The sequence below is a fragment of the Rhinopithecus roxellana genome, chromosome 15 (genome assembly GCF_007565055.1).
Source record: "Rhinopithecus roxellana isolate Shanxi Qingling chromosome 15, ASM756505v1, whole genome shotgun sequence".
Taxonomy (NCBI): Eukaryota; Metazoa; Chordata; class Mammalia; order Primates; family Cercopithecidae; genus Rhinopithecus; species Rhinopithecus roxellana.
The window spans coordinates 115,873,060-116,449,775 of NC_044563.1; the positions used below are offsets into that span (position 1 = coordinate 115,873,060).

At 44.4% G+C, this 576,716-nt stretch overlaps 3 protein-coding genes and 1 long non-coding RNA gene across 5 annotated transcripts; 3 read left to right on the top strand and 1 right to left on the bottom strand.

The window, feature by feature from the left end:
- Nucleotides 1-20,399: 20,399 nt before the first annotated feature.
- Nucleotides 20,400-24,722, top strand: DBX1 (developing brain homeobox 1). Its single transcript, XM_010388207.2, has 4 exons — nt 20,400-20,919; nt 21,597-21,698; nt 23,637-23,839; nt 24,301-24,722. Exons 1-4 carry the CDS (start codon nt 20,553-20,555, stop codon nt 24,661-24,663), a joined length of 1,035 nt encoding a protein of 344 aa, XP_010386509.1. The 5' UTR covers nt 20,400-20,552; the 3' UTR covers nt 24,664-24,722.
- A 34,664-nt stretch (nt 24,723-59,386) lies between these two features.
- On the bottom strand, nt 59,387-470,990 carry NAV2 (neuron navigator 2). 2 transcript variants are annotated; one of them, XM_030918125.1, is made up of 38 exons: nt 469,873-470,990; nt 349,827-349,944; nt 338,433-338,485; nt 314,575-314,647; nt 303,801-304,059; nt 291,016-291,176; nt 249,895-250,996; nt 244,477-244,589; nt 238,419-238,527; nt 235,867-236,256; nt 199,067-199,189; nt 146,493-146,631; nt 138,309-138,600; nt 136,915-137,617; nt 133,396-133,863; nt 132,692-132,757; nt 131,252-131,296; nt 128,121-128,281; nt 126,100-126,288; nt 119,719-119,771; nt 113,382-113,405; nt 113,193-113,267; nt 103,427-103,510; nt 102,954-103,065; nt 100,843-100,988; nt 97,896-98,068; nt 90,102-90,255; nt 88,773-88,935; nt 87,942-88,042; nt 85,387-85,482; nt 83,394-83,562; nt 79,301-79,536; nt 77,030-77,184; nt 76,716-76,787; nt 74,724-74,920; nt 73,075-73,193; nt 66,212-66,415; nt 59,387-62,842 (listed from the first exon to the last, which is right to left on the bottom strand). In XM_030918125.1, the coding sequence occupies exons 1-38, from the start codon at nt 470,137-470,139 to the stop codon at nt 62,717-62,719; spliced, it is 7,290 nt and encodes a 2,429-aa protein (XP_030773985.1). In that variant the 5' UTR covers nt 470,140-470,990; the 3' UTR covers nt 59,387-62,716. The 2 variants fall into 2 exon arrangements, with proteins under 2 accessions (XP_030773985.1, XP_010386481.1); XM_010388179.2 differs by lacking the exons at nt 132,692-132,757; nt 199,067-199,189; nt 235,867-236,256; ... (7 more) ...; nt 349,827-349,944; nt 469,873-470,990 and adding an exon at nt 159,433-159,681 and having other exon boundaries at nt 59,391-62,842.
- LOC115893583 lies at nt 165,193-215,469 on the top strand. Its single transcript, XR_004053640.1, has 3 exons — nt 165,193-165,293; nt 211,260-211,310; nt 215,321-215,469. It is a non-coding gene; the product is annotated as an uncharacterized LOC115893583 (long non-coding RNA).
- Nucleotides 469,183-472,897, top strand: LOC104681779. The gene has a single exon (XM_010388195.1). The coding sequence runs from the start codon at nt 470,380-470,382 to the stop codon at nt 470,818-470,820; it is 441 nt and encodes a 146-aa protein (XP_010386497.1). The 5' UTR covers nt 469,183-470,379; the 3' UTR covers nt 470,821-472,897.
- Nucleotides 472,898-576,716: the final 103,819 nt, after the last annotated feature.

The window sequence follows — 576,716 nt, forward strand, 5'->3', positions numbered from 1 at the left end:
TTCACCTTGGCCTAGTGATTTTTAATCCATCAATTTCTTCCCACTGCAAACCCTATTTCTAAGCATCAGCATCACCTGCAGGCTAGACACAAATCAGAGAAAATTATGTGCCTGGGAGGAAATAATCAATCAGTCCATGAAGGGCATGCCCTACAGACCCAAGTTCACCTATGTGAATAATAAATAGTGAAAAAAATTACTTAGAAGCAATAGTCATTGAAGGTTTTCTTCATCAGTAAGATGTCTGAGGAGCACACTTTGCGGGGATGTATATGCAGGTAAGGAGACCATGTGACGGTGGTGCCCAGCAAAAAGGAAAGCTCAGAGAATCCCAGACACTGTGTTCCTGAGATAATAAACTCAGTCATCAAGCGAGGACTCCTCATTTCTCAGTATCTCAGTACTGTAATCTCTGGAAAGGCAGAGGTCTTGTTGTCTTGTTTTTTACATGCCTCTGAGTATCTTTTAGGTAACAGATCCATGCACAACTGGCATGTAGTGAATTATATAAATTTCAGTGGTGTGGAAATCTCTGAATATGCTTTTGCAAGGACCCTGGACTTAGCTCTGGTCTTTATCAGGAGACATCCTGTTTGCCTGGTTTATTCCCCACCAGCTGATTAACTTGCCGAAACAATTGCTTCATCAGGACTCTCCCGTTTGACAGTTTCCAGTGGTTCTTTGTTTCTGTAGGCTAATGTCCAAAGGATTTGATTTAACTTTGAACATGTCCAACAATTTGATAGTAGCCAATTTATCCAAAACGACCATCTACTTCCCACACTCTTAGCACAGTGTTGCAGCCATACCAGAACCATCACAAGCCCCTGAATGGGTCGAGCTTTTTCCAAGCCTCTACCTTGAGGATTATTGGAGTTGGGAGGATTCTATTTTAAATAGGATGTTCAGAGAGGGCTTCATTAATATGGTAAGATTGGAGCATAGACTCAAGGAATGTGAGGGGTGAACCATGTGAATATCTGGAAAATGAGCATTCCAGAGAGAAGGAACAGCCAGGTAAAGGCCCTAAGATGAGAGTACACCTGCCAAGCTAAAGAGTCACAAGGAGATCAGTGTGTCTGGAGCAGAGAGAGAGAGGGAGAAGACCAATAGGAGATGAAGTCTGAAATATAATAGGGTGGTGAGGGAGGCAGGGCAAGGTCATGGAGTACCTATGGGCTTTTGGGAGGACTTTGGCTTTTATTCTGAAATGGGATGCACTGGAGGGTTTTGAGCAGAGATATGACAAGATCTGACTTGCATTGTCAATGGGTCCCTCTGGCTTCTGTGTTGAGCACAAGGTTAGAAGCAGAGAGACCATTGCATTAATGGGGGCAAGGACCAGCAGACAGCAGTGAAGCTGGTGAATAGTGATCAGATTTGCAGATGTATTTGGAGAGGAAAGCCTGCAAAAATCTGTATCTTAAAGCTGTATCTTAAAGTGTCAGGGATGGGTAGGAACGAGCCAGGACTGAGAAAAACCTTCGCATGAACTCTGAAGCACAAAATTGCTCTGCTGGTTCAAGGATCCAAAGGCCAAGGCAGTTTGAGCTTGGTGAACGGGGAGGGGATGGGGTAAGAAGCTGACCAGGTAGGAAGGGGACAGATGAGGCTGGGCACTGCAGGTCACAGGGAGGAAGTCTCTGATGGGTTTCAAGCAGGGCCATGTTTTGATGTAACTTATGTTTTCAAAGGTCACTCTTCTATATGGAGACTAAATAAACTGGCAAATGAACCATTAAAATAGTCATATTTGTATTCAGCCAAATCAGTGTTCCTCTAGCAGTCTCAGTTCTACTTGCTTAGGGTCATGTGAAATGAGTCGCATTTCCTTCCCTGAGACTCCTTGCTGTCATGAAGAACTCATCCACTTCATTCAGCATCTCTCACAGTTACCCAGGACTGAGTGCAGCATCACAGCTGCCCTGAGGCCCACACACAGCCAAACCAAACAGGGTGCTCCAGCTTTCATGCTTTCAGCTTGAGCAGCAGCAAGGATGGGCCACTCGCCATTCTTTGCATTCTGGTGCTTGCTAGGTGATGCACTCATTTGGCCCCCAATGACTTCTCCTTCTCTGATCTATTTCACAATCTGATTACCACAATCATTTTGGCCCCCAGGCATAATGGCTTCCCACTAATGCTCAGGTGTTGGGAATATATGGGTATGAGTGTGGGAAAGTATTTGTCGTGTTTCTCTGATAGGTAATAAGATGTTGGAGGGAATGAGAGTGAATTAGCTTCTCTCTCTCAGTAGGTAGTATAATCTTTTGCATGAAAGTTGGTGACTCTCTTTCAGAGTAAATATAAAAGAAGTATTGAGTATACCATGACCAACTAATTAGAGAACAGGACTTGCATTAAATGAGGGCTAATTTCAACACAAAATTAGCATTACTGCTGAAAGGGTTAAAAAAAGAAGCTATTGGAGGTTCACCCTTATTTAATAGGGGATGAGGAAACGCAGAGCTCAAAGAAAGGGGGTCCTCAGCTAGGTGGGTACTCCTAAAGCAGTGGAAGTGCATGAAATAGATCTTTTCTTCTCTGCTGGTATTAGGCTCTTATTCTTTGATTTTCCTAAGCAACAAGGACATCTCATTGTCATTCTGGGTGTAGTCAATAAAAGAAAATGAAATGAACATTTGTGAAGCACCTACCATTGGCATTTCTACTACAGCAGGAAGTTTTCAAAATAAAATTTGGAATTAACCATGTGATCAGTTAGAAAATAGGATTTGCCTTGCTGTTGTTTGTAATGTTTCTCCATCTGGAACTGGTGAAAATAGAAGCATTTTGAGCCAACATGGCAGTTGCATCTAAATGGCTTTGGTGCTTTCTTTATCAAAACAGTGATAAAGAAATGATAAGGGAATGAAAGTCATAAGAATGTGTAAGAAATACTGAAGACAGTGCCTATAGTACTATGAAAAGAAAGGTCTTTCTTCTTGAGCAAAGACTGGAAGTAATCAAGGCTGGATTTGCTAAGTAATGTTTATAGCTATATTTTAAAATTCTGTTATTAAAATTTTTACAGAAAAAATAACTTTGGTATAAAAAATCTGAAACTCAGGAACTCTTAGTCCTCTTCCATCCATCCTGTTTTTATAACATGGTTTTTAAAAATAAGACACAGATTTCATTGTCATACTCACCACACACACCAGCAGCACCAGGATGTGCTCAGCCGGTTCTCATTGATTGAACACACTGAGTCAAAATAGGTCATGAATGTCCTGAGTTTTATAAGCCCAATTACTTATTTCTCAATGAAATAGCAAATAGACTTGAAACTCTTTTCAGAAACACCCAGAGAACCTGAGTACATCACAACTGAACCTCTGTATTTTTGAAACTATGATGTCCTTTGACCGGAACCTAAATCTAGGGGAATATTTCACTCTGGGCCGATGTCCTGAGCCTCTGCTGAACCAGACCCCACCATCTGAGCCAAGACCTAAGACTCCTAATGCTTCAGAAAAAGGTGATTTTTCCCAGGAAGAGTTAAACTTCTTGAGCCAACGGGGCTTCCCTCAACTCCAACTCTTCTTGGTCCAGAAAACAGCTCTGGGAGCCCCAGAGGGGGCTTTTGCTTCTCTGACTTCTCACACCCTCTTCTTTCAAATGAATTTAAACCTTTTTTTGTCCAAATCCCTGCAGAAGAAAAAAAAAAAAGTAACCACTCTGCAGTTTTTCTACTATTATGCAAATAGATTAATCAGGCAATGCTCCTGTGAGAATTAATTTATATTTGAATCCAATGAGGCCTGGATGCTTGCTAACTGAACCCCCAGGCCAATGCCTCAGCTAGGTAGCACCTCATATTATTCCTTTGACGAAATGTGAACTGACATAAATACTATGGCTCCCTTTCAATCCGATTACCCCGTTACCTCACATCAATGCTACCCCAGCCATCAGATTCTGGCGTCTTTCCTTTCACCGGCTCCAGGAACAACGGACAACTCCTCCTCGATAAACAAGCATCCACGCTGCCATCTCATACCCCCACTCCTAACCCATCATCCGCACTCAATGGGCTCTATTCGACAAGGTATTTTATTTTGTTTGTAGGAATCAAGGATTAAAACCAGTTCAAAATCAAGCCAGGCTGGAGCTGCTCATTCAGAGCTACCCTTTCACACAATCAGTCACTAAGAGCCTCTGGAAATAACACCCCTGAAGTATCCACCCTTTAATAGACGTCATCCCCCTGGGACGCCCCCTCTGCTTCATCTCCCTCCCTTAACGTCTTATGAACTCTTTTTAAAACACACAAAAAACAAATAGCAGCACAGGTTTCCCTGGACTTGCGTGACCTGAAGCTCAGACAAAATGAACCTACGTTTGAAACCATACCTTCGTACTAAACTCATGTTGACAACCACTAAATTCTTTCCGTTGCTCTGCATAGAAACTTAAAAAAAAAAAAAAAAGATTTATTTCTTTACCCGTGCCTCCTCCTGTCCCCCCCTTTTTTTTAAACTCTGCACATTTAAAAAGCTTGGCTAAACAATCCACCAGGTGGGGGGAAAGCTTTTTTATGTGGGCGGCTGTATTTCTGGAGCCCCCACCTCAGTAATTAGATTAACTGGCAACATATGAACAGCAGCCCCGCTCTCTTCATGCTTTATGCGATTGATTGCACATAACTGATAGCAAAATATCTTGAATGGTGGCAGAAAAAAAAACATGGATTTGTGAACTGTTCTATGATGAAAATGCAAATGAGAGGAAGAAAACAATGCAAGCTTTATTTTTAAAAAGCAATGCCTAGTAATCATAGCACTTGCTTTTTTGAGAAAGGGTCAGAAGTTATACATGAGTAGCAACTGGGGCCGTCGGTATGTTTGTTAACTTTGTAGTAAAATAGTTTGAATATTTCGGTGCCCCCTTTTAACACAACCTAAAATAGAGGGGCATGACCCCGCAGGCAAAGCTTCATCAATCTGAATTGATGAAGGCAGAAATATCTTTTCTAACCACAATCCCTCTAGAGGCTCTGAATTTGAGAAAGCCTTTGAAACATGTTTTAACTACATATGCATATTAGGAAACTATTCACTTTTTAAAAATAAGATAAAGCAAAATAAGTATTAAGAATTAAAATTCGTAAACACTCATTCAGCTAACTGTAAGAAAAATTGTTTTTTTGCCAAATACCATTTGGTATTTTTTTGCAGTTTGCTGTTGCTTTCTGTTATTCCAGAGGATATCTCTATTTTCACAAAAAGTAGACTTCCATTTAAAAGTAAAAGAGGCATTGAGCAAACACATTAAATTGTAGCAATTAATTTTTACTAAAAGGGCCACACTCCCTTTCCTCTCACTAACCCTGATACTTTTCGGCAAATGTCTAAAATTTGTTGCTTGATATCCAGCAATTACAGGTTTAGTGGCTATTCAGGAATGTTGTTTGATACCACATTTTTACTCAAAAATAAATGCAACTCAGGTTGGGTGTGGTGGCTCACACCTGTAATCCCAGCACTTTGGGAGGTTGAGGCAGGCGGATCGCTTGAACTCAGCAGTTTGACACCAGCCTGGGCAACATGGCAAAACCCCATCTCTACAAAAAATACAAGAATAATTAGCTGGGCATGGTGACACGCACCTGTATTTCCAGCTACTCAGGAGGCTGACATCAGAGATTGCTCGAGCCTGGGAAGTCAAGGCTGCATTGCGTCAAGATTGCACTACTGCACTCCAGCCTGGGCAACAGAGCAAAACTGTCTCAGGAAAAAAATAAATAAATAGATAAATAAGTGCATCTCTGTTTTTCTCTTCCTTTGTTCTGTGTTTTCATCATTTATTTAACAAACTCTCATTCAGTATCTACTGATGGCTTAATGTATGTGCAATGACATATGCTCAGGAGTGTTCAGGATGACCATTCTGGTTAAAATCCCTCTCCCGTCATATCCCTCTTTTACCTACAATTGAGGGCCATGGGAATCTTCTCCAGCAAGCTCAGCCCTATTCAGTCCTGACTCTCAACAGGAAACATCTAGGAGACTTAGCGCATCATGCCTAGAGGACTCAGCCTCCAGTTGCCTTCTTCTGGTGACAAACACTCCCAAGCTGCCCCGACTGGCCCTTGTTTTCTGGGTTTCCATAACTGATCCTTTGTGGTCACCTTCCCATTCTTCAGTCCCTTCCCAGCTCACGGCCTGCCTGGAGCCAGATTTGCTCCAAGTGCAGGACCTGCTATCCTTTAACCAAGTTGTCCTCAAATGGGTTAAATAACGCCCCCCTCCAACCTCGCGCCCCAGGGAACATTTGGCAGTTTCTGGATGTATTAATCCATTCTCATGCTCCTAATAAAGATATACCCGAGAGTGGGTAACTAATAAAGGAAAGAGGTTTAATTGACTTTCAGTTCAGCATGGCTGGGGAGGCCTCGGGTAACTTACAATCATGGTGGAAGGGAAAGCAAACATGTCCTTCTTCACGTGATGACAGGAGAGAGAAGAATGACAGTAAGCGGGGTGGGGCAGCACCTTATAAAACCACCAAACCTCATGAGAACTCACTATCATGAGAACAGCATGAGGGTAACCACCCCCAGGATTAAATTACCTCTCACCAGGTCCTTCCCACAACAGGTGGGAACTACACCTGGGAACTACAATGAAGACAAGATTTGGGTGGGGACACAGCCAAACCATATCACTGGAGACATTTCTGACCGTCGTGATGAGGTGTTTGAGAGATGTGCTACTGGCATCTAGTGGGTAGAAGCCAGTGATGCCACTATACATCCTACAATATACCACATGGTTCCACATGATGTTAAAAAAAACCTTGCCATAACCAGTCCTTTCCCCAATCCCATAGGCAGTTTAGGCTGCTGGGTAGGAACATGGACTTTGGGTTAGATCATTCCAGGTCCAAATCCCACTTCTGCCACTAAATTAGCTACATGACCCCCTGCAAGCTACTTTATACTTTTTGAGCCTCAATTTCTTTGTCTATAAAATGGATTTATGAGGAGACAAGGAAATAAAATACATAAAGCACTAGCACAGTACTCACTAAAATAGAGGTCGTCATTATTGCTACAACTGTTCTTATTATAATCATCAAATCCAGTTCCCTGCGTCCTGCTATTTAATGGCAGACTTCCTTCCTATGAACTTTCTCCCCACTGCTCAGACCAGAGGTGTCATATGGGGGCATGAGTCCACCACTTCTGCTTTCAGAGCCTTGGAAGGCATTATTAATTAATAGCAGAAGTTTTTTCCATACCACTCAGAGTTGGCCTCAGAATCCTTCTCTGCATAGTGTGCTGAATCTATTTCAGTTCATGTGCTGACTCTCTACCAATTAGTGAGATTCAGCACATGAGTTGAAATCTAGTTGCCATCCTTAGTCCATATGCTATCTCTTACTAGAGGTATATCTTGCTGGAAATAATGAGTTCCCAGTCACTAGAAGTGCTTAAGTAAGGCTGACGTGAAAGGGATTTCACAGAGAGGATCCAAAAATTGGATGCATGTCTGGATAACCACCTTGGTAGCATGAGACCTGCACTCCACGTTGGCAACCCCTGTGCTCAAAACACAAGTCACAAGGAATATGATTTTGGTGAGTACGTAAGTCAATGTAGGATATTCATCTCTGATAACTCCAAAATCTTATAATAAAAGCTTGTTTCTCGCCCATGCCACAATCTGATGCAAAGTGCGTGGCTCTCCTAAGTAACTCAGAGATCCAGGTTCATTCCGTCTTGCACCACTGCCACCCAAACATGTAGTATCCCACTGGAAGGAGAAAAAAGACAGAGGTATATATTCGGAATTTTATATGTCAGGCCTGAAAGTGGTGCACATCACTTCTGTCTACATTCTATTAGCCAGAACATAGTCACATGGCTTTATCTAACTGCAAGAGAAGCCAGGAAATGTCTAACTGTGTGCCTGTAAAGAGGAAAAGAATGGGTATTGGTGAGCATAAGCAGTACCTGCGGTAGAGTAATTAACTAACAAAAACCAGGAGTGAGACACAGTGATAAAGGGCAGCTACTAAGACTCAGCCCTGGTTCTAGCTTTGGGTAGGGCATATTTCACAAATCATGCTTTAACACGCAGTAACAGGCACGGTCTGTTGCCTACCCAAAGCTACACCCCCCTTTTCCTTAATAACATGCACAGTGTTTACAGGACGTTGAGCCCTTCACTAGCCTCAGGGAGGTGAACCTTGATCTGTTTAATCCAATAATGGTGATTCCATTTTCCTTGCCAGTGACTGGTCAATTGGCACTAAAAGCAATCCTTAGGTTGGGCTTCTGGAAAAGATTTTCCCTGCTGATAAAAGGAAGGAGAATATAATAAATTGGCTCATTCCTCTTCTGCTGAACATTGTCACTGGCTTGTGATGCCTGGAGGTAAGGTAGCCATCAGGGACCAGTCAGGAACCAGCCAAAGAGGACAATTCAAACCCTAAAGATGGCTGAGCAGAGAAGGGAAGAACCTGAGTCTTTAGTGTTATCAATAAGCTGATGAATTAATGAACTCTGATCTGCCATCCCTTCTCTGTCTGTCTGGGATTCTTCCTTCTGGGATTACCTTCCTGTTGGCTTTCTTGTTTTGTGAAATAATAATTTTCCTTTAGAGTTTATTCTATTTTTGGATAGGTCTTTTGCCACTTGCAGTCAAAAGCATCCTGACTGATAGATATGTCCTAGACACTTGAGATATATGTACTTCAAACTAGAGCCAAGGTAGAACTGGAATTCATATTTAATTTCCCTTCATCAGAGCAGGAATCCGAGCTCTCCCCCACATGCTTGGTCCCCTGCCCTCACAAAGTTCACTTTTTAAAAATCTAGTAACTACTTCTGTGAGTAAGTAGGTGCTAGAAATCCTGCATCCACTTATTGAGACTGCTGTAAAGATTAAATAAGTTGATATCCAAGCACTTAGAACAGTACCTGGAATTCCGTAAGTGCTAAATATGTGGTCACATCCTTGGTAGTAGTAGTCCTGATAGTAGTAGTGGTACTAGTAGTGGAACTCCTGATTTTTATAAGCCAGTGAAACTTTGTTGCTGAATGCCTTCTGGGTGTCAGTTTGGCTAGGCTTATGAGTATAATGACATTTTAATACCTGTTAGTACTTCAAGGCAGAAGAAGAGGGCCCCAGATTAGAATTGAAACCACAGACAACTCTCATCAACCTCCAAAATCCAAAGACTTTCTTAGAGAGTGGTTCCGGGTTGGTATAGAATAATGGTTATGAACATTGGTTCTGGGGCAGAGTACTGAGTTCCAAGCCTCAGCTCTGGCTTTTACTCTCTGTGTGTCCTTGGGCACTGCATGAGTCCGGATTCAATTAGAGGTTCAGAACCAATAAAATATATGCATACATATATATCTTATATAATACTACATCAGATATACCTCATATATATCATACATATGTAGCCTATATATAATCTATGTATTATAGTGTACATATGTAGCATATATATTATACATCCATATCCATATATATGTATATAGATGTGTTACAGGAGTTTAACCTGATACAACTGTGAGAGCCAACTAAACATCCTCCATAAGGCTGTCACCTTCACGTCTAATGCTGGAGCACAAGGTCCACGGGGCAGGCAGTCGAGAAGGTGTTGGACAAAAAGTAAGGGGATATCAAGAGCAGGATAGAACCACCAGCATGAGCTGGAAGCCCATGAGAACAGACTAAAACCCACGCTGATCAGTCCCTGCTGCCTCTGTTCTTGTGAGTGTGAAAGTCCTACCAAAGCGCAAGCCCTTCTTCATACAGCTAAACATGCACAACTGGCCCTGGAGTCAAGGAAGCTGGGGAGCACAGAGCACTCGCAGGGCCAGCTGCTGCCTCATGCCAGTGAGGTGGCTACAACAGGGCTATCGCTTTTCCTTCACTCTCCAAATTTCTCAGGTTTTCTTTTGTGGCCTACCCTAACTGGAATCACATAGGGAGGGAATTCTGAAAAGTGTAGTTCAACCTAGTCAAGTTAACATGATATAAAGCTACCACAGTTAATATTATTAACTTTCCCTCAGTTTCTGTGTCCTCTCCTTTAAATAAGTAGGAATAATAATAGTATCTACCTCATAAGATTCTTTTGAGGATTATTTTAAATAATGCACGGAAAATATTTAACAAAGTACCAGACACATAGTAAGTACTCGATAAAGGCATATATCACTATATCACTATAATTGTTCCTGTTATTATTATTGGTTTAAGTATTCTTCACCAGGCCGAATGTGGTGGCTCGTGGCTATAATCCTAGCACTTTGGGAGGCCAAGGCAGGTGGATCACCACTTGAGGTCAGCAGTTCCAGACCAGCTAGGCCAACATAGTGAAACCGCGTCTCTAATAAAAATACAAAAACTTAGCTGGGTATGGTGTCACGCAACTGTAGTCCCAGTTACTTGGTAACTGAGGCAGGAGAATTGCTTGAACCCAGGAGGCAGAGGTTGCATTGAGCCGAGATTGCACCACGGTACTCCAGCCTGGGCAACAGAGTGAGACTCTGTCTCAAAAAACAAACAAAACAAAACAAAAATCTTCACCAATATCTAAAAGGAAATCTGGTATAGAATTAGGAGTTAGAATATTTTGTTTCTTGAGGGGTAAAGGCATTAAACTTCTCATGTATCTAAATATAGGCTGGTCACTGTTATAGGGAATGTGTATTTTTTACAATCTTTTATGATAGGTATTATTATACCTATTTTAGATAAAGCAGTTGAAGAAACTAAGGAACAGGAAGGCTGAGTAACCAGACCCAAGGTCACACAGTTAGTAAGTGGCAATGCTTTATATATATATATAATATATATATATATATATAATACATATATATATCATCCCAAGAAGAAAAAATATAAGGTGATTAAAACTGAATGATGAGAAAGTAGTATTTAAGTTGTAATTTGAAGGATGAACAAGAGTCAAACAAATTAAGAAGGCAGAAGAAAAAGCACATGCAAAACTAGAGTAGTAAGAAGAAACCTGGCACCTTAGAGGAGAGAGGAGATGGGGATGGCAGGAGTATGGGTAAGGAGGGGAGGATGAAGGGGCCAGCAGGACCTGCTTCTACTTTATTCTCCGTGGAATAGGAAGGCCCAGGATGGCAGGAACTGTGTATGTCTTATTACTCCAGCATTCCCAGCACTTCGAATAGCACATGCTGGCATATGCTAGGGTGTCACTAAATATTTGTTGACTGAAAGAAAGGGTGGAGTGATAAGATCTAATGTATGTTTTAAAATCTCCCTACTTGCTGTAAAGTATGCTATTTCTTGGCTCCTTCTAGTAACAGGGAACTCATTACTTACTTTCTCTTGGCAGCCTTTTAGTATCTGAATACAGCAGTCATATCTTTCTAGGTTTCCATTTCTGCAGGCCAGCAGCCTCAGGTTTTTGGCTTCAGTTTCCCTTATTCAGGAACCCTAGTCAATGCTATCCAAAAGAACTTCTGCAAGCATCATATGACCTGATTTCAAAACATACTACAAAGCTATAGTAACCAAAACAGCATGGTACTGGCATAAACACAGACACACAGACCAATGGAACAGAACTGAGAGCCCAGAAACAAACCCACATGTTTAGCACCAACTGATTTTTTGGAAAAGATGCCAAGAACATGTAATGGGGAAATAATAATCTCTTCAATAAAGAGTTCTGGGAAAACTGAATATCCACATGCAGAAGAATAAAATTAGACTGTTATCTCACACCATATACAAAAATCTACTCAAAACAGATTGAAGATTTAAATGTAAGACCTGAAACTATGAAACTACTCGAAGAAAACATAGGAGAAAAGCTTTATGACATTGGTCTGAGCAATAGTTATTTTGAATATGACCAAAAAGCACAGGCAACAAAAGTAAAATTAGACACATGGGGCTGCATCAAACTAAAAAAGTTTCTGCATTGCAAAGGAAAGGACCAACAGAGTGAAGACAAAACCTACAGAATAAGAGAAAATATTTGTAAACTACACATCTGCTAAGAAGTTAATATCCAAAATACATAAAGAATGCAAATAATTCTATAGCAAGAAAACAGCTCAAGTTTTTACATGGGCAAAGGATCTGAATAGACATTTCTCAAAAGAAGACATACAAATGACCAACAGGAATATAAAAAAACTGTTCAACATCACTAATCATCAGGGAAATGCAAATTAAAGCCCCAATGAGATACCATCTCACATCTGTTAGAATGGCTACTATCAAAAAGATAAAAGATGCCACATGTTGGTGAGAATGTGCAGAAAATGAATGTCTCGCACACTTTTGGTGGGAATGTAAATTAGTATAGACATTATGAAAAACAGTATATAGATTCTTCAAAAAATTAAAAATAGAACTACCATATGATCCAGCACTCCCACTACTGGGTATACATCCAAAGGAAATCAGATCAGTTTGTTGAAGAGACATCTGCATTGTCATGTTTATTGCAGCATTATTCCTAATAGCCTAGAAATGGAATCAACCTGAGTGTCCTAAGCATATGGATGGATAAAACGTGGTACATATACACAGTGGAATACTATTCAACCACAGAAAGGAATTAAATTTAATATTTGTGACAACATGAATGAACTGGGAGGACATTATGTTAAATGAAATAAGCCAAGGCGGACATCACTTTCAAAAACTTTGGTTATGAAAGAAGTACCATGCTTAGACCAAACAGGGACCTTGCTTGGGGGATGTACTTAAGATAGGTCCCCAGTCTGGGTTCTCTACAGCCCTATGCATCTCCATGGGGCAGGAATCCATGGGGCCACAGAGACACATGTTCACCTAGAGGCTATATATTCCCTTTTAGGCCCAGGAATTCTTTGCCCAAATAGAACCAAGCTCATTTTCAAAGACTGCACAAGCCCCTCCCAGGTCTCTCTGCCCAAGGGTGGATCATATCACTGGTATGCCTATCACCAAATCTAAGGCATAGCCCAGGGATGGCTGTTTGTGGAGCTTGGGGATGGATTTCAGATATTCAGACCAGGTGTCAACACTTTGGGGTATGTGGCCCTTCATAATGTAGGGTGAGTAGTAAAGTAGGGTGAGATTCCACGTGTAGTCCTCACAGAAGGTAAGCCTCCATCTGTAGGCCTCACAGGAGTTAGAGGACATTTCTAAGAAGAGGTAGTTACAGACAGACATAAGGTCAATGGAGGGTCCTTTTGATAATGAACACAATTTGAAAGAACCAGTGGTGAAGGGAATATTGAAGCTAATATAGAGAAAATATGAAGCTATATATAGAAAGAATAATGGAGAACAAGATCCTTGTATCAGTCAGGATTCCAGCAGCAGATTTTCTAGTGCATATGCAAGAGACTGTTTGTAGAGGTGTGAGTGGGTAAAGGAAATAAACAAAGGATATTAATGTGCTTAAAGACCAGCAACAGTGGGAAGCCATTATATCCCATTATGTCCATAGGTGTGAAAGGGCAGAAGGTTCAAAGGACAATGTTGCCAGAGTCCAGTGATCTTGGAAGCTGTAGCTACAGTCCCTCCCAGAAATGCAACTAGGCAAGAAGGGAGTGGGAGGAATAAACACCTCTTCTGCCCTTGAGTTGGTGCTAGTGCTTTCCATTGATAGAAATCAGCTAGAAGAATCTAGCCAGCAAGGTATCCTGTGTCAATGCATGGCCTAGAGGCCAGCCTCTCAGGGCAAAGCAGGAGGGAGAAAGAGTAGACAGTGGGGTTTAGAAGGGTAAACAGAAAATAACCAACCAGCACAGTCACCAAGGAGGCAGGAGGGGGCTTCTCTGCAGGGATGTGAATAGAATGGAGAGTAAGCTGGCAGAAACGAACCTCTCTGTCTGATGACCATCTCTTTTCTCTCTGCAGTGGGAGGGGAGGTTGATGGTAGATAAAGGTAAGAAGGCAGGGGATTGTCTTATTCTTTCTGAAGATGGAAGCTGGCATTTGGTCTTGAGGCCTTTGTGCAGTATAGTAATACCATAAATAAAGCTATTTTCCTCATTTCTTACCAATGTAAGAGAATGTCACATTCTCTTATGCCTCCCTCTTCCTTCCCTACACTGACTAAGTGGAACTGTAGAGCAGGCAAAAGTCCCTGGAGATTTCTCCTTCTCTCTTTACTGCATTAAAATCTAAGCCTACCTCAGCCCTAGACAAACAACTCTCCAGCAATTTAGAGGCTCACACAATTCAGAATATTTCTCTCTCAAGCACTGGCTTATGGTTCAAAACAGCCCCTCTGATAAGTCCCTCCTTTGGCCAAATCAAGACTCTGTACCTGTTAGAAGAAAAAATAATTTTTAAAACTAACTTTCACTACATTATGAAGAACTAGTAGCTTTGCCTCCAATCCTCCCATGGGTGTCTACCTCTTTGTCCCAACAGGGCAAATCTCTAAATCTCAGAGACAAAATGAGCTTTGATGTTTAGAGGCAAGGATGTTTCTCCCGCACTCCTCCAGTTTACGGGTTCTGATTCTAAAAATAATTTCTTTTCCTTCTGTTGGTACTCAATAGCCCAAAATATGGCGCTTTGGCATGCTGAGTGCTTGAACAAAGGAGACTGAAAGTCCTCAGAAATAAGCCTTAGACACAAAGTCTCTCACTGACCTTCTTCTGCCTCTCTCACTTCTCCTTCTGAAGTACAGGGAGTGAGAGGCTTGCTCTGAAATTCCCTTATCTGACTGAAGGAAGTTCTTCCAAAAGAAACACAACTATCTTCAGCCCCCTCCCTAAGAATCTCATCAAACCATCAGGGAAGATTAATCACTTGGGAAAGGATTGCAAGTCATCACCACACCCAACAAGCTCTTCTTATTCTGGAGGCTGCTCCAAAACAGCTTTTAAAAAGAAATTTTTAAAAAGTTTGTTTTTTAGAGACAGAGTCTCAATATGTTGCCCAGGCTGGTCTCAAACTCCTGGACTCAAGTGATCTGTCCATCTCAGCCCCCCAGAATGCTGGGATTACAGGTGTGTGCCACTGCAACAGGCTAACTTTTTTTTTTTTTAAGCAGAGATACTTACCTACATCATAAGACGACCTTCATTCACAGCACAGTTCTGCTCCTCTTGCCTTGGACAAAAGCAGCCCTTTCAGAGAAAGATTCTATACTGTTTCCCACCCAGCACCAATTTCACCTTCATCCAAGCCTCTTTAACCAGAAAAATTCCAGGACAGAACATCAATAGTTCTAGCTTGGGGTTGGGGGAAGGCAGAAAAGGCAAGAGAGGGAAAAGATGATGGAGCATGGCGTGGAAGGGGCTCATTGTGGCACTCCACCAGTAACTAAAGCAGCTGAAAAGCGAGGCCCAGGACAAGGTGAGTGGGCCAGGGAGGATCCCCTCCCACTTCTCACCTGGTGTCGCCATGCCTCGTGGTGGGACAAGAACTGGAGAGGAGCAGTAGGCAGGGCAGCCTGTTTGAAGGGAGGGATGTGGACCAGAATGTGAGGGTGGTGTGACCTCCAGGCTTTTGCTCTTGGTACCCAGTGTATCCTGAGACCCCAGGAATGACAGCCCAGTGTGGGCAGTCCTCCCCAGCTGGCAGATTTGCCTTAGGCCTCTACAGTACTCCACTTTCCTCCCCTCCACCAAGGCAGCACCCTAGAACCTGGAGGCGCTATCCTTCCTGTCATCACACTGGGCTCAGAGGCTGGGAGTTGCTGGGCCCCTTCACAAGGCAACAAAGAGTTGAGGGTTTTTAAACCTCAGGAAATCAGATCTGAAAGGGCCCTTAGGGAGCTTTCTAGGGCAACCCCTTGTTTTAGCCATAGGGACACTGAGGCCCAGGAGACAAGAACTTTCCTAAAGACATACAGTAAAGTGAAATGGATTCAAATGTGAGTTAAAAGAATATTTAGATGCTGGAGGATCACTTGAGGCCAGGAGTTGGAGACCAGCCTGGACAACAAAATGAGACTCTGTCTTTATTATTATTTTCTTTTTTAAAAAAAGAAGAATATTTAATCCTGTAGTCTGTGAAAAGCTCGTTAAACAAGGAGAAACAATGGCTATATTTAAAAAGCTTTAAAAAGGAGCAGTATGAAATTAATTTCCTGGACAAGGGGGCAGAGATAATGATGGAGAGAGAATGCACTCAAGGCTGGGCTTACCAAAATTTAATTTTGATTATTTTGAACGGTCTCATATCTCCTTGGCCCAACATGGTTTTAATATTGCTAGGACAGAGGGTTGTCCAAGAAGGTAGTTAAAGTAAACTTTCTCCAAGTCCGCACTGCAAGCCCTGTGCTGCTCTACAGAGATCCCCTTTCTTCGGGTTAAAAAAATATAATAATAAAAAAAAAGTAAAAGAAAACACCCAAAAAACCCACACACACACACACAAACAACACACAGTTAACCACCTGTCAGGGCTGAGGATACAATGAGGCTCCTTGAAAAAGAGCTTTTCATGCATGCGTAATATATTTGTTCAGCTATTCACTTAATGAAGCTGATAAATGTGATGCAAGACAATAGTCAAGTTAATCTATTTAGTAAAATGTTTTGAGACTTTCAGGCTATGTTAAGGAGGGGAGCGTCCGGCGACATTTTCATTTAAATGCGCTCATCTCCTCTCTTAGACAGCACAAGCGGGTTCAGGCAATCTATGTGAATATAATTTCTTATAAATGTGTCTTTAATGGGTTTAATTCACCCTTGCCAGCTGTTTTGGGGGCTATTTTGTAAGAGCAAAACAAACGTTTCGGGCTTGGAAAGCTAGTTAAAATTAGTTTCGGTCAGCGAGGCCAAGCTATATTTCCTGCAAACCATCTGCTTGATTGGCACAATAGAAGGATTTTCAAGGAAAAAGAGGGGAGTGCGTGTGAAAGGGATGGGGGGTGAGGGGGGAGACACTAGAAAGAGCTGGGGCAGCAGTAGCTCCTAGTGGCCTATTCTGAAGGTGAACCCCTTAGAGCTGTCTTAATAGAGAGGCTTGCAAAGAGGGGCTGGGGCGGTAGGAAAGCTCTTTCAGTCCCAGCCTCGCAGCCCTCCTCCTTCGCCTGGCCCGTTAGCTCCCTGCCCCCACCCCCTCACCCCCCACCCCAAAGCCAGGCGTCGGGCTCTTTTCCCTGTCACCTCCCGGCATCCGGCCAATCTTCCAAAATGTGCTCTCACTCTGTTGGCTGCTACGGCAGGGAGCGTGAAGGCCTAGGGGTCCCAAGCCTGCGAAGGGGTGACCTTAGCATTGCAGCCTTCCCGAAACAGACACTTGCCATCTTTTCAGAGGGCGGGGAAGCTCACTCCACTCTCTACTTTGTAGTGTCCGTTTCGCCTCGCTTGCTGACCTTCGCTTATCCAAGAATTTCAGGCACGGCCAGAACTGGAGAGGGCCGCGCTGCTGCTAGTACTGCACTGCGCCCGGGGCAGCAACATGCTCGCTCTCCCCTGCGATGGGGGAAAGGAACCCCCAGAGTGCGTTCCGACACGATCTTTCTACTATCCAAGGGAGGTTTCGGCAGCTTTGGCCACCTAGGCCCGGGGAACCCCAGCCGGATCTGCTGCGGCCTCCCCCGCAGCGTAGGCAAGGACCTTAAACCCCAAACCAGGGCCTCCGATTTTCTCTTTTCTCCTCCCGTCTTCTTTTCTCTTGAAAGAGAAATAGACAGAAAGATCAGCCTTGAGACAAACACCGCGAGTGATTTCTCCGAAATAAACTTGAAGATAACGACATAACAATGAATGGCAGGAAGAACGAAACCCCATGGGCTCAGGTCAAATGGCATTAGTCACAGGTCTTAGCAGCAGCCGCAGCGCCGCGCCGCGCAGCCCCTTAGGCTATCGCGGAGTTTGAAAAGACGCGTTCAAGGAGATCACTTAAAGTAAGATTCTTTCGTCCAATTTCTTGCTTCCCTAGGATTTATTTTGCCTTTTCACGGGCGGCCAGCCCTCGCCCCCTCGCCCCCGCCCTCACTTTTCCTCTTTGGCGCTTTAGGAATTCTTTAGGAGGCTGTGGAGACCGACCCCAGGAAACAGGGTCCACGTGGATCGCAGCAAGGGGTTGATCCACCCTCCAAAAAATGGCAGGGTAGATTTTTAAAACCCAAGAAGTTAGTAGCAGTTAGTCTATAGTGAGGCAGAATGGCGGGGGCTTGGGGCGGGGGTTAGGGGGTGGTATGAAGCCTGTCAACGGGCAGGAAACTACACCCCGGCAAATGCCCCAACAGGGAAGGAGGAGGTGGGAAGGGCTCACGCTGACTTCAAGTTCTTACCGTTCCCCCCCTCCAAAAAACAAAATCCAAGCTGATTTTGGCAAATATAGACTATTCTGATCATCCGGAAGACTTGGACAAGCGCTTCACCGGTAGGGAATCAAACGTCCTGAAGCCCCCAGAGCGTTCTTCTGGGAACTGGCAATTGCCCAAGTCCTTAAGACTCGGAGAGAAAAAGAGGTGGGGGGCAGAGGGAAAGGGAGTGGGAGAAGGAGGGAGGCGGGCCTGAGGAAAAAAGGAAGGGAGAGGAAGGCAGAGAGCCAGTCTTATTGCAGTGGGAAATTTCTCCTGGCAAGGTTAAAGTGCAGGAGTTCAGATAGCTTATACTTTTCTCACATATGTTATTGCAAACTTCAAAAAGAGGAACTTTTGACGTTCTTCGACAGATCTCCCTTTTCCGTTTCCAGGGAGGCGCTTCCCATATTTAAATAGCCCCTTATTTAAAAGTTGTTTCTTTCCTGATTGGTTTTCTCCCGCTGCCCATGAGCGTGAGCAGTCTTGGGCTCAGAAAATCCGTACTTACGTCATCTTCTAGCATTAATTCGCCTCTGGAGCCGGGCCCTAAATAACTTTTTAATTTGAATCAAGGGAGAGTTTTAGCGGGCTCCGTTTCTGGTTTAATGTGATATAAATCGCAGATGCACTTTTATTGAATGGTTAAAGCAGCGACATGGAGATCATCAACACAAAACACCCCGAACAAAACCATCGAGAGAAATAAAGCTGGTTAATAAGATTTTTGAGAAAGCTTTGTGTTAAAAAGCAAAAAGGAAAACCAGCTGAAGGTGACAGTTAGTTCATGGTTAATAGGATCAGGGCGGCCTGGCGGGGCTGCACACTTCTCTTTGGGGAGGTTCAGCCACACTAAAGAGATGAATGGGACATTTAACACATCTGTTATCTCGCCGAACAGAGAAATGGGGGGAATCGAGTCTTAGTGCCACCTCAGCCCCAACCAGAGGAAAGCGAAGGGACTGTCTCCAGGAAGCCTCTCCTTTGAAGCCCCACGTTCAGAGGAGGCTTTCCTGGGGTGGACCAACATTCTTGGGAACCGCATCCCTTCCCTCTGGTTTTCACGTGTTTGTGCGTTGTAGTTAATTAAGAAGCTGCCAAATCTTGGGCCAAGTTAAGCGCCCCGCAAGTAGGAGGGTTAGCTGCTGTGACTTAAAATGTCAGGGCTGTGAGTTTCAACTTAAACTGCCGAGAGCTCCCTGTGGTTGGAGAACGGCCAGCATAGCACTCACAGCCATTGGATACTCTTGCCGGAGGCAGTTTCCGGTCAGCCTAAGCCGTTTGCAAGCGGAATCCTGCCGCTCCGCAGCCCAGCGCAGCTCTCCTCCGCTCCTCCCGCAAGGTGAGGTGCGGAGAGCCCCTTGCAGAAACTCCTAGAGAAAATCGTTTTCCAAGTTGCCGGGAATTTGAAGGAGACTCGTTTTACTGTTCAGGTATCCACCAACGCTCAAACTCAACCCGTCTCCCGAGATGAAATAACTCCAGACCTCTCCCCCACTCTTACGGACACACATCCAGTGGCCCCAAAGCATCCACTTCCAAGTCTCCCTGAGTCGTCAGAATGGGACTTCTAACACTGATTTCACTCACCCCTACATCTGCGTTACGCTTCAGCTGGATTAACGGATAGGGTTAGAGACCGGAAAGGGAGTATATTTTTATGTCCACTGACTTGAAACTTTTCATTGCCCTACCCCCATAAGAGGGAGGGTAACTTTCCTGATAGCCTGAAGATGTATATCTATGAATATTTATTGATTTATTTTCCAGGCTTAGCAGGGGAGCTGCAAATAAATTTAGTGCGTTCTTTAAATAATTCCTTTTCTGTGAGGCAAGATGTCATCTGAAACTTCTAAATAGGCATTTAATTAGTCCGGGTGTTGCTTCGGAACAAAAACCTTCCGCGAGAGCTTTGGTGCGCACTGTATTGCAAAGAGGCGGTCGATATGCAGAATTGATGCGCGCGGGCCTTTGTTGCCGGCCCATTGTGCGGGCCATGCTTATGAAGACTAATCCAATCATAAATTGCACCCCTGCGCCAATCAGAGCGTCCAGAGCCTCCAGCGAATGAAGCTCGAGTGGAGAACTTTGTTGAACTTCATTGTCAGAGCTGTCACTTTTCAAAGTGTTTTAGCGGGCGGGCCACTATAAAACCATCACCTCGACGGGAGGACCACGGAGGACTCGCAGACGCCCAAGTGGGATTGTTACTTGGAGACGTTTGCTAAGCCCAAGAGAGAGGACACTGCGGGGGTGGGAGGGGCGGGAAGCGAGGTGTTTACCCTCCGGCCACTGAAAGAAGGGGTTATTTCGCCCGCCCCGCGCCTACCATGATGTTCCCCGGCCTCCTCGCGCCCCCCGCCGGGTACCCTAGCCTCCTGCGGCCCACGCCCACCTTGACGCTGCCCCAGTCCTTGCAGTCGGCATTTTCCGGCCACTCCAGCTTCCTGGTGGAGGATCTGATCCGCATCAGCCGACCCCCCGCCTACCTGCCCCGCAGCGTGCCCACCTCCAGCATGTCGCCGCCCAGGCAGGGGGCCCCCACGGCCCTCACCGACACGGGGGCCTCGGACCTGGGCTCCCCGGGTCCCGGGAGCCGGCGGGGCGGCTCTTCGCCGACTGCCGTCTCCCCCGCCAGCGAGACCACGTTTCTGAAGTTTGGAGTGAACACCATCCTCTCCTCGGGGCCCAGAACAGGTAAGCGAGGGCAGAACCCTGAGGGCCCGTTCAGGTACCAGGCATGCACGGAGGCCTCCTGGCCTCAGTTTCCTCTAGCGAGCGGGCCCCCACACACACATCGGTGCACACACATACGCACGAACTCTGAGACCCTACGTCAGGCAATATGAGAATAGTCCAGTCAATTCCGGGGAAGAAAAGCCTCCAGGCTCGCCCCATCCTCGGAATGAACTTGAGCACACGCAGTCGGAGACAGTGGGCAGTCATCTGGTGCAGTAATGCTGAGCGCACGCCCCTGGACGTCTGCGTTTCTGCCTTTGAGCTTCTAGGAGACAGTTTTTTTTTTTTTTTTTTTTAACTCAATATGATATATTTATTGGATTAGCTAATATTATAAATCTGCAATTTCTTTCATCCCCACTCAGTCCTACCTATCTCGTTAGTGCCCAGGATGGAGATTGGGGTAGAGTGGGACGGCGCAGAGAATTATGTTGGGGGCAAAGAAAAGAGTTTCACAGATAAGACAATGTTGGGAAGATTTATTTTACCCTGTCAACATATAAGAAAGATGTCTTTGAAACCAGATGAAGGGCTAATTATATCGTGCGTTCAGTGTGCTATACAATAGGCAAGTACGTAATCAGATTCTTTCTGTCTCCCTCTCTCCTTTCTGCCCCCCCTCCACTGCCCGCCAGAAACATCCCCAGCCTTGCTCCAGAGCGTCCCTCCCAAGACCTTCGCGTTTCCCTACTTCGAAGGGTCCTTTCAGCCTTTCATCAGATCTTCTTATTTCCCAGGTAGGTCTTGTCTCCCTTCTTTGCGCGAGGCAGGGCGGCGCCCCAGCCCCGGCCCATTGCTCCCTGCTCCGAAGCCATATTTCTCCGTCCACCCCTCGGGGTTATGCTCTGGTTCAGAGGTTGCGAGGCGTACAACATTCATGAATCCGTCGCGCCAATTTGATGCCCTATTTAGCACAAGCAGTGACTGCTTGACACTTTGCACCAATTCCCTGCTCTACAAATTAGCAGGAATTGTCATGGTCCCAATTTGAGGCGGTTCCCTTCCCGGCGAGGAGCTGTTGGCATCCCTTCACGCCTCCGTTTTCCCACAGAGTCAGTGCACTTGGCCACGATTCCCCACAAAGGTTTCAGCACCATGACCAATTGGTCAGCTCCTCCGGGCAGCCACACACAGACCAGCCCTAGTCCCTCCACGCCGCCGAGAGACATCTACCAGCCGGGGCTAATTTCTCTTTAAGACTCATTCAGGGCTTCGGGCTTTTCACAAGACCACATGGGGTGCCCTCTTGTGTGGGATGCCTAGGGTTGCCCAGGGGGAGGAGGACTAGATCCTCCCCCAATCCCAACTTTCTATGTCCAGCCTGATTTCCAAATCCCTTCTCATACTCCTTTCTCCCTCTGTCTTATAAAACAACGTTGATCTTGAAAAATAAGAAGCAGTTGGAAGAAAGCCCATAATTGTGTCCCAGCCTAAAGGAGCAATACCTTAAACAGCTTCCACCAGGTTTTCTTCCTGTAACCTCACTGATGATTCAAACTATGGCTCAAAAACTCTGCCACTGATCAAAACTAAAAGGGAGGCAGAAGAGTCCCTCTAAAGAGAAGAAAAACTGGGTATGGCCTGCGGGGGATGGGTAAAATCACGACAGCACTCCCAAATATCAGCAAAAAAAAAACAAGCAATTGATTTTTTAAAGGGGGAGAGATAATTCGCCACCCCCCTCCCCCTCCCCAGCACCACCACCACCATTCACACTGCTGCTAATAATGGAATTTGCTCCCTTTCTCCCTCATCTCAATGCTCTAACAAAAACAACCCGAGCTTTATAAATAGCTTTTCATGTCCATTTAATGAAAACGATTCGGGGAAGAGAAGCCTCTGCCATCAGTATTCTCCCAATGGTCTTGGCCTGCAGTTGTGTTTAGTTTGAAAGTGTAAATCTCTTTTGTCCCAGTAATATATGGCTTTCGCTGCTTGTCCTCAGTCTTTTTCTGTTAGTTCATTACTACACAATTACCATTCACGCTTCATTTGAGTCTCTGTTTCTTTTTGTTTTGTTTTTTTCTTTCGCTTAAAGCGAAACTCTCCCCCCTTTTATCATACCAATACCCATTGGGAAGCAGTCAATGTGCTAATTAGCTGCCACTTTTCATGTATTCGGGCCGAATTCTTTACGTTTGGTGGGGGAGGGGAGGAAGGATTAATATTAAAAAGATGAATACTTATTGGATTTTTCAAAAAAAATCTAAATCGGATTTTTCCCTCTTTATCAAAATAGTAAAGCACCTCATTTTCATCTAAAGAATGCAAAAGCCACTGAAATGATAAAAGCTTAGGGGAGAAACCCAGTGGCCTCGGTTGGATATTTTATTTTTATTTTTGTAATTTATTTTTTCTATTGCTGTTTTAGCTGATGTACGCAGGTTTGTTTCCCTGAGTCCACTGAATGGAAAAATGAAACAGGCTATTGTGGGGGCTATTTTCTGTGTTTCCGTGGTTTTACCTAATCCGGGTTTGCACGGTTGAAAGGGAAAGTTATTTGGGCGGAAAGCGCTTTTCACTCTCGCAGGTTTGTAGGTTCGTGGCCTATTCTCCAGGGGGAGAAAAAGGAGCGCTTTAAAGAGATGAAGGGATCAGAGCGAAAAGCCAGGGAGAGCCGTGTTGGGGATGGGGGGCGTATGCCCACTCACTCGCCACCTCCCCCCACCCTGCAGCGTCCTCCAGCGTCGTGCCCATCCCCGGGACCTTCTCCTGGCCGCTGGCGGCGCGCGGGAAGCCTCGGCGGGGCATGCTGCGTCGAGCAGTCTTTTCCGACGTGCAGCGCAAGGCGTTAGAGAAGATGTTCCAGAAGCAGAAGTACATCAGCAAGCCCGACCGCAAGAAGCTGGCGGCCAAGCTGGGCCTGAAAGACTCGCAGGTGAGCGCAGTTCCTCCACAGCACCCTCCGCCCCGCCCTCCACCCCTCCCAGGCGCACCCGTCAACTGCAAGGGTTCGGAAACCGCTTAGGTCCCACTGTACAGATGGGAAAACCGAGGCCTAGAGAGGGAGTGAGTACACGGGCCACTACCCTCGAAGCTCCGCAGGATAGCCCTCTTCTCTCCCCACCCCCACTTCCCGCCTTCTCTCCCGTGCTCAGCTGTTCCCTAACTCCGCCCTTCCGGGCAGGATGGCAGCAGGTGGGGCAAAGGGAACCGCGAGCTGATGCGGGGGCGGAGTCAATGCGGGGATCCACCTGGACTCATTTCTGGGGGTGGGGAGCGGACACAGCCCGAAGGACAGAGCCTGCTCCCCACTCCACTCCCCGCCCCCATGCGTCCCCCGGGACCCCTGATCTGACCGCTGCTTCTCCCTTCCTCTTGCCCGCCGGGACATCCCAGGTGAAAATCTGGTTCCAGAACCGACGCATGAAATGGCGGAACTCCAAAGAGCGCGAACTCTTGTCTAGCGGGGGCTGCCGCGAGCAGACCCTGCCCACCAAGCTCAATCCGCACCCAGACCTCAGCGACGTGGGCCAGAAGGGTCCTGGGGACGAAGATGAGGAGGAGGAGGGTCCGGGCAGCCCCCGCCACCGCCTGGCGTACCTCGCGTCCCCCGACCCCCCGCACCTGCGGGACCCACCGCTGCCAGGGCCGCTGCCCACCTCGCCCGCGCACTCGGGCAGTCCCGGGAAACCTTCGGACTTCTCCGACTCCGAGGAGGAAGAGGAGGGAGAGGAAGAGGAGGAAATCACAGTGTCCTAGAAGCCGCTCTCACTCCAGAGTACTGTTTTTAAGTGCTTTGAAATTGAAGAGGTGGGGTCCAGTCTGCGCGTTCACTTTTCCCCGTGCCCAGATGCTGCCTCTCTCGACTGTAGAACCATGACCTCGTTGAAGGCGCCACCGGCCCTGCGGTAGCCCCAAAGAGACATTTCCTTCCCCCAAAAGTAAAACTCCAAATAGTCCTCCCCACGTAAATTAACTTTAAGTCTTGGTCCCAGCCTTAACTTTTCAGCAAGGGCTCCATTCTATTTTGTTTATTGCAAACTATTTTAATTTTTTTTTTTTTTTTTTTTTTTTTGAGATGGAGTCTCGCTATGTCGCCCAGGCTGGAGTGCAGTGGCGCCATCTCGGCTCACTACAAGCTCCGCCTCCCGGGTTCACGCCATTCTCCTGCCTCAGCCTTCTGAGTAGCTGGGACTACAGGCGCCCGCCACCACGCCCGGCTAATTTTTTGTATTTTTTTTTCAGTAGAGACGGGGGTTTCACTGTGTTAGCCAGGATGGTCTCGATCTCCTGACCTCCTGATCCGCCCGCCTCGGCCTCCCAAAGTGCTGGGATTACAGGCGTGAGCCACCCCGCCCGGCCAGCAAACTATTTTAAACAGTGGAGTGTGCTACGGTCCCATGGCCTAGACCTTACTGTGAGACAGGCCCTGCTGGTCGTCAGCAGCAACCACCCTATATGGTAGGAAACTTGTTTATGGAGGAGGAAACCGAGTTAGGAGTGAAAACACCAAATCATATAACTAACTCCAACAACCTTGACTGTCTAGATCCCTCCGCCTCCCCTAATAGGTAGCAAAGGGCTCCTATTCCAGTCCAGTCTCTCATCTCCACCCCCCACCCCACTCCTGTCTCCCCATAGATGTTCTCTTAGAAAGCTCAAGATTTTCAAAAAGGAAAAAATAAAAACAGTATATATATATTAGTGCCTTCTGGTCCAAGGCACAACATACATATTGAGTCTTCTCTGTCACCTTCCAAAAACTCTCTGGGGAAAGAAGTGAGTTCTCTAAAGGGGGAGAAGGAGCAGTCTCTATTCTTGTATGTGTGTTTTAAAGCTTTTTCTTTTTAATTTCTGTATCCACGGTATACACACCACACACTCTACCTTGTGCCCTTTTGTTATTCCTAGGGAGGTGTTGCTGAGCTGCAGACCTCCTGGGAAATGGGCATGGTGTGGACAGAGAGACCTACACAGCCTCTTTGATTTTTTTTTAACCGAACTTTGCTGTCTTTGCACAGCTCTTATGAACTGTACACTATTTTGTACACATGTGTTGTATGGATATTTTATACCAAGGTTATTGTGAATGACTTTAAAGGACGGACTAGATTTCTTTCTCACTCTTTTTTTTTGCAATGGCTTTTATACTTTAAAAAGGTAGCTGTTTAATTGTATAACTTATAAAGAAATACTTATTTTGTATTTTTACCATGTACAGATTTTTATATATGTATATATGTATCAAATGAACAAATGCCAAATAAAAAGTAGAATGGATGAAATCAATGGTGAACTGATGTCATTAATTCACAGAATGGTAGAGCTGAAAGGAATGGAGCTGTTCTAGCCCCAGGGCTGGGTTTCACAAGAGGTAAGCTGAGGTTCAAGAGGTGCAGCCACTTGTCCAAAGCCACCCAGCTAGTAAGTAGCCATGCTGGAACTAGAAACCATCTGACTCTCAGGCCAGTGCCTTTTCTGCTTTCCTGTATCTTAAAGTAACCATATTTGCTATGTTACAATTAAAGGAGCTCCAGAGTGATACCAAAAGTTGAATTTGCAATAAGTGACCTCCTCTCCTCTAAGGACTGAAATGATGGGCTAAGAGAAATCCATGCAAGTCAGTCTACGTGGCTCAAATTTGTAATGGTTTTTCTTTTCCTCCTTGAAGGCATTTTTCCTGGTCCTCAGGGAAGCTTCAGAACTGGTCGTGACTCATTCCTTCTGTGTATGACCTGATTTTATCAGGAATGTCATCTACAGGCCTGACATGGGAGCCCAGATATTGACTCTGGGGTCTGCATATGAAACAAAAGTTCTTTAAAGACTAGTTTTCAGCAGGAATTATTTCTTTAACCAGCAAGCTAGGGAGTAAAGAACATCAGGTTAGATCCTGGCAGGGACTTTTGCGCCCTTAAGAGTTTGGTCTCTGCCGCATCAGCCACACACACCCATGTTTCTTTGCAATCCTAATCCAAACTCATGGTAGTTTGTATTATATTTGAAATTTGGATATGTTCTATTTTATATTAACCCTATTTTCAAATAACTCAAACCACCTCCATGCTAAGATGCCCTGCTGGGCTTGTTCCTGATGTTGGTGATCACTTTTCATTACATTTCCCTATCAACAGACACAAAAGTGTTCAGCATGGTCAGCATTCAACCCAAGTTAGTACTTTCCTTTCAGACAGGACTCTGAAGGATTCAGGCTGTTTTCTATCTCTCTGCTGTTGCACCAGCATGAGATGTTGGATGTCCAACATGAGAGCCTGACCGTAAGCCTGACCTGGCCTACCTTTCCCTTTCTGCCAGCTCAAAAATTCTTTCTTATAGTCAAGAATCACATTCAGGCACAGGTGCACATTAGTGTCTACATCTGGAGTCAAAGCACTCTGAAGGCATAACCACGTTCATTGCAGTATTATTCACAATAGCCAGGAGGTGGAAAAAATCCAAATGTCCAGGAGTGGGTGGATGAATGGATACATACAATGTGATATATACATACAATGGAATATTATTCGGCCTTAAAAAAGAAAGACATCCTGTCACATGCTACAACGTGGATGAACCTTGAAGACATTACATGAAGTGAAATAAACCAGTTACAAAAAGACAAATTGTGCATGATTCCACTCATATGAAGTATCTAAAGTAGTCAAACTCAGAGAAACAGTAGAATTGTGGTTCCAGGGGCTGGAGGAGGGGGAAATAGAAAGTTGTTTGTTGTTCAGTGAATATAGAGTTTCACTCTTACAAGATGAAAAAGTTCTAGAGATTTGTTGCACAGCAATGTGAATATAGTTAGCACTACTCAACTGCACACTAAAAAATGATTAAGGTAGTACATTTTACGTTATGTGCATTTTTTTTACCACAATGCTAAATTAAAAATTTGTTTTATTGGAAAAATAACTCACATGCTAGAAGAATTAATCTAGCAACCATCAATGTTATGGCAGGCAAGTGAAAAATGTGAGATAAGCAATATTATAAGACAATGTAGAAGTCAAAGCACTAAAGATATACATAAAGTGCTTTTTAAAATCAATAAAATGTAGAAAAGGAAAAAATACTTGAGTTTTTTTGTTTGTTTGCTTTTCGGTTTTGTTTTTTGTTTTTGAGATGGAGTCTCACTCTGTTGCCCAGGCTGGAATGTAGTGGCATGATCTCGGCTCACTGCAACTTCTGCCTCCCAGGTTCAAGTGATTCTCCTGCCTTGAGTAGCTACGACTACAGGCCTGTGCCACCATGCCCGGCTTATTTTTGTATTTTTAGTAGAGACGGGATTTCACCATATTGGCCAGGTTGGTCTTGAACTGCTGACCTCAGGTGATCTGCCTGCCTTGGCCTCCCAAAGTGCTGGGATTATAGGCATGAGCCGCCGTGCCCAGCCAATACTCGAAATTTTTTTAAAAAAGCATATATTACTTATATATTCACAAAGTGTTCTTGAGAACTATAAATGCTGTGTTTTGGTTCATTCCTTTAGTGTTTCTTCCATCACAAGGGTGAGGAGCATGTTCATTTCACACTGTTCCCCTAATGTCATTCACAGTCCCATACACATATTGGTTATTTGATATGTGTTGAGTGAATAAATGAATTATTATAAAAGGAGGAACAGATCTTCTAGTTATACAGGCAGTGGGTCTCCACACACACCAATCAGATGGGGCTCATTGTCAGAGTAGCTGGCTTGAAAACTTTTTTTAAAATAAAAAAGGAGAAAAGAGACACTCTAGAATCTAGACTGCAGGTCTGGAATTTTTAAACTTTTCAAATGAATGTAAGGATTACTTTGGCTGATAAGAAAAAGGGATTAAATTAACAGGTCAGATGTATTTTAAAAAATCAAACCGGCCGGGCACGGTGGCTCAAGCCTGTAATCCCAGCACTTTGGGAGGCCGAGACGGGCGGATCACGAGGTCAGGAGATCGAGATCATCCTGGCTAACACGGTGAAACCCCGTCTCTACTAAAAAATACAAAAAAACTAGCCGGGCGAGGTGGCGGGCGCCTGTAGTCCCAGCTATTAGGGAGGCTGAGGCAGGAGAATGGTGTAAACCCGGGAGGCGGAGCTTGCAGTGAGCTGAGATCCAGCCACTGCACTCCAGCCTGGGCCACAGAGCGAGACTGCGTCTCAAAAAAAAAAAAAAAAAAATCAAACCAATAACTTTGGTCCAAAAAGACGGAAATAGTTACATGTATAAGCTAAAGAATAAGAAATAAATGGTAAAAGAAAAAAAAAAAAAAAGGAGTTTTTTATTGAGTACCTACAATGTAACAGGCAGGCAGTCTCCTGAGTGTCTTACACCAGCACTACTCTATGCATAAGGACCACTTGAGGGTCTCATTGAAACGCAGATCATGATTCAGAGCTCTGGGTACCTGCATTGCTAATGTGGTTGATCCACAAAACACACTGTAGCAAAATTTACATGAGTTTTAACCTCACAGTGACCCTTCTAAGGTAGAGGCATGTTACAGATGCAAAAATTGAGGCTAGGAGTTTTGGTAATATTCCTGTGGTCACCCAGTCAGAATTCAAGTTCAGATAATAACAATCCTACTCCCGTGACTAAACTGATTAAAAACACATTTAACTGAAACCCAACCAGTGGGAACTCTCTAATAGAGCTTTATGTATTTTAATGTTGTGCAGTTATGTGAAAAAAATAAATCATCAATGGTTATTAAAACCTTTCTCATGCTTCTAAATGCCCTATCCCACCACCAGATCTCCTTCCTATGGTCCAAACCTGTGATTCTCAAACTTTAGTGTTACAACTCCTTTATATTCTTAAAAATTACTGAAGTCTTAAAGTTTTTTCTGTTTTTATAGGTTTTATCTATTGATATTTATTATACAATAAATTAAGATCGAGATAAATTTTAAACATTTTACTAATTAAAACAAATCCACTAAATATCAATAAAATATTACATTTTATGACACATATATTATAAAACAAAAAAAGTTAGAAGAGTAGGGCTGGGTGTGGTGACTCACGCCTGTAATCCCAGCACTTTGGGAGGCCAAGGTGGGTGGATCACAAGGTCAGGGGTTTGAGAGTAGCCTGGCCAACGTGGTGAAACCCCATCTCTACTAAAAAATACAAAAATTAGCCGGGTGTGGTGGCACACACCTGTAGTCCCAGCTACTCAGGAGGCTGAGGCAGGAGAAATGCTTGAACCCGAGAGGCAGATGTTGCAGTGAGCCTAGACTGTGCCACTGAACTCCAGTCTGGGCAGCACAGCAAGACTCCGTCTCAAAAAAAAAAAAGAAGAGTGGCACTGTCATACATTTTTGCAAATCTTTGTGTTTTGTTTTTGTTTTTGTTTTTTTGAGACAGTGTCACACTCTGTTTCCCAGGCTGGAGTGCAGTGGCACGATTTCGGCTCACTGTAGCCTCAACATTCCCAGACTCAGGCAATCCTCCCACCTCACCCTCCTGAGTAGCTGGGTCCATAGGCACACACCACTATGCTGGGCTAATTTTTGTATTTTTTTTTAGAAACAGGGTTTTGACATGTTGCCCAGGCTGGTCTGGAGCTCCTGGACTCAAGTAATCCACTTGCCTCAGCCTCCCAAAGTGCTGGGAGTATAGGTATGTGCCACAGCGTCTGGCCACAAATCTCCTTAATGATTGACTTTATAGGAAACAGCTGGATTCTCTTATATGTCTCTGTCATTTGTTGCGATATGAAGAAAATTCAGCTTTATACAGATACGCAGTTGAAAAAGGAGGAGTATTTGTATAGTCTTTTTAGATAATTGTGGTTGTTCTTAGAATAACAAGACTTGACAAGTGGTAGTTATTGAATGGTTAGCTGCAATATGTAATCTAAAATCATATTAATGAACTTTTCAACTCCATTACATTAAGATCCATTGGTCTGTCTTCCACTTAGAATGGGTATTTTACCCATGTATGATTTTGTAACATGATGCATTGGTCATATGGAAAATATTGGTTCATTAACTCATGCAGATATTCTAAATATTAACCCTCTTCATACATCATCAAACATCACATTTGTTAATATCACCACCCATCTCATCATCAAAATAAGTATTGAGAAGCTGTCAAGCTTATGGTAGCAGATACAAGCTTCCAAGACTCAAATTTTTATCTAAAAGCTCTAATTTTATTATTGAGAAAAATGCTATCAGTTGTTTTTTCGATGGACAGGCTTACTTTATTTATTTTTGAGAAAATATCGTTGAGATACCCAACCCTGAGCATGGTTTGTCTGTCAGTCATATTTTCAAGTAAAAATGGAGTTCCATGAGAAACATGGCTGGTTCTAACAATTGTATGAGTGCTTTTCTTTGAAACAACCATCACACTTCAGTATGCAGCAGAAATATTTATTTGTTTATTCATTTATTTATTGAGATGGAGTCTCGCTCTCTCACCCAGGCTGGAGTGCAGTGGCACAATCTTGGCTCATTGCAACCTCTGCCTCCCAGGTTCAAGCGATTCTCCTCCCTCAGCATTCTGAGTAGCTGGGATCACAGGCACATGCCACCACGCCCAGCTAATTTTTTGTATTTTTAGTAGAGATGGGGTTTCACCATGTTGGCCAGCCTAGTCTCGAACTCCTGACCTCAGGTTATCCACTCACCTCGGTCTCCCAAAGTGCTGAGATTACAGGTATGAGCCATGGCACCCAGCCTAGCAGAAATATTTCATGCATACTTTTCATTTCATTTTATAGAATATTGAAAGGGTTGCATATTATATACTCTAGGGTTGAGATTTAATAACACTAGTAAAGTTTCCTGCTTTATCGAGCACATTCTTAAGTGAAATTGGCTGGGTGTTGGGATGAGTAGGGGATCATAGAGAATGTAATGACCACTAGTGTGGGTTGGTGCTACTCCTTTTATTTCTTTTAAGGTAGGCTAGCAGTTTTATTGACCATTGGTTTTACACTATCCACAAAAATCTCAACACAGTTGTTCCACAAAAAGCCATGAGATTTAAAAAGGCATTCAACACTTTAAATATTTCAGCAACACTTGTACTTGTTAGGCATTCATACAAAAGAAGCTGTTTGTTAATTAGTTGGTGCAAGTACTAAATGAATACAAGCAGAATAAATGTCCAGGTACTTCTGTATATTTGGCCATTTTCAAAGCAAAAGTATAATTTTTCAGGTGATTTATTAACTCAGTCTTTTCCGAGCTGTCATACCACTAGAAAATGGCATTGTTGTGATTCCTTTAGCTGACTATCCAGTAGGTGTTAATTAATGTAACTGTACAGGGCTTTATTAGTCTTTTACCTATTGAGTGCACTTTCCTAGCCAATGTAAATAATAACTTATTTTGTAAGATGCTTTAGTGACCTTTTCGTTTCTAGTCAGAAAAGGTGTAACAAACAGGTTTCATTTATTTATTTATTTTTGAGACAGAGTTGTACTCTTGTGGCCCAGGCTGGAGTGCAATGGCAGATCTTGGCTCACTGCAATCTCCGCCTCCTGAGTTCAAGCAATTCTCCTGCCTCAGCCTCCCAGGTAGTGGAAATTACAGGCATGCACCACCACTTCTGGCTAATTTTGTATTTTTAGTAGAGACGGGGTTTCACCATGTGAATCAGGCTGGTCTCAAACTCCTGACCTCAGGTAATCCTCTCATCTTGGCCTCCCAAAGTGCTGGAATTACAGGCATGAGCCACTGCGCCCGGGTGAGAAGAGGTGTAACAAACAGTTTTCTAGTTTTTAAAGAGTGCGTCATGTCTATGTTCTAAAGGTTCACTTCAATTCCTTTATTCAAATTCCAAATGACTGCCCTCAAAATGATAGTAAAACTTAATTGGAAGAATAACAATTTCTAAGAATGGTCTCTTGTGTAAAACAATAAAGATAAATTATTAGCATCAATAAAGCTGAGGGAAAAGGTAACTTTTGACATAATTTCTTTCTTAATTAGTTACATTCAATTTTTTTTGTATATTTCTCTGTTCCATGGCTCAGAAAACCTCTGATATGTCGTTTTCAATTTTTCTTAGCATTTTTAGAAGTATATAGTACAGCTGTGGATTGAGAAAATGAGTCTAATTTCCTTTTTTTTTTTTTTTAGATGGAGTCTTGCTTTGGCATCAAGCTGGAGTGCAGTGGTGCAATCTTGGCTCACTGCAACCTCCACCTCCCGGGTTCAAGTGATTCTTCTGTGTCAGCCTCCCTAGTAGCTGGGACCACAGGTTCATGCCACCATGCCCGGCTAATTTTTGTATTTTTAGTAGAGACAGGTTTCACCATGTTGGCCAGGATGGTCTGTATTTCTTGACCTCTTGATCCACCCACCTCGACCTCCCAAAGTGCTGGGGTTACAGGTGTGAGACACCGCGCCCGCACTGCTAATCTCCCCTTTAAAAGCCAACAATTCATCCTTAAATATGAGAAAGATACAGTCATCCCTTGGTATCCATGAGGAATTGGGCCTGGTACCTCCTTCAGATACCAAAATCCACAGACGCTCAAGTCCATGGTATAAAATGGTGTAGTATTTGCATATAAGCTCTGCACATCCTCCTGTATATTTTATATCATCTCTGGATTACTTATAATACCCAAAACAATGTAAATGCTATGCAAATAGTTGTTATGCTTTTTTTTTTGTTTTTTGAGATAGAGTCTTGCTCTGTTTCGCAGGCTGGAGTGCAGTGGCGTGATCTCACATCAGTGCAGCCTCCACATCCCAGTCTTAAGTGATCCTCCCACATTAGCCTCCCTAGTAGCTGGGATTACAGGCACATGCCACCATGACAGGCTAATTTTTTTGTTTATTTTTTTGTAGAGATGGGGTCTCACCAGCCCAGGCTGGTCTCAAACTCCTGGGCTCAAGAAACCCTCCCACCTTAGCCTCCCAAAGTGCTGGGATTACAGGTGTGAGCCACTGTGCCCAGCCTTGTCATCCTGTATTGTTTAGGGAATAATGATAAGAGAAAAATTCTGTATGTGTTGAGTATAAACCATTTCTTTTCAAGTATTTTTGATCCACAGTTAGTTGAATTCATGGATGCAAAACCCATGGATATGGAGGGCCAACTGTATATGACAAATGAATTTTCTTTCACTTTGAAATAAAACATAAAATTCTAAAATTATAGCAGTGTTTGGTAAAATCTTGAAGTGTAGAACTTTTTCAAAGAATTTTTAAAATACTGTATTATTGCTAAACAAGACAACAAAGTGCACTTCTTGTGTTTCTGCATAGACTCAAAGGAAACTTGGGAATTTCAAACTAACAATTGGTTGAATAACAGGGTTATAGGTGTTGTAGCAGGTATAACAAGAAGGAAGATAAGAGCACAGTAGAAGTGCTGAGGGAAACAATGGAGTTAATTCCTAGAAATGCACACAAATCTACATCTACTTCCTTAGAAAATTCTAGGAAACTCAAGAAAATACAAGCAAACATTCCATTTGCAGCCATCAGAGGGGGAGAGCGGGATATCATCACACATGTAGCCTCTGGAAAACTCTACCATACAATTGCAGAAGGGTCTTAGGGACTTACAGGGATCCTCACATCCCACTATGAGAACCACTTCTCTACACATATAAACCACTTTATTGTAGTGAGAGATGGGAGAAATCTATTAGGCCAAGTACCTACCACTCCACCTAAAACCTCAACTGCAACCACACCTGTGCCTTTTACAGGTTTTCAAGCCACTCTCCCTTCTCGCAAGTCTTCCTTTCTATAACCCCTTCTCTACCCATGTTCAGCCTGTCTTTCTCACTGGCAACTTCTCCCCAGCATTAAACATCCCTTACCTGAAATATACCTCAAGGTGTCTAAGCCTCCTCCTTGGACTCCTCAATCTCTGTCTTTTTCTTAAATGTTAATGTACCTCAATGTTCTATCCTTAGTCCTTGCTCCTTCTTTCTCTACAAGCTACCTGGGTGATCTGCTCCTCTCTTCTTCAGTTTCAATTAGCACCTGTATGATGCAGAACCCCAATCTGCCACTCAAAATTCTCTCTTCTTGTTACGGTAGGTAGCTAGTCAGACATGAGCAGGACAGAAGAGGGGCTCCCCACACCCCACCAGGAATGTGAAGTGACCATCAGGTGATGGTCAGGTGGTGTTAAACTCTCTGAAATAATTGATGATAGCCAGCACCAGGGAAAGGAGACTTCCCAAGAGACAGAAAAAACCCAAAACTGGTCATCTGCAGCTTTCTGATAAGATCCCAGGATTTGGGTGAGTGGGCTCAAGCATATGCATTAAGAGGCAAAATGGCGGAGTTTAACTGGTGTATGGCCTTCCTCTAGGAATGCTAGACTGGCAAGGGAAGAATGCCTCAAGTGAGCATGTGTACAACTCCAACAAACACACTGTGCATGTGGCCCCTGCCAAGTGCTGGTGGGCTACTGCACATGGGGATAGCCCACCCCAAGGGAAGAACCAGGGGAGAAGGGATGCAAGACATCGGAATTATGCCAACATATAAAACCCCAAGCCAAAGGTCAAACAGTGCACTTGACCTTTGAAGTCCGCCTGCTTGGCCTTCTCGCAAGTGTACTTTCCTGCCCTTCATTCCTGCTCCTAAGTTTCCTAATAAACTTTCACTTCTCCTCTAAAAGTTGCCTCAGTCTCTCACACTGCCTTATGCTCTCAGTCGAATTCCTTTTTCTGAGGAGGCAAGAATTGAGGTTGTTGCAGTCCCTTACAAATTCATCACCACTAACATACTTTGGTGCCTGGTGACTCAAATACATTCTGCTGCTGACATTCCCAGCTCCAGATCCAGATGGTCAATAGTCTCTGGACATCAGCCCTTGAGTGTCCCCAAAACTTGTTAAATTCCATACGATCAATACCAAGTGGCATGTCCTCTAGTTGCAACAACACATTCACACAAATCAAAAATGACTCTTGCCCCTAACTATGAATGCCTTTATTTCTGTTGCTCAAAAATTTAGAGACCCAGTGCCATTCCTGATCCCTTCCTTTCTCCTCCACACAATACAATGAATCAGCTGCTAAGACCTGCCTCTGCATGCATGCCCTGAACAGATTTTCTGCTTCTTTCCATTTCTCATTCTGCTATCTAAAACATTAGCTATTATTATTATTGGAGGAACATACTATATGCTACATGCAGTAATTTGCATTTTACATACATTATTTTTTTCATTCCACATGATGACTATTTTAAATTCCATTTACAGATGAGAAAACAGATTCAGAGATCTTTTTGGTTATCCCTGACTCCAAAACCCTTCCCCTCTCACCAACACTGAAGGCATCAAGGAAGGCTTTGTGGTGAAATTTGCCTATCGCCCTGAAGGATGATATAATTTTTATAGGGTAGGATGGTGAAACCATAAACCATATTGTTTCAAGAAAGACATAAGAAAGAGCAGACAGAAGGATATTGTTCACATGTGTTTTGTGGACAGTGATGTTGTAGGACAGGGGTCCCTAACCCCAGGGCCACGAACTGGTACTGGTCTGTGGCCTATTAGTAACCAGGCTGCACAGCAGGAGGTGAACGTGGGCAAATGAGTGAAATTTCATCTGTATTTACTTCCACTCCCCATTGTTTGTATTACCTCCTGAGTTCCACCTCCTGCAAGATCAGTGTCGACATTAGATTTTCATAGAAGCACAAACCCTATTGTGAACTGTACATGCAAGGGACCTAAGTTGCGTGCTCCTTATGAGAATCTAATGCCTGATGGTCTGTCACTGCCTCCCATTACCTCCAGATGGGACCATCTAGCTGCCAGAAAATAAGCTCAGGCTCCCACTGCTTCTACATTATGGTGAGTTGTATAATTATTTTATTATATATTACAATATAAGAATAATAGAAATAAAATGCACAATAAATATAATGTACTTGAATCATCCTGAAACCATCCCTCACTCCCCGTCCATGGAAAAATTGTCTTCCACAAAACCAGTCCCTGGTGCCAAAAAGGTTGGGGACTGCTGTTGTAGGAGATGTTTTCACTCAAAGGCAATAAACTGAAACAAGTAAAACATTTCTAAAATGCCTCTTTCCCTTACTTAAGTATAAATGAATAACAGTAATGGCTACCTAACGCACCATAGTGTGCTGGGTAAAATGCTAGTGCTTTTATTTCCTTTGCATCTAACCTTTACCTCAGCCCTGCGTGAAAGGATCAATATCTGCATGTGACAGAATGGGAAACTGAGGCTAAGTAACTTTCCCTCAATTAACCAGACAGCAGAGGTGAGATTCGAGTACAGTCTTTCCACTAAGGGCAGATACACTGCAGAATTCAAATCTCTACCACTTCTCCCCACCAACTTCAGCCTCTACAAGGGGTCCTTTTGGTAGATATTCACTCTCTTTCCTTTAAGAAGTGTCTTTAGCTAGAGTTGCACAATCCAAGTTTGAAAACACCATATTAATTGACTATATACCTGGCAGAAATGTAAATAAGTCTGTAACTTTACACCCTCCAAAAAGAAAAACATTTCCTTAATTTTAACATGATGGTTTTACTTTAAAAGAAAAAAAATATGACTTTTTGATGCCACTGCAAAAACAAGCCCAATCTAATGCAAAGTAGTAGCCTATCCAGATCCTAGAGCAGAAAGAAGGACATTAGGGCATTAGGCAAAAACTAGGACAATCTCAATAAAGAAATGCCTTTTGTGAATAATGATGCATCAATATTGGTTCATCAATGATGACAGATGTACCATACTAACATAAGATGTTAATATTAGAGAAGTTGGGTGATGGGGATACAGGAACACTCGGAACCGTCTTTGCAGCTTTTATGTAAATCTACAATTATCCCCATATAAAAAGTTTACGTAAAAAGAGTCCAAATGTGTTTGCATAGAGGTTGCTAAGAACAAAATGAGACCACATTCTTTATAGTGTAAATGACAAAAATACTATTAGCATAAGGTGTTTAATAAAAGAAAAAGTGAAGTTTCAATTCATTCTTTGGTAATCCAAAGCAACAAAAGTGTACCCCACCTCCAAATGGCCCAAGCTCAGTGGGGCTGATGATTCTATTATGTAACTCACTCACCCCCCACACCCCTCAACCATCAGGGTAATGCCTCTTGGAATTCCTTTTGGTACCAACATCTTGTTTTAGAACCATGTTTAGACTGTGATTAAAAGAGGATTATTTACACCACATAGGCATCCCAATGTGAAAGGACAGGCCACCCCCTACATTTTACTAAACTTTTCTGTAAATATAACATCCCAGCAATCACTAACAAACTAAGCAAAGCAGATCAAGGGGCAAAAGAGCTGAACTGGATTGTTCTGAGCAAAAAGTTTCATTTCAACTAGGAACTGCCACTAAACTCTTCATTCTTAAGTCAAAAGGACCCATTTCCTGGGTTTGATGACATAAGTAGTGCCAAGGTTTATAGTCCAAGAAAATGCTTCCTTTAAAGCTATGGCTACAGGGAATATGACCAGGGATAAATGGTTATGATTGATAAGGCTTTGGACAGACTATTTTATAGAAGCCCATTCCACTTACACATATTTAAGGAAGCAGGTTCCTCTAAAACTGGGTAAGCTAAATTCTCATATAAGTTTCCCTTGCTTCAGTAGTAAATTTCCCTGCTTCACATTTGTTCAGAGTTTTAAAATTTTACCTGGCAACATCACACTTGATTTTCATAACCTCATGAGGATAATCAGAGTAGGTCTTATTATCTGCATGTTCCACATAGGTTCCGATAGGTTGACTGATTTTCCTAACACAGCATGGCCTGTTAGTGGTGAAGATGGTACTTTTTTTTTTTTTTTGAGACAGAGTCTCACTCTGTTGTCCAGGCTGGAGTGCAGTGGTGCGATCTCGGCCCACTGCACACTCTGCCTCCCAGGTTCAAGCGATTCTCCTGCCTCAGCCTCCCAAATAGCTGGGATTACAGGTGCCTGCCACCATGCCCAGCTAATTTTTTTGTACTTTTGGTAGAGACAGGGTTTTACCATGTTGACCGGGCTGGCCTTGAACTCCTGACACTGGGCGATCCACCCACCTTGGCCTTCCAAAGTGTTGGGATTACAGGCGTCAACCACTGCATCTGGCAGTGAAGATGGTACTTGAATCAAGGTTTCTTAACTCTAGGTCAGGGCAATTTCCTTTAGCAAGTATTTATCGCATGCTTTCTCTGTGTCTAGATATATTATTGTTCCTGAGGATAGAGTGATCCCTGAAATAAACAGACACCTTTCTCTCGGGGAGCTTACAGCCCAGTGGGAGAATAAAATAATCAAGTAAATTAACAGGGGCATACATAATTATAAATTGTGAGAAGGGGTATGAGGGAAATAAGTAGGATGCAAAGCTGGCCAGAGGAACCTCTTTAAGAAGGTGACATTTTAGCAGATATCTGAAGGAGCCAGTGGGGCACATATTGTAGAAAGCGTGTTTGTATTAGTCTGTTCTTACACTGCTAATAAAGACATACCCAAGACTGGGTAATTTATAAAGGAAAGAGGTTTAATTGACTCACAGTTCCACATGGCTGGGGAGGCCTCACAATCATGGCAGAAGGCAAAGGAGGAACAAAGTCACGTCTTACATGGCAGTAAGAGAGCTTCTGCAGGGGAATTCCCATTTATAAAACCATCAGTTCTTGTGAGATTTATTCACTACCAAACTGCCCCCATGATTCAATTATCTCCACCTGGCCCCACCCTTGACATGTGGGGATTATTGCAATTCAAGGTGAGATTTGGGTAAGGACACAGCCAAACCATATTGGTGTTCCAGGCTGCTTATCACCGAGTCTGTGAAAGGCAGGAAGAGGTGGAAAAGGCTTGAAAGGAAATAGATGTAATGTGGTGAAAGAGAGAGATAGCCTGGACCAAAATGGATCCAACGAGATGAACACAGAGTAAATCCTGTGGACCTTTGTGGGCCCATAAAAGACTTACATTTCATTCTATATGGGACGGGAAAGTACAGAAGGGTTTTAAGCATGGATTGATATAAATTGATTTGTGTTTTTAAAAAATCATCCTGAACACTATGTAGAGAATGAATTGAAGAATAAGCTAGTTCTATCTATGGGCAAAAGTTGAAGTGGAATGACCAGTTGGCATCAGTTATAAATTATGGTAGCTTGGATGGGGGGAGTGGCAATGAGGGTGCAGAGAGGCTGAGAAGTTAAAGGTAAAATCAACAGATTGTAGGAATGAGAAGTGAGGGAAATGGAGGAATATGCTGTTGGTAATAAAATAAAAAATAAAAAGTCAGCCATGAAATCACATATGGACTTTTTATGAAAAATAAAATATATATTAGCATTTAGTTAGATACATTTTGGGTGTGAGAGAAAATCTCAAATGATAATAGTTTGCAAAAGCTGCACATTTATCACCTGTGTACAAGTATGGACTGGAATGGTGGCTCCAAGATCATCAGTGTCTATGCCTTTCTCAATCTTCCCCTCTCTCCCTCAACACACAGCTCCTACTTTATGGTTCCAGGTGGTTGCTCTGGCTCTGGGAATCCAACAATAGAAAGGAGAAACAAGAGGGAGAAGAGCATGTCCTTTCCTTTGAGGGAATGTCCTTGAAGTTACACATACCAATTTCCCTTCTCAACCCTGAGCCAGAACTCAGTCACAGGACTACACAGAGCTGCAAGGGAGGGAAATGTCAGCTCCCTTTTGGGCAGTTTGATTACAGAAGATGAAGGGGAGAATGGATACTGGGGGAAGCTCCCATTCTGTGCCCCATGTCTCCAGCTGTCTACAGTACCTCTGTGGGGAAATGGGGGAGGCAGAGATGAAAAGATGCTTCAGGTTTCCTCTTATAGCTGTGCCCTCCTTCATTTATCCACTTTAGGAATGTGTTCATGCATTATTTACTTACTTTTTTGAAGATAAAGAAGGGTGGAAGAAGCGGGAGGAGGCGGACGGGGAACTGGTGCCAGGACTGGATACAGTAGAAGGCACTAGTGAAGGTGATGGAAAGGATGCTGCCCTAAAGGTGGGCAGAAGAACAGGAGAGTAAGTCCTCATAGAAGCAAAGAGGAGAGAACATTTCAAAAAGCAGGATGCCAACTCCCCTGAAATTTCTAAAATGGCAATGAAGATGAATAGAAACTACTTAACTAGGTAGAAGTCACTAGAGACCCTGACAAGACAAGTTTTCCTTGTGAGATGGAGGTATAAGCCAAATGGAAGTGAATTGAGCAATAAAATACACCAGAAACAGAACTAAATATATATGAAAGCTTGCTGTTGATAGAGAAGCCATTTCTGATCAATGGAGAGAAAACACACACTTCAGTCAAGGATGCTGAGACAATTGGCTCTTCAAAATCATGTGTACTTCTGATCCTGAGATCATATCATATGCAAACATTTACTCGAAATAAACTAAAAACCAAAATGTAAAATATAAAATTTTCAAATTGGAAAAATATATCTAGTAGATATACAAAGATTTAGTAAAAGTGAAGAATGCACACAGGATACACATCCAATTCTTGCCTGGAAAGAGGGAGAAAGGGAAATAGAGTGAGGTGGAGGTCATACAGGGGACTTGAATTTTGCCAGGTTTTCACCTGAAGGAAATATGGCAGTTAACATTTGTAAATTGTAAGTAGTAAGAACAAAGTTGATTATACTACCCTTTGACCTTTAACATATTTAAACATTTCTTAATGCCAAAAAATTTAATAGGAGAAAAAGAGGTGGACAAAATGTAGGTTAGTTTTTTAAAAAAAATTAAATAGTATAACATGGTATAGAATTGAATAGAAAAGTCTTAGCATGCTTTCCATGAGTAATGTTTTATAAAATATTTGTTTCCATTTTATATATATGTTTGTGTGACTATGTGTGTGCAGGTGCATGTGTTGGGGGGTGTGTGCTTGTATGATAGCATATGTGTGCGTTGGGTTGCTTTATAAAAATGTATTTCCTACTGTGGGTTATAGTCAAAAAAATCTGAAAGCCAAATATAGACAAGTTTTTCAAGCAGGTTAGCTATAAAAGGAAGTAGAGCAATGAAACAGTAGCTGAGAAGGTACGTGTTGTTAAGGGAAGTTCTTGATTTGTTTTTGCCTTTGTCTTATTTTAAGTCTACAGATACTGGGCTGATGCAAGATAAATCAGTAGGGAAGCAGAGTTTGGTGATTCAGACTGGGTGGGGGCATGAAAATGAGAAGAGAAGTGAGTGAGTGAATGGTGTAGTCAGACATCCAGTAGGCTCTGCGGAGCACTGATTACATACACAGGAATGATAGTGTGTGTGTGCATGCATATAGGAGGGGGTGCAGGAAAATGCATCAGATATACTCCTATCCCTTGCGCTCCATGCCATGGCTGAAAGTCTGTGTGATGTGATGCACGGTCTTTGACACAAAGTCTGTGTGATGGCAGCCACACAGAACAGGACAGCCAACAGGCAAGCAGGACCGGGCAGTAACAGTGTGCAATTTGGAGCTTAGGCAAAAGACAAGGGGTAGAAGTGACCTAGGGGGAGAAGCCTTCTCAGGGGACATGAACCTTGGGGTGGACTTGGGGATAGGCACTGAATGGGGGCAAAAAGCAAGAGGGCATTTGGGAAAAATGATATTTCCTTGCAGAGGGGATGTGGGAGGAAGAAGAAGTGGGTTTTGGTAAAGGAGAGCAGAGGGGAGATAGACCCTGGGCTTTGGATTCCAGTTTGGAGAAGGGGACTAGGATGCGAAGATGGGACTCTCTTACTCAAGGCCAAGTCACAAGTAGACAGAATAATAACATTTACATAATATTTACTGCATACTATGTACTAGTCTACACAAACTACATGTATTTACTTTCCACGTTATTCCTCATAACAATCCTACAGGGTAGGTTCTATTTAATATATTTATTTATACTGACTGTAAAACAGAGGCACAAAGTGTTGAGGCGTTTGCTTGCAGGAGGTCACACAACTGGCAACTGGCAAGGAGAGCTTCAGACCTAAGCAGTCTTGCTCCAGAGGCTCTGCACTTTCTAGTCTGTGCCACCTCTAACAGTGAGCTGCTTTATGGTAGATGGCACTTAGTAGGTATTCAGGAAATGATTGAAGTACAAAAGGAAGGGCATGATTTGGAAAAAAAAAAAAAAACCATCCCTATTCTGTCCTTCTATTGTGCCTCAATTTTTGGCAATTTAGTCTGAGTTACACCCATAAGTCATTCATTAAGAATCCACTATGTTCAAGTCATGTTACTGAAGTCAGTTAAAGCACTGCCTATTAATACTTCCATGACAAAGATTCATGTGACCTGACTGAGAAGAGCAGCAGGAGGCAGTTGGATCCAAACTTCTTTGATTTTGGACTAACTTGTAAGTTGAAAGGTATTGTCAAAGAGGCAGTTGTTATATGAGAAAAGAAGACAGAAATGTCTTAGTTCATATCTTAGGTCTGTCATTCACTGCTGTGTATGCCTTGTCTGAGTTACGTAACTTTTTAGACCTCAGTGTCTCCATAAATAAAATAGCAGCATATTGGTAGTGGTCCAAGACAGGGAGAAAAATAGATCAGACTGTTTAATTGGCACTCCATGAGCATATTTTGATCCATCAATTAGCATTGAAGAAGCGCCCACATTTATTTATTTATTTATTTATTTATTTATTTATTTATTTTTGAGATGGAGTCTTGCTCTGTCACCCAGGCTGGAGGGCAGTGGCGCAATCTCAGCTCACTGCCACCTCTGCCTCCCTGGTTCAAGTGATTCTCCTGCCTCAGCCTCCTGAGTAGCTAGAATTACAGGCGTCTGCCACCATGCCCAGCTAATTTTTGTATTTCTGGTAAAGACAGGGTTTTACCATGTTGGCCAGACTGGTCTTGAACACCTGACCTCAGGTGATCTATCTGCCTCGGCCTCCCAAAGTGCTGGGATTACAGGCACGAGCCACCGCACCCAACCTTATCTTGAAATAGGAGGAGAAACGAACATAGACCCACCTGTCACCAAGTAGCTCACATAGGATGCGAAGGCCTATAGTTGGTGGCATTGTGTCTTCATCAGGGGATCATGACTGCAACTCAGGTTCTGTGACATAGCTTATCATATTCTGCAGGTAGACCATTCCATGCTCATTACTGTAGAGATTTATTTTGTGCTTTCTTACAACCTCTCATAATCAGCCCCTACCACCTTTCAAGGTCAGTTCACACTGGGAAAAGAAAGGTTTTCTTTTTACATTCTTTCCAAGTTTTCTGCTTGCCAATATTCCTTGGAGCCATAATAGTTCTCCTACCACTACCAGCCGCCCTGAGAGCCACCACTAACTTCTTCACTCATGACCACTCTGGAATCTAGGACCCCATTTCTTAATAGGATACTGCGACCTCTCTATAGGCATCAATGGAGGAGTGAAAATGGACCAGGTCATGTTTCCCACACTGCCTTGTTCCTATATTCTCCTACTCAACCTTCCTCAGCATTTTGGCTTTGGAGCTGGTTGCTTTGTGGTGGCAAGGTGGCTGCTGCAGCTCCAACCATCACTTCTTCATATGACAGCATCCAAAATGGGAAGCAAAGGGGACAATGACAAAGGGAACTTCTTGCATGAATCTCTTTTATTTTGGAGGAAAGTCCTTCCCAGAATCCTCCTTATGTCTCTCATTGGACGCAACTGGATTCTTGCCATGTATAGACTAATCACAAACTATAGAGCTACCATAATCAGACCAATCACGGATTCTTTGTCGCTGGGCACACTGATGTTTGAACAAACCTGGGGTACTATTAGTCAAAAGGGTAGGGTGGCTGTTGCATAAACAACCACCAGATGCCTCTTCTGAGACATCTAAGACAAATTCTTCACACAATTAGCCAATTTTGCTCCTCAAACCCATCCCATCATTATATTTGGCCCCCTTTCAAAAGAGCCTTCTTAAGGCATTAACCAGCTTGAAGCCTTCCATCAACTTTTTGGAAAACTTGACTCCTTTCCCATAGGGAACATTCTAATTCCAGTTGTATCTCCTTCCCCTCCTGTTTCAATTATTACTGCCCCGCCCAAGTTCACATGGAATGGAAGGTAAAGAAGAGGTGTCCACATGACAAGAGGGGTGGTTGGGTGCTCCAAGTCCAGGGAGACTTTTGATGTCCCAAATTCTTTGGTTTTTTTTTTTTTTTTTTTTTTTTGAGATAGTCTCGTTCTGTCACCCAGGCTGGAGTCCAGTGGCGCAATCTTGGCTCACTGCAACTTCTGCCTCCTGGGTTCAAGCTATTCTCCTGCCTCAGCCTCCTGTGTAGCTGGGATTACAGGCATGTGCCACCACACTTGGCTAATTTTTGTATTTTTAGTAGAGATGGGTTTTCACCATGTTGGCCAGGCTGGTCTTAAACTCCTGATTTCAAGTGTTCCACCTGCCTTGGCCTCTCAAAGTGCTGGGATTATAGGCGCGAGCCACCGCACCTGGCCTCATGTCCTAAATTCTTTAGTGAAGTCCAGGAACAGTGCTTCCAAATCTAGTTTTCACAAGTGGGAGTTCATCTCGTCATTCTCCCAACTGTCTTGTTAGTAGATGTTGAATCAAATTTCATCAAGCTCACACACACACACACACACCCCTCTATCCTAATGACAGACACTAATTCTCAGAAGCAGTGAAGTTTAAACTAGTGGTCATTTCAGTTTTATAGCTCGTAAGTCAGAAACATAAACAAACTAGTGGTCATAAAGGATAATGTCTCCAGGGGCCTGGCAGGTGACAACAATTAGTGAAGGGAGCCTGGACTACTGGGAGCTCTGGTGAGCCCAAGGATGCAGGCCCCAGTGAACAGGACAATTTCTGCTCATGTTAGCTGATTGTTTTCAGGTTGGAATGAAGACCAGATTGCCTGGTTTTTAAGAGAATCCAGAAATCTGGAATTTAAGTGTAATTTCCCAATTAAATTTGTGAGTAAAAGTATCTGAGTCATAGCAGGACATTAAGCCACCAGTTTTTAAGCCCTTGTCTAACCCATAATAAGGAAGATAAATATGATCTCATTTGGCAACACCTCCTCTCTCATAATGAAATCTCTGTAATATTATGCAGGCCTGTACCTTGCCTTTCCTTCATCTCGCCAACTCTTTTCAAATGGTCCTCTGTATGCCTGCCTGGCAAAAGAAAGTGGCCTATAGCTAAGCAGTATGGTTTGGCAAGGAAGCACCTTTAGCCTTTACTTGTCACAATGACTCATGGGTTTTTGTTTTATTCAATTACCTTATGATACATAGCCACCATTGTTCTCCTTGGTGCTCAGGTCTCTCGGATCTGGCCAGGGAAGCCCCTTTAAGCTGGATCCCGTGTTCTCCACTGTTTTTGTTTGTTTGTCTGTTTTCAGCACCTCCATGTTTTGTGATACAAGATGTTCAGGCTTGCCTTGTAATTTTTCTGTCAAATACCTGGAATCAGTCACTTCTCCAAGAAGTTCAGGTTTTTAAAATTAGAGAATGACATTTAGAAATCATGGTGTGGTGGCTGCGATCATTTGTACTATAATATCGTTGCTTCTATGCTCTTTTAGGGAACAGATTTATAGCTATCATCTCTCTACCTATCTATGTGGAGCAAGAGGGAAGGCCTTACTGGTAATCTTTAATTGAATATAGCAGTGTGGTGTTCTTCGTTTGTTCCCATTCCATATATTTCCTCCCTTCTCTCTTAGTGAATGATAATTATTATTCCCCCAAACAATACATTTGCTGTAACCTTCCTTAGTCACAAAATAGTGCTGGAATTACTACATCAATACGACGACCATCGACACATTTACAAAGCAAAGAACAAGATTGTATTCCATTAAAATTATATTCCACTAAATTATTTAAAGTTCAATATGATATACAGTTAGGTCTTTTTCCTGTTGGTGTTGACGTTTAAGATATCTTTTCATCCCTGCTGAATAACTTTATTTTCCATTTACATTCTGTAGAGTTTCCCCTCTGAACTTGTTGCATTCAGCTTCCCTTTATTTCACGCCCTCCTCATCTCCTCTTTCTTTTTCTGCCAAACTGAGTCCTTTAAACTTCTGAGCTTCCTTCTACCTCTCTCTTTCTTTGTTTGCTGTCCTTATTGCATTTCCTCATAGGAGCCTAGTTCTGTTCTAGGGACTAGAACTGTATCATGGAGTGAGCCATGCCTCCAGCTCTCATTTCACATAGAAGAGACGCAGGGTCACGGCCATCACAGCAGAGTGGTGGGTACTCTGTAACAGGGAAGCACAGGACTGCTGGGAGAACAGAGAGGACACTTCTCACCCCATGGTTGTGGGGTGGCTTGCACTCCTTAGCTGGCTCTCACGCTATAGGAAGAAGAGATATTTCCTTGAGTTTTTCCTTTCATGAAGCACCATTAATAATACTCTGCCATAGAGTCGCTGAGAGAATTAAATGAGATAGTACATATTAATTGCTTAGCACAGTGCCTCGCACAGAAAGGAGTGCCACGACAGGTTGGGTATTACTATATTATTAGTTCTTTGAATAAGCTTTCTGCCCCTTGCTCTTGCTCAGTTCCCACTGTTTTGGTTTTGTTTTTTTGAGACAGGGTCTCACTCTGTCATGCATGCTGGAATACAGTGGCACAATCACGGCTCACTGCAGTCTTCATCTCTCAGGCTCAAGCGGTCTTCCAGTCTCAGCCTCCCGAGTAGCTGGGACTACAGGTGCACATCAGCGTGCCCAGCTAATATTTTTTTAATTTTTAGTAGAGATGAGGTCTCGCTCTGTTGTCCAGGCTGGTCTTGAACTCCTGGCCACAAGCAATCCTCCCATCTATGCCTCCCAAAGTGCTGGGATTACAGGAATGAACCAAAAGCTCGGCCTCAGCTCCCTTTTGAACACCAACAATTCTTAGATTTGGTCTTTTGAGTTACTTTTGTAGATCTTAGATTTGGTCTTTTGAGTTACTTTTGTAGATCTTAGATTTGGTCTTTTGAGTTACTTTTGTAGATCTTGTTGGTGGTCTTTATTCCTTTTAGTTATTTTCTTCCTTTTTCCCCTCTGGCTGTATTTTCTAATAGCCAGTCTTCAAGCTCACTGATTCTTTCCTCTGTTTGGTTGCCTCTGCTGTTAAGCGTCTGTAGAGTTCTTCAGCAAATGAATTTCAGCGATTCAGTAAATGAACGTCTCAGTTTCAAGATGTGTTTGGTTTTTTAAATTACGTGAATATTTTGTTAACTTTGATAAGTTTCTGAATTGCTTTTGTGTGCTATCTCGGAGATCAATGAGTTTCCTTAAAACCGCTATTTTGAATTCTTGGTCAGGGAGTTCACCAATCGCCATGTCGTTAGGGCCAGTCACTGGATTTTTGCTTTCTCCTTTTGCGTAGGTCATAGTCTCCTGCTTGCTGGTGTTTTCTGTGGGTGTACGTCTGTGTTTTTACAATGAAGGATTAGTTATTTACTCCAGTTTTCTCGGTCTGGCTTGTTCGGGTTTCTACCGGACATCCTTGCCTAGAGAAGCTTCGCGGCCAGGTCGCTTCCTTTTTTCGGCTCTAGGTGGCGCCCTAAACCCAGGTTCGCTTCGTCTCCAGAAAAAGGTGGGAGTGCGGCCTGTCCCAAAGAGGGGAAGTCTCAAAAGGGTTATCCTGGCAGTGTGGGAGGCTGGCTAGGGGTTTGCGCCCAGGGCATCAGAGGAATGTACCTCCTACAGCATGGTGCTGCGTAACAGTCGCTCCTATGCGGCGTCTCCTTTGGCCCAGTTACAGGGCAGAGTTTCCGGGATGGGAGTGCCCTCGCCTCTCTCCGTCTCCGAGTCTGCTCAGGGATGCCGCTTCCTTCAGTCACAGCCACACACCGGCGGAGAGGCAAGGACAGGTCTCCTGCCAGGGGACCCGCGAAGGTGGGGGAGTTGGCGCACCCCCTCAGCTTCAGTCGTTCCAGTGTAGAAACCGTGCGCTGGGGAGAGATTCCGCAGGATTGGTGCCAGGCCGAATGTGGGTGGGCGGAGGTGTCCTGACCTGGAGGTCTCCTTCCCCCTCATCTGCCCGGAGGTTTTCCTCTTTTCTGTGGCCCTGGAACCGTCTCATCCTCAGACTCGAGCTCTGGGTTGCTGCTGGTGTGGATCTGGGCGCTGGATGTTTCTTTCTGGTTGTCCCAGGGAGGGGGATTGGAGGCAGCTTGCCTGACGCTGCCATTTGGGAACTGGAACTCTCCACGCTGCGAGTAATGCTGCACGGTGCGCCACGCCCTCCACGGAGCCACTCATGCCGCGGTGCTGTTCCAGGCCAGGAAGAGCTCCGACGGCATGATTTTGGGTTTTCCCTCAAATACTCAGAACTTTCCCACATCGGTGTCGGTACGCACATGTGTTCAATTTTGCCGACGCCACAACCATTCCTGCTTCTGGTAACGCGCTTCAGTTTTTCTCTAGCATCCCTGTTCCCCGCTTCTGGGTCTGTGTGGTCTGGGTGTAGCTGATGATCCCCGTACCCTAGCTCAACGAATGGGCACACAACCCAGGCACACGAATCCACACCAGGACCCACTGTGTAATAATCTGCAGGGCCCGGTGCAGATGAAAATGCAGGTCTCCTTGTTCCAAAAGTATTAAGAATCACAAAGCTTTGCCCAGAGGTTCATGCCTGTAATCCCAGCACCTTGGGAGGCTGAGGTGGGAGGATGGCTTGAGCCTAGGATTTTGAGGCTGCAGTGAGCCAAGATTGGGCCATTGCACTGAAGCCTGGGTGACAGAGAGTGAGACCCTTTCCCTTTTTATTTTCTTTCTGAGACGGAGTCTCACTTTGTCACCCAGGCTGGAGGAGTCTCACTTTGTCACCCAGGCTGGAGTGCAGTGGCACGATCTCAGCTCACTGCACCCTCCACCTCCCAGGTTCAAATGATTCTCCTGCCTCAGCCTCCCAAGTAGCTGGGATTACAGGTAGCTGCCAATATGTCTGGCTAATTTTTGTTTTGTATTTTTAGTAGAGACAGGGTTTCATTGTGTTGGCCAGGCTGGTCTGGAACTCCTGACCTCAGGTGATCCACCCGCTTTGGCCTCCCCAAGTGCTGGGATTACAGGTGTCAGCCACCATGCCTAGCCCCTTTCTCTTAAAAAAATAAAAGGAAGAAGAAGTGTTCCACTGAAAAAGTGACCAGAGCCAAGAGGCTCAGAAGTTGTAACTGAACCCAAAGTTGCTCCATCGCAGTGGTGCCTGAGGCAGGTCCAGTGCTCACTTGGGAAACAGAGCAAAGAAAAGCCAAGGAAGCGAGGGGACGGGTCAGCAATGAGGGAGGGCTCACTGACACGTTGCCTTTGCTTCACACCTGACTGTCCTGAGCCCACAGATGGGGAGTGAGTCCCCACAGCTAATGCAGCAAGTTCATGGAAATGTCTAAACGGAAACCCAGGTCCCCTAGCAGCAATCCCATCACAGGTAACTACCTTGGTCCTTACTAGACAGGAGACCAGAAATAAATTCCAGCCCGGCAAGATCTGGACAACAGCTGTGGCTTGACTATGTCCCTCAAAGTCTGTGTGTTGGAAATGGAATCCCCAAGGCAACAGCGTTGGGAGGTGGGACCTTGGAGAGGTGATTAGGTCATGGTGGCTCTGCCCTCACAGGTGGCTTAATGCTGTTATTGAAGGGGTGGGTTGTGGGTTAGTTTTTGCAAAAGTGGGTCCCTTGTAAAAGGATGAGTTGAGTCGCCTCACCCCCTTTCTCTCTTTCTTACCTTTCTGCCTTCTGCCATGGGAAGAAGGTCCTTGCCCAGAATTCAGGCGCCTTGACCATAGACTCCTCATCCTCCACAAGAAATAAATATCTGTTTATTATAAATTACCCAGTGTCAGGTATTCTGTTATTGCAGCATAAAACAAAGACAGTGACCTTTTAAAAACAGCTGTGAAAACTATTGCAGTTCACTTAGGAAGAGTGGACGGCTAATGTCAGGGTTCAGAAAACGATATCCCGAAGTATGGTGTCTTGACATACTGAGTGCTTTGAACTGAATGACACTCAAAGGGTTTCATAAACAAAGTCTCTCTCTGTCCTTTTTCCTTTTTCCTTTTTCTTCTGCTAACCTTTCTCCTCCAGGAGAAAAAAACCTCTCCTCAGGCCATAAAAACTAGAATTCCTTTTCCCCAAAGCCAGCCGTAAAACCTAGAAGTATGACTTTAACTTTCCCCTGCCTTTCTGTGTAAGAGCTGGCCATAAAGAAATTCTCTGACCTACCTTGTCTGATAGCAGATAATAAGACTCTTATTCCACAAGGGACCTTGCCCCAAACCAGGGAGGAAGGAACGCCACACAGAGAGGCCAAGAAGAATCTGAACAGCCAGGCCTTGCTGGGTTTCCCCACTCAGCCTATTAGCATTAGATCATACCCTCTCTGTCCAATCGTCCAATCACATTTCTACATGGCTGTGCATTCTTCATGGGATCTAAGGCTAAAAATAGACAGTTTTCTCTTGAGTTTTTAGGTCTTTATTCTGAAAGCTCCTGTGTCACATAACACTTTAAGTAAATTTGTTATGCTTTTATCTTGTTAATTTGTCTTTTGTTGTACGAGTGTCATTCATCAGTCTTATGGTGGGTGAAGAAAGGTATCATACCATTCCACCCCTACGCTGAGAAGAACACTTATAGCGTCAACTGCAGGTCAGTATTGTCATTTCTCTTTTACAGATGAGCAAGCTGAGCTCAGAGAGAGCTGCACGATTTGCCAAGGGTCACAGCTTGCAAACAGTGGAGCCTTGATTTGACTCCAGAGCCTGTGGGCCTAACTGCTCCCCTAGTTGCCTGGGAAGGGAAGTTAGAGCTGGATTCTTATTCTGGCAGCATCATTAGCTTAAGGTTCATTCTGAGACAGTTTCCCTTCCTAAGTGTCATAATACCTTCCGGGCCTCACCTGCAGGGCCAAGGCGGAATGCCAGTGAGGTCATGGATGTGAATGCATAGTCAGCAGTGGCTGGTAGGGGTGCAGGCTGGTGTAGGAGCAAGACTCCATGCTTTCTAGCAGGGCCTAGGTTCAAGTCCTTACTCTGTCTCTGATTAGCAAGACCTTGCCGAAGTCCCTTGACCAATCAGGAGAGAAAGGATATTGATACCAACCTCACGCGATAGTTATGCAGATCACATGGTCCATGAAGGCAGGCTGCTTGGCTTAAGAAGATGCCTGACACACATCAATTCCTTTTCCTATCCCCTTTATAGAGAATGTAGCTTCATTCTCCAAGCACGAGGTAGAGGGAAAAACAGTACGCTCAACCTTCTGAGGGTCCTTTTGATTTCATTTTGAGATAGAGTCTCGCTCTGTCGCCTAGGCTGGAGTGGAGTGGCTCAATCTTGGCTCACTGCAACTTCTGCCTCCTGGGTTCAAGCGATTCTCCTGCCTCAGCCTCCCCAGTAGCTGGGATTATAGGCACACACCACCATACCTGGCTAATTTTTGTATTTTTAGTAGAGATGGGGTTTTGCCGTGATGGCCAGGCCAGTCTCAAACTCCTGACCTCAGGTGATCCACTGGCCTCGGCCTCCTAAAGTGCTGGGATTATAGGTGTGAGCTACCAACCACACCGGGGTCCAATCCTTTTAAAAACACTCTACCTAACTGAGAGAGAGATGAATTTACTGCTTTGCAGGTCCACCAAGAAAGGCAGAGCCTGCCTGAGGATGGCATTGCTTGGGCTTTGCTGCCCTCTTGTGGCCACTGTGAGGTGGAAAGCGCTGCCCCTAATTGCGGCCCTGGAATATAAGTTGGCGGAGGACCGTATTCCTGATTCCCCACCCCAGGACATTCTGATCCAGCAGCAATAGGGGAGGTTCTGTGTCACTGGTGATGAGCCACATTAAGGAACCATTGAACTAGTCCAAGCCCTCATTAGAGAGGAAGACTATGTCCCTGAGAGTGGATAGGACTTCTCTGAGAGTAGCAGCTAGGGTAGGCTAAGTAACTCAGGTCTCCATACCTCAACACCCTTTCCACGATCTCCCCTGCCCAAGGCAATCCTTCCAGGTGAACAAAGCTCCCAAGACACCTGGACTCACCTGTCACCCAGGGCGAGGATTCGTCCGCTGCTTCGGTCAGGTCGTTCTCCAGCCTTTGTGTGTACTCCAGTGGTGACGGGGCGCTCAGTAACCCATTAAAGCAGCCTATTCCTGTGGCCCTTAGGACGTTTTCCTTTGTATGGGGTCCTGATGTGCCTCTCTGCATCCTCCCCTATTGGGCCTAATTCTGCCCTCAGAGGCTCTGCAGCTCCATCCTCTGACTCCTGCAGAGACTGCGCCGGCAAGCAGTCAGAGCTGGGAGGATGAAGAAGATGGAGTCAGTGTTTCATGGAGTCTGGCACACGTGATGCATCACCTTCCTCAATCCTGCATGACAGAGTGGGTACTTAAGAGGAAACTCAGGCATGGGGGTGGCATTAACTTGTCCAAGCTCACACATCGGTTAGTGTCAAGGTGGACACAGACAGCGTCCTCGATTTATGGATTCAGAAACGGACCTACTGCTGAGAATTCAAGCAGTGAGTTAGTGATGGGGCGGAGGCCACAGCCAGGGCTCAGGGGCAGCTTTCTCAGCTGCACTGCAGCTTTCACTGGGTTCGGTGGCCAGGTGGGCAGCCTGGGGTCGTGTTTACTTTCTAAAAACCTTCTGGTGCACAAAACACATATAGCTCAAAGGTCTACAACAAAGCAACCACTTGCATCACCACCGCCTGTCTTGGTCTGTTAAGGATGCCATAACAGAACTACCATAAACTGGGTGGTTTTTAAACAACAGAAAATTTTTTCTTCCAGATCGGGAGGCCGGGAAGCCCATAATCAAGGCACCAGCAGACCTGGTGTCTGGTGAGGGATTGCTGTCTGGTTCATAGATGGCTTCTGTGCTCTGTGTCCTCACACGGTGGAAGGGACTAGCTAGCTCTGTGGCTTCTTTTTTAAGGGCACTAATCTCATTCATGACAGCGGATTCCTCATGACCCCATCACCCCGTTAGGGCCCATTTCCTTATATTAACACATTGGGATTTAGGGTTCACTGTATGAATTTTGGAGGGATACAAACACTCATACCATAGCACCACCCAAGTCAAGAAGGAGGACACGTGCCAGCACCCCAAAGCACCTTTCCACCCCTCCCAACTGCTGCCCCTCCCTTCTGGCTTTCCTTTGTATTTCTATGACCTAAGCCTGCACTCACTCCTGAAGGCTATTGTGAACTTCATAGGCGTGGAATCATACATTTGGCATCAGTTTGTGTCCGGCGGTTTTCACTCAACATTTACTGAACATTCATCCACACACATTTTCACTGTGGGGTGATAGTGACGGATCATAATTTCATTTGTCCGTCTACGGTCAGCGGACATGTGGGTTCTTTCCAGTTTTTGTAATTATGAATAGTGCTGCTATGAACATTTGTGTCTATGTTTCTTGGCCCATATATGTCTGCTTTTCTGTTGGATAAATGATTGTGCTAGTTTCCTAGGGCTACCATAACTAAGTACCACCCCCAAGGTGACTTCAAACAATGGAAGCTTGTTCTCTCGAGGTTTTGGATGACGGAGGTCTGAAGTCAGGGTGTCAGCAGGGATAGGTTCCCTCTGAGACTCGGGTAGAATCCTTGCTTCTACCTGACTCCTTTCTGTGCCTCCATTTTCCCATGGCATTTGTCTCTTGGATCTTCACATTGTCTTCTTATGAGGAAACTAGTCAGATTAGATGAAAGGCCTACCCTACTCTAGTGAGACCCCATCTTAATTAATTACACCTGCAACCACTCTGGCCCTAAATAAGGCCACATTCTGTGCTGGGGTTTAGGACTTCAACCTGTCTTTTTGGGGGACACAGCTTAACCCATAACAATAACTAAGAGGAATTGCCAAGTTGTCTTAGCAGATCCTGAGAAAGGAGTTGAGTGCAGATCATTTGTGCTGTGGTGCCAGGAAGCATGGCTGAGGGTAGGACCCAGGACTAGGCTCTCCTGAGGCAAGTGAGGCCAGTGGGTGCAAAATTTAAAGAGGACTCCCAGGGCTGTGTCCTTGGTGCCTGACTCAACTCATCATCATTCCAGCTCTGAGGGAGGGAGTAGGCAAAATGTGAGAAGGAAGGGAGAAATTCCCATTGAGTTTCCTTCATTACGACTGTGGGCAATGTGGGGTTCAGTCCCACTGGAGATCCTCTAATGCACCTGGTGGAAGGTGCCTCCCATGCCTCCCACTTGTCCCATAGAAGGGTGAGAAAGCTGGGCATAGGCTGCCCCTGGGCCACTAAGTCCCTAGTTCTTGTGGGCTGCTCTGGCCCGGGGCTGGACAAGATTCTGTGGCACTGGAGAAAGGTCCCAGGTAGAGAAGCTGAGACACAGGTGCTTGAGATAGGCCACTGTGAGCGTGTCAGGAGTTGTCCACTGGAAATTCAGGTGAAGTCAGGCTGAAGGGGTACAAATTAAGAGTTTTTTTTTTTTTTTTGGAGATAGAGTCTCACTCTGTCACCCAGGCTGGAGTACAATGGTGCGGTCTCGGCTCACTGCAACCTCCACCTCCCGGGTTCAAGCGATTCTCCTGCCTCAGCCTCCTGAGTAGCTGGGATTACAGAAGACTGCCACCATGCCTGGCTAATTTTTGTATTTTTAGTAGAGACAGGGTTTCATCATGTTGGCCAGGCTCGTCTTGAACTGCTGACCTCGTGATCTGCCCACCTCGGCCTCCCAAAGTGCTGGGATTATAGGCGTAAGCCACTGGGTCCAGCCCAAATTAAGGAGTTATTGATGTCTGCTACAACCCATCTGTTATACGCCAAACACATGTCTTCCAGCTATTGGGCATTCAACAATAAATTACGACAGGCACAGTGGCTCACACCTGTAACCTCAGCACTTTGGGAGGCTGAGGCTGGAGGATCACTTGAGGCCAGGAGTTTGACACCAGCCAGGGCAACATAGTGAGACCCCATCTCTACACAAATATTTTTAAAAAATTAGCTGGGGCCAGTCATGGTGGCTCACACCTGTCATCCCAGCAATTTGGGAGGCCGAGGCGGGTGGATCACTTGAGGACAGTAGTTCCAGACCAACCTGGCCAACATAGCAAAACCCCATCTCTACTAAAAATGCAAAAAATTAGCTGGGTGTGGTGGCATGCACCTGTAATCCCAGTTACTTGGGAGGTTGAGCCAAAAGAATCACTTGAACCTGGGAGGTAGAGGTTGCAGTGAGCCAAGACTGCATCACTGCACTCCAGCCTGGGTGACAGAGTGAGACTCCATCTCCAAAAAAAAAAAAAAAAAAAGCTGGGTTTAGTGGTGTCTGTCTGTGGTCCCAGCTACTCAGGAGGCTGGGGCAGGAGGATTGATTGAGCCCAGGAGGTGGAGGCTGCAGTGAGCTATAATCACGCTGCTGCACTCAAGCCCGGGTGACAGAGTAAGACCCAGTCTCAAAAACAAAAACCAACAAACAACAAATAATGGCTGACAGTTGAAAATTTATACTGTTTCCTAGATGACAGTGCTCTAACACAAAATGTCTTTCCTGAGCTGGTGCCTTAGTTACACTAACCTTTAAGAGGTCAGTCCAACTTTCAGCTTTGGAGTAAAAACTGGTGGATCCCATTGTCATGTGTTCTTTGTCACATTTTCTTTGCTTCTGAGACATTATTCATGATTCCATATAGCAAAGCAAGTGTGTGTTGGGTTTACTTCAGGGATGTCTATCCTGTTCTTTTTAACTATTTGTCAATTCTTATACCAATACCATAAGGTCTTAATGACCTTTATAATAAGTCTTGACTTTTGGTAGAAAAATTTCTCTCTTCTTGTTCTTCTTCATTGGCTGTGCTTCACCTGTTGCATTTCCATGTAAGTTTTAGAATCATTTTGTCAATTCCATAAAAACCCTGTTGAGCTTTTAAATGAGATTGCACCAAATCTATAGTCCATCTTGCAGGGATTGATGTGTTCACAACATGTATTCTAACGCATAAGCATAATATTTTCCTACTTTTATTTGGGGTTTAATTTCTCTCAACAATGGTTAATGGATTTCTTTATAGAAGTCTTGCACACTTTATATTGCATTTATTCTGAGGTATTTGATATTTTCACTCTTAAATTGGTGTTTTTTTTTTTTTTTTTTTTTTTTTTTTTTTTTTTTTTTGAGACGGAGTCTCGCTCTGTCGCCCAGGCTGGAGTGCAGTGGTGAGATCTCAGCTCACTGCAAGCTCTGCTTCCCAGGTTCATGCCATTCTCCGGCCTCAGCCTCCCAAGTAGCTGGGACTACAGGTGGCCACCACCACACCTGGATATTTTTTTCTATTTTTTAGTAGAGACGGGGTTTCACCGTGTTAGCCAGGATGGTCTCGATCTCCTGACCTCGTGATCCACCCACCTTGGCCTCCCAAAGTGCTGGGATTACAGGCCTGAGCCACCGCGCCCAGCCTAAATTGGCATTCTTAAAAATTTAAAACTTCTGGCTGCATATAGATGTTCAACTGATTTTTGTGTACTGACTTTGAAAACGTAGTTACCTTATTATTTCTAATAACTTACCAGTGAATTCTGTTGCATAATCTAAGTACAAAGTGTTACCTGTGAATAAAGACTGTTGAATTTCTTCCTTTTCCAATCCTCATAACTTATTTTTCTTGTTTCTCTGTATTGACTAGGATCTCTACCACAATATTCAGTGGTGGTAAGAGACATCTTTATCTGTTTCTTAATCTGCAAGGAAAAACATTTAACATCTTACCATTAAATATGATGTTTTATGTAGTTCTTGCTTTTAAATATTTTTTTTTCCTTGCAAATTTTATTTCAGACACGTTGACTACAGCTCTGTGGGAAACCCTGAAGCACAGTACTCAACAAGACATACCTGAACCCCTGATCCACAGAAACTGTTAGAAAATGTTCTGCTGTAAGCTGCCAAATTTGGGGTTAATTTGTTACACAAGCAATAAAGAGCTAATGCAGAAGGGATGTGTAATCCTCCATCAAAGCCCAACCTAAGCTGAGTGTAGCTTAGCGTAGCAGAAAAGGCATGGGTTTTGAATCAGATATACCAAGAATTCCATTTCTACTATGTATTAATTTAACATTACTCAGCCTCAGTTTTCTTACCTGTAAAATAGAGATAATTACACCTACCTCTTAGAGGTGCTGTAATTATATGTGATAGAGTGAAATTTTCTGTATATCTGGTACCCAGTGAGTACGTGAATGCAGTTCCTGTCCTCCCCTCCCCCACCTTTTTATTGACAGAGTCTCGCTCTGTTGCCCAGGCTGGAGTACAGTGACACGATTCTTGGCTCACTGCAACCTCCGCCTCCTTGGTTCAAGCAATTCTCGTGCCTCGGCCTCCTGAGTAGCTGGGACTACAGGTACGTGCCACCATGCCTGGCTAATTTTTGGTATCTTTTGTAGAGACGGGGTTTCGCCATGTTGCCCAGGCTGGTCTCAAACTCCTGGGCTCAGGTAATCCACCTGCCTTGGCCTCCCAAAGTGTTGGGAATACAGGTGTGCGCCACCACACCTGGCCCTTCCCTTCTCTTTAAAAAGCCATCTGTCCACCATGCCTTTTATGTATGCTGGTCATACTTCCTAGGTAACCTCAGAATATATCAGGGAGCAATGGGATAGAATGTTTGACGTGGAATTTTGGAATTCAGGACATCTAGTTGTCAAACCATTGTACTACCCCTCCTGTATTTTTTTTTTTTTTGACAGGGATTAAAACTGCCTATGCTAAATATCTGGATTCTTTACCTCCTCCCTGGTTGGGCCACTGTTGTATGTTAAGAGTTAGACACTTTATGTCGTGAGCAGTTGAGCCAACCATGTGGGATCAATTTCACTGTGAACCCACAGGACTCCAAACCGCGCCTTTTTTGTTGTTGCTATTTAAAGTGAATGCTGAGATGTAAGGTCATCTCCCACTGCCTATGTCTGTCATAGATGTGAACTGCGATGTGGCAGGAGGCCCCCAAGATTAGAAGGCAGCCTGGCAAGGCAGGACTGCCAGAAGATGGGGCTGAAACTCCAACTCACTTCCTGGCTATAGGTTCCTTGGCACATCATTTTCTGTTTTTTTCACTTGTAAAATGGGAGTAAGAATACCTCTCTGGCATCATTTTGCATTATAGTGAGTATTTGGGAAAGCGTTTGGAAATTAGTAGGCACTCAATACATTAACAGAAATCCTTTTCATGCCAAGGGGTCGACTTAGGGGGCTGGCTGGACACTGATGTTGCTTGCCACTCAATGTGTGGTCCAGGCACTAGAGCACTGGTATTGTCTAGGAGTTTGTTAGAAATTGAGGATCCACCAGATCCCTGGTGATTCATAAAGTCTGTGAGGATCTGAAATTCTATAGTTCTAACAAGTTCCACAGGAGTGGCAAAAAGACCTGAGAAACTGAGAAGAGTCGGGATATGGATGGCATGTTAGCCAAGATGGGTTTGCAAAGGTTTGGGGTTTTCCCTGCATTTGCTGCATCCAGATAAGACTGACTTGCTCTTAGCATAAAATTAAACTCTTATGAGGACGTGCTCTAGCACAGACAAGCCAAACCACTAATCTGAATAAATAAGCATCAATTTTATTGAATCATGAATAATTTAAGACTGGTACAATCATCAGCTTTCTTCTCTATGACATGGGGCATGATGTCCAGCAGATCATTGGCAAATCCAAAAACCTCATGACAAATGAAAATTAAATAGGTAAGGAGAGAGAGAGGAGAGGAAGGGGAGGGAGGATGGAGACATACCGTACACAAAATACTCAATTCCTAGTTTTCTCTTTAAAAATGGCTAGAAAAAATTCATCAAAATGCAGCACTTTAATCAATTATTTACAATTTCTATGTTACAATGAAAAAATGTACATCTTATAGAACATATTTCATAAACTGCTCCACGGGGAACAACTAGCTCAAGACAGCAAACCTTCCATTTAATATCCACAAAGTTGGATTATTTTTCCTTTTTGAAGTAGATTCGCCACAATCAAATTTGAATACAGAGAATTTTGAAGTTTAAGCATCAAACAACAAAGTAAAAGTCCCCAAGATACAACAAAGATCTAGGCAAGTCTTGTTCCTGTCCCACTCCCACCCCACCCCTAATGAAACTTAAAAGGTATTCCCATTTCACTTATGGCCTGTATCATTCTTGGCAGTTTGGGAAGAGAACTTTTGGCTTCCATTGGTAACTCAACATAAATGTTGCATAGAATTTATACATTTCAAAATTGCCCTAACTGTAGACAAGGCAAAATGGAAGCATTTCCAATAGAGCCCTAAATGAGTACAAAGTCACTTTGTCAAAGGTGAGTGGCACTAAAGTAAAAATATGACCAAAGTAAGCAATGTGCATACTAGACAACCCTGCTTCCCGAAACTTTAGGAAGGACACTGAGTTGTGAGTCACACAAGGGCTACGTTACTTGAAGTCAATGTTCACCAATCAGGCAGCACCAGGTACAGAAGTCTTGGTTCTGAACCTGGACCCAGTGGGAGGGAAGTCTGTGGGAGAGGGGAGAAGAGAATGACAAGAGAGGATGTCATATTAAAAAAAGGTTTCAAACAATATTGGCAGATGTCTACTCACAAGGTGATTGGAAAACTGCCCACGAGGAGAAGTCAACTTTACCTCCTCCCAAATTCACAGTACGCGAGTGTAGGGTCATTGCTGGGAGATAAATTGTCTAAGGAGGGCCACCCTTCAGGTTTACCAGAAATCTTAAGGTTTGGCCCCCCTGGTCACAGGCTAAATATATGGTTTGAAAGTTTTATTAAAAACAAAAACAGAACAAGACACACTCACTCCCAGATGACTAATGAAGGCTAAGCAGAATAGTCTGAGTTTGCTGAGATTAAAGCAGGGACAGTGTTGAAAAGTTTTCCTTTCACTAGTGGGACACATTCCCCTTTTCTTTTCAAAGAGGAAGAACATGGTGTCATCCAATACGAAGTGAGCAGTTTCGGGTCAAACTCCTACGGTAAGAAACTAAAAAAAGATGCTAAGAGACAAATCTTCAGAACTAGAAATGCAAAAGATGGAATAAAAACCCTGATCATTAAAACAGAGACATCTTCACTGGTGTCCAATAAAGATTCTCTTTATAAAACAGAAACAAACAACTCAAAAATTTATCATACTTTGTAACGAAAATACCAGTATGTTGAAGACACAGCAGACTGGGTTTCTATTAGAGCAAGTATCAGCAAGGTCATGTAGACTAGAAACTTTTGCCTTCTCCTGTACCAGACAGATCCCTGTCCAGTTGGGTTGTCAGCTGGAGACTGATAAGAACCTAAAAAATGGATCTTTTTTTTTTCTTTTTCCCATGGTCACGCATCCACATGAATGAGTCTTTTGGATGAGAAAAGTCACAGCAACTTGAGTTCTCCTAATGAACAGATGACTTTTTAGCCCTGTTTGTTTCAATGGGGAAAACAATGACAAAAAAGCAAACCCCAGGCAGGCACAACACTTATGTAAAATGAACACAGTTAGTACAAAACCAGTAAGGCATCACTTTGGGAAGGTCAGCACCGAAGAGGTCAGGCAAGGCTCGTCCAGACGGGGCTTCTGGGAGGGGGTGACCCTCACCCTTGTTGAGCTGCGTCATGTTGGTTCTGAGGAAAGTGCAAGTCTTTTGCGGGGTGACCTCATCACTCCACTGGAAGCTGGGGCGGGGGGCGCTGGAGGTGTTGGTGTGTGTTCTAAACCCTCAAGGATGAGAAGGGAAGGCAAGGTCCATGGCTCACCCACATGTCGAGGACTGGGTCCTCATCCATTTTAAAGGACACAGATACCCCCAGCCCTAGCAGGAGGCGGCAAGTGTGTAGGACTGTGAGGATGGACAACTAAAAACCAAAACTGAGCAGGACCAAACCGAAACTCAACTCCTGCGGTTCTTACTTTCACCAAAGGATTGATTCTGACCAAGAGGGGAAGGGGGAAAAAAATCTTCAAAAATCAATGCATCAGAAAGGAAGAAACTCAACCTCATTTTCAAAAGGTAATCTGTTCTCCAAAGTAGAACAAGTCTCACTATACACAGTGTTTGCAGGAAAAAACAAAAAAACAAAAAAAAACACCACCTGATTCATTCATATATCAGAAGGAAACAGACGCATGCCGTTCTGCCCTGACAGCCACATCCACTCGCTCACACTCACTCCTTCACTCTCTCACGGATTAATCGGAGAATGATGGACCTGAATGGCGTGGTTGGATTGGAACAGGCAAAATACCTCTCGAGTAAGGAAAGCACCATTTAAAAAACATGAAAGCATGGTTTATTTTCTCCTAAGGTTTCCCTGTGTCGTAGCTCTGTAGTGCGTTGAACGTGACCAAAGCAAGCACCCTGGTTAGCACCAGTTCTCCCTGTGGCCGGCTGTGCGGGAGGGTGGGTGGTGTGGCTCTGAAACCCAGTCTGGAGGGTCTGTGCTGAGGGGAAGCCGTGCTTCTCTATGTTTCCAACTTTGCTCCAGTCTCTTCTGTCTCTGGGAAGCTCATGTCAGGATGCTGTTTGGTTTCAGAGCTTCATGTGGGTTCTATTTTTTTTTTTTTTTTTGTCTCTCTTTTCATTTCAACGGCGATGATCCTTTCCCGAGAAGTATCTTCAGTGTCTTAGGGAGGTCACAGCAACAAGGCAAAACAATAATTAAAGTACAACCGAAGGTAGTGCAGTTCTCGCTGTGGAAGGAAGCGGTCCGCAGGCAGCTGGCCCAGGATGCCTGCACCCAGGTCGAGGCTGAAGGATGAGGGGTCTCGGTGCTCCCGCAGCTTTAGGGCTGCGGCTGGGGGCTGGCTCAGGAAGTCAACTTCAGGATGATGTTGGGGATGCAGGTGGAACGGGGCGAGGAGAAGAGGAGGGCGCTGGGCTCCGGGCCCCTGTCACAGAGTGGACTCCAAAGAGGAGTCCAAGATGTCATCGTGATGGCTGTTACTGTTGGAGTCGCTGTCATAGCTCTGGGGGCTGGAGTAGTTGGCTGCCTCCTGCAGCCTCATCAGCATGTTCATCTAGGGGAAGAGTGGGGAAGCATGAGCTGCTTTCTGTCTAGTTGGCTGCCCACCCTGGACTCCTAGAAGGTCATGCCACCTCCTCCAGACTCACCTGGGATAACAGCCCACAGTGGAGGCGGTGGACAAGAACATGGACTTTGGGCCAGGCTTCCAGGGTTCAAATCCCAACTTCACCAATTACTAGCTGCATGACTTTGAACACGTTACTTAACCTCTTCATACTTGTTTCTTTACTGGTCAAATGTGAATAATAATAGTACCTGCCCTATAATGTTATGGAGTGGATTGAGTTAATATATGTAGAGCACTGAAAACAAAATGATGCTCTCTGTACATATTATATTTATTTTTTATTTAGGAGGAGCACACCTTTCAGGCATAGCCCTCGGCCTGGAAGAAGGTGTGGCTGAGTGTTCCAGCTCCTGGAACTTGGCATCAGTGTCACCAACATCTGAAGCACACGGACCCCCTCCCACTTCGACAGGCATCAAACCCGTCTCTTTTCCTTGCTCTGGCCAGGTCAGACTGGAGCCAACTGTGCTCCAGCTCCTGTGGAAGCCTTGGCAGGGAGGTGAGGGGAAAGGCCAGTTACAAGCAAAGCGTCCGAGTGCAAAGAGCCTTCGCCTGTGGTTCAGGAATCTCTGGGCAAGTTACCTAAGGTATCTGAGCCACCAGTTTGTCATCTATGGAATGGGGAGAATGGCAACACTTCTCATAGGGTTGAAGTAGGCAACAAAATGATATAATGTGTATTAAACCCTTAGAAGAGGGGATGGCCTGGCATATAGTAAGTGCTTAATAAATGTCATCTGTTGTCATCACCATGTAACTTAAAGAAAAGAGTTGAGCGACAGTGTTCTTGAATCTGCCCTTGTTTACATTCTACGGGTCACTTGTTTGGGAGTGGGGAGAGGGAATAAAAGCTACTTTTATTTATAACTGTAAATTGTGTGTATGTATTGTATATTTTATATAGCAAGTAAGTCAGGAATATGGGGCCTGAGCTAACGCCAAGATGTGGTGCAGCTGGGCGTACAATCCAGCTGCCCCTCAGGATGCTTTGCAGAGTCTACCCAGATGTGCCAGGCTGCAGAAGCACCACCATCTGGTGTCCATCTGCACAGCCATAACCAGGGAAGAGGCAGAGCTGAAGTATAATGGACAATCCTTGGCAACTGGGATTACTTATTCACTCATTAAACACTCCCAATATGTCCACAGTATATGTTCTGGAACAAAAACAAATAAGTCCTGTTCTCATGAAGGTCTCAGTCTCGTGAGTGAGAAGGATTAACATATAAGAGAGCTATGATAATAGAGACACATGGCCCTGGGCAGAAAGAGCAGAACTGGGAGAAATATCAAACATCTAACTTGATAATAGAAGTGACTGGACTGGTACAGCTCACTTCTGGGGGCCTGGGGTTGGAAGGAGAATTCTGTTTCTCGATTTCCAAGAATCCTGAGTCTTTCCTACACACCTTCTGTGTCCAACCAGTGATACAAATGTTACTGGCTCAGAAAAGATTGTTTAGGGATGGGCTGGCCATTCTTTCCTCTAGATACACTAAATTCTATTTTCTATGTAAGTTAAGACCTCATGAGTTTGCTTCCGCAAAAATACCTCCGTGCCCTTGGCTTTCGGCAATGGTTAACATTGCAAATGGCTGTTTAAAGTATGCCTCTTTCCTTCGTAAGACTACTGTTATAAATATTGCAATCTAGGTTGTACATGGCAATACAAATAATAAATCCTTAAAAAATACAGTTCCCACTAAAATCTTCAACAGAACCACAGCTACATCCCACCAAACAGCAGGATGGCAGACAATCTGAATTGCCTATTATTATTATTATTATTATTATTATCATCATCATCATCATCATCATCATCATCTAGGGACTTAATTAGCTGCTAGGAATAGAATAGTAAATCAGTTGTCTTTTAATCCTGCTATATCTCTTATATTTTCTTTTAGGTAACACAAATAATATTCTCTATTATGTTTTCTTTTAGCTATGCCTGCCAAGAAAGCTTGGGCCTAAATTTAAGGCATGATAATAGTCCTTTAACCATAGGAGGTTTTGGTATATTTGCTTCCTCTGTATTTTATTGGGCTTTTGACTTGTTAGGTCAAATTTAGCAGTATGACTTTGCATGGGTCTTATATTGGTAGAGTACTACAATGAATTAGAAATGCTACTGTGATTGGTCCAGGTGTTTCTTTTGTTTGTTTGTCTGAGACAAGGTCTGGTTCTATCAACCAGGTTGGAGTGCAGTGGCACAATCTTGGCTCACTGCAAACCCTGCCTCCTGGTCTCAAGCCCTCCTCCCACCTCAGTCTCCTGAGTAGCTGGGACTATAGGCGTGTGCTGTTTTCGAGCTCATGAGCTCAAGCAATCCACCCAACTCAGCCACCAAAAGCACTGGGACTACAGGCATGAGCCACTGCACCCAGCCCGGTGCTTTGTTGTTGTTGTTGTTGCTGTTGTTGAGACAGTGTCTCGCTCTGTCGCCCAGGCTGGAGTACAGTGGCACAATCTCGGCTCACTGCAAGCTCACCTCCCAGATTCACGCCATTCTCCTGCCTCAGCCTCCCAAGTAGCTGGGACTACAGGTTCACGCCACCATGCCTGGCTAATTTTTTTTAATTTTTAGCAGAGACAGGGTTTCACTGTGTTAGCCAGGATGGTCTTGATCTCCCGACCTCGTGATCTGCCTGCCTCGGCCTCCCAAAGTGCTCGGACTACAGGCGTGAGCCACCCCAGCCCGGGTGCTTCCTAAAGGGCCTTTATATTGTTTTAGCAACAGCCAAATAAACAAGAAGCTTAAACAGTGTTAAAGACTGAGGTCATCTCAATGACCATGGGACTCATAGTCAGGCCCCCGCCCCTCTGTAAGTCCCTTCTGCCTCAAACCTCTCCCTGTCTACTCTCCTGATCATTTGCCTTGGGCTTCTGGTCCTTAGCAATCTCTTCCTCTGCTCTGTTATTGGTAGGAGAGATCAAAGTAATAGGATAGTAGGTAATAGAGGTGGCATCCCAAATCAGAGGGCAAAGAGTTGTATAGAGACAGTAGGTATGAGAACATTTAAGGGGAAAAATCAATTCTTAACCTTTTATCTAGAACCAGAAAACAATTTTAGAGGAAAAGTCTTTAGGGAAAAACAAAAACCATGGAAGAAAATATTGGCAAAAATGGCCCTAGTCTTGGGGTCATTTTCCAAATGGCCCAGTCATTTGAGCCCAGCCTTCCAAAGCAAGGCTGGGTTTAGTCACCTTTGTATTTCCAGAGGCCTTGCATCATACCCAACACACATTAAGTGCTCAATGAATGCTGAACTGTTCTGGTAGCTGAGAACTCACCAGCGGATCACCTTCAGCATCACTGGAGGGCACCTGCTTGCTTGTCGATCCCTCCCGAGGCATGGAGTAGCCGTCGAAGCCGACATCCTCAGGCCGTAACTGCAGCAGGGGAGGCCACTCATGTTGTTGTGGGCTTGCTGCCCATGGATATGTGTCCATCACCCACTTGGCAGGATCCTCCCAGGGGGCACGCCTTCCATAGAGCTGAAAACAGGCAAAGAAGGAACAATCTGGAAGTGGCCGAGATCTCTCTTGGAGTCTTCTGAAAAACTCCCCAAACCCAGCATCATGCCTTCCCTGATGGAGTAATTCCACTTCTAGAATTCCATCCTCAGAAAGTCATCCAAGACGCAGATGGCTCGAGGTGCTAAGGCTGAAGGCAGCATGACCCAGTGGTCTAGAGCACAGGCTTTGAGTCAGAGCGATCTGGGTTCATGTTTTAGCTCTGCCACTGACTCACCGTGTGACCCTAAACTCTGAGCCTTGGTAATCCAATTTGGAAAACTGGCTCTGGGGGAAAAACAATGACCTGATTTGAAGCATTTGCTGACTTCCATGGTACAATCCCACCATGACTGATTTCAAACCACTGACATGATGTCACTGGATGTGGAGTTGGAAAGAGGTGCTACCAGCTTTTAAGAGCCAGCTCTAGTACTCCACTGGATGCATCTACCCAAAGAATACCGCCTACATACCTTGGGTGCTGGGCATCAACACTGCAGGCAGAGGTCACAATGACCCTGGCTCAATATTTATTTTTATTTTGTATTGAGACAAGGTTGTGCAATGTTGCTCAGGCTGGAGTACAGTGGCATGATCACTCTCCCTGTGGCCTCAATCTCCCAGGCTCAAGTGATCCTCCTGCCTCAGCCTCCCAAGTAGCTGAGACTGCTTGCGTGCCACCATGTCTGGCTAATTTTTAAAACAATATTTTTTTTTCAAGAGATGGGATCTCTATCTGTTGCCCAGACTGGTCTCAAACTTCTGGGCTCAAGCAATCCTCGTGCCTTGGTCTTCCAAAGGTCTGGGATTATAGGTGTGAGGCACTGTGCTGGGCTGGTCCTGGCTCAATAAAACCCCATTTCTTGAAATGGGTCTGACTCTCACAGCCCCTATATAGAAGCACTGCTCCTTTTCAAAGCAGCAAATTGCTAAAAGAGGCTGCACATAGGCAGTGAAATTATGAGGACTTCTCCCTTGTCATGTGTGTCTCAAAATTCCATTATAGCTAATTGGCTCTTAAAACAGTAAACTATATTATCACTTAATTTTATAGTAAGATCAACACCATGCCTCCAAGCTCCTTTTGTTAAGCCTCAATTATCTAATGGTAAAATGATTTTAGTGACCATTACTAGCAATTTCAAGAAATACATTCCTTAAAGAACAGAAACCTAGACTGGACCCTTCCCGGTGTGAGGCTCTGCATATTACACAGCTAGGTGTAGGCTTTATATCTTTCTCCTTTAATACCACCACATCTTGCAGCTGACTGTGCGCCAGGCACTGTGAGAAATGCTTTACAAATACCTTGCTTAACCACCGGGTAACTCCAAGAGGAAGTACTACTGCCCGTGATTTACAGACGAGGAAACAGGCCCAAGGAGGAGAGACGCCAGAATTGGAAATTAAGTGTGTTCAATTCCATGGCCCACTAGTTTGGCCCACTTGGTCCATGTGGCAGGACATGCTCACAGCCAGGGCAGCGTCGCCTGTAGTTCTGCAAAGAGGACTCTGCAGGGGGCCTTGAGGCACAGAGACTAAAGAGTCCTGTGGGCCACCACGGCTGCAGTGTGTCTCTAGGGTGGCCATGGCTGGCTGTCTGCCTGCTCCCCCTGCCCTCCCGGGAATCCTGCAGTGGAGAGGGTACAGAGAGCAAGGTGCTGACAACAGTGCAAAGCTGGGCTCTGAACCAACAAAACCACTTCTTTCCAAGGGGAAGGAGCTGGGGCCACCTAGCCCCACCCCCTCATTTACCAGATGGGCCAATCAAGGCCCAAAGAGCAGAGCCTGCTGAGAAAGGTTGTCGGGCAGGGCCCGATTTGAACCTAGAACTTCAACTTCCTTTGCCAGGCCTTTATCCTCCCCACCCCTCCTGACTGACACCACCTGGAACAACTCTATCAGTTAGAGCCACGTGACTCAGCCAGACCCAGAGCAGGGAGACGCAGAGCAGGCTGTTGGCCAGATATCAGTGTGTCAGCCTGCTGGGCTCATTGTCCCCGCCAGCGGTGCCCATGCTCCCTTGACCGTCTGTGCCAACTGGGACCTCTAAGTATGATTTCTGTCAGGGAAGCTGCCCACCCTGCCCCTTCTCAGACGGGCCAATCTCTCTGTGTTTGTGGATATCACCCCCTCTGCTTAAGTCACGCAGCCTCCTATGACTCATTGCCTTCCCAGACACCAGCACTCCTCCCGTCCCATGTTCTGGCCCAGTCTGTTGCTAAGTCTTCCTTAACCTGGGGCAGGAGTGAGTCTCAGGCCTAGGAACTCACTCTGGCATTTGAAAGGCAATTATTGCGTGAGCAGGAAGGAATCGTGTGAGGGGCATGCATTTGTGTGTACATGGGCATGTGTCTCAGGGCAGAAGAGAACACAAAAGTGGGATATTTGGAGCAGAAGAAGGCTGCTCCAGACTAGAACCATTTGTGCAGTTTTGAGAAGTTTCTCCCTCTGAGGTCTTTCCCTGTGGAAACTGGGCTGCATTTCTCAAGCCAGACCTCACATGAGGCTGAACCAAACCCTCACAGCTACTGCTTCTATGACGGCTACTGCTTCTGTCTCCACCCTACAGCCTGGATGAGGACATGCTCAGGGCTGCAGAATCACAGAGGCTAGAACTCCTGGAGCCGAACCTGTCCTCAGAGATTACCTGGCACCGTGGTTTTCAAACATTTGCTCTTCATCTCTGGTCCTCAACTGAGTATATTGGGGGCTTCATAGAAACCAGCCTAAAAAAACACTCTTCTAGTCCAAACTTGTCAATTTATAGATGGATAACCCAAGGCCAAGAGACAGGAGACCTGTCTGGGGTTTCAGAGCAGGCTGGATAATCTGATAAATGCCCCCGCACTCACCCTGCACTGTTCCTGTTCCCTGCAGGAACCAGGCCTGCCCTAGGCACAGAGAGGTCTTTTGAGTTACCCTGTAGACTTTAGACACTTTGGCAAGTGTTTCCAATGACAGCTCCAAAGGGAAGCAGGGCTGAGGACTGAGTCATAAGACAAATGCACATTAGGTATACGCTAACATCATCTGCAAGAACAGAAAATATTTTTACAAGCCTCCTCACTTGTCACTGGACATGTTCAAGTCTGGGTGATGAATGGCTGGGTAAGAACCACGGCAAGCAATGGAAACATCATACAGTGCCTCAGCTCCACTGCAGGCCCTGAGGGTAGCAGCAGAGACAGTTGGACAGACAGACACAGAGGCGAGGACATTCACTTTCCCTAAGGCAGGGGAAGAAACCTGGCATCCCTACTGGGTCAGGAAAAACGGGAGCAGGACAACAGGGAGCTGAGACACTGAAAACTAAAACCTGGGCCACTGTGAGCCTTCTGACTGAGGGATGCAGGGGGCTCCTGGTAGCGTGTGTACATCACAGAAGAATGCATCAGCTGCACATTCAGGAAGCTCCTCCAAGGAGTTCCACAAGTGTATCCGCACATACACACCCTTGCAGTGCTACCTTATGCTCACTAGAGGGCGATATCATGTATCCTCCTGGCATGGGTGTACCTGTAGGAGGGGCTGCCTGGAAGCCATCCTCATCCCCTGAAGAGAGCAGGTCTCCTTATGTTCCCACCAAATCCATACTACCATGGGCAGCCCTGCATCCCAGCTCCTGGTGCATGGCAGCCCTGTCAGAACCCATTCGAGGGACTCCACCTCTTCTCAGACTAGAACCTGGGCCAAGGGATGACTCACTTTGAACTGCAACATGCTCACTTCATGGCCACTTACCCGGGTTAGGTGAGGGGCAGGTGACCCTAGAGTAGGCGTGTACTCAAAGTAACACAAAGGAGAGTACGGAATTTTAATTCTTTTAAAAATAAAAGAATCCTTTTGTCAAATGAAATAATAAGGGGAACTCCACTCTATAAAATTCAGTATTTGGTTTCCCAAGCCACCTGAGGCTTTTCAGTGGAGTGATGGGGGTCCTCAGGATAGCTGAAAATAACAGAAGTAGCCAGGAGCCAACTAGTCCTGGGCACCAACGCTCACTCCATCTTACCCTGTTGAGGGGACTTGGTAAGGGGCAAGAACGTCCGTGAGCCTCAGTTTCCTCATCTGTAAGAGACTCACCGGGCTGTCAGAACTAAATGAGATCATGCACGTCAGGCCCCTAATAGTGCCTGGCAAGTAGCAGGCCCTCAAAAAACATCACCAAATGTTCCTTCAAAACCAGAGGCATGAAGAACACAGCAAGCTTCCCCAGGAATCCGCAGAGTCTATACGGTCTCCTGGGTTCATCAGGATGGCGAGGTCACAGGTTTGGGGCATAGTGACTCACTTTTGAGCCACTTAGTGGGATGCAAACTCTGGCCGCCTCCCTTTGCAGCTCTGTACTCTTGAAAGGCTAACCTTCAAATGACCTCAAAGCACAAAGCAGTGATGACTTTTCCTGCCTCACACTGAACTGGTGAGTCTTGAGATTGGAGCATGTCTCTGCTTCCTGCCCCAGATTGCTGGGGCCTCACTTTCTCATGCTGGGAAGGACACCTAATGCTCCTCTATGATCAGCTAAATCAGCAACCTCTCCTAGGTGGGAAGGGGAGTTCCTTTCCAGCCATGCCCCGAAAGCCTTCTTTTAGGTTCCGGTCCAAAGGAGCAGGGCCTTGGCACCGCCATCCACTGGTAACCAGTGAGGGGCTTGCTCAAGTGCAGCTCACGGCTGGAGCACAGAAAGCCTCCCTACTTCCGGGTTAATGCCTCCCAGGGCAGAGGAGGCCTTTATTCAGCAGAGCCCATGAGTTCCTCCCAGTGACTCTGAGGTTCACTCCCCTTCCTATACCAGAAGACAATATTGAGAGCAAAGATGAAGCAAATGGGAGAAGGTGAGGTGGAATCAGGGGCAAACAGTCCACCTCATCCGCCTGCAATTCTCTTTGCTTTTCTTAAGCAGCTTGGGTTTCCCAGAGGTGCTGGGCATATCACACTCCCTGGAAACCGCCAATGAGAACAGAGGAGAGAGGCTTCTGAAATGAGACAGACTGCAAGAATCCAGCAGGTAGGAGATGCTTCTACTGGCCCCAAAATAGGAATGACTGGGTGGTTGTTTGGGTCTGTGGTACTAACAAAACCATTTGATTAAGGACTAAATTGTGGTCAATTTAATCCAGGCCAGTGACTACCTACCTAGGGAGATTCCACTGCAAAGATCTAAAGTCATTCATACCTTCTTGTATGAAAGAAACAGTTGACAGAGCACTGTTAACTAATGATTTGGGGCTGGCTAAAGGTTGCCTAATTTCTTGCTTTTTTCCTGCTTTCACAATACACTTGCATTAAATATGCTGACTTGAATTTGTAACGCGTATGCTCCAGTTTAATGAAATGCATCACAAGAGGCAAAATATTTTCCTTTTCAAGCTCCCTTTGTCCTGAAGGCCTCTGAAGACCATCATTGCTGCTATTAATCATAGACAGAAAATAGTTGAATATTTCTCAGTTTAGCCCAATATAGAGAAATGACAAACACTGACTGCAGCCATTAAATTGCATTTGTCACACGTGCCTGTGGGTGCACACCGGTCCCTGAGCCCTCCACAGGCCTACGATAGCATCTTGTGTCTCCCATTGTCCAGTACCAAGGAAACAAAGAAGCTCTTGGAAACTTGGCTACCAAACTGGTTTCTGGATTATTCAGCCACACGTGATGTCTGCTAATTATGCACTGTGAGTGTTAAAAGCCTACAAAACTTCTTAGGCAGCCTTGTTGAGCTGCCTCCAGGCTCAACAATAAAACTATCCCGAGTTCCAAATTAATGGTAAGCTTCCATTTAAACCCTGGGTTAAGTGAGAAGTAAGAATTTGTGCTTTCCGGGCTGGTAGCACATGCCTATAATCCCAGCTACTTGGGAGGCTGAGGTATGAGAACTGCTTGAACCCAGGAGGTGGAGGTTGCAGTGAGCTGAGATTGTGCCACTGTACTCCAGTCTGAGTGACAGAACAAGACTGTCTAAAAAAAAAAAAAAAAAAAAGAATTTATGCTTTCCAACTGCTGCCAGGCAGGAGGAACTGGCAGCCTTATGGGCCCCTAAGAGGGTAGGGGTGCTGATGTCAGGGAAAGAGTGCCACCAGCCTCAGGGCTAAGAACCTGGAATTTGACCCAGAAGGCATGGATTCAAATCACAGACCTTTCAAGTTTCCCTTTTGTAACCTTAAGCACATCATTTATTCTCTTTGAGCCTCATTTTTTTCTCTTAAAAATGGAGTAAAAAACCAAATTTCTGTCCAAGTTCCACGACTAATCCAAGGCTTAACCCAAAAGGCAGATAGGAGAATATTTCGCAAACTGTGAAGTACTACACATGTATATGGTTCTACTTCTCACGCACTCACGATGCTGAGCACTTTTGTTTCATCCTTGCAACAAACTCTTGGTGGCAGAATATCAATGAGGGCTCTGAGGACAGACAGGCTAACCAGCTGGCCTGGGGTCACAGCGCTAATGGGTGGCAGAGCCAGGACTTGCAGCCAGGTGTCCTTACACTGTGCTAGACTGATGACTTCCCAGGCGAGGGGTTGTCACCCCATGTCAGTCAGATTCCTGGAGGAGGAGATAAAGACAACTCATCTGGTCACCAGTACAGTCCCCCTCAGCTTCGAGGAAGCCAGCAGGGGTGTCTTCTCACCTGGAGTCCTTCTCTGACGGCTTCCAGGAGATAGGGGATAATGGAGTAGTTCCACAAGTCGGTGAACCACACTCTCGAGCCGTCCACATCGATGGGGCATGACAGGAAGAGCCGGGGGCCTGGAGACCACAGTGAAAATACATTAGCACTCAAATGGGCATGGGTGATGGGGCATCCAGGTGAAGCCATGGTCCGAGCACCCTTCACAGGAGGGACCCTGGACGTTCTGATGGCAGGGCTGAGGCCTGGACACAGATATACTAGCCCTGGATGGTGGGCACACAGAAGGACACTCTGATCCCTGATTCCACCTGGGGGTCTCCCTCCTCCAGGAAAGGCTTGATGGGGAAGATGCTCACCGTGGCATTACTAATCTTGATTTTTAAAAATGGAAGCCCATGACTACAAGTCTAAAAGAACATAAACAGTTAAGCAAATGAGGGTACATCTGCATTTAATCATTTTGTAGCCTTTAAAAATAATTTTTAAAACTGAGTAATTGGCTGGGTGTGGTGGCTCATGCCTGTAATCCCAGCACTTTGGGAGGCCGAGGCTGGTGGATTACCTGAGGTCAGAAGTTCGAGATCAGCCTAGCCAACATGAAGAAACCCCTTCTCTACTAAAAAATACAAAAAAATTAGCTGGGTGTGGTGGCGGGCACCTGTAATCCCAGCTACTCAGGAGGCTGAGGCAGGTGAATCGCTTGAACCTGGGAGGCGGAGGTTGCTGTGAGCCGAGATCACGCCATTGCACTCCAGCCTGAGCAACAAGAGTGAAACTCTGTCTCAAAAAACAAAAACAAAAACAAAACAACAACTGAGTAGCAACAGAGAATGCTCATGAGATAGTGCTAAATGAAAAAGGATTTTTTTTTTGGAGTCTAGCTCTGTTCCCCAGGCTGGAATGCAACGGCGCGATCTCAGCTCACTGCAGCTTCCGCCTCCTGGGTTCACGCGATTCTCCTGTCTCAGCCTCTTGAGTAGCTGGGATTACAGGTGCATGCCACCACACCCAGCTAATTTTTTTGTATTTTTAGAGTAGAGACGCGGTTTCACCATGTTGGTCAGGCTGGTCTCGAACTCTTAACCTGAGATGATCCATCTGCCTTGGCCTCACAAAGTACTGAGATTACAGGCAGGAGCCACCATGCCCGGCCAAAAGGAACATGTTATATGTATGCTATGATTGCCACTACATAAAGCGTAAATATATATATATATATATATATATATATAAGAACAAGGACAGAAATATTAGCTCAAATAATGAAAATTATGTCAAGATGGTGGGATGGTTAGTGATCTTTTTTTCTCTGTTCTAAATGTCCAGCTTTCAGAAATGCTGGTAAAACTTCATTTTTCAAGCAAAGCCAAACCTGAGGGTAGCTTCAGCTTGGGGGAACCTTGAGGTGGGAGCTCTTTAGTGAGCTAGCAGTTTCTACATCGGGCCAGGATGGGCACATCTCTCTTCTGCAGACCACTAGCAATCTGGGGTCTGCCTGGTCTGTGACTGTCCCTCTGCCCCCTTTCTATCTTTATGGACAGTCCAGCTTCTGCTGACTGTGCCTGCAAAGTGCTGTCCTGGCCAGGGCCCAGAGGATGGGCACCTGAGGATGCCAGCCCGCCCCCTCAACCCAGTCTCCCACCCACCGATGGTGACGTCCGAGGAACTGTGAGCCTCCAGGAAGCGGTTGAGGTGATGCCAGACCTTGGGAATCCAGTCGATGATTTTTACCAGCTCCATATTGCGCACCCGCCCGCTGATCTCTGTTTCCATGAGCTTCCTCCTCAGGAACCGGCCAAGGAAACCCTTCACAGGCTCCGTGTGGTTGGCACAAAGCACCCATCTGGAGGAAGTCAGAAACATTTTTCAAGATGATAGTGATCCAAATGATGGCTGACCTCAGGAACCAAAGCATGTTAGAAACAGAAGGTATATATGCTAATGCAACAAATTGGATTAGCCATGCAATGAACAGTTCTAAACATTGTAACTATGTATTAACTCACAGTTCCTCATAGCAACCCTCTAACATAGATATTATCACCACCTCCATTTTACAGACAGAAATGCTAAGGATCAGACAGGTCATGTAACCTCCGGGACCAAACAGCTAGTTAACTGAAGAGCTAAGATGGCAACCAGGAAGCCTGGCTCCAGCAGCTAGGCTGTAACCTCTGAGATAAACTGCCTCTTGTGCTTGGTGTCAAGCCCTGTGCTACGCTATGGAACTATCACTATGACTAAGACACAGTCCTGGTCCCCAGGAGCTCACAGTTTGGTGGAGGAGGCAGACAGGCAAAGAGAGAAATGAAATATCATGAAGCCTAAGGGAATCAGGGAAGGCTCCTGAGAGGAGGGGATGTCTGGGCTGAGACTGGACAGTTAATGGGCAGCAACATAAGGAAAGGCAGGAGCAGGTGTTAGGGTCAGGAGTGGGGTGATGCTGCAGCCTTCGCAAAGGCATGGGTGTTTGGAGAAACTACCAGAAGTTTAGTGTGACTGAAGTTCAGACTTGACCTGCCAACCCACGGAGTCTGGATTTCATTCTGCAGGCCATAGGGAGCTGGAGCTACTAAAGGACTTTAAGCATGAGAGTTCTATGGTCAGATGTGCACTCTAGAATGTTCACGCTGGTCTGGCTGCCACAGTGCAGAGGATTGGCTACAGGGTGCAGAGGGGAGGCTGCAAGCAGACGTACTGACTAGGTGATGGCAATGGTGTGCTGGGTGATGATGGGGCAGTGATGGGGGGAAGAGGAGGATGATGGACTTGAGGGATAGTTAGGAGAAAGCATGAACAAGACCAGGACAGCCTAAATGCAGGGTGAGCCATGCTCTCAGTGTGCTGGAGGAGTCAACATTTCTCTGGTAATTACATTCAGACCCACTTTCAATAGATCTCCCTCAGAGATGCCCGCAGAATGGCCAGTGAAAATGAGCCGGGGTTCCCAGCCCAGGAGACAGCTTCACATCCACCTCTAAGGACCCAGGCAGGAGAGGTGAAGTCAACTGAGATTCATTATATGGGGCAAGTGGTGTTTGGCGATGTCAATCAGGCAGCAGTGCAACCTAGCACAACCAAGGAGAACAGTCCTTCCCACACCCTGGCCGTGAGAGAGCACCAGCATGGTGCTATGGCAGCGGGGCAGGGACGACAAGCTGGCAGGGAGTCACAGCAGCTGGGACTCGAGGGCCCACAGGCCCAGTTAGGTGGAGACATTTTAGGTAAAAGCTGCCATTGCTCATGTTCACTTGGGACAGAGAGACGTCACTGGTAACAAGAGGGCAGCAGGGTCACCTGCAGTCCCTTCCAGAGCTGCCCCTTTGACCCTGTGACAGCAGGACTCAGAGGCAGAGACTTGAGTGCAAGTTCCACTCTGCCACTGACCAGTGTGTGACCTCACCCAAGTCACTTAAGTCTCTGGGCCTCAGTTTCCCATTTGTAAACGGAGAGTGGTAAATGTAATTACTTGAGGCTGAAGTATTAATTAAATTAAATGGATTAAGCTGAGAAAAATGCTTAACAATACCTAGTGTACAATGCATACTCAACGCAGGCGTCTCTACTCGCCCCTTCTTGCCTTCCCTCTTTGTGATTTCATAGGGTAACTGGACAAGGGAAAGGAAGGGAAAACTGACCTGAAGTTATGGTGAAGCTGCAGGTTGGGAGTCGAAGAGGTAGCCTGGTTCATTGTGCCAATTATGTAAGGGCTGTGGGTAAAATAAAGGAAAAGACAGCTGTGAGTTCAAGTCACACTAGAGAACAAGGTGGTCACAGAGGCCCGTGGCCCTGTGCTTCCAGGCCGGTGGACAGCTAGCCGCCTCCCCCTCCCAACCCTATGTGTGTGCACAGCTTCACTCCCACACTGGCCCTGGGCCGCCTGTGTGCACAGTGCCCCATAAGGTGGCAGCACTCTCTCCTGGGGGCTATGAGGTCCAGAACCAGCCTTTACCATTTGTGGTACTTGCAGTTGAGCAGCCCGTTGAAGATCTCGCCCAGAGAGCTCACGTGGTGTAGGTTGTCCAGGATGATGACGAGGGGCATGTCCACAGCATTGTTCTCACTGTTGCACTGGTCAGCAAGGTTGGACAGGTACTGGCGCAATTCCTATGGTGGCCAGGAAGGCCGAAGGAGAACAAGTTGGTGAATGTACTCAGTGAAGACACACTGCTCAGGGTCTTTGCCTCACCCAGGCCAGTGGAGGTGGAAAAGCCCTTCATGATGCTGCGCTGTGAACACATTCCGGGTGCCTGCCTATTACAGGGCATTGGCTTGGTGCTCAGGGGATGCAGAATGGGCATGGGATGAGTTAGGACTGGGTCCTGCCTTCCAGTCAGTATTCACCTGGTGACTGAAAACCTTAAGCCTGGGGTAAAAGCACAGCACTGTACTCTGTATGTACGTGGCCTGAGAGCTACATACACAGAAGCCCTCTACACATTAGAGCAGCAGAGGAGCCAGATACACACTTAAGTCATGCTGAGTAGTGCTGTGGCAGACACAACACACAGCACAGGGGAGACGAGTCTACATGCACCGGGCTTGGGGAAATCCTGCTGAAAGGGCAGGCTTTGGATTTAACCTTGGAGAATGGGTGGGGCATTGGCTCAGCAGGGACTAGAACACAGCCCTGCATGCCTGGGGTAAGGGATGCATGTCAAAAATGGAAGAGGAAGAATAATGGTGCATCTGTGGAAAAGGCTGAAATGGCAAGGTAAGGAGCTGGCAGAGAACCTAGCATGGCTGCCTGCCATTACTGTCATCATAATGATAGCTGGCATCACTTAGAGCCAGGCAGGGCTTTAAGAGCCTTACACACAGGAACTTCTGTAGTCCCACAGTAACTTAGAAGGTGAGTAGTATGATTACCTCCATTTTACAGATGGAGAAGCTGAGGCATGGTACGATCAGGTGCCTGGCCTGAGAGTGCACAGTGGGTAAGCAGTGGCCATGGGTCAGACCTGGGTTCCTGCTCCAGTCAGTATCTTCACCACACTGGCCTGTCTTAGATGCGAGCCTGCTTGCTCAGGGGCTAACATCTTCTCCCTCTTCTACCAGCACCCGCCCACCCTGGGCCTCCATTTTAAGTCAAAATATGACTTGTTAGCAGTAGAAAAAGCCCACCTTTTAAAGTGACTAGTTCTTTTAGTCCCTCTTCACCGTGATCTCTGGGCCCCAGGCACATGGCTCCTCATGCCTGCAGAGCCTTCACTTACTGGTCCCAGGAGAAGTTCCCTAACTCACACAAAGGCTCTCAACAGAAGGGCTCTGGGCACGTCTCTCTTGTCCTGCACCTACATCAAGTTACTTGGGGAGCTTGTAGATGGTGCAGATGCCCAGCCTCAAACAACCTAGTGAAACAGATCATCAAGCGAGGTCTGGGAACCTGTGTCTTCAAGCACACCAGGTGATCCTTAAGGCCAAGGAGTCATTTCCAATCACCTTTGATCCTCAGGCCCCTCTGCACAGGGCCAGCTAGAGTCAATTATCCATCAGCGCTCACTAATGCATGAATGAACAGGTCTGAGAAAGCACTTTCCAACTCTCAGCTGGGACCAGGTCGGGCTCCATTCAAACTGGTTTCCATTGCTCACTGTGAAGCAGGATCTAACCTATTTGCTGGCCACAGGGCTCTAGAGTCCAAGACTTTGACTCGAGCTTCAGTTCTACCACTTAGTACCATCTGAGTGGTCTTAGGCACAGGACCAATCTACTTTAAACCTCTGCTTCCTTCTCTGCAAAATGGGGATGGCGACAACTACTCCCTTGAAGGTATTGCCGTGAGAAGGTGTTTGCTGGCGATGGGACAAGCAGTCCATAAATGTGGGTTTCTATCGTTTTTATTATTGTTATTTTTGTTAATGGTGTTGTCATTATTGTTCCAAAAATATTTTATTTTGGAAAATCAGTAACACCCAGTACACACATGATAACTTCTTGGTAAACTGCAACAGATGTATCTTGCATAACATTAAAGAACTACCAGGACTGAGCATCATAAATGAGCTCGATCGGCTTAACCACAGATGGAATTTCCTACTGGGATGATCGGAGTGGAGCCTTCCTTTCCGCTAGCGCCCTCTGGATCTCCTTCACTGGGCTTTCTAAAACCACCCAAGGAGAGCTGATAGGAAAAGCTGTTTTCCCATCAGGCACTAGCCTGATGATATCATCAGTTTCGAAAGGGTCAAAAAATACAGCAGACTCAGAATGACCTCCTCACCTTGCTGGACTTATGGTCCACGTTAAAAGTGGCGATAACCCCGTCTGTCAACTCCCGTCCCTCTCGAAGCACCACATACTCAGACAGCCGATTGGCCAGGTAGGTTTTCCCAGTGCCGCTGGGGCCAGAGAGAATGATCCGACGGTGCTCTATCAGGAGGGAGACGTAGCGCTGCAGGATGGGCTTGGGAATCAAGGACTCAAACACCAGTGAGTCCAGGCTGTTTTCTGCGAGCCCTGCATTTGGGAGAGACAGGAAGCATCTGAAGTCCTGTAGAAAAGGTGGCTCTCTGTGCTTGCCTAACTGGGACTGCCAAGACCTGAGGTTATTCCTTTCCTCGCAGTCTACTCATCTGAGATTCCTGCACACCCAGGGACACTGGAAGCTGACAGCAAAGTGCTGCTGCTCTAGGAAGTCACCTCCCTGTTCATCAAAGCCACGTGCTTCTGTCTCCTGTCTTGGCTAACTTCTCAGACTCAAACTCACCTTGAACATTTGGGCTCTCAGTCCCCATCTGTCCTCTGCAGAATTCATAATGCTCTGGGCTCTATTTGCCTGTCTGGATTTACTATACTTACTACACACACACACACACACACACACACACATATATACACACACATATATATATATTTACTATACATATGCTATGTATACTATACCTATGGCATCTGCCCAAACCAAACCTGAGTCCTGTCTATCACAACCCTGAGGTTGCCTCTTCACCCTGCTCCCTCCCACATGCCAGGTACCACTGCTATCCACACTAAGACGTGCCATGAAGGCAACAGTACTTTTATCTTTAAAAGGAAGAAGAATGCAAGGCGGGATCATTTGATTCTGGAATGTGAATACTGGCAGACCTAGCCCGAAAGCCTGAAATGTTGTTAGCTGGGACTCTTGGTCCTCAACAACATCAAGTGGAAACTTATCCTTTCCCTTTCCTATTTTGGACAAGGTCATCAATCAAGGTGGTTGGCTTCACAAGAGGTATCTTTTGGATACTGTCTCTAAGAGAAGATCCATCCAAGGTTGGCTGTCCAGAACCTCAGGTCATTGTTTAAAAGTTACTCTCGGCCGGGCGCAGTGGCTCAAGCCTGTAATCCCAGCACTTTGGGAGGCCGAGACGGGCGGATCACAAGGTCAGGAGATCAAGACCATCCTGGCTAACATGGTGAAACCCCGTCTCTACTAAAAATACAAAAAACTAGCCAGGCGACCTGGCGGGCGCCTGTAGTCCCAGCTACTCGGGAGGCTGAGGCAGGAGAATGGTGTGAACCCGCGAGGCAGAGCTTGCAGTGAGCTGAGATCCGGCCACTGCACTCCAGCCTGGGTGACAGAGCGAGACTCCGTCTCAAAAAAAATAAAATAAAATAAAATAAAATAAAAGTTACTCTCAAGAAAACAGCAGAATTAATGAAAAGTAAACGGAAGAGTATTTACTATTTTGTAATAGCAAATTCCTTCTACATACTCAGTCACTGCTAGCAGATACTCCCAAAGCATCTATATGTTTGTTTCCAGTCTTCCCCCAATCACGTAACCCCTAAATGCAGTGACTCTTCCAGAATGAACATGACAAAGGCCCCCAGATACCTTATCTGCTAGGGACAAGCCTAACATTTTCCTGCTACTGAGCTTGATGTAGCGTACACTTGCTCAAACCTCAATGCAAAGTATGGGGTGTAGGGTCTCTAAATTTAATATTAATAAACACAGGAAAAAAACCACTGGAACACCCTCTCTGTATATATATATATATATACTGTTCTAGTTCAGTCTTCTGCCATAAACCCCACAGGGAGTGATTATTTTGCCGATGAGCTCACTTCAGGAAATGCAAAGTCGAACCCCCTTCCCCTGGTACCACTGAAGTGAATCACTGCAGCTCAGACAACTCTTTCAGCTCAAATCTTTGAGTGGTTTTTAGTGCCTTGAAGTCATAAGTTTTAAGTACTCTAGGAAAGAGAAGAGTCAGGTATCACTGAAAAATAAACCGAGCTGATCCCTTGAGGTGCTGAAACTTGATGTGTTGACTGCAGCGACGGATCAGGGTCTGCAGAGGGGTGGCATGCTCCACTAGAGGCAGGTAGTCTTGTTACTTTCTAGAGAGGCTTGGCCTGGTCTCAGCAATAGGCCATTCCTTTTACCCCTCAGTCCTTTGTAATGCTCACCTGTAAAACCAGCAAGTGAACAAGGCACGCTTGACAGGAGGGATGAAATGCAATTTGAACCCAGGACATAAAAGGCTCTCCTGAAAGGGTTCTTGTTGAGGACGATCATTCCAGTGTGTCTGGTACTCCTTCCTGCTTCCCCTCATGGTAGAACTCTTCTTTCCCATGGGGAGCTCATTCCTGGTGGTTCAAGTGGAACCAATCCAGCTCCTCCATCCACCCAAAGGGATAGGCTTGTGAGCAGGCTCGGACAAATCCTCTCCCTAGTCACAATGACCAACTCAGTGACAGGCATTTGACTTATAGTGGGCCAGAGTCATCCCTAGGAATTATCTGTTACATTTTCCGCAAAATCCCTCTTTCCTTCAGGTTCCTAAGCTAGAAGAAGGAATTGGGCTACCAGGGGCCCTTTCATCAACCACGTGCAAAGAATTCAATAAATAAGCACAGCCGTGACCGGCAACACTGAGGCAGGCCTTGTCCTGATTCACTGTCTGAGCACCTGGATCCAGCTGTGCTTGAGGTATGCTCCTGGATTGCCCAGGGCCATGAGCCCATACATTTCCTTTTTACTCTTAGCTACTTTTGAGTCTGTTTCTGTCACTTATAGCCCAAGGGCGCTATTGTGGCATTTCACTTGCCAGCAGAAGGCTGTGTGAGGCTCAAGCAGTATGTACCACTTGTCACCTGCAGAGCAAGATCTTAATTCCTGCTGATGGAAAATGGTGGGGTGCTTCTGGAAACTCTACCAACCAAGAAATACATCTTGCGTCAAACAACTGCAAAACTGCTGTCAAGAGGAGGGCCTTTCAGGGAAGAAAGAAATGGGACAACACAAAGAATGAGCCTAGTAGAGTATTTATGAAAGTCTATATTCAGGTGATCTATAACATATAGGAAATGATGCGGTTTTACAATCAAATAAATTTGGGACAGATTGGACTAAAGTCTTTTTTTTTTTTTTTTTTTTTTTTGAGATGGAGTTTCACTCCTGTTGCCCAGGCTGGAGTGCAATGGCATGATCTCGGCTCACCGCAACCTCTGCCTCCCAGGTTCAAAGGATTCTCCTGCCTCGGCCTCTCTAGTAGCTGGGATTATAGATGTGTGCCACCATGCCCAGGCAATTTTTTGTATGTTTAGTAGAGACAGGGTTTCTTCATGTTGGTCAGGCTGGTCTCGAACTCCCAACCTCAGGTGATCCACCCACCTCGGCCTCCCAAAGTGCTGGGATTACAGGCGTGAGCCACCGCGCCCAGCCTAAACAGCCTTTTTAACAGCAGGAGTTAGGACACTGAATGACAGAGCCTTTGATGTACCAGTGCACTTCTGTCCCCCAAACACAAATGGGGATAACGATGTAGTTTCCCAGAATTGCTTGGCAGTGAAGCTTTTTTTTTTCCTGAGTGAACTTTGTGGGCCTAGAGTTCTAAGGAATGCACTGGCCTGGGGCTTAATATCACTAGGTAATGAGAAACCGGAAGCTCTAGCAGCACCATGCGTGGGCACAAGCTTTAGCAGTTTCATCAGGATGCTCAGAGTGACTTCTGCAGCCTATAGCAAGTCGTGGTTTTCCCATCTGTAGAATGGGATTGCATCCAAAGCTTGCTGGCAAGAGTAATTCATCAGTATTGGTAAAGCCCTGTTGCAACAGGGTTATTAGGATTCCATCATCTCACAGTCATAAGGCTAATGGGATCTTTTGTTAGATAATTGCAGCAATAAACTAAAATGATTTTGTTTCCTAAGGTGATTGAAAAAGCAAAAGACGGTTCAACTTGCGTAGAGTAACTGTTGGAAGGGAGAAAAGCAGCCCACAAACATATGCACAAAGAAAACTGTGGCCACAAGTGCCTCTGCCAAGTCACAAAATGAAAACTGTAATTCCTGAAAGCTCCGACCTCTGCAACCAGCTCAATTACCTTTCACAGTCACTGAGATGGTTGTGTTCTCTCCAACCAGATAGCCACAAGGAAGCAGCTCTGGTGTTTCGGAAGTGTTGCTGCGCTTGATTTCTCCAATGCTGTAGCCAAGAACACTGTCTGAATTCAGCCCTAGCTGACTCACTGGGTCGACATGAATGATGTATTCCTGGAAAAAATAAAAAATAAAGACTCTATCAAAGATGTGGCTAAAATCTGCCCATGACTCATGTTTTCATTGGGTGATTTATGATCATCTTCTCTTCTTTCTCAGATGTCTGAGTTGAAATTGAGCTGTGGGATGAGGGGGAGAAGAACTGACTTTCTAAGGGGATAATGCCCAAGTACCACAGGCCTCTTAAAATACAGATTTATTTGGTTAGGAGTGGGAAAACAAAACAAAACAAAAAAAAAAAAAAAACCCCTAACAAGGTTGTGAACGTTTAGTCTGGATGAACCAAGCACGGAAAAGCCAGGCTGCTTTTCCTAAGTTCAACTGAAATCTTGAAGACATCAGGGCCTATGAATGGTGCTGGAAAATTCACGAAAAAGTAATTTTGACAGGAAATCTCTCTTCCATTCCCTTCTTTTGGCTCAAAGATCATACAAAGAGATTAAAATGCAGGCTGCTCGCAAAAATCAGCTCTAGATCTTTGAGAAGGAAAATGTGTGTTTAATTTGGAAAGTATTCCCTCTTAGTTGAGTGAACAAAAGGTTTTAGGTTAGTAAATGTAGAACTAAGGTCCATGTACTAGGAGGTGACTGCACGACGACTTCGGTGGAATCCCAGTAATAGGCCTTACATGGTCTCATTTCCTCACTTACTATGATGCCAATGTGCCTCTTTTCAGCCCAGACTGGTATTCTAATTCAAGGATGTCCCAACTGCCCATCACCAGAGATATGTTTTTGGCCTAGGTAGGAGAATCGGTCCATCCTAAGCCATTCATACATCTTCTCTGGTCTCATTTCTACAGGCTGGCTTACCAGGATGGGGAACAATCTCCAGTCAAAAACCAGAATTTTCTCTGTATGAGGCTACTTGGATCTAGCTATTAGAAAGAAACTACAGTGTACTGTTAGGCTGTTGCAAAAGTAACTATGTTGGTGCAATCACTTTTGCACCAACGTAATAGTTAAGTTAGGAGTTGACGTCAGACCAACTAAACTAGATCAACGTGGTCTAATTCTAGATCCATGACCTTGAACAGCCCAATCTGACCTTCACTTTCTTCACCTTTAAATGGGGTAATATAAGGGGCTTGGCATAGTCTCTGGCACAAAAAACGTGGGCTATTATAACTACTCAGGGAATATGATTAATGAGCACTTATAATTGTTGACTTACTTCAGGACAATAGAAAAAATGTACCAAAAGCTTCCTTCAAATCACCATGTGTTGCAAGGTTCACCTTGGTACTCATTAGTTATTTATCCTGTGGCAAACACCCAATCTAATGATGTGATTAAAAAGAATAGAGAAATAAGTATGGCAACATCCTTGAGCCTGGCCATCGATCAGACATTAATGTCACTCGTAAAACAAATCAAAGACTCTGAAGTGGTGGCACAGCATACCAGGCAAATCAGATCAAATCCCCCAAAATGAAGGCTAGAAATCTGATGTCCAAGCCCTGGCCACAGATTACATACTCCAAAACATATGTCCTAAGACACAATTCTAAGGTGAAAAGAGAGTTGAACATTAGCAATTCACTGTGAGAGGATCAAAGAGTTGCTTAAGTCACACTCACTAGCTGGCCCACCACTGTAAAGGGCAGATGGAAAGAATTTGGCCCATCACCAGTCTGTACTTACCATCATCCTTCCATTCCCTTGAGGGCCAGGGAACAAGTTCCAGCAACATAAAGATGTAGGGAAGGGCACAGGTCTGAGAAATGGCCAAGCTCAAGACATCAACCTCTCTTTGCCTCCCCAGGCCCGGATGCCCGTGTTAGGTATTTTGCTGTAGCCGCCATCTTGAAACACTTACTTTGAACAGCCGTCTAACCACCCCATCGAGCACATCCCACTTCGTCTTGCCACTAACTCCAATGCAGCCAATAAGAAAGAGGTGTGGTCTGGAATCCTAAGGGTAAGGAAATGTACACAGGTGAAAACCAGGTGGATCTTTTCTGACTCAGTTCAGCAGAGGACTCAGGTTGCCTTAGAACTCCGCCAATGGTTTGAGAGGGGAATAAAAGTCCTATTTGTATTAATACCAGGTATAACTTAGGTGGAAGTAATAGTCTTAATACCTTTCCCTGCTTTACTGCTAAAACAGCAGACCAAGAGTCAGGAAGAGAGGATTTCCTCTCTGGAATATGGAACCTTCTGCTAAGTAAATGTGTCAGACAGGGCATAAATCACGTATTCCTCTTCCGGAACTCTCCATACCTGTCTAACATCTCTGTCTTTTCAAACCTTGCTTACAAACTCACCTCTTCCAGGAAGACTTCATTGATTAACTCCATCAGGCTCAGAGCTTAAACTGCTTCGGCAATTCTGTACATAACTTATATAATGATATATCTGGTACTAATTTATATTTAGTTTTAGGTATTTCTGTCTTATTTTTGCATATCAAGTTTATCTCCTTACTAGATCTTAAACATTGTCAGGACAAAATGTGTTTCTATTTTTTCTTCTTTCTTGTTTTTAAATAACATTTACTGTTTTTCTTCTTGTTAAAACTCAAAACGTGCAACTCAGAAAACTAATCAAACTCCGGGAAGAATACTCTCAAAACAATCTTTTTCTAACTCTTTTGCACCTCTGTTCACAGGGCTTTGCATAGTGGCAGCTAATCAGACCACACTGATAAAAGAAAAGCTGATAGAACATGCCATATCTATTGGGTTTTAAATACCTTACATGCTCATAAGGACGTAGAGTCAGGAGTGTGGTTGGGCAGGGGTGGGGGAGGTGACATATGGCAGCTAAGCAAAATCAGCAGAGAAAAGAGCACCAGTCTTGCAGTGAGATGATCTGACCCAACCACTTGTCCCTGGCCTCAAATAAGTAACCCTTGGGGTCTTGGGTTTCTTAATTATATCATGAGGATAATAATCCCTGGTCAACCAACCTCACCTGGATGCTGTAGTGATGCAGAATAATATAACTTTTGAAGGTGATTTGTAAACTTTTGTAAAATGTATGCTCTATCTGTTCATATTGACAATCACTAGAATAAACAGTCCACAAGGTATACCTGCATTTACTGTAAGAATGAGTGTCTCAGCAGGGCACGGCGGTTCACGCCTGTAATCCCAGCACTTTGGGAGGCTGAGGCGGGTGGATCACAAGGTCAGGAGTTGGAGACCAGCCTGGCCAATATGGTGAAACCCCGTCTCTACTAAAAATACAAAAAGAACTAGCCGGGTGTGGTGGTGGGCACCTGTAGTCCCAGCTACTCGAGAGGCTGAGGCAGAAGAAGAATCACTTGAACCCAGGAGGCGGAGGCTGCAGTGAGCCAAGATAACACCACTGCATTCTAGGTGACAGAGCAAGACTCTGTCTCCAAAAAAAAAAAAAAAAAAAGAATGAGTTTCTCCTGATAGTCCATCACTCCACTAGCTACGTTTTGAAAATGGAACTATCTATTGTATCTTTCAAGGCTAGATGATGCTAATGGAAGTGCCAAAATCCTGAGCTTACCCCCTATCGTGAGGCTAGCAAGCCAGCCACAAAGTGGAATCCCCTAAGAAAGGTTTGGCTGTACCTGCTTTGTTCTGCGGGTTCGCTAGCTGTCTGAAACTACAATAGCACGTTGGCTAGAAATACTAAGAAATAACAAACAAAAAACTCAAGGGAACTCAATGGTGACTCATGAGGCCTTTCCACATTTATTCGAGAGATAGTCATTCAAAGCATCACTGGGTTTTAATCACTGGCTAAAATTCAACTTTCAATGTCAACTCTAGCCTCCATCCCAAAATAGTCTCTGGCAGTGGTATAGACTCTGGAAGTTCCTAGACTTTGGAAGTGAACAGAAACCATACTAGGAAAATTCAGATTCTCCAGCCTTGGTGAGTCAGGATGCCCCACCAGCTCTGTCTTCGGTCACCTGCAAGCTCCCAGGGCTTGGCATCTCCATCTCTTGATGTCTACCAAGATGTCTACTCTTGATGACTGATGACCGATAAAACTGGTGCTCTTGGTCTGCTGCATGTGGTCAGCTTATTTCTGTACCTTACATGCTATATGTGCGTAGCTGCCTCTGCAGTGCTTTGGGAATATATTACATTCAGAAAGGCCTTTTCCAATGGATGTTAGCGCTTAGTTAATTACATGAAAGTGAAACGTGGGACCATTTTTAGTATTCTTTATTAGACTTTCAAGCATACGAGAAAGGGAAATGCCATTCGCACACTTTACTTGTGTCAAAATGCTGCAAGGGATTAATTATGGTTAGTTAAGAGAAGCGTTAGTAGTATTTCCAAATCACCTTAGGCTCTGAGGTGATACAGGTTTTACAATTAGATCACTAAGCTAGGTAGTTCTACCTGGGGGAGGGACAGGCAGAGCAGGGAAAGGGATCCAACTAACCTCCTTCCACTTCATTTCCTCCTGAAAGCTGACAACTATCTTAACATGCCTGCCTCCTTCCTTCCGAGCCGAGCATTCACCAGTGTCATCCAGCAACATGTCTGCGAATGGAAAACATCAACAGCCTTAGGCACATGGGGACAGCAAAGCTTCCTGACACCCCCGCTGCTGGTTGGCACAGCAGTGGGACAAACAGGTGTCAGGGTGCAGGGGGTGGGTGGGGGGTAGGGGAAGAGGAGAGGGCAAAATGGAGAATGCAGTCACAGAAACCAATGGTGGACCAACCAAGGAACCAGCAGGCTGACAATGCACCTTGCCGGATGGAAGTGCGAGGGAGAGACTCAACCAAAACAACAGCAACAGCAGCATCATGGATACAAAATAAAAGCATCAGCCTTAATATGCTTACAAAGAAAACCTAGATTGTGTTCACTGATGGTTGCGCCAGCCTGGAATCCATCCTGAAGACAGGAAGATCATAGACCAAGCCACTGCCCCGACTGGGACCTGCTACTATGGGGTTTGTGTACAACATTCAGCTTGCAGGTCAGCCTCTTAAAATGGATCAAACAGAACTCAGCATGGTGGGCGAGGGTATCCAAGCTCAGGGCTTGGAGAATTTGGGGTGCTGGAGCAAAGCATGAGAGCAGTCTAACGGCTGGGCTCATGTTGGTAGCAGACTCACACCCAGACACATACACAGCCCAAGTGCACACACGCCTGTTGCCTCTCCGTTTGATCTGTTGGTCTGCTTATTTTGGGGCTCTCACTTAGAGATCAGGGTGCCAGCTCTAGGTCCAGTCCTGCCCCCAAACCCTGTAGGCCACTCACCCAGGCTGGTTGACTCAGTGAGGTTCAAGCTGTGCTGGGAGAGGCCCATGGACTGCCTTGGGGAGGCAGAGATGGACACTTGGGAAGGAGCCCGGCTGCAGCCACTGCCTTGAGACTCTGACTTCAGCCGATCATTCTCAGCTTTCAGCTTCTCTATTTCACTCTGCAAAGAGTAATGGAGAAGCTCACTTAGTAGGCGGAAGTAATGTGAACAAGATTTTTCTGAAGGAAGGATCTGAAAGTTCCCTGCAGAAACCAGGCTGGTCTCCCACCCAAGGCGAACAACACCCTCAGAGAGATTCAGCAGTGTTTGCTGCCCCTGCTGTAGACACAAGACATGCTGGCAGGGGAGGTCCATCCACTCAGAGAACAGGCCTTTGAAAAGACCTCTGAAATGCTTCCCAGAGTCTGCTGCTTGAGGGTTAAGTGAAAAAGAGTCTTATGATCTAAGAGGTTTGTGCAACTCTGGCTTTTACAGGCTTCTTTCCTGCAGGACTTCTCAGAACGTTTAATGAGTTCCTCTACGCCATGAATGGAACAGAGGCACATGGTATGCAGAATTTTCCAAACGTATTTGATTAAGGAGTTCTCCTTTCATAGAGCTTCTCACAGAATGAGTGTTTCAGGGAACCTCCTTTGGGAAAACTGACTCCATTAAGGTCCTGGCAGACTCCAGAGGTATCTTTCATTCTATGAATATTCATGAAGAACCTACAATGTGCAAGGTATTGGTGCTATGTCCAGAGAAAGGTATGCAAAAAGCCCAGAAGACCCAAATGTCTTCACTCCATGGCAGAAGGTGGGAGGGACTGTAAGAACGAATCTACAAGAAGATTCAGATGAGGGCACTAACTCTCCGGCTGCAAGACTTGGACAGGCATCAGGCCGAGCATTAAGGGAAGGGTCTAATTTGGACGTGCAGAGGAATATTCCCAGTGGAGAGAACGATATGAAAGAGAGATGCAAAGATGGCAGTCAGCAACTCCATCTGGTTGGTGAGTAGATTCTGGGAAGAGGAGCTGGTGTGGATTAACAGTGGAAAGGACCCTGTAGAAGGCCTTGAAGGCCAGGTGAAGAAAACTGCACCACATGCCATAGGCACCAGAGGAGTCACTAAAAGTATTATGTAAAGGAAGGGCACGGGTACTCTTATTCTTCCAAAAGATTGGTCTTTGAGCAATGTGTGGGAGGGACTGAAAAGAGATAGAGGCTGGGAAAGCGAGGGCTGCCACCAGATTCTGATGTAGCCCTTAGGGCTTAGTGGAGAGCAGCCTCTGGGAGCTCCTTCATAGACAGCCTTGAGCTCAGCCCATGCTCCTGAGCTCTCACCTGCATCCTGTTCATGGCCTCCCGGAGCTGGTCCAGCTGGTGGGCAGAACTGAGAGCTTCTAAGCGGATGTCCGTCAGCTTCATCTCCTTGTCTCTCAACTCATTTCGGAGCTGCATGACGGTCTCAGCTTCACTATCCATGCATTCAGAAATCCTAGGGAAAGAGGAATGTTACTGATGAAAGCAGCTCCTTTTAGTCCCCTACTGACCACTGGTCCACGTCAATCATCAGGTTTGTTTAGCGCTAACTATGAATAACCAGCTGCCTGGTGCTTCCTGGAGGTGATAATACCAAAAACACCTGAAAACAGATTTTATTCCTTCTCTACATTCTTTTTTTTTTCTTCTTTAAATTGGTTTATTTAGACCACTGATGTTTAAAATCATTGTTAATATAGTTGGATTAACATTTACCGTATTGTTTTGAATTTGTTGTCCTTTTTCTTTGTTCCTATTTTTTTCTTTCACTCTTTTCCTGCCTCTTGCGGTTTCACTTTTTAAATTTTATTTTCATTTTTTTTAGAGACAAGATTTCATTCTCTACATTCTTTCTTTGCCGAGCTCGGACAATCAGAATGGCTTTGGTGTGCCTTTCAGCAAAATTCCAGTAATACAGGGAGAAGCAGGAGCTGGCGAAAGGGAGTAGTAACCTTCCAGTTTGATAACCCCTCCCTCACCATGTGTACACAGCTGAGCTTCCATGACACCACGTCCCTTAAGTTCCAAACTGACTCAGAGAAGCAGGGTCAGCTATCTGTTTTAAAGATTAGAAATTCCTTTGTTAAACAACTGAGGGGTGATTTTTATTTGCCAAAATGGGGATGAAACCTAAAGATATGCATGGAAGGTGTTAATCTGTTCCTGATCACATTCTGAAAACTCACTCCCCTAAAAATATCTAGACAGATCAACCTTTTTTAGTTCCCTCAGCCCCCACACTGCTTAACACACTCAGGGCAAGAAGGGAAACCTCTTCAGGGAGTTAGAGAACAGACGGGATGGTGTGATATGCAAGCCAAAGTTGTATCTGAAAACTCTGCAACAGCCTGGCTAATTGTCTTCTTTGCTGCACACCAGGTCAAGGTCACCATGGGACCCTGTTGAGTTCCTCTTTCTGAAGAGGTGGTTCTTCTAGGCTAGGCTCTTTAATTACTTAGGTTTGCTCTCCAAACACCTGGCAAATCAGCACAAAGTAGAAGATCATAAAAGTCATGATGAATTGCAATGTTAAGAAAGATAGTTCTCTTAAAAAAATAGTTCTGTGAGTTTCATAGATCTTAGCATCTGGGTTACTGGGTGATCCAGAATAGAAAGCTTTGACATTTCTTGGACTGAAGACAGAAAAACAACCCCAAACACCCGCATTCTCAAGTTCATAAAGTTACAAAGCTGAAGCCGATTATGTCTAAAGGAGATGATGAGCATGTGGTCTCTGCAGAAATAAATGATCACACGAGTCTGCTCTCCAAGACCCAAGCGATGGGTTTGGGGCCAAACAAAACCTGACCTGTAAAACTGGGTGAGGGTGTGGAACTTTTATTTCCCAAAGGAAAATGATTTATAAAATTGTTAAAAGAGATGAAATTATATTTCAGGGGCAGAAAGAACTGGAAGAAAAATTTAACACTTGAATAGTCAAATGTTTTTGCTGCTCTTTTCTTGACCTAAACCTGAACTCTTTGGATTTGAGAGACACAGTAAAACCACCTTACGTTTTTAAAAGTTACCAGTCACCAAGGAAGATTCTTAGCTTCAAAATCTAATCCGAAAGAACTCCTGAAAATGATCTAATTATTTCCATCTCACACTTTTGAGAGACTGAAGCCAATAGATTTAGGACTAAAAGGGTGAGAGAGAAATGTCTTTAGAATTTGCAACATCCTTTCTTTCTCAGCTCTCTGTACTTTGAATAGACTGTGGTTTGTGAGGTTTACTGATCGAACCATGGTTTTTTCCTTTCTTTTTTTTTTCTTTGGTTTGGGAGGTTTGCAGGAGGAGCTTGCAAAAACTGGTTCTATCTTGAGAAGACTATGTTTCTTGGTTTAAATGGAGTGTAAAGTCTGAACAAAATTCCACTGCTATCTCCTGTCTTAGCCAAATCATGTCCTACACAGATCTTGAAGGCTCAGATTCACTGCAGAGAACAGTCTGTTCTGGCTGACACCATGTGAGGCTGGTCTGTCCAGCAGTACATGACAAGGCACCTTGCTCAAGTCATCTTCACCTGATCTGCACCCTTTTCCTAGAAAGCGCTCAGCAGGAGAGAAAATACCTTCGTGGCACTCACTTTGTGGAACATATCACATGGGTTACTTTGCAGAGCTTGGCTCAAACCCTTGACTATACAAAGGGTAGCAAACTGAAATGAAGAAAGTCTGTGTTGGGAGGACTTTGTCCCCCTATGCTCCTCCAGAATCAACCAGCTCTCAGAAACACACAATGATGAGGCCTCATGAGATGTCCTATAATGTAGACATGATGTTGAAAACACATTCTTGGCCGGGCGTGGTGACTCATGCCTATAATCCTAGCACTTTGGGAGGCTGAGGCAGGTGGATCACCTGAGGTCAGGAGTTCAAGACAAGCCTGGCCAACATGGTGAAACCCTGTCTCTACTAAAAATACACAAATTAGCTGGGTGGTGTAGCTGTGATGGCGTGGATTTGTAATCCCAGCTACTTGGAAGGCTGAGGCAGGAGGATTGCTTGAACTTGAGAGGTGGAGGTTGCAGTGAGCCAAGATTGCACCACTGCACTCCAGCCTGGGAGGCAAGAGCGAAACTCTGTCTCAAAAAAAAAAAAAAAAAAGAAAAGAAAACACATTCTTTTGCAGCAGCCTTAACTAAGCTTTAGTCCCTAATCCTAATGCCCAAGACAGAGCCTTTTCCCCTAGTTCCTTCCCTTACTAGACTTAGGCTATATCACTGATAATTTCATTTCACTTAACATGTTACCTCTGCTTGGCTGCCGGCTCCTCGGGGACCAGAGTTATTCTCTGCATCATTTCTGGCATCTGATCACATTGACATAATGGGTACCTAACAAATGCTTATGGAATACCTAAACAAATGGGCTAGGCATTTGAAGTATATTATTCCATTTCCTTTGTACATTACTCACTCCATGAAGAGGTACTGTAATTATCTCCAGTTTTAAAATGGGGAGGCAGAGAGACGGAGACAAACAGGTCCAAGACTGCACTATTTAAAAATGATAGAGGCAGGTTCAAACCTGGCAGGCCTGCTTAGCTCTAGAGCCTGTGCTCCTGAACTATACCCACTAGGCACTCAATACATGCTTGTCCACTTCATAAACTGCTTACTGAAGCAATCTCATGTGTGTTTTTTCCTACTCAGTCCCTTAACTGTGATTCAAGCCTTTTTCCACTGTCTTGTCCACAGTCAGGGCTGGTGGCATACCTAATTTTAAAATGCCTCGAGTGTGGGAAAACGTTGCCTTACCACAACTACCATTCCTTTCGCCCACAGATTGGGGAATTTCCTAAGCCCAACTCCTCTGCCTTTGGTTTTGTCTTTGAACTCCCTCTCACATCTAGATTTGCACATTCTTACAAACCCTTCAAGGTTGGAAATAAGCATTTGCTCTCAGCCTACCCTTTGGAAAACGAGACCAAAAACAAACATCTCCAGTGTGCATGGATGCTGTGGAATGTAAGAAAAGGGCTGGGGAGCCAGGAGTCAACCCCGCCCGATTCCTCTGGGGAAAATGGCTTGGAGGATAGTTCTGTCACGGTCCTGCACAGCTGAGTGCATCCCTGCCTCTCTCTGCTCATCTTACTTGGCCGCCCAGCAGCATCTGGCCCTGTTCCTACTCCCTCCAGCAACAATTTCTCCTCTCTGCTCCTGGGTTTCCTCCCACCTTGCTGGCCTCCCTCTTTCTGAACTTAAAATATCAGAGTGCACTAGAGCTCAGTCCTCTTGACCTCTTGTCCTCATGCCCTCTGATCATCTTTGTCTTCATTCAACCCCTTGGAGAACTCTTCCAGTTATCCAGCTTTCAACACCACCAACGAGTCTGTGTCACTCAAATCTATACCTCTAGGAAGTCCAGGCTGGTTGACCTGGATATGGATGTCTGCTGGGCATCTCAAATTTAATGTAACCAAAGTAGTGCTCCGACTCCTCACTCTGCCCTCATCTGTGTCTCCCACTCACCCCAGGTACTCAAGCTGTAAATCTAGGAATATCCCAGGATGGCTCTCCTCTTTCCCTTGCACTCACATCTGATCCATCACCATACACTGTTAACTTCTTCAAGAATATATCCTAAGTCCATCCAGGACTCACCACTGTCATCAGTCGCTCCTTCATTCCACCAAATATTTGAGTGTCTGCAAAATCAACAGAGTACCTACCTCCACGGAGCTTCTACTGTAGATCTGGGGTTGGGGTGGGAGACAGAGAACAAATAATCAAGGAAAACCTCTAAGTCAGGTGTCGGGGGCAACATGTGCAATGGGGAAAAATGAAGCAAGGGCAAAGGGACCATGGGGAGCACTGGGTCGTGGCGGAATGTTGGTTTATGCAAGTGAATGGGCAAGGCCTTATTCATTAAGTCACATTGAGCAGAGACCTAAGGAAATAAATATCTGAGGGAAGAGCGTACCAGGCAGAGGACACAGGAAGGGCACAGGACTTGAGGTGGAGAGTGTGATTGGAATGTTCAAAGAACAAGTGGGTCAGAGTGGCTAGGAGCCCCTAGTGATCTCCCTTCCCCGTATTCCTCACACACGGAACAGAGACTGATCTTTGTAAATTCAGATTATCTCATATTACTGTTTCAAACTCCACCACACTCACCCATTATACATGAAATCGGATGCGAATTCACTTCAAAGCCTTGCATGTTCTAGGCCCTCACTATGTCTGTGGCTTCTTTGCATATGTGGGAAGTCACGCTGTCCATCCCCCTCTCTCTCTCAGACACATCAAACCTGTTTCTACATTAGGCTCCTTGTGTTATTTATTTCCTGGGTCAGGAAGACTGTCCTGCTCACTGGGAGGCTGCAGGGGCAGAGGCTGCTGTGTGTTCACCAAAGCCCATTTCCTCCTTCACTTCCTCCCCTGCAGGTGGCACGGCTTTGAGTCCTGGTCAGTGGACTGTGGGAAGAGGTGACGTAAGCCTCTTCCAGGCCTGGTCCTTAAAAACCCTCCTGCAGGCTCCTCTGCACTCCCCACACGCCCACGCCCACTGGCTGGACACAGAACATTGAGCAGAGGACTGGGCCCTGTGGATGGCGGGGGCCTTATTGTCTACATCACTAGAGGACAGGCCACCTGCCGACTAGGACTATCTGCATTGGGTTTAGAGTGAGCAAGAAATACACAGTCATATATAAAGCTGCTGAGCGTCGGGCTGAGTTTGTTACAGCAGCTAATGTTACTCGCTGAAACTAACCCAGTGGCTCCCCCGGCATGCAGATTCAGCTGAAATGTCACCTACTCAGAGGGCTCTTTCCTGACCACCCCATCTAAAGCTGCTGCCAAGGCACTCTGTATCTCAGCACTGTTTTAATTCACAGCATTAGCCCTTAGAACTCTCTAATTTTCCTAGTTTATTCAGGATTTATTTGTTTAACATTCATCTCCTCTCTTGGTATACAGGGTCCATGAGTAGGAACTTTGTCTTGTACTCTATCGTAACCACAACTGAGAATGGGGCCTTCAGAGTGAAAGTTCAGGAGTGGAATGAACTGTACAATGTCATGTCTCCACTAGTATTTACTCTTCTCAGGGGTGGAGAATCTGTTCAACTTTTTTTTTTTCTTTTAAATAGAGACATGGTCTCACTCTGTCACCCAGGCTGGAGTACAGGGTGATCACAGGTCACTGCAGCCTCAAATTCCTGGGCTCAAGTGACCCTCCTACCTCAGCCTCCCAAGTAGCTGGGACTACAAGCGTGCAACACCATGCCTGACTGATTAAAAAAAACTTTTTTTGTAGAGACAGAGTCTCACTATGTTGACCAGGCTGGTTGCCAACTCTTGGCCTCAAGCAATCCTCCCTTCTTGGCCTCCCAAAGTGCTGGGATTACAGGTGAGAGTAACTGCACCTGGCTTGGTTAACATCTTTTTGATCTCTTCAGAACATTGGGAATAGTGCTCTGCTCAGGTTGCTATATAAAAAGTTTAAATCAATAAATAAAGAAGACATGATGAGTTCCTTTTTCTCCTGGTCAAGAGACAACTGAGTTGGGATGCTTTGGGATGATGGCATGTGTGAGAGTCACAGGCAACTTGTTCTTTACTCCTTCCTTAGGCACTCTGCAGATGGAGGAGGACACACCCTCTCAGTCATTTGTCTAATTCTTCACTCAAAATAACACAGAGCACTGGGCTGGGCACTACAGGACAAATCGAAGTCCAGTCCCTCAGTGTCCTTTTTCCTTCTTCCATTCAGTTTAACCCTCACCCATAACAGTAGGAAGTATACATCCCTGTAGCTACCTCTTACTAGGGTGCTCCCCAAAAAAAACAGGAATTGATCATCTAACTCAGTAAAGTGGAGACCCTGACAGGGCCATGTTTCAATAATGGGTCAAGTTGCTTAAAAGTCATAACCCTGGTTGGGTGTAGTGGCTCATGCCTGTAATCCCAGCACTTTGGGAGGCCGAGGCAGGTGGATCACCTGAGGTCAGGAGTTTGAGACCAGATTGACCAATATGGTGAAATCTCATCTCCACTAAAACTACAAAAATTAGCCAGGCGTGGTGGCATGCGCCTGTAGTCCCAGCTACTCGGGAGGCTGAGACAGGAGAATTGCTTGAACCCAGACAGCAGAAGTTGCAGTCAGCCGAGATCATGCCACTGCACTCCAGCCTGGGTAACAGAGTAAGACTCCGTCTCAAAAACAAAAACAAAACAAAAAAAATGTCATAACCCTACTATCCTCTGTTTTCTCTCTTCCACTTCCATGCAGTTGGTGTGCTACAAAGACCTGGCCTCTGAACAGGCTGATTTTGCCTGTATTCCCTCTACCTTTCTGGTAAGCCACTAAGGCAGGGCCTTAGGACACTTATGCTATCTTCAGTGGGCTGGCTGGTTAAGTGGACTTAGGGTCAGCCCCACAGACCTGGCCACCTGAGAATGAAGAAAGAAGGAACAGGATGGAAAAGGCCCTTCATGCATAGTATTTAACTTGGCCCTCCCAAGAATCCAGTGAAGTAGATACAATGAACCCTATTTTTACTAGTGAGGAAACTGAAATTTATACATCCAAACTTCTTTCTCTAACCCTATCTCAGTGGCTGTCCTGACCCTGGCCATGACTTCCCTCTTCTCCCAGGCACTGTCTCATCTCGCTGATAACTTTCCTTGCAGACTACCTGTGCTCCAGTTCTTTAATTCTATACCTGGTATACCATGGTCTCAAAAGAAATTCAGCCCTATTGGGCAGGGCCAGCCTTTCTTACTGCCGCAGGAAGCAAGCTCCTTTATATCAATTTATCTTGTTCAATTCTTAGGGCTAGGATACAAACACAGAAACCAGTAACCCAAATTGACATATAAAAGTATGGAAACAAAGAGAACTTAAGTAATTTGCTTAAGGCCAACCAGCTAGTTATAGACATTGACATCACCAGAACGAAAACCTAAGTTTCCTTTCTCTTTCAACTTTCCCAGTCCTAAAGCATTGAAAGAACATGTACAGTCCTATTAAAGCAAAGCATAAAGGATCCCAAGGAGCAGATGTGTCATAACAGGACTCCTAGCCATTCCTATTGGAGAGGGTTCTCAGGAGCCAAAGATGTTATCTGACTAGACAGACAGACTTACAGAGAGTTGGAGTGAGAATTCCTCAGCAGTGGGGTGGAACCTGTGGACCCGTTGTGTGGTAACTTTGGTGAGGAAGGCAAAGAAGAATCCGTCATCTCCTCAATGTCTGAATGAGAGGATGCAGATTTGGGGGACTTCTTCTTCCCGAAAGCTTGCTTGAAGGAGCTGCGTAACTGAATATACAAGACTGTCAGTCTCGCAACGGGGGCAACCAATGCTTAGGCCTTGGCAAAACAGAGACATGCACACAAAAAAGCGATTAATTCTCCCATGTTTTTCCCCCACCAAGGGAAGAGGTTCCCAAGAGCTCTTTTGAATCAGTGCATTAAGGGAAGAAGAGTTATCTGGTGTTGCCAGCTTGAGGGACTGCACCTGTGGGTAACATTCCATGCCTACTCTTGGTTCAAGACTAGATGCCAACAGCAAGACAGAGCCTGGCTCAGCAGATGGATGTTGGGAAGATGAGGTTACACAGCAACAAAGCAGGATGCTCAGACACGGTGAGGGATGCGGATGAGGTTAGTCATATCAATGGATGGGTTAGCTTGGTATCTGATATTAAAGTCGGTCTTGCTTACCTCATTGACCTGCCAGAGAAAACGCAAGCAAAAATGGGGAAGGGGGAGGAAAAAAGACAATTTTTTAACAGAGAAAGCCAGTGACAGGGAAAGCTTCGGACTTTCAGACACAACAAGGCTAATAATAAACACCACACACGGGGAGGTTTCCAGTAGGAGCACAAATCTTTAAAAGCATTGGGGTCATGTTCCTTCCTTCTGAAAGGGAATAGCAGGTTGGGGAGTCCTCTAAAATTCCAGTTCTTCCAGCTTTTCCCTGTCTGGCTGAAATGGCTGCCTCCCACCTTCCTGTGCTTCTCATTCTCTTCTTTTCTCTTGTCAGTCACCTCTCAGACATCTGAGAGGATGTCTTCTTTTTTGAGCAATTCTAGCTTCACTGTTATACTGGCCCTGGATGGCTGCACAGCTCCTTAACCTATCCACTTAGGAGTTTCTGCTATTTGTGTATAAAGGAAGATAATCTAATAGGCAGCAAATTAGCCATCTCACTTGTTACTCAGAAAATGGTTATTTTAAAGAAATATATTAACCATATGGGGGGAAAAGGAACTAGTAGATTACAGTTTCCCCAAATCATGAGATGGATCTGAAAATTCTTTTCCCCCTCCTCTGTTGCAGGAAGTGGAGACCTAAACATTTTAATGAGAACATAAAGAATTAAAATGCAATGTCCTTTCTGAACGCCATAATCAGATTTTTCTAGGCCAAAAACTAATGTTTCATCTTGAAAAAAGCCCTTTTAAAAGTAATTTCCTTTTTCTAAAGTCTTTTTTCTTTGTGAAAATATATTCCAGGGGTTTTCCTGGCCATTGAAAAATTCAGAAAACAGGCCATTCTAAAAATTGATGAGATTTTTCTCCCATCAACAGGTTTCACCTATAATAAACCGCATGTCCAGCTTGTAGGCAAATCTAGATCCATTTCTCTCCCATTTCCTACTTCTGATCATATTTCCAGAGAGTAGTCACAGAAACAGAAGGATTAGGGACACAAGCCATCAACTGAAATCCTTGCCTCTACCTCTGGTGAAAAGCCAGGTGGAAGAGGAGATTACGAAGATCAGACAGAGTTAAGCTTTGGGATTAGCTGAGGATGCCAATTATCCATCTTCCCTGATTTGACTGATAACCAGGAGTTGTCTTAAAGCAACATAAGCAAGCTTTATTTCTTGAAGAAAATGGAATAACCACTATTTTTCACAGAAAATATCTCTCTTGTCACTTTGAAAATCAAAGCAGACCATGTTTATCAATTGCATATTAGAGACAGCAATATGAATAAATCCTATGTGTTTAGTCATAACAAATAAGTTGACTAAGAGCCATTAGTAACTTAAACAAGAAAATTTAATCAGAATAATGAGAGGGTCACCCTAAACTGGCTTTTTAGCTTGCTTCCAATGCAAGTCATTGACAACCAAAATTACTAAATCCCTGACATCTGTATCACTAGACCTCGCCACCCATCCAAGATAACACAAAATGAGTGAGAAGTGTACGGAATGAATGAGGACACTGAAGCTACTAGTGAAACAGGATGCTGTCGGCACAAATGGGGACCAGGGGCCATTGGTCAACTCCAGATCAAGTTGGGATATTCTTGCACTGAAGACAAAGGATAGCAAATCTCAGTCAGAGTTCTGTAGCCTTAAAAGAAGAACTAAAAAACTGGATGGAGAGTGGGGGGTGTAATTTTTCCAGGAGAGTGGAAAAATCCACTTAAGGCACCACTGTACAGAAATTCAAATAACTCATTGGGATTATGAATACATGGAGAAACACTATAATAGAGACTGGTTCTATAACTTGCTATTTGAGGTACAACCTCTGATTTAGAACTACTTGCTAACTTCTAACACTGACATTAGTCAACTTTTATTTATAGGACATGGTCAAAAAGCTTTCAAAGAGAGGGTTGGTTTGATACTATCCCTTGGCATTTTTGTAAATAAATAGATAAAGACTTATGGCTACAGATGGGATAACTAGCAATATACTCAAAAAAATATTTTGGACCTATGAAGAAACCATTTAAGAATAACTTTGCTGTAGTACCTGAAACTTTGTGGCCAACATAAAATGAGGAAGAAATGACACATACATGAAATGAAAGATGAGTACTTTATGGAAAGTCTTATGAAAGAGAAAAAAAAAATACAAGGTGGGAGGGATGTAATAGATGCTAGTGTTTTGCTCAGTACAATACTGATTTTAGTAAAAACCCATCCACAAAGCATTTCCTGGGATCTACTCCCAAAGGGCTATGCTCCACAGATAGTAGCTGGGCTGGATTTTATCTGGGGGGATGCAGCAGCCAGTTCTGCAACCGACTCTGTCCGTCAGTCCCCAGGAGAGTGGGTGTGCACTCACCCAGTTCTTCCTCTTCTTCTTCTTTGAGTCACTCTCTATGTTGCTGCCCACGCTGGAGTGGCTGGTGGCGCTGTTGATGCTGGAGACGCTGTCTGAGGAGTGCTGCCTGCGGATGCGGAGGTCTGCAGACTGGGCAGTGCCATTTCCTGGAGACCAAGGCAGGGTGTATCAGCAGCTGCCAATCTGAGCCCTATTCTTTATCTCAGGATTTTGCCCTTTAAGCAAAACCCACCCACCTGAGGACTACTAGGTGTTTTCCACACAGACATCAACTCTGTTCCCTACAGTTGTTTCTAAGATCCTTGAATAGGTGAGTGCATTGCCCTCTTTGGTCAGTTAAATGAGGTCTATCTCTCCCCACTTTACAAAACAGAAGTCAAGGGAGGTGTAGGGAGAATTTCCCCAACACCAGCTCTTAAGCTTTAGATAGGTGTGGAAATGTGCTTGTGAATTGAGCAGTCGGCACCTTCATTGCTAGTCCCCTCCCTCTCCTGCTCCCTGGGATCCTGTCACAGCGGCCTTCTTGCAGCCCTTTGGAAGTGCTATGCCTGCCTCATCTCGGGCCCTTCCGTGTGCTATCCCTCCATCTGGATATTCTTTTTCCTTGACTCTGTCCAGCCAACTGATTTGTAAATCCTTCCCATTTCAAAGCTATTATCACTTTTTCAGGAGGCCCAATACACGAAACAACACAGACACTGAAAATGTGTGATATCTGACATAAAGTCTGCAGATAGTTTTTCTCATGAGGACAGAATTACACCTAAAGGCTGGTCTTTGAGAACACTGGTTGTAGGGGCAAACCGACTCATCAGGTTCTAGCTCCATTTCAGTTTCTCCCTAATCCCTGACCTCCAAAAATGACTCTAGGCCAGGTATAGTGGCTCATGCCTGTAATCCCAGCACTTTAGGAAGCCAAGGCAGGCAGATCACTTGACGTCAGAAGTTCGAGACCAGCCTGGCCAACATGGTGAAACCCTGTCTCTACTAAAAATACAAAAACCAGCCAGGCGTGGTGGCGCATGCCTGTAGTCCCAGCTACTCAGGAGGCTGAGGCAGGAGAATCACTTGAACATGGGAAGCAGAGGTTACAGTGAGTGGAGATCACGCCACTGCACTCCAGCCTGGGCAACAGAGTGAGACTCCGTTTCAAGAAAAGAAAAAGAAAGTGACTCTTATCTATGAACACTAGTGTCTTCATCAGAACAATGAGGGAAGAACAGAATCATACTCACAAGATTGTTGTAGAAAGAAAACCAGATAATGAAATCACTGAAACCCTTAGCACTGCACTTAGAACATAGTAAGTGTTCCATAAATCCTAGTTCTCCGTATTACTTCTATGATTACTATTACTGTTAACATTATTATTATGAGAGCTAACTCACCTGCACTTCTACATTACTCCAAGATACACAAGGACAAAATAATTCACTTAGAAACGTTTTCCTGGGCTGGGCATGGTGGCTCATGCTTGTAATCCCAGCACTTTGGGAGGCCAAGGTGGGTTGATCCCTTGAGGCCAAGAGTTCAAGAGCAGCCCAGCCAACATAGCAAGACCTGTCTCTACTAAGAATACATAAATTAGCCAGACATAGTGGCACATGTCTGTAATCCCAGTAACTTGGGAGGCTGAGGCAGGAGAATTGCTTGAACCTGGGAAGCAGAGGTTGCAGTGAGCCAAGATTGTACCACTGCACTTCAGCCTGGGTGACAGAGCAAGACTCTGTCACAGAAAAAAAAAAGAAATCTTTTCTTGGGCAAATAAGGTAGGAACTCAGTTCAGCTTACCCCATATATCAGCATGTAAATATTAAAGTGCTAGTGAAATTAAGGGTTGTAAAACACTTTAACGCTCTGCCAACAGAAACATGTTTTCTTCCATTTTTCAGCTATATCAGAGAAGAGGATGAACTACCATAGCCATTTTCATAAAGGCCAGAAGTGACTTGATTAAAGGTGTTTGCCTTCCAGGTCCTGCCCGCCGCCTGACATGGAGCTAAATTACGCAGACACTGTCTTCTAGCAAGGAGGTTGCATCATAAGATGTCAGGGGAGGGCGCCTAAGGGCAGGCAGGTCTTCTGGCCAAAGGCTGTTTCCCTTATTTTACCTTTGCAGTTGAGCTCAGGTGTGTTAATTACTCCATTAATGGCAGCCTGGGCAGCTGCGTTCTGTTTCTTTAGCAGCTCAATGGTTTTTCTTAACTCATTCAGTTCTGAATCCTAGGGAACAGAAAGAATTATCGGTCAGCCTAAAATAATTCTGTACAGAGTTCAACTGAAGTACAACTTAGCTTCAACACAGGAGGGGAGGGAATGGAGTAGCTCAACAAAACCTTTCAGATGGATCAACACGCATGAACAAACACATAAGAAGAGGATTATAACTACAAGATCTATCACTGATGCCATTATCACTCAATCTGTCATATTTTCACTCAACAGCTTGGACTCCTTACAATTAAACTTCAACAGTTCAAGAAGTACATTAACATCCATACAATGATCTGAAATGAAAGAACAGTATTTTCAAGTATGTTGTTAACTCCAAGTAGGGAAGGTAAAAGTATCCTTTCTGCCTTACCTTCTGCTCGGCTGTCATGGTCAGACTCTGGAGCCTGATTGTCATGTTACCAAGACTCTGTTCAAAGGCTGCCACAAGGTGAGCCTGGAAGGGAAGACACAGTCTCAGTTATATTACCTTGCAAGGCAAGAGTGCTTAGAAGGTGCCTGGCTCTTAAAGATGAAAATCCTGTGGGTCCACTTGATCTAGGCTACTTCTTCAGCCTCCTCTTGAATCCCACTCCTCACCACTCTTTGGGATCCAGTCACTCCAGTCTTCTACTTGCTCAAACACCCCATGCTCCTTCCCACCTTAGGGCCCTTGTACATCTTTTCTCCTCTACCTGAAATGCTCTTCCTCTCAATCCTTTCTCCCATTCCTTGCCTAATAATTTTTACCTGTCTGTCTAAAAAGTTCTCGGCTTGTACCTTCAAGACACCCTCATATGCACTCTCACAAGCAAATTGTACTTCTGATATATACTTTGAGATATCACAGTTAAAAATACATGCAGTCTTGTAATTGGTAATGTATGTCTGCCTTCTGTACTACAATGGAGGATGATCTTCTGTTCACCAAGTGCTAAGCTCACAGTAGAGGCTCATATTAAGCATGTTAGTAGAATGAACAAACAAAATGGTTGGCATAGTTTGCTTGTTATAATCCTGGTTAATAAAAAGCCACTGAAAGGCCCATCTGCTACCTCCTCGCAGAAATGTTTCCCAGTTCCTCCAGGGGGTTACCACTTTCCCACAGGCTTTCATGTAGTTTTATACACTTCTGTTAGAATATGACATAAGATGTACCATTACATCTTAGAAATAATTTCTAAGAATTTAAAAAAATGCTTCCAGTTATAAGTAAAATAGCATCTAATTTTCAGAGATGTTAAAACACAAAAAAAGAGTAAGTTTATGAATTGGGAAATGTGGCATTTTCCTGACTGCCACTTCCTCTGCAACTCTCTTCAAGGGTAAGAGGTAACTTTGTGCCCCAACACTAAGCTTTTGCCTGTGACACAGAGTAGTAGGTGATATATTAGTTGATTGAATGAGAATCCTGGTAATGTTATTAAAACCAAAAATACAGAATGGAGCTTTTTCAAACAGTCATGCTAAGGAATTTACAGCAATAGACTGAAGAATCCATTAGGCAGCTAGGATCTTCTAATCTCCAGTCTCTACTTGTATAATGGAATAGTGGCATGTCCAAGAGTGACAGCCATTTCGGCAGCAGATGAGAAGGATCACCAGATAGTGCACTTGCTGAGGGCTGATACCATGTCTATCTTGCTCCTTACTGTATCCACACTGCTGGTACAAAAACAGCCACTCAATCATGTATGTTGGATGAGTGATTAAAGGACTAAAAAGAAAAGCACTTAGATGAAGGAGGAAGTGTATAGTACAGGGGAAGGGAACAGGATTTAGAGTTAGAGGTCTTCAGCTCTCCCTGTAGTTCCTTCTGAATACCCATAACACTGAGCAAATCACCTAATCCTACCAGCCTCAGCTTCATCTATGAAATGGTACCAATATCTATTTTCCCCCCAGGGTTATTTTCAGCTAAATGAAACAAGACCGGTGAAAATGGTCTATAAACTGTTCAGGTAGTGCAAAACACAGGAATGCATGGACACTTGTGGGGAAAGAAGGAGGTTTGGGAAGGAGGTTTGGGAATGAGAAAGTGACAAACTATGAGAGGAGTGAGAGTACCTGAGAACACAGGGGTAGAGAGGGGGAGTACAAACACAGTGGGCTACAAGAGGGATGAGAAGGGCAGAGGATGCATGGCAGAGGTGAAACTTGATCATGCTGTGAAATTTGAGAGGAGGAGATGACTGACGCACAGAGTGAGGTATCAACCCCGGACAAGCATCAGGGGTGGGTGGGAAGAAGCTATTGCTGTGCACTGTGAGGAGGCACAGTGACATTTCAGTCTAAGGAAAGATGTGTCGGGTAAAGAGAGGCCTGTTATTAGACTTCATCAAAGAGGGATGGCGGAGGCTAAGACATCTCTAGAATCAACCGCTGGCAGGGAGCATTTCTATTTGTACCAGAAATGTTAAGTGGAATAGTTAGCTTCTCTCTGATTGCACTTCCTCTCTCTATTAAAAATGGAGACAGGCCAGGCATGGTGGCTCACGCCTGTAATCCCAGCACTTTGTGAGGCCAAGGCAGGCGGATCTTGAGGTCAGGAAATTGAGACTATCCTGGCTAACATGGTGAAACCCCGTCTCTACTAAAAATACAAAAAAAAAAAAAAAAAAGAAAAGAAAAGAAAAGAAACTAGCTGGGCATGGTGGTGGGCGCCTGTAGTCCCAGCTACTCGGGAGGCTGAGACAGGAAAATGGCGTGAACCCCAGAGGCAGAGCTTGCAGTGAACTGAGATCGCACCACTGCACTCCAGCCTGGGCGACAGAGCGAGACGAGACTCTGTCGCAAAAAACAAAACAAAACAAAACAAAACAAAACAAAACAAAAAACAAAAACATGGAGACAGTGCCTCTCTGCATTTTAGAATAAAGAGATACGGTTTACTTTGCCCTGGAAAGTGTGGCAAAACCAAAGCCAATCAATTTAAGACAGTCACGTAGTTGACAAAGGAAACAGGCCAGGGCCTGGATGTCTAAAAGAACATTTGCTAACCTCATATTGCAAATGAATGACAAAGTGAAACGTAAATGACTGGATTTCCATTGATTTCAGTTCTGCATCTGATTGTCATCCATGACTCCAGTTATGGGCATTCCTATTGTAAACAGGCTAAATGCCCCAATTAAAAAAAAAAAAAAAAAAAAAAAAGCAGAGTTGCAATCCTAGTCTCTGATAAAACAGACTTTAAACCAACAAAGATCAAAAGATACAAAGAAGGCCATTACATAATGGTAAAGAGATCAATGCAACAAGAAGAGCTCACTATCCTAAATATATATGCACCCAATACAGGAGCACCAGATTCATAAAGCAAGTCTGTAGAGACCTAAAAAGAGACTTAGACTCCTACACAATAATAGTGGGAGACTTTAATACCCCACTGTCAATATAAGACAGATCAACAAAACAGAAAATTAACAAGGATATCCAGGACTTGAGCTCAATTCTGGACCAAGCAGACCTAATAGACATCTACAGAATTCTCCACCCTACATCAACAGAAAATACATTCTTCTCAGCACCACATCGCACTTATTCTAAAATTGACCACATAATTGGAAGTAAAATACTCCTCAGCAAATGCAAAAGAACAGAAATCATAACAAACAGTCTCTCAGACCACAGTGCAATCAAATTAGAACTCAGGAATAAGAAACTCACTCAAAACCACACAACTACATGGAAACTGAACAACCTGCTCCTGAATGACTACTGGGTACATAAAGAAATTAAGGCAGAAATAAAGATGTTCTTTGAAACCAATGAGAACAAAGACACAACATACTAGAATATCTGGGACACATTTAAAGCAGTATGTAGAGGGAAATTTATAGCACTAAATGCCCACAAGAGAAAGCAGGAAAGATCTAAAATTGACACCCTAACATCACAATTGAAAGAACTAGAGAAGCAAGGGCAAACAAATTCAAAAGCTAGCAGAAGACAAGAAATAACTAAGATCAGAGCAGAGCTGAAGGAGATAGAGACACAAAAAACCCTTCAAAAAATCAATGAATCCAGGAGCTGGTTTTTTGAAAAGATCAACAAAATAGATAGATCACTAGCCAGACTAATAAAGAAGAAAAGAGAGAAGAATCAAATAAGATGCAATAAGAAATGATAAGGGGATATCACCACCGAACCCACAGAAATACAAACTATCATCAGAGAATACTATAAACACCTCTACATAAATAAACTAGAAAATCTAGAAGAAATGGATAAATTCCTGGACACATACCCCCTCCCAAGACTAAACCAGGAAGAAGTTGAATCCCTGAATAGACCAATAAGAAGTTCTGACATTGAGGCAGCAATTAATAGCCTACCAACTAAAAAAAAAAGTCCAGAACTAGACTGCTTCACAGTCAAATTTTACCAGAGGTACAAAGAGGATCTGGTACCATTCCTTCCAAAACTATTCCAAATAATAGAAAAAGAGGGAATCCTCCCTAACTCATTTTATGAGGCCAGCATCATCCTGATACCAAAATCTGGCAGAGACAAAACAAAAAAAGAAAATTTCAGGCCAGTATCCTTGATGAACATCAATGTGAAAATCCTCAGTAACATACTGGCAAACCGAATCCAGCAGCACATCAAAAAGCTTATCCAGGCCGGGCGCGGTGGCTCAAGCCTGTAATCCCAGCACTTTGGGAGGCCGAGACAGGAAGATCACGAGGTCAGGAGATCGAGACCATTCTGGCTAACATGGTGAAACCCCGTCTCTACCAAAAAATACAAAAAACTAGCCGGGCAAGGTGGCAGGCACCTGTAGTCCCAGCTTACTTGGGAGGCTGAGGCAGGAGAATGGCGTAAACCCGGGAGGCGGAGCTTGCAGTGAGCTGAGATCCAGCCACTGCACTCCAGCCTGGGCGACAGAGCGAGACTCCGTCTCAAAAAAAAAAAAAAAAGCTTATCCACCACGATCAAGTTGGCTTCATCCCTAGGACGCAAGGCTGGTTCAACATACGCAAATCAATAAATGTAATCCATCACATAAACAGAACCAATGACAAAAACCACACGATTATCTCAATAGATGCAGAACAAACCCTTGACAAAATTCAACAGCCCTTCATGCTAAAAACTCTTAATAAACAAGGTATTGATGGAATTTATCTGAAAATAATAAGAGCTATTTATGACAAACCCACAGCCAATATCATACTGAATGGGCAAAAACTGGAAGCACTCCCTTTGAAAACTGGCACAAGACAAGGATGTCCTCTCTCACCGCTCCTATTCAACACAGTACTGGAAGTTCTGGCCAAGGCAATCAGGCAAGAGAAGGAAATAAAGGGTATTCAATTGGGAAAACAGGAAGTCAAATTGTCTCTGTTTGCAGATGACATGATTGTATATTTAGAAAACCAGATCATCTCAGCCCAAAATCTCCTTAACCTGATAAGCAACTTCAGCAAAGTCTCAGGATACAAAATCAATGTGCAAAAATCACAAGTATTCCTATACACAGACAAACAGAGAGCCAAATCATGAGTGAATTCCCATTCACAATTGCTACAAAGAGAATAAAATACTTAGGAATACAACTTACAAGGGATGAGAAGGATCTCTTCAAGGAGAACTACAAATCACTGCTCAAGGAAATAAAAGAGGACACAAACAAATGGAAAAACGTTCCATGCTCATGGATAGGAAGAATCACTATCATGAAAATGGCCATACTGCCCAAAGTAATTTATAGATTCAATGTTATCCCCATCAAGCTACCAACAACTTTCTTCACAGAATTGTAAAAAAACTACTTTAAATTTCATATGGAACCAAAAAAGAGCCTGCATAGCCAAGACAATCTTAAGCAAAAAGAACAAAGCTGGAGGCATTACACTGACTTCAAACTATACTACAAGGTTACAGCAACAAAAACAGCATGCTACTGGTACCAAAACAGATATATAGACCAATGGGACAGAACAGAGGCCTCAGAAATAATGCACACATCTACAACCATCTGATCTTTGACAAAACCTGACAGAAAGAAGCAAATGGGAAAGGATTCCCTATTTAACAAATAGTGTTGGGAAAACTGGCTAGCCATATGCAGAAAGCTGAAACTGGATCCCTTCCTTACACCTCATACAAAAATTAACTCAAGACAGATTCAAGAATTAAACCTAAAATCTAAAACCATAAAAACCTTAGAAGAAAACCTACCCAATATCATTCAGGACATAGGCATGGGCAAAGACTTCATGACTAAAACATCAAAAGCAATGGCAACGAAAGCCAAAACAGACAAAAGGGATCTAATTAAAGAGCTTCTGCACAGCAAAAGAAACTATAATCAGAGTGAACAGGCAACCTACAGAATGGAAGAAAATTTTTTGCAATCTATCCATCTGACAAAGGGCTAATATCTAGAACTTAAACAATTTACAAAGAACTTAAACAAATTTACAGGAAAAAACAAACAACCCCATCAAAAAGTGGGCGAAGGATATGAACAGACACTTCTCAAAAGAAGACACGCAGCCAACAAACATATGGAGAAATGCAAATGAAAACCACATGAGATACCATCTCATGTCAGTTAGAATGGCAGTCATCAAAAAGTCAGGAAACAACAGATGCTGGAGAGGATGTGGAGAAATAGGAACACTTTTATACTGTTGGTGAGAGTGTAAATTAGTTCAACCATTATGTAAGACAGTGTGGCAATTCCTCAAGTATCTAGAACTAGAAATACCATTTGACCCAGTGATCCCATTACTGGGTATATACCCAAAGGATTTTAAATCATTTTACTAAAGACACATGCACATGTATGTTTACTGTGGCACTGTTCACAATAGTAAAAACTTGGAACCAACCCAAATGTCCATTAATGATAAAGTGGATAAAGAAATGTGGCACATATACACCATGGAATACTATGCAGTCATAAAAAAGGATGAGTTCATGTCCTTTTCAGGGACATGGATGAAGCTGGAAACCATCATTCTCAGCAAACTAACACAAGAACAGAAAACCAAACACTGGATGTTCTCACTCATAAGTGGGAGTTGAACAATGAGAACACATGGATACATGGAGGGGAACATCACACACCAGGGCCTGTCAGGGGGTTGGGGTGGTGACCTAGGGGAGGGATAGTATTAGGAGAAATACCTAATATAGATGACGGGTTGATGGGTGCAGCAAACCATCATGGCACGTGTATATCTATGTAACAAGCCTGCACATTCTGCACATGTATCCCAGAACTTAAAGTATAATAAAAAAAAATTTTTTAAAAACCTGACTCCATGAAGACTGCTATTGAGAAGGTGTTTTTGCAAGCTTAAAAAGAAAACACATTTGCTCTGGAGATCCAGAGGATCCCATTTTTCTGCTAAGCAAAAGGGTTGCCTTTGTGTCATTAGCACAACTATGAAAATACAAGCTGTGGAGGCAGTTCCAAGCCTGGTTCAGAGCCACACACAACAGCCTACTCATCAAGTGCCATGCTCACATTCCCAGGGAAAACAAACACAAGTGGTATAAAAACACTCAGAGAAGGTGGCTTTGAGTAGTTTGTCCTAGAAAAACAAACACAGCTTGGTTTGCGAGAAAGATGGGAGACAATAAAACATGTTCACCCTTCCAGCAGTGTGCGGTAAGACTAAATATTTACTTTAAAACAATACTGGATTCAGTGCCTTTTATGAGGAACAAAACACTCTTCTGGAGTAATATAAGGGATCTCACTCTGACTCTTCTAGAACAAAAAGCAGAGTTCTAAACGGCCCAAGGTGAGGCTCCTGTGGCAGCATGAGGTCACTGGAGCGATTAACTCAAGTTCACTGGAAAGTAAGTTAACTACTATTTGTTGACTAGTAAAGGCAACAATTGGCATCTGTAACTCTTAAACTAGGAGAGTAGCTCAGAATCACTGTGGATTGACAGGGTTTGCTGTCAGACCACACATTTGGATCACACCCAGAAGACCCTGACTTGCTGGGTCTAGAGTTTGTTCTGGATCCAAATCTACATATCTGCTTATCCAGATGAAGAATCTGTCCGTGGAATAGAACCTACCTATAGAATACTGTTTTTCTGAATAGGACCTACGCCTCAGAATTAAGTTCTCACGTCAGTTTTTAAAGTTCTTTGGATAGCATTACTGGTGGTAGAAGAGGTAAAGAAAATAAAAGGTTACGAAACACATTGCGGTCTCGCATGTTAGGGTTTTTTCTTTTTCTTTTTTTTTTTTTTTTTGAGACGGAGTCTTGCTCTGTCACCCAGGCTGGAGTGCAGTGGCCGGATCTCAGCTCACTGCAAGCTCCGCCTCCCGGGTTCACGCCATTCTCCTGCCTCAGCCTCCTGAGTAGCTGGGACTACAGGCGCCTGCCACCACGCCCGGCTAGTTTTTTGTATTTTTTAGTAGAGACGGGGTTTCACCGTATTAGCCAGAGATGGTCTCGATCTCCTGACCTCATGATCCGCCTGTCTTGGCCTCCCAAAGTGCTGGGATTACAGGCTTGAGCCACCACGCCCGGTCAGGGTTTTTTCTTTAAAAAATCAAAGATTTCTAGAAAAGAAAGAGAGCTTGGGAGACTCCATATTAATGGGGGCAGCTACCAGTTACTGAGCTGATAACTAAGGTCAAGCACTGTACTAGGTATGCCACATGCTGCCCTTAAAGAGAAATGGTTCCCCTGAGTAAACTAAGGCTCAAGCTGGGAATACCATAGCAAAAACTCCAGGCGAATGACTAACGTGGGAGACTGACTCAGTTTTCTAGTTGAAGGAAGACAGCCTTTTGAAGTTGGTTTCCATTTTAACGGCATGCTGTGGCCAGGCAGGTTGCTTTCTGTCTGGCTTGAACACATTTATCAATGGGCTCAGACTGGGTGGTGAACTCCTGGGCAGCAAGCCTTGCCTCAGAAGCATCTTAGTACCTTTTGATACCTCAGGCTCTGCCTTTTGAGCTTCAGCCTTCACCTGATCACAGCTGTGCATCAGAGCTCCTATACAGACAGGGCTGATGGGGATGGCAGATGGAGCACCTCTGCCTCTACTCTGATCCTCTGTCTAAAGTGCAAACCAGCCCACCCACTGCTTACTTAAAACTCACTGAGAGGTCTCTACTAACTTCAGGAGGAAGCCCGGATGCTCACCCCAACAGCTCAGACACTGTGATCTGACCCTTGGCTTTCTTCGATGCCTTCTTCCTCCCTACTTGTGTCCCCTCTCCACCCTTACCTCTCCTCCACATCCAAGCTATAAACACTAATTACACCAACCTACTGAGAGTTTGAAATACACCAAGATCTTTCTCCTCAACCTTTGTGCAAATTATTCTCTTTGGTTAGAATGCTGTCATCCCTATGCATTCTCCCCTACATAGCATCCATTAGATGTCACGTCCTCCAGGAAGTCCTTCCTGTCCCCCTTAAAAAAATTTTTTTTTCTTATTTTCAATATCTGATGAGCTGTCCCCTTTTTCATCCCTCACCAAGAGTGAGCTAGGTGCTCCCCCTAGATATTCCCACTACCACCTCCTCCCTTTATCTTAACAGTTATCATGTTATAGCAAAATTGTTTGTTTTGTTTCTCTGCTGTCCCAGAGACTGAATGTTAAGATGTCAGTCACTGTGCTTGCTCTGCTATTGAACCTATGGTGCCTGGGGCATAGCTGGCACTCAAACAGTTGTTGAGTTGAATGCTGGTTGGCAGCATCTCCTAAACACATAATTGTGTGTATTACAATGACAGAGCAGCTACCTACATATTGGGAAGCCCTACATTTCTTTCCTTCCCGCTTCTTTCCTTTTTGCTTTTTTTCCCACCCTCAAAATCAAAATTTTCAGAAAGAGGAAGAGAAATTAACATTTTAATAAGCACTTCGTATATTGCAAGCATTGACCATGGGCCAATACTGAGAGGTAAATACTATCAACCTCATTACACAGATGAGGACATGCAGGCTGAGATTCAAGAACTTACCCAAAGTCACAGAGCCAGTAAGTGTCCAAACTGACATTCACACCCATGATGCTAAAGCCTGTGTCTTTTTCTTTATAATGTGCTACTTCTATTTGTTCAGCACAGGAGGACTTGAGGCTGTTCAGAAGGCAAGGATGGTGCTTCCTGTCCCGATGCTACTGCCCTATGTCTGTACTTACATTTGCTGTCAGCTGGGTAGTCAAAGCTGAAACTTTCTCCTGGGAGGCATCCAGTTCCCGCCGCAGTTTGCGAATCTGAAGATGGCAAGGGAGAGGATTACATGCTTTAGGAGTCCATTTCCAAGGTGAGCAGGGTCAAATGATTGACAATAGTTAAAGAGGAAGTCCAACCAGAAAGCCGTTCCTTACCTCTGACTGGCATTTTTCTTCTGGCTGTGAAGAAAACATAAAGGAAATTAGACCAGTTAAGGAACAAAGAATAGTGATGTCCAGCCTATCGGGAACACCATATTCAGATAGTTGCAGCCATCTGGAAGATTTATTCGTCGCTTTTCTGGTGTATTTCTCTGGAAAAACTGGTTCAATTAAATGGACCCATCAGAAAGGCCAAATACAAATAGCTTATGATTTTTAAAAATTAGGAAGAATGAGGACACCACTCCACATTTTGGTTGTGAGGAGCCACCCGGCTCCCCAGGGGATGGTGATAGGTAAGGTGCTCAGGAGAAGATATGTGAGGAGAAGGCCATGAGTCAGATTTAGTAAATAAAAATACAGGAGGCCTAGTTAAATTTGAATAGCTTAAAAAAAAAAAAAAAAAGTCTACTGTGCTGGGCACAGTAGCTCATACCTGACATCCCAGTACTTTGGGAGGCTGAGATTGGTGGATCACTTGAGGTCAGGAGTTGAAGACCAGCCTGGCCAACATGGTGAAACCCATCTCTACTAAAAACACACACAAAAAATTAGCCGGGTGTGATGGGATGCACCCGTAATCCCAGCTACTCGGGAGGCTGAGGCAAGAGAATGGCTTGAACCCAGGAGGTGGAGATTGCAGTGAGCTGAGATCTCACTGCTGCACTCTGGCCTGGGCAATAGAGGCTCCCATCTCAAAAAATAAAATAAAATAAAATGTAAAATAAAATAAAGGGTCTAATATGTCCCATGCAATATTAGGGACATAATATTACTAAAAAAATTTAGTTGTTAATCTAAATTTCATATTGAGTGCTTTGTATTTTCTCTGGCAACTCTGGCAACTTTAGATAGAGGATCAGAGTAAAGGCAGAGGTGCTCCATCTGCCATCCCCATCAGCCCTGTCTGTATAGGAGCTCTGATGCACAGCTGTGATCAGGTGAAGGCTGAAGCTCAAAAGGCAGAGCCTGAGGTATCAAAAGGTACTAAGATGCTTCTGAGGCAAGGCTTGCTGCCCAGGAGTTCACCACCCAGTCTGAGCCCATTGATAAATGTGTTCAAGCCAGACAGAAAGCAACCTGCCTGACCACGGCATGCCGTTAAAATGGAAACCAACTTCAAAAGGCTGTCTTCCTTCAACTAGAAAACTGAGTCAGTCTCCCACATTAGTCATTCGCCTGGAGTTTTTGCTATGGTATTTCCAGCTTGAGCCTTAGTTTACTCTAGGGAGCAAGGAAGACTGCTCCTGGGTTAATTCTGCCCCATTTTCTGCCCTCCTCTCACTTCCCTAGGACACTGCAGTGGGAGCACCAGGGTAGAAAGACCTCAAAGTGAGGGGGGTTTGGGAGCCCCTATTAGCCAGCCCAGTAACTTCACAGGTTGTGAGGATAAATGTGGCCTTCATCTTCATGCTGTCCCATTTCAAGGACCCCAATTACCTGTGACCCCTGTGGAGTAAGGGTGAACTCTGTTGCCCCTCTTACTGGCTTCCCTCTTTGTCCCTTCTATGCTGGCTCTGTGTCTGTGGTGACACAGGTACCTGCTAGCTAGAAACTATAAGACCCTCTCTCCTCCCATAGGGGGAGCCCACATGAATTGGGGAACCCACTGCAGGAGGAACCTTTCTTTCCCTCTCCTCTAGTTCCCACAGGGGCTCATAAAGAGGATCCCACCTCCTTCCTGGAAATGTTGAGTGTTCGACCTTCTCTCTACCCATTGCTCTAATTTCCCCAGGGAGGGAAGAGTGACTTGGGAACCAGGTAGGTGAGTGAACATCAGTAAGAACTCTATTTTGTCCTTGGGTCCTCCCTAAGTGTCCTAATCCAATTTTACTAGGGATAAGCCCATTATTTTTTTAAAATCAGCATCTGACCCTAATGTCAACGTCTCCATTAGTTCACAATACAATGTGGGTATGATTCATTAGAACTCGCAGAGCACATCCATCAGCTGGAATAGGTGGGCAGCTGCTTCCTGTCTGATCTGCCTTCACCCTGTGTTCCCCATTGTCCTCCCTCCTTATCCTGCCCACAAGCTCCCTCCTCTAGGTTGGCTCCTAATAGCAGTAACCAATTTTTAAATACATGGAGCCAAGTCATTTAATCCTTGCAGAAACTCCATTAGGTAGGTTTGTTTGTATTCCTTCTGAGGTTCAGAGAGGTTAAGTGTCTTGTATAAAGTCACACTGAACAACCTCCTTATCTAAGAAATGCTTTCAGGAGAAGGTTGGAAGATGTCCTCAGAGCTCACTCTTCCCTCCCAGATAATATTCATTCATCTTTGTCTGTCTGTCCATCCATCCTCACTACCACCACCTATCAAATATTTACTGATTTCCTACTGTGTGCCAGGCACTGTTTTTAAGAACCTAAGATAAAGCTGTGAACATGACCAAGTCCCTGACCTTGTGTTGCCTGCATTCTGGTAATAACAGCTAGCATTTATTGAATGCTTATCATGTGCCAGAGACTGTTCCAAGCACTTTACATTCATTATTCATCTAATTCTTATAACAACTCTTTGAGGAGGTACTAATACTATTGCTTTCTGTTTTGTGTATGAGGAAACTGAGGCACAGGAAGGTTCAGTAATTTGCCCAGGGTCACAGCTGGTAAGTGGCAGAATTGAGACTGGATCTAAAGTAGTCTGGCTCCAGAGCCTAGGCATATTCTCCTGTACTTTTACTATAGCTACATTCTCATGGGGACTTTCCAGAAAGAAGCCCCAAGTTCAATCCAAAGGGTACAAGTTAATGGTGAGAATGTCACCACTATCTAACATCTGGAAGGCCGGTGGAGGCCTGTTAGCAGGCTTAACCATCCACATAGGAGCAGTCCTACTTTGAAACACTTCCATCGACAGGCCCTAATAGCCCTTCCCCATGCCTCTGCCACTGTCTGTCACTGTGCCCACCTGTCTCTGGGGATGGGCCCCCATTATCAACAGCAGCCTAGAGAAAGCATGTGCTTTGTATCTTGCCGCTGTTGCTGCAGTTCTGCATATCTGGTAACACTATGTGAAGCTGCTAGCCTCCATCCATCCAGCAGCTCTCCTGGGAACTCAAGTGTTCCCTACCAAACAAGAAAGCAAGTCTAAGGCCAGAGGTGGCCTTTGAGATTTTCTCTACTCTAAGAGCTAGCCATAACTTTTCCAAGGCAATCATTTAGCACTCTGTAATCTTTTCTTTCACTGATAATTAAAATTGCAGACAAATTTCATGCAGAATGAGCATTCTTGAATATTCATTATAGAGATTTCAAGGAAAGAACCTACTGTCATCCAGTAAGAGCCTTTAAAACTCTCAGCTATTAAGCAGGTTCCTTGGTCTGGGTCTGTGGCAACTTAACATTTCAAAGATCTCTTTTCAGACAACAAACAAGAATTTTATATATCACCTTAACATTTACAAAGGTGCCTGGAGCATGTATTTCAGAATTTCATTATCACCAAGAAGGTAATAATAGATAAGGGACCACACCTCAGTGCTGGGTGGTAGAGTAGCAGTCTCGCCAGACTTGCAGTTTTTCTTGAAATTAGTAGACTGCACCAGCATAAAAACATTCAACTGATAGGCTATTTTTTTTTTTAAGTCCGCAAAAGTAACCTATATTCTCAGAGAAGGCATATGTGAGGACAGTAAATGGAAGCCTTTGATTCCATGACTCATGGAATGTCAGAGATTGTAGGGGCCTCAGAAGATCACCTTGCTCAGTTTCCTGATGCCAAGGGCAAAACCGGGGAGACACTCTGAATAACTAGGTGATTTGCCCAAAGTCACATGGTGAGACGAACTCTGTGATTACACCTTGGGGCTCTTGTTATCCAGACAAAAAATGGAATTAAAAAGTATTATTATTAGGTCTTTGCTAATTTGTTGAATTTATATCAGCTCAGAAAAGACAATTTCAAATTTCATGAAAACACTATCTTCATGTCCCCATACCCAGAACAACACCTACTGAAAGAGAGTCTTTTACTGTAAGGACTTCTAGTGGTTGGCATGAAGGGGCTGCCCCCAGGAACTGCATGTGACAGTTTCCTAGATCTGAAGACACACAGGTTGAGAAGCTTATGCTCTTTCCCTCCAAGGCTGGTTAATGCTGGCCAGTCTCCCATGTTTTACTTTTCTGAAAGGCCCACTCCCCTCGGTGTTGGCAAGAACCCCTGGGAATGCCACAGGGGAAACACGGGGCTGGGCACTGAACCATCCACTACAGCTTCTCTGCACCAGTCCTGTGAAGCTAGAGTCCCATGTCCCTCTGGTGCCTACGGCCTCCTCCTTCAGTAGCAGGCTCCTTTCTCTCCTAAATTATATCTCTCCTAACTTATAGGTGTTAGTCTAGAGCCAGGCATATCTATGGTGCCAGAAAATACTGTTGAAGAAGTGAATTTAGGTTTAAAAGCACCAACCTTGGTACCCATATCCCACAGTTTCATTCTAGAAGAAAGGACATAGTTTATCTACTGGCTGACAGCTGAAAGACGATCTCTATGCTTTCTTAGTAGATCATGGCTTAAAAAACCTCTCTCCAAGGTTTTTCTGTATAAAGCCTTTAAAAGGAAAGCTAGGACTTGGTGATGAAATTTCAAACAAGATGACTAGCTGAGGAAAGAGGAATTTTAGAGTTGGAGGGGTGAGGTGGTTAGGAAGAGTAGAAGCAAGAGTTTCTAGGTCCTTCAAAACAGACCATATCAGCAATCATTGAAGTTTATTTGCTCACTACAAGCCTAAGAAAGAACAGTTAGGCCCTGGTATCTTTAACTTGATTCTGGGGTGGCCTCTTATTTTCCAGGAGCTATACACAGTGTATCCTGCCATATAGACCAGAAACCAGGCATTATCAAAACCTAAATTATTAAAACATTTGTTTCCATGGGATTAAAGGCTAAAGAATTTCCAATTCACAACTAACAAAGAGATTTTTTTTTTTTTTCCTGTAGACATTCCCAAATTACTATTTTTAAAGTAAATAGCATACAGCTATGGCCATGTGCGGTGGCTCACATCTGTAATCCTAACACTCTGGGAGGCTGGGATGGGTGGATCACTTGAGGTCAGAAGTTCGAGACCAGCCTGGCCGACATAGGGAAATCCTGTCTCTACTAAAAATTAAAAAAAAATTAGCCAGGTGTGGTAGTGCATGCCTGTAATTCCAGCTACTCAGGAGGCTGAGGCAGGAGAATTGTTTGAACCCAGGAGGCAGAGGTTGCAGTGAGCCAAGATTGTGCCACTGTACTCCAGCCTGGGTGACAGAGCGAGAGTCTGTCTAAAATAAAATAAAATAAATAGCATACAGCTATAAAAAGTAAGTACTACTGAACAAATCCAGTAGTACTGAAGATCCAAATGTATTTGATTACATTTGGCTTTCATTCAGTAAACCTCTTTCATGGATGACATCTAGCATTTAGGAGTGCTTGCTCTGAGCTGTGTGTACAATATTCATTGTTTTAGATTTATTTTCCCATTTCTTTCAAACTTTTTAAAATACCTACTATGTGCTAGGTACTATTCTAGGCACTAGGAATAAAAACAAAAATGTCCTTGTCTAGAAAGAGTTTATATTGTAGTGAAATATAATCTTCATAACATTTAATCCTCATTACACCTCTATAAGGTAGGGACTGCTATTATTTCTACTTTATAGATAAAGAAACTGAGGCTGGTCAGGCACCGTGGTTCACTCCTATAATCCCCACACTTTGGGAGGCTAGGGTGGGTAGATCACAAGGTAAGGAGGTTGAGACCAGCCTGGCCAATACGGTGAAACTCTGTCTCTACTAAAAATACAAAAATTAGCTGGGCATAGTGGCACGTGCCTGTAGTCCCAGCTACTCAGGAAGCTGAGGCAGGAGAATCACTTGAACCCAGGAGGTGGAGGTTGCTGTGAGCTGAGATCACACCACTGCACTCCAGCCTGGGCAAAGACTCTGTCTCAAAAAAAAAAAAAAAAAAAAAAAAAAAAAAAAAAAAAAAAAAACAAAGAAAGAAAGAAACTGAGGCAGACAAACGGTTAATAAATTGCTCAAGGCCTTTCTTTTCCAAGTCCCTCAGCAGGTGGCCAAGGCTTCTCACACATTCTAAATAGTTATAACCTAAAGCACAATGCCACTTTAACAGGGCAGCCAGTTCTGGATTTTGGGGTTGGTATAATATAATTAATAGCTGTCTGTGAATTTTAAATCTTGTTCCCTAATTAATTGATCCCCTTATAATGGAAATGCTTTCTGTAGGATAAATGCATATATTTTATTCTTGACACATTTGATAAAGGAACCCCAGCCTCATGATCTCATGATCACAGCCACACAGCATTGATTTATACTCACTGTAGAATAAATTGACGATGTGCTGGAAACCAAGGAGAGTGAGGATCCATGAACTATTAAAAGAAAAAAAAAAAGGGTGAATTGATAGATGGCTGTTATGGTACCAAAAAGGGGACAGAGGAGGAAAAAATCAGTAATACAGGACACTCCAGGCTTGGAATGACTTAATCTCATCTTGACCCAACCTTTCCTGGTTTGGTGAAAAGTCAGTGACAAATAAGTAAGATTTTGCTAAGGATGTCACTCTTCTATTACTGCATTTTTTCCTTCAACCTTCTGAATACTTTTTCTCTTGACTGTCAAAATAATATATGATTACTGAACAAAAATTTTCAAGTACAGAGAAGTGTTAAGAAGCATATTCACTGTCACAACCTGCAGTGACTCACAAATGCATTGCCCGGAGGCAACCTGCTACCATTCCAGCATATTTTGCTTCACTCTTTTTTCTAATGTATTCCTTTAGGGTTAAGACTGTGTTCCGTATACTTTTTTTTACCTTGTTGGCATCTGTCAGTTGTATATGCAAAAAAATGAGCTGATTATTTTGAACCTAAGAGGCTGTTGGCCACAGTGAGTTCATTCTAGATGACCATACAGCAGAATATTTGTTTAGAAAACATATTCATCGAAATATAGATTCTTTATTTGATTTCTACCATGTCTACAAAGTGACAAGCAAGTGGTGTCTTCTTTTCTGTTTCAAACTGGTACTTTTGACTAGAACCAACTTGTATGTCCTTAGCACCCTTCCTGCCCCCAGCCAGTGGAGGCATCTTATTATCTGTTCTAATTTTACAGCATAGTCTTTTCTAGGACTTGGGTATTCTAATTGCCTTCTTTTGTGAGAAGCAGGTTCTTTATTTTCTTGGTAACTTCTGAACAACTTGTTTGAAAAAAAGAAATATTCCCATGTTAAGGCATCATAGGACTTTTAACTGGGCACAGCTTTCCTGGCCATGGGTGGAATGGCTCTACTCCCACACCCAGTTATGACCTGTAGTCTAAAGTGGGAGGCACGGGGGTAACTTCCACGTCTACTAAATGGCATTCATCTACCACCCACGAAGTGAACTCACCTTGGATTAGCAGTCAGCAGAAGCTACATGCCAACAAGATAGCTGATAAGTAGCTCAGCCTAACACTCAGGCTCCTCTCCGTCATCTTTCCAGTAAATCTTCCCTGACATCTCCTTCTTCCCTTACATGTTCTTGTCACACTATGAATCCTACACTGCTCTCCCAAGCTTGCCCTAGACAGTACTTTCCTGCCTCAGAGTCTCTGCCCGTGCAGTTCTCTTCATTTAGGCTGCATCTAAATACTGTCTATCCCAAACAGATCTGCTCAAATGACATCTTCTCTATAGGACCTTTCCTCATTCCCCTAACTGCCATCTGGGTGGGCTTCCTCCTCCCTCTGAGCCCACGTAACTCTTGGCTTGCTATTCCAGCTCTCTTCTCTCTTAGCAGCTCCCTAATGCTCTAAGCTGTCCCTCTATCATCACATACATCCACCCTCCTTAGCAATGCCCTGCATTCTAGATCTTTTCCTCCATGTTTTCTTCATCCCTGACTAACCTGACTCATGCCCATAAAAAATCAGGTTAAGCTGTTAATGGCCAATAATGGCTTTCAGTGTTAATATGTCCACACATTAACACAGGCCTTTAATGTCCCAATTTAGTGGCCTAATATTCCACTGAGGTAAGTTAATTCAGCTTATGACACAGACAGTAGTGGAGGAATTATGTTGGAGGTCAAGCTGGGTGAAGAGATGTGGGTAACACACAGCTATGCACACTTGCATGACTGGCGTGCCAGAGACCAGCACAGGGCTGCTATATGGCCTCTGGCTGCTGGAAAATGGAAGTTTTTTCGTTTCTATTTCTACATCTCACACATATAAACTTACTGACACAGTTTTAGCAACAACTCAGTGCAAGCATGGGGCCACAGGCAGAGAAGATCACATCTGGCAGGCTTAAGGTAGAGGTAATTATTTTTCTCAATAATTAACTCCTCTCACTTTGTAATTAGCAACAGCAAGGCTGCATTCCAAAGAGACAGATTCCTTGATTTTCAGAGTCAACCCAAAACTGAATGTGGCTTACCTGTACCACTGCAGTTGGGCCTCCCTCAAGGGACTTGAGCCAAGTCAGAGCCTGGGTTATGTAATGTGGTTATTTTTGGACAACAAAATGTCTATGGGAGTTACAGAGGCTAAACAGCTAAAGCGGCCTATGTAGTTTTCCTCCCTATAGCTACACCTCCACATTTTTTCAGCTACAAGGAACCACAGAGAATATCTAGGCCATTTCTGCCATTGAGAAATCTGAAACTCGGAGAGGTTAAATAACTTGCTTAAGGTCACACAGCAATTCAAGAACAGGATCTGCTGATAGAATTCAGGAGATCGCTCTGCCTTCGAGTGATCTGTTGTGCTGGTTTCTGATTTTCTTTTCCGTTCATTTGTTTTTCTCAAAAGAGCCTTTTGGTGTCTTTTAGAACGGTGTCCTAGTCCCTTCATGCAATCTACACATGGGCACAAGCTAGGAATGTTTGAGAAGAAAGATGCTTTAGTAGGAGTGAAAACACTAGATAGAATGAAACAACTAGGCATTATTTCAGCCAATAAAGCAATCAAGTGCCTCTGACTCTCACAGAGAATCTGCAGGTAGCAATCCCAGACTAGGCAGGACTTTTCCACCTTTAATCAACAACAGAGTACATTAAATCTCAGAATGGTTAAGTGACGTGGCCAGACACACAGCTAGTCAGGAGCAGAAAGAGAATGTGGATCTAGGCATCATGATCAATTTCTCATTCCACAATTGGGTACTGTGGAAAGAGTCAGAAGAATGAAATGCAGTTCTGATGGCCAATGGACTGCCCTGAAAGATCAGAGCTCGCCTCGCACAGGTTTTTAAAAAATAAATAAATAAATAAATAAATAAACCAGCTGAGTCAAATATCAAGGTAGGATTGAGTGGAAAGAAATAGGGACTGGAATCAAGAGGCTTAAGACATCATTGTGGCTGCATAAAGTCTTCAAGTCACTTTTGCCTCAATTTGGCCATTAAAAAAAATGAGGATGATAATGGCCGTTGGAGAGAAGGCTATAATGTGACAATTATAACAATAGCTACCATTGAGTAAGCACTTACAATACTCCCCTTTCAAAGTTATTTGTTAAATGCTTTCCAAGATTTATCTCACTTAATCTTCACTTCAATTTTCCAAAGCATGTACAATTATTTTTCACATTTCAATGAATAGGAAACAGGCTGAGCAGGTCAAGTCCTTTCTCAGAGTCATATTGCTAACAGTAGAGGTGCCAGGATTTGAACCACTTCTGCAATTCAGGGGCTAGAAACACAAGTAAGCTGCAAGACAAGCTTTCTTGGTTAATAAGCTTCTCTGCTCCTGCGGATTCCATATAGACTGAGAGAGGAGGGTTTCTCTGTTTTTCATTGCATTAGCTCTTAGTGATGACTGGTGAAGTCATGGGATTTTTTTTTCTCTAGAATCCATTTTAAAAATGCCTCAAGCATCCCCTTAAATGTATGCTATTAAAGTTGACTTTAAGATCGCATAATGCATCTGATAGAAAGCAATTTACCTGAAACACCTTTGAAAGGCTGCATCTGGGCCATGTCTGTACCTAATCTACATATTTATAATTCCTAAAACTCCTTCAAAGTGGAAAGTGCTAATTAAATTGCACAAAAACCTCACATAAATACTTGTGCTACTTCTTCCTAAATTTCTGTTCTGCTTTATGGCGTATAATACACCTAACTGATTATTACAAGAAGTTCTGTTTGGTCCAAACATGAAATGTCAATTTTCTTCCACCTGCTCCTGCAATACTGGGAGTTAATAAATTCAAAAGAAAAAGGAATTTCATCGAAAGGAATTAAAAACCTAATTACACAAGCCCCATTTTGTTTTTGAATATAATATCCTTAGAAGAAATAAAATCAATCTGATGCCCTATCTTCCAAAAGATGATGTTACATATTCACAGTGTATTGACAGCAGACTCTATCCATTCCCCTAAAATTTGACTTTTACCTCTGTGCTTCAGTTCCATGTCACCATGAATTATTAGGTTTACAAAAGTCTAGACACTGCTTGTGGGCAAGCACTTTTTATCAATGTCATTTTGACATTCCAGATATTCCACAGTTTTGCTGTCCACCAGCTTGATTCCAGATGGAATAAATAAAAGCTATCCGATGATGATACTGCAATGGTCCTGGACCTTTATGAGGCGAAGTGTGCTTGTCTGGACAAGTTTCAGTACCGGACGTGGTTCACTCAGGAACACACATGGTAGAGAAGAGAAATACAGTGCGGGACAAACTCCATATGCAAATCCTTCCCGGGGAGGTCGGGGAATGCTCCATGGTGATGCTTGGCCGGTACACTGACTAGAAGGAAGTTCAAGACAAACTGTCTCTTCCTTCACCTTAGGATCACAATATATTCTCTACTATCACTGTTCTGAACAGTTATAGCATTAATTTGTAGCACTTAAATCTCACAAATGCCCCTTAGTGACTCAGGCTTCTCCCCTCCTTAATCCTTCGTCCCAGCAGCTTCCCATATATGGATTTACAGACTTGCGCCTGTTCACCGAATGTCATGGTATACAAATGATACATAAATCAGAGTGGAAAGTATTAAGTTACCAAGAAAATAAACCAGGGGGCAATTGATCTGTAAATTACATTCTTTAAAACTTCTGTTAAAAAGAACATAAGGCGCCGGGCGCGGTGGCTCAAGCCTGTAATCCCAGCACTTTGGGAGGCCGAGGCGGGCGGATCACAAGGTCAGGAGATCGAGACCATCCTGGCTAACACGGTGAAACCCCGTCTCTACTAAAAAGTACAAAAAACTAGCCGGGCGAGGTGGCGGGCGCCTGTAGTCCCAGCTACTCAGGAGGCTGAGGCAGGAGAATGGCGTGAACCTGGGAGGCGGAGCTTGCAGTGAGCTGAGATCTGGCCACTGCACTCCAGCTTGGGCGACAGAGCGAGACTCCGTCTCAAAAAAAAAAAAAAAAAAAAAAAAAAAAAAAAAAAAGAACATAAGGCAAAAACAGAATCCTGTGCCTTGTGTTTCTCTCCCTTTTGACTTGAAACTTCCTAAACAATTACAGGTTTGTTTGTTCTTTCATGCTGGGAGGATGCTGGCCCTTTTTCCCTGCTCATACGGGGACTGGGAAGCACCTATAACTTACTCTCTGCATTCTGTTTTGTCAATGGCAACAAAGGGACAACTAGATGTATAGTCCTCAGACTAGGCTCTGTTTGCTCCAAGATTCCCCATTCTCTGGCTGGGGACTTTGAGCTGCCAGGAAGTCAATGCTGAAGCTGTGTTTTTACAGCTATGTTATTATAGCTTTATGGCTGTGTTATTACAGGCCATGACACGTAATAACATTATTGTGTTAACATTTATATGTATTATCTCATTTAATTCTCATAATTCCATGAGCTGAATACTATTATTACTCACCCCTATTTTATCCGTGAAAAAACAGAGGCATAGAGAGGTGAAGCAACTTGCTCAAAATCGTATCCCTAAAAAGCAGTGGAGCTGGAATTTAAACTCTGCTAGTCTGACTCCTATTCTTAATCCTTGGTTGATGAGCATTGCTGCCAATGTCCTATCAGCCCCATCTTCATGGGGTGGGGGTGATATCCTCTATAGAATTTTGACTGCTTACTCCCCTAGCTCATACCTTGGGTGACAGAATAAAGAGAGAAATGAAGTGAGCTGTGAAGACGGCTGACAAAGTTGTCCACAGAACTTTTCTCCCATGATTCTGATGCAAATGAACCAAACATAAAAATCCAACCCCAAATATTCACAGTTAGCAACCAAAGAAAGAAAAGGGCATAACTGAAAACAATACACGTAAAAATCCAGTGCTTGAGAAAAGGGATGAAAAATTCTGCAGCAGAGCAGAGAGGCATGGCTGCCCCGCCCCCAGAACTACATGGGTGTGTCAACACAGGGAAATGAACTCTTCAGTAGTTCTCTCTGCCAAGATGGTGAGCTGGTGGCTGAGCCTCAAGGTGGAGGCGCATGCCAAGAAGCTGTGGCCCAAGTCCAGGAGGGAGAAGCCTAAAGTGGAACTCAGTCAGCTCTATGGTTCACCAGTGATTTTTAAGCAGCCTCTTCCTTAAAGGCCTGGAAGGTTAATTAAGGGTCAGGCCAGACCTTACTCTTCAGAGATCCCCATCCCTGACCGCCAGAGTAGGTGGGAGAGGTGGGAGCACTTATAGGTGGGAGCTCAGGTTAATGAAGTGAACTTAGCACAGAGGACCCTTAACTACAGTGAGTAACCTGGGAGATGGTAAGTTTCCTTCCTTACCTTCTTCAAACCCATCCCGGAATGAGCCTGAACGGCTCATGGTTCTGCTCTTCTCATCCAGGGACATGGAGCTATTCCGGAAGCGGCTGTCAGTGTATGGATCATACTGCCCATCAGCATTGGAGAGGCTGTGGGTCCTCAGCATGGTCGGGTTGGACAAGCTCATCTGGGTGACAGTGGTGGGACTCGCTGGAATAAAAGGAATAGACTGAAAAGGTTAGACATTCATATCTCTGTTAAAATCCTGGTTGGGGACAAAGAGAAGACTGCTTATTGTTAGCCATATGTGTTCCTGCCAACTCTTCTTCCATCTGTTTTCTAAAAGGTAGTCCCATCAGCATTTGAGTTACACACTGGGAGCTAAAAATAAGAGTGGAAAGGCAGGTCAGCTCCAAAGCAAGGCTCTGGGCCTCAGCTTTTCAACTTGGCACGTTCAGACAGGCCAGTGTCACCTTCCAGGCATGAGCTAATTACTCCTCAGGCTCATCTGGAATGATTTTCTCTAAAGCCAAAAGCCCAAAATAGTCTAACCAGGCTTTTGATCAGATGGGAAGCATTTGTGCATGACAAGAATCTCCTGCCTCAAAGAGTTATGGCTGGGAAAGAACAGTATGAACACAGGTCCCATTGCCTCAGATGGTGGACATTTAATAATGGTGTATAAAGAGTTTTAATGCAAGGAAGGCACATTTGTCTCAGCTAAAACTAGCTTTCTTATGAAAATCCTGTCCATTTGAGTCATGTGCAATATTTTCAGAGGTACTCATTTAGTCAATCAGAAATGAAGAGTTAAACCTCACTTGACTATAAGCCATCTCTATCCTTAAAGACTCTGAATTTGTTATTCACTATATTCAGAAAAGGCTGCCTCTCTAAAGAGTGGGAAGAGATTAGAAAAGATTTCTCACCCGCTATCAGTCCTTCAAGGCTCAGCTCCTACCCTGCCACCTTCACATAACCTCTGCCTGTAACTCCAGCCAGCACTAATCTTTCCTTTTTCTAAATGTGTCTAATACTTGCTATCTAATTATATTCAGCTTTTACACAGTTTCATGTAAAGCTTTGGATTGTTCTCTTTTACCCTGTTATACAGGTGTGCACTGATGTGTTTGTCTTCCTGAAAAAGAATTCCATTGACATGTCAGCAGGGACTGTGACATAAATTCTTTTTCTTTCCCCACTGTGCCAGTCAAAGCATTATGTCAGAAGTAGGCATTGTTAAGAATACCTATTCAATCAAAACTTAACTTTTATTTCCAACTTAATAAAGTAATGAGGATGACCTAACATGGGATATGCGATAAAATCTATTTCTTCAGAGGTCTTAGAAAGAGAATGCATTCTTTTTAAGAATGTGATAATTGGCCGGGCGTGGTGGCTCACGCGTGTAATCCCAGCACTTTGGGAGGCCGAGGTGGGCGGATCACAAGGTCAGGAGATCGAGACCACGGTGAAACCCCGTCTCTACTAAAAATACAAAAAATTAGCCAGGTGTGGTGGCGGGCGCCTGTAGTCCCAGCTACTCAGGAGGCTGAGGCAGGAGAATGGCGTGAACCCGGGAGGCGGAGCTTGCAGTGAGCCAAGATCGCGCCACTGCACTCCAGCCTGGGGGACAGAGCGAGACTCCGTCTCAAAAAAAAAAAAAAAAGAAAAGAATGTGATAACATGTTCTTTGCCATAGCCTACCTATATCAACCAAATAAAGAAAATTATTGATTAGAGTATCAAAAACTTTACTATTTTCTCTATTTGTTTTGCTATCAATCTCCTGTAATCAAACTATATTGCCGAGAGCTAATCAGACACTGAGCAGTATGTGACTATATGGCTGTTTCACAATATAAGATAACTCAAGTGATGGGTGCACCAAAATCTCAGAAATCACCACTAAAGAACTTATCCATGTAACCAAAAACCACGTGTTCCCCAAAAAACTATTGAAATAAAAATATATTATATATATAAGATAAACACTGTCCTAGGGAGCTGATCAATATAGCTAATGACAAGTGGCTACTCACCAAGCTGGGAAAAGTTGAATCTTGTTCCAGAGGGAGAAGTCACGCTGGAGCCAGAGGAAAAGGGGGAATTGGAAGCGGTGTCCTGCAGGCCTCCTGCAGAGTGGGACCGTAACCATTCTTTTGCATCTTCTTGTGTGCGAAGCTGGGAGGTGGGAGTATACCTGAACAGACAGAAATCAAGCCAGAATTAACTATGAACAACGCTTATTAAAATGAACTCTGTGGAGTTGATGGTAAATATATAAAAAGAAAACATATATTCAAAGATGATTTTTTAAAAATCAGATCACTACACACCCGGAAACTTACAAAGTTTCTCAAAACCTTTTTTCTATTTGCCTGTGTTTGGGGAAAATGACTATTCCTTTCAGTTTGGAGGGAACACACAAGGGAAGAAGATTGGTAAATGCTCAGAAGAGCCGTCACTGGGCGTATCTGTAACATGTTGCTTCATGACAGTGTCATGTCAAAGCCCCCACCTTGACAGGACTGAAGCAACAAAATGAGTTGCTGTTAGAGCTTTGAGGGAGTTTTAATTAGACAACTCATGGCATCTGCCATTCTACAGCACAAATAAACGACCATGAATCACAGCATATGAAAAAGCAGACATACAAAGCAAGGTTTGAAGACACTGATGTTTATAGTAGTTATTGTAATAGAGCATGAACAAATCTTCATAAAAGCAACCCCAAATCATTGGGTTTTATAGGAGAGGGTCTTCAGAAGTTATGTGGTCCACCTCATTTATTCTGAAATGTATATGGCGATGATTTATTGAACACCTACAACGTGTTAGGTGTCTTCATGCACATTATCGTTACCAAAGCCTCAGATCTACTCAGCAACATAGATGCCATCATTCCCATTTTACATTCAGGGAAGGTAAGGACCCTGCTGGTAGTCACAGAGTTGAGATTTCAATCCATGTTTGATTTTTAAAATGCTTGCTGTTTTCATTATGCTCATAAGTAGCATCTGAAACTTCTTTCTTTTCTTTCTTTCTTTTCTTTCTTTCTTTTCTTTCTTTCTCCTTCCTTCCTTCCTTCCTTCCTTCCTTCCTTCCTTCCTTCCTTCCTTTTCTTTCTTTCTTTCTTTCTTTCTTTCTTTCTTTCTTTCTTTCTTTCTTTCTTTCTTTCTTTCTTTCTTTCTTTCTTTCTTTCTTTCTCTTTCTCTCTTTCTCTCTTTCTCTCTTTCTCTCTTTCTCTCTTTCTCTCTTTCTTTCTTTCTTTCTTTCTCGAGATATAGTCTTGCTCTATTGCCCAGGCTGGAATGAGGTGGCACGATCCTGGCTCACCGCAACCACTGCCTCTTGGGTTCAAGTGATTCTCCCACCTCAGCTTCCCGAGCAGCTGGGACTATAGGCATGTGCCACCATGCCCAGCTAATTTTTTGTATTTTTAGTAGAGACAGGGTTTTGTCATGTTGGCCAGGCTGGTCTCGAACTGCTGACCTCAAGTGATCCACCTACCTCGGCCTCCCAAAGTGCTGGGATTACAGGCATTAGCCACTGCATCTGGCCTGCATCTGAAATTTCTGAGTGCCAAGTGGCCAGGGTACCCTCGGACTTATGTATTATGGAGTGACTACTAATTATGTCAATAGAGGGATTCTTTGGGCTTAAGGAAAGATGTTCTCAGTGTGTTCGTACTGGATGTTCATGTGTATGGAGTGGGTGAGCTAGACAAGGAAGAGTCAGAGTGAGAGGGACCACAGAAATGTTTCTTCCTTAATGTTTTTACTATATCTGACAGACATGCAACTTTCCAGGTCACATCAATTGCCTGAAAATAGCCTGTCTTGTATCTCTATTCTGAATTTTTAAAAAACCAGACCTACATAATTTTGATAGGCTAGACCTGCTACAGAAGTATACCCACCATTTCAAAATGTTAACATTTAGAAGTTAGCTTCCTCTCAGGGCACCAGTGGGGCATCAAAGTCCAACTCACAGTGAGAGTGGCCGTGAGTTTAGCATCTTGCACTGGCATGGTTGCTGACAAGCAGCTCATAGGCACGACTGAAACTGGTAAGTACAAAAAGGCCTTGCCAAGGCCCCCACTAAGGCCACACTGCTCAACTCCCTCCTGCAGGACGACTGTTGGGAGATTGTAATACTTTCCCTCTTAGATTCTCAGCATTGGCTTTACTCAGAGGCTCCCACTGAAAGGAAGCATTGATACCTACCTCACATTACTGTACAGAATGCTCTCAGTCTTAAGAGCTGCAGGTTATTAACTACAGACATACATGACAGCAATGAAACATTTCATTCCAAGTTCCATTTTATGCGAAAGCACTTACTGCTTAGTGCAGGGTGAAGCTGATGCTACAAGGCACGTGGTGTTTAGAAAGCAGGAGAAATGACGGCTGCAACCATCAGACAGCAAGATCACGGGGGAGGCATTAGCAAACTGAAGTTTCTCTGATTGGCAAAGTGATATAGATGGTGTGAGCAAAGGTGACTTATAGCATCTTGTTTTGCCAGGACTAGCATCAAAAATGAACCTGAGCCACCACTTACCAGGAATGGAAAGACAGTCCTTCCTGGGAGTCTTTTCTTTATTATCCACCAAAAAATGATCACACCCAGGTCTTGTTGGGCATTGAAAGTGGACCAATTTTCCATTAGAATATTTAGACAAGTGCAAACTATCTGTCTAGCAATTTTGTATGGGCAGAAAAGTTAAATATTTTCAAATTTGGGGAAAATACTCCTTTCCTCTTGTGCTTTTGTCCCAGCTTACCAATCAGTATGCTATAAGTCATGTCCTTTCTCTTGGAAGACAGCCATATGAACAGAATGGTCATGGTGAAGTGCTCAGAAATTAAACCCATTGGCCCCAGAAGTAGCAATGACTGCTCCCTGGGCTTGCCCAGGGATGTTTTTCATGAGATGGTTTTACCACAGTAAGCCTGAAAAAGCACAGCCCCTGTTCAAGCAAGTAAGCTGACAAATGGAGAGTGAGAACAAGAGGGTGCAAGGGAAGCCGTCATCCAAAAGGTCCTGCTGTGGTGGTCAAAGCGGGGACCCCGGCCCAGTCCAAACCCCCACCAGCCATGAAGGAGTCACACAGCCAAGCTCCAAAGCCACAACAGATGGCACAGATGCAAGGGGGAAACACAGATACCTGAGTCCTTTCTTAGGCAAAGTGTTCCTATCAAGGTGCGGGTCACTGTAGGAAAGTTAAAACAAAAATAAGAACTTCAGAGCAGCACACAGAAGGCAGGAAGAGGGAAAGCTAGGGAGGAGGCTTAAGGGCCCTGGAGAGAGAGGCGCACATCACCAGGAAGTGCCTTATCCAGCTAGGCATGCAATGCAACACATCCGCATCCGTGGAAAACAAAAGAAACCCAGTCCTCAGCCTGAGCTGACACCAGCGCGTACTTTACCCCGGGTTACCAGGAAGCCTGAGTCCCTTAACCCCAATTGTTCCTCCTTTTCCACAGATTCAAAGCAAAACTCAGGGGTTGCCCCACCTCAAAGCAGAGGTCCTGTGCCTTCTGCTGCCCAGGGGCACTCTGCACCAACACGGCTTCTCAGAGAGAGGGATGCCCACTTCCCCGCACCCCTAACTCTGGCCCACCCCCTAAATGCCACTGGCAATGACTTCAAGTGGGAGAAGGGACTTGCTGGAGGTTTCAAGAGGCCAGCAGTCTGCATATTTGGAATTCATCTGTAACGAAGTGAATTCCAGGTCCCTCTCCATTTCTGCGGCCCAGGCGTAGCTAGGAGCTGAGTCCTGGGTGGGGCATGTTACAACTTGCTGGCTGATAAAGTCAAAGCATTTGGATCTCTAAAGACCAACGGTTTAAAGGCTTGGTTTGTGAGCTGACAAAAACAAAGTTTTCACTGGTGATGGGGTGAAGGTTTTTTTTTTTTGTTTTTTGTTTTTTTTACTGGCAGGAGACAACATCTGCTTGTTTTGTTTGGCCAAGCCATCACTCCCCCACAACATTAAGGTCAGTATCCATCTCTGAGGCCCACCCACAGCTGGGGGCAAACGCAAGCGTGTACATTCGTAAAGTCTTAACACTCTACACATTCTTTTTCATTATCATCGCAGGAAATGGGCACACAGAACACAACAGTCTGTAAGACATAATGAGCCAAACTTCAGCAAAGGATTCTGAAAGGGAAAAGAGGCAGCTACATGGGGAGGGGTAGACAAAGGTGAGGGCCAAGCTACACAGTGGGTGGTAGGTCAATTCTGGGCTTGGGGGTGGGGGTGGCAAAAGGAATGGGAAGGAAGCTGAAAAGCAGGAACATGCCACAGGAGGCCACAAGAGATGCAAGCGAGAGCTTCTGCTGCCCCAGATCAAGTGGCAGGGTTTGAGGTTGCCTTCCCAAAACGGGAATGAAGGGGCCAGCCCAACTCCACCTCTCCCTGGGCTTTAGCAGACAGAGGAATAGACTCTCACTGGCATGTCCATGTGTCACAAAGTACACTAGAACCACAAACACAAGCAGGAGCCTTAGGCCAACAGCCTCGCACAAGACATCTGGCTTGACAACGAATGGGCAGAAGAACCTAGAGGCTCGGTGGGTCCCCGGCCTGCAATGTCATTACCTGTCCTGTTTCCTGGGCAGAGTACTTCTGCAGAACTTAGGGCTAGCAGCAGGGGAAGAGAGAGGGCTAGAAGTCCAGGCAGGTAGAAAACAAGAGAAGGAACATTAGCTTGGAAGAAAGGAGATGTGTTGTTATATACATTTTTCTCATTCCCCATGCTGATCCTCGCTTTCTTCCCTATATGCAGAAACTGGACACCTTTATCGCTGCTGCAGTGAAATCCAGGGCTCTGAGAACACTTTTAATTTCCTGATTTCCTATCAGTCCAGGAGGAGGGTGTTTGCCACGATGACAACAAATCTACCCAGCTGTCTAAAGAGCGTCCTACTCCACGCTCCATGGCTGCACCCAGTCACCCGCTCTGCTTGCACAATTACAAGGGGAGGGAAAAGAAGCTGTTGATGCACAAACAGGATAAAACTGAAGGATTTCAAAAGCTGAATGCCACTTCAAATGGTAGCATACATCTGCCCCCGAGAGACTGAGCAGCTCCAAGCACCAAGAATAACCACAGAGGAAAAGATAACAGGGAGCAGAGCCAAGCTTGATTCCATCCCAAACTGGCTTCCCCATGAAACACAGCAGAAATTAGAAAGAGAAATCTCACAGGCAAAGGCTATTCGACATTTGGGATTCCTAAGCTAATCTTTTTACTTTTGGAAGGGTGTCTTTCTGAGAAAGTCAGCCAGAGGCACAGCACCAACCTTTCTGACAGTGTGGTCTTCACACTGTTGGTTCTGACAAAGGGAGTCAAGGAGTCATCCTTGGAGGAGGTGATGAGGCCAGTGGAAGAATTGTGGCTGGGGCCCCCTCCACTGCTGAGGGAGATGTCGATGGACTCACAGCTGGTGTGGAGGCTGCTGACAGACTGAAAGCCCAGGCCATCCTTGCTAACTGCGGAGGAGCTGCTGGCGTTGGTGCCCCAGGTGAGGCTGTTGGAAGGGGCCGAGTGGGCTGAGCTGGGGCTGGAGGCTAGCGGAGACTGGTTGAGGTCCACATTCTTGCTGTAGAGAGGACTGCTGCTCCCGCTGCTCAGGACACCACTGCCTGACGGGGAGTCTAGGTTACCTTGCTGAGTCATGGTGGCATGAGGATTGGAGATGACCACCGAATTTTTCATGTTTTCAGCTGTGGCGATGGGCACTTGCTTGGTAGCCTTCCCACCAAAGAGTCTGTGAAGAGACAAAGGGTTGTGTAAGTTGAACACGCTGTGCCAAGGGGCACCGGACTATTAAAGAAGGGTAGGGCAGAGGAGTTGGTGAGAATTCCTGGGGAAGGAAGCACAGCCATCCCTACTGAAATGGCTAAAGGTACTTCAGGGAAAGGTCGGCCATAAAGCGGGCCTAGATACTAGTTTATCACAGGCTGCCGTCTTCAAGTTCTAAGCTGCAGTGGAGACTCTGACTCCATCTGAGCCAAAGAGCCATGGGTAAGAATTTTCTACAGGCCTATTCACATTACACTGGGCCAAGATCTTGCTTCTCTTTCTTTCAATAAATAGACTAACTAGAAAATTGCCCTGGCCCAGGAAGATGGTTGTCTTCAACATGTCTGTCTCCACGGCCCCAGGCATAAAGCAGGCACACAGTTTATGACAGCTGAACTCTAAGGGATTTGGTTTCTTGACCTCTGAGCACAATACATAGAATCAAGAGCATGAATCTAGATCTGGAGGGGCCTGGGAAAAGTATCTTCAGAGATTTATCCACAATAGAAAGTGCAACTGGAAAGATGTATATTTTGAAGCCAGAGAGCTTACTTATCTAGTGACATACATGGAAATCTTGTTGGGTTCACAAGACATCAGACCAGACACACTGGGTGTGAACTGTGTCTCTGTGACAGACACATAGAAATGTCATTCTACATCACCTCCCCTGCTCATGGCCAAAAACATGCCATCAGACTATAAGGAATGACATAAATGCCCCCTCTTCCACTGGCAGAGAGCTCTCTGGTAGAGTGTTGAAATTATCTTAAAGTCAGAGAATTGTCCACATTCTAGTAATGCAAAGGCTCTATTACACTCACTAAAACCTGTGTGGAGTGAGTATCTCACAAGTGACAAAACTACTACATATTTCTGATACGCAGGTTGCCTTGGGTGCTCAAAGTGGTGACAGTTTGATCTCTGTCCTCTCCAAACAGTCCTATAAATCTCAAGTATTGTAAAGACAATCAATCAATCCTTACTACAGTGTGTGGCGGTGGCAGAAGGGAAACACTTTGTGTCTGGTGACAATCAGGGAATGAAATATCCTAATGTAGAATCTTGGCTTTAGAATGCTTACATACTTCCAGTGATGACAGGGATCTCGTTACTTCAAAGGGTAACTTGCGCCATTGCCAAGCACTTCCAATTATTGGAAAACCCTAATCTCATCCACTTTTTTTTTCTGACTTTTGCATATTGCTCCTCATCCTACTATGCATGACTATATACAAAAGTCTAATCTTCGGTCTGTTAGTCCTTCAAATCATTTGAAGAGAATTATCTATCACATTTCACCAAAGATTTTTCTTCTCCATACTAATACACATCAAGAAAACTGTGAATACCTCAACGATTTAGGAATAAATGTAATTTACCAGGAATTGGCCGAAAGGTGTTCAATGTAGAGCCCTAGAAGCTGCATGCATTTTCAAGCCTTCTATTATACTAGCCTAAGGGTCTAGTAAAATGCCTTTGTAGTTAGTAAAGGAAATCTATAATACCAACGAGTGAATATTACATATAATACTTGAGGCAAGAAACAGAGAAAATTTTCATTTACAAGGCAATCTGTTAAAACAACAAAGAACAGCCCAACAGACTTACCCCTGGAAAAAAAATCATTACTGAAATTCTAATAATCAAGTCTGGACAAAGAACAGTGAATTGCTTCATTACACCTTTCATGTAGAATGCTTCTTCTGAAGTCTTTTCAAACATTCCTGTTCATCCCCAAAATATTATACGTGTGCCTATAATTTTTATTTTCTCACTGCTTGATTTTCTTTCCTTGGGACTTATTCTTTCTTATAAGAAATTTCCTGGGAAAGTAGGATGAACTGTAACCTAGCAGTTGTAGTTTGAGAAGGGTCCAATGGATATTATAATAAGATAATACAAACAGGCAAAAGTTGAATAAATTTAAAAGAAACTTAAAACGAGTGAATAATTTTTTTATGTCTAGAGCTTCCACCCGGTGTGAAAATGTGGGGAAATGATGTCTATTTAAGGTAATAGGAAATCAATTTCTCTTTTTCAGAAACATTTCTTCTTTAAGAGCGGTGTGTGTGTGTGTGTATGTGGTGGGGAGGGAGAAGTTAAAATTTCAGACTGACTTGGAATTCTGGAGTAGTGTAAAAGTGTATGTGGGGACACTGGGGTTTGTGAGTAAAGGAAGGAGCTGGTCAGGATCACTGCTTGCCATAACGAGGAAGCTCAGTTGCAGAATTATTAACACAAGAAAAAAAAGTATGTGCTCCCCTGAGCTACCCACCCAGGTCCAAGGGTGTATCAAGACCTCATTCTGGGTTGGATGGTAGCTAACTTTTTTTCTTTTTCTGTTTTTTTTGAGATGAAGTCTCGCTCGTCACCAGGCTGGAGTGCAGTGGTATGACCTTGGCTCACTGCAACCTCCGCCTCCCAGGTTCAAGTGATTCTTCTGCCTCAGCTTCCTGAGTAGCTGGGACTACAGGTGCACACCACCACGCCCGGCTAATTTTTTTGTATTTTTAGGAGAGAAGGGGTTTCACCATCTTGGCCAGGCTGGTCTCGAACTCCTGACCTCGTGAACCACCTGCCTCAGCCTCCCAAAGTGCTGGGATTACAGACATGAGCCACTGTGCCCAGCGGTAACTATCTTCTATTGAGTGCATACTACAACCAGATATGGCTACAAAGATGCATCTTTACAAAAACCCTGACAAAAAGGTATCATCATCCCCATTTTACAGGTGAGGAAACTAAGGCAGAATTGTTAAGAAAGGTTATATGGCAGCTAATTAAAATGGAACTAAGATTTGATTCCAAGATGATTGATTCCAGAGGCCTAACTTTTTCATCCCAACATGGGAAAATAGTCAACTGCAAAACTGTCAGCAGGATCTGCCCAAACAGCTTTACCGGACGACTAAAGTGGAGAAAAACAGAGGGTGCTTCAACTAAGAAACAGGAAATTACTAAATCCATTCTCTGTATTCTGGTTCTGCTCAGCACCATTAATGTACTCACTTACCTGCGGAGTGTGGGAGAGGCCACATCTGGGTACTTGGCTCCAGGCTGGAGACCAGCCTGAGCCGGGCTGGACACAGGCTGGGCTGCCGGGTTCACTTTCACCGAGTTACAGGAAGCCACACTCTCGTTGTCTGATGAGATGCCTTTCTCCTTATCTGTTTGGTTGACCAGACCTGGTAGAGAGCTGCCTAGGGCTGTTTTGGAAGGCTCCCTCAGTTTGGGCACTGGCAGGCCTGCGGACTTGCTGCTGATGTTGGAATCTATGCTGCTGGTGCTAGACCTGTTCCCAGCCCCATTCCGGCTGGTGGACTTACTGGGCCTTGGCAAACTCCGGTACTGAAGGTTTGTCCGGGAGCTGAGGGCCAGATACCCGTCATCCTGATTCTGAGCCCCGTCCATGCTTGACTTCCGACCAGCAGACCGACTGATGAGTGCAGATGACTTCGGTATTTTGCCCAGTGTGGCTGACCTGCTGGTGACAGTGGCCCCACTGGCTGTGATCATGGCCAGACCAGCGGCAGAACCACTCTGCTTCTTGAACCCAAAGCTGTTGGCATTGGCAGTGGGTGTCCTAGAGCTGTTGGGGAGGGGCTTTTTGGATTCGTCACCACTGCTCCGGCCTGCATCTGATGGGGAGCGCTTCACCTGGGAGGCTTTAGGAGAAAGCCTTCCTTTCTCAGACACCTTTGCATCGTCTGTTTTTCCTAAGAGAGAGATCAGCAAGATTAGCCTGCAAGCCAAGAGCCCAGCTCATCCATCTCGTCTGTTTAAGATGCTCCCCTCCTCTGAAGAGCTGGTTCACTTTTCCCTTGGGGAGGCAGAGGAAAGAGCTTTTTATAAAAATAATATAGTCTCCTAATGTACTGTGAGCCTTTTAAGAAATGTCAATAATTTTACTCATTTGCAAAGCAGTCTAAATTTACCCAGGATAAAGCAAAGCCAGCCAATCACTGATGTGTCTGGGGGGAAATAACCCCCTGCCTTTTCTGACCTTTCACCCTCTGTCCATTAAAGGGCTGTCCCTAACATGTCCAGGGGGATACCCCTGCCCTTGTTTATAAATATCCCCTAAGTCAGGAACAACATCAACTCACCATACCCACAGCTCATAAATCCATGCTGTTTAGTAGCCTGAACTGGCTGCATTAACTCACCCAGTGTCTAGTTAAACCAATTCAATATGTCTCAGCAGCCGAACCGTCTTCAGAGCTTAAGAGGCTCCCATACTTACTTCCACTTAGAAAAAGGTAGGGATGTGAAAGTGTATGGAAGCTTGTTGTTAGCAGAGTATAAATCCTGAGACAAAATATATAATGTCAAGTCCTTGCTAGAGTTAACTATGGCTTTGGTTTTCAAAATGACAACTGTAGGGCCAAGACAGGTCCGGCCTCTTACCAGTTCCTGGGGTCTTCAGTGCGCCTGCTGGGGCTGACGGCTTCGTCCTTGGCATGGTGATGCCCACCTGAGCTGTCATGCCTCGCCGCCATGAGCCTGTCTGGGAGATGACAGGATTCTTCTTGCCTGACGTGCTTTTGTCGGACTCGTCAGACACGTCAGAAGGATTCCGCCTCCACTTGGAACCTGGCTCCATTTTTATGCCGCTGTCTGAGCCTCCATCTGATTTCTTGACATCATCACCAGACCACAGTGAATTCCTCTCCACCTGTGAGTGCTTCTCAGCATCAGTCTGTGGACAGAGACTCTCTGAATTAGTCCTTCCCAAATCCCAGGCTGGGGAGCCCCTCACTCCAAGGGCAAAAATGCCAAAACACTGGAGTAGTTAAGGGAAAAATAATCATTACTTTAAAGATGTTTGGACTTTTGTACTCTGGTTATCTTGTCAGAAAGCCTGATTTTTTTTTTTTTTTTTTGGTCCAAGGAAAGTAAATAATATCAATGTATCCTTAGAATGGAATGAGGTGGCCGGGCACAGTGGCTCATGCCTATAATCCCAACATTTTGGCAGGCTGAGGTGGGAGGATCGCTTGATCCCACGAGTTTAAGACCAGCCTGGGCAACATGCAAAACCCTGTCTCTACAAAAAATAGAAAAATTAGCTGAGTGTGGTGGCACACACCTATAGTTCTAGCTACTCGGGTGGCTGAGGTGGGAGGATCACCCCGGGGAGGTGGAGGCTGCAGTGAGCCATGATCGCACTACTATACTCCAGCCTGGGTGACAGAACTAGACTCTGTCTCAAAAAAGAAGAAAAGAAAAGCAGAAGAAAGGAGTGAGGGAAGAGAGGAAAAGGGGCCCAGGAAAAAAGAAGGAAAGCGCCCTGGCAAGGGGAAGGGGCAGAGCAGATGGAGATGCAGTGGGAATTCAGCCACCACCTATTTTCTGCCACTTGAACAAGCCTCTCCAACTCTGGTGGCTGATCTCTAACCAGCATCCAGTCTCCTGGCCCGTTTCCCTTTGTTCTGCCTTCTTCCCATCACTCCACCGCAGTGAGATCTTTGGATCTAACACACCAAGCAAGGGAGTAAGTGAGCAAGGGTGGCTGCTGGTTCTACTCAAATCAGGGAGAGCCAGGAGCTGAGGGGAAGCACATCCTCAAATGGTTACTTCCCCCAAACGTGGAGAGCCAATGGTGCCTGCTCCGACCCCAGCATTATTTATACGCCACTGCTTTGCTCCCCTTGTGGGATTTTGTTCTGACAAGGGATATAATTAGCCAGCTTTCTTTGGAAGAGCCCTGACCTGCTGGCCATGAAACCCAGAAGGGGACAGAAGTGTGACGTTAATGATCTCCTGCAGCTAAAAGGCATAAAGCTGACCAGAATGCTTTGGAGGCCTCCTGGGGTTTGAGGCCAGTTGGAGAATGTCAGTAGTGAGAAGCAGCACAGTAAATGGGGAAGGGAGGTCAGAAGCGCTTTCAGGGTGGGTATACTAAGATACCAGTCCCATATTTGCAATGCTTAACTACCGAGAGTAGGCAAGATAGGAAATTAAAATGAACACCTGGCAAGAATCTGCCTAACGCCTGTCATCCAAGAATGGAACAAATGCCTTCCTCCATGGAATACAATGGCTGAATGGGATAAAAGCTAAAAACAGATAGGCAGCCCAAGTTCAACTGCCTCCCCCACACCACCCCAACGCCTTTTCCCCTTATGAATTCCACTCGTCCATTACAGACACCTTGTGAGTTCTTTCATTTGTTTTTTTCCAGCTAAGTATTAGTCCTCAGAGATATGAGGACAAGCACACACTTCCTGGCTATGAGAAGCTCATCATTCGGCTGTGGCAAGGGACAGAGAGAGGGGAGTTCCTACATGTGGGCCCAGGGCAGGAGCTCACTCAAAGCTTGAAGAGCGAATGAGTGAGCCAAGGAACCAGCCAAGGAACACAGGCTTTTCAGGCCACAACAGACATTAACAAAATTATCTTATCCGATCTCAGCTTCTATTTAATCAGAAAGGGTTAAGTACCAAGTACTCTTATATCTTTATCTCAATCTTACAGAAACTAAAGTTGCCCATTCTTTGTCCCAGCTACCTCAGGTCAGTTTCCTTCCTCTAAACACTTTCAGTACATTAATCCAACCAGAATTTACTCCATGCTTGCTGTCTGCCAGGCACCACGGAGGGTCAGAGAATCTGGGGATAAGACTGATTTCCCACCCATGGTGGAGCTTACAATTCAGTTAAATGCAGCAGAGATTGAATAAATAAATACAAACAAGGGTGTAATTGTAGATTACGAAGACTATCATAAGGAAAAGGACAAAGAGTCTGAGAAAGACATATAGACATTGACCTAATTTAGATGACAATGAGGTGGGTAGGCGACAGTGATCAGCTCAAAAAGAAGTACCCTAAAGAAAGAGAAGAAACTTACTTAGTAAAAGAAGGGTTTGAGGCCGAGCATACCAGGGAGAGGGAACCACAAGTGTAAAGGCCCTGAGGCAGAAAATAACTTGGCTTTGGAACATTCACTTCACAAATATTTATTGGGTGCCACTACATGCCAGGAAAGCTTATTCGCACTAGGACTACTGCAATGAGTAAGTATAAATCATTAACCTCATGGAGCTTACATTCAAGTACATTTTAACATATTCTAATATGCTCTAAGAGGTACTGAAAATTTAGCACATGCCACATCCTGGGTTACTGCATTATTTATTCTTTTAATGTTCCTATACTTACATCTCCCCAATCAAATTGTAATGGTGCTAATACTAGTAGCATTAACAACTACAATTTATTAAGTACTTACTATGTCCCAGGCACTAAGCTAAAGTGCTTGATATGTATCATTAAATTTAATCCTTATCAAAAACCTATGGAGGAAATTACAGTTAATAGTCTCAATTTCACATGACAAAACTGAGGCACAGAGTGAAAAGAAAATTTCCCAAGATCACACAGTGAGGAAGTAGAGATGCAGGAATTTCAGGAAGTCTAACTGCAGAGCCCACATCTTAACCACCATGCCACACTGCCCTCCCTGAGGATAAGTCCAGGTATATGATACATTTGTGCATACTCAGTAGCACCTAATATCTATACCCAGCAGATTCTCCTTGCATACGGGCAGGCTCCCCAACCCCAGTTCTAGAATAGCTCTAGCCTAGTCTCTGGGTGGGACCCATACAACTCCAATTCCATCAGTGGCAGAGAAAGCGCACACGCCCCTGGCCTGGGAATGTGGCTTGACTTTCTCTCTCTGGAAAGAACAATCATCCAGCCATCACATCTCCCTAGCTAGGTCCAGGGTGGTCACCTTCCCAGCTCTACTCTGAATCCTTCATGAGCTACGTGCCAGACTATAAGGTGGCATCCCTTAGGATTAAAAATGAGAAAGTCGCAGCCTCTCTGTTCCCAGAGCTCACACCAGCGGGGCCAGCCAGCAGGACATCCACATGGGGATGTACGAAGAGTTCTATCCTGCCTTCTCCTCCGTGCCTCTGCCAGTTGTTCCCATCTCAATGGTACCTCCTTTCTGAAGGGTTTTCTTCTGCCTGTTCTTGGAAGTCTATATAGTCATTTGATATCCATGCGGGAAGGTGAGGAAAGAAGCCACGCACAAGGGACTTCAGAAGGGAGGCCGATCTTCTGAGAGCAAGAGGTGAGGCCTGAGGAGCATGATGTGGGGGAAGAGTGTGGGCTTTGGGTCTGACAGATCTGGGTTCAAGTTCTGGGTGCTGCCACTCATTTGCTGTGCATGACCTTGGAGGACATTGCCTCACTTATCTGAACTTATTACCTCATGTATAAAACACGGATGATAATAAATAGGTCTCTTACAGCATTGATGGTGGACTCAATGAACTCAGTGTGGGAGGACTCAATAAACAGTGGTCCTTCTCATTACCAACTTTCCTGCCTCTGAAAATCCCCAGCACTCTGTTGTCTATCTTTATCATTTATCCCGCTTTTGTCTAGAATTAGGGAGAACAGGTACTTATCTCTTCTGCTACTGGGCCACAGGCCTTTGGAAGGCAGGGATATTCCCTCCCTGTGCCATATCCCCTGCAGATCTAGATGCTGAGCTGGCTCAAGTTTGAGCCTCAGTGACCACAGAGATAATTATCAGCATCAACATCATCACCTGCCAGTCATCCTGCCAGGCACTGTGTCCCTCCACATACATCCTGAACTCATCTTATCCCCTCAGGCTCTGTTATTATCCACATTTTACACATCAGGAAAATACAGGGCTGAAGAGGAAAAGTAACTTACCCAGCAGGTGAGCAGACGGGGGCACCCCTCCTCACCCCCAGCCAAACCCCATCCCTACATCCATGCCAACATCTAGAGAGCTCTAGGGTCATTCAAGGCCACACAAGACAGGAATCTTTGCCACATAATTCAGAATGTTATTTCCCTGAGTAGCAAAAAATAAGGTGACATGGAATTATCTTTTTCCTCCCCATATGTTATTAAAGATTTCACAGGCATTGAAAATGAGAGAAAATCTTGATGTGTGCATCTTTGCTCCTCAGCACCTGGGATGGTGCCTTCCACAGAACTGAGAGAAAATACTGAATGTACAGATGAATATGTGAGGGAGTCGCCTGTGTTTGTTAAAACCCATTGCCACCAACATCTGTCCTCAAAATAAAATACTGCAAAATAAGATGAGTTGCTTTGAGACTACAAACAAAATATATTAAGAATGTAGTCAACCTTTAGTTACTGACATGAATGGAGTCTGGAGGCAGAGGAACAGCTACCCAGGTGGCAGGGGCTGCGAAGGGAGGAAGGGAAGGAGAGGAAGGAGGAAGGGAGGGAGAGATAAGAGAAATGGAGGGAAGGAGGAAGGAAAGAAAGTAACTTCTGAGCATCCAGTCTCAGGAACCTAGAGAAGCATGTGCTGATAAAGCATTTCCCTGTTATTTTCACACGCACCCGTGGAGATGCATCTAATTAGTGTCATGTTATGGATGAGGAGGCAGAGGCTTGGAGAGAGTGATTAGTTCATCCAAGGATGTCAACGAGTGAGGAGAGCAACTCAAGATCATCTGGCTTCCAAGTCCGCATCTACTCCCTGACACTGCAATCGGCTTGGCCAACCGAACTCACCAGCTCTCCTGGAGGAGTTGCTCAAGAGGCTCTTGGGCCTGAAGCAGGGGATTCTCTGCCTGGCCCCGAGGAAACAGTGGGCACAGGAGCTGATGCTGGACAGCTGGGCACCTGGGCACCTGTGCTCTGTGGGGGGCATTCTCCATTGCTCCTCAATGTCCCCAGTGATAGCGAAGTCCCTCACAGACAAAGGGAATCTCCATTCCCAATGATCCGTCTCCTCTTCTTTCAATCAGCTACATGAGGCTGTTTCTTAGGTTTTCCAGACAATAACTTCCCTGTTCCTGGGATGCTTTAGTTATTTCTCAGAGGCTTTTCAAACAGCAAAAACCTAGGCAGGCAACCTGTCCTCAATTTGCTTTCCTGACGGACACACTGAGCCACTTCTCCCTGCCTCCCCATGTCTTGCCTGGCAGACTGTGTGCTGCTCCCCTGTTCCAGGGTAAACCAATATGTGACAGGAACCCAAATGAGGCAGAGCACAGAAGGCGCAGCTCTTGGGAAGGGTGCAACACACATCTTCCCATTGCCTGATGCTGCTCAGACAGGAGTAATGTCCCTTAGCATTCCTCAGTGTGATATGAGGGAGGAGGGTGGGAGCCTGTGAATTATGCTGATTCAAATATTTTGAGATGCTCCCTGGACAGGAACAAAGGGATTGTCACTAAAAATCCATTTAAAGAAACCGTTGCATTAGAAATCTTAGTAACTATTGGTGTAATCTGCATTTAGTTTACTCTAAGACCTACTTTTTTAAGTTTTCATTTCAATATTTTAAACTCAGGTAGTTTTATAGGAAAAACAAACCTACCCAATGAATAGTAAACTATTTACATCCCTTAAAATAACTTCTGATCTTGATCAAAAGGCATGTTTGTGCAGAATCCTGCAACCTTTTCTGATGTGACATTTATAAGATGAAAGCAAAGAGCTGGTCTAAAGAGCTGAGGCCTTGGCATTAGGCAAATTCAACTATATCAGCTAGGAAATCATGTACAAATCTGAGGTGTTTATCAATGTGGAACCAGAGATTTCAACTCCAGCTTTGCAGGAAGGGAACAAAGACAAGGACATTCTTCCAATACAGTGTTTTACTAGCTCCACCTGCATCTCAGGAGCAAGCCTCTCCTACCTTGTAAGTCAAAAAGGGAACCTCACAGATCTCTCTTTCTCTAATAAATAGCCTGCCTCCTGAATACACAGACGCAGGTGAGCAATTCCTTGGTTCCCTCCTTAGTATCTAAGGACAGTCTGGTTGTTCTTATCTTGAATATACAATAAGCCTCAGGAAAAAAAAAATTAGTGTTCACAAGAAAAGGAAAACTGGTGTCTATTGTAAACAATTGGCGTATTGTAGGTGGCAGGAACATAGCCTGGCTGGGCACTTCTGACTTGCGTCTAATCACTGATCAAACAGCGATCGGTTTGGGAAGTGTGGCCTAGGTTTTGTTTGTTTACTTTTTGTACAGTAAAGTACACAGATCTTAAATACATAGCTTGAATACATTTTAGAAAATTAACATACTTACATAACCACTGCCCAGATTAAGATACAGAGCGTTACTCATGACCCCCTTTCTAGTCATATGGGGAGTTATGATTTCTTAAAACAACTACCATGACCCACCATCACTAGGTTGGATTTCTGAACAATAATCAGAAAGTCTGGCTCAAAAGAAGAATGCAAGAAGTAACTGGGAATCCCAGGGGCAACACCTACTGTATTTCATCAGGCAGTAAACGTTTCCATTTCTGTGGGACAGAATTACTCCCACACTCTGATACATCCCTTTTTTTAGCCCTATTGTCAAAGAGACACCTTAAAAAGAAAATTGATTTCCAAATCAGCTCCTATCTGTACAAAGTAAAGCACAGTTGAGAAAGGAAGAGGCTATGAAAGGGAGTGAAAGACGGGGCAGTGCTAGTTTTGCCCCCTGCAAGGTTGCTCTGAGACTTTGTCCCAAACAGATTTTCCCAAGGGTTCGGCAAAGAGGGGGGAGGGGTACCTACAAGTGGGAAGGATCAATCATGAAAAAAATTCCAGCCTACTACGCCACTGCCACCACAGATGGCCAGTTCTCTTGCTGGTCAGTCCCAAACTGGGGACAAGCTGGGAGGATGGCACTTTAGTTTTCCACTAGTGAAATGGGCCTTTCAGAACCATCCCTTGCCAATCATGAAGGAATGGTCTGAGGGTCAGTGAACACGTCCACATGAAACTATACCACATTTGAAATGTGAAATCTGAAGGCTTAAAGTAGGAATGGAAAACTCCAGTGCCTTGGGGTCAGGCAGGTAATTTAAGGATTACAGCTGGCGAGCAGGTAGCAGCTGTGCACACTGGAGCAGGAGTGGCAGGTCTAAGGGGGTTGGATACTGGGACATCCGTTGATTGCCACCACATGGAGAATGTAGGCTCAAGGAAGCAATATCGCTGTTTTTCTCAAGAGCAACCAGAAAGACATTTTCATGTGAAATCATGTAATTCTAAAAATTTGACAGGGAATCTAGTTTAAAAGAAGGGTAATACTGTGGGCCAAATAAAACACGTCAGCAGGGGAATGTAACCCAGAGACTGAGAGTTCTCAACCACAGGTCAGGATATCCTGGCCTTCCGGTCCGGGGTTCTCAATCTTTATTTCCACCCCATCCTCCTAGAGGGATGAGACATGTGCCTGATAGCAGTGGCTCGCTGCGGCAAATAAGAGACACACACTCCGGGCCGAAAACTGCTGAAGTCCAACATCCTTTTCTGTTGTTTTTAAACAAATTATGAGACCAAGGTCCAGGGAGGAAGAGTGATTTCACAAGCCCACACAGTGAGGGTGGTGAAGCCTCCCTGCTCCCGTGTCCACCAACCCCTGCCTGACCCCTCCCTTGTGGACAGAGGTCAGGGTCAGGAGGTGAGAGCAGAGGCAGCAGGAGGCTGGGCCTCATCTCATCAGCTTGGAGATTCTGCTTGCCCCAAATGGCCCTCTTATCCCACAAGCCCAAGGTTCCCTGCTCCCAGGGGCTGCTGGAGGAGCCTGGGAGGGCCTGTGTTCCTCACCTGCACATCCAGGTTTTTTCGAGAGGAGGCAGGTGTGTTGGCATAAGAGCTGATGGAGGAGCTGGTGTTGATGTCATCAGTGCTGAGGTTGTCTATGGTGTCGCTGATGCCACTGCTGACGGAGCTGCTGTCGTCCCAGCTGCCAAGACAAACACACATCCTGAGCACCAAAACCTCAGGCTGTTCCAGTTCAGGCTGATGACAGACAAACACACACTATCCCCGAAAAGATCCAATCTTTGCCACGAAGCCCCGGACAAAGCTCTTTTGCCTCAGATGTGACTCCTCTCCATGTCAATTGTTGCTGTCTGGGATTGGAAGCTGGGTGAAGAGGCTGACAGGTACCTTCCACAAACTAAGTGCTTCCATAGCAGGGGTGGCTACAGACACTACCCATGTCCTACCCCATCCTCAACTTCATCCTGGGAACTTTATGGAAACCAATTTGTTCCTTCCCAGGCCTAGTGGCAGAGTAGGGGGAGTGAGTCTGGAGACTAGAGCTAAAAGCATGCAGGGAAGAACTCCGGAGCAAGCACCTGTCGGGGTCAGAGGGCAGAGCTGCTGTATGACTTCTGCAGACTTCACTCCCGGAATGAAACGCCGAGGGAGGGAGAGCAGCAACAGTCAGGAGAAACCTGTCAACTTGGTTAGCAGCTCTAACTCTAATAATATCCCCAAATACATCTAAAATAGATGTTCTTCATTTCCCAACCCTCCAACCAAATGAGGTCAGTCCCAAGCTGCCTAAGTCCAATCTCCTAGCAATGGTTCTTTCTTTCTTTCTTCTTCTTTTCCATCTTCCCACCTGCCAATACCACCACCACGTTTAATCTAGCACCAGGTCCTATCACCTTGCTTCCAAAACGTATCCAAACGTGCAGTTCTCTGCCCCCACTGCCACCCTGTAGTTCATGGTGCTGTTGACGGTGCCTGGGTTACTGCTAAAAGGCCAGGTGGTCTCTATGATCTGCTTCTGCTCCCTAATTGTCCATCCCCCCCGCCCCCGCAGCAGTCAGAATATCCTGTCACTCTACTGCTTAATACCCTTGAGTTGATTCTCAGAAAATTAAGAGTCCAAACTCTCCATATGGCCCCTCAAGACCCTCTAAGCTTGCCTCCTACCCTAGTCCTGTTTCGTACCCCTCTCCACTGCGACTGGCTCTGATCACATGCACTTCTGTTCCTTTCAAGCCAAGGCTGCTCTCTTCGAGGCTTTGTGCTGCTTGTCCCTCTTTCTGAACGCTTGTCCCTGCCTCCTCTCATCTTTCAGATCTCAGCTGAAGTATTACCTTCTCAGAAAAACAACCTCACTACCCATCAAGACTGTCACACTCTGTCACGTCACCCTGTGGCATTTACTCATTTGTTTGCTATGGGGTAGCAGATATGTAGCAAGCGGTCAATAAATACTTGCTAATCGAGGGCTGGGCATGGTGGCTCACACCTGTAATCCCAGCATTTGGGAAGCCAAGGCGGGTGGATCACCTGAGGTCAGGAGTTCAAGACCAGCCTGGCCAACATGGGGAAACTGCGTCTCTACTAAAAGTACAACAAAATTAGCCAGACATGGTGGCATATGCCTATAATCCCAGCTACTTGGGAAGCTGAGGCAGGATGATTGCTTGAACCTGGAGGGCAGAGATTACAGTGAGCTGAGATTGCACGACTGCACTCCAGCCTGGGCAACAGAGTAAGACTCTGTCTCAAAACAACAACAACAACAACAACAACAACAACAACAATAACAAAACTTGCTGATCGAAACTCATAGAAGTGAGAAGTCGAGTAGACAATAAAGCAAGGTTCCAAGATCAGTGTGACACTACTCTAATTGACCTATAGGGAGAAAGCGTAACTATTATTGTTTTTCTATTGCACAGGTAGAGAAAGTGAGGCTAAGAAGAAAATAGATACCCTGTACAAGGTCAGAGGGCTAGGAAGAGGCAGAGTGGATCCTGATCCAGCCATTCTGATTCCAGAACCAACTACCCTCTTTACTGTGACTGCAGACGGTTTTGTATTATGTCAATTCTCAGCACACACCAGATGTGACACAGCCCACTTTCTCAGGAGGAAGCCAGGCTTGGGAGGCCAGGCAGCCTGGTTCAAGGCCACTCAGCAGGAGTGGTAGGTCTGATACCAAACTATTGACTTAACCTCATTATTCTAGCACTCAGTCTTCCACTGTCTTGCTGAAAGCCCTACAAAGTGGCAGCGTGGAACCTGGGAAATGCTGAGTGGCTGAGATTTGAAAGCCAAGAGCACATGTGCCACACACACACATAACCCCAAAGTTCTAATTCATTCCAGCAGCTTGGAAGATACCTGCCCGTACATCCTGAGCTCTGCTGATCAGGCAGGAAGACAAAGGCTTATTAAAAACCTGTTTTCATCACCTTCTCCTTCAACACTATTTGGCTTCCAAAACCCAATCTGGAACATCGCATAGAAATGCAGGGGAATGTGAGGGTGGTCCCAAGGAGGGAGGATGAGGCAGGGAGAATGAGGGCTCAAAAGGGGCTTATTGTGGATGAATCTACAAGGGTCCAGCAGCTCTGGAACTCTGCACACTTCACTCCTGTAATTCTACTTCTTGTGCCCAGCCCTCCATCCTGTTCCAAGTTCTTCCTTTAAGGCTTTCTCCAAATACTCCAGCCCACCCACATCATCTCCTACTTTGAATTCCTACATAGTGTCATTTGTATTTGCTTCTATACACTCTTAGGCAGTTTTCTAGCTATTCTCTATACAAAGGGTTGTCCTATCTTCCAAATATATGCAGGGGCCTGCTTAGCGATAACAACTAAGTGCTTATCATGGATCAGGCATTGTGCTGGGTACTTTAAATCTATTGTTATAGATTTCTCCAGTCCTCTTATCATACCTGCAAGGTAGGTATCATCCTGTCCATTTTATAAATGAAGGAATAGAGGCAGAAAGAGTAAGTACACTGACTGATGCCATTACATGTTGGAACTGGGTTTAAAAAGCAAAATGTCTAATTGCAGAATATGCGCTCCTTCTAGTCTTGTCATGCTGCCTTCTGAAGCAACAATGGCTGTTCACTGAGCCTGTGCCACATGCCAAACTATTCAACATTTGCGCATACTCTCATAGTCACTCTTAGGGTGTTTCACAATGAAGAAACTGAGGCCATGAGGACTGATGGGCAATGCGGCAGCAATGTCAAGTTCATTCGGTGGGCCACGTCCCTTCCATCTCCAGAGACACAGTCCATGCTCCTTAAATACCTCCTGATGAACTCAACGTGCAGAGGCGAGACAGAGCAAGTTTCTGGTGCAAACTTGCCACCAGTAGAGGATTCTAAGCCCAGCTCCCTGCCCACTGATTCTTTGCAGGGTCACAGCTTCTGTGCCTGCTTCGCCTAGGCTAGTAACCACAGGAGGATCCGATGGGGAAAGCGTGGCATCACAGATGGAAAAGGACTCAAATTTGTTCTAGTGATTAAATGGGTCTTTTCTTGCACCTGCTCTTTGGGGTTAGGAATTTAATGTATCTAAAATTTCTCATAATTTGATGAAGAAGAAAGGGGAATGGTGGGAGAGGACCGCGGCTGGCAGGGAGGAAGGAGAGCAGTTGTAACAGATGCTCATGAATCCAAGTCCCAGATTCTGTGCTTTGAAATTGTAACCATTCTTCCCCTGTGTCCTTTCAACACCAAGATAATATTCCAGAGGGGCATGTGGCCCTTGATACACAGGATTCTTCCCATGTCAGTGCCTGGAGTACTGGGGGGCTTACCCTGAGTTCACAGGAAGCCTTTGTAACTGAGCCACCCAGAAGAGGGGAAGCCAGGGATCTAATCCATGGGTGGGAGTGGGGGTCACTTATGATGCGGATGAAGGGAGTGACGCAAGGGAAGGCCACGATGAGCAAGGGCAGCTTCGATATTTGCCAGAGCTGTCTGTGGCCAGAAACCGAAGCTGCCCCTGCAGCTGGAAAACCAGCCATGTCTCCTTTGCTTTCGGATCTCTGGGATACTAGCAAGTTCATCTTGACATAAAGTCACTGAGTTCTAACTTGTCCTTTTCCCATTCAGGGTACAAACGATCATGAGCCACCAAGATTAGACCAGTGGGTTTGCAGATGTATTCTGAGGGAAACCAGTTCCACCAGATGCTCTGTGATAAGAATGTTGTCCTAACAAGGGAATGTGGAATCTCCTGCCTTCTTGGAGATTCACACTGTAAACAGTACCTCAGCATTTTAACAGCTGTGAAGTCCAGTAAAGATCACTATAACTTTGCCTAAAGGAGCATTCCCCAAACTTATGTGACTACACAGGAAACGCTGAGAAGGATGAAGCACACACACAAAAAAAGCAAAAATGAAGAAAAATGCAATACAACCTAGAGCTGCCAGTGGCTACTTGATTCTCACTTGCCTGAGAAGGAAGCTGGCACAGAGGGAAGCAGAGCTGAGAGGGATGGAAGTGTGCCTTTGACATTGCTTGAGCGCCCTTATCCAGCCATACTGAAAGCCAGAAGCATCCCTGGGAGAGCCAGCCATGAGAAATAGTAAATTCCTTTCTTTTGCTTTTTGTCACTTGGCATACTCATGCTAACTAATGGGGAAGCGTAATTTGTTTGTAAAATAACTTCAGACATGTGGCTGAGAGTCAGACGGGAAAAATGCGGAAAGCATGCAGAATTCACTCAGGCAGTAAGGACACTGGTTGAATCTAATCAAGTGGCAAAGGAAATTAGGTACAACCTGGGATGAGGCACAAAAGTCCACTGACCCAAATTGGGCAATAAATGTTGAAAGCAGTTACAAAAACTGATTAAGATAGCAACTTGAAAGGAACCTAGAGAATTCATGTTTACTATGTGGTGAAATGAAATTCCAGAGAGGTGGCTTGGGAATCCCGATCACACAGCAGAAAGAACTACAGTGTACTCAGCTATGATTCTGGAACCATCATTCCTGGAGGAGGATTTGACCATTCCTGTGTCCTGGTCCTGAAGCTGATGGAGAAAAACCATATGATGGCGCTGAGCCCACCTGAGATGATAAATCGACTACCCTCATTTCATATTGTGTGATTTTAAATCTGGGAAACATTTAAAAAGATGAACAAGAATGATGAAGTGAATCATAATATTAAGGCTTTGTGATAATTGGGTTAATCTGTATGTATTTTTAACATGTAAAAGAATACACAGCATATAACAGGATCTGACAAAACAGTCTTGTGATTTCAATTTTAAATGACTATTGATTTTTTACTTGAGACTTTTAAGCTGAAATGTTTAAGAATTGGATTAAGGTTGTAAAAAGAATCGAAATGTTTATGATAATAATTTATGACATTTGTAACTTTAATTTATTTGATTTGCAAGAGTTGCTTAAGTGCTTAGAAAGATTTTGCTTGTTTGGTTGGTAAATCTACCCTGTCAGACATCTGAAGAGCTTAAGGAAACCATGTATGTTAACTTTACAAATGCAGTCTAAAATATTTAATAAAATTTAATTATCCAAGCTTTCAAACAGTACTAATTTTGCAGGTAAGTGTAATCTGTTGCCTGAATTAATAAAGTACTAACTGATAACAAGTGAAAATGATCTTAATTTGTGAAAAAAATACTTGTTTTACAGATGAAATTTGTAAGAAAATCTAGATAAAAAACCTAAAACTTCAATTAAATATTAAATCCTAGTTAACTCTCTAAGAAGTTATTTTTTGGGCACAAAAGCACTCTTAAAAATAAGGTATTTTAAAAAGTATTAAAGCAGATTTCATTTTTTGAATGAATCAATGATTTTTATATGAATGACTAGAAGAATAAATGAACCCAAGGTGGCATCTTCTCTCATCAGTTTTTGCCACTCCAGTTCACCTTCACTCTACACCATAAAACTTTCAAAGCAGTTCCAAAATTGCTCTGAAAATGTTGGTGGAGATAGCATTGTGTTTGACAACCTTGAGAAATAAGCAAAACAACCCCAGGGCCTCCTCCTGGAAACTAACAGGAATATGGGAAACAGAGCTTGGCTGGTTTCCCTATCTTTTTGGTTTTTTAATAATTTTAAGACAACCTATCACAGATATGCCTAACTTCTTTGGCTGAAACAGCAGGAGAAATGGCTAGAAGATACTTCCACTGATTCATCAGAACAATCAACACAAAAGCATTATTTCCTAGCCGGATCACAGCCATGTACCTTTTTCTCTACTAATGAAATGTCCTACATTGATCAAGTCAGAGATAAGAACGTAACTGGAATTATAAGTGATCAGATTTTAAAAGAACCTTCACCTATTTTTAGCCAATGTGTAGGTGGAAGGAATTTCATGGAACATTTTCTGTTTCTTCTCATAAACTCAACATTTTTAGACTCTTAGCCAGGGGCTTTGAATTCACTTGTTCATCTCATTCATTGAGCCACTGCCCCTGTGTGCCAGGCACTGTGTGAAGCGGTGGGGATAAAGTGATAACTCAGAGTTTTCCCTGCCTTGACCATAAACCCAGTAGACATAATAGACAACATAGCTTAGACATAAATGAAAACATAAAACAGGGAGATGAGCAAAGGGCACCAAGTGGAAACAACACTGGTTCTAAACATCATTTCTATAGCCTCCCAAATCTCCTAAAGCCACCAGCCAAGTTGGAGCACAAGGAGCTCTTCTGGCAGCATTCTAAAGCCCAGGCCCACCAACGCTTTTAGCAATGCTGCTTTCTTCTTCAAGGCATGGACATGGCAAGGGCCAGGAGCATGGAGAGCCAGGCCTTTGCTCCAGGGTTCCACAGAACTATCACCCATGAGGGTTCAGACAAGACACATCCTCTCCAGGCCCCAGGCTTCTCTTCTTTATAATGGAGTAGCTGGACTAAGCCATCCCAAAAGTTCCTTTCCAATGGATATCCTTTACATTTATGCTCAGAGAAAAGTTGGTACAAAGGCAAGTGGGCATACTGCAGGTCTCCACACTGAATGGTCTCCCCTCGTTCAGTAAAAGCTGCCAAACAGGTAACTCCACTTTCTAATGTCTGGGCTTTTTCATTGCTGATTTCACCTCTCAGATTATTATTTTTAGCTAGCGCTGAGTAGTTAGCAGCCCTTTTTAGACAGAAGTATGTTCTCTCATTTGATACGATCCCCATGGGAGCCTTTCAGTTCACATGTGCTACCTGCTTGGTCCTGCAATTTGTGTTTGCAAACTCTGGTATAGAGGTGTTACAACTCAACTCACAATAGAGTGTCTGCACCAGACCATGCTATTTATCCAAAGAAAAAGGACACAATCTTGCCTAATATGTAAAGCCACCATTGACAGCGTTACCAAATATGCCAGGCACTGTAGTAGGCACATTATGTATATTATTCCACTCCCATTTTCCCCTGGATGGAAAGGAGGCTTAGGATGCAGAGTTCATCAGAAGGATGAGACTCAAACCATGGTAGAATGACTGCAAGCAGAAGCAGCCTTCCAGCCCATCGGAAAGATGGCACGGTTAGTGAGTGTCTTATAGATTGCAGCACATAGCGACAGTACATACAGATCAGCTTTGAAATCTGTTAACTAGCTTAATTAAAAAGAACCTCCATCTGCCCGCAGCCACCAAGTGTATCAAGAACAGACCCCATTTTGGCCAACATGCAGCATTTTAACCAGAATCAAGTCTCTCACTGCTTCAGCTGTTTCTCTACTACCTCTTGGAGATGTGAAGGGAAAAGCCTCTACAAAAGTGACCAGAAAATCCATTCAGACATGGAAGGGCCCATTAAACCAGGAGATTCAGTTTCAGTCTTAGAAGGGATGCTGACATCACTGTGTCAGGAATCCAAATGCCACTCAGAGGGCTTAAAGCACAATTTTAACAACCCCAACACAAGCGATTTGCTATGAAAAATGCAGGTGAAAGAAGCACAAATTATTTCAGCTTCACACATCTATTTTGCTCCACTGTTATGAGGAGTGAGAATTCCACAGAACTGAGAAAGTAAACCAGACTTCACTGGGACCCCTGAGAAACCACATTTAATATAGATACATTTTTAATATCAAGCTCTTCCAGAGAGGTATCTAAAAGGAGCAAGAATCTGTAATGGTCCTGAATTAATGTGATATTATGTTTACAATTTCATCTCTCATGAAGCAAAAAAGCAAAATAGAATCCCAAGGTTCCAGGGATGATTAAACAGATTTTTCCACTAGGATATACACACCCTTGCTTTCAGCAAAAGACTCTGAGAGGAGGAGTTACTGAAGGATCTGGAGGGAGGATCATTACACCTTTCAAATGAACTCCCTGTGAGATAATGTTTATTCAAGGGAAAGACATGCTAAATGATGCTGTAAAAAAATCAGATTGTAGATATATTTTAGTTCCTCTCTACTCACTAACAAAACCACAGCCGGTTAGCAGAGATGAGGTTCTCTAACTATGGTTCTGAAAAGCAGTCTTCACAAAGCAAGGATCCTAATCCTCCCCAAACTCCAAAGGCTGGGTCGCTTCCAGGAGGCCCTTACAGTCCTTGGAAACAGTCTGGGCCAGCCCCCGCCCCTCTGTGTGCCTCTTTCCAGGTGACTAAGCTCACACTGTGGAGCTGTGACCAGCTGCATCCAGGCCTTACCTGCTCAATTTTCCAGTTCTGCTCCAGAATCAAGGCAGAGCCCATTTACAGGGCTGGCCCATGCCCCCTGCCAGACAGCTGCATTCAGTTGCAAAAAAGTCCAGACTGGTGGAACTTGTTTTCTGGCTATTGTTCAAGGCAATTGTTCCCGTGAAACCCCAGGGCCCGAGCAGAATGAGATCCTTTGGTGTGGATGAGTGAGCAAGCCTAACTGTAGGCTTAGTAGTAACCCCTGGGGAAGAGGAAGGGTTTGGCTACCTACATTTCCCACCAAACAGGTATGTTAACTATTTCCTCCCCAGGAGGTTTGCTCAGGAGCATCACCTCCTCTAACTACTGCTGGGGCCTATTAAGAAAATCCACCTTCAAAGAATGAAGCAGGGCTCCTGCAGAGTCCTACCTTTTGTAGTCTATGTGGAAATGATAATAATAGCCAACCTTAATGACATTTATAGTTGTGAGCCCCTGTGCTAACTGTACTACATACTTTATTTCAGTTAATCCTCCAAACTCTGATAAAAATAATCACCAACACTTATTAACGGCTTGCTATGTGTGAGGCTCTGTTGTTATGTAACATGTTTCCTGCCAGGTACCATTAGATAAATACTATCACTATACCCATTTTACAGATGAGGCAATTGAGGATTGGAGAAAATAGTCCCAAGGGTCATACAACTAAGAAATGTTGAGGCTGGGATTTAAATACAGATACATGAGTGTTCAATCATCCCATTTATTTATTCATTTGACACATTTTAATGAACACTCATCATGTGTTCATTAGACTGAGGGACTTCAAAGTTTCCCACACCAAAGAAGATACAGTTACTTGAGTTAAAACTATAAGCAAGCCAGCCAGGCACGGTGGTTCATGCCTGTAATCCCAGCACTGTGGGAGGCCAAGGCGGGAGGATCACGAGGTCAGGAGATCGAGACGATCCTGGCTAACACAGTAAAACCCTGTCTCTACTAAGAATACAAAAAATTAGCCGGGCATGGTGGTGGGCGCCTGTAGTCCCAGCTACTCAGGAGGCTGAGGCAGGAGAATGGTGTGAACCGGGGAGGTGGAGCTTGCAGTGAGCCAAGATCGCGCCACTGCACTCCAGCCTCGGTGACTGAGGGAGACTCTGTCTCAAAAAAAAAAAAAAAAAAAAAAAAAACCCACCACTATAAGCAAGCCACCTCTCTCTGGATTCCAGCTCTGGGACCAGCCTACATAGTTTGTAGTTTTGGTGCAAAATGATCAGAGCCTAAGCCTGAATTAATGCAAGGACAGAGTGTAGCCACTAACCCTAGTAAATTCAGTCTCATCTAGTACCACTAATCCCAGGAGGCTCCAAACGGAGGGACCACAGCTCTGCAGAAAAAAGTAAAATAGGTCTGTGTTTGAATTCTGGCTCTGCCATCTCCTTATCAGGGCACCTTTACCTCCTGGGTGGCACATTGCTAATAACATCCAGTTATCATAATCATTTTGTTGGGACCATATCAGGTAGCCTGTGTACAGCTCTCCCTGCATGTCAGTTGCAGTACAGGATCCAGGGAAGCTGCAAGGACTGCAGGAAGGAGATGCAGGCCTACATCCTGAAATTCATGATAAAGTTCTAGTGTAAGAACTTGCTTCTTACTGCCATAAATGGATAGTGTCCTAGGGGAGAAGCAGCTTCTACAGACGGTGCCAGGTGCAAGGCCAGTGATTTGAGGTGGAGGGAGGAAAACACAAACCCCATAAAAAGGGCTCCAAGGGGATTTAGCAGCCATCAGGCTTGAGTTTCAGCGCACAGCACCTTTGTCCCATTTTGGTAACTCATTCCTTGACAAGTAGGTGGTCCCCTGAGTAAGCATGAAATTTTTCCCTTTGGCTTCAGGAGCTTGGTCGGGTTAGAAAGCCCGGAGCTTTGGTCCGGATGCCTTAGACCCTCATTGTTACACTAGGCACCAGTGTGTCTGCTGACCTCAGCTACACAAAGCCCTCTCTCCTTCAAGGCTCCTCCGGAGAGGGCTGCTTACCCTTGGGCCACTGCCGGCTGGCTTTTGCCAAGAATATCAACAAACTCATTCTAGTTTTCTATTTACCAGAAGATATATTTCCCCTAAACATCAACAGAATTCAGCATATTATAGCAAACGAAAATAACAGTAAACATTTATACAAGGTGAAAAATTTTAATAATAGGTTCCAGGCACCATGCTAAGCACCATCCCACAAACACCTCTCCACTTTCTTATCAGGCACAAACTACTAATGCCCCCTTTTCATAGATGTGGAAGCTAAAGCTTAGAGAGGCTATGTGACCTGCCCAAGGTGCCAGGGTTAACAAACAGAGCTGGATTCAAACCCAGATCTGCCTGATTCTGAAACCCAAGCTTTTAAAAATCATATTGACTGAATGTTAAGAACAGAGGTAAAGATACTTTTAAATAGCTCATGGTCATAAAAGAACTCAGAACTTCCAACTGTTATTCAAAATATGCAGGACACGTTAATGCAATCAAGCTACTTTTAAAACATCTCGAAGAAATTAAAGGAAAGGGGATGGGGGACAAATCCCAGACAGGGCATTGGCCAGCTGTCTTTAAGTAGAATGGGATGGGAGTTTAATACCTCCATAGTCTGCCTCCCTCCAACCCTCCACTAACCTCCCAATATATCTTAGGGATGTGGGAAAACCTGAATGCACAAAACAGAACCACAGTTGCCCCAGGGCAGCCAAGAGAGGCGGTTATCTCCCAAAAACAGGCTGGCCTCATTTTGCAGTTTGTCAAGGGCCTGCCCTTAAGCTTTTTCTTTCTTGGGGGAAGTAGAAAGGGAAGGGACCTCAGGTCAAGACTTCTACAGACCAAGAGAAGCTCAGCTTTAGCTAATTAGGCACCTCCAGCACACATGTGAACAGCCAGTGCCAATGGCTTCGGTCAGTATTAATATGCTGGGTGTAGATCTTCTCCCTTCAAGACTCCATAAATTCAGCGTCTTAAGAAGTAGACCCAGAGTTCCAGGGCACAGCCTCAGCAGCCCAAGGCCAGCTCCAAGGTCACTGGCCTTTCCTGATTTGACCTTCACTTGGGATCAAGTCCTCCTGAACCAGGTACAAACTAAAGCTCCAGCCTGATCCATCCAGCAGCCCAGGAGCCTCAAGATCACAGAACTCCCAGCTAGGTCCTACTGCCAAAGCAGGGCTGCTTCTTAATACACAGCCCTCTTCTTTCCAGAAACAAGCTGCATCTGAGAAGCCCAGGCAGGCTGTGCTGCTAGCATCCTGTGTATTTGGGTGAGTCCTCCACAACAAAGTGCGCCCTTCATCCAGCTGAAGTCACATTTAAAATTACAGGTAAAACCATTCCAAGCTCAGATGCCAAGCCCACCCAGGAAGGCATGATGGTAGAGTGAACTTGGGTTCCAGTCCCAGCTTTTCCTCTTATCAGCTGTGTAACCTTCATCAAGTTACTTAACCTCTCTTAGTTCCCACTGCTGATTTTCAAAATTGAATGTAATCTTCCTGGCTTTGCAATGAAATTGAATGACACAATGTCTGCTAGATGCTTGGCATGTGGTAGATGGTCATGAACATTGTTTTCTTCTCCCCTTGTCTGGCTTAAAAAACAGAAATGTGCTTCCCTGGGCAGCTCTATAGGTCATAAGGTAGCAAGAAAAGTCCTTATGCTTAAATCTGCCATGCCATCTCTTCTGGAGCCTAGTTTACACACACACACACACACACACACACACACACACACACACACACACACACACACACAGAGTAATCTGCTATATCAGTAAACACAACCACAAGTTCACGAGGCTCCTTAAATTCCAAACAAAACCTCCAACTGCAAGTCTTTTTAATCAGGGCCCTCTGAACCACAAGCAGCCCTTGCCTGGGGCCACACTGCCTTTCCCCAGCTCACCCCTCCATACTGCCCCCATCAGCTGAAAAGTCTGGAATAACGACTCAAGACAGCTGGGTGATCAACACCCAGATTTTCAGGCTCAGCAGCCTAATTCGGTAAGACGGTTTGGAAAATACTGACATTACCCAAATGTCTAGGTGGATCCAGGACATTTGGGTAATGCCCCAGTTTCCTCTGAAACCATCAAGGTTAGAATGAATGGCGGTGGAAGAGGAGAGAAGGTGAATTTCCTGACCAGTAACCTTGCCCCCCGCCCCCCTCCCCGCAACACACACACCACCACACCACCACAGAGCTCACGGTGATTTAGGCAGCTACACCACTGGCTGCTCCACCAGGCTTTTCAATACCGGCCAAGGAAGACAAGGCAGTACATGCACCACACCCGCCTCCTGGCCCCAGAAATTTTAGAAAATCGTCCTACCTTGTAAGGTTCCTAGGCCAGAGCATTTCACTACATTGTGGCCCTTGGAGAACAGCGGACAAAGAAGCTGAATAAATCTCACGGGATGGCAAGTCCTTTAGCCAGCTGAGCCAGCCCACACTGGGCCAGGGAATCCCAGGCACCCAGCAACTCCGTAACTAAAGGACTAGCTAGCAGGGATCACCATTCCCCAGGCCAGGAAAGAAATCTGATCCCCCAACAAAATTAACCTCTGAAGTGCTGAAGGATCCAGAGGTCAGGCCTGAGTGCTGGTATCAAGTCAGCTGTGAAAAGTTTCAGCAAAGCAAAAGCTAACACCAAACTCTGAAACCATTACCGTAAAGCACTGAATGGAAGGGCCCTCCCTGTGGTCCCAGGGGAGTTTGCAACAGCAGGTCAAATTGAAGAAAATCTAAGAGTGAAAAACTACTTTAAATCCTCACAGACTGCACAAAAACATTGTAGGAAGTCTTTCCAGCCCTAAGTGCTACTTTTAATGATGCAAAAATCATTGACTATAACATTTCTTAGCTCATTCCATTGACGTCTGAAGGGAAAGCATTTGATTGAAATGATTAGCCTACAGAGAGAATTTCTGAACCTAAAAAGGAAATGATACCTGTTTGTACAGTTAACAACGACGCACATACATTATTTCCGGTGATGTCAATTTTGATGCAGTGCCAACAAAAATATGCATTAATTCCTCAGGCTACTTATTTCAAAAGAACAAGAATCTCAGTCTAGGCATGGCTATATTAAACATTATGGTACAGAGGCTGGAAGGGGAGGTGGGTGGGAGAGAGTCCCAGCTCTGGGATGGGAAGGGGTTGCACCGACTAATCCCTATTAAAACCTGTAATCAAGGCACTCAGAAAGAACTATGTAAACAGATGCTATGAACAATGAACAACTGTATTACTACTGAGAACTCAAAAGCAAACTTATGTTATAGCCACAAGCTTTATTTGAAAACGAAGGATTAAGATGTTCTCCAAAACCCTGACTCCCTCTCCAAAAATCCTACCAGTTGGTTCCTGGCAACTTTAAAAGACTTTCCCCAAGAAAGGCTCTCCCTCTGGCCAGGGTGGCCTCTCCAGTGGAAGTGGGGAGTGGGGGTTGTGGACCTGGGGGATGGTTAGGGAAGGAAGCAGTAACTGGCTCCAAGTGAGGTCTCTGTGTGGTCAGCGTTTGCTCAGCAAACAGAAGCTTTCAAAATGGAATGAAGAGCCATTCCTCCCCCCACTGAAAAGGGAGGGAATAAAAGATCTGCTCAAAGAGTAGAGGAGGGTCTGGTGGTGATTCCCAGGTGAATGAAAAAAAGATTGTAATCTCGAAGTCCCAACCAAAGTTAATCATTCACATCTGATCCTTCAGGGCCCTCCTCCACTTGAAATACTGCTGAGGCATCTGCCGTGGGGAGTGGGAAGCAGAGGTGGGGGTGGGCAGTGGGTGAGTTTGAGGGAAGGGGTAGTGTCCAGACTTATTAAGACAAAAAAGTTGGGATAGACCCAAGCTCTGGCTGACAAGGATGCTTCAAACCACCCCTTACCTTCTACGCTGTCCCTGGAACTGACTATCTTTACGATATTACTTCTTTGAGAATCTGTCCAATATCTGAGTTAACTTGGGAATGGGATGGTGATTGTGTGGTTTGGAGACACATAGGCACATGGGCACAGATGCATACACACACACACTCTAAAAAGTTTCCACTGCTTCCTTCTAGGCAAATATAATAGGTAAACATTCTGATTTGTCATCAAGGTAAGCTAGGAAATGTTGATCTATTCATTTATTCATTCATCAACTAACATATTTATAGAGCATCTGCAATGTGGCAAGTGCTGTTCTAAGTGCTGACGATACAAGTAGTCAATAAAATAGACCAAAAATTCTCGACTGTAACGGAACTTAGCTTCAATGGTAGAACTATAAAGTGAGACAAAATGTAAATTTTACAGTACATTAGCAAAAGTGATCAAGAGAACAGCGTATTGTAAAGAAGAAGATGTGATTTGTGAAGGGGGGGGGTGTTGGAAATTTTACATGGGGTGGCTATGGCAGGTCTGCTGAGGGTATGGTTTTTATTACAAATCTAAAAGAAGTATGGGAGCTGGGTATCTGAATACATTTTGGTTTTATATCTGGGGATAAGGGACTTCCAAGAGAAAATGGTCAGTGCAAAGGCCCTGAGATAGTATATGCAATGCATTCCAAGAATGAGTGGCTGGAGCAGTGAGTGGTGAACCAAAGTGGGGTGAAGAGGGGGTTAGGCCAAAGAGTCCAAGGGTACAGGGAGAGAGAAGAGTGCCTGAGTGGGGCCCTGAAAGTCAGCATAAGCAGCTTGTCTTTTACTCTGAGGGAGAGAGGATACACTGGAGGGTTAACAGATGGAGTTTCTCCTTTTTATAAAAGTTCATGTAAATGTACAACACTAAACATATCATTTTGATTATACATGATTTTTACAGGGGCGAGTTTATTGCAGGAGACATAGTGCTTTAAGGAGGTCTTAGTTTTCTTTCTGTGGTTAAAAGAATCACACCTTTCATGTGAAAGGCTCTGAATTATTTGCAGCTACAGGTTCTAATTGAGTCAGGGTTTTCTCATGGTTTGAAAGACAATAATTAGCAGGGATAAGGGAGACCCAGGCAACGGGAGAGGAAAAGGGAAAGTAAACCAACTCCATGAGGGTAGATGCTCTTTGGCACTTTTCAAAGAGTCAGGCTTGCTCTGTCATTTTTGACCCTTGCTTCTAAACAGGCCAAATTCCAAAGGGCTTCCAGAACTCCTAACACTTTTCTCCCTAGAAACAATGTTATCAGTGATGTTAAGGTTTCCAGGTTACTCACAGAGCCATTTATAAAACCAAAATGTAGCTGATGAACTCGACTCAGGTATCAAAAAGTAGAAGAAAACTTTATTCTTGGAATACAGTACATAATTAGACAAAACAGAAAACCACAAAGATGAATCTAAAAAGATGTTCACTTATTTCTAATGAGTATTTTATGAAACCAGTGCTAGTGAAGACACTTTGCTCCTTTTCCTCCAGCATATTCAACCCTCTTTTCTGGCTCTTCCCTGCAGGCTGAAAAATGTATTACTAATCTCATCAAATAAAACAAAACCCAAAACCTTTTTTTTTTTTTTTTAACCTCATGCCCCTATTATCCTCCACAATCATGCCGGTCTCTGCTCCATATTACAGGAAAACACCTCAAAGGAGTACTTTGAGTTGTTCCATGTACTTCTCATGCTCCATGATCCTTCAACCCACCAGGCAAGACGTTTGTTCCCACTACTCCACTGAGACCACTTTCTGTTTTCCCTGAGAACATCAATGGCTTCGTCCTTGCCAAAGCCAATGGACAACTCTCTATCCTTACCCGACTTGAGTTTTCAGCAGCAGGTAGCATCAACAGATTCTCGCTTCTTGAGTGGACCTCATCCTGGGTTTCCATACTGTCATCTGCACCTGGTTCCTACCTTCCTAACTGTGCTCTCGGTCTCCTAAGCTCACCTTCCTCTTCACCTCTCCAGAACTCAAGGGCCTCCATCCCTGGACCCCTCCTCTTCTCTAACTATAACTTCTCACTAACTTCTAAATAAGTTATAACTACCACTTCTAACTAACGTATTTTCCTGGGTGATCTCATCCATGGTTTCAAATACTAGGTACAGGCAGACAACTCTAAAGTCTGTAATCTGTAGTCTGGCCTCTTTGTGTACCCAACACATCTGAAATCAAATTTACCTTACTCAAAACTACTGCTCCCAACTTCCAATGTGTCTGCACCCCTACTCCCAAAGTTTTCCGTATCTCAAAGTATGACTCTACATTAACCGTCCTAATTTCCTCCTTCCTTCTTGCCTCCGATGTAATCCATTAAGAAGTCCTTTTGCCTAAAGCCCCCAAATATACCTTGAACCCAATCACTACTGAGCATCTGCAGGAAGATAACCTTGGACCAAGCTGCCATCATCTCTTTCCTGCAACAGTCACCTCCCGGGTTGCTCCGCCTTCCCTCATGCCCTGCTAGGCTCCATCCTGCACACCCCAGCAACAGCAATCTTTCTCCAGTGTACAGCAGATTCTGTCACATTCCTGCTTAAAGCCCACTGATAGCTTCCCAGGGAACTTAGAATAAAATTCAAATTTGTTCCCTCGGCCTAGAAGCCTTCATGTGATCTGGCTCCTCCTCTTCATTACATCCAAAGACAGGACTCACAAATGCACCAAGCTTCTTCCCACTTCCTAGGTCCTCACACTGTGCCTCCTTTCTGGAATGCTTCTGCCCATGTCTCCCCCTCGGCTGCCCGTTTCTCATGAGTCAGATGTTCGTTGGAATGGCACCTCCTCAGGGATTTCCTCTTAGACCCTGGCCCAATTACATTCCACTATATGATTTTCCTCATGGCGTCGATCAGTCAACACATTGTCTTTCAACAGTCTGTCTTTCCCTCAACACAATCAGCTCCTTGAGCACAGGTGTGCTGTTTGCTTTTGTTCTGAGCCATATCCTCCCAGTGCCTAGATCACTGCTGATGTGGTCCTGGATCAACCAAGCATAGGAGGACAAAATGGAACTGATTATTCTATGCTGTCTCCTGGGGACTGTGTAGTACTTCCAAGGACTTTAGTTCAATGGTTTTATTTGGTCACAGACCCACTTGAGAACCTGACAGAAACTTAAGTCTATCTCTCCATCAGAAAAAAGATATACAAACAATATTTTACACAATATTTCCAGGGACTCACTGATCCCCTGAATCCTGTCCATAAGGCACAGGTTAAGGGCAGCTGCTTCTGAGTTTTATAACACCACTTTAGTTTCACTTTGTGTGTGTGTGTGTGTGTGTGTGTGTGTGTGTGTGTGAGATGGAGTCTTGCTCTGTTGCCCAGGCTGGAGTGCAGTGGGCTGATCTCAGCTCACTGCAACCTTCGCCTCCTGGGTTCAAGCAATTCTCATGCCTCAGCCTCCTGAACAGCTGGGACTACAGGTATGCACCACCATTCCTGGCTAATTTTTGTATTTTTAGTAGAGACTGAGTTTCATCATGTTGGCCAGGCTGGTCTCGAATTCCTGATCTCAAGTGATCTGCCTGCCTTGGTCTCCCAAAGTGCTGGGATTACAGGTGAGCCACCACACCTGGTAGTTTCACTTTTATACTGACTTTGTTTCCTAATTTGGGAATCAGTATTATACTCAATTCAGTTGCTTTCTTCTTGCTTGCTAGTAACAGAACAAAGAGAAAGGGGAAGGAGGGAGGGAGGGAGGGAGGAAAGCTCTCCTGGATGAATGAACAAGAAGGAAAACATAAAGGTTTAAAAGAGGATCGGTGTGTATGGGACACATTAAAAGATGTGACACACATCTCATTGCCTGATGTGGAATTTTACTGGGTGTGATCTGCAACAGGCAGTGGGAAGGGGAGTCTTTAGCAAAGATTTTGGAGTATAGCAGTTAATACCAGGGAGTTTATGATTTTCAACAAGAATTATACGAAACTAGGCAGCTTTGGGGTAGAAAATGAACAGCATTTAAAACCTTTGCCGGATACCAGACTGGACACTGGGAATATAAGGCAGAGGAAAAGGAAACGCCCCAGTCCTGAGAGAGCTCTTTACATGGAAGAGACAAACAAGCAAAATCATTATGGATGTTACGGGGAAAGTGATGACAGAAATAAACAGGGTGCTGCGAAAGGGAGTCACACAGGAAGCACTTACTTTAAATAGCATGGTCAGGAAAGGCCATTCTCAGGAAGTGGCATTTAAAGGAAGACATGAAAGATGAGAGGGCACCAACCAGCCAGCAGAAGGAGAAAGCCAGGTGTTCCAGATGAAGGGGTTGGTGAGTGGATGGGGGACACATCAAGTGCAAAGACCAGAGGGAGAGGCTGGGTGTGCTGGAGGAGCTGAAAGGTGGCAACCATGTTTGAAGCTTAGTAAGTGGGTGTGGGGACATCAGTGGAAAAGAAAGTCTATCCTCTGGAGAACTCTCAAACCCATTAATAACAACTGATCCTAGAAAAGTGTCAATAAAGAGCTTTGAGAGGTAGTCAGTGTGCGTCTGCATCTCCCCCTTTCCTTTTCCACTTTCTCTATGCTTTTCTGGGAATTAGGACCTAAAGGATAAGCAGAGGGCCTCCCTTCCTGTTAATGTTCTTTTTCTTTTCTTTTCTTTTCTAATTTTTATTTTATTTGTTTTTTTGGTTTGTTTTGTTTTGTTTTGTTTTTGTTTTTGTTTTTTTGAGATGGAGTTTCACTCTTGTTGCCCAGGCTGGAGTACAATGACAGGATCTCGGCTCACTGCAACCTCCGCCTCCCAGGTTCAAGGAATTCTCCTGCCTTAGCCTCCTTAGCAGCTGGGATTACAGGCATGTGCCACCACACCCAGCTAATTTTGTATTTTCAGTAGAGACGGGGTTTCTCCATGTTGGTCAGGCTGGTTTGAACTCCCAACCTCAGGTAATCCACCCGCCTCAGCCTCCCAAAGTGCTGGGATTACAGGCGCGAGCCACCACACCCGGCCTATTTTTATTTTTTGGAGACAGAGTCTTGCTCTGTCATTTAGGCTGAAGTGCAGTGGCGCAATCTCAGTTCACTGCAACCTCCACCTCCCAGGTTCATGCAATTCTCATGCCTCAGCCTCCAGAGTAGCTAGCACTACAGGTGTGCGTCACTGCACCTGGCATTTTTTTTTTTTTTTTTTTTTTGTATTTTAGTAGAGACAGGGTTTCGCCACATGGGCCAGGCTGGTCAAACTCCTGACGTCAGGCAATCTGCCTGCCTTGGCCTCCCAAAGTGCTGGGATTATAGGTGTGGGTCACTGCACCTGGCCCTGTTCATGTTCTTATGCAGAATCTCTGCTTCCACTGGATCTGGGGAAGCAGGACCTCACTCCATTCACCCAGATTGTGGATCCCTTCCTCCCTACTGTTTCCAGTGAAGTGGTGATACTGTGCTCCAATTATATCACAAAAACAGAATGAGCTGACTTTCAGTTTCAAATGTTTTATCTTACGGAGTTGTAGTTTCTGTTACCTTTTGTTGGTTAATTGTTGAGATTGTCTGGAGTCCACATTTGTGAGTACTCACATGTAAATGCACACATATTCCTTAATCTCTAAACAAAAGGTTTCATTCAGCAGGAAGAGTATCCAATCTATTATCCATGCTTATGCCCTTCCCATTCTTAATCCGAAACCAGTGGCTTGTTAACAAAACCTTAAACACAGCTAAGGAACAGGACCATGCGGGTGCCAGCATCTTCAGCCTCAACTCACAAATCCAGACTTTCCACCCTCAGTCCAACATCAGGGATGTCTTTTCTGGAAGGGTGCCAATCGGCTACATCAACTGCAAAATGGCAGCATTTCCAGTAAAGGACATAAGAGGTCAAAGTTACTCTCAACAATAACGATAATTAAACTTTATAAGCTTTACTGCCTACACATCTCATCTCATTTAATTCTAAGAACTGTTCTAACATGCGTTATTATCCCTATGTTATGAAAAAGAAACCGAGGCTCAGAGAATTTGGATGATTTGCTTGTAGTCATACAACTGCCAAGCGACAGACTGGAGCCAAATCCTGTTTGATTTCCATGACACGGCATTAGAGAAGTGAACACCTCCAGGTCACTATGCCAACAGATGACACTAAGACACGTAGTGGGCCAGGGCCATTCACAGGTTATCCCACAGTCCTTTAGCTCCTTCTAATACTTTTGGGTTTGGTCCAATTGAGATAGTCATTTACCAAATTCCACACTATAGATGCTCCTCCTATATTTGCAGTGACTGTTCTCTTTAAAATATCAGCTGGATATTGACTTGTGTGTGCCAGGCATTGTGCTGGGGAAACAGTGGTATGTCAAAGAGAAGATGTCTCTCTCTACCCCCTCATGGAGCTTATAATTGGGTATATGTGGGGGTATCAAGCAGTCAAATAAAAAACAAATACATTTAACCGCAATCCATGATACACGCCATGAAAGAAAAAAAATAGTAAACCGTGAGGACATATTATAGGGAAGAAGAGAAGGAAATTGTTGTCCACAAAGTCAGAAAAGTCTGTATTGGGGCTGCCTGTATAGGAATGCTGTGCATTGCTGAAAGCTGACAATTTTGGTGAAAATTTTGAAACTTGTCCCTAGATGTAGCTTTCTAAATAGCAAAACCTAGATTACCCCATAAAACCCCATCCCACACACCCCTGGCTAAGAACAACAGCCACGGCCGGGTGCGGTGGCTCACGCCTGTAATACCAGCACTTTGGGAGGCCGAGGTGGGCAGATCATGAGGTCAGGATATCGAGACCATCCTGGTTAACACGGTGAAACCCCGTCTCTACTAAAAATACACACAAAAAAACTAGCCTGGCGAGGTGGCGGGCGTCTGTAGTCCCAGCTACTCGGGAGGCTGAGGCAGGAGAATGGCGTGAACCCAGGAGGCGGAGCTTGCAGTGAGCTGAGATCGCGCCACTGCACTCCAGCCTAGGAGACAGAGCGAGACTCCGTCTCAAAAGAAAAAAAAAAGAACAACAGACACGAAAATTTCTGTTTCATCGTCTCCAAGGCCATAAGGAGTAGCAGCAGATGGCAAGGCTCGACATGTATTTCAGGGAACAGTCTGAAGTGAGGCTATCCTGCCTCTTTGGTCATGACCATAAATCTAGTTATTTAGAGGAAAACAGGAAAAAACCCAAAGAAGCAAATCCATGCAATTGGGTCTTTATTTATTTATTAATTAACTACTTTTTTTTGGAGACAGCGTCTCACTGTCGCCCAGCAGGAGTGCAGTGACACAATCACTTTAAACAGTTAAAGCTAGTTGAAACTTTAAACTCCTGGGCTCAAGCAATCCTCCCGCTCCAGCCTCCCCAGTAGCTGGGACTACAGGCGTGTGCCATCATGCCTCTAATTTTTATTTTTATTTTTATTTATTTATTTTTGAGATGAAGTCTCGCTGTGTCACCCAGGCTGGAGTACAGTGGCGTGATCTCGGCAAACTGTAACCTCTGCCTCCCGGGTTCAAGTGAGTCTCCTGTCTCAGCCTCCCAAGTAGCTGGGACTACAGGTGTGTACCACCACACCCAGCTAATTTTTGTATTTTTAGTAGAGATGGGGTTTTGCCATGTTGGCCAGGCTGGTCTTGAACTCCTCACCTCAGATGATCCACCTGCCTTGGCCTCCCAAAGGGCTGGGAATATAGGCATGAGCCACCACCCCTGGCCTATGCTTGACTAATTTTTAAATTTTTTTGAAGAGACAGGGTCTTGCTTTGCTGCCCAGTTGGGTTTTGAACTCCTGGCCTCAAGCAATCCTCTCGCCTCGGCCTCCAAAAGTGCTGGAATATTACAGATGTGAGCAAGTACACCTGGCCTTGGTCTTTTGAAAAACAGAAAATTAAAGGAGATTTAAAATAACATGACTGGCTTTGAGGATCTATATTTTATTAAGGGTGCTGTAGAGGCACAGAGAGAATTCAAATGTTTATTTTTGCAGCTGCACTATTATCTCTATTAAGATGAATGGGGAATGAAAAAAATGTTTCAATGCTACTCTTTGACTTTTTCCAATGGGAGTCCAGCTCCAAGGACATCCTTGAGTGTGTCTACCACAGGGTGAGATAATGAGGGAGAGGGACAGGTGGCTGGGGTGAGGAGAGGGAAGTGTAATTGGGGAGAAGGAAGGGATTGGAGAGGAAACTTATAGGTGCCCATCACCAGCAGCCCCTAGGCAGACTGTGACTTAAGCCAACAGTTGGGGACTCTGATCTCACTCCACTTCCTGCACCCAGTTTTCCCACTGGCCTCGGTCATGCAGCACTCATGTTGTAGGGCACACTGCAGGGCAGAGGAGAGAACACTGGAACAGAACAGAAGCTTGGGGCTGAGCCCCCGCATCTGTCACCACATTGACTTTGGCCAAATCACTTCCTGATTGTGGCTCTCAGATTACTCTCCTGCTCACTGAGCAGGCTGCCACCCCAGCGGTCCTCTAAGAAACTTCCAAGTATGAATGTTTTGTAAAACTATATCCCTAGATCTCCCACTGAATTCCTTCTCAAAAGAAAATTCATTTGCCTTGTGAATTTGACTCTTGATCCATCTGTCCCCTACTGGGGACAGACCTTGAATTTACTGCAGACTTTCTAAGGGCCGGGCATTGTATGAAATGCTGTAAATACCTTTTCCCACAGGACCCTTCCTACAGCCCCATGAGGTCGTAGTTTCTCTTGTAAGACAACCTGTTCTATACCTTAGCTTTGGTATTTCATTGTTTCCCTTCTGAGTTTATAGGGACTATAAAATAGGTTCACAAAACCTTTCCCAACCTCTGAACCACAATCTTGTCTACAATGAAAGGAAAAAAAAAAAAAAGTTTGGCAAAGAGCCCAACTCATTCTAGGTATTTGCCTAGCGGGAAGGCTAGCTGAAAAAGTTATAGACTGGTTAAGAATTAAACTCCTTCCATTTGATCATTAGTCTCTAAGAGAAAAACTGTTTTGAATGGAAGAAGAGAAGTTAAATCGAGTGACTGGCACACAGAAAGTGCTTACAAATTTTGCTATTGGTTCTGAAAACCAACAGCACGCCAGAGACTCTACTAACTTTGTATACAACATTGGTATCAAAACTCACAATATCCCAGTATGATAGATTTTATTATCTCTCATGTACAGATGATCTACAGCTCAGAGAGGTTAAGTAACTTGCTCAAGGTCACATAGCTAAAAAATGCTAAAGCCAAAATCTGGACCTAGGTCCACGTTATTCATAAATCGGTGTCCTTCTAGGGCTTTCTTAAGTTCCCATTTATCGAGTTTTTATCATGATGGTTACTGTGCTGAATTTTCTGGTCTTATTTCATCCTTCTGACATTCCCTATGCAGTAGGTATAATCATCCCAAGTTTATATGAAGAAATTGGGGAGCAGTGGGTTAAGTAAGATGCCCAAGGCCACACTGCTGGTAAGCCCTTAGGCTTCTGATTTCAAAGCCCATGCTTAAAACTACTCTTTATCACCTCTGGATTTTTGCCTTGAGACTGGTAATTGGCATATTGGGGATGATTTTCTTGACTTTACAGCCAGCCACTTCACTGGTTTGAGTATTAAGAGTGTATTGACAACAACCCTATCCCCGGTCACCCTTTTTCCCCCTTTCTTTTTGTTTTGTTTTGTTTTGTTTTTGAGATGGAGTCTTACTTTGTTGCCCAGGCTGGAGTGCAGTGGCGTAATATCGGCTCACTGCAACCTCTGCCTCCCGGGTTCAAGTGATTCTTCTGCCTCAGCCTCCCGAGTAGCTGGGATTACAGGCATGTGCCACTGTGCCCGGCTAATTTTTGTATTTTTAGTAAAGATTGGTTTTCGCCACGTTGGCCAGGCTAGTCTTGAACTCCTGACTCAGGTGATCCACCTGCCTTGGCCTCCCAAAGTTCTGGGATTACAGGTTTGAGCCACTGTGCCCAGCCATGAGTGGATGATTCTATCAGTAGGCACCATCATGGTATTAGGTTGGTGCAAAAGTAATTGCAGTTTTCACAATTAAGAGTAATGGCAAAAACCACAATTACTTTTGCACCAATCTAATGGTTTCAAGTTCTATATTTTTGCTATCAAGTTTGCTATATTTTTGCTTATCAAGTTCTATATTTTAGAGAGAAAGATAAATGCTCTCATTCAATTCAGAGCACAATGCAAACTGATGCTACATTTGTAGGTTCAGCTGCAGGGAGCTAGCTGGACCTAGACAGAAACTCCATTCTTCAGCCAACTTTCTTCCAAACACCGTACCAGGAACAATGGAGTATGGAGAGAAAAAGTATGTGAATGGTTCAGGGTAGCCCCATCACCAGTGCCAGAAGATACTCGAGACTGTGCTCCTCTGTAGTGCATCAAGGGTATCATCTGCACACACAAATGTCAGAATTATAAGGAAAATATAGAATACGAGTTTTATTGGCAGCCCACACTAGTGTGCATACATTAGGTCTAAGAATGGTCTTTGCATTTTTGTTTATAAGAACAAAAGAAGTGAAACACCCTATATATCCACCAGTAGGAAGAGAGTTAATCAAATTATGGCTCCTCCATAGAATGGAATATTGTGTGTGACCATTAAGAACGATGTTAATGAATCCTGATAAAGAAAGATGCTCATGCTGTACTATAAAGTTACAAAATTAGATTACAAAACATCTCTCATTTTTTAGAGGCTGTATAATGTAATTAAAATCAAAGACTATAGAGTCACACTGTCTAGCTACAAATCCTGGCTCTGTCACTTTTAGCTGTGTGACTTTGGACACGTTGCTTAAGCGATGTGTGTCTGTTTCATCACCTGTACAATGAGTTCTTACTCCCAGAGGTGCTGTAAACACCAAATGAATCAATACATGTAAAGAATTTAGACTAGTGTGTGACTCATAGCAAGCAAGTATTCAAGACATGTTTGGTCTTTCAAAAAACAAAATGTCTAAGTGCTTACATGATTAAAACACACCTGGAAAGCACCACAGTGTTAATGATAGATTTCTCTGTGTCATACAACATTACAACCTTTTTCTTTTATCCCTATTGTTTGCTTATCTGCATTTTCAATATTTTTTCCAAAATTAAACATGGGCTAAAAAAAAAAAAAAAAACAAAGAAAATCACATTTAATATTTTTAAATCCCAATCTTTTATCAGAAACAGAAACCTCACCAAAACTCATTTTTTAAAAAAGCTGTGGGTCAGGCCAGGTAATTACAAAACCTGGAGTCTGGAGAAAGCGCGTTGTGTTTCCTGGTCGTTTCTAGTTTGATGGCCTAACAGCAAGAAATAATTTGCACCCCAGCACCTTGATCCTGAAGATGCACACATAGGCAGGGCTGGGGAGAGGAAGAGACTAGAGAGATGGGAAAGCCTGATTTCATTCCTAGCTATCCACTTAGTTTAAAATGTCAGGAAGTTTAGCGGATTAAGGGTATTACAGTCACTATTCATAAAGGTGTTTTGTTAGAACTTCTAAATAGCAATCTGGTGAAATAAGCCTTGCACAGGCTTAAATGAAAGCCTGTTACAGTACTTAAAGTTTCCTAGAGAAGGAAAAAGACCCCCAGGTATTAGTTTACCTAAAGAGCAGCTGCCTGGAAGACACTGTAATGTATCCTAAGTAGCCAATGCTATAAAATAGATAACCAGTCACAGAACTAGGAGGTTTGAGCCCAGATCACCCGGTGGTAGAATTGCAATTAGCAGTAATGAGAGGCATGTCTACATTTTGATAAGAGCCACAGCTGTACATATATTATAGACTTGGGTCCTTTCTAAAAAATTCAAGGACATTTAAAGCTGTTGGAATCCAAGAGGCAGAGAGGCGTGTTTGAATTTCAAAATTCACAAATTAAAAAAAAAGTAGTGGGGGGCTGTTACGCTTATCTCACAAATGCATCTGGATGGGACAGTATGTCAAACTCCAGGGAGAAAAGGAGACTTACAATTATTAAGCCCCTATTTGCACAGCAGACACAGTGCTATTTAAGCCAATCAACCTAAGTGTTCTCGTTTGCAGTCTTGATCCACAGGGGCAGACAATCTTATAAATGAGTCTCTAAATCAAAGGTCGGCAAAACAAATTCCATTTTCCCCCAGTCCTTCTTATGAGATCATAGAAGGATCTCAAGAAAAAAGACATCTTCACAATTAGGGGGAAGATGGGTCAGGATGAGAAGTCTTACAGAATGGAAGGGGGTGGGGTTTGAGAGAAGTGGGCTTGGGAGTGAATTCTGGCTTCACTAATAAGCTGAGCTATACAGACTGGAGCTAGTCTACCTGTCTGAGCAGTTTCCTCATTTGGCTTGGGTAATGAGGAAACACTGGTGAACAAGATAGGTTCTTGCCCTCAAGATGCTTAGAGTATAGATGAGATGACAGACTAGTAGTGGACATTTATAATATGATGTATTTGGTGCTATGATAAGGAAAAATTCAGGCTATCATGGGAGCAAATAGGAGGGACACCCAATCTGGTCTTCGGCGTGGGGTAGAGAAGGCTTCCTAGAGGAGGTGACATTTAAAACGTGAGCCCTGAAGGGATGGGGTAAGGGTGAAGACAATGTCTCTGCAAAGGTTGAAAGGCAAGAAAAAGGATGGTTTGGGGCCTGGGGGAAGCAAGTAATTCAGTGTGGTTGAAGAGAAGGAGGGGAAGAATAGCAGGAGCCAGATCTCATAGTAAGCCCAGTAACATTTGAACTTTATCCAAGGGGGATGGGAAGCTCATAGACAGGCATTTACTGCTTTTGGAAAAGCCACGGGTAGCAGAGATGCAGACATACCAAAGGAAAATTACTCCAGCTCTGCTTCCTAACTCAGAAATCTCATGACGTTGTTTGTATTTTATCTAATTTCTCTGACAAAGTCAACGTTTTAAAAATTATGATGTCCACCCCATGGAAAGCTGTAAATCACAACACTATGTCACAGCTCATTTGTCACAGGTTCTAGAGCCTCGTTCAGACACCATTGAGTTCAACGAGCACCCGCCTCCGTGCATTTCATTTTGGATAGTCAAATCTCATATTTCATACAGGGTTGGTTATCTAGTAAACTGGAGTCACTCTAGACACTCAGAGCTGAAAAGAAAATTAGGGGCCATTTGGCTCAAATCCAAATTTGAGTAAGTAAGCTCAGGGGGAAAGTACCTTGCTTGAGGTCACAGAGTTTAGGGGTAGACCCAAGGTTAAACCTCAGACCTCCAACATCCAACCTACGCTTTTTTGTTTTGTACCTTCCTCTCTCCCCGTTACAGACTAGGAATTCCAAATTCCTATCCCAAGGTCAGGGAGGTCTCACTGACGCCTGTGTAGCCATGTGGGGAGGGGAAGTCTCATTTGCCGGTAAGCACTACAGGAAGTGATGGTTGAACAGGATGGGACTGATAAGAAGGAAAAGTAGTTACAGTGATCTTATTCATTAAAAAAAAAAAAAAAAAAAAAAAAAAGCAGCAACAATACAGCAGTCGAGGAAAATAATCAATTCTATTTAAGCAAAGCACTTTAAAGTAATGTTTCCAGCATTATCCTATTTCAAAACATTTATCAGATGCCAGGGAAATTAAGCATGTGCAAGTACCCACACCACTCTGTGCAAACGGTTTATCTAGCAAAACAAGCAGGCGGGGAAAAAAAAAAAGGTCTGAAGAACTTCTATTTTCAACTGCCAAGTGGATCAAAGACACAAGCAACAGAAAAAGAAATACACAAGTCTAAATTTAGTCATCTCTCATACTGGTTAAGTCCTTTTCCAAAGTCTGTTGGCTGTTGCCTGGACACAGCTTTGGTGTGAATGACTTTCATCTGAGCCTCTATCCTAAGGGTCAAGCTTAAGATGCTGATGGCAAGCATGCTTGTTTGCGTCCCTGAAGTCTCTGGCTGTTAGCGGGCAGGAAAAGCTCTCTGGAAGGTTTTGGACCTCAAGAAGTAGCTGAAAAGAGTCAAAGTGATAGAGAAAAGACAGAGAAGACAACAGGCATTCATACACATACACTGATTTAAACTTTTTCTTTTTGAGACAGTCTCACTTTTTCACCTAGGCTGGAGTGCAATGGTGCAATCTTGGCTCACTGCACCCTCCGCCTCCCGGATTCTCCTGCCTCAACCTCTTGAGTAGCTGGGATTACAGGCACACGCCACCACACTTGGCTAATTTTTGTGTTTTTGGTAGAGATGGGGGTTTCACCATGTTGGCCAGGCTGGTCTTGAACTCCTGACCTCAGGTGATCTGCCCGCCTTGGCCTCCCAAAGTGCTGGGATTACAGGCACGAGCCACCGCGCCCGGCCTTATTTAAACTTAAAATACACAGGCTGAGAGTTCTGAAATATTTGGTTTCTGCAACTTTGCTCGACAAAACAAGGCTCTCTCAATGACCAATCTCACAAGATTTCTGCAAGGGGTAAAGTATGATAATGTTCTCTTCTATAAAAACATTTTTTGTTTTTGTGAATATAAAATATTTTTACAAATCCAAAACAGCACCACAAAGCAAAGGATCTAAAGTATGTGGCTGGGGATAGCAGGCAGTTACTGTGCCGCGGGCTGGTCTTGGAAGATGATTATAGCTGAAGCCCCATAGCCTGGCAGTTGTGCCTCCTGGTATCACCACTCCATTCTCCCACTGCAGCTGCTGATCAATGGGCTCACACACCAGGCTCAATGGAGACAAATAATTAGTCTGACTTACCTTTCAAAGGAGAACTAATTTCTTCAAGGGCTGGCTTTTGTCCCCCAGCCAACCTGTCAAATCTATCTTCTCCTGGTGACCCGGGTACACAGCACATGAATACACTGTGCTGGCTAAATTTAGACTTTGAGAGCCTTTCTAACCTGTCATTTCACTCCACAGAAAAGCAGATCAGTTTCTTCAGTGAAAATAATACTGCCAACCCAATCAATGTGGAGAGATGAGGCAAAGCCCCAAGGCCACTCAAGGGTCCTCTCAGAATTGCCCTGCAGCTCCAGGAAAAATTCTGTTCACACATCCTGGGCATATGAACAGGGAGTCTCCTTTTCAAAACTTTTAGGGAAAGCAGTGTACCATTTCACTTAATCACCTAATTCTTCTGTTTCAGAAAATCCTATGGAGTCCTTACTATACCTATAAAACCCTTACCAAAAATGGGCCAGCACGGTGGCTCAAGCCTGTAATCCTAACACTTTTGAGAGGCCAAGGCTGTGGAGTCCAGAAGTTCAAGACCAGACTGGATGACATGGTGAAACCCTGTCTCTACAAAAAAATACAAAAATTAGCCGGGCATGGTGGTGCACACCTGTAGTCCCAACTACTCTGGAGGCTGAGGTGGGAGGATTGCTTGAGTCTGGGAGGCGGAGGTTGCAGTGAGCTGAGATTGTGCCACTGTACTCCAGCCTGGTTGACAGAGTGAGACACTGTCTCCAAAGGGGGAAAAAAAAGAAGAAGAAGAAAATGATCTTTGGAAACCAGGATCTGGTCTCAGCTCTACCTCTAACTATGTGCAAATTATTTTGCATTTTTGTACCTTGGTCCTCTTTTTTCTTTTTGAGATAGGGTCTTGCTCTGTTGCCCAGGCCGGAATGCAGTGGTATGATTACAACTGACTGCAGCCTCAACCTCCCAGGCTCAAGTGATCCTCTCATCTCAGCCACCTGACTAGCTAGGACTGCAGGCATGTGCCACTATTCCTGGCTAATTTATTTATTTATTTATTTGAAATGGAATTTTGCTCTTGTTGCCCAGGCTGGAGTGCAATGGCACGATCTTGGCTCACTGCAACCTCTGCCTCCCGGGTTCCAGCGATTCTCCTGCCTCAGCCTCCCAAGTAGCTGGGATTATAGGCACCTGCCACCACGCCTGGTTAATTTTTGTATTTTTTGTAGAGAGAGGGTTTCACCATGTTGGTCAGGATGGTCTTGATCTCTTGGCCTCTGATCCACCCGCCTCGGCCTCCCAAAGTGCTGGGATTATAGGCGTGAGCCACCATGCCTGGCCACAATTTTTACATTTATTAGGAGGAGGCATGGGTTAAACATTTTTCAGAAGAAACATCTTTGGTGCCTCTGCTATCACCCCCAGGCTGGCATGAACTGTGGAAACCTGGCATTCCAAGGAGACCTTTATCTCCAGAATATAATACTCAGTCTGCTCTGTCTATAATCAAGCCCTAATGATCCCTATGGGAATCTGGACACCCTGAATCACACAACTGAAAGACCTTTGAAAGATCACCTCTGTCTCCTTCTCACCTCACACAGGAATCCCTTCTGTATTATCTGAGATACATAGTTTTCCAGATTCTGAGTGAATATTCCCAGGAACAGGGAGTAACAGGGTCTCGAACTCCTGACCTCAGGTGATCCACCTGCCTCGGCCTCTCAAATGCTGGGATTACAGGCATGAGCCATTGCAGTCAGCTGGTTCCCTCATCTTTAAAATGATGAAATCTCATTGAGTTATCATGAGGATTAAATGAGTCAATTTAGGTAAAGTGGCTCACAGTACATGCTACATACATGTTAGCTGCTGCTGCTGCTATTACTACTACTACTATTATTCTAGCTTACCCAGCTATCCGACCTCAGGCAAGTTCACTTCTCTGAGCCTCATTTCAGTTTTCTGGCATGAAAAGTGAAGGACACAGCAGCCTTGCAGGAGTTCTGCAGGAGGAAGTGAGGTGAAATACTTTGAGCATTCAGCTCACTGCCTGGCACAATGAGGTACGCAGAAATGTTGATTCCCTGTCTCTGTATTCCTCTCCTTATTGAAAATCTCTCTTATTATAGATAGGACTCATTTCTCTCTCTCTCTCTTTTTTTTTTTGTTTTTTTAAAGAATGATTAGGCCGGGCGCAGTGGCTCACGCCTGTAATCCCAGCACTTTGGGAGGCTGAGGCAGATGGATCGCCTGAGGTCAGGAGTTCAAGCTCAGCCTGGCCAACATGGTGAAACCCCATCTCTACTAAAAATACAAAAATTAGGCGGGTGTGATGGCAGACACCTGTAGTCCCAGCTACTCGGAAGGTTGAGAGAGGAGAATTGCTTGAACCCAGGAGGCAGAGGCTGCAGTGAGCTGAGATCATGCCACTACACTCCAGTCTGGGTGACAGAGCAAGACTGCACCTCAATACCACCACCACCACCACCACCACCACCACCACCACCACCAACAACAACAACAACAAAATATATATATATATATATTTACACATATATGATTAAAACTCAGCAGAATCACTTGGGATTGAAATTGTTCTCATTTATTGAACTTTCATCATGTGGCAATTTCTTCTCAGGCCTTGGCTTTAAAGTGTTAAGACAGACAGACAGGGTCTTTATTGTCAGAGAGCTTGTGGGTTAGTGAGAAGGAAGCAGAAGACACTTCCGTTCCTGCTCTGCCTTGGAGCTGAAACGTCATTCCAAATCAAAGCTCTCATTTATTGGGATTATCACAAGTAAGCCTCACAACTCCACCAAGAAGCACTTCTTACTATCTGCATTAATCTACTCTAAGTCATTTACTGGTTAGCAAGTGGCTGAGCTGGGATTTGAGTTGAACCCTATTCTGGAGTTTTTGCTCTTAACCACTGTGCTATACTGCCTTGGGTTCAAAGTCTTGCAGCAAAAGCAGCACTGGAAAAAAGGAATGGCAGACGAGAAACCCTGACTCCCTAAAGCACATCTGGTGGTGTCTGGAACAACAGCCATGGCCAGTGCAGTCCATGATGAGGGCTTAATGCTTGTAATGTGAAAAGCAACCCAGTGGATTTAGATGCTATCTTCTTTCAGCACCCCCTCAAGTTACACTAAGGCACTGGGAGGGAGAGGGAATTTATGAGAATGGCAGGACTGAGGCCCTCTTGGAAGGAGGTTCTGAAAAAAGTCACTGTAACCTGATCAGAATACCAAAACCACCCAGCATCAGAGCCCACTGCTTTATGTTCCGTTAGCACCAGGTGGTCACTTCTTCAGTGGCAGCAGAGAGAAGCCAGGCTTCTCTGGCCAGAGCCTTGCATTTGCAATGCCCCTTGGTTCCTAGGGGTGCTGTAAGTTCCTTGCCAGTATTGACTGATGGCAGTGGGGAGAGGACAGATCAGGACTTTACATGCCCACTTGACAGAAAGGGAAAATGAAGCACAAAAAAAGGTGTGGATTACACAAGAAACATGGGTTCTGAAATTAAAGGTTCCTCCTGAGGATACTTTAGCCTGGCAAGCTTACCACCTTTTGGCATCACAATTCTAACTGTTCTGGTGAACGTACAAAAGAAGCAAATTAAACCTTTTAAGGTGATACGGGCCGGGTGCGGTGGCTCAAGCCTGTAATCCCAGCACTTTGGGAGGCTGAGACGGGCGGATCACAAGGTCAGGAGATCGAGACCATCGTGGCTAACCTGGTGAAACCCCGTCTCTACTAAAATATACAAAAAGCTAGCCGGGCGAGGTGGCGGGCGCCTGTAGTCCCAGCTACTTGGGAGGCTGAGGCAGGAGAATGGCGTAAACCCGGGAGGCAGAGCTTGCAGTGAGCTGAGATCCGGCCACTGCACTCCAGGCTGGGCGACAGAGCGAGACTCCGTCCCAAAAAAAAAAAAAAAAAAGGTGATACGGAGGGGAATGTAGGACCAGTGTAATAACATCTGCTGCTAGGAATTCCAGGTGAGCTTCTGGATGGTCTGGAGGTGTCTCCATCTCTGGAGTTTAAAGACCCCTGGTGTTTGGGAACCAATTTTCAGGAGTTCACCAGCAAGTGAAGTGAACAGGCTTACTCAGACTGGACACAATTTTCCTAAGATGTTTTCTTCTCAAATATTCCTGAACTCACAAGAGCCTTCCATACTGTCTAGTAGCAACTAGAAATAGATAGTGTTATTAGCAATTTGACAAAACCAGAAGCTAGAAAATCTAAATCCAATGAACAGAATGGCTGTTTTTCTTCCTGAAGAATAAGAGCAGCAGATCCTAATAATCCAGGCTAGCAACAAGGAATGGCTTTGTTCTCATCCCCAGCTCTTAGAGGCTGGTGAGGGTCTGCTCCATGCCCACAGCCCTGGTCTGGCCTGTCCAGAACAGTGGGAAGTACACAGGTAGGTGGGTGTGAATCTCACCTTTTCCACCAATAGGGTCCAGTTGCCTCCTTCCTGGAGAGGCAACAGACCAGAGCAGGGGTGATTCTTTTACCTGCTGAACTCAAGTAGAACTAACTTAGAGATGGAGGGAAGAGGGTGTGGGTAGAACAAGAGAGGCAGTGTTCCACACTTGGCAGACTGAGTTGTTTACCCCTGGGAGTCGCTCAGTATAATCATTTCAGATAATGAAGAGGGCTTGTATTGCAGGGTCAGAGGACATGGATTCTGGTTCTGTTTCTAGTCACTTGCTTGCTGTGTGATTTCAGACAAAAGACCTGGTCTCTCTGAATCAGCTGTATCAACTAACTTAAGGGTAGTGGCAATAGTTTTCCCTCATAAATAGATATGCAGATAAAATAGACCCTCAATACAGATGTCATCTGAATCCATCCTGATCAATTGCCAGCTCTCACCAGGTTGTGATGTAAGTTAATGTCCAGCACGTTTAGAGCACCTAGCACAGGGGAGGGGAGGTGCTTGTTATTTTCCACTCTCAGTGACCTCAGAATCCCACCTTTCCCCTCTCTGACTTCCCTCCCAGGGTGCAGGAAAGGTCTGGGTTTGTTTTCTGGGCTCTGCCTGGAGGGCTAGTTGCTTAGGACAGAAAGCATTTCTGTAGCCTCGCTTCCTCTCAGTTGGTGGAACAGCCACTGTCCACTCTGGTTTACAGCCCATTTATGGTAGGGTACCCTGGTCACTTGGTGTTTGTGTAGTGTTTAATCATTAGGAGGCAGCCAGTTCTAATACTGTGAGCCACAGGGCATCTATGAATAAGTCAGCTATTTGCCTCAGCCTATCAGAGTCTGCTTTTGGAAGGCTTCCCTCCAAGAATACAAGGCTGACCCCTGACACAGAAGCTTCCAGGGGCGCTGGGGTAGGTACTTCTGAAGGGCACAGTGAGACACAGCTACCAGAGGCGGCTATTACAGTGGCTTTGAGTATCAGAGTGGAGCACCTACTGGCCTAGAAAAAAAGTGGTTGGCCTTCAAAGATAGGATTTCCCAGAGAACAAAACTTCCCAGGCTCAGTCTCTTTTCTCCATCCCTCCCGCACATTCTATCTTCCTTTCCACCAAACCTGGACTGCTATTTCCCTTCCTCACCACCTGTAACTCCCACCTGTTTCCCAAGGTCCAGCCTATCACCTCCAGGAAGCCTTCCATCTGACCCATGCTACAGTGCTCTCGTTCTGCCCTCTTGAATCTGAACGCACTGACATCTCCTTGACTGCACTGTCCCTTCCTTTAGTTGCTCATGACCTGATCTTTGAGATATAGAGAGGGCTTTGGGATCTTTGAAAAAGGCTCTACTCCAGGCCCCTGTGTCCCCAAAGCACCTCTTATACAAGGAGTCCCCAGCAAGTATCATGCCTGATGAAAGGTGGTAGGGACTGAATTCCCCTTCCCACGCCCCAAATTCACGTTGAAATCTAGCCCCCAATACGGTAGTGTTTACAGGTGGAGTCTTTGGGAGGTGATTAGCCATGAAGACAGAGCCCTTGTGAGTGAGGTGAGTGCCTAATAAAAAGGATCCCAGAGACCTAGCTTGCCCTCTTTCTGTCACGTGAACGTACAAGCAGAAGTCAGAATTTCTGCAACCCAGAAGAGGGCCTTCATCAGAACTTGACCATGCAGGCATCCTGACCTCGGACTTCCAGCTTCCAGAACTGTGAGAAAGAAGTGCCTGTTGCTTACTGCCACAATGTTTGCTACTTTGTTACAGCAGCCTGAATGGATTAAAACAGGTGGGACAGCCACACCCCCACATCATCTCAGGGAGGCTTGCCCTGATGTTTATTGAAGACCTGCTCTGTGTCACCCACTGTGCTGAGGGCTGAGATAGTCCTGAGAGTGAGAAAAACAACAGCGTGCATAGTGAAAAAACCAAGGCCTCTGGATGGAGAGAGATAATTCATCCATCTAAAACTGGAGTTCATTTCAATAAGTGCTGAATGAGTGCCTACTATGTAGCAGACACCATATTTTTGGGTCCTGGAAACCCAGTGATAGATAAGATAATCCCTGTCTTAAGGCCAAGCAACAGGGAAAATAGGACAAAAAAGGTCAAGATTGGTTAGACTTAAAATAAAGGATTGCACGGGTTCCTTTGGGAGCCCTGAGGAAGGGACTTAACTAAGCCTGAGATGCCTAGGAGTGGGCACTGGAGCTGAATGCAGAAAGAGGATGTGTTAGCCTGGCAAAGAAGGGTCGGGAGAGGGCATTCCAGGGGGCAAAGGCACAGAGGTTTACAACACCCCGGAGCATGCTAGAGACTGCCAAGTGTTTGGTGCAGCTGGCTTAGACGTTGGGGATGAGGCGGGTGTGATAGCAGGGGCCAAGGCTGGAGGGTCATCTCTGAGGTTTGTGCTTTATCCTGTATGTGACACGGAGCCACAAAGGTTTTTCAGCAGGCAGGTGGGACACAGGGTCAGATCTGTATTTCAGGAGGATCACCGTGGCTGTGCTGGGGATGACGTGCTGGGTAACAGGACGGGCACAGCAGGACAGTGGCAGTGAGAGCAGAGAGACAGTGCCAGGAACCGCAGCACACGAGGACGTGCTACACAGCAGTGGATGAGGGAGGGAGAGGAAGCATTCGTCCCAGCTCTCCAGTGGAGCTCAAACCTGAAGTCTCTGAGCTGACCTCTGTGGCACCAGAGAGGCTGGGTCATTAGCATGACAAGTGCTGCTTGTGTACAGAGGCCTCCCTAGCTGACTTCCTGCAGGGACATTCAAGGCCAGGGCTCCCATTAGCTACCCCAGCTTGCTGGCTTTGCTCACTACCCCTTTATTCCAGATCATTAAGAACGCAGGCCTCTGGGAGGTTTCCTTGGGCTCTTTGTTTAAACTGAGAAGCAAGTACATTTAATTGCCTCAGCTAGACACCCTGCTTTACTCTCCCCACACCACCCTCCACACCCCTTCCTGGTCAGTACCCCAGGCCCTCCCCCAGGCAGCTTCATCCCACAGCTTGTGGCCTGAAACATAATAGGTGCATGCTCTGAGGCCCTCCTCAAATTATGGTTCTGATCTTTACTTCCAAAAGCAGAGCTGGAATTATAGCTTGGCTCTATGAGAAGTTCAAATCCACAGGGTCATAAACCCTTTCATGTTCTGTTTCAAGATCTTTGCTGGGGATTTTAACAGGTTTGCACCTCTGATGTTGTTACACAGTGGTTAGTCTGCCAGTTCCAAAGATTAAGACCTCCTGCCAGGATGTGGAGCGTGTTAACTACTTCAGGTTTTGCCAGTTATCCATCAGGGTCTCAGGTCTTAAATATCTTCTGCCTTTTATTCATTGCCAGAGTTCCCAAAGGACAGAAGAAGCCAGGGAATAAGAACTGAGTGAGACCTCCCAAAGCAGATCACAAAAAGAAGGGGACATTGCACCAAGGAGGTGACACAGGCCAGTGGCCACAGTGCTGGACCTGGGACTGAGAGAATCCACATGTATATCCTGGCAGATTTATGCATTTTGGCCTTTCTGTGCCTCGCTTTCCTCATCTGTGAAATCAGCATTCTGATCATGACTAAATAAAAATTGCTGCCATTGATCAATGGCACTGACTGGGCCAGGCACTGTGCTAACCTCATGCATGGCACTGTCTCATTTAATCTTAACAGCAGCCCAATGAAGACATGGGGGCTCAGGATGGTTAACTGACCTCTATGTAGCAGCAAAGCCAGCGTCTGAACTTGTAAGAGCATCACATAGGTTAAAATAATTTTTCCTGGCCTGGCGTGGTGGCTCACGCCTGTAATCCCAGCACTTTGGGAGGCTGAGGTGGGCTGATCACCTGAGGTCAGGAGTTTGAGACCAGCCCAGTCAACATGGTGAAACCCCATCTCTACTAAAAATACAAAAAGTAGCCCGGCATGGTGGCGGGTGCCTGTAATCCCAGCTACTGGGGAGGCTGAGGCAGGAGAATCGCTTGAATCCAGGAGGCTGAGGTTGCAGTGAGTGTACTTGTGCAAAGCTTCTGATGAAAAAGAAGACCTGGCATGTCCAGGGGACTGGATGAAGGCAGGAGTTGGGGAGGGAAAGTGTGATGAAGTGAGGCTGGAGAGGCGTGCAGGGACCGAGATTGTGCCATAGCACTCCAGCCTGGGTGACAAGAGTGAAACTCCATCCAAAAAACCCCCACATTTTTCCAAAGCAACAGTAGACTGGGTTAAACCATTCAGTCTCCCACAAGAAAAGTTCCTGAACATCAATAACCTCATTTTATTGAAGGCAAGTTGGGCCATGGTTATCTCTCTCTGAGGACTGGCTGAGGACTGAGTGGGAGGGTTCACCACGTGCCACAACAGCAGGATTGATTTTTGCCAGCCATGAGTGGCTTACAGCCGACTGATGCCCCTTTCTAACGGGTCACAGCTCTGTTCTGATTATTGGCTAGTGCCCTATTCTGGTTGGTTGGCACCAGAAGCACACTGGTTTTAAACATTTTGCACATCAGCCCTGCATCACAGTGCCCGGCAGTCATTTATTCCTTCATGGTATATGTAATAAGCACCCTCTCTGGACAGGCACTGTGCTGGGAGAGGGGATTCACCTGCAAACAGAGCTGACCTAGTTTCTCACTTATTGATACTTACAGTCTAGCAGGAAAGACATAACAGGCAAATAAACAAAAATGAACACAAATGAAAGTAAGAGATGTCAAATAAACAGTTTCCAAAAAAGAAACTAACAGGTGAAACTTTCTTTAGATCGAATGGTCGGTAGCAGCCTAAGTGGTGAAGTTTGAGTTGAGACCTGAAGGAAGAGAATGAGCCAGGCTTATAAGGAGAAAAGGAGAGGGGTGGGAAGCATCGTCTAGACAGAGGGGACAGTATGTGCAAAGCTTCTGACAAAAGAGAAGATCTGGCACGTCCAGGGGACTGGATGAAGGCAGGAGTTGGGAAGGCAAAGCGTGATGAGGTGAGGCTGGAGAGGCGCACAGGGGCCAGAACACACACCACCTCGGAGGCCATGGCAAGGAGTCTGGCATCTATTCTAGGTGCAATGGAAAGGCACTAAGGGAGTGTTTCAGGCAGGGGCAGAGGGGATCTGATGTATATGTTAAGATTACAATAGCTACCGGGGCAGCCTGGTGTCTCTGATACAACACTGGCTTTAGAGCCAGACAGTCCTGGGTTAGAATTCAAGCTCTGCCACTCTCTGCCTATGTAACACTGAGCAAGTCATATAACACTGAGCCAGGATTCCTTATTTGTGAAATGTGGTTAATTCCTGTTGTGGTGAGTCCTCTGGGAGGTTAAAGCTAATATGTAGAGTACCTGGGAGCCTAGAAGAATACCTAGAACATACCCAGTGCTCAGTGAATGAAAGTTGTTGTTTTTGATAATGAAACTCAGACTAGAACCACAGATCCCAAACTGTCGAGAGTCCTATGGTGGAGTTTAAGCAGCCTCCCAAGGAACCTCTGTTTCTGGTGTACCCAGAGCTCTCATGAGTTGCTACCACATTGACAATGGAAAAATGAGCCTATTCTCTCCACAGAACTCTTCCACAAGTTGGAGGGGCCCTGGAGGTCCACCATCATTTCCCCACATAGTGCTCCACTAGGTTCTGGTTAGTTGTAGGGCACCCAAAGTTGTTCCTGCACTTACCTTCTAGTGTCCACCTTTGAACCCTATAGGAGGTGACATGACAGACTCCCACCCAGACTACAATGGCCTGTGGTTCTGTTCACATCTTCTCTAGGGCTTCAAATACTGCATACTCATAGGTTGCCCACAAGCAATGTCCAGGCAACTCAAATAAGCGGCCAGGGAGAATTTTTTTCATGAAACCGTAGGCTTCTGAGTCTCTCTCTCCAAACCTCAGGGTCAGCTAAAGGAAGAGGTACCAATAGAAATCCTCAAGTTGGAGGTTTGAGCCCACTGAGCCATGCAGCCACCTCATTTCCCTCTGACCCCATATAATCTCCACACAATCCTGCAACATCCCTCAAAATGTCAGGGTCTCTCTTCAGATCTCGTTTCAGGCAATTTTACAGTACTGAGCACCACAGATTAATGAGGGAGATAAATCAAAGAGCACAGCGGATGAGGGAAAATAACAGGACTGCAGCTGAAACACATAAGGCCAGCCACTTCTTCCTGCATTACTGAGACGCAAGACAGCCACAGGGGTCTACAGCAGAGGTTGCTCCTAGAGGAGGCAATGGAAGATAGACTCTGAAGGTCAACTGGTGTGATCAACAAGACAATGGCAACTCTGAAGCCTCTGCTGGGGGTTCTGGCAATAAAACAATTAAATGTCCTTAAGAGAAAAATATTATACTCGTAGCTTCAAGCATCCCTAAGATCTTCTTCAGTAAAGGATAGAATTCCCTCAGCAATAGCAGAGCTTGGCCTGAGCCTGAGCCACACTCTTGGGCTTTCTTTTTGCTGAGCATCCCAGATGGGGAAAATGATACATGGAAGGGGGACTGTCTTAAAGGTCAGAAATCCAGATGCAGTGGCCTTTGCAAGCACCTCAGTTAGTGCCAGGACCTAGGGGATGCTCACCTATTACTCACATAGGTCTAAACAAGGTTCGCTTTTTGAAAGGATAACAACTGACTCTTTAAACAAAGAGGGAGGCAACCACCATGATAAAAAGCAAAAGTTTTGTGGCCAGAGAGACTTTAATTCAAATTCTAACTTTGCCCCTTATAGCACTGTGGCTTTGGGGAAGAAATGTCACCTTTCTGAGCCTCATTTTCCTTATTTGTAAACCTATCCTTTCCTTGTGTAACTTATTCCAAGTGCTTATTCATTCCAAGTGCTGTTTTGTCCTTTGGCATGCTGGAGTACCATGCAAAGCCTGTCAACTGCATGAAAAATCACTGCATAGGCGAGTCCCTCCAAATGACCCGACATTGCCCATTCTCCAGGCTGACCACTGCCCTGCTCAGGACAGGCAGCACCCCTCCGTTAGTGCTGATTTAGGGACCAAAGTACATCCAAGTCTGATTAAATCCTGAGTCAAAGCACCCAGCAAAATAAATACAATTCAGCTACTTGGAATTTTGTTATCTCAAGGAAAATAAGACTACAATTTCATGAGTGTCATCTCTGAATATAATTTTGGTGAAGCTCCAATTAGAACAAAATCCATTGCAATGTATAATAGCAGATTTGCTCCACAGCATCAGAAAAGTCCACTCTCCACTGCAGCTGTCCTCTTTGTACTTCTCCTTGGGAAGATTTCATTCTGGCTCTGCAGGCCCAGACATTCTTCTGTACCTACCATCAGCAACAACAGCTATCCACTTCTCTCAAATACTTCGAAGTGCATCACAGCTTAGCCTAGGCTTAGCTTTGAAGTACAGTGAGGATGGACACCTTAAGGCCTTCTCCTCTCTGGAAGAGGTCTGCTGCCTGCAGAAGAGGGGGCCCCTCAGCATGCCAGCTACAAGAAGCCACTCAGCCTGCTGGAGTTGTACACATAAGAGGCCTTGGGCAAGAACCTCACTCCTAACTGAAATACCATCAAATGAGACACATGTCCTCATTACCATCACAGACAAACAGTTCACAGAGTCCCTGCCCTGCATGGATGAGCTATACCCATGAGTCATTCTGTTAACTCTGCCCTTCAAGTAATAAACAAGAACACTGACTTACAGGAGCTTGAGGACCTTAAAGCTCAGCCGGGCTGACCACACAAATGAACAAATGGAGGTGCAGAGAGGGGAAGCACCTTGCCCAAGGTAATTCACTGGTGGCAGAGCCAGGTATAGGACAAGGTCTTTCGGTTCCTACTGCACTCCTTCCCTTATTGCCTGGATTGCATTCATAATCATCACCAAATAAATAATGTGTGCTTTCATCAGAGTTACTTAGAGTTCCCTTTCCAAACCCACAGAGATGACCTTACTCCTGAAGGCTAGAGGACAGAGAGTAGTCACTGGGCTACTAACAATCTCAATTTCCTCATTGGCAAAGTGACAGGGCTACAATTGATGATTCTGAACAAACCCAACCTTGACATTGAAAGCTTCTATTTGGTGTGAACTGGCTAAGGAGAGGCAACCTTGGGAAAACACATTTATATACAAAGTAACCTTGGATAGAAACACTGGTTCACTACAACTCTGGGTGTCACAGCTGTCCAGCATGACAAATGCAAAGGTTATAGTGAAACCAGGGACCCTTTTCCATAGGCCACTGTAAGTGCATTATATTCTGGGCTTATTTCAATCAGAGCTTACATTTCAATAACAGAAATCATTGCTAGGCTGATCTTTCTTTCTTTTTTTTTTTTTGACAGAGGTTTTTTGCTCTTGCCGCCCAGGCTGGAGTGCAATAGTGCGATCTTGGCTCACTGCAACCTCCACCTCCTGGTTCAAGTGATTCTCCTGTCTCAGCCTGCTGCGAAGCTGGGATTACAGATGCCCGCCACCAAGCCTGGCTAATTTTTGTATTTTTAGCAGAGACGGGGTTTTGCCATGTTGGCCAGGCTATCCTCGAACTCCTGACCTCAGGTGATCTGCCCACCTCAGTCTCCCAAAGTGCTGGGATTACAGGCATGAGCCACCACGCCTGGCCCTAGGCTGACCTTTCAACATGACAAAAGATACTTAGGGAAACAAAGTGAAAATCCCAAATGGATGATGAGATAAGCAGGACTACTGGACACTTGGGTAATGTTTCTAAAGGATCTTTCACATCATCACTGGCAGGAAAAGGAAATTGCCTGCATTTTATTAGGATAACAGCAAATTCCCAGTATAGGACCATATGTAGTCCCCAGAGATGCTTCTGGTCTTCTCTACCCACAAGGCACATAGTCAAAATCTCTATAGCACTTGGCACATCACGTTACAATGGCTTGTTTAGGTCTTTCTCTCTCTACTTGATTGTAAGCTTCTTGAGTACAGGGACTACATCCCACTCATCTTTGGATCCCAAGAGTCTGGTGCATAGTAGGTGCTCAGTAAATTCTAAACAATCACCAGCATTTTCTATGACCATTACATATTAAAACATGGTCCAAATACTTTGTTGAAATACAACTGTCTCATAGCATTGAATAAAATTCCTTAACCAACTCAACTATTATGTTCCTTCATCTACCAAGAACACAATTACACCTGCTCACTCTTCCCCACCCAGAGGAGCTACCAGAAGCCATGTGATCAGACTGGGTGGCATAATGCCTGGCATCTGATAGGCATGCAGTAAATACGTGATGAACTGCATGATACGGCATTGGTTAAATAACAGGGGGAGGGGGAAACATCAAGCACAGGCACTCACTTGCACGTGATAAAAGCATGACAGTCATTAGTGCAGTGCACTACATCTTTTCTGTTCTCCTTGCAGGCACATGGCATAACTGTACTTCCCTTCACCTTTGAATTATGTGTAGCCATGTGACTTCCTTTGGCCAAAAATGAGGAAAAGTTATGTGGGTCATTTCCAGACAGAAGCTTTAAGAAACTGCGTGTGGTTCACCATGTTTTCTCCTTGCAATGAAGACTGTCAGTGCTCTAAATGGTAGTTCCTCTGACACTCTGGATCCCAGCGTGAGAATGATGTACAACATAGCCTTCCACTGACCTGTTAGGGCCAAATAGGGTTTTTTGAGAATTGTTTGTTATGCAGTATAACCTATGCTATCCTGACTCATACAAAAACGTTCACAGGTACCTAGATTAAAACACATGAAGTTATTTTCTGTTGCAGGGCACAGATATAGTCAGATTCTGATTCGGGGTTGGGGCCTATGCTTTGGGTTACCAGGGGAGTTGGCATAGAGAAAGGTGACCCATCTTGACCTTTCTCTTTGGCCTCTCATTCTTGCTTTCATATTGCTAGACATCTTTTCCTCCATACTTCGAACAATGATTAAGTTTAAAAAATCATCTTTAAACAACTGTTGAACAGTTACCATTTATAGAAAATGTACTTTAGGCTGGGTGCGATGGCTCATGTCTGTAATCTCAGCACTTTGGGAGGCCAAGTAGGTGGATCACCTGAGAGTTCAAGACCAGCCTGGCCAACATGGCGAAACCCCGTCTTTACTGAAAAAACAAAAAAACAAAAATTAGCTGGGCATGGTGATGTGCACCTGTAATTCTAGCTACTCAGGAGGCTGAGGCAGGAGAATCGCTTGAACCCGGGAGGCAGAGGTTACAGTGAGCCGAGATCGTGCCACTGCACTCCAGCCTGGGCAACAGAGCGAGACTCCATCTCAAAAAAAAAAAAAAAATGTACTTCAGGGGCATGACTATACTCTCTCTGACCCTCAGGTGTGCTTTTACATAGTGTAAAAAAGTTATGGAACAAAGTTATGAAGTTGGGCAACACTAGGGAATGGGAGAGTCTCATGAGGCCACCATATGGCTCTTTCCTTTTTGAAGTGAAAACACTGCATGCACAAGAATGGTACTCTGCAGACTACTCCTCCTCTCTTTACAGTCCCCTGGTAGAATTCCTCTGTGGTTTAAGGTACAGATGGTTTACTTCCCATCAGCACCATCCCTTGTTCAGCACTTGGGGCTCCAGTCACTGATCCCGCAGGCAGTGGCACTAGCATAAAAGAGCCTCTTGGGCAAGACCAATGTAGTTATTATTACCCTGCTATTGAGGAAATAGGCCTTTGCCTCTAAGGCTCCTTTTATGAGCTTTAAAATGAAAATGACTTTCACTCTCTCTTACTTTGTTTCTAGTTGTTATACACAACTAGGAGAAGAGGAAAGAGGATGGAAAGAAACCAGTGAAGATCATTAATGCTGGCCACTGTGCTAGAAGCATCTTCTTGTTCCAAGACAACGGGTATAACTCTTGAATGCAGGAATGAAAAATGCTCAGGGGCACTAATGGTATAACAGAAAGTTATAAGGCAGACAAAAGGAGAAGGCAAGGAAAATGAAAGAGGAAGAGAGGGGGAAGGGCTGGGAGTGAGAGGTAAAGAACAAGAGAGAGAGAGTCAGAGAGAGGGTCAACTGATTGACCCTAGCAAGAAAAGGTGAAGACACAATAATATGAGAGAAGCCATGAAGGAAGGAGGGCGAAGCAAAGACAAGTTCATCCTCACTTGGCCCAGTAGGAAGCTCAATGCTGAACTACTGAAAAATGCAACCATGTGAGACCTTATGTTTCATCAATCCGTGTTCTCTATTTTTCCTTTTTGTTGCACATCATATTCAAACTTACATTTCCCCACGGTCCTAATGCTATACTCATTTATTTTATAATTGTTCTCTTATTATATGCAGTTATTATAAGCTGTTATAGAAATAAGAGGGGTTAATTATGAGCTAATTAATTAAATATAAAGAAAAGTGAGTTGCAAAGAGGTAGAGCCTAGATTGTCCTAAGTAGCTTGCAGGACCTAAGAATTAGAGTATTTATCTGGGAGGCCGGGCACAGTGGCTCACACCTGTAATCCCAGCAGTCTGGGAGGCCGAGGCAGGCAGATTACTTGAGCTCAGGAGTTTGAGACCAGCGTGGGCAACATGGTGAAACCCTGTCTCTACAAAAATGCAAAAATTAGCCGGGTGCAGTGGCATGCACCTGTAATCCCAGCTACTTGGGAGGCTGAGACAGGAAAATCACTTGAGCTGGGGCAGAGGTTGCAGTCAGTCAAGATCATGCCATTGCACTCCAGCCTGGGTGATGGGAGTGAAACACTGTACCAAGAAATAAAATAAAAATAGTTATTTTAGGTGCTTCGCAAAAGCACTTTCACCACCCTCATTCACCTCATTTGATCCTCACAACAGTCCCGTGAGACAGTATGAATACTGCCCTCATTTCAGAGACAAAAACCGAAAGTCAGGGGAGTTAAGTGACATGGAGAGTGGGGACTGGAATTGGGGCACGTTTACAACAAAACTCACATCTTTTCTTCATAGCTGCCTTGGCAATATAACTGCGATGGTTTGTATTAGTGCTGTCCAAAAGAGTTTCCTTTTTTTTTTTTGTTTTGTTTTGAGACGGAGTCTCGCTCTATCGCCCGGGCTGGAGTGCAGTGGCCAGATCTCAGCTCACTGCAAGCTCCGCCTCCCGGGTTTACACCATTCTCCTGCCTCAGCCTCCCGAGTAGCTGGGACTACAGGCGCCCACCACCTCGCCCGGCTAGATTTTTGTATTTTTTAGTAGAGACGGGGTTTCACTGTGGTTGCCAGGATGGTCTCGATCTCCTGACCTCGTGATCCGCCCATCTCGGCCTCCTAAAGTGCTGGGATTACAGGCTTGAGCCACCGTGCCTGGCTGCCAAAAGAGTTTTCTACAGTGTGGGAAATGTTCTGTGTCTAGGAGAGCACTGGCCACATGGGACTTTTCAGTACTGGAGATGAGGCTAGTGTGATTAAGAAACCAAAATTTTAGTTAATTTTCATTAATTTTAAACAGTGGTGGCCATTATAGTAGGCAGCAGAGATCTACATTCTCTCACCTCTACTACATGTACGTAGGGGAGATAAGGTTCACATACTGGCAGCTAGAGATTGTATGAAGTGAGATTAGTGGTCAAAGAGGAGAGATCACCTTTGCTTTACTTGATGATGGTGGGAAGATTAGGAACTGACCGTACATAACAAGTAGAGAGGGGAGGTAGTGGGCGGAGGGGGAAGGTATTTTAGGGTGCCCTTCTTAAACCATGGTCCCAGCTTCTGGAGGCCCTACAGATCCCCAAGCTCTGGGTAGAGAACCTCCAGCAATTGCTTAAGGGGCCATATAGTGGTTAGCCAAGACCAGGAGAGAAAAGTTTTTGAATGACTGCAGAATCTCTGCAGATCTGGTGGCCTTGGAATTCCTAGCTCACTAAAGGGAAGCATCAACCCTACCCTGTGATCTTGACATTGTAGACTCCTCCCTCAACTAACACCACAAAAATTGCAATAAGTCAGAATTCACAAATAGGCATCCCTCTTCTAAACTTGCAAGAAGACCAAGGAGGCAACTGGCCCAGCTTTGCATAAGAAGCGACTTTTTCCTTGAAGTCTGAGAACAGTGATGAGAAAAGGGGTGAGGGCAAACCCACTCGCACGGTCCGTGTGTAACAGGTCTGGGAGGGAGACAAGTCAAGAAATATTCCCTTTTTCCTCCTAATGCAAATCATTTTGCATTGTCTCTGAAGGATAGAGTTCACCTTTCCAGCCGTTTGGGCATTGCTTGTATTTTCAGTGGCTAAGGGCTCATTTAAAGAGATAATACCATGGTAAGGACTCAAAATTAGGGAAAATCTACAAGGAGAGCTCCCTAAAAGAACCAGTATGTTAGGTGATTGGAGGATTTGGGGGTTGTCAGACAGGCCTGGGTTTGAATCCCAGCTTGGACACTCATTAGGTGTGTAACCCTGGGCAAGTTTACTGACCCTCTCTGAGCACCACTGCTTCAAATCTATGAAGCCAGGATCATCTCTCCTCTTAAAGGGTCAGGTGTAAATGACATAGTATTTGTAAGGTGCTTGACACAGTTCCTGGCATAGAGCAACCCATCAGGAAATGGCAACTATTACTGGTTTTATTACCTTCTGATATAAGTTTATATTAGTTTTCTATTGCTGACATAACTTTACGTCAGTTTTCTATTGCCATAACAAGTTAATATAAACTTAGTAGCTAAAAACAACAAAAACTGATTAGCTCACAGTTCTGTGAGTCAGAAGCTGACATGGGTCTGGCAGGCTAAAATCATGGGTATGTGCAGGGCTACATTCATTTTTGGAGACTCTAGGAGCATCTGTTCCTATGGCTTTTCCCCTACATAGAGGCCGCCTGCATTCTTGGGCTGTAGCCTTCTTCCTCCATCTTCAAAGCTGGCAATGGCAGGATGAGTCCTTCTCACATCACATCACTCTGACCTCCTCCTCTTGGCCTCCCTCTTTCACTTTTGAGGACCTTGTGATTATGTTGGACCCATCTGAATAAGCCAGAGTAATCTCCCTAACTGCCAGCTGATTGGCAGTCTTGATTCCCCTCAGCATGAAACTTAACATATCCACGGATTCTGGAAGTTAGAATGTGGCCATCTTTGGGGATGATTATTACACCTACCATAGGCTTAGAACGAAGCGTGAGGGGAGCAGTCTCTTCCCGTTTTTGCTGCTTCTCTTCTGTGGCTCTCAGTAGGGACTATGTCTCAGAAATAACTGGCTTGTTGGGGTCCTACCACCTGGTAAGGGCGCCAATTGCATCTGCCAGCTGGGGATCTCTGGCCTGGATTAAACTCTTTCCTCCAGATCAGACCTGAACCCATGAATGCACTGCTTGGTGCCAGAAGGCCTGCTTTGTTCCATATGAATCACAAAGCCAAGCAGTGTCCTGGGCTCTTGGAGTTCTTGTGACACTCCCAGCAAGGAAGGAGGGCTCAACTTGGCAGGCTGCTCAAATACCAGGTTGCATAGTTACATTCTCACACCATGAGACTCTCCTTGAGAGAGGCCTTGCAATTCAAGCTGAAACAGACGTCTCTGAGTGCCAAGGCCCTGGATGCAGCCTGAAAAGTCTGTACAGTGACTCTGAATCTTCCACTGAAACAGCAATCTCAATACTTAAAACATTCATAATTTGAAGGGTAATGAAAAACTTATAAGAAGAAGGGGGAAAAAAAGTCTCTCTTTTCTGCTTGGTTTCCTGGCACAAAGGTGGAGGGCGATTTTCATTTTGTTCGAGTCTCAGGCTGACTCTTTACAACACAGCATTTGGTTTTTTTGTCTTTAGAAGGTTTGAAGTAATGTAGCCTTATTGCCTAAATTAATAAAAAGCACTGAAGTTCAGTAAGTGTTCTAATGGCTTAGAAGAAAGTTACCAAGTAGTTCCAAAGTTCTCCTCCTGATCTAATGTCACACCAAGCCTGATTTCTGTCCTCCTTGTGCTGTCAATGGCATTTATGTGATCTTGGGATGACATTCAAGAGAAGCGTCTAAATAACTGACCTGAATTATGTGCTCAGCCCGTTGTGTGCTAAAACACAGGTGGGTAAAGAAAAGGATGAGGAGGACGGTGTGGCTTTGCAGTCACCAAGAAAGGAAGTTAGAAGTGGAAACTTTCCCAGAGCTGATCTTTATGCTTTCAAAGCTCTCAACTTGCTGAAGTTTGGGAATTTTTGATGGGTTCTGAAAGGACAGCAGTGTATGTAGGAACTGGCAGGAGTTCAATGAGCCATTTGACTGTCTGTTAGCCTAGTCTCTTGGCCCTCCTTCCCATATTTCTTCTTCCCAGTCTGCCAGTTTGGAGACCTCCATGCCAAAGCTCCTTTTATCTGTCTGTTATCTGGAGCCTATGATGTGTAATAAGCCACTCCATTTGTCCCTTTTGATCCTCTCTTCTCAGCCACCTGGCTCTAGTCTGCTGGAAGTAGACACTGATCACTATCAGGAAAAACCTGGAGCCCAGGGGTGGCAGCCCTAAAGAGTGACAAAAGATCAAGGGTACACTTTACTATCTTCTTTTCTTAGAAGCTGGCTGGTAACATACCAGACTCACCAACTGACACGGTCTCTATCTCCCAGACTCTGAAGGCATCCATTCCTATCAGTTACTTTTAATAACCCTGAAGCTACCCCAGTCACATTCTGCTGCAAACAGGCAAAGTCTGCCTGGTAGGCCAGCATCCCTCAAGGTCTTTCTCTGGAAGAGCTGTTCCCCTCAGCTGCTTGGCTGTGGTTACTAACAGTGGTCTGCCTTTCTTTCGTTTGCTGAGGTCTAATCAGGTTTAACCGCTCAGTACTTTTCCTCTTTCCCTTGTAGAACTCATGTGGTCTATTGCTTCTGTGTGAATCGAAAAAGGACTGGGCTATCTTTTTATACAGAACTTCCTGTAAAAACATTAGCTCTAGGGCCTTCGATTTTCAGGTTTAAAAGAAAGAATTCGGGTCAGTTATATAATTTAAGTTGTTTAAAGAACATATTTCCAATTACAGGGACAAGAACAGTATTATCCAAATTGCAGCCACTTGCATACTACCTTTGTTTTCTGATGTAACTACATACCTTTGTTTTCTGATGTAACTACATACCTTTGTTTTCTGATGTAACTACATACCTTTGTTTTCTGATGTAACTACACACCTTTGTTTTCTGATGTAACTACACACCTTTGTTTTCTGATGTAACTACACACCGTCTGTGTAATATTCTTCCTTGATATTTCACATTAAATTGTCTCAAGTCTACACTATCCTTACCTTAAGCAGCATTTGTAAAATCACAGGTTTGATGTGCTAGTTGTAAGTTTTTTAAAAATATTAAAATTAAACTGTAATTGTTAAAAAGGAGCATTTTCCTATCTGCCATCTAAAATTATCTCCTATACCACCATGATAGCCTCCCACTTTGGGAAATACTCATTTAGAATATAGATGTTGTAACTACATAAAACTAAATTTGCAATTTACATGAAGAATTTTATAGAAACAAATGTACTGTTTCAACTTAGCCAAAGATGAAATATTACTATGGTCAGCTCACAATTAACTTTGGAAATTATAAAAACTTAGCATATTCTAGAATAATGGAAAATATCTCTTTGCCTATAGGCCAGAACTTATGTAAAACAAGGATAAATTTGTAGTCATTTACAAATACTATGTCTTTAAAAAGCCATCTGAGTTCTTTCTTTAAAACTTTGTCATTTTTCATTCAGTTTGTTTTTTGTTTTGAGACAGTCTCACTCTGTTGCCCAGGTTGGAATGCAGTGGCTGCAATGGCACAGTCTTGGCTCATTGCAACCTCCGCCTCTGGGTTCAAGCAATTCTCATGCCTCCACCTCCCGAGTAGCTGGGATTACACGTACGCATCACCACAACCGGCTAATTTTTGTATTTTTAGTAGAGACAGGGTTTCACCACGTGGGCCAGACTAGTCTCAAACTCCTGACCTCAGGTGATCTGCCCGCCTCGGCCTCTCAAAGTGCTGAGATTACAGGCATGAGACACCATGCCCGGCCTCATTTAGTTTTAAATAAATGATCATATTGGAGCATTCCATTCTGGAGAGAACCAAAGGACATTGTTGCCCATCTGGTTTAACTATACAGGCTGAACTAAAACAACCTAACAAGTGCTACCTATTTTTCAACCCCACCCCTCAGATCCTCCATCTCCAGAAACAGAAACAAGCTCAGCTGTGATCTATCATAATTCCATTAATCCTACAATGAAGCATTAAATTAAACTTTCTAGTGGAGATTCTTCTGCTACAAGGAAAACTGTATCTTGTGAGTCCTGTATTTTATGCAGATAGATTTACTAAACAACGGATAGAAGAATACAAATAAGCAAAATAATTTGGCAATTGTGAAATCTCCAGTGGGGGTGTTGTAGTAACTGATTATTCCTGTTATTATTTACTATAAAGATTTTAGTTACAGAGAGTTTAGTTTCACCTTAGAAACAGCAGTTCTCAGGCTGGGTGCAGTGGCTCACGCCTGTAATCCCAGCACTTTGGGATGCCGAGGCAGGTGGATCACCTGAATTTGAGAGCTCGAGACCAGCCTGGACAACATGGTGAAACCCCATCTCTACTAAAAATTCAAAATTAGCTGGGCATGGTGGTGCACACCTGTAATCCCACCTACTTGGGAGGCTGAGGGAGGTGAATTGCTTGAACCTGGGAGATGGAGGTTGCAGTAAGCCAGGATCATGCCACTGCACTCCAGCCTGGGTGACAGAGTGAGACTGTCTCAAAAAAAAAAAAAAAAAAAGTAGAAGAAGAAAAAAAGAAAAAAGAAAGAGCAGTTTCAAATGGTTCATGTTTCTATGGAATTCTCAAACCCATTCCTTTCTTTGTTAATTACAGGAAAAAACCTGACTTTAGCTAAAACCCTAGTGGAAGGCCTTTTGACATCCCTGATATAAATCACAAGCCTGGGTACTGGGGGGACTCTAAGGAGGACATATTCAAGTTAGTGGTAGAGACTGGGCCAGATCCCAAGTTCCTAACAACTCATTCAGTGTTTCCCAGCCTTCTCTGAGAGAACATGAAGATTCTTCTTCGGCAAATTCCATCTCTGGGTGTGATTTTAGTATTTGTCTCTTTGGTGTGCTGCCCTATTTCTCTAAAGCCAGACAATTACAGAATTCACTTAGCTCTTTGTAAAAAGCATGCCCTGGGAACAGCAGGAAGCTGTGTTTGTGCTACTATTCGGCTTTCTGACATAAAAGGGTTAGTACCCAAAAAGTCTATGGTCATTTTAAACCACTTGCATCTAAATTCCATGTTACGTCTCATCAACCCAGACGTGGAAAGAGGTCAAGTGTTCCAGTAAATCCTTAAACAGCCAGATCATTAAGGGCATTTGAAATCTGCACTGAAATCCAGAATCATAGCACATTAGAACTGGAAGGGATAATAGAAATCATATAGTTCAAACTCCTCACCTTCATAGGTTGCTCTGGGTCATAGAATCAGTTTGTCAGAGTAAGGACCAGAACTTGGAGGCCGAATAGTCCTCTTTTATTATCATAGTATTTTCTGAAACTCTTTTCTTCTCTGAAAGCAGTGGCAGTGACGCCTGACCAACCTCTATGATGTTAACTACTTAGCATGTGGTATATAAACCCATGTCCTTAAGCGTTGCCTCCTATTACCTTGCAACAGGAGGCTTTTTGGTGAAGGCTGCTCAGCCAAGGCTAGGAGAGATCCTTTCTGCACACAGACCTTCTGTGCCACAAGGTGCAATACCTAGAAAGCTGGCTAATGAGAGAGGAAGTAAAACACATCCCTAGAGCCTGCTGAATTGACAAAGACACAGTAGCAACAACCAAAACAATAACAAAAACCACCCAAGCCTGAACTCCCTATGTCATTGCTGTCAGAAGCACCACCCTACACAGAAGCAGGACTCAAGAATCCTCGGCAGCGCTTTCCTACCTACTGTGCCTGTTTCTAACCCCAGGTATAGATTCCAGGCCTCCCCTCCTCTCTGTGGGTTAAAGAAGTCTCCAATCACTCTCCCAATATCATAACCCTCATTTCTCAGGCCACCCTGGGATCACCTCTGTATCTGACTAGCCTCACGTGGAGGAAGCTTACCTGTCAGCATCTCCGAGGCCCAGTGAGGTATTTCGTTGCAGGGTCTCCCGTACCACAGCCATCCCATCAGGCAGCCGGTTCAGGCGACGGGTGTAGAGGCCAAGTCCACCATCAGTCATGTATCTTTAAAAGAAGAAAAGGATGATGCACATGAATGTCAAAAGCAAGTGGCTTCCAGGCCTGCATTCATATCCAGAAGCCCTGCACAGCCACCAAGTCCTCTAAGGGGGAAGAAACTGAGGATTCCCTGAGGTTCTGGCACTGATCGCAGCCCATGGATAACTCAGCTGCTGATCCAACCTATAGGATCACCAGCTTGCTAACAAAAACGTAAAAAAAGAGAACAAACTCAGCTTAATTAACCCAAACTCACAGGCACCTACGAAGCAGAAGGGAACTAGTGAATAAAATTAACTGTCAGATGGATTCATGACATTCTTTTTAATGTCAGCAATTATACAAGCAGGTGTTTTACCTGAGTAATGGAAATGGAACTGACAAATCATTAGCAAATCATAGGCAATAATATTACAGAACAGTGCAGTGGAAAAAACAGGCAAGGCTTTGAGAGGGTGGAAAGAAAGGATAGAGGATAGATGAGTGACCTTTGCCATCACAGGCAAGTCACTTCCCTGGAGGGTGAGTTTTTCACCCAAACTATAGGACTATCACAGCCTGTGATATGTGGGAATATCACAACATGGGCATGAGAATTAGTGAGATAAGGAACAAGAAAGTACACTGCAATTTGTGTAAGACTATATAAGTGGAAGACATTATGGTTGTCATGATCATGGAGTGAATTTCACCCTTGATACTGATGTTTTAAGGGGGTTGTCACAAAACTCTGTGAAGAACACTAATGCTAATTTATTCTTTTTTTGGTAATGCTACAAAGCTGTCTTCTGATGAAATCAGTGCTGTTCTTGGGAGGGAGGATGTCTGGAACTTTCTGTACAGATGGCTGATTGTCTACCAACCAGACAAGTTCCTGAAAGCCTAGCCACTAGTAGGAGGTAGCTCAGTCCAAGGCAGCTGTACCTTATATCTACCTTGGCTTCCTCACAGCCCCATAAAGGAGACTGGCTGTGTCATTTCCCTCATCTTCAGAGGAGAACAGGAAGGCAAAGCAAAACTTGGGCAGAGCCAGAAACCAAACTTGGATTCCTTCAATCCCTTATGGGCCCCATCAGATTGCCCTGCAAGCTATCTGAAAATGCAAGCATTTTACATTTCAAATCAAGTAATACATAGTAAGAGGACTAATGAGTCATTATTTTTCTGAAACAGGGTCAGCTGAGCATGGAAAGTTTTATTGCACTTGATATTTTAACTTTTGCATATATGGAGTCAACCCCAAGGGTTCCCAATCCTTGAATTTCTTCTACCTGTAGCTGGGGATCTTTTGGGGATATATTTTTCAAGAACAGAATTATGAGATGCAGATAAGATTGCCCAGACCAGGAAGTTCAAGTAAGGGGCAGAGAAGAAAATTCTCACTGGAGTTATCTCATGAGAAAAGCATCTTCCAGAATGGGTAAGAGGAACCCAGGAAGCTTCTAAGCTATTGTGTCTAAATTCAACACCTCCAATGTTCCCTCCTCCTCCCTTTATGACACTGATGATCACTGATGTCACAATGTCAACATAATGAAAAATCTGTTCGAGTGAATCAGACCAAGTATTTGTGCTTGTACTGAAAATGCAACAGAAGAGACTGAAGTTTTCACTCAACTTTATCATTTTAAAAACCACTCTGTGAATATACTAAAAACCATCAAATTGTATGCTTTAAAATGGTGAATTTTTAGCTGGGCATGGTGGCATGCACCTGTAGTCCCAGCTACTTAGGAGGCTGAGGCAGAAGAATCGCTTGAACCCGGGAGGTGGAGGCTGCAGTGAGCCGAGATGGTGCCACTGCACTCGACCCTGGGTGACAGAGTGAGAGTCCATCTCAAAACAAAACAAAACAAAACAAAACAAAACAAAAACAAAACAAAACAAAAAAAAACCCCAAAAATAAATAAAATGGTGAATTTTATGATATATGAATTAAATCTCAATAAAAATATAAAAAATGATTGCAGCTATAGTTAAATAATTATTTGTCTAATTACCCTTCAATGCATGTCTTTCACACTAATTAGTAAGTTCTTTGCCAGCAGAGATTCTTATTTTGTTCAATTCTATATCCCATGAGCTTAGTACATACTACATGCTTATTAAATACTGTTTTTGTTGAATAAATGAACACATGAATGAATGAAGCCCAAAGACACAGCCATAGGGCTGTGCAAATTTTTTTTTTGCAAGAACACTGATTACAGGTTTTCTTTCCTCTTAAGCATTAACAAACTTACATGTAAGACATATGGCAAGCAAATTAAAACTGTCGATCTGCCAATCTACCCATCATCCATCTATCCATCCATCCAGCCAGTCAGCCAGCCACCCTCCAACAGATAGAGCGACTCAAGGTAGAGTAATGGGTAATGGGCATCCATCCTACAACTAGCACAAGGAGGAAAAAACACCTACACCAAAATGTCATAACTTTGCCAGAGGCTGGACTTTCCAGATCACATGTCCTTTCAAGGAGAACTCAGTGGAAGCTCTTCACAATACAATCTATTGCACCATTAAGCAAGGCAGTTAATTTTGATTTTAGCAAAGTCTGCCCAGCCAGTTAGATAAACAAAATTCTTTCAACTGGGGAGATCTTGTCAAAGGACAAACAAACTAATTTTAGCATTCATTTCCCTGCTGGATTTTTATTGCTGGTGAAACAACACACAGGGTTGGGTAATTACACACACACAGGCATGTAGACAAGGCCCACACATACAGAACCCTGGCTTCCTGCTAAGGCCAGACTATGGGGCCTGGTAAGCATTCCAGACACAGAATGCTGAGACATATTGCAGCCCCAGCCCAGCTACACCCGGGTGCAATGTGGATGTGTCAGAAAATGACAACCCCAAAAAGCGGGAAAGCCTCTGAGAAATGGGACTGAAATGGAACTGAACGTGTGAACTGGGCTTGTTGCTGGGAATTCTGACTTTGTTTCGGCAGTCAAAGTTGAAACAGAGGGGAGGGGAAAGGCAAAGCTAAATCAGGATCTTCTGCCCTCTCAAACTGCAGGAAGAACTGAAAGTCAGGGAGCTGAATGCAACTAGTCTGACAATGATCTAGTTTCAAGACTGCAAGTCTATTTCACTTACTGTGCGCATGTAGAGGGAGGGCAGGCAGGGTGATAAGGAAAATGGGGAACTTACTACCTCTTCTTCTAGAGATATGTAAACATGTTCAATTGATTTTTAAACAATAATATTCTTTAAAATAAATTATGTTGCATGTGTCTCCCTGGGAGACGGCACAGCACCAGAGACAGAGCTGTGGTTAGAGCCAGCCTCACACTCAAGAAACTAATTTAAAATATTTCTAAATTATTGTCCTCCAATTACGATGATTTACAAACAGCTCTGTATATATTTTAAAATAACTCCTGTATTATACAGTCAATGAAAAATATACAAATTTGGGTTTGCTGGACCAAAATTTGTATAGGAATTGGCTATTGTATACATTAATATAGACTGCCTTAACAAAGTGAAGCTCTTAAGAAAGCATAATTCACAGATGAAGCAGCCATGGGTGTGCTTATCTGAAACACTGGCTTTTGCCCAGGGGTGTTAAAAAAGCTTGTGTTTCTGAAGGTTCAGGAAGCCAGGGGACTGATGGCCTCACCTGCCTCTTTAGGAGCTTTTACAAGAGGCTCATACTGGGTGAAGAAATGACTTGCCTGAGGTCACAAGCCAAGGAACCAGCTGATCCAACAACTGAATCTCAGAACAACCATGCCACACTTTCCTTCTCCTTAGAGAGATAAACAATTAGTGCTAGAGCCTAATGAGGTGCTGGTAACATCCTAATGTCTTCTGAGTGGGCTCCTGACTGAGTTGCCAAGCTACTGAACCATCCCTCCCGTTACCCTTCCGAGTTCTGCAGCGGTAGGTGGATGGAGGCAGCTCTCCACATCCACCTTCTAAAGCTTCTCCAGAGACCCCTGGGTGGAAAGAGTAAGAGCCTTTGCTAAAGGGACAAGGTGTCCGTGGGGTGTTTTTCTTGCTTCCTTAGGGTGGCCCATGAGCATCAGGGTTAAGGAACATGACTCTGTTGTTAGACCCAAGTTGTTCAAATGCCTTCTCTGCCCCTTGCTGGCTGAAGGACCTAGTATACATCATCGTTAGTAAGTACTAATGGTACTAAATGCTCACTGGGTACTGTGTTAAGCGCTTCACATAAATCACGGCGTTCAACCTTCAAAATCATCTTATCAAGTATATTATCATCTCTATTGTTCAGATGAGGAAAACAGAACTGTGGTTAAGATCCCAGTGCAGGCAGGTGAATTTAAATCCCAACTTTGTCACATTTCAGTGCAATTTCTTCTAGCTTAAGTTCCCTCATAGGATTGCGGCAGGTTAAATGAGACAGTACATATGTTTAGAAAGCCCAATGCCTGGCATGTGGGGAGCACTTCCTAATTATTAGACGCTTACAGGAATGGCAAAACCTAGTTCCTGCTCTGGTGAAGCTCAAAACCTACTGGGGACTAAGACATGCAAATAGCTCTACTGCTACATAAAAGTGGTATAACAGAAGAGTGCATGACTCGCTTTGGGAACACACGGGAGAAAGCATCACAGAGGAGTGCTGTTTAAGTTGGCCCTAAAGGGTGCAGAGGAGTTTGCCAGCCAAAAGAGGATCCACCGAGACACATGGATAACATATGCAAAAGCAGAGAGAAATGGAAGAGGGGAAGGTATGTGCAGAGAAGGGTAAGTAGTTCATTGCTGCTGGAACACAGGGATCACAGCCAGGAACTGGGCTGCATGGGACCTGGGGGATGGTTTTGAACACCTTGGATGCCAGACCTTTGCCTGTAAGATGGGGGATACATGAAGGTACTAATGAGTAACAGGCTCTGGCTTCTGTTTCAAAGAGAACGTTGACTTTTCGATTCTTCCATCATTTTGTATTCAATTTTTGGTGGGCATTTTCTCATACTTTCTTCCACAGATTTTTCAGAACACACCATTTCCTAGTCCTGTCTGAGTCATCCCAGACCTCTGGGAGCTGGCCAGACTTGAAGGGTAGACCTTACCATCCCTCCAATCAAGACAGACCTGTGAAGCCAACATGCCTTTTACAAAAGGAACTTTCTCTACAGAATAGGTTGGTAACTGACACTAGCTACGAAAAAGCTGTGGAATCTAATAGGACCTGTTAGAACAAATACTCTACACTTCAAGTCCAACATTTAGTAAATAGATTTCTTCCCTTTCTTTGAATGTAATGATGCAACAATGTGGAACCAAGTGAAACTGGCTTTGTGAGTCACCTTCAGAAGTGGCGAAAGGTGGCTTTTCATTTCCAAAGTTCACAGTTCAACATGGCCTGCATAAGTAATACAAACTGACTGTCACTAATCTCACCAGAAATCACCTCTGTCAAGAACTGTGCGAGGAGAGAGGGGACAGAGAAGGAAAGAAACATGTACCAACTTGCTTTAGTCGAGTGCATTTCTAATAGAGCATGACATAAAAAAAAAAACACACCTCTCAGATGCAAGAAATGAAAGAACAAACAGAAAACTAATCAATCCTATGTAATTACTTTTCTTCAAAGACATGTCAGCCTGTCTCTATTTTTTGGACACACTTTTGGTTGAAACGTGGAAAACGTGGACATAGAAACATGGAATAATTACAAATGTGTGTGTAATATTCCTTGCCAATAACAATATAAATATCCAGACATATATATCAACACATACTTTGTTGCACAAGGTTGAAGAAAATGATGGGGGCTGATGAAAAGCCCTTGTTGTTGAGCATGTCACCAACATCCAAATCCCCAAACATCATACGCTTTCACAGGCCCCTCTACTCAGTTATAATACGGTGTGACATTCATTCTCTGAGTTTATTAGGATGTAAAACGAGTTTCTGGACAGACCTGGAAAAGAATCCCTTTAGTTTAGGGCCTCTGAGAAGTCAGATGAATCAACTTCACTACAGGTCATAGGAGGACGCACCAGCCAACGAGACTAACAAAGCTGCCTGCATCCTTTTGAAAAAAGCTGACAGGCTGGGCACGGTGGCTCATGCCTGTAATCCCAGCATTTGGGAGGCTGAGGTGGGTGGATCATGAGGTCAGGAGTTCAAGACCAGCCTGACCAATATGGTGAAACCCCGTCTCTACTAAAAACAAAAATAAAAAAATTAGCCGAGTACGGTGGCAGGTGCCTGTAATCTCAGCTACTCGGGAGGCTGAGGCAGGAGAATCACTTGAAGCTGGTTAACAGAGGTTGCAGAACAAGACTCTGTCTCCAAAAAAAAAAAGAAAGAAAGAAAGAAAGAAAAAAGCTGATCTTTATGAAAAGAAAAGCAGTGGCCACATTGGCTTAAGGAAGAAGAGAATGCATCTGAAATGCAAAAATATGACTGGAAAAAAATGGGCTCATTTCTCAGTGAGAATTATAAAACTGCAGCACTAAAATTTAGTGAACTTGGCTTAAAATTTTGCTAAGGAAACACATGGAAACCACTTTGTCCTCAGTGAGTTTTTAGGCATAAATGTTGAGGCAGGTGTAGCATATTTCATTTATCAAAAACCCTTTGTCCCCCATGACAAGTTCAGAGACATGTTGCATGACTCTAATATCCTACTCACAGCATATTCTTACATATTTTAAAATCAAATAAAGGTGAAATTCAAGTGAAGAACACAGTGTCGCCTTTTCCTGATTATGGGTCACTCGAAACTGACACAAGGTGAAACAAAACCAACAGCAACCTTTGGAGAGAAAGCCCAAGGTGAGAATGCCTTTACTCGGTTGGGGTTCCCTGTGGCAGCAGGACTTTAACTATAAATAAGACAGACTGCATAATCCACACAATTAAGAAACAAGGGGGGCCGGGCGCGGTGGCTCAAGCCTGTAATCCCAGCACTTTGGGAGGCCGAGACGGGCGGATCACAAGGTCAGGAGATCAAGACCATCCTGGCTAACACGGTGAAACCCCGTCTCTACTAAAAAATACAAAAAACTAGCCGGGCGAGGTGGCGGGTGCCTGTAGTCCCAGCTACTCGGGAGGCTGAGGCAGGAGAATGGCATAAACCCAGGAGGCAGAGCTTGCAGTGAGCTGAGATCCGGCCACTGCACTCCAGCCTGGGCGACAGAGCGAGACTCCGTCTCAAAAAAAAAAAAAAAAAAAAAAGAAAAGAAAAGAAAAAAAACAAGGGGATGTGAAGCGGAAGAGGGGTAAGAAATGACTCTTTCATTTTTATGACTTAGTGGGCAATTCTTCTAACATAGACCCACACATCTTTGTCCTTCATGCCTTTGGGAGAATGCTTCCAACAACCGCTGGCAGAGGCCAATGGGAGATGTGACTTAGAGAATCCAACCAGTTTCCTACCTTTCTGTTTGATGCAAAATTGGGGCACCCTTTACCTGATTTCCTACTGTCCTCCAGGACTATCAGCTCTTCAGGATGTCACCAAGTTGATAACAACTTGTTCTTTTTAGGAGGATTTGGGAGTTCAACATAGTGAGTAATATCTTCCCTTAGCTCATTCAAGCCTGGAGCAGTCTCCTGTGGCCACAACACACACGACCTCGGTTCCGAGCATAGAATGACGTGACCATGGCAAATAGACGGCACTGCTGCGAAGTTTCTTCAATGGCCACAAGCCATCCCCCAGGAGAACGCACAGTTGAAGGGGCACTAACTAGCCCCTGCTTCTCTGCTGCAAAGTGAGCCAGATAACTGGGAAAACCCAGATCAATCCTCTGGTCACGGTAGAGCAGGAAGTCAAGGCTGCTGCAGAAGTGAACTCACTCAGGAGGTCTGGAGCTGACTCTGGCTAGCCCCAGTCAACAGAGCACACCTCACTGGGGAGTACTGCAAAGATGTTGCTAAGCTAATCAAACAAGGGCTCAGATCTAGCAGGCCACTGGGACTAGCGGCAGCAGTGGGAAAAGGCAGGCCTGAGTTAAAGAGGAGTCAAAAGGTCCCAGGGGCCCCCTGCCAGCCTCACCAGGGAAAATTGGTGCCATAGACTTTTGTCATTTCTACTTCCTAAAACCGGTGCTGAGGACTGCTTGAGAGAGAGAGACAGAAGACATAGCGTGGGAGTCACTGTCTGCAGCTCAACTCAACACATGCCTCACCATCTACCTGCTGCTTGAAATACGGGCCAGGGAGCAGCAGTTTCAATATTACCTGGAAGCTGTTTAAAAAGCAGTATCCCAGACCTTCTAAATCAGACTCAGCATTTCCATAAACTCCCCAGGTGATCTGTGTGCACACTAAAGAAAAAGAAGCACTGGACCCAGGCAGTGGTCTCTGTAGTGGGGAGCACAGATGATCTAGGAGTGAAAACGCAAGTGCTTCTATGTATATTTATTTCTCATCAAGATCTTTCTGATTCCTATGTTTTCTTATGCTATACAGTATATGCAATATTTCAATAACATGGCACATATATATTTCAAAAACAACTACAACCAAATCCAGTCTAAATCAGAAATTCCTAAACTTTCTTAAGTTATGAACCCCTTTGGAGAAACTACTGAAAACTATGGACCCCATCTCACATATGTGCAAAATTCACATCCAGCATGAGTTGGCTCACAGACCTCCAGGCCCCACCTTAGCAATGACTTTGCTAAAACAGGGCAATAGTAGATCCTGGCTGAGTAGATGCTTCAACATACTCTGCAATGATTTCTACATCGCAAGACTTGTCTGTTTGTTATAAACCAATTCAGTAGTGGCTCATGACATTGCTACAATTCACATTACCCTGAGTTTTAGCACGTAGACTCAATCTCACCACTCCTTGGGTCTTGCTTTCACCAAACTCCTAGCAGAGAGATTGATCAAGTGGAGAATATCTGTGTGGTGGTAAAACAGGCTACCAAGGTTTGTGTGTCTTTTGCAAAATGCAATGTGACTTTCTATAAGTTTAATAAAATTCCCTCTAATACTAATTTCCAGAGCATTTTGGTTTAAAAAGATCTAGGCTGGGCGCGGTGGCTCATGCCTGTAATCCCAGCACTTTGGAAGGCCAAGGCGGGCGGATCACAAGGCCAGGAGATCAAGACCATCCCAGTAACACGGTGAAACCCCGTCTCTACTAAAAATACAGAAAATTAGCCGGGCATGGTGGCGGGCGCCTGTGGTCCCAGCTACTCGGGAGGCTGAGGCAGGAGAATGGCTTGAACCCGGGAGGCGGAGCTTGCAGTGAGCCGAGATCGCACCACTGCACTCCAGCCTGGGGGATAGAATGAGACTCCACCTCAAAAAATAAATAAACAAATAAATAAATAAAAAATAAAAATAAAAAGATCTATACGTATATAAACTCCAGAAGCGTTTTAATTAAAAAGGCCCATGATAGCCCTAATAAAATGCATACTTCAATGCACAAAGAGTCAAGGATTATAACAATAGTGTACTTATCACCCTTAAACCAATAGACATATGTAAAATTTTAATTATAATCCATGGCTACACTTGTTTGAAATGGATGTAGGCAGGGCACACTTCTGAAAAAAGGTTGCACGCATTCGAAAATTGACAGTCCCTGTGTCTGAAACTTGTCTTGCCTGAATTGTCTTTATTGTGGTTCAACTGTCAGTGTGGAATTGCAGCAAATATTTCTAGCATTAGCAGGAAGCTTTTTGTCCACTTCTGAAAGATGAAACACATCCTAACACACAGGAGACAGTTCTCTAGACAAAGCCCCTTTAAGCTCTTTCTTGGAATAAAACAGATGGTGAAAGGAGATGGACTAATATCCAGGAATTCTCAAACCTCAGAATACATCTAAATCCTCTGGAAAGCCTGACCAAAATGCTTATTCCAATGCCTCGACTTCATACATGCAAGATGTATTTAGTGAGGCCCAAATCTTGCATTAAACAAACAAACAAACAAACAAACAAAAAAACAACAAAAAAACCCACAGACTTTACTTTTTAAGAGATACTTTCTTGGCCGGGCGCGGTGGCTCAAGCCTGTAATCCCAGCACTTTGGGAGGCCGAGACGGGCGGATCACAAGGTCAGGAGATCGAGACCATCCTGGCGAACACGGTGAAACCCCGTCTCTACTAAAAAAATACAAAAAACTAGCCGGGCGAGGTGGCGGGTGCCTGTAGTCCCAGCTACTCGGGAGGCTGAGGCAGGAGAATGGCGTAAACCCGGGAGGCGGAGCTTGCAGTGAGCTGAGACCCGGCCACTGCACTCCAGCCTGGGCGACAGAGCGAGACTCCGTCTCAAAAAAAAAAAAAAAAAAAAAAAAAGATACTTTCTCTAACACTGTACAGAAATTACAGAGTTCCTTTATATCCCCTCTCTCCCCCAACACTTTGCTCTATTATTATGTACACTTTTTTTTTCTTAGAAACAGGGTCTTGCTTTGTCACCCAGGGTAGAACAGAAATTACAGAGTTCCTTTATATCCCCTCTCTCCCCCAACACTTTGCTCTATTATTATGTACACTTTTTTTTTCTTAGAAACAGGGTCTTGCTTTGTCACCCAGGGTAGAGGGTACACTGCCGTCCTAAAGTCCTGGGCTCAAGGGATCCTCCTGTGTCAGCCTCCCGAGTAGCTGGGACTATAGGTGCAGGCCACCATGCCCTAATTTTTAAACTTTTTGTAGAGATGGAGTCTTGCCATGTCGCTCAGGCTGGTCTTGAACTAGGCTCAGGCCATCTTCCCACCTCAGCTTCCAAAGTGTTGGGATTACAGGTGTGAGCCACTGCTCTGGGGCTATTATTAATATTTTGTATTGGTATGGTTCATTGTTGCAATTGATGAACCAATATTAATACATTATTATTAACTGAAGTCACATTAGGGTTCACTCTGTGTCTTACAGCTCTACTGGTTTTGATACAGAATGTCACCTACCCACCATTACAGTATCACAGAATATAATTCTACCACCTTAAAAATGGCCCATGCTCCACCTATTCATTGTTTCCCCCAAGTATGCATTTTTAACAGACATGCAAGTAATTCTCTTGCAGGTAGTCAGGCTAAAACTGTGAGAAATGGTGCCTTAAATCATGAGACCTGGGTGGAAGAACTGTAAGTTAGATTGTATTCAGTTTCCCTAAGAATTGGTTGACTATAATGTGGCTACACTGTAACAGTAATTTAAACTTCAAATCCTCTTAGTAACTACTCTTGGCCCACTCTGCGTTAGGGGACAATGTCCACATTAACCTAGGTTGAAGCTAATCCACAATGTTTCCTCCATCTCTAATCAAGGCTTGATAAAAGTTGTTACTACTTTAAATTTCTTCTACAATATCAAGGGACTCATGGTCTTGTAGTTAAATGCCTACCGGCCTCAGGACAGTCCGACTGTTGGAAACTCACATGGCTGGCAAGTGTCAAAATATTATGGACAACACACAGGTAGCTCAGCGTGGCATCATAATCAGATGCTCTTCCTCTGGAAAAGCCTTCCACATTGTCGACACAATCTGACAGAAGTGGATCCTGGATGAGTAGATCCTTCAACATATTCTGCAATGGTTTCTACATTGCAAAACTTGTCTGTTTGCTATAAACCAATCCAGCAGTGGCTCATAGCATTGCTACAATTCACATGTTACCCTGAATTTTAGCACATAGACTCAATCTCACCACTGCTTTGGTCTTGCTTTCACCAAACTCCTAGCAGAGAGATTGATCAAGTGGAGAATTTCTGCATGGTGGTAAAACATACTAGCAAGCTTTGTGTGTCTTTTGGAAAATGCATTCTCCTGAGCACTTCTAGTACACTGAAACACACCTGCCAATCATCATCTGTGGGCTGCTAAGTCTTATCGTTCCTGTGATTTCTGTTACGGCTCCCCAAGCCTCAGAGTGCTCTGAGACACAGGCTCACTGTTCACTTTAAGTCAGCAGAATTTATGCTGGCTTTGAGGATTGTATGTTCCCTTTGGAAGATGACTAGAGCCTATAGGGGTGGGAATCTGACATCTAGTGTCTGTTTCTCTTCTGGGTTCATGCAGACACCCCCAGGTAACAAAGTCTACCAAACTGGGGAGAAATCAGCTGGCACTTTGGCTTAGGTTCATGCAAGTTTTACCTTGTCTTTTCCAGACTGCAGCTGAAAGAATGCCACGGTGTACTGAGAAGAGACAGAATGAGAAGGTGACTAATTTGTAATTGTGAGACAATTCCCTCTGTAGACAAAGGTAAAAAGCAGGCCTTGGGAACATCACTCAAGCTCAGCAAACAACTAGATTTCTGGAAGCACTGTGGAGAGGCTGTAAGAAGGGCTCACGTAGAGTCACAGGTAGGACTTTGCCCAGAGGAGGCCTATGTTTAAGGTGGTGGCATTTGTGCAACAAACATTTATGTAGCACCATCTGAGAGGCAGGCACTAGCCTGGGTATTGGGGATATAAGAATCAGACTCAGTCCTTGACCTTGAGGGGCTTAGTGTCGGCTTGGGGCAAGCAGATGTGTAAATATTTGCATGGGGTTCAGTAAAGGCCAAAGCATAGAGAGACACCAGAAAAGGCTCCTTAGAGAAAGAAAACCTCCCATAGCATCTTGAAGGTGTCTGCCAGGCAATGTTGGGTTGGGGGAGGGAGATCAGGTAGTTCACACAGACACGCATGTACAAATACGAAGGACCCAATATGTAAAGTGAACTCGGTGTGTGGTTTTCTATGCTAAGTTTCTACCAAGCGATATTTTTATCAAGACAATGATTATTCTGGGCACTTATTCTAAATGGGATTCAAAAAATAAACCACCAATACCAAGGAAATAGATATATAGACCTTTGGCCTTCAAGGGTAGAGGATTAAGCAAAACTAGGTGACTATGGGATGCTCAAATTACCTGCCATTGAGTCCACAAGAATAGTAGACATGACAGCTGACAACATGAAATGCTGGCCCTGGTCACTCATCCAGATGTCACCTTCAGAAACTGTACACAGGCAGCTGAGAACACTAGTTGTCTGTAGGAATGATCCTATCTCTAGGGAGGGAGCAGGAATTTGAAAAGTATGTTCAAGGTCCAATGTTTCTGATAATGCATTCTGTAAAGTTTGACAAAATTTGAGTTGTTGTGGAGCTACTAAAGATACAGTGATTCTGAAAAGCCACATCTAATTTTACCCTCCAGCTCTGCACCTCCTTAACCCCCAAACACGGTGTGAGATCTTTCAGGAGGGGGCATGACATTTAAAAAGAAAAAAGTTTGGGCCAGGCACGGTGGCTCATGCCTGTAATCCCAGCACTTTGGGAGGCCAAGGTGGGCAGATCACCTGAGGTCAGGAGTTTAAGACCAGCCTAGCCAACTTGGTGAAACCCTGTTTCTACTAAAAATACAAAACTTAGCTGGACGTGGTGGCACGCACCGGTAATCCCAGCTACTTGGGAAGCTGAGGCAGGAGAATTGCTTGAACCCAGGAGAAGGAGGTTGCATGAGCCAAGATCGTGCCACTGCACTCCAGCCTGGGTGACAGAGTGAGACTGTCTCAAAAAAGAAAAAAGTTTCAAAAACATTGAGTTAAAATATGTGAGGATGGAAACTAGTCATTTTCTTCCTGGAGAGTTCAGATTTTGAACTAATTAAGGTACCAGATTTCTGTATTAACAGAAACTATCCAAAAGTGTGTTGTACATCCACAAAAGTTGCATATGATACATTCACATGGGGGGAAACAAGGCTGTGGCTGGGGTGTTACAGGGGGGCCCACCCATGCCCTGAGCAAGGAAAGGGAAATCTCACAGCTCTCTCTTTGGAGTGTAAAAAGCTTTTTTATACCCTGCAAAATGGGTCCCAAACCCATCCCCCCATCCCCTTGCCCCCTAAAAAGCAAGCAGGCCATGGTAGAAAGTCTTAAGATAAAATCCTACAGTGAAAAGGCACCCTACGCAAACCACAGGCCACAGGAAAAGAGAACAACCACTCTAACCTCTTCAGCTGGGCACGTACCAAATAACCCCCTGCCCCTTGCATGGTGAGCAATGGAAAAACGCCCTTTTCTACGAAGGTTGGCAAAAGTGTATCCTACTCAAAAACGTGCCTGTGGGGCCAGACATGACACAAACTCCCCGAAACCAGATGATGTGCTTTCAATGACTAAAACACTTGTGCTTATCTTCACCAGGGCATGTAGTGTTCCCACACCATGATGTTCTGCCTCATCTAGCATATTAATGTTAAATTACAGGATGTCTTTTAGATCATCTCCCCCACCTCCCACTTGGGGACACCACACTGAGAAGGTGCTCACTCTAAAACCTCACTTTCAGTGCAACAGAGCATTGAGAAAAACATCCATGATCGGCAGTTTCACGGAACTGCAGAATATTAGATCTGGGGGGATTTCAAAGATTACTTGGTTTAACGGTTTTTCAGATGCAAAATGAAGACTCAGAGAATTGGAGTGATTTGTCCAAGGAAACACAAGCAGAAAGAAGTCACAAAGGTTTTTTTTCATTTAAATGTATTTGTATGTTCAGTAAATCCCTTTTTCTGTCTTTTATGATAAAATGCAAGCTTGGCTCCTTTATTTCACATTTATTATAACTGTTGGCTTGTGTTTCTTCTTGTGCTCCAGACTTCACCCAACAAGTTCAATAAAGGTAGCTCTATTATTATTATTTTAGAACCAATATTTTTGCTTCAAAATCCGCAGTCCCTATAACTGTACCTTCAACTCTCAAAATAGGTGCCTACCAAGTGTCTCTTGGTGTACTGAAGAAAGAATAAATAACAATCAACAATTAAATTGTTGGAGTGGGCACAGTGTCCGTAATCCCAGCACTTTGGGAGGCTGAGGCAGGTGGATCACTTGAGGCCAGGAGTTCAAGACCAGCCTGGACAACATTGTGAAAACCCAGCTCTACTAAAAATACAAACATTAACCAGATGTGGTGGTACACGCCTGTAATCCCAGTTACTTGGGAGGGTGAGACAGGAGAATCACTTGAACCCAGGAGGTGGAGGTTGCAGTCAGCCAAGATCATGCCACTACACTCCACCTGGGGCAACAGAGCAAGACTCTGTCTCAATAAAAACAAAGAACTGCTTTCACTGTAGTCCTCCCTTATCTGTGGTTTCACATTCCACGGTTTTAGTCATCCACAGTCAACTGTGGTCTGACATTTGGTGAGTATGTTACAATAAGATATTTTGAGAGAGAGAGAGAGACCACATTCACATAACTTTTATTAGAGCATATTGTAACAACAGTTCTATTTTATTGTTAGTTACTGTTGTTAATTTATTTTTTTTGAGACAGAGTCTCGCTCTGTCGCCCAGGCTGGAGGGCAGTGGCACGATCTCGGCTCACTGCAAGCTCCACCTCCTGGGTTCACGCCATTCTCCCGCCTCTGCCTCCCGGGTAGCTGGGACTACAGGTGCCCACCACTGCGCCCGGCTAATTTTGTTTTTGTATTTTTGGTAAAGACAGGGTTTCACCGTGTTAGCCAGGATGGTCTGGATCTCCTGACCTTGTGATCTGCCCGCCTTGGTCTCCCAAAGTGCTGGGATTACAGGCGTGAGACACTGCACCCGGCCAACTGTTGTTAATTTCTTACTGTGCTGAATTTATAAATTAAACTTTATCACAGGTATGTCTGTATGCAAAAAACTCCCATAGTTTATATAGAGTTAAGCACAATCTGCAGTTTCAGGCATCCACCGAGGGTCTTGGAACATATCTCCTGTGGAAAAAGGAGGAATAGTGTATGTATATTTTATGTATTAAGCATCTGGAGAATACAAAGAGAAATGAGATGCATCCTTGCATCTGCTTTAGAAATAAGTCAAATACTATCAATAGTAGACTTTGATACAGAAAGGGTCCAAAAATGACTTCCAGGAAGATGTGGACCTTCCAGGTCTCATTTAAGGGATAGCATGGCTCCAGCAGAGAGTCCACCGTATTGGGAACAATGTTACTGTCACACTCTAGGGCATCCTGAACTTGAGCTGAAGCGAGTTCCATTTCCCCACTGTATTTGATTCTTAGAAAAGTGAAAGCAGTATAGTGGGGAGCTCAGTTTGAAAGGCAAAAGAACTGTGTTTCTCTTTTAGAATTTCAACATGTATAGGTCAGGACAGTGCCACAGGTGTGTTCACAAGAGGGATAGGGTGTTGCACAAACTGTGTGGATGAGCATGCTTCTCCCTGTAGGAAGGCAGCTGCTGGAGCTCTGGAGGTAACCTGGGCATGAGACACTCAGAAGTCAAGGAGCCAAGCACCCAGGCAACCCAGCCAGCCTGCGGACAAGGAGAAGCCACGGCAGGTGTGAACAGGGTGTGGCAGGGGCGCCCTAGCAGCAGCCGGAGCACTCTGGAGGGAAAGACAGGCTGAGAAGTCACCGAAACACAGGCCAATGACCTCCAGAGTAGAAAGCAAGCTATGGCCAGTTGTCTATAGGACACTCAAATTACCTTCTATCAGTGCACCAGGAGCTGGTCATAGTGGCTGCCTGATACTACTACACAGAACAAATAATGGGGTACCTTTTTTCACTCTTTAACTTGTTCAAACACTTCCGCTTCCACAAGAAGGTAGACAGATAAGCTAAAGTCATAATTCAAATGGAACTGAAGGCAAAGCAGAATTCCCTAGGCTCTGTATATTGAGAAAGCACATTCAATAGTAAAACATTTTTACACTTTAAAGACCTATTGTTAAGGCTGGGCACAGTGGCTCATGCCTATAATTCCAGCATTCTGGGACGCCAAGGTGGGTGGATCACCTGAGGTCAGGAGTTTGAGAGCTCTGGAGGTAACCTGGGCATGAGGTAGCCTGGCCAACATGGTGAAACCCCATCTCTACTAAAAAAATACAAAAAATTATCCAGGTGCCTGTAATCCCAGCTACTCGGGAGGCTGAGGCAGAAGAATCACTTGAACCCGGCAGGGGGAGGTTGCAGTGAGCCGAGATCGTGCCATTGCACTCCAGCCTGGGCAACAAGAGCGAAACACTGTCTCAAAAAAAAAAAAAAAAAAACACCTTATTGTTTTCAGCATACAAACTCTAGGTAGTAAAGGTCATGAACATCTTAGCCAGTGTGCAGACACTGTGTTTCCAGTGGTCCTCATACTCTCTTATCTGGACTGTAGCCACAGTCTACTTCCTTATCTTCCAGATCAGAACCTGGGGTAGGAGGGAGATGTGCACACTTTTTGTATTTATTAGAAGGAGGCACGGGTTAAACATTTTTCAGAAGAAACATCTTTGGTGCCTCTGCTATTGCCCCCAGGCTGGCATGACCTGTGGAAACCTGACATTCCAAGGAGACTCTTATCTCCAGAATACAATACCCAGTCTGCTCTGTCTATAATCGAGCCCTAATGATCCCTATGGGAATCTGGACACCCTGAATCATACAACTGAAAGATCTTTGAAAGATCACCTCTGTCTCCTTCTCACCTCACACAGGAACCCCTTCTGTATTATCTGGGATACATAGTTTTCCAGATTCTGAGTGAATATTCCCAGGAACAGGGAGTGACAGGGCTCATGTCCTTGCAAAACTGCCTCTAGTTTTGACAGGTGTAATTCTGGGCACGTTTTTCCTTATGTTAATTAATGGTCACTTGGTGTCTAGGCAATACAAAACCTAAGTCTAACTTCTATCTATGGTTCAAGTTTGGTCCACTGGAATCTACTGCTTTTCTAAGTACTTTCCATGCCAAGCCAATATTTGTACTTTCTACAAACATTTCTATTATGTTTTGGGGTTTGAATCCTGTACCTTCCTTGTTACCCATTCCTAAAAGAACCTCTGCCTCATTCTGAACCCCTTAAAACCTAGCACCAAGAATAAAACAGAGCTTGATATTGTCTAGCTAGCAGAAAATCTGTTGCCTCCCATATTCTTATTGTATGAATCCATTTGAAAGTTAGGCTTTGTAGAGCTCTAAGGAAAAGTAAGAAAATCCTCAGGTCTACAGAGCCTAAAGGGCAGCAGGTGGCAGCACCAAGAGAACAGGCTTGGTTGTCAAGCTTTCTGAAACTGGTCGCACCCTTTAGTAGCTGTATGACCTTGGACAAGTGACTTCTCTCATCCTCAGTTTTCACATCTGTAAGATGGGGACAATCGCATGCTATAGGCCTTCCAGGATTTCTACAAGAATTCAATGAGATAATGCCTGAAAAGTACCTGCCACGTATAAAGTACTCAATGAACACGAGCTGTATTATTAATAGCAGCAGCAGCACTGCTCCTTCTATCACCCCCTTTCTCTCTCTTTTCGTTTCACTCATATTACCAAGCATACACAACAGGTCTGGTAGAAGAAGTTGGAAATGTGAGAGAGTAAAAAGACACAATCCCTCTGTTCAAGGATATTCTGGTCTGGGTGACAAACAAGCCCAAAGAACCTAAGAGAAGCCATCTGGGAGGTGTTACCAGGTGTTTGGAAACTCAGAGGAAGGAGACTATTAATGTCCATCAACGTGTATCAGTGAAGGCTTCCTATCTGCAGTAGACTCTTGAAGGACTGTGGCAGGTGGGTGGTAATTGATGGGGAGGAGTTTATGGACAGAGCAGACTCATGCAAAGGCTCAGTTACAAGAGCATGGTATCCGTATCAAGGAAAATGTCTGTGGTTCAGAGTGGCAGGAACAGGATGGCAGTTGGAGAGGGGAGAGGGTGGGTGGTCAGGGAGGGGATGAAGGAGATGGCAGGAAATGAAGAAATGAGGCTAGGTAAGTCGATCATTTGTTAGCTTCTCAAATGCAAAAGGAGAGCCCACGATGAGCCATGCTCTGTGCTAGGCACCAGGGATACACAGTGTCCAAGAAAGACAAGGCTTGTGTCTCCACGGAGCAGACACTCTAATGTGAGACTATGGGGGGAGGGCCTTGTATATCACGCTGGGTGGTATGGGAATATATTGTTGTGAACTGTATTTGCCACAGATGATCACAGCAACATCTCTGATCCCACATGCAAGGTGAGCTTGCCATCCTCCCACTGACAGGAAGGATGCACCTTCCTCTCGAATCTGGAGGGCTCATGACTGCTTTGACCAATACAGTATGGCAGAAGGGACAGTCTCCACCTTCCAAGGCTAGATGATAAAAGGTGAGGCAGCTTCTGCATTGTTCACTGTACCCTTTGTCCTTGAGCTCTGAGCTCCATGTAAGAAGTTTGCCAATCCCCAGGAAGCCAAGCCATGTGGAGAGGCTGCAGCCGTCTTAACCTTCAAGTCATCCCAGCCCAGGAGTGAGACGTGGGAGTGAACAAACTTTGGAGTAACTTGAGCCTTCAGTTATCAAGTCAATGCTAGCCCTGGTGTTTTCCAAGCTGAGGCTCCAGACATGGCAGACCAGACACATGCCATCTCTGCCGTATCTTGTCCCAATTCCTGGTGCAGAGACCCCGTGAACATAATGAAATAGTAGTTTCAAGAAGCTAAATTACAGAGTAATTTGTTGTACAGAAACAGTAACTAAAACAGAGTTTACTGAACAGGCAGTGAAGAGCCACTGTGGAATGTAAGCAGAGAATACAATCAAATTTGTGCTCCAGGAAGAGCTCTCTCACCATTGTGTGGAATGGGTTTGTTGGCATGGGCATTGGGATCAGAGGAAAGGAAATTGGTGAAAGGATGAATTGTCACCATCTGGGTGAGAAATATGAGCGGCAAGATGAGAGAAAAACCATAGTAAGAGATAAGAAATGGAATCCATCAAACTCAGTGACTGGCATCCCACAAATAAGGGAATGGAAGAGTCTAAGATTCTGGGTTCTGGCTGTGGGAAAAAAATGGATGGTGGAAACACAGAAGAAAAACAGATTTGGGGGAAAGAAGAGCGATTACATTTTAGACATGTGTACACAGCGTCAGTGAAAGTACTGAAATAAGTGGTTGAATTCAGGCTCTGAAGTCAGGTTGTCCAAGTTTGAGTCCCAGCTCCCTAGCTCACCTTCCAAGGCTAGAGCTCTGCAACCTTGGGCAAGTTACCAGTGTACCCCCCAAATCCCTGTGTCCTCATCAGGAGAATGGGAAGAGGAGTTCCTAGAACACAGAGATTAAGGTAGGAGGCCAGGTCCAGTGGCTCACATCTGTAATCCCAGCACATTAGGAGGCTGAGGCAGGTGGATCACCTGAAGTCAGGAGTTCGAGACCAGCCTGACCAACATGGAGAAGCCCCGTCTCTACTAAAAATACAAAATTAGCCAGGCATGGTGGCGTATGCCTGTAATCCCAGCTACTCAGGAGGCTGAGACAGGAGAATCCCTTGAACCTGGGAGGCGGAGGTTGTGGTGAGCCGAGATTGCACCATTGCACTCTAGCCTGGGAAACAAGAGTGAAGCCCCATCTCAAAAAAAAAAAAAAAAAAAAAAAAAAAAAGTAGAAAGAGGCCAGCTGTAGTGGCTCATGCCTGTAATCCCAACATTTTGGGAGGCTGAGACAGGAGGATCGTTTAAGGCTAGGAGTTTGATACCAGCCTGGACGACATAGCAAGACACCATTTCTACAAAAAATGTTTTAAAAAAATTAGCTGGGTGTGGTGGTATGTGCCTATAGCCCTAGTTACTCAAGAGGCTGAGGCAGAAGGATTGCTTGAGCCTAGGAATTCGAGGTTTCAGTGAGCTATGATCATGCTACTGCACTCCAGCTTGTACAACAGAGCTCTTAAGCTCCTGTCTCATTTAAAAAAAAAAATTGAGGATGAAAAGAGATAATGTATATAAAGCACAGTGCCCGGCATTTAAAAGTGCTCAATAAACAGTAGCTGGTTGTGTTAATATTATTACAATGGTCATTGTTATTAACTGTTCTATATACTTGGTCAGAGGCTAGGCAGGTTCTTTGTACCCGGAGGGCCTGGCTGCAGGGCATTAAATGAAAGCTGTTCCCAAGGAGCCTCACATACAAATCTGGTGCATGGTTTAGCCAACTGTAAAGTCCGTGTCAGCTTCTAAAATAGCGACACCAGCTTGCAAAGGAGTGAGAAAATCCAGTCTGTTAGCTGTCCTCAATCTCTGTCTCTCTCCGTCTCTCTCAACGGTTGAGTGGTTTTAATTAACAACTCCCACAGAGTATGGCAAAAGTCACTCGATTAATAAAGCTCTAACTTGCCGTGCACGATTCTGAGGTCTCAGGGTGGTGCTGAGCTTGTAATTGTGGGTTTTGTTTGGGTTTGCTGTGGGTGAGGGTCTGAGGGAGTGGAATTTCCTCAGAGAAATTCGGGTACTATGTCTAGAAACCGTAGGTGACTGAAATGCCCACTTTCATGAGATTTAACAACAGGAAGCCACATTGCGGTAAGGTGCTTTGGTAAATCACCGTGCAGAATTGGCTCTTGATCTGAACTTTCCTGCCTCTGAGCACCTCATCGGTTTTCATTTCCAGCACACACAGAACCAGTTTTGCCCCCATTCACTTTCTGCATAAGCACTGGGGAATGTTGACACAAGTGTTTCTCATGCTACAGTAAAGACCTGTGACATTTAATTGAAATTAAACACATAATATTGCTTTCGAGGCAAAGAGAAGTATCTGCCTCTGCCCCTGCCACAGCCTCCATGGTCCTTGCACAAGCATTCTCCAACTATTTTTTTAAGTTCCTACGTAACTCACTCCTCTGTGCCTTACCCTTCCAAATGGTAATTTCAGGTCCCTTCATAACTCCTTCAAATGGCACTGGGAGTATCTGCGGCTTCCGACATTCAGAAGGTGCACGCTCTTCCTTTTTGGTCTTGCCTTCCATATACTCAGATATTCAGAGTGTGGTGTCTAGCTATAGTAAATTGCCATCCTATAGGGTGCTCGGGAGCCCAGGCTTTGAATCAGCCTGGCTGAATGCTCGCTTCCACCAGTTACTGTCTGTGTGGCCTGGCCAAGTAACTTCACCTCTCAGAGCTTCGTCCCCTTGATTGTAAAAGGAGGACGAGAAACAGTCTCTACTGCAAAGAACCAATGGAAAGAGTAAGTGAGAAAAGCATGTAAAGAGCTCAACACAGTGCCTAGCACATAATAAAGTCTCCAAAGCAGTTAGCGATTATGAATTACAGTGCCACCACGGCAGGACTGGCAGAAAGTCATGGGTTAGCAGGCGCTGTTGAGTCCTCTGTGGCCTTCCCCCTTCTCTATAGAGCCAACACCACATTTATTTCGTCCCATGTTTCAGACAACTTGAGTTGACTTCACCCTTTAAACTTCACTGCTCAAGTATGTGAGATTTCTAATTTCGAAACAGATGACTGGATGATTACAAGCACAAAACTCTGGGAAAGGGATACAAGACTCCAGTGATGCAGTGGAGATAACCACAGACCCTGTCTCCCACTGTTCTCAAGATCAAGAAGTGAATGTGGGCTTGATTTATAGGTAGAAGGCTCTGGAGACAAACTTGGGGCCTCTCCTTAGGCTCGGAATCTTATTTCACTTCTGGGTCTCAAAAATCATCAGCTCTCTGGAGGTGTCCATGCCAGTGTGTCTGTCTCACTCTGCAGTTATTTCAGGATTCAGAGGAAAGGTCAAAACCTCCATTTCTCAGGGATATTTCTTACCAGGACCCGGGGGACGCAGGAAGGGATGCAATGATTCTTCCAAGGCAGGCATAGAGTCTTGATTTGTGGTGATATCCCAAGTAGGGTGCATTAGCTTTGAGCCCTTGCAGATGTTCATTCAAGCTGATGTGTTGCTCTCTTTGACCCTGGGCCACAGGTGAGCTGCCTCCTCCCTCAGATGACTCATTCCCACTGATCATATGGCAAGGCCTGCTTACAGGCTGGGATGGCTGATTTTATGTGTCAGCTTCACTGGGGCACGATACCCAGATATTTGGTCAAACACTAGAGTCCAGATATTGCTGCAAAGGAATATTTTAGATGAGACTGACAGTTAAATCAGTAGACTTTGAGTAAAGCAGATCATCCTCCATAATGTAGGTGGGTCTCATCCAATCAGTTGAAGGCTTTGAAAGACTGATATCCTCTGAGCAAGAGGGGATTCTATGTCCAGACTGCCTTTAGATTTGGACTGCAACACTGACTCTTCCCTGGGTCTGTCAGCCAGTAGGCAGGCCAACAGGCTGAGAGACCCAGGGAGGAGTTGATGTTGCAGCTCAAGTCTAAAGGCAGTCTAAAGGTAGAATCCCCTCTTGGCCCGCAACAAGGGCACCTGAAGATTTTGGACTTGCTCAATGATATGACCAATTCCTCTACACACGCATACCCCATACCCACACAAACCTACACACACCCTACTGGTTTCATTTATCTGGAGAACCTTGACTAATTCACAGACCAACTCTGACCCAGCCAGGATCTATTTGGTCATTGTGCTCAAGAATAAGATGTGCCTGACATCATCTTAGTAAATGTCCTAAATAAAATAAAAGACTAAAAAGGCAAACAGATGTAATAACTCCAATAGGGCTAAAGGAGCCACCAGGCTACCTGTGCCAAACACTTTACAAACACCATCTCCTCTACTCCTCCTCACACACCTGAGAGGTGCACCACAGTTTAACACATGGGAACAGAGGTTCAGGAAAGGAAGTAATTTCCCTATGGTCACAGCTGCCAATCAAGAAATAGGAAGTCAGGTCTTCTGCCTCCAACTCTAAAGTTTCTTCCATTGTACATTTCTTCTAGAACAGCATGATGAGAGGTTCATGAGGTCCCAACAAAACTTAAGCTTCTTATCTTGATCTAAGCACAGGCACACATGGCCTTCTGTTTTGAGTCTTTCAACATGGGCTGACTGTCTCAGGGCCAAAATACTCCCAACCTCATCCAAATGTTTCTTTTCATATTCACCTCAACTCGAACTTGGTATTCTCCAACCTTCCCATCATAAATCTGTTGAGCTACTCTGTAGCTGCCGGCCCTTGAAAAATACTGGGAAGGGTATTTTCAACTTGAGTGATCTACATGCTTAAGATAAAAATAAATACAGGCCAGGCACAGTGATTCACACCTATAATCCCAGCACTTTGGGAGGTCAAGGTAGGAGGACTGCTTGAGCCCAGGAGTTCAAGACCAGCCTGGGCAACACAGTGATACCCCATCACTATATAAAAAGGAGAAAAAAACTAAAATTAAAAAAAAGAAAAGAAATATGGACTGGGTTTTCTAGATGAGAACTATGCAAAGGCTTAGCAGGAAAAACAGGGGTGCTCAGGGACTGTCTGTGAGCCCCCAGGTCTCTGTCTTCCAGGCCATTTGCATAGTACTGAGTAGAGAAAGAAGATACCTGGAGACCACTGCTCTCCAGCAGAGAGGGTGGCCCTGGGCTGGGCATAGCGGTTCACACCTGTAATCCCAATACTGTGGGAGGCCCAAGGCAGGTGGATCACTTGAGGTCAGGAGTTTGAGACCAGCCTGGCCAACATGGTGAAACCCCATCTACTAAAAATACAAAAATTAGCTGGGTATGGTGGCATGTGCCTCTAATCCCAGCTGCTCGGAGGGCTGAGGCAGGAGAATCACTTGAATGCAGGAGGTGGAGGCTGCAGTGAGCTGAGATTGTGCTATTGCACTCCAGCCTGGGCAACAGAGCAAGATTTTGTCTCAAAATTAATTAATTAATTAATTAATTAAATTTAAAAAAAGGGTGGCCCTAGAGGATGCGGAACAGCAGCAACTACAGCAAAGCAACAAAAGCACCAAAGTCACACTGGGATTCCAGGATATAAAGGGAAAGTGTCAATAAAATGGTAGGTCATTTTTTCAACTCTTCCATGGGCTTAAGACAATTAATAACAATTACCCTCTAGTGTCATTTTCTTTATTAATAAAAATAATATAAAGCCAGAGTGTGGTAGTTAGATAAGATACCTAGCACACAGAAGGAGTGCCATACATGTCAGCCCCCACAAGCCACCCGGAGCTCCAGAGTAGGATGGAATATGTTTTTCCTGCACACGTAAGCACACTTCACTAAGTGTGAGCTCATAGGCCCCCTGGTAAGAACCTTGAATGATCAAAAGTTGGCACAGAAAGTAGAGTATCAAATGGTCCCGCTTTAAGAACAAATCACTGACTCCTCCTCTTGTCCATCAAGCCCCAGGGCACCGTCAGGGGCCTGGAACTGACTAGACACTTATTAAATACTTGCCAACTTGATTCAACTAACATGCAGAGTCTCGGTCGTGATGATTAATGGACTTAAGGTGGAATTTCCCTTAGTTAAACACCTGGGCCAGTCTGAGTAACGCCCAAATGCTGACTGTGTTTTGTTGATGCTGCTTACCAGTGAAGAGCCCCAGAAGGGCAGGAGGTCCGTTCCAACAAGACAGCAGACGGTCCAGATGGTGAGGGGGGAGAAGGAGCGCCTTGCTAAGCATGATTAGTCACAGCGGGCTTCTCTCGCCCAGCACGGTAGCTGTTGGCTGGAGGGTATCGTGTTCATGCTGCCCACGTGAGCATCAGTTATGGTCTTATGTCTAAGAAGAGGTCTCACTAGCTTCTTACCCACTGGGGTTTGGGGAAGAGTCACGGGAGGAAGAGTATGATATACGTTGAGGACTTTCATCCTGCACCACACACTGAATTTGGTTATATCAGATCGAATCTAGGAAACATCCTCATTATGAGGACAGTTTGGAAGGGTCTGCAATGCTGCAGGCACTGGGCTAGCACTTTGTCTGTGTCACCTCAGTCAACTGTCACAACTCCAGGTATTATTATTCTCATTGGCAGCTAAGCACAGTGGGCTTCCCAGAAGGGGAAAGAGAGAACATACAAGGTCCCCACAGGACCTGCTCTAGTTTCAGATCCACTTTGGAACCCCCACATTTCGCCTCTTCATGGTAGCATTCACCACCATCTGCCTTGGGTTAGAATGAACTATTGACATGCAGGGTGGTCTTCCCCACTGGGCCCTGAGCTCCTCTGGGGGCAAGAGTTGGCAGGCTGTGGGACTGGGTTTTCCTAAGGCTCCTGAAATCATATTCTACACTCTCCTTAAACATTCAGCCAGCCCTGGTCTGGGGGTTGCCTGGAAGGCCTGAGACAATCTGGGGGCACAGGGTGGGTGCTAACATGCAAGAGGGAAGGCTAGGAAATGACAAAGGGTCTGAGGATAGACACCAACTATTTCCCAGCAGTTACAACACAGGCTGGAGCTTGGAAGCCATCCTTATCTTCTCTGTCTCCTTTGCGTCCCCTGTCTAACCGGCCCCCACATCAGGCTGAGTTTAATGTAAAAAGTGTCTTTAAGCTCATTGTGCATCTGTTCCCCTGGCCCTGGCCTTACCCAGCCCTGTGCCTCTGCTGCATGGTCTCTGGAATAGCTTCTAACCTGAGCCCACTGCCCCCCCGACCTCCATCTTGAATCTGCAACCCACCCAGGCACCAACCTCATAATAACACGGCAATACCTGTATGTCCTCATGCCACTGGTCTGCCTGCGCCCTTGTTTATCCTGCGAGGCCCAGCTCACATGTCCTCAAGGTGCCACCACTGCTGCTGGTAGTGATAGTGGTGGACAATATGGTAGTGAACCCTGCTGAGTGCTTACAGCATGCATGCCAGGCACTGGGCTGAGAGTGCACACCATGATCTCACTGCAACCTCATATCAAATCTATGAGATGCGCACAGTGGAATTAAATAGGTTGCTCAAGGACACACAGCTAACCAAGGGGTAGAACCAGCCTGGACTGCAGGTCAAACTCCACAGCCCACACTTCCCACCGACCCTCACCTCATGGTAAGGGTGTTTGTGTCCCAACACGAGCCATCGCTTCCTCACTGGCCTCCTTCGCTCACCACTCTTACGCTGACCTACACAGTGCCCTGTTGCATGATCCTCCCTTCACAGCATTAGGATCTTGGCAACTTGGTCTTATTCATTTCCCTCGGCCTCAGTGCTTTTAGCATAGTCTCTAGCATATAACAAACTCAATACACACTTTTTACAGGGGATTTTACTGCTTTTTGCCTGGAGCCTTCCCAGAAGGTAGGCCAAAGGAAAGGTTTCCAGTGTCCAAGGCCAGAAGAGCCTGTGCTTTGGAAAGCTACGGGAGGAGGAGGACATCTGAAAGGTGGGTGGCAGGCGGGGAGCAGCCCCTTTGGAGGCCTCTCAAGAAGGGCCTAAGACTTCCTTCTCCCAAAGCACCCACTTTTGTTCCCTTCTTCTTCTTCCTTCCCACAGGATGCAGGGGTGGGAGGGAGGCAGGAAGGGATTCAAGCCTCAAAGCTAGATAGGAAATTCCCAGGAAATCGAGGCCCAACCCTGGTTTCCTGAGAAGACAAGACACCCATTTATTTATTTTTTCTCTCTCTTCCCCATAAATTACTAAGCCAGCATTTGCCATTAGACATCTGTGGCAGTGTAGGCTGCCCACATCAAAGCTGGACCACACTTCATTTCTCCATGGGGCTGTCCCCCAGTAAATCTCTTTTTAATCCAGGTCTCAGCATGCTAAGTCTGTCATCACCAGCAGTGGACAGAGTGCACATGGGAGTGCTGGAGAATTTCTCCTCCTCCAGCGGGCTGGCAGCTCAGTTATTCTTTCTCCTCTGATGAGACTGCCTACCCAGATGCCAATAAGGGCTAGTAGATTTCCTGTACTCAGTACATCAAATGGGTCCACCGTGGAGGGAGAAGAGGTGTTCAGTTGATGCTGCCCCAGCCATCAGGGATGACTGATCTTGGTAGCCAGAGCCATCCATCTGCCAAACCAGCCATGTCAGATGACATCACAACCACGCAGAGAAAGCTGTCATTTTTTCTGCAGCACTTGGGGAAATTAATCTTGCCCCCTGCATGACTCTGTGCTTGCTTACTCTACCTAGAGAGCTGCTTAGGAAAACAGGGACCATTGTATTTGCCTGGGATATTTAACACCAAGGAAAATATCAGACAGGGAAAAGTATTTATGATTTCTATGAATTCATACACTATTAAGAGCTGTCAGAAATAGACACTGAGGGAAGCAGAGAGGCACGGAAAGACCCCTAGACTGGATCCGGCCCAGCCACATCACCAACCTATTGGGCTGCTCTGGGCCTGTACTTTCCCCTTGGAGCCTCGTTGCATCTTTGAAGTTTGTCTGTTTTTTTTTTTTTTTTTTTTTTTTTTTTTTTTGTGAGACAGAGTCTCGCTCTGTCGCCCAGGCTGGAGTACAGTTGCCAGATCTCAGCTCACTGCAAGCTCCGCCCCCCGGGTTTATGCCATTCTCCTGCCTCAGCCTCCCGAGTAGCTGGGACTACAGGCGCCGCCACCTCGCCCGGCTAGTTTTTTGTATTTTTAGTAGAGACAGGGTTTCACCGTGTTAGCCAGGATGGTCTCGATCTCCTGACCTCGTGATCCGCCCGTCTCGGCCTCCCAAAGTGCTGGGATTACAGGCTTGAGCCACCGTGCCCGGCCAAGTTTGTCTGTTTTAAGAGGAGGGCAGTGCATTAGCGGCAAGTGACTTGCGGTGACATAATGAGAAATGTATATTTGGTCTCTGCTCCTCGTGTCTGGCACAGAGCTCCTAAGTCTTCGGAATTTCTTGATAGGGCTAAGAGGAGCATCTTTTGTTATTCATAGCAAACCCCTTTCAAACATACCTGGGCTTATGCTACTGTGGTGACTCTTGGAGGATAGGAGCTGGTTGCGAGACAAGCCAACCATGTGATTAGAGCATTGGAACTTTCATCCCTGCCTTCTGACCTCCAAGACAGTAAGGAAGGGCTGGAGATGGACTTAATTGCTAATGGCCAATGATTTAACTAGTCATAGCTACATAAGGGAGTCTCCAAAAAACATTCAACTATGGGACTCAGTGAGCTTCCAGGTTGGTGGACACATGGGGTGCTGGGATGATGGCACTCATGGAGAGGGCATGGAAGCTCTGCACCACCCCCACACCTTGCACTATGCACCTCTTCATCTGGCTGTTCATTTGCATCCTTACCATATGCTTTAAAACACACCAGCCACAGTAAATAAAAGTGTTCCCCTGAGTTCTGTGAGCCATTCTAGCAAATTACTGAATGTGAGGGAGGTCATGGGAACTCCTGATTTTCAGCCAAGTTGGACAGAAGCGTGGGTAACCTTGGGACTTAGGACTTGTGATTGGCATCTGGAGAGAGACAGAGAGAGAGAGAGAGAGAAAAAGAGAGAGAGAGAGAGAGAGAGAGAGAGAGAGAGAGAGAGAGAGAGAGAGAGAGAGAGAGTATGTGTGCGGGGTGGTGGGCGGAGTGTGGCAGTCTTGTGGAACTGAGCCCTTAACCTGTGGGGCCTAGGCTAACTCCAGGTAGATGGTGTCCAAATTGAACTGAACTATAGGACAGTCAGCTGGGGTAGGAGAATTGGTTGTGTGGGGAAAGCAACCCACACATCTCGTGTCTAAGTGCTGTGAAGAGAGAGTTTCCATTCATTTGCGCCAAGCCCTATAGATGGGTCTGTCCACACAGCTGAGTCTTTACCTTTCCTTGACAGCTCAATCTTCCTAATCCCACTGAGACCAGCCCACTGGCTGGCTGGCAACCTGAACTTCCCAAGCCTTCCAAGAACACCAAAAGCCAAGATCATTTCAGTGGGATCAGCTTAGAGAAACAAGAACCTATCCTTTCCAAATCTCAAGATGCCTGCCACACCCTGCTGGAACCTGCCATGAATCAGTGCCTTTCAGGACAGCCTCTCCTAAATTCATTTATCTTGGCTCCAGGGTGCGTTAGGCTGTAAGGAGTACTCTGGCTTTCTCTCCTATCAGTCTGCCAGAAACAACAGCCTATCAAGGTCACTCCAGGTCTGGTCTGGAGAGATTCACTAGATAAGAAAGAGCCTTTCATGTTATTAATCTACCCCCTTTGACTCAGGGTGCTGCCTGCTATGTTCTATGCTGACTTGGTGAGAAACACCTCACACATTTGTCCCATAATGTTCAGTGAAGGAAAGAAGAGATGAACAGGGGCATGTCTATCTTCCATCAGTCCACACGGCAAATGTTCCTAGTTCTGTTTCTCCTGTACTGATAATGTCAAGCTCACAGGGTTAGAGGCAGTCCAAAATGACAGGGCCCAGAAGAAGAAAGACATGTGGCTAGGTCCTCAAACTCAATGGGGCTACAATCATAGGCACAAATTCATTTAGAGAAATATGGTTGGCCTTGCCATTCTTAAAGTTAGTTGTAGCATTCACTTGATTTTTTTTTGAGACAAGGTCTTTCTCTCTGTCACCCAGGTTGGAGTGCAATGGTGTAATGACACCTCACTGCACCCTCAATCTCCTGGACTCAAGTGACCCTTCCACCTCAGCTGGGACCACAGGAACATGCCACCACGAACAGCTTTTAAATTTTTTGTAGCAACAGGTCTCACTACGTTGCATAGGCTGGTCTTGAACTCCTAGGCTCAAATGATCCTTCCATCTCAGCCTCCCAAAGTGCTGGGATTGCAGATGTGAGCCACTGTGCCAAGCCAGCAAATATTTATTGACTACTTACTATAGAACAGGCAGGCACTGTGCCAGCCAATGAAGAGACAGGAGCACTCAAGACAGATTTGACCTTAACCTTTAGAACTTACAACAGGTTTGGGTTTTGTCTTTCCTATCTCATATATATATATATATACACACACGCACACGCATACATATACACACATACACACGTATACACACACACATACATACAAACACTAATAAACTAATTCTGATGTAGTGCTACCAGGGCTAATACAGATACAGCAAGTATCAAGGAAGCATACAGAAAAGTCACTACCTCTGCTTGGATGGAATCAGAGAGATGACTGACAGGCAATAAAGGAAAAGATAGGCTGGGCACGGTGGCTCACACCTGTAATCCCAGCACTTTCAGAGGCTGAGGTGGGCGGATCACAAGGTCAGGAGATCAAGACCATCCTGACTAACATGGTGAAACCCCGTCTCTACTAAAAATACAAAAAATTAGCTGGGTGTGGTGGCAGGCACCTCTAGCCCCAGCCATTTGGGAGGCTGAGGCAGGAGAATGGTGTGAAACTCAGGAGGCGGAGCTTGCAGCGAGCTGAGATCATGCCACTATACTCCAGCCTGGGCGACAGAGCGAGACTCCATCTCAAAAAAAAAAAAAAAAAAAAAAAAAAAAAAAAAAAAAAGGAAAAGATACAGGGCATTATACATGCTAATGATGCATGAGAGCATGAAGCACCCTCTTAAGAACAAATAATACAAACAAAAATAAAGCATAGCAACTATCCATAGAGCATTTACATTGTATTAGATGTTATAGGTAATCTAGAGATGATTTAAAGTATATAGGAGGATATACATAGGTTATATGCAAATACTACGCAATTTTACATGAAAAACTTGAGCATCCACAGATTTTGGTATTTTCTGGAGGTCCTGAAACCAATCCCTCATGGACACTGAGGGATGACTTTAATTGATTCAGCACGAATGAGTTCCTCAATTTCTGAAGAATGGAGTCTCCCAGCAGGCATCTGTGTCCATATTTGCCAATGGAGTAGTTCCTACCACCAAAGAGGGAAAACAGCAGCCCCTAAAAAGCCACTGTGGAAGATGAAATGCTTACACCCTGGTTTGTCTCCGCACTAGGCTATTGATCAGCCTCATTCTCAAAAGCTAACATCCTTAGCCCTAAATATCACCAGCCAGGAAGGAGCTTTAAACCAACACAATGACTCACAGTGAAAAGCAATTGAAACCACAGCATCACATCCTCTATCAGCCACTAGATGGACACCTCAGGCTAAGTTGGCTTTCTCCAAGTGTTCTGTAAATAGAACCATTGAGCTTCATATCGTGTGGTAGCGAATTATATAAGCATAAGGTCCTGTCAGGGTAGGCATCAAGAACGAACAGACCATTCTCAAAATATTAAATACCTGCTATGTCCCAGTCTCTGGGTTTAGAAAAATAATGAGTGCTGTCTGCCTGCTAGGAATTCCAAGTTTAGTGGAGAAAGACACACACACACACACACGCACGCACGCACAACATTTCTTATGCATCTCAGATTCTTGCCTGTTCTTTTCAAGCTCCATCTCTAATATTCAAAGGTTAAGAACTTGTTCCAGTTCACTTGGCAGAGCCAGGATTAAATCTCAATTCTGTTTGCCTTTTAAGATCATCCTCTTTCCTCAATACCATCCAGTGCCTCTCAAACATTTCCCATGCAAAGTGAAACGGTTATATATAAGGGTAGGTGTGAACCAAGACCATCAGAAACACGTGAAACAGAGCTAACTCTGACTGGGGGAGTCCCAGAGGACATCACAGGGGAGATGTTTTCTTCAGGATTAGTCAGATGGGCACGAGGGGAAAGAAATTCCAGGAAGAAAGCATCATGTCCCAAGAGGGAGGGCTTTGCAAATGCAGGAACCAGAGACAGGGCTTTGCAAATGCAGGAACCAGCCTTTGGTGGTGGCAGGTGGCCTAGAGCAGTGGGAAGTCTGGAGTGTGTGACGGGAAATGTGGTCGGGGGTAAGTCAGCGAAGGTAGGTGAGGCAAAGGCCATGAAGGGCCTCCACAGTTAGTTAAGGCATTCAGATCTGTTCCCACAGGCAACGGGAAGTCATCAAAGGTTCTGAGAGGGAGAAACTTCTGATGTTATATTTAAAGGGTCAATTTTTGTCCATAAAGGGATATATATTTATACTTTGGAACACTGTACAACTCAGTGCCTCCTTTGAAAAGAAAAAAAAAATCATTTCAAACATATGGACTTGGAGTCTGCCCCTTTAATTTTATTCTGTACCATATGGCACTTTGAATTTTAGAATATGAGTAGAAGATTGACTTCACAGATCAAAACCTAGTAAGAGAAATCTCATCTGTTATTTTAATTTCCTCCCCGCTATAGCCAATGTCCAATTTATCAATCCAATAAAAGGATCGAGTGAGATCAGATAACAACCTGTAAAGTACTTAGACATGCCTGGTATATACCAGGCACAATATAAGGATTTGAGATACACACACACACACACACATACACACACACACACACACACACACACAAAGTGTAAAAGGCATTTGCCCTTAATTTCTTAGCTAAACTACATGGTAATATGGTAATAGAGTAATTTCAGCCCTACCATAGGGAGAACTGAAGGATACACACACGTGCACATGCACACACCAATACAGAAAAATGAAGAGAGACATCAAAAAATAGCTGTTATGCCAAGCCAAGGTACAGTGTCACTTTAAAAACACAGTTCTTAGGTTTTTAGAAACCAGAATTTACTTCCATATCAGATTTTCTAAATAAACTTGCTATAAACTTTTACAAGAACTTTCCTCAAAGAGCCTCTGTATGGATTGATAGATTACTCATACATCAAGGTTATGTTTCTACTAAGCCAAATAAACATCTGGACAAAAGCTTTAATCATTTCATTGTTTCCAAGCGCCTGGATGTTTGAGGGCGATAAGGCATCTAGACCCTGACTGGGATTTTGGTCTTTATCAGATACAACTGCAAAGAGAAATCCAGCTGAAGGTTTAAAAACCATATTAGTTGTAGTGCTTCAAAGCTCAGGGAAGTTAAATGACATGTCTAACGTCATAGAGCTGGCAAGAGGTTGGGCAGGGTTTAAGCCCTGGTCTGTCCATTAAGATATCTCAGCCTATTTCCCTTTCACTATATCAATTGCCTCAACAGTGCCTTATTCAGCAGATTCTGAAGCACAGAATAACCAGCCTTTCAATATTTATAATCTTGCCAGTTTATAGAAAGAAAATGATATGAGTAGAAAAGACATTAACTGTCTTGCCCTGAACTCTGCATGTAAACACGAACTGGTAACTTAGCCTCAAAGCAGAAATTCACATGCATTTAAACAGAGTGGAGACATGCTTAACAAGTGTTTTAGAATGCTACAACTAGAAGGAGCATTAGGTACCATCTGGGCTACCTCTCCTCATCCTGAGGGTACATTTCTACATTAAAAGGAACAGGAAGAGAAACCAGACCAAAGTTCTCCAGTTTCAGTAATCAGGTGCTTTGCTTACATTTCTGAACTTTTTATCTACACTTGCTCTAAGTGCTATCACACATGCTAAAACGTAAGCTTGGCAAAGCTGGAACTGAAATGTAAACATTGGTGATTTTAAGCAAAAGTAAAAGCTCTGGTTTGGATGGTTAAAGAAACCAGGAGTTTCTCACTCGGCTAGCACCAAGCTTCAGGTTAGAGTGTTTCAATGTCTCCACCTTGTGGACATAATCAACACTACATCAAAATAAATTCACTGGCCATCTTTTTATAGTTAAGACTGGTTCGACAATAAAATAAACTCTTTTATTACAGGATACAAAAACCTCAAAACAAGCCAGAATTTTTTTGGTAGTATATGAAAATGGGAATTGATAATAATAAATCTGAGTCCATGCTAGATACCAAAAGTCTTCTAAACAATAATACAAAGATTACATTATGCACAATTCAGTTGTAGTTAATAGGTGTATGCTATTGTTTTTCATGTTTGCAGAAAAGTAGAAAAAAAAATGATGCTCTAAGTTGACCAGGTCATTTAATTTCTCAGTCCGTTAACTGCGCCAGCCATTCCAGGTAGCATAAATTTGTTGTACTGTAAGGTGTTGGGGCTCAGAAAACACTACAAAATAAAGGCCTCAGAAGCGAAAGTTTTTCTCTGACCTTTTCCTGCCCTCTGGTCTCTCAGTCCTATTTCTCCTGAGGCCAGCCATAGAAACTAGAATCCCTCTGCCCCCAGGTGGGCCATAGAAATCAGAACCCTTTTGCCCCAAAGCCAGCCATAAAACCTCCAAACATTACTCTAATTTCCCCTCTTCCTTTCTGCGTGAATCCTGGGCATGAGGAAATTATCTGAACCACCTTGTTTGATTGTAGAAACCTCCATTACAGAGAGGGCTCTGCCCCACACCCAGAAGGCAGGAATGCTGCTCAGAAGGGCCAAGAAGGATCTAGACAGACAGACCTTCCCGGGATTCCCCACTTCATCTACTAGCATTAGATCATACCCTTTTTGCCCAATCATATTTCTACACAGCTGTCCATACTTTGTAGAACCTAAGCATAAAATTGGACAATTTCCCCTATATCTTTGGGTATTTATTCTGAAGGCTTCTGTGTATATACGTCAAGTAAATTTGTATGTCCTTTCTCTAACGAATCTGCCTTTTGTGAGTTGATTTTCCAGTGAACCTTCAGAGGGTGAAGGTGAAATTTTCCTTTTCCCCCTGCAAAAGGTTTGGTGGATCCTATTTTCAAAGATTTCCCTACCCAAGATAGTTCTAAAAGTGACAGGCTGAAAACCAAAGCACCTCTATGCCTCAGCTTTTAATGACATAAAAGAACATTTCTAGTCACAGACGTAGAACGGAGGAAAATTAATTTTGAAATAAACTCTAGTAGTTGTAATATTTCAATATAGCAACAAAATGTTGGCAAGATAATACACTATTATGCTAATAGCTGCAAGCCCTTGGGCAAGTTATTTAATCTTCCTGGACTTCACTTTCCTCATCTCTAAAATGGGGATTGTAATATCATCTACCTCAAAGGACTGCTGTGGAGATAGAACAAGAGAGTATAAAAGTAAAGCATCTAGCACTGTATTTGGCATATAGGAGAGTTAGCTATTATTTAAATTACAAAAATACTGACTCACCCATTGGGTTCTTGATCATTATTTTCATGGAAATGAGTGGCACAATTAATATTTCTGCTTTTCCTTATCTGTAACTTTAACAGCTAGAACATTCGAGGTGGAAAAGATCTTGGAGAACTTCTGGGCAAGTCACGTTAACAGATGAAGGAAGAAGTCTCAGGCAAGTGAAATAACTCACTGCACCTTAAGTCTGCAGGGTGATCTGAGAGGGGAGCATGAACAAGTTGCTGGCCAGGCCTCGTGCTATACAGTCATGGCAGGCTCCACCTGAAAGTTTCCTTAGACATCATCTCATCACCCCCCTTTACTTCATATATGAGCACACAGAGAAACAGGGAGGCTGGGTGTGTTCATTCATTCACTGATTCACATGTTCATTGATTTAGCAATATTTATGAGCTCCTATTATACACAACACACTGGGGATTCTGCAGTGAATGAACAAGACAAGTCCTTGCTTTGTGGTGCTTATTGCTGCAAGCAGGAGAGGGCTGGGAGGCAATAAAGGATATACACATAATCAGGCTAATTTCAAATAGTGATAAGCTTCCAAAGCAGCCTGCCACAGAGTGGTGGAGATGCTTAGGGCATACACACACCTACTTCAAATTGCACGGTCAAGGAGGGCCCCTCCAAGGAGGTGTCAGCTGAGCAGCAAGAAGGACCTACCACACAAAGATCTGGGAAGCAGAATCCAGGCTGAGAAACAGCGTGCAAGGCTGTGAGGTGGAAAAGAGTTTGACAAGATTGAGGATTGGGAGGGACAGCTGCAGCAGGGAAACAGGCAGGAGAGAGGAAGATGAGATCTAAACGGTAGGTACAGGCCAAATCTCATAGGCCTAGGGAGGTCGTCTAATCTGCAAGGATTCCATCCTTAGTGCAAGGTTTGTTTTAAGGGACTAACGCGACATGGTTTGTTTTCAGGTGTCACTCTGCTGTCTGTGAGTTACTGGCCAAGCCTGGACTACCCAGGCCTTCAGACTCACAGCCCAGCAGCGTTTCCCTCCATGCCACACAGCCTTTGATATGGACAGCAGAAACTCAGGTGGGCAGTTGGACCTCCTCCGGAAGACTCAAATAGAGCCCTACGAAAGGGAAGCCAGGTGCCAAGCTTGCTTTCTCTCTGGGAAAAAGGGCGGCCCTGGGTACTTACCCGCTTGTAATGTCATCGGTCCGGATGTTCTTGCTCAGAACATCCCCATCGCTCATGTAACCGGGGGCGTCCATGCTGATGGCTTCCAGGTCCATCTCATCTCCTGCCTTGTCTGAGACGTCCACGTGGCAGACGCTGCTGCCCCGGGAGGCCAGCTGCCTTCTCAGAGGGGCGGAGTACACGTAGCGACCTGACTCAGTGTTGATGAACCGGCTGGCGTTGGCTCGAGGTGGGTACCCATTGCCCATTGAGGGGGCATCTCCTGCTTGGAGCCGAGGGCTGGACTGGCCCAGTCTCCAGGACAGAGGTGTGGGCCTCCCTGTCAAGCTGAGTATGCTGCGGCCACTCATCTCCGTGGTGACATTGGTGTCAAACGTGGTTTCCAATGTGCTAGAAACAAAACCAACCTGATTAGACTCAAAGGTACCTAGTATCCTTCACAGTTTATATGTTCTTTAATCATTTAGAATTATGAAATAATCCTCATATATAAAATAGGATAAAACAGCTGGCTCCCATGTACCACCTGGTGTGCTTCCTCTGCTCAAAATGAAAAAGGAAAGCTGCACATCTACATAACATTCTGAAAAGCCTACCGGAGACTTTCCCTGCTGAAACATGGTACAAGAAACAAATTCCTTTAATTAAATGACCTTAACTGCTAGAATTTTCTTTCCAGGCCGGATGCAGTGGCTCACGCCTGTCATCCCAGCACTTTGGGAGGCCGAGGTGGGCGGATCATGAAGTCAAGAGATCAAGACCATCCTGGCCAACATGGTGAAACTCCATCTCTACTAAAAATGCAAAAATTAGCTGGGCATGGTGGCACGCACCTGTAGTCCCAGCTACTCGGGAGGTTGAGGCAGGAGAATTGCTTGAACCCAGGAGGCGGAGGTTGCAGTGAGCCGAGATTGCGTCACGGCACTCCAGCCTGGTGATAGAGAGTGAGACTCCATCCCCTTCCCCTCCCCCAAAAAGAATTTTCTTTCCATTCTGGGAAAGAAAATACTAGAAAATGCTGAGCTGATTAGGATGGGGCATGAAGGTTCCTGCTTGCCCATTCATTCTAGGATGTTGCATCACAGCCCTCTTTTCCTAAGGGTGGGATTCTCCACCCACCAGGAGTTCCTGCTACCACATTTTACATTCTCAGCTTCCTCCCAACTGAGCAGTGGACACAGTTCTAATTTTGTAACCCTCTGAGGTTCACTTCCCCCAGACTTTTGCTTTTCTCAGATTTCATCCAAAAAGTCTGGAAAGATTGGTAAATGCCTGGTCTTGAGTTCCCTCTTCAATCAAGTTACATGGACCAGAATCTGCCCAAAGATGAGCTCAATCTCTTGGCAGAGTCCGTCTTCCACTGTCTTCACAGCACTGCAGTTTCTTACAGCCCAGTCAAAACTATCATCTATACTTTCACAGGAAAACAGGAATTTCCTCACTGAGCAAAGACAGTGAGATTCTTCCCTGCAGAAGAAACCACTGAAGTCTTCCCTCCTGTCATAATTACCATCCCACCGTGAAACTGCTATGCCAACATTAAGTCAGTGTCAGTGACGACGGTGGAAAGACGGATGTTTCACACCAATGGTAGAGTCACGAGATCCAATATCTGACTCCCTTCATTCAGATACCTAAAGGTTTAAGACAGTACCACCCCCAAACGCCCAAGTTTACTCTCCTCTGGAAGAGCCAATTTGGTCCCTTAAGCTGTTTTTGTTTTCCTCTGATCTTGGAAGTGGCCTTATTTTTCTCAGATTGGACCCCTTGTTTTGGGCCTCAGTCCTATTGGAGATGGAACCCACAGTGGTTAACCCCAATCTGCCAAAACTGCTGACAGTGGAAGCCCTGTGGTTTCCTTGCCATAGCCACTTATCAAAGAAACTGAAATTGGAGAAGCAAAGGAGACTCTGTGGAAGCTCAGTGGGGACAACGAGAACTTTCCTCGACTTCCACAAACTATAAAACCTCCTCCTGCCCAAATCACAAAGGACATCCCAGGGTTGCATCCTCTTCAACTTCTTGTTCAACAATGAAAGTACCTGATAAATGTTTCCAATATAATCCTAGATTTCATCCAACTAAATTAGAGTTTAAACACGATCATAAGTTTTTATAAATATTTCCTTACATGTTTTATGCACATGCATGTCTAACAATATTACAGAGTGCTGCACATCAGAAGAGTGGGTAGGAATTCAAGTTATTCAGTTTATCACACAGGTCAAATACAGTTCACCTGCTCATTTCAACAGCACCAGATAGTTTTAGAAAGTGCAAGTAAAGTGAAATTTAAATCGAGCTGGTCTACAGTATCGTTTGTTGAATGGATTTAGCAACCTTCTGCTTTTGGGAAAAAACTGTCTATACTAATTTTTGTTTCCTATAATTCTCTTCTGCATGTTGTATGGCATTCTTTGTGAATTCCGGCACATTTGGAAAGCGAGGCTATTGATCCGTTATAACCAAATCGCTTTGCTAATGGTATGAACAAACACAGTAGAAAATTAAGATACCAGCTAGTTCAGTAAAGTAATTCACACTGCAGATACCTGTGTGTAACCTGAGTTCCCCTTAAACTGGACATGGTTTCCTCCAAATTCTGCCGCAGATCAGCGATGTTCTTCACTGTCCGCAGCCGCCGAGCCTCAGGATCTTCCCCTGGAAAGACGAGGGTTAAGACTAGTTTAATTCTCTGACCAACCCTGAGCTTTATAAGGGCAGCATCCATGTCTGTGACCATAACTATACTCAGTATGTGCCTCGCTGTGGGTGCTTAGTAAGGATTTGAGAATGAATGAATGATTGAATGGAAGTGTGAATGGAAACCCAAAGGAAGTGTGAAGTCCAAGGAGATTCTTCCTTCAGGTGCCTCCTTAAATAGGTGAAGTCTAGCGTGTGGGAGAAGCCAAGTGCCTAGTCTGAGATGTAAACACATTTCCACAGTGTCTCCAGCAGAGACACGCTCAGGTTAGGTCCGACCAGGTAGTCATTTTCTGCCCATGCAAAAATGAGTGGAGCATTTTGTTTGTTCACCTATTGGTGATATATGCAGCTATCTTAGGCCCTACTTTGCAAGGATAGCTTGCAGTAGCTAGAAGATCTGCACCTGTTAATCACAAATATTTATACAGAGAAAGATTGCTTTCTTCCTTGTTAGATGTATTATGTCACCTCAAATTCAAGCTCCTCTACTTACTGGCTGTGTGACTGTGGGGAAGGTGCTGGTCCTCTCTGTCCTTCAGATTTCACTTTTCTAAAAGGAACACAGTGGTAGTACTGATCTCAAAGGACATTTGTGGGGACAAATTGGAATCAGGCCAGGATTTCCCTTAGCACAGTGCCCACCATAAGCACTCAACACAAGCCAGCTAGAGCAGGGAGCCTTCAAGAAACAGCTGGGGGCCGGGCGCAGTGGCTGACGCCTATAATCTGAGCATTTGGGAAGCCAAAGCAGGTGGATCGCTTGGGCCCAGGAGTTCAAGACCAGCCTGGGCAACATGGCAAAACCCTGTCTGATGGCATACACCTGTAGTGCCAGCTACTCTGGAGTCAAAGGTTGGACGATGTCTTTAGTTTAGGAGGCAGAGGTTGCAGTCAGCCAAGATTGTGCCATTGCAATCCAGCCAGGGTAACAGAGAGTGAAGGGAGGAAGAGAGGAAGGGAGGAAGGGAGGAAGGGAGGGAGAAAGGAAGGGAAGGGAAGAAAGGAAAGAAGGAAAGGAGGAAAGAAAGAAGAGAAAGAAAGACAAGAAGGCAAGAAGGCAAGAAGGCAAGCAAGCAAGCGAGCAAGAAAAGACAGACAGAAAGCCAGTCAGTCAGACAGAAAAGAAAGGAAAGAAAGAAAAGAAGGAAAGAAAGGGAAGGGAAGGGAGAAAGAAAAGAAAAGAAAAGAAAAGAAAAGGAGAAAGGAAAAGGGAAAGGGAAGGAAAAGAAAAGAAAGAAAAGAAAAGAAAAATGGAAAGAAAAGAAAAGAAAGAAACAGACAGCTGGGTTCCTCTTTGTTAGGACCACAGCCTTCCATTCCCTGGGCAAAACTTTCCAGAAGACACTTGGCTGAGCAGCATTTCAGCTGAGCTGGCACTAGTGTACCATGAGAAATATGCCACATACATGCTAGGACACAGCTGCAGTCTTGTTTTGGGTTCTCTGGCAATTCCATTTCTTTCTATTTTTTTGAGACAGAGTCTTGCTCTGTCACCCAGGCTAGAGTGCAGTGGCACGATCTCAGCTCACTGCAACATCCACCTCCTGGGTTCAAGCGATTCTTCTGCCTCAGCCTTCTGAGTAGCCGGGATTACAGGCGCCTGCCACCACACCTGGCTAATTTTTTTTTTTTTTTTTTTTTTAGTAGAGACAGGGTTTCACCATGTTGGCCAGGCTGGTCTCGAACTCCTGACCTCAGGTGATCCTCCTGCCTTGGCCTCCCAAAGTGCTGGGATTACAGGCGTAAGCCACTGCATATGGCCTAGTTCCATTTATTTTAGCCTTACAACGGGAAGAGGAGAGGGGCAATAACTATAATAATGATTAATAGAATTATACATTTTCTCCCTCAGAGTAATTTTACAGACAGCTGAGAAGACTGAAGAAGCACAAACATGGGTCTTTAAAAGCCTAGGACTATTTTCAAGTGTTGAGCAATATTTTCAAAGAAATCTCCATCTAGAACATAGCACAAGTGGAATTTACATTAGACACGAAGCAGCAGCAAGTAGAATTGACATCAGACACCAGGTTGAACTTCCAACAATTATCATTAACAGGGGACTGGGCAGCTAAGAAATGTAATAGAATTAACTTTTCTTCTGAGATAGATGACAACTTTCTTAGGTTGTTCTTGGCATGGTGGTGCCTGGAGGCTGGGATGGAGTAAATGACCTACCCATGATTTCATGGAGGAAATTTACTTGAAAATGCAAGTGCTTTCCAATATCTCCTCCCACCTTTTAACCCAAGGAAATTTGGAAGGCATTTTTCTCTTATCTGAAAAGTGGCCAAACTTGCATTTCCCTCCCAGTGCTTTAAAATACATATATATGTATGTGTTTTTAAACAAAAGCAAAGATGAATGTCTATTATACCTTCCCCTAATGACTTTGGAGGAATGTAACTGCATCTACCTTCTGGGCTATCAGTGAAATCTTTTGCTGCCAATTTGGCCACATTTTATGTATATAAGCCTGCTAAAAAAATATTGATTCTTAGGTTAGCTCTAGGCCCTTCAGAAAACATCGATTATGAGGCTAAATCTAGGCATAGGTTTACAAATTACCTCAACTAATTACCTTAACCACACACACAAAATATAGTAACCATACTTACTTATCCATCACTCTATTAATGGTCTTAATAGAAATTAAGAAATTTCATTAGAAATTCCACTATTAGAATTCATTAGAAATTCAACTATTTTGTTTTATTTTTTAGAGACAGAGTCTTGCTCTGTTCCTCAGGCTGGAGTGCAGTGCTGTGATCATAGCTCAATGCAGCCTCAAACTCCTGGGCTCAAGCAATCCTCCCACCTCACCCTCTCATGTAGCTAGGGCTACAGGGATGCACCGCAATGCCTGGCTAATTTGTTTTCTTTGCAGAGTCTTCTATGTTGCCCGGGGTCTTCTATGTTGCCCGGGCTAGTCGCAAACTCCTGGCCTCAAGCGATCCTCTCGCCTTGGCCTCCCAAAGTGCTGGGATTACAGGTATAGCCACTGCACCCAGACAGAAAGTCAAAGATCTTTGAGTTGGGGATGGCGTCTCATCTTTCCTTTTGGTAACCCCCACACAATTTATAGAAGTCTAAGAAATGTTTATTATGCAACACATGTTTGGTCAGTGTGGGGTTGTAGGAAAAGCATGGACTTCACATTTCCACAGATAAATATTTGAATTGTGGCAGTGCTGCGTATTGGCCACTTGACCCTAGATCTCATTTGTAAAATGGACATAAAAACCCTTTGCTAGAAGAGTTAGTGTGAGCATCAGACGAGATGGCACATAGCACAAAACGAGGGCTCAGTAAATGTGAGTGTCCTGTGTCCCTCTTGTGGGTCCTGCTGGGAAATATTTGCCCTCCTTCAGGGCTCTACATCAGACCCCAAGGGTAATGTAAGAACACAAAACAGTAACCCACCTGACATGCTTAGGTGATCACATTCGGAACTGCCAATTATGCCTCCTCTGAAAATGACCTGAATGTAGGATTTACCTACTAACTCACAGCCTGAACACAATAAAAACATAATTGAGTTCCAGTGGAAACAGCTGGGAGCTTTCAGCTCATAGATTCAGAGAGGTCTTAAAAATTTAGTGTCTACCTGTAGTGATCAGGATTTTGCCAATGATGCTCAAGCCACTAGTCATGATTGGCAGAGCATCACATTGCGACCAAATATGACTGAGTTTGGAGGATATCAAGGTGTTACAAAAGGACCATGGAAAAAATCCAGGATTTTTACTTGGAAATAAAGAAACCTTAAGGGATATGTTACAACATGAAAAAGAATGAAAACTGCTGGGGCTTCAGAAGGCTGAATTATATCCGGTGATTGGAAATGTAAGAATAAAGAACTCCATTAACTGATGAAGCCGTCAACAACAGCAAAAAAATAGCAGGCTGCCTTATGAAGGAACAACATTTTGTCCAAGAAATATTCAAGCAGAGGCTGAAAGATAGTCATCAGCAAGCTTTAGAAGGAATTCATGAGCAGGATGATAAGCAGGTGTGTGATTCCTTCAATTCTATCATCCAAGATGCATTTTTCAACTATAATGTTCTGTACATGATCATACACCATAGGAAAACCCACTCATTTGCATAAGTAAGGGGAAGAACCAAGCGATTGATCAAATAGTTATGTAAATGTCCATTTCTAAATAGTCCTACCATTCACTGTCATTTCAAAGGATTGGCTGTGGGTAAGTTAAATTCAACATCATGCTATTTATTATTCAGTCTCTCTATAAAAAAATTCAACATAGTCACAAGTATGATTTCTACTGCTTGAATATAAAGACCTGTCACCCTGATAAGGAATTTTCATTAGCGACCAACCCCATTTGATTTGACACCAAAGAGTGAATAGTCAAACACTACTGGCTGCACAAGTCTCTTCCCCAAAGCCAACTCAGGGTTTCTGAGTTCTTAAGGCCTGGTACAGTGGAGACATGGAGATAAAAAGAAAAATTAGGGGAAGATCACATACTGCAATCTGTCACTCTGAAATCTAAGTAATATTTGGAATATTCTCTGGCTCCCGCTTTTGCTTTTCCAATGTGGATTTTGCTGAGATTCAATGTCTGACAGGAATCCACACCACTCCACGGGCCACATATCTGAACCATGCTGGGATCTGAAGCATCGGCCTCGTTCTTTTGATGTCTGCATATCAGAACACAATCTGGAATGTACATGGAGACTTGAGCAGCCATCTGAACTCCACACCCTTCTCATTGCTGGTCCTTTTCCTATGCTATCCATGTACTCATATACAAGAAAGCTACAAACCTCGAAGAGAAGGAAACAAAATCAATCCCAAATGTGGGGCCCGAATCATTCTAAGATGGATTGCTTACAAATGGCTTGAAGAATCTCTGCACCGTCACTGTGCCCAGCCAGTGGAATCAGAAGGAAATAGATCACCCAGATCCTCTGAAATTAATTGTTGGGGCTAATTGCGAGATGGGTAAGTTTCAATCATTGGGCTGCAGAACAATTCCACAGCTGTAATGTGGCTATTAAAATGCTGTAGTCAGGGATATTCAATTTAATAAATAGATTTTAAGCATGGATTCAGTTTTTAACCTAACTGTGGAAGCGGTAAGATATGAGAAGAGTGACACAGCCACTAATAAATCAATGGCTTACCACTCACTTCCCTGACTAGAAGTTGCTGGAGCATGGGACACAGAGTTGGGGAATGGGGAAAAGAGACAGAGAAGATGGAAGCTTGGAATCCACTGTAGTAAGAATTCTAATTAAGGTGTGACTTTTCTTCTTTAATTAAGAATGTGAGAGTATAGTGTTCATAAATAAATGCTTGTAGAATTAACTATACAACAACTGTGGATTTTATGCTGTCATACAGTATAATGTCTCTGTAATCTTCATTGTCTATGTTACAATTAAATAAAATTTAGGTTTCTTTTTTTTGTTTCCGGTAAAAAGAAGCATGTTACAATTTTTCCCCCTAATTCATGTAGGACTCTAAGAACACATTTTAAATCAGTGCTTCTATACAGGAACGAAATCCACTATTCTAAATCTTGTTGAAAAGCAACTTTATCTGAAGAGTAAATAAGAAGATTCAAAGTTAAGTATCAGTGTAGTCCAGAGCCCCTAAATGAATAAAATTGAATATATCTTAAAAACAGGATTTGCACACCAGTAAGAGATTTGTTTACAATTCTGGGGAGGTGGGAAGAAACTGTAAGAGGGAGAGTAAAGGGAAGAAAAAGAAGAAGAAAAATAATAGGAAACAAAAAAGAAAGAAAGTTTGTTTAGCTCAAAGTCAATGCAACCATAACGCAACTTGTAATCAAGCTGGGCTCATGCTGTTCCAGCAGGTAGTGCCTCATCACCAACAGACACAGATTTCTGGGGCTCCATACTCACCAGTGAGTTCTTCCAGAGCAGGCTGTCCAGTCTTGGTGAAGTGGCTGGGCTCCATGCTCACACCCGTTGAGCCTGACTCGGCAGTGACATTCCCTTCAGTGTCCGTCTGAGACCTTCACACACAAACCAAAGCAGACACACTTGTCATGAGAGGCAACTACCACGTCTGGACCACTGTGGTCTAACCACAGCCCTCACCATTACCTCCTATAGCAAGAAGCTTCAGAACAGCGGACGAGCGGACTGACGCTAAATAATTCATTAGCCGTATGTGGAGCAATGTCCTAAGAACAGAGAAAGCCACCGAACTGTAAAAGATAAACTTCTCATTGCCCAGATGGAGGGCCTGTTATCCCTCACTGGTGAATGCTTCTCTGAACCTCCCTCAGGATGCTAGGTCATGCCAGACACATGCCAAAGAACAACTTCTAAGTAACCAGCAACGCCAACAAGTCAAACATAAAGATGACTCTATTAACAGCACCCCCACCCCAAAATCATCTTGACATGGTTTTCTCTATAAAGGTGACCATAAAACCAGTTGGAAGTGGGTGCCAAGCAGGTGTGTTTACCCTCCAGGTCTCTGATTCAGAGCTCAGTTCTTCTGACATGAAAGGTCTCCTTGATCATTATTTCAACACTCGACTGAAATCTGTACTTCCCCAAACCCTCTCCATGCCCTTATTTGTCAAGCAAATTGAAGCAACGGCTTCATGCAATGTTTTCTTGTCACAGCTACCTCTGCTCTTTCAGGCATGGCATGCAAATGCATAATTACACTCAGATGCATGACCCTGCATGTAACATTATTAACGCACTGGCATCCTGAACTAATTCAACCGATTTTACTATCTGTGAGGAAAACGTTTGCCAAGAATGAGAATGGACGATGGAGGATGTACTGATAAACCTCAAGTCACCCAACCGTTCTTCCCTCCTTTCATCTTCCTACTGAGGCCATTGTTCTCAAATCTGTTATCTTTGCCTTTAAAGGATTTCATAATCCCTGTGCTCCTCTCACCTCCAGCCAGGGTCCAAGCCCTCTTCATTTCTACTGAGGCCTTAAGAGTGCTTTGAATCAGGTACCTCACACCTAGAGGTTGCAAATGGCAGCCCAGTGTGGAAACCAGCCCAATTTATTCCTACTGGTCTACATAATATTTTAGAGTTTTAAAATTAGTTCAACATTTAAAAATTGGGATATTTCACAATAAATATCCGGATTTCTGCCTTCGTCCAGTAAAAACAATAAAGCCTGGGAAAGACTGAGCCTTTGTTATTGTAGATCGTCACCTGCTGGTGCCAAGTGGTGGCTGCACCCTCTAAAGAGGTGTGGCTCCCTCTGCCACAGTCTCGCTCACCCTGAGCCACCCATCTAGATGACCATTTAGAGGCCAATTAGGCATCTGAATCTGTGATCTCCATTCTACACTCTTCCTAAGTTTGGTCTACTCCCCATACGATTCTTCATTGACTTCTGTAAAACTTACGTGATGACATCACCGTCTTCAGTGGTTTCCATTACCCACAGAACAAGGTCTAAACTCCTTACTGTGGTAGACGATGGCCACATTCTTCCTTTATTTCCAGCCCCATCACCTGCCTTTCTAACCCTTTACATGCAGCTCTACTATGCTCCACCCACATGTGGCTTCTGTCCACATGCCTTTAACAGGTTTATCTTTGTAGTAACTGCAACCTCTCTGCCTAAAGGCCCTTCTCCTCCTTCCTTAGTTCACTCCTAATCTGTCTTTAAGATGTAGCTTCCATGTCATCTTTGCCTGACAGCCTTCCTTGACTCCTTGCCAGGAGTTCCTATAGCATTCTCCTTATTCTCTTGTTGGCTAAAATGTGATCCTATAGCACTCTCCTTATTCTCCTGTTGGCTAAAATGTGATCTAATAAGTAAATCTTTCCTCAACTAGATTGAGAGCTCTCCAGAGGCAAAGTTTAGTTCAAGTTCATATGTTGCACAGGCAACACAAGAAGGGCGTGTTGGCTGGATAAATAAGAAATGTTTAAGTCTCAGAAGATGCTAGGTACTAGAAGGAACATTAGACTTGGAAGTCTAAATATTTGACTAGCTCCAGGTCTAAGATCTGTAACTTGTTAGCATGCAAATTTGAGTTAAGTCACTTCACCTCTTTGAATCTCAGCATCCTCATCTGTACAATGGGGATAATAATAGCAACCTCCTCTGATTCTATAAAAATCAAAGGTATGTGACACACAACTCTTAGTAAACTATAAAGTGATAGAGGAGTCTACTGTACTTCTGAATTGATAAATATAATTCATTCTGAGTGATTTTTTTAAAAAATGACCCATCTTCCCTTTACTCCTTGGTAACAACTTTAACATGGAGAGGTTTTGCTGGGGGGAGCAATTGTAAGTTATATATAGTGAACCATAAGCTTGAGGGAGAGAATGTTAGAGCAGAAAAGAAGAATAAACCATTTTATAGAATCTAATCTAATCCAAACTTCTCACATTCCAGATGAAGACAATGAAGATAAAGTGATTTAGAATCAAGACACGGTTAAGAGCCTGGTCTCACTAGTTAGACAGACTTGGCTTTTTGTTTGTTTTGTTTTTGAAACAGAGACTCATTCTGTTGCCCAGGCTGGTGTGCAATGGCATGATCATGGCTCACTGCAACCTCCGCTTCCCATGTTCAAGGGATTCTCATGCCTCAGCGTCCTGAGTAGTTGGGACTACTGGCATGTGCCACCTCGCCAGGCTAATTTTTGTATTTTTAGTAGAGATAGGGTTTCACCATGTTGGCCAGGCTGGTCTTGAATTCCTGACCTCAAGTGATCTGCCCACCTTGACCTTCCAAAGTGCTGGGATTTCAGGTGTGAGCCACTATGCCCAGTCCACACTTGGTTTTAAACATGAGCTCCTCTAGTCTAATTCTGTGACTTGGGGCAAATTGCTTAATTACCCCAAGCTGCTAGCTCATGGAGGTGTGGGAAGAATGAAGTGAGCTAAGAGGTAGAAAGCCCTTAGCAGACTCTGCCCACACTCGATCAATAACTGTTCCTTCAGCTGGTACCCAAGACCTCAGAAGGAACCAAGGGCTGATAAAGGACAGGGCCTAGGTGTCCTGATTTCTATCCTGGTGCTCTTGGTTCCAGTGTCACTTCCCAGACTCCCCTAAAGATGAAGGCACCTAGGGGACAGAAGGACGTTACCCAGAGCGGGTATTAACATAAAAACGGGGCTAGTCAGATCCACATCCTAGACATTTTCCTCTTCCTCCTCTTTGTCAGACTTTTGATCTTTATCATTAAGACTTTTCTTCTGATAGAAAACCTTGAAATAAAAAGAGGTTATATGTTTTATAATCTTTCAAATTATAGCGAACAACAAAAAAAGAAGGAATGGGATTGACGGTGATCAAAGACTGTCATATTTTAATTTTGAAAATGCAAATAGAGAATCTGTGAATCTTGAATATGTATTACCTCAAGACTAATAACGCTACTGGAATTGTAAAAATTTCATGTGGAGCTATTCAGTTGCCTCCACACTTCAGAGAACAATTGTATTAAAAGCAGTTCACGGCTGGGTGCAGTGGCTCATGACTGTAATCCTAGCACTCTGGGAGGCCGAGGAGGGTGGACTGCCTGAGCTCAGGAGTTCAAGGCCAGCCTGGGCAACATGGTGAAATCCTTTCTCTATTAAAATAAAAAAAAAAAAAAAATTAGCTGGGCGTGGCGACATGCACCTGTAGCCCCAGCTGCTCAGGAGGCTGAGGCAGGAGAATTGTTTGAACCTGGGAGGTGGAGGTTGCAGTAAGCCAAGATGGTGCCACTGCACTCCAGCCTTAGCAATAGAGCGATACTCCATCTCAAAAAAAACCACAAAAAACAAAAACAAAACAAAAGCTGTGAGTGTAGACCAGCTGAGTCATTATCTAAGCCCTGGTGCTCTTCTCAGGATTGTGAGCTGAGCTGATGACTTGATTCAATAAAGTGAGACCTTCTCCCAATTAAAAAGATCAGCACAACCCTCACTGAAGGAGAATGCAAGCAAAATAAAAGGAAGGAGCACAATGCCTGACATTCTTTTGCTGGCCTGGTGCTGGCTGGCTTTCCTTTGAAAGCACTTAAGCCAGTCCCTCCACCAGCTATTGGCAGGAACTATAACAGAGCCCACTAGAACACAGCTCAGGAGGAAAGAGGGAATATCAAATTCTTTGGGGAATCATACAAACATAGCAAGCTGAAAGTCTGGGCATGCACCTATGCACCTGAACAGGTATATAAATACACATATGCATATGTGCCTTTGCATTTCATGTATGAATGTATACTTGTGTTCATACTTATATGTGACTTTTAATGTGTGTCCACATGTATGGCGGTATGAGTGTGAGTGTACAGTTGTGCATCTGTATGCACTTGAGTTACAACTGTGAAACGTGTCTAGAATGTGACACTTGATCATTAATCCTCTTTTGTGTGTACGAGTATTAGTTATCCAATTGTGCAGTGTGGCCAAATGCATTGCTCATCTCCAGCACAGGACAGAGTTGGGCACTGTCAGTGAAAGCTCTGGGAATGATAAGAACTTTAAGGGCAGGGGCTGGGGAGCTTCCAACTGCCTAGAGTGGACTCATCCACGTGTATGACACAGCCCCTGGAGCCCGCGTGCCACATTCAGTAAGGGGCGTGTTGTAGCCTAAGCAACAAGCTATGTTGCTGGCCAGAATCACACAGAGCAGCAGCACCACAGTGTGGACTGGCTCCACACAGTCTCTCATGGTCCTGAGGATATGCCATCAAAGAGAAAGGGGCTGGGGGACAGATAAGGACAGAAGGATCCGTCCATCACCACAAACACCCAGGCTTATCTCCTCAGAACATGAGCTCTTCTGTTCTTCTAGAACCGGACCCTTCCCTACCATTTCTCTTCTCCCCCATGTCCCTCTCCCTTCAGAAAGCCCCAGCATGCAGCAGGGACTGTGAGGATCTGAATGTTCAAGGCAATCCCTGCTATAAGAAATCTTAGTTATTGAGCCAGGTGTTTATTATTTTATTTATTTTTTCAATATGTTAGGATGTGTTAGGACTAATGCTGGGGCCTGTAGGATGACACCAAACCGCCCCCACCCTCATATTTAGGCCTTCATGCTTTCTGCTCAGGGAAGCTGCTGCGACAAGGCCTGGGATCAGCTCACATTTTACTTCCCTTCTTCAGCTTCCTCTGTTCCTCCCCCAACCTGTGCTGTATGAACTGCTCCCTGTAGCACATTGTGTCTGCTTCTCTTAGGAGCTTATCACATGGTTTCTTAGCTATTGACTTACATATTCCTGGAGCACAGTCTAGCTCCTGCCCTCACAGACCCGGAATCCACTAGATAGGATCTTTTACCCAATGTCCCAGGCAGCACAGGTGGGTGGCAGCTCCTACCTGTACAGGAAAGGTGCGACCGTGGCAGTGTTGGGATGGTTGTATTGCTGCTGGGGCTGAGGTAGCTGAACACTGACGGTATTGCTTCCTGTGGTCTGGGTGGTCCCGATGGACCCACTGACGGTCTGGCTGCTGATGCTGTGGTTCAAGGTGGTCCCTCCTGGGCCTTTTCCTTCTGAGGATGCCAGGCTGGAAGAGGAACTGGAGTGTCTGCCGTCCAGCTGGGGCTTCTGCTGGGGGAGCCCTGAACTCGGCTTCCCACTCCGGCTCCGCTCCCCTTCCTTGGAAGGCGCTGGGGCACTTGGGGATTTCCCGGGCATGCTCTTCATTCCTGGTTTTGGTATTCCACTGTGGGAAGGGGCCATGGTCTCCTTCTTGGCACTGTTGAGCTTCCCCCCTTTGGGGATGAAGCTGGCGATCTTGGAGGACTTTTTTGGCATCTCGGGCAAGGCTGCTCCACTGGGGTCTTCTTTTGGCTCCTCCTTAAGGTCCAGCCTCTCCGTCACAGAGGCTCTCTTGGCAAGGTCCTTGCTTTTCTCCTTATCCTTCTCCCGCTGTTGTTTCTCCTTCTCTTTCTCATTGCCTTTCAGAGAACTCTTCTTGTTGGTCAGTGCCCGGCTAAAAGTCCTCTGGGCAATGCCCTTGAGTGCAATCTTAGGGCTGCTGGAAGCAGGGCCCATGGTGGTGAGCATGCGACTGGCGGCCTCCAGCTCCTCACTCTCTTCGAAGCTGGGCAGAGTCTCCAGCCGCTCACAGCTTGTGTCCCGGGACCCCGGGCCCTCACCTGCCTTTGAGCCCCCTTTACTGTTGAAAAGTTTCAGCTTTTCCAACATGGACTTCTGATTGTTGGGGGCTGGCTTCATGGCTTCAGGTGTGGGCCTGGGAGCCTCAGGCCCAGGAGACTTGACTGAGAGCATGGATACCGTGGCACTGTGCTTCACGCTGAGGGATTTGCTGCGCCAAGGCTTGGTGGCTGCACCGGGCTGTGGGATGGCCGAGGAGGTGCTACAATTAGTAGGGGTGGAGCTGCTGCCGCTGTCCAAGGAAGCAGGTGCATTGTCACTCATTCCGGGGTGGGAGGAGGCTGAGCTTGCCAAAGGCTCTGCAGAGACAGAAGAGAGGAGGCCTGAGTAACACCTGTTGACCTGCACTGAAGATCAGGGAGGGTCAGCCATGGCCACACAACCAATCACTCCCAACCCAAATGCCATATAGCTCCATTGCCCACTTTGTGGATTATCTGTGGTTAGGTTTTAATTCCTGGCTTGACTTCCTCCTGCTTTCCGTATGGCACAGTTCACATCCCCCCGACCCCATCACATTTTGGTGGCATGTGCCACGTGAATGTGAGGGTCTTAACAAATCTTAACAGATACCTTCACCATTAATATAGCCAGTGCAGGAAACAGTAGGAAATACCTACCGTTTTCAATTATTCATCCCACAGTCTGTTTCCCAATTATGGGAAAGAATCAAGAATTATCCAACTTTAAGCAAACAATGTATCAGAGACACTAAAATACAATTACAAAAACAGAAAAGGAGGAGAAACCATGTAGAATCTTTAAAAAAGAATAATTACACACAAAATTTGTTAAAGCCTATTAAAGCATGTAAGTTTTTCCTATGCTGGCACTTTTAAAAAGCTGCAAATGGCTAGGTGCACTGGCTCACACCTGTAATCCCAATACTTTGGAAGGCCAAGGCGGGTGGATCACCTGAGGTCAGGAATTCAAGACCAGCCTCGTCAACATGGTGAAACCCAGTCTCTACTAAAAATACAAAAATTAGCTGGGCATGGTAGAGCATGCCCGTAATCCCAGCTACTCGGGAGGCTGAGGCAGGAAAAGTGCTTGAACCTGGGAGGCAGAGCTTGCAGTGAGCTAAGATCACGCCATGGCACTCCAGCCTGGGCAAAAAGAGTGAGACTCTGTCTCAAAACAAACAAACAAAAAAAAAAAAACAGGCCGGGCGCGGTGGCTCAAGCCTGTAATCCCAGCACTTTGGGAGGCTGAGACGGGCGGATCATGAGGTCAGGAGATAGAGACCATCCTGGCTAACATGGTGAAACCCCGTCTCTACTAAAAAATACAAAAAAACTAGCCGGGCGAGGTGGCGGGCGCCTGTAGTCCCAGTTACTCGGGAGGCTGAGGCAGGAGAATGGCATAAACCCGGGAGGCGGAGCTTGCAGTGAGCTGAGATCCGGCCACTGCACTCCAGCCTGGGCGACAGAGCGAGACTCCGTCTCAAAAACAACAACAACAACAACAACAACAAAACAAAACAAAAAAGTTGCAAACATGGTTCAGGTTTGACTTAAAAACAAAAAAACTTTTTTTTTTTTTTTCTCTAGAGTGTAATCTATACACATGGCTTCACTGTGGGCAAGAAAACACACAGGTTATCTGAAAGTCAAGGCTTCCCCTTGGCTCTCAGTGAGTATTTCCCTGGCCAGACTCTTTTCTCAGAAAAGCCTCAAAATGTTTCCAAACTGGAGCCAGAATTGTTCTAGTGAGGGCAGGCTCCAAACTAACGGCTAGTCACCAAGGTGGCCAATGTGACAGAAACGGAAACTGCAGCACCCTTCTTCCGTCAGTGCCCGGGATGATGCAGCCTCTCTCTCAAGGAAAGACAGCTGTTGGAGAGAAAGTGCCAGGCAAGGCACGTCTCCACTGGGCCCTGTGCCCACGCCCACCCATACCCCATGACCAGTGTGCACGGCAGACAGGACGCACCCCTTCAGCCCCCCTAAAAGCACCTCTGCATCTGCAAAGTCACAATGACATGACTTACCTAGCAGCAGCCACTTTCTCCTGCAATGATTCCCTAGGAAAAATCCTCCAACCGGAGAGGCTGCCCTTCCAATTGTCACAAGTGTTTTCGGTTAAACTGCTCATGTTTCTAATTAACTTTTGTCATCCACAACTATTCCAGTGCCCAGAAGCCTGGCGGGATTAACGGCTGCTTCTTCTGCCTTTTTTTTTTTTTTTAATACCTATGTTCCACTGCCTTCTAGCAACAGAGTAAACTGTATATAGAGCGGCTTATTATGATTTAAAAGTCAACGGCTGCTAAAGCCGAGTGAAGGCAGCCCCTGTGTGGGGCGTGAGCACCGTGCCGTGAGAGCTCACAGCAGAGGAACTGCCTCCTTTCACTCTCAGCTGCTCGGGGAAGCCACAGCTCCAGGGTGATCCAAAGCAGACCTCCCGATGTTTTAAAACACATATATCTTCCTGACTTACTGGGGATTTGGGTTTGGAGGGAGGGTGCCTCACAATCCTCCCTAACAAAACTCAAGGGGTGTTGTTGGATCTTTTCCTGGGGAGAGCCAGAGACTGGCTTGGAATCAGGCTCAGAGAACCCACCCACACTGCCGGCCTGTTAGAGGGTTGCTATGGGCTTGATGCTGCCCATCGGTGGCCTGCTCGGTGTCAGGAAGCTCAGTGCTCAGCACATTGTGAAAAGGGGTTCCTGTGCCTATTTTAAGAGTGAGGAAACTGAGACTTAGGTAGGGCTAAAGAATAATCCTAAGTTACACAGCCAGAAATGCAGAGATCTGGGATTTGAACCCAGGTCTCCTGACATGATATCATACCTACCTCCTTTGATGAAGAATACATGTAAACAGCCACTTAAACACCAAGAGCACTTTTAGGAACTGCCCTTTCTACTAGCTTATGTATGTTCATGACATCCACGGTGGGGTACAAACCAACCCTGCCATTTGAAAGAAAGCAGCCTACATCACAGAGGACGGCTCTCTGGCTGAAATAATAGTGAATCCACCAGTCCTGAGTACCACACCTCCTAGGAAAACTGTCTTTCCTTCACCTGAACCCAGATCTGGGGCAGATGTAAAGTTTTCATTCATTCATCCAATACATTCATTTATATCTATCTATTCATTCAATGAGCTCCTAATATGTGTCAGATACCATTTTAGGTACTTGGGATCCATCTATGAAAAAACAGAAATCTCTGCCTTTATAGAGTTCACATTTTAGCAAGAAGGAGCAGATGATAAATTTAATTAAATAAACTATATTATTTGTTAAAAATTTGTGCTAAAGAAAAGGATGGGGGATTTAGGGGCAGGTTGTAACACTGTCCTTGTAGGAACTACAAGATCATGTTCAAAGGTATGTTCCTCTTTCCTAAAGAAGTTTTAGGCATAGTCCCCATCTGTGCATGGATCAATGTGATCTTGCTGCTTGGAACTACTCTGAGGCTTGCTGAGAAATGGATGTCTCTACTATCATTTCTATTTTTTTTTTTTAACACTAACAATCACAGCTAGAAATCAACCAACCACGTAGCTAATAACTGACCAAGAAGAAAACAGATACTTGGCTTGTCTTGGTGAAATGGCCATCTGAGACCCTCAGGCCTGGTTTATATCACAAGGCATTTTCCCCTACTGTGTGCTTCACTAGGATTCTGTCCATATCCCTTCCACAGGATGATTTTGGAGGGCCAGCTACTTTATACAACACTCTGGGAACACAGAGTTGAATAAAGCTCCTGCCCTCTAGGAACTCACTGTCTCAGGGTGCAATGGACTTCAAAACAAACCACAAAAACAGTATAAAAAGTGGTAGAGAGCTCTACGAGGTGCTATGAGAAGCAGAGAATTAGTAGCCTCTAGTAATTCTCCCTGAAGAGTTTGAGAAAACTTCCTGGAGGAAGTGATCCTTGTGTTATCACGTGGTGCTTCTGCTAAAGGTCGGTTATTCCCCTGGTCTGGGATTTCCTCCAGGACAGAGACTCCCCTCCCTGACTCATCGTTGTGTCCTAAAACCTGCTGGAGCATAAAGATACTTAGCAACTGGCTTCTGAATTGCTGGTTGATAATTTTGACATTTGCAAGTCATATTTAAGGCCACAGAGATGTGGGATTTGTGATGAGTCTTTAGGGTGTTATTAAAACTCTTCAGCCTACACTCAGGAAAAAAATCAGATTAAAACTCAGAGAATCAGAATTTCTATGTGGTATTTAGTCTGGGCTCCCCTGGTTATTAAGCCATGTGGGCATTTCAAGGCTACTCATTATGACTACAAAAGGTAGTACCTGGGTATGATTCTGAATTTGGTTTCTAGAGCAGAAGTCTTGAGTGGGGCTAGAGAGGGGGCATTAGGGCATCTGAGGACCAGGTCATCAATATTCTACTCATGTCACAGTCAGAAGTCCCCTGTGTCGCAAAGGGTATGTCAAGTCATGAGTGGTCTTGTACAAAGTAACTAGATACATTTCTATCATTCCTAGGATATCACACCAGTGATCTCAGAGCTTGGCTGAGTGGCTGTTTGGGGCCTGTTCCTCTCTCTGTCCGTTTTTCTTTTCTTTCTTTCTTTTTTGTTTTTTGAGATGGAGTCTCACTCTGTCACCCGGGCTGGAGTGCAGTGGCTTGATCTCGGCTCACTGCAACCTCCACTTCCCGGGCTCAAGTGATTCCCCAGCTTCAGCCTTACAGACGAGTGCCACCAACACCTGGCTAATTTGTGTGTGTGTGTGTGTGTGTGTGTGTGTGTGTGTTGTTGTTGTAGAGATGGAGTTTCACCATGTTGCCCAAGCTGGTCTTGAACTCCTGAGCTCAAGAGATCTACCCACCTCAGCCTCCCAAAGTGCTGGGATTACAGGTGTGAGCCACCGCACCTGGCCTTCTTTGTCCATTTCTAATCCTGGGGTCCTATGACTCCTACCATGAAGCTTTCCTCAACAGGATCCTCAGACAGTAAGTTAAACAAAGAGGAGGTGCGGGTGGGTAGGCTGGACCTTCAACTTTGTCCCCAGCTCATGGCATGATCCTAGATATGCCATTTTGCCTCTCTTGGCTTCAGTGTCCCATTTGTTAGAAAGAGGATGAGCTATTTCTCTAGTGTTCTTTTAGCCTTGTTTCTATTCAAATCTGGGCAAGCCTCTGAGAGGCCCTCTGCGGCTGGGTGATTTCCAGTCTTGATGGAGAAAATGGGCTGAGTCAAGGTATGGTTAACATTAGATGAGCTGCTTGTAAATTCAGAAATGCTAGTATCCTATGAAAACCAGTTTGGGGGAAGAGGGTGGGATGAGTTCTTCAAAATGAAAAGCACTTATTTCCCTGATAACTAACAACTCTTGTTATTTTCCTCAAATATCTGAACCTTTGTTAAAGCAAAGGAACCTAAGGGGGAAAAAGAAAAGCATAAAAGAATGTTTTGAACATCTGCATCCCCCAAATGATGACATGTGGGCCACTGAAGTGGATGAGATTGTTTTGCATGGCACATGAGTATTTTTATATTTTAAAATTCATATTTTCATTGCTTATTAGATGTATTAGAAAATCATAACTAGCCATATATAAATTAACAGTTTCATGGATATTAAATGTAGATTTAAAATTTGAGCTAGTTCAAGGAAAATACGAAATAAAAAACACAAGCGGCTCACAGATTTGGCAAAAATCATGCAGAAATTTTGTGAAAGACTGAAGTGGGAGAAACACTGTTACATTAAATCAAGATACACTCATATTAAATGTGTTCTTTTGAAACACGTAATCAACCAAATAGAAATCAAACCAGAAAGCTCAAATAAGAATTAGGTTCAAAACGAACGTGAAATGGTTCGTTTTTAGTTCTTTATTTCTATGTATTTGTCTAGTATATGATATTTTGCCAGTTCTGGCAACATGACCAGGCCTTGTTGAGCCAAAGATAATTTTAAAATAGTAGCTGTGACAATTTTTGACCACATAGTAAAAACATGGTAAGAATGATATATTGCCATCCAATAAACAGCCACTTCTCCACATGTTAAACTGAAAAATATCAAGATATACTCTTATTATGTACAATAAACTCTGATATATGCTAGTGTAGTCTGTTCTAAAATGCTGATTGGAGAGCCCTTAAACAGGTCTTTTTTTTTTTTTAAGACGTAGTTTTGCTCTGTTGCCCAGGCTGGAGTGCCCTGGTGCGATCTCGGCTTACCGCTGGAACCACAGGCACATATCACCACACCTGGCTATTTTATTTATTTTATTTTATGATTTTATTTTGAGACAGAGTTTCACTCTTGTTGCCCAGGCTGGAATGCAATGGTGCAAACTCAACTCACTGCAATCTCCACCTCCCGGGTGCAGGCAATTCTGCTGCCTCAGCCTCCCGAGTAGCTGGGATTACAGGTGCCTGACACCATGCCCGGCTAATTTTTGTATTTTTAGTAGAGATGGGGTATCACCATGTTGGCCAGGCTGGTCTGGAACTCCTGACTGCAGGTGATCCTCCCACCTTGGCCTCCCAAAGTGCTGGGATTACAGGCGTGAGCCACCGTTCCTGGCCCTTAAACAGGTCTTATGCTCCACTAGTGGGCTGTGCCCTGCAGTTGGAACACCTCAGTTCTAAAAGACCAGCTTACAGGGTTGGCCCACCACCAACTGACAAACCACTGCAAGAAGGAAAAGTCTCATTTGAAACACTGCAGACAGGATGCCTTTGAAGAAAAGGAATTTTTTTTTTTTTCTTGGAGTTTAGAGAGAGCATTAATCCTCCGGTGGGGAGGGAAAAAGTTTGGTTTGGTTTTTCTGGCAACCAGCCTTAATCTTCCCTGACAGGAACCAAAATGCTTTCTAAATGAAAATACTGTTCAAAGCAGATAAATAAACCATTTCTTCTTCTCTCCTTCAGTAAGGGCGGACACTGGCCCCAGGTCTCTCCTGTCCCCAGCTTTTCAGTTAGGGAGACGTTGGTGGTCTGGTCCTGATGCCAACAGGCACTTAGGGAGAGTGTCCTGTTGAGCTCAGCTCCTGTCACTGCTACTGTGATTTTTAAATCTGCCCTGGGGAGGTTTCTGGCCTAAATCCTCTCCCAAGTCTTTGGAGAACAGGCCTTATAATTGGGTGTGGGAAAATGTTTGCAATTTCCTATAATTTGTCAAGGTGTCAATCTTGAGTATTCAAATTGGTTAGTATAATTGAAACAAGTTTTATTTTTATTTTTATTTTTTAAGTGTATTGACTCCAGCCACATGAGCTAGAGACTGTTTTCAGAGTCACCCTGGTCAGTTCTTGACAATCTGGTAGCCACCAGACCACAGAAGGGCAGGTGAACCTGTCTCGATCCACTTAGAGGTTCTGCAGGGTTCTTGGAGCATGGCTGGAGGAGCCTTCTCAGCGGCACTGTGTCAATGTCTAATATTAAGGATATAGCTTAAACACAGTCTTCTCTCCAACTCCTTCTTGGAGAGGATCCCTGGAGGTACAGAGAGAAGTAAAGAAGGAAAGTGGGGCATGAGGACAAACAAGGAATGGAGTCAGGAAAGTGAGAGGGCATGGCGGGAGAGAAAGCTGGGCTTTAGATCCACATGCTCCAAGGATCTTATTGTATCTATAATTCCATATGCTTCTAGAAAGTCTAAGCTAGAATAAGGATGAGGATCTATATAATCAAATGTTTTTTAAAGGTTGTTTTGTTAACGCAATTCCTATCAAAATTCCAGCGACTTTTTTTTTTTCCAGACACAGAGAAATCTATCCTAAAATTCACTGGAATCTCAAGGGACCCAAAAAATCAAAACAATCTTGAAAAAGAACAAAGTTGGAGGCCTCACACTTTCTGATTTCAAAACCCACTACAAAGTTAAAATAATTTTTTAAAAAGTGTGGTACTATCATAAAGACAGACATATACACCAGTGGACTAGACAAGATAGCTCAGAAATAAACCTTTGCATATATGGTCAAATAATGTTTGGTAAGAGTTCCACAACTATTCAATAGGGAAAATAATGGTCTTTTCAATAAATGGTGGTAGAAAAACCTGATATTCTCATGGAAAAGAAAACCAAAGTTGGATTCTTTTTTTTTTTTTTTTTTTTTTTTTGAGACAGAGTCTTACTCTGTTGCCTAGGCGTGGAGTGTAGTGGTGCGATCTCAGCTTGCTGCAATCTCCACCTCCCGGGTTCGAGCAATTCTCTTGCCTCAGCCTCCCAAGTAGTGGGATTACAGGCATGAACCACCACACCTGGGTAATTTTTGTATTTCTAGTAGAGACAAGGTTTCACCACATTGGCCTAGTTGGTCTCAAACCCCTGACCTCGTGATCTACCTGCCTCGGTCTCCCAAAGTGCTGGGATTACAGGCGTGAGCCACCACACCTGGCCTGGATTCTTACCTTAAACCATATGCAAAGATTAACTCGAAATGGATCTAAAACCTATACATAAAAACGAAAACTATAAAACTCCTAAAGGAAAACATAGGGCAAAACCTCATGACTTTGGATTTGTCAATAATTTCTTGGATATGACACCAAAAGCACAGGGAACCAAAGAAAAATAGTTGGATTCATGGAAATTTAAAACTTCTGTGCATCAAAGGACACTATCAGTAGAGTAAAAGGCAACCTACGGAATAGGATGAAATAATTATAAATTGCATATCTGATAAGTGACTGATATCCAGAATATATAAAGAACTCTTACAACTCAACAAAAACAATCAACCTGATTTTAAAATGGGCAAAAAACTTGAATATTTCTCAAAAGAAGATATGCAAATGGCCAATAAAAACATGGAAAGACATTAAACATCACTAGTCGTTCAGGAAAGCAAATCAAAACCACAACAAATACTATTTCATGCCCATTGGAATGCCTACTATTTAAAAAATAAGTGTCCCTGACACTTGTTATCCTGCATTGTGGTTAGTAGATGCACCTGACTTAGCCTACTTCCAAGAATGCCTCAAGTCTTATTGGGTCCCCTGAAATGGTGGCTGGAAAAATCAATAAACAAACAAAAACTATCATCCACACCAGATCTCGCCATAGGGCTCAAAATTAAAATCAGGTGCTCCTGACTTGTGCCCCTCTTGACTAACCATGTCAGTTCTCTCTAAAACTAACTGAACTCAGTGACTAGAAATCTTGGTGATGCTTTTAATGTTGTTTTCTTCTATGCATGGTGGAGATTTTGCTCTACTGGGTCACTTAAAATGTCATGTATGAATATTCCAGTATCTTGTGACAGTTTGATCAAAAATAAACATGCAGAATGTAAAAGCACATTATCCTAATAGACAGAACCCTTCGCTGTCCTACATGAACCACACATTTCCCAGTTTTCCTCAGTGACTTTTTCACCCCAAAGGAAGCAGAAAAGGCCCTCGACAGCTGGAGCAATTACAGTTGTGTTTCTCTTTAATATATGACAAGGTAATCCTTTTACTTCAGTGGCTTATTTTGGATAAAACCAAATGAAACCATGGGTAATGAGGTAATTCGTTTCTCTGCTGATAGCTAAAACCCAGTTTTTTAAAAGCATTATCCCTTTCCAAAGTAGTTTTCACTACATTTTCTCCAAACAGTTTTACAAGGTATGTTCTCAAATCCCACTTCATGTTATAAAGAATTGGTAAAGCTAAACAAAGGTTAACTTGCTGGAAATATTCATATGCAGCTGGGCTTATGTTTGACCTTATGATAACACCTTAAAAAGAGAATAAGTTCTTAAAATCTCTCCCTCTCTCTCACACACACACCCTTTACATCAAATGTATTCTATACACATTTTGAAAATCCTCCCACTCAGCTGGATAAGGAGACAGATAATTTGCTGGTATCTGAAGGAAGATACCTTTAAAAATATAAGACATGCCTATTCTTTATCTTTCAGTTCTTGAAGCCACATCACCCTCAAAACACATCCTTTCCCTCTCTTGAACTTATTTGTTCAAAATCCCCAGGAGAAAACTTTTGCTTTAATTGGTCAGGCAATTTCTCTATCTTGTACCATATATGGCTATAAGAAAGTACAAAATTGGCTGTAGAAAACCATCTCCCTTTTTCCAAGAGTGTATGAAATTTCACAGACAGATTATACACACTTTACAGGGGGCAAATCCCATTCTTTCAGGAGGTCATTGTTCACAACCAGCAGCTTTTTGGCAGAGTGCAATGGCTGTACACTATTGTAAATACTTCCTTCTAAGATAAAGTTAGTTAAGGAATTCTGTAGGCCCCTTCCTCTAGGAGCCCAGTTCAATCTTTCTGCTTTCTATTGGGGCAAGGATGGGCAGCCCCAAATAGGAGCCTCCAAATCAGTGTTAAACCAGAATGGCTTCCACTGAACAATACAAATAGGCAGTAAAAGAGAGAAGAGATTCCATGGTCAGGTAAGTTTGGAAAATGGAGGTCTAAATAGTAGTCAAATAGTTTTTTTGTCTACAGGACTTCTCGGAGCCTTTAATGTGCCTATTTGCACTGGGAATATCCTAAAGGATAATGGGATGATAATGCGATTCTTAAATGTATTTTTGCCAGGGAACTGATTTTATGGGATAGTTTAAGGAAAAAGCCTACCATGGGATGCATTTTGGCAAACACTGTCCTAATGAAGGGGGCATAAAATGGGCTTACAAGCTAAATCAGAAAAGACAGATGTCCACTGGCCACTTACTAGGAGAGCTAGAAAAGGGAGAAGGAAGAAGATGTGCCCTTATTTCCCCCCATGATGCTATAGTCTAGTAAAATGAGGGATTCTTTCATGCACTCGAGCATCAAACACCCATGAGGTGTACCTGCTTTCTTTTATTTACTCTGCATGGAGGCCAAAAGCTACATGAAAATAGGAAATAAGATATTACCAGGCACCAGTATGCCTAAAAAGATTTCTATCAACAGTTAGGTTCACTGTGACTCACTACAGAGATGTGGCTGCCATGAAAATCCATGGGATCTTGGGTCATATTAACACAGGAATGACATTCAGAACGAGAAGGGTGAGGATCTTGCTTTGCTGCACACAGCCCAGATCACAGCTAGAATGGTGAAATCTTAGAATTTTGGACCTGGAAAGGCTTCTTGGAGATCAGCTACTTTAAGACATTCTTTTCTCAAAGAGGGCAACAGAACCGTGGGCAGGTAATGACTTCTCCAAGGTCTCACATTCAGTAAATGCCACAGCTGCTACTAAACTTGGGATTCTGGAATTTGTTAAGTAACACAGCTTCCCCGGCACTACCCTAAACATACCAAATCAAAGTATCTCTGGGGAGGGACCCAAGAAACAGGGGTTTTAACTAGCTCCCCAGGTGACTGTAATAGATACTGAAGTTCAAAAACCAGGTGTTCATAGAGTTCAAATCTTACAACACACACTGAGAAACTATAGTTTGTCCTAAAGGACGAGGATGACCCTAAACCATGCTCAAGGAAGAGTGGCCAAAATGACAGAGACCCTCGGCTTTAGAGAAGAGACAGCGAAGGAGAAGGCAACAGTAGAAGAACTCTTCTGAACAAGGTGGCTTTTCTTTCCCTTTAGTTTTTCTGCCCAAAGACACAGGGTGGCAAAGAAGAAGAAAAAAAAAGTTACAGCAACACCTGCCAGAGCAGTCCATAACTCAGGACCATTCTGAACAAGAGTGTTTGGACAGTGAGAGACCGAGGACCCATTACAGCAGTGGGTGTTGGGGGGAGCTCTGGGGTTCCCTGGAGCAATCTTGGGAACAGTTGAGGAGGGTGAGGTCAGAGAGTATTTATAGCAATTGTGGAAAAGGGGAATTGAGTCAGCCTATTTTTATATATTCTCTGCTCCACTTCTACCAGAGCGGCTCTCTAAGATTTTACTGGACAAAAATTTTCCATGGCAAAATATATATACATACATATGTATATATACACACATATTTATATACAAAATATATTTATATACATATATATGTATATATACACACACACATATATATACTCACAGCAATATTACTAACAACACACGTTTAGAAGGATAACAGTCAATATTTCAGAGCATGCACTTTGTGCCAGGCACAATGCTAAGCATTTTTATTGTTTTTCACTTCTTTTATTCGTGCTATAAATAGCACGAATGACGTAGGTAATAATGATCCCATGTTACCAGCGAGGATAATTGAGGCATAGGGGCTTAGTAAGTTACCCAAGATCAAACAGATTAGAGCTAGGCAACTTTATTTCAAAGTTCACACATGTAAGCTGCACTTCTAGTCTACCCCACCTTGAGAAGGGACAATAAACTGGACTCTCAAAATATGTGCTTTTCTCTGGGAACAAGATATAGTATTTTCATCAAGTCTTCTGTCAACAGCTTTTAGAAACTTGACAACAAAGTTTGTTGACCTTTAACTCCTTCCCTGAAGGAAAAGAGAATGTTTCCCTCCAGGAGGTTCTTTTTAAAAATAGGAACGTCAGACAGTTTAGCAGTCATTTAAATATGTTTTTTGTTCTTCAAAATTTAGGATGCTGGCAAAATGTAATCTTTCTGCTGTTATTTTTTCTGTCAGTCAAAATCAGGAGCCAACCAAAGAACGAGCTTATTATATTTCTCTGGGGGAATCAATGCAGAAACTGAGAGCTGAATTGGACTATTATTCACTGTCTATGAGTGTATTATGCCAAATGTGCAGGAACAGAAGAAGAAAAGGAGTCATTTATCCTGATTCTGCCAAGAATGCAGACACTTAGTATCAGATAGATCAAACAATTTCAGGGCTTCACGGATGTGACTGATCCACACACAGCCCTACCAGATTTCTGGGCCTTTTCACCTGACAGTTGTCTTCTTAATGGGAAAACAGAATTCTTCTGAAAAAAGGAAATATACTGAGATAGAAAATGCCCCAAGAGACTTCTCACCAGCTTTACTCACCTAAATCAGGAAGCAATTTCCTCCATGTGTCTGTTTTATTTTATGTAATAGGTTTGGCTGTGACAAGTCGGTGGTAGATTGAGGTTTTGCAAATGAAGCACCCATTTAGAGGAATCCTACCAATTATTTGTAAGGCTAAGTTACCTTTAAAAATCAGATAACTATAATGAAGTGGAAAGAATGCCAAGATAATCATTTTATTCTGTTCTGTGCTATTCAGACTACCCTTGGAATTATGTAATCATCAAACTTTGTGAATGGGTTCAAGTCCAACTTAAAAGCTTGGTAATCTTGAGTCTAGTTAAGCTCCAGTTTATTCATAAGTAAAAATAAAACTAACACGAATAACTAGCACTTTTTGAATGCCATCTATGTACCAGGCACTGTACTAAGTGCTTTAAATAATTTCATTTAGCCAGGCATGGTGACTCATGCCTGTAATCCCAGCACTTTGGGAGGCCAAGGTGGGTAGGTCACGAGGTCAGGAGATCAAGACCATCCTGACTAACATGGTGAAACCCTATCTTGACTAAAAACACAAAAAAATTAGCCAGGCATGGTGGCACACGCCTGTAATCCCAGTTAGGAGGCTAAGGTAGGGGAATCGCTTGAACCTGGGAGGCAGAGGTTGCAGTGAGCTGAGATTGAGCCACTGCACTCCAGTCTGGGTGACAGAGTGAGACTCCATCTCAAATAAATAAATAATAATAATTTCATTTAACAGGTTTATTTAATTATTTCATTAATTCATGTAAGTATCTGAGGCAATGGATTTACTGCAGCTCAGAGACATTAGCAACTTGCCCAAGTCATGGCTTGTAAGTGGTAGAGTAAGAATTTGAACAATAAAGTCCATGCTCTTCTTAGTTTTTTTTGAGACAGGGTCTTGCTCTGTTGCCCAGGATGGAGTGCAGTAGTGCAAACATGGCTCACTACAGCCTCACCTCCTGGGTTCAAGCAATTCTCTTGCCTCAGCCTCCCATGTAACTAGAACCACAGATACATGGTACCATGCCTGGCTAACTTTTTTATTTTTTGTAGAGATGGAGTCTCACTGTGTTGTTCAGGCTGGTCTCGAACCCCTGGGCTCAAGTAATCCTCCTGTCTTGGCCTCCCAAAGTCCTGGGATTACAGGCATGAGCCACCGTGTCTGGTCCCATGTTCTTCTTAATCAATGAACTTTATTAAATGGAGATGGTGACTAAAGCTTTCTTCCCTCCTCAAGAGCAGCAAAAGGGCAATGATGTGAAAGCACACTGCAAACTGCAAAATGCTGAGATTAATTCTTATTCTTCCCTACTAATACTGGGCTTTCTTAAAGCAAGATATAGCTATACCAAATTTTGGTGGCATTATTCTCTTTTATAAGCAAGATGGGACCAGGTCTCTAACCCAACTCTATAGAGAAAGAGAGAACTGTCCTTCCAGTGCCATGGTTTCATATGTGGCTCCCACGGCCCCGCCCAAGCTGACCTCTGCCATATTCCCACTCTGAGCCAGGGCCCTGTGCCTGACAGGCATTGGCCTGTGTGCCCCATCAACTTCACCAGGCTGGCTGGAAGCAGCCCAGTAAACACACAGTTTTCACTGTCTGGAGTGGTGACTCAGTCACTCTTGGCAACATCTACTCTGTTTCCATAAGGCTCAAAGAGCTCTTCATATGAACCTTGGTGAACAAGGACTCAAAGAGCTTCTCACCCATGTGCACGGCTACGAGATAGAACATGGAAACCAGGCTCACTCACAGACCAGCTTGGAGGTTTTAATTCCAACTTAAACATGCTCAAGCTTATTAAATTTTGTTTCAGAGAATCTTTGTCATCTTGAATAATGAATTCTGGATGTACAGGAACCAGGGATATGACTGGGCTCAAAGTTATTTGGCCACATTTCTCCTCGGAATCCTAAAATAACCACAATGTTGCATGTTTTTTTCTCCAATCACCCTATCTCATCCCATCCTTCCAACTTTTATTTTTCTCTTGACATTTCTTCTGCTCCAGGTACTTTCCCAGGTGTTAGGGATACAGCAATGCATACATGGTCTATGCCTTCAAGGGGTTCCAGATCTTGGGGATGAAACAGCATAAAGCAGAAGGAAGGACAAAGCAAGAAGCTGTCATGATGATTGGTTTACAGACCTGTGGATCACAAAAGGGGTTGCCTAACTCAGTCTGAGGGCAAGTGGGAGTCAAGAATTCATTCAAGCCACGGAATGACCGCATGAAACTTCTAGAACTAAACCCTTTGCAAAGTAGGAAAGGGAAATAAAATGTCCTGGGGTCCATGCCTAGTGATTAAAATCAAACTCAGGAGGACAAAATATATAGATTCTGTACTTGATCAGGGCAAAATCTGGTCAGCCAAATACATTCATGATACTAATCATAACCAGAAATTCCAGGGGCATATCTATTCCACCCAAGCATAATGAAAAATGGGACATATAACTCAACCAGAATGTTGTTCTTCTCTGCTCACCCAGCATGCATATACTTTTTTCATTCAGTTGCACGTACTGAATTTATTTCCACAATGAAGAATGCTTACAAGTCACCTCCCAGTCCATGATGGAAAAAAACAGGCATGCAGACTCAACTCTCATTTTTTCCCCAAATTTGGCTGACAAGCCAGAAGCAAAGTTGATGGTTTCAAATAATATCAAACTGACTATTGACCTAACCACTCCCAGCTGTCAATCCAGATACCAGTAGTTTGAGACAAATGGCTAAACTTTCTCCAGCAAGAGTCACATTTTGTACTAAAGATGTAAATGAATGGCAGACCCAAATACAATGTTATCCTCTCAATTTGGGACTTAAAGGAGAAGATGAAGGCAGGAAAAGACAACCAGCATTAGCTCCACACTGAGGTGCACTGGGCTTGATGGACCCAGGTTCTCTCCCCGAAGAGGGCATTATCAAGCCTGTTTTACAGAACAGTAAATTCAGGCTCGGAGAGGTTGAGTCATTGGCCTGATATCAAAAAGCTGGAGAATGTAGAGGTGGGATTCAAATCCAGGTCTGTCCAATGGGGCTACAGTCTGTTGCCTCAGTCTCATTATCCTTTATAAAAATTAACAAACCTGGCCGGGTGCGGTGGCTCACGTTTTTAATCCCAGCACTTTTGGAGGCCAAGGTGGACAGATCACCTGAGGTCAGGAGTTCGAGACCAGCTTGTCTTGGCCAACATGGCGAAACCCTGTCTCTACTAAAAATACAAAAATTAGCCAGGCGTAGTGGCGGTACCTGTAATCCCAGCTATACGGGAGGCTGAGGCAGGAGAATCACTTGAACCTCGGAGGCAGAGGTTGCAGTGAGCCGAGATCATGCCACTGCACTCCAGCCTGGGTGTTACAGAGTGAGACTCCGTCTCAAACAAAAACAAAAACAGCCCTGTGAGACCAAAGCTATGAAATGAGGTAGATGTGAGATGAGAGGGGGATACAGAATATTGCTTAGAAGCCACTATCTGTGAGGGTAAGGGGGCAATGACATTTCAGTTATAGGGGAGAGTTGCCTCTGATAGGATAATTCCTTGACAAGCCACCTGGGCCAGAAACCGAGGCCCTAGGAGAACAGCAGCTGCCTTACAGGAGGCAGAAAATTGCTAGGAAACATGGGGTGTGCAGTATTTCCCTCCCTATGATACCCCCTCCCTCAACAATCTACTGTCACAAAAGTTACTAAAAATATGAAATGCTTGCTGTGAATGCATATCTCTTGGAAACCAGCAAGGAGGTGGGCTTCTGTGTACAAAATGTTGGGATGGAGTAGAGACCACCTTCACAGAGATGCTGCAGGCAGCACCTCATGGGAACTCACAGAAATCCTGAGGCAGGTTCCATATTATTCAATCAGATCTCTAGAGGGCAGATAGGTCCTTGAAGCATCTAGGCTGGGCAGGGTTGATCCAGGACACCTGATCTCTTAGTTACACCAGCATTGCCTGCTTCTGCATCAAGGGAGTCATGCATTTCTTCCTCCTGGCCCTAGTTGTTCTCCTTTACTTCTCAAAGTACCCCCAGTTCCATAACCCATTTCCTAACCCACTGTCTTCTCATCTCCCCATTCTCTATCCTTCACAGATCTTGGCCTTCTGTACTTATTAGTAGACTGGTACAGACTTAACTCACTCCTCTAGGATGGAAGCTGGTAAGCCTGGGCCTGAAGGCCAAATCCAGCTCCCCACCTATTTTCGTAAATAAAATCTGATTGGAACACAGCCACACTCATTCATTTACATATTGTCTATAGCAGCTTTCTCACTACAGTGGAAGAGTTGAATAGCTGCACCAGAGACCCTATGGCCCTCGAAGTCCAAAATATTTATTGTCCAGCCATTTGAGAGAAAGTCTGCCATCCCTTGCTCCAGAATATTAAGTCCTTGAAGCCTGGGGCTCTGTTTCATTCATCTATCTCCAGTATGTGAAACAGAATAAATTTTGTTTGATAAAGTGGGTGAATGCATGCATGAGGGTTAGACAGACATGATTAGATCAATTTAACACAGTTGTTACTGCAAAGACACTAATTAGAAATCCTTTAAACTGAAAAGAGATGTTCTAGTTAGCCACATTTTCTATTTAAGCCAGTTAACAGCAACAGCAACTTTTATGTTTTAATGCACACTGATTTTATTTTTTTCCTCAAAAGCATGTTATTCTATTTCCCTTTCTTAGTAAACTTGGGTCTAACTGAAAACTCTGTGATGCTTTGGGCTGCATTGCTGAACATTAGTATCTGGTACTGAAAATCACAGGTATAGCTTTGGAAGATATTTGGGGATATGATAATTTATCTTCCAGTTAAATGGTGGATGTTATTGGTTTTTGGTACATATACCAAAAACACTAGTTTATTTCCCTTTCATTTGCTCTTCATGATTTTAATCATTAATAGTTTAATAACTTATTAAGTATGTATTGTATAAAAGGCACTATGCTAAGTACTGTACTTGCATCACCTAATTTACTCCTCACAATAACCTATGAAGTAGGTACTGCTATATCCCCATTTTACAGATGAGGAAACCAAGGCTTGAAGAGACTAAGTAGCTTGTCCAATGTCAGATGACAGGTATACATCTGTGTGGCTCCAGAGTCTGAGCTGTAAATAATTACTCTATAGCTCACTCATTTATTCACTATACCAACACATATTAAAGTACTTAACAAATATTTTAATGTCTCTGTATGCCAAGTCCTATAATGGCAATGGAGAGAGAAGAAAATGAGGTTCAGTCCCTGACCTCAAGGAGCTCACCTGCTCATGAGGGACCAACAAGATAACCATGGAACCTGAGGAGGACAACTAGGGAGTAGAATAGGGGGCAGGAGAACTCAGAGAAGGGGCTTCAAACTCAGTCTCCAGAGGTCAGGGAAAGATTTCTGGAGGAAACAAAATCTAACCTAAAACAAAAGATGAGTCAGAAACTTGGTGGGAAGAAGGATGAGGAAAGTGGACCTCTTCAAATGGAGAGCTGCAGTGACAGAGGCTGATTATAAGAGAGTATGGCCTTTGCATGAAAACACATATTATTTGATATGGCAGAAGCTTCCAGTAAGAAGGGAGGGGACAGCAAAAAATGAGGTCAGCTCATGGAGTCCTATAGGCCATGGTGAAGAGTCTTCAAATAATTAAAGAGAGAGGAGAAATGGTGATTCAGTGTTTCAAATTTTATGTTAAGAATTTTACCTGGCTACAATTTTCCTCTTCTCAACAGAAGCCATTTTCCCCTTTATGAAAATCAGATAACTTCTGACAGGGGATTTCTCCCCAATGCCCCACTGAAAACCCAGCTCCTGGTGTACTCCATGATCAACTGAGTTCCTTGAAAGCACAGTGGCTGGAAAAAGTCAGGACTCCACAAATATGCACCACATGAATGCACCGGATTAGTGCAGCAAAGCTGTGCACCAACTTTAACTAACCTTGGACAGGTTACTCCAAGTGTGGAAGATAAAGCTCTAAGGGTATGCTCTGAAAGGAGATAAGAAAACAGAGATAAACTTCTCTGTATAAAAAGAGAGGAGAAAAGTAGAAAGGAGAGGAAAAGGGAGGCAAGGCTGAACAATAAAGCAGAAGGCTGGAATATTAAGAACAAAACAAAAGGTGGCCGTGGAGAAATTCTAAGTGGCAAGGGAGCTGAAGAACTTTTAAGAACAGGAACAACAATATTAAATTTTCAGCAGTTTGTATTGCAATCGTATAACCCCTCCACAGCCTTAAACTTTCAGGAACAGTCTGCAATGCCAAAAGCCTGTCTCACTTTTCTGAGAATCATTTGGGGGTGGTTCCAGTGGGTAAGAGAGGGATATTACACAGAGAATGAAGATCCGTGACCTGTAAGTGCAAGTATTTTGGCAGAACAGACTAGGCAAAAATAGTGACCAACAGTAATGTGACACTACCTTTATCCCAACAAAACAAAATAAGCAAAAGGAAACATTTCCAAAAAGATTAAAAAGGACACTGGGTCTTCCACATGTGAGTTCTCCAACTCACATTTAATGCAGCATAGGCTGGCAAATGACTAACAATTGATTCCGAAGGGGAAAAAAAAGTTCTGATTCAGTGTTTGCCGATTCCTGTGGTGTAGATACTCCTGCTATGGCAGATTTCAAGCTACCAGCACAACATCAACAGGCTTGCAAAACTCCTGAAAATTAAAAAATTCACTCTGATGCGCTAGTAGAAGCTGACTCCAGCAATAACACTGACTCGGGGAGTCCACAGCTGATGTCTAGGTTAAAGGCAGTTTCCAGGGATCAAGCCTTTGCTTAGGTTTTGCCAAGACAAGGTTTTATCCAGAGTTGTAGTAGTTTTTGGAGACTATGCGGTCCCTATAGGAGACTAAGGTAGGCACAGGGATAAGAAAGGCTTAGAGCTAGTCGCGTGATCAAAGTACATAGAACTAAAAGGAAGCGCTGAGGTCAACTAGTGCGATGGAGGAATCTAAGGCCCAGAGAGCATGGTTGCTACTCAAGGTCACTCTCTGAATTAGTAGATCTGGAATTAGAGTTTTGACAGCCTCCCTCCTTCCTCTCTGTGCTTCGAAGTCTCATCCTCTTAGGGAAAGGCACGGCACGAATTTGGCTTATAACTGGGCAGGGGCACACACAGGCAGTTCTGGCTAAATTTGTACATTTTGCTAGTTTACAATTTGCAGGATTTCTGCCTCTCTCTGTATGAAGAGGAGCTCTGCCAGGGATTGGTGTGAGCTTAAGAAAGCCAGCCAGAAACCCAGCTGACAGGAAGATAAGACCAACTGGGGTGGCCAGCAGTGAAGGAATGAGCAGACAGGTTTCTACAAGACAACATACAAGGATGTGGGACTGATGGCATATTACAGACTGGGAAAGGCTCCTCCACACTCTCATGTTAATCAGCAGGAAATAGAAGGGCAGAAGAGGGAGGTCCTTTTATGTTCTTAATAAAGCCCCAAACACAAAAAATACAAAATGTAGCAGGCAATGCCTCCCTTTCGCTGAAAATGAGATCAAATTAGGCACCCTAATTGTTTTTCAAATGATTTCTGACCTGGTTATATTACACAAAACAGGACAGAGTGATTCAAACCTGCTGTCAATACAGAGTCAAGGAAAGAAAAATGCCAGCGATTCTGCAGCTGTCCAGCTGGAATCCTGGAGGAGCAGCTTTCATGACGACTCTGATGCACAGAAACAAGCCAAACGGCCAGAGCAGGAGTTAAACCAAATAAACCTGAAGGATATCAGTTTATTAGGAGGAGAGTCTTAAAATAGCAGCCAGGAATGCATGGGTTTCCCTGGACAACTCAGATTACATGCCCTATCCCTGCCTTTAGTAACATGAAGCACTAAAATGTTTTGATCAATCTAGTTTCTCTCTGAATTGCAATAAGTTTTCAGCTTAGGGAAGTCAGTCTGTAAGCAAACACACTGGATGAGCAAAATGTATACATACAGTGATGTTCCTTAGAGGGGTTAGCTGGGTATAAAGAGAAATAAGGCACAGTCTGGGTCTCTGGGAAATTTACACCAGGGTTATAAGAAGAAACATGCCTATAAGGACGTGGTCCCAAGGGCGAAGGTTTCCAGTTAAACTGACAGACGGTCTTCATGACAATGAGCATTTGACATGAACTCTAAAGAATGCATTCCTTCATTTAATGCATCTCTATTTTATGCCAGGTTAGGGGGACACAAAGATCAACAGTGACCAGTCTCACAGGGTTGGGTAAGGGGCGTCAGGCATTCTAAAACATTACATTGAAACAAATTTTCTTTTTTGTTTCATTTATTTAACATTTTGGTAATCAGCAGCACAGACATTAAAGTCCAAATGTGTTTAAGTGGAATGTAAACATTTGCTCAAAGATGTGGGTGTCTGAAAGCAAAGAGGACTTTCGCAAGAGATACAGAATCATACAAGAATCACTTTTTTGCTCTTATTCTGCAAGCGAAGCAGCAAAATGTCCTAGAGTCCAGATGTAAATTCCATTTCCATTTTTTCTATTTCAAAAACATTGGCCCTAACTCATCTTGTCTTTGGCAGTTCACTAAACTTTATTTAATGAGATAAAGTTGAAGAACTACTACCAAACACAGACATTTTGCTTAAAAATTAGAATGTAAGCACCAAAAGATTAAGTCAGGATGTAACCTAGTAGAAATTCAATGATGAAATGCCTGCAATCCATCATTTTTGCCAGTTAGAATCGCCAGAGTGGCTGCAGATGTTACCACTTGCACTCTCAAAGGTTGAGAGCTGCCTTTTGCTAACAGATGCTGAAACCTACTAGGATTTAGGTGGCCCAGAACTTCATCACCACAGAGCTCTATCAGGTTTCCCCATGTCCACAAATAAACCGATCACTGGATCAAGATGCGCTCTCCCTTTCATGTAAGCCAACCAAGTTATTAGCAAAGCTCCTTGGACAGAAGTTTGGAGTCTCAGCCTTTGCTGCAGCTCTGTCCCCCACCAAGAAATTGATTTCTGCCCTGACTGGCTTGGGTGGGCATTCTAGGTCATCTACTGTCTGAGGTCAATTTGGAACTGACGAAGAATTCTTAGAGTGAGGTGACAGGGTAAAACATGAAAGAGATTCAGAAAGCCTGGTCTCTGATCCCCTTTTGACCACCATCCTCTCAATTCTTCGACAAGGATTTATTGAACATGACAGGCATGCTGCCTGCCCTCATAAAACTTGGAGTCTAGCACCAATTTGCTGGTTAGAATTGAGAAAGTCATTTTGCCTACTTCATTCAGACACCTACACATATGCACACACTTGACTTTCCTCTATCAAGCCATGCCCCCCTTTACCACCTAGAGTTTGCACACGCTGTTCTGTCTAGAATACTCTTTCCTTATTCTATATAGCTAATACAGTTTTCAGCTTAGACCTCACTTCTTTCAGGATACCTTCGTGACTCCTCCAAGATTGGATTGGATGCTCCTTCCAGATATAAATGTCCTATAGGTACTTATCACAGGATATTACAAGTGTCTGTTTCTGTGCTATGTGTCCTGTCCCTATTCCAAGCACACCATCTGGCACATGCTGGGATTTCAGGCACCATATAGCCAATAGAGTTGGCTACAGTTCACTTCCAGCTCACAAATATTTGCTGAGCCCTGTCCTTGCCCTAAACGAAATCAAGACCAAAAAAAAAAAAAAAAAAAAAAAAAAAACCATGTGCTTGCAAAATGATGACACTGTAAAAGCCAATGAGACAGGGATTAAGCATTACCTTACACTTACGGGCATTGCAGGGGGAGAAGTGATCATTGTCCTAAGAAAAATGAGTTCAAATTATCACGATCTTTTTACATGTGGTGTTTGGTTTTTTAAAATTTAATTTTATTTGTTTTGGAGACAAGAGTCTCACTCTGTCACCCAGGCTGGAGTGCAGTGGCACTATCTTGGCTCACTGCAACCTCCGCCTCTCAGGTTTGAGCAATTCTTCTGCCTCAGCCTCCTGAGTAGCTGGGATTACAGGCGCATACCACCACACCTGGCTAATTTTTTGTATTTAGTAGATAGAGTTTCACCATGTAGCCCAAGCTGGTCTCGAACTCCTGAGCTCAGGAAATCAGCCTGCCTTGGCCTCCCAAAGTGCTAGGATTACAGGCGTGAACTACCACGCCCGGCTGGTTATCTTTGCTTTTCTCTTAACATGCTAATATGTCAGAAAACAAACTCCAGAGCCCCTCTGATTTAGAGTGTCCCTATACAGTTTCAAGAACTTCATACTCTTCCTTTAAGTTCCAATTCTATATGAACTCGCCTTGTCTACCTTCTCCCAGTCCCTAAGATTCCACTTTCTTCTCTGAATTTCCATGACTCTGACTGCCTGGACCACTCATCTGGCATTGGCTGGTTTTGTTCACAGTTGCACCTCCAGCAATTTGTACAGCATTTAACATAAAAGAGGGGCTCAATGATTAGTAAATTTAGTAGAAACTAGTTTGTATGATAGCATGAGGGTTAAAAGCAAAATATTAGCTTTGCAGTGATGCAGATTCTGGTTCAAATCTCAACTCTGGCCCTTAGCTGCATCATGTAGGCCCATTATTTAACCACTCTGAGCTTCAGTTTATCTATAAAACGGAGATGTTACTACTGACACTTCCTAATAGTGATGTGAGGGATTAAATGAGACTATGTATGCAAAGTACCTAACACACCTCCAGGCACATAATAACTCAATCACCCCCAATGGGCAGCTATTGTTACCATTTTCTTTGTTGTTACTGTTTCAGGGCCCCTTTTCTATTCACAGTCCATCTCCTCACCTATATTATAAGCAGTTATATAAGTTATTATATAACTTTATAACCTTATAAAGTTATTTATAAGGCAGGCATTTGTAACATCTGTTGTTGACACACATGGAAGGCTTCAGGATAGTGATGAAGAGGAGGAGTAGAAGGAACGGAACATGAAGGCAACTATTACTTCTTCTGATGTCACTAATTTGCAACCCTACAGCAGGCTTTTGATTTCAAAAAGAGCAGCTGAGAAGTGGGAGAAGAAAAAGACCAAGCTTGCTTCTGAAGAAATGTGCTTCCCAGAGATTCCACAGGACCCCTGGACCACAAACCACAGAAAACCATGAGATGTTTACAGCCAGGAATCTCCTCCTACCCCCAACTCCCCAGCTCTTCCCTGGCCAGAGTCTTTGCTCACTAAGGGTATGGAAAGCTGTTTCTGTGCATTAGCATCAATTGACAACTCAAAGTTACAATCTGTTTTTATCTGGATCAGAGGCAGAAAGATAAATGTCTCAGGCATTACTTAAAATTCCTAGGCCAGCACCAAAGGCCTTCTATCTATGCTGTGGTTCCAGAGGGAATGCCCAGAGCGGGGTGGCCAGTTACCTGTGTAAATGCTCCGTTTACTGCCTGGGGTACTCCTGGAATGGGGCACTGTCTAGAATTAGGGTCCCAGAAGGAGGGGGTACTACAGTCCCATCCCATATGAACTGAATTAAAGTTAAATATATACAGGGAAACGAGGACCAGAAATTCTCTCCTTTAGTATCCTTGAGGCAAAATCAATACCCTCTTTTTATTGAGGGGAAACTGAGGTCCAAGGAAGGGAAGACATTTAACCACTAATATTTTGGCGTAGAAGAGCTAGAGTTATAACATCTACTTGAATATGGCATGAACAGAAAGCCATTTTTAAAACCACTCTATTGACATATAATTCACACACCATGAAATTCATGTATTTAGAGTGATTCAATGGTTTTTGATATCCTCATACTCATGAAGTTCTCCAACCATCACCACAATCTAATTTTAAAACATTTTCATCATATCAAAAAGAAACTCTAGCCACTCCTCATCCCTCCTCTATCCCCACTCCGCAGCCCTAGCAACCCCTAATCTATTTTTTGTCTCTATAGATTTGCCTACTCTGGAGATTTCATATAAATGGGATCATACAATATTTGGCCTTTTGTGCCTAGAATGACATTTTTTAAATGACAGACTTCAGCAGCAGACTCACTGGCTGCTCAGTGAATAATTATCCAGAGCTGTGCTGTCAAATACCATATCCACTAGCAAATGTGGCCATTTAAATGAATTAAAATTTACTACATTACAAATTTGGTTATTCATCCGCACTAACCACATGTCAATTGTTAATAGTCACATGTAGCACTAGTGGCTACCATATTAGACAGCATAGAGCGTAGGTTATTTCCATCATTACAGAAAGTACTGTTGGACAGTGCTGCAGAGGATAGAGGCACTTATTTATTCATTAAATACAGAGCAGCACTCTGTGTAATGTCTCCTCCTCCTGGTGTTGGAGAGTTACCAGTGAGGATGAGGAAGAGGTTAAGGGAGGAAGGAGGGAGTGAACAGGTGGGCCAAGAAAAGCTCAGTATACCCTCCTCCCACTACTTCCAGTGCCCTGAGAGCTCCCACACTCACGCTGGGCCTCAAAAGCTCTCTGTTTAGTTAAGCTCATTCAAAAGGCAGATATGCCAAAGCCTTTGGAAAGACTTCAAGGAAGCCAGCCTCTACCTTAGCCGTTTGATGATTTCTGAAGCATTACATGTCAGAAGGTGATCTGAGGGGCTCCTTAATGAGACTGAACAGTTCTGATCAGTTTTCGGCCAGCAGTGGCCATTCTGGTTGCCAAGATCATAAGCTCTAATGCTGACTAACACCTCAAGGCCAGAGCCAGGGCATCTTGGCACCCTCAGACTGAAGGGAACACAGAAAGCTCCCTGCTCCTTTGCTGGGGGCTGCCTGTGAGTTCAGCTACAATGTCTTTCCTCTAATCTGTCCAAAGACACTGTAGTCACCAGCCCCCAGCAATGGGGCAGCAAGTTGCCTATTGTGGGTCTGGATGCATTAAGACAATCAGGGCGCCCAGACTGAAGGATGATAACAAATAAAATGAAACATAAAATCATATTCAGAGAAAAGTCCTTTGATCCTTCACCTATCAGAGTACTTTGTTCCAAAACACTGTGGAAAAATCATCAATTCTGACTTTCAAATGTTGTTTTATAGGAGTATAATTGGCTAATTTCCTTTTGTTTAAAACTCTGCCAAAAGATGTATCTTCTTTCGTCTACTTTGGCCAATTTATAAAAAAGGAAAGGACAACCTAACAAATGCTTCTTTCAGTGTTTGCTAGTTTCAATCAATACTTCCATCTCAAATTCCCCCTCCGCCTAGGAGTGGCAGTGGGGGGATTTCAAGAATCCATAAGTGACATTTCTAAGATATCAGGAGCAAAAGATAACAGGGTGGATATTTACCAAACTATGTCAAGCGTGCATTTACTAAAAGTTGTCCTTTCAGTGAAGGTCATTCTGTGTTTCTTGGTCCTTTGGTTTTCAAAAACACCTTTCATCATGGTTTATCAGGGAGAGAGGAGGCTGAGCAAGAAGAGGTGGCTACATGGGTGCTTCAGACCTTTGATCTGAAGCAACGGACCAGGAGTGGAGAACTGGCTCTCTGAGGTTCTCAGTTCAGCTGCTGTGGTTACTTTCTCCTTCGTAGTCATTTCTGACTTTTGGACACATATGAAATCATTGATTCAACAAACCTTATATACACAATTCAGGGTATTTTCCCATATGTTTCATCTCATGGAAACCATACAATAACTTTACGTGGTTGGTGCTATCCTCATTTCCATTTTAGAGCTGAGGAATGTCAAGTTCAGAGGTGTTAAATGACCCATCAAAGCCACACACAGTCATCAAGCAGAGTTGCTGGGACCCAGACCCCAGGTGTCCTGAGCCCAAGTTTGGCATTTGGATCATCTTCATCACACAACTTTTGCCAGTTGGTGTGGGAAAGAGAAAGCAGAGAAGTGTAGGCCTGTGTATACCAAGAATCCCAAAGGCTGAAGAATGGGCTCGGAGAACAGGCTCAAGTGGAGTCAGACCTGTTTTGCAGAGTTCTACTTTAACAGCTGGTTCCTACCTTCTTCCCTTGGCCACAGGGGCCTCATAAAGCATCTGCTTCTTAGAGACACCTTCTATGGGACTGGGGTAACCAAGGATGCTTTGGCTGCTCTCCCCCGTGAGTTCTTAGAGCTACATGGCCCCATAACTTACAGGAAACTGCAAGTATATCTTAGTACATCTTAAATGAGCTCAGTGCATTCTCATTTTCATGCAACTACAGTGGAAACAGACTATTACCTTCACAACTGAAACCAATCCATCAATACAAATTCACTGGGTGCAAGCTGTTTATTGTGATAGATTGATTACAAAAACAGCCCCTAGTGTTCACCCCTTTCTGTGCCATGTATGCTTTGCAATGTGACTTTGCAGCTCCTCCTTCAGTAGGTGGAATCTGTTTCCCAATCACAAGAATTTGGGCAGGTCACATGACTAGGTTTGGCCAACAGAATGAAGACAAAAACTGGTGTCCTCTTTCAGAGTTTAGGCCTCAAAGGGCCTTGCACATTTCAACTCTCTGCCTTGGAACTCACCTACCACCAGAAGAATAGCTTAGACCAACCTGCTGGGGGATGAAAGATCATGTAGAGAAATCTGAGTTGTCTCATCTGAGGCCATTACAGATCAGCCAGCATGCAGTCAACATGCCAGATGCCCTCAGACATTGGAGCAGGCCCAGGTGAGACCCCCTGAAGCTGGTGTACCTTAGCAAGACTGTCCCATCAGCCTTGGGTGTGTAAGAAATCATACATGGCTATGATTTGAAACCATTCATTTTGAGGGGCTGGGGAGATAGGGGTGAGTAAGGCACCTTTTTCACCAAACTTATCAAGGTGAGAGGGTCCAAAAAACGGTTCGCCCCCTCAAGTTTTATTATTAACTATTTCCTAGGCAGTAACAGGTTTGAAGATGTTCTGGGGGAGGCAAACACTATTTGTGTTGGAAGGTATGAGCCTGAAATGGTTCAAATTGTGGCTAAAAGAGCAAAAGCTTGGAGTCAGGTGACCTAGGTAAGAATCCTTGCCCTAGCACATATGTCCTATATGGAAAAGTCCCTCTCCCTCACAGGTATTCACTGGTTTTCACTCCGAGCCAGATGAATGTAACATAAGCCAATTAATTTAACATAAGCCAAATTAAGCCCCCTAAGAAGGTTCATTACTGAAAGTCAGAGCCTCATTCATGCATGAACAACAGGACAGAACGAATGAGTCTCTAGTACACAGAAATAGTTAAAAATAGGGCACAGTTTCTTCCCTACAAGGTCGAAATTACTGGCTCTTCCTGGACTCTCTCCCTGGTTTTCCTTAATGAATACTGCCCCCTACAGCATGTCAGTGAAACAGATTTTTTTAAAAATTGCATGAACATTCCAATCTGGCTCTTAAATCAGGGCAAGGAATGATCCAAGTGTTAAATGGTGGAAACCACATATACAACTTCTGACGAAGTAGTCACGATTTCTTCTGTGTGGCACCCATCCCTGACCGTGAACTCTCTGATGGCCTCCGAGCACGAACTTGGCAAGGTCAAGACAATTTAAGTGAAGTTAAGGGGAAAATCTTCCCAAGTATGTGAATGGAATAAAAGAAGTCATCACAAACGCACACAGGCATATCCACATAAGATGCAGACTTTTCCCAGCATACAAATGAATCCTAGAGTACAAGTAGCACCCTCAAAAATAAAGTGCATTTTTGGAATGAATGAATGCTTTTAAGGGAACCAATCCAAAGGTGGGGTTTTGGGAACTCTAATAAACTGTGGGGATATGTGTGAAATTACTGAGGTGGAGGAGACTCTTCCAGAATGAATCACACCAACTCTACCCTTGCCTGGGGTAATCAAATGCTAGATTTGCAAGCAATCTTAGAGAAAATCTATTCCAACCTACCTGCTGTTATAAGAAACCTTACCTGTAGCATCCCTAGCAAGTGATGATGATGCCTCTATTGAATACATCTGGGGTCAGGATACTCACTACTCTCAAGAGAGCCTATTCAACTGTGAGAAGACAAATGTGAAAAGTTCTTTTTACAATATACATATGGAGCCAAAGCTTGCCTCCCTGTAATTTTTTTTTTTTACTTCTACTCCCTGTGGCCAGAGAGAGAAGGAAAAAGCTAGTTCAGGATATAGATCTTCATTTGTGCAAGGGAACTGGTTTCGCTCCATAAAACTGTTTTCAAAAACATCTTTTATTTCCGACCATTGTGTGGGAGAATGGGGATCACGGGCACAATGGACCCCTGCAAACTTTGGCTATGGGTCTCACCCTGAAGAGGTTGTACCTAGTCCAGAGAATTAAGTTTCTACCTAATCCAGAGAATTAAGTTCATTCCTAGTACCCGCCTTTTTTTTTTTTTTTTTTTTTTTTTAATAAGAGCAGTCACTACAAAATGTAATGATACTGTTTGCATTTGTTTACTGTCTCTTCCGTCAGACTTTAAGTTCCATGCAGGCAGAAATTATCTGGTTTTTCACTTTTGAATACTCAGTGGCTGGCATAATGCCTGGTACATAGAAGACATTCAATAAATAACCTCTGACACATGAATATATGAAGGACTAGTTCCAAGTACATGAATGTATAATAAAGGAGAGAATCATTTATTCCACACTATACAGTCTGGTTTAGAATTATTTGCCTCCTAAAAATGCAACCAAATCTAGCATAACCTTTTTGCAGCAAAAATCTAGTGCCTTCAAAGATCCTTCTTCTTAGGGCTAAAACTGATCCTTGAATCCACCAGCTGGCTGCCTGCCCATGTGAGTGGGCGGATGGCTTTGTGAAGACCAATTTTAGCTCAGGCCTGCTGTCAGTTCCTCACCACTCAAGAGAAAGTTTTTCCACTAGGCCACATGAACTTGATCACACCCACACTGTGGGTTTTCTCCACTTCACATACATTCTCCTGAGGAACACAAATGTGGGGAGGCCCTGTCTGGAAGAAAGCATTTAGACAGTCTGCAAGTCATTATCCTCCCAAGCACAGTGCCTGAGAATGCCAGGCTAGAAACTCTAGGAGACACACACAAAACCTGGGCAGTAGGGGGCAGCAGAGACTTACAGTCCTAGGCTGTCCTGGAGCCAAAGGACTTATTTTTCTTTAACTTTGCTTTTTCCAAGCTATGTAATTATAGCTTCCCCACTCCACATTTAGATTTCCCACTCCACATTTCAGAAGAATGCTGTGATTCTCCAACTCTGAAAAAGGAGAAGGGAGCATTAGATGTTAAGAGGCCTTCTTTATCTTTGCTCTTATGAAGGAAGCAGGCCAGGTCATTGATTTCCATCAGCAGTTGTTATCTGTGCATTGTCCACAAAGTCTGGGGAGCCTTGCCATCATAAGAACTAGCATAACCATTGCTAAGGAATCATTGTAGGAGCCCCTAGGACACTAAGAATGTGAATGTGTCCCATGGGGCCTTGGTACCAACCACTATGTAGCATGACCATTCATCCACAGGGCATGACACTTGCAAATGGCCCATGTGTCACTCTCACCACCAAGCAGATATACCGTGACCATTGTCTCAAATATTCTCAGTGCAACCCCCTGACACCTTCATCAGGAGAAGATGGCTCCCTGGCACGTGGGCTACACACTAGTATCCTAATGAAATGCACACATTGATGGAATAACAAAGGCAAGCTGCAGCTAAGAAACAAGCACTTTATTTGTGAGAGTCACTGAAGCCTGAGGATGTCATGTCCTCGGCCCAGAGAGGCAGCCAAGTGCACATTCACAAGAAACTCCTCAGTAAGTAGTTACAGCTACATGAGCTGCCAGGCTTTACTGTTCAGGGTCTCTCTCCTCATTCTGACCAGCACTCCATGCTTGCACTTCACATGGTGAACATGGGCTACATATGCTCACAGAAATGTTAACTTCATTTATCCCAAAATGTATGTATCTTCTTGTGCTGATGAACACTGTCTCAAATATCTAAACTTGGAGGAAACAAACTTTTTAAAGAGGACCTTAAACTAAGGAATGACTAAACTAAGCCCTGACTGCAGATGAGACCTTGATTTAAAAAATGAGTATAATGAGAGCACCCAGAAATGTAAATACTTCCCCCTCCCAATGATCCTTGAAATGAAATTGAATTCATGAATGTGTGATGCTTTCCACGTAACAGATGGAAGCAAGAGAAATGCTGAGATTTATCATCTGAAGATCGGATGAACATCAACCAGTCATTTTCTATTCCTGAGACAAGACTAATCAAATAGATCTTTCATCTTTCCAAATGATTTATTTTCTTTTTCTCTACTCCCTCTGTTACAAAAAGCCAGGTTTATTGTATTTCAGAGAAAGGATATATAGCAGAACCATAAGTTCACACATTGGTTTTGAAATGTATCCATTTTTAGAGAAAAACAAACATGGTGACATTCTTCTTCTTCTCTGTGAAAAAAGGATGGCTTCAGCATTAAAGGTGATTAGTTTCACGCATTAGAGGGATTTTTGTGTCTCCTCTTCTGAAGGCTCTTTTAAATTACACAGATCAAGAAAATGACTCCCAAAGGGGGAGAAAGAGACTGCACCAGATACAATTTCTTTCACCTTGATGTTTGATTGTAATGCTTGAGGTTAAGGACAAAAGCTAGGGTGGAATAAGGGCAGTTGGGCACATCACTCAGGTCCCTCTCTAAGGCAGCTTTAATAGTGCTCGCCCTTCCTCTGAACAGGACAGTGCTCTCCTCCACATGAAGTACCACCAAGCTCTGCAAGTGCCAAGGAGACAAAGAGCCAAAAGGTGATTCTCCAGCTAGGGAAAGGTGAGCCAACTTCTCCCTCAGAGCACCTCCTTGTCTTGTATTCCCTCTGCTCCCCTATTTAGACCCCAAAGGGACACTTTCTTTTTAATTTCTCCAGTCTAAGGAAGAATCTATTAGCTCAGCAGAAACAAGACAGCAATGAAAATGTGAAAATCAAAAATGCAAGAAAGAACTTTGCTAAAGGTTAGTGAGGCAATAGCACAAAGCCAAAAGAAAATAAGACCTATGCAAGTAGCTAAGTCTACCCAGTATATGTTGCTGGCTCTGAGAATAAATTTAAATATGTATATGATAAAATGTATACATATATTTAAATGATTCCCCATTTATTCATCTCTTGCTATGTGCTAGGCCTTTGTCTGGGTGTCTTACTATATTACCTCCATTCCCCATAACAATGTACTACAAAGTAGTTGCTGAGAATTAAAGGGCAATGAAAAGGGAGTGTTCTTTTCTCGCTCTGTTGCCTAGGATGGAGTGCAAGTGGTGTGATGTCGGCTCACTGCAACCTCTGCTTCCCGGGTTCAAGCAATTCTCCTGCCTCAGCCTCCCGAGTAACTGGGACTACAGGTGTGTGCCACCATGCCCAGCTAATTTTTGTATTTTTAGTAGAGACAGGGTTTTGCTGTGTTGACTAGGATGGTCTCAAACTCCTGATCTCAAGTAATCCTCCTGCCTCAGCCTCCCAAAGTGCTGGGATCACAGGTGTGAGTCATCATGCCCGGCCGGTGGGGTTCTCTTCTAAAGGTAACCAAGAAGTCCGGCTAAAACTAGGGTTCTCAAGCTCCAGTGCCTTAAGATCTCATGGGTGTGAAATGTAAACTTCTAGGCTCTTATTCAAATATATGAATTAGAAGGACTCAGTTTGTAATGCCTGGGGATTTGTCTTTTTAGCAATTACCTCAAGGGATGATGAGATGGACCATGAATCACACCTTGAGAGACAACAGTCTAGAGTTTTAATTGCGTTATGCAAAAAATGAGAAAGAATGCTTCACATCTAACTTTCTCCCATCATTAGGGCTATAGAAGCCTGTTGCCACTTCAAAGATAAATCAACTGAATCTCAGAAGTGAGATAACTTCCTGTTGGAAAAGGATTAACAAAATCTTTTCCTCTTTTAGATGAGAATTTGACCTTGGGTTAACCTGCTAACTCTTGCCCTGGAAATGTGATAAAGATAGAATGCCCATTACTAAGCAACATTGCTTATGGGAAAAATGATACATCTGGATGGGAAAAACCATAAATGAGGTATAAATACTTCTTGGGGACACCATCATTTTGAGTTTCTCTGAGTTCTGTGACAATTGATTGGGCCTAATCCTTGTAGGAACCCTAGAATTTATACTTATGGGGCTGTTACATACTCCCTTGGGGTATGTGACTTTTAAGCTGGACGGACTTACGCACCTGCCCTATTCAAGTATTATTCCCTCACACCTGAGCTGTTACCTGGGGGTGAAGGGGTACAGCACTAGAACGGTGCTAAGCACGGCCTGTGATGGTCTTTTGAGGGTCATCCTGAGCAGATGCATTGGTGACCATGACATTTGCCCAGAGCCATACTTCTGGGAAGCGGCAGAGCCAATACTCAAACGCAGTGATCTGCCTTCACAGTACTTGCTTTCTCTTTGATTGCAAGTCCCCAAAACTCCTCTCCTGAGAAAACTGAACACTGGCCCCAAGACCTTGGTATAACTTCTTGTTTATTCCTCCAGTGATCTGTGAAGTCCCTAAATTTGGCAGCATCTAATCCATCCTGCCTACTTAGCCTCAACAGGTGGTCTCACTGGTCATTGAGTTCCATTCCAGGCAATATCCCAGAGAATTCTTTAAATTCAATGATGCCACCTTGGTTCACACCTCTAGGTTGGCTTTCTAAGCCCCTTGACAACTATGGGTTCTAGCTAGAAGATCATAAGAACATCACAGCTGATTCCCAAAAAGAGATGGCTGTCACCCTCTCTAACCAACCAACACCTAAGCTCTCCCTGGCCTCGGATAATAGCTCCAGCAATGACAAAGGTCTCTTGATGACCAAGGGAGGCCCTAACCCATCACAGAAATGATCTTGCAGAAGTTTACGCTCTATGGGCCCTCCATAGAATATGAGTTGAATAACACAGTGAACCCAACATATTTGCTGTCAGATTAACACCCAGATCAGAAGTGTAGGACGAGTCATTCCTTCCCAAACTTCTTTTCTTTTTCTCTAAGCAAAAATTTTGAAATGGAAATCAATACAAATGATATCACTTCTCGAAAGTCCTCCCTGAGTCTTCCTGGCTACGTTCATCTTTTTCCTCACAACTTTGAGCATCTCTCTATTATAGAACATGTGAGCGTCATTCTACCCTAAGACTGTGAGTCCCTGGGAAGCAGAGTCTGTGTTTCAGTTCTGCCTGTCATGACAACCGGTCCAGTGCTGGACAGATAGTAAGTGCTCTATAAATGATGACGAAATGAACAAATGAAGAAAGTAACCTGAAACAGGCCACCCCAACCGTATTTTTGTCTGCATGACTTGGATGACTGAATTAATTTCATCTAGGCTAACCTGCAATTTTATGTCAGAATCCTGGTTAATAGCAGGACGTGGGCAACTTTTCCATGGTTACATCTAATCACTAGCTCAGATAAATAACTTGGTTTGCCAACCATAAAGTGACATGTTTATAGATATTCTAAATCAATGGCCCCAGAGTTACTCAGACATGACATAGTGCTGAAGGTTATAAAACTCTGTCTCGAGCTATGTCTGGCTCTTTTCTTCTGCTCATGACAAGGAGTGAACAAAGAGGAAGGGAGTGACATGGAACGAAGACCAGAGGAGGAAACCCACCAGAAAGAACGGATGGCGCTCCCATCAGATGAGGCGCAATAGCTAGTGCCAACTAAAGAATTCATTCACACCTCACAGTGGTTTAGTGATGGAGGACCTCAGACTCACAGAGGGGAAACTGAGGCTGGTGAAGTATCTTGAGAGTAGAAAGTTTGATCTCAAACTCAAGTGCTTTTTGTACTATGTTAAGGCAACTGGTTGTCAAAGCAGTGTCAGTAAACAAGGCCAATTTTTATCAAATGGTTTGGTTATTTCAGCTTCTTAAAATGCCTCATTTCAAAACAATGAAAGATTTTTTTGCTGGAGACAGTGATAAAAGTGCTATCAAGTAGGTAGAGAAAGTAGCCCTCTCATATCTTGTTGATGGGAATATAAATAGGTATAATCTTTTGGGAGCAAAATTTGGAAGTATTAAGGAAAGTAATGTGCATACCCTTTGATACAGCAATTCCACTGAAATGGTTATGTACATGTAAAAAAACATACAAGGATATTAATATTTTAAACATCAAAAAATTGGAAACAACATAAATGAAAGTGATTAAACAATATTGTGGTAAATCCATACAATGGAAAATTACGTGACTATTAGGAATAAAGAATGACCTATATGCACAGATGAGAAAGGCTGTCCATGACTTGGTGATTTCACTTAAAAGATTTTGAAAGTAATATCAATGTTTGTATGGGTACAGAGCTTCTGAAGAATAATTACATATAAAGCACTTTAGAATACTATTTGGAAAATAATAAACACTAAGAAAATTTCATCTATCAAAATGTGATCATACGTGCATAAAAATATGGAATAATATAAACAAAGTGATAAACAGTGGCTAATCTAGGAGGTGGGGCTATGTAGGGTTGTCTTTTAAGACATTTCTATGTTGTTTGAATATTTTCCCATTATTTTTGTAATGAAAATAAAGATGTGCTTTCCGTAAAATGAAGAAAACCATATTATTCAGAAGAGAGTATCTTCTATATGCACATAAGTCAGTCTAGGAATACCAAATGTTTCAAATTCATAAGATGGACCAAACACTTCAGAAATGTACTAGATCCCAGGCAGTGTTAGTTCATTCAAAGGATGTGAGAGGAAAGGAAGAGAAAACAGATAATATCACAAATATTTTAAAAGACAGCTATTTCTTTGTCCCTGAAAATCTGTGATTCTGGTCTGGAGCCCTAGGGCCACTTGGAGTCAACAGAAGTGAGTAGTCTTCCTGCGTCCTGACCATCTCTGGACACTGACTTTTCACTGGCAAATCTGCTCACGTGTACCACAGGTCAGGCACAGATGTGGCTCATTGCTGCTTGCAGGAGAGAGAAGAGGAAATCAAAGGCAAATCTAACCATGATGGCAATGATGATGCAACAAACAACTTTTCCTAAAAGCTCTGCAGACTTTCCTTCAAACCTCACAGGCAAAATCTGAGATCAGTCTTTGGGAAAACTAGTAGGTTATGCTGCTGTCCAGGAATATTTTTGTTTTTTACACATCAACTGTGTACTTGGCCACCACCTTATGGAACAAGTGAATGAATTTCATGTGAGTCTCTAGGCCTTTTCTAGCTAAGAAGTATTATATATTATCTCTTTTCTTCAGCTTCACATCTCAGAGGGTTGTTCTGTGTAACCAGAACTAAATTCAGTGATGATGGCAGGAGGGGGCATGATTTTAAGATAAATCCTTTAGGATTTCCCTACAAAGTATAAAGTGCTCTTCGGGTTTTGAAAAGTTGCCTATTACAATTTTTAATTCCTCTTAATATTTTTAAAAAATTGGGACTAAATGTTGAAATATTTTTGTCACTTATTGACAGAATAATGAATTTCTAATTGAAGTTACTGATGTCATTAGAACAATTCCTCAGAGTGAAATTCTTAGGTCAATGGGGTCACATATTAAAGTCTATGAATTGCAGGCTATAACATGGATGACCCTTGGGGACATTATGCTAAGTGAAATATGCCCATTATTTATATTATTCCATATTTTTATGCATATACTATCATATTTTGAAGATAAAATTTTCTCAGTGTTTATTATTTTCCAAGCAGTATTCTAAAGTGCTTTATAAGTAATTATTTAATTATTCAAAAGCTCTGTCCCGTACACAAAAAGACAAATGCTGTGTGATTTCATTTGCATGAGATATCTAGAGTTCTCACTCATAGAAACAGAAAGTAGTTGCCAGGGGCTGCTGGTGGAGGTGGTGATGGAGAGTTACTGTTTAACGGGTACTGAGTTTCGATTTTGCAAGATGAAAAGGTTCCAGGCATCAGCTGTATCATAATGTGAATATACTTAACATTATTGATTAAAATGGTTAAGAGGGTTAATTTTATGTTATAGGTATTTTGCCACTACTTTCTGAAAAAGTAGTCTATGAATCGGCTCACCTGAGAGTGCAATGCCAGAACCCGAGCCAGTCAGGGTCTGACTCACTTACAGGAAGGATGAAGGAGCAGGGGTGATGGGATTACAGCACGGATTTTACCTCACCTGAAAACAGTCCACACCTCAGCTACAGCACCCACCACAATAAACTGTGGTTCATCTGTTCACAAGAGTATCCCTCCCCGAGGCGGAACTTCTTAAGGTGAAGGACAAGAAGTAACCTCATCCAGGTACCTGCTATGTCTTATCCAGGTAGTTATTTCACTCTGCATGTGGGCTGGCTACCTCAGGAGCTGCAATCAACAGGTCAGGTTCAAGGGAGAACACAGAAACCAAGGGAAAAGGTGAAGGAAATGCAGCAGTTTCTGAAAGTAAACTTCTACTGCCTTTTTACCTCAGGATGGTTGAAAAAGTTAGTATAAAAAAAAACCTGGGACAGCCCAGCGCAGGGGAGAGAATAAATGCACCCTGCTACAGACTGGGACCACCATCAGTTGTTTTTATCATTGTGAATCCTCACAGGAGTTTTCCAGTGTCACAGCTCACATAACACTCTCACATGTACCACCCCACCTTATCCTCATCACAGACCTCCCCAAGGACAGGACGAAGCCAGAGTTTGAATCCCGGAGTGGAACCTGGATACAATTCCAGTGCTTAGTTACCAGTGAGGGCAAGTTACTTAATCTCTATTAACCTCATTCTCTCTGCCTGTAAAATTGAGTTAACAGTATTTACTTCACAGAACATTTGTAAAGATCAGGTACCATACTGAAAATCAGGCCAGGCACAGTGGCTCACACCTGCAATCTCAGCACTTTGGCAGGCCAAGGCGGGCAGATCACTTGAGGTCAGGAGTTAGAGACCAGCCTGGCCAACATGGTGAAACCCTATCTCTACTAAAAAGACAAATATTAGCAGGGCGTGGTGTTGCACACTTGTAATCCCAGCCACTTGGGAGGCTGAGCTAACACTGTGCCATTGCACCCCAGCCTGATTGACAGAGTGAGACTCCATCTCAAAAAAAACAGAAAAAGAAAAAGAAAATCAAAGTTCCCGGCATATAATATGCACTTAATAAATAAGCATGATGGCCGAGCACAGTGGCTCATGCCTGTAATCCCAACACATTGGGAGGCAGAGACGGGCGGATCACCTGAGGTCGGGAGTTCAAGACCAGCCTGACCAACATGGTGAAACCCCATCTCTACTAAAAAGACAAAATTAGCCAGGCGTGGTGGCACACGCCTGTAATCCCAGCTACTAGGGAGGCTGAGGCAGGTGAATCGCTTGAACCCGGGAGGCGGAGGTTGTGGTAAGCTGAGATCACACTACTGCACTCCAGCCTGGGTAACAAGAGCAAAACTCCATCTCTAAATAAATAAATAAGTATGACTTCCCTTTCTTTCTTCTGACACTAAAGTCTTCCCCTGGGGCACTGCCTCTACTAGAATTTGCACCATGGTCCTTTAAGGGGCCTCGTTCTCAGGCTGCTCAGAGCAGATGTGGGAGCCCTTTGCCCAGGGCAGTGGCAGGTCAGTCGCTGTCCTAGCATTGGTGGGCACATGCGTAGGCGGCTGTAGAACACAGTATCCTTCTACACCTGTTCCATCCACTAGGAACTTTTACCTTTATTTTCTCAATTTTTTGAACTTGGGTCTCACATCCATCTTTCAGACTCTTTTATGATAGCTTCTTCCCAAATGAGCATGGGGCAAGGGCAGATCGGCCCACGAGGAGAGGCCCAGCACAGGCTTTTCCTAACACCCTCTCAACTTTCTCCTCATGTGCCGGCCAACCAGCCCTCAACAGGCAAAGCTTCAAGCATTTGCTTCTCAATTCCAGGGAAAGCACGGTATTAATCATGGTTCTGAAACCGAAGTGCCTGGGTTCAAATCCAACTCCATCTCTCACTATCTCTGATATGACTTCAGCAAGTACTTAACCTTTCTTTGCTTTAGTTTCATCTTTTGTAAAATAGGGATAAAATAAGACACATGGTAGGTACTCATAAAGTAGCTTTTACACATCAATGTAAAAACACAAACCTTTCTATTACATACATATACATACGTACATAAATATATACATATATAAAATGCATTGTGAAAGTTCTAGATGGATATATATAGAATGGTATATATTTGTACTCTAAGGAAAATAGACAGGAGAACTTTTATCTGATACCTGTACCATTTTACAAGCATATATTATTTTTGTAATCTAAGCACACTTAAAAAACACACTGGTATGGTGAAGAAAAGGAAAGTGGGAGATAAGAGGGGAAGGAAGGGGGAAAGGAGAGAGAGAAGAAGAGTAAAAATGGTTGCTTGAGACAGAAACTAAGGGCTGGATGATAAAGTTTTGATGGGTTAAGACATCCTGGTGATAGCGTTAGTGCCATTTGCAGAGTTCCCAGTGCCTTGGCTGGGAAACCTTTTTCCATACACATCTGTCAGCCCTCTTCACATTTCCTTCATATATGGGGAGGAAAAGATATAGTAATTAGCAAACACTTGGGGGAACTCAGTTCCACTGAATCAAGTGACCTTGAGTTAGAGGAGAAAATGGTGGCGGTTCCCAGCTCATTCACAGTAGGAGGGCTGCCCACGCTCCTGGGTCACTTTAGGGAGTGAAGGGCAGCTTTCCTGGACCTCAGGGAAATCGAGAAACACCATCCAGACAGCCCTAAGAATCTTCTACACCACCAGGTAGGACATGCTTCCAGGAGACCTGGACATATTTCCTAAAGATGTCTAGTCTAGACTACTTTGCCTAGAAGGAATGAAGGAAGGCTCTACCTCTTTTTGAATAATCTTTGAAACTACCTCAGTTTCTCCAGTGTCTCAAGAGATAGAGGCTGAAATAAGCAAAGGTTTGTTTTATTACCTTCTGGGCAGGACCCCCACGGGACTATTCACTATTTTTCTCCATCCTAAAAACTCAGTACTGTGTATAGTAAAAAAAATCCATATCCTTTTATGGCAAAAGTTACATCATCACAACTCCTAGAGCGATGCTGTCCACTCCTTATATGTAGCCAAGATCTTCAATGAGCCAATTCACATTCCTGACTTTTTCAAAGGGTGAAAAACCTCTTGTTCCTAACTCCCCTCACATTATTTCTGATAGATAAAAAAGCTTATCATAGTTCACAAAATGCATGCTCCAAGAAGCTACTTAATATATAAAACATATTCCATGAAAATGTATTTTCAAATTCCAAATGCTATATCGCTTCTATCCATAGCCAAGTGTTTATGGGGCCCCACTCAAACAAAGATAGCAAATTATTTTTGCTAGTGACTATAATATTTCCCCCACTTTATTAATACCTCTGGCTAATAAAGTTCCTGCCTGCCAAATATGTCCTTGTAACCCATTCTCACCACAAATGCAACCCCCCCGCAGGACCCAACCTAATTTACCCAAAGGAACTAGGTAGACGTACTCTGAAGGAAAATGCCAAAAAGGCTCCTCAAGAAGGTGACTCACCTTTCTCGTGGCTGCTTGGCGGTGGGGGCGGGGAGGTGACTGGTTTGGATTTATCATAGTTGTTAAAGCTCTGGCTGCGTCGGTTGTTAGCAGTAGTTGACCCTCCACGTGTTTTGGCCTCGCTGCCTGCAGCGGATACCCTCGCGGTAGGACCTGGAAGTCTAAAATGCAAAAGCAACAGGATTATGCATTCAGTCTCAGGAGGGTAACAGTGTGTGGGAAGAAGGAACTGCAACCATGCAAGAGGTAAAATAAACTATCCAAGACATTGTGTGGAGGTTTACCAGTCACAGAATTTGGTGGAACCATTACAAACATGTAGGCAAGTAATGATCCCAGCAAAGTCCAATGGCAAAATGTGAAGTTTTCCTTTGAGCAGAGAGAAAAATTTTGATGAAGAAATATGTTTGTGGATTAAAAATACAAAGTTCAACATGGCAAAACCCCATCTCTGCTAAAAATGCAAAAATTATCCAGGCATGGTGGTGGGCACCTGTAATCCCAGCTACTTGGGAAGCTGAGGCAGGAGAATTGCTTGAACCTGGGAGGCGGAGTTTGCAGTGAGCTAAGATTGTGCCACTGCACTCCAGCCTGGGTGACAGAGTGAGACCCTGACTCAAAACAAAACAAAAAACCAACCAACCAACCAACCAAACAAAAAGTTCATTTTTTCCCCCCCTGAGATAAGTATTTTTACTTTTTAATAGGGTCAAGTCAGTCATTTCTAATTCTATCAAACATGGAACATAAAGGCCTCAGAGGATTCTAAACTGATAACCTCGGTGTGCATCTCTTCTGATAGGTATAAAACTGTTTGCCATAATCTGGGGTTGTAAGTATCAAGAAAAGGACAATTTTTTTTTTTTTTTTTTTTTTTTTTTTTGAGACGGAGTCTGGCTCTGTCGCCCAGGCTGGAGTGCAGTGGCCGGATCTCAGCTCACTGCAAGCTCCACCTCCCGGGTTTACGCCATTCTCCTGCCTCAGCCTTCCAGGTAGCTGGGACTACAGGCGCCCGCCACCTCGCCCGGCTAGTTTTTTGTATTTTTTAGTAGAGACGGGGTTTCACCATGTTAGCCAGGATGGTCTCGATTTCCTGACCTCGTGATCCGCCCGTCTCGGCCTCCCAAAGTGCTGGGATTACAGGCTTGAGCCACCGCGCCCGGCAAGAAAAGGACAATTTATAATGGTGAGAAGGTGAATTACTACTACTCAGAACCCAACATATTTGCAATGAAAACTTAAGGTTGGTTGGAAACACTTGCCCACAAATACATTTCCCTTCAACACCTGATGAACTGTCTCCACAGGCATTATTTTGAGGCTGAAGTACAACTTATCTGCACAGTAGATGGAAAACATCATACATTTTTCCTGTAAAACTGGTAGGAATTTGTTAGCCTAAAGACAAACACACAACATTCTCCCTTTAAATAAAACACCTCATTTTGGGTGGTTTGGGAAATAAAGTCACCATCCATAATGTGTCTAAAGATATTATGGCCCATTCACCAAAGAGTTAATGGTAAGACTCCTCAAATCAGAATTTTGGTCCAGGGAATTACTAAGCAGGCTGTTTCCAATAATTAAAGTTGAAAGATGAATAAATGATGAAATGTTTAGTTATATCTTTCAGCTGAAATCCACTTAGCTGTGTTTAAAAGCCACTGGAACCTCAACTGACTAGCATTAGATCTAGTGATAAGTCTGAATTTTCAAGTCATAAACTTTCAGCCTTCTCTTTCCATGCAAATCTGTAAGCACCAAAGAAGTCTACAGTCTGGAAGCATTTTAGATATAACCAGGCAATCACTTTAAACTTTTTCTTGTTGGCTGGGCAAGAAAGATGGTTGTAGAGTAAACAGAGAACATGAGCTGGTGTGAGGGGACTGTAAAATTTATATAGTTAAAAAGAAGCTGGCCCAATTCCCTGACTGGGAGCTGGGAGAGAAGGAAGGGGGTTAGCTCTTCCCCGCAACATGTTGCAGTGAGAATTACTTCCCACTGCACTGCAAGGATTTGTCCCCTACTTAATTTACCCCATCTTGTTTGGAGAGGACATTCACTCCACAAAGACAGGCACAGAATGGAGTACAAAATACCAGCAGTGCCAGTGCCTGTGTTTGGGGACCAGATGTGGCTAGCACATCTGGCAAAGGAGGTCCAGCAGTGGGATCTTAGTACCTCTTGGTTCTGCCTCCAATGCAAACAATGTTCTGCAAATCCTTCAAGTCAGTGCTATCTGATTACTCACATGCAATAGAAGAGCTTCTGCAGGTGAAGATCTGGACCTCCCTTGGGCTGGACTTTTTAAACCAGACATAGTCTTCGGGAATCATTATGCCCACAGATAGGCCTAGAAAAGGATTATGGACTTGTTCCAAGATGATGTCACAGCAATGGTATTAAGTGGTGTAGGAGAATGCAGGTCACAGTATTCTACCAAAGTGTGGAATTTGCAAAGGGCAGGGAAGCAAAAAGCAATGAAGAGGGGAAAGATGCATTCCTTTCAGAGTTGCTGGAGAGCCCCCACTGTGCTGACCCTAGGCTGAACCACAGCAGATTTTTAGGACAGGATAGAGGGAAACAATCAAAGCATAGGATGGGAAAGATACAACCTTGAATCAGGTAGACAGTCTGGTCCTCTGTGAGACAGCACGGTGTAATGGATAGAACACAGGTTTTTTCCATACACAAGACCCTGGAGCAGCCTCATAACTTCTCTGAGATTCATATTCCTTACCTGTAACTTTAGAATAATGATGAATAATGATTTACAGTTATACCCAATAGTTAACAATTATACCATTGGGTACAGCTGTAAATCTGAAATGGCTTAATGTCTGGCCACCGTATGGTAGTTTCCTTTCTCGTCTTCTCCACCGAACACAGGTTCATGAAGGGATTGGACATTGGCATAAAAGAAACATGCTATGGCACCAGAAATAATTGGATAAATCAAGAAGAAAACAGATGAGTCTAGGTTAAAGTATCAGAGAGAACTGGACAAAAATAATATACAAGAGTCTGAGATGAACATTTTCAAAGAGGCAAGATAGGCTTTGGCAAGCAGGGCTCATCATCTCCCTAGGAACATTCCAGAAGAGAAACTACTCAATCCAAATATCTGTGGCTGACTGAGATCTTACACTTGGGGTATCTGTGGGCTCCACTCTCTGGAATGAAACATCCCTGGTTTTGGACTAAGACAGTTCTGGGTTTCCCTTGAGTTGTCGTGGTGAGATTCTTTTCACTGAGTCAGTGGCTAGCTGCTCTTTTGATGGGAGCAGCACATTGTTCAAATGGCTCCAGCATTGTGCCAAGCCTTCTGGAACATGGAAAAGGAGTTCTTGAGGACTGTGAGGACAGCTGACATGGCTAAGGGAGAATGGCTTGCATATAGCCATCAAAAGCCACCACAAAGCTCAAGCCAGCTCCTGTCCACCCCTGACCACTATCACCTCCACACCTTAGACAGGACGGCTCCCTGAACTTCATCAAATCAGAAAACTGGATGGAGATCATGTACTTTTTCCCACCATTCAGAGAGAATCTATGTTAACTCTGTAGTTTAACACTTAGGTTCTGTTGTAAATGGGCTCAGATCGTTGCTTGCTCCAAAGTAAGCCCCCTGGGTCTGACATTTTCAACAATATTTGGTTCACAAACAAAGGCCATAATGACTGTGTGGCAGGTGGGAAGAAAGAAAAAAAGCTAAGCCTGGACTCACCCAGGAGGGAACCAAAACATCTCTTGGGATGATGAGTCCATCCACAAACTGAACTAATTCAGACTGAACTTATAAGTACTAGAGTTCAAGGGCAGGATTTCAAAGCCAAAGGTGACCACGAGAACCTGAGACACCCAAGCAAACCTGGGAGGCCACTGGACTTTCTACAAACTCAAAGAGGCAGAGCTAGAATGTTCAATCTTACCCAGATCTCAAGGGGCTTGTCGACCCCAGCTGACATCTAGATTACACATGTATTGATAAAATACGTGAAGTTCAGAAGGTATTCAGAGAAGGAAATGAAAATCTTGGAGGTTGGTGAGATGATCAGGAAAGGTAGTGCATAGAAGACCCCAGAGCAAGTCCAGCATGCTGAATGGGAATGTGAGTAGAGGATGGGAAAGCAGGGGGCAGAGCATGCCACTTCAAGGGAAAGCCTGTAGAAAGTACAGGGGAAAGAAAGTGCTGCTGTGTGCTGGGACTCGGGGGACAGAGTGGGAGGAAATGAGGCTAGAGAAGCAAGCAGGGCAGGGCAGGGAAGACCTTGTATGCTACACTATGGAGCTTGGACTTTGTCCTGCCCTCCAGGGGTATGGTGTTAATTAAGAAGGCTAAGAGCATAGGTAGAGTTGAAAAGCAGAATATCTTCTTGTTTACCACTGGCGCAGACCTGAGGCCTCTGGCTAACATTTTGAAATTCATTATTGTTAACATCCTTGTGTATCATGGGAATGTCTATCAACCTCCAGTCTGGAAGCATCTGCCATCTGGAGCATTAGAATACCTATTTGCTGAAGAGCTAGGTCTTGGCTCCTGTGGAACAGCTGCAGGTATCACAACAGATGCTGCCTGCTGGGCCTGCCTTACTGAGGCAGTGTGGCAAGAGGGGAGCATGGCAGGTCAATCTTGTGTCCCCTACAGCACAAGAAAGTCCCAATAGCTCCTTCTCAAGAGGAACTTGACCTCTCATAATCACTGTATGTCCAAACAGTTACAAATAACAAAGAACACAGACGGGTTCTTTGAAACATATACATGTTGGGTTTTTAAAATATTAAGCTTAAGGGAAGTGGTGTAAGAGGTGGGGGAACAATCCTGCTGTTGTTAGAGCCATGGTCAATTTCTCCAACGTGTGCAGAGCCAATTAAGCAGGGCAGTAAAACTATCATTCCCAGCACATAACCTACGAGTGCATCCCGGCTCCTCTGCTCCACGTGATGTACGTGCTGATGGCAAAAAAAGCAGTTCTTCCCCTCAAAACCACTTCAAAGGCTGGAGGCAGAGGATGGCCCCTCCCAGGAAGGATGGCAGCTTGTGTGCACATGCCGGGGTTTGGGGGGTTTGGGGGGGGGCGCAGTCATAATCAGAGATGCTTTTGCCAGGCGAGATGATTAAATACTAAATCTCTCTCATTTCCATGGCATCTGCTTTTCAATCCAGCAGCTGGGCAGCCAGGATCAAACTGCTAACCCCACTGCCTCTTTTCCACAAGACAGTTGCATACAGATCAATTCTGCGGGACTTTCTAGAGGCATTCTGGTTGCCTTCCCTGGCCCAGATGAACCCAACACTGCCAAACTTGAACTGATTATATGTCAGGAATAAGGAATGACTTTATTAATTAATTTATAATTATTAATAAAATGACTTTATTTAAGCCTCATAACGCTGTGAGCAAGGCAAGACTACGCCATTTGGCCAATAAGGAAACCCAGGCTCATAGAGATCAAATCATTTGCCCAGGTAACACCATCAGCAAGTGGTAAGGATGGGCCTTCACTTAGGTTTACCTGCACCTCATAGCCACTATGTTTCTCTGCCTCCTGCAGGTAAAATAAGCCTCCCTGGTCTCACCAGGGAGGCTGGGGGTGGGGGGGGCAATAAGAGTGGTCAAAGGCAGAAGTCCATGGAGAGCTTTCACCCTCATATCGATTCCCTCCATATGCCCCTTCCCCACATCCAGATTCAAAGGTGAGGCTTCCCATTATTCTCAATACCACTGGTGCCCATCAAAGTGTTGGGCTCTGGCAGCTGTTCCATCAATGCTTGGTCTCCAGCAAAAGACCTATTTCCAGAGCTCCAGGGGAGGTGGCCTACTCTGCCAGAAGGAGTAGGACTGCTTCTTTTGGCAACCAAACTTTACTGCTGTGCTTCGTGGTGCTTGATCAGCTAAAATTCTTCACAGGATCCTGCTTAAGGCTGGGGGTGGGGAAAGGGGAGTATAGAGAAGGCAAGGAAGAGCCTTTGAAGGCTTCATTTGAAACAAAGAAGCATCCCTTCGTTGGCCTCAGCAGAGATGAAAACGTATCTCAAAGAAACTGTAAGTGGCGGATATGACACTAAGGGAAAGCCAGATCTTGGCTTAGGGTAAACCTAGAAGCACTGTGCCCAGCCCAGCCTCAGGACAGGGTTGACACGCCCTCATCTTCCAGTGCTTCCTCTCTTTCCACTGCCTCCTTCCATCATCTGGGACTGATAACAAATCATTCACGGGATGGGCATGTGCTTCCATTTAGATATTTCCCCAGCTAGCTCCTGTTTTCTTTATCTTGCAGGACTGAGCACATCGTGGGAACAGGCACTAAATTTCAGGTTTCCTCCCAGCTCATCCCTCCCCTTTCCTTTCCTATGTATGTGCATCTGTGTGACATTCAAATTAACTAGGAAAGGACCAGTTTGCCAGAGCAGTGGGTGTCCGCTCTGACTTGGGCCTGGTGTTGTCAGGGAAAGCAGCCACTTTCTGCATGGCTACCAGAAGCGGTGACAAACTTAGGTTCCCTACTGTCCTCCTCCACTGAGTCTAGGTAACACGCTGACTTGCTCTATGGAGAAGCGCAGTGCCATGCGGTTTCTCCCTTGCCAGCCAGGCAGAGCCTGACCTGGTTGTCCCCAAGTGTAAGCACTTTAGAAAACCAAACTCTAGGCTCGGCAGCTCAGCAGCTCACACCTGTAATCCCAGCGCCCTGGGAGGCCAAGGCGGGAGGGAGGATTGCTTGAGCCCATTAGTTGGAGACCAGCCTGGGCAACATTGAGACCCCACCTCCCACCTATACAAAAAAAAAAAAAGTAGCTAGGTGTGGAGGCATGTGCCTATAGTCCTAGCTATGTGGGAGGATTGCTGGAGCCCAGGAAGTCAAGGCTGCAGCGAGCCATGATAGCGCCACTGCACTCCAGCCTGGGCAACAGAGTGAGTGTGACCCTGTCTTAAAAAAAAAAAAAGAAAAAAAAAAAGCAAACTCTGGCTAAGGAAAGGCACCTAGAGGCTAATACACTGGGGCAGCAAGTGAGCAGTTATTCAGTATGTATTTGTGAGAAATTAAGACAGATATGAGTATGGATTTCCCTTTCCCCTTAAATAAGAATTCAATGAAAAATACCAGTCAGCTGGGTGTGGTGGCTCACGCCTATAATCCCAGCACTTTGGGAGGCCGAGGTGGGTAGATCATGAGGTCAGGAAATCAAGACCATCCTGGCTAACACAGTGAAACCCAGTCTCTACTAAAAACACAAAAAATTAGCCGGGTGTGGTGGTGGGCGCCTGTAGTCCCAGCTACTCCGGAAGCTGAGGCAGAAGAATGGCGTGAACCCGGGAGGTGGAGCTTGCAGTGAGCCAAAATTGCACCACTGCACTCCAGCCTGGGTGACAGAGCGAGACTGCATCTCAAAAAAAATAAATAATAAATAAATAAATACCAGTCATAATAAGGAGGAGATTCTACCCCAGCAGCAATTTCTGTTAGGATGCCACAAGTACAGTGTGAGAGAAAAAGCCAAGAGAAGTGGTTGAAACACAAGATTTTAAAAAGCAGCCTCAACAACCAGAGATACCAGAATTGAAGCGGGGGCGGGAGAGGCGGGGGAAGAGAGTGTAGCACTGTGGTTATAGTGAGGGTTCTGAGTTAGACCACTTGTGTTCAAATCCTGGTTCGTCCATTTTTTATGTGTGTGGCCTTGGGCACGATGACCTAACTTTCTAAATTTTAGTTTCCTCATCTGTGAAACGGGGATAATAATATGACCTACCTCATGAAGCCTGGCATGAGGATGATATAAGATGATGCATTTGAATTAGTGCATTCAATAAATGTTAGCTGTTGGTACCTTTAAAATAACAGTAGAAGCAATGATGCAACGTGATGTAACTGGCTTTTCCCATACCATAGAATGGGTCCTTCTAGGAGGCAGCAGACAGGTTAAAGTCTGAATTAAGAGAACTAGCTCATGAGCAAGGATATTTTTTATTTTCAGGGAACTGAGGCGGTCTCCACGGCACCTAAGAGCATCCAGAAACAAAAATGAGACATAGCTGCCTTGGTGTTTTGTCTCCTCTGCCCAATATGGATTCACGCTCAGGTCTTTATAACTCAAGAGAAAACCAAACCCACATTAGTAATTTTAACAACAACACAAAGCACAACACACATAAATGAGATGCAGGTGAGGTGGGATTAGGGCCAGGACAAAGCAGGGAGCAAACTCATCATAAAACCACTATAAAAACTGTGTAGAAACTCACCTTTACCTAAATCAGAATGGATTCGGATGACAAAGCAGTCAAAGCCAAACGTCAAGAAAATGTGAAACGTCATGTACACCTCAATCTCACTTGCACTCTGTCACTCCCCCCTCACACACTTGCAACAATCCCATGGCCACTTTCAAAGCTCTGCACCATGGGACCATTAGCCAAAGCACGTTTAGTTTTCTCGAACTGCAAACATGAAACGGGGAGAGGACCAAAGGGAAACTCAGCCAGAGCAGAGGGAACAATGGAACAGTGGGTTGGGATTAAACCATGCTTTGCAGGACACAGAGAAAGTCTAACCTAGAGATCTTTTTCTGACCCAGAGTGAAGCGGATGATTTTGCTTTGAGATGAGTCCTTGGATGATGCACTGCATGATAGGAAAGAAAAAAGTAGAAGAGCTGAGTGAGGAGAGAGAAGATACGTTAGACACACAAATCCAAAGAGTCTTCTGACAGCGGGGATGTTGCTGTTTCTTTCCCCCTGCTCACTGTTTTCTATGACATGCAGCTTTATTTCTAGGTCTCATTTTACTGATTTGATAGATTTCCAATGTGAAGAAACTGCTGTTAAGATTATCTAAGCATGATTGTGTGTATGCATCCATGTGTGTGTTTCTTTAAACATCAAATGTCTTTCTTAAGGCCTTATTCTCAAACTATGGGGTCCTTGACAAGTAAACCAACTTTATGCCTTTCTAAAGTATTGAGATGTTTCTATTTCACATGCTTGTTCTACTGGGGTGTTTTTCAGATGAATGTCCTCAGTATCCCATAAAGGTGACCCAAAACAAGGGCATAGATGTTTGCAAATCTATACCCAGATGTTGCTGATCTTGGAAATTTTTGCTTTTAATGCTATAGAAATGACCGTTTAATGCTTGTTAAACTCACTAAATTCTGTTTTTCCTGTACTACAAATTGGTACACATGAAGAATTTTAGTTAGGCTTTATAAAAGAAAAAGTTAAACTTATTTACTGCTTTATGAAAGAAATATTTATCTTTCTTGCATCTATACATCCTGTGCCACGTTCATAAAAGGATCTGAGGTAAGAAATAATTTATTGGTTTTACTAGTCTTAGGCAGTGAAGAGACAGAGGAGAATAGAGGAAAATATAAAGTCATTTTCTGGGTTATTCCTTAACAACTGAATACTGATTATCTGTGTAGACACAGATGGAGAAAAAAAGCAATTCCTGGAGACTATGCTCCTCTCCTGAACTCTAGACCGGGGGAAATTTCACAGGGTGAAATGTGGATTAAGTTCTTGGCCACCATGTTGTGAGATGCGCTAAGGTGAGGAGGCAAAGTGAACCTCTATGAGGCTGTCATGGAGGATTTGCTCTGATTCCTTCACGCCAGTGGAGCAAAGAAATTCTCAGATTTTCTTAGCCAACTTCCATAGCTCCTTTACTAGCAAACTTCACGGAAAGTTGTCCAAGCTTTAGTATTTGCTACCTCCCGGGGTGCTGAAACTAGGTAGCTTCAAAATAGTTTTTAGGCAGAGTTCTAACGGAAAAAACAAAACAAACCTGGCATGTGGGGGGTTGGCATCAACATTTGACATTCATAATCAAGGGTCCAAACCACTACCCTTGGAATTTTGGTTATCAAATATAGAATTTGGAGACCAAGACACTGATGTAATTTTATCATTCTTAAATTTATAGCCAGAGTGTTAGCATGGGATAGCATATCCCTAGACCTTGAGAACAAGATTATCCTTTGGAAATAAAATTAGAAAGTATCAGGATATAGTGAATAAAACCAGCCTTCTGCAGAATTAACCCAACCTGGGCAAGATGAACGGGTGAGAACATACAGCAACTCCAAAGCCCAGTCCATGTCACCACTGTAGGTGGTGGGCCATGATGACAGGACACTTTGTAGTTGGAATAAATGAATGTAAAAACCTGACTCAAGTAAGTTTGGCTCTTCTTTAGGTAAAGCACTTGTTAGTAGTAGGATGTCTTGGCGTACTGGGAGATGGGTGCTCTGACTGGAATATCTGGTTATTTTAAGAAAACAAATGCCTACCATGGAAATGGATGCCTCAGGCTAGCAAAGCTCAGTGGCATAAACCAGTATTTCTCAATGCATGTTCCTTGGAACCCTATGCAGTGAGATGCTCTATAAAATAAGAAGGGTGCTGTGGCCAAGTTTGTAGAATGCTCCTTTCTGTGTCACCGCCTGTCTGAACATTCATAATGCATACCTGCTCTCCCCGGCTTCCTCATCTCAAAGAATAATACCACCACTTACTTAACTGTTCAAACCAGGAATCTAGGCTTTAGCTGTGATTCCTCTCTTTCCGTCACTCCAGAGAGTTAATCTGTTTGCATGCCTCTTGGCTCAACTGCCTAAGGATTCAGAATTGTTCATCTCCATTTCTGCTTCTATTACCTTGACCCAACTTATCTATAGGATTGCAAAGTCCTCTCAACTGGGGTCCTTCCTTCCATTCTTGCTCCTCCACAATCTCATTCTCCAAAGAGGAGCAAAGGTGGATTTCTTGACCTGCCAATCAGATCAAGTCTTTCTACTACTTTAAGACTTTCCCATGGCTTCCTGTCACCCTTAGAATGGAGTCCAAACCCTATCCAGTTTAACTGGCACTCTATGACAGGGCCGGAATACCATAGCAATGCACAGCTCCAGGGACCACAGGTCACACCGTCATCCACATAAATGGTAGCGGCCCTCTCTCCTTCCAAACCACCTTATCACTGGTCCCTCTCCTCCCCTACTAAGCTGTAATAACCATGTTTATGCTCTTCCAACACACCAAGCTTACCATTCATGTGCTTAGAGAGACCTTTCTATCAACCAAACCTAAATTAGCAACCCAGCCCCTTTGAATCCCATCGTCTTATTATAATACTCACCACTATCTGATAGTTTCCTTCCCTGTTCATGTGCTTGTTTGTCTGCCTCCTCCAGGAGCATAGGAGAGCAGGCACCTTGGCAATCTCATTCATTCTTGACTCCCAAGTGCCTAGAACAGTGTCTGGCACATGGGAGGCTTAATACCAATTAAATAAACAAATGCATATTGGCAGGTTCAAGGATCTGAGTAGACCTACAATGACAGCCATATAACAATTTAACCCAAATTATCTCCCAATATTTCCCCCCCGCCACAGAACTCATCTCCTGCAATATGACCCAAGTTAACATCCCAGGCAATAAGCACTCGGCAGAATGCAGTCTGGGAAATGATGCCCTGATCATTTAAATCATCCATGTCCATCAGGGAAGCTCTGACTGGGAGTGACTCCCACTCAGGCAGTTCTCCAGGGAAAGGGTTCGGCAACTGGCTGCTAGGCTGTCTGTTCCTCATTGCTAGTCCAGGCATCTCTCCCACCCCACAAATTTCCATAATGCAAACTGGATATAATTAGATAATTAATTACGGGGCCTGATTTACATTACACCCATCACTGCTGGTTTTAACACCATCACAACTGGGAAATAGCACTTCTCATGGGGAAAAAAGAAGGCTGTAACTGTCTATAAGGCAGCAGCTGTGTTGGAGCAGCTTTGTGCTCTGCCTAACTACAACGGGTAATAAAAGGTATATCAAGGTGTGTGAGAAGCCTTATGATTATTAATGCTGGTGCTTTGGGGGAATGAAAAGGAAAGGCCATTACACTTCAGCACACACTGGATGAAATCAAGCAATCAATCTGATCAGTGACATTTAGGGTTTATAGCTGAAGTCTTGTGGCTTAAAAGAAAACAGTATGAACTTTTCTGTAGAACTTGACCTCGAGTCAAGAACTCTCTAGTGCCTAAAGTCTTCCTATTTTTTTCTGCCATTAAGACAAAAGTTTTACAAAGTGATGTTATTTCCATTGTAGCACAGTAGATGGTAACTACAGTGACAATTGGCTTGTACCTGGTGAGTATGACTGGCAAACGTCAGTCCCCCTGGGAACAAAATTCAGGCCCTAACCCTGCAGACCACTGCTGCATTGTGGGACTCTCCCCATGGCAGTTCAACACAACAGTCACATTTAATGGTAATTGCTCCCATTAGGTGATGCTGCCCTGCTCAGGGATGGCTGCCCCCTTCCCTTGCCACCTTTCTTCAGTGCCTTCTATATTTCTCTTCTGGCAAAGCAGAGGCATCCACTGGAATAGAACTTTTACCTCCACTAAGTAAAACTACTCTCATGTATAACACTGAACATTTGGCTTGTAGGCAGACACACAAAAGGGGTTTGAAGTCTATTTTAGGGGCTGTTTACTGCCTACAAGCATGTGTGTAATAGGCCAGAGTAATAGCAGGAGCAGCTAATTAGCTTTGGCTGCTGGCAACTCTGACCTATAAAAGTATACATCTCTGCCAGACACAAGAAGGGCTCCTCACTGTATCCATTTCAAGGCCATGCTAATTTCTCACTAACCACCAGTAGCTCTCAGCCTTGAAGAAACACAAATGAAAAACCCATAGAGGATAGCCTAGAGATTGGTTGGTGTGGAGGAAGATGCCTGAGAAACAGAACCATCAGTTGGCAAGGAGCCCCCACCTGGACTGCATTTCAGCTTGTGCTTTTGACTGCTGATGTGGTGCTGGCTGGTGAGGCTGGCACAGGGCTTGGGGAGCGGCTGGCACCTGCTGCTGAGGGGTGCCAGCCTGGCACTGGGAGGGGGCCCCGGCCACCTGGGACACGGCGGGTGGCAGAGGTGAGGAGAGGTGCTGCTTCTGGGGCTGCTGCTGCTGCTGCTTGTATCGGGAGAGGCTGAAGAAGAGGCCTAGAATGGCCTTGAGGTTTCCATTCCTGATCTCTGCAAGACAATAAAGAGACTCTTGTCAGATGGGGAGCTCTTCTTCCTGTTCAACAGGCTGTTTCAGCCTGCACGTGAGTTTGATTTCTTTAGGATATGACAGGCTTTGAACACTTCATTGGTATCACAGTCAATTAAAATCGGCCTATACCACAAAGAAATTAGCTTATTCTCGCCATTAGGATTAGAGTGGATACAGGAGGCAAGTTGCAACTAGATGTCTGGTAGGTGCCAAGAGGAAATTCTCAGTAAGGACACCACTGAAAAAGCAAGCGTTTCGAGCAAGACTGTGCTTGTTCTACAGGCAGGGGATGGAGGAACTCTGGCACTGGGGGAAGCTCATGGGTCTTCACAGTGCACTTGGCTTCTGCCAAGTCCATGTTCTAAGCTTCAAGCCACAATGAGTGTGCCAAGTGGCTGAAGTCCCACTCCATGATCTGTGTGCTCTGCTTTCCCCAGTCATTCTACTCTCAAATATGTGGCTCTGTGTCCCTCATCTGCTGAACAAATAACTCTAATTTGGGGTGGGTATAGGACAGGCTAGAAGGACTTGCTTCCATAATGGACTCATACAAAATATTCCCTACATTAAAAGAAATTAGAACAGAGTGGGAATAAATGTTTGTTTTTATTCCAGACAGTATTTTTCAATGTTAAAATGCATTTGCCTCAAGGCATGCATAAAGAGTTGCAGAGGAGAATAAAATATTTACTCACAGGCAAAGGCCATGGCTCACGAGGGGCTTCTCCTTGGGAGATCCCTCCTTTCTATGCAGTTAACACTAGATGCAGATGGCCAGTGTCTGAGCAAACCCTAAGAGTGAAGTTCTGGGGCCACTGAGCATGAGGGACAGAGGACAAGGAACCTTGGGGGCAAACATACTCAGCACTCTCTGCTTTCCTATCACTCTGGAATGGGTTTTTCTTAACTGGCAAGGGAGGAAAGAGAGATGTGAAGCAAGAAAGCTTCAAAGGCCTTGTTAGAAGGGTAGGTAATGCACACTTACAGGTTAGCCCCGGGCTGGGAAACAGGCTGTTAGTGAAGGAACAAGAATTTCCTCCAAGGCTTAGTTGAGGGGCAGAAAGTATGAATGGAGTCCTTTCAGAAGCAAGCTCCATTCCATGCAGAAAAGGAAGTGTGCCCTGCCAGTGCCTTGGCCTGATGTGATTTGCTGATTAGGTCAGGCTGAATTACTTCCCCTTGGAGCATCCCATTCTCCAGGCGCTGAAGAAACTGACAATACAAACTTCTAGAATCCAGCCTTCACACCCTACTCTGGGAGCTAGCAGATTTTATCACAGGATAAAGCAGACAGGGGCACAGCATTTGGAAAACCTAAGCCATGAGTTCCAATCTGTATTCCTATCACTTACTGGTTGTGCAACCCCACGCAAGTCACTTAATCTCTCTGGGCCTCAGTAAAAAGGCAATACGGACACCACTTTGCCCCATTGCACAAGGTTCTTTTGCAGAACAAATGGGAGCATTTAGGCAAAAGCGCACTTTAAACAGTGAAGTCCTTCACTCGTCTTGGTTATTATATGACTACAACCCCAGAATCCTGAATGAGAGTCTCATACAGTTCCAGCTTCATACCTTAAAAATGACAGTTTTTACTATGGTGACCTTTTAATCTATTGTGTTAACTATGATTCTTTTGAGAATGAAAGCCAGGGAGTGGGGAGCTCTTAATTATACCAGACCACAGTTGGTAGCCAGGACTGATGTGGCAAGCCAGGATGCAAAGTCACTGTGTATAAACCACTCTGTGTGATGTGTGAAGCAGAGAAACGCCCAAGGGGTGGGCCAGCCCCTCAGTCTCTTTTGGTAATTCAGCTTTAATCCTTCAGCCATGCTTCCCTCTCCATACTAAAGAAACCAAAGGAGAGGCACACACCTGTAGCATGTTCCACTTCTGATTCCAAATGTTCTCAGTGGTACATGAGAATCAGAGTGTGAGGCTTGGATGAAATAATTCAGCTAGCTACTCACTTTACTTATGGGAAAACAAAGGCCCACAAGGTGAAGTGACATATCTATAGTCACCCAACTGGGCAGTGACAAGAGCTAGGGACAGAATCAAGGTAAGCCAAGCAAGGGCTGACATACAAGTTAGTGCCTATTAAGGTTAAGAAAACAATTTCCCCTCAAAACTGAATTCACTGAAGGGAGAAAGTACTGTTAATTATGGGGATGGGATAGATGAAATCTATGTAAGATTTATTTTTAATGCCTTTTACAGTTATCAAGTCATATAGTTTATAACAATAAGAGCTATTATTAACCAGTGTGTATCAGGCTAAGCTCTTTACATGCATGATCTCATTTAATCCTTACAATATGGGAAGTGAGTAGGATTATCCCTCTTTCACATAAGGGGAAACAGAAGCTCAGAAAGGTTTTATGACTTGTCCAAGGTAATAAACACTGGAGCTGGGATTTGAATCTAGGTTTTCCGACTCAGGGTCCAGTTTTCTAACACTGTGTAACTTGGCTTACTTGTATAGCCATCATGTTTTATTTATTAAGCTAGCTGGTAGGTATTTGAGTATTCTTTATTTTTCTGGGATGTCAAATATTCCATGATGCATTTTTTTTTAACCATGCGAGAAAAAAACAAGAGGAGAGGAACTAACAATTCAGCATACCCAGAGGATCAGGGGTCATCCACTGCAAAAAGTAGGCATGTTCACATCAGCACCCTCCATAACCTACCAGCCCAATCCCAGTGCAGACAAACAGAGCCAGTCCTGTTGTATTCTCTACCTACCATGGTCATTTAGTCGTTTACTGATCAGAATGGCCATTGTTCCCTAAAACATTTCTTTCATTTGTCAGAGACTATAGTGCTCCTCCAATATACTTCCTCTTAGGAGGCAGCATTTTTATAACAAAGATCTCTCATTTTTTGGAGCCAGAAAAACTTGTGGTTAAATCTCTACAGTTCATCATTTATACACTTTGAGATTTTACAGGATTCAAACTCTCTGAGCCTCGGTTTTCTTCTTTAAAATGAGCATATGTCCTACTGTACCTTTCCTATAGGATTGTTATGAGAATTAATTGAAGATTAAATGAGAAAATGAGGCCAGGCATGGTGGTTCACTCCTGTAATCCCAGCACTTTGGGAGGCTGAGGCAGGCAGATCACAAGGTCAAGAGATCGAGACCAGCCCGGCTAACATGGTGAAACCCCATCTCTACTAAAAATACAAAAAAATTAGCCAGGTATGGTGGTGGGCACCTGTAGTCCCAGATACTCGGTAGGCTGAGGCAGGAGAATCACTTGAACCCGGGAGGCAGAGGTTACAGTGAGCCGAGATTGCGACACAGCACTCCAGCCTGGGTGACAGAGCAAGACTCCATCTCAAAATAAATAAATAAATAAATAACAAATAAAATAAAATAAACAATAAATGAGAAAACGAGTGCACCTAGGATACTGCCCAACTCTGTACTTCCCTTTTTGGCTGAGAAAATGTGGCCATTTTACCTGTAGCCTCCTCAGAACCCACTACAGAGCTCTTCACCCAAAGGAAGCCTGAGAAGTGGTCCATTCTCTCTGCTCATCCCTGTATGCCACAGTCACTGGTGACCAGAAAGGAAAATCACGAATGATCTAACATTAGAGAAAACGCAATGGTAATCTTTCTGGTTTTTAAAACAGTTTTACTGAGGTGTAAGTTCATAAAATTAAGTGTACAATTTAATGATATTTAGTAAATGTAGCAAATTCTAGATTTAGAAAGTATTTCTATCATCCTAAAAAGATTCCTTGTGCTCATTTACAATCAATCCCCAAACCCACTCCCAGGCAACCAGTGATCTGCTTTCTGTTTCGACAGATTTGCCTTTTCTGGATATTTCACATAAATAGAATCATGCGATACAGATGGTCCCCAACTAGCGATGGTTTTACTTACAATTTTTCACCTTCACCATGGTGTGAAAGCAACAGACATTCAGTAGAAACTGTACTTCAAGTACCCATACATCCATTCTGTTTTTCATTTTCAGTATAGTATTCAATAAATTACGTAAGATATTTAACACCTTATTATAAAATAGGCTGTGTGTTAGATGATTTTGCCCAACTATAGGCTAATGTAAGTGTTCAAGTGTTCTGAGCACATTTAAGGTAGGCTAGGCTGAGCTATGATGTTCAGTAGGTTAGATGTATTAAATGCATTTATTTTCAACTTATGGTGGGTTTATCAGGGTAAGTTGAGGAGCATCTGTATATAGTTTTTTGCATCTGGTTTTGTTTGTTTGTTTTGACACAGAGTCTCGCTTTGTCGTCCAGGCTGCAGTGCAGTGGCGTGATCCCAGCTCACTGCAACTTCTGCCTCCTGGGTTCAAGTGATTCTCCTGCATCAGCCTCCCAAGTAGCTGGGATTATAGGTGCGTGCCACCACGCCCGGTTAATTTTGTGTTTTTAGTAGAGATGGCGTTTCACCACATTGGCCAGGCTGGTCTTGAACTCCCGACCTCAGGTGATCCACCCACCTCGGCCTCCCAAAGTGCTGGGATTATAGGCGTGAGTCATTGCGCCAGGCCTGCGTCTGGCTTCTTTTACTTAACATAATGTTTTAAGGTTCATCCACGTTAGAGCATTTATCAGTTTTTATATTCCTGTCATATAGATACACCATATTTTGTTTATCCATTCACCAATTGATGGACATTATAACTGTTTAATTTTCTTTTCCGATTTCAAAAACTCAAGAGTGCTGAATGTGCTGACAGCCACACAGTTTCTACCTTGGGTGGTCTATAACAGACAGTATCCAAAATAGCTAGAATTATATTCTTTCCATATTTCCAAATGGTATTTGTCTGTTCCATGAGGCTTGGTAAGCCAGCTCCACAGGAAGCCTAAAAAAAACCCCAAAGCCCCACAAGAATGTTTCCCTCATGACATTCCCCAAGGCTTTGGAAAAGGAGTTACTATTTTGTATCTGATTAACCTCGCCCTCTGGACTTCTAGAGAAGGAAAAACATGTAGATTTAGAGAGAACTGACTTGCCCAAGGAGACACTAGCCAGTTGTGGCTAAACCCAAACTGGAGCCCTGTTCTTTCTCTTCCTGTGGTCACTCTTGTGGCAACAGAAAAGCAAATTGCATAGGCCATATTCTCAAATTCCAATTTCTATTTGAATTAGTATTGCCTTGACTCCACTTTCTTTGGGTTCGGACTAATCGCTTTCTTCCCATTGGCTGGTCCTAATCTGCATAGATGCTGTAGGTAATGCCAGGAATGAAGAGTAAGATAAATAGGAGTTATTTTCTTTCAATATTTTTAAAGAGAAACTTCAGGCTTGGTTTACTATGGCACAAGTGCTGAAATAGATTCTAATACAAAGAAACCTGCTTTGTAGGGTATAAGGGATTAAAAGCCAAAGGGAGGGCTGTGCAGACCACAGAGCTACAGAACTCCTATTCAATTCCCTTGAGCCATGGTTGTGTGAGGTTCACCCAGCTGATTAAGGACTGTGGATCCTGCAGCATTGTCCCTGCAGTTGGGCTGGCTGCATAACCGGCATCCACCACTTAACTTGCCCCTCCACTCGTCAGCCCTCTGTGTTCTTGCTGCTCTCCAAGTCTGCCAATGACTCTACCCACAGGAGAAGTGGGATGAGAGGGTGGGAGCAGAGCCTATGGTGCCCCTTCTGCTAAGAAACAGAAACTGAAAGTCCCAGTCAATGCCATACTCAGGTAATATAGGTAGGAGGAAATGGAAACATTCCACCTGCTGCTTTTGCCCTACAGGTCCAGAAAGACCTCCTGCTTTCTAGCTTGGGATGAGAGGAGGAGCAAACTCAGTACCTAGATCTCTGGTCATCAGGGCAGCACACCCAGGACTGAGCTAATCAAATCAGCAACTGGTTTCACTTCAAAGCATACAGTCCTTCCCCCTGGAAGGATGTTCCTACTTTTGTGTACACAATGTCTGCAAGGTTTCCCTCCATCATATTAATATTACCTATGCCTGATCTTCTGTTCAGGTTTCCTTTCACCTTCCTTTTCTGTCTGGCAAATGCCTATTGATCCCAAGAAATCTGGGGGGAATCATCACCACTTCTGTGTAGCCCCACTGAGAGCCCCAGGAAAAGTTGATTTGCCTTTCTTTGGTCACCACTGGATCCTGTGCTTACCACTAACACAGCTCTCTCTTATTAACTGGAATCAAGGTTAGTTTAATATGACTTGATTACTGATGTACCCCAGTGCCTAGCACTGGGCCTGGCATACAGGATGTGCCCAGGAAACATTTGCTGAACTAGATAGAATATGCCTTACTCCCCAACCTCCGCTTCTCCATTGCAGGAGGATGGGCTCAGGGCCAGATAGCACAAACCCCAGGTGTTCTCAAAATGGCCAGAGACAAAGGCCATCCTTCCTCACAGGGGCAGGTTTACAGATGGCGGTGACCGGTGGTGTGTTCTGGGGAAGGGCTGGTGGAGGATCTTGAACATCACCCCAGGGCAAAGGGAGGCCCAAGCTCACAGGACTCTGGCACATCTCCAAGAGCAAATAGATGGGTTCAATCTTCAGGAAAACTGATGGGGCAGGGAGGCCCAGTCCAGGGAAGTTCCCCAAACCAGCAGCACCTCCATGGGGCTCGCTTGGGCCTGCAGCCTCTGCCCCCAAGCATCCACTGTCTGTGCCCTAGAACAAAGGCTCCCTGTGGCTCTCTAGCAGGCGGGTCAAGGCAGGCCTGAGCTGCTGAAATGCTTTCAGGACAGGTGCATACACCCTCCTGAATGCAAACCCAGCTTTAGACTGGGCAAGGGTGGAGATGTATCTATGAGGCCTTCCAACTGCTGATGTTTTTTTCATCAGAGAAGGAGCCTCAGGGCACTCAGTCATCTTCAAAAGGAAAACAGAAAGCATTAAATCCACATTACTTTTTAATACACCACACTGCTTTGCTAGTAGTTATGCAGGTGGATAGAAACATACACAGTAATGTGCATTAGCACACATCAGGCCTTTGAATCAGCAGATATGGGTAGTTTAGCCACTGCTGATCTTGTGGCTCTCCTTTTTTTTTTTTTTTTTTTTTTTTTTTTTTTTTTTTTTTTTTAACTGTGTAGCTTAATCTCTTTGGGCCTTGGTTTGCTCATCCGTATGATGGGGATAATACTAATACTGACCCCATAAGGTTGCTGGGGATACTAAATAAGATATAAATATGTACAGCACTTAGCTCAGTGACTGACATGTGATAAGTTCTTAATAAATCTATTCCTGTAATTTAACATGATGTCAAATGAGATATTGCCTGTACCCTGAAATTGTGAATAAGGCCAAATTTGAGGATTAAAGGCTCTAAGTACCCTTGCTTGTTATAAGTTTGAGAATGTGGCAGACGTTGGGGCCACTTTCCCAAAGGAATGCAGCAGTTCACACTTTTACCACTAATATCTTCATCACTCCCCAACCTCCAAAAAATATAAGAAGATCTAGATGACAGAATGTCATTTTGGGGAGACCATGTTTGATGATCATGGAGAAAGGATATTTTCCTCCCCTCACCAAGGGGGCAAGGTAGCAGAGTCCTTGGGCCCCTTGAAGTCAAGGGAGTGGCAGCTCTGAGAATCGCTCAAAGTGGGGGTGCTGGCAAGAAGGAGAGTCCTGGTATTCCAGTCCCAAATTGGACATCCGCTTAGAAGAGACTTGGCTGATCTGCCTCTTGGCCACCTGAGTGGGGAAAAGAACTGGAGAGAGACTGTCTGGTGGGGGACTGCTGCCAGGTGACAGAAGGCCTTGCAATTCCACCCACTGCAAGTGGAAAATGGAGCCCACACGTTCCTGCTAGTCCTATGGTAGGTATTGGAGGGATCATAAGACTGAGGTAAAAGATCTGGCCAAGTCTCACAGAAGACCACCAGTGCCCTGGGAGCTACATGGGAGTGAGTCCTGGTCAGAAGGGCCTGCTGAGACTCCCAGCTGAGACAGTGGCGGTGATGTATACTGAGGACACCACCTTCCCCAGCAGCAGAACTCTGCTTCCTCTGTGTTGCCTCAATTCTGGGGGCTCAAGCACAAGAACATGGGAAGGGGAAAGGAGAGAAAGTCAAGTCAGCAGGTCCCCATCTCTCTTCAAACTCCTACAGCCATTTGTACTGGAAGGAATGAGGGTAAAGAGCTTTGAGTAGAGTACTGAAGTTTGAGATTGAAGTTTAAAATGAGATTGAAGTTAAAAAACGACCATGACTGAGTCATAAATATGGGCATCAAGTAATTGTAATAACTTGAAGATGACTAAAGAGCTACACATTCTGGCCAAAATATCATTAAGTGAGTCTCGACCCAGCAGGAAGGATGGGGATTCAACATAGTACAGTTAAGGCAGTTACTGAAATACCATAAAACTCCTTCATGGTTATACCACGATGGCTTGATACCACTGGCTACGGTATGCTCTTCCCATGCTCAGAGCCTCCAAGGGTCATCCCAATGTTAAAAAGGGGCAGACGGCTGAGTATCTCTCTGCATGACGTGCCTCCATGGGCTATAACATCTTCTGAAACCATGTTCCAGGTAACCAAGAGTTTAAACCTCATTTCCCTTACCTTTACAAGGCATACCTAGATTTTATCCACCTGCTCTCCCAGAAGATGCCATGATCATGAGCTCTGAAATCACACAGAACTGGGTGCAAATCCTGGCTTTGCCACTCTCTAGCTACATGCTTCAGGGATGTCACTCATAACCTCTTTAAATCAAAGTTTCTTCATCTATAAACTGAGGCTGTCATAAACTCCAACTTTAGTTGTGAGAACTGAAGCCAATACAGATAAAAACCGTCAAAGCACAGTTGGTACTTGTTCATTCAACAAATACTTATTGCATAGATTCTCTATGCCTTGGGGTACAGAGAGGATGGGGCAGATGGGGAGAACAAATGAGGCAGAAGTCAGGACAAGGGGTAGATAGCTGAGTGGCTAGGGGTCACTCCCAGCCAGGCAGGATGAAGCAGGCCTGCAGAGTCTGCATACCCAAGAGGCCCTGCTGCCACTTGCTGCCAAGCACACCTTGTAAAAGTCCCTGCTTGTGCTCTGCTGGGCAACACAGGCCTGTGCCAGGAGTTTAATCACTCCCAGAAAGTAGGAGGAGCATGCCCTGCCACCTACCAGCCAGCATAAGAACTCTGTACCAGGAGGAAATCATGTGTTCCTCTGAATGGGAATTTGCATCTGCCTACGCCCAGTAAACCCCCGCCCCACAGCAAAGCATATTCCACATGTCAGCCAGCCCTGATATTATCCCCATGGATGAGGGTCCGTACCCCAGGGCTGGGGAATCCTCTGGAATGAGGACTGACCACACGACGACTGCTTCTGTGACCTCTGGAAGCAGTGTGTCCGTGCCTGACTGGGAACAGGTCCAGCACATCAGAATTCCTACAATTCATCAATTGGGAATTCCTACAGTCCCAATGAGACACAACACTCCCACTAGGCACTAATCATGGCCATTTATATTGCCCACCCCCAATACCAGAAGAGACTACCACTCAGAAACGCAGCCCGGAAAACCAAGCTTTCACCGTGTAGCAGAGCAAAGGCAAGGAACAGGTCCCAGATGGAATCCATCATGCCTGCAAACTTACCTGCTCCATTTGGCTGTTTGCTTTCTCATTGTTCTCCTCTGCCCCACCCTGACCACCAGAGTCCATGCTAACAGGCATCCTTTCAAAAAGCAGTCTCACTAGGGAAAGGCACTATCGTCTGAAGCCCAAACTGCTTTACCTGTTCTGGGAAAACTGGAGGCAGGTGCAGCCTAATGAGCTTGGGAGGATGCCTGGGCCTATGGCAGCTCTGAGCTGGCAGCTGCTTGTATTTACAAACAGGAGAGAGAGTGAAAGTTTCAGGCTGAGATGTTGTCTGAGGTGGCTGAGAATTCAAACCAGCCATCTCCAGACCAATAACTAACTTAATAGCAAAACGCTGGTGGACTAATGTGCTAATTAGCCACCAAATTTAAGTTAATTAAAAACTAATCACGATGTAAAAATACAGTGTTGCATTAATAAATCACATGCTTTTTATAAGAGCAAGAAAAAATGCTGCTTCCTCTAATAAAAGTTAGAGATAAGGATTAAGCATTTCTCCCTGGGAACTGTACAGCTGAAATACGTTCTGTGGTGAAGCATGCTCTCTCCCATAGATAAGGCCTGACTTGATAGTTAACTGAATTACTAGACAGGTGAATCAAACCAGCATTGTTTAAGCAAGTCTTTCTCAAATAGGATAGCTTTCCCTTCACTACCCTCTCAGGGTCTTGCAGAGGCAGCTGGTATGGTTGAATCCACATTCTTGGAGTGAGTCTTTGGTGAGTAATAATGTTGGCATCCTCAAGTCTAGGCAACCATTGAGGAACCTAAAGGAAAACAAAACCAGAGGAGCCCACCAACATCCCTTGTCTTAATTGTGTTAATATCATTCATAAATAACAGGTGGGCATTTCTAATCATGAGGCAGCTTCATGACAAGCGCTCTGACTCACCTTCTGCAGACAGCCCCTGGATGTTTATTCCCTTAGCTGCCAGGAAATTCAAGCAGGCATCTATGTTTTCAATCTAGGGGGGAAAAACAACAATATACACTTAATAAATGTTCACACTCTCCAGAGCCATCTCTTATTAGGAACAATGGGAAAACAGAATGCTGTAAAAACGGCCGACAGATGAGTGAACGCAAGACAGGACTCTTTGTCTGTACTTGCACAGGAAAAGTTTACCTAATATCCCAACCACATAGTGCCAAAGGTCGAGGCCTTGCATTGCTCACAGCTGCCAAAAATAACCAGGGTGGAATGGGAGCTCTCATCCTGGTCACTGCCACCACCAGTGCAATCCTGAAAACTTGAGCAGTTGCCAGAAAAATGGAGGTGGGGAAAAGTATAGTGGACACACCCATCTACCAGCAGCTGGGAGAAATTTCCAGCCACCAAAGAGGCAGGCAGTCAAACGTACAAACAGTGAATGGGAGTTTTAGCAGGAATCTGGGTAGCATTTACACACAAAATTTTCCGGATGGGAGGCATTACAGATGACTGGGGATGGCTGTGACCTCCTGAACCCCTCTGTCCTTTGTGCTTTCTGTGACAAGAAGGGACCCACCAGAGTCTGTGAGATCTCCTAGGTTTGCCAGGGCTGACGCCACAGCCAAGGGCAAGCCAGTGTCCGGCCTTCCCAAAAGAACAATTAGGTCATTCCCAAGAGGCTAATTTGACTTCAGTTGTCAGGGCTAATTATTTTTTGGTTTAAAGGAAAATGTTCTGGCTTAATGTCAATGGGTACCATAAGTAAAAGAAATTGCTTTAGACTTGGCACAGAGATCTTTGAATTTCACACAATTTGCATTTAACAGTGGGGACCCCACTCATTCCCCTCCACCATCACCCTACCCCTCATTACTTCCCAGGTTCCATCAACATTCCTATCAACTCAAATCAGTACTTAACCCATGGAATTTATTTTGAACTAATAAATGATAGCCTTCCACAGTATACATGTGACCCTTCCTGCTTCCTCAACCCCAAGCAATTTCCCAATGCTCCTTCATAGCCACAGAAAATGTAAAGTGTCTACATTTAAGAGCTCTAATTTGAGTAGAGTCTAGCTCCAAGGCAGTCTTCCTGAAGTTCACATCCACCCGCCTACTGACATTTGGCATTTTATGACTTATCTACTCCCAGTCTTTACATCTTCCAAGGACTTTAAACTAAGCTATGGGACACCTGAATAAAACTGCACCCGTATTATAGACTCTACTTGACCCTGAGCTTGAAGTTACTCCATCCTTGCATTTTTAGCACAGGTTCCCATCTCCTTTCCAACCTCCATCTCACACTTCAAGGGTCCTTATCTGGAAGACATTTTCTCATCTCTAGATAAAGGTGCAGAATGCAACTTGCTGCAAACTAAATGTTGATGCTATGCATTATGCCTGCCATCATTGCAGAAAGTCCTTTCTTATATACATGGAGGAGAGGTGAGCTTTCTTTTCATCTTTCCTGTCCTCTGTCCAGCCCCAGGGATGACCGCTTTTGATGGTGTTGGTTTTAGCAAGTATTATGTGAGGGAGAAAGTGAGGTAAGGAGGTCAGATTTCTGACCAAGATTACACAGGTCAATGTCAATGGCAGAGCTGGGTGAGAAATCAGGAGGTCCTCCTCCCTGTCATACACAGGAGCCTGCATTTACATAAATGCAGACAACCAGGTGCTATTGGCTTAGAGGGAATGGGGGAGGGGAAAGTAAAGGAAAGACTGGCTGGGAGTACCCTGAGTGTGATGTCTTGGAGCAATCTGCTCTCATTTGTAAGTGTAATAAGAGTTGTGCCTCTAAATGCCACTTCACTATACCATGAAACCCCGCTTTTGAGAAAAAATGTTAATTATCAGTGCTTATTTCTACTGTTGTACACAGTGGTAATATACCAAATCCACTCAAAAGGATTTGTTGCCCCCAAAAGAGACACTAGTATTTAAATCATAATAAAATTATAAAATCCTTCTTCTACTGCTTGCCTTTTCCTATCATTCTCTCCTACTCCTTTTATATAATATCTTTCACATGGCTAGTAAGTGAGGCTTTGGCAATTTTGTTCCCATGGAAAGTGAGAAAAAGAAAAGGCTCACCATCCCTGAATCTCTAATTGCAAATTCAAAAATAGTACACTTGATATTTATCCTGGGAAGTGTCATGGAGGTGGGCTGATGAGGTAGGTTAAGTTTTTTCAGCAATAGTCCAGCAATATGGCACTGAATAAAAAAAAAGACAACTGCCAACATATTCAAGAAAAGCACTGTTCTACTACAACACTATTTCTACAGAGCTCACATTCCAAGAAGCATAAAGTACATTACTTATATTTATGGAACATTCAACACATACAGCATCATTTAAAGTACATGATAGTGTCTGTCTGCAAGGCTAGCCTTGATACATTTCAATTCAGCCATCTGCTGGACTTTCTTTTAATGTCCGATTCTATTAAAAGGATAATTATAAATAAGTTACCCGAATACTTCTTTTTTAACTTTTTAAAGTCCTGTCATTTTTTTCACAGAATTTTATAATTTTGATCAGTAGCTCTCCACTGGCTAGGGATGGAGGGTGGAGGTGAAGGACCAATTTGTCAACAACTGGCAGCGTTTGGGGCTGTCACAACATGGGCAGGGTACTATTAGCATCTTATGGATAAAGGCCAAGATGTTGCTAAACATCCTAAAACGCACAGGACAGCTTCTCACAACAAAGAACTGTCCAGTCCAAAATGTCAACAGTGCTGAGATTGAGAGGCCCTGAGTTGCAGGATTCTTTCAAGCATTCATTCAGTCAACATCATTGTATAGACGTCTGTTCTGCTCCAGCATGGCACTCAATTCTTTGGATGGTGTTGGTTTTAGCAAGTATTATGTGATACAGAAAGTGAGGTAACAAAGTCAGATTTTTGACCAAGATTACACAGGTCAATGTAAATGACAGAGCTGGGTGAGAAACCAGGAGGTCCCCCTGCCCATCATACATAAGAGCCTGCATTTAGATAATCCTCCTCTAGGGTCCACAGAGCCATTCAACACACACCTTGATTCCTGTCTGTCTCAGGAAGAATCAGAGCACATAAACAAGAGAAGCATTAGGATCCTCCTTTATTAGGTGAACAGAAAAAGCCTAAGGGCACCAGTGTTTTCTTCTAAAGAGAAGAAATACAGGGAGCCAAAAGCAGATGGCTGGTCTGCACTCCGGAAAATGTTAAAACGAAGAACTTGGTCATTATTTAAAAGATCATTCGTAAGTCCATCAAGTGCCTTGAATTTTACCCTTCTACTATGATTTCTCTGTTCACAGAAGGAGTTCAAAAAACATTCCTCAAGTCTCAAATCCACTGTTTAATAATATTCCATTAAGGTTAAAAATCACTGCTGACAAGGCGGCCGAGACCCATGCTCTTTCATCTGCACCCCAGGAATAGAGTGAGCCTGGGAAGCAGAATGGGGTCAGATGTGGCTTCCAACCTCCTGGCTTCATTTGGAAGGAGATCAGAAAGGGAGATTGTTTCTTTGATCCAGTCCTTCTTGTGATTAAAATTCACCTTAAGGTTTTCTTCTAAATACTGTACAGGTAAACACAATCCATCTTCGGGTACTGTTGAAATTGCCAACTCCTACTACATCTCAAGAGGGAACGGCCCCAGCAGCAGCACCCCAGTAGTCATTACAGCACAATGATGTTCTCGTGCCCATCTTCAACAAGACTCATGTGTGATCCAGACACATAGCATGAGATGAGGATCCGATTAAAGTTGGGAGGCAGAGTGAAAGAAAAGACTCTTAAACAGCAAAGTATGTAAATAAGACCAAACTTGTTCACTAGCATGTAGTGGCCAATATAAACTACTTTCCAAAATGAGCTGAAAAATACCTGTATGAAGTCTGACATTCCAGTGTTTTTGAAGCGGGCTGGGGACTGGGTGAGAAGCTATTGTAGTTGTTGCCATAGAAATGGGCCAAGAGCTCTGGGACTGAGTTGCTGGAATTTGCAGCATTAGCTGGGGTAGAGGGGGAAACCCAGAAGAGGGACCACCACATGGCCTGGAGACTCTGGGAGCAGAGAGGTGTTGGATGAAGGATGGAGGTAGAGAAACGGGGCAGACCAGGATACACCTCCCCAGAATTCCCTTTGTTTGGAGCCAAATGTGGCTTCCACCTTGTGCAGTGCCTGAACATCCATGAGAGAGGCTGCAATTAAGCCTTTTTGCCAATCTCTGCTGAGACTGCCATCCCAAAGTTGAATAGTTTTTCAACAGTCTCTGAAGTTTAGACTTGCAGGGCAACTTCCATGGTCTATGTGTGTTGCAGCCTTTGTCTCCCATATCCTGAAGTATTTCCCCACCCAGGAGAGCTAGGGAGTTAGAAAAATCAAAACAAATGCCAAACAACTGGAAAGAGAATCAGGAGATAAGAAACAAATGGAAAACTTTGCATTTCAATCATGATTAAGGCTGGACTTGGGTCTCCTGATAACGTAAAATATGCAAACCTCGGAAGCACTGCTATATATCTCCCTGGTAGCTTAGAGACTGATCAAATACCATCTGTTGTGGCAGTTGTCATGGCAGCATTTTTCTCTGAATACCAGTGTAGCTGAGTGCTAAGCGCATGAAAATGATTAATGCAAACGAAGACCATCTCTATGGGTGCTACCACAGCCTAGGGGAAGATGACATTCTGGGCATACCAAAAAAATGGAACTGTAGTTCTTATGGTATAACAGTTTCTCACCAAGCCCCTTGGGAAATCTCCAGTCTGGAAGGAGAGGCAAACAGCTGCTGCATTAAAGTCAGGCATGGTCACTACCATTTTTGTAAATCATGAAATGCCTAAAGCTTAGGCAGTAAGAGCTTTAGACCCCAGGCAAGGCTAAGTGAGAATCTGCAAGTTCTGGTGACTCTGGAAGCACAGTGTAGCTTCTTCATAAAACTCATATGTCAACTCAAACAAATTCCTCCCAGAAGTGGGTGGGACCCTCATACCTGATATTGCTATTTGCCATCAAAAATAATTGTCATCCATTCATTTATCTATTCCTTCACCCCTATTTACTCAGCACCTACTGGGTGTCAACCAATGTGCTGGTGTTGAGTATATAGTGGTGAGTAAGACAGATATAATCCCCAACCTTGTAGAACCTACAGTATAACATAGGGAAACCAGCATTAAATAAAGAATGTACAAATAAGTACACGATGACAAGCTGTTATGGTTACCATGAAAGAGAAGAGTGTTGGAAACGTGTATACAGGAAGGAAGACCTAATCTAGCCTCTGGGTGCAGCAGGGCCAGGGGGTGGGTAACAGACAAGAATATCTTAAGGAAGAGGCAGCATGTAGGTCCACAGACAGGGTTTTTTGTCTGCTTTGTTCACTGATGTAGCCCCAAGCACCTAGGATAGGGTGCAGCACATAATAGATCCACTCAAGAATATTTGTTGACTGAAGGAATGAAGGGAAATTTGTGCTGAGACCTAAAGAATTAGCCAGGCACCAACAGTGGGGAGAATAAGAACTTACCAGGGAATCCAAAGCTAAAAGACTCCATACAGGATGCAATATACCACATTCTGGGAACTCAAAAAAAGTCATAATGGCTGGAGCATGGTGGGCAAGGGAGAAGGGCAATGAGAGGTCCCTCGAGCAAGGGCAAACAGGGCCACATTGGGGCATGTTGACCACACAAAGGAGTTGACATGGAGAAGGAGCAAAGGCAAGGGTCTCTTCATTCCTTGGGAAGTCTTGTCAGTACCTCGACCTGCCCCATTACCATGGCAGTAGCAACCCAGCCAAGTCCTTCCTATCTGAAAGCTGGAGGATGGATTGTTTCATGTTAGGGATGGGTCAAACAGGGGCCTCAAGGTAGGGTTCCAGAGGCTTCTGGGCTGGTCACAAAGAAGGGGAGGGATGGCAGGCAGATATCAACATCTGTGGTCACATGTACTGGAAATGTCTGTTCCATATCTAAGAGGTCTCCATATCCTTCTAATACCCCTTCCTCTGTCTCTTTCCAAAGGGAAAAAAGAAGAAAACCATGAAACAAAGCCAAAAAGCAAAATGAACTTTGGGGAAACGCCCAAAACATTTTTTTTTTTTTTTTTTTTTTTGTCCACCTGTATCAGTGTGGGGGCCCTAGCAAACTCACAAGATCGCATGTCTCATGGAGCATAGTGTGGTCTTGGAGATGCACAACCCCATAGGGCAGAGCTTGCGGGGTCCTGACACTATACTTTTAATTTTAGAAGGGGACCTCAGAAATGAGGGAAACACATGGTGGTGCTTCCAGTTCTCCTGGGCATGGAAATATTCAGGAGCATCAGGGCCTGCCCTTGTGTAAGCCACACAGGCTGATGTATAAAGAGCCAACTTCGTCCAGTCATAAGAGGGGCTCCATGACTCTGTCCCAGCTTTGACCATTCAAGTATTATTACCTTTACAGCAAGCCAGTTCAAGCTCTCATGGTGGCTTTGAAACAGGAAAGCTTAAGAATGTGGGAATCAGGGGCTGGACACAGCTTATGAGTCCCCATGTCAGACTGCTTCTCCTCCTGCTTTATTGCCTTGCCCAGCTCCTTTTAATTTGGCAGTGTTATCCACCATACTGTTTATAATATTTATAACTTCAGCTTTCCAAGATGTTGTCAAAAATTCCCTTTTTAAAAAACTTTTTAAGAGTCTCTCTGCTTTACAGCAAATGGGCAAGTCCATATGGATACAAAGAAAATTATCTCTAGAGAAAAAATTGAAAGCAAGATTCTCAAATTCCTCCAGTGACTATCTTTTTCCACTTTGCTTCCAAGTGCCTAGAATACATTTTCCTATTATTTTCTGACTTCTCAATTTTTCCCTTGAAACAAAGAAAGAAACCTGGGAGGGGAGTTGTAGCTAAAGTTCTAGAAGTCTATCCTTACTCTGGAGGTTCCCATAAGAAACTCTTATGGTTGAACTCTGTTCTTTTTTAGAGATGGTAGACCCTATGAGAGGAAAAATTCCACTGGTGACCAGTGTTGTCAGAAAGGCCCAAGGATACCTTTGTGTACATTCAGTCAGTATCCCATTCTGTATATCCTTTCTCCTGCTACAATTTCAGAGTAACTCTCCTTAAAACTTCCTAGCACTTCCAAAAGGAATCACTGCTCCAAGTCAAGGACTTCAAGCTAGAAGCTGGACACAAACACAAAAGGGGAATGATTAGGGCTAAGGAGTGATATTTAGAGGATGTAATACAGGCTTTAGGCTCTGACAAGTCTGGATTCAAATCTTGTTTCTGGCATTTACTAAATTACGATGTTCAGCAAGTTACCCCAGTGTCCTGATCTATAAAATGGGCATCATAACACCTACCCCCCAGGGTGGTGGTTGTCATTAGACAAGAGGATATATTTGTGATGTTTAATGTGTGCCCAACAACTGGTAGTTTTTGTTACTGTGTTGTAATTTTAGGTATGAGTGGCCCTGGACAATAGTTCTAAGGACAGGACATTCCAAAGTTGTGTCTTGGGTTGGCCCCTGGTGAAACAGAGAATTGAACAGGCTTATCTGCTTTCCGTTTCCTCCTCCAGGCTTTCCTTTCAAGCACAGCTCTCCAGGAATCTAGGCCCTCTCCATAACCTGATGTCATGCTTACTTCTCCACAACTTTCTTGAAAAGTTGCTGATAAACAAATTCACGCCACGACAGAAGGGACTGCCATTGGCTTCCCACATTACCTCTTGCCCACAATTATTAGGTGACAATATCTGTTTAAAAGAACATGACTTTGGACTCCTCCATACCTGGTTCTGGCTCCCTGACAGATGCCCACAAGACGCTGAGAAAATTATTAACTGCTTCAAGCCTTAGATTTGTCATCTGTAACATGAAATGCTGATATCTATCTCCCACCATTACTGAGAGGATTGGGTGGGTGGATATATGTCAATGATCTGGAACTTCACATATTCAGAGCTCTAAAAGGGCTCATTCTTCATGTGATTTCATAATGGCAGAATTTTCATACCAGTGGCATTTCCTGAAAGTGAAAGATCATTTTGAAGTGTGAGACACTCTGAGACTTGTTAAATTATGTGACACTAGTACAGCCTTTCTACAAATATATAATTTGTCACTAGCATTCATTTTTACCCTGCCAGAACCACAACTATCTATCCAAAAAACTTTGTGGTCCAAGTCTCTTCTATTGAGTTACATGAGAAACCCTAAGACCTTTAAGGCAAATAGTTTTCGTTAAGGAGAGTCAACAGTCCATTATGAAAACCAGTATGGAAGTTCCTCAAAAACTTAAAAATAGAACTACCATAAGAACTACCACTGTCAAAAGGAAAGGAAATCGGTATTTCAAAGAGGTATTTGGCCATTCAAGCATTAACGTTTACAGCAAGCCGGTTCAAGCTCTCATGGTGGCTTTGAAACAGGAAAGCTTAAGAATGTGAGAATCAGGGGCTGTACACAGCTTATGAGTCCCCATGTCAGACTGCTTCTCCTCCTGCTTTATTGCCTCGCCCAGCTCCTCTTAATTTGGGGACTCACGTTCACTGCAGCACTATTCACAACTACCAGGTTAGGAAAATAATCTAAGTGTGCAATGCATCAGAGGATAAAAGGATACAGAAAATGTGGTATATGCACACAATAAAATATTATTCAGCCATAATAAAGGAGGGAAATCCTGCCATTTGCAACAACATGGATGGGCCTGAAGGACATGATGCTAGGTGAAATAATTTAGGTACAGAAAGACAAATCCTGTGTGATCTTGTTTATATGTGAGATTATAAAAAGCTGAATTCATAGAAGCAGAGAGCAGAACAGTGGTTTACCAGTGGCTGGTGGATGGGGGAAATGGAAAGATGGTAGTCAAAAGGTATCAACTTTCAGTTTTAAAATGAACAAGTTCTAGAGATCTAAGGTACAGCATGCATGGTAATAGACATATCAATTATTTTGACTGTGGAAATCATTATACAATGTATACATATATCAATTCTACTTTTTAAAAATCAAATAGTTTTTGCAGAAAACATTGGTTTTACCCACAGAGGAGGACATAAACTTGGACTCAAACTTTAAGAAAAAAATCCTGACTGCCAGTCCCCCAAGACACACAACAGAGGTAGACAGAATGGGATTACAGACACTTGTTGGAAATTTCACCCAGTGCAATTACCTGGAACCTGACAGTCTCGTTCATTCCTTGAAAATACAGACTGAGCATCTACTCTCTTCTCAGTCCTATTCAATGGGCAGATAACGCAGGCAGACAAGACAGTGTGGTCCTTCCCTCAAGGAGCATCTAGTCTCCTGGGCAAGAGTTGACTTTAAGTAAACAATCACTCCACTAAACATACAGTCACAAATACATTAAGGGACAACTTATTCTTATCAACGCACCTACTCAAAAGCCTGACACTTACTCACTATGCTCTTTTTAAAAGGTCTGGATTGTTTTTTTGGTACCTTTGCCATATTACATGCTTAAACCCATAAGCCACCATAGAATCTTCAAGCGGTAGCAGAATATAAATGCAAAATTAAATAAGACAGCAGATCCTTGAAATTCAGGAGTAGATATGTCTCTAGAGTGCAGTGAATCTTCAGTTTCGGAAGATCACTAGACCACATCGTTATACCCACAAAATAAGTAGATATAAAGGAATATGGTAATGGAAAAATCTGTAGAGGAAGGCCAAGAGTGAAACTCACTCCTCAGCTTGGTACCAGTTCCCTCACACCAGCCTGTGTAAGTCAGCTTTGTGCTTTGTGCCTCAGCCAATTTGCCACTATTGGCAGCTTATGGTTGTTCATGAACAGTCAATCCATATATTTCCTGAAATTCCAAGGATAGTATGTACTTAAATGTAAGACCTGTCCTGGTGGCATCCATAAGCAGGAAACGAAGCCAAGCAAATACATTTGAATGCGTTAATACTCAATTCAGAGTCCTGCAGGACTTTGCTTACCCACTCTGATGATGGCTAGAATGAAGGCCATGGTCTGCTATTCTCTGCCTTTATAGTACACCCTATTGTGTTAATGCCTATGAGAAATCTAACCCCAAATCACCATTGTTTCCACTCTAATTTCAAATTCTGCTAGCAATCAGTGGGTGATTATTACATGTCAGGCACAATACTAGAAACTTCCACATACATTACCTCAATCTATTTTTTATTTCAAAAGCTAGTTGTAGGCATGGCTAAGGAGTCGCACCTGAATCCTAGATCACTGATGATTGTGAATATATAATTTGGGGGAATTTTGCAAGGAATACACAAAATATGTTATACTAAGAAACGATTTGGCCAATAGTTTCAAATTCTAAAATCTGTGATAAAGGCAAAGAGCTACATGTCAGCCAATTAGGAATGATGAAATTAAAAATAATTAAGCATATAATAACTAATTCTCCACTCTGCATACTGCCTACTGCCACAGCCACAATGTCAGAGGCATGACCAAAATCCACTGTAAGAGGAGAGCAAACTAGACAAGGAAAGATTCCATTACAGGATATCCCTGAGCTTTCCAAGGCCACAAGATACCTAATGCACCTGTGAAGAAAAAGTGATAATTTTTAAGTTGTCATAGAATGCTAATCTGTTACTATTTACATCCTTGCCAAATCTTTGGTTGAACTAGATAAAATTGCCATTTTTGCAGGTAAAAAATGGGTAAATATTGGTCATTCCATATGGTTCTATCTATATATCCACGTATCAGGAAGGCTCCCTCCACCCACCCCAAGGGCTAAAATTAAACTGCTGGGTAATCATAAAGAGAGAGCACTTGATAATCATTCATAAAAGGAGGCAACCAATAAATTCTGAAACTCAAATCAAATCTCGGCAAATCCTTCTCAAAGGAGTCTCACAAGACTGGTTATACGATGTATGTAGATGAAAAGACCAAGTTGGAAGAAACACCCTATCCAAAGGCTAACCATGAAAGGCCCTTTGGTCTGGTTAGGGTTTCTTCTGTACAATCTCCTTGGAGAAACAGATGGGGGCCTGAGGAATACTTTAATGCCAAGTTGACTCACTTCAGAAAACCTCCCACTAAAGGTATGCACGAGTAGTCCCTTAGTGGAAACCTGGAATGCATGCCCCTTTCTTCTTGCTTCATATTCCTTCAGGGGAAAGTATATGAGATTAAATTGTGGACAGGTTCTCCCCCGACATCCAACTCTGTGTAACTGGTACCATGTTCCCACCACTGTGAGAGCCCTCTCACCCATGAAAGCTACTGAAATAGGAAAAGTCAACTCATCTCAAAGTTTCATCGTTATTGGAGCTATTACTAAGAGGAGATTTCAAGGGTAGAAAGGGGAATTAAGGATTTCAAATGACCAGATGGAAAGTCCAGGGAATCTTGGATTTCTCAGGGCTCCTTGGCCACCTTTTGGCAAGGTACTTAATTTCCCTAAGCTTCAGTTTTTCCTTCAGTAAAATGGGGATAATTATTCCTTTCTTGAAAGCCGTACAGAGACATTGCCAGAAACTAATATTTGCATTCTTACGAAACATGAAGCACTGGGCTAAATTCTGTCTCATACATTATTATTTCAGTTAATTTTTATTTTTTCAATCCACACTAGATAAGAAAGATATTATTATCATTTTTCAGATGGGGAGATGGAGGCACAGGGTGTTTAATAGCCTTCCTAAGTCACAGCTGTTAAACAGCAGAGTTAGAATCTGAACACAATAGGAAATGTTTTGTAAGCTACGAAGCCCTGTGCAAACATGGGGCATTAACAACCAAACAGCAAGTGCTTTGCCAGAGCTGAGGAGAAACATCACCACCTTTCTTGGTCATTTTTCCTGCCCTCTGATTTCAGCAGTACAACAAGGCAATAAGTAATCAGTCCCTCCAAACTAAATCTAACCTTTACATTTTAAAAAGGACACTTCACAGAGGAAGAAGTAACTTCCTTAGGGAAGACATTTAGGTTCTTCTGTAGTATTTTAAATCTTCAGGAGCAAGAATAATTTAAATCAATATAAACATTTATAGGCCTTATTTCCAAATCAAAATGCTCCCAAAACAGAGATCTTTCAAGCTACCATATGCCAGTGCTTAGGATTCCTGAGGAAGCTCAGGAAACTTATGAGAATACAATCATTTAGGGATCAAAAACCTCAAATGTGTGCAGGGGGATAGGTCGGTAACAAATGAGTAAAAGGGGTTAGGTATAAGACAATAGGGAATGGTGGAGATTGTGACCAACAGCCCACACCTACCTAAAGGGGGCAGCTGCTACCCAGTTATAGTCAATTTTTTGCCTGTTGCATGCCAATCCACAAAAGATCAACTTTAATGAAATATATTGATTTTTATCTAACTGTTGGCATCTGTTCAGTTTTTGTTTTAGAAGCACCTCAACTTAGCCTTTTGGCCACCATTCTCTACTTTCTGAAGTGAGCACACTGGCATTTGTCCACTGACCTGACCAGTTCCCAACACGCAGATGCCATAGGCTAATCATACCTTACAAAGTGCAAACAGGAATTCCTTGCTAAGTTCCACTTCATGGCAAAATTTTTAAAAAAACAACACATATACAAAAAAAACACCCCTTTGATGCTAGGCTGAAACATAAGAACTCCATGAAGACATATGCAGGGAGGTGGATCCAAGCATGAGGCCCAGATGGCTTTTATATAAACCACAATCCACACAGTTATAAATCACCATCCAATTTCTCTTTCAGCTCAGATATGTAGCTATGTTTCCCTTCCCCCAGCCCCAACCTCGGTCAGCCTCACATTTGCTACATTCTTTAACCTTCCTGAGTATACCATGTTGCCACTCACAACACTTCATTCAGTCCCAATGCAGGTGTGTTGGGAATTTCTTCATTAAACATTCACTGAGTGAGCATCTATGAGATTGCTAAGCAGTGTGAGCAAATGGACAGATGCGACTCCTGTCCTCAAAGAAGTTAATGTCTAGTGGGGATACAGGCATTTAAGCCCATTATGCTAAAGAATTATCACACCAAACATTCAGTGGAAAAAAAATTTACAGAGGTTAAGTGAGCTGGAAGGGGATACAGAAGGCATCTCAAACTCCAATCAGATCATGACCACGTGCACAGTTCAGATCATATCAATTTGGAACTTACAATAGTTCTAAGAAAAAAGAATGTACAAAGCAGGAATGCCCACACTTTTGACTTCCCTGGGCCACATTGCAAAAAGAAGAATTGTCTTGGGTCACACGTAAAATACACTAACAATAGCTGATGAGCTTTAAAAAAGTCGCAAAAACAAAGATCTCATGATGTTTTAAGAGAGTTTACAATTTTGTGTTGAGGTGCATTCAAAGCCATCCTGGGCCGCAGGCGGCCTGTGGGCCACGAGTTGGACCAGCTTAAAGGCATCGTAACCTTTCCAAAAAAGCAAAAGGATTCCCTCATATTAACTTTTAAAACTGCAAACAACTTTACAAACTAATATGTATTTAAATGCTTGTTTGCTCAGTCATATCCCAGCAAAGAGGCTTTGTTACTTAACTCAGAAACAACATGTCATGCTTGGCAAAGTGTGGTCACCAGAGCAGTAACATCATCAGCACCTGGGAGACTGTCAAAAATGCAAATTCCCCAGCTCCTCCCTAGGCATACCAAATCAGAAACTCTGGGGGTGGGGTCCAGCAATCTGTTTTAATAATCTCTCCAGGTGCTTCTCACACATAAAGTTTGAACACTGCTATCGGAGGTTTTACCAACCCAAACACCATTTCCCTTATTAATGTAAATAATCTGTTATTTTGGTGTCTTTTTATTTACCTTTATAACTGAGTTAAAATATAAAATTGTGAGTGAAGAGACTGAATCTCACATTTCTTGAGAGCACTTAAACTTACACAGTGCATTCAAAATATTAAAATGTGATGTGTCACATCACTCCATTCTCTCTGAAACTCCTGGATTGTTGGACCAGTTATATTGTTTAGCTTTCTCATCTGAGAAACATTAGCTGAGCACTTCTAACATACCTAGGCCTATGCCAGGTGCTGAGAATATGGATATTTTTACTGAACTGAAAGAGATTTAAAAAAAAAACTATTCACATTTCAAAGGTTTGATGTTATTAAATAGCATATAAAATATGGTAAATTCCTAACATTTGCTTAAATGTTATGTTAATTAACAAGACAAACATATGTTAGTTGCAGGGACAAAGTACCTACTTGTGAGTTTACGTTGGCAAAGAGGTCCAGAAGATGCAATATTCACTTCTAATTACTGAGATGAGATGCACTTGCCTCTCTCATGACAGTTCAGTATGTCTATCAGCCCACAATGTGGACACAGTGCTAGAAATAAAAAGCTGTAGGTCTCTGTCCTCCACATGCTTCCCTACAGTGATGTGCTCTGAATGGACTGATGCAGCAAGCTCCATTCTGAAGAGTTCTAACCATAGAAGCACCTTCCAGTAAACTCAGAAATCCAAGTAACCCACATTTACAGCAAAATGAGCCTACGCTGTAAAATCCAAATAGCTCACTCTCTGATACAGCAAGAGTTATTTTGCATGAATCCCAGTGTATTAGTTTCTTATTGCTGCTGCAATAAATGAACCACAAACTTAATGGCTTAAAACAATACAAATGTATTATCCTACAGTTCTGGAGGTCAGAAGTCCAAAATCAGTCTCAGTGGGCTAAACCCTAGGATTTGGCAGGGCTGCATCCATTCTGGAAGTTCTAGAGGAGAATCTGTTTCCTTTTCCAGCTTGTGGAGGTCACCTGCATTCCTTGCTCATGGCCCCTTCTTCCACCTTTAAAGCCTGCAACTTAGCAACTTCCAATCTCTCTCTCCAACTTAACTTCCATTGTCACCTCTCTCTCACCTTCCTGTCTCTCTTACAAGAATCCTTGTAATCACATTGGGCCTGTCCAGATAATCCAAGATCATTATCCCATCTCAAAATCCTTAATCGCATTTGCAAAGTGTCTCATCAGGTAAGATAACATATTCACAGGTTCTGGGGATTAGGATGTGAACATTGTTGGGGATGGGTTGACATTATTCAGCTACCCCACTGAGGGCGTACTTTTTGAATATGAAGAAATCTTTTGATGTACCATAGTTAGAAAATATGTGACTTGTAAACAGGGCAGGGAATGACCTTCTCATGTGCACTCACTGTGAGCCAAGACGAAACCAGGTGCCTTTATACCCCCCTCACAACAACCCTAGAAGGTAGCTTCCATCATTATCCTTTTCCAGATGAGAAGACAGACTCAGAGAAATTAAATTAACTTGCCCAGCACACATGCCCCGTGTGTGGAACCCAGGTCTGTCTGATCCCAGAGCCCATGCTTATTCTTCTTATCTCACATCTCCTTCCCACAATAGAATGTCGCATCCTGAGCCTCTGCCTAGATGAGGAGCTAGGGTTACAAATAGAATGTTTGCCTTTCCATGTCATAGTGAGTTTTTTTTTCTTCTTTAATCAATTTCTTTACATGTAGAATAGTATAACAGTTAAGGGAGTAGACTCTCAAGCCAGGCTTCCAGCAAACAAACCACAGCTTGCCACTTACTAGCTGTGTGACCCTGGGCAAGTTACTCAACTGCTCTCTGTTTCCTCATCTGTCAAATGACAATAATAATTGTATATGCTCTCATAGAGTTTTAGGAAGATAAAATCAGTCAATACAGATAAAATATCTAAACCAGTACCCACTCTGAGTGTTTGCTGTACTTTATTAAATAAAAGCATGGTGGAAAGTCAGGGACAAAGGCGCTACAGTGTGAGGGGAAAGAATGAGAGGTTCTTTATTACAACCCATAGCTGGCCCCTGGCAGAGCACATCAAGTGGCATCAAGGTCTAAGTTCTCCATTCTTTTTAATGGAATGGATAAAATATATTCCTCATTCTATAGGACTGTTATGAGAATAAAATGAGTTAAAACATGTAAGGCACTTAGAACAGTACCTTATCATCGTTTTTGTTATCAACATTAATAAACTGGTGGTTGTAAGGGTGCTTAAATATGCTCATCTCAAGCAACACAAAAAACTCAACAAACTAAAAATTAACCACAATTCCTGAGAGTAATTACAACGCTCTATTTGGGTCCTCTGGATAAACTGAGGAAGAAAAGAATTAGGGAAAGACACTTCCAGAACAGTGCTACATATCTATTTTTTAAATCCTATAAAGAACTTCCAAATTAATACTGAGTGCTCAAAGCACTGCTCAGCTGTAGATAATGAAATCAGAATAATGGTATGTTACAATCCTCTAGTCACACACACACACATTCAGGTCAGCTCCCTCCTTGGTCTTTCTGTCTGTCCATCTACCCATCCTGTATTTACTAAATGCTGACCACATGCCATTCACCAAAATGACAGATGCTTAGGATACTCAAGTGAAAGACACGGTATCTCCTTCAAGAAGATGAGTAAACAGACAACCACAAGAGAGTGTGTTATGCTAAAAGCAGGCACAGGACACTTGGGGACGCAAAAGATGACAGGCACCTCATTATGTCAACACCTTGAGGAAACAAGTGACCTAAATATTAAAGGTCACACTGCCCAGGAAGGGGCAAACGGACTGGACTCCTAGCAGACTGGACAGTACTTTGTCTGTAAATAAGTACTTTGTACATTATCAAAGTACAAAGGCATGAGAATACGAGGCCTCTTTGGCATACTGCAAGGTATCTGGTCTTGCTGGGGCATAGAGTTTGAGTGACCAAGTGGCAGGAGAGGATGGTAATCAGATCTTAAAGGATCTTCTATTCTGTGCTCAAGAGTATGGAGAAGGAAATGGGAACACAGTGACAGTTTTAGACAGGCATGACTGAAGAGAGAGACAGACGTGGAGGTTGTTGCCACCTTTGAAAGACAATGAACGATGGCCAACACACAAAAGTGATAGTGTGTATGTGCCGCCCTGGGCAGGAAGCAGTGCATGCTTCCTGCTGATCTTGGGCCTGAGCTCTTGCTACTTTGCTTTAAATTCTAAGTGGCCTATGGACTTTTCTTCATTCCTTCTTGGTTCTGCAACATGTGTGTGCCCTTAGGGCCGTGTAAAAATAGGCCAAGGGCCCAGGGAAGAGGCAACTCAGCTGCCCAAGGATCTCAGACACTCCCCAGGCATGTGGCCGGCTTTCTGGCAGCTGTTGGGAGGGCTCAAGGTCACTGGGTCTGGAAACCTGATCCCACTGCAGATGGCCTTCTCCTGGCCCAGGAGATTCTGGAGAGAATATAGCCAGAGGTACCTGGCGCCAGGGCTCTTCGAGGCCAACTCAAGGAGCTGCCTTTCACAAGGGGCCACCTGCCCGTTTCAGCTTTCATGTTCCCATCAGCAGGTCAACTCAGGCCCTTTCCAGAAATATTCCGTCTCCTCCCTTTTTGCTAACTCTCAGCTAAGCCTAACTGGTTCTGCTGTATTGGCAGATGAAAATTAAGGAGAACAAGGTTTGGTGAGGTGGAGACTATTTTTGATACCCCTTCTCTGTCACAGAGGTAAACACCCTATCTCTGAAAATAGACTTGGGTTCGAGCTCCAACTCTGCCTCTGCCTAGGTAAATAATCTGGGACCAAGAGCAACCTTTTAAATCCTCAGTCCCCATGTACAACATATAGACAATAACTGCATCTTTATCATAGGGCTGTTCTGAGTGATTAAGTAGGCTCTCAGCACATAGTCTGGTACATAGTGAGTACTCAGTAAATGTTAGCTCATTAAAATCTCATGGCAACCCTGCGAGGTGTTGTTCTCTTCCACATTTCTCATAGAAGGAAGTGAAGTGCTAAAGGCCAAGTGGATTATCCAGGGCCACTTATGATGGGACTGAGTGAGACTGACCACCCTGCTCTGTGACATGAGATCTCTCAGGGGTTTCCTTTGAGTCCAGTGCTATCATTCAGAGAGATGTAGGTATACAGATGAATTCAAACCCCACTAAACAAGCCCCCACCCAAAAGCAGGGTTGGCTGTTCCTGAAGCATGTCTGCTTTTTTTTTAACAAATACTTAAGTCCCTTGAAAAATCATCAAAAGAGCTAACATCTACTGAGGCCAGCAACTCTGTGGCCAGCAACGTGCCAGCACTTCATGTAGATTGTCCCACGGAAGCCTTAAAACAACCCTGTGGGGCAGGTACTGTTACTACCTCTGTTATAGGAACTGGTTCCCTTAGAGCCTAAGGGACATGCCTGGGTTACAAGCAATTGGCCTTCCCAGCCCTTGCTCTCAGCTGTGATGCCCTGCAGAGGTCAGAGGTAAGTGAGCCCTAATCCGACTGTGTCTTTTCACAGAAAAGAGACTGAGGCGGACCACAGAAAGGAGGGCCGGAGCCAGGAGCTGAGCAGAAACCTGATGCTGCCAAGTTCCTTCCTAGGCTCCATCCCACTGCATCTCCCCAGGTGCTGGCCTCCTGCAAAGGGGCAGCTATGGTGGGCCTGTCCTGGGTTACCTATCCCTACTTATAGCAGCTTTTATCACTCATATATGGGGTTCCATAGGTTTTATTTGGGAAAACGAGGGGTTCTGCTTATGGAATAGAAGTTAGAAAATCACTGCCTAGCCCTTCTCTGTGTCTAAGTGTAGATTCCTACTGTCTCAGGAACTCCAGTGCGGGCATTTTCCATAGAGCTCCTGAAAGGACAGGGCAAGAAGCAGAGCAGTGCCCTACGCAGCAGGGGCACCAAACCTGGGGTCTATGGAGCCCCAGGGCATACATGAGCTGGCCTCTGGGGTTCATGATCTGCTCAGGTTGTATGCAAAATTCTGGGGTAAGTGCAATCTGGGGAGGAGAGCGCTAGAAGATTTCTGAAGGGTTCTCAGATTTCCAAAGGGTTCCATGTCCCCCAAAACATGAATGACCACTGAAAGAAATCTTCATTATCACAGCAACTGCCATATCTTGAGTGCTGATTCTATGCCAGGAGAATAGGGATAATAAGATCACCAGCATCAAAGGGCTATTGGGAGGATGAACTAAGGGGACATGCTGTATTTGTAAAGCACTTAGAATGGTGCTTAGAACAAGGCAAACACTGTAAGCTTTGGTTGTATTTTATCACTTTAATTATTATTGTCCATTATTATCATTTTCATTGCCTCATTAGTCTTCATGAAAACTTTATGAGGTATGTATTATTATCAACCCCACTTCATAGAAAAGGAACTATGAGGCTTCAAAGAGTTAAGTAATTAACTCAAGGCTGCAGAATAGAAAAGGAATTGGAAACCTGGCCTGGCTGGTCCCCAAGTTCAGGCTGGCCCTCAGTCTAGATGCACTGAGGGAAGAAGGCAGGAGGACTCCTTGAAGAGCCCAGAGGAAGCAGGGGCTCAGTGCTGGGAGGCTCAGCTGACCCCAGTCCCAAGATCAGCTAAAGGGGAAAGCAGGCCTGAGGCTTTTTTGCTGAAAAGGCAAGCAAGCCGCCCTAACTTTGCACTTCTCCTCATCAACAACAGAGAGGCAAGCTGCTTAAAATAATTATGACGAAAAAAGAAAACCACCCCCTGCCACTGGTTATTCCCAGGCTCCAAAGTGAGCCAATGCCCCCAATGTCTTGAGTACAGTGAGTTCAAATTGGGAAGCAGGTCCGCCCCAGCACCCGCTGGCTAACCTCCAAGCAATGTTTTTCCTTCCACACTAACACATAACTCTGCTGAACACACCACTTGAAAGCCAAAGAGATGCCCCTTGGTTGCCATGGCAATGTTAAATAGACAAAACATTTTAACCAGCTCTGACGCACACACACAAACTTATTTAAGGGCCAAGGGGATGAATTTGGTGGGGGAGAGGGAATGGGGTGGGAATGTTGTTTCTAAAGCTCCATCTCCAAGAATTTGGCCCCAAAAGCATCTGGGTCAGACTGAAACAGGGCAAAGGCTCCTTAAAAACAAGCCAAGGCTGGGCTTGTTCCAGGAAAGGGAAGCCACTGCTGTGCCTCCCTGCCTTTGGGTTATAGTCCTGGTGCCATTTTATGAAGGCCAATAGGAGGGCGGCACTGAGGGTTACAAATGCTGATGGAAAAGCATCAGGCTTGCATCCTGGAGACAGCATCTCAGTTTCTCACCCAAAAGGTGTGACTGTTACGCCAGCCCACAGCAGTCAGGAGGACTGAATGTGTCATAGGCTCATAAGCCTTAAAGAACTGTGTAGATGCACATTAGTGCTGCTATAAAAATATTAACAGCTGCTTCCAACTGGGTTGTGTTTCCGTTTCCCAAATTTCATGGCTGAACTTCTGTCCACAGGAATTGATGACCTTGAACTTTTTGCTTTAGAAAACTCTGTTCTGAGGTTTCTCCCCCAGATGTAGGAATCTGTGTGATGAAGCATACAGAAGGCTTATCCCAGGTCCGAAAAGACCCCTGTGCCTATGAGTCTGTTGTACTCTGGGCTCTTCCATGCCCCTCCTTTCACCCTAGGCACAGCAGGACGAGGAGTTGATGTTGCCAAGGGGCTAGAAGAGCCTCACCAGACAAAGTTCGTGGCAATTTGGTATCATCAATGAATGTTGGTAAAACCTTCCTCTGTGGGATCCATGATATCCTCAGGTAAACCCATTCTCCAGAAATGGGTTCCATGCCTGGCTGTCTCCGCTCGGAATCCTCTACCACCCATCGTCTCTTGTGGTGAACCCTCTGGCCTTTCAAGACCAACCCTTCAGAAGTTATTTTGGAACCTTCCTTGTCCTGGGGGTAGAATAGGTCCCCACTGTGCCATGCACAGATGTCTGTGGGAGCAGCTGCAGTTGTCTATTGTTCTAATTGTTCTCTGGTCTCTTGCCCACTCATCTGAGTTCTTTGAGGGCAGGGATCACATCTTGGTCACCTGTGTATTCAGCTTGGCCTAGCCCAGCACCTGCCATTAGCAGGCACTCTGTGACTGCTTGCAGATTGACAGTCTAAAAGTACACAATGCCAATGATTATGCACTGCTGCCCCTGGAATCCTCTAAGCCATATTCCACAAATGTCTCCTTTCACTTCCCTATCCTCTGGGAAGACCGCAGGAGTTAGAGCAGAGAACAGAGCAGCTGGACAGCCTAGTGGGTTAGGAAGAGTGAAGGGAGGGAGAAAAAGGTGCCTTCTTCCAGGACTTGCTCCTCCTACAAAGCTCATGCTCTTAACCTACCCTTTAGCTGGGGATACGAACTGACCCATTGAACACTGAAATAGCACCCAGTCCATTCCTGCTCTGAAATAAAACTGCTTTTGTCTCCATTATTAAAGGACCCTAAAAGTGCTCTATCTGTTTTCTTAGGGAGTGACCACATTAACTCTATGCTGATTTTCTTTTTTTCTGGCAGAGCCCATTACCCTCCTAACAGGATACACTTCCCAAGTTCTCATCTCATTGTGTGTCATCTTCCTTCCGCCATGCTTTCTACATATCACCTCCTTTGGTATCCTCCAAACAGGCAATATTTAGCAAACAACCAATGTTTATTATTGGTCACCCATATAAAGTCTCATTAGAAGGTTAACCACCTAGGAATCTAGAAACAGTGGCTCACACCCTACGCTATATTCTCAAATTATACTTGAGCAAAATATGCTTGTGTGCACACAGGTGTCCTATTAGCCAGAAAATCACCCATGCCTGTCTATCGAAAGAACTTCCTGTGTGATCTAGTGAGTTCTGCCTTATGAACTTGTCATTGTTTTGTGATGTAGGGGCAAGAACAACGATCCTATTGTCCTTACCATCATCCTACTTATTTCCTACAGAATAGAATAACTGTGGCAGAGGTTCTTACATTTTCCTGGACTCACATCCTGTACGCTGAACTATTCTCTGCTAGGCTTACCACAAGACTGTGTCTGCCTCCCCACCCCTAAGTTGGAACTAATTATCACAGACAATTATAGGATTTCATATTCTTGTGTTCTTAAAAAAAAAAAAAAAAAAAAAAAAAAAAAAAAACACAGTTCACACACACAAAAACAAAAACAAAACAATATAGCACTGGCATGGCTGAAAGACTTATGGAGAAACTGCAACACTGCATTGGTACTATGGTAGTATTTATAAGTAACTTATTTGCATATAAATTTGCAAAGAAGAATCTGAAGTGACAATATTACAGGTTGAGCATCTCAAATCTAAAAATCTAAAATACTCCAAAATCCGAAACTTTTTGAGCATGACATGAGGCTCAAGGAAAGTGCTCAGTGAAACACTTTGGATTTTCAGATTTGGGATGCTGTAAACATAATGCAAATATTCCAAAATCCAAAACATTTCTGATCCCAAATATTTCAGATTAGGGCTACTCAATCTGTATAAGCTTGGAAGTAGACTCTAACAACAAGCAAAACCTCCAACAGAAGGTGCTTAGAATACAGGGGCACCAAATAGAATAAAAGGTTGACGATTTCCACATACCAGTTCTACATGCACATTATAATGGGCTGGGGCCATTGCATCAGTATCTATCCTGGAGGGAAATAATGCATCTGTTTCATATGAAAATGGGACTACATGTGTAGCATGCCTGCACTAAAATTAAGTCGTCTATCATCCAAATTTTCTCAATTATTAATACCCTAGACAGCTGCAGTAGCTGCAGCAAAAATAGCAGCCCAGTTTTTCCAAAAGTCAAAGCATCCATGAGACGTCAGCCTGGGGACTTTCCTATGTAAGGAGTGGTTGGTCTTTGGATCAAAAAGAAAGAAAACCTTCAGTGGAACAACAACAACAAAAACTTTTTCAGAATATAAACTGGAAAATGACTCCCCTTCCATATATACACTGACATCTTTATTAAAAAAATGTTTTTGTACACGAAAAACAAAGCCAGCTGAAAAGGCTGCCTATTTGCCCAAGTCACTGGGATAACAATTCAGAAAACTAAACAGCAAACCCAAGGAATGCCAATCATTTTGGTTTATTCTGATATGAGACCTATCAAACTGTGCCTACTCAAAGGAGGTAGGATGGGGTTAGAGAAGCAAATTATGCCTTTTTTTTTTTTTTAATTTAGATTTCTGGAAGCGAATGTCCAGCAGAAAATAGTTGTCCTTAAGTTGCCACCTTCATGTTTTAAATAGGTTATTAGTGTTATCTTAACAGACACTGAAAACATACTTTTTTTTTTGGTAAATATTCATGCTTGAAATGTGTTTTGAAGTGAAAAACTAAGCTGATGTTTTCTGAACTCAACAATGACCATAAATTTTAATTCAAAGATTATGTGCAGGACATGCAATAAGAAAAAGAACAGATTTTTAAAAGATTAGTTTTGGGGGTTATGTATAAAGCTATAATATCAGAGCTTAAATGCATCATGCCAGAGAGAATATCACTTGCAAAGGTTATGTTGAAAAGCTTCAGATGTGACTGCACATTTCACATTTCCTGTCACAGTTCTGATTTCACATCATTCTAACCTTTAAAGGCAATCTGACCACATGCTCCAGTTTCTGATTAGTAAGATACCATCACCTCATCCATGCCTCAGCTCCACACACAAACACACACTGATGTGGGTCTTTGAGGAAGCAGAACGAGTCATAACAGTTCAAGTACTAAACATGTATATGTTTGTACCAGTTCTGCATAATTTGTGTCTAAGAGCAAGGACAATATTTCACTTTAACTGTCTCACAATCTACATAAAAATCACAGCCATTTTTCAATAAATGCCAACAAATGTCAGAAAAGCAGAACACGGTTACTTGGAAATAGCTGTGAGTTTATTAATATAATCCCCTGGAGTAAAGCATCTGGTATGAATGTTTTCAAGATGGCCAATATCATTTAGAGGCAGGGCTTACTGACAGAACTCAAACATTTGCTACCTATGCACCACTTACCATTTGGGATCTGTTCTTCGGACAGCCATTGATGTCTTCAATCTTTTCATTTGCTGAAAAAGGAAACACAAGTCAGAAAAGTAAATCACCAGAGAGACACTTTCAGTAGTGATGTTCAGGACACTTGAGGCAACCAAGTCCTAAGGCCCACACCAGGGTTTGTCCAATCAGTGCGGGCATGTGAAATACTGAGACACATCTAGCAAGCTTCAGGACTTACTCATCGAGCTACCGTCCTCCAGGGACAGCTGGGGCAAGGTCGTCATCTAAAACAGAGACAACTGCATCGATGACAGTCTTGGAGTGATGGGGCATCGTGGAAATGCTTGGAGACTGGGAAAGAGAGTGAGTTGTGATTGTGCTTTAGGCTCTCGGAAAGGCAAACACAACTGTCACAAAAGACAGAATAGTTCAGAGTGGATCAGTCCAGCTACAACTCAGCTCCCAGGGACAAAAGCCACAAATGAAAGCATCTCACTCTATCTTTGGCCAGACTAATATTGCTTTTGTTTGTCCTAATAACTATTCCCAAAGCAGTGGCAAATGGGGAAAATGAGAAAGTGAGACTTTATCACTTTCTCACTATGTGACTTGACCAATGCCACACAGTAAGTCCAAATTAGATCAAGGGACACACATGTGTGAAGTCATATCACCCAGCTACTTAGAGAAGTGATAAAAAGAGGCTGCATTGCATTCACAGGAAATCAAGTACTAATACAAAGGAGGATTGGCCCAGCTTCCCAGGGTGAATGCAGTTCATCATAAGTATGGAGGAGTCCCTGGCACGACGCAGTCCAAGGTATCTATGGAGACACTGTGTTTGAGAATACAGCAGCACAAGAAAGGCAGTAAGCATAGTGGTTAGAGCACTGGCTTTGGAGGCAAAGATATGTTAGCGTGAATTCCAGCTGCAGAGTTTTTTAGCGTGTGACATCAGGCATGTCACTCAATCTCTTTGGGTCACAGTTACCTCATCTATAAAACACAGTTAATACTACCTGCTTCACCAGAGAAGCAATGAGAATGAGATGATGTCAGTAAAATGCTCAGCACGGTGCCCAACACATAGTAAGTATTTTCTAAATGGTAGAATTATTAACCCAGTAATATGTATTATACATAAAAATTTTCTTTTTGATATCTCCAAGTTTGGAAACTTAGCTAGGACTCCATAGTGAAGAACTAAGGGTTAGCCTCCTCTTGAAACCTTTATAAGCTCCCTCTGCATTCCTATGTCCTCACCCACAGAAGGTAAGACATACTCAGGCCTCTGTTCTCACAGCACCCTCTACCTGCCTCTGTTTTATTCTTCATCATCCAATACATAACTCCTCCTTTTCTTGTTTCCCCCAGCTATGCTGTGAGAGCCTGGCAGACGTGTATAGTTTATGTTTCACATCTGTATCCTTAGAGCTTAATAACTGCTCACAAAATTGAATTCCCCAAATAAAATCATGTCATATTTTAATAAATATGATATCTAAAACTTCCACAAAGAGAAAAGCCATTGGAAACTGTCTAAAAAAGATAATAGAATAACAGTGTCCCAAGCCTCCAAGATTTTAGAAACCTGAACCATTATCTCAAATTGAATTTATTTTTTCTCTGTTTCTATCTTGAGAGAGAAATGAAAATTAAGAAGCAAGCGAGTGGCAGAAAATTGCTTAAAAATCTGATCACCATAAGACAGACTGGCTAGTGTATATTCAGTCTAATCTACACCTCTTTTTAGAACTTGCCAGAAGAAATAGATGCTAAGGTTTATGACCCACCTGGGAAAATCCCAATCTTCAGAGATCTAATTGCATTTTCTCAACTCCTCTTAATATAAGAACACTAGGATAGGCATCAAAGAAAGCCTTGCTCCCAAAAGAGGTGCCATGAAAACCACAAACAAGGCGACCACTGAATGAAATCACTCATGGGTGTTTGTTCTTCTATCAGAAAATATAATGAGCCAGAATATATCACTAGCATGTAAACTTCATAAGAACAGAGATTCTTATCTGCTTTGTTTCCTACCATCACCCCAGAGCTTAGCACAGTGTCTGGTATACAGAAGCCACACAATAAATACTTGTTGAGTGGAACTAAGAAATGAGTCTTCGAATATCTCAATGAATCAAGAAATCTTGATTCTTGAGCATTGAGATGAATCAAGAATGGCTGCCTATTTTCAGGCAGCTATCCTTCCACTTGTAATGCAGATGTACATACTAAAGACCAAAAAAACCAAACGCTTGACAAATGGCACTCTTTCATACATGGGAAATTATGGCAGGCATGAGCTCTGACCTTGGATTTTGACACTCAACATTGGAGAGAATAAATATGCGGCTTTTGAGAATCAAGGCCAATCAAGGTGTCTTACAACTGGATACTGGTGATGGCCAAAGTCATAAGTCATTGGATTCTGATCAATACCTAGTTCAGCATTAGGTCATTAGTGGTCATTACAGTAAAGGATGGATAACTGTGATCCTAAGAAGTCATTTGGGACATTTTAAAGATTCTTTATATGCCACCTGAATAATGAAACCAAAGGGCTTGGTCTAATTTCTCATCTAATTCCTTTTCATGGTCTGTCACCTAAACCCAGTCAGGAGCTCTTTGAATTTAAATATCATGGCTCTTACAAGCATAATACTTCCATTTTACAAAAGTCAAAATAAACTGATGGGGTAGAGCCTAATTACAACCACTCTAAAGAGTATATGGGAAGAGATGAATCAAATGACTAATCCAATCTCAAAACAAATAATTAATAAAACTACAAAATGAGTTTTGGGCCTCCTAGTTTCCAGTTTCATATACTTGAAATACTTCTCCTTTACTTAAATTCCCAGGAATTCCTATGGTTATCATAAATAATTAGAGTGCTAATAGCAGCTCTGATTCTGCTGGTAAGAAGGAAGAGCTTGGTCTTCGAAGATGAATTTATTAAATAACTCAGGGCAAGGGGTCTTTGGCAGCATCCCAAAAGCAGATAATCAAAGAAACAAAGGCACTTATCCCCAAAGTCCTCATCTGTGATTAAAACTGGCATCTTTAAGTGCCAGTGGTAATTTATTTATCCCAGCGTATTCAAGACTTTCTTAGGCCCACTAATGCAGTAACCTGCCTGCATGCAAGGTGACAAGTTAGTGCCTGGAAAGCATCAGTGCACTTTTAAAATAAGAACAGTGGCATCAAGCTTATTACTTTTCAAAAGACTTCATTAAAGGATTCAGAGCATTTCAATATAGCTTGTGCATCTATGCACTTACCATCCCTGGCAGTTAACAATCCTGCCAATGGGAAGAGACAAAAACTGGCTCCCCAGAAATGCAAATGACTTACTGAGGGTCACATAATGGTAGTAGAACATCAACAGAAAGAAGGGATAGTCCTACATGTTGTCTGAATTTCCTGGCTGTATGCAGAGGCAGCCCAAATGGTGGTGGAAAAGAAGCTGCTATCAGGTCTTCCCACTTCTAAGAAGAAATTCTCTCTCTCCCTTTGCTCCCTTTTTCTCCAATCCTCCTTTGTTCATCTTTTCCTTCCTCTCTCAACTCTTATCCCTTTTTCTCCTACCCCTTCTCTCTCCCTCCCTGCTTCCCTTGCTCCAAACTCTTCTGGCATCCTCCCTGAGTGACAGCAACGTAAGCAAAGGAGGGAGGCCTGTCTCTCTCTTGATTCATGCTGTTTATCCTGGCCTCATAAACCTTCTTAATAATTCACAGAGATGCCACTGTGTTGGGCTGGCAGGCAATTGTCAACTTGGGGAAGCTCATGACTCAAGAAGATAATCACACTAACAAGAGGCTGAATACACAGATCTAACCTTAGCCATCAAAGGAAGGCTCCTAAAGAGCAGTAGCAAAAGGCCCACTTTCTGCCTTACAGAAGATGATGGCAGAAAAGTCCCAAACAATCCCACTATCTAGGAAGCCCAGCTCCAGGGGTGTCTGGGATAGATGAAGACTTAAGAACAGGGCATGTAAAAAGCATTTAAGGCCAGGCTTGTGGCTCACACCTATAATCCCAGCACTTTGGGAGGCCGAGGCAGGCAGATCACTTGAGGCCAGGAGTTCCAGACCAGCCTAGCCAATATGGCAAAACCCTATTTCTACTAAAAATACAAAAATTAGCTGGGCATGGTGGTGCATGCCTATAATCCCAACTACTTGGGAGGCTGAGGTGGGAGAATTGCTTGAACCCGGGAGGCGGAGGCCTCAGTGAGCTGAGCTCGTATCACTGCACTCCAGCCTGGGTGACAGAGTGAGACTGTCTCAAAATAAAACAAAACAAAAAACATTTAAGATTTTCCTTGAAGTAACATATCTGATGTCCCTTCCCAGCCTGAAAAATCAACTCTTCAACCACCAGCCCTTGTTCTTAGGCTAAAGCCCAGAATTCGTTGCCTTATACCTGGTGGCCCTGCCCGACTTTGCCTTGCTGGCCCTCTGGCTCTCCTCTCTACACACTATTTTCTCTGCTGGGAATGCCCTCCCTGACTGCTTTGCCTGTTTCACTCTTAATAAAGTCTGAAGTCTTGGCTCATAGGTAAGCTCCTTAAGGAACCTTTCTGTGACTGCCACCTTCCCACCATCCCCACTCCGTCCTAGATCGGGTCTTAGCACCCGACCCATGATGGAGTGGATCCTTAACCTTGCCATCATCACTACATTCCTCCCGGGCCTAGAAAGGGGCTGTCCCTTAAAAGGCACAATCTTGCTGCCTGCAAATTTTCATGGGCCTTCATTTAGATATGTTTTCTTTTTAACTTTTCATTTTGATATAACTTCAAACTTACAGAAAAGTTACAGGAATAGTATAGAGAATTCTCATAAACCTCATCCATTCTCCTTTCCTTTCTCCCTCTCCTACCCTTCCCCTCTTTATCTGTAAGGCACACATATCTTTCTTCTGAGTCATTTCAGAGTAAGCCACGTGGATCATGCCCTTTGCTTCTTATGCTTAGTGTTTATTTCCAAAGAACTAGGATATTGTCTTCCATGGTACAGCTATAAATTCTGACAATTTAACATTGATTTAATTCCAACATTCCAGTTTTGCCAATTGACTAAAAAATGTCCTTTAGACCATGTTATTGCCCTGCACAGGATACAGTTCAGGATTATATAGTGCTTTTAGTTGTCACATCTCTTTAGTCTCCTTCATCCTGGAACAGTTTCTCAGCCTTTGTCTTCCACAGCATTCACATTTTTGAACAATATAACCCAGTTTCTTTTTTTTTTTTAATAGAATGTTCCACAATTTGGGTTTGTCTGAGATTCCTCATGATTAGTTTCAGGTTTTCCATCCCTGACTGGAATACAACATGAGTGATGCTGTGTTCTTCTCAGGGTATAACCTCAGGAAGCACATGACATCCATCTGTCCTCTCACCAGTGATGTAATTTTCATCACCTAGTCATGATGTGACCTGGATACTCCAATTAGTACTTACTTTGTTTCCCCTTGCAGCTAATAAGCAATCAATAGAGAGATATTTTGAGACTATGCAAAAATCCTGCTCCTCCTCAAATTTTCCCTTCTAGATTTCAGCATCTGTTGATGATTCTTGCCTTAACTCCCATCTACCAGACGGTTGCAACTCCCTCTACCTTTATCAGTCAGCGTTCTCCTGTAGAGTCCAGCCCTCTCTTCTCCTCCATTGATAGATCTATTTTTAAATGTATCTATTTATTATTATAGGCGTGTGGATTCCTATTTTATTTAGTGGCTATAATCCACTGTTGTCCTCAATTGATTTTGATGCTCACACTGTCCCCAGATTGGATTGTTCTTTGTAGCCCTACAGGGAAGAGACACTACCAAGGGGAGGACTTAATAAAAGTAGAGCTGCTGTCGTCTGAATGTTTGTGTCCTCCCAAAATTCATCTATTCAGGTTTAATCCCTAACATAATGGTGTTTGGAGATGGGGCCTTTGGGAGATAATTAGGTCATGAGGGTAAAGATCTCATGAACAGGATTAGTTCCCTTATAAAACAGGCCCAAGAGAGCTTGATCATGCCTTCCACCATGGAAGGACACAGTGAAAGGATGGCTGTCTGTGAATGAGGAAGTGGGCCCTCCCAAGACATAGAATCTGCCAGCACCTTGACCTTTGACTTCCAGCCTCCAGAATCATAAGAAATAAATGCCTTTTGTTTATATGCCACTCAGTCTAGTATTTTGTTATAGCAGCCTGAATCTAAGACAAGAGCTTTTGAAGGATTTCAACTCTCACCATTAGAACTAGTGCCTGAAAAGGTAGTAAGCTGCCCATCACAGGAAGTAATTAATAGAGGTTGTTGACTAGTTTTTACAGAAGCAATTCATTAATCAGATTGGGGCTTTTAAAGGCCCCTTCCAAACCTGACAGTTGAGAGCTGTGGCAGATCCCTAGAAAGTAGAACGGTGTGATATAGAATTCAGAGGAATGTTTAGGGGAGTACTAAATGTTGAGAAGGGAAGGCCAGGCGTGGTGGCTCACGCCTGCAATCCCAGCACTCTGGGAGGCCGAGACGAGCAGATCACGATGTCAGGAGATCGAGACCATCCTGGCTAACATGGTGAAACCCTGTCTCTACTAAAAATACAAAAAAAATTAGCAGGGCATGGTGCCAGGCACCTATAGTCCCAGCTACGTGGGAGGCTGAGGCAAGAGGATGGCATGAACCCAGGAGGCAGAGCTTGCAGTGAGCCGAGATCACACCACTGCACTCCAGCCTGGGCGACTGAGCGAGACTCTGTCTCAAAAAAAAAAAAAAAAGAATGAGTAGGAGCTTGCCAGTCAAAGAACAAGTGCAGCTACTAGAATTCTGTCCAGCATAAGATGAAGTCACCAAGATTCCAATTCTGGGAAAATTTTTTGTAGATACATAGATATGGATATCTCTCTCTACATATACATATATGTATATTAAATATGTGTACACATACAAATATATCTTTTTACATTTTCTTTTAATGGGTATGTATGGGGGAAAGCATGGACTTGAAAGGCAAAGTGTTCAAATGGCCAGTACTTCAGCATCCAAGTTAGAAGATGCTTCTCCCCCTCTTTCACCAAGAGACCTGCGTTCATAAGACAATCTAAGAGTAAATGCTCTGAGCTGACTGATAGACAACTGAGGAAAGAAGTCACACAGGAGATGCCTATGATTGCTGTCTTCTCAATCCTCCTTTTAGTCTGTTCTCTACATACAGAGCAGAGTTTCCAAGCCCCAACACAACCAGTCTGGCGAGAGAGTCACATGCTGACATCCAGCCTTACTTGAGGAGTCTCTGGACAGAGCGATCCTGTGTTGGAGGGTTTAGGGAAGCAATTTAGTGGCCTCAGTTGTGGCCTGAACAACTGGTGCTAACTTGGGTCTCTGGAACTGCAAACCAGTACCCTAGGCCTAAAGACACCACTGTCTAGGGAAGTTCATCTCATCTGAATAGATTCAGGGAAGCATCCTCCTGAGCAATGATAAAACTGCTAACTTACATTTTCATGGCACTATGTTTAGAAAATGCACAACATACATACTCCCATTTGCCTCTTCTGAGCCCAAGGCAGACATGACTAATCTATCACAACATACTGACACAGATATTGAGACCTCATCATCCTTCCATACATACCTTTCTAGGTAGCTGCTGCCAAGTGCTATCCAGGAACATGTCACAGATTTCAAATATATGTCATATTTGATACCTAACTTGAATTTCATAAGATGGCTATAAGATCAGACAAAACAAGTATGGATATCCTCATTTTCAAGATGGTGAAACAGGCAGCAGAGCTGATCCCACAATCAGGAGGAATGGAGCTGGAATGAATGTAAGACCTCTCAGTATGATCCTTTTTATACTCCCTCTCCTGCTGCCTGTGCCAAAACCTGGGAAGGTTTCAGGTAGAAAAACTCTGCACAGCTGCAAAACTCAGTCAAAGTAGGCCCACATGCATAATGTGATACTGCTGATGTGGGCTTCAAAACCCAGTTCAGGTGCAAGTTGTATTTCCATGAAGACCCTACCAAAAAAATGGCACCCCTTCCTCTGAGGTTCTCGGCCTTCCACACATTTGTTCTTTATTCTTAGCAAGGAGTACAGTGCTGGAACATGTTAGTGCTCAATAAGTGGTTACTAAAGTGAAGGAGGACAAAGCCCTGCACTAAGTTCAGCATCTCTGGAGTAAAAAGTGATATAATACAGTAGAGCAAAGAACAGAAGCTTTAGAAGCAGACTGGCTGGGTTAGAATTCCCACGGAAACTAGTCAGGTGACTTTGGACTACTAAGCCTCACTGGGCCTCAATTTCTGCATCTGTAAAATGGAGAGAACACCACTTACTTCAAAAGGGTTTTGAGAAAATGAGAGAAATTTTTAAAGAGCTTTGGACAATAATGATGAAGAGTAGGAGGAAGAGGAAGAATTGGAAAAAGGAATGTGGCAGACAGACTTTACAGAGACCCCCCCCCCATGATGCCTGCACTTTGGTATTCATGCCCTTGTATCATCCCATCCCCTTTGAGTGTAGGGACCTGTGACTTGCTTCTAACCAACAGACTATGGCAAAGCTGATAAGATGCCATTTCCACAATTAGGTTAGGTAAGATTCTACCTTGTTAGTAGATTTGTTCCAGAAGCTTTCTCCCATGCTGGCATTGAGGAAGCAAGCAGATATTGGGAGGCCTATGTGGCAAGGAGCTGAGAGCAGCTTCTAGGAGGTGATGGTGGCCTCCAGCTGACAGCTACCAAGAAGCCAGGACCCACAGTCTTATAATTGCAAGAAAATTAGTTCTGCCAACAAACTGAGTGAACATAGAAGCAAACTCTTCCCCAGTCAAGCCTCCAGATGAGAATGCAACCCTGGGCAACAGCTTGACTGAAGCCTTGCAGAGGCACCAGCTAAGTTATGCCCAGAGTTCTGATGGACAAAAGCTGTGAGATAATAAATATGTGTTGTTTTAAGTGGCTAAGTTTGCGGTAATTTGTTATACAGCAACAGAAAACTAATACAGGGAGAGGAGGAAAAAGGAGAAGAGGAGAATCAATGGTGGGTAGTCTTAAGAAATAAATAAGACAGCAGGGAAAACAAACTCCTTTCTCTTTGAATGGCAGCAGTAGTCCAAACGTTTCAGTTAAGGCCAACCTTCTGTGTTTTCAGGTACATACTCCAAGGATTTGAGCAGAGCTCCAACTATGAAAGACTACTTCTCACACTTGAAGGGAAAGTAACTTTTCCACAACAACATGCCAGAGAGACTGGGCCCTGTCCTCTCCTTGCACCTTCTCCCTTAGCCAAGGCTACCAGCGACAATAATCAGGCTAATGCTGTCCAATTGATCTCCAAGCCTCCTCAATCTGCTCTAGGCTCTTAGGCAGGCCCACGGGGTGGTTGCCTTAAAGCCCAAAACAGCATGGTACTGGTACCAAAACAGAGATATAGACCAATGGAACAGAACAGAGTCCTTGGAAATAATACCACACATCTACAGCCATCTGATCTTTGATAAACCTGAGAAAAACAAGAAATGGGGAAAGGATTCCCTATTTAATAAATGGTGCTGGGAAAATTGGCTAGCCATAAGTAGAAAGCTGAAACTGGATCCTTTCCTTACTCCTCATACAAAAATTAATTCAAGATGGATTAGAGACTTAAATGTTAGACCTAATACCATAAAAACCCTAGAAGAAAACCTAGTTAATACCATTCAGGACATAGGCATGGGCAAGGACTTCACGTCTAAAACACCAAAAGCAACGGCAACAAAAGCCAAAATTGACAAATGGGATCTAATTAAACTAAAGAGCTTCTGCACAGCAAAAGAAACTACCATCAGAGTCAACAGGCAACCTACAGAATGGGAGAAAATTTTTGCAATCTACTCATCTGACAAAGGGCTAATATCCAGAACCTACAAAGAACTCAAACAAATTTACAAGGAAAACACAAACAACCCCCTCAAAAAGTGGGCAAAGGATATGAACAGACATTTCTCAAAAGAAGACATTCATACAGCCAACAGACACATGAAAAAATGCTCATCATCACTGGCCATCAGAGAAATGCAAATCAAAACCACAATGAGATACCATCTCACACCAGTTAGAATGGCAATCATTAAAAAATCAGGAAACAACAGGTGTTGGAGAGGATGTGGAGAAATAGGAACACTTTTACACTGTTGGTGGGATTGTAAACTAGTTCAACCATTATGGAAAACAGTATGGCGATTCCTCAAGGATCTAGAACTAGAAGTACCCTATGACCCAGCCATCCCATTACTGGGTATATACCCAAAGGATTATAAATCATGCTGCTATAAAGACACGTGCACACGTATGTTTATTGCAGCACTATTCACAATAGCAAAGACTTGGAATCAACCCAAATGTCCATCTGTGACAGACTGGATTAAGAAAATGTGGCACATATACACCATGGAATGCTATGCAGCCATAAAAAAGGATGAGTTTGAGTCCTTTGTAGGGACATGGATGCAGCTGGAAACCATTCTCAGCAAACTATCTCAAGAACAGAAAACCAAACACCCCATGTTCTCACTCATAGGTGGGAACTGAACAATGAGATCACTTGGACTCGGGAAGGGGAACATCACACATCGGGGCCTATCACGGGGAGGGGGGAGGGGGGAGGGGGGAGGGATTGCATTGGGAGTTATACCTGATGTAAATGACGAGTTGATGGGTGCTGACGAGTTGATGGGTGCAGCACACCAACATGGCACAAGTATACATATGTAACAAACCTGCATGTTATGCACATGTACCCTAGAACTTAAAGTATAATAAAAAAAAAAAGCCCAAGGCAGAGCTGTGGCCAGTATCCAACCACGTGCCTTCACTGGAGGAACTCTCTCCTCCCAGAACATGGCCAAGGCATGAAAAATTCCACTGCTCAAGTTCCCTTCCCCTAGTATTAACCAGGACCATCTAACCCTCTCTGGAGTCTTAGCCTTTGATTTGTCAGACCCAAGTAGAGTTGGCAGGATTAAACCAGTCCCATGTTACTTTTTGGGAAATATTTCCAGAGTAATCCACAAAAGTACCATACAAAGGGGGAAATGAGAGAACCAGAAAGATAATGGGAGGCAAGAAGTGGGGCAGAACACCTCTTCCCCAAACCACCAGCATTTCCCTCTGGCCTTGGCCAGCCTTTCTTCTAAGAGAATCAAGATGATATTTCTGTGTATGTGACCTTAACAGGAAAAGCAAAAAATCAATGCTGGTACTCACACAACCTGAGTCAAAACACGAATCAAATAAATTGTCAAGATGTGAGACAGAAAGCTGCCTTCTGGGAGATTTCAGTGTTCTGTTCCCCTCACCCCAGCCTTTTGGGATGGTTCCACTGTAACTCATTACCCACAAGGTAAAATCTGCTCTTACCCACAACCTGGATAATCTGGGCCAGGAGGACACCATCTGTCACATCTTGCTGGAGATCCTTGATGAGACGCTTGTGGCCAGATTTGGCTAGATAATGATTGGCCCAGTCTGTGTAGATCTGCAAGAAAAGCAAACAGGCAACTTTAGGAAGCCAGTCGGATCCCCTCTCAGAATCTGAGACAGCTGCTCAGGGCCGGCACAGTGGCCACTGTCCCATTGGCGAGCTTTCAGGGCCAGCCAGCACCATTAAAATTCAGTGCATTGTGCTGATCACGCATTCAGCTAACCATAGCTGGGCCTTAGCCTATTGAGAGAACTGCCGTCAAGATTCAGGGAAAGACTAAAGAAAGCTTCAAAACATGCAGAGGCCTGAATGAGACAAGGGACACAGAACTAAACAGTCTGCTCCAGACGGCTTTGAGAGGCTGCAGCTTTGAGAGGCTGTGACTCTAGATGCAAGCAAAGTCTCCCCAACCCCTTCTCATCTTTTTCTCTTTATTGAGAAAACGTATGGGGAGGTTACCACCCAACAGGCATCTCTTAATGGGCCATTTCAGGGTAAGGAGTGCTATTGAGCTATTCTGAGTTCTCAGGAGCCTGGGTCCCTTGAAAAGAAGCCAAGTATGAAAACAGAGCCCCTTCAATTACTCTTGTGTGAGTGAAGTTATTTATGGCCTCACAATAATCTCAAATTTAATCGGTTTAATTTAAAAGCCAGGCATCATTTTCACTGTTGGGATTCTGTGAACAAAACCCAGCAAATTCCAACATATTTAAACACAATACTGTTGTGTGCAGCATTTTAGAAGGCAAAGACTGGCTGACCCATGGAATCAGGAGAGCAGACCCCCTTGGGGAACATATCTGACCTGCTCTTCCTGGTCACAGAATGGTCAGGACAGAAGAATATTTTCTTTCCAAACAGGCCAACAAGCACAAGAAAACTCTTGCCTGAAAATTTTCTCACCAACAATCAAAGGCCAAAAACAAACAAAACAAAAAACCTTCTCACTGATTTTGAGCGCCAAGTTCCATGCACTATGCATGGATTTGTGAGTTTGCAGAAGAGTATATATATGAACATATAGGCCTTAGGGTATCAGCACCCCTTTTTTTTTCAGAGGGATAGGAACAAATGACTGGTCAAAAAGAGAATGTCCTGCCTCAACTGGTTAGTAGCAACAGGCTCAAGTACTAATCCCATGATGTCTCCACCAAAATGAAGGTGATCATTCTACCTCAACCAGTAGGCCTGCTCCAAGGATCCACGTGACTCCCAGAGCAGCATATGGTCTTATCTTCACCCTCCATCCTGTTCTTCCAAATGCCTTTCCCAGTGTAATCTCACACAATGCTCATGGCCCCCTCCCCCAACACTCCTAGAATGGGAACAGGAGCCGGGGTCAGGTTTGCCAAGCAGAGACCTTCTAAGGTGGCAGCATCTCTGGCTACTCCACCTGGGGACCATGAGGGCCTCATAACAGGAAGGGATGAGGTAGAGCTGCATCATCTGGTTCATGAAGAGATGAGAGCTGTAGCACCTGTCCACCACCCACCCACCTAGACGCTCTGTCTTCCACTGCAGAGGCACACCCACGGTGTGCTTCTATTTCACAACACAGTCCAAGGATCCAATTCTTAAATCCATGCTAGTCTCCTTCCCTGTGACTCTCCAATTGTCAGAGACCAACAACCCAGTAAAGCAAGAGTATTTTCAATTTTATAAGCACAAAGAAAGCTCAGGAAGTAGACCATCACCTTTGTAATGACAATGGCCAACTTGAAATTTGAAATTTAAAAGATCATTAAAGAAAATTATTAAGAGGGAGAGAGGAAGGAAAATAAACATTAAAAGGAAAAGAGGCAGACATGGGTTCAGGTCCCGGTTCTGTAGGCTCCACAACAGTAGGGATTTGGGTCTGTTTTGTTTAATGACGTATGCCAAGTATCTACAAGAGCACATTTGAAAGAGTGCCTTATGTAGAGAAGGAGCTTAATAAATCCACCTAACATACAGTGCCCACTACATGCCAGGCACTGACATAAACATTTTATACACGTTAACTCATTCAATCCTCATTCTATGTGGCAGAGGTTTTTATTGTGTCCACTTTTCAGAATAGAAAACTGAAGAGCAGAAAGGTAAATAACCTGTCCAAGGTCACAAGTGGCACAGCCAGAATTTGAGCCCAGGCTAACCTATTTTACAATCCTTTTGACATTCTACAATGCCTCCCTGAATACAAATATGAATGTTAATTGAGTTATTCATCCCTTCCATGGCATCCTCCTACTGACTCTAGGTTCATGCCTCTATTATGTTCTCAGTGAAAGAATTCATTTTATTTTATTTCTTCCCGAGACAGAGTCTCATTCTGTCGCCCAGGCTGGAGTGCAGTGGCGTGATCTCGGCTCACGGCAACCCCCACCTCCCGGGTCCAAGCAATTTTCCTGCCTCAGCCTCCCAAGTAACTAGGATTACAGGTGCACGCCACCACGCCTGGCTAATTTTTGTATTTTTAGTAGAGATGGGGTTTCACCATGTTAGCCAGGCTGGTCTCTAACTCCTGGCCTCGTGATCTGCTCATCTCAGCCTCCCAAAGTGCTAGGATTACAGGCGTGAGCCACCATGCCCGGTCTCAGATTTTAAAAGCAATCAAAACCCAAACCTAGATATTTTCCTTGCTATCTGAATGCTTTTGGATAAGTGACTCTACTTTTCTGGGCTTCAGTTTACTCACCTGTAAAATGAGTACGATAAGGCCTGCTTCAGAAGGTTGACGTGAAGACTCAGAGTGGCACTGTATGGAAGTGCCTGGCCTGACCCACACGGGGGCTCAGGAAGTGAAGGCAATTGGGGAGAAGGGCAATAAAGAGGTATGGTCTGGAACTGACAGAGTTGCTTTAATCTTAGTTTCTATGCTACCAATTCCCTCTGAGCCCTCTGGCCTAAGTGTTGTCATTTGCAAGATAATACCTACATCATTGGTATTATGAAGATGAAATGAGCTCATACATACAAAGGTCGCAGAATCCGGCACATGCTAAGTGTTCAGTAAATAAAAGTTAATAATAAAAAATTTTATTAACAGCTTCATGAAATGGGCCATAACAAAATCAGTCACAGCCTCCACCCTGAATCTCCAGGATACAAATGACTCAAGGATTTCTTCCCCTTCTCACACCAAATTTCAAGAGCCTGGAACATCCCCTACCTGGAATCACAAAGTATGGCAGAGTGTAAAAGAAAAACAAGTCAGAAACTGGCCAGGCTGGTATACAAAGCAAGGCTTCCTTCCCTAACTAGGGGATGCACCACACTGCTCTCTCAAACCCTGGAGGGATTTCCTCAGCCACGTGGGAGGCACCACGAAGTTTAAAGTTTAAAGCCACGTGCATCTAAAACATCAGCTGAGTGAGAAGTGAACATCAACAAGGGCACAGCTGAATGGGATGAGATGCTGGTGCCTCAGCTCATCCCTTCTTAGATGATTAAGGTTTTTTAAAGTAGATGTACTGTCTCTACAACTAGGCTTCTTTGTGAGTTTGCATAACCCAGCAAGAAGCCGAGGTTAAACTTATTTTAACAAGTACACCTACACACACACACTGCGATTGCAGAGCCATGGTGAGGCCACACAAGTATCAGGTATGCTCACAAGAACCTCTACAGGATAGAGTGGTTGGAAACAGCTCTGCCAAAATACACTTCTCATTCTGAAACAAGAGCTCTTCTCTCAACTTTAATTTACCTACACACCAATGCCAAACGAACTTTCATAGGGCACAGCTCTAATCTAATTGTCTGTTCAAAACATCATCAATGGCTCCCCACTTCCCGCTGAATTAAAGGGAAACTCTTCACTCTTGAGTCAAGGCAGACTTATCATCCGTCTGTTCTACCCCAGAATGTCCTCCAACCTTTGAAGGGGAGACAGCGTGTGTGGAAGAATGGAGCCTTTGGTATCTGACCTAGTCAAGCGAGCCCTTGGCCCTGGGCAATGTTAGTTTCTACTAACCTTTCTGTTCTTCGGTTTTATCCTCCATAAAACAGAGATTACATCAAGCATATTAAAAGGCAGGGGCTGGCAAACTGCAACCCGGGCCAATTCTAGCTGACCACCTATGTATGCAAACAAATAGGTGGTCAACAATCTCGGGACAGGTATCAGGACACAGACTCATCCATTTGTGGTCTCTGGTTGCTTTCATGCTACAAAGCAAAGCCAAGCAGTTGTGACTGAGAGACCTGTGGGCCACAAAACCTCAACTACTGACTTCCAGCTCTTCACAGAAAGTCTGCCAGTCTATAAGGACCAAATGAGATGATACACCTACGCATACCACATGCTCAGCTGTAATAATACAATAACCCTCAGGAAAACCAGACACACCCCACACTTCCCTCTCTCTGAACTCAGCCTATCCCCTCTGCCCAGGTATCTCTGCTGCTTGAGGCCGTCTAGTCCAGCTCAATTCTAATGCCCATCCCCCATCAGGTCCCTCTTAATTGCCTCACCCAAACCTCAGCTGCCTGTGATATAGCAGATGTAGATAACGTGTATGCTGGCACCACCTTTCCACTCCCACTTGCCCATCTCTGCACTCCTGGTAGCGCCTCACAGGGGCTGGCCCACGGCAGGAGGCTAGTAAGTGGTTGCCAGGTAGAGCTGAACATGGAGAAAAAGGGCAAATCTTGGGAAACTGATTACACTTGAGACATACATAATGTGGGCTCTCAGCAAATCCTCCAACCAAAATTTCTTTATTGATTAAAAAGAGCAGGGAGCAGGGAAAATAAATCACTCCATAGCTCAGACTCATTAATCAGAAACCATTTTACAAGGATCATTAATTATCTGGAGTTTCTCCTCCCTTCCCTCCCTGTCCCCAGCTCTCAACTTTTTGAAGTGAATCATAAGAAAACACCTAGATTTATTTTTTAAATCAGTGTTCATGGGCCATGCTAATCATGGACATAAATTCAACCCCATCTCCTCCACTTGCTGTTTCAGTAGCTCATGCAAGGAAAATCATTCTTCCAAGGGGTACCCTTGAAAAATAAACTTATAATTTCTTTAGTCATCAAAGATAGATTTCATCAGGTCCAGCAATTCAGCAAAAATGGAGCAATGTGTGTTTTGAGTAAGGGCTCAAGATTTTGAGTAAGGGCGTAAAGCATGCAGGCTTCCTGTCTAAGCCTCAGCTATCCAGAATTGTTTTCTCCAAAGCCTTCCATTCCCTAAAATGATGGACAATTGAGGGCTGCTGCTGCTTTTTTCCCAGGAGCCCATTGATTCTTCATCTTGGTTTGCCCCCAGGTGGATAGCTGCGAAGTTTCAGTAGAAACTGGTAGGACAAAGAACCAGCAAAGAACAGCAGGAAATAACAAAACCACCATCCCCATCCCCAATTCCAATCCTAAATCATCAAGTCATTCCACGAGAAAGGCTCTAGGATCCTTTGACACTAGTACCCAAGAAGGAATCCAGCCATCCTCTTGCTCCAATCACTCCATCTCGCAGAGGTACCCCTCTGCCCATCCCTTCTAACCAGAAACTCAGTGCTCCAGAACTGCTGTGTGAGGGAGAGAAGCTGCTGTCAAAGACTTGACAAGATAAAAGGGGAAGGAAAGCTAAGACAGCTAAACAGTGAATTCATTTTGATCCACTTTATTACCCCTGACAGAATTTCAAGGAGTGCGTCATTTGTTTGCTTATAACTCCACATCATTCCATATCAAACAGGCTGAAATGCAAAAGGGAACATTTTGACAGATCAATTCAAGTAAAGAACCCAGTCATTAGTTGTAATAACAAAAACTGATAATAATTGTACCATGTTAAACCAAAGGGGATAATAACACTGCTAAGTTTATACTGCAGTTAGCCCTCAAATGAAGCAGGATAGCACTAAAGAACCCCAGAAAAATTCTGCAAAACAACTGCACTGAAAGTGCTAGAATGGAGCCTTGGCAACCAAACTATAAATGCAGATGGATATGTCAGGCAGCCTGATGGATCCAGAGGCAGACAGCATCAGTTTAGCAGCTCCAGAAGAAACAGAGTAAACTGTATTTCTTAGAAGGAAATGCCAATGTGGAGACTAATGATTAATCAGTCGTTTAGCATCTGAGGCATTTCCAGTGGATTAATTGTAAGGGGAATGCTACTGTTTGGCCCCAATTCAAGAAGCCTCACTCTAGACTTTGGTAATGTCATCCATATAATGCAATCTTTTTTATTTTTTATTTCTATTTTTATTTTTTGAGACAGAGTCTCACTCTGTCTCCCAGGCTGGAGTAGAGGTGTGCAATCTTGGCTCACTGCAACCTCTATCTCCCGGGTTCAAGTGATTCTCCTGCCACAGCCCCCCAAGTAGCTGGGATTAAAGGCGTGCACCACCACGCCCAGCTAAATTTTGTATTTTTAATAGAGACGGGGTTTCACCATGTTGGCCTGTCTGGTCTCAAACTCCTAGTGTCAAACTCCTGGTCTCAAACGTGATCTGCCCACCTCGGCCTCCCAAAGTGCTGGGATTACAGGCATGAGCCAACACACCTAGCCAACACAATGTCATTTCTAAGACTGAGCAGTATGTGGTTAAATGGTGTAGTTCTGAATGCTCTGGAGTATAAAAATGATTTTGCAACAATAGTAGCATGTTCATCCTGTCCTTGAACACCACAAAGAATGTCACTGTTTATTTAATTGCTCACAATTTTAAGAAAATCGAAATGTACCATTTGTTATCAAGAGCAAAGCTGGTGACACATTCATTCTTGCATCTGCAGCATCTAGCAAGGAGTATGATACCCACCCCACAGGTATCAGCCACACGTCCACACAACCTTTTAGCTGCATGGGGTGAGGAAACCGAAATTAGCTGGTGGCTTTTTCCTACTTCCGTCTCTCTATAACGGTTTAGTGTATCCTTTTAACGTAGTTCCCACCTTGGGATTAAAAAACACTGCCTTACAATACTCAAATAGGTGAAATGGTATCCCCAGCCCTACACACTGAAGAAACAGGTAGAGCACAGAGAAGCAAATCTTTTGCTCAAGGCTGCACAGCAAAACAGGGGTTTCTGCTCCCCGGTTTTTCAGAAAAGTCCGGTTCTGCCCAATGTCCCCACAGTGTCCCACATGCCCAACCTCTAGGGCAGTGACCATCCTTCTATCCCCATCCTTGCCATCTTCTGATGTATTATTTGGGACATTTGTGGGCTTTCCGCAACCACAAAATCATAAAGGCAAGTGTTTACAGTCTCAGGTGTGGGTTGGATCAGGGTTGAACTCTGGCTTTGCCTTACAAGCTAGATGACCCTTGGGGAGTTATGTCTCTTCTGAACGTCAGTGTCCTTCTGAACTGGTGCAGTGGTGATATTCAGTTGCTTTACAAATTAAATGAGATCATATAAGTGGTTAACTCAGTGTCTGCCACATAGTATGTAACAAATAACGATTATTAATATTCAAATGAATAACACTAAGTTTTGGAGAAATAAGTCATTCTAGATTGCTGAAGATTCACACTTCTGAGAGCCACACATTTTAAACTATTCAGCTGGGATTTTTTTCCAAACAGATTATAATGATCCCTGATTTTTAATTAACACAATTGCGCTTTTTCTTTCGTCTTTTTAAAAATACTTTTAAGTGCTGGGATACGTGTGCAGAACGTGCAGGTTTGTTACCTAGGTATACATGTGCCATGGTGGTTTGCTGCACCCATCAACCTGTCATCTACATTAGGTATTTCTAATGTTATCCTTCCCCTAGCCCCCCAGCCCCCAACAGGCCCCAGCCCCAGGGACATCACTATGAATGTTAGTGTTTTGATGTTTACATGGATATGTCTTTAGGACCTACTGAGTTGCTGGACCTTCCTTAAGAGACCCCAGAGTCTTTAGAAACTGTATAAGCTGCACACAGTGGCTCACACCTGTAATCCCAGCACTTTAGGAGGCTGAAGCAGTCAGACTGCTTGAGCCCAGGAGTTCAAGACCAATGTAGGCAACATGGTGAAACCCTGTCTCTACCTGGCTCACGCCTGTAATTCCAACACTTTGGGAGGCCAAGGTGGGCAGATCACCTGAGGTCAGGAGGTTGAGACCAGCCCGGCCAACATGGTGAAACCCCTTCTCTACTAAAAATATAAAAATTAGCCAGGCATGCTGGTAGGCACCTGTAGTCCCAGTTACTTGGGAGGCTGAGGCAAGAGAATCACTTGAACCTGGGAGGCAGTGTTTGTAGTGAGCCAAGATCACCCCACTGCACTCCAGCCTGGGTGACAAGAGTGAAACTCCATCTCAAAATAAAATAAATTAGCCAAGAGTGGCAGCATGTGCCTGTGGTTCCATCTACTCAGGAGGCTGAGGCAGGAGGATCATTTCAGCCCAGGAGGTTAAGACTACAGTGAGCCATGATCGCCGCTGCACTCAACTTGAGTAACAGAGTGAGACCCTGTCTCAAACAAACAAAACTCTGTATAAAGTAAGAGCACATACTGTTTAAGCAAGAGCCACACTGGAACTTTTCCCTCAAGGAAAACACATAAGCAGAAGGATTTTGTGACACCCCTTTGAGCTGCTCCTAGGTAGAGCAGGGAAGTCTCTTTGGTTCTCAGCTGATCTTGAGCCAGGTAAGACTCCTAGAAAGCTGGGTTCCAGGAGCACTGAGATGTGAATGGGTTTTCTATTCCCCATCTGAGCATATGAGGAATTGTACCGCCAGCACTTGCTCTTGACATATGCTTTGTAATATGGTTAACATGAACATTTATACCAAGGGGTATAAATCCCTGTCTGGACCCAGAAGAAGGCAGCAGCAGGAGGGGAAGAGCCATCTGCCAGTTTCTTCAAATTTTATCTGCAGTAACCTACTTGTCTCCACAACCACCAAACAAACATAAACCTTAATACCTGCCCATGTGGAAGCCTTTGTTTCAAAGGGATAGTCACACAGAGCAAGTGACCAGCGAGAGTGGCACAGCTTCTCATTAATTAGGATTTTCATCTTTTTCCACATCCCGGGACTATCCCTACTCCTAACTTTGCCTCTGAATATCAAGTTAAGTAGCTTAGAGCTGCATGTGTGCCTTGGTGCATGAAGTAAACATTGCCTGAGCATCTACCTGTGCAGGGGGCAATGCTTGCTCCAGTCTTATGTAGGATAATAACTACCATCTGCCAAATGTCTATGGTGAAACAATTAAGAGAACACTTCTTAGAGTCAGATAATTTAGTTCCAAACGTGCTCCAACCATTTCCTGATAGAGTAATTCTGGGCAAGTTACTAAAACTATCTGAGACTCAGTTTTCTCATCTGTAAAATGGATCACCCATTCTGGTTACTGTGAGATTGAAATGAGATAATCTATCAATGCCTGGCACATGGCAAGGGCTCACCAGGTTAGCTGTGATTATAATTACCATGAAGATGATGCCATGCAATATGAACACTTTACCAACAATGGATTCCTTCAGTTTCCAACCCACCTGTGAGGGAGATATTATTTTCCCCATCTTACAGATGAGGAAACTGAGGCTCAAAGAGGTAAAGTGACTTTCCCAATGTTACGTGACAAGTACTCAGGGTTTGAAAGCAATAACTGGCTCCTAATGATGCTACACTGTTACTGAGGGGCCCACACAGAAACCACTAGCCACAGAAGGTCAAGTGCTACAGCAGTGTGGAAAAAGCAGAGAGAGGGAAAGGCATATTGCATAATAACCATCACAGTGTTCCCCTTGTCCCTGGGAACAGGGCTGGCCACTTGTCACTCAGGACTAACAGACCCAAGAGGGGAGCTGACACATTCCCATGTCACCAAAGCACAAAGCAAACATAGTTTCACAACAATTTCACTGTAGCAAAAACAAAAATGCCAATATAACATGAGTTACCATTGCAGGACTGTATCCAAATAGGGAAACACTCAGGGGCAAAGTTCCCCAGTTCTTCCAGTCTGTGGTGTGCAAGGCTGGTCTGGGACCCCATGCAGCAGCAGACACTGGGTCATGCCTGGGAATGGCACCACAGCCACACAATGGTGGCATTGTCTGTTGGGAATATGAACAAGCCACAGGTGGGTGTGCACAACACATCCAGAGGTTTTGAAACTATGCCTTAAAAGAAAAAATAAACCAGGCTGGTGAAAGTGCTGGGAGGAACAGGTGACATTTTAAGGAAGAGGGTATAGGTGCCTGTTTCATCCACACCTCAGGATAACCCACATTCAGTACCCATGGTCTTCCTCTCTTGAACTGTTTCCTGGACAGGCAATGCCCCGTACCACACTTCACATGATAGAAAGTACTTTCCTATTCATTTCCTCATTTGATCACTACCCACTATGTACTAGGAAGTCTGTGCTTCTGTCTACTGTGTGCCAGGTGTTTTGTACCTGTAATCTCATCTGCATTCTTTCACTCACTGGAGTAACAGCTCCAATAGGCCAGGACAAAACATTCAGAGCAGTCCTTGTCACATAGTAGGTGTTCACTAAACAGCTGTTGAATGGATGATCAGCCCCATTTTACATACTGGAAAACAGGCTCTAGGAGGTTAAGGTGCACGGGATCACACAGCTAATAAAAGGTGAAGCTCCATCTGACTCAAGCTGACCAGCCTCACAGCTACCACCTCTCACCATGGCAAAATATGTCTCCAGGTCTCCCTAGAACTCCCTGGAAAATCAAATAAGTCCAAGTGAGGCTGAAAACTGGAATTCTTACTGGTCACTTCAGAACAAGATTGAGTTCCTTTCTACAGCACTTCCCCCCACCCTCTCCAACCTTAGAACCTAGATCTGAACAACTTTTAACCACAATGTCTACTAGCTGCCAGAAAGCCAAATGTCAGAGCCCCACTAGGAATTTTTCAAGTGTTTTTTTTCGTTCATTAGTTACTGACTAATTAGATGCATTCTCCTTCCAAGTGCTTCCTCTGGTATAATGGGAATCAGGCCCTTGCAGAAAGGCTTGGGAGCAGCTGCAAGCACACTTATTGACAGCAGACATCAATCAGTGCCATTGCCTGGCAGGGCAGACACACCTAAGGGGGTAGCGACAACCCGGGCAACTGTAAAACCTCTCTCTGGTCACAAACTGACCTTTTAAGTCTAGCCTCCATCTAGTTGTTCAAACCTCCACAGCTCCCCTCACCTGCAGACCGTAGATAAATGAACTGTCAGCTGCCCTCATTCAGCCAAACACCTCAGCTCCACCTTCTAGGCACAGGCTCCCTACCACTTCCAGCCTTACCATGCCCAGCCAAGACCTTGGAGTCCTGGGTGACGTCCAACAGGTTGCTTAACATCTCAGGATTATTGAGGGGATAGAATGAGAGATTATATCTGCAGAACTCTGCACATGTTTGGACACAGACTATGCTGAGGCTTTGTGGCTTTGGGCAATCTACCACTCTCTGAGCCTCAGTTTTCACATTTGTAAAATGGGATAATACTCTATTGTTGTAAAGACGCTGTGTCTATTGTGAGGACCCAAGGTTTGTAAAGTGCTTAGCACATAGGTGGTGCCTTTACTGTTATTTTCCTTCTGTTATTTCTGTCATCTCCATGTCCCTAAAAAATGTCTTCAAGTGCATCAGCTGGTGGCATCCCTCACACGACAGTTCCATGCTACTCTAATCCTCAGCCCCTGTGGGCAGGTTCTCAGGTCCCATGTGCCTCCCTTGTCCCCTCCACTTAGCAGAACACTCCCTTCTCCTAGAAGCCAATCCTGCCTGCCAGGCTTCTGTGTGAAATGGGAGTTCAGAGAAGGCAATTAAAACAATCCTGTGGGACCAGCTCCGCCGCCTCTGTGCCTTTTCACACGCTGCCCTCTCTGCCTAGGGTGCCCTTCCCCCACCACCTAGGAAATGCCCACTTGAAACCTGAAAAGCAAAGTAAATGTCAGTCCCCCTAAAGCCATTCCCAACCTGCTTTCCTACTCCTAACAGAATTACTCATTTCTTCTTCTCACCTCCGAAAGCAGTTTGCATCAGCCTTTATCCTGGCTGTTGTAACTACTCACATCTCTCTCAATCAGGAGCTTCTATAGAGTAGAGAACAAGTTTTATATATATATATATATTTAAAACACAAGCACAACACCTGACTCACTACAGGAGCATGATAAACAAGCACTCATGGATTTACTGGTGGGTTGGTAGATGGATGAATGGAAGAAAGGAAAAATGGATGGAGGAAGGGAGGGAGGAAGATCTGTGAATGTTCAGATGGATGGAAGTGTGGACGACTGGGTGGAAAAAAGGAGATGAATGATTAAATGGTGGGGGATGCCTGAACAGACAAATGGACGAATGGGTGGGACAGACGAATATGTTCCACTTCACTGCCTAGATTATAAAGTCCATGAAACCAACATATTTCATGTAGCTTTTAGGCCAGTCATAGCAAAAGGCCCACAGCAAGCGCTGGTAAGTAACACTGCCATGAGGCAATTTCAGTAGCTTGGTAGTAGGACCCACCCGACTATGGATACTAAAGTGCTATTTTCAAAGGTATAAACACATATACAGTGGTATGCCAGGGCAGGCATGCACTGGTTCAAGAGAGTTGGTTGTAACATCTTCAGTAAATTTTGGAGCTGATTGTTAACTACAGCCATTATTTTAATAATTAAATTATATAAACTTAAAATTATATTTTTAAGGTGACAGTAAATATTTAAAAAGTATCACTTTCTAATTATTTTACTGTGTTGTACTATTGTTTATGGTCATGAGATTATTTACACCTATTATATCTGTATGAGGGAAATACTATATAATAATGCACTACTGTACATCTCTTCCCGGCTCAGAGTTGGTAAATCAAAATCAGTCTTGGTAGAAAGATTTACACCATGGTAACTGGCAAGTACTACCTATCAGGCTTTTTTCCTTGGAGGGCCAACTGTTAAACATCACTGAGTATACACAGATGAGATGGAGAAAAAAAATCACTAAATATACACAGGCAGGACAGGGAAAAAACATACGAGTTATTATTTTCCCTCCTTACCCATCACCCTCCCCCAAACTGGAAATCTCTTTGTTTTGTAGAATGATGGGTACGAGTATGCAAATTTAGGGGACAGTAGACTGTGCTAAAATGCTTTGCATGAAAAAAAGGGAATTTAAGGAGAGAGGTAAGATCTGGAGCTGGGAAGCCTGTGGGGCGCAGAGAGGCTATCTGGGTGGGCAAGAAGGCTTGGAGATGAGATCCAGAGGCCTTTAGTGAGACTGAATACAATCTGAACTCTCCCCTTGGAGATCTCCAATGCAATCTGTGTTCTTACTGATGCTTTCTAGGGCAAGTGGAATCCTTCTCAGAAAGGACAAGAGGTGCCAAGTTCTGCTTCCTAGTAGGTGAAGGGACAGGAGCAAGTGAAGTGGAGCCAAGATTCAGTTACTCCCCATTAAGAGAGTGACCCGGGTTTATTTACAGGGCCAAGTGGGTAGAGCGTGAGCTCAAGGTTTCCCTTTGCAGCACCTCTCAGTGTGCTTGTTACAGAGCACCTGTTCAAGGACTGCTGACTCACAGGCCCTCTTGGCCACCCCATCCCTCCTTTCACATGAGTGTCTTTGGTTTTGGCACTGATCTCCCCATCCTCAATTTGCCCAGTCCTTCCCTCCCCCAACTTGGACCTCGTCACCCGCTGAAGTGTCCCAAAAGCCCCGCTCCAGGTGTTCCCCCATTTCCAGACACTGGACCTAACTAATTATCTCTGCTCAAAACTCACCTGACCCATATTCCATTCCATCAGGGCTTGCTAGGTCCCAGGCACGCAGCTCTGGCAGAGAAAGGTGAGTCACGGTTCCCAAAAAGCATTTACATTTCCAATGGGATCCTCAATGCTTTAACCCCAGGAGATTGATGTGAGTCTATGTAATCACTCTGGAAAGCCCGGGAGAGATTTTTTTTTTTAATGGTAAAGGATTTTTGTTTGGTTGTTTTGTTTTTGTTTTCTTAGGGCCATTCAGACCACTGCAGGTGAGTGGCTATATAAGGGGTACATTGCTTATTAAAATTCCCAACACCCAAGGCAAACTGTGTGCACTCATGGTGATTATTTGAGAATGTTTCTTACCCAAGAAACCTGAGCAGTGGGGTGGTATGGAGTTTAAGGATTTCCCCTAGGAGAAGAGGGGTCAGGTTTCCTGAAAGATTACACAGCAGACTGATTTATCTGGGAGAAGTAGATCCAGAGAGGGCCCCAGGTGGAGTCCCTTTTTCTGCATAAGGAGCTGTGACCGAAGGCACAGAGGGGGAAAAAAAAAGGTGGTGGGAGCCTCCTCTGGTTTCACCTGGAGAAAGAGGGAGGTGGAAGGGCCTGAAAATTATATTTTGTGTATAAATATTATATGTATGTTTACATATTTTTACATAATGATGCCAACCACAAACAATGGACCATAAAGCACTGACCTTGGAATGATCAACTGTAAAATGTTTAAACCCTGGAAGCGTTTGCTTAGGAGAGCAGATATGCTGTGCTGATGTTACTCTATGAACCATAAACTTCCCTGAATTTTCTGCTAATGTATCCAAGTCCAGGCAAGTCACTTAAACTCTTCAAACTCAGTTTCTTCATCTGTGAAGTGGAGATTGTAATCGCATCTACTGCACCAAATTAGATGAAGAATTGAATGAGTAAAAAAATGTGAAGCACCTATGAGCACACCTGCAGAAGTACTCAGGGAGGGGTAAGGGACAGAGGGATGAAGGGGTGAAGGAAAGTACAGAGGGACTAGAGAAGATCTGACATTCTCATAAACGGCCACGGCCCTCCAGCCCTTTGGGCAGAGAGGCACAGAACCTAGCAAAGACTGTTGTGTCATTTGTGGGAAAGTTGTGTAGCAAAGGCTTTAAAAAACTCGGGAAGGCAGGCAATTCCCAGCAGTGGCTGGCGCTGCCCGGCCCCAGGAACGCGCTTGCCTGCTCCTTCCCCATTTAGGAGCCTCATTCCTTTCTCAGCAACTCCATGGCCAAGAGACTTGGCCACAGTGGAAATGACCGTTGTGCCCCGGGCCCTTCTCCAGCCCAGATGTCAGAGCTCTCAGACCTGGAGGCATCTCTGATTTTTTGTGTTTATTATTTTTATTATACTAGGTGTTTACTAGGAAGACTACCAAACACCAAGCTGGCACCTAGGAAAGAAGGGGTGTCTCCCCTGCCCAGGGGAAAACCTGGCCCAGAGCACAAAAGAACAATTTGCACAAAGATATTATTTATTCTCCAAAGTCCTGGAAGAAGGCCCCGATTGATTCATCTCAAGAAGAATAATAAAGTCCTAACAACAGTGCTGTCTCTGCCTCCCATCTGCAGTGCTTACAGTTTATAAAGCTCTTTCATAAACACAATCCAATCTGAGCCTCACCACAATCCTGGGAAACATGGGCGGCGGCAGCTTGCATTCTCCCCATAGAATGGATGAAGCCAGTGAGATACCAGCAGGACAAGGTTAGCATCCGTATGACAGACTAGGTATTCCAACTCAGTCCAGTCATCTTTATGCCACAAGGCAGTTACAAAAATCAGACCAGGTCATTCAGATGACCACGATGAAAAGGAAGTTCTAGGATGGAACTGGAAGGAGCCTTGTGTTCCTATGAAGATGGGAATTTGAATTCTGTGTCTATCCAGCCAGGTCCAGCAGGGGATGGAAATTCTCATGCAGGCATATAAGATGTGTTCATCCCACTTCAGAACCACATACCATAGCTGCCTCCTATTGAAATGTCTATTTTTAACATTCTACCTCAAAAGAAATCTCTTCCACAGGGCAGTGAGCCTAGACCCCAGGAGTTAAAAATAATAATGATAACCCAGGGACATCCCCATTAATTGTGCTTCGCCTGGGTAGTGTTAGACATCTAGAGCAAACGACACACATGTCCAATATCCCAGCAGCCTTCCACCTTTAATGAGCCACACACCCAGAGGATGAAGGAATAAGAGGATATCAAATGGAGGACTCAGTAAAGTGGCTCACATGGAAAATGACCTCAAAACTATGTGAAAACATATCTTCATGCAGGGATTTTTTCCCTACACCTTTCACACCCACATCATTCATATCTTTGTACATAAAGGGCCACACAGAATATGTGCTCACCAAAGCAAATGCTTTGGGGGTTTAAACGTTTTTATAACAGATCACTCCAGGGTCAGCTGTATACAGTAATCATTAAGCAGATAAGAGAAGCACACTCTTTCCTAGCAAATAAGCCCCTGCCAAACCACCTAATAATGCTAATGTTGCCTAGGAAGTTGGGTTAGATATGTGGGGGAGAAGGATAAGTTTTAGGAGGGGAGGGTAAACTACAGCATTTTTGCAAGAAGAACAGGCTAAGAAGGTTCTCTCTCTGTCATAAAGCCATGGCCTCTGACCACATCAAAGTAACCATTCTGCCTGGGCACAGTGGCTCAAGTCTGGAGTCCCAGCTGCTCCAGAAGGCTGAGGCAGGAGGATTGCTTAAGCTCAGGAGTTCAAGACCAGCCTGGGCAACATAGTGAGATCTGCTCTCTAAAAACAAACAAAAAAGTGACCATTCTGATTGTAAAACCAGAGCGCCACACAGCTGCAGGCACCAGGACTGCCATTAGCCCCTGAGTTACAGTAACCGTCTGAAGGTTAAGGAGGCATAAAGGAATAAAAGTGCATCTTGCCTTTCTGCTCTGTGAATGCATGCTCTCAGATGGATTCTCAGCAGCAAGTGGAAAGCCATGGGTGCAGACGCCTTCCAGCTTGAAAGATCCCATTCAGGTCGCCCTGGCCAGGGGAGGGAGAGGGCAGTGGGCCCTTCCCAGGACATCCCTGGGTCTCACTGAACAGGAAATTGTTTCCAGTTTCCCCCAAGTAAGTCCCTCCTTCAATGAAGCCCTCTGGAATACTCCCTGACATCTCCTCCAACTCGTTTGCACCTGCTGAGGTCCCACAATTAAGAAAACAACCGCAACCTGCCACACCTGTTGACATCCAGGCCCTTCCCAATTTCAGCTTCCTCAGCTTGGCCTTTGGTTTATGCAGTTGTATTTTCTCAGGCCACCAACAATGTCCAGACAGATCTTTCTCTACCTGCTCTAAAAATACACCAACCAGCCCTCACCCTGGGCGGACGTATGAAACAAAAAAGCAGCACAAAGGTGGCAGCTAGCTCTTCTAGCTTTCCACAGATGAAAGTCCTGCTTGGAGGGCTCGTGGTCTCTGCTCTGCATAGAAAATAAATTGAAACCATCTCTAAACACAAGCCCAATTCAAATAAACTTCATCGTCTCTCCCCAGAGACTCTGCCAACATCCCTGGAGGTTGCTTACCACTTTATAATGGTCACAGGAATCCCGACTTTGACCCCGAGTGGGAACCCATAAGTTGATGCTTATAGGCATGGCTCAACCCACAGCAGGCAGCACGGTCCTCAGCAGTCAACGTCCCGTGCCCTCTCTGGGGGTGTCTAGTTCAAAGCACTGTGGAAGCGTATGAAGCCTCCAAGGTTAATTTTAGCTGAAGTCACGCACCCGCTGTGGTCAGATTTTCTTACACAGGCCACCTCCTGAATAGCGGCAGCTTATGTTACCCCAACCCACTGGGCGGCCCTCTGGCCCCCAGCCCTGACTCCAAACTGCTGCAATTCTTCCATCTCCATCTCCCCCATCAAATTCTCACCCTCCAAAATAATCCAACTCTTGGTGCTTACATTTTCATGACACACTCAGGGGAAATAAATCACCATTTCTTTGGCTGCTCCAGGCAAACAAACCTGGGGAATCGTTCCCCCCCTCGGCCCATGCTTGGCAAAAGCTGGGCATGAAGCTCTAGGCCAAGGGACTGTGCAAACTTCACTTGAACCAGGCAGTGGCTGCTGAGGCCACACAAGAGCAAAACCTTACATGCTCTCCAACTCCTCCAGTGGGGTTTTGACAATCATCCTCAGAGCTTTTAGTCGCATGGTGCCTCCACGTGCCTCATCTTTTGCTTGAGTCTGTTGAAAAGAAAACACAGTGCCTGCCCTTACATTTCTCTAAAAGGCCAGTGCAGAAGAGGAATCTGCGTGTTTCACCGGAAGGTCTCACTCCTGCAAAGAAGAGTTTGAGCCTTCATTCAACTTCATAGAGGTTATGAAAAGGCTACCGAGACATTGGCATGGGTGCTGGATTCCAGATTCCAACAGGGGAATGAGTATAGGCTTCAGGAGGAAGGTTATTAGAAGAAGTACATTTCAGGCCTCGCCTCCTGCCAAGCTCAGAGATAGGGGCTTGGCAACTTCATGATGCAATTTGTGCAAGAGTTGCTTGCTGGACTGAATTCTGATCTGCTCTTAAGATTGACTTTTTTCATTGTGGACAGGACCATGGAAAGGCGATGGAAAAACTAAACAAATCCAGAGTGGCCTGCTATGATTGCAAACAAATCCCACAGCCTGTAACCTTGAAGACAAAACTCTGGTATGCAGTGTTTAAATTAGGCATTAAGGCCACATCTAGAAACTGCTCCAAGGAGGATGAAATGCAATGTCTTTGCTCCACCTTAGGTCTACCTGTTATACTGCCAAGGCATCCTAGGTCTTTCCTTCATGTGACTCATTATACTTGCAATTATTTCATTCATATAGGTATTTATTGATCATATACTCTGGTACTCTGATAATCTCAGAGGATTCAACAGTGTCTAAGGAAGTGCTCTCATGAGGTTTTATTCTACTGAGGATGAGGGGTAGGAGAGAGAGACAAAATGGCAATAAAAAATAAGCAAACTAATATTAGAGAATAGTAAGTGCTATGAAGACGCATTAGAGAGTGAACGAACAGGAGTAGAAGGATAGTGTGGTAGGGAAATCAAGAATGGCCTCTCTAAGGAGGTAATATTTCATTAGAGACCCAACTGATAAGAAGAGGACAACCATGCAAAGGCTCAGGGAGTGGTTCTCCCAGACCAGCAGCATTAGCATGGCCTGGGAACTCATCATAAAAGCAGATTATCAGGCCCACTCCAGGCCTACTGAATCAGAAATTGCGGGGGTGGCAGCTTAGCAGTGCAATCTGTGCAAAAGTTGCTTGCTGGACTGAATTCTGGTCTGCTCTTGAGATCGCCTTTTTTCAATGTGGACAGGACCATGGAAAGGCGATGGAAAAACTAATCAGCAGACTGGGTTTGAACAAGCATTCTGGTGGTCCTCATGCACACCACAGTCTGGGAACCACTAAACCATAGGAAGACCATTCCAGGCGAAGGATTCTAAAGACAACGTGAATCTGTTTTGCTCACCACTGCAGTTCTCAGCCACTAGACCAGGGCATAGCGCATAGTAGGAATTGAAAAAATATTTTTTTGACCGCTCACCAAGCTTAAGTCCCATCCCCCTAGAATCCAGATAAAAATCACAAAAGGCTATATGCATAAAACTTCAGCAAAAGCAGGCAAAAAGGAAGAGGAGGCAGTCATTTACAATTCCAGGTGGCCAGTGGAAAGCTTTCTGTCATGCCAGAAACTGCCAGCCGCTAAGAGCAACTCTTCCCAATCTAATAAACCTTGGCACCACAAGGTTGGCAATTAGATTTCCTGTAAAAGGCTAAATGTGGTAACCTTCTGCTTCCTGATTCTGAAACTCAGTAAGAAAGGCATTAGTGTGTGGCAGCTGGGATAATCATTTAATTGATCTTTTCCACCCATAGAAGCCTCCCTTCCCTGCTCCAACCAACTGACTTGTAAATCAATGTCACCTTCATTGTGAGCATGAAAAGGCAGGAAAAAACAACCCCCTTCCCAAACCAAATTGGAGTCAATTTCCTAATGGGGCCTGGGTGACACTCTAAATGGGTGCTGCCATTTCTCCCCCTCTGACCTCCTCCTGGGCCACCCACACAGCTCCATCCAGGTCAGTAGGAGAGCCCATGACATACAAAGCAGAAGACAAGAGCTTTCCTACCAGCAGGAACTCCACAACAGAAAGGGTGTGGATTCTGATGTCAGCCAGACCTGATTCAAGTCCCTGAACTGGACAATATTTAGAAAGCAACTAGACAGCCGTTTCGCATGTAGGAAGAGTTCGATAAATCATACACATTTTTCTCTTCCTCCTCAGTGTTGCTGTGTGTCATTCCACCCATTCATTCAACAAATATTTAATAAATACTTACAATGCACCCTTTCTGAGGACAGAATGATGAGCAAAACTGACACAGAGTCTATTGTCTTGAGGGAGCTGACAGATATTAATCAAATAAGGATGCCAAATAAAGATATAAAAAGATGCCAAAGGGCAACTGTGACAAATGGAACAAAGGAGAAATACATGGCATCACGAGAGCCTATATTGGGAGAGTTCGATCTGTGTAAAGCTTATTAAAATACAGATGCCAAAACCCCAGGTGGGCATCTACCTCAACCTCAGGCCGTAAGGCCCAGGCCCAGGTGTGTTTATTAACAAGCTTCACAGGATGTTCTCACTGTTGGAGTGAAAGCTTACAGATGAACAAAGATGGAAGGCTAGGATGAGCCACGTGGTAATGGATTAGAGTTGAAGACTCTATAGAAACTAAAAACCACTCTCAGTTTATAAACTAAACTATAGTATAGTTTATCAGTATAAATTACATACTGATCCATATAGTATGTCAGTGTAAAGGAATCTAGATAGGATATTTGTAAATATGTGTACATATCCTTGTTCTTTCAGCTGAAAAGTTCTAAAAATAACAACAGCCCAGCAGCAGCAAGCAGATCTAGCCCCTGATCTTGGTTTCTAATAGCATTCTGCAATCAAAAGAACCAGAGATCCTTGTAGAAGTGATTCCTGGACTGGGGCAGGAAGTATTTAAAATAAGCCTGGAGCATAGCATAGTGCCAAAATGTAGGCATGTATCCCCACTCCAAAACACAATGATGGAGTATGTCAAAGTGACACAGGAGCCAACTGAAAGAACTCCCAGTGAATGGCCAAAGCTGACCAAGCTCAAAATAATGTGAGCAACAAAATCAAGTAGTACTGGATTATAACTCAAAGTGTGAAAGAAATATCCATGGGTTGATACTGCTATAAAGAAATGACTGACTAAACAAATAGAATAGAAAAATCTTCCATGTAAATAGAATTTCAAATAAAGTATGTAGATGTTCTGCTCTCAAGGTTAAGTGTGGGCTGCACAAAGAGTAAAACATGGAAAAGAGGGAAAGAGTAACTTCACAGTGAAGATACCAGACAAACACTATCTCAGCCAGGTGATTGAGGCTAACATAAACATTAGCAAGTCATGTTGATAGCATGACCCTGATAGGATGGGATGAAAAATGTCACTTTACCTCTGTGGTCTTCCTCTCCAAAACCTACAACTTCAGTCTAATTAGGGGAAATGCATCAGACAAATCCCAATTGGGGGGCAATAGTGAGGAGGTCCATTCTACAAAAATACCTAACTATAACTTCTCAAAACCATTAGGAGCATCAAAAACAAGGCAAATCTGAGAAGCTGTCAAGCCCAGAGAAGTCTAAGGACGCATGTCAGCTAAATCAAATGTAGTGTCCTGGATGGGATCCTGAAACAGATAAAGGTCATTAGGTAAAAACTAAGGAAATCAGAATAGAGTATGGACTTTAGCTGATAATATTTCAATGTGGGTTCATGGGGTTCACAAACTGTGGCAAATGTGCTATGTGAATATTAGCTGTTAATAATGGGTAGGGTATATGGCAACTTTCTGTACTATCAACTTTTCTGTAAAATTAAATCTAGTCTTAAAGTTTATTTTTTAAAAAAGAACAATTACAAAGCTCCATAGTTGACTACGGTGTGAAACCAGGTTTGAAAACCCAATGCTTAATCCTCCATGGATAACATGTGGATTTAGCCATTTCAAGAGCAGAATGCTAGCCTGATGTTTGATTTGAGATCAGAAAATTTCAGAAACTCTCATGTGTGTGTAAACACACAAACAACATACATGGGTATGTGAATATAAAGTTTATACCCTAGTTATTATGTACAAGAAATTCTTCCTGCATGCATGAATTTCCTAGAATACTCATTAATAACTGTTCAGGATAAAAGGACTTAACAAAAAAGAAGCCATTCAAAACTCCAGGTTTTGCTTTGATCCATTCAAAAGGGCCATGAAAGAACTATTTGTGCCCAAACAATAAGTATTGGGAATCTCCAGTTAACAACCCTGAGCTCTAACTCAAAAGCTCCCATTTATTCTTAGATAAAGATTTTGCATTTGGTTCTTCCTCACCATTAAAAGAAGGACTCAAAAATGCTGGAGGTTCCCTCAAGTTTACTTGATGTGAGACACTGTAATTAATAATCAATAAACTAGAAAAAATCGGATCCTAAGAACACCAGTAGCATAAAAATGTCTCCAAAATGAACTAAATATTCAATAACCCATGATGTGAAGATTTATTTCTAAGGGCAAAAAAAATCCTCCATATGATTGGTAACATAAGCCAGGTTTTACCAGCAATAGGTGGCAGCATTTCTATTCTCTGGGCCACATTCTACATAATTGTACTGACTATTAATAGACAATAAAAAGACAATTGTTTTTTAAGGTCCTAGTGTAACTCTTGTTTTCCACTAGTGGATAAACTTGCTACAAATCTCTTTTGCTAGAGATAACAAACTCACATCTCTTCTTTTTTTAATAAATAAAAGAAAAAATAATAAAGTGACAAATTAATTTCTCCAAACTTAATAAAACTAATTTAATCATTTTGTGCAGGCCATCTGCTTCATGGATGCAAATCTAACTGCATTTTCTACTGCCTGATAACTTGCTTAATTCAGTTAGCTCTTGTGACCCCACTTTTGTGCTCAGTTCTCAATGGGACCTTTCCTTGGCGGCTTCTGACAGCTCCTAGTCAGGAGCTGACTGAGCCAGAGGAGTGTCCCCCATGGAGTGGTGATGCAACCCCTCTCCAGCTGGTGCCCCTCAGTGAATGAAGTTTTAAGGAGGGCAGCTAAGATGGCTGGAGTTTTAGTGGAACTGAGGCTGGACAATGGGTACCACTTAGCACGTCCTATGTACCACACACTAAGCCCTTTATATGTGTTTGCCACATTTAATCCTCATAATCTTAGAGTTAGTTTCCATTTTTCAGAGAGGTTAAAACACTTGCTTAAGAACTCATAGCCAGGTCCCAATACCAAGCTCATCTCACCCGACAGCCACCTGCCACTAGGCAGGTAATTCAGCATGACAGAGTGGCCACTCCTAAGTTGGCTTAAGCTGAGACACCAATACCACAGTTAGTGGTTACCAAAGTAAGCAAGCGCAGGACAAATATGCAAAATGCAGAATTTCAAGGAATATCAAAGAGCCAGTTTCACAGCTTTTCCTGCTGTATCAGATGGAGGATAGAAAAACAGATGAACGTGTAGAGAGATAATTTTTTGAGAGGAGGTTATCATTGGAGAACACTGCTATGAGCACATCTTTTGCTCACCCACTCAAACCTAGTGGGTGGGTGAGAACTTCAGTGGGGTCACTGGGGAGCCTGCGGTGGATATCCCTGCAGTTAGGGATGCTGTGGCCTGAGGCCTGACTCCTGCCCTGAGAATCTAGAGGGAGAGAGAAGAGCATGGCTGATGGTTCAGTGGTAGCACCAGGGGATGGTTCCAGGCTGGGATTGGCCTGCAGCCCCCACCACTGGGGCAAGGAATTCAAAAGTCTCATTGGAGAGAGTGTGCACAGAGGTGCATTTTGGGTTATAAGAAGGAACCCTAAATGTGCCCCAAAAAAGAAAGGCCCAGCTTTTAGCTGAGCAGGAAACCAGCTCAAGAAGGCAGCATCTAAATAAGCATCGTTGTCTTCTGTGTAGCTCCCTGGGGGTGGAGCAGAAAGGTGAGGGTGGAGGAGGCCAGCTGCTTTCACTCTCCTTCTTCAGGGTCCTGACCAGAATTCCAGTTTGGAGCTTTGGTTTGTATTGTGGAAGGGATATTCTAATTTGTCATATGAAACTATCTTTGCAGATTATCGTGACCATGGGACTTTCCATGAATGAACAGAAAGGCCATGGGTTGCTGACGCATTTACCCCCATGGCAGGGAAACTCCATGGGCTTTGTCCACAATCCACACATCTCATTTGCCCCATATGCTGGTAACATGAGTAGTCTCAATTCTAGCTGTGCATCAGAGTCCATGGGGGAGCTTTTAAGAAACACAGATGCCTGGGTCCCATATTCGAAGCGTGTGAGTCAGTAGGTTTGGATGACCGTTTTTCTTTTCCCTTCAAGGATCTCAAGAGGATTCTGATGCCCAGGCAGGGTTAGCTATCATACCACACTCTACATAGAGATATGTAGATAATTATCTCTGAAAGAGGAAAGAGGGGCATTTCATTGACACCCAAGTTACTTCTTAATATTTAGAAAATCTGTATTATATGGTGAGTGGGACAGCGAGGCTTAAGTGTTCCCCCCAAAAGGAGGGTCTCTAGCATTGCTTTTTCTAATTCATCAAAGCATCAGCATACAAAGCCTCTGTGAGATTACCAAAAGAAATTCCCCATCCCCTCTTTAGAAATGAATCTCCACTTTAAAATAAAACAACTGAGATTCAGAGACACGATCTGCCCAAGGTCTAGTAGTCAACAAGAAGCAAAGCTGACATTCGACCAAGGTTTTCTGCTTTCAAAGACCAGGTTATCAATCATAATACCTTCTTCTTTCTAAGAATCAACACTGATATGAGAGATCAAGAGGTTCCCTCCCTGGCCCCAGGCCTGATCATGTTCCAAATTTTAAGTTGAAGAAATGCAGGTACTTGAGATGAAAGGGATCTGATGACAACAGAAGTGACTGATGCAGGATAATTTCCTACACAGAACTGCAGTGTCAAGGCCACTAAGAAATAGTTATCACTTACAATGTAATATCCCTTTGATGGAGAAACAGAAGTCAGGAAAGGAATATTTTCCAATGAAACATTCACTGGAGAATTCAGCCATCTATAAAATACATTAGGTTATAAAGCCAGAAGGAATCTTGCCTGACATTTTAGGGCCTTGTTTATTTTCATATAAGAGTGTGGGAAAGAAACTCTATAAAGATGGAACACTGGTTACTACACTAAAGCAGATTCAGCATGAACGAGCTTTAAAAATTGCATGTTCAATCAACTACTTAACTCCAAGTGACTGAGCTATCAGGGGACAAAATAAATAAATAAAAACCTCTGTAGTGAAATTCCAGGTTCAGAAATCAGACACGCATGGTTTCATGGAAATTATCCAGGCTTTGATTCTAAGCAGAAGTCGGTTTGAATTCTGGCTCTGTCACTTATGAACTGACCTGGTGACTCTGGGATAGCAGTTTAACCTTTTGACCCTCAGTGTTCTCTTCTGTGAAATGGAGATGTGAATGCTCTGGTTTAGAAGGGCATTGCGGGGATGAGAAGTACATTTGGTAAAGTCCCAGCAGCCACAACACAAGCGTTCCTCAAGATTATCTTTTGAAGAACCTAGATAAACATGGTTAGATATTTCAAATAAATGGAAAGAGACAGCCTGATAAGGAAAGGCAGCTCACAGTTCATGAAATTTTAATGTCAGTGACAGTTCAGGTTTGGCCCTAGTCAATAGGAACCATAAATAGCTGTCACCTAATGGCCATGTCCTCTTGAAAATAGGTTATTCGTCTGAGTCCATCTCCCAGAGGACAGCTGCAAATACCATCAATACTGGCACTAAGCAACAGCCTTATTTATAGCCAAGGGACAGATTCCAAAGATAGAAGAAGCCATGGACACTGAACCCCCATCTCCAAATTCTCATTCCTAGAGGACTGAGAGGTGAGGCTGGAGAGTAGGTCTTAGAGGAATGCCTGTGACAATGGAGAAACTGTTAATGAAAGTGACAAAAACTAAAATTAAGAAGAGGTCTGAAAAAATAAGCCATGAGAGAAGAAAATGTAAGTGGTGCTACATATGCCTGGCTTTGCTGAATCAGCCATCACTCATCATTGAGACTGCCTCATCTCTCAGCTCACACTTAATCTTTAAAAATTGGAAGACCTGTCAGAATCTGTCAGTATGCATCCAGATTCAAATGAGGGCCAGAAAGTCTTCCCTTGGCCACCCCTGCCATGAAACCATTCCCAAGCACCTACAGAACCAAGTCCTACTTCCTTAACTTGACTTTCAAGAAGTGCCACTTAAGCAGGTGCCCTGATTTCCCACTCCTCCCTTTCACTTCAGCCCAATTCAACTACTGGTGATTCCTCATAAAGAACCAACTCTTTCCAGCCTCTGGGCCTTTACTCCTGCAGTGGGAATGCACAGTCTTCATAAACTGGGATCCTACGGGTTTCTCAAAAAGCACTGGGTTAGAATGCCACTCTTCACCCCAAACTTTTCCTTGGCCTCTTCATCCAGTTCCTTACATGTCTTATCCCCTATTTCACACGTTAAAGTCTCTAACAGCAGGATCTATGATCATTATCTCCAAATCCCCCTGTAAGTTTCATGTCGACTCAAGTGCCAATAAATGTTTATCAGATGGATGGATGGATAAATAGATGGATGGAAGGACAGATAGAAGAATGAACAGATTTGATGGATTACAAAGAAACCACCAAAGGAACACATTATCCACTATGTCATTGTCATTGAACACAGCCAGGAGATGGAATGTCCTGGTTATCACAATACGCTGATTAACAGAATGCTCCTCCCACAAGACCATCCACAGATTCAACCACTGATAACTGACCTTCTCAAGATTAAAATAAGATCCGCCCTGAATTTCAAATGGACTAAAAAAGACTGTCTCTTGTTGATGATTCATTCAGCACTTAGATATCTTGCAAGACTTGGGGCTGGGAATTGCAATTGTCCACTGCACTAACGTATGTGAGAGGGATGGCTTAGAAAGAGTACTGATTAAAATAATCCTAGATGGCCGGGCGCGGTGGCTCAAGCCTGTAATCCCAGCACTTTGGGAGGCCGAGACGGGCGGATCACGAGGTCAGGAGATCGAGACCATCCTGGCTAACACGGTGAAACCCCGTCTCTACTAAAAAAAAATACAAAAAACTAGCCGGGCGAGGTGGCGGGCGCCTGTAGTCCCAGCTACTCGGGAGGCTGAGGCAGGAGAATGGCGTGAACCCAGGAGGCGGAGCTTGCAGTGAGCGGAGATCTGGCCACTGCACTCCAGACTGGGCGACAGAGCGAGACTCTGTCTCAAAAAAAAAAAAAATAAATAAATAATAATAATAATAATAATCCTAGATAACTAGACAAACACTTGGTGAGATTGTAACTGAAAACGAATAATTTTTTTCCATATTCTCTTCTTCAATGGAGACTTATAAAATGAGTATGAACATTACCTATTTTCAACCAGATGACCCTAACAAATCTGCAGAGACATGAAGGACACACACACACACCCGCTCTCTTAAGTGTTTGAGGTCTGGCTCTTCTCACTGACCTAATGAGTAGACCCGGATTCAGAAAGTCAGTAGTAAAAGTCATTGAGCAAACTGGCCACAGATCACCTTATACCATATCACCTTTGTCTCACCTTTCATCCTAGCCACACCCCTTTCAAGCTCTGTTCTACCCTTGTCAATTGTTCCTAGACAAGGGCCATGTTTGTTTGACCACTTTCCAATTTGATAAGCCACAGATGGGGCGAGGCAGAGGAAACACACGTCAAACAAGTCAGATTGCTATTATTTTTAACTTGCCTTTTTCAAGCTCTCAGGTAGAAGAACTGGTTCTGCTGCATGCAGAATTTTTCCATTGCAAAAGCAGGGAGAAGAATGAGGGGCTTTCCTGGACTATACATTATCCTCTACCATTGGGGGAATCCCCAAGGGCTCATTTAACAGTTTCCTCTCACAAGCACCTTCCCTGCTCCAGGGCATTCTGCTCTATCTCAATTAATTATATGCAGCATCTCAATGAAGCCTCACAATATCCTATGAGGCAGGGATGACTAATTCCATTTTGCAGATGAGGACACTGACACTCTGTAGAGGTAAGTAACTTGCCTAAGCCACGGACAGGATTTGGACACGTATCTGAAGCTCTGCTCCCACCATTTCTGTGGAAAAAGTGGAAGGATGTAGCATTTCAAGCTGCCAAATGTTTTCTTGGCCCCAAGGCAGCCTCTTCAGTGTGAGGCATTCTCCGCTAAAGGGCATTAAAGGATGAGCAGGTACTCACCAGAGGGAGCATCTCCCTGCCTGCATTTTCAAGACAAAGCTGATGCGCTCTGCGTGATCAGAGACTCCATCTGAGTTCAACAGATGCACTGGCAATTCTGTTGTGTAGTTTTGATATCCAGCACCAGCACAACATGCCCACCTGGGAATATTTTGGTGCCAAGAATGAACAGAAGGGAATGCACTGCAGAAATATTAACCTTGGCAGCCTCCTGCCACAGTAAACCACTGGTTGAACTTCAATGAAATTTTGCACAAGAGCAGAAACATCTGTATTGCCGGTAAAAATAAACCCCAGCCTGGAACACACAACTGTCTCTGCGCAAGAACATGACAAACCTGGAAACGAACGGAAAGGAGGCCCTTCTCTGTGATCAAAATGGCTGTTTCTAACAGAGAGGAAGCAGCTGCTCCCCTCTGTCTGTCTTCCTAGTTAGGGTTAATGGCTTCTTGGGAAAGAAAATATATTCTAAATTTGTGCATCTGAGGTTTTCCTAGAACGCTGATTTGCATGGGAGAGCAGCGGTCCTGCAAATTGCCTGTCCCCATTGACTCTCTCATCCCCACAAAACCATTCTCCAGGATGAAAAAACATTTCTGTAATTTTTTTTTTTTTTTTTGAGAGACAGGGTCTCACTCTGTCACCCAGGCTGGAGTGCAGTGTCATGAGCATAGCTCACTGCAGCCTCGAACTCCTGGCCTTAAGTGATTCTCCTGCCTTGGTGATGTACTATTCTTAACCAATACTGGCACTATATGGCCTAATTGCTTTAAGTATCTAAATAACTCATCCAAAACCAACATTAAGAGCATGGACATTAACTTATTTAAAAGATGCAAGAATAAGAGGCCAGTTCACAGATCACAGGTGGCTGGGGGAGGCCTCAGCAATCACATGAAGTGACTATACAGTGTGGCATGTTCCTCTAGGTAGTCTTTCTTTAGGAAAAAGAGCACAGGCCCTCCTGGAACCCAGAATCAGAGAATTCTGTGAATGGAAGAGGCCAGCAAAGCCCTCTGGCCCAATCCCACTCCTCCCTGATGCATGAATCCCTTGTACAAGCTCCATGCCAAGTTTCCCTAAACTGCCAGGGGTAAAAACCTTCTGACCTCCTATGAGAGCCATTTGGCATTAATCTCAGAAAACTCTACCTCTAACTGAATTGAATTTTGGTCCCAGTTTTGTGAAGAACCCCAGTGATTAATCCTTCTAGCCCTTTGGAGATAAAAGGTGGCACAGTGTCTCTTGCATGAGTCATAATATCATAAAAGAGTTTCAAATAAATATTCTTCATAGAACAAAGCTTTGGTTCTCTCACCACACTGGCTATTCTCCTCTGGACAAAGGTGATGATGAATAAGGTCAGCAAAGATAATTATTAAAATAAAAGCAATGATTTTAGCTCTTCTTAGGCACATACTGTGTGGCATACACCATACTACATGCTTTATATGCAGTTATCATTGAATCCTCACAACAACCCTAGGAGTTCAGGACTATTATCCTTTTAATTTCACGTTTTGAAGAAATAGGAGCTCATAGGTGATGTAACTTGCCCAAGGTTACAGAGCTAGTAAGTGATGGTACATGGATTTGAACTCAGACTCAGCCAGAGGCTGCCCTTCTTTGTCACCATGCCTCCAGAAGATGGGGGCATATTCCAGGTCAGCCACATCCTCCGAAAGTAGTCCCCAGTGGTGTAAGCCTGGCTCATGGTCCTCAGGGCTAGGAGGTCCATGTGCCTGACCCTATACTTCCACTTTCAGGTGGAGGCCGAAACTGCCTTGCTCTACTGAAAAGAAAAAGATCCAGGGAGACGTAAGCCTCAAAGAGGGAAGAGGAAAAGGAAAGTGGGAGGCAGTGAGGACACACTTTGTATCATTTAGCAATCTGAAGCAATGCTGGGCTTGGAGAGGACACAGCAAAGGGAGAGGTGCCTGAGGAGGACAGCAGAGGGCTGGCAAAGGACTCTGCCTTTTGGGAGACCCAGTTAGTCAGTTCAAAGAGGAGAGGGGCAATCTGCTGCCCACAGGCAGGGGGCAGGCCGCACCACCACAGACTGACTTTGTGTCTACCATTTTCCATTCCCTAAACTGGGATGGGGTCCTGCTGTTGCCAAACTGGTTGGACTAAGTCACAGACAGTAAAAATGACCTGTCTGGCTGCCACATCCCTGATCAAAGCTGACTCATTTCAAAGGCGAACTGTCAGCAAGTTGGGAGATTGTAATCAGACAATGAAAAATAAACTATATACGGTTACTTCAGGGGTTAAAATACAAAACCTCCCTAAAAAAATAAAGTTATCTTTTGTGCTTTTGAAACGTTCAGTCCTAACAACCCCATGAGGAAACTTATCAGGAACTAATTGAAGAATACATCTGGGTCCTGAGGTAAGACCTACTGTTCATTTGGCCTCACGCCTTGTCTAGGATGGGGAAATTTTCTGAAGCTTAAATAAACGAACCAAGGCTAAAGACCAGACTGGGATCCCAGGTGTTTGGAGATCCCAATGTTGCTTCCACATACCTTCACATTTTAATCATGGTGCAATGAAAACACAAAAGTTCCCAAAAGATACACACATATACACATATGTATCTATACACACATGCATACAAACATATACACACACACGCACACCCACCCACTCTCCTTTTTTTCTCTCTTTTCAGAAAAACAAATAATCGTCAAGCTATCAAGTTGGAGCACACTAAGCTTGCATTTCAAGATAATTTGGTTTAAGATTCATTCAGAAGCTGGATTTTCAGAGTAACATGATTTGGTCAAGAGAGGGATTTTTTTGAGCAGGTCCTAGGGTGTCTACTTAGAAATGGGAAGAAGAATTATTTTACATTTGATATGTTGAAGAGAATGGAAGTTTTTCTTGCTTCTCAAACCATGAGAGACTTGAAAACTTCTACGAAGCCCATGCATGTTCCCAGGAGGGGACAGCCTTGCCTGGCCTCCTGGAAGTCAACTGGAATCCTCTCTCTGTGTGAGACTGTGGGCTGCTCCCCAAGTGCTAGAATATCCAGGGAACCCCACAAAGCCCAGACTTGTCAGAAGTGGGCCCAGCCCCACTATCCTCATACAGAACTGCCAGCAAGGACAGCAAACTCCAGTGTGCAGGGAGGAACGTCAGTCTAGCTAGTGGGGAGGACAGAGGTGCAGTGGGGGGCGATGGATAGGAGAGGTTGGGAGAAGCACTGTGAAACCATCACTAATGTCATACCTGCATTAATCAAAAAAGTGTGTCAATTTAATAGAAGATGAGAGGCTCCCTTGAGCTCCAGGAAACTGCCAAGATGCATTTTCCTATTCAAGTTTGCAGCCCTGGGCTCAAACCCAGGGACAGTTAAAATAATTTCTCCATCAAATTACTCTTGTGAAAAGGAGCATGTTCTAGCCTCCTAACTGAAGAAAGTCACTTAAGTCCATATAAAGTAGAGTCTCTTAGGGCTCTGCTCTCCCCATCAATATATGTGGAATATAGCAAGTGGGAGGCAAAGACAGGAAAAAACAGAGCGGGTGTGGGGGGGTGGGTGCCAAAAAGCACCTGCACACCTGACCTCACTATCTCTATTGCACTTGGGACTCTATTCCCTTAACGGTTTGCACATGCTCTGCAGGAAAAACAAGTAAATGCTGTGCTGTCCTGGCAGAGGCAGGTGACAGACTTTCTGAAGCTCAAGGGTTGCCCAGGAGCTTCTGAAGTAGCAGTTCTTCATCCCACACCCCCCTCGCCACCCCCATTGCACACCACTATAACAGGCGTCCTGGCCAGTTGCAGCCCAGCACCTAATTTGGGAGATACCGGGTTCATTGTACAGGGCAACTGATTCCAAATCTCACGCTATCTGCCCACACTAAGATCCACTGGATAGTTCTATCTACTCACCTAGGATTGTTGCTTGTTAGTAGGGTTTTGGTGACAGGGACACAACACTGAGCATTTGTAGAACTCACTCAGTGGAGGTCTGTAATCTGGAATGCCCCTCACTCTTCCTTACCTTTCTAAGTCCTATGAAAATGTTCTATGCTGGTAGTTCCCCACCTGTGGGCCCAGAATCCCTGGAGTTCTTGCAGGTGAAGCAGTAGGGTCTCTTGGAATTCATGTGGGCATAAGAATGCTTTCAATCAATCAGCAGGAAAAGGCACATCTGCTAGTGTCGGCCCTCAATGGTTGCTGAAATTGCTTCATGCCACTCTTCTGTTAGGACTTTCAATATCATCCTACTAACCTCAACATAAAGTCCCAGCTCCTGACACCTTGGCATGGTCTTGCAGGACCCAGCCTCTGCTCACCTCTCCTCCTTAACCACCTCGTGGACTTCCTCTGAGTGGAGTGGAGGGGATGTGTGCTAAAGGGGTTACAAGAATACTGACTGGAGTAGTCCTGTTATTTCAGTTCTGTAAATTTAGGGATTTTGTTTCCAGGAGTCCATAGATTCATAGGTCGAAGTCAGGCATTGCCAGGAAAACTATAGGCTTTGAAGTCAGTTAAACCTAGATTGTAAAATCTCCACCATCCACTTGGTAATGCCAGGCAAGTTACTTAATATATCAGAACCTTGGTTTTTCTCTATCTGTAAAATGGGTACATGTGAAGGCATCTATGAGATAACCCATGTAAAGCATCTGACATGGTATTTGACACAAGTATCAGTTGTAGATCCCCAAAACGCCAACTCAGGCTTCCAAAGTCGAGTTAAACTAAAACAGTACTTTATCTACAGTCAGAAACAAGCACGAGGGCTCCCCGTGGCCAGCCTCCCTTCCAACAACAAGTGTCATTTCTAGCCATCTTCATTCATGCACAAACCATCCCCTCCCCGCATCTTTTTAAAGCTGTTTTCCCACAGCAGAGGAGATTGGCAGTGATGATTTCAAACTAGATTTATGAAAACCCATAACTAGAAGATTAAAATTCCAAATGTCATCTAGATAAGATGGGCCAGACGCTTAGAGAACTGCAAAAGCTTCAAGCTCTCTGCACTGGCAGAGAAGTTGGAGCGGTCAAGCAGTCATGTCTGAGCACTTCTCTTGGTGAGAAGGGAGTGCACTTCTGTCTATTACTGGAAGGAAGAGCCACATTTTAACTGGACTGAGTAGGTACACTGCATCTGCTAGATGAACCATCAGCTGGTGTTTGGTGTGGACTTCAATTCACTGGGAGACATCTGTGATCTGGGTTGGCTCACTGGCCTTCTCCTGGGTGGGTCTGGAATGTGTGTCTATCTATGCTGAGGCCTTTACTAGAGACTTTTACTAGGCCTTTACTGAGGCTTTTACTAGAGACCAGAGGGAGGGGATCACTCCATGGCCACTAGGAAAGAAAAGCCCTAGAGGTAGGTTACATCATCAGACAAACATCAGCTGACTTAAGCTGGTCAGAACCATCTCCCACAGATCCCAACAAGCTGAAAAGGAAAGGTGAAAAGTATTTCCAGAACTCATACCATATGCATGCCCACCAGGGTGAAAGCTTTATACCGGTGACTTCACTGAGCCCTCAGGACCACCTGAGGAGGGCCACTGTTATCCCTCCTGTACAGAAAGGAAAACTGGTGCCCAGGGAAGCTAAGAAAGATGCCCATGTTCTATAAGCTCCCCACACAAAGTGGATTCAAAGCAGGTATTTCTGAATTCAAAAATCCATCCATTGTCCAAGAACTGGCTCCTTCCAACCAGAGCTGCCACATCTCATTGTCTGTGTCCACAGAAGCTGGCTCGCTCCCGCTCACTGTCATGACCAGAGTGTCTCAGGTCAGAAGGCCAATCAAATCTTCCACATCATGGTCAAGGCATTAAAAAATAGCACAGAAAAGAAAAAGAATGAGTGGCATTTACAAGTTGAGACTTGGAAATAGTCTAAGATCAAAACTCTCCATGAGTGAAAGAAAAATGCTTTTCAGAAAGATCCTACTCTTAGCCTTCTGAACTGTGCAATATGGGGATGGGAGGAGGTGGAGAACATAATTGCAGCTGAAATGGATGGCAAATGCCAATAGACAATAAAACCACTGGTGGCCAAACCAAGAGTCTAAAACCACCTGAGATTCAGGAATTGCTAGGGAAAGAGTTCATGCTCTTTGAAAAGCCAATAAAGACCAGGAGGGGTGGAGGGGAAGTGGGGGCACTCATCTACTGCTCTTGTCTCCTAGCTGCTCTCTGATTCTGGCCTTTTCTCATGCCAGCCAGGCCCACATTCTCCTGCTCGATCCTCTACATGCCTCCATCACATCAGTCTCTGGCTCTCAAACTGCCAGTGACCCCTCATACCATTTGAGATAAAGTTCAGCATCCTTAGCCTGGCACTCAGGACTCATCACATCCCTGCCTCAGCCTCACCTGGGTTCTGCAATATGGAGATGGCAGGGGATGGAGGAGAAGAAAAGTGGGGGCCAAAATGGATGCCGAGTGCCAAGAGACAACAGAGCCATGGGGAGACTACCTAGTCAGGGAAAGTGTGCAAATCTCAGCTACATGGTAACAAGTAGCAAGTATCAGCAAGGCCACAGGAAGAAGAGAACAGAATTGGCTTAATCTAGACGTTGCAGAATTCTGCTCAGGCTGTGTAGGGGCATGTGGTAGTAAGGTTTGGATGAGAAACAGTCAGAGATGGAGTAGTGCAATGCTACCAACCTATCTCCACCAGCCTTCCCTCCACAGAGAGGTGGTATGGCTTAGCAACTGGGCACACCGGTTTCAGGACCAGCCTGACCTTTGTTTAGCATCATGGCTAAGCTGCCTAATAGCTGTGTGACTTTGTCAGGGAGGAAGATTACTTAGGTTCTCTGAGGTTAAAATGGGAAGAAATAACATTCAGATGAAGAACTAAATTACTGCATGTAAAACGTTTTCAGTACAATGTATGGCACCAAGAAAGGGTTCACAATAAAGAAGGTTGAGGATTTTCAAGTCCTCATGCCAGCAGACAGGTTTGTTTAATTTGGGTTCTGTCAATGAGGTGCACCTGCATGAGGAGTGAGGCAGAAGCCCTCTTTCTTGTTGTAATACATATTAGGAGGGTCTGGTTGAACTCTTGGTTTCAAGGTCAAACTACTATAGCTGAGCACCCCTAGATCTAACTTCTGTTCTTCGTAACTTCTCATTTCTTTTCTTCTAGAAATTCTATAAGTATCCAACTCCCTGTATGAAATCTCTTCTTGTTTGAGGTATGAAGAGTGGTTCCTAGTTCCCAGACTATCCCCCCATTGATGAATTCCCTAAATTGCTATTTAGCTCCTTAAGCTCAGTAACTACATACTATATATATGCAGTTTAGTGCTTGGCCCTACTCTTAGCAGCTGCTCACTACATTAGTCCATAAGGAATCCAGATTCATTTTCATTCAGGAGCCAGCTAAACCAAAATGGGTTTCTCAAAGCCACTAGAGTCTGTGGAACTAATAAATGAAAGTATATATTGCCTAACCATGCCTATGGCCAAGCAGGGCTCAAAGTATCTACAAAACCTTTTGCTGGGCAAAGAAATAACCACAATTTGTCCCATGGCAAACTGGAAGGACAAAAGCAGATCTGTCACTGAGACAAATCTTCATCACACTTTCCAATCAACATGAGGAGGCAAATTTAGCACAAAGTGTTAGACTAAAACTTTCTGACCATTCTGTGAGTTTTAGTAGTTCCTTCACTTTCCCATTCCCCTGTCTTCCTTTCTCTCAATAAGAGTTAGACTTACTTTATAAATCTCTATTTCACAAACTGCAGTAGATGAACCACTCATGGTATAATCTGTAAGATTTCAGACTGTACTCTGGTGAACCTCTTAATAGCTATATATTTTTATGATTACCTTCTATTTTGCCCAATACTGCTTTCGCATTTACCATTAGAATATTGTTTCCTCTTTATTTAAATTTATACAGATCAGGTAGTCAATTTGAAGGAAACAAGTAAATAAGGGGCATAAGTGATAGACAAATAAGGCAAAAATTCTAAATATGCCATAAGAATGATAAGCTTGGGTGACACTGACTTAAATCAAATCTTACAAATAGATGTTCTGGGGAATTCCAAATATCTAATCTATTTGGCTTATCAGGACAGCAGTATGAGATGGCTCTGAGAATGTTCACAATTCATTTTAAGTAACTTCTGTCCCATTTCTCTTCTCAGGCCCTTGGGAATAGTTTGGTCTTACAGGAAACTGTTAGGAAGAATCAGGAATTTCAATAGCCTTGCACAGACTGTGGCACTGGACAGGTTATTCAACCTTGTTTGCCTCTACTCCTGTACCTGGGATAGGAAGCTACTGAGTATGCCTACTCCACAGAGTACTGAGTAGGGCAGAAAGACGCCACTAGGCCTTTTAAATTAAATCATTAATTTCAATGGTTGTCTTTATTGCAATTGTTTTCTTTCAATTCAGTTTTCAAGATACATACATTCCTAGAGTTGAGGGAGAGGAAAGATTTGCAATAAATTATTCAAATAAATGAATATTAACTGGGAAAAGCCACAGAGCCATTGCTGCAGAGGTAAGTTTACCTCAGGAATACAAATTCACAATTACGTGAGGGAAAGGAGGTTGATATTTTCTCTCTAGTCATCCCATAAAAATGCTACTAGCACTCAGGTCTCTCCGCCCAAATCCATTACAAGGGGCATAACAGGAAAGAATAGGAACAAAGCCAAGGAAGTAACTCACTGCTAACAGGACAGAATGAAGCCACATTCTCTGTGGACCTACCATGGTCATTTTTAGCTCAGATGTCACAAAATATATCCTAGAATGTTTGAGAAGGGAAAAGGTCTTCTAGGGAAAATAGTTGTTATATTCACTGTAAATAGCATATTGACTCAAAGCAGTTTTTGAAGGGTGGGATCACACCTGTTTTGTAAGATCTGAGTTGGGTTCTTCAGCAGCTATAAAGATGTAAGAGACTGGAAATCTATCCATAAGAGTGGGATCTCAGAGAGGATGTGAGAAAGATGATGCATTATAACCAATGTGACAACGATATATGGACTGTGGGACCCTAACAACAGTTCAGGGAGAGGAGGAACCATCGCTGGCTTAGGTGGAGTGAGAAGGAAGACTCCTTACAACGCTGAGCACAGGCGTTCCTTTTCAAAGGACCCCGCTCAAGTCATTTGTCATTCATTCATTTGATGAACATTTATTAGGCCCTACCTTTGAACCAGATATTCTGTGAGGTACCAGGAATTCAGTAGAAAATAATGCAGACATGTCCCTATGTCATGGGGCTTATCTACAAGCTGAGTGAGGCAGATGATAAACAAGTACACATACACCTAAACGAGGCGATTTTGGTGTGTGATGCACCCTGAAGGAAGTGTGTGGTAGACATGAGGTAGAGACCGAAGCGGGCACTGTGGCTGGGGGTCCCGGTGGCCTCTCTGAGGATAAAATGAGAAGGAAGCATCATGTGAAGAGCCAGGTAAGAATATTCTGGAAAAGGAGAACAGCCAAGACAAAGGCCCTGAGGTGGGCGCCTTTGGCTGAGGAAACGAGAAACTTGGGATGATGTCAGGAAGAAGGCAGGGGCCAGATGATACGGGGCACTCCAGGCCAGGACAGGGGGATCAGATTTTATTCTATGTTGCCTTGGGTAGCCAGGGAAAGGTTAAAACAGGGCACAACACAATCCAATTTAAGTTTTCTATAGGTTACTCTGGCCACCTATAGGGAGAACGAACAGAGAAGCAGGGTTGGGAGCAGAAGCAGGAAGCCCAGGCTACTAGAACAGTCCAGGTGCAAGAGGCCCGGGTCAGGTGACAGCAGCACAGACGGAAGGAAGTGAAGAAAACCAGTTCACAGAGTGCTAGTGCTGGGCATGCTTTGGCACTGAATCAATGCTTCCCCAGTGAATACATTATCACTTGGCTGGAATTTTAGCTGATTTGATTGGCTTTTCTAAATTCAATCATCATAAAAGTTAAGACGATTATATACATATCCAATAACTCTAAATCAGAGGTGGAAAACAAAAGATATCTTCAAACTTGACAATAATCAGCTGTTGTGATACATGCATTGAGACAAATCCAGGGAAGCACCTCCATCCATCCAATCTTTCTTTCTTTTTCTTTTGAGACAGAGTGTCACTTATTGCCAGGCTAGAGTGCAATGACGTGATATCGGCTCACTGCAACTTCTGCCTCCTGGGTTCAAGCAATTCTCCTGCCTCAGCCTCCTGAGTAGCTGGGATTACAGGCTCCCGCCACCATGCCCAGCTAATTTTTGTATTTTTAGTAGAGATAGGGTTTCGCCATGTTGGCCAGGCTGGTCTCGAACTCCTGACCTCAGGTGATCCGCCCACCTCGGCCTCCCAAAGTGCTGGGATTACAGGCATGAGCCACTGCACCAAGCCTCTTTCTTTCTTCTTCTTCTTTTTTAATGGCTCACTCAAAACTGAGCTGTCAGGCGCTCCCTGTCTTCCACTGCCTTCCCTCCATCCCTCATCCCTCACAACCCAAGTCTCAAAGTTAAGCACCTAAAACCTCCCCCAGAACAAACTGTAACTTCCAAGGAAGAATGTGCTCTGGCATGATGCTTCAGTAAACCCAGAAGGCATGCTGAGATAAGAGTATTAAGGGTACCTATTAATGAAGCCGGAAGTTTCAAATAAAGCAGAAGAGATGTCCCAAAGGGAGACATAAACCAGAGCCTGAATCCAGGCAGAGGCTGAGTGAGTTCCGTAATTGCTGGCAGGTTTGCAGAGAAGGCCTTTGCCTCCCAGCTTCCTCAAAGAGCAGCAGAGTCACAGCAGCAGGGAAGAGTAGAGGTTTTCTCTTTCCCTCTGGAAGCCTGAGGTGCATACATTTAGGACACGGATCTTCAGTGGGCTCAGGAAAACCATTCTTATTTACAGAGCGTGCTCTTCCCTGCAGCAGACCAGGGTGTCAGGCTTGGCATGAGGAGCCAATGGGCTGGCCAAACCCTTCGGAGGGCAGGAGGAGGGGGCAATGCCCCACTACTTAGAACAAAATCCCCCTGGCAGTGAGAGCTTTGACTTCCAGAAGAAATTATGGGAGAAGGGAGAAGCAAAGGGACCCATGACGGGGAGGAATGTCACTGGCACAGAGCTCCTAAAGCCTGGGACCTGGACCCAAGTATATGTGTGTTGGAGAGACATGCAGAAAGGAGGGTCTCCTGTCAGTCTCTACATTTAATCACCTCCCACCACCACTTTGGTATATAAATTGCCATGCATGCATATAAAGGTATATAAATTTCACACATGTGCATAACAATCACCCTCCTCTCCCCCACCATGCTAGGACAGTCCTCTCATGGGGGCCCAGTACTGGTGCTGCACAGAGATGGTGGAAGAAACCGAACACTTGCAAAGCATCTCCTGCGGCCACGCACTCTGTTAGCACCTATACTCACACATGTCTACCATATAGCCCCTCTAAAAATCATCTTAGGTGGAGAGGAATGACCATCTCCATACTAGAGGGGAGTAAATGAAGGCCGAGAGTCATGTAAGCAGTGCTTGGCAAAGCTGAAATTTGAATGAGTCCTGTGCTTTCCCCACACCTAGCTGCCTTCCTCTCCTGCCAGGCTTTCTTCTGGGAAGACTGAGTGCCTGCTCTCTGGATGGTCATGGCCTGAGATTCCAACCCAAAGCCCGCTCTCTGGATGGTTATGGCCTGAGATTCCAACCCAAACACTCAGCTTGCCCCAAGTGCTTACCAAGCTTGAGAAAGGCAACCAGTCACAGATGTTCTCACATGGAAGTAACTCTTTTAGGGAGGAAAGAACTCTGCAGCACCCCAACTCTGCTACCAAGTGTATTTACCAACAGCAATGGGATGAGGTCTCTCTCATGTGCAGATTAAGATGCTCCTTTGAACAGCTCTCAGGCACAGCTTCTTCCTGTCCTGCCAGCATGTGCTCCCCAGGGACTCCACACCTGGGACAGGAAAGGAAAGGAACTTGGCGGGCTTGACCTGTTCAGAGGCCCCAGCAGATTGGTGGGTGCAGCACAAGGGGCGGGCTGGATAGGGAAGGGGAGGAGCTCAAAGATGAGGTTCCAAAGCCGTGCCCTCTTGCCATTTGGCAGCTGGTGAGGTAGTAATGGTTAACCTGGGAAGGTGCTTCATCCTCCTCTGCTGTTCTTGATGTGAGTGATGTCCACTTGGGCAGGACTTGTCTGCAACCAGGGCCTGGCACAGTTCCTGGCCGAGAATGGTTAAGGGTCTAGTTTTCAAGCCAGATTTTTCTGAGTTTGAAACTGTGGCTCTCCCTCTTACTAATGAACTCTGGGTAAATTATCATCTTCTGAGACTTAGTTTCCTTATCTATCATATTAGGCTAATAATAGTACTTACATCATAGACTGTTGTGCAGATAAATTATATAATGTGTGTAAAGCACAGAACAGTGATTGCCACCTAGCAAGTGCCCAATAAATGCTAACAAATAAAAAAAAAAAAACATGCAATATTCTTTTTAAGTGAAAAGTAATTAAAGCTGTAGGTCTTCCCTGGAAGTGGCAGCAGATCCAGCCCTAATATTCCTCCTTTTTGCAAACAGAAAGGAACAACTCTTAGCATCGACTTGGTGTTGCGTGATGTGCTGGTTGCCTCACACCTTGGGGGGCAGTAAAGGATGTGACCATTTACTCAGAGCCTACTATACAAGCAGGTAGCTGCCTCATACACATAATCTCTAATCTGTTAACAATTCTGGTGAACCAGAGTTACTCCTACAGAGGAGGAGTCATAGGCTCAGAGATATCAAATAACTTGTCCTGGGTCACACAGCAAACAAGCAGCAGCTTCACAATGAAAGCAACATTTACACAGCCCTTACGCTGTGTAAGGAGTGGCTGAGCCCTTTCTGTGCTTACTGTACTACCTTGTCTCTAAAAACAAACACTCTTCTAATAAGAGACAACTGTGTTGGAATAAAAAACGCCCTGGGCTGGAAGTCAGAGATTTTGGGCTGTGACCTTAAGCAAATCACTTCCCTCTCTGGATGTCAGTTGGCCCAAGTATAAAAGGATTGGTTTGGACTACAACTCTGTCTTGAAAACTTGCAGTTCTAACAGTATATGGTTCTCTGAATTGGGCTTTCCTCCTTCCAGAGGAAGATCAGGAAATCTATGAAAATGTGGGCTGAGGTTACTGACAAGGCCCTTCCTCAAACGGCCAAAGCACGTTTAATGGAAGAGAGAGCATGCAACCGGTTGCATGAGAGCCGCCCATAAGTGAGCATCTGAGGCTGGGAAATCCTGGGCAATTTACCAGGCCCTTGTTTTTCCCCCCTTGGCAAAGAGAGGGAAATAACTTGCCTTAGCGGGTTGCTTTGAGGTCATAAAAATGGTCATAAAGCATTTTCCCAGATTCAAAGTCCGGGTTTCAAAATGCTCTTGAACTCAGCCATGAGAAGGGTAATCAGAGAAGAAGTCAGGACTTTGCAGGATTCCCAGAAAGCAGTCTGAGAATGTAAAAAATCTTCATTACTTCTCCATGCTTCTTATAGCTGAGTCTGGTCCAGAAAGGGGGAGGAAGCCCCAGCACTAATTCAAAACAACTACAAAGATACTCAAAACAGTGCCATGCTATTTAGCACAATTATATGCTATCCTGTTCTCCAAAGTCACCTCTTCCACTGGACAATAAATTCTCACAGGGTATGAAATTTGTCTGTCTCTAATTAAGACCTGCTGACTGATTTCATTTTCACGATAAGACCTGAATATACCTTCTCTGTACGCCAACCAGTCTAATTCTCTTCTCTTTTTCCTAAGTGCTTTGATTCAAGTCAACAAATGTTTACTGAGTATGTACTATGGGCCATGCGGTATGCCATGTATGCATTCCAGTTACTTCTATAAGCTACAATAACAGCAACGGCCAAAAATAGCATCAATCTCTTAGACTTGGGAGTGGAAGAGGAGAATCAAACCTTCCCTCCCTGAAAGTTTGAGAAGGTCAAAGGATGGATCTTGGGATTTTGATTACTTGCTTAAAATCTGTTTATTTTCATTATTTAGCATTCATAAAGTATTACATAAGTATGAATCATTCATCCATTCAACAGTGATGTCTTGGGCATCTACTCTTTAGTAGGCAGCTTACTAACAGTACTGAGAAGCTAAAGAAGAAAACTAGCTTCTTACTGATTTTATTGGAAGAATCATTCCAGAGGTCTGCTGTTACCAATTTTAAACTAGAGAAATGGTATCTCTCTTCCTCAAGAAAGATGAAGAGATTCATTTGTTGATTTAGTCAAATAAATGAATATTTACTGAGCACCTATCTTATGCCTGGCAGTGGGGCTGCATTAAAAGCATTGCAGCAGGATTCTTGCCCTCACAAGAGTCAGCAATATTTCAAGAAGACAGCCAGTTACTAACCGGGACAGCTGTTATGAAGGGATAAAATGAAGGACTCACATTTTGCAGGGGGTACCTACATGAGACAGAGGGATCAGGGAAGGTCTTTATGAAGGAGATCCACTTAGGTACAGTCCTGAGGGATAAGAGCCAGTCAAGTAAAAAGAAGAGAAAAGAGCATTCCAGGGCAAGGGAATGCCATGGGCAAACTCCCCCAAGTGAGAATGAGCTTGGTGAGTTCAAGGAACCAGAAGAAGAATGGTGCAGCTGGGGCCTGGTGAGCAACCAAAGGAGGTACAAGAGAGAGAGGAAAGGGAGCAGACTGACATGTGCTTAAAGCAGCAGACTGGCACAGTGACATTTCTTTTTTGACACCTCTCTGGTGCTGTATGGAGAACAAACTGGAAGCAGGCAACAGTGAAACTACGGAGACCAGTTAGGAGATTATGGCAGTTCTCTAAGTGAAAGGTGAAGGTGTCCTCATCTATGAAATGAGAAGTCGTTGGACTTTAGATCTATTGGGGAGGTTCAAACAGAAGTATTTGCTATTAGAATGAAGGAATGCAGAACAGGAGGACTCAAGGATGATGCCTCAAGCTCTGGCTTGTGTAGCTAGTTAAGCAGTGGGACCATTTACTACAGTGGTTCTCAACTAGCAGCAATTTCCCCCCCTTAGGGACATCTGGAAACTTCTGGAGACATTTTTGATTGTCATGACTGAGGGTTGCTACTAAACATTTTAGAATGGGTAGAGAAGTCAGAGATACTGCTAAACATCCTGCAATACACACAAGAGCCCCCTATAACAAATGGTCATCTGGCCCCAACTGTCAAAAGTGCTGAGGCTGAGAAATCCCGACTTTCAGAAGCGGGAAGACTGAGGTGGGGGAAAGTTTGAGGGGTTACTTAGCTGTACATCTGGGATATATTACATTTGAAATATTCATGCTAAATTGGACTTGGAACCACACTGCTTAGAATGGAGAAAGTAACATGTGGGACTGCCATCCAGGTCTTTCGAACAGGAGAGAGTGCATGTGCTCTCTCTGAGCCAGGAAAAGCTAGCTACTCATGAGCCTCTCCTGCTAGCTAAATTATGAAAGAAATTTCATAAAATCAAGAAAGTATGGCTCTTTACACTTGCCAGTCACCTTATTTATGACCCTCCCTTTCTCCCACTCTAAATTTTGCCTATCCTTTCAGCCCAGCTCCAAGTCCTAGATTTGTGAGGCTTCCCGAAGGACAACCATCCTTCCTGGGTCTAAATTCAGAGGAGGTGACTTTTCCAGCACCTCTCTAAGTTTACTATCAAGCTATCACATACACACCTCTTAAAGATATCTGACATACCTGTGAGAAAAGGACTCCACCAATCTTCCAGATAGAGAAATGGAAGCTCAGACAAATTAAACAACTTGCCCAGGGTCACAATGATTTGTACCAAGTTCTTTTTGTTTCTAAAATCAATGCATCACACAAGTGGCCGCCCTCTGATCTCCAACAGTGCTTAATCTACAACCTTTGGATGATTTCTACATCCTGCTTTAGAATGTAGTACTCTACCGAGTGCAGTGGTTCACATCTGTAATCCCAACACTTTGGGAGGCTGAGGCAGAAGGATCCCTTTTCCCCAGGAATTCAAGACCAGCCCAAGCAACATGCTGAGACCCTATCTCCGATAAAATAAAAATTATCCAGATGTGTTGGTGTGTATCTATAGTCTCAGCTACTTAGGAGGCTGAGGCATGAGGATCCCCTGAGTGCAGGAGTTTGAGGTTGCAGTGAGCTATGATGACGCCACTGCACTCCAGCCTGGGTGTCAGAACAAGACATTATCTCAAAAATAAATAAATAAATAAATAAATAAATAAATAAATAAATGCAGCAATCTGGCATCCAGAGTGGCTATCATACAGTTCTTCTTCTTCTTCTTTTTTTGTTTATAACTTTTTAAACAATATGGGGTCTTGTTATGTTGTCCAGGCAGGAGTTCAGGGGCTATTCACAGGCACAAATATAGCACACAACAGCCTTCAACTCCTTGGCCTCAAAACATCCTCAGCACCTACCCCCCTCCACCTCCCCAGTAGCTGAGGCTACAGGTGCATGCTACCACACCCAGCTTAGCACACAGTTCTTGCTGGGTAATTTGCAGAAGGGCTTTCCCTCTAGTCCAGCCTCCCTAGCCAGTATGTTGTAAACTGGACAGCAGGGAGCTATGTAGGGAAGGAAGGGAACTCCTCCCCTTTTCCCTTTCTCCCAGGTTCCCACTTGGATTCCCCAAAGAAAGCTCCATCAGTATTTCTGGCTTCCTTCTCCACATCCAAGTCACTCTCCCACAGGAGAAGCTGTATCTAATCTGACCTGGCAAAAATCAGTACTCTTACGGGGCCCCAACTTACTGGTGGGGTGACTGTGTTTAAAGGCACAGATGAAGCTGTATGCAATCTCAATGACCTTATAGTAAACAATCCCACATTTTATGTGATTCAACTTTGCATTATGTTGAAACACTGAAGTGGTAACTGTAGCATTGTTCCATTAATTGAATACTTAGTGTGTGCCAGGAGTTGTGTTGTTTCTGGGGATACAATAATGATGGAGACTAAAGTGTTGACCTCCCAGTGCTAATGCTATAGCAGGTGTCTGCAGAGGGTCAAGATAAGCTAAGAGTAAGATGATGGCATGGAATAGTGGACTCTAACCACAACTGCCACTGTGAAGACATAATAGGCTTAGCAGCTGAAACATCCTGGAACTGCACTGTAGATGGCCTTGAAACGCCAATTGCCTCTTTGAAGAAGTCTATTTCAATTGTACATTAATCTCCACATTTTTATAATCTAAAACACTTCTGGGAATTAAGTAAAGAAGATAATGCAATAAACTCCAAGTTTCTAACTCTGCCCTTTTATTCTTTTTTGACCAACTTGGCTATCTAAGAAGGTCTATGAACAGAAACTTTTCCCTGCTTGCCTGGTGTAAGGTAGGTGTGCAGTCATCCTTACTGAGTGATAAGCATCTTGGGAAGGAGAAAGGGCAGAAAGCATGTAGCATGTATTCAGGAAACATAATATAAAAGAAACCTTTTTGTTCCCAAGTTGTCTGGGGTTGGAAATCTATTTATTCAAATAAGGGTCCTCTTAAGCCAAAATACACTTAAATCTGGAATAGTACCTAACAAGAGAGAGTGAGACAACTTCTAAGTGAGACAACTTCTAACAACCATGCCTATAGCTCCCACTCCTCCCATACAGTGGCCAGACATTACTCCTTGGATAGAACATTTACTACTGCAGTTAGTACTTTAAAAAAAAAAAAAAAAAAAAAAAAGCCAACTGACGCAATAAACTCAGCTCATTGAATTTCAAAACATGAACTCATTGCTATCTCAGGAAATATCACCTTACTCTTTAGATTAAATGTTATCCCAAGTCTAGGAGGCATTCAACATTGAGAAAGTAATATACTTTAGTTGGCTTCTCCAGGCTCGAGTTTCACCAAAACAAGTTTCATGCAAAGATTAGCCAAGTACCAGGTAATGGGATATGGCAGGGTTACGTCATCTGTGGCCCATTTCCAAAGAAACACGGCTTTTCCAGGTGGAATTCTAAGTGCTTTCTCTTCTCACTCTTTATAGTCTTTGCTTCATCCATCAGCAGGATGGTTAAGGACAGATGCATTGAAACAGGCTGCAGGCCATGAGGCCCTGGGCAAGTCATTTCAGCTCTCTGGGTCCTTCCTTCCTCTACTGTGAAGTAGATCGTACCGGGCCACTTGTCATGGGGCCTCTTCTTGAACTAACATTCCAAGATTCTTAGTCCTGGACTCTACTTTCCAAACTCTTTCTGTGGCTGCCCCAGCATGAAGTCCCCTACCCGATCGGTAAAATGTAAACACTGTGTGAGTCTTACATTCTGTAAAAATGAATGGAGGCAACTACTTGGAAGATCAAGTCAGCTCATCTCCCAAGTCCACTGCTCAGGTGCATTTCCAACCCTAACATTAATCCACCTTGAATATCCTCAACCCCTTCCCAAGCACAGAGATATGAAAAAGAGTGATTCTTGCTGTTGATCTGATGATGATGATGAATTTCTGCTGACTGTTTATGAGGTGTCAGGTCCTGTACTGAGTACTTTACTTGCATTATCTCATTTAATTCTCACAAAATCCCCATTAGGTGTACATAATAAATGAGGAAACTGAGCTACAAAGAGGTTAAATGATTATTCCAAGCTCTCACAGACAGTGGTAGAACCCGGGATTTGAATGTAGGTCTGCCTGACAGCATACTATCTCTTACACTTGGAGTGATTAAGTGCAACTATAAGTGCAACTTACTCTGCCCAAGACAGGACCAACTTACAACTGCATCTCAATTATCAAAGGGAATGCAATTATCATTAGTACTCCCTTTCACTCTCAGAAGTATCTTGGTTTGCATCATAAACTATATAGTCACCTGATATAATGCCTGAGGAGTGTCAATAACAATATAATAATTACTATTATTATTATACAATATTCATGTCACTTTCGCAATAAAGGCCCTCTTTTTCTTTTTCTTTTTTTTTTTTTTTTTTTGAGATGGAGTTTTGCTCTTGTTGCCCAGGCTGGAGTGCAATGGCGCCATCTCGGCTCACCGCAACCTTCGCCTCCTGGGTTCAAGTGGTTCTCCTGCCTCAGCCTCCTGAGTAGCTGGGATTACAGGCATGCACCACCACGCCCAGCTAATTTTGTATTTTTAGTAGAAACGAGGTTTCTCCATGTTGGTCACGCTGGTCTTGAACTCTCGACCTCAGGTGATCTCCCCACCTCAGCCTCCCAAAGTGCTGGGATTACAGGTGTGAGCCACCACGCCCAGCCAATAAAGCCCCTCTTAACCATCCTACATTACAGGTAACCTCCACCATTCCTCCCTATTCTTCTCACCCTGCTATATTTTTCTTAATAGCATTCATCACCATAAAAAGTAACATGTTTTGCTTATCATCTCTTTCTTCCAGTAAAATATAGATACGAAACTTTTTTGTTTACTCATGTATTTCCTAGTTCCTAGAAGACGTTTCATAAATGTGTTGGATGAATTAAGGTAACATCATGATCATCATCATTATAACAATGGCTAACATTTATTGAGCATTTACTATGTGCTTGGATGCTGCTCTAAATACATGTATCTTATCAAACAACCCTAACAATCTCGAATTTGGAATGATTATCATCATAATTTTACAGATGAAGAAACTCGGGCTTAGAGAAATAAAGCAATATTCTCCCCAGGTCACACAGATCATTGGCAGATCTAGGAGGGAAGGGGGGTTGACTCTCCCCAGTATCTATGTATGAAGCCACTGTTCAAAGTCTGATAGCAAAGGTACCACATCCACCAGCAGCTCAAGGATTTAGAGAATCAGAGGAGGGTTCACACTACTGCCTGTCAGGGTTTAAAAGCCCTCCCTTTTAAGAAGTCAGGGAGGGTTTCTTAAAAAAGGGGGACGCAATATGAGTTTCAAAGGATGGGGTGATAATATGGAGAGATGGAAGAAGCGTGAAACTGGAAAATCACTGGGCCAAACACGCTGATTGGAACTAACAGCTTCTATGTGGAAGCTCTGCTGAAGAAGACCTAAAACACTGCTAAGTGTTTTAGGAGTTGGACTTCATCCACCAGTGGACTGGATCCCACAAAGATTGGAATGAGAAATCAGTAGTCTTGAATCCTGAAACTTCACATCAGGAACAATGCCAGAAAAATAGGCAAAGCTACAGCTATGAAACAAAACTCGCCCCTGGACCCTCTACAGACATACACACCTTCTTAAGCCCAGGAAACATTCTGGAGCTGGTAAATCCCACTTAAAGTGCCTTGCTTTCTTATAGATTCATTTGTGCCACAGGTCCTATCATGTTCCCGGTGAGTACACAGCCCATCTCTCACTATGACAAATATAATGTACAATAGCAGGTGCTTACCCTTCTTCTCCCACTCCACACTGTTACAACCAGACATATTATTTTTGGTCACAAGGGCAATCCTCTACTACATCCTAGCCCACCCAAATATCTCCATCACACCTTCTTGTTACCCTATTTAAACAGTATCTGTCAACTCGTTCTAACCCTTCACTCTAACATCCATTCTTAGTAGGAGGTCAGGCTCTTCCACTGCCTTTCCGCCTCCCTGGCTGCTGCTCTTATATCACAGCCAGCATTTCTGTAACAATCTCTGAATCAAAAAGAACAACCCTTGGGAATAGCACCTGGGTCACCCAGCCCAGATCTCTGGGCTGGCAGCTGGATAGATGATGGCAGCCTGGTCCACGTGTCCTGGAGAGTCTTAGAGACCCTGAAGAAAAGCTTAGCCACATGCCTTCTGGGTGGTTGGCATTATATTACAGAAGCCAGAAACAAAACAATTTTTTTTTCCTGGCTTCACACAAAAACAATTGCATAAGTAATGTAAGCACTGCCAGGTCACCAAAGGGACCAATTATAAATCTCTACTTCTCTATTAACACAAAAATGAAAGAAAATGTGTTACCTCAAAATGTCATTAAGAGGAAGTCACTTACTAATTTCAGAGGCTTTCTCTCCTCTCCTCCCAATATTCCCTTCTTTATTTTCCTGGTAATTAACCAAAGTCAAAACCTTCCTCACATGGTTTGGTTTCAATTCAGAAAAGTACATCAAGGCTATGATGGTTCATTACCCATAGTTGAAATGCATATGGAAATATTCCTGTATATTCCAACCTGCTTTCTCGAGGAAAGAATGGAATTTCTTGCCCTTGAGATTTTGGGGAATTAGTAGAAAATGGACATGATTTCAGTACCTGGGAGATGGTCAAATCTATGCCAGTTACAATTAGTGGAAAGCAGGGGAAAGTCCTAGAAGTCCCTAAGAGTGGAAATGACTGTTATTTTCTAGCCGAAGGTGGTATAATACTTTCATGTGAGTGTTAACGAGCTTTAGTTAGGAAAAAAAACAGAAGTTGTTAAGATGAGAATCAGTCTATACATGTAAAGAGCTGAAGCAAGCTGATGGATGTGTTAATTAGTTTGATAGTGGGAATCATTTCATAATGTATGCATATATCAAATCATCACATTGTACAGCTTAAATATATGCAATTTTTATTTGGCAATTAAGCCTCCATAAAGTTAGGGATTTAAAAAAAAAAGCTAAAGGAGCATTTGTCTTTTAAACACAGCACCTGGAAGCCCAGGAGCTCTGCAGGGCGCACAGCATCCTGGCCTTTGGGAGGGAGCAATATAACTACAGGGAGGCAGACAGAGCCCTTTAACCCACTGACCTCTTTTAATCTGCTTGTTAGCCAGGCTGCGGACAGGCCCAGGGGGTCTTTGACCAATGCCTCTCTGGGGAAAGGTCAAAGGTCTGGGGCACATTCCCTCATCATCATTATTCTCAATTATTCTTCATACAGAGCCACGTTCTCCTTCATTTTGAGGAAAAGCCCCCATAAGTGTTTTCCAAGACGCTGAAGGGTGATGACTCAACCCATCCCCACTTTCTTCTCCACCTCCCTCCCAGGATGTCCCTGATCAAAGAGGCTAAGAGGGGATTGCAGTGAACAGAGAGGCCCCTCACAGAGAGAACTGAAGCAGTGAGCACAGGCGTCTATACTGCACACTCACGCAGACCCACCTCAGCAGCAGGCTCTGCAGTGCTCTAGGAGGCATCCAGGGTATCTGATACAGCAGTTCAAGGCACAGCCTTTGCCATCAGACAAAGCAGCCCTTCTAAAGTTACTAGCTCTGGAATCTTAGGCAAATTATTTAACTCTCTGAGCCTGAATTTCCTTATCTGAATAATGGAGATAATAACAGTTTTTATTTCAGAGGACTGTAGAGAAGTTGAAATAGAATCATGCACATAAAGCTCAAAGTAAAGGTTCAACACGTTAGCTATTAATATGATTTAACAGTAATTTAAAAAAATCTTTCCTTGATGATAAATGTAACATATGAGCATTGTACAAAATTTAGAAAATAAGGAAAAGTATAGACAAAAAACAAAAAATAAACCAAAACAACAACAACAACAACAAAACTAGTCCTGGTAACTTCCCCCACAAGAGCTTGGCACTATTGACTTTTGGGAATGTTTCTGCTGAGTCTTTTCTTTGTGCGTGGAGAAGTGCACACACTACTGGTTCATCTTGTCAACATAAGAGCAACCATTCACTGCCCAATAACTAACTGCAGAACCCTGAGCTCAAATCTGGATACATTCTTTTTTCCCAATTTTTACTGTAATTCTGCGAGGTGCTACAGTCTCCACTTACAATGAGAAACCAAAGGTCAAACAGGTGAAGCAACTGGCCCATGTCACAGGGCAGTGGCTCCTGTGCAGAGCTCTGGCTGCAGGTCTCTCTGACTGGACTACCTGTACTCCGTGCATTAGCACAGGCTGCCAGACGGGCCTCTCTCAGTGCCTTTCTTCTTGCCATTCTTGGGCTCTACCACTCCTCAAATAATACCAGCTGCTCCAGAAGTGGCCTTATTGTTTCTCCTTGCTCTGCCTAAGTCCAAAGAATCTAAAAGAAGGTAACTGGGGTGGGGAGGGAAGGTAGTAAGAATGTCAGAACCACCCACGGTATGCTCTGTGGCTGTGCCCCAAGCTTATCCTCTCCCAGTGGGTGCTTTGGGCCTGGGCAGTCACCTCCTCTCACTTTCATCAAAGGCCTGTGACCCTGTCAGATGGGATTTGGACAGATGTAGGATTTACCAGCTACTGCCTTCTCTCCTAGGTGGGCAGGTGCATTTCTGACATTCCCCTGCAGAGATAACAAATAAAGATGCAAGTTTTGCCTCTAATTACTCTGGGCCTTATTTTTGATCCAATTAGCCTTAAAATAGAACATGAAACAAGACCTTTAATTCTACTATTCAAACAAAACAATGCATTTTCAAGCTATGGTTTAACTGATTTCATGTTTATTGAAGTGCATCAATGATAAAAGTTCAGGCACCCACCTCTGGCCCCAGGCCCCATTCTGGAGCAGTTATTCACACACAATTGACTTCCAAGATGTTCCCAGGGAGGTCCTTCCTGCTGAGGGCCACTAATGATTCAAAGGTAAGAAAGGTTTGTTTTCCCAGAGCCCATAAGAAGAACCAACCATTCACCCAACAGTACAACGTAGAGGGGGGACAGAGATTATGTCTCATTTACCATTGAAGAAAACAATGATAGTTCCCATTTAATAGACAAACATGCTTCAAACTCTATGCTGGATCATGTTCCTATGTCATTTCATCTTTTCACAACCTGGGGAAAGAGAGTTGTAAAACAGCCTTTTACAAAAGAGGAAAACTGATTCAGGAATTAGTAAGTGGCAAGGCTGGAATTCAAAGCAAGAATCATCTGCAAGCAAAATCTTTCATGACGAACACAGGCACCAAGGCTGTGCTCTGCACAAAATACACAACAAATAAAGGGTAAATTGATCAATCAATAAGTGCATGAACAAAAAACAAACTAATGATATTTCAGCTAATGATGTATCAATGGTTCCTAGCATTCACAGAAAAGCTGAGGCTCATCATTGAGGATATCTGAGGCTATCTGGATGCCAAGACCCAGTCATGCCTCTTACTGCCTGGGCTCTGGGGCAGTGGGATATACGGGACAGAAACTGCTACTCCCTCAGGGCTCCCCAGTTGCTTGAGCTCCTCTAGCCCCTCCTCCACCTCATGGGGAAAGGGTACTTTGGTGGACCATAACTACCTTGGGTGGTCCTCACAGTTAATTTGAAAAGTGAGACAGGTCTAAAGATTCAGGCAGACCCAATAAAGGCTGACCTCTGACCCGGGTTGAGGAAAGCTCCCTCCATAGACTAAATGGGCAGCAATATCGGAGTGGAGAAGACATCCCAGCCCTTACCACGGCCACCTGCCACCAAGCTCCGGAAGCCATCCCCTGGGAGGCTCCACGTTTTCCCTGCCTGGCAAATCATTCTTTTCTTCTTTTTAAGAAAGCATTTAGGTTTGGCAACCTGACCCTATACAATTCAGATCAGAACCCAGCTTTCCTATGCTGCCTGTTAGAGTGGCATCTCAGGTATGGCTTGGAGAGAAATTATGTGAAACTCTGGCCTCTTCCACACCAGTCTGGTTGGAGAAAGATTCCAGGAAAGGATTAAGGAGCTGGAATCATGACATAGTACAGCAAAGGTGCATAACGTCTGCTAATGTTACAGCACATTAAACGAAGTTGTAAAATAGTAGCTTAAAGTTAGGCAGGCCAAACATAACACAAGAAGTATGAAAAGCAAGGTGCCATTTTTCCAACAAATAAGTTCATTATATGAAGACCTAGCTTTGGTTGATCTGCATCTTGGTATCCAATGCAGCTGCTGTGACTTTCTCTCTCTCTCTTTTTTTTTTTTTTTTTTGGTAGCATCTTTAAAGACCTCACACCAGCAAGTATACATTGCAGTTTATTAATCACACCTATTTCTTATTGAGTCCTTTTTATATGCCAGGCAATCTACAAATACGATTTCTTATCCTGGCACTAGTTCTACCAGGTGGGAACTTGCCCCATTTTACTGAGAAGGAAACTGACATCCAAGGGGGTTAACCGACTTGGCCACAGCACTGGCTGACTTTAATGGGGGAATTATGGTCCCCGCCAGTTGAAACTATCCGATAAAAAAACAATTCACAAAAGCAAAACCCAGAGATTTCCGATCACATTTCCTCTTTGGGATGGAGAAACAACTCAGGCTTCTTTGGGCAGCAAGGAAAATCCTGCTATTCTCAGCTCTTCCGGGAGTGATAGGCGGTTATTTTTGAAAACGGAGGAGGGAAAAAGTACCTGCACCCTGTATGGTTCTTTGCAAGCTTGAGAGAGAACTAAGGCATTGTGAGAGGCGGGAGGAGGACGCGGGGCATACTCACTCACTCGGGGCTCATGTATTCCCCACAGACAAGCCAAACCGCAATAGAGATCAATAGCCATGTGCACCCAAAGTATCAAGACACAATGAGAGCTCGGGGGAGGCGGACCACGCTGTCCCAGGACCGACTGTGAGGGCGCAGACCTGCTCGTAGGAGACAATCCCAGCGTGTGCAACCCAAGAGAGCTCCAGGAATTCGTAGGTGGAAGGGACGGAGAGATAATGCAGCCCAGTTCCACCCCCCTTCAATGACTCACAACCACAGACATACACACATCGACTTTCCTGGTTTAAACACACACACCTCCCCTGAGATCTAGCTTCAAAACAATAAGGGAAATACCAAGTGCGGAATGCATTTCAGGGGCTTTCCACCATCCGGGCCAGTTCCTAAAGGGAATGGGGGGTGGGGTGGGGGATTAAAAAGTAGAGCAGTGCCCATGGGGTACAGTCTGCAATCCACCCTTACCAGCTTCATGGTGGTGTTATTCTGTTCCCAGCGCCACAGCATCACGCTCATCTTACTTCAGGGCGAGGAAGGAAGGGGCAGAGGAAAAAGGAGGAGGGGGAAAAAAAAAAAAAAGCCGAAGCACCTGCCCGCGCGCCCGGCAGGTCTGGCCGTCCAGTCCCGGGTCTCCTCTCCGCCGCGGCCCCTCCAGGCATCCCCGGCGCCGGCGGCCGCCTCACCCCCGCCCCGGGGCCGCTGCTGCGCGCGGGGACCCTACCCTGGAGACCGGCGCCCGCCCGCGCTGCCCGGCTCTCGTGCCTCCCTCGCTCGCTCCCCGCCGGCCTCCCCGCCTCCGCCAAATCAAACAACTCCCCCTGTGTCCAAGCGCCCGCTCCTCGCAGCGCGGAGGCCGCTGGGGCCGCGGCGGCCGGGGGCGGAGGGGGGGTCGGAGGCTGGTGAGATCCCCGCCCCCTAGCTGGCCCGCGGGGCGCCCCGCGTGGCCCCCGGCGCTTCAGTGGGCCTTTCGCCACTGCCGCGGGTGGGCGCGAAGGGGGAAAGATGGTCGGAGTTGGTGGGAGGATACTTAACTATTTCGGGGAGGGCGTGGGTAGTAGGGAGAGCCTAGGGCAGAAGATGGGTAGGGGTGGGGCAGGGGGAAAGGGCTGTGGAGCGCAGTTCGTGGCTCCCGCGTCCCCATGGGTTCTTAGCCCAGACATCAGCCGGCGCCTCACTATGCGCGCTTATCTCCATCCGCATTTTCTTTCTGCACCGAACTCACGCAAGTTGGCAGAGCCGCCTCCCCCTGGAGCAGCTGGAACTATGGCTGCAGGATGGATGCATTTCTGACCCCCGCAACTCTAACCACATACACACACACACCCTGCCCCAGCCCTGGGGACACGCTGCGTCCCCAGCAACATTTATTTCCTGCCACGTGAAGGACAGAGTTTGGGTATTTCCAAACACACCTGGTCTGGCCGCTGCTGGAGATAGGCCATTCAAGGCCCTCTGGAGAGGAGGAGGGGTCAGGCAGTGACAGAGGAGGCAGCCTGTGGCCTTTGTTTCCTCTTCTGCCTGCTCCACCTGCCACAGGTCCTGGGTGCCTTCCTTTGAGGACTGGGATCTTCCCACCTTTCTGCCCAACTCTTGTCCTGGGTCCAGCCTCCTCTTATCTGGCAGTGACCCTCCAGGGGTCCCCAGCAACTTTCGGTATCCTGAAAAGGCTCAAGAATCCTTCAGCTCCCCAAGGCAAGATGGCACTATCCACCCAGACCTTGGAGCTTGTTTCTGATTTGGGCAGCCATGACATCCTAGGATGGGAATCCTGGCTCTCCCTGACTGGCAGAGAGTTATAATGAGAAGTCACGGATTGCCTTATTATGTGTTCATTTCCGTAGTCAAAACTGTTCATAATGAGGAAAGGTGATAAAATTGGTCCTAATCTTTTTCATCCTAATCTTTAAAACATGCCAATTAGATCAACCTGTCACCCTACCTAAACCTTTCAGGACTTGATTTCCTTTCAGAGTTTAAAAATCCCAGCTCTCTTCTATGACCTGCAACCTGGTCTCCCACCCTCTGTCCCTGGCCGGCTATGCTGCAGCAACAGTGGCCATCTTTCTTTTTCTCAAACACATCCAAATCATTCCTACCTCAGGACCTCTGCACATGATAGTCCCTCTCCCTGGAGCACTGTTTCCCCCTAGACTTGCCCATGGTCTCGTGTCTAATGTCACCTCTTCAGGGGGACTTCTGACTCCTAATGTCGAACCTTCTCATTCCCACACTCTCTTCCACTCCATTACTGTTGTCTCGTCGCCATTGTTTTGCCTCTCAGTTAACTTAGCTAACCTGTATTCTTGTTTCTTTTCTCCCTTGTCCCACTAGACTACAAATTCCAACGACCTTTTCTGTTTTGTTTCCCTACTGTTCCCCAGTGCCCAGAACAGTGTGTGGCCCATAGTGGGAGCTCAGTAAATGTTTCCCAAATGAAAGACTGTTGATGATTGTCCTAGTGTAAGTCCATGCAGCTTCCTCTACAGCTAGGACTGAGCCAGACCCAGGCAGCAGATTCCACATCTGCTTAGCCCTAAGTCTAACTTAGACTGAATGACTACAAGAGGCCCTTCTATGTACATCTCTACATGTATTCCTGAAGAATGAAACAGAGGCAGCAATATTTGCTGTCTCAAGGGAAGGGGCACAGGCTAGGACAGCATATCAGAAATGAGAGAGCATATGTCATTTGAAAAAGCATATTCTGTATTAAAATATATTTATATATTTGGAAAACAAATCCTAAAATCACATGTTTTTTTTTCCCCAAAAATAAAGCTTGATAAATCTTATTGGCTAAGAGAGCAAAACACAAGATATCTCTATCACAGTTTTTTAAAGCCAAGAGTTCCTTGGAGTTGAGTGGGTAGAAGAAGAATCCAAAATCCTGATTGTGTGAAAATGCTGCAAGATCAGGGATTTATACATTTTCTGGAAAAACATCATTAGGTTCATTATACTTTCTAGGATAGCCACAACATTTATGAACTATACATCTGCAGAAACTCATTGAATGAGCATCTAGTTTTCAATCTTTGCTGGAAAAAGGTAAAAAAATACTACTCATGGTACAAGGAGAGATGGGAAGGTGTGGAAGGAGATACAGAATGTACCAGCCTCAGCTTTAATTAAAGACAATAAAGCCTGTGACCTTTCCCTTCAGATCTCGAACACCTTAGGTCATAGGTATTCTAGCTCATTTAGCAAACACTCCTTGAGCATCTACCATGATGCATTTACTCAGCTTTGCCCAGGGTGTTGAGAGTCAGGGAGGATTCCTTGTCTGGGGTATGTGTCTGTGTGTGTGTCCCTCATGCACACACACAGTCTAGTAAGAAAATGGACAAATACACCAACAGTTGCAATGTAATGCAACAGGTGCTACAAAAGAGGGCTGTATAGTGTACAGCTGGGTCATAAAGAAAAAAACTGGCTGAGTGCAGTAGCTCACACCTGTAATACTAGCACTTTGGGAGGCCAAGGTGTGAGGATTGCTGAGTCTAGGAGTTCAAGACCAGACTGAACAACATAATGAGACCTTGTCTAGACATAAAATTAAAAAAATTAGCCAGGTGTGACTGTACATGCCTTAGTCCCAGCTACTTGGAAGGCTAAGGTGGGAGGATCATTTGTGCCCAGGAGTTCGAGGCTACAATGAGCTACGATGGTTCCACTGTACTCCAGCCTGAGCAACAGAGTAAGACCTCTGCAAACTCTGCAAAAAGAAAAAAGAAAAGAACAATGCACAAGGCTGGGGAGCATGGAAGGACTTCACAGAGGTGATGCTGACCTGCTTCTGGCAGGTTTGACAAGAGGAGAGAAGCATCTCAGGAAGGTGGAATAGCATGTGCAAGGGCGTAGAGGGGTGAAAGTTCATGGCAGGTTCTGTGTGTTCACCTGACATGGGGTTATTTGGTAGGCTGGGACAAGCAAGATTGCTGTAAAGGAGACTCTTCTTTTTTTTTTTTTTTTTTGAGACGGAGTCTCGCTCTGTCGCCCAGGCTGGAGTGCAGTGGCCGGATCTCAGCTCACTGCAAGCTCCGCCTCCCGGGTTTACGCCATTCTCCTGCCTCAGCCTCCCAAGTAGCTGGGACTACAGGCGCCCGCCACCACGCCCGGCTAGTTTTTTGTATTTTTTTAGTAGAGACGGGGTTTCACTGTGTTAGCCAGGATGGTCTCGATCTCCTGACCTCGTGATCCGCCCGTCTCGGCCTCCCAAAGTGCTGGGATTACAGGCTTGAGCCACCGCGCCCGGCCGAGACTTTGTTCTTAATTCTTATAGATCAGGGGAATGATTTGTCCAAGCTCACATTTTAAGAAGACCTAAGAACAGCAAGAAGATAGCTTTAAAAAGATAGAGGCTGGAGGAAGGGAGACCGATTAGATGTCTGTTGAAATCATGCAGGGGATGGGTATGAGCTCCCAAAGAAGAAGAGGTGAGTGGAAAAGATGACTGATGTCACCAGCATGATGGTATGGGTGGTTCCAAAAGGGTAATGGCTGAGTTCACAGGTGTCAGGACATTGTAGATTTGCAGAGACAGAAATAGCTTCTTAAAACCTCCTCATCCACCAAACCTCTCCTACCATCTTTCTCCTTCCTTCCATTTCCATACTCTTCCACCAAGACCTTTGATGTGAAGTAGTGGAAAAAGATCAGTCTGTGTTGACCACATGGAACAATGCTTGTGAAGGTCTGCCCCGAAGTGCGGTCTGGTTCCTTCCAGCTGTTGGCCTCTTTATTCAGTTCATGGCTTTCTGACCCATCCCCTGGGCCTGACAATTCAGTGTTGACCCTGGCAGGTAGCTCCTCACTGGAGCTAGCTTAGCCTATTTCCCTAAGCATGACCATTCTTGAACTCCCATGGTAGCCACGAGGTAGGGCCCCAGTGTTCTGGTACTGTGGAGCCCCTGGTGGGGCTGACCCCTCAGAGTCTGGATCTGCCTGTCACTGAGTGGTGTCCTCTTTCCCATCCCACCATCCAAGAGGCCTGTCCCACATCATTCAATCACTCAACACTCCCATGTCTGCCTCCCATGCTTCTCTGAATTTTCAGCACCTGCCCAGCTATGGCAGCCACATGACAAATATCTCCTGAATGAAAGTTGGACTGCCCATCTTGCTCATCAAGGCAGAATGAAGAGGAGATCAGGCCAGGAGGCAGGGTTGAGGCCTGGCATCCCAAAAGGTGCCACTGGTGCTTCTTTGAGCAAGAGCTACTCATCAGTGGACCTTCTTTTCTTCACTAAGAAACTGGTGATCTATAAAGTTCCTTCTCACTCCTAAATTCTGCAAGCCCAGCCCCTGTCTGATAAACTAATTTGTGTCCAGCTGTTAATGGCTTAATGTGTTTCCCAGATAACGTACTTCAGTTTAACAGGGGTCTTCCACTCTTTCAGCCAAAGCGATGACTAATGGGAAAAAGTTCAGACAAGGTGGGGGCCGGCCGGGAAAACTTCAGACAAAGTAGGCTCTCTAGACTGCTCCCATGCATGATGTGGGCTGACGCCTCTCTACCCAGGCAAGAGGCAAGGCCGATGGGGGAATGTCAGCTTTTACATGGTCTTAGAATGACAAAAGAAGGATCAGAAGCAGTGTGGCACCCCATGGGGAGGAGGGAATGAGCTAGATAGCTTGTCAGAGCAAGCCCAGTTTGCTTCCAAATAGCTGGGCTTGAATATAAAAATACCACAGAAGAGCTTACATTGCCTGTCACATGAAAATCCTAGCCATAGTAGTGGCTATTTATTGAGCATGGTACAGGACACCTTTCACTTACTCATCACAGCAATACTGAAAAGGATCCTTTTTCCTATTTTGCAGATAAAGGCTGAGAGAGGGAGAGTGATTGGTCCTCTTCATCTGACTTGAAAGCCACCAAACAGGAGTAAAACTCAGGCCTCCCTGCCTGGTCCCCTATTTCTGCAGTTGTCTGCATTACTGTCATATTACATGCAGGAAGTGAAACCCCAGAAATGCCATCTCTGGGATAATGAAGGCAAACTGTGTGCAGACATTTTTACAAGTAGCTTAAAGACTTCAAGTCTCTTTCCTTCTCTGGGGGCACCCAGAGACCTTGGAAAGAAAGGAAGAAGATATATAAAAATTAAAATAAAAGGCTTGTGGAAGTACACAGCTGGTAGGCTTTTCAGAACTTGAGAGTCAAATTTAAGAAAAGCACTAATCCTTCCTAGAGAAGAAAGGACTCCTGTCCACAAGTCAGCCACAAGGAAGGCCTGAGTACGAGAGGTGCCGTCTCCCCTCCACCAGCCTTGGAGGGGAGTAAGCCTCCTACCAAAAGGTCAGCCTTGGAACACTGGGGTCTGCAGGGGGTTGAAGGCTGTTGGAGGGTTTGAAAGTAAGATGTATGGCTTTCAGGAGGGCAGACACAATGTCACACTGACAAGCCTACGAATGAATGAATATGCACCCAGAAAGGGCTGGGTGGGGCTAGCAAAGGATTTCTCTCCCTCCTCTCTTCCCTTTTTTCTTGAGATAAAGAATTATGTAAAGGGATCTCTGCATTGCACATACTAAATGCCACTGCATTTAGTATGTTCCCTTGACAGGGTTTAATTTGTCACTTCCTGGCTCCCCCCACAACTCAGATACTTTCTTCCTTCTAATGGTGGGGGTCAGGTGAGGGTCAAGAATTCCTAGGTGTAGTGTCTCCTATCACCCCTCCCAATGTCCCTGTGGGCTGCCTACTCTTCTGGAGTAGGTCATGCATGGTCACACCTCCATGCCTTTGCTCAGGCTGTTCCCTCAGCATGGAATGCTTTCCCTTCCATTCTCTACCAGTTGATATCACGTTGATCTGTCAAGACTCAGAGCAAAACTAACTGCTAGTGAATTCTCAGATCCTTTCCACTCATCGGAAGTGTATATGTACTCTTAGTACTTTGCTTCTATCTGCCCTATGGTCTTTAAAACAGTATAACTCCTCTTATAGTAGGGGAGCGGTACATTTCATTTATTGTTATAGATGTCAGTAATGACATTAATATTATTACAACTGGATAATAAGTTGCTTAGGAACAGGTACTCTATTTTATTCATCTTTGTATACTCAGAATAGTACTTGGCTTATCATTGGTATAATTAAATAGAATTAACAGATTCAGAGTCAGGGCTATAGGGAATTTAAAGATCATCCCATCCTACTCCCTAACTTTCCAGAAGAATCTGAGTCCCCTATATAGACCCGTTTCCACTGTACCATCAAAAATGTAATGAAAATAAACTGCACTGAAACAGGAAGCCAGAAATACAAGGCACAAAGGCATCTTGGGTGAGACCCCAGGAAGAAATCAGAAATTCATGATGCCCTCACCAGGCTAAAGATTCACTTGTTTGCTAGGAATCTGGATATGTACTTGACATTTTATTTTAAATATTACCAGAAGGAGAGCTTTTGGAGAGCGAAGATTATGTGTCATTTCTCTCCATAGCCCTCAAAACACTGTGAAACATAGAAGGCACTCAGGGTAAAAAATAAGTTTCAGGATGAATGAATGAATAATTGAAGACTAATTTGAAAGCTCCAGGGTAAGTGGTTTTTTACTTATTCAAGCAGACAAACTGGTCCCCAGCAACCCAGGGCACATATCCCCAGAGCAGACATGCGATTCCCACAAATCCAAGGGTTGCCAGGTGCCCCTGGCATTTATTTGCTCTGTTCAACATCCGGGCCTGAGGACTCCTTCTCCACCCCCTCCCCACCCACTGCCTCAATGCAGCAGATAAGGGTGAAATTGTGCAATCTTTGGGAGACCTCTCACCCCCTTTGAAGGGCCTCCGTGCTGCTCGACCTCCCTCCTCCCACCCTCCCAGGAGCTGCACCTCTAGGGTCAGGGCATGGGGACCTATGATCATTTTGGGAAGTACCTTGAAGACTAATTTTAGGCATACCTAGTCTACTCAGGTGGGTTAGGGGTTCATTAAGGTGAAACAAAAATTTTTTTTAACTTAAAAAAAATTCCTGCCACAGAACTGTGGGCACAGAAATATGGATAGCTATTGTTAAAGCACTTTTAAAAGTTCAATGGCTTCTAAATTTTGTCCTCTGTTCTGGTTTTGTATTTGAATGATTCAGAGAAACAGTTTAGAAAGGAGTTGCCTTCAAACTCTCACTGGGTTGCATTGGTTTGTTGGTTTTTTGTTTTGTTTTGTTTTTGGTGGTTGTGGTTTGGTGAGGGTGAGGGTTGGTGTGGTTTTGTTTATTTTATTTTCCCTGTGGGATCAGCCCTTTCATTCTTGGCCAGTTCTGGTCACTAGGAATTAAGGTTAGCAATTTAAGAAGCAGTGTCTTTCCCAAAGGGCTGTGGTCCGTGTTTCCTGGGAACTGTTGAGGAACTGAGTGCCTCCCTAATAACCCTTTTGCTGTAGGGAATGTGGTTGCTAAATGTTACCTGATTGAACAATTAAAGGAAAACAAATAGCCTTGAAGTGGGTTAAAAAATTATTACCTGATGGGAGGCTTGGGAAACCTTTCCCTTAGAACAAAACCAGTAGGTAAACTAACTCCATTTTTGTTAGGCATCCTATTCCTCCCAGGAGATGGTTGTTTGCAAGCACACATGCACAACGGTGGACACAATCTACTCCAGGGCTTCCTCCTTCACCCAGCCCAGGAGAGGGTATCTCCAGTGAGCACCACTGGAGTGGGGGTGGATACTGGCACTCTGGGTCTGGTCCACAAACATGCGTTGAGGGAGGACAGGTGCATCAGCAGAAACAGAGTGTATTTGCAATCACCCTCTATCCAAAAGTCCAGAGAGACAACCTGGGAAATCCCAAAATGAAGGTGCCATTGTTTAGCAAAGGAAAACTTCAGCTGCTGCTAATGACTTGCTTTTGGCTTCTGTGCAGGTCCATGACATTGCATTGGTCGTAATTACTGCTGCTGTTGATTGACCTCAGCAGTTCTGGGCATTTCTCAGATTGTAGAGCAGAACTAGTAGGGAGGTCCTCCAGAGCAAACTCAGTTCCTTTCCACAGCTTCCTTCCTGGTCATATTCCAATGAAATGCCAACATCAAGAACTCATGATAACCTGGTTTTATGTTTTTCAAAAACACTTTCACATCAGTTAACCTGGCAGTTATTCTTAGAACCGCTCTGTGAACTAAGCTGAATGGCTGGCATGGTCCCATTTTCCTGAGAAGGACACTGAAGCACAAAGAGGTTGAATGAGCTGTCCAAAGTTGCACAGCTGCTTAATGAGAAGTTCACACTAGGCCTTAGACCTATTAGCTCCTATGCAAATACCCTCCTCATAGGTTCCCAAGACAAGTGGACTTTACACAATAATGTTATTATTAGCAAAAGCAATGGCAGCAGCAACTATAGCTAATACTTCCATGTACTTCTCAGAATGGTGCCTGGTACTATATACATAAAAGTATATCTTATTGACTTATCATAGGATATAACAATATAGGTTTGAAAATTACATTTTACAGACGGGAAAACAGGAACAAACAAGTTAAATAGCTGGCTTAAGGTCACACAGCTAGTAAGTGATACAGCGTGGATTTAAACCCTGTTTGGCTACAAAATCCACATTCTTAACCTGTGCTGTTCTGTCTCACTGTGTGGTAACCTCATAATCATAATGAGAACCTAAGAGTCATCAATAAATTCATAATATAAATATATATAAATATAGTCAACTCTATAAAACCTTTCAGTCAACTGTTTAGTTTCCCTTAGAACAAAAATAGTAAGTAAACTAACTGAAAGATTTTGACAATAACATGTGGCATTCCTAGTTAGTGAGGTTTTTCTTGTCTTGTTTGTTTGTTTGTTTTTGATGACTAGTGTTATTACTAGTAAGTTTCTCATTGAATGTACCAAATTCTATCTCAGTCCATGCAATCATAGATAGTGTTTTAAATAGCTCTGTGACCTGGGGCAAGTTATAAACCTCTCTCCATCTCAACCTTCTCTTCTGTAAAATAGGTATGACCATGCTTATCTCTCAAGGTTGTCTTGAAAATCAGGTGAGATACTACATGTGAAAGCACTTGGAAAACTGTGAATTCCTAAAAACCAATTTCCCAAAATTAATTGGTGTGAAACAAAGTTTAGCTGTTTCAACAACCTTACATATGCGTCTTAACTGCAAGACTTCTAGGAGTGTAAATATGAGAGTGAGCATTCAGGATCTCCAGGAAGAAAATTAGAAATGGAGTACTTTCCAAATTTATTTGACTACAGAACCCTGTGGGTAGAGCATTTCTCAAGGTACTATGCCGAGGAATCTAATTCAGGATATGTCTCCCATGAGGCAGAATCTGGCTTGTATCTTCCCAGAAGGCTCCCCATAGCAGCAACATTCAAAGCAACCCTCAGATGCCACCTGAAGTCACCTCTAGATTTCCCTACTTAATCTTGAGACTGCACCAGGAGACTTAAGCCTGAGTTTCTACCCAAGGACTACAGGATACAAGTGGGGAGAGGAAGAGGCTCTGGGGCTCCAACAGAACCTTGACTAGAGACCTTCGACACTTCCACCCTAGTCCTTGTGTCCTATACACCAGCAGTCCCCAACCTTTTTGGCACCAGGGATTAGTTTTGTGGAGGACAAGTTTTCCATGGACCCGGAGGGCAAGGGATGGTTTTGGGATGATTCAAGCGCATTACATTTATTGTGCACTTTATTTCTATTACATTATAATATATAATGAAATAATTATACAACTCATCATAATGTAGAATCAGTGGGAGCCCTGAGCTTATTCTCCTGCAACTAAATGGTCCCATCTGGGGGTGATGGGAGACAGTGACAGATCATCAGGCATTAGATACTTGTAATGAGAACCCTATTGTGAACTATGCACATGAGGGATCTAGGTTGCATGCTCCTATGAAAACCTGATGCTGCTACTGATCTGACCTGAGGCAGAGCTCAGGCAGTAAGGTGAGCAATGGGGAGCGACTGTAAATACAGATGAAACTTCACTTGCTCACCTGATGCTTACCTTCTCCTGTGCGGCTAGGCTCCAAACAGTCCATATACTGGTACCAGTCCACGGCCTGTGGGCTGGGGACCCCTGCTATACAGAATCTGGCTTTTATCAGGCAGCCTCCTGCAGAGTCACAACCCAAAAGCCAGTCACTCAGAACGTGTAGCTGGCTCCTGACGCAAAGCCAAGATTTGAAGAACGGCTCTACTGATGATAAATCTCCAACCTTCCAGCAAGGAGCAGATAGGTAAGAACAACAATGGGATTGGCCCTTCACATGGGGGCAAAATTGGAGGGGAACTCCTTTCTCTGCTCAGACTCCACTGTCCTGCGGAGGTGGGTGCGAGGTGTCCAAAGTTTTTACCACTTTATTCTGATAAAAATTGCTAGCATTTATTATTTACATACCTGTCCTAGGCACTATCTAAGTGCTTTATATAAATCACCATCTTCAGTCCTCACACTAAACCTTTGAATATGGTACCACCAGCATTTTACAGTACAATGGAGGTATACAAGTGTGAAGCAAATTGCTAATTGTCACACAGCTTATAAATAGTGTGGCTGGAATTGCACCACAGGCCTGTCAGACTGAATAGCCTGGGACCTAAGCTTCTGTGCCTTTCTGCCATTTTCCTTAGACTAGTCCCTGCCATCCCTCCTCCACCCCATGGAGTCCACACAGAACTAGCCTGCCTCAAGACAGCCCTTTGGATATTTGAGGACAAGTGCTAAGGCTTCCTGAATCTTCTCTAGGCCAGGACAAAGGCCATGGTTCTTTCAATACTTCTACCTCTTTTCTGTCCTTTTGCCACACTAGTCCATCCTTGAAAAGGCTCCTCAGGCATTCTCGGAGGGGTGCTCAGAAGCCCTTATCAGCTACCTTCTGTTGACTGAACTCATCAAACTCTACTTCACTGACTGATATTAGGCAAGCAGCGCAAACAGCACCATGGGGCTGTGCTGCTGTGAAGGCAGAGAAAGGGCTACAGAGAGGAAGTGCTGACTGCTTTTTCTTCTCTCCTTCCTGATGAGAACACGGAAAAAAACAGTCTGCCCTTCAGAGATTGCCTCCCTGTCTCTGCTTTCTCAAGGAAATGTTTTTCCGAGAGCCACTCAACATGCGTGCAGGACACCCATCCTGGATGAAGAAGTTCCAACCACATGCGTCTGCTCTTCATAACCTGGAGGAGACCCTGTGCCCTGGCATCTCTCTCCTGTTTCCCAGGATTGCTGAGGATTTGCTGTCCCAGCTGGAACCCTTAGCTCTTAGAGCTGGTAAACATCAGGCTCTGCTCAGGCTCCGCAGCTTCTCTGCAGTTGGCAGGGATCAAGCCCGTCTGCAGAGAAGAGATAGACATGGGTCTGTTTTCACTGGACAGACTCGTGGTTATCTTCCCAAAGGAAGCCTAGGGGGCTGGGCTGGGAGCCTGGAGATCTGCCCCTACAGGCCCTCAGGGTCTGAGTGCATCCTCCAGAGACAAGCTGCTTGAATTCAAGATCTGGTCTTCCCTGGAAAGCTATGTGACTTGGGGCAAATTATTTAAATTTTTCATGTCCTGCTCTCTCATCTGCACATGTGGATTATAACGATGACTGTCTCTCAAGATTGCTGTGGGGACCATGTGAGATATGCATGTGAACACGGGGCACAGGGCCTGGCAAATGATCAGTGATCATTGAATGTTTATTGTTCCTATTGGTATTATTGCTTTATATAACTTGACTAGGGATCAAGTTATACATGGCTAGAGCATTTTTAACTTTGCAAGGACTTTCATTATTCTCTCATTTGATCCCAATAATTCAGTGAGGTGACAACATCAAGGTTTACCATTATAATTGTGTAGGAGAAAACACTAAAGCCCAGAAAGGTCAAGTGACAGGTTCAAGGTCACAGTGCAGACCCATGATTAGATCCCAGACCATCTCACCTCCTGCCTTGGGCTCCCGAGACATGGCTGTGATGAAGTTTGACATGTACTATCACTGCATTTTCCCTCCTGTTATATATAGCTGTCTTATTTACTAAAATCAAGAGCTACACTCGTGATCTAGGACATAAAATTCCCAAATCTGGATATGTACAGGCTACCCTGATCTATACACCCCGGTTTCTATCCTAAGGGAAGTCCGAGGAAGAGATTCTTGTATCTTTTCATTCCCTGACCTGGTTCCTGGGCCAAGGCTGGTCCAGTCCCTGCCTGGTGCATGAGTCAGTTTATAGCCTGGCGCACCGCCCAGTCCATCCCATCCTGGGACATCAGGTTCAGCCAAGACTCATTGTCTGACTATGAGCCAAAACTCAAGGGTGTAGTGTAACAAGTACTCCTGGAGCCTTCCACAGGATCATCCCCTGCAGTCCACCCCCCCAAGGGACCTTTTATGATTGTCCTAGGAATGGGCCCAGGCTCTCTTTTGCAATGACCCAAATCCAAGCTCATTTCTCCTGAGGCCTCTGGACTGTAGCAAAGCAGGGTGGGAGAAGGAGGTGGAAGGAAGGTGTAGCTGGCTGCTCCAGATGCATCCCTCTAGTTGCCAATCCCAAGCGGCCTATAGAAGGAGATCCCAGGGTAGAAGGGTTCACACCTGGAGCTGAGAGGCACCATGCTCCATAAAGCGGCTCCAGAACTCCCAGCTTTTCACACCATGATCCATCCAGGACTGATAAGCACCATCCAGTCCCCATCCACACCAACTGGCTTTCAAGCTGGCTCTGCTGTGTGTTCCTGGGAAGGACAGTTTATCTCGGCACTCTTCTGGCTCTGAGAGCTACTTCACTCCCTCCTTAAGAGACATCAGCATTGACTCCACTCAGCACTTATTGTCCAGGGATGCTCGAATGACATCAGCTTCCTGAGAGCTGGACAGTTCCCCTCACATCAAAGCCTGGCTAAGCTCCCCTCTACCGCCATCGCCATGTTCACTTGGATTCATCCTTCAGACCATGACAGCACATAGAACTGGCCTCTCACAGTCCATAGGCACCCCGAGCACTGTTTGGTACCTTCATCTGATTCCTCTTTGCATTACACAGAGCCAACAGGGCTGAGGATTTAAAAAGAGGGCCTTGTTGCAAATGAGTAGCACTGCAAGGGTTGAAAACCAGCTGGCCACATGGTAGAATTATCCTTATATTTATTAATGTATCCAGCAAATATTTGTTTGAATGACCACTAAGTGCCAGGTTCTATTCTGGGTGATATGGAGGGAGAGTGAAGAATGAGACAGACAAAGCTGGCACCTGCCCTGGAAGAGCTGATGCTAGGCTGGCATTGACGACATACAAGCAAGTGAAGGTATAGTAAGTCCTAGGGAGAGAGGCCTCTGAGGGATAGCATGTCCCTGGTGTGGAGGGGGGAGAGCATTTTGGAGGGGCTGCTCAGAGAGGCTTCTCCAAGGAGAGCTTCTGAAGCAGAGGCTTAAACAAAGGCAGGAAGCAAGCCACATGGAAGACCTGAAAAGGCAATGCTGTAGGGAGAGGGAACAGGAGTGTGCCAGCCCAGAGCAGAATGTGACCAGTGTGCCCCCAAACAGCCAGCAAGCTACTGAGGCTAGAGCACAGTGAGCAAGGCAGTGGGCAAGAAGATGTGAGCAGGAGAGAAGGGTCAGGCCACCTTGTATAAAGCAAGAGTCAGCAAACTGCCACCCAGGGGCCAGATCCAGTCCTCAGCCTGTTTTTGTAAGACCATCAGTTAAGGACAAGTTTCAGTTTTTCCATTTTTAAAGGGTTGGAAGGAGAAGGAGACAGAGGGAGAAGGAGGGAAAGGGGAAGAGGAAGAAGACAGAGGAGGGGAGAGGGAGGGAGGGAGGGAAAGGGGAAGAGGAAGAAGACAGAGGAGGGGAGAGGGAGGGAGGGAGGGAGAGAAGGAAGGGAGGGAGGGAGGGAGGGAAGGAGGGAGGGAGGGGAAAGGATGAGGAGGACAGGATGAGGAGGAGGAGGAGGAAGGATGAGGAAGAAGGAGGAGGAGGAAAAGAAGATGATGATGTGATAGACTCCTATTTGGCCCACAAACCCTAAAATATTTACTATCGGGCTTTTTACAGAAAAAAGTTTGCTTATCCCTCATATAGAGACCTACAGAATAGTAAGCCATTAAATTTTATTTCCGGTGTTATCAGAAGTCATTGGAAATAAAAGTCACTGGAGGGTCCTAAGCAAACAAGTGGAACAACCTCATGTAAATCTGTCAGTGCTTATACTCTGGCTACACCACGGAGAGATGAGAGTCCAGGGGGGTGGCAGAGGGGTCAGATCCAGGACACTTGCACAGGAATGAGAGGAGGGTAGTGTTGTCTGGGAGGGTAGCAGTGAGTGTGGTGAAGAGGGATCAATTTTGAAATAGATTGGCAAAGATGTGCAACTGAATATGAGTATGAGGGAAAGAAAGGCATGAAGGATGACTCTTAAATTTTTAGTTTGAACAACTGGGCAAGTGTTGGTGCCACTGACAAAGATACAGAAGACTAAGGGAGAAACAGTCTGTGAGATGAGCTTGGGAAATCAAGAGTTCAAGGTTAGGCATGACCAGTTTGAGATGATTAGACATCAAATGGAGACATTTATATATACATCCATGCAAGATGCACACATATGACATAAAGAATGATGATGTCACTGATGCTATGTGAGAAAAGAAAAGAAAAAAGAATGTACTGAAGGCTTACTCTTACATGTGAAGTATTTCGTATTCATTCTCACAACAACCTGTAAGGAAAAAATTTTCCATTTGTCTCTCCTATGTTACTGATAAGAAAGCAAAGCCTGGGGTTCAAGTTTCTTAACACCCCATCTATTAGTGTGCACAATACATCTGTGTCTACTTAGGAATATGCCCTTCCTGTTTTGGTGTTTGTGTTGAAGCATTTTAATTTGGGGACACAATGGACAAACTGAGTTCTCCCAGTTGTCTGGAATTGTTTCTACAGACCAGGGACAATAAAATTTTCTTGTTTCTTACCTCTGAATTTAGTACAATTAAATAAACACATGTTTTCATTACGATGCTTTTTCTTATACAGTATTTAATTATAAAATACATGCTTATTAGTTAAAATTATAAATATGAAAAAAATAGAAAGAAAGGGAAAATTCATAATGTTTCTAACTCTTAAATACAGCCATGGTTGAACATGCTGGGACTGTCTGAAGGCTATACTTACTTGCTGTATCAATAACAATAGTTCGTTTCTGGGTTCAGAACTGTGGGTAGAAGGTGGGAGGAGAGACAGGATCAGGAAAAATAACTAATGGGTACTAGGCTTAATACCTGGGTGGTGAAATAATCTGTACAACAAACCCCCATGACACAAGTTTACTTATGCAACAAACAAACCTACACATGTACCCCTGAACTTAAAATAAAATTTTTAAAAAAGAAAGAAATTGAAGAGGATCCCAAAGGAAGCTATGAACTATATGGCAGTCAGGTAATAAAAATGCCTGATATTTATTAAAGCAACACACAGCTGTGTGGCAAGCACCACACTAAGTGCTTTAACTGCATGACCTTATTTAATTTTTGCACTTCACCTACAGTTGAGGAAACTGAGGCTTTCATCACCTCCAAGCAGCAATACCAAGATTTAAATTCAGGTATAACGGGGGATCTTCAACTAGGCATTGTTCTCTGCCTAAGAACAATTAGGATCTATTGCAAGGCAAAGAAGTACTCAAGAACTAGTTCTTGAACAAATAAATAAAAACTAAGGAACCTGATACACTCAGAACAAAAGTAGAAGAGCTTTGGGAACTGGGACAATCCGAGATTGACTAATTGATTCATAATTCCACATATATTTATTGAGCAGCTACTAAGTGCCAAGCACTGAGGTAGACACCCTGGAGACCAGCAGTGAACAAGACAGACTAAAATCTCAGTCTTGTGGCACTTACATTTTAGAGGATGTATCACTGTGGAGGGTGGAATCCAGGAAGGTGCTGAGAGTGGCTGGCCACCTTGATTTCCCCCAGGAATGCTTCCTCTAAGACCCCAGAGGTCTGATCATTTCACTAAGGCACATGTTCATCCTGTGCCAATCCACTTGTTCTAAAAAGTGAAGAACTTCAGTAATGGAAAAAATCTAATTACAGAGCACTACTTCTATTTTATTCTTTAGACTTAACATTGTCTAACTGGTGATTCCTGACCATCTCTTAATAGCTTACTTCTGCTCAATTTCCAGTCAGACCCACTAACTGGGATTTTTAACATGAGGGGTCTCCATGGATAGAGAGATGTTATATGGCCATACGTTTTGCAGTGGGCAGGGCAGTGAAGGGGAAGGAGGGTTCATAGCTTTTGTTACATTTCCGAAGGGGTGTGTAACTTCAAGAAAGGTATATATTAAAAAAAAAAAAAATCATAGCTCTAATCTTTTTCCACTTCAGTGATATTTCCCATAGTCTGTGAATGTTGCCTCTTTTTTTCCTTAACAGTCTCCCATGGAGCTGAGACAGTGGCATTTGGGGTTTGCTTTCAGAAACTATGTGAGTACGGCATTGGTATTTTTCCAGGCACAGCATAAAACGGAGCCTAATTCATTCACTTCCACATTGACACAAGGGAGAATGTTCTAATTCCGCAGCCACTGAGAAAGGCAATGTCGCCCCCAGGCTTCACACAACCCTCTTTCACTTGATTATTATTTGAGTCTCACCCCTGGCCCTGACTCCACACTGTGGGTCTACACCATTTCCCTGAGTACACACAGTCTTAGATTCCTTTGAGCCAAAGAAAATAACACTGTTCTGATAGTCAAAGGCAAGAACAGACTTTCTAAGCAGGTTGTTCATCTGCCAGAATTCTTGCATGCTATGCTTATTCTTAAACTCCAGATATCAATCACCATCTCTATAGGGTAGAGAAATGGAACAGAAAATACAGACAGTCTCCTGTTATTTCATTTTGTTGAAAGCAAGTAGCATATTCAAGTGGAACATTTAAGATCCAAGATCTTTGTGAGCACTCATTCCTTCATTGCTCCAACAAATACATATCACATATCTACTGTGCTCCAGATACTTTTTAAGTGCTGAGGACAAAGTAGTGAACCAGACAGACAAGGTTCCTGCCTTCCTGGAGTTTATGGACATGTGCAGGCAAAAGACATTACAGGTAAATACGAGTGTGCTAAGAAGTATGAAGGAAAATATGAAGTGCTATTGGGGACAGGTAACTAAAAGGGCCTATGGAGTAGATTGATGTTGAGGAATAAAAAAGACTTCCCTAGCCGGGCGTGGTGACTCATGCGTGTAATCCTAGCACTTTGGGAGGCCGAGGCAGGTGGATCGCAAGGTCAAGAGATTGAGACCATCCTGGCCAACAAGGGGAAACCCCGTCTCTACTAAGAATACAAAAATTAGCTGGGCGTGTTGGTGTGCGCCTGTAATCCCAGCTACTCAGGAGGCTGAGGCAGGAGAATTGCTTGAACCCAGGAGGTGGAGGCTGTAGTAAGCCAAGATCACGCCACCACCTCCAGCCTGGCAACAGAGCGAGACTTCGTCTCAAAAAAAAAAAAAAAAAAAAAAAAAAAAGACTTCCCTGCTGAAGTAACAGCTATGCTGAGACCCAAGTAGAGATTGCTGAGGCCAAGGTGCATGGAAAACAGAAGATTAGGAGCCATCAAGGCTTCTGCAAAGGCCCTGAGGTCAGAACTAAGAGAGCATATTGCAACAACTGGAAGAAAGCCTGTGTGTGTGTGGCCATGGAAAATGAAGCCACAAATGTCTAGAAACATGCCGGAGAAGAACTTGGGGATTTGCATAGAGTGGGCTTTGCATATCATTGTAGGGATTTGGATCTTTACGCTGACAACAACGGGGAATCATGAAGAAGTATTTGGCATGTGTGTGTGGGTTTGTCTGACATGATCAGATTTGAGGGTTTGTTTTGTTTCTTTGTTTGTTTGTTTTGAGATGGAGTCTCATTCTGTTTCCCAGGCTGGAGTGCAGTGGCGCAATCTTGGCTCACTGCAGCCTCTGCCTCCTGGGTTCCAGTGATTCTCCTGCCTCAGCCTCCCGGGTAGCTGGGATTACAGGCACGTGCCACCAAGCCTGGCTAATTTTTGTATTTTTAGTAGAGATGAGGTTTCACCATGTTAGCCAGGATAGTCTTGAACTCCTGACCTCAGGTGATCTGCCCCCCTTGGCCTCCCAAAGTGCTAGGATTACAGGCGTGAGCCACTGCACCCAGCCAGATTTGAGGTTTTACAAGATCATTCTGACTACAATGTGGAGAATGGGCAAAGTTCAGTAGACCAGGGGAAAGATGCAGATGGTTTGGACCAGGTAATGAACATGAAAAGAAAAGGAATCACTTAGGAGAAAACCAGGAGCATGAACCAACAGAACTCAATGGTAGGTTAAATGTGGAGATGAGGACGAGGGTAGGATTAGTCCTTTAATCAGAAATTTCTGCTAGTCCTCAAAACAGTTCTAGACATCCCTTCCTCCCTCGCCCCTAGGAAATGGCTACGTGAGTGGACATCACGGTTGGGGTTACAGTAGCTGGGTGTAAATCTGAAACAGCCACTAACTCATGAGGCTCCAGTGACACTGGCCATTGTTGTGTTGATTGAAAAGCCATGGATGTCCTCACCTGGAGCCTTTGTGTTGGCTGTTGTGCTGCCTGGATCAGGCTCTCTGGTCTTTACCTGGTGGATTGTTCAGTTTTCATGCTGCTGCCTCAGAGTGTTCAGAGGGCTCAGGGTTTTCCTTGAGTCCCTCATCCAAAGTTGCCCCTGTCACTCCTGAGCATATCATTCTACTTTACTTTCTTCATAGTATTGTCACTCACTGAAATAAGCTTATTTTTGCATTTGTTTATTTGTGTTTTGTTCACATCTCTCCACAATAATGTAAATTCCATAGACTAGAACTCTTGCCATTCTTGCACTACACTGCTTAGAACAGTGCCTGGTACATGGTAGGTACTCAATAAAAAGAAGATAAATGAGTGAATAACTCCCCCAAGACAAAAGGCCTCAGACTCCCCTCTCCTTGGGCATTTTGGACATCCACAGCAACCTTGACTTCAGCCTTGGCCTGGTCCACGTGGTCCCTGTGGGTGGATTCCCCACCAGCTGCTTCAGACTCATTGTGGCCTCCATCTCAACAAATGGCTCAGGTAAGCTGCAGTACAGCACCCCCATGGGGAATTCTTTTTCTTTATTCCTCAAAACAGAAGAACCACCAGCACTGGTATTTTTCCAAACTCTATACCTCAGGGCACAAAGCAAAGGCGATAGGATCCCAGGACAGAATTACTTATTCACGCCCGTGACTGGAAGAACTCACAAGCAAATATTGCTTGTGCTGCTGATTTGTTACTATTTTTTCTTGCTAGTTTTCCCTATAGAGCTCAGGGTCAAAGTCAACTGCACTTGTAGTTCATAACTGGTTCTTTTTAATCCAGTGTATTGGACAACATTTGGTTCTCCTAGCTAAATTTCTTCTCAGAAAGGGCACTAGATTCTTCTCTCTTACTCCTCTAAATTTTATTTTGAAAAGATGCTGTTTGCATAACATGAAGATAGGGACTGCATTCTACAGAGGGGAAAGAAGCATGGCATAGTAAGACCCAGCCAGGCCCCTGAAGAGCCCACCAAAGGGACAAGTCAGTGCTTTGTCACCAGTGAATGGTCATTTCTCAGAGCCTGTGAGTCGATGGTTGGTGTGCATGGCTCTTCTGGTTTCCTGCAACATGCCTGCATTCTCCCCTGAAGCCAGGAGGGAAATAACTATTAATGGAATCACTGTCCAGTATTATTTCAACTAAACCGTAATATGATGCTGATAAGATAAGATCAATTGTCATCTTATAAACCTACTGGATTGCCCTGGAGTTGGGTTGGGAGTGGGCCTGAGAATGGGGTAAAGGACAGGGCCCTAGAATGGCTGGGTTAGACAGAGGGTCTCATGCTCCAGCCTGTCTCTCGGAGGAGCGATGTCAAAGCTCACCCTAGCAGATATGCTGGGCCGCCCTTGAAATGAAATGAGGATACAGTTCTGTTTTAAACCCTAATTCATCTGCTGGAACTCTCACTTAACTGGGAATATTTTTCTTTTTCAAATACATAGGTGTTATCCTATCCATTTGCCTCTTTCAGAAAATAGAGGCAAATGGACAGGATAACACCTATGTATTTGGAAATTTACACACATACAAAATCTGCTTTGAAGGATGCTATGGAGGGCTGAGCTCAAGATAATGGCAGTGTCATTTGTAGACCACCTTGCCCCCCACCCCCAGCATTTCCACATGCTCCACAACACCACTCATCTGCGTCTTCTGCACCTGCGCCTCGAACGGCAACATCAGCAATCATTCATTGAATAATGATTCTTCAGGATGTGATGAGCACTTTGTATATATTATTTTTCAGTTCACATTAAAAAAACCCATGAGGTTAGTATCATTATTATTTATATATTACAAACAGTAAACTGAGAAATTAGAGACATGAAGCAACTTGCCCAAGAAAATATAGCTAGTAAGTAGTACCTGATGTGGGAGCCAACCTCAGGATGCCCCACTCCATGCTGTTCCTGACCTCTCTTTGACCAAGCAGTCGATTTATTCTGTTTACTAAGTCAGGAAAAGTGCATTTGTTTGGTTTTGTTCCCAGAAAAACTTTCACCAACTATTTTTCATAACACTAAATTCAAATAATACCTGAGCCATAGTTTTTCCTTATAAGTTAGGGTGTGTTAGACAAGATTATCATTAGAGTGTCTTTCAGATCCAAAGTTCTATGATTTCATTCTGATCAACTGCACAAAAGCACCTTCTTTCTCTCAAGAAAGAAGTTGGGGAGTAGGGGATCTTATTAGGTTATTCAGAATATCCACTAGTAATTCTCTGTAGACAGGAGGATTCCTCAAAATCTTCAGAGGGGGTAATTAATTAAGATCAATGACCTCCTGAGGGTTGTGGAAAAGAGGGCAGAAGCAGTTGCTCTGCCTCCCTGGTGAGGTCTTGGCTCCCTCTCTGGCAGCCAGCTGGGACTAGTCACAAGGCAATTGCCAGCCTCATCAATCCCCCATGCACCAGCGCCACAACCAGCCAGAGCTGGCGCAGACGAAACCCACAATCCCCCAGGTCAATTGACTGTTTGCACTGCAGCAAAATAGTAGAGGGCTCCACTGGGCCCCAAGCCTGAGCCCTGCTCCCCTGCAACCTGCTCAGTTCACCCACCACTGGGGCTGCCCACCAGCTCAGCTCACCCTTCCCTGCGAGGCCTGGGCCTGTCCTTGGCCATCATGTCTCCTTCCACACATTGGTGGGAATGGATTCCTGGTCCCCTGCACTGCCTCTTATAACGAAGTCACCCCATTTTCATCACAGTTGCTGCCTCCTGCTCCTCTGACCCACCACTACCCTTCGTTGGCTCCAGCTCCTCCAGCCCCTCTATTGCTCATACATTTCATGCGGCTCCTTTATACCACTCAAGTCTCATCTCACACAGCCCCTCCTCAGAGAGGCCTTCCCTGAACCATCACTTGTTACATTACATTATTTTCTTCGCTGCCTTTAGTATTACTTGAAATTACTGTGTTTATGTATTACATCACCTGGTTCCTTCACACTAAAATATACATTCTACGAGGGCAGGACCCCTCCTGTTTTGTTCATTCTTGTGTCCCAGTGCTTCAAATAGAGATGTAGGTACTCAATAAATGGAGTGAACAAAACCCTTTATTCTCAGCATTCTTCATCTACGAAGTGGAGGGGATAACATTTACACCACAATGTAAATATTATGATGAGTTAATATTATGATGCTGCTGTGAGGATTAGAGACAATGTATAATATTTTCGGGGTTTGTTGAAGACTAGGTTCCAATAACTGGGCAATGATGATGGTAATGATAATGATGACACTGAGAGAGGTAGCACCAAGAGACTGGGGGTAAGACTGCAGGCTCCAGAGTCTGATTTCGGCTTTGGCAATTAATTAGCTATTTGATCTTCAGCAAATAAATTCTCTAAGCCACAGTTTCCTCATCTGTAAAACAGAGATTATAACAGTATCTCTTAAGGCTTTTGTGCGGATTAAATAGGACAATCCATGAAAAGTACCCAGAACAATATCTAGGACATACCATACCCTCAGTAAGTGTAAGTTGTTACTGTGCTCCAGATACAGGGCTATTCATGTCCCTTATACCTTCCCATCATACACCATGCAGCCTAGGAAGCACTTTCCCATAAATCCTCCTAGTTCATGCTGCTGAATCTTATGATGAAGAGGAATTACCCACTCTACTTTATAGCTGATAAAACTGTTGTTTAGAGAGGTCAGACAACTTGCCTAAGGTCACACAGTTAACCCAAGGCAGAGGAGCAAAAACCTTTAATTCAGAAATTCAAACTCTCTTCTTGTCACCACCCCAGGCTTGCTCTCTTGTGAAACCTGCAGCCCCAGAATCTGAGGACACCTTATGAGGTAGTATGGAGAAACTGTGCCATGCTGCTTGAGTACCCCTGCTAAAAATGAACAGGAGCCCTAGGCCTCCACACACTTGTTGAGGCCAACTTTGTTTCTCCCAAGCCCGCTCCCTTATAGGACAGTCAAGGGTTTGGCAACACCACAAAGGCAGATGAAGCCTGTGGTTTCCACGAGGAGAGCAGGCCCAAGGTTCTGCTGCTCTCTCAGCTTCAAAACAACATTAAAATAGCCCCACATTAGCTGGGAATAGGTCAGAGCAGGGCGCTGAAGTGGTCACCGCAGGCTTTTTCAACTGTTTCCAGCTGGCACAGTGTGTTCTCTGGGCATCAGGGTCTTCCCCGTGGATCAGCCCAGCCCAGCAGCCCCCTCAGGTTTTGGTCCCTGGCCTGGTCTCAGCCTCTGTCCTCAGAAAGGTTTTCAAAGGTGGCCTGACCAGGCCTTGGCAGCTGTCTCTGTAACAGGGGGGATTCAGGAAGTCCGAGAAATCCAAGGGGCTGGATGCAAATGAAGTAAGGGGAAAAACAAACTGTGCTCACCAAAAAGAAACTGGCGCCCTGATCAGTCTTTTCAACTCCCAGCAGGAGCAGATTTGTTGTGACTAATGCATCAGGCTTTAAATAGTTTCACGCAGCATACTGATTAGTCCAAGGCACAACAGAGGCAAATGCAAAGTTTCCAAAAGGAAGAAAAGGCTGCCACTCTCAAAAAACACTCATCTGCTGATGGAAGCCCACCCTGTTTAATTCCTTAATAAACAGCAAGGCATAGGGAGCTGGGCGAGGAAGAAAGAACATGGAGCCAGTCAGATTCCTGGGGGTTTCAGATTGACTCTGGTTATTCTTTTCCTCAGTCACCCTTCATGACTACCCCTTGTCCGTAGTCCAAATTTCTTGGTAATACCTTCTAGACTCTTCATGAACTGGTCCTGTACTGAGCTGAATAATGTCTTGCCAAAAATTCTTGTCCTCCTGGAACCTCAGAATATGACCTAATTTGAAAATATGATCTTTACAGATTTAATTAGTTAAAATGAGTTTATCCTGGATTAGGGTGGGTGTAGGGTAAGTGCCCCTTATAGCAATAATTTAAGCATACCCTTAGAATGACCTTGTCTGGCAGACACACCTGAATGTGTGTTCTGAGCCAGGGAATCCAGATGTAACCAACCCACAGATTCATTCCTTGCCCATGAGGAACATCTGAGCCCCCATTCCGTCCCATAGAACATGGGCTGTACAGGAGATTAACGCTCTGAGTTCTAGGGTAAATGAAAGTTGCCAGGTGGAGGTCATTAAGGGGAGACTGTTAAGTGAAAATGCTGTATAAACTACATGCTGTTTGAAAGCAGTTGTGATTTTCCTGCCCAGCCAGCCACCACTAGGCTGTGCAGTTATCTTGTCCAGCCTGCTGCCACCGGACCATTCCTATGTGTAAGGGGGTTGTCCTGTCCAGACTGCTGCCACTAGATTCTCTGCCCTGTAGGTAAGTCCCTAATAAAACTCCATGTCGCATTTGCTGGCTCTGGGTCTCTTCTTTGGCCTCTAGAACCTGGTGCCTTCCCTATTGAGATGAATAGGAGTTTAGCACAACACTGGGTTGTAAAGCCAATGACTAGTGTCTTTAAAACAAGGCCATGTGAAGACACAGGAGACATGAAGAGAAGAACACCATGTAAATATGAAGCCAAAGATTGGAGTGATGCAACTACAAACCAAGGAATGCCAAGAAATGCCAGCAACCTTAGAACCTAAGAGAGAGGCATACAGCGAGTCCTTCCCCACAGCCTCTAGAAGGAACCAATCCTGCCAACAACCTGATTTTGAACTTTCAGCCTCTAGAGCTGTGAGATAATACATTTCTGTTGGTTTAAGCCACCAGTTCATGGTATTTTCTTATGGTAGGCCAAGGAAATAAATACAGGTCACAACCTACATGTCTAGCCTTTCTTCCGTCAAAGTCACCTTCCTCACAGTTCATGCATGGGATGTAGCTCTTATACATTTAAAAAAACAGAAAGACAGAGTTCAGATCTCACCTCCACCATTTTGGCTGCTGCGTGACATTGGGCAAACCAATTCTCTTATTTTTAGTTGTCTACTCCGTAAAATGAAGATAATAGAATGACTGTTGTAGTGAGTTGAATGTGAAAATGTACACGTAACAACAGGGAGACTATATTCGCCACCAGAATTTTCTTGGGGAAGACATTGCATTTGTTTGGAAAATACAGCTAAAGCAACCTCTTGCAGAAGAGTGGATCCCAAGGGCCGTGATCTGGACACAATGATCTGGATCATTGATCCTGTTGATTAATACAATGGATCTGTAGTGTGCACGTTGTGGGTGATGGTGGCAAGAGTTGGCTAACAAAGGGTGAGGAATGTAAAGTTCATAGGAAAGAATCCAGGAGAGAAAAGGGCCAGCAAGGAAGCAAGTGAGGGAAGGAGATAGCAACACTCCTCCATACCGCGGTAGGCTAAGGGGAGTTCTCTGGGAAAACGGAAACCGCTAATGGATATTTTTAGTTGTTTGTAGTGAAGTATACAAGATAAGCTCAATCCTCCATGTCCTCTACAAGATATGCAGTCAAATCTAAATTGGGTACCAACATTTTTATAATCATGGATTCTTTTGGTTCAAACTTGGAAATGTATTGAGTTTAGAGTCTGGGTTGTCGTCATGGGGTAAAAATGAAGAAAGCCCATGCAGACACATGAGCTGGAGAACCAGGGACCTGAGTGACATCTGGTTTACTCACATAAGAAAGTGGCCAGCTTACTGCAGGTAGTCTATAAACATTATAAATAAATGTTTGCTTCAGCCTCAGCCCTCATCTTCCTGACCATGCCTTGCTCCTGCCTAAGCTTGGAATGACTTATCCTCTTCCTCCACCACTTCTTCATCCATTTGAATCCTATCCAGCCTTCAGGAATCAGCTGCCTCCTGCACGAAGCCTTCACCCACTTTCCCAGCCAGAAAGGATGATCTTCCCTTCTCCCAACTTTGTGCAGCGTGTTCCCATGTAACAGGCACCTTATTCCTTCTGGAGTTAATTAATAAAAAGCAAAGTTAAAAGTCATGCAGAGGAAGATAAGGGAAGATCAACTCAGAAAAAAGAGAAAGGCCCAGAAAGAGGTAGGGAAAGGGGAAAAGTTGGGGGAGGGGCATTGAAAAGCTCAAATGGCCAACTTTTTTCATGGTCATTGTATCCTGGACTAGGCAAAAGGGACAGAGAGGAAAGGCGAGATCTCTAGCAGGCCCGTTTGTAAAGTTGAAATTCAAGCATTTCTCTTGACTCTTGAATGTCACTCTGAAATGCAGTGAAAACAATTGCTACGCTGGTAACGTGGTTTCCTGGAAGCTCTCTTATAGTCATGTGGGCATGAATTACCAAAACCTCCACCCACCAAGCTTTCTCCCCACCCTCCCTCTGAGCAAATAAATACACCAATCATGGCCTAAAATGGGCATTAACCTCAAAGCTGGGACAGGTGAGATGCTTTGCCCCATGGGCCTGGAACGAGGAAATAATTCAATTGGCCTATTAGAGGAGAGGACAGAAGATAATCAGAGGCTGGGTCCACCCCCACCTGTCCTGACTTCAGCACCTATCCTGGAGCCTGGGCTGCTGGGAGCTGGGGATAAAGGAATGAAAGACACATTTGCTGTTCTCAAGGAGGTCCTCGTGCAGGAGGAGACCAATGAGCAGGCAAGTACAGTACAATCTGACTAGTGCAAGGACAGAGTAGCCTGGAGGTTATTGCAACCCAGAGAAGAGAACCTAAACCCAAGGAGGGACTGCCTGGGCTAAGCAGCCTTAGACAATGAAGAGGAATTCTGTGTCTCCAGTCTATAACTTACTACCACAAATACGCACAGTGACTCTTCAATTCAACCTCATTTCAGAGATATCAAAATATAAGAAAATGTATGCTTGGGTGGGGGTGGTAGGAAAAAATCTGTAGAAATAAGATAAAGAGGCTTGAGGGGGAAGGGCTATCCAAACAGAGGGAACAGAATATGCAAAGGCCCAGAGGCAAAATCATGGCCAAGATAAAGGTACCATTCTAATAAGTACATGTGAAGGACTCATGAAGTGGGGAGTGTCTTACTCAGCTTGGGCTGCTATAACAGAATACCATAGACTGGGTGGCTTAAACAAGAAACATTCATTCCTCACAGTTCTGGAGGCTGGAAGTCTGAGATCTGGTGCCAGCATGGTTAGGTTCTTGGTAATCCGGCATTCCTCCTGATTCACAGGCAGTTGTCTTCTCACTGTATTTTCACATGGTTGAAAGAGTGAGTCTAACACCTTCATCTCCTCATAAGAGCAATAATGCCATCATGGGGGCTTCACCCTCATGACCTCATCTCAACCTCATTACCTCCCAAAGGCCCCACCTCCAAATACCATCAGATTGGGGATTAAGGCTTCAACATATGAATTTAGGGGAACACAACTCAGTCCATGGCATTGAGTTTACAATAATTGAAGTGAATAACCATGAGAATAATCACTGTTTGTCTATAATACTTACCAATGAGAAATTCCCTCACAGTATTATCTGTGATAACATACAACTGGAAACAACATAAATGTCCAATGGTCAAGAATGAGTTATACAAATTATAGTACCTTCATACAACTACTTTCTGGCTACTAAAAGTGACTGTGTATAAAAATATTTAATGACATGAAAAGGTGTTCATGATGTATTAAGTTTTTAAAAATATGGGTCACAAAATACACAGATGTTAATTAGTAGGAAAAAATGACTAAAAGGAAATTGATCAAAATATTCACAATTTTTATCTCAGGGTTGGGATTGCAGGTGATTATTATTTATCCTTTTCCCATCCCTATGGTTGACATTTTCTATAAGATTTTTGAAATGAGAAAGGAAGGTGAGTGTATGTATATGTGCATGGGTATATAAGACTAATTACGTATTTACTGCTGGACATGACCCAGGAAATGCAGGAAACAACATCAGTGTGGCCCTCCAGGTGAGAATAAGTGCACAAGTACCCAGCCCAGGGCTCATTGCAGCTTCTCCCATTGCTGGCTGTTCCTTGAGAACCCTTGTATGGGCTTTGCCAAAGGTCACACTCAGCCTCCACCATTCTCTTAAACAGTTTAAATGACACAGGGACAGTCACCTTCCAAGGTGGGGATGTAATTAGTTCTTTGGGCCAAAGGTTCCTTTTAAAAATGTTTGATCTATTATCTGTCTGCAAATTAGCACTGACAGATATGACTGTTGGCCTATTTTCAGAGGGATGGTGAGAACATGAAAGAAGAGGCTCCAAGGTGGAAAGAAGATGGTTTTAGGCTTTGAAGATCCTACAAGATCACAGAGCCAGGGAGAAAGCCCTTTGCCTTTACTGGTGAATGTGTGAACTAGTAGTTGACCACCTAGGTCAAGTCTAAGAAAGGTGGCATGTGGAGTAGAATACAGCTGAGATTCACTCATTTTCCTATCTAATTCCTCTCTGTTCTCTACTCTGAAGCTACAACAGTGAACAGGGACAGCTCCAACCTTCACGGGGCTTGCATTCCACTGAAAGAGAAGGACAAAAAGCAAATACATGCTTTGAAAGCAGGTAGTGATACATGCTATGAAAATAAAGGAAGAGAGTAGAGAATATTGGGGTGCTAGCTTAGATGGGCTGGTCAAGAAAGAGCACACATACTAAAGAAGTAAAGGAGCAAGCTCATGTTTATCAGCGGAAAAGCATTTAAGACAGCGGGAACAACAACAATAACGGCCCTGAGCTGGGAGCATGCTTGAAAAACTCAGGAAACAGTAAGGAAGCTGATGTGGTTGGAGTGGAGGGAGACCTGGGAAAACTTCTATGAGCATCCTTCTCTAGCTGACTGGGTATGGTCTCTATAGATATGGGTACCCCACACCTTGCTACCATCCTATGTACCAGACCCCAGGAAGCTGCTTTCTCCTACTCATCATCTTCAGTCAGAGGAAATGAGTCATTGAAAACCTGGCCTTGTTGACTAGCAGTATGAGTACTGGCTAAGAGCTCAGACTCCAAAGTCAGAGCCCTGGATAAAAGTCCCAGCTCTGTCACCTCCCTGCTGTGTGCCCTTGGGTAAGCTACTTAGCTAATATGTAAGCCGAGTGGTGTGCTGGTAAACTGGATCTTCTTTGGGAGGAAAGGGGATAAAGAAATGCTCTGATTTGTAGCATTTGCCAATTTCCATGGTGTAAATACTCTTGCTATAGTCTATTTTTAGCTAGCAACATGATATCACTGAATGTGAAATTGGGAAGAGATGCACACAACTGGCTCTCAAGAGCTAGCACCAGCCAGTCTCAGCATACCATTGCCTCAGTTTCTTCATCTGCAAAATGGATTTCACCCTATAGAGTACCTGGTGGGAATCAGATGAAGCATATATAAAAAGCATTTAGCACAGTGTATAGTATATGGCTAACGCTCCATAAATCAGAGCAGTAATGCTGACTCAATAAGGATCCTGAATTCCTGTGTGGCATTTGTATATAGACATGAATTCTCAAAGGTAAAGGGCCAAGAGGAGCCTGGGACCCTATTCTGACTCTGTCTCTGCCTCCTTTTGTGACTGTGCAAGTTGTCTTCCCTCTCTGGTCTTCAGTTACTCTATCTGAAGTGAGAGATAGAACTCAGTATAAAGCCCCTTCCACACTGGACATTCTATAACTTCCTACTTTGGGGAATGCTCTGGAAGCGGCATCAACAGAGTGGGTGAGGGCTCCCAAGGCAGCAGGAAGGTGGGAAAGAGTTAGCCATATCTCACTAATATTAAAAGCTACCTGGACAGAGGTGGCAGATGTTTTCAGAGTCTGGAACAGCAAGCCTGAGTGAGTTCTTTACTGGCAAAGGCCAAAGCATTGCTTGAAAGGTCAAGGGAATGAGAGAAAAACACCTGGGGAGAAAATGAGACACATGGCAGTGGTGAGAGAAAAAGATGTGTATAAGTGAGAAGGTTCGAGACCGATTTTCAGAAAATGTCTTTAATCAACATCTTAGAAACGAACATTTCTGCCAAACCTTGCATGTGAAGAGAGAAAAGAATTCAGAGGAGCTGTTGATAAAACTGGGGGTGAGATGAGCATACCAGAAGCAAAAATGGAAAATGAAGGTGAAAATGATCAGTGCCCTCTAAGACAATCCTCACCCGGACACAGGCAAGGCAGAGCGAAGAGGTTCGTTAGAGAAATCAAGCAATGCCAAACTTCATGGAATTGAGAACTGAATTTGCAAAGCTGAATTCTTTGTGCCTCCAATGTCCTCACTAGAATCCCTTTGAAGTACATCAGAGTATAATTTTCAAGAGTCAAGAACAAAGCTTCATCTAGCCATTGGCTCAAATGGCCCACCAGCAGAAACAAAGTATCTGAATGCTCTGCTCCCTCAAAGCCACAGACATGAGGCAGGCCTCTCCACAGACGACAAATGGCACCGGGAGATTTTGTGGACTTTGCACTTTTATTCATGAAAGTCTCTGGCCTGAATTCCTTCTCAGGGGGACAAATGAATATCAAGTCTGAATGCCGTGATCCCAGAAATTGCTTCCACTAGCTATTATGGTTTGGAACTCAATTCTCCTCACAAATGAGTAGTTTTCTCAAGCAGCCTGAGAATTCACCGCCCTTCTAAGTCATGACAAGTAGGTAACTTAACCGAATTTCCATCTCGGTAATCCCTGTTCTAACATTTTTGGGTCAGATATTGTTCCCATAAGGAGCTTAATTCAGACGCCTTGACATCCAGGGAAATGAAAGGGGAAGTTAAAGGACGTATTTCATTCTGACTGAAGCTAAACTCTGACAGGTGAGCTTAATTACTGGCTGCCTCTAGCTCCTAATCATCCAGCTTATGATGGAAAGAATAAAGTCATCATAAAAAATAACGACATTTTAGTCAAACTGGGAACAACGTTGCAGCAACCAGTGACTGGAGTTGTGAACGAGAGCCTTGAAGAGGTGAGGAAAATCTGGGAGGGAGATGCCCCCACCTACTTCTCACACCTTGGTTTCAGCATCTTGAAGGCGCAGTGAGTCCCAGGCGTAAGAAATCAGGAACTGCAAGTACCACATTAACTGTCTATAAACAGTTATCAACAGTAGCCTTTAAGCTTATTAAAAAACAAACTAGGAAATGAATCAATCACTGTCAAATGCGCAGTGGGATGCTGCTTCTAAAAATAAGAGTCCATTTGACATTCTAAGAGCTTCATACAGCGGATGCTTAAACAATCTGCTGGTAAAACTTTAAAGGGTATAAGAAGACCTCTGAATGGCCCAGAAACAACACCAACTGAGGGTTAGAAGCTCCAAGTTTCAACCCTGGCTTTTGCCAGTCACCAGCCTTGTGGTTTGTGCAAGTTATCCCCATCTCTGCCTGTCAATATCCTTAATCATGGTCACTCACATCTTTACCTTTCAGCAGCAGCATCTGCTTTGGAAACCTGGCTGAGAGATATGCTCATTGTCTTGCAAGCCTGTTTCTCTTTGGTCTGCACCTCCCTGTGCTGCCTGCACTTTCCCTGCCCCCTATTCCTAACAGAGTATTAACACTACCGGTCATTGAGTGCTTCCCATGAACCCCTGAAGTAAGCATTTTACCCACATCATTACATTTAATATTCATGACAATGTCTACTCATTCATTTAACAGATATGCATTCCTTACTCTGTGCCAGGCAGCATGCTAGGAGCCAGGGATTAGGTGGAGAATAATACAAGCTTGGCCCTTGGCCCTGAGGAGTTTGTCATATACATATTATAACTAGTTTACAGGTAAGGAAAATGAGATTCAAAAAAGATTAAATAGTGAGAAGTAGGAGAGGGAGGATTCAAATCCAATCTAGATTGTGACACTTCCAGTGGCCTGGGTACATTTCTTTTTCCCTCTCTCACACTCCTTGGAGGTGGGGTCCAGGTCACAGTAAGATGCTTGATAAATAAGAGTGGCTTAACTGAACTCTGCAACCCTTGGTTACCTAATTTGTAAAATGTGGGTAAACAGGTCTGCCTCACTGTCTCCTGGGATGTGAAGATCCCAGGGCACATGCAGGCATCTATAAGGGCCTCTGAACAAGTTGGGGGAATTGAATGTGACTTGTTTTGAAGGAAATTCAATCTCTCTGCCTCCACCAGTTCATTGGTCAGCACTGCCCACAGCCTTAGAGCTGCCTCGCTTCACATCAGAGCCTGCCCCACAAAGCCTGGACAAGGTCTCATTACACACCCAGCATATCCCACTAATGCCATGCTCAACTGTCCATGTGCTCAGGTTTCCTGGGCTGCATACAATCTCCCTACTTGGTTAGCAGTCTCCCCAGGGGCAACAGACAGAGGCCTAGCAGCCTGGCCAAGTCTTCCAGGTCTCTACCTGGGCCGGAAGCTCCTGGTTTCCAGATGGGATCACTGTCAGGGGAGAAAATGGCACACACTAGCTGTTTCCTGGAAGGGAAATAACTGCCAAGGGAAAGCATTCAGTAAATAGTGTAGCCCAACTCAGCTTAGTTTTTAGTTTGAAAAGCCAAAATAGCTTGAAACCAGATCAATGCCACTGCCTGAAGATAGTCAAGGGGAGCAGAGAAGGCCAGGAATGGGACAAAAGCAGATTTGCCTCCCCTGCAAGGGCAAATTGAATGCTGAGTGGCCCAAGCATTGAGGCTCAGCCCTAGTTCTAGGTCCCTTCCACTCCTGGTTGCTTGGCGATATGCTTTATTCAGCCCTTTCTGACTACTGTCCTGTGTGAGAATGGCATAGTCAGTGCTGACAGAATGTAATGAATTTAAGTCCTATATCTGTGCTGTGTGACTTCAAACTACTGATTCAACCTCTCTGAGCCTCAGGTTTCTTTTTTGTTTTTGTTTTTTTTGAGACGGAGTCTCGCTCTGTCACCCAGGCTGGAGTGCAGTGGCCGGATCTCAGCTCACTGCAAGCTCCGCCTCCTGGGTTCACGCCATTCTCCTGCCTCAGCCTCCCACGTAGCTGGGACTACAGGCACCCGCCACATCGCCTGGATAGTTTTTTGTATTTTTTAGTAGAGACGGGGTTTCACCGTGTTAGCCAGGATGGACTCGATCTCCTGACCTCGTGATCCACCCGTCTCGGCCTCCCAAAGTGCTGGGATTACAGGCTTGAGCCACCGCACCCGGCCGCCTCAGGTTTCACAGTTATAAATTAGGTATAATTATTCCTACACCTCCTAATAGTGTTATTAGGAGGTAAAATAGTGAATGGTGAGAAAGTACTTGAGACATAATGAGTGTTCAATAAAAGGTAGACAGTGATAATCTTCATGATTTTTTTTTTAAGGCAGGAGGGACACGATGAGAGAATCTTGCAGCCCCTTGCAATCAGAAGTACCAATTTTAGGGGTACTCTGATTGACACTGTGGATGAGGCAATACGAGGTGAATGAGAGCAAGATTCAAAAAGAGAGCACGGGGGCATCTGGCAAAGGGGTTAGAAGAATCAGAATGCAGAAATCAGATACAATTTAAATTAAAAAGGAATAAATCCATTTTAAATTGTGCTATCCATAACTACTTATTCAATCCACCTTCTTTTGATCAATCCTCCTTCCATGCCCTTCTAGCATTCTCCTCGTTAATGATAGTAAACATGCTCCATAAATAAAAAGTGTAGTTGAGAGGTAATTAATGCTGGGCCATCTAATTCTGAATTTCCAATCATGCTCTCCTTACATTAAAATGAGATTGGAGGCATGTGTGACAATCAAATTTACTCTAGTTTAAAAAAACATACAAACACATACTAAAGTCAGTTACTTGGGGAGAGATTTGGGAACCACGGCTGCAATTAGCTTCCATATGCCACCCAAATATGTTGAGCTTCACTTGTGCACCTGTCAGGATGTGACACTGTCAGCGTGTCTTCTGCAAAGCCACACATATGAGATGTTCAGGGACAAAGATATATCATGAGATCCAGTAGAACCTGGTCAGCAGTGCTAACTGTGCTAGAAGCTGTGAGGTGGACCGAGGCTGCATTTGACCTGACCCTATGATTCTATTTCTCACTAACTGTGTGTTTTGAAATCACTTCTCTTCTCTGTTTTAGTGTCATTTCCCTAATCTGTAAAATGGGCATAATATTTTAAGAAAATCAGGTTGATAAAAATGCTTTGGAAACTGCAGGATTCCGCAGCTGTTAGTGAATACTGTCAGCCCTGATCCCATCCAAATGTTGCCCAGTGCTTTATGTCAGGGGTCCCCAGACCTTGAACCACGGACCAGTACCATTGTAAAGCCTGTTAGGAATTGGGCTGCACAGCAGGAGGTGAGTGGTGGGCGAGTGAGCATTACCACCTGAGCTCCACTTGTCAGATCAGTGGTGGCATTAGATCCTCACAGAAGTGTGAATCCTATTGTGAACTGCACATGTGAGGGATCTAGGTTGCACACTCCTTATGAGAACCTAATGCCTGATGATCTGAGGTGCAAAAGTTTCATTCTGAAACTATATCCTGCACCTCTGCCCATGGAAAAATTGTCTTCCACAAAACTGGTCTTTGGTGCCAGAAAGACTGTGGACCACCGCTTTATGTGATAGCCAGCTACCCCCAAGACGGACTGTATTTTACACCTTTCCAGTGTCAAAAGGCAGGGGCAGGAAGGGTGACAACATGTAGGGAAGCAGGTGTGTGGAGGGCTACTTTGGGGACCAAATCGAGGGCCAACTTACCCATTAGGCACAGTGGGCACAATGCTTAGGAGCCAAGATACTTTTAGAGGCCCATGGAAATGTAATTTGTTTTTTAAACTAGAAGAATGAAATGGATAAAATTCAGCCTGGATTATATTTGTCTTTTGCAAATGTGGTCATAAAATAAACACCTAAGCTTTCTGAAGACAATGCCGCAGGTCAAGGAATGAATGAGAATTCCAGACACCACGACAGGCCGAAAGGGGAGATTCCTGAGGGGGACAGGGTCATGAGCCGTTTCTGGGTGCCTCTGAAATCATGCCTTCTGAGCAACTTTCCCACGTGACTGCTGGATTCATCTTCCAGGTGGAGATCATTTCTACTCCTAGTGCTGGTGAGAGTACAACCCTGCTGGAGGGCGATAGGGAATATTTAGTAAAATCTAAAAAGCATGTACTTTGATCCAATAATTATGCTTTCAGGAGTCCATCTATCTTACAGTCCTACAAGGGAAACTGCAAAGATAGAGGTATAATCAGCACACTGTTCCTGATGGCAAAAAATCAGAATAACCAAAATGCCTACCAGGAGGACAAAATGCCTACCAGGCCATACAATAGTCTGCAGTGCAGAGTTAAGAGAAGGCATTTGACATCTATGTCAGGAGATGCCTAAGAGATGATGATGCATGAAAGAAGACCTCTGTAGGACAGTGAGGATGGTGAAATTCTAACTGGAGTGAAGAAAGGATAGATGTATTTGAATATAATTGTTTTTGTACAAATTTTCTGGAATGATACACAAGAAACTGTTCTAAGAGGTGATTTCTGGGACAGTGGGGTGAGGTTGGTTGGAGAAAACATGAGTGTTTTCTATTCCTTTTATATCCATGCCACAAATCTTTAAAAAAAAAACCATCCACAGACATTACCTTTTAAATTAAAAGTATTGATTGAAACCATAAGCAGAGAACTAATTGCGGGTCCACCACAATTGGCGCTGCTCCTTCCTCCATCCTCAGCCCCGTTCCCTAAATCACTGTCTCTCTAAATGGGCCCCCCACATGAGTGGTGTCAGAACTAAACCTTCTGGAGGTATTTAGGACAGGGAGATGGAAGAAGTGACAGCCAACAGCTGGCACTGGGGAGTGTTTCAGTGGGTCTCTGGCAAAATGTGACATTGGCATCTTCTACTCTGCTCAGTGAAGGCCTGCAACTCATCCCTAAGATAGGCCTTCACTCCAGGTCTCTTTCTGGAAAGTGTTTCACTCTTAAACTACACAAAGACAAGCCCTAGAGGCAGAAGTTTGGGTTTAAAACCAAGCTCCCACTTCACTAAGTGACTGAACCTCTGTAAGCCTCAGTTTCTTCATCTATAATATGGGAACAATCACACCGCCCTTCCAGGGCTTCTTTGAAGAAGAGATGAGAGAATCTCTGTGAAAACATCTTATACCTTATCTAGTGCATATTAGGTGCTCAGTAAAACCAACTATATCTGAGGACAGTGGAGGGGAAGCATATTACAATCCAAATAGGACTCCTCCTCCGAGTACCTGTGCGAAGGGCTTAGCATCAGGGCCTGAGGATAGGGATGACCCTGGCCTGACCCAAACCTTCCATGCCAGTGGAGTAAGTAGATACTCCAGGCTCTTTGGGCTGGACCAGTCCAGACAGCTGCCTGGGCAGGACAGTGAGAAGCTGCCAGGATGAATGCCCAACTCTGAGCACTAGGCTCTTTGTCTATCATCAGAAGGGATGAGCTAATGCTTTGTGTCCAGTTCCAGATATCATCACATTCCTGGGGCTGGAGAAGTAGCTCTAGGCTTAGTCCAGCACTTTTTTGTGGCCTCGCCTTGGAGTTCTGCATCTTGTCCTTCATTGAGACCCAGAATGTTGTCCTTTGGGGAAACCCAGACACAAGCTCCTCATGCCTAGAACTGAGAACTGCAGGCACTAGGCATTCCCACCTGAAGCTACCCTTGCGTGAGCAGCTTGCAGGCAAGACCGAGGAGGGAGAAAGCATCAGGAACTCACAGCATGGGGGGAAGACCCCAGTGCTTCACCCACCCTGGAGATATCCTGGGCCAGCAAAGAGGGAGGAGCTCATATCCATTCTTTCCGCCATCTGTCTTGTTGCTAGGCTTGGGTAGTGGTTGGTTATGCTAGGCCAGACCCCTGACTCACAAGTTCAGAAGTACAGGCCTCACTTGGCAGCTGCAACAACTATAACCACCACCTCTCCACTTGTAGGGTCCTTTGCAGTTTATAAAGCCCTTCATAGGAGCCTCACAGTGGCCTTATGAGTAAATGTTGAGGATCTCCACCACATTTTAGACAAGAAACAAGTTCACATAGGTTGTCATTTGTCCAAAATCCCAAATAGGGGGAGGAGAATTTGCACCAAGGCTGCACAACTCTCACAGTGCTCTTTCTCCTAAACCTCACTGTTTTCCCTTCTCTCATCTTGGTTTTGCCTTCCGCACTATGAGCAGATAGAAGTGGACCTTCAATTCCCAGGATGCTATAAACTCTGACATCTTTAGCAAGACACCGCAGAAATCTCCATGCATGTGTTGCTGGGAAACGCCACCAGGTGGCAATAGTAGCCACAGCTTGCCAGGACAGCCACCAAAGTGGACAGGAACATGGGCCTGTCTGCCTGTCTGTGCCTCCCAAGTTCAGCAGTCCAGAGTTGCAGCTTCTAATCCACATGTGGACTGGCTTGGACAAGGGCAGAGGTGGCTTTTAGATTTCCTGTCCATCTGTGCATCAGGACCAAAGGATTCCTGCTCCCACTATGTAGAGAGGGGCAGAGCTGATACCAGGCTGTGCCCAGGTACAGGGGAACCAGCCCTGTAACCTCCCTGGCACTAGTGCCTCATCCACATAGGCACCAAGCAGAACAAGGAGGCATGAACTGCCAGCCACCAGCTCTTACCTGGAGCACCTCACATAGTGGGTAGCAGGCAGTCCATGAGTCCTCCGTGCAAACCACACCCACACCCTTGCCAATCCCAGACCTAGGTGATGACTATGTGTGAAATTTATTCTGGCCTTAAAGTAGCTGTTTATCGGGCACTAACTATGTGCCAGACTCTGAGTTAAGTGCCTTGCACTTATCTCCTTTAATTCTCCCAAAGAATGTATGAAGCAAGTACTTTTATCACCCTTATTTTACAGATGAGAAAATTGAGACTGAAAGAGGTTAAGTAACTCACCCAAAGTTACAGGAGGTAGGAAGTGGTAGAGCCAGTATTTGACCCCAAGTCCCAATGACCGTTAAGTCCATGGTCTTCCAAAAATGATTGGTTGGGCTGGAGTAGAAGGGGCTTAGGAGGAGTGAAGGGGAGAACAGGTGTATGACAAGGTGCTCAACATCACTCTTCATTAGGAAAAGGCAGATGAAAACCACAGTCAGATGCAGATATTACCTTACACCTGTTAGGATGGCTATCATCCAAAAAAGTCGAAAGATAACAAGTATTGGCAAGGATGTGGAGAAAAGGTAACCCCTGAACACTGTTTTTGGGAAAGCAGGCATTATGAAAAATAGCATGGAGGTTCCTCAAAAAATTAAAAGTAGAACTGCCATATGACCCCGCAATCCCCCTTCTGGGTATATATCCAAAGGGAATGAAATCAGCACCTCGTAGACATATCTGCACTCCCCTATTCATTGCAGCATTATTTGCAAATGCTAAGATATGGAGACAACATAAATGTCTATCAATGGATAAACGGATAAAGAAATTGTTATATACACACACACACACACGATATATACATACACACACAATGAAATATTATTCAACTTTTAAAAAGAAGGAAATCATACCATTTGCATCAACATGGATGAAACTGGAGGACATTATGCTAAGTGAAATAAGCCCAGACACAGAAAGAAAAATACTGCATGATCTCTCTTATATGTGGAATCTTTAAAAAAAAAAAAAAAAAGAAAGAAAGAAAGCCAGGCTCATAGAAGCAGAGAGTAGAACACTTGTTACCTGAGGTGGGGGAGGGAAGTAAGGGAAAGAATGGGGAGATATAGATCAAAGGGGACAAAGTTGCAGTTCTGTAGGATAAAGACATCTAGAGATCTAAAGTGCAGCATGAGGACTATAGTTAATATTGTATTGTATGCTGAAAATTTTCTAAGAGAGTAGGTTTTAAGTGCTCTTACCACACACACACAGGTACTTATATGAGATGATGGAAATGTGAAACTGCTTCCCTGTAGTAATCATTTCACTATGTACAAGTATATCAAAACAGGTTGTACACCTTACATTTATACAATTAAAAATTAAAAAATAAAAACTGTAAGGGGGAGGCTAACGCCATTTAGGAGAGCCTTGATGTCAGAAAAGGTTACATTCATTCCCATCTTTGAAAATGGTGCCATTACAGGATCTAAACTCCTCTCACTTGATTTCTTGCTACAATCTGACATCCCTTCTACTGAGAAGTCACCCAGACTGTTGGCTGCTATTGGAAGCAGCAGAGAGAAGAGGTTATGAGTATGGGCTCTTGGGCTCTAAGACCGTAATACCTCGGTTACTAGCTGGGTGACCTGGAATGCGGCTGTGAGCTCTTTGCATCAGCTTCCTCATCTGCAAATGTAGATGATGACAACAGTAATAGTGTCTACCTTATAGGCTTTTTGTGAGGATTGCAGAAAGCAATATATGTCACACGGTCATAACATGCCCGAGATACAGTAAGCACTCAATAAATGTTTGCTATTATTGCTGACTGGGCTACCAAAGGAAGTATTGTCTCTGGTTCAATTCCTCCATTGCACTCTTCCCCTCTGCAAAATATCAGTAAATGTCCTTCCCCAAATATGTCTCCTGTGTTCTTTGATCCCCATGTCTTTGCCCACAATGTCCCCTCTAGCTGGAATGCCACCTACCTACTTCTTTTGAACAAACCCCTTCACACTTCAGGGCCCATCATGAATTAGTACAGTTTGCCCTGGGTCTGTTCCTTGTATGTTTTACTGTCCAGAGATCCCTCCCAGCATGTCATAGGGTACTCTGTTTCTAGCAGACGCCTCCAAAGTACGCTGTACAAAGGATTCCCCATCAAGCTCCCAGTGGCTGCCCTCCAGGGGGAGTCTGCTTGGAGTACCAATAAACAGAGAGGACGTTCCTTTCCCTCTCCAAGGACAGGATAATACAGTTTCCTCTCCACTGTCCTCTTCAGATCCACTGTGAAATTTAAATTCATGAAAGCTGGATTCTGAGCCTAAAAGCAAACACCAGGGCCCTCTTAGAAGTTCCTCCTCCCAGCTTGGCTGGAGTCTGGAGCTGCCAGCTGCTGCTTCCTTCTTCAGAGGGGAAAATAAAGCATTTTTTCCTTAGGACACCGCCAATCCCCTCTGTTTCCATCACTGACTCCAGCAAAAGAGAGGTTTAGTTAGGGATTATAAACTCAAATTTCCATAGGGGCCAAGAAGCTGGCCAGGTATAAGACATACGAGCATGGTGGAGACTGTGGCGAACAGAGAACAGTATCTAAAATCATTTTAAAAAATTTTCTAAAACAATGTGCCAGATAAGCAAATGTCTCCACAGACCTGATTCAGTCTGAGGGCCATCAGCTATACCACCCACCTTAAAAATTTGCCACTGACCCTCAAAACAGGGGGATTCAGGGTCCTCAGCGTGACCTCTGAAGTAATAATTAAGGGGGACAGACCTGAGTTCACATCTCCGCTCTGTCATTTCCTGTATGACCTTGGGCATCTAGCCCTCTCTTTACTCATTTCTCATCACGAAAATGCAAATGAAATGAGAATGCTCTAGGTTGCTATGTCGATTACCTTAGAATGTGAAGAGACTAACACAGAATCTGGTATACATGAATATTCAATAAATGATTTTAAATCTTACTGACCAAGCTGGGAGGATTACAAGGGATGTGTATAAGAGTTGTTTATGTATCTTTTCTTTTTTTGAGAGAAGGTCTCACTCTGTCACCCAGACTGAAGTCCAGTGGCACAATCATGGTTCACTGCAGCCTCAACCTCCCTGGGCTCAAGTGATCCTCCCACCTCGGCCTGCTGAGTAGCTGAGACCACAGGTGTGTGCCACTACGCCCAGCTAATTTTTGTATTTTTTGTAGTGATGGGGTTTGCCATGTTGCCCAGGCTGGTGATTTGTATATGTTTCTAATTCCATTTTTCCTTCTGATATTAGTTGTGTATTCTCTCCAGCTTCTGCCTCTTCTCCCAGCAGGTACCAATACGTGAACCAGGGGACAGTTTACTAACTCCAATTTACTGAGCTCCAAGGGAGGTTCTGAGCTCCAGCGCACAACTCTGCACTGCTGTGGGCAGCTTGGACAGGCAGTCACACATCAGAGCAGCAGAAGCCTTACCTTTCATCTCGCTGTCATTAAAACACCTTTAAAGAGCAGTCACAAAGCCCAAACACTAAAACCTGTGTGGTTTCCTTTACATGATAGAGACTGAGCTCTCCTCACAATGGCCAGGAACCATTCTCCCCAGTATACCCTAGCAAACAAGCCCCCTCTACCAACTTGATCAACCAAACCTGGTGTCAGGATACTGGGGGCAGGGTCTGGGTTGGTTGTAAATACTGCTTCACCCCAGGAAAACTCAGCCACAGTTCCCCATTAGGAAAAGCCACCATCCACTTATGGTCTCCGTATTTTCTCCAGAACCAAGCAGATGGAGATATCTTTTCATCTCCTGGATGTGCCTCTACCGCATCTGTCACCCACATTTATGATCTACATCTACAGAACTGGAAATCCAGTCTGGGCAAGGCTGACAGGCTCCTGCTGGGCCCTCAGCAGACATGTGTCTAGAGGCCCCTTCCCTGCCTAGGCCAGTGCCACATGGCAGGGAAAGCATACCTGGCACCAAGGGAGGAAAGGGACCCGACCCGGGCATGTCACTGGCCCCCTCAGGGAACTCTCTGCAGAGCAGATGGTCCTGGAGGTGTCAACCTCTCCATAAGCCCAAGACAGCTCTTTCTGCATGCCGTGTTGGGGAAAGAGGCCTCCCCAGTCAGTGAATTTTCCAGATAATCTTCATGTTCAAAGCACCCAAAGTTTTATTTTACCTTTTCATCTATGAAGTTCTACATTACATATTCAAATCTTCTCAAAAAGAAGAGGACATCAAACAGAAATTCACATCATAACTATCACTAATTGCTCTAAGAGCTGCTGAGATGCTATATTTTTTGGTCCCCTCTTCCTTTGCTGTCAGATTGTCAGCAGTTTCACCATCAGCCATGGATTGGGCTGTCAGAGCACCTACTTATCTCAGCTCCCCCACCCGGATCAGCTGCACTGGATCTGCTTAGGTCTCAGAAATCAGATAATAACTAGTAATAGCCACCATTCACTGGGCATGATATGTGTGTCAGACCTCCTGCTAGGTGCCTTCCATGCACTATTTCATTTAACCCTCTCAAGCACCCTGTGGGGTAAGAACTCTTATCTCCATTTTTCACATGAGGAAACTGAGCTCAGAGTATAAATGCCTTGCCTAGAGACATGGAACTGGGAAGGAGCAAGGATGGTTCTTGGATCCAGTTTCTTTGATCCCAAGTCTGTGATTGCAATTGCCAGGTTATACCACCTTCTACCATATTACTTTGCCTTGGAATTATCTATGTGACAGCTGGGCCCTTTCCCCATCTCCTCTTCCCCCATCCCTTCTCCCTACCATGATGTGATTATAATGCCTTATTTTCCCAATCAGGCTATAAGATCCGTGAAAGTATGGGTTCTGTCCTTCTTGTGCAACTTGTAACTCCCCACCATGCATAGCACTGTACCTGGTATATAGACGGTGTATAATATGTAGATTCACTCCCTTCTCTTTCACTCATATTTGCTGGTTTCCATGCTCTCTTTGTCCTCTTTCTTTGGAGTGTCTTCTCTGAAATTCTCTAAGTCTCTTTCCAGTGGCTGGGATTGACCAGGCTGTCCCTGCCATGGGAGTCCCTGCCCTCAGCTGTCCCTTCAGAGCAGTCTCTAAACTTCTGTCCACTTATGGTGTCAACCAGATGTCCCAAGGATTTTCAGGAATTACCCCAGTGGTGTCGCCTTGGGCTCTATGGCTAGCAGCCAGTTCTAGGAGAGCAAGAGGACTGCCCCTCCTGGTTGGCACTGCAGTTCTTTCATGAGATTGTGCGAGACTGGCCCACCAAAATGGGGCTGGCATATTAATGTTTGGCAATAAGTTTTGTTTTCTTTTTTTTTTCCCTGGTAAGGTCCCCTCAGAAAAGGCTTGCCAGGTGTCCTGCAGAACCTAGGGGAGGTGGCTGTGGCTATACTAACTCTAAAGGAAGACCCCACCACTAATGTTTATATTGATGAAATCTGATTAAAATGAGCACCATGGGTAGCCATAATCAACATGTAGAACAGCAGAGTTGGGGGAAGAGATGTCATAGTTCCTGGGCTTTCGAGGCGCCAGACCTGAGTTTAAATCCTGGATTTGCCTTTTATGATGGTGGATGACACTAGCCAAGTTCTGCTCCCTCTCCCCTGTGGAGCAAAGTGTGAGCACTTCAGTGCAGGAGTATTGTGGTAGTTTTTTTAAAGGCCTCCATGTCTTTCCCTGGGTATTTAATGCTGACAACAGCTTTCATTAGAGCTCAGCATATCCAGTTTTATGAAACATGCAGTAAAGACTTTGTAAGAGTCCTTACCACTGGAAGATAAAGTCTCTTTATCTTCCACTTCAGCAAAGCTCCAGAACCTGGGACTGCCAAGGAGGATCTCATAATCCATGCCCTGTGTCCAGTCCACCAGTCCTGGAGCCCAGCAAGAGGGCCTAGAAGGCAAACTGACAGTAAGTAGTTCTAGTTTTCTTGAAAGAAAGCTATTTTTAATCCTAGCAGCAGTGGAAACTGCATAAATTAACATAATCTCAGCCTCACCAACTACTTCCAGTATTTTTTTGTTTGTAAAAACATGCTTCATGATCAAAAGCCATGCCCAGTTTGTGTCTGGAGCTGGTTGCTATAGAGAGGGTGAGATACAGGGTCACTGCTGCATACTATAAATGGACAGCATGTTTTGAACTGTCACAACCCTCCACGGACCTCACCGTGCCCCTTGAGCTTCCTTGGGGGACAAAGGCTTTTTGAAAAAGATCTTTTTATTCCTGAAAGCTGATGCTGGTAGCCAGGCAGGTGCTGGCAGGTCAGGCTGATGTTGCCTCCATACTGGGCAGATGGCAGCACATGGCACCAGGTAGACAGCCCCCAGCATTCTAACTCCTTCCTCCCCACAATGTCATCCTCCCAACCTCCATTTGTTCTTCCCATCCTTGCATGTTATTTTTACCACAGGAAAAAAATAAGTGATGCTATTTCTCTGCATTTTACCCTGAAACAGTCACACCAGCTCCCTTGAAAAAGCACCCACCAGATGGCTCTGGTCCCTTGGGCTCAGAGAAACTGCAAACCTCCTGGGCTGTCGGCAGGTTATTAAAATGTCATGCATCATGCAGGAGGAATGGTTTCAAACTCCTTGGTTCAGAATGAAGTTCAAGTCGTGGCTCTGATTTGGCTGTATAATTCCAAGCAAGTGACTTTCTCCAAGCAAGGCCTTTGGGGGCTGAAAAGGAATTCTACAAAGGCCCTGCCTAGGATGTCAAAGGAAGAAGGCTGCTCCAGGGAAATGCAGACTCTCCAGTACCACCCATTTTTCTGGCAGAGAGAACCAGGAAAAATGAGCAGGGGCCCATGCTAAGCTCACTGCCATCCTGCAACTGGGAACACCAAGCTGCCTGGTCCCAGGCTTCATCCCAAAGCCCATGGAGATGCTTTAAGTCTTCTGGAGTTGTTCACAGTGGGCCTGGCACGACAACTGCAGCTTGTATTTAGTGAGTACCTACTATGTGATATGTCCTGGGCTCAGCACCTTACAGACCTTCTCTGATTTACTCTTCTCAACACTATTATCCTCATTTACAAATGAGAAAACTAAGAGTCGAGAAATGAAATGACTTGTTTAAAGTCGCACAGCAAATCTGAGGCTAGGCTCCAACTCTAGCTTGGCCGTCTGGAGAGTCCATGCTTGTAATAACTACATGCTACCTAGGCAGGCTGGAGGGCCCAGGGCTGCTTTTTACTGCCAGCCTGAGTGGAGGCTCACAGGCTTGACCCAGCCCTCCATGGCGTAGTTGGCTAAGAGAATGTGTTTCATGACTTTGTTCGAATCTGGGTCTAGAAATTTGGAGTCCAGGCACTGCTGGTGTGAAGCCTAGGTAGAGACCCCAGCCCTTTCCATTTTATGTCTGTTGGGAGCTAGGGGAGGGATGCATGAACATTTCCCATCCCTTCCCAACCCCAGGATCACTCACATCCCCACCTTTATTAGCCAAGTTTCTAAAAGTCTCTGTTAAAATGCCAGTGCACGACCTGGAAGGAGGGAGATCTTAATCCAGTGTTGGCAACGAATGCTTGAACATGAACTGCTTTACATAACATTTAGGGTGAGTAGGAATGAAGGGGAAGCGATTGCTGGAAAAGAGACCCTGGGTGGTTATGTTTAGGACAGCACACCCTAAAGGAAGGAACTGGCAGGCACAGGCCTTCTCAAAACTAACCCATCCAGTGTCCCTTCACTTAAGCCATTCCCCTTGCACTGAAGCTGATGACCTCACTCATGTTAAGAGGGCTATGTCTGGCAATGGTTCATTATATTCATCCTCTCAAATATCACATTTCCATTTTAACAGAGGCATTTAGTAAATTGAAAGCTGGTCTTTGCTGGTCAGGTCATAACTTCACCAATAACTACTGCCAGGAAGTTGGCTCCTATAAAAGATCAATAGGTTATCTTGAACTCATTGTAGACTCTATTTCTTTATCCCTTTCTCAACATGGTCACCAGATTCTGCCCTAGTTCTTCCTTCAATGGCTCTTAAATCTGTTTATTATTCTCCAGCCTCTTATGCCTCTCTATGCCTCCATTTCCTCATCTAAAAATGGGGCTAAATATAGCACCCTTCCTATAAGACTGTTGTGACCATTAAACAAGTTCATGTTTGTAAAATTCTTAGACTAGTATCTGGCAAATATTAAGCATTCAATACATGTTGACCATCACCATCACTATCACTATCACAACTACCACCATCAGCCTCCCATTACCATCATCCGTAGCAGTACTAGGATTGCCAACAGTCTCAGATAGGCCTCCAGTCTTCATCCTCTTCCATGTCCTGATACGAATCTCTTATACACGATTTTCAGCCCACCTTCCCCTACTTCGAATCCCATGATAGCTTCCTGTCCTTGAAAAACCCTCTTTCCTCTCTCCATATATCTAAATCCTTTCTCTCCTTTAAGTACACATGAGATCAGAAATCAGCTCCTACCCCATTTCCCCTAGAAATCTCAGTCCCATGTTTGCAAGTCAGGAACTAATGGTGCAGGAGCCTTAAAGCCCATTGTGCAGCAAGTGAAGCTTCTTGGGTTCTTAGCAGAACCTGAAGGCAAGCACATGCCTTCCACTGTTTCGGTCTCCCTTAAAGCACATAGACCTAGGCACATGGGTGATAGCAAGGCATGGATGCCAGAACTGAATAGACTTGAACTCAAAACCTGGAGCTATCATTTACCAGCCATGTGACTTAGATCAAATCAGCCAACCTCTCTATCTCATCTTACTCATCTGAAAAATGGGTCTAAGACATAAACACAGAGTGACAGAGACAACTGAACTTGATGTTGGGAAAGAACCTCCAACACAGAGCTGAGCACACAGCAAATGCTCAGCCGTGTCTAGCTCCCTTCCCTGACCTTCAGCCATCAAGGGTTGTTGATGATTATTCTATTAGAAACAAAAGATCGCCTAATGGAGCAATTTAATCCACCTGCTCCTGTTCCCACTGGAGGGGGAAATGATTGGCTAAAGTCTGCCTTCTCCAGTGAGAAGCTCACCCCAAGCTGCTCTCTAGAAATACGCCATTTTCAAAGCTGCTTTTGTGTTCAAGACAATACAACTAGCATCCATGCCAACTGCATAATTGTGTGGGCATTGATTAACACAAAGGAATAAGAGGGTAATAAAAAGGAGGCCCATATCTCAGACTTCAAATCCAGCAAAGGAAGAATAGTTGGTGTGAGGCATATAAGTCTTCAGATTCCTAAAGGATGCTCTTTCTCCCTGACCCTGCAGAGGCTGGGCCTGGCACACACAGGCATGCTGAGATCTCCAGGAAACACCCATGTGTCTGAACCAGACCATAACTGGGCAAGGAGTCCCAGAGTCCAGCTAGTCCCCAGGGAGGTGTCCAACCAAAAGCTAGAAGCAGAGTTCCTTGAAGGCTGGGTGACCAAAGGCCTCATAAGAAGCCAGGGGTATATTCTCCCAGAGGCACCTCTCTGGCTGTGCCTCCTTGGGCTGGTTACCTAACCTCTCTGAACTTCATTCTCTACCTGGTAATTACTACCTCACAAGGTTGTTATGCTACTCAACTAAGACCCTCTCAATAGTTGCCCACTTTTGGGCACTTGCTATGTGGCAGACTCCATGCTAAGCACTTTATATGAATGGTCTACTTTTCATCCTTTTAACCACGCCTGTGAGGCTCCATTTTACAGAGGAGAAAACTAAGACACAAAAAGAGGTTAGGTACTTACTTGAGGTCATACAGTAGAGATGGAGCTGAAACCCAGGCCTGTTTGAATTTCCAGCCCATAATCTTTTTTTTTTTTTTTTTTTTTTTTCTTGAGACGGAGTCTCACTCTGTCACCCAGGCTGGACTACAGTGGCATGATCTCATCTCACTGCAACCTCTGCCTCCTGGGTTCAAGCGATTCTCCTGCCTCAGCCTCCCGAGTAGCAGGGACTACAAGCACGCACCACCATGCCTGGTTAATTTTTGTATTTTTTTTTTTTAGTAGAGATGGGGTTTCATCATGTTGGCCAGGCTGGTCTCAAACTCCTGACCTCAGGTGATCTACCCACCTTGGCCTCCCAGCCCATACTCTTAATCATTATCCTTTGCAAACAGCAAAATATTATACAAGCCACAAAGCAGGGATGGGGCCCAAGAATTCCTAACCCCTCTGTATTTTCCCTATCCTTCAACTCCTACCTCCGACCCCACACATACACACAAACACACATATTTGTTTGATCTAGGACCCTGCGGTTAGCAGTACATGTTCACATTAATCATGTTACTTGGAAACTCACATTGGTCCCTAAAGCAAGGAAAATTGTTCCCACTTTCTAGATAAGGAAAACCAAGGCTCAAGAGGTTAAATAATCGGCCCAGGCCCACATAGCTACTCAACTCAATGACATGGCCCAGGATTTCATCTCAAATCCCGACTCCAAGACCTCTCTCCTGGTCCTACAGGTGTGAGTGAGATGCTCTCCTGGAATTTCTGAGACACCTCCCTCAATAACTATACACCCAACCCCTGCCATCTACCCACAGTGTTTATGGTTCACTGAATTACAGTTGCTCTTTTGTTTAAATGCCTCTCTCTGCTACTAGCCTGTAAGCTCTTTTGAGAGCAAAACCTACATCTGTCTCATTCTCATTAAATTGCCAGGGTTCAGCCCAGTGTGATAGGCAGGTGCTCGGTAAATAGTCACCAACTGCAATTGTATACCAAAGCTTCCCTTCCCACTGTGGGAGCTCGGGAGAAAGCTGCAGCTCCTAGAAGGGAGGGTGGTGTGGCTAACATGGGGGCAATGCTTGCCAGTTAGTAAGACCTACTAAGTGTGGCATCCAGCATTTTATGTACGGGAAATGGGAGGTGGAGAGTGGGCATAGACAGGCCTCCTTCTCCCTATCCCCCACCCTGTTGGCATCAAGGAAAACCTAGCTAAGTCCTAGTAACCCCACATGGGTATCCATCATGGCTCCCTTGGGTAGGGTCATCAGATCTAGCACATAAAAATAGAGGATGCCCAGTTAAATCTGAATTTCAGATAAAAAGCAAATAACTTTTTGGTTTAAGTGTGTCCCATGACACACAAAATGAACTCATATCTTGGTTCAGACTTTGTCATTTATTACATATTTAAACGTAATTAAAAATTTTTCATCATTTATTTAAAATTCAAATGTCACTGGGCATGCTGCATATCATCTGGCAGCTGCACCTGTAGGCAGGCTAGACTCTTGGGGAAGGGGTATTATTTATCCAATCAGGCTGAAAAGAATGCTCCTGAGGACCAAGGGGACCCTAGAAGGAGCTGACTATAATCCTGGTGTCCAGTGAGCGGGGCCTGGACCAGGAAGGGGGAGCAGTGCCAGGCAGGGAGGAAGAAAAGAACGGCTGTGGCCTGAGGAACTGGGTTCATGCTGCCTTCCTGGCATAGGGAGGTATGCGGAGCCCGCCCCAGCTGCTCCCCATTAAGCAAAGCTGGCATTTCGGAGCACGTCAGAAGCGCTGGCTCCCAGCCCTGGAAGTCAGTGTCTGGCCTCTGAGCCAGCACTGCCTGCCCGGCCCCAGCCCTCTCACCTCAGCAGACCGGGGGCCCCAACAGGCCCATTGTCGTCCGGCCCTGGAGCCTCAATGGGGCCATTCAGGGGCTTTGTAACAAGCCCTTCTGGAAGGCACTTTCTCCTCCCCTTCCAGGGTGCCCCTGGCCAAAACCTTCGCCTGTGTGGGTGGGGGGTCTGGATGTGGTGAGAGCAGCCGGCAGCAGTACAACATTACTGAAGGCTGGATTGTTGACAGAGGGCACAGAAATGCCCCACAAGTCACGGGACTCCAGGGAACTCTGCCCACACTGAACCCCCCACCCTGCCGAGGGGAACTGGGCTTCCGAGCCACCTGCACCTGAGGACCAAGAATCAAGGTCCCCAACACATTCACTGTAGAACTGTGGAAGATTCATGAGAGAAGCCAGATAGATGCAAGTTCAAGCCCAGGCTTTACCAAATCCTGGCTGTGTGAAGCTGTGAGTTGTTTCACCTCTCTGGGCCTCTTTTTCTTCATCTGTAAAACTAGAGCTAATCTACCTCCTAAGGTGAAGGCTAGATTACAAACATCATGTAAACATGGAGTGTGGAGTCTGGCACATAGTAGGTGCTGAATAAATGTCCCCTTCCCCTCTCCCTTCTTATTTGTAGTTCTTCCTGATCCAGTGAAGACCTCCCAAAATTTGCTCTCCCATAGGTTGCAGATCCAAAGGCCACTGTTACAGGGATGTCTTGGTTCAGGCTTTATCATGGAACATGGGTCCCCTGCAGACCTGAGATTCAGCTGAGGCCCCTCTCAGCCAACACAGCCCCTAATAAGGAGAAATGGCACTCAACATCTCCTACCATCTCTCGTGCCCTTTCCGCTAGTCCACTCTGGTGTCCTGAGCATCCCAGATCTACTTTATACTTTCAGGTCTACCACTGCAGGCTGCTTCAAGCCCTGGTTTCTGAATAAGGAAATAGATAAAAAGAAGCTCAACTCTATGGGCACTGTTAGGCAACTTAAAGGCAGCCATCTTGGGCCTTAAACAGAGGACAAACAGACACATGCTTCGGGTTCATTACATTTCACCAGGAGTCTCAGTAAACCCTTCCTAGTGGCTGACATTCCCAGTGTGATGCCTACCCAACCTGGCAACCCGTGCCAATGGCAGCAGGGAGAAGAGCCAGAGCTTCCTGTTCACCAGAGCTCTCTGCCGTCTGTTCATCAGACCAAATCCAAAGTATGCTGCCCTGTTTTCTCGGGATCTTGCATGCATTCAAACCTCAGCTTCTCTAGGATCTCTAGATCTTCTAGGATCTCATCCCTGCCTGCTCCAAGTCACCCAGTTCCCTCCTTCCCTCAGTCTTCCAATTTCATCTTCTACTCTAGATCAGTCTTTGTCAGAGTAAAGGCTACAGACTATCTTATGCACACTCATTTGGTCATATTTTTCAAAGATATGAATTCTTGGGCCTCACCCCAGCTCTGCAAAATCAGACTCTCTGATGCTCTGGCCCATGATTCTGCACACTTAACAAGCTCCCTGGGTAATGCTGAGCACACTGAAGTTTAAGAACCACTGTCATGAAGGAAGGGATGCACTCTTGGCATCTCTCTCTTGTCCCATAGGACCTTTCTCTGCATACGTTCCTTGCTATTAATACCTATCTGAAAGAATGAATTAATTGGTTTCCTTATTACCAAATTACACTAATATAATAGAGCACTGCCATCTCATTCCTTGATTGAGTTCTGCCTTGGACTTTTCTTGAGAGGATTCTATCCATATATAACAGTACAGCAGAAAACACACACAGACATACTCACACCCAAGATATAACATTTATGTTGTACTCACATGCCAGGCATTTGCCACATGCCTCATCCACATGATCACATTTAGTGCTGAGAGCAGCCCTGTGAGGTCATTGCTATGGTGCCTGTGGTGCAGATGAGGAAGCAGAGGCAGAGTTTAGCAGCTTGCCTAAGGCCATAATGCTGTCTGGGGGCAGAGCTGAAATCCAAACCCTGGTCTGTGTGGCAATGACCACTCGCTCTTTTCCACTTCACTATCCTGACTTCTCTGGGGGGGCTAGTCTCAAATTCAGATCTCACCCCAGAGTGTGCATCAGAATCTCCTACACAGCCCTAAGAAATACAGATGCCAAAGTGCCACTCCAGGCCTGAATCTATGGGAGACATCAGGGCTGGTAGATTATTTGGACAATTCTACACGCGGCTGGTGAAGAACCACTGAATATGTGCCCGGAGTCATGAAGCTTGCTAAATGAGGGTCTAGAAAGAGAACTTAATGTTTTTGACTCTAAGAACAGTGCTCTTTCAGGCTCACCATACTGTCTCATATGCTATAGTGATGCCAGTGGCCAAAGTGGACTTTCTACAACCTCTCAAGGAGCATCTTGGACACATGTGCATACAAACACAAACACATGCATGCACACACACAGAAACCTTCTTGGTGTCAAAACATCATCTCTCAGTCATAGGACAGCTTCCCTGTCCCTGCTCAGGACCAGGTCTGGACTCCAGAGTGGTTGGGGTGGTCACTTCTCCAGGTGGTTTCAATGGAGTTAAATGAGACAAAGCTAGGAGAGCTGGACAAAGCTAGGAGAAGCCAAAAAGTGCTCCACAACATCCTCTACTACCTTCCTTCCTCCCATAGACTCTGGAGTGAAACTGCACCTCTCTCACCAAGTCCTCTTCCTCTACCTGCGGTGGCGCATGCCTGACTGAGACACAGGTGTGCACAAGGTCAGGCAGTTTCTATGGCACCAGTGATCATGCAACAGCTTTAAAATAGCCCTGATTTATACAGAACAAGGGAAAAAGGCTCCAACATCAGCATTAGACAATAATTTCATCAAGCAGCCTAATTCAGGAGCTCAGTTATTCTGCTCTGCTCTCATCAATGGGCTTTCCCCACATCAATGCACAATTGCAGGGTGATTGAAAGAAATGCCTCCACAGGCAGATTACATTTGCACAGCACCTGCCCATTGAGAGGGCTTCCCTGAGCATTAGACAAGGGAATGGAGAGGGAGTAAGCCCCTCCCACTGGTGCCCTGGGATGCATCCTGCCTCCTACATAACCATGTGCTAGAATGATGCAATGTGATTTGGGGGGACTCAAGAACTGGAAGATTTCCAAACAACAAAGGACTGTGGGAGTTGGTTTCTGTTCAGAATGTGGGAATAGCTGACCAGCCTTTGCTGAAGGATCTAGAGAGGCATTCACAGCCATTTGTGAGATGGGCTGGATGGAACTGCCTCTAGCTGCTGAAAGGTGCTATCTCAACCAGCCCAGGCACACCTGGCAGAGTGGGGCGTCAAGGCCCTCTAATTACTGCTGCACTCCCAGGTTAAAGACTGGGTCTCCCTTCCCTCTGCAGCTACCAAGTAGATAACAGTCTGTGGTCATGGTGACCAAACATTAGCTACAAAGCCCAGTGTGCAGGTGAATTACCCTAAGCAACATCAGAGAGATGTAAGAAACAGAGTAGCCACGGATTCTGGAAGTCTGTCTTATGAGGTCCTTTTCTAGGGTGACTCCGTCCATCCCTCGCATCTTCAACCATAGGGTAGGGTTATTTGAGGCAGTTGGGCCTGTGCCTCTAGACAGAGGTGGCGACAGTACTTTGTGGGATGGGGTTTCTCTTAGATTCTTCTTCTGAAGGGGTTGAGGGCATAATGCTCTTCTGCTTCTTAAACTTTCATTTCTGTACATATAATCTGGGATCTTATTAAAATACAGATGTTGATTCAGCAGGTCTGGGGCAAGGCCTGGGATTCTGCATTTCTAACAAGCTTTCAGGTGATGCCATTACAACCAGGCCACAGACCATACTTTTGTTAGCAAGTGTTTAGATCACAAAAAGTGGGCAGAAAAGAAAACAAAAAAAGAAAAGAAAAACTGAAAACAAAGTGGAATCGTGCCTGCTGGTAACCCTGATTCCCACATTCTACTGTGGGCAGCTTAGAGTCAGTTCTAAACTCAGGAAAGGCACCTCTCTGATAAGGTAACATCCAAGCAAAGAACTGGAGCTGAGGGAGTGAGTGCTGTTGGCATCTGGGGAAGACATTTCATGTAGGAAGAGCAGCAAGTGCAAAGGCCCTGAGGCATGGCATCCTCATCTTTAAAATGAAGGGGTAAAAAAACAGAGTCTTTGTGATATAGTTCTAAGGTTCCAGAGTCTATAGGGAGGCTTTGGGAGACTGGGGAAAATAACCTATCCTATAGGAACAGGACAGGAGAGTGAAACCTACAGGCCACCATTGCAGCCCCCTCCTTTTTTAGTCTGACATGCCTCTCTTTCCAATGCTGTTTCAGAGGAGAAAATTACTAGCTGTTTTTAAGAAACAAAATAATCTAGCCAGTTAAGGAAGAGATATTTTTAAACCACTGAAGGGATTTTTCCTTTCCCATTTCTTTTATTGATATATCTCCTCTCCTTCCAGTTCTAAAATAAGCACCCTGTCTGCCCTTATGCTAATCCAAAGGCAACACACCGCAGGACAGTGAGCGCCTCAGCAGAGCCAGGCAGAGGTCGATTAGAAGCCACCAGACCCAGGGAATGCACCAAGGCAGCCCAGCCAGCCTGGCCTCGCCCATGGCCTGCTTCCTCCCAATCCAGGTGACGAGACACTCTTAAAAACAGCAATGGAATGTAGCAAGAGTTGGTATTTGCAAATGACAAATTTCTGACTGAATTCCAGTTCTTTGGAATGGAAAACTAGCAGGTCCTGTTACAAAATGTACCAACAGTTCATGCCTAATACATGGGTGTGGGCAATTCATATACTTCAAATCTAAATGTGGCTAAAAATATGACAAAGCTGGCATATTTTTAGCCAGGTAAACATTTCTAGAGACTAGGTCAAATTTATACTGGTTTCTGCTCTGCAATCCAGAGAAGGAGTGATTCCAAATGAGTGAGAAGCAAGGACCAAAGAGGAAAGCCATGGAGTCCACCAGGCAGTCGGGATTCCTGGTGACCATCTCTAGTTTAGGAGTAATTTAAAGTAGTTAAAATGAGTATCTTTTTTTAAGAGACTGGGTGTCTCTCTGTCACCTAGGCTGGAGTGGAGTGACCATAGCTCACTGCAGCCACAGCCACAGCCACAACTACATTGTGTCCTTCTCCATTAAAGAGGGAACACTTTTGAAAGAACAAGGCCCCATGTTACTTTAGACGGTAAATCTGCTGGGTCTGATGACCTCTCACTTGCTGGGGGATCTTAAACAAGTTGCTTTCCCTTTCTGTGTCCTCATTTGCATGTGTCTCTCTTCTCCACCCTCAACTAGACTTGGCTTTAGTAGGCAGCAGCACTGAGGGAGGACCATGCTGTGGGGAAGGAGGCAAGCTCTGTAGTCACTGCCTGAGATTCAGACCTGGCACCTCCACTCACCGGGTGTGTGGCCTTGGGCAAGTTGCTTATGCTTTACCTGCCCCAGTTCATCTGTGCAATGGAAACAATCACAAAAGTATCCACCTCAGTAGTTACTGCTTTTGTAACAATTAAATGGGAAAATCCACATAAAATGCTTAGAATATCAAGCACATATCAAGTGCTCAGTAAATAACAGTGATCTTATCTACCTCACACTTTTACATACATGAACTGCTTTAGCTTGCACGATATGTTGAAATACTATAACCACCCAGGGAAACTGAGGCTTGTCAGGGCAGACCTGTCCAAGCTGCAGTTCAACAACTATTTCTTAAGTGCCTACTGTGCCCCAGACTTCACCCTAGCATTAGGAAGGCGAAGTTCCTGGTAAATAAATGGAGAAGTAGGAATTTAACCCAGGTCTCTCTGGCTTCCAGCTAGCAAGGGTCTAAGAGGCTGGGTAGAAAGAGCATGGACTTGAAATTAGACAGTCCCAATACTGGCTCCATATGGTCTTGGTCAAGTTACTGACCTCCTCTGAGCCTCACACATAGAAGGGGATGAAATGCTCCCAGTCCCCTTGTGAGGCTTAAAGGGGATAATGTATGTAAAGTGTCTGGACTATGGGAGGTGGTCAGTGGTGGCCTATTGCCACACTTATACCATCCACAAAGAGGCCCTATTTTTCTGGTTCTCTGAGCCAAGTGCAAAAGCTCCCTAATATGAAGCATTTAAGAACACTCATTCTGGGCCAGGTAATGCCTGTAATGCCAGCTAGTTGGGAGGCTGAGGCAGGAAGATCTCTTGAGCCCAGGAGTTTGTGGCTGCAGTGAGCTATGGTCACTCCACTCCAGCCTAGGTGACAGAGAGACATCCAGTCTCTTAAAAAAAGGATACTCATTTTAACTACTTGGTAGAAGGAGGGGAAAAAATATATAGCATAGGGCTGGTTCCAATCTTTAAGCTATCAGGCCTTTCAGAGCAGAACATCTGATTACTAACTGAGATGAAAGGAATACTGGCCTAGAGTCAGAAGGCTTGGGTTCTGGTTTTTGCTCTGCCCTTTGGAGCTGGGTAACTGGAGGCAAGTCACACCCCTCTCTGGGTCATGGTTTCTTCATCTGCACAATGGAGCTGTAGGAACATTGTGCAGATGGCCTCATAGGTCTCCTCTGGCTCAGATGTCCTAAGTCTCTAGTACTTAAAGGCGCAGATCACTAAGCAGATATCCCAAGTAATCCAGGTTATTCTCAATCTGGTTTTGTCACCTAAATGGAGGTTTTTTTCCTTCAAGGCTTGTCTTCTAACGATCAAAGCTTGCACACCGGAAGCTCTGACAACTCTGGCACACTTGTGGCCCACACATTCTGAAGTAAACATGCGTCACTCCCAGGTCTGAAAAGAATCAAAGCAAATCAGCATGAAATGGGGACTGTCTGCTGAGCTGCAGCCAGCATGTGGCAGGAGGACAGGAACGAGGTCCTGCCAGCTGTTAGGCACATGAACCCTGCTGGGCCGGCAGCACAGGGGTCACCTGGGGGACAGCAGCCACAGTAGTAGGACAAGTAGATCCTGCCCAGATTGCAGCAGGATGTGGGCAAAGGCCAAATGGGGCTCCTCATCCTATAAACACAGAGCCTCTGGCAACAAGGCAGAGCCACAGGCACAGAAGGCCCCAACGAGGGGGAAGGAGCAAGAAGGGCCGAGACCAGGGAAGCAGGGAGCAGGCTCCAAGTAGAGGAGGGTCTGGAGGTTTGATTATCTAAAGCAGTAGCTCATATGGGATTCAGGCCTCCTTCGATTACTGGCAAAAGAAGGCAGTGGTTAAAAGCACAGGTTTGGGAATCAGAAAGACCTCAGTTCAAATCCTACCACTGTCTATACTAGCTGTGTGAACCAAAAAAGTCCCAGAACTCCTCTAAGGCTAGTCCTCTCACTGACTCCTATTTTTCTTCTTACTGGTAAAATAGGTTCAATAATATCAGCTCAGAAAGTTCATTTGAGGATTAAATGAGATTATGTAAGGAATGGCATATAAATGGTTGCTGTGATCATCGTTCCTGGAAACTCTGTCCTATCCTAGGCTTTTCTAAACCTTCTCCCTCTCCTTACCAACCAAAACCCCCTCAGAACCCTTCTCAGGTCCTCCATCCAAGGTAGGGGTGGTTGGGGATGGGGGCAGGAATCTGCCCAAACTTGCCAAAGCCCATGGTGTTCTCTCCCTCTCAACCCCTCCAGTCTGCTGCAGTGCCATCATCACATCCTGACAGCTCTTCTTCCATCGCAGCAGCCAGAGAGTTTGGATATCATAAACAGCCTTGTGCAAAGGAATCTGCCTCCGCCCTCTACTCAGCCAGACCAGGCAAGTTTCCCTAAGACCTGGTGTTGGAGAGCTTTGATGCTGGCTCCAGACAGTGTTCAGGTTGCCCACTCTGTGTCTCTGTCTCCTACACTTGGCCACCCACCATCACATGACCTTCTCAGTTCACATCCTAAGAGGGAGTTCTGCAAGATCCATCCACAGCTCAAGTTCAATTTCTGTTTACTCCTGTTTTCCAATGCTTTCTTTTATCTCCCCCTACCCTTCTTTTCTTCTGCAAATATTAACTAAAAACCTATTATGTATAGACCCTGTGCCAGCAGGAATCAGGAGAGACACAGCCCTCATGGAAGTCATGGTCCAGCAAAATAAGCAATCACAGTCCAAGCTGAGGGGCTACTGGCCAGGCTATGGAACATGTAGAAGAGACACTGTATTAGGACCATGGTGGTGGTGGAAGGCTTCCTGGAGGAAATAATACTAAACCTGAATTTGTATGGATAAAGAGTGGGAGGATTCAGTCGGGCAAAAGAGAAAAGCTTGCTTCCAATCATACTCCTTACCTTCTCAGTGCCTAGACCAGTAGGGCTCAGTCAGAGGTTTTAAATTTTTTTTAAAAATTACTTCATTTAAAAAATTTCTTTTGTATTTGCAACCTTGGAAACACCTTAGATTTTCATAAAAGATTACCAAATGAAACTGGATCTTGTGATTTATTTCCATAAAATGTCAGCAATCATTCTCATGAAAGAACAAGGAATTAAGCCATAGTTTTCATACTATACCAGAAAGAAGATAAAGAGTCCAGAACCTTAACCTCATGAAACAAATTTGGCCAGGCTATTGTGAGTACACACACACACACACATATATACTCCAATTTCATTTATGTTCTCATAAATATCAAGGGCATCGGTGACAAATACTATTCAGGCAGGACTTTGCTTTGTTTCACAAAGTTTTGGTTTTAAAAATTTCAAACCTACAGAAAAGTTGAAAGACGTGCACATACATCTTTGCCTAGATTCACCAGTTGTTAACATTTTGCATTTTCTTTCTTCTTCTTTCTGCAGATATTCTCACCTTCTTTTTTCCTAATTGAGAGTTACTTGCTGACATCAAGATACTCCCCTTCTAATATTTCAGCATATAGCTCCCAAGAAAAAGGACATTTCCTTACATAACCCCAATACCATTAAAATGGATAGAATAATACTATCTAACATGCAATCTACAATCGAATATCTCCAGTTTTCTCCCAAATGACCTTTGTAGTATTTATGGTTTTACTCATCCAGGATCTACTCAAGAATCTCTCATTGGATTTGGTTGTCATAGCTTTGGTACTCTTTTTCTAGAATAGTCCTTCACCTGCTTTAAAACTTTTTATGTCTTTCATGAGACTGACACTTTTGAAGATCCCCGGCCTGTTGTCTTAAAAAGTGATTTATAATCTAAACTTATCTGATTGCTTCCTCATGCCAACAAGTGATTTTGAATCAAATTCTTCATTTTCTCCTTCCTCTGTCTAGAATCAGCCCGGCCAGTTAACACTCAGCAGCGACATTTAGGGTGTCTTGTGGCCTCAAAGGACTTGAAATTTTAAACATCCCAAAGGGTTCAACCAATATGATTAAGCAACTAATATTTATTTAACATTGAAAGAATATTTTCAATATTTCCAAACTCTGGAGCAGGGGGAGGAGTCAAATGGCATATGTATTACCAAGCTAAAGGAAATTTGAAAGTGATTTACTTAGACTCGGTAGTAACAGCATTTTTTTCAGATATTTTTTCAAAGTACTTTCACACTTGCTATTTAAGAAGGTTGACTTCAAAGGCCAAACAGATAAGCATTCAAATATTTGAGTCTACCTACTAGCTGTGCTCCTTGGAAAAGTAGCTTCACCTCTGTCAGCCCTGGTTTCCTCAAGGGCTACCTAAAGTGTAAGATGCTTAAACAGGTGCCTTGTTCACAATAATTACCTGTGTTAATCTTCATAGTAACTTCAAAGAAGCTACAGCAGGTATTATCCTCTCCATTTTATAGGTGAGGTTATGAAGCTCAGAAAGAAAATGTGATTTGTTGAAGGTCATGTAGTAAGGTGACTAAAGAGACAGAATTAGAACCAAAGTTGCGAAGTCCTAGAGTGGTCATTTCCAGTTCTCTTCAGGAAGTAGCATCTACCTCATGGGATGTTTTGAGGATTAAATGAATGATACATATCTGGTGCTATGTATTATGCTGATACAGAGGCTGTGCTCAATCAATATCCATGACTAGTATTATAATTATTTTTAAAAGTGTCACATTGCCATGAGTAACTAATTTTGTTCAAAGGCCTCCAAATACCCCTGAAAGTGGGATCATAATTATCTCGACTAAGGCCCCATTTCTACCCTATCCTCTCTCCCACCAAGATGAATGGAGGGATTGGAATAACCCAAAATTCACTGAAGGTGTTGAGGTTTCACTTGGAAGAAGAGGCAGAATATTTCACTTGGAAATATTCTGAGGCTGGGGGCCCATTGTTTGCAAAACACAAGAGAGGATCTGTATTCCCTGGGAAAGGGGGCACTAAGCCATGAGTCATTCTCTGGTTCTGTGTGGGCGAATGGGGGTTCCTGCAAAAACCTTTGTGTTACTCACTATTGTCTTGTGTAGATTAAAGCACAAAAAGCCTAGCTAAGTTTTGTTCCCAAAATCACATGGCCCATTCTGTCCAAGCCATTCTAGGAACACATTGTCCATCTCTTTGAAAAATGTGACCAAGAGACAGAATAGCCATTGAATTTGGCCTGTGGTTATTGGTAAAGCACCATTGGGCAGCTGGCCATGCCTTGGGGCACCTTAATGGCCAACTGATCACAAGGTCCAGCTCTCATTACAACCATGCCTGCTGGGAGAATAAAGGGCTTTCCTTCTGCCCTCAGAACAGTAAGAAACCATTAAGAAGCCCAGTCAATGAGAATGTCCCATTCTTGGTCCTGTCCTGGGCTAGGCCCTCAGATTGACTGGCTCCACTCAACCACCTCTACAACCAGTTCAGACTGGTTGTACAAAGGAAGCTTCCCACAAGTTTGGTTTGTAGCAGATCCCTCAGCTTGGTTACTGTTACAAAGATGGCATGTCTGGGACCAACCTGTGAAGGTTTCAATTAACAACTCGAGATATGACTTCTTTGGATGACATTGTTCTTAATTCACTCTTGTTCCCCATTCATCTAACCAAAGCCCTGCTATGCTTTCCGGCTTTCATGGTGCAAGCCATCTGTCTTTTCATGTAATCAGCTGTGTACTTGGGAGGCAGAGAGGTAGGGTGGAAAGAACATGGGCTTGGAATGAGGCAGACATAGTTTCCAAACTTGGATCTGACCTTGGGTAACAAAAATAGGCAATACTATATATTCCTTGCTTAGTATGTGCCATACACTGTGTTCAGGAACCTACCTGTACTATCTCACTGAACCCTCAACCTCAACCTATAAGCATCACCATTTCTGCTTCAAAGATGACAAAACTGAAATTTAGGGATGTTCTATAATTTGCCCAAAGCCTAGATGCAAACTCTGACCTCTCAATAAAGTCTAATTTACCACATAAAACTGCCTCCAAGTGATAACCTCCCTTGGCCTCTGCTTCCTTACAAAAAAGGAAAGATCGTTTTTCACTTTATCTAGCTTCTTGTGCCTCACATTAAATAATATCTATATAAAGAGCTCTGCAGACTACCTGGCACATAGCAGATGCTCCATAAATGTTCCCTTCCCTGCTGCTGAGGCGGATTCTGAGAAATAAGAATTTCTGACCTGAAGCCAAAATCTCGCTGGGTGGTTTGGCTTTTTCAGAATGGTTCCAAGAGTTTCACTAGGGCCTCATGAAAACACCTCTCTGAAGGCTACATCCCTTATATCTTATAAGTAAATAATATGGGACCCAGATTTGGTGCTTCAGATCTTGGTCATAGAGGAAGACAGAATGAGAAATGGAAAGCAAACCTAGCTACTCTGAAAGCTAGAATTTGGGCTCTAACTCCTCCAGCCTCCCCTTTGATGTGTGTGTGTGCTTATATGTGCTCAATACTTTAAGCTGTTCCATGTGTATATATTTGTGTATGTGTGTGTATATATGCAAATATACACATATCCAGAAGTAGATGTATTTATATACAGATATATACACACGTAATGTTACCCTGAATAAGCCACCAGTACCACCCTTAAAGTGTCTTTAGAAAATTAACCCATGGAGGCCGGGTGCGGTGGCTCAAGCCTGTAATCCCAGCACTTTGGGAGGCCGAGACGGGTGGATCACGAGGTCAGGAGATCAAGACCCTCCTGGCTAACATGGTGAAACCCCATCTCTACTAAAAATACAAACAATTAGCCGGGCGAGGTGGCGGCGCCTGTAGTCCCAGCTACTTGGGAGGCTGAGGCAGGAGAATGGCGTGAACCCGGGAGGCGGAGCTTGCAGTGAGCTGAGATCCGGCCACTGCACTCCAGCCTGGGCGACAGAGCAAGACTCCGTCTCAAAAAAAAAAAAAAAAAAAGAAAATTAACCCATGGAGTAAGCAATAATATGTGAACCATAAACATTCTTGCATGTTGGCAGATAACCATGCTATACATTCCCCTCCAAGAACTGAGAAAGAGAAGAAAGGGAGTAATACAATAGCAGAAACATGCACTAATCAAATCCATAATCAACTTTGATGATGGAGCAAGGATTCTAATCAAAACACAATGGAGCAAAGTTGCCACAGGTTGTAAGCTTGTAGCTGTGCTCTCTTCCCAGGGGCCTCCTCTATGCTTTCTTTTTCAACATCTAAAACACCCACAGAGAATTTCAATCACTTCTAATTACTTCTTTAAAGAAACTAGGTGCAACTTGAACACCAGCTTCTAAAAACAGGAAATATCAAAGTATTTTATATATGTATATATTTTTTCTTTTTTTCCTTGCAACTGCTTCTTAAAAATAGGCTAACATCTCCTCAAATAGCTGAGGCATGTTCTTTATCTGAAGGTCAGCCAGAGAGAGTTTCTGAACAAACATAGGGCATGTCTTTAAAACAACTCTCTGCACATGGTCCTAATTTATTCACATGTTAACAGAACAGATGCTATAAATGTTCATACTTGGGGGAAGGCACAGGTATCTCAGTCCCAGGAAGGTAATTCAGGGGAGGTGTGCTGCTGCTGCAGAACACAGTTTCCTCCACTGGGAGAGGTGGGTGGTGGGAGAGAACCAGCTGTAGGTTTATGGGAGAGACTCAAGGTAAGGGGCCTGGAGGAAGGGTGGGTGACAGTAGGGCTGTACCTAACAGCTACTTGCTGGCTAAGTTAGGTCTTTTCACACTTGTTGGAGATGAAGAGCAGGCTTAGGGGCAATGGGATGTCATTGGCTGAAGAGAGTTGCTGCATAGTAAAACAAGGTATCAGAAGCCTCCTTTCCCCTGTAACTACCATGTTGAATATTCTGAACCCCAAGCTAATAATAATAATCACCATCATTTCCCAAAGATCTGTTATGAATCTGAATCAGGTCCTTAATGGACACCCTTTCCGCATCTTCTCACAACTACCTTGCACATTCAGAATGATGATCCACCAGGAAGCCAACATGCAAATCCAATCCTTCAGCTGCAAAGCCTTTCTTCTTTCTCTTCATCACCTTTTGAAAAGGAAGATGCCAGATCTGGAGCAATGACTTGTTACATGAAGCAGTATCAACTGCTCGTACCACTGCATGACCTTGCTCTTCATTCTCCACTATCACACTCATTCTGACCTCCTCTCCTCTCCACCAGTCACTCCTTCCCATCTCCAAACCCCAGCTCATCTTCTGTCTCCTCCAGAGGCTCTCTGGACTTCTCCAGCCATCTTGGCCTTTCCTTTGAGCACCTTGGATACCCAGCCCCAAGCATGCCTCTGAGGCCTCCCTGTGTTGTGCCTGGTTGCCCTATGTACATCAGTTATGCCTCCCAACTAGATTAGAAAATCCCCAAGACCCCGGCCATGTCCTATTTGCCTCATAGATCTGCCAGAGCATGATGGAAAAAAGACAGCAATGAAGAGTGGGAAGACCGCAGGCCTCGAAGCCAGACCAACCTTGCTGGACTCCCTGCCCTGCCACCCTGGATGACCTGGAGCAAGTGGCTGTACCTTGCTAAGCCTCATCTAGCTCAGTGGTTACAGCAGTGGTCTTATAAATCAGGGCCTGCAAGTTCTAAGACAGTCTCTGTGGTTCTCCCTGTACAATATCATGGTCAAAGGCATGGGATCTAGTGCTAGACTGGCCAAGTTCTAATTCTAACTCTGCTACTCACAAAGTTACCAAACTGGTCTTCACCTCAGTTTCCATATGTGTAAAATGGGGATAATAACACTTATCTCATTTGATTGTGATAAGAATAAAATTAGTTTTTAATGTTAAGTCCTTAGAACAATTCCTGTCACATAGGAAGTGATATATAAGGATCTGGCCATTATTACCATTGTTATTATCGTTACTATATTGTTATTATCATAGAAAATGGATGTATCAGACCTGATTTAAGTGTTTCTGTAAAGATGAAATGAGATTATATGTAAAGAGCCTCACCCATCAGGCACTCAGAAAGTGGTTATGCCCTTCCCTCATCTTCCCATTCTGCCTGGTACTGTACTAGGAAGGTGATAGATGTTCTACAAATCCTTGGAACAGATTGATACCTTTCCAGGGGCTTGACAGAATAAGCCATATCTTTTCTCACTTAGGGACTATTAAATCTTGGTTCAGCATGCCCTATCTCTTAGGTTAGTAAAATAAAGAGCTACTTTTATTAAGTATTCCTTATCTGCCAGACACTGCACTGAACACTTCACATTATTTTTCTTAATGCTCACGATTCTAGTGGTTGTTAATGCTCATTTTTAAATAGATGAGAACACTAAAGCCCAAAGAAGTTAATGAAGGTGGTCACCTAGCTAGTTCATGACAAACACAGGACACCAGTGATACCCATCTGACTTTAAAACCTGTGTTATCAGCCACTACACAACCCATCCTCCTGCTGAAAATCCCCTGAATAAAAGGGGAGTCAGAGGCCCCAAGAGAGTATTTGCTATTTAATTCATTGCTTCCTGAGTATCTTCTAATAATATATACCAGATTTGAGACCTGGAAACTACCAGATGGCCAGTCAGACACAGTCCTCATGCCATAACCAAGAGACTCTTTTGGAGGGGGAATGGGTACCGTATCAGGCAGACTGTTAGAAGACCTGGCAAAGAAGGTAAAATCCCATTGGCCAAAATCACTTTGATGTCAGCTGTGCAGACAGGGATCTGCCACAGGGAAGACCCCCCAGAACCCCGGGCACTGGCAAAGGAGGTCAGGCAGGTAAAAATCAGGGTAGTCCACTGGAAGTGGCCAATTTCCTTAGCAGTCCATCTAAACTGTGCTCACCTTCAGTATACAAGGGCCCATTGTGGGCGAGAGAGGTGAAATGGGGGGATTATGGACCAAGGGCAAAAGAGGGAAGCAAAGTCTTGAGGGAAGTGGACTGTTCCAGCCCCTCAGGGAGAAGCTGAAGAACATTTTTTTTTTCACAGAGAGGGTGATGAATCACCTTTCCAGAGCCTATGCACTGCCAGTCCTCTGACAATGTTTGTTAAATGAAGGGTCAAACAGGCAAAGGCAGAACAGCTGCCTGGATATGAACAATCCCAGCATGGACTTTCCCTCTCATTCCTCGGGTGCTCCTCATCAGGCTTGAGGGTATGTGTCACCTCCAGTCCCGAGTCACTGTACTGACCTCCCACCGACTGCCCACTACATCTCATAAACCCCACCACCACGGATGAAGGGAAACCCCATGCAGAAGTGTACCCTGGTGCTCACCTCCATTGGAGAGCCCACTGGACAAATCCTGTACCTAACAACAGAAGAAGAGCAGAGCACAAAACCCTCAGAGGCAGGCCCCCAGAGCACTGGAGGAAATCTTGCCTTCCTCCCACACACCATCACTCAAACCTGTCAGCTTCCAAAAATGTTTAGCAAGTGCAGCAGCAAGGGGCATGCTTATCAGCCTGGTGTGGGAGCTTAATCTGCTTTGAGGGCCTTCTCCAGCCCAGAGTTCCAAAAGTCTGCTTACAATTAGCTTCCAGCTCCAGTTCCCCCATCAGAAAGCCTAGGAATGTGTTGAGCTCTAGCCTCTGATCAGAGAAAGCTCCAGGAGAAGGTGGAGACGGTGTCAGCAGGGAAGTATGTGCCAAAAAGGTCAGCTGGTCTGTTGCCATTTTCCTGACACCGGCCCCAAACCACCTCCCCTCTGGCTTCCCGCCTCTCCTGACCGGACAGTCACATCCGTCAGGTCGGCCTGTCCCCAAAAGTCCCTGCTGACTGACTGCCAAGAAAATATAGCCCCCTCCTACCAGAAGAAGGGGGAAATGGAGCGGGGAGGGCCAAAAGAACCTGATTGGCCCTTGCTAATTTCTGTAAGAGAGATTGCACGGCCAGGGCTTGTCACCCAGCCGAATTGAGTGATGCAGGCTCTGCCTGGAAAGGTAGGAGTCACTAATTCTCTTCAAGCCATCTCCCATCCCCACCCCCCGTCACTCGGGCTACCAACACCAGGATCTACCACCCAGGAAGGAGGGGCTTAGCTTCGGCCGCCATTCTAAGGCAGCCACCCCCACCCCCACCCCCACCGCAACAGCCAGCTAAGACGCTAGGAGTCTCCAGCTGCCGGCCTCAGCTGGTGCACTAGTACCGCAGTCCCAGCACCTTGCCTGGAACCCCGTCACCCCGCAGGATGGGGCAAGGACAGGTCATCTTCAAGCCAAGGGTAGAGCAGGTTCACTGCCACCTCCAACCCCCTTTTCCTGGATCTTACAGCCAGGCTAGGGAACGTCGAACCCAGTGGGGCCTCAGATCGTTCCTTGTCCGGAACAGAATCTCTGCGGAACCGCCAGACAGACACAGAGCTACTGCTGCGGATACTGGCTTCTTGGGGCCAAGGCCTCAACATGCAGGAATTTCCAGCACACGTTTTTGGAGAACATCCCGACCTTTTCTCCTCCCCAGGAAGATGCTGCAGACGTGCCCGCCATCCCAGGTCTCGAAGAGCTCTTTAGGCAAACCTCGGGCACCCGGGCCACACCCACCGGCCGGCCCACTCTCCTCGCACATCCCCCAACCTGCCGGCCTAAGGGGAATGGTTCCCTTCCCTGACCACATGGTAGCCCTTTCTCCCATCCAGCCCTTTCTCCCACACCACCCCGACAGAAAAATTCATCCATCCTCCCAGAACAGTACCCCGGCACACGGCACCTCTCACCTGAGTATCGAACCCGTTTTCCACCGAGCCGCTCTTCCGCAGCGGGAGCCCCTCCCCCGCTGGCTCCTGCAGCCCCTGCAGCACCTGCGATTTCAGGGGGATCTGGCTAGGATAGGTGGTCTTGCTCACCTCCACCTTGCTTCCCAACTTCAGGTAGCAGGGCTGGGGGCCGGCCCGGGCCGGGGGCACGTGCAGGATGGGCGCGGCGCTGTGCACGGGTTTGGGCAGTCCCGACTTCATTTTGGAGGCGACCAGGATGGCCGGCATCTTCTCCCGGGGCTTGGGCTTTCCCAGCACGTCCCTGGCAGCGGCGGCGGGGGCGACCGCTAAAGGCAGCGCGGGTAGCAGAGCAGGCGCCGGGCCTTAGCCCACGAGGCGCCCACCAGCAGCAACTAAAAAAAAATCCCCAGGTCGGGGAACTCGAAGCAATCGGGCGAGCGCGCCTTTGGGGTGCCGGGATGGGAATGGGGGACTGGCCACGGCGCTCAGCGGGTCCCACCTGGACGGATGCTGCAGCCGGGTCTCACACCTCTCCTGGGTGGCCTTTCAAGAGCTCTGGGCGCTCAGGGGCTGCCGCCTCTTGCAAATTTCCTCCTGGGAAACAGAGGCTTGGACGCCCATATTAACTTGTCACTGCATCTCCGAAGTGAGGAGGCCCCTTTGGAAGAGACAGAGGCGGCGGCAACCCACGAGTCCCGCTCCGGAGGCTACGGGTCTGAGCCGGCGAGGGAAAGAGCTAGCAGCCAAGGAAGGAAAGGAGAGAGCAGCGAAGGAGAGAAGGGCGCACGGGTCCCAAGACGTCTCCACCGAGAGGCAGCTGCCGCCCAGCTCGCGAGCACCGCAGTGTCACCCGCGACGCAGCAGAGGCGCGGCGAGAGCCCCCGAAAGGTCTCTCTTGGCGTGACCGTCACCGCTGCCCAGAAGGCCCCCGGACTGAGAACACCTTAGCGCCTGCGGGTCTGCACATGCTCCGTGAGCTAGAGCGCAGCAAGGCTGTGGCCGTGGGGCGCGGGCGCTGAGACGCGCGGCTGGCGCGCCGGGCAGGGCTGCGCTCGGGAGCTGCCGCCGCGCTTCCCGGGAAGGCTGCGCTGGCTGCGGGGCTCAGCGCAGGGGAGGACAGGCTGCGGCCGGCGCGGCTGCGGCGCGCGCTGACAGCCGGGGCCGCCCCGGCGCGCCCATTGGTCCACGGTGCACCAATCAGCGGCCGCGGCTCTCACTGCAAAGAGGGCGTGGCCTCAACTCTGGCAGCCGCCGAAACTCTGGGGCCGCGCTTGGCCGCGAGTACAAAGCCGGCTGGTGGCCGCTCTGCGGCACTGCTCCGGCCGCGCGCCTCCCGGGGGGCCCACACCCCCGCGTCCCTGAAACCCTTATTTTGAAAAATGCCCTTTCGAACGCAATCGCCCGCCCCAGAGCCACGCGGGCACGGCTCGAGGGAAGTTTGTTTCCTTTTTCAAATTGCTCCGGTCACCTTAACGGTTTGAGTCTTCCGGAGTCACGCCCGCAGCCTCGCTGCCCCCATCTGGCTTGGGCAGGGCCGAAGCTCGTCTCCCGCGTTAAGAGCGCGCCAGCCATTTCTCTGCCTGCTCTTCCAGGCGGGCCGGGCGGGGGGCCTCCCAACGGCTTCCTCTCCAGTTTTCAAAGGCTGCACATTTCACTTAACTATTTGAAGTATTTATAGGCAAATACAATACGCAGGGAAGCTTCCCGCCCCAAGACAGCTCCTCCACGCAACCTACCACAGACTCTGTAATTAGAGTGGCCTGAGGAAGCCGGGAGAGGCTTCATGACCCCGGCAGGCTCTGGCCAAACCTTGCTGCGTTTCATGGAGCCCCTCCCTGTCCGCGCCTGGGACGCACTGGCCCCAACAGGTTCATCGACTCGAATTCGCTGTTTGGGTTGCTCTGTGGTTTCCTCGCTGACTCAAAGTGTATGAGAGTAAGAAGGAAACTGAGAGATGATCAGGCAGGTCAGACTTCGCGATTTATGAATGAGGAGCCTCCCATCCCGTAGAACTGCTTGTATTAGAATTGAGCAAGTTCTTTAAGCTTACATGCATCCTTATGAAGCTGTTTTCACATGTAGTAAGGTGGAAGTTTGACTACATTTACCTAATGAGCTGTTGTTTGGATTAAATGAGATGGTTGGTGCATGACAGTCATTTAGCACAAGTACCTGGCAATGTAGGAGACCAATAAAAGCTGGGTTTTATTTTCCCTGTTGTTGAATTACTGCTGCTTTCCCCCAAAGTCATCTCTGTTAATAAACTATTTGTCTTTCTTCTTTGTTTCCAGGATACAGGTTTTCACTTTGTGCCCGCCCTATAGCCTAATCTTCAGTGCTGCTAGCATTGATTTAGAATAACTCAGACGCTATTAACTGAATATGTCCCCCTGGAATTCATGTTAAACCCCTAATTCCCCATGTGATGGTATTAGGAGGTGGGGAACTTTAGGAGGTAATAAGGTGAAGACAGTGGAGCTCTCATGATAGGATTAGCACCCTTATTAGAAGAGACAGGAGAGAGATGCTTTCTTTCTGCCTTGTGAGGACACGGAAGGCAGTCTTCTGTGGACCAGTAAGAGGGCCCTTACCAAGAACCTGATACCATGTTGACATCCTAGTCTCAGACTTCCAGCCTCTGGTACTGCAAGAAATAAATGTTTGTTGTTTAAGCCATCCTGTTTATGGCATTTTGTTATAGTGGCCCAAAGTAACAAAGATCTCAGACCAGAGGAAACATCAAAGTCTTAACCTCTGAAGCATTAAGAAATGAGAAGGCACCTTCTTAGCCATTCTAGGTAGCAACTTTCTACTCTAGTTAGGCTGAAATGTACAGTCCTGTCTATGTCTGTTTCAGTTATCTTCTCTCTCTCTGAAATCAAGTCACACATGATCCATGCTATTAACACTTTGCCCTTTGCCATCTGATGCCACCTCCCTTACTGTTGTCTACCATTATTTAACTGTTATTTATTGTTTCATGCATTCGTTTTCTTCTTAGAGAATAAACTTCTTGGAATTAGGAGCTGTGTTTTAACTTTCTTTAGATCTTCTCAGTATGGTGCATAAAGCTGGACAGAATAGCTACCCAAAATTTTTATTGAATGAATGATTGAATGATGCTAGCATCAACCCTCAAGAAGGAGAGATTGTCTTTTAGATTTAGGAACATAAGGACATATGAAATATTATGCTATTAACCTTGGGACTCTTCTGCCTGCCCTGAATTCTAGTTACGACCAGTGTACCAAGAGTTGTGGAAAGATATCACAATCTTCAGCTTCTAAAGATCAGGGAGATATTCCAAAGTATTCCCATGGCCCTAATGCAGTGGTTCTCAAAGTGTGGTCCCTGGAGCTGCAGGAGAATTACCTGGAAACTTGTTTGAAAACCCCACCCCAGACCTATTGAATCAAAAGCTCTGGGGATGGGGCCCAGCAATCTGTATTTCAACAGTGTTCAACCTAGTGATTATGATGCGTACTAAAGCTTGAGATCTTCTGCCCTAATGAATATATCATGCTTTCAGTGCACCTCCAGAACTTCTTAAACCTTAATATCCATAAGAATCACTGGGGATCTTGCTAAAATACAGATTCAGATTCAGTTGGTCTAGAAGGGGGCTGAGATTCTGCTTTCTGAATAAGTCCTCATGTGATGCCCATGCTGGTGTTCTAAAGATCACACTTTGAGTAGCAAGGTTAAACCACAGACAGCAGGGAGGGTTTCATCTTAAGGGTCATCTACTGAAAAGGATCTCAGAGTGCATCCATCTAGTTGGAAACAGCTGCCTGATCACTTGATAATGTCTTCTATGGGTATAGAAATGGAAATAGTGCAATACATGTTATGTATTTGCCATCTTTGCTTTCCTGTTTAAATTGTATTTACTGCCAAGGTTATTTTGGGGTTCTGAGACCCTCAAATATGCACAAATATGAAAAACAGTATTTCTTTTAAAGTATTTCTAATGTTCTAGGATTGGTAAGCATGAGCATTTCCCTTAATCCTGTGTGGTTTATATAACGAAAGTCTGATAATTCTTCATTTTTCTTGATGAAAGATCTTTCATTTGAGGACAAGTGAATCTTTTAGTCTGTTTCCAAATTTCTTTCTTTTCCTGCCCCTTCTTCCCTTTAGTAATTCTATTTGCTTTTTCCGGAACATTATTTATCTCTCTCTCTCTCTCTTTTTTTTTTTTGACGGAGTTTTGCTCTAATTTCCCAGGCTGGAGGCTGGAGGCTGGAGTGCAATGGCGCAATCTTGGCTCACTGCAACCTCCGCCTCCCAGTAGCTGGGATTACAGGCACATGCCACCACACCCGGCTAATTTTTGTATTTTTAGTAGAGACGGGGTTTCATATTGGTCAAACTGGTGTCGAACTCCTGACCTCAGGTGATCCGTCCACCTCGGCCTCCCAAAGATTTGTCTTATATATATATATATATATATATATATGTGTGTGTGTGTGTATATATATATATACATATATATATATACACATATATATATATATATATATTTTTTTTTTTTTTTTTTTGAGACGGAGTCTTCCTCTGCCGCCCAGGCTGGAGTGCAGTGGTGCAAACGCAGATCACTGCAAGCTCCGCATCCCAGGTACACCCTATTCTCCTGCCTCAGCCTCCCGAGTAGCTGGGACTATGGCACATGCAACCACGCCCAGCTAATTTTTTGTATTTTTAGTAGAGACGGGGTTTCACCATGTTAGCCAGGATGGGCTCGACCTCCTGACCTTGTGATCCGCCCACTTCGGCCTCCCAAGTGCTGGGATTACAGGCGTGAGCCACCGTGCCCGGCCCTGTCTCCTTTTATATATTTTCTATAAACTTTCATTTTTCTTATTTAAAGCAAAATAATTTATCATACTAACCAGACAAGGGTGGTGGCGGGGGGCGGGGGAAAGCTATTTTTTCCCCTAGGATAAATGAGATAATTATAAATTTCTTACTTAAATAAGATAATCTCAAATTATAAAAAATGGCCTATAAGTTTACTCCTTCCACATTGATATTGTGTTAACATGAAAAAAGTCATTTCAAATCAATGTTTTGCAAGCATTGGTAACTAACGGAAGTCACTGGTTCAGAGAATGGCACTGATTCAGAGAATGGCAAGCAGCTCTGGAAAGAAAATACTATCCAGGTTTTAAAATAACTTTTCTTTTTTTTTTTTTTTTACTATATGCACTATGGACAAGTATGCCAAGCTGAAATGGCCCACCATTTTAAATTCCAACTTTGACACCATTCTTTATTTTTCTTCTGGCTCAGAACTTGCACAGTCACACAAATGTCAGTCATAGGCCAAATTGAAACATATTATCAAAGCTCTCAGGACCACTGAATCATCCTAAGAGACTGGACAGTTCCCTGGTTCCAAGAGCCATCCTCAGATCAGGAAGTGCCAGCTGCGCCCCTCTCTGATCCTCAACATCAGCCACTTGTGATGAGTTGAGTGTGAATTGGGCTTCAGAGCTGATCTGCGAGTGACCAGTTCCATCAACCCATCCTTCATCTTAGTTAAAGACCCCTGTTGGCCTGACCTCCCAAGAAGACAGTCCGGTGAAGAGCCTGGAACATCTAAGCCCCAGCCTGTCACCAAAACATGCAGGGATCTCAGAGGGAAAAGTCTACAGCCTTTTGGAGACCCTAGATTGCACATGATGAGGGGAAATGTTGCAAAGTTTCTTGAATAATATAAAAAGCAAAATACGAGTTTATTTGGGAGAAAAAATGCACTTTTCCTTAATTTTCTACAAATGGGTTGGCAACTTATGAGACATCTCAGAGATGGCACAAAGGCTCACCTTTAGTAGTGGCTGAGTTGAGAGGTCACCCATCTCATACTGCAGAGAATTGAAGTAAGAACCTTAAGATATCTCTTTAGAAAGTCTGCTCATCTACTCATCCTATCAGTGACCCACTTCCAATCTCAAACTTTCTTTCAGATGGGTCTGTGTGCAAATGAGTATGCACAATGGTAGCCTCTGGGGCTTTTTTTCTGAGAACCAAAGGCTGAGGGTTCCCCTACTTGCAGAGGCTAGAGTGTGAGGGGTATATATGTGTGTGTGTGTGTGTGTGTGTTTACAGGCATTTGAGTCAATGACACGGACTAAATGTCAAATAAATACAGTCACGCACTGCATAATGGTGTTTTGGTCAATGACTGACTGCATATGATGATGGTGGTCCTGTAAGATTGTAAGGAAGCTGAAAAATTACTATTGCCTAGTAACATAGTAGCAGTCATAACATTGTAATGCAACACATTACTCATGTTTGTGGTGATACTGTGCTACAAATTTTATAAAAGTATAGCACACACAACCATGTACAGTGCCTAACACTTTATATAGTAGATGATAAATACTTGATAACAAATTACTATGTTATGGGTTCAGGTATTTACTATACTATCATTGTTATGTTAGACTGTACTCTTTCTACCTAAAAACATTAACTGTAAAACAGTCTCAGGCAGGTTCTTCAGGAGGTATCCCAGAAGGCATTGTTAGCATAGGAGATGACAGCTGCATATGTGTTTTTGCCTATGAAGACCTTCCAGAGGGACAATATGTGGAGGTGGAAAACAGTGATATTGGCCCTGCTTAGGCCTAGGCTAATGTGTCTGTTCGTGTCTTCATTTTTAATTTTAAGAAGTTGAAAAAGTTAAAAAAAAACTAATAGAAAAAAGCTTATAAAGATATAAAGAAAATATTTTTGTATAACTGTACAATGTGTTTGTGTTTTAAGCTAAGTGTTATTTCAAGAGTCAAAAGGTCAAAAAATTTAAAAGTTTATAAAGTAAAAAAAGTTACCCTTAATTAAGATTAACTTATTGAAGAAAAAATATTTTTAATAAATTTAGTGTAGCCTAAGTGTACAATGTTAATAAATTCTGCAGTAGTATACAGTAATGTCCTAGGCCTTTACATTCTCTCACCACTCACTCACTGACTTACCCAGAGCAACTTCCAGTCCTACAAGTTCCATTCATGGTAAATGCCCTATCCAAGTATACCATTTTTTAAAATCTTTTATACTATATTTTTACTGTACCTTTTCTATGTTTAGATACACAAATACCATTGTGCTACAATTGCCTATTGTAATTAGCACATCAACATGCTATACAGGCTTGTAGCCTAGAAGCAATAGGCTATAGAATATAACCTATGTGTGTAGTAGGCTATCCCATCTAGGTTTGTGAAAATGTACTCTATGATGTCTGTACAACAACAAAAAAGTCTAAAGACTCATTTCTCAGAACATAACCCTATTATTAAGCAATGCAGGACTGCAGGTAGCAAACCATTGATTAATCAGTGGCTCAATAATTAATAGAAGTAATAAATTGTTGCAAGCCATCTATGTGCCTGACTTTGGGCATTATGATGGAGAGCAGATAAGAATAAGTTATTGCTCTCTGCTCTCAAGTTTCAAAGAAGGATGTAGCTGCTGTTTCTCGGCCTGAGAATTGTCCTTTCTCACCGAAAACCAGAAACAACTCACAATCTAGTAGGGAAACCAAACAGGGAAATAAATGAATGACAAACAATATAACCAATACTCCAATAGAGAGAGCACAAAATATACAATGACAAACCAGGCACAAAGGAGGGTCAACTATTTGTGGGGTTATCAGCTATGATGATTAATTTGATTTTCTAACAAAAAACCTAAAGTAATAGAATTTTTTTGCTTTTACCCTTAGTGTTGAAACTCTAAGAGGTATGTTGCACTCAACTACTTCTATAAGTTAAGTCTAGGAAACATTCCTTTGTTTACATCTTGCCTCATCCCACAAAGGATTAGAGGAAATGCTATATTCAATAAAACAATGGCTAAGTATAATGTAATAGAAGAAAAGGATTCTTATTTAAAACAGACTGTGACTACTTTCACCTTCTATAGGTGGGAGAAGGCTGTGTAAACTAATCATATCAGTGGAAATATAAATCATATATCACTTCCTTCCATACTCAGGCACTAATATTTATTAGTGCCAAGTCTGAGATTTCAAAGTCTGCCAGTTCTAAGCTGCTCAAGCTGCTCAAGAGGTCCTCTAAGTGTATGGTCTTAGAGATACATTAGTGAGCATTTGGATATGTGAAATTCAGCCTAGAGTTCAGGGGTCACGCTATATTGTCATCTACAATAAATGAGAAAAATTCCATTTCCTGGGAGCAGTTCAATATGAAGGGCCCCCAAAAAATGGAGCAGCCAGAGCAGTGTGAAGAGCCTACTGAGGAGGACAAAAAACACAGACAAAAGTGCCAAAGTAAAACCCATTTATTTTCCCAAAATAGCAACAAAGCCTGCTGTGATACCAGATACTTGGAGTGACTTGATTTTTCTTTAGGTGGGAGAACATTAATTTTTTTTAATTTTTTTTGAAGAGTTGAGTTTTGAATTTGGGGTTGTTTTGGCACAGAAGGAAGAGAACAAAGAGATAGAAAAGAGTGAGATCCTAAGTTTAATGGGAGCAGAAATGCAGTCAGGGATGGCCATGAGAATGAAATTGTGCCTCTTCCCCATCACCCTTGCTCCTCATTCAGTGATTTGCAGAATCCTAGACAGACAGGGAATTGGATTTCCTGTTGGATGTGAGATAGAATGACCAGGCAAATTTAATTAAGAATGTCTTCTGACAAGGAGCTGGGACCAGGAAAACTGTAAATAAAAGATGAGTATCAATTATATGTGTGGGCAAAGAGGTCAAATAGGGAGAGGGAAATCAAAATGTCTGGATTCTCCAGTCCAAACACTTAGCTCTAGCTGGTATTTTGGAGTGAGCACCATCTAGGGCTTTACTTGCAAAAAGTAAAGATGAGACTGAGATGAGTATGTTCAGATTCTAGGCTGGATCTGACATGCAAGTTTTGTTTGTTTGTTTGTTTGTTTGTTTGTCTGCTTGCTATGTTTAATTCTCCACCTACTTTTTCACTATTACAGAAGATTTATTTATTTATTTATTTCTACCAATTGAGGTCTAGTTAATTCAGTTTCAAATTGGTATTTAAAAATTATTTCTTGTTTTGTATTATCTATTTTTCCCACACATATGACTAGGCAACCAGAGTTGACCCAATAATAACGATGATGCTGATGAGAACTGTAATTTATGAAGCTATTCTTCTTATGTGCCAGGGACTAAGGTAAAAGCATTTTACATACATGATCTCTCATGCTCACAACAATTTCATGAGTTAGATAGTTATTCTCATTTTTATTATACAAAAGAGAAAAATGAGGCCCAGAGAGGTTTGAGTATCTTACTTAAGATCCCACTGCCAATTAAGTAGAAGAACAGGACTTGACTTCAGTGCCTGGACTCTGGACACTAAAGAGTATGCTATCAAAGGAGTAGCCATCATAATGATAAGCATGGAAATGATAACGTAACTCCCTGTTTCTGATATGGTTAAGATCTGCCTTATATATAGCACTTAAATGAATACCCACAGCACTCCTCTGTGGTGGCAGAATGAGTCCATTTTCAGTTGAGAAAATGGGTGGAAAGGTTTGGTAGTCACTCAGTTTGCTGATGACAGTGGTCTTAATAATAAGGCCAGGAAAGATCACCAGTTACAGGGGTGGTCTTTGCATGATATTCATGCTCTGAGACAGGGCTGCCTGCTATGTTCATTTGGAGGCAAAGACAACTTGGACCAGTACTCCTTAAACAAGAAGCCTAAAAATCACCCAGGCTGCTTGTTAAAGGAAAAGATACATACCCCTCCCACCCTCCCCACCCTCCCCAAAAAAAACCAGACCTAGAATTCTGAGGCTGTGAGTCTGCATTTGAAACAAGCAATGAAGTTCCTCTGAATTAGTGGTCCTCCCTTTTGCTTTGCATCCTTGGCTTTACATTAGAGTCACCTGGGAAGTCCACACACTAAGGCTGTCCAGGTCCCACCCTGGACCAATGAAATCAGATTCTGGGAGTGGGGCACAGGCAGTAGAATGTTGAGAAAGCTCTCTGGGTACAGAAGAATTGAAAAACACGGCTTTATGAAATGCTACAAAGGCTTTGCTCTCACAACACTTTACAGTGGGGGATTACTGAGGCAATAATCTGGATAATTTCAATCTATGTTAACAGCCAATCTGGAAAAATCCAGGCCTTCTATTACTTTCTGAGTGAGATTTCCTTGTTGACAGAAACACTCAGCCAGTTCAGCTGCCCATGCAGCCCAAACACAGCCAGGTAATCCCCCAAATGCCACCTCAGCTCCAGTGCTGCAGGTAGCATCAGGCAGCCTGACCCTTACTCATTACTCTACTCGTTGCTCCTGCAGGGCCACCAGGCACTGAGCTGTGATGCTCCCCACCTCCCTACGGCTCTCTCAACACATTTCCTCTTTTGGTTACTGCTGTCATCCTGGAAGCCTTCATGCCTACCCTCTGACTCTGCCCCAGGCATGGAGCCTGGTGAGCCTCAGATGGAAGAGGCGCTCCTGGTCAATGTCTGACCTCCAGGAAGAGGCCCAGTGCCCAGGGTTTAGGACTCTGAGAGGAGGATTTGGAGCAGAGTTAACTCATGAAAGTCTGTGCTAATAAAAGGATGTGTTGGCCTAAAAAAACCTCAACAGTGGATAATTTTTTAAAAATTAGAGCTTTGGTGTGCATTTTGTAATTTAAAAAATATTATTTTCTTTATTATTTATATATGTTAGCCTACTGTTATTTTGCTAATATATTTATATGTGTATACATATGTACAAATAAATGTGTTTATAAAGATAAGGAAAAAGAAGGAAGGAATCATGTCAAATTGTTAACAGCAATTCTTTCTGAGGGGTAAATTAGGGACTATTGATTTCTTATTTTATATCATTATTTTTAAAAGTTGGAATTATGAGTGGTTTTAACTTACTTTTCTGTGGGATTTCCTTTATTTTTCAAATAAATATCCTCATTTGTTTTAACCTTTTATTTATTCAAGGGACACATCATTATTATTATTATTATTATTTTGAGACAGGGTCCTGCTCTATCACTCAGGCTGAAGTGTGGTGGCACCATCCCGGCTCACTGCAACCTCCTCCTTCCAGACTCAAGCAATTCTCCTGCCTCAGCCTCCCATGTGGTTAGGACTACAGGCATGCACCACTGTGCCAGCTAATTTTTGTATTTTTCATAGAGACAGGGTTTCACCATGTTGCCCAGGCTGGTCTCTTAACTCCTGGGCTCAAGCAATCTGCTCGCCTTGGCCTGGCAAAGTACTATGATTACAGGTGTGTGTGCTCGGCCTCAAAGGACACTTATTAAGCCCTGCTGTGAACCAAGCCCTGTGCAAATGTTGGTGATATGGAAGTGCAGAAATCTCTGCCCTCTCCTTTTTCAGGCAGGATAATTGAGCTCCTTCTTCCAAACTAATAAACAAAATATATGTTAGTGACCAAAAAGTGAAAATCCAGTTCTAGTTAAAGGGAGGTTATCTGTACAACAAAGTCACTGACAAGTGGGCTCTCTTCTGACATAACTAGAAACCATTACCCCAGAAATTCCGTCTATTCTCCCTTCCTTCCAGGGAAGTGACTCCCACAGAATCATTCTGTACAGAAGTGCCAAGACCACCCCTGAGCAGAAGGACTAGGAAATCAACTCTTTTCTGACTGATCTATCAGGTTGCCTCTATAACCAATGATGTTGGTGGCCTCAAGACAGTCTTCTTCCTGCAGAGAGAAGATGGAGAGGAAAATGGGATACCAGAAATGAACCCTGCAGGGCACATGTAAAAGGGAATTCTAGTTAACACTACCCCTTGGCTGAGCTCAAGGATAGTCTAAAAGCTGTCAACAAAACAGAGACACCCATGAGGATCTTTTGGGCCCTGAGAGCATTTGAAGCTGTGTGAAGATTTGAGACCATAAACAGCTGCAATGATTTCCGTTCTCTCTCCAAATCCAAGGCAAATAAAACCTCAGAGCTTCACGGGTGGAAAAAAACAAAATACACAGGAATTGTCTTTTATTTTTTGGCTTAGAAAGATACTGTTTTATAAACAGTGGGTCAAGACACTATTAAATTGTTTTCAAAAAAATTGCCTGGCAACTTTCTTGAAGCTCCACATTGCACAAGAATTTTAGACATTCACACACATTTATCAGAATTTTCTTTTCAAGGCAGTCTGGAAGTGCCTCAAATATGAACCAAACAAAGTTAGTCTCCCTCAGGTTGCACTGAAAACTGTTAAGCATCATCACCATCCTGGCTTCATTTCCACAAAGTCCATCTTTTCAAACATCAGAATGTTGAATTAACTCCCATTCAGAATCATTTGCTTGTTAGGGTCTTATCCTTCCCAAGGGGGACCACGAAGGGCTGATTTGGGGATGCAGAATCCAGTTTTCAAAGGTGGCTGGCTGACAAGCCTGATTTCCTGCTGAGTTATCAAAGGCAGGCTTCTAGAATCCCCTCCCATGACCGTGACCATTTGGGCACTTTCCTTGCCTTTGATCCTTTATTCTTGACTTTCAGTCCTGTCTGGCCTCCACAACCCCATTTTCTTCTGCTTTCCCTACAGGAGAAACTCTGGCAGACCCCCCACCAACCCCCAACCCCTTAGATAGTTTATTACCAGGTTCCTTTCTAAGTGGGGTGAAGGAGGGGAACACGGAGGCTGGATCTGGCAGACTTCACTGTGGTGCCTGGCTTCACTCCTTATTGACTGATTGAGCCAAAGGTCTCCTCACTTCTCTGATCCTCAGTTTCTTCAACAGTAAAATGGGAATGATGACAACTATTTCACAAAGTTGTTGTGAGGATTTGAGATAATGGAGACAGAGGACCAGGTGTAAGTCTAGAACCTTATAGCTGCTATACTCATTCATTCATTCAAATAGTGTTTTATATTGCTACCAAATGCTGGGCAACATGCCAGTCACTGGTGATAAAATGTTAGTAAGAATCAAAATTCTTTTTTCGTGGAGCTTCCAATCAGGGAAATTGTATACAACCACATCAGTGAATGTATAATTACTAAGTGAGGCAAGTACTGTGTTAGCAGGTAAGGAATCTTAGACCCCTTTATATATTTGGGGCCAGGATCTGAAAGGCAAAGAGGGTGACCAGGAAAGAATAGGGCTTTTGCTCCTGTCTGCCAGTGTGCTTGGGGTGGAGGTATGGCATTGAGGGGTAAAAAACTGGGTCCCCAACCCCACACTTCTCTGTGTAGGGTAAAAGATGATGTCAGGGTTTTGGTTGCTCTTTTGGAAGCTATTTAGTGAAGTAGAGTCTCACAGATGTGCATGCTTAATGGATTGTGTGATCTTGGCCCAGTCACTTAACCACTCTGAGCCTCAGTTCCTTACCTCTGTTGGTGATGATAAGGCCCACCTCCTGGATTTAGGGGGAAGATTAAAGAGAGGCAGTGGAGCTTAGCAGTTAAAAGGATGACTTTGGAATTTGACTGCATACGTGTGACTGCATGGGTCTGAACTGTGCCACTTACTAGCAGTGTGGCTTTGGACAAGTAACTTAATCTCTGTGCCTCAGGTTTCTCATCTGTAAAACAGGGTTTATAACAGTCCCTTCCTCATAGGGTTGTTGGAATGATTAAATGAATATAGATAAAACACTAAACCAGTGACTAACACATGGCCACTGCTACCATTATGATTACCATATTTTCTGGCACACATTAAGTATTCAAGCCACAGTTCCTCTCCCACCTACCTTAGGGCCACTGCATGATCCCTTGCCATGGGTATATCTGAATGTGTGGAGATTTCCAGTGTTAAGACACTAAGTGAAGGCCCAGAATCTGAGGCTGTGAGCCCACTGGGGATCCCTGTCCCTCTGGTTCACAGGGATCCTCCAGCATCTTGGGGAAGGGATCTGTATGTGCAGAACTGGGGCATCCAGAATGGAGCAGGCAGGAAAAGGAAGCTAGAGAGTATGTGATGGAAGCTCTCTGTAGACACTTTCCTTGCAGTTCTGCAGGCTAGGAGAGGCACAGAGGGGCTCAACCTTTCTCGTTGCAGTCCTGGACCACATCTGTCTACATCTGGCCTCTTGCCTAACTAACTTGGTTCATAAGGAAATGCATGGTCAGACTATGAGTGTCTGTTTCCTCCAAGTCATCTATTCAAGGTGCTGCACTACTCTTCTGCTATGGAGTATTACATATGGGATAAAAGCAGATCCCTACCCCTCATCACCATAGCTGATTTTGTCCCAAATATACGAGGTGCCCAAGGCAATCATTTCCAAGTGAGATGCCTTTTCTTGGAAAACAGGCTTTGCTTTCAGTGACCACCTCTCATAATGGTATCTTTCTGACTGTTCAAAATCCATAAGTAAAATCAACATACCAGGATCAGCACAGGTAACATGGTAACCCAGGCACAGGAAGCCACTGGAGCTGGCGGCAGCATTTGGGGTAAGAACTAAACAGTTATGCACCAGGGTCTTCATCCCATTTAATTTCTTCAAACAATGCTTGGAAGTGATATTTTCCCCTCTTTTACAGATGAAGAAACCGAGGTACACAAGTGGTAATTTGCCCAAGGTCACACAGCTAGGAAGAACCCGCATTCAAATTCTTAATTGTCTGATTCTAAACCCCATGCTTTTCTAAGACACTCCATTTGACATCAGCAACCTAACACAGAATTCCTGACTGTGCTTCTTGTTTGCTAAGATTTCAGCAATAGTGTCACTGATTCACTGTGGGCCACAGAGTGGGGGCCCTAGGCCAGTTGCCCTTCCTCATGCCTTCCTCTAGCAGGTGGCTGTAAGTAGGGTCTGGAACAACCGCGAAAGAGGTAGCAGTGGTCTTCTTCATAAGCAAGGGGGCTAAGTCACAATGTCCTGGAGTTCAGGTATGGGAAAGGACTTCAGAAAGTCTGGGATCCTCTAAGCGGTCTTCTCCCTCCTTCTCCTTTTTCTTACCCGCCTACACACACACATACATACACACACACACACACTCTCTCTCACATGCACACACACACATGAGCACTGTCCACATGAAGCTTGCATCTGGTGGGAAGGCATGCCAACCGAGGTGTTGAAATCCATGGAGAGTCATGATTTGGCACCTGTGGAGTACTTTTCAGCACTTTGAAATGACAGCTTACTCGTCCACACAAACCCTTCCAGAAAGGTTGTGTCTGTGCCATTGTGGAGGGAGGAAATCAGAGCAAAGGCTGTGGGTGGCTGTGGCCAAGCTGGAGCTGAACTTTTCACCTCTGCTCCGTGGTTGGAGCCAGGAGGGCTCTCACAAGTAGCTCCGGCTCCTGGTTGTGCTCTTCACAGTACAGGTGACCTTGGGAAAGCCACGGCCCTCTTCAAGCTTAGCTTTCTCATATGCAAAATAAGGGGCTCATTCAATGGCTCTCCACCAGGGCTCTCTGAGCCCACGGGATTCTAGAATTCAGTAATGGCAGTTAAGCAGGCATAATAATAGCTGCCATTTACTGAGGGCCTCTGACACATTTACTCAGTCCCTTGTAAATTATATCCCCAGTGCTTAAAACAAAGCTACAAGGTAGAGACGGCCACCTCATTTTGCAGATGAGGAAAGTGAGCTTCCTAGAGGTCAAGGGGCTTGCTCAGAATCACGTGGTAAGTGATAGAGTTGGAATTCAAACCCCGGCTCATGTTTGTAATGATTACACCCTGTTCTCTCCTGGATTACACAATGAGCAGGCAGGTGGGTTTGCAGCTCCTCCATGGCAGCGCTATCAGCACTCAGCCCTGTGCTGTGATGAGTGGGTTCTGAGCAACAGTGTAATGAAGATTCTGGTGGGCTTGATGACCAGAGTGGGCACAGGTGCTGGGTAGGCAGCTTCCAGCGAAGGAGGACACAGAGCCAGCTGCTCTAGGACTGACCCCAGAGTTACGATAACGTGTCAAAGCAAGAGTTCAGTGGGGTAAAGGAGCAGGAGGCCCTTCTCACATTCCTCACCACTCAGCACGGAGCTGCTGTCAGAGCCAATTGCTATCACAAACATCTGCACCTTCCCTGCTCTCTTTTGAAGACACTGACCCACTTTTTGTTGTGTAAAAATGTATCCTGAGCCCCCCAGCAAATGCCTTCGCAGTCTAGTTGTTACAGGTGGTAACTATTCCAATCATCTGAATAAAACCCAGTGTCCCAGTCTGGGTCCCCAAGACCCCTCCTGCCCCACCCTTGCCTCCCTCCCTAGATTTTCTTTTGCTGCCCGCACCAGCCATCTCCAGAACATGCCATGCCCTTTAATGTTTCCTCTATAATAAAATTTGAAATTAAAAAAAAAGAACTATCTTGCCTCTTCCTGCATTGCCCCATTCAGTAAGAGGCAGGACAGTTCTTTTTTTTTTAATTTCAAATTTTATTATAGATTAAAGGATATATGTGCAGATTTGTTACATGGGTAAACTGCGTGACACTGAGGCCTGGGGTCCCAACAATCCCATCACCCAGGCCAAAAGCATAGAACCCAACAGGTGTTTCCTCAGCCCATGCCCATCTCCCTCCCTCTCGTGTCTAGTGATCCCTAGTGTATATTGTTCCCATCTTTACCACCATGTGTATTCAATACTTAGCTCCCTCTTATAAGTGAGAACATGTGATATTTGGTTTTCTATTCTTACATTAGGTTGCTTAGGATAATGACCTCCAGGTCCACCCATTTGCTGCAAAGGGCATGATTTTGTTCTTTTTTATGGCTACATAGTATTCCAGAATAGTTCTGAGGTAAGCACAGCTCTCTGAAGGCACACCTCCTATGGTCCTATTCTAGTTCCACAATGCTGTGTAACCTTGGGCAAGTGACTCAACCAATCTGTGCCTCAGTTTTCTTGTCTTTGAAAGATATACAATAGCACTATCTATATTGTAGGATTATTGTGAGGATTAAAGAGGAAAATCATATCTTAACACTACTTTTAAGAAGTTCCCTAGGTGATTCTACTGTGCAGCCCAGGGTTAGGGAACCACTGAATCAAACTGTCATCTCCAAGAGGGTGGAGAAGGTGTCTTTTTGTACTTAAAGTCCTTGGTGCTTAGGGAGCAAAATGCCTGCTGCAATGTCAGCATCTTGGGAATAGTTTTTGAGTGGATGAATAATTCTATTTATTTGGAAGACTAAAATGTAAACAATCCTTTCTCTGAAGCGAGACAGCCAGCCACTATCATCAAGAACCAATTTCAAACCTGAACCGTAAACCATGATCCTGATCATCGAGATGTCATGCTGGCTGAGGACTCCACTGTGAGATGCTGAGCCGACCTAAGCCCTGCCTTAGTAAATACGGTTGATATTTAATACTGACTCCTGGAAAACTAGGAACAATAGACTAAATGAGAGTCACGCAACACACAAAAGAGAAGGAGACTTCAATATGAGACAGATTTTTGGGCAGCTCAGTGTTTGGACATTTACTCTAGGGTTCTCAGGTTTTTGTCAGGCTTCCAAGTTTCAAGGCCCATGCCAGGTTCAGACTTGAAATGGACAAATGCACTTCCTGAATCCTCACACCTAATTCCAGATGGAAACACTGGGAAGTATTTCTGACCAGCTATACTGCTGGGACAGAAATTATTCTTAGCACAATGGCGTCGGTGGCAAGCCAGTTTTTTTTTCTCCTGATGTGATTGATGTTCAAGTAGGCTGCCGAAAAAACTAGGAGAGCATATCTATGTATGGAGGAGAAGGTTATGGGGGCATGATCCAGCATCTCAGTGTCATAGCATTTTGCTTTTTCTCCTGTGCTATGTCCTAGCAAGCCTCATTCAATGAACCATTAGCATATGGAGTAGAATGGGATTCAGTGAACAAGGTCTTAGTTAGGATTACAAAAAAAAAAAAAAAAAAAAAAAAAAAAGGCCATCTAGTGTCTTTATTTTATTTTAATTTATTTTATTTTATTTTATTTTAATTTTTGAGACAAAGTCTCATTCTGTTGTCCAAGCTAGAGTACACTGGTATGATTTTGGCTTATTGCAACCTCCGCCTCCCAAGTTCAAGTGATTCTCCTGCCTCAGCCTCCTGAGTAGCTGGGATTATAGGCATGCACCACCATGCCTGGCTAATTTTTGTATTTTTAGTAGAGATGGGGTTTCACTATGTTGGCCAGGCTGGTATTGAACTCCTGACCTCAGGTGATCTGCCCACCTTGGCCCCCCAAAGTGCTGAGATTACAGGTGTAAGCCACCATGCCCTGCCCATCCAATGTCTTTAGAGAGAACTCAAATGGTAAACCAGAAAGGACAAAACTCTATGACAATAAGGAACACATTTTCCAGCTTGCACCCTGCACCCAATCAATCCAAGGACAGCTAGGCTGTATTAAAATGCATATAATGACCTGAAGTCAGGATAGGTCATGTGACAGATAACAATGCCAGGTAAGGCAAAATCTAGAAAAAAAAAAAAAAAAAAAGGCTGGGAGCAAATATTCCTCAAAGTCCACTCTGTGCTAGTCTTCCCTGTTTACGGATGACAAAACTGAAGTACAAAGAAGTTAAATAACCACTTCTATTATTAAGTGACTGAACTGGGTTTTGAACTCGGATTGTAGACTCCAAAATCTGTGTCTTTCCCACTATGTCATGTTTCGGACCAGAGAGCTCTGACTCAACTCCCTGAAGGCCACCTTGAGTTGCCAAATAAGAGCAGGTAACTGACTGCAACTGGCCAGGGAAGTGAGCAAAGAGGCAGCAGTGGGAGGTGATCCCCTCATCAGGTGTTCTGATGCCAGTGTGTCCCTTGGCCTGGGATACTGAGAGTACATTCCCTGATCCAAGCCAAGCAGTGGCAGCTCTCTCAGGCAGTGGCACTAGCACTTTGCTGCTGGCCACTGAGGTAGAGAGTATCAGGTCACACCTGCCTCTGCCAAGGGAACCTTGAAAGGGAAAACAGGCTCCAGGGACAGTGGAGGAATATGTCAGCAGATCCCATCTAACTGGGCCCAAGAAAGGCTTTTTTTCCAACCTAGAGAGGTACAAGGGAGAGCTAATGTGACAAGAAGTCCCAGCTTGCTGCCAGATGGACTTAGATGAGCTGTAGCTGTTGGTCCCTTGGGTAGTCCACACACCCCTAGTCTATCTGCATGAGCCAAGTTGGCTCTAAAATTTCTTTCTAAGGAAAAGAGGGGCCAGACACCACCAGCTGACCCCAGTGACTAAGGTCATTGGAAGTAGCATTGGGAGTTCTACAGAATGGTCAGTTCAGGATAATAGAGTTCTGGCCCCATCTCTTTATGATCAGAGGTGCATTGCTTTCATCCTTCCGAGTCTCAGTTTCTTCATGTGTAAAATAGGATAAAACTAATACCTACTTCCAGTGGACCCTGAAGATGCTCTGCCCAGAGTGCCATAGGTCCCTGTTCAGTGGCCCTCCCCTCCCCTGGCTTCCCTGCGCTTTGCTTCTAATGATCAGCACCTGTGAGCTTGCTTAGAGGCCTGCCCCTTCACCTATGCATGCAGAGAGCTGGTTGTGTCTGAGGGTTGACTCCCTGGGCAACCTGTGGGTATATGAAAACCCAGCTCATTTGCCTTGCAGTGGGTGTGAGTTAAGCTCCAGAACTCCCTACAGTGTGCAGCTGAGGCTGGGACTCTGCCTGAAACCTCATCCTTGCTTGGCTGTATCCCTGTCCCTGTCCTACTCTCCTCTCCTTTACTGGTTTGTCCTGGGAGCCCTTCTTTAATAAATCACAAATCCTCATCTTAGAGTCTGCCTCTGAGGAACCCAACCTGAGATACCACCCTGTTGGGTTATTGTGAAGATCAAATGACATCATTCATGTGAATTGCTTAGCTCACTACAGGCAATAATCAATAAATGGCAGCTGTTTATTTTTAGATGGAACCAAATGAAATTGTCTATAACAACTACTTTGGCTCAAAAATGGTGATTTCCTATAGATTGGCCTAATGATATTTTACAGTCCAATCTCCTAAGATTCTTCCTCCAGCTACAATGAAGAAATCTTTCTTTTTTTTTTTTTTTTTTGAGACGGAGTCTCGCTCTGTCGCCCAGGCTGGAGTGCAGTGGCCGGATCTCAGCTCACTGCAAGCTCCGCCTCCCGGGTTCACGCCATTCTCCTGCCTCAGCCTCTGGAGTAGCTGGGACTACAGGTGCCCGCCACCTCGCCCGGCTAGTTTTTTGTATTTTTAGTAGAGACGGGGTTTCACCGTGTTAGCCAGGATGGTCTCGATCTCCTGACCTCGTGATCCGCCCGTCTCAGGCCTCCCAAAGTGCTGGGATTACAGGCTTGAGCCACCGCGCCTGGCCGAAGAAATCTTTCTAAAGAAGACCATAGTCTGCTCTAGTGGGTTCTCAACCCAGAGTCTTCCATGTTTTATCCTTCCTAGAACAGTGCTGGCCTCAAATGTTATCCCAGTTGCTGGTGTGTGGGCTCTACTAGGCTGAGAATGGGACAGACACACTTGTTATTTAACCAGAAAACCATGTGAATCTCGGCTCCACCTAAAACAGTAGAGAGGGCAGGGGTGTGGGTGGGAAACAGCAGTCAGTATTTGTCAAGTGGAAAAGGACCAGATCATAAATAGGAAAAATGTTTTCAATTTCCCCCAAGGGCAATGTTTTATATATATATTTTTTTGTTTTATTTTCCTCAAAAGATGACTTTGGTGGCCTCTTAAAGCAGACCATTGTGAACCCACCCTTTGAAGGGCTATGGTATATTTATGGTACATTTCAGCTTCAAACACTGAACAAATGAACACTGTGTTTGTGTCAGCATGGCACTCCTGGTTGATGGAGACAGAAATAGGGCATGGAAAATTGTTGTTTGTATTTCCTCTAGCTATTGCCGCCCCAACCTCATGACAATGGGAAAAGTCTACATTACAAACAAGCCATCAGCTATCTCACTCGAAACACAGCATCCCCTCCCATCCCATCACGAGGGGACCTTGTGGAGGGTGAGAGTCATACACAGAGGCACCGCCTCAAACACAGAGGAAACCAAGGGCCCTGGCAGAGGTGGGCTGGTAGCAGATACGTGAAGGAAACAAGATTAATCTGAAAAAAAAGGGCAGGAGGGCACCAAATGATCTGCTTAATTGGCAAGTGCCAGCCATTGGTTAGATAGGAGGTTATGAGTTTGGAGAGAAGGTCTTGGTCAGGTTCTCTTTAGAGCCTGGGCAGGCAGCAAAACCTGTCCTGATTGGGGAGCAGCCTTGGTTGTCCTGTTCCCTTGGTTTGGAGCCTATCAAATGTACAACAGCACACATAACACCTACCAGCTGGTATAATGTATATGCTATCTGCTTGTTTACTGCCCATCCCTATCTCCCCTCACCTCAACACACATGCACATACTTGAATATTAGCTCCATAAGAGTGAGGACTTTTTTTCCACTGCATCCCCTGAGTCTAGAACAATGCCTGGCACGTGACAGGTACTCAATGCATATTTGCTGATTGAATGAAGTATAATTGCCTGTATGATCAATATGGAAAATGCTTGTGGAGGCAATTAAGGATACTGAGGCATTAGATAAGATTTGATTTTGCTCATTAGATTCTACTTACTAAGGTAGAAAAAACTCAGTCCAAGATTAGAAGGATTTGCAACAACAAGGACTCCAACAAGGAATGATTTTTGCTTTACCAGAAAATACCATTAATGAGGACATCCTTATAGATGTGGATGTTTTTTCTATAGACCACAGCATACTTAGATGTTTCCAGATAGTCATATGTTCAGCATTAGGTAGTATCAAGCGACAAGCTTTCCCAGACAAAAGCAAGCAAAAGCATACATTTGGTTGGTGCTTCAACACACAAATGACCCAGCTTCTCGGACGTGGGTTTCCGGGGGGTACGTATGAACAGAAGTGCCTGGTGAGTCACATGCGAGTCACAGATTGGGGAAGATGTTTGTGGACTTCGTTCTAGTTCAGATAACACCCGCAACCCCTGTGGCAAGGCCCTCAGCCATTGTGGGGCTTTCTCCCAGTGAGTCTGCATGCTCAACCAAAACTGTCAGATGGATCCCATTGATGTCTTTTTGGCAGGAGAAGAGCCGCCCCTGAAATCACAGAGGGCCCACAGATGTCACGCTGGCACTCGGCCATGGAATCACAGACTGTGTCTCTCATGGTCAATGGCTGGCCTCATGCAAAACCCTTCAAACCACCTGGCCAGACAGTGGCAGGGCCTGAGCCATGTGGAAAGTGTTGTCAGCTCCTGTCTCCTAATTGAAGGCAGAACACACAGGCCTTCAAGCATTTAGCTGTGCATATCGACACCATAGTGCCAGCCAGGGAGGGGTCTTTTGGCCCAGATAATTCTAGTGTGACCAGGAAATGAATGATGTAAGATGGATTTTGGGCTTCTTTGCCCTTGTCTTCCTCCAGGAGCTGAGGCTGGGTGAGAGTGGGGACTGCTATTCTTCAGAGCCTAGGCTGGAGTGGACAGTCCCCACCCATGACAAGGGTGCAGGAGTGGGCTAAGTGGGCATGCCGCAATGGGAAAAACCCAAGAAAGAACCAAGAAGGTGGTCACATTAAGATGGTATGGTCAGGGAGTGGGGCTGAGACCCACTGAGAAACTGCCTGGAACTACACTGCAGTTAGAAGCCACATGTGACAACTGTGGACTTGAAACGTGGCAAGTCTGAATTGAGTTGTGCTGTCACTCCAAAATGCACATGGTATTTAGAAGATTTTGGAAGGAAAAAAAGAAAGTGAGAAATCTCATTAATAATTTTTGTATTGATTATAGGTTGAAATGGGAATATTTTAGATATATTGGGTTAAATGATTTCATTTGCTAAAATGAATGTCATCTTTTTTTTTTCTCTCTTTTTTAATGTGGCTACTAGAACATTGAAAACTACATACATGGCTTGCCTTCTATTTCTATTGGATAATGCTGGCCTAGAGGCTGGTTATCTAAGTGTGATCCCTGAAACAGTAGCAGTAGCACCTGGGAGTTTGTCAAGAATGCAGATTCCCAGGCCACTCTCCAGCTCTACTGTAGCAAAGCCCACATTTTTAACAAGATCCCCAGGTGATTCACTTGTACAATAAAGTTCAGAAACTCTGGAGTAGCTCATTCCCTAGGCACTTGGCTTTACTGCTGACAACCAGGTCAGCTTTGAGGGATGTGGCCAAACAGACTTTGAGAGAGAAAACCTCTGGTGTGCGCCGAAAATCGGGGATCTGGGTTCTATTCCTGCCTCTGCCTTGAAATTGCTGTGTGACTTTGGGTAAGTCACTGGCCCCTCTCTGGGGCCAGTCCCCCATCCTGCAAATGAAGAACCTGGACTAGAAGACCTTCAAAGTTTGTGAAGGAGCTTTCTCTTGCACCAGCTGGTGGGACTAAAACCAGCTCCTTTCACCAAGATTTCTAGAAAATCCTAGGGAGGGTTTTGTTTTGTTTTTACTTTGGCTTTTGCATCAGTCCCATTCAGAGTGGTTACATATGGTGGGGAACCAACACATACGCCTCCATTGTCACTGCCTCCTTTGGATCCCCCAAACTTTATTTTAATTAATTAACATTTTTGAGCACTTACTATGTGTTGATTCTGATTCTAAATGCTTTACATGTATTGTCTCCTGTAACATTCACAATGACCCTAAAAGGTAGGGCTCACCATGACTTTTTAATATATGAAAAAATTAAAGCACAGAGAGGCCAAGTAAGTGGTCCAAGATCATATGGTCGGCTATTGGTTAACATTCAGAAACCACCAGACTTTGGCCATGTAGGTATGCCTGATGAGGAGAGGAGTGACCTAAAACTATAAGGTGGTAAACGTAAGCATGAAGACAGGAAAATATTAAAATAGATGTAAATGGGCTGGGCGCGGTGACTTATGCTTGTAATCCCAGCACTTTGGGAGGCGGAGGTGGGCGGATCACCTAAGGTCAGGAGTTCGAGAGCAGCCTGACCAACATGGTGAAACCCTGTCTCTACTAAAAATACAAAATTAGCCAGCCATGGTGGTGCAATCCCAGCTACTCAGGAGGCTGAGGCAGGAGAATCACTTAAATCCAGGAGATGGAGGTTGCAGTGAGCCTAGATTGCACCATTGCACTCCAGCCTGGGCAACAGGAGCGAAACTCTGTCTCAAAAAATAAAAAGTAAAATAAAATAGATGTAAATGAATCAAGTCAACACATAAGGCCAAACTCTAGGTTCTTTCTGCAGCATTTGTTTGATTCTCATATGATAGTATCGTGCATCTGGCAACCATGGCAATCTGTCTATTTCAACTCAGCACCCTCATGATGAAAGTCTCGTGGGAAAGACACTCTGTCCATGTGCTACAGTGACACCAATACCCTGCACACACATGCTTTGGCAAGGCTGATGCCAGTGAACAGGCAAGCTGATTAGCTGAATTCATCTTCTTGTGAAATAATCTGAAAAGGGTTAATGCTAAAATAAGTCCTTTCCTTTTTAAAGATTCCTCTCTTCTCTTATGAATAAAATTTTCTGTAAAAAGAACTACTTATAAAGTAATCACAGCAATGCCACCCAAATCAGAAACCAAAAGGCATTTAGCTGGCTGATTATGAATGCAGCCTGGGGAGAACCATCCTTCTGGCAGATGCCTCCGACCCAACCGGGCTGTTGCCAGCCTTGTGGCCAGCTCTTGGCCCCCAGTGACGTCTTTGCCCTGAGTCCTGTTCCCAGGTCCATACCTTGCAATCCTCTTCCCCAACTTTTCCTCACATTACTGGTTCTAGGATTCTTGTCTCATCTCTTGTTGATGTCTTTGCACATATCCCTTGGAGCTGATAAATTATTTTGGGTTTGGCGTGCTGAATCCCTTGACTATAATTTGCACTATCTTTGCAGATTTTCCACCTCTGGCCGCTCCAGGGACTGGCTGAGGTTTGGCTCAGCCTGGCTTTCATAACTCTGTTCCAGCACTGTCACACAGCCTTTGTCTGGAGCAACTTTGCCTTGACCAGGGCAGCCAAGAATGGAACACTGAGAAGGGCCATGTTGGGATCCTCCCTCCTTTTAGATTCCCAGTGCCTCCAGGAGCTCTTTGTGGAGATATGCAGAACTCTTCTTATATTGAGCTACTTTCAGCCAGGGAATGTGCTTACAGGCTTCCTCCTCTACTCTCTGAAAAAATAATACAATTTTTCATAGCTAGGATGACCATATGATTTTTTCATCCAAATTGGGCTCTTTGTGCAGTGGAAGGGGATGCTATTAATAATCGTGCCTGGATGAAAGGCACAACCCAGGACTATCCGAGGCTAACTGGGGCATACGATGCCCATACTCATAGTCCCACTTTCCTCTCAGAGGTAAAGCCTGATACTAACTCTGTCCCCACACTATATAATATATTTTGATTACTCCTTTGTTCAGAATCTCTCAGACTTGCCCACAAAAGCTCTCTCAGTAGGAGAGAGCTGATGTGTATCCCCTGAGTGACTGGTGCAAAGGGACTACCCAAAGCTTCCTGATAGCAGAGCTTGTCTTTGAAATCTGAAAAGAGCATATGAATATTGTCATTCTACTTAATAATTCTCCTTGTTTTGCTTTAAAAATATTTTTACTTCTCATATATTTTTTCTTAAAATGTAAAGTAAACTTGATGCCCAGGAAGATGCTTGCTGCAGGTTTTCCCTGTGGTCTGTGTACATCTGTTGCCACGGCATAGTCTGAGAACCACAGCCTCTCATCCAGTGGGGTTAGGGGATGAACATTCACGGTGCCCAAGGCATTTGTTGGAATGGATAAGATTACACAGGTCAAGGTCTAGCTCAGACTCTGAGCTTGCCTAAGCATTTCGCTTTCTCCTTTACAGAGTCTTCTGTTCCTTTACGTACAACAAATATAAGGCCAATAAATCCCCCTCCAAGAGTTTTCAGGGGCTTCATAATCAGGCAATTCAAGGCAGTAATTGGGATTCTTTGCTGCTTGTGTAGGAACACTTGAGCTTGATAATGAGCCAACTCCAGGTAGACCTTCCCCAAATTGAGGGTGTTTTTTGGGTCACCTCCCCTCTTTCATCCCATTCTATGATCTCTGAAGAATCCAGAAGACAGATCCCCTAGCAGGCACGATTGCAGTGCTAGAGTCTGTAGCAACTTCACCTGGATGGAGGATGAGAGGCAGTGCTAGGGCACAGGGGCTCTCTAGATGAATCTCCGACACTTCCCTAAGCATGACCTTCTTTCTCAATGAGATCTGACCTAACTCAAGAGGTTGAGGCACTCATTTTCTGTGATCCCACACTTGCCAGTCACCCTGGGCCTCCCTCCTGCCAACAAAGTTCACACACACACACACATACACACGCACACACATACGCACATGCACGCACACGCGCACACACACACGTACACACATCCCTTTTCTCTGGAACCTGTAGCCATTCGCCATATCTGAGGGTTTAGTACATCTTGTGTTCAATTCCTCCCCTCCTCCACATCCCTCCTGCAGATTTACAATTTCCCTGGAGATGAAAGGATAATTTGAAAATTAACTTCTTATTCCAGCCTTTCTTCATAGCTCCAGGGAATATTCTCAGATCAAAACACACAGGACGTGGGAGATAATGATTAGGAGGGGGTCTAATAGGATGCTGGTAATGTTCTATGTCTTGACCTGGGTGGTGGTTACACAGGTGTGTTCACTTTGAGATAATTCATTATAATATTTGCTTTTTTCTGGATGCATGTAATATTTCAATGAAAATTTAAATGTAAAAACAAGCACAGAACCAGGTTATGGCTGAGAGGGAAGGCTGTAACCTGGAGATTGACTATCTGGATAATAAATATTTCTAGTTCTTTTCTGGCTCTCAAGTGTCAACGCAGCCGAGAGCTGCTATATGGCTCCCAGGGCTACCAATGTTTCAGAGATGCTGGGCTGACAGCCTGCACTGTCTCCCTGTTCCAGGGAGAATGCTGTATTGAGAACATATTGATTTTAGATCTCATACTGACCTTCTGAGCCTAGAGTAACAGATTCATGTTCCTAGAATAACAGAGTCAGCAGGTCCTTGGAGGGGAGGCAAAGTGGTTAAGAGCTCCGTGTGTTCAAACCCTACCTCTGCCACTTCCTAGCCATGTGACCTTGGGAAAGTTATATAAACTTTCTAATCTTCAGTTTCTTTATCTGTAAAATGGGGCTAATAATAGTGCCCGCCCCATATGGTTACTGTGGGAATTATCCGTACTGCATATGAAGGGTTTAGCCCTGGGCCTGGCAAAAACTAAGTATCCATTAGAGACTAAATGTTATAATTGAGTCTAACCCCCGCACTTTATGTGAGGAAACTAAGACCCAGATAGAGAAGAGAGTATCTTGTTGAAGGTCAGAGCCAGGATGTAACAGTGATAATCCAGGCCTCCTCCTGTCTAGGACTATGGAGCTCTCTCCACGATAACATGCTGCTTTTTCCCACACTGGGGTCCTTCACACCTGGGCAGGCCCATGCAGCCATGCTTTACTCATCCAAGCACCAGACAATGTGAACTTGTTTTGTTCACAACCCCTTTAAATGAGAGGAGATTGTGATGAATGCAGTGTCATTCATCTGATAAGGTGAACCCCCAGGTTGAGGAGAAATGAATAGGCAACCCCTACGACCTGGAGTACCTCACTGTAAGCCACCCCTGAGACCACACAATGGGCAGATTGAGGGAAATGTGAGACTCTTGTTTAGTAAACACAGAGTACCTGCTTTGTGGTCAGGCCCAGTGCTGGGGACAACTGGGAAATAAGAAAGACTCCACCTTCCTGGAGCTCCCAGTATGGGAGGGGGGTAGGTGGAGAGGGAGAAGGTTGATTGTGAGAGATAGGCTATTCAAAGGAGAAGCAAGGGAAACATATCACAGGGACCCAACTATCTGTGGTATGAAGCAAGTGACATGGTTGTGGAGGCAGTGATGTCGCCATAAGGACTAGAAGGCTGAGTAGGAGCCACCTGAATGAAGTGAAGGGGGCAGAGAGGAGCCAAGGAGAAGACCCTGGGGTGGCTCAGGACATGAACATGGGGGCCTGGAGAATAGGCTGTCACCTAGGGAGCTGGGGAAGCAGTATGAGAAGAGGTGAGTGTGAGCGTGCAAGATCTCCTGAGCATGCTGAGAATTCTGGACTTTATGAGATGTGAGAAGCGTCTGGAGGGTTTTAAGTTGGGAAGTCAAATGATGAGATTTGCCTTTTAGAAAACACCTGAGCCCTGAGAGTCAGTCCAAGTCCAAAGGCACCACTTAGTGCAGAGTGTAGGAGGCTCCTGCAACCTCATACCACTCCCAGGACCAGAGCAACAGGGACCCTTTGAGACTGGTGCACCTTCATTTATCAGAAAGAGAAATGGAGGATTAGAGAGGGAGGGAGGCTTACCCAATATCACTCAGCAACTTAAAAAGAATCAGAGCTAGGTCCAGTTTCCAGGTCTCCAGTTGCAATCCCTGTTGCATTTGCAATCATCCCCCTGCTTCACATGGCTGTTTCACTAGTTTGTGTGAAAATCTTTCAACCCCAAATAAACTGATACTCTTAATGAGCACTAAATTCATCTTTGCAGAATGAAGGAATGGATGTGCATGGGAACCCTGGATCTGTTACCCTTCCTCTTCTTCCTTAATACTATCTTGGAGTCCGCAGAACTTGACTCCTCAGCCTGGCCATACCTGCAGGCCTGCTCGAGTAGATATTGGGAAGGGGATGTGGCCACAGGGCCTGATTCTAGTAGGGCTGCTTGAAACCTGCTTTCCCAACCTCTACTGTTGGGGTCTGGAAATCTTCGAGGCTTCTTCTTCAACTGCTCTCCCTGATGGATGATATCATAGGCATTTTGAAATGAGAGGAAAACCCATTTGGCTGGAAATTAAGGTGATTTAAAGGCAGATGGCAGAGTTTCTGAACTGAGAGGACTGGACAAACCACCCAAACGTGCCTAGCTAAGCAGTCTGCAGGGCCTTCTGAAAGAAGGTATGGGATTTGCTGGAGGCTGGCCCAAGGTGGGATCATGGCAGGGCCTCCTCTGAGGGTCAGGTTTAAGGTCAGCATTTGGGTCTTGCTCTCATCCTGCCCCAAACCCACATTAACTACAGCTAGAATGAGGGAAGGATTTCCAGGTCCTAGCCCTGCCTGACCATGTGCTTTTACGGAGTGAAGGACTTGGATGGGAAATCGGCACTCACTGAGCACCTACAATGTGCCAGGCACTGTGCTGAGGGGCCATGGGTTATAATGACCCAACTTTGGGCAATGTGCCAACCAAGGGCTCTTGAGCACTCTTGGAGGAGGGGTGAGAAGAACTCTACCCTTGAAGAGAATGGGTATTCCCATAGTCAACCATCCTGGAAGGGCTGGAAATATGATGAGCCTCAGGACTGGATGAGGGAGAAATACATTCCCCACTCTGGTGTCTGTGGGGCTGGCACTGGGTTTGAAGTGTGGGGGGCCCTTGAGTGATCTGGAAGTGGGTGAATACCGTTGGCCCTGCCCTTGGAGAGGAGCTTGGCCTCCACTGTTTACCATGGTGGAGGCAGTAGCAGCTCAGAAAGCACCAGGTTTGGCAATATTCAGCATTTAGGTAGTGCTTGGGTGCTCCAGACTAAGGGGTATGTCTGAGCAGCTGCCCCTCTTCTGAGAGTTGTGGGCCACCAAGACTGACCTTTAGATCAAATCAAGAGCTTCACCTTCATCACTGGGGTCACAGAGACAGCCAGCAGTGGTGCCAACTGTGCCAGCAGGGCAGATACCTCCTGCTGGGTATCGACATATGAGTCAATACCCTGGGAAAGCTCCCAGAAATGATGGGAGGACATTGTGACCAGGGCTGAAGTCCAGCATGTAGACCTAGGATATAACAGTTGGCATGAAAAGGAAGTATAATTCTATTTAAATTGAAGTCAGGAACAGACACTTTATATATTACCTCACTTTTTCCAACACAATACCCTTTGATGAAAATAGAGCTAATTATCCCCACTTCACAGATGAAGACACTAATTTTCAGAGAAGCTCTGTCAGTGATTTCCAGTTTTTGGATTTCACAATCAAGTTAAAACAATTGGGGGAGTATACATGGGTTGTTAACTTCAATTATCTTAGGAAGGAAATTTTAAAAATTAAAAAATGCTACATCTAAACTTATCATCCCGTTTTGGCAAAAGAAAAGATATTTTAATGCAAACAATTGTGGCAGACAATTTAATCAGAATAAAGGTCATTTTTTAAAACTTAATAAAATTATATTGTTGAAGGTCCAATTTAATAGCCTGATTTTTCTCCCTCCTCTGGGCGTTGGTGAAATGTGGCCTTGTCCTTGTGCTGGTTTGTGGAGTAAAGGTTGCAAGCCCAGGGGCTGAATGACTTGCTCATGTCCTGGTCACTCAGCCAGAAAGGGGCAGAGCTAACTCACACAGACCCGACTGGAAGCCAGCCTTTCCTGATGCCCTGCACAACTCTGCTCCACTGAGGCAGGCAGTGGGGACCACAGTGCTATCCAAATCCCTGCCAAGGTGCTCCAAGAGAACATCCAGGCCTCGCCTGTCTCTTCTCCCCACAGGCTTCTTGGATGGGCTCAGTGTCCTGGCTGAGAACTCTACCAGTAACGCCAGCATAGGGGATTTGGCTGAGTTCAGTACAATATGTTTTTATCTGTACCAAATTATGACCCATAAAAATTCAGTCCTTGCTAGGACACAAGCAGCTAAAACAGAAGGTGACCCAACTCAACCTTTTCTCTTTTAAGAAAACACATCGCTGACCCCGCCTTCCTAAGCTGCTGCCATGAGGCTTTCTGCTCCACCCCACAAACCCTGACACTCGGCTTAGAGGAAATGAAAAACTACTCTCTCTCTTTGGCCCTCCCCATTCAAACAGGCTTACATGGGTCCCAGAACGAGGCCACTGATAACTTCCCAAACTCCGGGCTACTCCTCCTTCCTCAGAGAAACACAAAATATTAGCACTACAAGGAACTTTAAAGATCATTTAATACAAATACCCCTATTTTATCTATATGAACCAAAGCAGTCACTGAAACCCAGATCTTCTAACTTCTAGCCAGAACCAGGGTGGCAGAGTTGACAATCCAGATTAACAAAGGTTTGAATCTAGTCCTTCCTCATCCTAGCTCTGCAACCTTGGAAAATGCTTCACTTCTCTAAACCTCACTGTTTTCATCTGAAAAATGGGCAAAATGAATATGATGTGTTTTGGATGTTTGTCCCCTCCAAATCTCATATTGAAATGAGCATCGGAGACGGGGCCTGGTGGGAGATGTTTTGTCATGGGGGCGGATCCTTCATGAATGGCTTAGCGTCATACTCCTGATGGTGTGTTCTTACTCAGTTCATGCAAGATCTGGTTATTTAAAAGAGTGTGTGACATCTCTGCCCTCTCTCTCATGTTCCCTCTCTCATATGTGATATGTAGCCCTCCCCTCATCCCTTCTGCTATCATTGTAAGCTTCCTGAGGCCCTCACCAAAAGCAGATGCTGGTGCCATGCTTGTATAGCCTTTAGAACCATGAGCCAATTGAACCTCTTTTCTTTATAACCTACCCAGCCTCAGGTATTTCCCTGTGGCAACACAAATGGACTGACACAATACCAGCCTCCTAGGTCCTCGCAGAGGTTAATGGAGCTATGTATATAAAGCACTTCACAGTGTGCTTGGCACATTGACCACAGTGCTAATTTCCACAGTATACATTTCCTTTCTGGGTAGTTTATGAACTTCTTTAAGGCTCAGTGTTCTCATCTGTTAAGTGGGATAACAATTGGATTATGAGATAATGCATGTGTTTAAAAAGTTTAGCCCAGTTCTTAGCACATAGAAAGCACATGGAAGCAGTTATTATTAACATGGAATCATCATCAGCGCCTTCTTTCTTTCTTTCCTCCCTCTCCAGATTCCCACTCCTCAATCTACGTAAATCAACAGAGCAATGTGTAGGGTGTACCATGGGGTGAGTATGTTGTATGTGGGTGAGGGGCTGTCTAGGGGAGTGAGTCCAGGTGCTGTGCCTGATGCTCTGTTGGTGGTGGGCAGACCTGGAACCCTGTAGAGTGAAGTCCACTCCATGGCTTGCTATCTTTCAGCTGCTTCATCAGAGCCATGTGGCTAACACAAACTATCTTAACATTCTGGATATCTATCTATTCTCTGCTAGATATATTTTCTCAGGTGGAGGTGTCCTAATTTCTATATGAAACCACCACACAGACTCCTGAGGCTTCCAGACACCTGACACGTACATCCCACAGGAATTCCATTCAGATGTGCCCACAGGTCTCAGACTCCCACAGTGGCTTCCTAGCCACCTGGTCTGGAGGACATGCTTACTATGCATTGGTGAGAGTTTCTGGGCACTGAATGCATGTTCTGTGTAGAGAGAATTCCTGTACTCCGATCCCAGACTTGCCAAAGGCTGGCCAGATCCTCCCAGAATTGCAGGCCATTGGCGTGGAGGACCAAGGACTCATCCCAAGGGGCAAACCTATTGCTAAATCCCATCAGACTGGTCACCTCTTTAGAGGGACTTAGGCAGACCAGTGGGCCATTAATGCCAAATAATCAAGTCAATAGGCTTCTAGAAGATAAATCTGATCTCAACTCAGCTAGCCATTTCACACAGAGTGGTGCAATTACCCTTAAACTGCAGAGACCTGGGTTCAAATGCTAACTGTATCACTAACTGACTTCGGGTGTTTCCTCACCATTCAAAACCTCAACTTCCCTATATATAAAATGAGGACAAGCAAATCCATCTTTTATAACTGCTGTGAAATTAGATTGAAAATTGATGACAGTTCAATGCCTTGCACATTGTCACTATTTGATAATGATCCAGTTAGGGCAAAACATATGAAGAAGGACTGCCAGGTCAGGGGACGTCCCTGAGAGAATCTCACTGTCAGGCATGACATTGTCCCCAGAAGCTAGATCATTTGAGTTCAACCCCTGGATCTGTCTCTCATTAGTAAGTTAGCTAACTTCTGCATCTCAGTTTCTGTCTCTATCTGTAAGTGGGGATAATGATAATACCTACCCCAAAGGGGTTTGTGATGATTAAATTAATTACTCAATGTAAAACGCTTAGAACAGTGCTGGCACCCGCTAAGTGCTGCATAAATGTTGGCTATTCATAACAGAACTAAATGATTCATCAGTAGTCTGAAATAAATTCCTAAAGCATAGGCTTTGGGAAGCCCTTGATTATTTGGCTTTACTGAAATGACAGGTGCAAAGAAGACATGAGACCCCTACCTTTCTCTCACATGAGCTCATTCCTGAGCAGAAGAGCCGTGTTTTTTTAATAATTACCTTTTCTGGAATGCTTGCCATATGCCAGTCCCTGTATAAATTTTAGCTCTCATTCTCACAGGAACCCTCTTATATAGGCATTATTATCCCCATTTTACAGATAAGTAAACTAAGGTTCAGAGAGGTGAAGTGATTTTCCCAAGGGAGCACAGGAGGTAGGGATGGAGGCATGATTCGAATACAGGTCTGTCTGGCTCCATAGCCATGGCCTCCTTGCTTCCCTAAGCAGAATGGGGTTCCACGTCCCTCTTGTGTGTGCGGGTGAGGGGTGCGTCCTACAGTTCCCCAGCATTCATTCAGCCCTACTGGCCTGGCTGGGTGGTTGATATTTAAAAACTGGAGAGGAGGGGAAAAACCCTTAAAAACAATAAACAGTGATTCAGACTGAGTCTTTACTCAGGCAGTTACGGGAAACTGGCAGGAGGTGACAGCCTTAGTCACTTAGGAATGGCCGAGCCCCTGACTCATGCGCAGCAGATCACGCTGCTCAGGACAGAAGCCAGCACTGCATTCGGTGCCAAAAAGGCAGGAAAACGCTCTGAAGAGGGGGCTGGGAGATGAAAAGAATGATGCGCCGGGGCCAGAGCTATCTTTTGGGAGGAGCCAGGCTTGTCCTGGGCGCTGGAATAACATCCAAACCCCCAAGCCTGATATTCCAGCCCCCTTTCTGGAGCCCTCCTCTTTTCTCATCTGATTTCTCTCTATTTTCATTCAAGAACCCCACCCTCCAGCCAAATGGGATGGCCCACTGTGCCCAGGATGTCCTGTCCTTGCGCCGCGCTCCAGATGCCTTGGCCCCCAACCCTCCTGGACTCTCTTGTGCCCAATAGGTAGGGTTCCCCTCCAGGGGCCCTTCCTCCTGCTTCAGCACTAAATTCAGTCCCTCATTCCTCAGGTATTTATGGAGCACACATTATGTGTTAAATTCTATGTTAGATACTGGAAATCCAAAGATAGCTTAGACACAGTCCCTGCCCTCAGGAAGCTCACACCTAGTGTTTGTTTTAGTACCAGGTACAGGAGTACACAGGTAACAACAAGAACCACCAAAAAGGAAGGGCTGTGATGGGGGGAGTACAGAGCACTGCTGGGGTGTCCCAAACCACCCTAGGAACCAGGGTCCCCTAAAGGAGGTAATGTTTGAGATGAATCTTGAAGAGCAGGAATGAGTCAAGAGATGGTGGGGTAGACAGGGGAAGGATATAGAATAATCTCTCTCTTCTAAACAAAAATGGAAACAAAATCTGAGGCAGGTAATGTGAGTTTATTATACCAAAAGGGAGGAAAATAAAGAAAAAACAAAGGGGAAAATAATAGCCCCAAAATCTTTTTGTGTTTTTGTTTTTTTGAGATGGAGTCTTGCTCTGTTGCCCCGGCTGGAGTGCAGTGGCATGATCTTGGCTCACTGCAACCACCATCACCCGGGTTCAAGTGATTCTCCTGCCTCAACCTCCAGAGTAGCTGAGACTACAGGCGTGTGCCACCATGCCCAGATAAATTTTGTATTTTTAGTGGAGATGGGGTTTCACCATGTTGGCCAGGCTGGTCTCGAACTCCTGACCTCAGGTGATCCACCCGCCTCGGCCTTCCAAAGTGCTTGGATTACAGGCGTGAGCCGCTGTACCCGGCCAGCCTCAAAATCTTGTAAAAATTTTGGAGTAATTCCTTTCAACCTTTTCTCCATATATCTCTATGTATGGAGACGTATACATTTTTAAAAACCCAAAACATGTTAATCTGACTGCTTTGTAATTTGCTTTACACATTTAACAACATAGGAAATCTTTCTATGTTGATAAATATTAGTCAACATAACACAGATGCCACAGCTGATCTGGCCTGAGAGAGGTAGGTTTGACTCGTGGAGGTGGTAAGAAATTCTGAATTTGAACACCTAGCACTGGGGAATGTGCTCATCCATTCTCCACGGGCCCCACCTCTCCTTGCTGTCTTACACAAATAAGATCAGCTTCTCTGTTCACATCAGCTGCCTGGCCAATCCAGGCATTAGCATTTTGAGCCCCGATCCTCAATATTTGAATGGCTATGTGGTAACCCGGAAGATGATGCCCCTTGATTCACCTGGCATTTTCCCCGTGCTTCTCTTTTGACACTGCCAATTTCTACCCTAGATAGCAATTGATCACGCAGCTGCTGCCTTCCCACCTGTGGGCTCCTCAAACGCAGGTTCTCTATGTGATGTTTCTTGCTCTCCCGTCACAGAGCCTAGCACAGCTCCGCTGTGACTCTCACGCAACAGGAAGTCACTAAACAGTTGATGAAAAGATAAAGGAGGAAAGTTACGGGGTTAAGCTCTTGACCCTTCCCAGTGCAGGTGAGACACCCATTTCATCCAGGTCCTGCAGCAAGATGACAGGCATGGGCTCCAGAGTAAGCCTGCCTGGGTTCCTATTCCGGTCCCACCACTTACTAGGCTAGGCAAGTTATTTAATCTTTCCACGTTTCATTTCTCATGTACAAAATGAGAATACTAATTGTACCCATTGTGCTAGGTTGTTGTGAAGGTTCAATCCTACACAAAAGGACCTTAGAACAGAACCTGGCACACAATCACAAAAGTTAGCAATTGGTTTTCTTCTTATCATCCTTATTATCTTGAGCTCTCTCCAAGTGTGAGTTGGGACTCAACTCCCCTCTGAAGGAGGCTTTCTTCTTGGTCAGCATCCCCTCCCTCCTATTCCTGGGGAACAGCCTCTCCCTGTGGAGTGGGGTCTTTGGCCAGCCCCCAACCTGACAATAGGGATGGATTCTCTTCTCCTCAAAGAAGGAGGATACTGGGATTGTGGCCAGCAGTTTCCAGGCGTTTGGAAAAACCTCAGTAGGTTAGACCAGGGGTTGGCAAACTTTTTCTATAAAAGGCCAGATAGTAAATATTTTAGGCTTTGCAGGCCATATGGTCTTTGTTGCAACCACTCAATCTTGCCCTTGTAGCATGAAGGCAGTCATGGGCAATACAGAAACGAATGGTCATGACTGTGTTCCAATGAAACTGTATTTACAAAAATGTGGCCAGCTGATTTGGCCTGGGGGCCATAGTTTGCCGGCCTCTGTAGATCAATTAGAAACTCAGGCAATCAGGGCTGTGGGTCTTTTCTCCTTCTCTGTAACCCTGAAAAAGTTCCTTTCCTGCCCTGAACCTAATTTTTGTCATTTATCAATTGAAGAGTTTGGGACAGATAATTTTTAGGAGTCATTCTGTCTTGAAAATGCTATAATTCTATGACTGACAAGCTGTGTGATATTGGGCAAAGCCCATCCCTCTCTGGGTCTCAGTCTCCTTCTCTGTAAAACGAGAGGATGCAGATTATCAAGCCCTGATCACATGCCGAGTAGGAGACATTGGGCTTGGGAGGCACCCAGACCATGGCCAGGTGCTGCCTTTGCCCACTCACTGCCCTTCTTCCCACAGCCAGGCACCTCTGCAAGCTGTCACCCTGGGCTCGGCCAAAATTCAGTCATGCTTCGTGATGCAGTCAAGTTGCTCTTGCCCAAATGGCTTGTCTGGAAATCACTCCACAGCCAGACTGCAGCAATCCAGGTTTGATTACGCCAGGCATATGGGGAGACTCTTTGTGCAGAGTGGCAAGTGGCAGCACAGGCTGGGGTTAGTATCACCGTGGTCTGGACCCAACTGCAGCTTGCCTCAGAAGCCAGTATGGACAAGGAGTTCTCCACTTCACAAGGCCAAGCTGATAGCCTTTTCCTGTGGCTGGCAGTTTTGATTCTGCCCTTGAGAAGCAGTGCCTTCACTCCTGGTGTGGTTAACAGGCGCCCACAAACTCACACACGCACACACAATCACATGGTACTCTTGTGACCTTCACGTCCTAGGAAATGTCTTAATGATCTAAGGAGAGTCAGGAAGCTCTCCAGACCCAACCAAATGCTGCTTTTATCCCCATAAAAAGAGAGGGCCAGCTGTTCTGGCCTGACACACAATGAGGCAACCCTTAGAAGATGAATGGAGTCGCCAGTGGGAAACCACAGCCTCCTCGTGGCCTAACCCAGGCCCGGGACAGCCTGGTTCTCTGAGAGCCAAAGTGCCAACAGCAATGACACCACCAGCATACTGGGCAATTCCACCCAGCAGATGCCTCCACCCCGTAGAGTGCATGACGTCCACATCTTCCCTGGGGTATCGGAATAACAAAGGCTGTGTCCCAGCAGTATTGTACAGCTAGGGAAGGCCGGAAACCAAGCTACAGGAAACTGGTTGCTATGGTTTCCTTGAGCATAATGCCATAGAAATTGCTTTCTAAAAAAAATTTTTTTTTTCAGGGAGAAGTAAGGAGGGAAACACTGACTTCAATATTTACCATGCACCAAGCATTGTGCTAGGTTGTAAATACTCAAAACAAATCACTAGGATTGGTAGTATTATCTTCACTTTGCAAATGAGAATATGGAAGCACAGAGGAATTAAGACTCTTGCTCACAGACACACAGCTGGAAGGTGGGAGAGCCAGTTATGAACTCAAGATCTCCATACTCCAGTGCCTGCTCCTTTTCAAATATATGCGCTGGGAGCCAAGAGATCCTGCAACCTAAAGTATTCTTATTATGAGGCCAGACTGGAGCAGAATGGGATTGAGGAGGAGGGGACAGGGAAGAAGCTAAATGAGAGAAATCAAACAGCTGAGGAATGAAGACTGATGCCTTCTGATGTGCCAGAACAAGGCTCTCAGGGTGGGTGGAAGGGGCACAGGATTTGGCACCAAAGGGCCTTAGTGGGAAGGTCACCTTCCTCACTCCCAGCCAGAGCCTCCCACATCTGTAAAATGGGTATAACAATCATATCTGCCCTAGGGGTTGTTGTAAGGATTAATTGAAATAATATACATCAAATGCATGGTACAGAGTAAGCACTCAGAAATTGCTGTACAAATATTAATTAGTTTCGGTGGACTGGAGCAACTCCGGGACTTACTCAGTGGAGGGAGTAGAGATAAAACACACTTGGGCCCTGGGACTGGCCATGCAGGTTGGTACACTCCACAACCCACACATGGTACAGAGCAGCCCTGATTTATTGGCAGATAGAAGGAAGCTTCCTACCACACATTTCTCAGTCAGTGATGCAAACATTCATTCCACAGGTATTTATTGAACACCTATTTGCTATATCCTGTGCCAGGAGGCATATGATATGGTCCCTGCTCTCCAGGAGCTCACAGACAGTGAAGGAGACAGAAAAGCAACTACAGACTGATGCCTCATATAGTTGGACACAGGCAGTGGGTGTCCACTCTTTACAGGGAGTGTACACATGCGTGTGTGAGCATGCATGTATGTGTCCTGGTGGGCAGGGAAGGCTTCTCTGAGAAGGGAGCCCTTAAGTTAAGCCTTGAAAAATAACTGGGAGTTTATCAAATAAGTGAGGGAGGGCAGACTTGGAAAAAGGAATAATGCCTACAAAGCCTCCAGGGCATTTTTGAAACATGTGATTAGAGTTTAAGTGTACGTCCATGGCGTAGAGTTGGGGAAAGCTAGAGAGGTGAGTTTAATGAGAGATGGAATGGAAATAAAGGTTAGGACCAAGTTGAAGAGGGCTTTTTATACCATGCTAAGGATCCTGGATGTTTCTCTCTGTTGAGGCAAGAGGAGGAAGCTGCGGTGTGCATGAAGGATGTGGCCACGAGGTCTCTGGAGGTCCTGAGGGGGACGGATTAGAAGCACTCAGGCTCTTCTTACTCTCTGCTAGGCACCTTACTGAGCTCTTTGCATGGATTCCCTACTTTGATTCTCACCCAAACTCCATAAAGTGGTGCAACTATTTCCCCATTTTGCAGATGAGGAAACCAAGGCTTAACTAAATTCTGTGCTAGATTTGAACCCAGGGAGGTGGCCCTTTGCCCTCCTAATAGCTGCTGCCTCTTACTGTGGACAGGGAGTACATTTCAGCGGTCAAACAAGAGGCCAGGAAAGAAGTAGTGAAGTCTGAAGGAGGGAAGTGTCTTGTGGGTGGAGGCTGAGGTGAAAAACCTTATGTTCCAGGCAGAGAAGTGCCCAGGAAGCCTGAGGCTCAGGAAAACCTGCTCTCTAGGTGACCTCACTCACAGAAACTTCTAGCTGTTAACACATGGCCATTGAGATTCCTTTCTGGGCTTGCCCCCACCTTTTGTTTGAAGGAGTTAAGCCTGGCCCATGACAACACTTGAGAACAAACTGCTCACTGCAAAACTGGGAGAAGAAAGCAGTGGTATATACCCTTTTTCCCTTGGGGAATTTGACCTTTGGGGCTCGTTGCTTATAACCTTCCATTGAGAAAAATTGCTACTTGGGAGCTGCAGCCACTCCTGCCTGTCAAGAGTGGCCCTCTGGCCCAAAGGCTGGCTCCCAGAAGGACTTGCACTCTTTCTGAGAGCTCGCCCTCCTGTCCCTCTTGTGCAAAAAAGTACCCTGGAGTGGAAATGAAAATAATAATTGGGGCACAGTTATTCTCAGGCCAGTCTCAGGAAATTTCCAGGCAGCTCAGGGAGCCCGTGGCTTCAGGAGTTCCTGATGCAGAGGTAACCGAGAAGGTGAGCTGGGGCCAGCAGGAGAGAGGGCAGAGGAATAGTTTGATGCTTGGCCAAAAGCTCCTTCCACATCCCAGGCCAGAGGCACTTGGCTGCACAGCCCAGGACTGACTACAGCCCATGCTGCTTTCCAAGTGCCCCTGAGTTGCTGTTACTTAATTAGCTCCATGGCCATAAAAGGCTGGCTCAACTTGGAGGAGGTGCCTGGCCCCAAGAAGCAGCACACTGAAGTGTCATAAAAACACAGCATGGAGAAGGGGCAGGAAAAAGAAGGGCAGGTGGTAAATTCAAGTCATCCTGGGTCTGTTGTTTCCGATAGTTGTTCCTCACCCTGGCTGGAAAGGATCCTGGGACCTTGCCCCTGAGCCCTGGTCACTCATATTCACTACTGTGCCCAGATTTAACCCATCATGAAAGAGAGGGAACAGGCCCCAAGAGCAGAAAGTTGCAAGCTTTGGTGCATGTGGTGTTTAAACAAAACCTGAAGACAAGGCATACAAAATTTCAGCCCTCTATTTAAAACCACTGCCAGGATTCTTGTAAAACTGACTAATGTGCCACTTAATGTCTTCTATTCCTCCCCAATTAACACCTCAATGTGAGAATATTATTGTAGAATATAGTGCCAAGGAAACCTGTTATCAGAGAAGCTGGGCTCACAGAGTAGTGAGAGGAGAGGTTTGGAATCAAACTTCTCTGGGTTTGAATTTTGGCTTGGGCACCTGCTGGCTGTTTGACCTTAAGAAAATAACTTCACCTTTCTGTTCTTCATTTGTTTCCTCATCTGTCAAATGAGGATAATAATAGGATCTATTTCTTAAGATTGGTAGAATAATTAAAATTCTGTGCATCAGGCACCCAGCACAGTCCCTGGCATATAGCAGATGCTCAATAAACACAGACATGTCTGAATATATTCGTAAAATTCAATGTAGCCTCTCTAGCATTCTGGTTCTATAAATGGAGATAATAATAAGTATCACTATAGGGTTGCTGTGTGGAAATTCCTTCTGTAGTAATGGTCCTCAGCATATGCTCAGTATCAGTCCTTTTCTCTTTTCTTTCCCTCCCTTGCCTAGGCTGCTCAGAGGTTCAGAGCCAAATTCAATGTTTAATACAGTTCTTGGGCAATGGCTATTTCTTTTCTTTCTATTATATCAACCATGTTGTATACATGTAGCTTGTTACAACCTGTCTCAAATTACTTTTGAAGAGAGGCCAGGAGCAAACAAACACACAAACACTCACAAATCTATATTCTGCCCCATGGGAACTCTTCCCTATTCCTCTTCCTGCATCCCTAAGACCTAAATCCTCTAGCTTAGAAGGTACCATAAGCTACTAGCTAGGAGCTGCATGGTTCCCTGACCCCTGATTCCCACTGTTTCTGACACAGAAGGCACTCAACCTGCCCATGGGCCTGTCTTGAGCCTGAGCTGGTTGGTGCGGGAGGGGCCAGCTTGCATCATCTCTTAGGCTCCTTCCCCATGTCCTCTCTCTGCTGCTGGGTCTGTGTCAATTACCCTCAGCATATCCCTCCTGCCCTCCATCCCTTGGGTCAAGCAGATGAGAAAGAAGTCTCATTGGCCACCATTTGCAGAGCATTTACAGGGGCCTCACTGGCTCCTGAGGATATCCCCAAGAGAAGATCCTATAATGATACCCCATTTATGGGTGCAAAAATTAACTCTTGGAGAAGTAGAGTAACTTACTCAACCAGAGCCAGGAATAGAACCCAGGCCAAGGAAAAATGAATCACAATGCCACTTTGACCAGCAGCGATACCCACGTAGACCTCCCTCACTGCTAAGGGTTGAATGCACATTCAGGCTCTGCAAAGAATATTACAAAAATTTTTTAAAAAGTTCTCTACAAAGAACTTTATAAGAATAAAAAATGGAGAAAAATTAAACAACCACACAAATCCCAAATATTTCTTGAGCATGGACTCAGGACCTGGTGTTGGGCTGGGGACTTGTGAGGCTGTGCACTGCATTTTGCTATGTGCCTGGAAGCATGCTCGGCAACTCCACTCTGAGTTCCCAGGAGATGTAGTGCTGGTCTGTGCTCCTTCCCCTGGCTTGCTGTTCCCTCAACTTAATCTCATTCCTCCTTTCTTCCATCTCATTTCTCATTCTTACTCAACTTGGAAATCATCCCCACGAAGTCTACATTCCCACAGTGCTTGGTGGCACCCATCACTATTCTAATGGCCTGCCTGTGAATGTCTCTCCCTCTAGACAGGGCATTCTCTGCGGACATGGATCAAACTTTACACATCTTTGAATTCCCCACATGTAGACCAGTGCTAAGCATGCAGGAGGAGCTCCTAAAGGTTTGTTTACCTAAACCAGGAGGTGGCAAATTACAGCCCATGGGTCAGATCTGGCCCTTGGCCTGTTTTTGTCTGGCCCCTAAGCTAAGAATGGTTTTTACATTTGTAAAGGGTTTTACATTTGCAAACAAATAAAGCAAAAACAAGAATATGCAACAGAGACAGTACATGGCCCTGCAAAGCCTGAAATATTTATGACCTGGCCCTTTATGGAAACAATTTGCCAACCCCTGCTCTAAACTGTTGAAACTCAGTCTTGCGCAGGGAACAGGCGGGGCAGAGGAGCTAAGGGGACAAGTGGGGTTCAGTCTGACAACCAGGAGCTTCTCTGGATGCAGGAGAAAGACAGGAGCCATGAGGAACAGGGGAGGGAGCACATCATGCCAACCTGTGGTGGGAGCAAGCTGAGTTCAAAGGGCCAGTAGGGTTTTCAGAGTCACCATCAACAAGACATATTCCCAGCTGAAGGGCAGGACATAAAAACTACATGAAATAAGAAGCTCTATGTAAAGAGGCCGATAACCTGAGAAATCACACCGTAAATTATGGAGGGATACATGTGTGCATGTGTGCTTGGAATTGCTAAATGTCATGTTTTTTAAAGCACAAGCAAGTAGTTGGTGAGACAAGAACAAGAGCAAACAGTACAAAACAAGGGAAATCCCAAGAACTAGATCAGAGATACATGGCAAGCAGTGCTAATTGATCACCATCTTCTTTTATGATAGGCTCAGATGTAGCTTCAAAATGCCTGTCAGTCCAAGCTCCAGCCCGCTCTGTGCACTTGGAGTGCACCCCAGAGGTGTAACCTATTTGCCATCCTTAGACTAGATGGAGTCTCCAGACTCTCGGCACAGCGGGGGCTTTGAGGAGAGGGGCTGGGGAGCTGGGTCGACCCAAGGGCCTCCTCCTTTAGCTGCGCTGGCATTCCAAGGGGCCGGATGAACTAGATTGTGGCTGCAGAGTGCTTAGGTTAGGCCACTGGGGAAGACAGGATGTCATTATTTATCCACACAAAGGGCTCCACGGTTGTTATGTCTTTATTAATAATTTCCTGTGGGCTCAGAGGTGCCCACAAGCTGCAGCATCACCTAAATGGTTGTTCCTGCCTTCTATGTGACCCAGCTACCGCTTCAAAGCCTGGGCCTTCCTTTGGGTGTGGAGGGACCAAGCTATTAGCACCCGCCTCCTCCCTCCTCTGCTCAGTGAGTCAGAGAGATGCTTGGTCAGCAGCCCTCTTCTCCTGGCTTGGCCTCTGAGGACTTCAGACACCCTCCACGGCCTCAGATGAGGGGCCACAGGGTGGCTGCAGCCTTTTCCTTGGAATGTGACCAAAGAACATGCACTGTCCCCTCTCCACGGGGCTCCCTGAGCACTGCAAAGGTAGACACTTCCTTGGCAAGTATCTGTTGAGTCTGTACTGTTTGTAAACTCAGTGGGAGACCCTGGAGATGCAGCAGTGAGGAGGAGTGGCTTGGCCTTTTCCTTGTGGAGCTCCTAGGAAATCCAACAAGGCTGTAATGGACCAGGGAGATCAGAGTTAGGTGAGGAGGCAGCAAACCCAGACTCCGGGAGTCAAGGAAGTCTTGCTAAAGGAGCTGAGGCCTACGCACAGATGTCGTGGATGGGTGGGAGTCACTGCTGTGAGTGGCGAGGAGTATGAAGGTTCCAGGCAGAGGCAACAGTGTGTTCTAGCAGAGGCAACACCATGTGTGTGTGGCATATTTGAGGGACTGAGGCTCAGAGAGGCTGGATCATAACTTGCAGAGTGGGCATGATGAGGAGGGACCGCAGTCCATGAGCTAGTCAAGGCAGGAGCTGGATCACGTGGGACTTTGTGGCAAACTGAAAGCATTAGGGCTTTTTCCTGAGTATGTTGGTTTCTGTATGCAGGGCGTATGATTATATTCACATTTTCGAAAATCTTGAGACCTAGATCCCAAGTGGGATTTAAAATCTGACCCACTGGGCATCACCCAGGACAAGGGAGGAAGGAGCCCCACTCCACCATGGGTCACCATGGGCAAATGGGTCTCACTCATTGGCACTTGGCCTTAAAAGGGCACTGAAAGGCACTTGGAATTTACTAAGAGGAAAGGGAACTGGATAGGGTAGGACCCTCTTACCAAGCTCAAACCACTCAGCCAGGTGCTTCTGGCTCAAAGGCTCACTAGTGCTGAGCTTTGTTGCAAGCAGGATCTCACTGGCGGAGGATGGAGAGCTTCATGGCACCAAATGCCTGACCTTTGGTGGGTAATCTATACAGTTAGCACTTAAACAGAGCATACTGTGCACAAGGCACTGTGCTTTACACATCCCAACTCATTTAATCATCCCCAGACCACGAGAGGTGCTATTGTCATCCACACTTCAGTGATGTTAAAATTGAGCACAGAGAGGGTAAGTCACTTGCCCAACTCCATATAGCAGGTATATGGTAGAGTCACTTTTAGTGATTCAGTAAAGGAAGGAAAAAAGGAATGAGAAAGGTCATCTGAGGCTTCGGAATAGGAAAGTATTCAGTGAGACGAAATGGAGTAGATGAGAACACTGGAGTGACAGTGAATATAGGTGTCCAACATGGCTGGAGCCTGTGGGGAGTGGGCAGTGAAGCCCATCTTGCAGATATCTTGTGCAATTAAACGGCCTTTCATATAAAAAGGCCCAGTGTAGCTTCTGGCACTGAGGAATAGCTCAACAAATTGTAGGCGCCGGCTGTACTGTCTCTTTGTATCTGGCGCACCTGCTAGAGCTATCCATCTCTCTAATGGCCATATATGGCCATCATTTGTCCAGCCATTGATTTGTCCATTCACCTGTCTGCTTGTCCTTCATTTTGCTGGCATCCCAAGAGAATGGACAAGAAATGAAAATCCAAGGTTTCTTAATTGTCTTCCATAGGCCTGCCGTGTATACAGAAACACTCAACAAGCATGAAATAGGAGATTATTGTCTGTTACCTGCATTTTGCCTAGACAGCAGACTAACTAATACCCTAAGGGAGACAGCCAGGGAGCCTGCAGCCTAACTTCTGATTTTGGCAAGCAGATGAGCTGATGGGAAAGAGCATGAATTCTGAGCAGCCACAGATTGGACACCAGGGCAAGGTGGCTCAGCGTCCCTGTCTTCAACCTAGCCTTGAAACAAAGGATGAGTCAAGGGCCTGAATGAGGAGGGACAGGAAGAGGGGGCCCCACCCTGGATTGAGATGATGCAAGATCATCATTGAGCTACAAACACACTTCAAATCACTGGACTGTGGAACGTAGGGCTACTTTTTTTTTTTTTTTTTTTTTGCGACCAAATCTCATTCTGGTGCCCAGGCTGGAGTGCAATTTCGTGATCTCGGCTCACTGCAACCTCCACCTCCCAGGTTCAAGAGATTCTCATCCCTCAGCCTCCCGAGTAGCTGGGATTACAGGTGTGAGCCACCACGCCAGGCTAATTTTTGTATTTTTAGTAGAGGCGAGGTTTCACCATGTTGGCTGGTCTGGAACTCCTGACCTCAGGTGATCCATTCGCCTTGGCCTCTCAAAGTGCTGAGATTACAGGTGTGAGCTACCATGCCCGGCTGGCCGCAGGGATACTTTTTGAGGCAATTGATGGAAACAATATTTCATATGTGAAATGCAAATCTTATATGTCATTGGACCAAAAAATATTCTCTTTTGTAACCCTTCCCCTCCTGCTCTGCCTGCTCTGATTCTCTCCTTCCTCTGTCCTCTCTGTTCCCAGGAGGGTCCTGCCAGTGTCGTCCTCTTGACCTGGGAATAGAGGGGGAGAATAGGTGGGATGGGCCTGTGGGTCTGGGCTGGGGGAGTTTGGGGGGATTTAGCTAAGACAGGCTCCAAGGGACCTTAGAAGTCTAAGGGCCGTGGATGAGAGTGCTAAAACACAAGGAAACGAACACCTTGAGATGTGTGATTGCGGGTTTTAAGTCCCTTTCATGGTGTTTAAGGAATACAAATAAAGGACTTGAGTTATGTTGAAATTCCTTTTGGTTTCTGAACTGTGTTCTTTTAACCATGACACTGTTCTGGGCCTAAAACCCACAGACCACTGCTTTACAAGCTGTATGCTTCTAGCTAATCTCATAGTAAAGAAGTCTACAAAATACACATTGATACTTGCCCAGTGAGTTCTCCAGTTCCTCAGAGATTATGCATTGACTTGTCTCATTCTATTGCTTATTCATTCACTCACTCAACAAGCTCTTAATAAGCACGTATTATTACGTTCTAGGATCTGCACTGGGCATAGGGGATCCTGGATGGTTCCTCCTCCAGCACACCCCAGTCCAAGCCCTGGGCCCCACAACACACCAACTGAATTGTCTCCTCCTCTTCACTCTCTTTCCCCACCTCCTGGTGCCCCCAAAGCACACCCACAGGAATTGGCCATCTGGATTGGACTGAAGAAATTGCCAGCCTTCTACCTGCGCCCACAGTCAGATACCGCATTGTAATTATCTGTCCCTGTTGGTCTTCCCTGCTGACTCTGAGCATCTCAAGGTCAAGGACCATGCCTTACTGAGCTTTCAATCCCCAGAGCCTACAACGGGGTCTAGCATAGAGCAGGCACCAGTGCATAATTGTTCAACTTCTACAAATCTGTTTGACTTTATTCTATCACTCAGCAAATAAGAATGAGCATGTCCTCTGTGCAAGGCCCTGGCTCTGAGAACCCGGGGACAATGGGGACAGTATTGCTATGTCCACACAGCTAGCAGCTTCTTGGAGGAGACTGACAATGGGAACACACAGAGAGGGGCTGGGTCTATTCTGGGGGTTGGGGGAGTTGGATTATGGTGGGAGGGAGGTTGGGGAGGGCCTTCTGGAGGAAGTGGCATTTAAATCAAGTGGGAATTAACTAGAATCAGCAGTTTTCAAACTGTTTGCATATGAAAATAACCTGGAGAATTATATAAAAATAGTGGTGTCAGAGTCTTACCCCCAGAAATTCTGATTCAGTTAGTCTGGGGTGATACCTAAACACCAGTATTTTTAAAAGCTCCTTAAGTGATTCTATCATGAGAGGCCAGGTGGAGTCTCATTGAGCTAGAAGAAGATGAAGGTGGAGGTGGAGGTAAACGGACGGAATGAGCAAGAAGGACATTCGAGAGCAACATGTATGAAGGTCCTGAGCATAGTCTAGAAACTGAAAGAAGTATATTAAGGAGGAAGTAAAGACGGAGAAAGGGCATCATCTCAGCCCCAGCCATCAGTGTCCACCAAGCCCCCATCATGATATCCCCAAGCTCTGCAATCTGACTGGAAGCCTACTAGGCTACAGGGGAGAAGCAAACATCCAGAGTTCAGGCCACCCACACTTGAGGCCACCACCCCAGATCTCCCTCAATGATAGCAGTACTGAGTGGTGATTATTTTCTGCTGCCTACGGCTGCTGGAGGGGGAGTTACTGAGAACACCTGGCCGGGTAGGTACTGTGATGACAGGAGGAACGACTGGTTTCTGCAAAGGCATAATGTGACCTTTCTATGCCATCCCAAATATTGCTGAACGTGCATCTGGATTCCATTATATGTGTTGGGCCCCACCTTAAAGCAACTGAATCAGAATCCTGGTTGGTCTGGCCAGTGAAGAAACTACATTAAATATTGAAAGCTGGTGAATAGAGTGGGAAGAGCATGTGGTTTTAACGTCAGAGAGAACAGATTCAAATTCTTACACTGATTCTTTGTTATTTGAACTTGCATAGCTGTTTAACGTCTTGAAAGCTCAGTTTTATTTTACTTGTAGAAGGGGATTTATAATATCTTACTTGTAGGCATGTGGGTGATTTGAGACTAATAATGAGAAAGGTCCAATTGCCTGGATGGAAAGTGATTGTGATGAAGATGGGATAATGATAGTGATGATGATGATGAAGATGACAATGATGATGATGATTCTGCATTCTTTGAAATTATGTTCTGATTCATAATCCTACAATGAAATAACTTTCAATTATAGTTGTAATCAATCATAAGTATATTTACTTATACTTTGGTTGATTGAAAAAGTTCTTTATAAGAAGAGTGATAAGAACACTGTGCCAAATGTTTCACTATTAACTTGAGCCCATCATGCTTTCCTGCTCTTCCAAGAGAAGATTATAAATACTTTTGATGGTGAGAAGTTTGAGATAGGCTTGTCCTCAAATGTCTATTTTGAAATCAAGGGATAATAATAGTAATGCCCAGCTGAGCATCTATAGTCTCTTAGGGCTTTTACATGTATTGAGTTTAATACTAGCAACAGCTCTTCCAGATAAATATTAATATCCCCATTTTACAGAAGAGCCAGTTCCTTAGAAAAAATAAGCCACAAGGCTTTTCCTGGGTTAAGCTTCCTGAGCAGAGCTGCCATGGGGAGGAGGAGAGGCTCATGAGCTGTCAGGAGCTCCAGAAGGGATGTCAGGCAACCGCCCCCTCATCCATGCACCATCTGCTTCTCAGCTTAGCTGCCTCAGAAACAGCATCGGCTCCATAGACCTGAAAGGAGTGCTAGGTCCAGGGAACTGTGGGAGTAAAAGAGGATCTTGGCCAGTTGGCTGCAGCCTAGAGAGCTTCAGGAGCCACAGGGTTAAAGCTACTGTTCCTGCAGAGGTTGCAGGCATGGCTCTTGCTTCTTGGATTTGAGTGACAGTGTCTGTTCTCTTGATTTGGCATCAGGCTACACAATGGCTCCCTCTCTGTCCAGCCCTTTAGCTCAGCCTCTTAAACCTGGGACTACCTCTCCCTCTCCAACCCCCACAGGAAATGCAACATAAGTGATATGATTCTTGGCTTTTGAGTTTCACAAGACTTAGGTCTGAATGCCAGGTCTGCTACTTACCCATCAGCTGTGTGACATGAGTAAGTTACTTAATTTCTCTGAGCTCTTGGTTTTTCTTCTGTGAAGAGATATAGCTAAACCTCTCTCTCACACCCTGCTCTGAGGATGGAATGTGAGAATGAATATAAATATGTCTAGCCCATTGCAACACATAGTAGGTGTTCAATACATGTTCTTCCATTTCCTCTCCTTCCTTTGAGAGGTGAAACTCAACATTCTCCACCACGGTAAAGGCTTCCTGGTGTTGTAAAGCCCTCAAAATATAGTTAATGGGTCAAAGGCAGGTAGGCTGAGGCCCAAGAATTGGGTAGTATCTTACTGTCAGTTTCTACTGAGATTCAGAGCTCTGTAACCTACCCATTTACAAGGCTTGCTGGAAACTTGTATGGCAGACTCAATTCCTTTTTTGGGAGACTTATGTCTGCAGTCAATCCTGTTACTACTATGTTGGCTTGGTGCTTATCCTATAAATGGCTCTAAATTAAGCTTGGACTCACGACCTCTCCATTAATATTCTGCTGACCAGTCATAACGAGGCTGGGACATGAAACGTGATGACTAAAAGCTCAGGGATAGCAACAGGGAAGCACAGGCAGGACTAGGAAACTGGCAAATCTAGATCACCTTCAGTCTGGCATCTGCAAAAGACCCCATCCATGCCTGCATGCCCAGCTATAGGATCTGTATCCAGATGATGAAGGGTTGACTTTTTCCTCTCACCCAAAGGAGGCTTCGATCAAAAGAGCCTAAACTAAAAAAGAGGGGGGCTCAGAGAAAGAAATCAATTTCAATCTAAGGCCCATCTATCAAGTTCTGGTGTCCTTTAATGATTGAAGTTGGGTTTTGCCTTATGGCTTCAAGGGAAGTCTGGTTCCCTACCTGTATAGCTGTGGCCTCATCCTTTGAGAGGAAAGAAAGATTTCTTATCACATAACAGAACAGATAAGTTGATAGTGGCCTTCTGGTGCTCTGTGCTGTGGATTCTGAAGCTGTGGTCTGGACTCAGCAGGAAGGAATGTTGTTGGTACTTAGCGGTGCCTGCCATGGGTATGGGAGTGGGGAGTGGTAGTCACATGCTACATGGTTGTCATCCCTGCCCCATAGCAGAAAACATGTATTAGAAGATGAGTCCATACACCTAACATCAAAGATATATGGATGTTATTGTATGTGAGGCTCTTTTGTTCTTTCTGCTGAGAACTTTGATGGAATCCAAGATGGAAGCAGAGGCTGGAAGCAACGGGCTGGGGAGACTTGAATTGTTTTGAATAATAGAGGGAGAAAATATTGTAGTTTCTATGTTCATCTGGAAAGCAGGAGATAAAATGAAGAAGGAAGGAGGATAACCAATGGGAGCTGGAAAAAGAGAATATGCCACTAGGATGGTGTGAGGCTGGGTGCTATATGGCAGTGGAGCAGACAATGAAAAGTCCATTATCAGTGGGGGTTGGGGACGGGGGACCACAGGAACAGTGTTTGGATTACAGGTCCTGGAGTCAGACTGCCTGAGTTCAGTTCTTTAGCCCTGCTACTTCCTGACTGTGTAACCTCAGAAGTTTCTTATCTTCTCTAAGCCTCTGTTTTATTTGCAAATTGGACGTAACGGTAGTATCTAATTCATGGGGTTGTGGGGACAGTAAAATCAGATAATGTATATAAGATGCTCAGCACAATGCCCACCATATAATAAGCACCCCATAAACATCAGCTTGTGTTATTTTCATTTATTACACACACCATGTCTAATATTTAATATGAAATTACATACATTTCTAAAATATATATCCCCTCTCTCTCTCCAGCAAATCTTTAGTACACTCTACACACATACACCTTGTCTCATGTGAGAGATATTGGGTTTCCAGGTGAGCAGATGTGATGAGAACAGAGTCAACATGGGCTGGTTGGGGGAAAAGGGTTAGTCAATAACAGAGGAAAAGTGTGGGATCTCAGGGCACTGGGCAAATGGCTTACCCTTACCACTCCCCAAACAGGAATTGACTGAAACCTGGGAGGGCTTGGGACCTCCACGAGGCATGGAATGTGGCACTCAAGCTAACTGTAGGTCCTCTGTGAGTCAGGAAGGCCCTAGCAGGCATCATCTGGGTCCCAGGTACAAGAAATGAGGATATGGAGTGGCAAGAGGAGGGCATTCAGCCCAGAAAAGGTAGTCAAAAGGCATGGTCCACCTGGCACTGGACCTGAAGCTTCAGTGTCTCAGGCATGGGTGAGACAGGCAGGTGCAACTGTAGGAAGCCTATGTCCTGCTATAGGAATTCCTGAGCCAGTGGGCAGAGCTTCATCTTAAGGAAGCAGCTGAATGGAAAGAAGGCTCACAGGCAGGCCTGTCTGGTGCCACTGGGGTGCCAGACAACTGAAGGCCACACAGTCACTCCTCCGGCTGCCTGACACATGGTGGTTGGCAAGAATGGAAGAACACGTGGGGCATGGGGCCCACATGGAGTCTGAAAGGCTGAAAGGTAGGCAGAAGTAACAGTTGCTATTCTCTCCCTGAGGAGGCAGGGATCTGGTCTTATATGCAATTAACCTCGCCAACCAGTTTCTATCAGGTGTTTCCACCTCCTGCCTCACCCCACTGATAGTAAGGCCACCTTGAGAAGGCAGCTGCTTTAGTCTGATACTCAGAGTGACGCTGACCACAGCAAACAGCCTTCTGCTGTGGGATCAGCTACAATCATAATATTTTTCTTACTCACTTTGGATAACAACCTTCTGGTCTTTGATGGTAGGTAAACTAGAAGTCTCATATTCATTTGACCTTTTTTTCTGTTAATTTTGTAATAAACGTGTTTAAAACCACACACAGAAGATGATCTTCCTCTTCAGACATTTTTAAAAAGAATTTAAACAATGCTATAATTTAAGCCAGAGGTAGCAGACATGTGGCTGCTGTACCTCCACTTCCCATTCCCACAACTATGGCAGACATTGCTAATCAAACCCAGCACTTTCCCACTGCATTCCAGGCAGCCACTAGCAATTGATTGGGGTGGACATATACATTAAATGTGACTTGATGCCTGATCATTCCTCACCTCAAATTCAGGAGACCTGGGTTCCAATCTGACTTCTGCCATTAATTAATTGAGTAGCAATTAGTCTCATTAGTTTCCTTATTACATGAGATAAATGTCCTACCTAACTATAGATTCTCATTTGAATTGAATGAATACAAAGAAATAACATGAAATCAACAATGAAATCCATTGAGTATTAAATGTCAGACTCTGTTCAACATTTTCACACTTGTCCTCTTATTAAATATCATAATAACTCTCCACACTGAGCACAATGTCCTCACTCCTTCACACATTAAGGACATTGAGATACAGCATATTTAAGGAACTTATCCCAGAGCACACAACTAGTGAGGCTACAAAGCCAGGATTACAATCCAAGCCTGTCTGGTCTTCAAACACTTATTTTTTTCCCTTTACATCTTAGTTTTGAAGCGCTCTGACAAGTTTAAATACTGTACAAACAGAAAATACCCAGGTCTTTTATTGTTATGATGTTTTTGACTTTAAATCACCTCTTCAAACCTAGTGTCAACAGTGGCACTGTGACAATAGCCAAAACATAGAAGCAACCCAAGTATCCATGGAAGAATGAACGGATACACAAAATGTGGTATATCCAGACAGTAGGGTATTTTTCAGCTTTAAGAAGGAAAAAAATTCTGACACATGCCACAACATGGATGAGCCTTAAACACATTGTGTTAAGTGAAGTGAGCCAGACACAAAAGAGAAAACACTATAGGATTCCATTCATGGGAGGTACCTAGAGTACCAAATTCATAGAGACAGAAAGTGGAATAGTGGTTGCCAGGGGCTGGGAGCTGGTGTGACAGGGTGGAAGGTTATTATTTCAGGGGTAGAGAGTTTCAGTTTGGAAAGATGAAAAAGTTCTAGGGATAGATGGTAGAGATGGTTGCACAACAATGTGAATGTACCTGATGCCACTGAACTGCACACTTAAAAATGATTAAAATGGTAAATGTTATGTTATGTATATTTCTACCACAATTAAAAAACGAGTGACACCAAACAAAAGCCCCATTTTCCCTCAATTTTTAGGGCATTTGCACAGAAAAGTGCTATTATGATTACTACTATTACTATAGTTAGAAGGACAATTTTCCATTCTCAGTTGGGGGCATGCTACCCTCAGGCTTATTTCAGAACCTTGGAGTAGCAGACAAATGTTTAGAAATTATATTCAATATTATAATTTTATATCGTGAAAGCAAACAGAGCTACCTATTACTTTTGTTATATCTTGTCCACATTTTCTCGACTGGCGGGACATGGGATCAGAAGGGTTGAGGAATGCTCAGTCTAGATGTCTGAAACCAGAGGCAGTTAGGTTATTCTGACTTTTGTTGGGATCTGACGTACTTCCTAGGCAGCTTCTCCTCCTCCCTAGTACCCTGTGGACCTCTAATTTCTCCTGACATTGCCCAGTACCACTTCTGGACTCCATCTCTTGTTGTTGCCTGGGTGTCGAGTTCAGGAACATATGAACCATAATGTCCAGGCCAGGAAGTGGTGAGTGATAGTGGTGACTCATCCTGAGCCACACGAGAAAAGGAACCAGACGGGTGAAGAGCTCCCAGATCCAGGCCCTGTCTGCCAGAAAGCACCAGCCCTGCTAGGGCAGCCCCTGGGATGCAGTGACCAAGTGAGGTCGACATAAAGCAAGCCTGTTTCCTTTGGTCCAGGTTTTGCTGTGCTACCAAACCTGAGATTTTCTGCAGCACTGAACCTGTGTTTACTTTGAACAGCTTTGCCTGCCAAACTCATGCTGGGGAAAGGAACACAAACAGTGAAAGAAGGATGCCTGGGGTACTCTTCTCCAGAACATTTTCTTTCCAAACAAGAGTTGTTTGCCTGGAAAGGCTCAATGTCTTAATGGTAGGCAGAGAAATAATCAATAGGCTAGTATTAATAGCAATAATAATAATAGTTCTTTTGTGTAGTGCTCACTATGTTCCGGTATTATACTAAGCACTCCATAGACAGTAACTCATTGAAACATCACAACAACCCTGTGAAGTAGAAATTAATATGATCTCCATTTTACTGATGGAGAAACTGAGGCTCTCAGGGATTGAATCACTTGCCCAAGTCTATACCGCTAGTAGATGGCAGGGTCAGGATTGAAACTCAGGAATTCTGGTTCGAGCCTCTTGTCTCTAATGTCTCAAGGAAACTGAGATCTAGACTAATGAATCATCCTTGAGTCCACCCTCTCTCTAACCTTGCAGCCCATGTCAATCCCTTAGCTCGTCCTGTTGATTCTGCTTCCTATTTATATCTCCAATGTGTCCCTATGTAGCCCAGGCCACCATCATCTCTTGCCTGAATTCCTGCTATTTCCATACTTCTGCTCTGACCACTCTCCTGTCTGCCTACTTTCCATACATCAGCCAAAGTCATCTTTTAATATCATAAATTAGAGCACATCACCTCCCAGCACATTAACTCCCACTTAAGACCCTTCTTCAATGCCTTCCCATTGCACCAAACTCCTTACTGTGTCCCACAAGGCCCTACACCATTTGGCCATAGCTTATGCTTCTTGCCCACTACACACTCCATCTGAACTGGCCTCCAGCATTTGCCCACCCTGTTGCCAACACTCAGTTTTCATCAAGTTTTTCTGCCTACCTCAGTCTTGCTGGCTCCTTTTCATACCAGAGGTCTCCCGTGTAAATGCCAATTCTTTACAGTCACCTCCCTTACATCTTATACAATTAGATTCTTCTCTGTGTCCTTCACAATATTACAACTTGAAATTGTACACTTAAATTTCTTTAGTTTTCTTTATATTATCCATCTTCCCTCTTGGACTATAAGCTTCCCAAAGTCAGCAATACATCTATTTAACTCACTGAAGTACTCCCAGGGCCTCATGGTACAAAGACAGAGCATCCTTTAGCTGCTAACCTTGTGTTTGTCGAATGTTTTGCTGATTTTGTTTTCCCCAGGACTAGTGGAGAGAGGTACCTGACTTCCTGACTCTATAATTTTCCTGTGCCTCCAGCTGAGCACCCTTGATTCTAAATGTCAGCTTAAGTCTAATCAGTCGTGTACTGGAATATTGGCTCTCATGGAAAAATAACCCCTGCTTTTAGAATTTTCTGATTTCCATGATGTAAATACTCCCACCATAGCTGATTTCAGGCAATCAATGTGGTGCCATGAATGCAGAATTAGGAAGTGACACAAGCAATTAGTTCTCATGAGCCAGTGAGAGCCTGCACGGGGATACTGCTGGGGTTCACCCAGATCTAGAGCCAATCTTACCCTCAGTAAGAGGATTTAAGGAGCCTGGCTTCCACATTCAAAGGGCTCAGCATAAAGCATTCTCTTTGCCACCTCTACCTTCCACCAGGTGGCATGGGTCTGATGCTATGGCTGGTGGTTAAAAGTTTGAACACTGGTACCATGCAAAGACCCGGTCAGCATTTTAGTTCCCCTGCCTTCCAACTCTGTGACCTTGAACAAATCACATAGCCTCCTAAGACTCACTTTACTTATCTGTAAAATAGAGAAAATAATAGTATCTACATGGCTGTTGTGATGATTGAATGTGTTTCTATGTGTTAAGTGCTCACTATAGAATAATAGCTAAAAGTCTAAACTCTGGAGTCAGGCAGCCTTACCCCAATGCTGGCTCTGTCACTTATTCACTGTGCGATCCTAGGCAGGTTACTTAACCTCTCTGTGCTTCAGGTTCTTAAGTTGTGAAATGGGATTATAATTGTTCCCACATCATAGGATTGCTGTGAAAAATTAAGTAAGTTTATAAATGTAGAATGCTTATTTAGCACGGAGTAAAATCTATTACTGTTTGTGATTAAATGACTATAATGCAAACAAAAGTCCAGAGAACAGTGTCTGTTACATAGTATGTGCTTGATAAATAGTAGCTTTTATTGTTAATAATACCTGATCTATTATTGTTAATAATACCTGTGTTCCCCAGCTCATGTCCCCTGCGGTTCTCAGATCTAACACCTGAGTCTCTATCACCCCATGCCTCTGTCCCTGCTCTGATGAGCTGTTCCTATTCATCACCCTGGGCTCCCCTTCCTGGTGAGGGATCCTTGTTTGGACCTGTTGCTTGTCTCATCCTCTCAAGACTCTGAGCTCTTCTTCATGCCTCCCTGACCCACTTTCTGCCCGCATAGGGGTCTGGAGCCGCAGAGGAGCAGATGATCTTTGCTTGGAGGGTGAGGGACATTAGAACAGCCTTTCCCTCAAGGCCTTCCCCATCTGGTCTACCCCGCCTGTTATCACTAACCCACATGTTTCTCGCCCTCTCAGAATACAGAGAAGGAGTGATTTCAGAAAGGTGAAGGAAGTGGGAAGCACCAGCATGATGGGAAACGGGCAACAACTCAGATATGGGCGTATTTCCCTCATATACACAGTCAACTTGGCCATCTGCCATAATCAAAAGAGTATGGGCATTGAAAATTAACTTGAGTTCAAATCCTCAAATGATACCTACCCTCTCTGAACCACAGGGTGGTTTTTTAAAATATTAAATGTATAAAATAAGTTCCAATTGCTCAATTGTATTGGGAAGTACAAACAAACAAAACATGTATGTACCTGGCACAAACTGTATGCTCAGAAAGGAGTGGCAATCATAGTAGCCTTCCTGATCTACCCTGGACTCTCCTGCTTTTTTCAGCTCTAAATAGCAGAGGGCTAGGTTGAGCCACTGGTCTTACTCATCTCTATCCATACTTTCTAGGCATTCCCATGGATTTTAATACACCCCCAGTCTCAACCTCTCCCCTCAGCTCTGAATCTGTAGAGCTAAATTCCCACTCAACAGCACCACTTGGACATCAAGAAAACATCTCAAATGCATTACAATCGGGGGGATCTCTTGGTTCTCCCAATTCCCTCTGCAGGCCTTTCCCTCCCGCAGTGTATCCACTTGAGTAAATGGCTCCTGCATTCTCCCAGGTGCTCAGGTGGACAGCCTAGGTGATATCCTTGATTCATTTTTCCCCTCACACACAGAATCCAAATTACAAGTGAACACTGCCAGCTCCATCTATAAAATATATCCTGAATCCAATTGCTTCTTCGTTCCTCCATGGTAACCATCTTAGTCCAAGTAACCGTTGTCTCCCCGTAGAGCATTACATCTCACGGGAGTCCGGGGGGATGCAGATTCCAAGTCACTGGGCCTGGGCTGGGGCCATGATCTCAGTTGATGTGGGTGTGGCTGGGTCCCCAGGTTCACCCTCTACCAAGTCCCCCTGCCTCCACTCTTTGCCTATTTATTCACTCGTCAGCAACCAGAGAGATCGGATTAAAACATAAATGCCTTCCCTTCAAACATGGAGTGAAATCCAACATTTTAACATGACCTTCAAGCCTGGGCATGATCTGGTCTGTGCTCCTTCCCCAATCTCCTGTCTGTGCCTCTCCCCCCTCACTCACGGCATTTCACCACAATGGCCTTCTTTCTGCTCCTCACACACACCAAGCTGCCTCCAGCCTCAGGGGCGCTGCATTTGCTGGCCCCTCTGCCAGATGAATGCTGAGCTGGAGAGTCCAGTAAAGTATGACGCACCACGCAAACCAGTAAGGTAGAGGCCCTTGTAACAAGGGATGGGCCTTTGCTATTGAGAACTGACCCCAGAGCGCCTCCTGCAGCTCTTCTTCCTGGTAATGATGGTCTCTGCATGCCACTCCTCAGTGCTCTGCAGTTCGTCATTTCTGTTTGCTATTTAGATGGCAACTTAGCTTGAAGCTGTGCTGTGAGATAACCATAGCACAGCAAGACCAGCGGACACTGCTGAGCCCCTGCACGGAAAGGTTTTCTCAAGTCAAATGTTCTGAAAATGACCTCCTCCCGATCCCCCAACAGAGGCTTGTCTCTGAAAACCAAGGGATCAGCTGGACAATCTTCCTTTTCCAACCAGTGGTTTGGAGGAGTGTGAGGCTGCTCTTTGATCTTTCTGGTCACCCCTAAGAGTCTATCCTGTCTGATCATCCAGGGAAGTGTGGGAGGTGGAGTGGCTCTGCCCAGTAGCTCAGGCATCAGTCTTCTCAGGTTCAAAGTCCAACTCTGCCAGCTGGGATGCGTTACCATGGGAAAATTACTTAAGTTCTCTAAGCTTTGTGTTCCTCATCTGTAAAATGGGTATAGCAGTGGTTCACTACCTCACATCCTTACAAGTGTGTTCATATACAGGATGAACTTAGGATGGTTCCTGGCACATAGTAAGCACCCAATAAATGTTAGCTATTGTTGTCATGCCTAACCATCTCTGATATCTTCCAGTAACACAGCAACCAGGGCAGCAGAATTGGACAGAAACAGCATGAGGTTTTGATGCCAGGCTCTGCCTGTCTACATGTCTTTGGATAAGTTTCATCAACTGAGTTTTCTTATCTGCAAAATGGGAATAGTATTAGCAACTTTCTGGGTACAGTAAGGAGTATTTATGAGCTCACAAATGTAAAATGCCTGGCACTTAGAAGAGGTTTAATAAATGTTAGTTCTCTTCTTCTTGTCCTCCTTACTCTCCCTCTGAAGTTTGCCTATGCATTCACAGTACTTTTTTACTTTCACTGTCACGCTGAATAAATGAATACATTAAGTCAGTGTGAGCAGATACTTTAAGAACTCAGGCTGGTACATTTCCCATGTTTCACCGCCATCCATCATGAAACATTAACAAGAGCACTTAAAGAAACACAGTCACATCAGAGATAGAACGAAGCTCCTCTGTTGCTCAGTGGCTCTTGTGCCAAGTGTCACATGCTATTAAGGCCAAGAGCAGGAGAGGCTGAGCTGAATGGGGAGCCTCAAGAAGAGAATGGAGAAAGGACGGCTACCGAGAAGCTGCACTGTTTATAGTTGGTGCCTATGGCTGGACAATCTCTGCCTACCCTGGAGCTTTCGCAAATAAAAACCAATGCTTCATGGCCTCAGAAAAAGTGGAGACAGCTTAAACACTCATCAACAGGAAACTGGTTAAATAAATTGTAGTCCATGCAAACTATGAAATGCTTTGCATCCATTAAAGAGAAAGAAGCAAATTTCTGTGCTGCCATGGAAAGCTGCCAAGTGAAAAAGCAAGGTGGAGAATGCTATGTATGGGATGGTTCCATTTATGCTAAAAAAGCTCTGTAGTCATTTATGGACATAGCTGCACTGTAGATGCATAAGCTACACACCAAACTGGTGACAGCCTCTGGGCAGTGGGAAAGCCGACTCAGGACAGCCATGGAGGTTAAATCAACACTTGTGCTTTTTACCACACATCCTTCTGTGCTAGTCATTGCTTTATGCATGTGTTACTTGCGAAGCTAAGGGAGAAAAGGGTGGTGGTGTTGCCGGGGAGGGAAAGAGGGGAAAACCAACAGTTCTTTGTGCACAAACCTAAGCCTAGACAATCAAGGATGCTAGGGTCTGGGGGAAGCCTTGATTCCTCACTGCATATCACAGTTTATTCAGAGAAATATCTAACTGGCCAACCCTCACAGCTGACCCTTGGCCCACGTCCTCAGCACCTCTGCAGAGGGGCTGGGATGGAGGCTGCCTTGACCCAAGACCCCACAATAACCCACCCTTCATGTCAGCTCTGCTGGCTTCAGATCGGAGCAGCCCTGGAATGAAGTTGGTCCTGAGGACACTTATAATAAACCAAGATTTCTCCAAGCACTCTTTGAAGCCCCTGACCGTGGGGAAGATTCTGAATGAAGGCTTCTGTTAGCTGGGATTGTACGGGTACAAACGGCATTTTTTTCTAATAGACTTCATTTAATTGGTTAATATCTTGGATTAATCACTGTGCATCCAGGTTATTATGAAATAAGGTCACTCCTTGCTCCAGGGTGTTCTATGGTCCACCGTTACCCACAGAATGCAGTACAGCCTTCTTACGCTAGCACTCAACGTCCTCAAAGATCTGCTGTAACTAAATACTCATCCTTCAGGTTTAAAGAAAAAGCATATCCTATTATGCTTTATGACTCACCCTGCCAGAAATGGTTTTTAGAAACAGATGCCATCTCTCAAGGCTGCCATCTGCCCTGTCTTTGCTATGAGGGCTAAGGTGGATGGCTAAGCTGGTCTACTCAGCCTCAGTTTCCCACTCAGATCCTCCACAGGCTCTTAAATGAGTCAGGATTGGTAATAATTCAAATTATAAAACAAGTTTCCATGCATTGAGCTTTTACCTCATGCCACATAGTGCTAAGTGCTTCACATACATCATCCCACTTACTTCTCACAGTGAAATCTCAAAGCGGGTGTCATGTGCTTCCTTTAAAATGAGGAAACTGAGGTTCCACACGCCCATGCTGAAAGGGAAATCTTGACCTCTGGGTAACACTGCCAACCCAAGGCGTGGCCTGACCACTCATCGATGTGGGCACCTCTGCAGCCATGTGGCCTGTTGGGGTGTGCAGTGAAGAACATTCCAACAAGCACATCTTATAGACATGGCACATTGTATGTTTCCTGTGCATCACAGTTTCTGAAATTCTCCATCCCTGTGTCCCAAGGGAAGTGTACCCAGACCTCTCTTCTCCACCTTGGGGCTTGGCAGGTTGAAAATGCTTGAGTTAGGCTCTTATTTAATCTCTCTGCTCTTACAGAACCCTTGAGAAAAGATGTTCTCCCTGGAGATTAGCTGTGAAGAATGCTTTCCAGGAAAAGGCTCTTGAAGTGTGTCAAGAGGTCTGTACAAACCTAATGGCTTTTTACAGACCTAGTGGGGTGGTTTTTTTCTCCCAAGAGCTACCTTGAACTGAGACTTAGATGATGGGCTCAGGTTCTGGCTTGGCCATCAGAGCTGTGTGACCATGGGCAGGCAAATAGCTCTCCCTCTTTAGGCTAACTTAATTAAGAAATCGTTTACATAGAATAAAACACCCATTTTATGTTTTAATGACCTTTTATAAACGAGATACTTCTGTAACCACCAGCGCAATCAGATATATACATTTCTATCACCCCAAAAGTTCTACTTTCTGCTTTCCATCATTAAAGATTAAGTTTGCCTTTTATGGAATTTCATACAGATGGAATCATTCTGTATTAGTCTTTTTTGTTTGGCCTCTATCTCTCAGCATGTTTTTCAGATTCATTCATGTTGTGCACGTGTCAGAAGTTCATTCCTTTTAATTGCTGGGTAGTATTCCACTGTATGAATACACCACAATTTGCATACCCATTTACTTGTCGTTGGATATTTGGCTTGTTTCCAGTTTGGTGCTACTATGAACAAAGCTGCTATGATCCTACGTAAACAAGTCTTTTGTGTAGCTCTAGGTTTTCATTTCTTTTGGTTAAATACCTAGGCATGGCATTTCTGGGTCACAGAGTGGGTGGCGTTTTCGTTTTCTTGGGCTGCCATAACAAAGTACCACAACTGGGAGGCTTGAAACAACAGGAGTTTATTGTCTTACAGTTCTAGAGGCTATAAGTCCAAATCAAAGTGTTAGCAGGGCCACGCTCTCTCCGAAGCCTCTTGGGGAGGTTTCTTCCTTGCCTCTTCCAGCTTCTGACAGCCCTCGTTCCAGCCCTTGGCTTGTGGCAGCCTAATTCCCATACCTGCCTCTGTCTCCACAGGGCCACCTTCCCTCTGTGTCTGTGTCTTCACATGGCATTCTCTTCTGCAAGTGTCTGTCTCCAGATTTTTCTCTTATAAGGGTACCAGTCATATTGGATTAGGGCCCAACTTAATGATCTCATCTTAACTTGATTCTATCTGAAAAGACCCTGTATCCAAATAAGGTCACATTCACAGGTGCCAGAGGTTAGAGCTTCAATATATCTTTTTTGGGGAAGACAAGTCAATCCATAACATATGGTAAATATATGCTTAACTGTATAAGAACTGCCGTTTTCTAAAGTGGTGAAATCACTTTACATTCCTGCCAGCAATAGAAAAAGGTTTCAGTTGCTTCACATCGTTGCCAGTACTTGCTATTTGTCACACTTCTGTGTTTCGGCATTCAAATGGGAGTGTGCGGGTATCTCACTATCGTTTTCTTTGCATTTCCCTGGCTATCAATGATACTGAGGGTCTTTTCATGTGCTTATTTACCATTCATACGTCTTTTGTGCCTGTTCAAATATTTTGTTCAATTTTTAATTGCACTGCTTGTTTTCTTATTATTTGGTTATGTGTTTATGATAGTCTGAATGTTATATTCCCCCAAATTCATATGTTGAAAACTAATCCCCAGTGTTATGGGATTTGGAGCTGGGGTCTTTGGGAGATGATTAGGTCATGAAGGCGGGGCCCTTGTGAATGGGATCAGTGCCCTTATAAAAGAGGCCCCAGAGAGACTCCTCCACTCTCGCTGTGAGAATACAATGACAAGACAGCCATCTGTGAACCAGGAAGCAGGCTTTCACAAAACACCAAATCTGCCACATCTTGATCATGATCTTCCAGCCTCTAGAACTGTGAGAAACAAATGTTTGTTGTTTATACGCCATTCAGTCTAGGTATTCTGTGACAGAAGGCTGAGTGAACCAGGACAGTGTTATTTATAATATATTCTCTCCAGGTCATTTGAAACACAGGAGTAATAATCTTATTATGAAAGTCCCCTAGAGCTTTTGTAGCTCAAATTAAGTGGTGGAATGGTGGGAATGTTAGCCCACTAACCAGATGCAAATATTGCACTGTTCTATATCCCTTGACACAGCAATCTTTCTCTAGAGAATTTATCCTGAGGAGAATTACAAGGATTTAGTGATAAGAATGTTCCTCATAGCAGAGTTTATACTACAGAAACACTAGAATTAGCCTAAAGGCCCCAAATCTGGAGTTGTAAGTCCACATGATAGAATATTATAGAGCCACTAAAACAAACTTTTATGGATAAAAATTAACACAGAAAGACGCTTATAATGTTGAGTGAAGAAAACCCAATTACAAAACATCAAGTGTAATACAATCTACTAAAAATGTCCATAATTAGCATAGAAATAGATCAGATAGGAAACACATCAAAATATTAACATTAATCGTTTCTAGGTGGCAGAAATTTGGACAATTTTTATTTCTTTTTGGCGTATCTGTATTCTCTGATTCCTCTACACCTGGCTAATAACTGTACAAGTATTTAATTGTGTTACTGACAGGGTATAATTTTCAAAGGACAGATAGATGTTTGACATTACTTTTGTTATCCTGAAGGTTAACCATCGCAGAGTGGAAAAATCCCACCCCTGTGATCTCTCAGGGGGCCCCATCACCAACCACTCTCCAGGGCTGTTTTCACTCACAGATCAGCAGCAACAGTGGAACTAACGCCAGCACCCAATGAACCTAAGAGCCATCCCGGTGTGGACTGGGCTTCTAAGACTCATGACCCTTGGCCACTCCCTCTGAGCTATAGGGCGCCATTCTGAAACGTGATATGCTTGAGGCCTATCAGGCAGTGATGTGCAGGTAAATGTTTATCAGCTGGCTCTCTAGGAAAAACAAAACCGGCTCTCATTTAGCACATCTGCAATTGCTGTGGTGTAAATATTCCCATCATGGCTGATGTCAAGCTACTGCCGTGGCACCACTGAATGTGGCAGGGGAAGAGATGTGTATAGCAAATCATTACATAGTATTTTATATATTGTTTCCACCATCTGGAAACAATAGACCTAAAATAACTTCAAGAGCATAGAGAGTAGGAAAGAAATGATGAGTTTTGGGTATTTATTACCTTTGCTTTTAATATACTGTTTTAATTGTTAGATTATAAAATTTAATTTTTAATAATGACTGCTTTTCACAAGTAGCTCACAACATTCCTGAAAAATTAACAGCTGGCTCTTGCGTGTGAGTATAAGCCAACTCCAGCATACCACAGCGTATCAGGCCACCCTCCCCTACAGAGAAGCCTGTCCCACATCGACGTAGGGAAGCAACTAAAATGTCTAAGGCTCAGTGTTGTCATTTTTTTGTAAAATAAGACTAATGTTATCTGACCCACAACAGTTGGGAGGATTAATGTAAAAGTTCTAACATCATACCTGGCATACAATAGGAGCTCAATGACCGCTTACTTTTAAACCTCTGAAGCAGACACAGTTAGGAGAAAGAGCCAGAACCTTTGCCCTCTTGCCCAGAGTCCACCTCTTCTCTCCTGCTTCCATCAAACAAAAGTGTAGGTCAGAAGCCTTGACTTTCTCCATCTATTCCACATCCATCCTTGGTCAGGGCTCACAACCTAAAGGTGTGACTGGCTACAGACACAGCAAGGTGTGGGTGTCCAAGTCCAGGTTCAAGAGCTGAAAGATCCAGATGCAAATACTGCTACTCCCATCTGCTTGCTGCAGAAGCTTGACATGTCCTGGGGCTTTCCCAAGCCTCAGTTTCCTCATCTCTAGAAAGGGGTCACGCATCTGCCTCACAAAGTTATAATGAGGATGAGGGATGATGTTGGTGCTGGAGGGAGGTGGGCAGATACTGACCATTCAGCAGATGCTCATTTTGTATTGCAAGTGGGCTTGTGCATTTCCAGGCTTGGGAGGATCAGGAAGGCAGGGACATTTTGGGGGCAAAGGGCAGTTATAACCCTAGGTATGATCTGAGGACTGCTCCATAGTCTTCCATGGTGGCATCAACTGATGAACAGAGCCAGCATTTCCATGTCTTCTGGAAACCCATCAGCCTGGGAGATCTGCAACAGTGGACGCAATATGCAGGCTTGTGTGTGCTCAGCTGTATCCCCTTAGGCCTGTGGTTTTCTAAGTGCTGAGGGCAGCTCACCAAGGGAAATCTATCTGGACAATCTTGACCGCAGGCTCCAGAATGGCAAGTTCTAGCAGCTCAAGCCAGAGACGCAGAGAAAAAGTGCCGTCTCTTACTCCACCTCTACTTGTGGCAGGAAGGGCTGGCATTTTCTGATACTCCTGACACCTGCCAGCGGCAAATCCTTCAGAAAATCTGGAGGCCTAGAAGAGGGTGTATGGGAGGGGGTTGTCCTCCTGTAGTGCCTGAAGAGAGATGGGCTGTAATATAAGTCATATCTGAGTTCAAGTCTAGGCTCCGCCACATTCAAGCTGTGTGATATTGTGCAAGTTACTTAACTTCTCTGAGCCTCATATTCTATGTCTGTAAATTGGAGAGATCTATAATGCCTACCTCACAATGTTGTTGATAAGATGAAAGGTTTTATATTTAAAGCATCTAGCTCAGTGCCTGGAGTATAGACACTATTTGAAAATTGTTGTATGATTATCTGTCTCTGGCCAGCACCCTCACCCTGAAATATACCCCAACATCACCACACCCTGGGAAGCTCCCCAGACCCTGTACCCTAACTCTTCCGAATCCACTCTTCCTCCTGCCCTCTGACTTCTAATAGTTTTCAGCCCCTGGTACACACCACCACACACCCCCAGCTCAGATGTGGTTATGAGCCATGTGTGGCTGCCCAGAGCTTGCCTGTACAAAAGACAAAAAGAAGGAGGAAGCCCGCCTGCCAAACCTTCTCTGCCCCATTTCAAACAGGCCTGATATGCTGATAAGAATATTTGTATGAAAAGAAACAGAGCTCTCACCCCACACCCACATTTTTTTTTCTCAGTGGGCTCCATTCTGCAGCCCCTCAAAGTCGGTAAGGAGGAGCAATTAGAACACGAAGCATGTTGGTATAAAGTCACACTCAGAGATGCTGGGTGTGCATTTTCTGGTTTTCTGGCATTTGCTCGAGAGGCCATTAGCATTTCTGCTGATGGGGCTGAAGCCCCCAGTCCTGGCCTCTCATTCAACCCCATTTGCAAAGCCAGGGGATAATCTGCAAGGTGGGTGCAGGTTCTAAGAAAAGCTCAGTGCCAGGCTTTGTCATCAAGCCAATGAGGTATCACTGCCCCTGGCAGCCAATGTGACCTTTAATGACATCACAGTGCATGAGAGAAGCTACCCAGGTTCTCGGCCCCATCAATGGTGTAGTTTTGGAGTTAGACTTGGTTCTGAATTTCTGCTTTCTCATTTACCACTGGGTGACTTTGGAAGAGTCACTTAATCTCTCTGGGCTTCAGTTTTTCTCAGCTGTAAAATACTAGTTTCCACCTCATCCAATCAGAGTTGTGGTGATAATTATTAGGTTTGTGCAAAAGCAATTGCAGTAATAGTTTTTGTCATTACCATTAAAAGTAATGGCAAGAAATTATAACAAACTGTCTCTCAGACCACAGTGCAATCAAACTAGAACTCAGGACTAAGAAACTCAATCAAAACTGCTCAACTACATGGAAACTGAACAACCTGCTCCTGAATGACTACTGGGTACATAACGAAATGAAGGCAGAAATAAAGATGTTCTTTGAAACCAATGAGAACAAAGATACAACATACCAGAACCTCTGGAACACATTTAAAGCAGTGTGTAGAGGGAAATTTAAAGCACTAAATGCCCACAAGAGAAAGCTGGAAAGATCTAAAATTGACACCCTTACATCACAATTAAAAGAGCTGGAGAAGCAAGAGCAAACACATTCAAAAGCTAGCAGAAGGCAAGAAATAACTAAGATCAGAGCAGAACTGAAGGAGACTGAGACACAAAAAACCCTCCAAAAAATCAATGAATCCAGGAGTTGGTTTTTTGAAAAGATCAACAAAATTGACAGACCGCTAGCAAGACTAATAAAGAAGAAAAGAGAGAAGAATCAAACAGACGCAATAAAAAATGATAAAGGGGATATCACCACCGACCCCACAGAAATACAAACAACCATCAGAGAATACTATAAACACGTCTACGCAAATCAACTAGAAAATCTAGAAGAAATGGATAATTTCCTGGACACTTACACTCTTCCAAGACTAAACCAGGAAGAAGTTGAATCCCTGAATAGACCAATAGCAGGCTCTGAAATTGAGGCAATAATTAATAGCCTACCAACCAAAAAAAGTCCAGGACCAGATGGATTCACAGCTGAATTCTACCAGAGGTACAAGGAGGAGCTGGTACCATTCCTTCTGAAACTATTCCAATCAATTGAAAAAGAGGGAATCCTCCCTAACTCATTTTAGGAGGCCAACATCATCCTGATACCAAAGCCTGGCAGAGACACAACAAAAAAAGAGAATTTTAGACCAATATCCCTGATGAACATCGATGCAAAAATCCTCAATAAAATACTGGCAAACCAGATTCAGCAGCACATCAAAAAGCTTATCCACCATGATCAAGTGGGCTTCATCCCTGGGATGCAAGGCTGGTTCAACATTCGCAAATCAATAAACGTAATCCAGCATACAAACAGAACCAAAGACAAGAACCACATGATTATCTCAATAGATGCAGAAAAGGCTTTTGACAAAATTCAACAGCCCTTCATGCTAAAAACTCTCAATAAATTCGGTATTGATGGAACGTACCTCAAAATAATAAGAGCTATTTATGACAAACCCACAGCCAATATCATACTGAATGGGCAAAAACTGGAAAAATTCCCTTTGAAAACTGGCACAAGACAGGGATGCCCTCTCTCACCACTCCTATTCAACATAGTGTTAGAAGTTCTGGCTAGGGCAATCAGGCAAAAGAAAGAAATCAAGGGTATCCAGTTAGGAAAAGAAGAAGTCAAATTGTCCCTGTTTGCAGATGACATGATTGTATATTTAGAAAACCCCATTGTCTCAGCCCAAAATCTCCTTAAGCTGATAAGCAACTTCAGCAAAGTCTCAGGATACAAAATTAATGTGCAAAAATCACAAGCATTCTTATACACCAGTAACAGACAAACAGAGAGCCAAATCATGAATGAAATTCCATTCACAATTGCTTCAAAGAGAATCAAATACCTAGGAATCCAGCTTACAAGGGATGTAAAGGACCTCTTCAAGGAGAACTACAAACCACTGCTCAGTGAAATAAAAGAGGACACTAACAAATGGAAGAACATACCATGCCCATGGATAGGAAGAATCAATATCGTGAAAATGGCCATACTGCCCAAGGTTCTTTATAGATTCAATGCCATCCCCATCAAGCTACCAATGAGTTTCTTCACAGAACTGGAAAAAATGGCTTTAAAGTTCATATGGAACCAAAAAAGAGCCTGCATTGCCAAGACAATCCTAAGTCAAAAGAACAAAGCTGGAGGCATCACGCTACCTGACTTCAAACTATACTACAAGGCTACAGTAACCAAAACAGCATGGTACTGGTACCAAAACAGAGATATAGACCAATGGAACAGAACAGAGTCCTCAGAAATAATACCACACATCTACAGCCATCTGATCTTTGACAAACCTGAGAAAAACAAGAAATGGGGAAAGGATTCCCTATTTAATAAATGGTGCTGGGAAAATTGGCTAGCCATAAGTAGAAAGCTGAAACTGGATCCTTTCCTTACTCCTTATACGAAAATTAATTCAAGATGGATTAGAGACTTAAATGTTAGACCTAATACCATAAAAACCCTAGAAGAAAACCTAGGTAGTACCATTCAGGACATAGGCATGGGCAAGGACTTCATGTCTAAAACACCAAAAGCAATGGCAGCAAAAGCCAAAATTGACAAATGGGATATGATTAAACTAAAGAGCTTCTGCACAGCAAAAGAAACTACCATCAGAGTCAACAGGCAACCTACGGAATGGGAGAAAATTTTTGCAATCTACTCATCTGACAAAGGGCTAATATCCAGAATCTACAAAGAACTCAAACAAATTTACAAGAAAAAGCAAACAACCCCATCCAAAAGTGGGCAAAGGATATGAACAGACATTTCTCAAAAGAAGACATTCATACAGCCAACAGACACATGAAAAAATGCTCATCATCACTGGCCATCAGAGAAATGCAAATCAAAACCACAATGAGACACCATCTCACACCAGTTAGAATGGCAATCATTAAAAAGTCAGGAAACAACAGGTGCTGGAGAGGATGTGGAGAAATAGGAACACTTTTACACTGTTGGTGGGATTGTAAACTAGTTCAACCATTATGGAAAACAGTATGGCAATTCCTCAAGGATCTAGAACTAGATGTACCATATGACCCAGCCATCCCACTACTGGGTATATACCCAAAGGATTATAAGTCATGCTGCTATAAAGACACATGCACACGTATGTTTATTGCGGCACTATTCACAATAGCAAAGACTTGGAATCAACCCAAATGTCCATCTGTGACAGACTGGATTAAGAAAATGTGGCACATATACACCACGGAATACTATGCAGCCATAAAAAAGGATGAGTTTGTGTCCTTTGTAGGGACATGGATGCAGCTGGAAACCATCATTCTTAGCAAACTATCACAAGAAGAGAAAACCAAACACCGCATGTTCTCACTCATAGGTGGGAACTGAACAATGAGATCACTTGGACTTGGGAAGGGGAACATCACACACTGGGGCCTATCATGGGGAGGGGGGAGGGGGGAGGGATTGCATTGGGAGTTATACCTGATATAAATGACGAATTGATGGGTGCTGACGAGTTGATGGGTGCAGCACACCAACATGGCACAAGTATACATATGTAACAAACCTGCACATTATGCACATGTACCCTAGAACTTAAAGTATAATAAAAAAGAAAAAAAAAAAAAATGGCAAAAACCGCAATTACTTTTGCACCAACCTAATAAATGAGACATGCTTTTGAATCATATAGCAAGTGCCTGGCCTATAGTAAAAGCTTAGTAAGTTTTAGTTTCCATTTCTTCCCTTTTCAGCTTGTTGATATCCCTTTTCTAACTCTACATGTCGTTAGTTGCCAGACCAGGGATGGTGAATATCTGGCATCCTTATCACCCCAAACCTATACCAGGGCCTGGGCAGACATTACTAATTTATCCCTATGGTGGTAGATGGAATTATGGCCCCCAAAGATGTTCACATCTGAATCCCATAAATCTGTGAAAATGTTATCTGACATGGTAAAAAGGACTTTGCACATGTGAATAATTTAAGGATACTGAGATAGGGAGATGCTCCTGGACTATCTAGATGCATCCGATGTAATCCCAGTGGTCCTTAGAGTGAGAGCAGGAGGCAGGAGAGTCCGTACCAGAGTGATGCAGCATGAGGGAGGCTCAAACTGGTCTTTGCTGGCCTCAAAGATGGAGGAAGGGGCCACAAGCTGAGGAATAGGACCAGCCTCTAGAATCTGTAAAGGGCAAGGAAATGAATTCCTTTTTAGAGCCTCCAGGAGGAATGCAGACCTTCTGACACCTTGATTTCAGTCTGGTGAAACCCGTACTGGACTTCCAACCTCCAGAATTGTGAGAGAATAAGTTTGTGTCTTTTTAAGCCACAAAATTTTCGTAATTTGTTATAGCAGCAAAAAGAAAACTAATACATCCACCTCTTTTCTCATAAGAATTCATTGGCCTACGAATTCTTTTCAATACAGTGCTCCAGGCAACCACAACCAAGCAACTGGTGTAAAATACCAGATGCAACCTTCAGTCAAAGCTCTACATGGGCTATAGATAATGCCATAAACTGGTTACTACCTTTGTGCTCTGGTTTTTCTGCCCTGGCCTGCTGGCCCATCTATCCTGATTTTCAGGTCTCATCTCTGCTGCCTACTTCCCCCTTTACTTGAGGTCCAACAAGCTGAGGTCCACACCCCAACCAGTTCTGAATCTCTTCCTGCAGACGCAGGCCCTGTAGTGACCCCAGAAAATCAACCACTTCTTTCCAGGGCTTTACTCTCCCAGTCTCAGCAAGAGCCTGGCTTCTGTAGCTGCCCTGTGGTCCACAGCTGAGGGATCCTCAGAGCAAAGGAACCCACAGGAATGGTTGGATCACAAGCAATCTTAGACCACAGTCTGCCGTCCTGGCTCCCACTTCCTTTAGCTTCAGTCAAAAGGCCTTTACCACAGAGGATTAGAGGAGATGCATCAATTCATATCTTCCGGCCTGGGGCCACCATAGGAACAAAGTCTTCTCGCAGCAACAGCCAGTACCAAAAAAAAAAAAAAAAAAAAAAAAAAAAAAAAAAAAAAAAAAAAAAAAAATGCTTCCTCTGGAGGAACGAAGGGTCCCAAATAGAGACATTTTTCTTTCACTTGTACATCCAGAGGGCCTATAGACAAGGACAAGGTTCCCAGGGGTTGGGCATCAAAGTAGAGAAAATAATGACTTACAGTTCAAAATGTCCTCACATGAAACACCTTTTCTCCAGCATCTCTTTCTGGAATTCACCTCCATGCAAATATAACCATACATGCTTCTGTTGTGTACATACCCCATCCCCCTCCAGGGCAACACAGCTCACGGAAAGGCTGCCATGTGTGTGTGTGTGTGTGTGTGTGTGTGTGTGTGTGCGCATGCATATGCACACAGAGGTATCACATACACATACACACGGGGTACCTACTTACTAACCCAAGACACTTATGCATTTAACTACATGGAGATGATTAAATGCCAACTTCCTGGTATGTACGTGCTCAAATATAACACACATATTTAGAAGAGCAAATACATCCATCCTGTGGCATATACATATAATTGTGTATAGAATCAACACCTCAAAACCATGGTGATTCCCCCTGTGTGCACATACCCAAGTCCACACCAGACAGACAACCGTGCAGAACGCGCCCTGGCACACATCTCAAAATCTCTTAGTGAAAATAAGCAAAAGCCAAGTAAATAGAAGTAAAGGCCTTTGATGTTTTTGGTTCTCCAACAGGACTACCACCTGACGCAAGGGTTTGACTGCTGCAAGCGCCCCACTTTCTCGCAGCAGGTAGCCATGTGAATACAGGGTTTGTGCACGCTGATAGCATGGTAATCATTTCCCAGGGGCCATGGGTGCCCACATTAACACACACACACCCCTGACTGTTTGCAGCTGCCTTTTCTTTTTAAATTTCTCATATAATACACTTTGCAATCCAGCCCCCCTCCTGCTTGACTGAGCTAAACTATTTCGGGAATTGGCACAGATGCTGAGAGCAAAGATATTATTCTGAGATGCTCAACAGAGATCAAAGCTGCTTAATCAAAGCCATTGACTCCATGCACAGCGCCTTGGTACATCCAGAGAGCCCAGGTGGAGAGGAAGAAGTCAAAGCAGATGATTTAGGAGACAGAGAGAATCCGCCAGTGGAACTGCAGGTCTGACAAGAATCCTTCAGCCAGGATCAGGGAGGAACTCCTGAGGTCATCTAAGTTCCTGGTTTGTCTCATTCTCCATCTCCAGATGGAAGTTTGCTCAAAATAACCTCAGAAAAATGAGAATCTATTTAAAAAGCTGTCCAGGGAGGAAGATTTCCTAACACTGTAGTGAGCAATTCTCACACTTAGGAAATGGCTTTGTCTTCTCGTGCAGGTCTGATGAAACACCCTGGAGCTTATTGAACAGGCCTCCTCCCTGGCTTGTGCCTGGGTGGGGCTGACTGGGACTCCAAGCGTAGGTGCAGATGAGGAAGTCATTATGGGTACAGTGCCACTGTGGGAAAGTAGAGACAGGGCATAGGGATGTCCAGTGGGATCCCCCAGAGAAGAGTCTTCATCTAAGGCTTTCAACTTTCCATCTCACAACAAACAGAGCAGCCTGTCATTAATTAACTAATTCAACCAATATCTATTCAGTACCTACTATATGCCAATCACTGTTCTAGGTATTAGGAATATAGTGTGAACAAAATAAAGGCTCTGCCCTTAGGAAGCCTGAATTTTAGGTGGAAATGGGAGGGATGGCAGAGATGGATCAAAGTATAAATAAATAAAAATTATATTTCAGATTGTTTTAAGTGCCAGGAAGGAAATAGACAAAGGGCTGTGAAAGAGAGTGGGTAGAAGCTATAGCAATAGAGGCTGTGTTGATGTGGATAGGGTGAGCACAGAAACTTCTTGGGCGGGGCCAGGGGCATTTGAGCCAATGCCTGAAGGATGAGAAAGAGTCACCATAGGAAGAGCAGTGGGAAGAAGCATCCAGTGCAAACGCCGGAAAGTGAGCTCTCGCTGTGTTTGTGGGGGTATAGTAAGCAAAAATGCGGGTGGAAGGAGAGGAGATTGGACAGTCAGACTCAGGCCAGCTCAGGGAGGCCTGGCAGGTCACAATGAGATATTTGCCCTTATTCCAAGGGTTTTAACTCATTGGCTGCTGAGGAGGATGGCTTAAAAGATAGCAAGAGCAGAGGCAGCGAGACCAGCTAAGAGTCTCCTGCGGTATTCCAGGCATAAAGTGATGGCCACTTGGACTAAGGGAGTAGCAGTGGAGGTGAAGGGATATAGATTGGTTTAAGACTTATTTGGTAGGTAAACATGATGGTCTTGTTGCTGGATTGAATATAGAGGGTAAGGGAATTAGAAAATGCTGTCATTGGTCAATATTATCACAAAGTCAAACTATGTAGAGTCAGAATTCCCAGGGCTGGAAAAGGTCTTTGAAATCATACCTCATCCAGGGTTTAAACTTACCTTGCCCCTCCCAGGAGGGCATGGGATGGTCAGCCAGCTACCACAGGGGCCTGTCTGCCCAGGGTACAATGGAGAGCAACAGTCTCTGGAAAGCTTTCTTTTGGGTGGTGCTCAACTCTGCCTCTCCAAAACACTGATGCTCTGATCCTGGTTGTGTTTCTCCCTAGAGGTTAGGAGGAAAAACAGCCCCTTTCCCTAGGTGGGGACTTTGGGGAAGTATAGTGCTAATGGTGTCCTGGGTCCCCAGGTTAAACATCCCTGGTGTCTACAGTTGCTGAGGTCATCCTTAGCTTGACATCAGTGCCCTTCCCAAGTATGATACCTGTTGTAAGTCTTGGATTTTAGCATGTCCAGGTTTGAAGAATCTCCAGAGAATAAGAAGTCAGCTATCATCTCTCCTGAGACAAAGATTTGCATCTCTTAGCTCACAGCCCAGCCATCTGGCCCAGAACACTGGACTGGCTAACCTCCATCCTTTTAGCCTTATCCTTCTCCTCCTAGAACCACTTCTCTTGTCCTAAAATGTTCTCTCTGGCATAAAAGATGGGTGACACCATACAGAACTGTTTTTCCCAATGTCAGCCCTGAAATAATGGTCCCCTGAGATATGGCATGGGAAAAAAAGATCTTCAAGTGAGTAAATCTGGAAAATCCTGTATACTATAAGATATAGTAGTGTATATTATAATGTATTTACATGTGTGTATTTATTTATATGTAGTATATATCATATGTATTTTTATATGTTATATGTATTTGTGTGTGTACATATATATAAAATAACATACCACAGTATAATCTTCTCTCAGAGTTTCACGGTACACATGGGCAGGCTCTGAGAAGTCCTGCAGTGAAGATACCCATCAACTTGGTTGACCAGTACATGGCCTACATGGCCCAAACCTACAGGCCAAAACAGCCTTTCTTCCCAGAATATCTACCATTAATAGCTCTGCTTTGGGAAATGCCATTCCAAGTAAGTTATGAAATGGAATTTATTATTTGGATAACTTAAGCCTCGAGCCCCACTTTGCCCTGAAACATATAGATATTTTAAAGCCCAAACAGCTGTTTTTGAATTCAATTATCTGCTTAGTAGGTTTCTTCTTTCTTCATTGGTAGTCACAGAGCTGGCTTCACTTACATACACGAACTGACTTTAACAAGTGAGCAGGAACCGGGTTAGTCTCCTTCCCATCTTCCCTTCACCCATGCTGAATTTGAATGAGCCATCCCTTCCTTGGCTGCCAACCAGGCCTCAGATGGAACTGAATGTTTACACCCTGCTGCCAGTTCCTGGTGGGGGGATCCCCACATCTTCTCCACTTCCCACTCCATCTCCCCATCACAAGGCCAGGCAGTGTGTAGCGGTGTGAGAACGCTGCATACAAGCCCTGGCCCCGTCCCTCACTCCGCGGGGGCTGCCTGTGAGACACTCAGGACGTTGCTTTTCTCTGATCCTCTGCTTCCACTTCTGTCAAAGAAAGTAGACGACCACTCACAGCGCTATCGGATATAGGATTGTTTTTTCTACCTCCACATCAGTGGGCCTATGTGGTTGGTTTCCCAGAGAATCATCCTAAAAATACAGCAACAGGGCTGGGCGTGGTGGCTCATGCCTGTAATCCCAGCAATTTGGGAGGCCAAGGCACGCGGATCACGAAGTCAGGAGATCGACACCACCCTGGCCAACATAGTGAAACTCTGTCTCTACTAAAACTACAAAAAATTAGCCGGGCACGTTGGCGGGTGCCTGTAGTCCCAGCTACTTGGGAGGCTGAGGCAGGAGAATGGTGTGAACCTGGGAGGCAGAGCTTGCAGTGAGCCGAGATCGCGCCACTGCACTCCAGCCTGGGCGACAGAGCGAGACACCGTCTCAAAAAAAATAAATAAATAAAAATAAAATAAAATAAATAAATAAATAAATAAATAAAATAAAATACAGCAACGGAAAGTGTCTCCCCACGCACAACCTTATTAAACACTGGAAAACCTCTTGAAATAAATACATCTGTTGTTGCTAAAATATCTCAAAATATTTTGCCATTCCATATACAATGCCAGATCTAAAGTGTAACTATTGGGAACTTAAAAATAGTTATGGTGATAGTGGTGGAGGAGGGGGTCCAGGGGCCCCCACATTGGGCTATGCAGGCTGTGCCTTCCACACAGGGGCAGTCATAGAGGGTCTAACCATTTCATAAACATGCCCAGTGACCAAACCCTCTTCAAAGTAGTGAATCTATTTCATCTTCCACTTCAAACAACAAACCTGAAGTGGACTACGTCAGGGGTCCTCAAGTGTAAGCCAGATTGTTTGAGCAAACATTTTCAGCATAGTGAGCTATTCTTATTGGGGAATGATGAGAACCCTCCAGAAATCCTAGTTCTTAGATGCTAGTCAAGGGCCAATCTTGTGATCAGGACTTTCTAAGGATAGCAGTCTTAAGCCTGCTATGTCAATTCTATTCTGCACAAGAGCCAATACTCTATTTCTTTATTATTATTATTATTATTATTATTATTATTATTATTATTATTTGAGACAGAGTCTTGCTCTGTCACCCAGGCTGGAGTGCAGTGGCACGATCTCAGCTCACTGCAACCTCTGCCTCCCCGGTTCAAGTGATTCTCCTGCCTCAGCCTCCTGAGTAGCTGGGATTACAGGTATACGCCACCATGCCTGGCTAATTTTTGTATTTTTAGTAGACACAGAGTTTCACCATGTTGGTCAGGCTGGTCTCGAACTCTGACCTTGTGATCTGCCTGCTCGGCCTCCCAAAGCGTACTCTCTCTACTTCTTGAAAGAAATTAAGGCTCAAGAGATGCACCCAACCACCTGTGTACATTTGGGCTCATTTCTAACTTTGCAGGACTGTAGTTTCTTCACACGTAAAATAATGAGGATAATAGAAAATACTTTATGCTGTCATTGTGATAATAAAATGAGTTAATGCATCTAAGACCTTGCACATAAAGCTTTGGAACAGTACCTAGTACGTCACAAAAATTCAACAACTGTTAGATAGTATTGTCAGTCCAAATCACATGGTTAGTGACTGGCAAAATGAGGTTTGTGACTCAGGTCTGTCTTAATCCACCACATCTGTCTTACTCTTTCACATTATTGCTTCCAGAAAGTTCTGCTTTCTCAAGCACAAAAGTTGCTTTTGTAATTCATGTGGTGGGAAGCATGGTTATAAAGGTTCCTGGGTTTTACTTACTACTATTCAGACACGGAGAATGAAACTCATTTTATCTTTTATGCCCAGTACCAAACTAATCAAAGGGAATGATTTGCCCAGTCTTTGTCAGGTGCTCACTCCTGGATCAATCGTGGGTGCCCAAGAAGTAGGATCATGTAGAAATCTAGTAGCTCACCGGGCGTGGTGGCTCACGCCTGTAATCCTAGCACCTTGGGAGGCTGAGACAGGCGGATACAAGATCAGGAGATCGAGACCATCCTGGCCAACACGGTGAAACCCCATCTCTACTAAAAATACAAAAAATTAGCTGGGAGTGGTGGTGGGTGCCTGTGGTCCCAGCTACTTGGGAGGCTGAGGCAGGAGAATGGCGTGAACCCAGGAGGCGGAGCTTGCAATGAGCCAAGATTGCACCACTGCACTCCAGCCTGGGCGACAGAGCCAGACTCCGTCTCAAAAAAAAAAAGAAAGAAAGAAATCTAGTAGCTCCTGCTGAAACCATAAAGATTTGTGTAAGAAGTTTCTACAAATGGGGGTTCAAGGCAGACAATTCTGTGTCCATTACAAGTGTTGTATTAACATATACCTCCCAAGGTAACCCTGAGTATTTAAGATAACATATGTCGAGTATTTAGCACATAGTAAGTACTCAATAATTGATCAGAAATCTGTATCTGAAATAAAAGGCAACTCACTGGCCTACCCTAAGAAGATACCTGGAAATTAAGAGAACAAAATGCCCACTTGCTATGAAGAATCCTGATATAGTTTGGATATTGTCCTCACCCAATCTCATGTTGGAAGGCAATCCCCAATGTTGGAGGTGGGGCCTGGTGGGAGGTGTTTGCATCATGGAGGCAGGTCCTTCATGAATGGCTTGGGCCATCCCCTCAGTGATAAATGAGTTCACATGAGATCTGGTCATTTAAGTGTGTGATATCCTCCACCCCCTTGCTCCAATTCTTGCCACGTGAGATACCTGCTCCCCCTTTGCCTTCTGCATGAGTTAAAGCTCCCTGAGGCCTCCACAGAAGCAGATGCTGGTGCCATGCTTCTTGTACCGCCTGCAGAACTGCAAGTCAATTAAACCTCTTTTCTTTATAAATTAGCCAGCCTCAGTTATTTCTTTATAGCAATGCAAGAATGGATTGATACAGATCCCAAACCACCTTGTGTGTGTCAACATTGGCAAGATGGGTTGAGAGGAAGACATATGTCAGGGATTCATGAGCTCAGAGGTAAACGGGGGCTGAAGGGAGGTGCACAAAGATTGAAGGTGGAGTCAAGACCAGCAGCTAGGGAAGGGAATACAGAGACCAGAGGCCCGACCAGGCAGAAGTGGGATGTGGCCAGGAGGCCAAATCCCAACTCAATGGGCCAGGTATCGGTCACAGAAACCAGCCAGGGTAGCCACTACCTACCTTTTCCAGGAAAGTACTTTGAAACTTTCTGTTGGGATAGGGACCATCCCAAGATCCCAGGCTGTGGCAAGTTTATGTTCTGCACATGGGAGGTAGTGAGGCTTCCCAAGACTATGGAAAACTTGTTTTCTTGGATGAAGCATAAAAACAAGGCCCAGAGGTATTTTACTGGTTGCTTTATAGAAGCCTTAAGTTAGAACTGCTGAGCTACACTGGAATCACATCTGGCCCATTTGAATATTTTTAATTTTCAGCACTGAAGCTCCTTTCTTTTAAAAGGAAACTTATTATCACATTTCATGAGGTGTGGCTGTACACCAAGTGGATTCTGGACTGATCAGGTCTTGTATATCAACCTGAAAGGTGTGAGTCTGAAGTTTTAGCATCCTTCACAGTAAGTGAAAGAAGACTTAAAGACTGCAGAACTCATCTCCTTAATTCCAAGAGAATTGCATGCACAGACTTGAATCTCTTCTCTCTCCAGGTATAAAGTAAGTCTGCAGTCTCCTGGGTCCCTTTCAGGGTGATGAGCCCTTGAGTTACAGGTAGGACATTCCAGAAGGTGGTTTCAGTATAGTGAGTCACAGACCAAGAGCCCCTTTTTAGGGGTAAGGAAATCTCTCTCTACCCACTGATATTCAGGATGAAGTCCTTGCTTCTCTAGGGGGAGACAACGGCATAAGAAACATACATGCAGAACAGAGTGGGAAACGGAATAAAAGACTCAGATGTTAAGAGAACAACAGACATGCCTATGATTTCTCCAAAAGCTAACAAAATGCACTGGCCAAATCTATTGACCAGTCCTCTAATAGGTGAGATTCAGGCTTGTGAAAACAGAGCTCTTAAATAAGTTGCTCTCTTTTTATTGTAATTTCATGAGCATAATGGTCAATTAGCCATTGAAGTAGACATGGCCCTAAAAGCTATTCTAGCTTCACTGCAATGCAAATTCCAATTGATAACTCAGATTACCTTTTAGGACTTTTAATGCCCTCCTCTTCCTTACAACACCCACTGCTCACCTATCCTTAAGGTAAGATGGCTTGTGCTATGGTTTGGATGTGGTTTGTCCCCACCAAAACTCATGCTGAAGTTTAATTGCCAATGAAACAGTGTTGGGAGATAGGTCTAGTGGGAGGTGTTTGGATCACGGGAGTTTATCTTCATGAATAAATTAATGCCCTCCCAGCAGAAGTGAGTGAGTTCTCACTCTCATGGGACTGGGTTAGTTACCAGAGGGCAGGTTGTTATAAATACAAGTTTTTCTTTCTAGACTGTCTATTCCCTCCTGTCTTGCTATACGATCTCTTTGAACACATCTGCCCCCCTTCCACTTTCTGCCATGAGTGGAAGCAGTATGAAGCCCTTACCAGATGCAGCTGTCCAATCTTTGACTTTCCAGCCACCAGAATCATAAGCCAGATAAACCTTTTCTTTGTAAATTACCAATCCTCAGGCATTCTGTTATAGTAACGCTAGACTGACTAAGAAAGCCTACATTACTATAATACCATTCTGATTGGTGCTACTGCATCTAGCCTCTCTTTCCATAATCTGTCGTCCACACTGCAGCTGGAGTAATTGGTCTAAAAAGCAAATCTGATTATGCATTGCTGCATTCAAAAAATTCTGATGATTCTGCATTACTTTCAGGATAAAATCCAAACTCCCTAGCTTGGCATATATTGCCTGTACACTCTGGTCTTGCTTACCAGTACAAGCACATCTTATATCACTTCCTGAGATACTGCTCTGTATTCACCAAAAGCGATTTCCTTTTCCTCCTGGGGACATGGCTAGAAGCGATAGATTCTAAGGATCCAAAGGATGGCAGAGTCACACAGTGAAATCAGGAGCCAGCACAAGACCACTTCATGAGCAAGAAACAAACTTCTATTGTTTGAAATCACTGAAATTTTGGAGATGTTTATTACAGCAGTTAGTGTACTCTAACAAATACATGGGCGTGTTCTTGTAACCAGTAGGTCTTTGAAAGCTGTGCTATCTCTTCTACAACATTTTCCCCCTTATTTTCTGCCTAGATAATTCCTAATTATCCTCCAGCTGTCTAGTATCACTTTTTCTGGGAAGACTACCTTGATTTCCTAGGTTGAGTTAGGAGCCTCATCGCTGCAGTGCCCCAGAATTCTGTCCTTCTCTTCGACTAATGTACCTACCCTGTGAAATGTTTAATTGCCTCTTCCCTTGTCCATTTCCCCCACTTCCTAGACACTGGACAGGGGCTGTGTCTTGCTCACCTCTGTATCCCTGGGGTCCGGAATATGTGTCCCTTCCGAGAGTAGCAGTTGAGCAAATGTTTTTTTGAAGGAATGAATGAATGGATGGATGAATACATGAAGTCAGTTAATATATATATTTGTGATGGGTTGTCCCTTTTCTTTTTACACAATTAAAAAAAACCTTTTAGGTTTGGAGGTACATGTGAAGGTTTGTTACACAGGCAAACTCGTGTCATGGGGGTTTATTGTACAGATTATTTCATCACCCAGAAATTAAGCCCAATACCCAATAGTTATCCTTTCTACTCCCCTCCCTCCTCCCACTCTCCACCTTCAAGCAGACCCCAGTGTCTGTTGTTTCCTTCTTTGCATTAGTAAGTTCTCATCATTTAGGATGGGCTGTTCCTTGATGAAACCTACACATTTACTCAATGCCACCTCCCTCACATGTGTGTGCTGAGGACAATGGGGGTATGAGAGGAGTGTGGTGGCAACCAAGTGCAGTAGCCCAGGCCCACTGCAGGGAAATCTGTGCAGCAAACCTGCTGCACAGCGGTCAGTGTAAAAGCCAGAGCTCTGGCCTGTCAGCATGTTGTAGACACAGGTGAGAGGGGCAAGAAAAAGTTAGGAAGCCTTGGTACAGTGTGAGAGGAGGAAGGAACATACCTTTATGAAATATTTTCTATGTGCTGGGCTGTTTAAATATATTATTTCATAAGTCCATCCTATGCCAGTCCTATTAAGTTTGCTGTTATGATCCCCATTTGTCAGATAAAGAAGCAGCTCAGGGAAGTTAAGTGACTTGTCCAAGGTCACACAGCTGGTAAGTAGCAGAGCTTGGAATCCAAACTAGGTCTACTTTCTAACAGAGGTCCTCCCAGTACACTTCACGGAACAAAGGCTGAAGCCAGACCTGCCCCATTTCTCCATGACACCCAGTGCCTAGACTCTGCACAGATAGGAGGCCTACACATCAGTCTCGGTCTGAGCAAACACTCAAAATGCTTCCCCTGGCAGCAGTCATGAACACGGGAAGAGTGAAGGAACAGGCTGCTTTTCCCTGGGCCTGAGCTCTGTGAGGCAGGCCTGATTTGCACGGCTGCCCCAGACACTGCGGAAACAAACGCTGGGCTATTGGGTCAGGTTCCCCTGATTTCTCAGATGAGGGAGCCAGGCTGGAGCCAACACATTTCTCAATCCCCAGGCAACCACTGACCAGGCCTCCTGGGCTGTGTCTCCACTGGCAGCTGTGAGCAGCACGGCCTCTTGGCGGGCTGAGCACCTCTTAGCCCTGTTGGCAGGTAAGGACCCAGTGTCCTGAATGCCAGGGACCTCCCTCTCTGTCTGGGGAGACAAAACCAGGAGCTTAGCCAGGTGCCCCAGGCCCAGGTCAAGCCTTCACTTGCCTCAACAACCTGGCAGCCAAGAAGAGGCCCCTGAATTGCTGGCAGGGAGATCAGGAAGGCAAAAGTCCTGGGATGTGGCTACGAGGAGAGGTTAGTTGGAAGAGATGGGGAAGAGCTGGGGGAGACACGGAATGAGCTATCTCAGTGGTTGCTGTCTTCTGAGGGGCCTCAGCCAGGCACTGTGATGAACAGACACAGCTCCCGCCCCCAGGAGCTTAGAATGTAGAGGAGGAAGAGACAAAATAGACAGTCGTAGTACAGTGTCAAAAGGAAACAGCATCTTCAGGCTCCACCCTGACTAGCTGTGTGAGCTTGGAAAGTGACAAACTCTTTGGGCTTCAGTTTCTTTGTCTGTGAGGTAGGACTAATAACATCTTCTTAAAGGCTTGGGATAAAATGCATGTGGGTACAGTGCCTTGCACATAAAAGCTGCTTGCTAACTGCTGTGTGGAATTTTGCTCTCCGATGGAGCATGTAGAAGTCGGGAACTCAGGCTTATATTTCTTCTATAACATCCATGGTTTCTAGCCCAGTGGAGAGCACTGAGTAGTTTTCTAAGTAAGAGAACGGTCGAAGGCGTATTCCGATGGGACAGGAACAACTGCCATCAATAATAGCTTTAGGAGATACATCTTTCCCTGCTGAGTTTGCTCCAAGGCATCAGCCTCTTTTAACTGACCACGATGAAAACCACAAAACAGGCAACAGCAGGCAGGAAGAGGTTGGCTAGTTTAATAATCTCATAATAATGAGTCTGGATAATCTAAACTTGATAAAAGCTTGTTGAATAATCAAAGACTGTCTGCAATTGTGGAATAACTCTCACCTAGACAACGCTTTCAGTTTGCAAAGTGCAGACATGAACATTATTTCATTTGGACAAACCCAATAAATATGTATGGAAGCATAGAGCCTTGCAACAGCCTCATGATGTGAATTATTCAGGGTCTTGATTTAACTGATAAGGAAGCCAAGGCTCAGAGAGGTAAATTAAATTGCTAGAAAAAAGACCAATCCTGTTTGATCCAAACTCAATATTCTTTGCACCGCACCAAACCGTCTCTATAAATAGATGGAAATGGGGGTATGCTCTCACAGATCCCTGTGCCAGGCAGGAAATCCAACCAATACAGCTGTCCTTGGTGTGTGGGTCTTGAAGATGGGCCTTTGAAGCAACATGTAATAGCTATTCCCCACACCCCCACCATGCCTGCCAACAGGCATGTTCCCTAGCAGGTGGGAATCATGGAAAAGTAAGAAGTGGGCAATTCCACAGCTGGAATGCAAACAAACAATGAGGCTGGTGAAAGATTGACATGGGTCTCTCTTGCTGATAGAGAGTGTGTCAAATATGGAAATAAAAATTGCCCAACGGAGCCGTCTCCTGGGAAGACGATGGCTAATTAGATATCTGACAGCACACAAGCTCCTAATCACTGAGCAATCCTCGCCCTCGGATTGCAAACCCCAGCCACGAGCCGGGCATGACGCCCACAGAGGCACCCATTTCCTGGGACGCTGGTGTTCATCAGAGCCACCACTCGGAGGGTGCCTTCTCGGTGCCACACTTAGTGCCGGGAGTTTGCTCTCATTAGCTTTGAACGCGAGTCTCGCCTTAAAACCCTGAGAGTGAAGTGCTGTGAGAGTTCCCATTTGCTAGATGAGAAAGCAGAGGCCAGGGGAGGTAATGTGAGCACACTAGTCTTTGTAGGAAAGGGACAGGTGGTCAGTGACTCTAGCTGCAAAAGGAAAGATAGCCCTAAATTCATAAAGAAACCCTTGTTTTGCTTTCTGTCTTACATGGGCATTTTATGGGGTGAGAATCTTGTTTTGGCAAAGCTGGAGAGGCCCACAGACATGCTGCTAACATTGCTTTTAAGCTGGTGTTTTACCAAATTTCTTTTTCTCTTTTTTATTCTTTTTTTTTTTTTTTTTTTTTTTTTTTTTTTTTTAAGCAACAGGACCCTTTGTTTTTCTGTGTGTGTGTGTGTTTCTTTTTGAAACAGGGTCTCACTCTGTTACCCAGGCTGGAGTGCAGTGGTGTAATCTCGGCTCACTGCAGCCTTGGCCTCCCAGATTCAAGCAAACCTCTCACCTCAGCCTCCCAAGTAGCTGGGACTATAGGCATGCACCACCACGTCTGGCTAATTTTTGTATTTTTTATTTCACCATGTTTCCCAGGCTGGTCTTAAACTCCTGAGCTCAAGTGATCCATCTGCCTTGGCCTCCCAAAGTATTGGGGTTAGAGGTGTGAGCCACTGTGCCCCACCAGAACCCTTTGATAAAATGTCTTGTGTGGAAGCATGGTAGACAAAACAGAGCAAGAAGGAGCAATCCGGGTAGAAGTGGGAGCCCTGCCCATTAACAATTGCCTTCTTTCCCTCTTGCCTTGCTCTTCTCACCATCACATCTTCTTGGAACCCTAGGGTTCCTCGAAATCCAGTTTGAAAACCACTGTCTTTGTTCAACTCCTTTATCTTGCACATGAGAAAACAAAGATCTAAAGAAGCTAAATGACCTTCTCAGTGTCAGAAAACCAAGAAGTAGTAAAGGCAGAAGCAGAAATCAGCTTCTTCTTGCTCAAGTTGAGGATCTGGGGCTAAGCCAGGCAGGCTTTATGTAGGTAGATACTGATGATGGAGATATTGATGACACAGATTTTAATGAGTCTAGATAGAGGGATGAAGCTAATGATATATGATTTATTGAGCATTCTTTGTGCCACACTGTGTATACTGGGTATATGGGGGACTCAGAGTTGGGGGAACACGGGTCGCATTCCCCAGAAGTTCACAATAGAGTTGGGGAAACGTAGGGGCCCCGGGGCTGCCCCATAAATCAGAGGGTAGAGAATTTTGGTAGAGGAGCATGTAACAGCTGATGAGGATTATTACAGTGAGAGAGTCACTTGGGACTGACAGAGGCTAAGACTTTGGGAAGGGAGGACTTAGCCAGAGTTGGAGGGTTGATGGGGCCATTCCAGGATGAGGCACTGTGAGAGCAGAGGTTGAGAGGCAGGAAAGTGCAGGGTGTGTTTTAGCAAATACATTGGTGCCCTTCGAAACTGAGGCCCATTCAGATCCTTCCCTGACTCCTTTCCTAACAAGGTCTGTTCTCCCCACCCTACCCCTGTTGCCATCTAGGACCTACTTGAGGGTCCAGCCTCTTAGTTTCCAGCAACTGTCCAAAGATGGGAGAGGGAGTGGGAGGAGAGTAGGAAACAGGAAATTAATTCTCCTAAGCTCTGTGTGTGTGTGTGTGTGTGTGTGTGTGTGTGAGAGAGAGAGAGAGAGAGAAAGAGAGAGAGGCAAAGTGTGTGTGTGTGTGTGTGTGTGTGTGTGTGTGTGTGTGTGTGTGTAAGAAAAATGTCATTGACATCAAATATTGTCTGAAGCCACTTCTGCCTTTTAGGAGAAAGGCACAATTCCTTTCCAGAGAGTTTTTCCTACATAGCTTTATTATTATTATTAGTCTAGGAAAGAGCCTAATGGGCTCCTTTGGTTCCTGATCCAGAAGGAACAGGAGAAATACAAGAGAGGACTGAATGGCTCTGCCTAAAATGATATTTGGGTCTTGTTCCCTGGGAGCTCCAGAGGCTTGATGGGTAAAGTCTGGTGAGTGGGGTTGGGGCAAGGGCTCAGAAAGGGTGGGAGAGAGGGTTGTGACAAGGAAACGAGGATGGAGACCCTGAAGCAGAGCGGGAGGCTGCACTCTATGGAGACAATGAATGGCCACCACATTTTAGAAACATAGGGCTGTTTTCTGCCCACTCCCAAATTTTCAGTAAAAGCCTGGTAGCTTCAAGAACCTTGTGTCAATGGGAATTTTGGAACAAAGATGGGCATAGGAGATAGAGTTGTAGGCTCAGGTGCTTGCAGCAAGGTCAGGATGGCAAGTGCACCTTGGCAGGTGAAGTCCGTGGGAGTACCAGGGAGGGAGCACCTCTCAGAGTAGCTGGGATAGAACTTGAGCCATTTTATTTGGATATGATGGTAATCAATGATTCCAGAAGGCAAGGAGGGTAGGGGACCTTGGTGTACCTGGTTCTTTGAGTATAATTATATGTGCATGTTTCTGGTATACATTTTTAAATATGTGTTCATGAGTGTCGACACCTGTGTGATTGTGTAGGCAACTGTATTTGTTAATATGGGTAAGTGTTTGGGAATGAGTGAGTTTCCTTGTGTATGTGTGAGTACGTGTGTAGGAACCTGGACTTCAGGATCTGTGAGTTACATGTGTACACATGAATGTAGATGAGTACACGGCCACGTAAGCATGGATGTGTGAGTACATTTCTGAGAGGCTTTTGAGTATATATCTGTGTCACTCACCATGTGTGTATGGGGTGTGGGGATATCTGTTGATGTATGAGAACATATACTCTGTACGAGTGTGCCCTGACTGCCAGGGTCCCGAGGCAGGCTGGCACCTCTGCTCTGGTGTCTTCTTCCTTGCAGGGCCCTGCACTACGCTTGGCTCTGGGCAGTGGGGAAGTGGGAGTGGATGTTCCCGGGTGTGGTTGCCCCAGAGCCTTGCTCCTCGCCCAGGAACATTCTCCCTTTCCCATTCCTGGGAAGGAACATAATGTCCACTGGCTCCTCTCCTGCCAGACAAGTCCAACTCCTCTGCTGCCTCAGGCTGTGAGGCGCTTCCTGACCGGATGGGGAGCATCCAGGGAGCCAAACCCTGGGGCCAGAGTGGGAGGGAGACATACCGGCTCCAACAGTGTCAGCAACAGGAGATTCTCCCCAGTGGTGATTAAAGTAGCCATCATCTATTGGGGGTTTGCCACATGCCAACCCAACACGGAGCATTTCAAATGAATATATTCGTTTATGCCTCCTGTGGCCTGGGCTACTAGATATTATCATTATCTCTCTCTTCTTCTTCTTCTTTTTTTTCTTTTTTGAAGACAAGGAAACTAAAGCTCAGGTTGAGGAACTTGTGCAAGGTGGCACAGCCAGTGAGAGGTATACTTGGGATTAGAACTAGGTTCCCTGTCTCTGCAGCCAATGCTCTCACTTTGTAGGCAGGACCCAACCCTTCCATCTTGTCCATTGCCCTCAGTGCATAAATGGGAGACTGAGGTCCAGAGTGGGGAATGTTCTCTCACCAGGTTTCCTTCTGCCTAAGACGTCCCCTAAGAAGCCCTGGAGCTGAGCAGGCTGTAACTGTGGCAAAGGACCTACATGACAATTGTGACTAACCTTCCCAATTTCAAAAAGGTCTCACTTAAAGGTCTATGGCATACTAGACTTTACACAAATTGGTCCTCTTTGCTGGGACAGACAAGATCAAAATTGCAGCTTCTCTGGCTGTGACCAGAGAATTTCACACATGAAAAACCTTCCACTTCCATGGCCTACACAACCGCAAAGCCAACTGACCCCTTGGTCCAGCCCAGCAGTCACATGGATCTCTCTCTGTCTTTTTTTTTTTTTTTTTTTTTGAGACAGAGTCTCTCTTTGTTGTCCAGGCTGGAGTGCGGTGGCGCAATCTTGGCTCACTGCAATCTCTGCCTCCTGGGTTCAAGTGATTCTCCTGCCTCAGCCTCCTAAGTACCTGGGATTACAGGCACGCACTACCACGCCCTGCTAATTTTTTTTTTTTTTTTTTTTTTTTTTTTTTTGAGATGGAGTCTCGCTCTGTCGCCCGGGCTGGAGTGCAGTGGCCGGATCTCAGCTCACTGCAAGCTCCGCCTCCCGGGTTTATGCTATTCTCCTGCCTCAGCCTCCCGAGTAGCTGGGACTACAGGCACCCACCACCTCGCCCGGCTAGTTTTTTGTATTTTTTAGTAGAGACGGGGTTTCACCATGTTGGCTAGGCTGGTCTTGAACTCCTGACCTCAGCCTTCTAAAGTGCTAGGATTACAGGCATGAGCCACCGCACCCGGCCCACATGGATCTCTTGACCTTCAACTGATTATACACACCTCAGCCTGCCTCTCCTTCTTCAAACACCACTTTAGTACCTGAGGGCAAACTCTGTGCCGGACCATATGCCTGCTTTCATGTCATGTTGGGTACATATTGCACTTTCCATTTATGGTCTCACTTAATCTCCATAACTATGTTATGAGGTTGGTATTATTCCCATTTTATAATCAAGAAAACAGAGTCAGAGAAGCTTAAATCACTTTCCTAGGGACACACAGCTCATAAAAGTTGGAACCAGAATTTGAATTTGGATCTGACACTAAAACCTATGTTATTAAAAATGTAAAATAAAATACCTAGGAATAAAGTTAACAGAAGCAGTAAAATACCTCGATGGAAAACTACAAAACAGTGATGAAAGAAATTTAAGATGATGCAAACAACTGGAAAGACATCCCATACTCATGGATAGGAAGCATTAATATTCTTAAAATGACAATACTACCCAAAGCAGTCTACAGATTCAATGCAATTCTTATCAAAATACCAATGACATTCTTCACAGAAATGGGAAAAAAAAAGTTATAAAATTTGTGTGGAACCACAAAAGACCCCAAATAACTAAAATAATCCTGAACAAAAAGAACAAAGCTGGAGATATCACATTACCAAACTTCAAAATATACTATAAAGCTGAAGCAACCAAAACCACAGGGTACTGGCATAAATACAGACATATAGGCCAGTGGAACGGAATAGAGAACCCAGAAATTAATCCACATATCTATAGCCAACTGATTTTTGACAAAGACACTAAGAACACTCACTGAGGAAAGGACAGCCTCTTCAATAAATGGTGTTGGGAAAACTGGATACATAAAAGAATGAAAACAGACCTCCATTGCTCATCCTATACTGAAATCAACTCAAAATGGCCAAATACCTAAATGTAACACCCAAAACTGTAAAACTACTCAAAAGAAAATGCAAGAGGAATGCTTCAGGACATTGGTCTTGGAGAAGATTTTATGAATAAGACCTCAAAAGCACAGGCAACCAAAGCAAAAATAAACAAATGGGATTGTATCAAACAGCAAAGCTTCTGCACAGTAAGGGAAACAATCAGCAAAGTAAAAATACAACCTATAGAATGGGAGAAAATGGTCATGAACTACTCATCTAACAAGGGATCAATATCCAGAATATACAAAGAACTCAAACATCTCCACAGGAAAACAAAAAAAGGCAAATGATCTGGACAGACATTTCTCAAAAGAAGATGCACAAATGGCCAAGAAATATATAAAAAAAATGTTCAACACTACTAGTCATCAGGGAAATGCACATCAAAACCACAATGGGGTGTCATCTCACCCCAGTTAGGATGGCTATTATCAAAAAGAACAAATGCTGGCAAAGATACAGAAAAAGGGAACTCACACATTTTTGGTGGGAATGAAAACTAGTACATCTGCTATGGAGAACAGTATGGAAGTTCCTCAAAAAACTACAAATAGAACCACCATATGATTCAGCAATCCCACTACTGGGCATTTCACCAAAAGAAAGGAAATTAGTATATTGAATAAATAGCTGCACCTCCATCTTTATTGCAGCACAGTCGATGATAGCTAAGTTATGGAATCAACCTAGTCCAGCAGCAGATGAATGAATAAAGAAAATGTGGTATATATACAACATGGAATACTATTCAGCCATAAAAAAGAAATGAAATTCTGTCATTCATAGCAACATAGATGGAACTGGAGGACATTATGTCAAGAGAAATAAGTTAAACACTGCATTTTCTCACTAATATGTAGAAACTAAATAAGTTGTTCTCATTGAAGTAAAAATTAGAACAGAGGATACTAGAGACTAAGAAGGGTTGGAGGAAGGGAAAGATAGGGAGAGATTTGTTAAAGGATACAAAATCACAGCTAAATAAGAAAAATAAGGTCTAGTGTTCTATACCACTGTGGGATGGCTATAGTTAACAATAATATATAGTTTCAGTTAGCTAGGAGGAGGATCTCAAACATTCCCAACACAAGGAAATGATAAATGTTTGAGATGATGAATATGCTGATTAGTCCAATGTGATCACTATACACTATATGTATCAAAACATCACCATGTACTTCATGAATATGTACAATTATTATTTGTCAATTAAAATTTTTAAATAAATGTTAAAATATTTTGAAAAACACACACAAAAAAATGATCACATTTGAGCCCTATAATATTCCTGTGAGGTAGAGAATATTTAGCGTAGGATCAGAGGCAGGCCACAGAGATGTTAAGTAATTTGCCTAAGAACACACAGTGAGTAAGGGGCAGAAGCAGGATAAGAACTCAGGTCTGTGGAAACGCCAATGTTCTTTTGTGGATGGACACTTGAGAGCATGTTATAAGAATGTGGGCAGGTGTCAGGGGATGGGGGGAGGTTTACTCTCTTTTCTGCCATCCCTACCCCTTAGCTCTAGCCAAAGTGGGTCTCTCTTCTCTGGGTCCCAGAGAGGCCATCTTCCTTCTTACTCCACTTATCTCTTTCCCTGTACCCCCTCCCCAAATCTTTCCTTCTTAGATTTCCTATGGTTCTCAGAAGCACCTATATATCTCCCCTCAGAGCCCTCATGTCCCCAACCTGACTCTAGATTTTTCAGCTGATTTTTCTTTATCTGGCCCCATCTGCATGTCAAATCTATGGCTCCCCACCACCACAGCTTAGCACAGGGCTAGGCCCATGGTAGAGACTCAGACTGTTCCCATTGCTTCTCCTGATGACAATGATGAGCCTTGAGTCACCAGGGACCCATCCATCCATCCATCCATGCCATCTATCCAGCCAGCCATGTAGCCATCCATCCATCCATCCATCCATCCATCCATCCATCCATCCATCCATCCAGCAATCCATCAAGCAGTCCATCCATCCGTCCGCTCATCCATCCATTCATCCATCCAGCCAGCCAGCCAGCCAGCCCACCAGCAATCCATCTATCCATCCATCCATCCATCCATCCATCCATCCATCCATCCATGCAACAAATATTTAAGGACCTACTATGTTTGAGACACCATTCTAGGTATTTATTTACATCAAAGAATAAAATCAGACAAAAGTATCTGCCTTATGGGTCTTATAGTCTAGGGAGGAAAGAAAGACAACAAACAATAGATAAGTAAATTACGGAGTATGTGAGAAGATGATGACGAAGGGAAAAATAGCATAAGGTAATGGAGAATCCAGAGCCCATGGGGGACTTTTAGGCAAGGCTTGAAGGAGCAAGTGAGTGATTCATGGGGATATCTGTAGAAAGAGTGTTCTGGGTGCTGCAAGTGGCAAGTGCAAGGGCCCTGAGGTGGGTGTGTGCCATTGTGACTGGAGCAGCATGACCTGAGGGGAGTGACAGGAGAGGAAGTCAGATTGTCTAGAGACTTAGCCACCGTAAGGACATGGATTTGTAATCTGAAGGCAGGGGTAGGAGAAGCTAAAATGTACTCCCTCCCAGATCATTGTTTTCCTGCTTCTTTTCATTCAGTTTCCAACCAAAGCTGTCTCTTCGGGGAGGCCGTTCCTAGGACAACCTTACTTAAGTGGCACCCTCACACTTTACCATGCACTTCTTATCACGACTACCATCTTCAATCTTCTTCATAGCATTTACTGCCTGGAAATCAGTAAATGTGGATTTTCTTGATTCATGTGTGGAAGTCCCTTGAGGGCAGGTCTCTGTCTGTCTTCTTTAGCACAGAATCCTCAAAGCACAGCAGCAAGCAGCCTGTTATCTCCCCATTACCAGCCAGTTAATAGCTGATGTAGCCCCAGAGGGCTGGTTACCGGCTCATAAACCTGTTGGGAAGGCAGGTGTATGCTCTCTGCAGAAATTCCACCCTACCTCTACTCCAGCTGCCAACATCCTCCTAACACCCACCTAACTAGGGCATGAGAAATTAACCTCAAGTTATAGGAAGCTAAAAGAAGCCATTTTCAAAGCTACATCCTTTCCCTGACCCTGCTGCCTCTGAACTAGGTCATCAAAAATAAATAGTTCTTTTCCTAGAAAGAAAAGAAACACGTGGTGTTGCCCTGCTCCTCCAGTCAGAAATCTGTATTACCTAGAGACTTCTAGGGAGAAAATAGGGAAAAAAAGGAGAGTACAAGCTAGGTACTTGACACAGATTTTATCATTTAGGCCCCCAAAATGAGCCTGTAACGTAATGTTACGAGACCCATGTTACAGATGAGGAGACTGGGGCTCGGAGGGTAAGTAATTTTCCCTGTCTCAGTATTAAATGGTGAGTACATGGCAAAGGCAGAATTCTATCTTAGGTCTGCCTGACAACAAAGCCTCATGCTCTTTCTACATCTCTATGCTAACCCCTCAGCCTTGATTCAGCATAAAAATCTATTCTGAGGACTGAAAAGAACCAGGAAAAGGAAAAAGGAACCCATCTTGAAAGGACTGGGGTTTGCTGAGAGCCCTCTCAGCACTTACGCCAGAGGAGCCATCCTGGGCCTAGTGTTGCCCAAGCAGAAGCATCGTGCACCTTGGTCCCAAGGCATGCAGGACAGCCCTGTCCTCCCCATCATCAGGGCACATGGAGCAACCCTGAGGGCCAGTTCGCCAGCCTGGGTGCTCCACAGGGAGTCTCCAGCTGCCTGCCTGACTGCCTTCCAGACTAAACATTCCCTCTCCCAACTCTCCCTGCTCCGCGGGGGCAAAGTGTCCTAGGAGAGTCTCAACAACAGAAGTGAAGTATAGTTTACTGTCTTCACTGTCTATGGACACCCTCGGGAGACAGGCGGGCATGTACCCAGGCTTACAAACAGGCTGCAGTACACACACATAGGGGAGACCAGCCCAGAGAGCCACAAATCACACACACACGCACACACACACACACAGTCAAAGGCAAAAATGGTTATCTCTGAACACTGGTAATGAGAGGTGGGCCCACATTAAATTACAAACACAGAAATACTCAGCATCGTATGCTCTAGACTTCTGGACTCCAAGAGGGACATGTAGGCCTAAATGTGAATACACATTCACACAGTCGATGGGGCTCTATTTTGGAAAAAAGGGAAGAAAAAAAAAAACCTGTGAATGTTTCCACTGTGTGCTGCTTGTAAAAATTCTGCAGCCTGGAGAAATGCCCCTGAGCTGTGTGGCTGTGTGTGGGCTGTCAGATAAAGTGGGGATCATGAAAACAAACAGCTCTGAGAGCATGATGATGGGGAGGCAGCGCTCTGCTTACAGAGTTAGGGGTGGAGACTGGGTACAGGTCAGGATCCCCCCAACAGTGGACACAGAGAGAGCTGATGGGCTTACTGTTTCAGTTTTCTGAAAAACAAAACAAACCTACCCTATGTGGTTGCTTTGCTAAGATTCAATGTAATGAGAATTTGAAGTAGGAGCAGGGTGCTAACACATCACACGCTCTCAATAAAGGGAGGCTGCTATGATTAAGTTCACAGTACCTCTGGTAATAAGGGGACATGAATCATTTCATTGCCATCTTCAATGCTTCACCTTTTAGAGCTGATTCATTATGGCTCAGAAATATTATTACTAAGAATGCATTTCATATATGTGTATATGTATATAATGAATGTGTAGCACTGAGGGCCTCGCCACTGCTTTGCGTTTATTATTGTTACTAAAAATGTATTTCATATATGTGTATATACATATGTATGTACATATATGTGTATGTATATGTGCATGTATATATATGTGTATGTATTTACACATATACACATATGAAATGCATTTTTAGTAACAATAATAAACGCAAAACAGTGGCGAGGCACTCTGTTAAACATTGCCTAAGACATTATGTATATCTTACTTGGCTTTTACAACAACTATATGAGGACGTACTATTATTATCCCCATTTTACAAATAAGGAAATAGAGGCTCAGAGGAGTTCAGCAAGTTTTCCCAAGTCAAACTATTAGTAAATAGAGGAGTTTGAATATGAATGTGAATACATTTAAGTGCTAAAAACTCTGGTCATTTTATATATATATCATATATATGATATATACAGTATATTTTTACATATTTTAGTATATTATATATACATCTTTATATTTAGTACACATGTTTGTTATTGTTGGAAGTCAGCCTGAGCAGGTGAGTAGGCACTAGTAAGCCCAGACTTTCAGGCAATGAGTATAAAATACCCATTCTGAGCTTCCCTCAGTTTGGGGCAGGCAGCCATCTGTTGACTCCATCACGGCTCCTCTCTTGGGCATAATTTTGAGCATGAAGTAATAGCACCGGGGGTGAGACAGAAGTCATAAAGAAGAGTACCATGTTGGGCAGTAAAAATGAAAGTTTATGGTAGCTAGAGAGATCTTTAAGGAAAAGATCCAGAAAACAGAAGGCACATAGGGATAAAAGAAGGAAAGTTCTCATCAGAATCCTCACTGTGACCTGGAGGACATGACCATTCACTCTATGGAGTTCTAGGGGAAATTCCTGAGAGTGGCCCTGAGCAGAATAGGAAAGCCACAGCTACAGAGAAAACGCCTCCACCAGCATGACCTATCCCATTGGCCCATAAAGCTGGGTCCCTCTGTCCTCCAGTGGCCAGATGTGTATGCTGAAAAGACAGCGGGCATCAAGAGTGAGCCCTACTGTGAACTATGGACATTGGGTGATAACCATGAAGTGTCAATGTAGGTTTGTTGAGTGTAACAAATGCACCACACACTGGCGCGATATTGATAGCAGAGGATGCTGTATGTGCAGGGCCAGGGGCTACATGGGAATTCTCTGGACTTCTGCTCAATTTTGCTGTAAACCTAAAACTGCTCTATACGATAAAATTTATTAATTAAAGAGAGAGAGAGAGAGAGAGAAAGAAAGAAAGAGTGTGGTAGAGCCAAAAGAAAGGCACACACTACCATTGCATCTGAGGATTTTGTCTGTGTTATGAGCAGCCAAGGGGTTTCAGGAGGTGTCTCATGGGCCACTGGGAACTGGGCTGGAGTGGAGAGGAACAGGGCCAGCAGGACCCAGCCCCCTGGCTTATCTCCTCTTCAACCCCCACCAGATTTTATTTGCTTTATCAACTGGGCTTCTGCATCAACTTCATTTTAAGAAAGTTGTGCTGCCGGCCTTGTTTTAAGGCCTTCTGCACCAGAGGACTCCACCATCGGAAATATCACAACCCTCTTTATCTGTACAGCACCCTGCAGTTCTCAAAGCTTTTTCGTGAAAGGGGCCCTGAAGGAAGGAAGCTCACCCTTCAGTCCTACTATTAGGTTGGGCATATAGAAAGTGCTAAAACGTTATTTATTGCATGAACGAATAACTCATTTGCATTTTACAGCAAACCTGTGAAGTAGATGAGGCAATTTAGGTTTTATCCATTTTACATTTACTGAGTTGCTTACAATTGGTTAGGCATTGTAGTAAGCACTTCACATGAATTATGTCATATAATCCTCCTTGAAACCTTTGAGCTACGTAATGTTATTATGGATGAAACTGGGGCACAGACAGGTAAACTAATTTGCCGAAGGTCATATAGCTAATTAAAAGCAGATTCCAACTCTGGCTGCTTGGTTCTTGCCCACGATGAGAAGTTGTTTTAGACTCAGTGAAACCTGGGTTGGGAGAGTTGTTGCAAGCCCTGCAAGTCCTGGAGAGGATTGGCCATAGAAGCCAAGTTCAGATCCCCCAAACAGCTCAGACCCTCTCCCACATCATCAAGACATCATTTCAACAGTCTGATTAGGGCATGAGATGGCTGCTTCCTCAACTACCTAGCAAACACAAGACCTTTCCAGCCTGGGGGGCCAAGGACAGCCCCTCCTGAGAGATCTGTCCATACCCAAGGCCTGCCTGATGCAGTGGTGGTGGTAGGGAAAGGAAACAGGAAAGCATATTTAGATTGATAATAAAAGCAAGACAAACAAACGATTTTTTTCCCTAAAGCCTCACACTCCCTCCATATCCTCAGTTCAAACACTGGGTAGACCCTAGTCAGTTGTGGAAATTTGCCAGATGGGTCCCTGGTGTGGTTTGTCCCCACTAAAATCTCCACTTGAATTGCATCTCCCTGAATTCCCAAGTGTTATAGGAGAGACTCATGGGGAGGTAATTGAAATCATGGGAGCTGGTCTTTCCCATGCTATTCTTGTGACAGTGAATAAGTCTCACGAGATCTGATGGGTTTATCAGAGGTTTCTGCTTTTGCTTCTTCCTCATTCTCTTGCCGCTGCCATGTAAGAAGCACCTTTTGCCTTCTGGCATGATTCTGAGGCTTCCCCAGCCATGTGGAACTGTAAGTCCAATTAAACCTCTTTTTCTCCCCAGTTTCAGGTATGTCTTTATCAGCAGTGTGAAAACAGACTAATACAGTAAATTGGTACCAGTAGAATGGGGTGTTGCTGAAAAGACACCTGAAAATGTGGAAGCCCTTTGGAACTTGGTAACAGGCAGATGTTCAAACAGTTTGGAGGGCTCAGAAAACAGGAAAATGTGGGAAAGTTTGGAACCTTCCCCACATTTGAATGGTTTTGCCCAAAATGCTGATAGCCTTATGGACAATAATGAGGTGGTCTCAGATGGAGATGAGGAACTTGTTGAGAACTGAAGTAAAGGTGATTCTTGTTATGTTTTAGCAAAGAGGCTAGTGGCATTTTACCCCTGCCCTAGAGATCTGTGGAACTTTGAACTTGAGAGAGATGATTTAGGGTATCTGGCGAAAGAAATTTCTAAGCAGCAAAGCGTTCAAGAGGTGACTTGGGTACTGTTAAAGGTATTCCATTTTATAAGGGAAGCAGAGCATAAAAGTTTGGAAAATTTGCAGCCTGACTATGTGATAGAAAAGAAAAACCCATTGTCTGGGGAGAAATTCAAGCTGGCTGCAGAAATTTGGATAAGTAGCAAGGAGCCTACTATTAATCCCCAAGACCATGGGGAAAATGTCTCCAGGCCATGTCAAAGACCTTCACAGCAGCCCCTCCCATCACAGGCCCAGAGGCCCAGGAGGAAAAAATGCTTTCATGGGCCAGGCTCAGGGTTCCTGTGCTGTGTGCAGTCTAGGGACTTGGCACACTGTGTTCCAGCTGCTCCAGCCATGGCTGAAAGGGTCCAATGTAGAGCTTGGGCCATGTCTTCAGAGGGTGGAAGCTCCAAGCCTTGGCAGCTTCCATGTGGCGTTGAGCCTGTGGGTGCATAGAAATCAATAATTGAGGTTTGAGAACCTCCATCTAGATTTCAGAAGATGTAAGGAAATGCCTGGATGTCCAGGCAAAAGTTTGCTGCAGGGGCTGTGCCCTCATGGAGAACCTCTGCTAGGGCAATGCAGAAAGAAAATGTGGGGTGGGATCCCCCACACAGAGTCCCTACTGGGGCACTGCCTAGTGTAGCTGTGAGAAGAGGGCCACCATTCCCCAGACCCCAGAATGGTAGATCGACTGACAGCTTGCACCATGTGCCTAGAAAAGCCACAGACACTCAACGTCAGCCCATGAAAGCAGCTGGGAGGGTGGCTGTACCCTACAAAGCCACAGAGGTGGAGCTGCTCAAGACCATTGGAACCCAACTCTTGAATCAGAGTGACCTGGATGTGAAACCTGGAGTCAAAAAAGATCATTTTGGAGCTTTAAAATTTGACTGCCCCACTGGATTTTGGACTAGCACAGGCCCTGTAACCCCTTCATTTTGGCCAATTTCTCCCATTTGCAATGACTGTATTTACCCAATACCTGCACTCCTATTGTATCTAGGAAGTAACTAGCTTGCTTTTGATTTTACAGGCTCATAGGCAGAAGGGACTTGCCTTGTCTCAGATGAGATGTTGGATTGTGGACTGTTGGGTTAATGCTGAAATGAGTTAAGACTTTGGGGGACTGTTGGGAAGGAACGATTGGTTTCTTGAAATGTGAGGACATGAGATTTGGAGCGGCCAGGGGTGGAATGATATGGTTTGGCTGTGTCCCCACCAAAATCTCAACTTGAAATGTATCTTGTAGAATTTCCATGTGTTGTGGGAGGGACCCAGGGGTAGGTAATCGAATCATGGGGCTAGTCTTTCCCATGCTATTCTCGTGATACTGAATAAGTCTCACTAGATCTGATGGGTTTATTAGGGGTTTCTGCTTTTGCTTCTTTCTCATTCTCTCTTGCTGCCACCCTGTAAGAAGCACCTTTCACCTTCCACCATGATTCTGAGGCTTCCCTAGCCATGTGGAACTGTAAGTCCAATTAAACCTCTTTTTCTTCCCAGTCTCGGGTATGTCTTTATCAGCAGCATGAAAACAGACTAATACAGTCCCTCTCACCCAGGAAGGGGCTGGGCTGAGCCTAGAGAAAGACATGGAGGTGCTAAGTGTCCAGGCATTTAGGCAAGTAGGCCTGGGCTCTTACGAATGCATCCATCCACCCACCCACCCACCCACCCATTCATCCACATCCATCCATCCATCCATCCATCCATCCATCCATCCATCCACTGCCCCATCCATCCATCCATCCATCCATCCATCCATCCATCCACTGCTCCATCCATCCATCCATCCATCCATCCATCCATCCATCCATCCATCCATCCACTTATCCATCCATCCATTTGCTGGAAATGGAACAAGTGCCCACATTCTGCTGCTCTGAAGCTGATTGATCTCTAGGCTTCCTCTCTAAGACTGATGGTCATGTGAGAACCAAATATCAACAGGCTGTGACAAAGCTCTTCAAGCTCTGATGCACGTTACCTGTGAGAAGTTGTTTCTGCTCTACCTGCATTATAAAGCAGTAAGAGATTTCTGAGACTTCAAAGGGAATTCATTGTATAGAAAGCTCAGAGCTGCAACTGTAGCCCACATCTACGTAGCATGAATGAGCCCATGGCACCAATTGCCTTAGGCAAAATCTGATTTCCCCATCTCTTTATTTTCCTCTTTATTCTGGCTTCCTCATCCACATGTAGGTTATTATCTTTTACTAACTTATATGTTTTAAGCCTCCTCAAATCCTTTTTTGGAATCAAGTTGAATCATAAAAGAAAAAAAAATGATTGAATTGAACTAATGCAGATGAAATAAGGAGGGGATTTATTTCAGGAACTGAGCTGAGCTCCCAAACTGAGAGTTCAACCATGCTCTGTCACCCCCACCCATGATCCTGGGGATATGATTGCTATCAAATGAAAGATTGACTCTTTCTAACATTCTTTCTGCCCAAGGAATGGCAGCCCTTCAATTAGCACCTAACAGTCCTGGTTTTGGGCATCTGATGGAGAGCCCCTAGCTTAGTGTTCTAATTGTAAAATTGGGATTATACTTGTTCCTAGCCTGCAAAACTGTTCAGAGGATTAGTTGACCTCTGCATGTAGTAAGGGCTCAGTTATGGTCAGCTGTTATTCCTGGTAGATTTCAGTGATGCATGACTTAAACAGAGGTCCAGTCTTGGCACTAGAGCCAATATGGACCCACTGAGCAACTCTTTCTACCTTTCTCTCAAGCTTTGAGTGTAGAGTAGAACCTTTGAGAACACAAAGGCTTGCACGGCCAATAATCATTTGTTCAATTGATTCTAGATATTTAATGGTAATAACCTCCTCCCTCCCCAGTTAAGGCTGGGTGAGGCATGCAGTGGTTAGTCTTCTCTGCCAAGCCCTTGGGGTACACATGATTCCTGTCTTCAAGGCACTTAGTGTCTCCAGGAAAGACTAACCAACCACAGCACCAGGATGAATGAACTGGTGATGGTTCCATCTTGCCTTTAGACCTTTGCCCATGCTGTTCCCTTACATGTGATACTTTTCCTTTCCTTCACCTCCCTTCACCTGCTCTTCTTCCGTCTCTACCTCTCTCTCTCCCCTTTGTGGAAGGTGTTCATTGTGTTTCTACAGACTCATTCTTGATGTATTTTGTATTCCTTTTTCTTCCTCCCCTCCTTCCTCTCTTTTTCAATTTTCAACTCTCAATTTCAACTTTTGTTTCAATTTTTATATTTGGAATTGGTTACTGTCCTTCTAGTAGTAAGATAAATGGCTAAAATATGCCTACAGCTTATCTTTAATTAACACATCTCACAGTGTTATTTGCTTTCAAAAAGGCCTGCACTGGTGTACTAGGCAGAATCATGCCATCTAGAGATGTCTGTGACCCAATCCCCTGAACCTGTGAATAGGTACATTTATGACAAAAGTAATTTTGCAGATGAGATTAAATTAAGGATCTTAAAATAGGGAGATGATTTTGGATTATTCAGGTGGGCCCAACGTAATCACAAGGGCCCTTAAAGATGGGAAAAGAAGGCAGAAGAATGAGAGAAGGAAATGAGACCATGAAAGCAGAGGTCATAGTGATGCCAGTGATTGCAGCTGGGGGCTGCCAGCCAAGGAGCGTTGGCAGCCTCTAGAAACTGGGGAAGACAAGGAGATCAATTCTCCCTCTAGAGCCTCCAGGAGGAATGCAGCCCTGCTGACACCTAGATTTTCAACTCGGACCTCCAGAAAGTCATTAATTTGCATTGCTTCGAGTCATAAAGTTAGTGGTAACTTGTTACAGTAGCAATAGGGAACCAATAGAGCTGGCTCCAAAAGAAAGAGAAGGAAACCTGTTTCTTACAGAAGTATTTCCGTTTCCTAATGTCAGTACAACTAGGTTTTACGGGAGTACTTGTGTGTGAGTGTGTGGGACTCACCCATATGGCATATGGCTATCTTTTCTCCTCCAGATCATAGTTGACACAGGACAAGTTTCCCCAAAATAAATAAACACTGTCATTTCAATTGAACCTTTGTGTGGAGATAAGTTCACATCCCAAAGTGGACTTGGGCTGCAAACCCCTTCCTCTGAAAAACATCAAGGGCATCATTGTGTTCATGCACTAATAAGCACTGCAAGGCAGTGGATTTGCTTTTCTTGTGCTTTCTTTACATAGTGGCATCTGCTGAGCTTCAGCTGGCATCTGGACATGGCACAAGAGAGGACATGATGGCAGATGAGGGGATCTGACACCCAAGGAAGGAGGCAGTGGTCTGAACAATATCTTATCACTTATGAACACACCTATGTTCATGCAGTGAAAGCATGAGTTCTGTTTATTTGAACAACAGAGCTCTGAACAGTCCCCAAGCAGCCCATTTGCTCTGCTGGAATGCAGAGCATGGTAGTGCAGGGAAGTCTTTGAGGTCAGAGCTGAATTTGAAAATTGCCTCCTATTGATGGGTAACCAGGGTTGTTATTGTTTTTTCTTCAACTGTAAAATGAGAGAATTGGGGGAGGTTCTGGTTTTGCACTGAGATAATGCATTGATGTGCACAGCACAGTCCCTGGATCAAAGTAAGCCATCAACACACAGTAGCTCTTGGGACTGCATTTAGCCTCCTGATCTAGCATAATAGTAAGAATAATAAAGAAGCAAGACTAGGATTCTGTGGTCAGTTATCTTGTTTGAAGAATCTTTGCTGAAATGTTTCGAAAGGACATGACATATTTTTCTTCTTGGTTCCCTTTATACATGATGCTTCTCTTCCAAGCTGTGATTATGAAGCCTGTAATCTGAGTTCCCATCTCAAATCCTGCTCCATGAGTCTGTTTACTTCCCTGTCCCTCAAAAGCATTCTCAGCCCAGCCATACCCATTCATTAAAGACTTTAAGACTGACAAGGAAAAGAGCCGAGCCATGAGTGGAGACAGTGTGCAAGAAGTAACTGCTTACTCCTTCCTTTGGGGCAAGGAGTACAATCAGCTGATGTGGCAGGAAGCCTGCAGTGTTGGGTTAAGAAGCAGTCAGATACATTTAAGTGGAACTGGCCCGTCTTCCAGCTGCAACCTCAGATGACAGCTATCCTAGCTCCACTTAGAAAGGCAGTGCCTCTTCTGCTCACCAGTGAGCTGCCTTCCCCAGAGCTCATAATGGCAAGGTGGAACAGAGCTGGTCCCCAGGCCTAGTAGAGCAACAACAGGGCAGCTAGGGACCAATCATTCTGGCTTTCCTCTGAGCCAAGAGGGCTCCCCATTTCAAGGGCAGATGGTGGAAAATCTGAGAAAGAAGTCAGAATTGAGGATGATAGGCACCGGCATGAGCCTGTGTACAGTAAGAGCAGAAGATCCAACTGGAAAGGATGGTAGGAGCCAGCTCCACTGTACCTTCTTCAAACTCCCCAGGGACACAAACTGAGAGCAGCCCTGTAACCAGTGTGGTTACAGAGCAGGCAGATCAGAGCCCAGGTGTGAGCAGGCCCTTCTCTTTCTTCTCTGGCCTGAGAGCTGACCCGTACGGTGTGGAAGGTGCATGCCAGCTGGAGCAATGCATCTCCAACTTCAGAGTGTTGGAGAATCACTTGGAGATCCTGTTAAAATGCAGATTGTGAGTCAATGGATCTGGAGTAGGGCCTGAGCCTTTGAATTCCTAAGATCTCAGGTAAGGCCATGCTGGTGGCCTGCCTTTGGGATTACAATTAGCCTGATAACAGGCTAAAGAAAAATAAAAAATAAAGGATAATACAGAAACAAGGCGAGGGTCTTGTAGGAGACTTTTCTGTACGCTTCCATGATGTTCTGGGTGTCATATCTCTTGGCAGAGGTAATTTATTGTGCTTCCACTTCCAAGTGGCCTTTGGGGTCCCCCTCTGTGGGCACTTTGAAGAATTAACAGGGAACAGGACAGGGCTTGGAGATTTGGATGAGACTAACATTGAGTGCCTGCTTGGAACAGCAGCAAGAGCAAAGGCAAGGAGCTGGGACTAGGCAGAGTTTAGCTGAAGTAGTTGGGAGGGGCAGGTGAGGAGAGGGCGGGTAAGGGAGGAAAAAGTGGAAAATGGAGAAGTGAGGTCAACAAGGAGCACTGGACACTGAGTGAAATCTCTTACTCTCAGCAGCTTTAACACCTGGAGCAAGCTGACACCTCTGAGCCTCAGTTTCTTTATCTATAAATGGGTAGTGTAACATTTAAGCCTCAGGATTGGGGTGAAGGTTAAATAAAGCAACAAATGTGAAAGCATCCAGCAAATTACCTGGCATGTAATAGTAGCCAATATCCAATACATTTGAAATAACAAACTGGTAAGTAGGCTCAGGCTTTGCAGAGTCTTGACAGCCAAACAAAGAAGTTTGGCTTGTGCTGCCAAGAAGACAGTCACAGATTATTCCTAACTCTGCAATAAAGCAAGCTCCCCCTAGGGATCTCTGCTTAACTGCCTCTGAGTAATTCTGAGCACTTAAGTGGAACTCAGACAGATAAAATTATATAATTCAAAACCAGTCTTGAATGCAGACCCCTCACTAATCCCGATTAATCTTTTGCCTCCGTGTGAAATGGTATGATTCCACAGGCCCCTGGATTTCCTGGAGTAATCCACTATCCCTCTCTCCTCATCGACTCCAAGATGAGCAGCAGGTTGCATCGGACTGCATGTTAATAGGATGTCCCAGGGAAACAACACAACCCACGCCCAAATCCTGTCCAGGGCCTGGAGTACCAGGACCTTCCAAATCCCAAATCTGATGAAAAGAAATGACCCATTTTTCAGGGACCTTGCTAGAAGCCCTTAGAAAAAGGCTGCATTGAGAAAGAGTCCTTTCTAGGCAAACAAAGGAGGTCAAGGAAGCAGTGCTGCTGCCTATGCCAGGAAGGGTTTGTGGAGTCCTGTGTCTACCCTCCTCCCCACTAACCCTTCCATCCTCACATGCTCCCTTGCACAGGCCTCAGCTAAGTAGAGCCTATGTAGCTTTTCATGACTTTCTGTTTTTAAAAAAATAATATTTAGAAATGGTCTGGGGCCCAGAAACTTAAACGTTTCCACTGAGCCATTATTTTCCTGCAGTATATGTTTTTAAAATAGATAGAAGCAAAGCTTGCATTTCACAAAAAGACAAGAGGAAATGGCAAATACACTTAGGATCAGTGCAGAGGAGTCTGTCTTCCTTTACTCTCCTTGAGAGAGGATCTTAGGTGGTGCTGGGCCAGACAATCAAGTGCTTCTCCCCCAAAACCAAAAGCTCTAGATGAGTTTGGGGGTTGAAGGGGCAGGTGGATGGAGACACATCAGAATCAGCTGTGGGTATTTTTTCTTTCCTAAGTAAATATCCCTTGCCCCAACTTCTCCCCTGGACCTTTCAAAAAACAGGCAGCAGTCCAGTGTAATGGCTAGAATATGAGCCCTGGACACAGGCTATCTGGGCTGAATCCCAGCTCTGCAACTCACCAACTGGGAGCCTTGGGTAAGTTAACCAATGTATTAGTCCATTTTCACGCTGCAGATAAAGATATACCCAAGACTGGGAAGAAAAAGAGGTTTAATGGACTTACAGTTCCACATGACTGAGGAGGCCTTACAATCATGGCGGAAGGCAAGGAGAACCAAGTCATGTCTTACATGGATGGCAGCAAGCAAAGGGAGAGCTTGTGCAGGGAAACGCCCATTTTTAAAGCCATCAGATCTCATGAGATTCATTCACTATCATGAGAACAGTGCAGGAAAGACCCACCCCCATAATTCAATCCTCCCACCAGGCTCCTCTCACAACATATGGGAATTGTGGGAGCTACAATTCAAGATGAGATTTGGGTGGGGACACAGCCAAACCATATCAAACAACTTCAGTGCCTTAGTTTCTTCACCTGTAAAATAGGGGGATACAAGTGCCCATCTCATGAGGCTGCTACAAGTGTCAAAGGAGTTAATAGCCATGAGGTAGTTAGACCATTGCCTGGCACAAAGCAAGATTCAATGATTTAATGCATCCCAAGCCACCAATACCTAATAAGTCCCCAAACTTTCAATCCTAACTGCTCCTTTTGCAGTTCCCCATCCCCATATATGACAACTCCATCCTTCCTGTTGCTTGGGTTCCAATCCTTGGAGTCATTTTTGACTCCTCTTTTTCACACTCTATATGCCATCCATTAACAAATCCTATCAACTCTAGTTTGAGCATATATTTAGCATCTGGCCATGTTTAAACACACTACCACTGACCCCCCAGTCCAAGCCACTGTCATCTTTCATCCTGACTGTTGCAGTAGCCTCCTCCTACCCTCACCTCCAGGCCTACAATGTCTTCTTCTCACAGCCTCTAGAGTAATTGTTTAAAAACAGTTAAGTCACACAATGTTTCTCCTCTGCTTAAAACCCTCCAAAGCCCCCTATCTCACTCACAGTAAAATCCAAAGTTCTTCTGGGCCCTAGAAAGTCCTATGTGATACAGCCTCACTGCCTCTCTGATGCTATTGCCTACTTCTCTTCCCCTTGCTCCCTCTCCCCCAGACACACACTCTTCCTTGCTGTTCCTTGAACATGCCCAACATGCTCCTGCCTCAGGGCCTTTGCACATGCCATTCCCTCTGCTCAGAATACTCTTCCCTCAGAAACCTTATAGCTCCCTCCCTTTCTTCAGGCTCTACTCAAATGTCACCTCATAAAGGCCATCCTTGAACCTCCTATATAAAACCTTCCATCACTTACTGTACCCTTTTCTTTGCTTGATTTTCCTTTTGAGCCCTTATTACCAGTTAACGTCATACACCTTTGTTCCTCTGCTTTTTTTCCTCTCTCCCTGCTTTAGATATGCTGCTGTAATATAGCAGCAGCCTAGTCCCTTTTCTCTTTTGCACCATTTCTTTCTTTCTTTCTTTTTTTTTTTTTTTTTTTTTTTGAGATTGAGTCTTGCTCTGTCACCCAGGCTGGAGTGCAGTGGCATGATCTTGGCTCACTGCAACCTCTGCCTCCCAGGTTCAAGTGATTCTCCTGCCTCCACTTCCCAAGTAACTGGGATACAGGTGCATGCCACCATGCCAGGGTAATTTTTTGTATGTTTAGTAGATATGGGGTTTCACTGTGTTAGCCAGGATTGTCTGGATCTCCTGACCTTGTGATCCACCTGCCTTGGCCTCCCAAAGTGCTGGGATTACAGACATGAGCCACTGTGCCTGGCCCTCTTTTGCTGTATTTCTAGTCTCTAGAAACATGCCTGGAACATAGTAGGTGTTTACAACTATGAATATCTCCCTCCCTCTATTTCTGTCCCCCTCTAATGCAGCTCCATGCTGCAGGCAGAAGAATCTGCTTACAATACAAATTTTAAATTTTATAATGCTCCTCTGTCACTCAAGAACTGCCAGTGGACCCCCCTGCTGCCCACAAGGGAAAGCTACTATGTGACATGGAAGTCCTTTTGTGGTCTGGTCGTACGTAACCTCAGCCCTCTCTGTTGCCATCAGTTAACCCTCTGCCCCTGGAGCAGAAATATGTCATTGCTCCCTGAGTACTTATCCTTTGCTCACACTGGTCCCTCAACTTGGAATGCCCTTTCTCCCTTTCTCTATATGTCAGACTCTCACTGTAGTGGGTTGAATGGTGGCCCCCTAAATGATATGTCCACCTGGAATCCATAAAAACGACCACATTTGGAAAAAGGATCTTTTCAGGTATAAAGTTAATGATCATGAGATGAGATTATCCTGGATTAGGGTGGCCCCTAAATCCAATAACAAATATCCTCAGAAGAGAAGAGAAGGGGAGAAGACAGAGAGGAGGGGGCCAGGCGAAGACAGGCAGAGATTGGAATGATGATGCCACAGCCACGAGACACCTAGAGCCACCAGAGCTGGAAGAGGCAAGGAAGGACTTTCCTCTAGAGTCTGCCAAGAAAGCATGGCTCTGCACAAGCCTTGATTTTTAGATTTCTGGCCTCCAGAACTGTGAGAGAATAAATTTCTGTTGTCTTAAGTCACCATGTTTGTGGTAACCTGTTATTAGCCCCAGGAAACTAATATACTCTCCCTTCAAGACTTGCAGAGAAGCAGCGGGGCGTGGTGGCTCATGCCTGTCATCCTAGCACTTTGGGAGGCTGAAGCAGGCAGATCACAAGGTCAGGAGCTCGAGACCAGCCTGGCCAACATAGTGAAACCCCATCTCTACCAAAAATACAAAAATTAGCTGGGCATGGTGGCACGCACCTGTAGTCCCAGCTACTCGGGAGGCTGAGGCAGGAAAATCGCTTGAACCCAGGAAGCGGAGGTTGTAGTGAGCTGAGTTCACGCCACTGCATTCCAGCCTAGGGAACAGAGTGAGACTCCATCTCAAAAAATAATAATTAAAAAAAAAGAACTTGTAGAGATGCACTCCTTTCCTTCCACCCCCACTAGGGGATCGTGCGTCCTTTTCATACTTGACGTCCCTGATTTCCTGGCCAAAGCTGATTGGACTGGGGATGAATGCTTAGCCCAAGCTGGGCCAATCACAGGGATTGGAACCTGGGACAACAGGACCATGGGGCACTGATGGGGCAGGTCATCTAGGTTCACAGC

Coding starts and splice junctions, on each gene's coding strand:
- NAV2 (XM_030918125.1), bottom strand. CDS start 470,139: ATGCCGGCCATCCTGGTCGCCTCCAAAATGAAGTCGGGACTGCCCAAA. Junction 199,190..235,866: donor ACCGATGACATTACAAGCGG/GTAAGTACCCAG, acceptor CTTCTTTTAAAG/ATACATGACTGATGGTGGAC. Junction 66,416..73,074: donor CCGTCAGAGAAGGACTCCAG/GTGAGAAGACAC, acceptor GCCTGTTTTCAG/CTCTATGGAAGGCGTGCCCC.
- DBX1 (XM_010388207.2), top strand. CDS start 20,553: ATGATGTTCCCCGGCCTCCTCGCGCCCCCCGCCGGGTACCCTAGCCTC. Junction 20,920..21,596: donor CTCCTCGGGGCCCAGAACAG/GTAAGCGAGGGC, acceptor ACTGCCCGCCAG/AAACATCCCCAGCCTTGCTC. Junction 21,699..23,636: donor CAGATCTTCTTATTTCCCAG/GTAGGTCTTGTC, acceptor CCCACCCTGCAG/CGTCCTCCAGCGTCGTGCCC.
- LOC104681779 (XM_010388195.1), top strand. CDS start 470,380: ATGCTGCAGCCGGGTCTCACACCTCTCCTGGGTGGCCTTTCAAGAGCT.